Here is a 575,532-nt window from a genome sequence, read left to right as displayed (position 1 = left end):
AGGTCATCAAGCAGCACCCTGGGTGCAAGGTCACCAGGCAGCACCTAGGTCCAAGGTCATCACTTGGCACCTAGGTCCAAGGCCATTAGGCAGCACCTAGGTCCAAGGTCATCAGGCAGCACCCTAGGTGCACCCTGGGTACACAAGGTCACCAGGCAGCACCTATGTCCAAGGTCATCAGGCAGCACCTTGGTCTTAGGTCATCAGAGATAATTTCAAGGCTTTAACCACTTATAAATCTGTGCTTTGCAGGAAGGAGGAATGCAGTAAGGATTAGAGTAGACTTACTGATATTCTATTCATGAACTATTGTGGTTAGTAATCGAGAAAATGTGGCATTGGTGTGGAGAAAGTGGCCATGGTGGCTGCTGGGTGCGGGGAATGGGAGGAAGAGATGAGATGTGGAGGCATTTTTGGGACTTGGAGTTGTCCGGGGTGGTGCTGCAGGGACAATTACCGGACATTGTAGATCCTCCCATGGCCCACTGGATGGAACGTGGGAGAGTGTGGGCTATGATGTGGACCATTGACCATGAGGTACAGCGATGCCCAGAGATGTACTCACCAAATGCAATGGATGTGTCATGATGATGGGGGAGAGTGTGGCTGTGGGGGGAGTGGTGGGGTGGGGGCGGTGGGGGTGAATGGGGACCTCATATTTTTTGAATGTAATATTAAAAAAAATATATATATAATAAAATAATAAATCTGTGCTTTGCATCTGCATCTGTTAAGAAATGGGGATATAAAAATTCCATTGCTTGGAATTACTGTTTCACAAATTCATAAGACATTTACAACTGCCCAGCTCTCAAATTTACAGTTCCGAGAGTGGCCTTCAATGACGGCATTAAGGAATGGAGCCATTCCACACAGCAGCAGCAGCCAAGAGGGCTCCCCGACACCTGGGCCACCCAGGTACCTGTCTGGGATCATGGGGAAAGCTTGTCCCATCTTGTGTCCAGTGTCCCCAGCCAATGGGCCCCCTGTACCCAGCATGAGGGAGAGGAGTCACTTCATATTGTTGTCAAGTATTTTGAGATGGACATGGAATGTCCTTGTTTCACCCTAGTTGCATTTCAAAAATGCAGCCATTCATTGCAGGGGGTTTCAGAAGCACCTGGTAGAGGTTTTCACCAGTGGGTTGAACCCCTGGTCCTGCGAATCTGACTTTACTTGGAAAAAATGTCTTTGACGATGTGATTAGTTCAGATGAACCAAACTGGAGTGGGGCCCTCATAAGAAGGGGAGAAAGGGCAGAGAGACACGGAGACGGCCGTGTGGCGACATGAAGAGCTGTAGCCACAAGCCATGGAGCACCAAGACCACCCAAGAGACACATGAGGCCCCAAGAGCAGGGGGGCTCCTTCCCACATACTTCAGAGGGTGCAGCTTGCCCCCACCTCCGTTCTGGGATTCTGCTCCACCACCCAGGTCGTGGTGCTCAGTGACGGCAGCCTGGGACAGGTGAGACACGTGCTGGTACATTTTATGCACACAGCGTGCAGCCACCTGCCCTTCCTGGAGTTTGGAAGGAGGATGCACAACGAGAGGGGACGGCTCCTGCCTGCCCCAGACCTGTTTCTCCTCCACTCGTTTCTCCTATGCCTCTGTCAGCGTTTCCTTGTGCTAATCCTCTACCTTGCCGGGTTTAGGACAAAATCGTCACCCAAGGAGCCAGCTGAAGGAGGGTGGTGGGCAGGGCCAGTGCCAGAATTTGAGGGGCCCAGTGCACAATGAAAATGTCGGGCTGCCTTTTCAAGAGTTATTGAGAATTTCAAGACGGGAAAGCAGAACATTAAAAAGGTGGGGCCTGCTGGGTGGGGCCTCAGGGGGCGGAGCCTGCTGGGCGGGTCCCTGTGCCACTGCGCAGTTCTAAGCTTGTGGAACTGGCCCTGGCGGAAGGTCACGCAGGCTTGCCCGTCTTAGGAATGACGGAGGACAGAAGGGAAGCCACGCAGCTGTCCATCTGTGCAGAGGAGCAAGGCTGACAGGTGGGGCTGCTGTCCTCCAGGCTCCCTGCTCTTGGAGGCTCCCCGGGCGCCCTCCTCACCCCCAAACCCAGGCACAGACCATGGGACAGGCTGTGCAGACGCCAGGACAGACACGCCGGAAATGCCTGGGAACCCCCTCCTGATTGACGGGGCGCGTGATTAACCGCCAGTTAGAGCGGCTTCTGTGGGGTGATGAGTCGCTCCTGCTCGGCTCAGTGGGATCAACAGGTTTTAGGAAGGACTGAGACTTAGTTGGCCAGGACTGCTATGACAAATACCACACATCGCTTGGGCTTGGAAAAATGGAGATTTGTTGCCACGCCAGTTTACAGACCACAAGCCCCAGAGCAGAGTCCCGACGGGCTGTTCTTTCTGCTGGAGTCTAGCCCGCTGGTGCCAGCTCGCCGCTGGGGCTCCTTGGCTTGTCCCCCGCCGCTGTCACGGGGCTTCTCCCGGCCTCCGCACGTCCTGCTCTGGAGCCCCCTTCTCTGTCCAGCTCTCCCCTCGCTGTGAGACCCTCCGCCCTCTGGACGAGCCCCCGGTTCAAGCTGGCCTCATCTACCCAGGGTCTCTGAAAGCCTGCTCACCTTCACTCACCCTCACCCCAACAGCTCTGCTAAGAGCCTATGGACAGACGGGCCACGCCTCGGGGCTGATTATGACTTGCACATGCTTTGTGGGGGGCCGGATTCAATCCCCAACTACACAGTGAAAACACAGACCTTTTTTCTTCAAAGAGGTAATAGGAAGGGATGAGGGGAGAGGAAGTGGGCCCCAAATTTTCTGTTCCTTGGGGGGAAACCCAACCCCACTGACCCTCAAAAGAAGAGGTTTCCTTCCCACGATGCCCTCCCCCACTTGCCTTTCCACCCTGATCCCCTCTCGCTCCCCTGTCCTCCTGTAGCCCCCACAGCAGCCCCGGGAGTTGGGCGGGAAAGCCGCATTATCCCGTTTTGCAAACCTGGGGCTGAGTGAAGTCTGAGTAACTTGCTCAAGGTCAAAGGGCAGTAAGTGAGTCAGGGAGGAACTCCAGGTTTTCTGACTCCCTGTGGATAGTCCTCCACCCTCCCAGTGCTGGGGGTGGACACAGCCGCTTCCCAGGAGTTCCATCATCAGTAACCTACAAACACTCAAGCGTCTCTGCGGGCCCTCGCCCTCGGCGTTCCTGAGCAGAGTTCTCCTTCCGGCACTGCTGCTTCCAGTGCAGGCTCCAGCAGACTCAATCATCAGGGAAATGAGTTCAGCACGCTTGGATTCCAGCAGTTACTTATTTAATGATTTATTGCTTTTATGGTGGTGCCATTTGTACATCGTAAAACTTCCCACTTGAACCACTTTCAAGTGTACAGTTCAGTGCTGTTATGACGTTCACGAGGCAGAGCTGCCATCGCCACCACCCATGGCCAAAACTCTCCCACCACCCTAAGTGGGAATTCCGCACCACATTAAGCATTCACCCACACTTCTCCTGTCCCCCCTCCTACTCTGGGCCACCTGAGTTCTACTTTTTGTCTCTCTGAGTTTGCAGGTTCTATTTTGTATACCATACAATATCTGTCCCCTTGTGTCTGGCTTATTTCATTCAACATAATGTCTTCAAGGAAGCCACGTGGTCTCGGGACTTCATTCCTTTTTACAGCTGAAGGACACTCCATTGCGGGCAGAAACCCCACTGGTTTATCCACTCACCTGTGGATGGACACTCGAGTTGTTTCCATCTTCTGACTACTGGGATAATGCTGCTGTGAATGTCGGTGTGCAAATGTCATTTGATCATATTTTAACCCTTCCTCTTGAGGTCCTTTAATCTGGTGCTTTTGAGAAACAAAGGGAATTTGAAATGAAGTCAACCTTTGGAAGAAGTCCATCCCGGGTTGCACAATCAGGAAGAATCCCATCCAGGACTGATTCTGGTATGTGAGGCACAGGCTGGGTCTTGCTGAGTTACAGCTCCCTTCCCACGAGGGCCTCAGAGGCAACGCTGGTCTCAGTGGGGCCCGCAGAGCTGCGCACTGGGGTCTGTCTCCCCTAATTCCTCTGCTTTCTCTTGGTGCCCAGCTGCTCACTGGCTGCCCTGAACAACAAACCCCTCTCTGCTACTCCTGCTGTGCCGCCGTGTCCCCCCACCTTGGTTTCTCCCACCCGTGGGACACCTCATCTTGCGCTGGACTGAGTTTCCCTTGGGGTTTTGGCTCACTGATCTTGTCATCATCGTGACTTCAGTGTTGTCAGGATGCAGTTGGAAAGAGCTATGTGAATGTGCTGGCTCCAACGGGCACCCATCTCAACACCCACATGTGCCGTGGCCTGCCAGACAGGCAGCCAAGGTAGAGCGTGCAGAACAAATAAGCGGAAGGCAGATGCGTGGAATCTAACCAGGGGGTGATGGCTTGTGCTGGCATCTTGAATGTGGCTTCCATCTTGTCCAAGAGGGGTCACCTGCCCAGCCCTGAACCCTTGTAGACTTTGTCCTTTCTGCATCTACTGATAGCCATGGGCAGCATATATTATTAGTTTCTAGGGCTGCCGTAACAAAGTCCCACAAACTAGGTCCCTTAAATCAGCAGATATTTATTCTCTGTCCATTCTGGAGGCCAGAAGCCCGACATCTAGCTGCCAGCAGGGCCCCTGGAACCTGTAGGAGTTGACCGCCCTCGGTTCTTCTGGCTTCTGGTGGTCATCTGGAGATCCTTGGTGCTCCCAGGCTTGCAGCTGCAGCACAAGTTTGGGCTCCTTTTGGCCTTGTCCCCTCTGGTGTCTGTCTGTTCAAATGTCCCTCTTCCTGTGAGGACACCACTTGTAACAGACCACCCTCACTTAGCTTGGTCTCGTCTTAGCTAAACACATCTTCAAAGACCCTAGTTTCAAATAAGGTCAAATTCATGGGGCTGGGGGTGAGGGCTTGCACACAGCTTTGGGGGTACACGTTCAACCCACACCCAGCCAGACCTTCATCCCCAGAAAGAGGATGTGCAGGGAGATGAGCCCGCGCACACCCCACCAGGAAGTGGAGTGTGAGGATGACACGGGAGGACGAACAGCAGGGTAGTGGGGTGGCTGCCCCAGGGGCACGGCGGAAAGACAGGTGGCGTGGCCGAAAGGCCACCCAGGCACTGGTGGCCACAGTGACTCTAAAAAAGCCTCAGCACAGCTGCAGGCATGTGGGCGAGTCGGACCTGGAGCCCAAGTCAAAAGTCTCCAGTTAATAAATGACTTCAGACCGCGCAGAGGACTTGGTAAGAGTCTTAATCCTACAGAGGCTTAGAATTATGGATAGAAACAGTGGCAGCTATCAAATCACAAATATTTGAATTGGGGGGTTAAGTTTAGGAAAACAGTATGCTTGGTATTTAAAGTGTTTGAAATAGTAAGAGAATTTGGCTTGTTGTAGTCACTGCCAGATTAGCTTTGTGATTCCGGTTTTAATTGATTCTAGACCAGGGATTTTAAGTGGAAAAGTCTAAATGCATTTTGGCAAGTCTGTACATAATGTGGGGACAGATAAGAACACTGATACGCACCCTATTCAAAGTCCATTTATTAGATTTAGCGGCATGACCTAAAGGTGCTCAAGCGTCTCAGAGTTACTTGACGTCATTTTTAATTTTTTTTATTTTTAAAAAAGATTTATTTATTTACCCCCCATTGTTTTTTTTGCACTTGCTGTCTGCTCTCTGGGTCCATTTGCCATGTGTTCTTCTGTATCTGCTTGTCTTCTCTTTAGGCAGCACCGGCAACCAATCCTCAGATGTTTTGGAGTGGGAGAGTGGCACTCAATTTCTTGCACCACCTCAGCTCCCTGGTCTGCAGCATCTCTTATTGTCTCTCCTCTGTCTCTTTTTCTTGCGTCATCTTGCTGTGCTAGTTTTCTGTACAGGCCAGCACTCCTGCATGGGCCAGCACTCCTGCGTGGGCCAGTACCCTTTCATGGGCCAGCCCTCCACGTGGGCCAGCTCTCCACCTGGGCCAGCTTGCCTCGCATACCAGCTGGCCTTCACCAGGAGGCCCCGGGAATCTAACCCTGGACCTCTTATATGGTAGATGGGAGCCCAATTGTTTGAGCCACATCTACTTCCCTGAAGTCATTTTAAAAGATAATAAGTTTCAAAGGCAGTTTGCAGTGTTCGATAGCCCTTGAACATCCGGTTGGTAAGTGTGACTGCTTACACCAGGGAGATTAAGCGCAGATGCAGTGGTACAATCAATTTCAGTCCCTCTGAAAGCAAGAATAAAATTTCCTGGATTTACAAAGCAAATGATTTAATTTGTAGGCTGAACTTCCAAAGCTAAGGAAAACTAGATAGTAATCTGTACAACTGACGAAATTCCATCTTAATCTAAAAATCAAGAAACCACAAATGATCACACAGAAGCTGCTCTTGGCTGCCCCAGTCATCTCACACTGACGATTTTCCACTTGGCTTTCAGATCTTAGCCCACAGGGTGAATCATCCAGGGCCCGCCATCCTAACCAAGTTCTCTCTCCACCTCTCCACGGTCCTGCCATTTCCCCGACAATCTCGCCTCTCCTCTGATGCGGTTCTGAGGGAATGGATTAGCAGCCCAGGGGCTTGAGTAGAAAATACAGCTTCCTGGTTGAGTTCCTTCAAGACTGAGCCGTGGGATGATGGAGCCTTCTCCTCTGAGCTGGCTGAAGCACTCGCCTAGTTGTACCTGCAAGCCTGGGCTTGGAGAAGCCCCCTTTCTCTGCACCAGCTCATCCCAGTTTTGGGGGGTAACTCAGAGTTCAGCACAGGGAACTCATCAGAGACAATCCCTCAGCAGACCTGTGCAACCCCCCAAGGGGAAAGTTCTTTTTAGGGATAAAGATATGGCATTATTAAAACTCAGGAAAGTCTACCACTCCGTGAGTAACTTAGGGGTTTTGTAAATAGATCTATTTCCCTTCGGTCTTTGATCTTTATTTTTATTTATTTTTTTCAAGATTTAGCTGATTTATCCACCGCCTCCCCATTATTTGCCCTCGCTGTCTGCTCTGTGTCCATTTGCTATGAGCTCTCTGTGTCTGCTCGTCTCCTCTCTCTTTTTTTTTTTTTAAGATTTATTCCTCCCCCACATTGTCTGTTCTCTCTGTCCATTCACTTGTGTTCTTCTGTGTCTGCTTGTATTCTCATTAGGCGGCTCTGGGAACCGATCCTGGGACCTTTCAGAATGGGAGAGAGGCAATCATTCTCTTGTTCCACCATAGCTCCCTGATCTCCTTTGTCTCTTACACTCTCTCCTCTGTGTCTCTTTTTGTTGTGTCACCTTGCTGCGCCCCCTCTCTGCATGGGCCAGCATTTCTGTGCAGGGCAGCACTCCACGTGGGCCAGCTTGCCACATGAGCCAGAATGCCTTTTACCAGGAGGTGCTGAGTATCGAACCCTGGACCTCTTATATGGTAGATGGAGCCCAATTGCTTGAGCCACATCCACTTCCCTCATCTTCTCTTTAGGAGGCACAGGGCACCAAACCTGGGACCGTCCACGTGGGGAAGAGGAGCTCAATTGCTTGAGCCACCTCAGCTCCCTGCTTTGTTGTGGCTCTCATTGTCTGTCTTCTTTGTGTCTTCTTGTTGTGTCATCTTGTGCCATCTTATTGCTTCAGCTGGCTGCACCTGCCTGTCGCACCAGCTCACTGTCTTGTTCATCTTCTCCAGGAGGCACCAGGAACTGAACCTGGGATCTCCCATGTAACAGGCGGGAGCCCAGTGGCTTGAGCCACATCTGCTTCCCGGTGTTTGACTTTTAGAACGTGGGAACTGTCTCTATATCAATGGAAAAGGCAGAAATAAATGTGACTTCGAGGCACAAATGTGCTTGCAGCATTCATTTGCCCCTGTGACTAGCAGAAATGTGCTCAGCCTTCAGATGGAGGCCATGAAATAGGAACACTGTTCTTCTGATAGATCTGAGCATTCCGGTGGTTGGGACAGATTTAGCTCAATAGGGCTATTGTTCATGCGATTTCCAGAAGGCACGAGCTTTATCAAAACCCTGCAGTTAAGCCGCCCCTTGGCAGCCTGAGGGGAACCTGATAGGGTCCCGTCTTCCGGTCTTCCTGCCCTTTGCAGTTTCCCTGCCCCCTCCCTCTCCCTCTCCAACAGCCCCGCTAAGATGGCTTATTCCCCTTCTGCTTCTCCATTGCCTCCACTGAAAAGACAGCCAATGAAAATCTCTCTCTCAGTCTTTTTACCCCAAATGTTAGCAGACACCGGGGCCTAACCGTGCACCTGGCCCTGCCCATGTGGAATGCAAAGACTCAGCTCCTGCAGCTCCACCACGGAGGAGAGGGACTTTTGGCTGCAGCCAGTCTTTAGATGCCCTCTCCAAGCAGGGATTTCTGAGGGTCAATTCACCTTTTCAGGCCTGCCCTTTGAAGGGCCCAGAGGCTCAGTCCCTTTGGTTGAGGCATTGCGTTCTCCTGGGGAACAAATCCTTTGACAGCACGTCCTGGGAGTGGTGAGGTCGTTGGCAAGGGCGTCGCTGGGCACGGTGTGTGTGGGCCTCGGTGTCAAGCCGGCCTCCGCTGGCATCTGACTTGGTCACGCTCCGGCCATGAGGCCTCAACCAAGTGGAGCTTCTCCACCCGGGTTTCTCTGTGCAAGCTCATATCCAGCCATCCGCTCTCAGCCACATTTGATGCGCTGGGTCCCATCTGCTTGTCTTTCGGGGTGGAGACTTGTCTGATAAGTCACACAAGGACTCTCCAGTGGAATGTTGGATACTGTTGGGCATCTAAGGGGACACGCACCTTTGTTTAGCCTTCTTCTTTTCTATGGATTAGAGTATTTTACAACTCCACCAGGCTGTTATTAACTTAGAGAACACAGAGAGGGAGGCAACGAGCCTGTCTGGATGACAATGCAATAGATTTAGGAAGCTGACTTGGCTCAGCTGATAGAGCATCTGCCTACCATATGGAGGGTCCAGGGTTCGATCCCCAGGCTCTACTGACACGTGTGATGAGCTGGCCCACATGCAGAGCTGCTGTGTGCAAGGAGTGCTGTGCCATGCAGGGGTGCCTCCGTGTGGGGGTGCCCCACGCACAAAGAGTGCACCCCATAAGGAGAGCCGCCCCTTGCAAAAAAAGTGCAACCTGCCCAGGAGTGGCGCCGCACACACGGAGAGCTGATGCAGCAAGATGGCACAACAAAAAAAGAGATCAGTTTCCCGGTGCCACCAAGGATGCAAGTGAGTTGACACAGAGAGCAGACAATGTAGGGAAGGGAGGGGGTGAGAAATAAATAAAATAAATCTTTTTAAAAAAATGCAATGGATTTTGTCCACTAGGAACACGATAATTCCTACTGGTCAAAAAATCCGTTTTCTGGTACTGAAGATGTAGGTCTTCTAGTAGGCTCCCTTCAGCCCTTCAGAGACGATATCCTCTCCCTGCTGTACTTTTTGCTTTTTGTTTTTAAACTGGGAATTTATCAGTATACAAAACTCTATTTCATAAAGTGGCACATCTTTGCAGCTCCTATTGCACCAAAGATTGAAGGTTAAAAGCAAAAAAAGGAACATTTGGTTTTGAAAACACTGCAAATTGCCAAGTACAGTACTTTGGTAAATAAAAAACAAAATGGTCAGAGTTACACAACCCATGGCAAGAAAAACCTGGGGAAATCAACTATGGGCATCAGACCATGTTCACATTTCTCACCACCAAGCTCCAGAGACAAGGCCAGACTTGCCAAGTCTACGGCTCGTGACCCCAGGGAGGTCTGCGATATCTCCAAGCTTCTGTACTTCCATAAAATCCCTTCTGCGTAGGGATTTCTGTGATGCAGAACTTGTGCTCACTGTGCTGATGGTTGCAGAGAGTAACTGTCACTGCACACATGTGGGGTCTGACTGGCCGTCTGCATGTCGGCACCCAGCAGGTCACCGCTGCTCGCCGTCTGTGACAATCCTTTGAGCATGGTCAGCCTGTGGTTTGATCCCCAGCCAGGTCCCTGGACCTGAACTTGAGGAAGACGAGCACGGGACACCTCACATCTTTGCCCTCGCTGTTCATTGCTGTGGTGGGAAGACCCTCGGTTCCCCTGGCTGCCATCCCAGCATCCTCCGCCAGCACTAAGCTCAGGGAAGGGGAAGAGTCGGGAGTCAGGCTGCAAACCGACATGCTCCTCTTTCTGACGTAGGAGTGCCGGTGGGCTGTGACCCCCTTTATGAAGGAGGGCAAGTGTGCAGAAGGGGCCTTCTCTTTTTGTGCAATTGCACTCTACTTGTCCAGCTGTGCTTTCTGAGCTAGCTTTACCAGCTGGTCTCCTTGCTGTTGAGTTAGATAAATCTTTGACTGTTGATCCCTTTAGAGGGGGGCATGGCTTTAATGTTCTTAGAAGTAGGTTGCCAAGGGCCTCGTTCTCTCCTCATTCCACCGCACGGGCTGGGCCATCCCAATCTCCTTAGCTTATTCCTCACAGCACAGCTCTGCTCCTCTCCCGTCTCTGCTCACTCTTAGATACCTCTACACCGACTCCAAAATTTGTATCTTGCTAGGAGGGACCTCTCCCAGCCTCTCTGCCCCACTTGACATCTCCAACTTGGATGTCTTCTAACCACCCCAAATTTCAGCTGTCCAAACCCGGACTCCTGATTACCCCCCGCAGCCCAGGCTTGCTTCTGCCCTGACTCGGCACTCGGCAGTTCCACCCTGCTAGTGCTCCAGCTAGGTCAGAGAGGAAGCAGGGGTAACAAACCACCCCACCTTCATGGCTGAAAGGTGCTCAGTCACGCCGCTCCAGCGACATTGGGCTTTGGACTATTTCTGGAACACCACCCGCACGCCCCTGTCCCAGGGCTGCTCTCTCACTCATGCTCCACATCCGGAGTTCCTGGACATGGCATCCTGCTGGCTCCACCATCAAAAGAAACCTGGAACCCAATCGCTTCCCATGGTCTCTGCCACATCACCTGCTCGGAGTCACCATCATTCTCTCCCGTGTGTCGTGATAGCCTCCCACCTGGTCCCCTGTGTGCCTTGGTCCTTGTACAGCAATTCTCCACTTACCCCGCTGCTCGTAGCCTTCCAGTGGCTTCTACAAAGTAAAAGCCAAAGCCCTTTCAATGGTCTACGAAGCATGAGCTTTAGGAATCAACTGGAGAGCCAGTGAACATGCAGATTCCTGGGGCCCGTCCCAGAGGTTCTGACTGCGTAGTCTAGGTGGGCCTGACCATTGGCATTTCCACCAACTTCCTGGGTGATGCCAATGCCATGCTCTGTTCTTCTGTGAGGTTGTCAACCCATCTGAGGACCCAGTGGGCTCTACCTCCCAGCATCCAAGTCCCTTCCTGGTCCCCTCCTCTTAAATCTGGTCTGGCCCTGTGACTCACCTAAATCCGTAGGCTGTGGCAGAGGTGACATCGCACGTTTATGGGCCTGGTGAAGGCTTAGCTGCTTCTGGTTTCACACTCCCAGGAGCTCTGGGCACCCCAGAAGAAGTCCACCTACCCTGCTGGAGAAGCCAGGTGGAGAGAACACACAGAGAGGCCACAGGAGAGCGGGGCCCTGGGACTACATGGAGAGAAAGAGATGCCCAGCCCACCCCGCTGACCTGACAGCTGAGTGCAGCCACGTGAGGGACCACGGGAAGACCAGCAGAAGAGCCGCCCAGCTGAGCACAGCCTGGATCGCAGTAGTGTGCACAGATGAAAACGTGGCTGTTTCCAGCTGTGAAGTTTTGGGGTAGCTGGCTATTGGCCACTTCCTCTGTGACCTCCCCTTCCGTCCCTCCACCTGGACGACACTGGCCTCTTGGCTGTTTCTTGGCCGCCACGAGCATGTTCTGCGTGTCCTGACCTCGGCACGCTGGGTCCCAGCATGCACCCTCTCCCCCCAGCTGGCTGCTTGGGCTGCTCCCATGCCCCTTTGGGTCTCTGCTCCCATCTCACCTGACCACCCAACGTAACACTGTGGCCCCCTCCCAAGCACTCTCTCCCCCTTCCCTCCTCTGTCTTAAAGGACTTCTCACCCCATGGCGTTTCACAGATTACTCGCACGTGTTGCCCCTTCTGCTCTTTCTCCCGAGAAGGTGAGTTCTGTGGGGCGAGAACTTTGCCGGGCCTAGAGCAGTGCCCCACACAGTGCCAGCACTCAGGGAATAAGAGTTTTGGAAGGAAGGAAAGAAGGCAGCAGGCCTCCTCGCAGCTTTTCTAGAGAACGCCTGGCAGGCTGCTTGACGCTTCACAGAGAACTCATAAAAGGCTGCTCCCCTCCGTGACAGCCCTCTGTGATGAGAGGTGGGCGGCAGGGGAGCTGGGCCACAGGAGCGGATGGAAGGCCCTGAGGTGGCAGGAGAGCCGAGGACCTGGGTGGCCCACCCGAGTTTCTGCCTCACACCGAGGAAGCTGCCTGGCTCTGTCCCTGCCTTTGCAAATCCAAGGCTTCTCCTGGCCCCGGGTTCAGGATTCAGAAGATGAGGGGGAGCCACAGGACCACCCCGCGGTTGCTAGCGCCATCCAGGCAATGCCCGCTTTGCCCTTGGGTGGCGTGATTAGAAACATCCGGGGCAGCTGTCGCTTCTGCGCTCACTTCCGGAGCCCTGTTTCTCAAAGTCCTGCCCAGGGACACCTGGGGGCGTGTTAGCATGCAGATTCCAGAGTCTTGCCCAGACCCTGATTCAAGGGCCGGGCCCAGCAATCTGCACGTTTATATAGACTCGGGGGGTTTGGCTGCTGACGGCCCCTGGGCTACCCTTTGAGCAATCCTGCTATCAGAGAACTCGGTGCCTGCCCAGGGAACTCTTCTGAATTCATGGTGGCAGGGAGTGGTCAAGAACCCACCCCAGTGGGCAGGGGAGATGGCCCAACAGGACGCCGGGTCCTCTTTGCTTGCCCTCTCTTTGCTTGTCCATCTTCTTGTGAAACTCCCCACCTTTGGCTTCCTTCTTCAGGGCTCCTGGTTGGCTGTTGGTGCCGTGGTTTCCCCAGCAGAGAGCATCAGGGGATTACAAGGTCAGAAGGGAAGGGAGGGGGGCCCTGGGGTCGTGCTTCTTGGCACCCCCCCCTGCAGAGGACCAGAAAGGAGCAGGCACGATGGCAGTGAGAACGAAGACAGGGAGTCGGCCCCATGAGGAGGCCCCCCGCGTGGAACTCAGGCCCGGCCAAGATCTCCCGAGAGAAGCCAGTGCAGCACCACATATTCCTCCTGCCAGGTGAGCCCCAATCTCTGCATCCCAGTCTGGGCACTGGAGGATAGGCCTAATTTTTTCATCTGGGCACTCCGAGCATCAAACCATAGGCCTGGTGGAGTCAGCATTAGATGAGTGGATGGACGGATGGATGGGTGGGCGGGTGGGTGACGGATGGATAGGTGGATGGATGAGCAACATTTGCCTCTCTGGCTTAAGCTTTGGCTCTGATGCTTTCCAGGGTCTTTCTCAGCCCTGCTTGTCTGGGGTCCCTTCACAGTACGGGCAGAAGACGTAGGAGATTTTGAGCTGGGAGAGAAAGTGTCAGAGTAAGTGAGACAAGGTGAGAGCTTGTGGGTGGAGTAGGAAAGAGAGAGCAATGGTGAGGTGGAGAGAGGGGAAGAAGAGGGGGCAGAGAGAGAAATCTGGTGAATAAATTGAATCTGGCAGCTCTGAAGATTTAACCAATTGCCGCCCCCATGACTTGTACTAATTCCTTGGCGATGTTGCCCTGGGAAGGCAAGCCTTCCACTGACACTATTAAGCCGCGCAGCATTCCGCTGAAGGAAGAGGGAAGGTACTGCTATTCTCACCACCACTCAATAGGCACGGCAGTGAGGGGGCGGGGGCCGGGGGGCACGTGTTCAAGGTCCCAGGGCGGCCGAGCCAGGGACAGAGTCGGGGCCCGCAGGGGAAAGTGCCGCCCCCCAGGTGTGGGGAGCTCTTGGTCCCGTCTGCTTCCCCAGGCTCTCCAGAGCCGCCCAGCCACAAAGTCATAAGAATTACTAAGTCACCGGCTTCACAACACACGGTGAGGTCACAGCTAGTAAGAGCCCAGTTTCCAAGCTGAGGGTGCCGCGACGGGGAGAGACCGAGTGACTCCTCCTAAGTCACTGTGTGTCAAGGCCGGAAGTGGGCAATGGTGACTTTCCGGATTTGCGGGTCTAGGTTGGTCCCGGGGTGGGTGAGCAGCCTCTTCTCCGTCCAGTGTGCCAGGAGAAAGCTCTGCAACGGGCGATGCGGTTCCTCGGGCAGCCTCCAGGGGGCAGCGGCTCATCCTTTCTCTGGGGTCACCCTTCCTCTGGGGCAGCGTCCTTGCCGCGGGGGCGTTTCGCTCTTCTCTCCCTGCCCCTCAGGCTTAGGAGTCAGGAGTTGAGGGTCTCCAGTTCAGACAGAGGTGGGTGGAGTGGCGGTTCCCAGGCTGAGCCAAAGAGGTTAACTGTCAGATAAATCAGCAAACCCCCCCCCAAACAAAAACAATCCCCAACCCAGCAGCCAAGAATGTATCTCAAAGGGCGTGCTTTCTCAGTTTCCTGGGGCTTCTGAAGTACCCTTTGTACCTTTGTTGAAAGGAGAAAAATGTGCATTCTTGAGTGGCTGTGCCCTCAGGGAAATCCTGTGGAGACTGGCTTGGGCGAGGCTGCTAATCACCCTTCCCTGGAGCCAAGTCATCCTCCCACAGGTTCCCAGGAACCCTTCCCAGGCTGAGGAGCTAGGGAGGGGCAGGGGCAGAGGGCGGGGGTCCCCTGGGAACCCCGAGGCACGAGGCCCAGGGAACAACGCACCCGTGACTGTGCGCAGCATTGCTGCACCCACGACTGCAGCCGGTACCCCCTGCACGGGCTCTGTGTGCTTCCCCAGGAGACCAGGGGCTCCGTGGAGGCCGCATTTTGGTCTTGAAAACCTCTGTAGCTCCAGGGACAGGTACAGCGCTCAGTAGTTTTCAATCAAATGGATGGAGGAGGGATGACGAATACATGAAAGGATCATGAATGGCTGGATGAATACATAGATGATGGATGGATGGATGGATGGATGGATGGATGGATGGATGGATGGATACATGGATGATGGATGGATGAATAAATGGTTGATGGATGGACGGATGGATGAATACATGGATGACAGATGGATGGATCATGGATGGATGAATACAGGGATCATGGATGGAGGGAGGATGGATACATGGATGATGGATGGATGGATGAATCCATGGGTGACGGATGGATCACGGGTGGCTGGATGGATACATGGATGATGGGTGGATGTGATGTGGGCTCTGGGTGGGAGGTTCTTTGTCTCTTCAGAGATAACCTAAGCTGTCTGACTTGTGGGTGTGAGAAGGTAAGAGTCTGCAGTCCTGTCCTTGGTGACCATGGCAACAACTCCAGTCCCAGGAAGCAGTTTAGCAATGCAAACTATATAAACTTTAAATATTCAGGGAAAATGCAAACCAAATGTGCTAAAAGCTTATCTAGAATGTATAAGGTCCATGCTAAAAGCTTACCTAGGATGTGGAAGATATAGATGCTAATTCAAACCTATTGAGCACTGAAACAAAGAACGATTTAGCCCTTCCTCTGTATAAAAGGAACTCAAAATTCCTGTTCAGGGCTCGGGTTTGAAACAGAAAGTTCCCAGAGTCCGGCCAGCCATTTTTCCTTCTCAAAATCATTCCCGAGTCCTGGTCTTTCCATAGGCAAATAATTGAACCTCTCTCAACTTTTACTACAGATGGATCATGGATGGAAGATGGGTGAATACATGGATGATGGATGGATGGATGGAAGAATACATGAATTATAGATAGATGGAGGATGGAAGGACGATGGATAAATGAATAATGGAAAATGAATGGGTCAATGGATGGATGGACAAATGAACAGGATGCCAGGCCACAAGGAAGAGATTTGGGATCTCGCCCAAACGCCCACTATGTGGGCCATTCTCTTAACACCATGCCTAGAACAGCCAAGCTTAAATATGTGGAGAAGAGCCCCCTTGTCCCCTACACAAATAGCACCCCCTGACTCTTCTGGAGCCGTGGGGCTTGGATAGAGACAAGAGAACAGGGGAGAGGATGGAACGAGGATGAAGGGGAGGCTGAGAACTGGGGAGCCTGGCCTCCACTCCCCTGACCTCCAGCTCTGCTTCGCCCTTCCCCCAAGTCAGACCAGCCGACCCTGCCAGGCTGGCTGTCCTCAGGGCAGTCTAACCTGAGGCCTGGCTCAGCCACAGCGGCAGAGCAGGGGTTTCTGGCAGTCCCAATCACACCTGTCCTTTGCCCGGGTGCCTTTCATCCGGTGCGAAGGCTGTGATTACACCCCCATCTTACGAGGGACATAAAACCCGTGCATTCAGGGTGAGCCTCTCGCGCTGTCCAGGACTCGATGAGCTGCCAACAAAGTTCCCGGAGCCGGGCTGGGGAGAGGGGGGCTAATTGCATGTTGCTGCAGAGAGAGTCCTCCTTCCTGGTTTTTGGGTCTGTATGGGGTGCTGGGGAGCCTCGAAAGGCTGCAAAGCAGGAGGGGCGAGGCCCTGCTGTCCACACTGAGCCCCAGAGTGGCGGTCGTCCCCGCCCAGCCTCCCGCACCCAGACCTGTTCCCATCCCCTTTCCTGCGGTTCCCAGCCTGAAAGCACACTCTCGTTTGCAGACAGAGGTGGTGTTCTCATTTACTAAAACTGCTGGGAGCACTAAACCAGAAATGAGTCGCCTCCTCCAATGGAAATTTATCAGGTTAAAAACTTACAGTTCTGAGCCATGCTCAGGGCATCACCAGAGACGTTCTCTCCCCAAAGGCTGGCGGCCGGATCCGGGACTTCTGCCACGTGGCAAGGCAAAGGCACTGCTCGGCGGCCTCCGCCTTCTCCTCCAGGCTCCCTTTGTGCCCGAGCTCCGCTCTGGGTGCACAGGTGCATGGCAGTGTCTGCTGGCCTCTCTCCTCTCCTCTGGGCCCTCTGCTTCAGCGTCTTTCTCTCCAGCCTCTCCGCAGCCTCTGCCCTCTGCTGATTCCAGCGTCCGGCCTCCAGGATCTCTCTCGTCTCTGCAGCTTTTTTCCTGCACCTGCGGCTCTTCAGTCCTCCCTTTATAAAGGACTCCAGTAAGAGGATTAGGATCAACCTGGGGTCCCGCCATCTAATCAAAGCCCCCTAACTGAGGCAATCTAGTCAAGGGTGATCTAATCAGAAGGGCCCTTGACTGAATGCAATCAAAAGGTCCCGTCTACGATGGGATTACAGGAGCAGGAGTGGGTTTGCTTTAAGAACATGATTTTCTGAGGTCCACAAAAGTCTCAAACAGCACAGGTGGCTTCAGCTGGAGGCTAACGAGCGAAGCTTCAGAGGCCCTTGTTGGCATGTCTTGGACTTCCAGGGAGCTATGGAGTGTTGTCGGTGGGGAGGGGAAGGTAGGAAGCCACCTATAAGCAGTCCCATGACGGGGTCACAGAGGGAAGGGGCTACATTTCCACAACTCTAATAACTTCTTTGGGTTTCTGTTTGCATTCTAACTATGTATTCACTTTCATGCCTAATTTTGGTTTAAAGAGTTTGTATTCTTTTTCTTGAAGAGGGCCACCAAATTGAATTAGCTTCGGCCCCACAAAATCTGGGGGGACCCCTGATTGGCAGGTATATTCACATTTCAATGGCAAAAGTTTTCATCATGGGGTGAAACCCACTGTCAGGCAGGGTTCTCCAGGGGAGCAGAACCAGCAGGATTTGTAGATAGAGACATTGATTTATATGTATAGATATGGAGATTGATATGTATAAAGATATTTATTTATTTTAATGATGTGGCTCGCATGATTCTGTCCGGCAAGTCGGCTAGGGCAGGCCGGCAACTGGAACTCAGGCCAGAGCCACCCTGGGCTCCTGGGGCAGAATTTCCTCCCCCTGGGGCCCTCAGCTCCTGCCCCGAGGCTCCAGCCCACGGAGGGGACCCCTCCTGTGGAGGGGTGGCTCCTCTTCCTAAGGCCAGCCCGTTGCAGCTGCCAATCCCTCCTCGCACAAGAAGGACATTCACGGCAACGTGGAGTACAGGGCTCCACCAAGCAGCTGGACGCCACGGCCCCAGCTGGCGCATGAAATCACCTTCAGGCCACCCGGCAGGCAGCTGGCCCACGACCCTGTCAGCCCCGCTGGGTGCTGATGCTCCCTCCACTGGGCTCAAGGCGACCTACCCACCCTCCAGAATGTTTTGCTCCAGGTGTCTGAGCCTCCAGCCTCCTGACCTCCCAGCTAGGTCCCTCAGGGGGGTGGGGGTGGGGGCACTGCGGCATGTGGCCTGGGCAGCCGTGGATCTGTGGGGACTCCCTGCCACGTGAGACATTGAGGCTCCCACGCATCGCCCCACGCCTCTCCTCAGGCTAGCGGAGCCACTGCTCTGTAACAAGCATCCCCGCTGACCAGGCCTGTGGGCTGCCGGCAGATGTGGGACCTGGTCCGCATGTCTTGTTCACTGCCAAGGGTAGGCACCAAACCATCCCAAGCAAGCCTGGCTTTCTAGACTCTTCCCTGCCAGCGTGTTGGGAACACCAGCTGGACAATGAACTTGAGGTCCACACCCTAATTCCCGAAACCCATGCCTGTTAACCTTCCCTGGCAAAAGGGACACTGAAGATGGGGTGAGTAAAGATTTTGAGATGGGGGGATGACCCTGGATGATCTGAGTGGGGTCCAGTGGGCCCAGGCAATGAGATGGGTCTTGGACTCCTGAGCGCTGGAACAGAAGGAGAGTAGAACATGCTGTTCCTCGCAGCGGCAAGAGGAAGCACACGCAGGCATCCTCGGGGAAGCGGGTCTAGAACTAGGTAGGGCCTTGGGGTCATGCTTCTGGAATCGCTTGCTGTTTACACAGCTGGGAGCGGATCTGCCCGAGGTAAATTTCCTCCATCTAGTGGGAAGGTTCAGGCCAGGGATGGGCAGTTAAAGCCACAGCCCTGCTTTGGTCCTAATGTGACTCGAGATGGCAGTGTCCTGGCATGAGGACACTGGGGGCCTGGACATCCTGGCATGGATGCTGGGAGCCTGTGCCCTGGACACGGGGATGTGGGAGCCTGCCTTCTGCACAGATGGGCACCAGGAGCCTGCCTGCCTCTGCATGTTGGGAGCATGGTTGTCACCGGGGGCCTGCCTCTGCGTGTTAGGAACATGGCTGTCACGGGAGACTGCCTCTTTGTGTTGGGAGCACGGCTGTCACCGGGTCCTGCCTCTGCGTGTGCAGAGCCCTTCCTGGGGCCCAGCAGTTCTGGGAAGAACAGACTCCACAGAAAGCACCTGGCACCAGATCCAGCTCTGCAGAGCTTCCTGGGTGCTGGGTGTCCTTGGGATGCCCTTGGGCTGCCCTTATTGCTGGGAGCTGAACACAGGTGGTTGCTTTGCGCAGGTGTTCCCAGGGGTGCACTGAGTTAAATGGGGTTCCCCAAAATTCATGTCCCTCGGAAGCTGTCCTTGTGGCCTGCTCTGGGTCCTCATCTAAACGGCTGTGTTCTCACAAGATCCAGGTGCAGACAGACACAGGCAGGAGGCGCTGTGACGACAGACGGAGGCTGGGGTGAAGCGGCCACCAGCTGCGGGCCTCCGGCCAGCGCCAAGAGCAGCCGAGGGAGCCCCCTCCCCTGCAGCTGCCCACACTTGGGTTTCGGACCGTGAGGGAGCAACCCCTGCATTGTGAGCGCCCCATCGGGGGCACCTGGTTCCACCGGCCGAGGACTGAGGCGGGGTCGTTCGGGCTTTTGGGCCACGTTCTTCGCGGCTTCCCCGTGGCCCACGGGTAGTGGGAGTCGACGCCCCCAAATAAAGTCTCCCCAAACCAGGCCCGACTGAGGATGGGTCCCTTCCCTTGTGTGTCATTGTGTTTACTGCGTGCTCTGCAGGCACAGACGTCCTCGCAGCAGCTGGGGACACTGAGGCACAGAGGGGGCTCCCAGGGGGCAGAGCCACCCTCCTCCATCTGGGCTTTGCTGCCCCACGAGGCCATCGGGACCCCCGGGCCGGGCCGGAAAAGAGTCCGTCTCGTGGCCTGTAGGCCGTCTTCTGCCCTAAGAGCTGACCCCCCCTCGGGAGAGGAGGGAACACCCCTCCGAGAGGTCTGCGGCTGCCAGGCTTCTAAGGCACCCCCTCCCCGGGGGCCCGGCCTGGCCTTAGCGCACTGACCAGCTCATGGGGCACAGGCGCTCCGGCTCACGTCCAGGAGAGGTGCGGGGGCTTGGGTGTGGGCAGCTGTCCCGGCGCCCTGGTGGGCTGGGCCCCTCGTCCAGCCTGGACCCAGCCGGCCCCCCTGGCTCTCCCTGCCGGCCTGCACGGTGGAGGTCAGAGGTTGGCCTGTGTCTCCCAGCACGGGACACAGATGTCCTGGTGTGTGCCTGGCTTGGAAGGGTGTCTTGGCAGGTGTCGAGTCAAGACGAGGCAGTGCTGTGTAGACGGCCTGAGCCAACGACCCGTGTCCTGACAGGAGGCGCAGGAGAAGCCCTGCGACGACGGGTTAGAGCAATGCGGCTCCCCCCCAGGGGCGGCAAGGAAGTCCGCCGCCGCCGGAGCTGGAGAGGCGAGGCCGCGTCCTCTCTAGATGCTCCAAAGTCACCAACCGGGCTGGCACCTTGATTTCAGCCCTGACCTTCAGAACCGCGGGACGACCCAGCTCTGTTGCATTACACTGCCCGGTTTGTGGTCATTTGCTGCAGCCACCCAGGGAACTAAGGCAGAGAGGGAGGCTCCGGGGCCACAGCAGTGGCACCTCCGGCGGCAGCTGAGTAGGGACCAGGCCCTGGGCAGCTCCCCTCTCCTGCTGTCTCCTGCCCCTGGGAGAAGGGACACAAATCCAGCGTGGTGACAGGCAGGGAAACTGGGGTGTGCTCCAGGGGTGCAGCCAGCCAGGGAGCCCAGGGAGGGAGGAGCCGGTGTCTTCTACACCCCAAGGAGGGTTGGCCCTGCGAGTGACCCCAAGGAAGGACAGTCTTGCAAGTGACCCCAAGGAGGGACGGCCCTGCGAGTGACCCCAAGGAGGCATGGCCCTCCCAGTGACTCTGCGAGGACAGGTTTATTTATTTGGGTGGGGAATGGGAATCTATAAAAATAAACTAAGGTTCTACTTTAGGGAAAACGACTTGGCCCCCTAGCAACTCCTACGTGTGTATTGTTCAGGATTGAGACTTTTTCCTCTGATGGCCGTGGGGACGGTCACCAAGGCTTCCACCAGCGATGGCCCAGCCGTTTCGATCAGGGAAGGAGCTGGCCAAGCTCCTGCCAGCAGAGCCAAGCCTGGGCGCACTTGGCCTCCCCAGGAGTCCCCAAAACGGGGAGCCCTTTTCTCCCTTTTGAACCACAGCTGCCTGGATGGCTCATCGCTTCTTGGAAGGGCTGCGGAGCGAAGGCAAACGGGGCGCCCCACAAAGTCCTCCGACAGCCCCAGCAGAGCTGGGCTGAGTCACCCCAGAGCCGCGCGCGGTGCTCGCGGTGCGATCATCCACCCTGTGTTAGGAAAATGAATCACAAAACCCTGCTTTTAGGGAGGTGTGTTTGGGGGAAACCCGTCAAGGAAGACAGGGCCTTTTTAACCAAAAACTTAGGGTGCTGGCTACTTTTGGGGGTCAGGAGGAGACCATGGCGGGGAGGACCCCGGGGGGGCCTAGGACCTTGTCGGTTCCCGGAGCCCCCTCCTGTCCCACCTGCAGTAGCTGCGTGGTGTACTACATGGTGTCAGCAGGGTTTTTCTTTTTTTTTCAGAGCTTTATTTTTTTATTTATACCTCCTCCTCTGCTCCCCCCCCCCCATTGTCTGCTCTCTGTGTCCCCTCACGGTGTGTTCTTCTGTGCCCGCTTGCACTCTTGGTGGCACGGGAAACTGCGTCTCTTTTTTGTTACATCATCTTGCTGCGTCAGCTCTCTGCGTGTGCAGCGCCGCTCCTAGGTGGGCTGCGCTTTTTTCACACGGGGCAGCTCTCCTTGCATGGTGCACTCCTTGCGCATGGGGCTCCCCTACATAGGGGCACCCCTGCGTGGCAGGGCACTCCTTGCATGCGACAGCACTGCGCATGGGCCAGCTCCACACGGGTCAGGAGACCCTGGGTTTGAACCGCGGACCTCCCATGTGGTAGATGGACGCGATGTCCGTTTCCCAGCAGGCTTTTCCTTCTTCCTGACCGTGTAGAATACCGCTCACCATTTTATTGTTACCGGGCTTTGGGGTTGATTGCACATGTTCACTATTTGAACAAACCGCTCTAAGCCTTCTATCCATGTCAGTCCAGGACAAGTTTGGGTGAGTTACATGTCAGATTAAGGAAAGAGCTGAGAAGCCCCCCCTTCACCTCCGACAGGCTGGGACACTGAGAAGAGGGGCGTTTTCCTTGCAGTTGCACCCGGCTTTTATGAGCATGAATGGCGAAATGGGTTGTAAAAATTGACCTCAGTTCCGGTCAATCAGATTCAGGTCGTGCCGATCAGTTTGATGTCGGGCTGCGGGGTCAAGCAGAAGAGGGGTGGCCGGTGTCGGCTGGCGCGGGGGCAGCCGGCGGTGACACAGCGGGAAGCGCTTCCTCAGGCCGGCTGGCCACTGCACCCGGGTGCTCGCGCCGGCCCTTGGGCGGGGGGCGCGGTGTCCCGTGCGGGGGAATCCTCCGTTAGCAAACGTGTCCAGGTGACGTTCACGGCACGAGGCAGGTGACCTCGGCACGCACCTGCCCTTAGGAGGAGCTCCCCAGTGTTGTTGGAAGTGTCAGGGAGGGAACGCCACCGTGTTCACTTTATAGGCAAGATTACAAAATTCTTTGGGGAAGTTGTGAAGTGATGGGGACAGAAAAGAACAAATGTGAGGCCTTCCAAAGCTCTGCGTTTTCACTGCGGTAGTCTCGAGAGGAAAAGAAGAGACGCCTTGTGGAAGCCTGCAGGCAGTTCTCTCCTGTGGGTGGGACGGCGGCCGTGAGCTTGGAGGGGACCCCGGAGTGAAAGCCACTCGGGGTCAGGTCTGTGCCCCGTGAGCCACATCCGGGGTCTCATGCAATCCTCACAGCAGCCCTGCTTGTTAGGAATTAATAAGCCCATACTGCAGACAAGGGATCCAATGCTTAGATAAATTCAGTAACTTTTCAAAGAATATACAGCTTTCCATCCAGTGAATACTGGATTAAATCAGTCTGAACCCACAGCCCACCCACCCGAGGGCAAGGCCCTGCTGGATTGGGTCATTGTATCCTCGTCTTGGGGGCATCTGTTTGCCATTTGGCCAGAATCAGGCTAAATAACATCGAGCGATAGTATTCCCGGGTCACTTTCCGGTTTGGGGGCGGGGAGAAGGTTCCTGAAGGTAACCTGAGTCAGGGCCACGCGTCTCTCGTTCCTGCCTCCCCGCGTTGTCCCCAGCTGCCTGGGCCCCGCTTCTGCGCACACGCGCGTGCGCCGGCTCTGCTGGCCCTGCCGCCGCGCGTCCGGGAGGTTGGCGAGGCCCCCTGCTGACTCGGCTTTTGCGGGGAGACGCGGGCTGCGGGGCCCACGCCCGCCGAGCTGGAGGAGAATCAGGAGGCGGTTTGCACAGCCCTGGGTCAGAGGCGGCTCCAGGCCTCGGCGGGGGCTGGCGGTGGGAGCAGAGAGGCTCAGCTCAGCCCAGCTTCCACCCTAGCCGCCCCCCAAGAGCACGGCCCCAGCTCAGTGAGAGTGGACAGGAGCCTCCCAGCACGGAGCCCAGCACGCCCACCCGGCCCTCATCCGCGGGGCAAGACGCACGTCCAGGCCTTTTCCGTCCCTTGTTCCACCTCCACATGCGAAACAGACTCCCCAGGGCGCAGGGCGTCAAGGGTTCTGACTCACAGAGCGCGCAGGGCCCGGTTTTCCTGCCCCCTTACCTCTTTACAAGTGGCCAAGTGATGGGGTGAAAAAGAGAAAAGGGAAATGGCAATAATAAGAGCTGGCAGGACGCCGGTCCTTGGCAGGTGGAAGGGCCCCGAAGACAGTGACGCGCTCTGCTGCCACGTCGTAAGAAACGAAGATTAGTTTAGTTTTCACATAAAGGAAGAAAATATTAATTAACGTAACCTGGCAGCCTACTGCCTCAGTCTCCCACTCCCGGGTTAAGCAGGAACAAAGGAAACCAGATTAAGCTGGTCCTGTAAAAAAGATGCCCAAGAAAGAGCTAAGTCCATACCAATTCACCACTAAATTCCATTCTTTATTTGGCAAAGGGGAGCAGGTAAAAGCTAAAATGGTTGGAATGTGACGGGGGAAGTGGTTAATCACAAAATTTGCGCAGGAAAGTTAGATAGGCTAGGCTAGGCTAACAGCCTATCGGATAGGTTGTAACCTCTGAAGTATCCAATCTATGGAGAAACAGGAAGAGCTAGCTGCTAGGCTTAGGGGTATGAATTGTGTCATTTTTCTTTGTTTGGGGCGCCAACCACGTTTTCTGGTTGTGCGCCCCTTCTTGCAAAATTAAAAATAAATTCTTTTCTTCTCCACAATCGGGTGAGCCTTATTTTCTTTCAGAAGATTTCTTTCTTACAATATTTCTTATAGCCTGTGCTGTTCAGAATAAATCCCAGCCTCCAGACTTCCGAGTGAACTTGGGGAAATGGTTTCGGCTCCATTGGAGAATGGATTTGGAGAGCAGCATTGACCTCTCCTTGCTTTTCAGCCTTCTTCAGAATGAGCGGAGCCAAAGAGCCGTGAGTGATAAGGCCAGGCAGGCCTTATCTCAAGCCAGAAATTGGCCAAGCTTGCTCTGGGGAGTCTCCAACTTAATCTGCCTGGGTTGTGGATTCTAAAAACATCATGAACAAGCCATCTGGGGCAACTGCTTTGAGGAAAGACTCAAAGAGGAGAGGCAGTATGGGGTTATATACAGGTATTGATTTTCAGAAAGGACCTGAGTTCAAATCCCCACTCCACCAATAATTGGCTCTTGTTACTAAAGAACGAGAGTTGCTTTATCTGACATCACACGCCTTTGAGTTCATGTCAGTGAAACACCTGACCTGCAAGAGTCATAATAAAAGATAGTTTTCACAAGATTCTCATGGAAAAAATAATAATTTATTAATTTGGACAATCTCTTTTAATGACCTGATGAATTATTTTCTGAAGGAATTGGGGAGCCGGGTGGTAGAATAGGAACAATAGGAATGTTCTTCATTCAGTGAATTTTCCCTTGGGGTTAACATTTCTTTATTGAATGTGTGCTAAGCAGGCACAGAAATATTGAATTCCTAACCGCCCAGCCTCAGCTGCTTCCCCACCAACCCCGGCTGCTTGGTTGGATCCCACAGGTACCATGAGACGAAAGGGGAGCAGGGGGTCTCCAAATGCTGGCAAAGGAGGGGCCCCTGGAGTGACGGCCCAGGAGCTGCGGAGGGTCCCCCGGCATCCACCTGGCTGAGCAGGGACAGCACGGCGGCCGAGCTTCCCGGCCAGCACTTTCGAGCCCCTCGCGCGACATCAATGCAGCACAAGCTCAGCACCCACCACTCACTTGTAGGATGGTGAAGGCGCGTTCAACATGAAAATCCGTCCTGCTCCAGCCCTTCCCCACCTGTTCTCTGCAGTGGAGGAGAGAGGGGTGGATTCCTGCCCGGGGGCAGGATGGGGTGCTTGCGTTGGGACACGGAAGCAGAAGGGCCTGAGTCGCAGGGCCTGTCCACCTGCCCTTTCCCGGCACGTGCGCTGCAGTTTGGGGACACGGGCAAAGGGCAGCCAGGGCAGCTCAGGGCAACCGCAGCAGGGCGATTCCCCTGGGTCTCTGCTCTCCAAGCCTCTGGCGTCCCCCCAAACCGGAGCCCCCCAGGTGCTCCTCCGTCACGCCTCCTGTGCCCAGCCTTGGGGATGGCTGTACCTTCTCCTGGCACAGCAGGTAGGTTGGAGAAAGGCTGGGATCCCCAACACCTGGCAGGGGCTGCCAAGCAGGTACAGCCACCTGCTGATCTCTAGATGAGCAGAGAGAAGGCGGGAGCACGAAGACGTCAGGGCAGCGTCCCCGAGGCTATTCCATGGGGGCGTGTCCCCTTTGTCAGGATTGGCACTCGTTTACTCATTCATTCATTCACTCATTCACTTTCCACTCGCTGTTTCCTTTCCGGCATCTTCCCCCAGGCGGATGCATTTCCCCCTCCACTCTTTTTGAGGTTTCTTCTCTAAAGTCCCCTCCATAGAGATGGCTACCCTGCAGCCCCCTGACCTTGACCCTGCACACAAGAGGCCCAGCCCCTGCATTTGGGTCTGGAATTGGAGCATCTCCACTTGCCACCTGGGAAAAATCCATCCCTCTCTTCTGTGGAAAACAAGTGAAAAAGGGCCCAGGAGGGCTGTTTTGGTTTCGAAAACGCTTGCCACCCCTTCCTGCCTCTCCTGGCCCATTGTGTCTTTCCCCATCCTGGCACAACCTGGCACCTAGTGAGCCGCTGGCACGTCTCTCCTTGGAATGTCTGTGGGTGGGGTGGGAACCCGGGGCTGCCTCACTGCCGCTCCGCCGGCCTCCGGATTGCTGGCTGCAACCCTTGTGTGCACTTTAAAAAAAAAATTGTCCCAATAATGATTTATTAAATAGTCAAACCCTTCCCCTATGAAAAAAAAATTTTTTTTAATTTCTTTCCCCTTCCCCCCTGTTGTCTGCTCTGTGTCCATTTGCTGTGTGCTTATCTGCATCCGCTTGCATTGTCAGGCAGCACTTGGAAACAGCGTCTCTTTTGTTGTGTCATCATCTTGCTGTGTCAGCTCTTCTTGTGTGCGGCGCCACCCCTGGGCAGGCTGCATTTTTTTTTCATGCGGGGCGGCTCTCCTTGCAAGGCGCTCTCTTTGTGCTGGGGAACCCCTACGTGGGGGACACCCCTGCATGGCACGGCACTCCTTGCATGTGGCAGCACTGCACACGGGCCAGCTCACCACACGGGTCAGGAGGCCCTGGGTATTGAACCCTGGACCCTCCATATGGTAGGCAGACGCTCTATCAGTTTAGTCAAGTCCGCTTCCCCTTGTGTGCACTTTAAAGAAAATAAAAATTTTTGTTCTTTCTTGTCTCCTCCCCAATTAACCTTTTTTTTTTTTTTTTTAAATAAGTTGCTCTAAGTACTCTGCTTCTTAAAGCATATGCTAATTTCTAAAAAACAACTGTGGGATCCTCTCATATTTGGTGTTTTGCAACTTGTTCATCAGCTATCTTGGACAACTTTGTATGAATTAATTTCACTCTTTCAACAGTCATAGACTATTCTATTGTGTAGATGTGCCTTAATTTAGGCACTCAAGCCTTTACTGATAGAAATCTGGACTGTGTGCAAATCTGACTCTTCTAAACGAAGGTGTGTAAATATCCAGCATGCACATCTTTGTGCCTTTGCGAAAGCCTCAGGCACATTTCACAAACTGGGTCGATGGGTCCAAACTTTTGAATTTTGTTAGACTTTGCCCAATTGCCCTTCCAAAAGGCTGGAGTTTACATTCCCTCCAAAGGTAGAGGAGTACGACTTTGTTCACATCCTCACCAGCCAACGCTATCAAATGTTCAAATCCTCATTTACAGCATTTTTGACACGTTGCTTGAGAAACAGGTGGCTCTCATGGTGTGTTCTTAGTTTTGTGCTTTCCTTTGGGTGTTTAAAGACGTGTGCATGTGCAGATGCATGGACACACGTGTGTGCCATGCACACATCTGGATCATCCGAGGGACACTGTAGATGGGCCGTGGCTGTGCAAGCACATTGCCCCACTTACACTGGATTTATGACCATGTCACACGGGCATCTGGGTCACATGTGTGAATGAAGCTTTCGGAGCCTCCCGAGCAGAGCAAGCCATCGTCACCTGGACATAGACCAGTAGAGAAATGCTGACCCCGAAACACGGCGCGCTGCACTGTGGCAGGAAGTCCGCCCGGCCCCGGGGTTGAGAAGTGGCGTGGGTTCTGCCCTTGCTGGGTGGGCTCACACCAGGTCCTTAGCAGTAAGGACGGGAGGTGTCTTAGATTGCCAAAGGGCTGCCGAGGCAAAGTACTGGAGAACGCGTGTCTTTCATGGAGGGGATTTACGTGGGGAACACGCTTACCGTTCCCAGGCTGCGGGAAGTCCAAGCGGAGGCACCGTCACAGAGGCTACCCTCCAGAGTCAGCTGCTGCTGGTCCCGGCGTGTCGCCACGTGGTGAAGCGAGGTGGCCATGGGCTCTGCCCAAGCCTCAGCCTGCCCCTCCGGGCTCCCGTCTCCTCTTGAGCTGCCCCGTGGGCCCAGCCCCTTAGTGCGTCATGCTTAAGCCGTCCTCTCTTGCACTGCAGATGCAGAGTCAAATCCGCCAGCTTTCTTGCCTCCTCTGCCTGAGTCCATTTATATCAGACCGAGCAGGGAGAGGGGACTCAGCTGAATCAAGCCTCACCGTATCCTTGAATCAAAAGCTGAAGCAATCTTATCAAGTTATCCAATCAAAGGTCCCACCACTGAGTCTAGTGCAATGAAAGGGTATCACACCCGGAGGAATAGGTGAGTTTACAAACATAGTGTTTCTTTTTTTGGGATTCATAAAATAATTTCAAGACTTTCATATTACAAGTTAATTTTTTTTTTTTAATTTGGGGACAGAGTCTTACCTTTTTAGGCTTATCAAAATAATGGATTGGAAACGAAACTGAGTTCTTTGTTCAAAAGAGCAAGGAATAATAATCACTGCCATAACTCAAAAGAGGGACCATTATTTTCAAAACCGAAAGAGGCAAATCTAGAAGTAAAATAGAGAACTCACAAATGTAAATACGTTTAGACATGTTTAAACTCACCGTTGGTGATTTCATTTAACGAAATAGCATCATCCATCGCATTAAGCTGAGGCTGTCCTTGTGAAATGTGCTGGTTTTGGATTTTTGTTCACTTCACTTGTAAATCTGTTTGGTTTTCAGTTACATAAGTGTTATAGACCAGCGATATTGACCAGACTCAGACTTTGAATATAGTTCCAGCTGAGAGCTTTATTAGCCGCGCGGCGACAGTCTCATTCCTCTGCAGAGGAGACTGTCGGAGTCTTGTTCGGCGACCCAAGGTATCGGGAATGAAAGAAAAAGAAAGATTGGGTTCAGGGGATCTGAGAGCATTGATTTCTCAAGCTCATCAGACAAGTTTATTGAGTTGGGGGGCTAGTATATATATCCCTAACCTACGTGACATTCAGCACAAAATCAAGTTACCTATTACCCTTACCTCATACTATATTAACTAGTGATTGATGAACACCCAACAAACTTTACTGGAACTATTATTATAAGAATCAGTAACTATACTCATAAATCCTGTTGCCCAGATTGTTCTGTTCTATATGTATTGTTCTGCCTGCAGTTGTGCTAACCCAGCCAAGATTGTGCTCCGCACCGATAATCATAAGGGACAGCTTGACTCAGTGGTCAAGGAAGTAACTTGCTTCCATGGAAACAACATGCCTTTGTTTCCCACATTTCCCCCTTTTTGTTTTAGTCAGGGTGACTGTGTCTGTCTTAGGTCGAGGCTACGCACAATCAGTCTTACCCGTCATGGGGAAGCGTGGCAGCGAAAGGCCACGTCCCTGCCTTAGGTTGACTGAAAGGCTAGCCAAGTTGCCCGTCACTGACTACCAGCCAAGCGCACTGACTTCGGGGTACTATTGTAGAGTTTTAGCAAGTACTATGTTGTTTGCTTGTCCCATTGTGTCCACACGGTGCAATCTCTGGCAAACACCTTTCCCCAGGCAAGCGACAACCATGAGCACCAGGATTAATACACATACCCCTATTCCTAAGGCAGATAAGAAATGCTGAGATTTCCACCAATCAACAGGATTAAACTTATTCAAATGTGAAATCAAATCATTAAAGATATCCTTATCACTATCTATGTATATCTGATTATGAGACATTTCTAAAATCTTTTTCTGCAATTCCTCAATTTCTAATGACATATTTCCTTTATGTCCTAACAAATGATTTCTGATCTTATTCCATTGAAACATAGACATGTTATAATCCAAAGGAGTAATACAAAAATTACTTTCATTCCAATCACATTTCAATCCTCTTAACAAATTCAAATTATAAACTTGATCTCCTAAGTGTAAAACAGCAGATTCCAAATCACTAACTCTGTTATTAAGTCCTTCATCAATGTGCTCTTGACTATGCCATAAGTCACTTGCATTCTTGTGCCAATCATGCACGTATTGCTGTGTCTGCACCGTCTCATGCAATGCAACAGCAGCAGTGGCAGCGGCAGTGATGACACCAATGAGGCCAAGAATGCCAGCTATGAGAAGTCCCAAAAATCTCTTAGATCGTTTCAACAGTCCTTGAGCCAGGTGGAAAAGAAGATGACTTTCAGGTGATGACTGCCACATCCGATTCATTTTCACCGGGATACACACTCCTCGTCTTCGGCGAGCCATGGTGATAATATCTCCATTCTGTAAGATATTCTCAGACAAGCAAGTATACAAAGCTCCATCCTCATAGAACAAAGCATTTTCAGTAATGGTAGCCTTCCCTACCACAAACACATGTGGATCTCTGACACATGATTGAAAATGATGAATTTGATCTAATTGTAAATATTGTCCATCCATACTTTTATTACCTTTCCATACAGAAGTAGATGCCACTCCTAAGAAGACTTTCCATATTTGTTTTTGATCATGGATTCCAGTGCTATTGCACCATGGCAAAGGAACCCATTTCCCTATATTTTTCCAATCACTATTATTTTTGGTAAAGATTACTTTCTCATCCATATCAAGAGAATCATGAAAAGGATACTGCATATTACTAATTTGTTGTCCCAAGCTATTTATTCCATACCAAATAAATCTGCCCTTATATTTGTTGGGATTCCCCATAGGGGCACTTTCCCAAACTATTCCATAGGAATCATTAAAAATGACAGATCCTCTTCCCATAGGGCATTCATACCATCTTTGCATATCACCAGCATTCCTCTTAGGACAACTGTAACTTGGATACTTATATTCTTGGTATTGATAGGATGGGAATAAAGTTACTAAAGATTTAGTATTATTATGGCTAAAATTGATCATAGTTCTATTTTTCACAGCCATACATGGTGGGCGATTGCCAATGCAAAGAGGTCGGAAATCAAATGGAAGAAGGAGATTATAAATCTTTTGTCCTTCTTCTCGTGGCTTAAGTGGTAACCTGTCATCCATGGGTCCAGGAAATAAAATAGTTTTATTCAAATAGACAGGAAAAGAAGGATCTTTCCAGGTTAACACTCGAAGTAATGGGGGATTAGGGATATATGCCCAATATGTGTAATTACCATTACCATTGCCGGTTTCACTCACTATCAGTAGGATCCATATGTGTAGAAGACGCCACTTCTTCAGTCCTAGGTTTAATCCTTTTTGCCGGAAGCCAGATTTCTTCTCCATTTTCTGAAATGATAAGAGCATAATCTCCCCCCCATACTTTAACCCTGCTTTTTTTTTTTTTCATTCATTACTTAAAACATCTTTCCAAAATACTGGTTGATTCTCAGATTCTGCAATTTCTGTGGATTTTTGAGAATGTTCAAAATGACATTCAGCTGGTGTCATAGAATCATAAACGTTAAGAAAATTTAAGGTAAATAAAGCTTTAGCCAATTGATCTTTAGGTGATATCATACCATCATCTCCCCCTTTTTGTTTTAAAAGCATAGTCTTGAGAGTATGATGGCATCTTTCAACAATAGCTTGACCTGTAGGATTATGGGGAATGCCGGTAACATGTTCAATAGCATATTTTTTACAAAAGGAAGCAAAGGATTTACTAATGTAAGAGGGTCCATTATCAGTTTTAATCTTTAGAGGGCATCCCATCACAGCAAAAGCAGACCAGAGATGTGAGCGAACATGATGAAACCGTTCCCCAGTTTGAGCAGTAGCCCACATGAAATGAGAATAAGTGTCAATACAAACATGAACATATTGTAGTTTTCCAAAGGATGGAATGTGAGTAACATCCATCTGCCATAACTGATTAGGAGTCAGGCCTCTGGGATTAGTTCCAGCCTGAAAAGGCACTGCTGTCAGTGGTCCACAGGTGGGACAAGTACGCATAATTTCCTGTGCTTGTAGTCTGGTAAGCTTTTGATATTTATTTCGCAGGCCTTTAGCATTAATGTGAGTTAAAGCATGGTAATCGCGAGCACTTTGTAAACAACCCACTAATAAATCAGCTCGAGCATTACTTGCTGTCATAGGACCAGGCAAAGATGTATGAGAACGTATACGTGTAATGTAAATAGGATGCTGTCGTAATCTAATGAGATGTTGCAAATCAGCAAAAAGTTGAGATAATTCATCAGTAACAAAGATATGAGCCGTTTCAATATGCTTAACAGTAAGGCATACATATTCAGAATCAGAAACAATATTCAAAGCTTCCTTAAGTATTGTTAACACCTTAATGATGGCAGCAAGTTCAGTACGCTGAGCAGACGTGAATGGAGTCTGCCAAGCCTGTTCCTTTCCTTTGGTAACAAATGCTGCTTTCCCGTTACTACTGCCATCAGTAAACACTGTACATGCATTTTCTAAAGGTAGAGATTTTATAATTTTAGGTAATATCCAAGTAGTTTTTCGTAAAAAAGTAAGTAATTTTGAAGTAGGAAAATGATTATCAATAACACCTTGAAAGTCACTGATAGCTATCTGCCATTGAAGGTTGGTTACATATAGATGATGAATTTCTTCCTGTGATAATTCACAAATAATGCCATCAGGGCCAGACCCTTTAAGTTGCATTAAGCGCACACGTCCTTTTGCCAATATATTGATGATTTTTTGTAAATAAGTTTGTAATCTCTTTTGTTTATTATTAGGTAGGAAAATCCACTCCAAAACTCCCTCCTGCCACAGTAAAGCTGTGGGAGATTGCACAGTGGAAAATATAATTAAATCTACAATTTTTCTAGGGTCAATTTGTGTCAACTGTCCTTGTGAAATTCTTTCCTCTATTAAATTTAATTCTCGTTCAGCTTCCACAGATAAAGAACGTGCACTAGTAAGGTCTGAATCCCCCTGCAGAGTTTGGAATAAATGAGTTAGCATATAATTAGGAATTCCTAACATAGGCCTAATCCAATTGATGTCTCCTAAAAGTTTTTGAAAATCATTAAGTGTGTTTAATTTATCTCTACGAATTTGCACCTTTTGAGGTGTAATACACCCTTCAGACAATTTCATACCTAAGTAAGAGAATGGAGCTTCTTTTTGAATTTTTTCAGGGGCTATTTGTAACCCATATTCCGGTAAAATTTTTTCTGCCATAACAAATAATTGTTGTAATTTTTCATCAGAAGCATGAGCAAATAATATATCATCCATATAATGAATAATCATTGCTTCAGGAAATTGATCACGTAACTTTTGAAGAGGTTGGTGCACAAATAATTGACACATGGTTGGACTATTCATCATACCTTGAGGTAAAACACACCATTGATATCTTTGCATAGGTGCCTGATTATTAAATGAAGGCACAGAGAAAGCAAACTTTGCTTTATCAGCAGGATGTAAAGGAATAGTGAAAAAACAATCTTTTAAATCAATTATAATAAGAGACCAATCTTTTGGAATCATAGATGGTTGTGGAACTCCCGGTTGTAGTGCTCCCATAGGACTCATAACTTTATTTATGGCTCTTAAATCCGTCAGGAGTCTCCATTTTCCAGATTTCTTTTTAATAACAAATACTGGAGAGTTCCAAGGACTATTAGAAGGTTCTATATGCTTTTGCTCCAACTGTTCTTTAAACTATGTAGGGCATTTAATTTTTCTACTGTTAGGGGCCATTGATCTATCCATACCGGGGCTTCAGTAAGCCAAGTAATTGGTATGGGACTGCCCTTTCTTTCAATGGCCCCTAAGATAAATTTTCTTGTTCAGGACCCGATGAACTGGAAGAAAATCCAATTCCCCTCCTATCTCCTTTCCTTCTAGTATTATATTGCATATCCATGTATAACGTTTTAGCCTGCTCCGATAAGGTAGGAATATGGATGAAAGCACCCCATTGGCTTAACAAATCACGGCCCCACAGATTAATTCCCACATCAGCCACATAGGGTTGTAAAGTAGATTTTTGTCCATCAGGGCCTAAAACATCAAAAATATTAGTGCTTTGATAAACATCAGTCATTGTACCAACTCCAGTAAGAACTGTCGGTACTTTCTGCAAAGTCCAGGATTGAGGCCAATAACGTTTAGTTATAATAGATACGTCTGCTCCTGTATCTATTAAGCCAAAGAACACTTTTCCATTAATTGTAATTGTAGTTTCAGGTCTATCATCATTTACAAAAGTTTGCCAATACATATTTTTTCCAGTTGATCCAAATCCCCCCTTCCTTTTAAAAGGAAGAGTAGCTGGTTTGTTATAGGGAAGCAGTAATAATTGAGCAATGCGTTGTCCTTTTTGTATTTGAATAGAATTAACAGCTTGAACCATTATTTTTATTTCCTCTGTAAAATCACTATCTATAATTCCTACTTGCATCAACAATCCCTGCATAGTTAAACTACTTCTTCCAACTACAATGCCTACTGTATTATTAGGTAAAGGCCCTTTTACTCCTGTAGAAATTGTTTGAATGCCTCCCTCAGAAGTTATCAATTTAGTCTCAGTAGATGGAAGATCAACAGCAGCACTACCTTGAGTAGCCGCTCTTAGTTCTGAGACTGGGATGAATGATACTGACCGTTGCTGACAGGAAATTGATCGGCCAGGCTCATATTGTTTGTCTGAGGGCCCTGAGCTAGGCCCGCAAAGCGGTTTCGCGATTTTATAGGTGCGCCTTTCCTGTCTATTTTTGATCTACATTCATTAGCCCAATGATATCCTTTATGGCACACTGGACAAATTTTTGATGGAGTACAAGGTCCTCTACCTGCTTGATTAACATAGGACCGACAATTCTTTTGAAAATGTCCAAATTTTCCACACTTAAAACAATTCCCTTTCTTTTTTGGTTTATTTCCTCCTCTCATAGCTGAAGCTAACACTGCCATCTGGTGGGTTGTTGAACCAATGTCCTGACAAGCTTTTATATAATCAAGGACAGACCCACCTGCAGCCTTAATAGGCCGGATAGCTTTCTTACACTCACTCTTAGCTTGATCAAAAGCTAGCGTTAGCAGGATTAACTCTCTAGCTTCAGGAATTTCAATAGTCTTAGTAAGCATATCAGTCAGTCTGGCAATAAATTCCACATAGGGTTCATTAACACCTTGAATCACTTTAGCAAAAGACTGCGTAGGCTTTCCTGGAGCTGTAATCCTTCTCCATGCAGCCAAGCATGACTGCCTCACTTGATTAACAGCCTGATCATCATAATGAAGCTGCCTCTCAATACCTGTCCAAGCTCCAGAGCCTAGCAATTGTTCAGCAGTAATATTAACAGGTGGATCTTGAGCCCTGTTTCGTCGTTCTCTCATAGCAGCTTCATCTGTCCACCAAGTCTTAAATTGTAAGAACTCAGCAGCAGTCAATACTGTTTTAGTCAGCATGTCCCAATCCCAAGGTATTAACCTGTAGGTATTTGCAAGTCCTTCCACCAATCCAGTAGTATAATGACTCTGAGTGCCATATTGAGTACATGCCTGTTTGATGTCCTTCAATACTTTAAAAGAAAGAGGCTCATAAATTCCCCCTTGTGGGTGTTGAAAATCAGGAGGAATTTGTTGAATAGTTACAGGAAAAGCTGCTACAGCTTGCATAGCCAGAGGCTCACCTTGACTAGATCCCGATAAAAGATATCTCATTAATGGAGTAACAGGCACAGGATTTGGCTTAAAGCTGCTACGAACATAAGGCATGTCCGTAGAGAAAAGTCCACTAGGTACTTTTCCAGGTTCTGGAGGTGCAGAAGGAACCTCATGAGTCAAATTAGGATATATGTTTACTTTAGAAATATTTAGCTCTGACATAGATTTAGTTAAGAATGGATTTGTATCTCTAACTTCAAATAACTCCTCTTCTTCCTGATCCTCCTCCAAATTCCTATCTTTACCTGTATCATTCATAGCCGTTTCCTCCCTTGAGAAAAGAACAATCTCTTCCTCTTCGTCAGACTGCAAAGGATCTAATGCAGCAGCAATATGCTGTCCTAAGGCCCAAACTGATACAGGTATATTCTCTCCTTTCTGCTCGGCACCATGACCACCTGCAGCCGCCAGTTCACCTCCTCCAGCTCCATGAAGGGCGCCTGTGGCATGGGTGGCGGCTCCAGCCGCATCTCCTCCGTCCTGACCGGAGGGTCCTACCGGGCCCCCAGTGCCTACGGGGGCCTGTCGGTCTCCTCCTCCCGCTTCTCCTCCGGGGGAGCCTGCGGGATGGGGGGCGGCTATGGCGGCGGCTTCAGCAGCAGCAGCAGCAGCTTCGGAGGGGCCCTGGGTGGTGGCTTCGGTGGGGGATACGGTGCTGGCCTTGGTGGTGGCTTTGGTGGTGGCTTCGGTGGCGGCTTCGGTGGTGGCTTTGGCGGTGGGCTGGGTGCCGGCCTGGGTGGAGGCTATGGCGGGGGCGACGGGCTCGTGGGGGGCAGCGAGAAGATCACCATGCAGAACCTCAACGACCGCCTGGCCTCCTACCTGAGCAGCAATATGCTGTCCTAAGGCCCAAACTGATACAGGTATATTCTCTCCTTTCTGATATGCTCTCCTCAATTCTTTCATTACTTGCCTCCACTGCTTAACATTCATCAAATTCTTTCCTTGCGGTTGAAACCAATAACAATGCTTTTGAACCAAAGCAAACAATTCTAACAAATCTGCAGTCTTAACTGTGACGCCTACACTGTGCAACAGTGTTTTCAAAACCTGTGAATATTCTTCCAAGCGTCCTGGTTGATTACCCATACCCTGATGCTAACGGAAAGCAAAACTTAATAATATGAAGCAGCAATTTACCCGGGTTAACTAATTTCGACGCTCCTTACCTTAAAAAAGGCTTTTCAGCTTTCCGCGTTCCCGATCCAGAGGTGGAAGAACCTACGCTGCCGTACTTTGATGAATCCTCTGCCTCGAGCCCCTCGTCTGGGCGCCACCTGTCGGAGTCTTGTTCGGCGACCCGAGGTATCGGGAATGAAAGAAAAAGAAAGATTGGGTTCAGGGGATCTGAGAGCATTGATTTCTCAAGCTCATCAGACAAGTTTATTGAGTTGGGGGGCTAGTATATATATCCCTAACCTACGTGACATTCAGCACAAAATCAAGTTACCTATTACCCTTACCTCATACTATATTAACTAGTGATTGATGAACACCCAACAAACTTTACTGGAACTATTATTATAAGAATCAGTAACTATACTCATAAATCCTGTTGCCCAGATTGTTCTGTTCTATATGTATTGTTCTGCCTGCAGGTGTGCTAACCCAGCCAAGATTGTGCTCCGCACCGATAATCATAAGGGACAGCTTGACTCAGTGGTCAAGGAAGTAACTTGCTTCCATGGAAACAACATGCCTTTGTTTCCCACAGGAGACAGCAGCCCCGAGTCTCAGGGAAGGGGCAGTTTTATAGCTTTAGGAAGGGGGGCGTCTACTAATCAGCGAGCAAGCACGCAGGCACAGAAGCGGAGCACTGCGGTTAGCTGACGAGAACGTATCGATGTTTTCTTCTTTTTGAAAGGCTTCTTCTTGTAAGCAGTCCCATATTATTTATTGGCACTCTCCTTACAGGCCGTCCTGTTATTCATTGGCACTTTCTTTATAGACCATTTTAAGTCATTTATCTATGTGAAGGCACTTGCAATTCCCACCTCCCAATGTAGTTCTATTACTATTTTCCCAATGTGGCCTTATCCTTACAATAAGAGCAATAAGCATATTATGTTAATGCTTGGTCTAGGGTTTCTACTCATAGAAAGTAACATTAAGATTAAAGTAATTTAACAAAAACTTCAAAGCCACACAAAGTTTCCTTTAAAGGGGACCCCTACTAAGCTTGAGAAATGCTGGGTAAAGGGAAACCAGGTGAAGGTTGGATATTCCTGGCTCGGTCTGGGCACTGGTGGGTTTGTGGGAAGAAGAATGTCTGAGGGGCTGGGCCGTGGAAGCTTCCAGGTGCAGTGAGGTCCTTGGCAGGTGATAGTGGCTCTGGACTACTTACCCTGCCACAGGATGGAGCGGGGACGGTCCAGTCCTCAGGTGAGAGGCTAGCAAGGCTGGGCAGGATATTAGGGGCTCCTGGAATTAGCCTAGCAGACAACCGAAGGACTGGAAAGGGAAACCGAGGCAGAGAGCGGAACACGGTAAAGGGGTGGGGAAGACGCTGTCAGAGGGCGGGGGCCATTCAAGCCCCCACAGCTGGCCTGGGGCTCCCTGGAGCACCCCTGCCCGCCCTGCAGCGTTCCTGCCTGGCCCGAGTGCTTTCCCCGCTGGTCTTGCGGGCCAGGCCCTAGGATGGTCTCAGGTTGCTACAAGGTCCCAGGCGACTGTCCCCGAAGGCCGAGAAGGCAGAACCGGCCGCCGCGGCACGGTCAGCTGGCCATTCTGCAGCTGCTGGACGTGTGGGCTGTTTTTAATTTGTCATTACTATGAATAGCACATTAACTCTTAAAATTTTCCAGGCCCAGAAAAAAAGCTTCTCCACTCACAGGGGACCAAAACTTTGGGTTCCTAATTAAATGCTTGTCCTAGTATTTAAGCAGACTCAAATCTCTTTTTAAGGACTCTTTTGTCCTTTCCCACAGGCAAGCTGCCCATTCCATGGGGCGGGACTCCTGTGTGAGAGAGAGGCCATCTCCCCTCTTCTGGGTCCGTAACCGAGTGCTGATGGCCATCTCCTGGTCTGCCAACTAGAGCACATTGTTCTCTTTTCCATCAGCAACTCAAATTATACAAGTGGCATTCTTGAACTCAATTGGCTCCTACTTCCTGCCAATAACGTGTGTTAACACATCTGTTATTAAACTTACATTGTTTCAAGGTCTTGCCAGCCCCGCATTCTACTGTTTTTCAACTTTCAGAGGGTTTCAAGTAAAAATCAGCAGAAAGCAGCAAACTATTTTAGTAGTGCTCCCCATAAAAATGACTTTGAGGAGTAATCAATTCAGACAGTGCCTTTGGCTGATTCTACCTGAGCCAATATAAGAGCATTGCCCCGTCTCCTGCCAAAGCACAAGGAAAGATGCTATCTCAAAATAAAGGTAGTGCAATATGTTCCTTCTGGATTGCAACAATCCAAAAGTTAGCTGCACCCTCTTGGGGAGGCAGTGAGAAACAGGCCGGCTCCTATACTGCTGGTGGGGTACAACTTGCAGAGAAAGTTGGCAGTTTCCATCAAAATCACAAATGCCGGTATAACTTTGTTGATAAACCCACCTATGGGAATCTTCCCAATGGCTCTACTTGCACGTGTGCAATGATGTCATGTACAAGACCATTCACTGCAGCATTTTTAATCATGTTGGGGGATGGGAAAGAAGCCAAACGCCCACCACTGGGGCGTGAGTGGTCACATGCGTTCAGAGAACGTCCCTGTGATGGACTACTCTGCATCTGTAAAGGAATGAGGGAACTCTCCAGGTGGGCTCACAGAATAAGGCGCCAGGAAGTGCCCATGTCCTACTCCCTGGATCCTGGCAAGATGTGACCTTGTATGGAGAAGGCTCTGCAGTTGGGATTACATTAAGAACCTTGAGATGGGGCATTCTACAGAAGGGCGGATGTCACCTCCAGGTCCTTATCCTTAAGAGGGAAGAGGGAGGCAGGAGACGGGCTGGAGGGAGGACTGAGGGATGCAACCGATGCTCTAGCAGCTTGGAAGAGGCCAAGGAATGCTGGACCTCGAGAAGCTTAGCTGATGAAGATGAGGAAGCATTCTCCCCTGGAGCCTCCAGTAAGAGGACACTCCTGCCACACCTCAAGGGTACCCAGTGAGACCCCAGTGGACTCCTGAACTCCAGGACTGTAAGATGATACGTTTGTGTTGTGATAAGCCACTGGGTTTGTGGTAGCTTGTTACAGTGGCAGGAGGGAAGTAATCCACTAGGCAATGCAACATTGTTCAGTTACATAAGAAGAGCAAAAGAAAGGAAGGCAGGGAGGCAGGGAGGAAGAGGACAGCCAAGCCAGCAGAGGCCAGTAGAAGCCTGGACTCAGACCCCTCACTGCGAGCCCACCTGTGCCAGGTAACTTAACCTCCCCGTGCCTGGTTCCTCATCTGCAAGATGAAGCCATTTACATTATTATTATTATGTAAAGATTTATTTTATTTATTTCTCTCCCCTTCCTCCCCTTTGTCTGCCTCCCATGTTCATTCTCTGCATGTTCCTCTGGCAGCACCAGGAAACTGCATCTCTTTTTTGTTGCGTCATCTTGCTGCATCAGCTCTCCATGTGTGTGGTGCCACTCCTGGGTGGGCTGCGCTTTTATCAGGCAGGGCGGCTCTCCTTGTGGGGCGCAGTCCTTGCACGTGGGGCACCCCTCTGTGGGGGCGCCCCTGCGTGGCACAGCACTCCTTGAGTGCAGCAGCACTGCGCAGGGGCCAGCTCATCACAGGGGTCAGGAGAACCTGGGGATCTCCGGACCCTCCATATGGTAGGTGGTGCTCTATCACTTGAGCCATGTCCGCTTCAACAATTACGTTATTGATCACACAAGGCTGCTGTGAAGCTTGAATTCTTCACATGGGAAAGTTCTCGGAGCCGTAGCTGGGGTGGAGAAAGCACTCTTTCAGTATCAGCCAGTATTCTAATAGTCTACTAACTTGTGTTAAAAGAGAGAGGCCAAGAAGAATGTACATCCTTTGATTGACTTGTATTTGCCAAGAGAAACTCTCGAAGGACATATGAGAAATTAATCAAATGGTTATTGTGGAGGGAAGGAGCAAGGTGGGGCTAATGGAGGAGAGGAAGTGAAGGGATTTGCCACCACATATAACATGGAGGAAAATATATGCACATTTTATGATATAGATGTATCAATACCTATGAGCGTGTACAGGCTTAAACCATGTGAGTGTGCTACCTATTATGTATACCAACACTTTTAAATTCCCTGTAGAATTTCTCAGCAGGAAGAAGGTCACCTTCAGGTTCATGCATGCGTCTTCCTGTGGTCAGGGAGGACCCCGCTCCCGACAACTTGCCTGTTTTCCCTGGGTGCCTCAGAAGCTCGAGCTAAATTTAGTTGTTGATTTGTTTGTTTTTCTTTATTAGAGAAGTTGTGATTGACAGAACAATCATGCACAAAATAGAGGATTCCCAAATATCATCCCACCACCAAGATCTTGCTTTGGCATGGAACATGTGTTACAGTTGATGAGAGCACATTTTTATAATTTTACTCCTAATTAAAGTCCATGGTTTAACTTAGGTTCACTGTGTGTGTAGTATAGTTCCAAGGATTTTTTTAAAAAATTTTTATTCTGTTACCATATATACAATCTAACTTTTTCCCTATTAATCACATTCAGATACTTATTTCAGTGCCATTAATTTATTCATGAGGTTGTGCTCCCATCCCCTCCATCCATTACCAAAACACTTCCATCTTTCAAACAGGAGCCCTGTACATTTATGCCTTAACTTCCCATTCCCTCTCCCCACCCTGTCCCCTCATAACCTACATTCTAGATTCTGACTCTGTGAGTTTGCTTACGCTATTTGCTTCAAATCAGTGAGACTATACAATATTTGTCCTTTGGCGTCTGGCTTGTTTCACTCCACATGATATCTTCCTGGCTTATCCATTAAATTTAGTTCTCATCTGCAGTCAGGAGCCTATCCCAGGCCCCAGGTACATAAACTCTCTAAATTGTCCCTGCTCCATTTTATAACTTTAATGTACTGTCCTGATTTATATTCTTCGACCCAAATCCTAAATAAATGTATGTGCAGGTCCGAACAGCAGCACTCATCCCCGGAGCTCCCGTTAAGAGCCAGGCCGTGTGAGATGCTTTGCTCCCGTCTTCTGTCATTGTCACGAGGACCCTACATCTGAGATTCTTACCCCCATTTGGCAGAAGAGGAAACTGAGGCACAGCCAGGTCAGGCAGCTGGTTAGAGGAGGGTTCGGGCGCTGGACTCGCAGACCCCTGCCTGTCACAGCCGAGTTCAAAGCCAGCTGGAGATGGGCCTGCTTGCCAGACTCGGGCCATTGGGGACCCAGGAAGGCTGGTCCTTCCCCTGCCCTGCGTCCTGCTCACCCCCGCCATGCCCTGGGCAGAGGGGACCAAAGCCGGCCCAGAGGTGTCTGTAGATAGCCTTCCTGCAACTTGATCCTCATCCACAGGCAGAGTTGTAGGATTTTTAGAAAGTCCCCCGTTCGTGTGCTTGTTTATTGAATGGTTCTGTGCTAACACTCAGCCAAGGAGAAAGTGTGTGTTGTAAGGTGTATCAGTTTCCTATTGCTGCTGTAACAAATTACCCCAATTTAGTGGCTTCAGACAGCACAAATTATTCTCTCTCAGTTCTCAAAGTGGGAAATCTGGGATAGGTCTCTTTGGGCTAAATCAAGGCGTGGCAGGGCCGCAATCCTTCTGGAGGCTCTAGGGGAGGGGGCAATCCATTTTCTTGCCTTTTCTGGCTTCCAGAGGCCCCCACATTCCTTGCTTCATGGCATGAGCCTCCATCTTCAAAGTCGGCCGTGTCCAGTCAGTCCTGCCCACCTGACATCACCCTGACCTCCTCTTCTGCCCCCGCTTTCACTTCTAAGGACCCTTGTGATCCGCTGGGCACACCTGGGCAATCCAGGTAACATCCTAGCTTAAAGCCAAGTGTTCAGCAGTTTCAGTTCCACCTGCGACCTCACATCCCTTTCGCCCTGTGACGTAACGTATTCACAGCTTCCAGGGAGGAGGACGTGGGCCTCCTTGGGGTCGTTCTTCTGCCAGCTGCAGCCTGCCTAGCAGCCTCCCCGTGCTAGAAATGTGAGCCCCTCCACGTGGGCCCCCAGCCCCTCCACCCTGGCCAGTGTCCCTTGCTGCCCTGCTCCTCCCGCCTCGGGGACGGAACGAGCCACACTCTTCCCCACGTGGGTCTTCCCACAGTTGTCCTCTGCCAGGCTAGCTGCTCCCTTCTCTGCATCGCCCTGTTGTGTTCCAGGCCCCAGCTCACACCGGTGCCCCACCAGCCCTCAGGGCTGCCCCCCGCAGCTTCTCCTTCAAGGAGAACGGCTAATGCTGTCCGTTATCCCATTTACTGTCCCTGTCCCTGTGGCCTGCACGCTCCCGGAGGCAGGGACCCAGCCGGGTGACCCCCGCCCCGCAGTACTTGCAGCACACAGGCCAGCCGTGCAGCACGTTTGCAGCACAGGTCTGCAGCGCATTTCCACTTCCCCAAGTCTAACCTCTTATCTCGTTTGGAGCCCGGGGGGCCCGCTGGCCCTGCTCCTGACGGCAGGCTTTGCATTCCACGCTCCCCACGAGCTCGCAGCCAGGCTCTGCTCCGCTGGGCACATCCTCCACCCTGGATTTATCTCTTCACGTGTCTCCTTGGTGGGGCTCTTAGAGTCCCCCAGGAGAGAGGCTAAGGTGGACGGGTGCGTGGCCCCAGCAGGCAGCCTGGCTCCTGGGGTGTGGGAGGGACTGAGAGCTGTTTGCTGAAGGGATGAATGAACGAATGAACGCGTGGGTGGAAGCCGTGAGTGGATTTGTGTAAGTCACAGGAACAAGGATGGATGACGTGCTGGAGGCATGCAGTGTGTGCACCCTACTGTCAAGTGTTTAGAAGATGATGGATGGGCTAGAGGACAGATGGATAAATAGATTAATAGAGGGTAGGCAGGTAGGTCGATGGATTAGACAGAGGCTAACTAGCTGGATTAGAGCAGGCGCTCTTAACCTTTTTTGTTCCACAGACCCCTTTGCCAGTGAGGCAAAAACCACAGGCCCCTTCTCAGAATGTAGCCGCAGATAGTTTTACGACACTCAACTAGCTTCGGGGCTGACAACTACCATCATTTTAAAGTATGGATGAGCATGAGCAATTTTTTGAGATATGCAACAACTGTAATGGGGTATGAAATGAACACTACTGTAATTTATTGCATACATTCGTAAGTGAAGGCAATGCTATACTTCAGTTAGAGGTCAGAGAAAATAAAGATAATAAATTGATTTTTTTTCAGTTCAGTTCACAGACACCCAGAAATCTTTCCATGGACCTCTAAGGGGTCCCCTTGGGCCCTTGCTTAAGAATCCCTGGATTAGAGGGTAACAGATACCTGGAGAGACAGATAAACGGATTACACAGAGGACAGGTCGATGGACTAGACAGAGGATAGATGACAGACAGACTGACAGATAATCCTCTAACAAATGTGGCAAAACGATGAAAGTTAGTGAACCTGGCTATCCAGGCAGAGGGGATATTGGAATTTTCTGGTGTGGCTTTGTGTTATTTTTGCAACTGTCCTGTAAGGTTGAAATGGCTTCAAAATAAAATAGGTAAAAAAGAAAGAGTAACTTGAGAGAGGGGCGTAGGAAGCTTCCGTCTGCCAAATCACGGACATTCCAGAAACCCCGCAAAGGGCGGGAGGCGCCCCCCCCGGGGCAGCAGGGGCCGCCGCGCCTCCGGGCACCCGGGCCACCCTCCCCGAGGCCGCGGGACGGAGCCGGCTGCTCCCGGGAGCCGCGGGGCCCGTGCCCGGACTTGTCCCCCGAGTCCCCAAGCCCCAGGGGCGAGCTTCCCACACTCCCACCCGACCCGGGGTAGGATCGGGACGGGGCTGCCGCCTCCACGGCGCCCCGGGTCCCGCGGTTGCCGCTCCTGGAGGACACGCACGTCCCGAGTCTTGGCACCAGATTCTCGGAGCGGGCAGGGCGCACGCCGCCCCATGAGTCGGCCAGCCGGGGGTCCGGGGGCCCGGGGGGTCCGGAGATCCGTGGGGCCCGGGGGTCCGGGGTCCGGGGAGTCCGGGGGGCTGGGGGTCCGGAGTTCAGGGTTCCTGGGGCCGGGGGCCTGGAGGTCCGGGGGCCTGGAGGTCCGGGGGCCCGGGAGCCGGGGTCCGGGGTCCGGGGGTGCCGAGGTCCGGGGATCCGGATGGGGGTCGGGGGCCCGGGGTCCGGGGGGTCCGGGGACCGCGGGCTGGGGTCCGCGGGCGGCGCCTCCCCGGTCTCGCCCCTCCGCCCGCGCGGCCGCAGCGCTCCCTGCCGGCCCCTCTGAGGGCGCACGCACTCGCCCGGAAGGCGGGGACTCCAGCAACCGAGTTCAAGGCGTCAGCGGGGACCCGTTTGGCTGAAAAACAAAAAGCATGTGGCTCTTTGCTTGTGGCAGTGTTCAAGAGCCGGGCGGCGGGGAACACTGGGTCTGAGGCTCCTCCCCGAGTCCCCAAGGACACCCACGTGCGCAGAGTGGGGAGATGTGAACTTGGCAGTTTCCACGGCCCCCACGCCCCAGCCGGGCCCCCCAGCCCCGGCCCATCATTCCCTGGGGAGGCCGCAGCTTCCGCTCTGCACCCCTTGTTTCGGGGCTGGGTAAGTCCGAGGGTGCCCCGTAGGGCGCCTGAGCTTCTCGGCAGGACCCCAGGGGCGGTGGCCCCGCAGGGCAGGCAAAGGGCTCGAGCTCCCGCCCCCAGGCGTCTGTCCTGTCCTCGGCTCAGCGGGCGCCAGCAAACAGGCCACAGCCCTCCCTGCCCGCGGGATCCCAGGGGTCGTGTGTACCTCCCCGCGCAGGCCCAGGACGGTCCACGCAGCCCACGTGGGATGGGACAGCGGTGGCCGGGCTGGAGAAAGAGGGGCCGCCGGGGAGGGCCGCGCCGCTGGCTGAGCAGCCCCGCACCCCGCGTTAGCTGTGACTCCCCGCTTCTCCTGCCGGGCACCCACGCACCTCCACGCTTGCCTGCGCTTTTAGTGCGCCGGCGCCACTGTCTTTGGCTGCACGACAGTGTGCAATTAGGCAAGTACTTTACTGCCTCTTGCCCTTCTCTTGCAAAAGTGTTGGCAACTGAAAAATTAAAGTGCTGTGAAGCACAGTGCAATAAAACACAGCCCTGCTCTTAACCCATCTAAGGCCACAGTGGCTTCCACAGGCCTGGGGAAGGATGGTGGACTTGTGCATCCCTGGGGGACCCCCCCCTACACCCCAGGCCCAGGGCCAGCCAGGGCCCTCTGCCAGGAAGGGGGAGCCCAAAACGAAGGGAGATGCTGGGAGCGTAGCTAGGAAAAGTGGAGCTAGGAGGAGAGGGAGAATTAGACTTTTCCCTTTGGAGCTCTCTATTCTGTTTCCAACACGTGTGCCTGCTCCCTGGGGAATGCATTCCATACAGAGCCGGGCCTGCTCGGGCTTCCCCAGGGGCTGGCCGGGCTGCCCACAAGCCCTGCAGAGGAAAATGTCCAATGAAGGAAGACAAATGCGCTTTTCTCACATTGCTGGCTTGGTCGATTAAAAACGAACAAATCAATGTAAATTAAAGTACAGAGGCCCGTGTCCGAGCCGCTCCTGGGGTGTCCCGGCAGGGGAAGCAGGGCAGTGAAGGGAGCTTGGCTCCCTCCCCCAGGCCGGCCCTGATGGCATGGGACAATTCACGAGACCTTTGACCTGGGGGTCCCACAGGCAGCCGTTTCCTACCTGTACCTTGATTTACCCTAAAGCACCAAGGCTCTTGGGGAGGGTAAAGCACCAAGGCACTTGGGGTCGTTCCTCTTTGCGGCTGGCTTAGGGGCGTCTCCTCTTTTGCTTTCTAACAATCTCCTGTTGTACAAAACTGTCAAAGGTCTTTTTGCAAACGTGTCGAAGCATTCCTACTTTTTTTTTTTTTGTGATCCTCTTTTTATTTATTTATTTATTTATTATTATTATTTTTTAATTACATTAAAAAAAATATATGAGGTCCCATTCAACCCCACCGCCCCCGCCCCCCACTCCCCCCACTCCCCCCACAGCAACACTCTCTCCCATCATCGTGATACATCTATTGCACCTGGTAAGTTCATCTCTGAGCATCACTGCACCCCATAGTCAATGGTCCACATCATAGCCCAGACTCTCTCACGTTCCATCCAGTGGGCCCTGGGGGGATCTACAGTGTCCCGTAATTGTCCGTGAAGCACTATCCAGGACAACTCCACGTCCCGAAAACGCCTCCACATCTCATCTCTTCCTCCCGTTCCCCACACCCAGCAGCCCCCATGGCTACCGTTCCCACACGAATGCCACATTTTCTCTGTGGACATTGGATTGGTTGTGTCCATTGCACACCTATGTCAAGTGGAAGCATTCCTACTTTTTGATCATGGTTATATTTATTTTGAAACAGGGAAGCCGGTCAGTCCTCTTTAAGAAATGGATTGGGTTGTAATCATTTAGTTCCTCCAAAAACGCGACAACGGAACTCCGCGAGCACCCCTGAACTTGCTGGGTGAAGGCCTGCCGCCCTTGGCTGGGTTTTGTATGGAACAGCCCCTTGCTCAGGGAGCAGGGCGCGCTCCACACTGCCCTCTCCTGGCAGGAAAGCATCACGTCCTCCCTTTCTGAATTGCTCTGCTTTCTAATAGGCGGAATTGGGGCAAGAGGGGCCGTCAGCCTCAGCCTTTAACAGCTAAAGAAAAGCAAGTCGTCTGCATCTTAAAAGGAGGCTGGATTTTATCATAGAGCGCTCTTCCACCCATCCCCTGGCCTTCTGGGAGACGAGGGAGGTTGCACAGACCTCTTCCGGAACTTGCACCCTACGTCTTCTGGGCCCAGCAAGCTGAAACTCTCCCCCTTGGCAGCCTCGGGAGCGCCCAGCAGAGGCACCTGCTTCCCTACCTTGGCTGTTCTGCAGGTCCTTCAGGCTGATCAAAATATAAGGTGAGCCAGGAACGCGAGCCCAGATGGAATATGAAACTTTCTAGTAGCCACATCAAACAAAGTGAAAGTCAACAGGTAAAATTAATTTTAGGAATGTATTTTATTTAACTGAATATGTTGTCATTTTGACATCCAATCACTATAGAGATGATTAGTGCAATATTTTGTAGTCTTCTTCTGCACTGAGTTGTTGTGATCTTTTCTTTTTGAGGAGGTACAAGGGGTTGAGCCCGAGACCCCATCCATGGGAAGCAGGCGCTCCATCACTGAGCTACTCCTGCTGCTGCTCTGAGTCTTTGAAAGTCAGTGAGCATGAGATGGTCACTGCTCCTCTCACTCAGTCCAGCCAAGCCCGACCTGCTCAGGAGACGCAGGGGTTGGCTCGTGACCTGGGATTGGACAGCGCAGCTGTGCCCTGTGTCGGGCTGGAGCTTGTCCTCTTTGCCTCCCCAGGCAGTGAGCTGCTCAGCCTAGGAATAACTGGCATGGGGAAAAGTCGTTCTGGACAGAGGATTCACAGCCACATCCCTCCCCCAAATCCAAATTCTGTGCCATTGCATTTAGATCAACATTGTGCTGAGAATAAAAATGTGACTTCCTTTTGTTTATGAATTTAACTCATTATCAATTCCAATGTTCCCCTTTCACAAGGAAGACAACATGCTAACATGGACCAACATCGAGAGATTCGCTTTCTAGAACAAACTGTGCACCGCGGGGCAAGGCATTTCTCTGTCTTATTCCAATATGCAGACATTGAGCACACTGCACTAGCTCAGTCTTTCTTGAAGTGTGTTCCATGGCTCTTGTTCTCTGAAACATTGTGTCATATTAAAGAAAGGATTCTGGGAAGCAGATGTGGCTCAAGTGATACAGCCTCCGCCTACCATACGGGAGGAGCTGGGCTCGATCCCTGCGGCCTCCTGGTGAAAAAGAAGAGAAAGCGTGCATTCACGATGAGCCGAGTGCCTGCGTGGGTGCCCGCATGGCATGCCAAGTGCCCATGCGGTGAGCCAAGTGCCCACATGGTGAGCTGAGTACCTGCATGGTGAGTCAAATGCCCATGTGGGTGCCCATGTGGCGAGCCGAGTGCCCATCGGGTGAGCCAGTGCCCACGCATCAAGCTGAGTCCCCGCACAATTAGCCAGTGCCCATGCAAGTGAGTCATGCGGCAAGATGATGATGTAACAAAAGAGAGATGAAGGGGAGAGTCAAGGTGAAGTGCAGCAGAAGCCAGGAATGCAATTGACAGGGAACCTCTCTCCACATCAGAGGTCCCCAGGATCGAATCCTGGTGAATCCTAGAGGAGAAAGACGAGAAGAAGACAAAAAAAGAAATAGATACAGAAGATTCCACAGTGATTCGACACAGCCAGGAACAACAGTAGGGTGGCAGAGGGGGAGGGGAAAGGGGAGGAGAGAAAAAAATGGATTCCACTGACAGAAACTCTGCCATTGGGAAGCAGATTTGGCTCAATGCATAGAGCATCTGCCTACCACATGGGAGGTCCACGGTTCAAACACTGGGCCTCCTGACCCGTGTGATGAAAACTGGCCATGCGCAGTGCTGATGTGCGCAAGGAGTGCCCTGCCATACAGGGGTGTCCCCGCGTAGGGGAGCCCCACACGCAAGGAGTGCGCCCTGTAAGGAGAGCCACCCCACAAGAAAAAAAGGTGCAGCCTGCCCAGGAGTGGAGCTACACACACGGAGAGCTGATGCAGCAAGATGACACAACGAAGAGACACAGATTCCCGGTGCCACTGACAAGAATACGAGCGGACACAGAAGAACACAGAGAGCAGAAAACTGGGAGGGGGGAGGGAGGAAGGGGAGAGAAATAAACAACAAAATCTTTGGGGGAAAAAAAAAGAAACTGCCATTAAACACTCTGGCCTAATTTTTTCTTATTTATTCTAGATATGTCGGGCCTTGAATTATACTAATAAGAATTTATCTAGATGGAGCTGTAGTGTAATAGGAGGCAGCTTCTGGGGTATGACCTAAGATTATGGCTCCCTATTATGTACTGCTTTGACAGCCGGTGAAAGTGGGGGGCCTCCAAGGACAGGAAGGCAACTTCCCCTCCCCCCTGCTCCCACAGACGAGCTCCCCCAGGCAGAACCCCCTCATGGTGGGGGCAGGCACACACCTGCTTCTCCCCGAGCAGTGGGCTTCGGTTCCCGCCTACCTGGGGGATCAGTCAAGCAAGCCCGCGGCATCCTCGTGGGATCTGGGGCATGCCCCGCCCTCTTGTCACTACAGAGCCCCTGCTGGGTCCCTCCCGCGCCCTAAGGTGGGCGTGCCCTCCCTGGGCGGGGAGTCCAAGTGGCTACTGAACTACTGCTGCCCTCTGTCCAGCAGTGGGTGCTAAAGGTGTTGCGCTGTGCCCACCCCAGAAGCCCAGGTGGGAGTCCCGGCCTCACCCACAGGTGGAAAATAGGCGATTAGAGCACAGCTCCCTCCAGCTCATGGGCGCCCATGGCGGGGGCATGGTGGGCTGCCCCACGTGGCCCGCCCGGCCCGTGGCCCACGAATGTGGTGTTCTCCATTGCGCTCTTTCAGCCGGTGACACGCTGCAGCCGTGGCTGCGGCTGCGGGACAGCCTGGCCAACTGGGGCAGGCGCGGCGTGGCCGCCGTGGCCTTCCAAGCCAACTTCAGCCCCGCGTGGCTGTGCCTGCTGGACCGCGTGCTGCCCTGCCGTGCGCCGCGCCATCCTGGCCAAGCTGCAACCGGGCGTTTAGCGCGCCCGACCTTTTATGCTAGGACGAGTGTTCTCCGGGGACAGGGCCTGAAACAAATTCTGGAATACACATCAGAGCAGTCCGATGTGCCGTGGACCAACGCCAGCCCGTTCCCGTTGGCTAGAGAACGGCTCACAGTGGACTCTGGCTTTCCCCGGGCCCACATCCACTGCTTCTCCTAACGAAGAGGGGGCGGCGCGTTGATGCTGCTTTCACCCTCCCCCCTGTAAAGGGATCGGAAGACCCTCCGAACATAAGGAGTCAGGGGCTCCCATGACATCACTTTTCCTAAAATGCAGAGGGTCGCCACGAGAGGACGTTCCTTGTTCTTTACCAGTTACGGGCTTCATCCTGAGTTTGTCAAGTGAAGCTCCCCCCATGTCTCGCTGGCAGGAGGTCGACCCCGTGTGCCCGTCTCTGAAGCCATCTCTTTGGTCCCCGATGGGCCTAGGTGAAGGTCATCTGCTGGAGCAAGAGGCCAGACTCACCTGGCCGGGGCGAAACAATCAGGGTTACCCCTGCAGCCCAGGTAAGTCCACCCCATTCAAACTCTGGCCATCCCACAGGAGGCAGGGAGAGGACAGGAGAGGTGGGTAAGTCTCTCCATCAGGGGCTCTTCACCAGGGGTCCGTGAGCTTGAACTGAATTTCAAAAAAGCATTATTCTTGTGGGGACGTGTTGGTGCGGGTGTGCTGTATTTATTAATTAATGCACGGTAGAGTGTGGACTTAGCGAGGGGCCCGTGGTTTCCCCCTGACTGGCAGAGGGGTCCATGGAGCAACAAACAACAAACAGGGTTAAGAACCTCTGTTCACCAGGCCCCTGACCTACCGCCAGGTCACACCTGCCTGTACTTCTAGCACTTGTCCCCAGGAAGTCCCCATGAGGAGGGAATGATGCATGCACAAGGGCGTCCACTCTGGATTTCTTTGTAATTGCAGACAATTGGAAAGAATCTAAATAAAATCGGTTGATCGAATTATTAGCTACCCCTGGACGGTATATCACACAGCCATTGCAAATCACTATTTCAAAGGACATGTAATTACATAGGCAATACCAATAATATTTTATAGGGAAACACCACAGTTTGTTGTCTACACATAAGGGGCAAAAATGGAAGGAAATACACCCAAATCCTAACAGGTTATCTCTGCGGTGTAGTAGTTCTTTTTGTCTTGAGGCTTTTTAAAACATTCCGTGTTTATGTGACAGCCAGGAATTACTTGTATGTGGCTTTGTGTGGTGTGTATATATAAACAAAAGTTAACAAAGGAAGAGGAAGACTGCCTCGTCTAGGCACGTGTCTCCAGCTTTCTGACCGAGCGGCCTTCCCAGCGGGGCCCCAGCGGAGCGTGGCGGATCTGCTCCTGGGCAGGCCTGGCTCCTGCGGGGTGACACCAGCAGCTACTTGAGGTTTGGGGAGGGTGGCTTTCCGGGTAAGGGGTGCTCTCCTCTCCTAAGAGCACCCCCAATTCCAAGACGCGGGCGTGGGCGCTCGGCCTCCACAGGTGCCCGTTTGTGTGCGCTGGTGTGGGAGCTGGCCCAGGAGTGTCACGGCCTGCGGCAGGGGGTGGCTTAGCAGCTGGGGGGTGCCTGGTTCTGGAGGCCTCCCTGATTGACAGCCAGCAGCTCCCCTGGGGCCCAAGGGCCCCCCACCCCAGAACGGCACGTGCCTCTTGCTCCGGTTTCCCACGCCCGCACCCCTGTCCCCTACCTACCCTTCCATCCGCCCACTGGCTTGCCGGTACCTCGTCCTTGACCTTGCCTATGCCCGGGCCCCCCAGAGCTCCAGCTCCCACGCTTCCCATCCCCTCGAAGGGCCAGCTCGGCTCCTGCCTCCCCCTGAAGCCTGCCCTCCCCCGCTTGGCTGGTGGTGGCTCCTACTCTGCACCCACAGATTCCTCAAACCCCCTGGGCCCCTTCCTTGTGTCGCCAGTGAGCGCTCACTGTCAAGGGGCTGCCCGCCACCCCCCCCACCGCCGAGTCTGTCCTCTCTAAGAGGCAGCGGAACTCGCATCCCTCCCATCTGGTAGGAGGGAGAACACCCAGATCCTGCCCCCCCTACCCCTCCTCAAATTCCACCCTGATTACATCATCCACTTCAGGGTGCTGGGGCTTCCCGGGTGGGACCCGGGGGGCTCGAGACACTGAAATCAAACCGTTCATGGTATCTGCTTTTAGAAAAGGAATATGTAATTCTGAATGCAGAACGTGACACCAAGTAAAATTTATTTAAAGCAAGAGAAGTCACGGCAAATTATGGTTTTTTGGAAGTTGACCAATACCATACACTTCCCAGAACTCAGAAAACAATCTGATATTTTTAATAATTAACTGCCCCACCTGACTGTGTAGTTTTTCCCTGTATTTTTGGCTGTATGACTTGTGGTCTGGTTCACATGACAAGAGTTTTGTCGTATTTTTTTTTAATAGGAAGAAGAGAAGGGTAACGGAAACTTCCCCGAGCATGGGAAAACTTCCCCTAGCTTCCCCTAGCTGGTCAACATTGGCTTTTTATCACTGATAGTTGGCATGCATGGAATATGGGACTCCAAGCCGGCCCACAGGCTGTCTGCGACACTGCAGGAACTCTGATGAGTTCTAACTCCCGTGCAAAAAGTCTGTGGGACCTCGAGCGGATTCCTGAGAGGAGGGGACTTTAGACTGGCAGCAGTGAAGGACACGTCCTCGGCTTTGCTGTTTTACGTGTCCAGGGCTCTAAGCAAGCCCCCCAGGTTAGCTTCCTGCTCCCCACGTTCCCACTCTGCTTCTCCTCCGCCAGCCACAAGCCCCGGGGGGACCCCATCGGGCACATTCCTGCCTCCGCAGGGCTCGGCTCTGGGTGAACCAGCGGGCAGTGGGAACCCCTCCCCGGGACAGCCAGGGGCAGGCAGAGAGAGCCGCCGCCCTCAGCCCTGCAGACCCAGATTAAACGTGCTCCTAACTCAGCTTCCCCCGAGCTCCTCCCCGATGCCCGTGGCCTCCCCACGTCCTAACACGAGGTGGCTGACGCAGGGGAGACTGGAGCATCTTAATTCTGAAAAGAGTCAGTGGGAAACAGACGTGGCTCAACGGATAGAGCAATCCACCTACCATATGGAAGGTCCAGGGTTCAAACCCAGGACCTCCTGACCCGTGTGGAGCTGGCCCATGTGCAGTGCTGATGTGCGCAAGGAGTGCCCTGCCACGCAGGGGTGCCCCCCACGTAGGGGAGCCCCATGCGCAAGGAGTGCACCCCATAAGGAGAGCCGCCCCACATGAAAAAAGCGCAGCCCACCCAGGAGTGCCAGGAGAGCTGCTGCAGCAAGATGACATAAGAAAAAAGAAACACAGATTCCCCGTGCTGCCTGATAATACAAGTGGACGCAGAAGAACACACAGTGAATAGACACGGAGAGCAGATAACAGGGGAAAGGGGAGAGAAATAAATTAAAATATATCATTAAAAATAAAAGAAGAGTCAGCTTTTGTGGTGTGAGTATTTGCAGGTGGCCAGGGAGACCCCACAGCGGGACCCCCTTCCTGGGCCTCGGGAGCATCCAACGCAAGTGAGAGACGCACCTCTCTCGTCTTGGGAAACCCTTTCGCTTCTCCAGGCCACCCTGGAAAGTTCTGCACACTGGAGGGCTGCGGGGGCCCGCGCTGATGGGTTCACAGTCCTGGAGGTGGGGGGTCCCAAATCAAAACTGTGGCCAGTGCCGTGCTCTCTCCAGAGTCCAGGAGAAACCGGGCCTCGGCCCTCTCCCGGCTGGGGTGGGGGGCCAGCCAGCCTTGGGCGTCATTCTCTGCCTCGGTTGTCCCACGGCCTCTCCCGTCCTGTCTGATCACGCCCAAATGTCCTGCTCTTGTAAGGACGCCAGCTCGGCCTCCGTGAATCACGTGTTCGAAGACCCTGTTTCCAAATAGGATTCCACTCCAGGCTGGGGTCTGGCCTTGGCCGTGACTTTGGGGGACATGGTTCAGTCCAATCCGTAACAGAGAGTGCGTCCTCCCTCCGTGGAGCCCACGGACCCCTTTCGCTCTGACCCCGAGGGAAACGGGTTTCCCCGCTGGGACGCCCTGGCCGGGGCTGAGCGTCCATCCGTAGCTCTCCTGCCATTTCTGGACGGCCCACTCTGCCCTAGTTTCGGGGGGCCACAAAGCGGGGTACAGTGTGGTTTTCATCCTGTACAAGTTTACAGACGGTGCGAGACTCAAGGCTGATGCAGCAGCACTTGGGACACACGAGGGGCCTCTGGGGACCCCGCCGGGGCGGGGGTGGTGGTCGTGGAGCACGACCTGGGTGGCTAGGGATCCAGGCGGGCGCAGCGCCATCGGGGAGGTGCTCCGGGGCAGGAGCGGCGTGCGGGCCCCGCCGCCTGCTGCCTGCCGTGCTCTTTTCAGCACAGCGTCCCCCCGCGGCCCCCTCCCCTGCGGCGCCCCGGCTGCCCCGAGGTTGGCGGACAAGCCCTCTGCGCTCGCCCCTGCAGCAGAGAATCGGGAGGGCGTCGTCGCAGCTCCCGCCACCCCTCCATCCCACGGGAGAGCGGCCGCTCTGGAACCTGCCCACGCCGCCCCGTGGCCCCCCAGGAGGCCGTCTCCGGCCGGTGCGCTGGGCTCTGCGTCCTGGATCACCAGGAGCCTCTGGCCTGGCTCCCCTCTGCTGAACCAGGCCCACCCATGCCAGCCCCCGCCTCCGCGTGGCTCGTTTCACCCAGGACCCTCTGCCCAGGAGCCCAAGGGGCTCTGATGGCCACCTCCTCCGGTAGCCCTTCCCTCGGGGCCCAGCTGTGGTCACACAGGCCCGCCCTGGTGACGCCCTAAAGCTCCTCTTGCCTTCCCAGCAAGGGAACCCCCCCCCCCGCCCCTGTGGCCTGTCCAGACGCACGCTTCCCGCTTGCTCTGTCGGAGATCGCCAAGATAAAACCGACCTTTCCATATTCTCACTATCTTTGTACTATATTTTCATTTTAAGCTGTTTTTTTAAATTGTGGTAATACATATTTAACATAAAATTGACTATTTCAACCACTTTTAGGTGTACAGCCCAGGGGCTTTAGTGACAGTCACAGTGTTGGGCATCGTCACCAGCAACAACTCTTCCTTCATCCCAAACAGAACCTCTGTTCCCACTACACAGCAGCCCCCACTCCCATCTCACCCAGCCCCTGCTGAACCGCACACGGGCCTCAGAAAGAGATGCCCGTGGGTGACCGTGCTGCCCGGGGGACACAGCGTCACAACCCCGAACGCCGGGCAAGGACGTAGTTCCCAGATCTCGGGACAGAATCAAAAAACGGGGAGAGGACAGAGATCAATCGGTGAAGACATGACTTTCCAGATGGGGGAGGAGAAGCCACCAGCCGGGAAGGGCCGAGGGGCCGCTGAGAGGTGCAGGGCGGGCCCCGGGTTCGTCCCGGGGCGCCCCTCGCAGACGTGGGTTCCGGCTGGTTCCTCTGCTGCGAACACGATGCCCAGACGCCTGGGAGCACCCCGAGAACACCAGGACGGCAGCTGTCAGTACACAACCGGAGAACGCAAGAGGGGAAAGTGAACTCAACTGCAAATGCCTTCTTCACACCAATAGTTAACTTCAGATGAATAAATAGTGAAAAACCAAAAACCATAGAAAACGAGTTGAAAGGAGAACAGAGCCATCCCGCTTGGGGGGAGTCTTCTCTTTATCAGCACGACGGAAGGAAGCTTAAAGGAAAGACCCCTCCCCTCCCTCCCTCTCTCTCTCCCTTCTTCCCTCCCCCTCTTCCTTTCATAAGAGTTTATTGGAAACAAGAGAAAGGGAAATACACACTCGAGATGTGAGCACAGCATGCTGCATGCAAGAGATGCGCTAATCTACTTTCTATCCCTATGAATTTGCTTCTAGATTCTTCACGTAAGTGGAGTCGTACAATATTTGTCCCTTTGTGCCTGGCTTCTTTCATTTGCATCATGCCTACGTGTTGTGGCATGTATCAGAACATGGCTCTTTTTCCTGGCTGAGTAACACTCCGTGGTTGGGATAGGTCACACTTTGTTTCTCCACTGTCTGTTGACGGACGCTGGGGTTGCTTTCGCGTTTTGGCGATGATGAGTGGTGCTGCTGTGAACACTGGAGCGTGTGCATCTGCTCAAGCCTTCGTTTTCAGTTCTCTGGGTGCACACCTAAGAGTGAGGCTGCAGCTCATGGGTACAGCCCGGGACCTTTGACGCAGCCTTAGGAGCCAGCCTACGTCCCTCTGTTTCAGAACCTGAATTTCTCTGCTGATTTTAATGTCATCTAGTCCCCACCAACCGCCCCATAACAACGTGACATCACAAAGGTCCTGGCCAGGGGAGACCCGCTGGCGGTGGGAACACAGATGAGCAGATGGAAGCACACTGAGTCCCTAGGCAAACCTCCCTGCTTGCTCCTCCGTTGAGTCACTTAACTTTTGTGGTGTCCCTACCAAGGCCAGTCCGCCCCCCTGCCCCCGTTTTGGGAGGACCCCGCCTGCAGGGGCTACACGGTCCAGCTGCAGGCCCAAATGCAAAAACAACAGTCCATCAGTGTGGGAAATGCAGGCTTCAGGGCTTCTTGGGGCAGCCAGGCAGGCTTCCTGGAGGAGGTGACATGTAGAGAGTTTTCAAGGATTAGAGTCGGCTAAGGGGACAGGTGAGTGGGACTGATAGGCTCACATCACTGCTGGGGGAGGCTTCACCTGGGAGAGGGTCCAGCTTGAGGCGGGCTGCTGAGCGAGGTCAGAGGTCGGAGGTCAGAATGTAGACTTCTCCTGGAAGCTCTGCAGTCCTGGGTGCAAGGGGGCTTCAGTCTGCCTGTCGCAGTCAGGCTGTGGGACGGCCAGCTGAATGGGCAGGTGGGGGCAGACCTGGCTCAGTGAGGATGGGGGAGAGAGCGGCGCCAGAGATGGGGAGAAGGTGCCCCTGCGGGCTGCGGAGGACGAGGGTGAAGGCCGCTGACAGCAAGAGGGTGGCTCGAGGCGAGGCCCTGGAGGGGTGGACGGGCAGGGCTGGGGGGCGCCATACGGCCTTGCGCCTCCTCCGCTGCTGTGCAGTGACCTTGACCTTCCGGCTTCCAGCCCGCAGCCCGGGGCAAGGGCAAGGTCAAGGAAAAGGGCGGGCCTCACACCCGGGGGTGGGGCAAGAGGCCCAGCCGCTGATCCAGGGGGAGGCAGGCCCCCCCAGGGGGTTCAAAACGCAAACGGCATAGACTGGCCTCTCTGCCACGCAAAGAGGGACGTGCAGACCCGCCAACCGCCGGAGCGGGCTGTGGGGTCCCGGCGCTCTCCTGGGCCCTTTGTGGCCGAGAAGTGCCGCAGTCGCTGGCCCCACGGTGCGGCTTTGGGCTGCAGCAGTTGAGGCGCCGCCAGGGCACCCCAGGGGTGTGGGGTCCAGCAGGTGCCCCGGGGATGCAGCTCTCACCTGGGGGGGCCGGGCGGGGCGGGGGGCCGAGCGCAGGGCCCCAGGCCCGCAGAGTCAGGGGTGCGGGAGGGGTCTGCAGGGCAGGCGGGGCGGCGGGAGGGCAGCGGCCCCTGCTTCTCCCAGGGACCCGCCTCTGGGGTCCCCAGATGCTCCGGCCCCGTGGCCCAGAGACCCCCCCAGTTGGCTCCAGCCCGGGCGGGAGTGCGGTGGGCCTGGTCCCCTGCAATGGGGTGAAGGCACCTTGCCCCTCGACGCCCTCACCCCTCTCCAGGCCCCCCTTCCATGCTCTCCTCTAAATTCAGGGAACTTGGGTGAATTTAAAGACACACAGGTCCCAGGAACCTGCAGGGGGCCCCCCAGAATCCTCAGCCTCCTCTGGGGGCTGACACCCCTCCCACCCACCCCCGGGGTCCCCCAGGCCTACGCTGGGGCAGCGGGAACACACATAGGGGGAGAAGCCCCTGGCGGGGCCTGGGGGCAGCCCCCCGCTAGCCCCCCAGCGGCCATCTGGGGCCCTTTGCGGAAACAAGGAAGGTTCCCAGGGCACAGCAAGTGCGGGGCGGCACCCGCGGGGATATTCTGAGGGCTCAGGAATGCGGAGCCCCACACTTCCTTAACCTGAGACAGTGAGAAACCCCAAATCAAAGGCATCCCGAGAACAAAGCCAGGAGCACGCTGTCTTCTCCCAGGTGTCTCGTGTCAGGCTTCCCCACCAGGGAGCAGCGTTTAACCCCATGGGCCCCGAGCCCTGCCGCAGAGGCCACAGCCTGGGGTTCCCGGGTTCTGGGGTGCAGGAGCAGTCCAGGGGGCAAAGGGGCACAACGGGGGTGGGGGCTGAGGGCCGCGGTGGCTGGGCGCTTGCTTTCCCCGGGCCGCTGCTGGTCTGGCCAGTCGCGGTCCAGCCGTGACCTTGGGGAAGGTGGTTGGCCCACCCGGTGCCTTCGTGAAATGGGGTGGTGGGCTTGCGGCCTCGGGGGCCCAGCTGGCAACACGGTGGTTACGACTTGGATTCCCGGCCTCACTTTCCTCATTTGCAAATCGAGCGCATGGCCGGGGCTTCCGTGCAGCCCCCTGTGCTGCTTGTCTCCGTCCTGGAGGGGCACGCGTCTCAGGTCTGCTGATGAGGGCCTGCAGGCCCCGTGCCCGTGGTCTAAGAGGGATTCTAGTGCTTTCCTGCCTCAGAAGTCGGACCATGCAGGATGGGGAAGGGGCCGCCCCAGGGGGAGAAGGGCGTTGTGAACATGTCACTTTAGAAGGAAAGTCAGTGGTGCAGACCAAGAGGCTCAGGCCAGACAAACTCACCGGAGCTCATCCTGGCTCTGCACCAGGGGCCTTGAACCTGCGTCTTAGGTTGCATTTGAGGAGGTTTGACTGAGAGAGGGAGGAAAGGGAGGGGCTTGGCGGGGCCAGAGGGGTGCAAGGGGAGGTGGGTGGAGGGCTTAGAGGGGGCAGGGCAGGAAGAGGTGCAGGGAGGGGGTGGGAGGGGGTGCATTGAGGGGGTGGGAGGGGATCGGAGGGGGTGGGAGGGGGTGCATGGGGGGGTGGGAGGGGATTGGAGGGGTTGGGAGGGCTTAGAGGGGGCAGGGCAGGAAGAGGTGCAGGGAGGGGGCGGGAGAGGATCAGAGGGGGTGAGAGGGGTGCATGGAGGGGGTGGGAGGGGTGTATGGAGGGGGTGGGAAGGGGATTGGAGGGGTGGGAGGGCTTAGAGGGTGCAGGGAGGAGGTGGGAGGGGATCAGAAGGGGTGGGAGGGGGTGCATAGAGGGGGTGGGAGGGGGTACATGGAGGGAGTGGGAAGGGGTGCATGGAAGGGGTGGGAGAGGATCAGAGGGGGTGGGAAGGGATCGGAGGGGGTGGGAAGGGGTGCATGGAGGGGGTGGGAGAGGCCTGACCTTGCGCAGGGCCCGTGTGAAGAGGTGGGGGCTGTGGACATAGGGCAGGTGAGAGAGGCCTGTGTGGTCCCTGAGGGAGGCCCTGGGAGAGCCCCTGGAGGGGGCGGGGTGCAGGCAGCGCCTGGGCGAGTCCCCTTGTCCGCTCTCGCAGGCCAGAAGGCGCAGGGAAGGCTGCCGGCGTGGGAGGCTGAGGCCAGTCGGTGAGGCCGAGGGTCCCAGAGGCCTCCTGCGTGGCCCGGGCAGCCGTTGGCTGGTCCTCGCAGCCGTGGGGGGCAAGGAGGCCGCGCCCAGCAGGGAGGAGAGCCCCGAGGGCAAGTGCCGCGGGCCCTGGAGCCCACCCTGCATGGGGTTCCAGAGGCTGGCCTAATTCGAGCGGGCAGTGCAGCGGTTCCTGGCCGTGACCGGGTCCGGCCTGCGGCCCGGGAGCACAGACCCCATGGGCCGGGCAGGGAGCCGCCAGGTGAAGGGGCCTCCGCGGGAATGAGCGGCGGATCCTGAAACATGGCTGAGTTGGAGGAGCCGGAGGGAGCTGTCATGGGGCTCCCTGATTATTGTGCAATAAATGACGAGGACCAGCAGCAGCCCAGGGACGGTCAGTCCTCCCGTTAATCCAACAGGGCGAAGGAAAGCCGGTGCAGAGAGGACGCCCCGGGAGCAGCCGGAGGCTCAAGTCCATGAAGGCCGGAAGAGAAAGGAGAGGACGCCCAGGCGAGCATCACCAGGTGACGGAAAAGCCAGGGAACCCCAAGGTTTGCCAGCCAGCCAGAGGATACCCCCCCATCCCCAGGAGGAAGCAAGCCCTCTAGCCTCTGAAATCAGTACATTCCTGCTGTTTCGCCAACCCATTGCATGGTGCTCATTTCAGCAGCGGGGAAACAAGCTCATATACAGTCATGCTAAATTTTTTTTAAAATGGGAAGAAATGGTGAAAACTTAAAATCACCTGTAATACCAGTAGCCAGAGAAAATCATGTCTCCTTCCAGTATTTACTGTAGGTAGCTATGCATTGTTGGAAAGGACAAAATAAAACAGAAAATTTTCAGGTCCTGCTTCTTCCCTCGACAGTCACTAGAGCAAGTGGCTTGCAAGCTTGGCCGAAGGGGCCCTGCAGAGCCCAGGTGAGCCACTGGGGGAGGGGAGGGGAGGGAGGGGGAGGGGAGAGTCGGCCCTCCAGGTCTCCCACCCCACTGCCAGCAGAAGGGCTTTGAGCTTTTGGTTTTGGGACTATCATGCTCTATTTTTAAACATTTTAGTAAAGCTTTTTGGTGCTAAGCCAATTTGGTGGCATGGCACCCACGGTGTGCCAGTGCCCCCAGCTATGTCCTGCTTTCCCCATCTTGGTGGTTTCAGATTATTCACCAACCTGCGCAGCCCCATGGGCTGTGGGTACGTAGGTACGTAGGTAACTCTGGGCACATCTTGCTAGAAGCGAAGATGCAGGAGGAGGTCACCTCTCCACCTCACTGCTGTGTCCCCGTGCTGGGCACAGGCTCAGTGTGTAAAGGTGACGGTGTACTCAGATGCATTCCTGAACCTAGATGGACGGTCAAAGAGGACATCGAAGGACATGTGATTCTAAGGCCTTTGATACGTAGAGCCAACCCATGGAGTCGTTTTAGGGTTATAGGTAGAAAAAGAGAAGGGGGTGGAGATAGGATAAGGAAAGAAGAAAGCTGAGGGAAGTAAAATAAAAAGGGAAGAGACATTTATCTGAAGTACCTTTGCTGGACTTTGAAGGCAGAAGTGAAGGAAAGAAAATGAGCTGAAATGCACATCACCTTTATTTAGCACTTTCCAGGTACAGACTTTGTTCTAAGTACATTGCAGAATGGCTCATTTAACCCTCACTACAATCCCGTGAATAGAGATCACCAGGATCTCTAATTTCTATATGAGGTGTCTGCAGCACAGAGAAATTAGTCAGCTTGCCCATGGTCACACAGCAATAAATAAGGGCGTTGGGATTTGCTGTAGGGTGCAGATCCCTTCCTGGGGTGGCAATTTCATGTGGCAGTTTGGGGCAGAGTTTTACTTTTAATCTTTCTTTTCAAACAATCATGCGCAGATTATGTAACTGAGTGAAAATATTTCTGGCCTTGCACGATAAAACAGAAGTCACTGGAGACATTTTGAACTTCAAGAAGGTGACTTAGGCCTCGATGCCCATGAGATGACCTTAGTCCAGTGGAAAAGTTTAAGCAGCACCTCTGGTTAATTGTCTTTGTTTTATCTCTGAAGGAACTCTGCGTGGAGAGATTAAGGACCTTTCCCAAGAAAGCTCCAGGAGCAATTAGAGGCAGAGCGGTGAGAGAAGCCAGGATGACTTTTTCCAGTGTTCAGCTGCACCGCTCAGTCCTCTCATATTGACAAAAGAACTAGTGGGGCAAGCGGACTTGGCCCAGTGGTTAGGGCATCCATCTACCACATGGGAGGTCTGCGATTCAAACCCGGGCCTTCCTTGACCCGTGTGGAGCTGGCCCATGCGCAGTGCTGATGCGCACAAGGAGTGCCCTGCCACGCAGGGGTGTCCCCGCGTAGGGGAGCCCCACACGCAAGGAGTGCACCCCATAAGGAGAGCCGCCCAGCGCGATAGAAAGTGCAGCCTGCCCAGGAATGGCACCACACACACAGAGAACTGATGCAGCAAGATGATGCAACAAAAAGAGACACATATTCCCATGCCGTTGACAACAACAGAAGCAAACAAAAAAGAACAACATGCAGCAAATGGACACAGAGAACAGACAACTGGTAGGGTGGAAGGGGAGAGAAATAAATAAAAAAATAAAATCTTAAAAAAAAAAGAACTAGTGGGATGGGGGCAGAGCGGGGAGGAGGTAGACTGTGCCTGTGTGTACCCCAGATAGTCTCAAACTGGGCATGTCTAACAGGTGGGTCACCACAGGCTGGCAGTGCTGGCAATCTCTTTGCGATGGTGTGTCCTACTTCACCAGAGTGACATTCACAGTAATAACTGCTGGTGTGGCATGGGCACTGACTGGGCAGATAGAAGGACTCTAGCTGTGGTCCTACCAGCCAGGATGCCCCTTGTTAGCTGCAGGACTGGGCGAGGTCCCTGTGGGGAACAGGTGGAGGGTCTCGGTATTTCAGGAACAAGGGCATAGCCCTTCAATGCATCCAGCTAAGCATCATCTCCAGCCTCAACCCTGCTTGCCTGTCAGATTGCCACATACCTTCATGGCCTTGTTTACGGCTTCTGTAGACACCACGGAGCATTGCAGTTTCTGAAAAGTAGGACAAGCTCTTGTTTTCACCTTGGCCTCCCTTGTGTGCTTTGCACGTGCAGGTGTTAAATGAACATAGGCTGAGTTGATGAAATGCATTTTTATTGGCTGAATATACAACTCTGCAGGCAAAGAGAGGGTATCGCTCTGTATTAGTCAGCTATTGCTGCGTAACAAATTAACCCAAAATGTAGCAGCTTGAAACAACAGCATTTATTATCTCACTGTTTCTACGGGTCAGGAGTCCAGATAAGGCTTATCCGAATCCCCCTTTTCTGGGTCTTTCCAACACTCAAAGTGTTGCCTGGAGTTGCAGTCAACCCGAGGATCGCCCGGGGGGCTGGATTCTTTCCAATCTCATTCAGTCATTGTTGGCAAGATGTGGCTCAAAGGTCCGCTTCTCGCTGGCTGTTGACTGGAAGCTGACTCTAGCTCCCTGCCACACAGGCCTCTCTGGGTGACTCCTTGCTTCATCACAGCAGGCAAGCTGAGAAAGTGACATAGATCCCAGCAAGAGGGAAGCCAGTCTTTCGAAAGGTAATCGAGTGACAACCCATCACCTTTGCCAGTTGCTGGATCTGACCCCGACTCTAGGGTTGGAGATTACAAGAGGGAACGATACCAAGAAGGGGACTGCTGAGTCCGTCTTAGCGCCTGCCCCCCCAGCACTGCATTTGGGAGCTGCAGGCAGCCACAGTGGCTGACCCTTCTCGAGCGCGCACTAGCTGCCAGCGCTGGGCTATGTGCATGCCATGAAATACCTCCAGGCTTTGTAATTAGCCTTGCCAATGTGGGGTAAAGCAGAGACTCAGAGAAGGCACGTGACTTCCGCTGAAGTTTAATGAGAGAAGGCCAGGTTCTAAGCTCTCAACAAGGACACGGCCCCCAGCCTAACTCCGTCCACGATCTCAGCCTCTGTCCAAGTGGATGGGTTTCTTTAAGCGGGATTCTGGAAGGAGCGGGCTGCGGGACCCAATTACGGAGGAGGGAAAGGACTATGACCCGGCAGCTTGGATCAAGGACCTTCTTTTTGGGAACACGCCAGGTCAAGGCTTAGAGGTCAGTAGTAGTTCCCCTTGACCTCAGCCTGTTTGGCGCCAGGTGGAGGAGCCTGGAGGAGGCAGGTAGTAGAGAGGTGTGTCCTTGGGCTGCTGATTCCACCTGCACGCTCTGGAACCGCGATTATGTGGAGATGCACTTCCACCCCAGGCATTCAAAATCCCAGGCTGTGGCCTCCCCAGGTTTGCTCTTGGAGGAATGACCGGCTGCCTGGGTTCACAGAGGCAATGCTGACCACACGGCCCCAACCACCCCAGGCCATCCTCTCAGCCTGGGACCTCTCAGAGCCCCCACTGTGCCCACCAGCCTTTGCTGAGTTCCCATCTGCTGCCAGGCTCCATGAGCTACAAACCCTAGACACGTGCACTGCACCACGATGGAGGAAAAGGTATGCCTTGACCAGTCCCAGACACTCAGCTCAGCCCACGCTTCCTCGCCACAGCCAGAAGGGCCCTGGCTGCAAATTCCAGCACATGCCCAGGCCTCTAAAGCCAGCCCTCTATGGCCCAAGGGCTCACCTTCCAGTTCAGCTGCACGGCTTCAGGTGTGCCGCCTGCGGCCGGGTGCAGAGCCCGTTAGAAGTCAGGTTCAATGAGCAAGAGCACAGAGACAGTGTTGGGGGCCTGAAAGTCAGGAGGTTGGCATTGGCAAGGTGGTCACGTCAACAGGCGTTTTCTCTTGGGCTGTCCACATCGTGACGTCATGTGTCATGGAGCTCAGAGGCTGCAGGGAGAGGGTGGCTTCCTTACCGGCAGCCACGGCCACAAAGGACCACGGACTGGGAGGCTTTGAACCTCAGCGTCCTGGAGGCTGGAAGTTGGACGTCGAGGCGTCAGCAGGTCGTTCTCCTTGAGGAGGCTCTGCCCCTTCCAGCTTCTGGTAGATCCAGGCACACCTGGGCTTGTGGCCGCATCTCTCCAGCTCTGCCTCCGTCGCCCCATGGCCCCTCTCCTCCCTCTGCCTCCCTCTGGCAAGGACACAGATGCCTCCACTGAGCCCACCCAGCTAATTCAGGAGAGCCTCCCACCCCTACCTGAATTGCACCTGCAAAGTCCTTTGATGCCAAATAAGATAACAGTCACCAGGGGTTAGGATGTGGAAACCTTTTTTTTTTCTTCATTTTTTAACGTTTTATTTTGAAATATTTCCAAACTTACAGGATGCGAACTCCATCCAGAAAATGCCAACGTACCCCCACGGTCTCAGATACCCGGCTCCACCAATTTTAACATTTTGCCACATTCTATCTGTGTATCCATCTATCTACCAGTCTATCTGACTATCCATTTACTGAACTCTTGAGGGTAGGCTGTATACATCGTGCTCTTTGAGCACTTAATACTGCCAGATATGTTTCCTAAGAGCAGGGTATTCAATTATGTATCCATCATAAGTGCAGTTATCAAGATCAAGAAATGTAATATTGATGTTAAGCTCACAGTCTCTTTTCCAATTTTTTCATATACCCCAACAATGTCTCTTTAGCCTTTTCTCCTCCCTTGCCAGATTCCAACCAGGATCATGTATTGCATCTAATTGCCACGGTCTCTTTAGTTGTTCTTTCTTTTTTATATTCATTATGGAAACATACACTCAACATAAACTTTCCATCTCAGCCCCTCCCAAGCACACCATTCAGTGGGTTAGTCACATTCATAATATTGTGCTGCCCTTCCCACATTCCTTCAATGAAACTTCCCCATCTCCCCAAACAGAAACCCTATGCCCATTTTGCATTAACTCCCCATTCCCCCTGCCCCTGCCCCAGCCAACCTGTACTCTAATTTCTGTTTCTACGAGCTTGCAGATTCTTCAATATTTTCTTTGTATTTACCATGGAGTTGAAATTTAACATCCTGAATCGATAACAGTGTCATTTGCTTTGATATCAGCTTAACTTCAGTCACATATACATCTCTTTTCCTAAACCCCTCCATCTCCCTATCTTCATGTAGTTCTTGTCACAAATTACATATTTACACTTTGAATCCAAAACCCCTGATTTATTTTTACAGTGTATCCATTTGCCTTTTGATCCAGTCGGAAGTAAAAGGTGGAGTTACAAAGTAAATATACAGTAGCATTGGTGTTTATATTTACTCATGTAAATATACCCATTTACCCTCATTAGAGTTCTTTATTTCTTCATGCAACTTTTATCAATTGTCTAGTGTCCTTTCCTCTCAACCTGCAGAACTCCCTTTAGCATCTCTTATAGGGCTGGTCTAGGGTGATGAACTCCCTCACCTTTTGTTTGTCTGGGAATGTCTTAATCTCACCCTCATTTTTGAAAGACAGTTTTGCCGGTATAGAAATCTTGGTTGGCAAGTTTTTTCTTTCAGCACTTGAAATATGCCTTTCCATTGCCCTCTTCCCTCGTGGTTTCCAAAAGGAACTCACACTCAACCTTATTGAGGCTCCTTGTGTGTGACATGTTGCTTCTCTCTTGCGGCTTTCAGAATTCTCTATCTTTGGCATTTGGCAGTTTGATTATAATATGGCATGGTGTGTGTTTATTTGGGTTTATCTTCTTTGGGGTTTGTTGAGCACATTGGATGGGTAGATTCCTGTCTTTCATTAAATCTGGGAACTTCTCAGCCATTATTTCTTTGAATAGTGTCTCCACCCCTTTCTCTCTTTCTTCTCCTCCTGGAACCCCACAAGCATATTTTAGCTCACTTGATGATGTCCCACAGGTTCCTCAGGTTCTACTTACTATTCTTCATTATTTTTCTTTCTGTTCCTCAGACTAGATGATTCCAATTATCTATCTACAAGTTCACTGATTTTCTTCTACAAGCTCCAATATGCTGTTAAAACCACCTAGGAAATTTTTATTTTCTGTTATTGTAGTCCTCAGCTCTGCTTGGTTCCTTTTCATAATTTCCATCTCTCTATTAATAGTCTCATTGTGTTCATCTATCATTTTCCCATTTCCAAGTGTTCCTTTAACCCTTTGAGTGTATTTAGGGCCTTTTTAAAAGTCTTTGTCTGGAACGTCCCAGATCTGATCCTCCTCATTGATGGTTTCTGACACTTTAACCTTCTCCTTTGCCTGGGCTCTCAATTCTTGTTTCCTTGTATGTTTAGTAAACTTTTGTTGGTTACCTGGACATTTTGATATTTTAATGTGTTATTGCTGGAACTTAGACTCTGAGGGTTCTGTTCCTTATGCTGGCATCTAGCTAGTGTTATGGCAGAGCTGAGATAACAAAATAATAATAATAATAATAATAATAAGAAGAAGAAGAAGAAGAAGAAAAGAAAATATCCTTTTCAGACTCTGCAGATTGACCTGTGCAAGTGCTCTCCCTCAGGGCTTAGCCATACAGTGGGTTTGGAGAATAGCTCAACGCCAGAGTGTAGGGGCCTCCCTGGTCCTTTCGGCACATGTGTCTAGACTTGGGCATGCGCGTCTGGCCCTGGGAATTGCCCCATTACATGGATGTGAATGCCCCCTCTCATGGTCCCGGCACTGCACTCTACGTCCTCCAGCCAGCAGCCCCCTACCCCGGGCAGCAGACTTCCCTCCCTCTCGCAGTATTCTGCAGGAGCCACTCCCTACATGCAGGGCAAGTTTTGGACCTGAGTCCCTCAGGACATCACCAGAGAGACTGGGTCAGAAATACATGCTCCCACTACGTGCACGAGGGTGACTCTGCTCCCTCCAGAACGGGGACCAGGGATCCGCCCTGGGAGTGCGGGGGTGGGAGCGGGGCCAGCCAGGGCACCACGAGATCCTTATCCCTTCTAAGTGGCCTTTCTCTTGATTTGTGACTTGCGCTCTTACTGCAGTCCTTTAACTCTTTTCTGGAGCAGTGAGAAAGACATCTCTGCCAGTTCTTGCTGGCTGGTCAGAGCTTCTGTGGGGGGAGCATGTCACTCCACCGTCTTGATGGAGGACCTGGATGTGGCTACCTCTTGGGACCATTGTTCAGCTGACCACAGCCAGGGGCTGCACTGTAGAGAGGTGTGCATGGTCATTGGCTCCTTCCCACTGGCATGGTGAGGCCACAGGTCACCTTCCCTTCCACCCAGGTGGGCATCTTGGGCCCATGGACACCCACAGGGGAGCAGGTCTGGATGGAAGGAGAGGAAACACCCTGTGCCCACAGGGTCGCCTCTCCAGCTCCTCCCCTTCTCCTGCCCTGGGCCGGCTCCTTGGGTACCCCCACGGCTGCCGTGCCCCCCAGCCAGCTGGAGGGGGCACGTGGGGTGGGGCAGAGCTGCCCTGCCAGCCTCTGCAGCTCCTGCAGTGCCCGTGTTGCCACCCTGACCCCGAGGCGCAGTTACGGCGTGGGAATCCTATCCAGGAGTGTGGCTTGCAGAGGTCTTTGCAGCGTGTCCTTGGGTCCTATTCCTCGGGACTCACAGAGGGCCCGTGCCTGTGGGTCAGCGGGGGCCTGAGAAGGAGGCGGCCAGGTGCGGCCTCCCAGGTAATGTTCGCAGGTGCACGTTGGGCCGAGCCAGCTGCCCTCGCGGTGGCCGGTCCTTCCCAGGCTATTGCTTGCTTGCTCCAAGCCACACTCTCTCCCTCCAGCCAAGCTGCTCTTTCTTCGCATTGTTCTGCCCGTGTTGAGCCAAGGAGACTTTCCCGGGGGGCCCTCGGGGGTCAGAACCCTGGAGATCAGTTACCCTGATCACTGCTTGCTCCACAAACCTGCTCTGGGGACCGGAGAAGGCAGGTAAGCCTCCCCTCTGCTGACATAGGGTCACGGCGGCTGGTGAGGCTCAGGAACCCCCAAACCGTGGTTGGAGGAGGGCTGCCGCGAGCAACCCCTCCTCATCAGGAGAGAGGCCGTCCCCGAGTTCACTGTTCACCAGAGAACTTGGATCCCGTCTGTGCCTCTGAGAACTGGAGGTCCAGAAGGCGTGGGGGCCGGTTCCCATACCCAGAGTTAATGGGTGTCCCCAGATGCTCTCCTTTACCACCCCACCAGGGAGGACCCCCACCGGAACTCGCACTGGCCCGGCAGCCAGCAGCCTTTCACAAGGAGCCAGCGGTCCGGTCTTTGCCAGCCTGGGGAACAGGTAACTGGGCTGCGTCCATTAGTCCAGAGGTGCTTGTACTTGGCTCCGAAGAGGCGGGGTGGCGGCTGTGCCAGCAGTTCATCCCACGGGGAGCCGGCCACGACCCGCCTGTCGGGGTTGCTCCAGGGAATCCCAGGCTATGCTTTGTGGCTCCACCACTACTGGTCCATTGGACAGAAAGGGTCGACAGCCACGCCTTCCATGCATCCTGGAACATCACAGAAAGGGTCCAAAGCATCAGCTGGGAACTTGGACTTGAGACGTACCATAATCCAGAGGACCAAATCTTTTTGAGCTGGGATTTTGCGGTGTTGGAGGGAAGTAAAACCACAGTCATCGGAACCTAAATTCTTCTCTCTTTTTAAAGCAATTTTATTGACATATATCCACATGCCATACAATCCATCTAAAGTGCACATTCAATGGCTTTGGTTTAATCACAGAGTTGTGCATTCATCACCACAGTCAATATCAGAACATTTTCATTACTCTGGAAAGAAAAACTCTCTACACCTTAGCAGCCCTCTCTCAATCCCTCCATCCTTCCCTTGCCATACATAACCACCAATCTATTTCCATCTTTATAAATTTATTTATGTTCATGTTTTATATAAATGGAGTAAAAAAATATGCAATACTTTGTGTCTGGTTTCTGTCACTTAAAGTAATTCTCTTTTCCTTGCAATTGATGAAAAGATATTACTAGAGTACTATTCCCTACAGTCCATTGCCTGCTTAAGGTGCATTTTTGCATAAATACCACCGTAGTATTAACATCTTATAATATTAATGTACAATTCGTTCTGATTCATGGAGGAGCATTCTTATATTTGTTCTATTAACCGCATGCATTGCCCGCAACAGGGCTCCCTAAGCCATACGGTGCCATGTTTCATCCTTAGCTTTCCTTCTAGTGACCTACACAAGGCTAAACTTTCCCTTTCAACCACAACCCCCACATTGGAGCTGCAAATTACATTCTTTCTAATGCATGTCATCATTTCTATCTAATTCTAATCGTTTATAACCAACCTTACTATCAATTCTGCACAAATTAAGCCAAGGCTCTCCATTCTCTATCCTCTTTCTAACTTCTGGTGACCAGTTTTCTAGCTATTAACTCCATGACTTTGCTTATTACATTTAGTTTCAAATTAGTGAGATTGTATAATATTTATCCTTTTGTGCCTGGCTTATTTCACTCAACAAGCTCTCTGGGTTTATCCATGTGCTTGTATCCACCATGACGTCATTTCTTCTCAGCTGAACAACATTCCATCATATGCCTATACCATGATCTGTTTATCCATTCATCTGTAGATGGACACCTGGGTTGTTTCCAACTTTTGGCAATCGTGAATAATGCTGCTATGCACATCAGTGTGCAGATATCTGCCCACGTCCCTGCTCTCCATTCTTCTGATTTATACCTAGGGGTGGGATTGCCGGGTCATATGGCAGCTCTATATTGAACTTGCTGAGGAGTTGCCGACAGACTTCCCCAGCAGCTGCACCATTCTACATTCCCACCCACAGTGAATAAGAGTTGACGCTAAATTCTGATTCGTTACCTTTCAGAATTCCTCCCATTCCAGGGCAGCAAATTCTTTCAAGTAGCCAAGCATTGAGGATGATAGCAAGGACCGGTAATAAGAGAATGACTGAACAATTGGTGAATGTGTTCAGTGGTGGCTATCAGGCCACCACAGCCACTCGTTTCACTAACATGTCTATGTCATAGCCCAGGCTTATTTGGAATAAAGCAGGATGCAAAGTTATATAAACAATATGGCCACACATTTATCCAAAGAACCAGAAATTGCCCCATCCCATCTCACCCTCTGCAAAATGTATAGGAAAGGATTTAAATAAAATACCCCAAACTCTCAGTAACAGTTCTCTAGGAAGTTGGAATATGGGCTGATTTTTTCCCTTCCTCCTTTTACAGGGATTTGAAATTACAGGGCTGGAGAAATCCCAGAGACTTTTCCCATAGCTCTGAGCATCAACAATTCTTGCTCTCGAGTCCAGAACTTGAGCTGTTTGAAATCACCCCAAGTCCCTTTTGTGTGAGCAAGTGTCTTTTCATTTTTTTTGGCAATTTACTATGGAAGGGCAGCAGCCAAGCTGATTTTCCCAAGGGCGTACCTTGAGGTTTCCAAGATACTTGAGTCTCAGGGTAAGCAAAAGCTTATCTAGGATTATTTACCTGGTGATCAAAATGGCTCTTTGAAAAGTCTTTCTGCCACAATGTCAACAGTAACGCTTAGTTAAAATATAAATGATTAACACATTCTTGTGGAAAAAGACCCAGAAAACCCGTTAGTGCTATGCCAGAGTTACTTGATATTTTGCAGTAACTTAGTGTACTTACAAAGTCTAAATGTTATAAATGTCAAATTAAGCGTGCCTGGCGTTGCAGTTTTTTTAGGTTAGAAAGCAAATGGAATGGCTCGTATTTCAAAGAGTTTTCTTAACACCTATTGTTCTCTTGTCCAAGGAATCTTTTGCATTTAGGAAGAAAGTTCCTTCTGAAGATTGAAAAATCCAGTATGAGCCAGACCTCTTCCCCAAATCATGCTAGAAGTTCCCTTTCTGTCCCTTGGTTGTTTTACATGTTTTATATAACTCAGTTTTCTTTAAGGTGGCTCGCTACCTCTCCAGCCTTTGTGCTAGTAATCGGCCAGAGTTAAGTATCACTCCACTGGAACAGAATATTCCAGCAACGTCATTGCCCTCCTCCGGTTGCTAGGTAACACCTCCTTCACCTTAGATGGACAAAACAGGTTGGGGGAGATACCACAAGAAGCCTTCTTATTCCAGATCAGCCCCACGGCCCCTGGGAAGGAGGTAGGACAAGGGAGCCTCTCTCGGGACCACCCACTCAAGTGGCATCGTTGTCCTCCCTTCCCCTGAGTCTTCAAGGCGATGCACTCTACAGTGAAGTCCCCGGTGTGGCGGGATGTGTGCGACCAAGAGCGATTCTGAGAGGAAACTGCCATGCCCACCGCCTCTTCAGTTCCCCTCGCTGTGGCAGGGGCCTGCTGGAAGGCTGAGTGTGGGCGGTGTAGGGGTCCCATCAGTTTACTGAATACCTGTTTTGGAGAAGTCGCACAACCATAGGGCAACACTCTGCCCCCAGATCAAGTGATTGCAGTTTTCAAACGTTTGCAGTCATTGTCAGCTGAGTGGGCTGCTATTGCAGCCCCTGCTGTGGCTTTGGCCGTTGACCCATGGCACCATCTGGAAGCTGCGGTGCAGGAGAGGGAAAATATGCTCAGCTTCCCAGCCTCACAGACCTGGTTTGAACGTCAGTTCTGCTACTCACTGACATGCAACATGGGCAAGTCAAACTTTTTGAGTCTCTGTTGCTCCTCTATTTTTCCTCCTCCCTTTAAAAAGAGAGTATTTTCTTTAAGGAATCAGCCCAACAGAAATGTTTATCCAAAGATATATGCTTGAGGGAGTTTATGACTGTGTTGCTTGTAATTAAAAAAACAAACAAACCCAAGACCAACATCATTAATAGAGGAATGATTTATTTTGGTATATGTGTATAATAAAAAGAACAAGGTAGATAGATCTATGTGCGTGGATATGGAAAGAAGCCCGTGATATTTTATCAAGAGAACATATTGACTGAGTTATAAGCACATTAAAAAAAATCTACATGTGAATAGACACGGGCTTTTTATACTTGTGCAATGTAGATATCATGAGGATTTATAAAAGTTTGAAACACAAGACTATGAACAGTGATTAGCTAATGCCCCAGTCTATTATCAATCTTCTGACTGTCTGAAAAAAAGGCACGTAAGTGATTGATTTGTTCAAATTGGGATCCAAACAAGTGCCACACAAAGCTTGTGTTAATGTGCCTTCTCAGTCCCTTTTAATTTACAGCAATTTCCTCTTTCCTCCCCTTTTTATGCCTTTTATTGCTTTAAGAAACCCAGTTACGTGTCCCAGGGGATTTCCTGCATTCTGGGTTAGGTGTTACTTACAGTTTTCCTCTAGCTTCCACGTTTCCTGTAAAATGGGAGAAGAGCCTACTGGTTGTGGAAGTTTGGGATCAACAATTTTTTTTTTTTTCTCCTAATAGTGTTATTTATTTATTTTTTATTGACTTTGTAATAATATTACATTAAAAATATATATGTGAGGTCCCATTCAACCCCACCCCCCCACCCCCCCTCTCCCCCCCCAACAACACTCGTTCCCATCATCATGACACATCCATTGGATTTGGTAAGTACATCTTTGGGCACCTCTGCACCTCATAGACAATGGTCCACATCATGGCCCATACTCTCCTCCATTCCATCCAGTGGGCCCTGTGAGGATCCACGATGTCTGGTGATTACCCCCGAGGCGCCATCCAGGGCAGCTCCACGTCCCAAATACGCCCCCACCTCTCATCTCTTCCTGCCCTTCCCCATACCCATCGTCCACCATGTCCACTTTTCCCAATCCAATGCCACCTCTTCTATGTGGACATTGGATTGGTTGTGTCCATTGCACCTCTATGTCAAGAGGAGGCTCAGATTCCACATGGATGCTGGCTGCCATCCTCCCATTTTCAGTTGTAATCACTCTAGGCTCCATGGTGTGGTGATTGTCCTTCTTCAACTCCATCTTAGCTGAGTGTGGTAAGTCCAATAAATCAGATTGTAGGTGCTGGAGTCTGTTGAGGCTCAGGACCTGGCTATCACATTATCAGTCCAGAGATTCAAATCCCCTAACTATATCTTAAACCCCAACGTTAACTGCACCTCCAGCAGATTAGTATGAAAGTCTTATGAAGGGAGATCCCATCTGAGTCCAGATTCATCACACATAAACACCATTTCCAGAGAGGGGCCATCTGCCCTGGTAGTAAACCCCATCGGCCATGACCATAACTCTCATGGGTCTCTTTAGCCTTCATAGGAACCAATATCTGGGGGTTATATCTGCTTTATCTGTCTCTCTGACTCTGCTCAGTTGTGCATGAGGGCAATCCTTCTGCCAGCCTCCAGACTCTTTTTTAGAAACTCGTAGCCATATAAACTCATTTCTCCTTTCCATTTCCCCCTTACTTTAGGTCAAACAGCATTTTAAAGTCATGTTGTTTTATGTAGACATGGATATTCTGCTGATCCGCATTGAACCTTCCATATAAGGTCCTTTTCCAGTTGCATCATCAGTTGGTATTTGATAGTGGTCCCTCGTTGCCAGGGAGGCTCATGGGATCAACAATTTAGTCAAGAGTAGTTCCTAGGAGGTATTGTACTGCATTCCATCAAGGGGAAATGAGGTCTGCTCCTTCCCTTTGGGGGAAGTTAAGACGGCTGCGTAAGCTCAGGTACCGACAGCCTGAGCCATCCATCGAGGTTCTCATCAGCCTTCCATCCATTGGTTTTAGCAGCCAATGGGTCGCTGCTGAGATCCATTATTTCCCTGGGGGGTTGCAAAGTGGAGATTTTCCAATTCTGTCATTCTTTCTATGTTCATTACCTGGACTTTTTCTGTAAAGAAGAACTTTACCTCAATACCTCTTTATTAATCCCAAAATACTGTTTTAGTTTTTTAAATTCAGTGATGGTCCTGTACAGGAGAAGCCAGAGACATGATTTGTCTTTCCTTTTCTCAATTTCAGAATAACTTTTGGTGACCTAGTAACCTCTAAAGATTTCCAATGATACACACATGCACATGTATTAAAATAATGGGTATACATGCATGTATGTGTGCATATGTATATATATGTATGTAGAGAGATGTCTATATTTATGTATACATATACATATATATGCTGTTATATAAGATATCATATAGTTTATATATATATGATGTATATGTATAAAACTGTGTATCCTTATGCATTATGGAACTTTATGTATTTGATGTATTTTAATCTAAAACCATAATTACTTTCTTGGAGGATGAAATTTCTCCTTCTTCAGTGAGCTTCAGTTGTAGGCCCTTCATATTGGCTCCCATGCCCTTTTTTTAAATAACTTTATTTCAAATTCAAAACAAACCAAAAAAAAAAAAAATAGAAAAATGTAGCTCAACAAGTTATGGAAACATTAGTCCCAAAAGTTCTTTCCAGGCACTTTTATCTTATCTAATTCCAACTGCTAACTCAGTTGTTCCTCTCAAGTTCAGAAAGATACACAGATAAACACAGGTTAATTAAGTGACATAGTCAAGGCCTCCTTTTTTGGTTTTTTTTTTTACACTTTTTAAATTAAAGCTAATAGATCACAAAGAATGTTACACTAAAAAACATTTTAAAAATATAAAAAACATAAGAGGATCTCATGTCACAAAACCAAACCCCAGAGTCTTTTTTTTTTACCTTTAGCATTAATATAGCACCAACTTTGCTTTTGCTACAAAAACATTACATTCTTGTTAACTCTAGTCCATAAATTACATTAGTTGTATTTCTCCCACGTAACCACATTTGATATCCCATAGTAGAATATCCTATATTTAAATTATTAAGCTCAATCCTCATCTACTGCCAAAATCATTGTTATACATTTCCAGTATTATCCTCCAATTGTCCTCCAACTAACATTAACCTCCCTAGATGACTCCTTTCAGCGACAATCACATCCATAAATCAACAGTGTTCATTACATTCATTATAATGTGTTACCATCAAGTCCAACCACTACCACATATTTACATTTGGCCTTATTAAATATTCTACATACCTCCAGCATCATCTTCCCCTTCTCATCCCACATTCCATCTCCCACCAACCTACACTTCATAGCCCAACTCTGTAAGCCTACCCAATGTATTTGGTTCATTTCAGTGAGACTATACAATATTCATCCTTTGGTGTCTGGCTTATTTCACTTGACATAATGTCCTCAAGGTTCCTCCATGTTGTCATGTGCTTCCCCAAGTGATTTCTTCTTACAGCTTGAATAATATTTCACTGCATGAATATACCATATCTTGTTTATCCATTCATCAGTTGATGGAACTTAGGTTGCTTCTGTCTTTTAGCATTTGTGGATAATGCTGTTAGGAACATTGGTATGCAAATATCCTTGTTTTCAGTTCTTCTGAATATATTTCTAGTAGCAGGATTGCCAGATCATATGGATGCTCTATAGCTAGTTTCTTGAGGAACCACCAGATCATCTTCCAGAGAGGATGTACCATTTTATACCCCCACCAACAGGGAAGGAGTAATTCCTATTTCTCAACCTCCTTGCTAGCATTTGTAGTTTTCTGTTTTTTTTTTTTTAATAATGGCCATTCTGTATGGTGTGAATTGACATTTCATTGTAGTTTTGATCTTCATTTCCCTAATAGCTAGTGATGTTGAATATCTTTTCATGTATCTTTGGTCATTTGTATTTCCACTTTGGAAAAATGCCTATTCTGTTTCTCATTTCTTATTTGGGTTGCTTGTCATTTTTTCATTAAGTTGTGTGATCTGAGATCAATCAATTATCCGATATATGGCTTCTGAAGTTTTTCCCCATAGAGTAGGCTGCCTTTCTACCTTCTTGACGAAGTCTTTTGGAGAACAGAAGTGTTTAATCTTGAGGAAGTCATATTTATCTATTTTTTCTTTTGTTGTTCATGCTTTGGGTATAAGATCCAAGAAACCACCACCAACCTCAAGATCTTGAAGATGTTTCCCTACATTTTCTTCTAGGAGTTTTATGGTTCTAGAATTTAAATTTAGGTTCTTGATCCATTTTGAATTTATTTTTGTATAAGGTGTGAGGTAATGGTCCTCTTTCTTTCTTTTAGATGTGGATAATCCAGTTTTCCCAGCACTATTTGTTAAATAAGTTGTTCTGACCCAGCTGAATGAAAGGTTTGAAAGGCTTGTCAAAATTCAATCAGTGTAATAAACCACAAAAATAATCAAAGATGAAAAATCACATGATCATTTCAAGTAATGCAGGAAAGGCATTTAACAAAATACAACACCATTTCTTATTTTCAGGAGGTACCAACTTTTGAACCCAGGACCTTGTACTGGGAAACAGAAACTCAATCACGAGCTACATCTGCTCCCTACAACACCCTTTCTTGATAAAAAACACTCTGAAAGATAGAAATAGAAGGAAATTTTCTCAATATGACAATGTTCATATGTGAAAAACCCACGGCTAACATTGTACTCGATGGAGAAGACTGAAATTTTTCCCACTGAGATCAGGAACAGTGAATGATGCCCACTCTCCCCGCTGTTACTCAATATGGTGCTAGAAGTTCTGGCTAGAGCAATTTGGTAAGAAAAAGAAATAAAAGTCACCCACGTAGGAAAGGAAGAAGTAAACATTCATTACTTGCTGATGATATGATCTTATACTTAGAAAATTCCAAATTATCCACAAAAAACTGAGTAGAATTTATAGACAATTTCAGCAAAGTGGCAGGATACAAGACTAATAAACAAAAATCAATAGTATATATATACACTACTAATGGACATCAGAAAAAAAATTCCATTTACAATAGTGACTAAAAGAATCAAATATTTAGGAATAAATTTAACTAAGGACATAAAGAACCTGTATTCAAAAAAGTATGAAACATTACTAAAAGGAACCAATAATGATCTGAACAAATGGATTTTCTGTGTTCATCGGTTGAAAGATCAAATACCATTAAGATGTCAAATTTCATGCAAACTGATCTACAGATTTAATGCAATTCCAATAAAAATTCTAATATCTTCTTTGGGAATTGGAAACTCCAATGATCAAATTTATCTGAAGAGTAGGGATCCTTGAATAGCCAAAATATCTTTAAAAAGAAGAACGAAGCTGGAAGACTCTCACTTCCTGACTTTAAATCATATTACCTAGCTTCAGTGGTGAAAACAACACGAAGATAGATTGATCAATGGACTCAATATGAGAGTTTGGAAATAGACCCTCACATCTATGATCAAGTGATTTTTGGCAAGCCGTCAAATCCTGCGGTTTTTTGTTTTTGTTTTATTTTTTACCCAGTCTTGATTGTCTTTGATAGCTTCCTTGCTTTGTGGCTCAAGATGTCCCACACTTGTCTTGCTTCCAGCCTGCCCTAGGAATCCACCATTCCTCCAAGGAACACCTGGTCCTTTTAAGAGGGAAATGATATTTAGAGACCACAATCTGGCATCTTGGGAGCACTCATTGCTGTAGGTTGTCATTGCTTCTACATTTTTTGCTACAAGTGGGGTTCCCAGATATTAGTGTGCAGGAAGTTCCTTAGGGAGCCCTCTTGTGATCAATACCTATGAGCAGGATGGGAAACAGGGAAAAGTGAGGCTGTGATGCAGTCTTGGTGACCCCAGAGGGAGCTCTAAAGCTGGGATGGCCCTTCAGGGTTGTCCCAAGTTGAGTCCAGGGACCAGGCTTTTATAACCCTGCAGCAACATTTATTAGATATGGGCTGTCCCAGGAAGGGGCTGTGACCTAGGTACAGGTAGTACTCTTAGAGTAAGACAATTCCTAATGAAAGATGGCAGCCAGGGTCTGACTTTCAGCAGCACTCCCAGCAGCTATGGGAATAAGTCCCTTATTCCAAAAGGGTAACTTGAGCAACATGTTACAAAGTCTACTACTTGAATTCACTTTTTTGCCTAAATTCTGGGAGCAGCAGCTCCAAGATTCCAGGTCCCTTTTTTCCTGGGGGAAGGGGTGACTGACATAAGGAGGTGAGCTGGAAGACTAAAGCCCCCCATTACTGCAAGGTCACGATTGAGGTTCATGTCTCCCTTCTCTTCTGCTCTCTCCAGATTCCCCTCACTTAACATGGCTGCTGGCCTTGGTGGCCATTGTGAGTTGCGTTGTACTTCCCAAAAAGACATGTTCCAGTCCTAACCCCTGATCCTGTGAGTGTGATCCTACTTGGAAACTGCATCTTCAGAGATGGGATTAGTTAAGATGAAGCCAAACTGGATCAGTGTGGGCTTTAGTCCAATTGACTGGTGTCCTTTTAAGAAACGGTTAATCGGGCACATGGGTGAGAAAGCCAAGCAAATACAGAGGAGACAGACTAATGCATCTACAGCCAAGGAATGCCAGGGATTGCTGGCCACCACCTGAAGCTAGAAGAGGACAGAAAGGATTCTCCCCTACAGGCTTCAGAGGGAGTGTGACTCTGCCAACACCTTGATTTTGGACTTCTAACCAAATGGTGAGACAATACATTTCTTTTGGTTTAGCTACCCAGTTTTTGGTACTTTGTTATGGCAGGCCCAGGAAGTGAAGATCCTGGCTTACCTGGTGGCATGACCCAAGCACTCACCGCTGAAGTGTCTGAGTCCCTGGTTATCAGGCTTTTCTCAGGTGATTTCTCTGCACTTGTCTAATTGCCATATAAAGTGGGCAAGGGAGTACCCAAAGATGCCCAAATGGATCACTTTATGCTAAGCATATCCTTGGCCCTGCTGTCTAACATCAGCCCTACCTCCTCTGGATGATCAGAGTAAATTACCTCTGCCAAGATGGTGGCTTTTCCCACTTGCTGGGTGCTTAGTGCCAAGACTCCCAAGAGTCCAGGTTATTGCTTTGAGTTCAGTGGGACTCTGTTGTACCCTCCAGATGAGGATGTCCCTCATCATTGTCTTTCAAGGCCATCCTTTGGTAGGGTCTGCATCACACACTAAGTTTGGACTCTTTGTCCTCCATCAATTTGTACAAGATGAGACCCTCCATATGGCCTGAAGAAGACATTCTGGTACAACAGTGGGGTATGACACTGGGGTTTAAGCTACCTGCTCAAGCAACTTGCTTGTACCCTCTGGCTCTGTTTGTGCTCAACCTTAAAATAGATTGCTGCTGGGCATATCTATCTTAAGATTTAACAGGTGTGATAAAAATCTACTTAGAATGGGCTTCTTTGGCTGACCAAAACTGGTCGTATGCTCAGATGCCCCATTTCTATCAGTGCTTGTTAGCATACCCTTTAGGAACAAGGACCTGTAAACCCATAGAGCACACAGTTGTAGGGTTGGGATGCACAAATTTCCCTAGTGCCCATTGGGTGTAATAGTAAGTTGGACCACTTCTGCTTCTATCCCTTGGTTCCCAGATATTCTTTTTTTTTTTTTTAAGATTTTTATTTTATTTATTTCTCTCCCCTTCTCCCTAACCGCACCCCCCCCCCCACGGGTGTCTGTTCTCTGTGTCTATTTGCTGCGCCTTCTTTGTTCGCTTCTGTTGTTGTCAGCGGCATGGGAATCTGTGTTTATGTTTGTTGCGTCATCTTGTTGTGTCACCTCTCTGTGTGGGTGGCACCATTCCTGGGCAGGGTGTACTTTCTTCCGCGCTGGGCGGCTCTCCTTATGGGGTGCACTCCTTGCGCGTGGGGCTCCCCTACGCGGGGGACACCCCTGCGTGGCAGGGCACTCCTTGCGCGCATCAGCACTGCGCATGGGCCAGCTCCACACGGGTCAAGGAGGCCCGGGGTTTGAACTGTGGACCTCCCATGAGGTAGACGGACGCCCTAACCACTGGGCCAAGTCTGCTTCCCAATATTCTCTACCTATTGTGGATTCAACACCATTTAAAGCCATTGATGTAGAGTGCACACTGTGTTCTGGGGTTTAGTACCCTACATTCACAAGGTGTCAACTCCAAATTGGCCTTCAATAGGCTGCTCTGTTGTTCTACCAAGCTGGCAGCTTCTGGAAGGCATGCTTTATGGCATGACCCGTGGTCTTATATCAACTCCTGCACTTCCTTTGCTGACTAACATGCACCTTCATTCGATGCAATGTTACATGGTGCTGGTGGATCAAATACTCTATGAGCCCAGAGATAGTGGTGCTGGTTGAGGCTCTGCAGGTAAGAAAGGCAAATCCAGACACAAAATAAGTGTCTATTTTTATCAAATGTATTGCTGCCTATTCCAGGGTCCAATGTAGTCAGCTTGCCCACCTGTGGCTGAATGGTCTCCTTTAGGCAATTTGCCCTATCAGAGGGTCAGTGCTGGTCTCTGACACTGGCAGTTTGGATATTCTGCAGTAGCAGCAGCAACAGAAGCTAGATCAGTCTCAGTAATGAAGTCCATGTTGTCAGGCCAAGTACAGCTTCCTCACCCCACGTCTATCCCATTCATGCACCTGTTTTGCCAATGATAGAGACTGGCAGGTCACAAAATGCCAAGTGTTTTGTCTGTCTGGTTGGTTAGGATCTCTTCCATGTTGGATGTTTTCTGACAGATGATACAAAGATCTTCACTCTTTGTTGCCCATTCCCAGCATGTATCCATATGTCTTTCCCCAAGACTTTCTAGCCATGAATTGTCCCATCTTTCTCCTTCCAAGGCCTGACAATTTGGACAACCCATTTACCAATGTCCATGAATCTGTGTATATTCTAACCTCAAGACAGATGTGCTTTCAAAGTTCTGTTCATTGGAAGGATTTCCTCATAATTGTCATTGAAAGTGTGAGCACCAATTGGTTGTATGAGACCCACCGTATGGCCATTGGTGAGCTAAGGAAGAGGTTCTGGTACAACAATGGGGGATGACATTGGGATCTAAGCTACCTGCTCATGCAAGTTGCTTGTGCCCTCGGCCTTGTTTGTGCTCAACTTTACAATATATTGCTGCTGAGTCTATGTAACTAATGATTTAGTGGGTGTGATAAAACTCAGCTCAAAATGGGCATCTCCGGCTGAACAAAGCTGTCTTTGCTCAGATGCTTCATTTCTACCAGAGCCCAGGAGCACAACAGAAGCTGTTTTTCAAAAGGCATATTATTCTCCACTGCAGTTGACACAACCTTATGCCAGAATCTCATGGTCCTGAGTTGTGATTCTTCTACAGGAGCTTGCTACAAACTCCACATGGCATCTTTTCTCATCTCTGATACTGCCAACACTATAGGCTTTGCTGGATCACGTGGCTCAACAGGGCCAACTTGCTCTGGGGCCTAGACCTGCTGCAAAGTCCTTTCTAAGTACAAGCTCCACTTAAAGCTGGACGCCTTTGCACCACCTGGTATGTGGGTCACAGTCAAGTTCCTAGAAGTGAAATATTTGTTGCCATCAGAATACGAAGAAGGCCAGCAGGCACTGTACTTCCTTCCTCATGGTGGGAGGGACAAGACTCAATAATTTATCCCTTACTTTACAGGCGTTGTTCCAGCATGCCCAGAACATTGAAATCCTAAACATTTTATTTTTATGACAGGATCCTGAATTCTGTAGTATTTATCTCCAAGCCTCCAGGGTACATGTGCCTTACTAAGGTCTTGTTTTAGTTTTCTTGGCTGTTTGAGCAAATACCACACAATAGATTGGCTTAAACAATGGGAATTTATTCTTACAGTTTTGAGGCTAGGAAAAAGACTGAATCAAGGCAGTGTTTTATTCCTGAAGACTGGATTTCTGGCGCTACCTGCAGTGATCCTTGGTGCTTGGCTTCTGTGTGTCACGGCAAGGTACATACATGGTGGCCTCTCCTGGACTCTTCATTCTCTTCCAGTTTCCATTGACCTTCAGCTTCTTGCTTCCCATGGCTTTCTTTTCTTTTTTTAAAGATTTTATTTATTTCTCTCCCCTCCTCCCCACCTCAGTTGTCTCTTCTCTGTGTCTATTCACTGCGTGTTCTTCTTTGTCAGCTTCTGTTGTTAGCGGCATGGGCCTCTGTGTTTCTTTTTGTTGCGCCATCTTGTGTCAGCTCTCCGTGTGGGCGGTGCTATTCCTGGGTAGGCTGCACTTTCTTTCGCGCTGGGCGGCTCTCCTTATGGGGTGCACTCCTTGCGCGTGGGGCTCCCCTACACAGGGGACACCCCTGCGTGGCACCGCACTCCTTGCGTGCTTCAGCACTGTGCATGGGCCAGCTCCACACGGGTCAAGGAGGCCCGAGGTTTGAACCGTGGACCTTCCATGTGGTAGACGGACGCCCTATCCGTTGGGCCAAGTCTGCTTCTCCCCATGGCTTTCTGTCTCTGTTTCAGAATTTCTTTCCACTTCTAAAGGACTTCAGTAATAGGATTAAGGCCCATCCGATTGTATTGGAATCATCTTAAGTTACTTCATCCAAAGGTCCTACCTATAGACTTACACCCACAGGGATGGATTAGATTTAAGAACATCTTGTTCTGGGGGTACATACAGCTCCATATCACCACAGACTTCAACGTATATTTTTTTTTAAGATTTATTTATTTATTTATTTTTCTCCCCTCCCTCCACCCCTCCACCCCTCCAACCCTCCTCCCCGGTCGTCTGTTCTCTGTGTCTATTTGCTGCGTCTTCTTTGTCTGCTTCTTTTGTTGTCAGTGGCATGGGAATCTGTGTTTCTTTTTGTTTGCGTCATCTAGCTGTGTCAGCTCTCTGTGTATGCGGTGCTATTCCTGGGTAGGCTGCACTTTCTTTCGCGCTGGGCGGCTCTCCTTATGGGGTGCACTCCTTGCGTGTGGGGCTCCCCTATGCGGGGGACACCCCTGCATGGCACGGCACTCCTTGTGCACATCAGCACTGCGCATGGGCCAGCTCCACACGGGTCAAGGAGGCCCGGGTTTGAACCGTGGACCTCCCATGTGGTAGACGGACGCCCTAACCACTGGGCCAAGTCTGCCGCCAACTTCAACATATTAAACACTTCTTGATCATTTGCCTCAAACAGCATGATGTTATTGATATGGTGGACTTATGTGATGTTCAGCAAGTTGCTCTGATGGTCCAGACCTCTTCTGACTATATTATGTCAGGGGATGGGGCAAAACTATAAATGCATTCTTTTGTTCCATGTGAATATAAACTCTTTGTGATCCTCTTCTGTAATAGGGATGAAAAAGAATGCATTCACCAAATCAATGGCTGCATACCATGTATTGAGGCTGGATTAATTTGCACTAGCAAATATTCCACATGAGGCACAGATGTTGATTGCACTCTTAGTAATCCACTGTCATCCTCCAGGGTCCATCCTCCAGGTTTTGGCAGGGGCCAGTCTGGTGAATTAAATGAAGATATGAGGGGCATCCCCTGCCAGCATCCTTTCTGTTAAGTTGGCACTTGCTTCTGCCATTCTCCCCCAGGGTGCAAAACTATTTTTCAAGTCACCATCTTGACTTGGGGATCAGTTTTAGAAACTTCCACTCAGCCTTCCCCACTGTGGTAGCTCCTTCCCCAAAGCTGAGTAAAGAAGGGGGAAGGTTGTATCAACTACCAAGTATATCCATCCCAATTATACATTCAGGCACACAGGAAATGATAACTGGGTGGGTCTGTGGGTCTGGTAAACCCACTCTGAGCTGGGTGTAGGCCTGATTCCACTTACTACCTGGCTTCCCTACGCCCCACTGTGACAGGGAACACTTCTGACACTTCAATGTCAGTGGAACCCTTCAAGTATTGATGTTCAATAGTGGTTGGACATGTGGGCATTCTCTTTCTTCAGAACATGAGTAAATGGCTGTAGCTCCCTCTGGGGATGGACTGGGGGATCATGACTGTGCACACTCATCTTGGTTGCAGGTGCAGCAGGCCCTTCTAGGACCCAGCTTTCCCTCAATCAAGATAATCCATTCTGAAGACTAGATTTGATCCAGAAACTGGGCAAGGGATCAAGACTTTGAATTGGGGAGACTTTCCTCACCCTCCTGATTGTCTGGCCTTGAGTTCTTTTATTGAACAGATTGCATAGTGTGCAACTGGTGTGCTAATAAACCAACTCTCAAAAAAAAAAAAAGCTTCACTTGTGGTGTTTGCCAATGTCCATTGTGTAAATGCTTCCACCATGGCCAATATCACAACCAGTTTGCAAAATTTCTCAATATTTAATAATTGACTCTTGCAAGTAAGTACATGTCAGCTCTAGCTGACTCCAGCCCAACACTGTATACTCCACCACTGTATCTTCATTGGTTTCTCTGATGATCTGAAGTGATCTGGACCCCAGAAAAGTATGTTCTTCATGCTAATTCATCATGTGAGTATAAACTTCTCATAAGTAGGGCCTTGTGATTAGGCTATTTTAATTAAGGCATGGCCCAGAGTGGGTCTTAATCTTCTCACTGGAGTTCTTATAAACGGGATGAATAGAGAGAGAGAGAGAAGAGAGAAAACCACAGAAGCAGAAGCTGAAAGTAATGAAACCAGGAAGAGAAGAGAGAGACCAACAGATGCCATGAGCTTTGCCATGTGACAGAAGAGTCTGAGATCACGCGCAGCTGGTCTTCAGGAAGAAAGCATCACCTGGTGATGCCTTGATTTAGATATTTTCATGGCCACAGAACTGCAAGTTTGTAAGCTAATAAATCCTCATTGCAAAAGCCAAACATTTCTGGTATATTGCATTCAGTAGCCCAGCAGACTTAAAATAGCTACCCATCTAATTTTTTTTAAACAAATCAATTTTATTGATATATATTAATAAAGCATACAATTCATCTAAAGTGTACAATTAAAGGTATTTGGTATAATCACATAGTTGTGCATTCACTACTTCAATCATTATTAGAGCACTCTCGTTATTTCAATAATAACAATAACCATAAAAAGAGACAAACAGAAAAACAGACAAGAAAATTCGTCACTTCTCAATCTCTCCATGCTTCTTTCTCCTGCCATATATAGCTGCTATTTCTTGCTCTTCTTTCACATTTATTTATTTACTTTTTGGTAGTTTTATTGAGGTACCTTCACATACCGTATGATCTATCCAAAGTGTATAATCAATGGCTTTTAGTATAATCACAATGTTGTGCATCCACTCTACTTTCCTGCAGGGATGTTCTCAGAACCTTCTCCAAGAACTCTCTGCAAGATCCATTCACAGAGGTCTGCCTTCACCCCAGTTCCCTCCACCTGTTCCTTTCTCCCCACTGTAGATAATAGTTTCATTCAGTTTTGGTTTATCCTTCCACTGTTGTTTTTTTTTAGAAGCAAATATATTATGTATATTTGTGTATCTCCCTCTTTCTTCACAAAAAGGTAGCATATTAGACATGTCATTCTGCACCTTGCATTTTAAAAAAATTTATTGAAGTCTATCACTCACCCATAAACATACAAAAACATTAAGTGTATATTAATAGTTGTGAACCCACAAAACAAACATACACAACACCATACCTCACCCTACCACCAATACCTTGCATTGTTGTGAAACATTTCAACAATAACTAAAGAGCATCTCGAAATATAACTACTAATAAAAGTACTTTCCCCCAACCTACCCTATTATTATTATAACATTCATACATAAACTTACATAAACAATAAGTGCATAGTAAATTTGTGAATTTATAAAACAAACAGGGAAACGGACTTTGGCCCAGTGGTTAGGGCGTCCGTCTACCACATGGGAGGCCCGCGGTTCAAGCCCCGGGCCTCCTTGACCCGTGTGGAGCTGGCCCATGCGCAGTGCTGATGCGCGCAAGGAGTGCCGTGCCACACAGGGGTGTCCCCCGCATAGGGGAACCCCACGCGCAAGGAGTGCACCCATAAGGAGAGCCGCCCAGCGCGAAGGAGGGAGCAGCCTGCCGAGGAATGGCGCCGCCCACACTTCCCGTGCCGCTGACGACAACAGAAGCGGACAAAGAAACAAGACGCAGCAGAAAGACACAGAAAACAGACAACCGGGGGAGGGGAGGGGAATTAAATAAATAAAAATAAATCTTTAAAAAAAAATAAAATAAAATAAAACAAACAGGCATAACACCACACAGGGGTCCCATTCATCAACCCACCTCCACCTTGCATTGTTGTGAGACAGTTTTTAGAATACTGTCAAAATCTTATTACCAGCTATAGTCCTTATTCCACATTTGGTGTATTTTCCCCCCAACCCACTCTATTATTATTTTTAAAATATTTTTTTATGACAAATGTTGTAAGCTTACAAAACAATCATGTACACGGGCAGAATTTCCAAACAACACCCCTTTATCAACACACCACATCATGGTGGAACATTTGTTACAGATTATGAGATAATATCATCAGATTATTACCAGGTCCATAGTGTACATTTGGCACAATTTTTCCATACTCCCCCATTATCAGCACAGTACCTCTTTGGCATAGATGCATGAATATTACATTATTATTGTTAATCACAGTCCATAGGTCACTCCAGTTGTAGTTTTCCCATGCTTCTCCACATTCCCACCACCCTATAATAGTGATGTACATCTGCTCTAGCTCACAAAGGTCACACTTGCAACTGTGCCATCAACCACGTTTCTCATCCATCTCTGGGTTTACTGTGTATTCAGTCTCTAGATTATTCTCTAGCTTCCTGTCAATTGGAATTTACATCCTTAGACCACCATTTCAGCCACATCCCCACTTACAAACCAGCTGTTACTCACTATAATGTGTTGCCATCAACTCTGTACATTTCCACACTTTTACAGTAAAGTTAATTACAACTTCTATATACATGAAACATCAGTAGTCCATCTCAGTCCTCTTACCTCCTTTAAGAATCTACCACCTACCACCAGGTCTTGAAGATATTTCCCCACATTTTCTTCTTGAAGCTTTATGGTTCTTGCTTTCATAGTTAAGTTTTTGTTCCATTTTGAGTTAATTTTTGTATAAGGTGTGAGAGAGGGGTCCTGTTTCCTTCTTTTGGCTGTGGATATCCAGTTCTCTTAACACCATTTATTGAATGGACTGTTTTGCCCAAGCTGGGTGGGTTTGACGGGCTAATCAAAAATCACTTGACCATAGATGTGTTTGTTTCTAAACCATCAATCCAGTTCCATTGGTCTATGCGTCTATCCTTATGCCAGTACTATGATGTTTTCACCACTGTAGCTAGGTGGTGGTTCTAATTCCCACCAGCAGTGTTTGAAAATTGCTTCTTTCCTACCCTCTTGTCAACTGGATGTGTTATCACACTCTTGGCTTTTTGTCTGTCTTGTAGGTGAGAAATGGTAGCTCAGCGTTGCTTGTTTAAATGAGCTTTTCTCTAACGTGAGTGAAATTGAGCGTTTTTTTGCATGTTTAAGCCCATTTGTACTTCTTTTCATCAATGGCTGTTCATATCTTTTGCCCATTTTTAAAATTGATTTGCTGATCCTTTTCTTCCCTGATGTTTGATGACTGTTAAGTGATAGGGATAGTAGCACATTTTCTGTGGTATCATTTGTAGATATTTTTTTCAAATTCAATTTTTGTTACGTATTTCCTGACAGTGGTATTTTATGATGCTTAAATGTTTTCTTTCAATGTAGAACAAAGGGAACAAAATGGAAGCTGAAAACAAATTCCACAGCTCACTGATGGTTCTGTTTCACCCGTTCAGACTCAAGGTCCTCAAAACCTGCCCTCTGTAGTTGTGTGTAGTAAGGGGGAAAAAAAGGTCCCTTAAATGGAGAAATGCAGGAAGTGCTTTATTTGGAGTCAGAGCCAGTCTCTAGTCCCTGATTGTGTGGCCTCCAGGATATTAGTTACCCTGTGTGCATTTCAGGTATGTCATCTGTAAGAGGGGGTTCTGATACCTCTCTGGCTGGCCTCTGAGAGTCCAGTCGGCCCTCCACCATTATCCTCAGGCTACCGGAACCACTTTGCCACACACCTCAGTGAGCCCTAATGCCCAGCCTCCCTGCTCTGAGGTATCACCTCCACTCCATGTTGCCTGTGGGACCAGGTGGGGACTGAGACTTAACCTGAACTAGACCCCTGGCTTGACTTCTCCCAGCTTCCTGATCCACTCCCCCCCCCCCCCCCCCCTTTACCAGCTTCCCCAGGGAGCACTTCCTGACCGTCCCACATGTGCAAGACCTCAGGGTCTGCTTCTGGGGAATCGGGTCTCAGATCTGCCTCCAGGGCTGTGGCAGGGATGAAATGGGGTAACGTGTGAAAAGATGGGCCTGCCGATGTCAGTACCGATGAGCACAGGTCAGCCTGACAGGGCTCCCAAGGCCACTGCCCCCGGCCTTGCCCTCCGTTCCCCTCCCTGCCATCCCTCTCCTCTTCATCTGCAGCTTCCGCCCCGACAGCTCGAGATCAGCTCCCCTCCTTGAGCCCACCCTCCACCCGCAGCCCCTGTGCCCAATGCCTGCTGTGCCAAACCATGGGGCTCATAACTGGGCGGGCTTGGTCTTTCAATTCATTTCATCCTTATAAATCGGATCAAAGACTTCCTTCATTCTAAGGCATAGTTTAATAGACTTTATTTTTAGAAGAGTAGCAGGTTTATAAAAACATTATGCATGAAGTGCAGAGTGTCCATATTATCCTCCCTCACACATAGTTTTCCTATTAATATTAGTGTAGTGTATTTGTTACAATTGATGAACCAATGATATTTGAGTAAAATGAACTAAAGTCCATAACTTACATTAGGGCTGGCTCTTTAGTTAGGGTTGTGTTTTTGTTTAATTTTTACTGTGGGCGGACTTGGCCCAGTGGTTAGGGCGTCTGTCTACCACATGGGAGGTCCGCGGTTCAAACCCCGGGCCTCCTTGACCCGTGTGGAGCTGGCCATGCGCAGTGCTGATGCGCGCAAGTAGTGCCCTGCCATGCAGGGGTGTCCCCCGCGTGGGGGAGCCCCACGCGCAAGGAGTGCACCCCGTAAGGAGAGCCGCCCAGCGCGAAAGAAAGTGCAGCCTGCCCAGGAATGGCGCCGCCCACACAGAGAGCTGACACAACAAGATGACGCAACAAAAAGAGACACAGATTCCTATGCCTCTGGCAACAGAAGCGGACAAAGAAGAAGATTCAGCAAATAGACACAGAGAACAGACAACCGGCGCGGGGTGGGGGAGAAGGGGAGAGAAATAAATAAATCTTTAAAAAAAATTTTTTACTGTGGTAGCATAGGCACAACATGCTATTTCCCGTTTTAGCCACATTCAAGCATTCAATTCAGTGGTGCTAACTACACTCACAATGTTGTGCCGCCATCAGTTCCATCCATCACCAAAGGTTGTTTGTCCCTCCGTACAGAATCCCTGCTGCCACTCAGCAGGAGCTCCCTTGTCCACCCCGCCCCCTTCCCTGGCATCTTGTAACCCTGTAAATTCACCCATGAATTTATAGATTCCAGTCATTTCATCTGTGAGATCAAGGACACATTTTAGCGTCTCCGAAACGGGGCTACATTTACAACTGGTGGCATATCTGACTTATTCAGCAGCTGTTATTTTTACTTAAAAGTACCTAAAATCACCGAGCATCTTACTACTGATGACTCCTTAGACCTAAGATGTGTGTGTCCAAGACGTGCCCACCGGGACGGGACATGAATTGTGTGAAAGCCTCAGGCTAGACCAAGAGGCCTAAATGATTTTAGCATCACCAGATGTCTTCGGGGTTTTCAAAAGTAAAAGAGAGCCTTGCCTTCAAAGTCAAAATTATGTCCTTGCTTCAATTAGAAAAAAAATATGTGGGTGAAACGAGCAGTGACCCCTGGCTATGTCCACCAGCACTGTGCCTGGGCCAGAGCCACAGCACCAAAAACCTACAAACAGGGAAGCGGCTGTGGCTCAGTCCACTGGGCTCCCGCCTACCATACGGGAGGCCCTGGGTTCCCGTCCGGGGCCTCCTGGTGAGGGCAGCCTCGCCCGCACACCATGGACAGCCACCGGCCTGGCCTGCAAGCACTGCCAAGCCAACTCAGCAAGGTGATGCTACGAAAAAGGGAGACAAATGACAACACAGAAGAGCGCACAGAGAATGGACACAGAGAGCAGACAGCAAGCAAGCCGGCGTGGGTGGGGGTGGGAGGTGGGATGAAAAATACCAAAAACCTAAAAGCACCACCCCACCCCGCAGAGGGTAGGGGCTGCTGGGGCTGGCAGAGGCCAGAAGTTAAATGACCTGCGGGTCTTGTTCTAAGCTGGGTAGAGACCCCAGCCGGCTCCCCCACTTCCCACCCCAAAATGTGCTACAAGAGCCGTCAGGCTTATCGAGGTGAGTAATAGAAATAAGAATCCTGTCAACAGGCAGCACAAGGGCCGGCAAGCAGCGTCCCCCGCCGCTCAGTCTGGTGACGCCGGGAGCTGGCGGGTGGGAAGGGCAGCTAGAGCAGGTTCTCGCAGTGCGACAGTCCAGCGCGTTGGCTCCGGCCCTGCCAGCCCTGCCCCGGAGCCAGGGCTCCGACGGGGCAGCCCGTGGTTGGAGAGCGAGTGGCCCATCTCCCAGGAGGCGGCACGCCCATGCCCTGGCGCCCGGTGCCAGGCTGCTCGGCCACTCCGTGGGCTGCGGCCGACTGGCCTGGCTCGAGGTATGAGCACTTGCAGAGCGAGGCCCTGACAGAGCCGGACTCCCCCCAAGGCCTCTCAGGGGTCCCCCAGAGCGGCGGGCAGCCCCAGGGAGCCCGAGCCTCCGGACCCCGGGCCCAGCATTCCTCTCTGTGTACTGGTCGACAACACCTGACACGAGAGCTCGCGATGCACCAGGAATGTCAATATTTGGTTTCAGGGTGACAGAGTTCACGTCGTGCCAGTTAGGCCTGCTGTGTGTTCTTGTGAAACAGGAAGGGAAAAGAAACACTTCTCTCATGTAAAAAATAACTCTGTTTTAGTTGGAAACGCCCCAACAACAACACACAGGCATCTTATCAGAGTCTGAAAGGTTTTCCAGTGAAATGTCTCTTTCTCCCCCTTCTGCCTCCATCCACTGACAATCTTGCCCCCCTTCCCCTAACTGGGTGTGGAGACGCTTGGAGAGGAGGAGAGCCTAATTTACAGGAAGAGCAAAACAAAATCAAACAGCCACAAAAACCCTGAGGCCCAGAGGAGCAAAGAGCCCGCCTCTGTGCGGCCCAGCTCTCAAAGGAACCCACAGAGCCCCCAGCTATCCCACTCACACAGCCACAGTGGAGGCTCTCGAGGCAGGTGGAGACCCCAACCCACCTGCGGCAGCCAACTCTCGTCCGGGAGGTCTGTGTGATTTGCCTCGTGTGTCCTTAGAAACACCAAACAAACCACTGGTGAGTGGCCAAAACACCCTCCTGATTTCAGCCTTCAAACTGCTGATCCCGTTGCCAAGTCTCTCAGGCAAACCTGGTACAACCTGTGGGCATTCACCTGCAAATACCACGGACTGCGACCAACCCTGGCTTGCTCACCTGTTTGTCTCATGTAATGAGAAGGTGGGTACTGGGCCTCACAGGCTTGGGCAGTGGCCAAAAGTGCCTCCGAGACCCTTACTCTTCCTATATCTGCCATCCTAAAAGTTGGTTTTGAGTCCCCAGATTGGTGCTTCATGGTCACAAAATGGCTGCTGCAGCTCCAGACATCACTTTGGTGTTTCCAAGAGGACTCCAGAATGGGAGAAGGAAGGGTGGTGCTTATTCAAGAAAGTAAAACTTGCCTAGCAGATTTCTGCTTGTATCTTTTTTGCCGGACATATCAGTGAGCCGCCCCTAGTGAGGCAGGCTGGATTAGGGACTCAATATGCAGATCAACAGACTCCACAAGATGGCTGCGGGAAGAACCTTGAGGGAAACCCATTTGGAATGAGATTTTCTCCAGAATTAAGGAGTGGTCCAGATGTCCTCCAGGGGTCTTATCATGGGGCCTTCCAGGGGGATTGAGGGGTGGGGTAATCAACCAAAACAGCAAACAGCTGGGGTTCGGCCCCCTACGTTGGCAAAGGGGCGGACAATTAATGGTTTTCAAAGCAAGCAGGGAATCCAGGTCGCCGGCTCCTTCCTTCCTCCCCCTGCGTGGCTCAGCACGCGAGCAAAGCCGGGCGTTTGCGGTCCATAATGTGGAACTGTAGCCCGTAAACCCGCCCTCTTCATCTCTTTTCAGTCTTTTCCTCTCTTCCTGGGACCCATAATCTGCTGCTTTCTCCCATTTCTCTCCTCTCAGCTCCTTGATAAATTCCCGGCCTAACTACACTGGCTTACACTTAAAGTCATTTTTCATGGCTTAGCCAAGAACCTGGAGAGCACCCAGCCAGGCCAGCGGCAAGGGGGTCTGAGCGGTGTTGGCAGCGGCGCGTGGCCTGCCTGGACGCACCTGATGGGGGTGTGAGCCGTGGCCGTGGGTCCGGCCACTAAGCATGGCTGCCACCTTGAGGACGTGAGGCCAGAATCTCGGCCCAGGGGCCAGTTAGGCGGAGTTTCGTTTTTTCTGGTCTGTGTATTTTTTAGTAAGCAAACAGCAAATTTGGTGCGGCAGGGAGCTAGCACACCCCATTGGGGGTAAATTTGGGTCTGGTAAACATCGGTGGCATTTTGCTGCTCAACTCTCTCACCCTGCAGGGAATGGTAATAGAATTTCAACCTCCAAGAATTGAGAAAGTCAGACGTCGGTGCCTTCGGGGAACTGAGCTGCGTTCCGGCCCGCCTGGAGCGCCCCAGGTGCGGGGATCTGACGCTCAGGAACTTTCCACGCGGAAGGAAGAGAGGGAGCTGGCTTTCTAAGGAGGGGGCCTTCCGTGGGGCGTGCCCTGGCCTGGGGAAGGGGGCCTGGGCGCTGCTGGCGCAGGGCGTGGGCTCGCACAGGCCCCAGGGGACACGTGCACCTGTCGACAGCGGCGCGTGTCGCTGCCGCGGGTGGCTCGTCCCTCCCGGCGCTCTTTGGCCTGCCTACCCGGTTGGTGTATACCGGGACGCGGTGGCGATATCGCCGTGCAGGGCTCTGGCTTCCCCGCCACGCTTTTATCTTCAACGTGACCTAAGTCTGGAGAAAATCACCAGCCACACAATGGCAAATATTAGCCTGGCCCTGGCACCCTGCCGGGCGCAGCGCTGGGAGCTCACGGGGCTCGGCCGTCCTTTCCACTGCACAGGAGAAAGGGAGGCGCCCGCTGGTCGAGCTGTCGAGCAGCCCCCCGAGCCCCCGTTTCACGCCAGTGTGCGGGGTGGGGGGCGTGCCAGGGCGGCCGGCGGCGACCCCTGCCCAGAGACCGCCCATGGTCCACGGGACTGGGGAGCGGGCGCCTCCTGGCTCAGGGGGTGTGTCCGCCCGGGGCCCCTGGCCTGCTGCTGCCCCGTGTCCCAGCTGGACTCGGAATGTCCTTCCCGAGGGAAGGTGCTGCAGCGTGGGGGAAGAGGTGACCCTCAGTGTGCTGGCCACCGAGACGGGTTTACAGAGAATGTGCCGGGGCAGAGTGGGGGCAAGAGGAGAGGTCCCTGCCAGCTGCCACGGGAGAGCGAGGACCTGGCTGCGCACGGGAAGGATGGCGTGTCCACGCAGTGGCATCCCCGGGCCTCCAGCCCCTGCTCCCCTCACCCCGTGGGTGGCCTTTCTCCATCTTCTGTTTTTTTTTAAAGATTTATTTTTTATTTATTTCTCTCCCCTTCTCCCCCCCCCCCCAGTTGTCTGCTCTCTGTGTCCATTCACTGTGTGTTCTTCTGTGTCTGCTTCTGTTGTCAGTGGCACGGGGATCTGTGTCTCTTTTTGTTGTGTCATCTTGTTGTGTCAGCTCTCTGTGTGTGCAGCGCCATTCCTGGGCAGGCTGCACTTTCTTTTGTGCTGGGCGGCTCTCCTTACGGGGCACACTCCTTGCGCGTGGGGCTCCCCCACGCGGGGGACACCCCTGCGTGGCACGGCACTCCTTGCGCGCATCAGCACTGCACGTGGGCCAGCTCCACACGGGTCAAGGAGGCCCGGGGTTTGAACCCTGGACCTCCCATGTGGTAGGCGGATGCTCTATCAGTTGAGCCACACCCGCTTCCCATCTCCACCTTCCTTTTATAACAGCTTCCACAGGAAGAGTGGTCGCCACGCACGTGCAGGGGACGCCCAGGCCCGGGCCGGGGCTCGCGTGGGAAGGCAGACCCGCAACCTTCCAAGAGGCCCTGTGTCCACCGGCGTGCGGAAGTCTCACCGAAACCTGGGTGCTGGGCATTTTCTCTGCCAGCCGCACTGGGGAGGAGACGGCAGCTCAGAGAGGCCCAAGGGCTGGGGGGCTTCAGTCCTGGGGCGTTGATGCAGGGGACGCGCCCTGAGCTTGACCTCTGGGGGCAGCGGGGACCCTGGGGACATCCCCGAAGCAAGCAAACTGCAGGGCGGTGCAGAGGCGCACCCACGTGCTGGAATGCCAGGAATGCCGGGAATGGCTCCAAATTCACCGCTGGGCTCTTGGCCCCTCGGCAGGGGCGGGGGCAGCGGGCGGAGCGTGCTGTTGTGACTTGGCAGCAGCTCCTGGGGGCGGCCCCGGGTCCTTTGGGGCCCCTCCATCTGCACGCCCTGCCTAGGCACCCCACACTGAGGCTGGCCAGCAGCTCCCAGCTGCCTGGAGGCAGGTCCCCGCTATGGCCCCTCCCGGGCCACCCCCACCCATGTCCTGCCACCTGGAGCAGGTGCTCTCGCCCGGCTCTGGACCCCCCACCCCGGTCACCTGCCTGCTGGGGCACGCGCCATTCCAGGCCCGGCCCAGTGTTTGTCACAGCGTCACGGGCTGTCCCCCGGGCCTGCTTCTCACCTGGCCAGGCTGTCCCGGGCCCAGTCAAAGACTCGGTCACCTCTAGACCAAGAAGGCCAGGAGAGCCCCAGAGCCGCGCAGGCCGACTCCGAGGGGCTCGTGCTGCGATACCCGAAGTCTTCTGAAGTCGCCTGGGACAAAATCCGGGTCAGCACCGCACACCGTGGTCCTGCTGGAGGAGCAGGAAATTGCTGTGAACGTGTCGAAGGCACAAGCACAGAGCCTGAAAACTAAATTTAAAAAACAAGATGAGGGAAGTGGACTTGGCCCAGTGGTTAGGGCGTCCGTCCACCACATGGGAGGTCCCCGGTTCAAACCCCAGGCCTCCTTGACCCGTGTGGAGCTGGCCCATGCGCAGTGCTGATGTGCGCAAGGAGTGCCCTGCCACGCAGGGGTGTCCCCCGTGTACGGGAGCCCCACGCACAAGGAGTGCGCCCCATAAGGAGAGCCACCCAGCGTGAAAGAAAGTGCAGCCTACCCAGGAATGGCGCCGCCCACACGGAGAGCTGACACAACCAGATGACGCAACAAAAAGAGACACAGATTCCCATGCCGCTGTCAACAACAGAAGCGGACAAAGAAGACGATGCAGCAAATAGACACAGAGAGCAGACAACGGGGGTGGGGGGGAAGGGGAGAGAAATATATAAAAATAAAATAAAATAAAATAAATAAAATAAAAACAAGATGAAGCTTTATGAATAATAAAAGTCAAAAGGCTGGCTTTATTATTTTTTTAAATGATCATGCTTCCTTGGGGGTCAGGGACTCCCCCAAATTGGGTGCCTCTTTAAGGTTCAGGACCAACACCTCCGCTCCAGTGGAAGCCAAGCCGTCAGGAGTTGCTGTGTTTCTCCCTGGACAAGGAACCCAGTGTGTCCCTCTTCGGCCCGGCCACGGCTTCTCAGCCGGCTCGGTGGCCCTGGGGGGCGTGGGCCCTGGGGCGGGGGTACTCTCTCTCTCCCTCCCCGCTCCGCTCTGCTCGTCCCCTGCTGTAGCTCTCTGTTCTTCAGCCCCTGGGACCAGGTGGCTGGTCATCAGCCGTGGACAGGACAGGAGTGGCCTCGAGGCACGGGCGGGCGCCTCGCGGCGGAAAGTGCCCCCTGGCCGGCTGGCCCTCGGCTCTCTGCTCGGCGCCCAGGCTGTGGCCGGCTCCACGGGACCCAGTGCTGCTCACACCGTCTGAAACGCGGCGAGGGAGGTGGGGGAGGCAGCGAGGCGCTGCCCCGGCCTCGCCCTTCTGTACCGTCCACCGCCCTCCCGCGGCTGCCCCTGTCCCCCTGCTCCCCTCGCTCCAGCTGGGCTCCCCGATGAGCTCCAAGTGTTCCACGAGACTCAGGCTATGTGGCCGGGGCCCCTGCTGAGCACTTTCCTTCTGACCCCTGCAGGGTGCCCGGGAGTCGTGGGATGCTGTGGGGTTCTGATGCCCGGGAGAGCCCCGTGGGTGAGCCCCCTTGAGAGCAGCGGGCACCGACGCTCTGCTCTCGGGTGAGGCTCTGCTTCGCTTTGAGTGGACGTCGAGGGAAAGATAACACAAGGGCCACTTTGCCGAAGAGAAGCCGGCCTGGGTTGACCGCCCTCGGCACCGGTCAATGGGGTGGGGAAAGGTCCAGAGGGGGCCCGTGGGTGTCGCTCTCCCAGCAGGACGGCAACGGCTCAGCTCACGGCCCGCCCTGCTCAAGGAAGAGGCAGAGCCTGGAGCCATCTACCCATTCACTTTTTTCTGTTTTTAAGATTTTTTAAAATTTATTTCTCTCCCCTTCCCGCCCCCCCCCACTTGTCTGCTCTCTGCGTCTGTTCTCTGTGTGTTCTTCTGTGTCCGCTTGTATTCTTGTCAGCAGCACAGGAATCTGTGTTTTTGTTGCGTCATCTTGTTGTGTCAGCTCTCTGTGTGTGCAGCACCATTCCTGGGCAGGCTGCAATTTCTTTCGCACTGGGCGGCTCTCCTTACGGGGCGCACTCCTTGCGCGTGGGGCTCCCCTATGCGGGGACACCCCTGCATGGCAGGGCACTCCTTGCGCGCATCAGCACTGCACATGGGCCAGCTCCACACGGGTCAAGGAGGCCCGGGGTTTGAACCGTGGACCTCCCATGTGGTAGGCAGATGCCCTATCTGTTGAGCCAGATCCACTTCCCACCAATTCACTGCTGCCTCCCAGGTGTCAGCGCGTGCTGCCTTCCTTACCTGCGCCTGGATGGTCATGGGCAGGGAGAGTCCGCAGGGAGGACAGAGCTAGGTCACCGTCAGTGGCGGCGGGCAGGCGCGTTGGAGACGTGGCTCCTCCTGGACCGCGGTCTTCAAGTGCAAGCTCCCGTCCTCCTCCCTGCCTTGCCTCCGGCCTTCCTGCAGGGTCCTCCTCTCCCTCCGTCTTGCGGCTTCCTTCCTCTGCTGGGCCCCTAGGGGGACCCTCGGAGGGCTCCCCACCCCGCTCCCGTCTCCCTCCCCACGTCTCAGCGGTCCACTCCTGGGCGCCTCCTGTACAGGAAGGGCGCTCTGGCTTCTCGCGGTCCAGAAACCCGCCTGTGTCCTTGCCGGGAGCCCGAGGCCCCGCTGGCCCAGCTCCCGGCGGGCGAACTGGCCGGCGTCCTGCGCAGATTGCTGGGATGGCCAGCAGGAGGGCTGGAGCAAGGGCAGCTTTCCCCAGAGGCAGGGAAGGAAGGCGGGCAGACGCCTCGCCCGGCCTCGAGTGAGAGTCCGTCACCGGGTTTGTTGAATTTGCCGTAAGAGTGCAGCGGCAGGGAAGGAGTCCAGCCCGGGCCACGCTCCCAGCCGCCGGCCGCTTCCACCGCAGCAGCCCCTGCAGAAACCAGCTATGAGCGGTCGGGGACGCCGGCGTCTGTTCATCGATTCTGCAGATTCGGTGCCAGAGCTTGTTCCTGACCCTGGGAGCACCCAGGACCTGCCCACAGGGAGCGTCCACTCTAGAGAAACAGACGTTCTTCAGCTGGTGGAGCTTCAGCAGCGCAGCATCTGAGGGCACAGAGGATCCACATGCACTTAAGAAAGAGTGATGGGAAGCAGACTTGGCCCAGTGGTTAGGGCGTCCGTCTACCGCATGGGAGGTCTGTGGTTCAAACCCTGGGCTTCCTAGACCCGTGTGGAGCTGGCCCATGCGCAGTGCTGATGCACTCAAGGAGTGCCCTGCCACGCAGGGGTGTCCCCCGCATAGGGGAGCCCCATGCGCAAGGAGTGCGCCCCCTAAGGAGAGCCACCCCATGTGAAAAGAGCACAGCCTGCCCAGGAGTGGTGCCACGCACACGGAGCGCTGACGCAGCAAGAAGATGCAACAAAAAGGGACTCAGATTCCCGGTGCCGCTGACAAGAATATAGGTGGACACAGAAGAACACACAGCGAATGGACACAGAGAGCAGACAACTGTGCGGCAGGGGAAAAGGGGACAGAAATAAATTTAAAAATCAAATGTTTAAAAAAAAAAAAGAGTAACTATTTTTTCCCCCAAATCGATTATATTGATAAATATTAATAAATCATACAATTCACCCAAAGAGTGCAATCAATGGTATTTGGTATAATCACATAGTTGTGCATTTATCACTTCAGTCGTGAGTAGTGCATTTTCATTATTTCCATACTAATGAGTGGCCCTTTTGACATCAAGAACTGAACAGCCTTTTAGTTTTGAGTACTACAGAAACAGTAGTATGCCTTTATATATTGTAAGCCTTTTTAGTAGGAAAGGAAATTGCAAATAGTAAGTAAGACAGCTTCAGAGTACATTTAAGATGACAAGGAGCTGTTAAGGTGGATCGGGGATGGCAGGTGGGCAGGTGGCAGCTGGATGACACGAGGGCTCTGCCACGGAGGGACGGGCGGCGGGCACGGGCAGCTGGAGTGACCAGATGGCTCTGTTCTCGTTCTCCTTTCCCCCTTTCCCAAGCACCCTTACCTGGCTTCGTGTGAGTCAGACGCAGAGATGAGGGGCTCCCCTGTCCTACAGAGCCCCTGGAAAACCCGAGGGTCCGGCAGCATTCCAGGTCTGCCCTGGGCCGGCCGCCCGGTGGGGTGTTCTGTGTCTGTCGCGGGCCTTCGCCTCTCTGGGGTCCAAATCTGTTCTTCCAGGGCTCGGTGTCGTCAGCAGCAGGCTGTACCTTCCTCAGTCCAGCATGCCCAGAATCGGGGTCCCCCAAACCTGGTCCTCGTCTAAGGAAACCACCACCCACCCACTTGCTCAAGTCAAAGGCCTCGACGTCACCCCAACAACCTCCAGTCCTGAGGTCCCCATACCCCTGGCCTGCCCAAAGCCACGCCATCCAGGCTTCTCTCCCAAACCAGCATCACGACGCTGTGGGCCTCCCGGGTCCAGGCCTGACTCCTCCCATCCAGGTTCTTCAGAGAACATGCTCCAGCTTCTTTCTTCAGCGGCATCCCTATATTTTTTTTTTTAAAGATTTATTTTTTATTTATTTCTCTCCCCACCCCACTTGTCTACTCTCTCTGTTCATTCGCTGTGTGTTCTTCTGTGTTTGCTTGCATTCTTGTCAGCGGCACCAGGAATCTGTGTCTCTTCTTGTTGCGTCATCTTGTCGTGTCAGCTCTCCGTGTGTGCGGCACCATTCCTGGGCAGGCTGCACTTTCTTTCGCGCTGGGCGGCTCTCCTTACGGGGCGCACTCCTTGTGCGTGGGGCTCCCCAACGCGGGGGACACCCCTGCGTGGCAGGGCACTCCTTGCGCGCATCAGCACTGCGCATGGGCCAGCTGCACACAGGTCAAGGCCCATGGGTTTGAACCCTGGACCTCCCATATGGTAGGCAGGTGCTCTATCTGTTGAGCCAAATCTGCTTCCCCCTATGATTTTATAGTCAAGTCAAAATTCCAAAATCGAGCCCTTCCTGCTTCTTCCGTAAAACTAGTCTTCGTAAGGCTTAGTCTTCAGAAAATTCTAGGCAGATGACTAAAACTCAGGAAGGAATTATTGAGGTCTTTGTGAAGTTTCTCAAAACAGAATGAGCTATCCCGTTCCCAGCACATGGCAAAACTTCTCGCAATCCTCTCCCCACCACAACCGCCCAAGGGGCTGACCCAAGATCCTCAGCCCTGCCCAGACTTCGCCCAGCCTCGCCCCTGCGCCGACCGCCGCCAGCGCTGGCCTCTCTCTGAGCTGCTTTTCAGCCTCGGTGTCCTGGTCCCAGAGGCGATGCAAAGGGGCTGGCTATTAGCCCAGGCCCCGGGAAAGGTGTTATCAACACCTGGCCTTCCGCCTCCCACTGGAGTCTGCCTCCCACCGTGGCTGCCCTCTTGATGGACTGCACCTGGCTGTGCTTGGCTCTCGTTCTAAAGACCGTTGAACTCAATGGGAATCCCGAATTCTTTTTCTATTTCCCATATCTCCCAGGGCCCCAAGGTCCTAGATTGTAACTGAAATCCTGCTGCATCTTGCTCTTTCACTTTACCTGACCACGTGGTCACAGCTTCTCGAGCCCTTCCCCTGGCCTCAGGGAAACAGAGGACCTCCTGAATCGTGGATTCACCTGTCCAGAGAAGTATTTATTCTGCCAGCCCAGCCAGTTTCGCCCACGCCACCCCAGGCCTCCGTTCTAAACTTCGACCCACTCTAAGTTGGCACGTTATAAATGCGTCCTCCTGTTGGCTGGGGAAACACTTGGAAGCAAAGGGAGATGTTGGAGCAGGAGTGAGTTTTGCATGGGTGGAGAGAAGAGTGGTCAGCGACGGGTGGGGAGGGGCTGGCCGTGGCCTTCTCGCTGACCCCCTGCATTTCCCTCCAATAGACGTCCACGTCAGCCTGCCCTTGCCCACGCGCACCGCCCCCGGAAAAGGCTACCCGTGCCCTGTTGAGGGGCAGAGGCGTTCCTGGCCTCCTCCGTGACTCTAAAACACCCCCGCCCCAGCTGCGGAAGTGTCTGCGTGTTTAGCCACAGACCCGCTCTGAACCCTTCGGCTCCGTTTCCCCTCCGCAGACAACTGTTTAGCCAGATCCAGTCCGTCTGCCCATGGGATTTTCTTGTTCATAATTTATAGCCCCATTTCCTCCTCTCAGAGATCCGCAGGTTAGGGATAGCAATCTTTAGACGTATATCAATTTCCTGGGTTTGAAAGTACAGCATAATTACATGAGATGTAATCGTTGGGGGAAACTGGGTGATGGGTAGGTGGAACCGCCTGTGGTTTCATTGCCACTCTGTGAGTCTCTGTTCTGAGGACGGCAATCTTGAATTAAGAGTCATCGGGGAGGACGAATGACCCACTGTCGCTGTGGGTTCAGAATCAATACGTCTGCCTTTGAGCTTATAAAAGCAAATGGCTGTGAGCCATACACGCCGATATAAGCAATTAAACTGTGGAGCATTATTTGACTGAGACGGGGAATACAGTAATAAAAGAGCGCATGGTAATTAGTCTTTATTGGCCAGGGTTATAAAAGACTTTCTCTTCTGGTCATTTGGACCAACCCTCCCAGTAACATTTATAAACGCTGGATAAAATGCCTTTTAAAACTGCTGAGAGAATCGGAGACCTAGCAAGATAGTGAAAGTTAACAGCCAAAAATCTGGGGTAACGGGACTCCGGAGCGGTGGAGCCGGCCGCGGGAGCCGCTTTTACCCGGGCTGTGTTGCTGGTCTGAAGGCAGAGGCTGAGGTCAGAGCGCCCAGCAGAGTGCCTGGGCTCCCGGCCGGGGCCTTTACACCCCCAGGGAAGGAGCACAGAGTCAACCAGCCCCCCAGGGACGCAGCTCAGCTCAGCCCCCCACGCGCCCTGACAAGGTCAGGGACGGGACCTGCGACACGATGACCCCGGGTGGGCCGTGCCTCCGTCACCTGTCGTCTTCTCTGGAGAGAGGCAACACATCACCACGCTGCGAGTGCTTTCTGAGCACGTTCTCAACTCCAGCAGGTGACATGCAATCAGCGCTAGCAAGAAACACAAGGGACAGGACGACATAGATCAGAGTCAGCAAAAACCACACACAATAGAAAGAGATACTCGGGGCTCTAGGTAAAAGAAGAGAGTGCCTTTACGGTAATTAGGCTTGCTGAACAAGTGTATGTTAATCTTACAAGATGTTCATATCAGACCAAAAAACAACACGTTATGCTAAGTGAAAGAAACCAGACAGGAAGAACTACATAGCGTATGATTCCATTTATATAGAATGTAAATATAAATCAATTTACAAAGATGAAATCATGTTAGTAGGTATGTAGGACTGGGGAAACATAGAGGGGCTGAGAGGTGACTGCTGAAGGGTGTGGGATTTTCCTTTTTGGAGAGAAGAAATTGTTCTAAAATTTTTTGGGGTGGTGAATGCACAACACTGTGATTACACTAAAAACCATTGATTGTACACTTTGGATAGATTGTATGGTATGTGAATAGATCTCAATAAAACTGCTTTTAAATATAAAATAAAATAATTATGCTTATGTTGTTCAAGGATATAAAAAATAAGATTTTAAACTTCAGCAGAAAACTGGGGAAAAAATTTCAGTAATGGCAGATCCGGAAAAAATACAAATTCTAGAACTTGAAAATGCAATAACAAAGTAAGAATGCAATGGGTGGTGTTACAACAGATTAGAAACTGCTGAAAAGAGAATTAATGGCCTTAAACTAAGTCAGAGGAAGATATACAAATTGGGACAAATAGAGACAAAAGATAAAAGACAAAATATAGGATCCTAGACATGGGGTTACATTGAAAAGATTAGAGATCCAGAAGGAGGAGAGAGAGAGTGGGGCAGAAACCATATTTGAAGAAATAACAACTGAGAAAGTAGTTTATCTCCTTTCTTTCTGTTACACATAATAGTTCTTTATGAACTTTCTTCGCAGGATGTCAAAGTACTTTAAAAAATACTCTATAAACAGTACAGATAACCAGGGAGTAAAAGCCTCTATTTTAGAGATATTGAAGCAGGTCTCAGCAAATTTATTTTCAAATATCACTCTTCAGTTTGACTAATAAATGAATAACCAATTATTCTTAATATAACTATTTAAATTGAAGTTATTTTAGCCAATATTCTATTGATATCTGTTTTGGTACTTTGGGAATATAGTTGAGCAGTTTCTCAAGCACTTGGACATAAGAAAACGAAGATTGTGCTCTGAGGGTTAAACTAAACACAGACAGGTTGCAGGGCAAAGATGTGCACGATCTCCCTCATTGCACAGAAAAGCTCCCAGGAAACCTGAGGGATGCAATGTGTTCACCTGATCAGGTGTGTGAGTGCGGGAGCAGATTCCTCGGCTATGGAAGCAGAGCAGAAGCAGAACCACAGAGACAGAGAGTGGCCAGGCTCATGAAAGCATAGTTCAGGGGCAGAGACTGTGAGTATTCCCACACCCCAGACAAGACTCTTCCATCTAAAATCCCATACATCCCCCTCATCCAACCAACTCCTTGTTTTGAGTCCAGATCCGACAACTCAATTCTCTGATTATGGTTTGTCTTCCTAAACTGCCCACAGCAAGCAAATTGTCCCTTTGGCAATTGTATATGTCAGTGTTTTTTGTAAAATGGCACTATGGTTTATACATCAGTCTCCATTACTTTGGTTAATGTGAGTCTACTGCCACAGATACTCAAAGGGCAGGGGACTGAACCCATAAGGCTGGGGGCCACACTCTATACTAAGCTGTATTTGTCAAGAAAATGCCTCACTCATTAAACAGTACATTAAAAAGATTATACATCATGACTAAGAGGGCTTTAGCCAGGTAGGCATGGGTGGTTCAACATAAGAAAATCAATTAATATATCACATTAACAGATGAAGAGGGAATTCCTGCATCATCATCTCAATTCACACGGAAAAAGCTTCTGACAAAATCCAGCACTCCTACCTGATAAAAGCATGTGGGAAAGGAGGAATAGAAGGAAACTTCCTCAACATGAGAAAGGGCATGTATGAAAATCCCACAGCTGGCACCCTACTCAACAGTGAAGGGCTGCGAGCTTTCCCCTGTGATCAGGAACAAGGCAAGGATGCCCGCAGTCACCGCTGCCACTCAGCATCATACTGGACGTTCTCGATGAGGACCCAGCCAGGCTGGCACAGAGACTGCAGCCCAGCTGGGACTCTCAGCAGAGGACAGAGCGAAGCCACACCTGACTCTGTGAACCTGAAGCATTTAAAAGCCAATGGGAAGCTGTGTTTCTAAAACTGGAAAAAGAATAACCGTATAAGCATTGGCAGGGATGCAGAGCAATTACCACTCTCAGGTGTTGCGGGGGGAAATGCACACGAGCACAGCTAATGGAAACAGCCTGCCTGATTCTTAAAAAGTTTAGCAGAGAAATACTCTATGGTCCAGCAGTCCCACTCTTAAAATGTATCTTAGAAAAATGAAAACTTATATTCACCCCAACACCCAAATGTAAACGTTTTTGGCCGCTCCTATTCATAATTGTTAAAAACCGAAAACAACCAATGTCCTTCGATGGGTGAATGGATGAACAAATTGTGGGGCACCCGCGCCAGAGAGTCCTACGCAGCAAAGAAGGAGCTAATGACTGATGTTCATGACAACTCAGATAACATCAAAGGCATTGCCACTGACCTCACAGGAGTAAGAGAGATCATAAGAGGATACTATGTATGCCGAAAAAACTAGACAATGTAGAGGAGATGGACAAATTCCTAGAAATGCATGGAACACCTACACCGACCCTAGACAAAATAGAAGACCTCAGTAAACCAATCACAAGTGAAGATGAAAAGCCCAGGACCACACAGCTTCACAGGTGAATTCCACCAGTCATTCAAAGATGATCTAATTCCAGTCTTGCTCAAAGTCTTTCAAGAAATTGAACAGGAAAGAATGCTACCAAACTCATTCTATGAAGTCACATCACCCTAATACCAAAACCAGATAAAGAGACTATGAAAAAAGATTACAGACCAACATCGCTAATGAAAATAGATGCAAAAATTCTCAACAAAATACTTGCAAACCGAATCCAAAAGCACAATGAAAGAATTATACGCCATGATCAAGAGAGTTTTACCCCAGGTATGCAAGGGTGGTTCAACAGAGGAAAATCAACTAGTGTAAAAGGCCACATTGATAATTGAGGAAAAGAATCACACGACCCTCTCGATTGATGCACCCATTCTTGATAAAAACACTCCAAGAGATAAGAATAGGATGAAACTTTCTCAATATGGTAAAGTGCATATCTGAAAAACCTACAGCTAGCATTGTACTCAACGGTGAAAGACTGACAGCGTTCCCGCTGAGATTAGGAACAAGACAAGGATGCCCACTGTCACCACTGTTTTTCAATATTGTGCCAGAAGTTCTAGCTAGAGGATTAGGTTAGATAAAGAAATAAAAAGGCACCCAAATAGGAAAGGAAGAAGTGAAACCTGCACTAGTCACTGATGATATGATCTTATATCTAGAAAAAATCCACAGCAAAGTTACTAGAACTAATAGACGAGTTCAGCAAAGTGATGGGATACAAGATTAATACACAAAAACCAATGGCGTTTCTGTACACTACTGATGTGCAATCTGAGGAGGAAATCAGAAAAAAATTCCACTCATAATAGCAACTAAAAGAATCAAATATTTAGGGATAAACTTAACCAAGGACATAAATGACCTGTATTCAAAACACTAAAAAATATTAACTAAAAGAAACCAACGATGATATAAATATATGGAAGGATATTCTGTGTTCATGGATTGGAAGACTAAATATCATTAAGATGTCAAATTCTACCCAAATTGATCTACAGATTTAATACAATCCCAATAAAAATTCCAATATCATCTTTGGGAATTGGAAAATCCAAATGTCAAATTTATCTAAAGAGGCCCCAAATAGCCAAAATGTTAAACAAAGTTTGAGGACTCTCACTTTCTGTCTTTAAAGCATATTACTTAGTTACAGTGATACTAACTGCATGATACTGACATGTAGACAGACAGATTGACCAGTGGAACATAATGGAGAACTCAGAAATAGACCCTCACATCTGCAGTCAAGTGGTTTTTGTCAAGGCTCTCAAGCCCTCCCAGCTGGGCCAGAACAGTCTGTTCCCCAAATGGTGCTGGGAGAACTGGATAGCCACCCCCAAAAGAAAGAAAGAGGACCCCTATCCAACACCTTGTACAAAAATTAACTCAAAATAGATCAAGGACCTAAAAATAAAAGCTATAACTGTAAAACTTCTAGAAGAACATGTAGGCAAACATCTCCAAAGGCATTGTGCATAGCAAAAGGGACAGTTTTAAAAGGTCATGCAGGAAAGCAGATGTGGCTCAAGCAATTTGGCTCCTATCTACCATATAGGAGGTCCAGGGTTCGATGCCCAGGGCCTCCTGGTGAGGGCAAGCTGGCCTGTGTGGCGAGCTGGCCCACATGGAGTGCTGGTTTGCGTGGAGAGCTGGCCTGCATCGAGCGTGTGCAAGAATGCTGCCCTGCGCAGGAGTGCTGGCCCACACGGGGAGTTGGCGCAAGATGATGCAACAAAAAGAGACACAGAGATGCAGCAGACCAGGGACCTGAGGTGTTGCAAGAGAATGATCACCTCTCTCCCACTCTGGAAGGTCCCAGGATCAGTTCCCAGAACCGCCTAATGAGAATACAAGCAGACACAGAAGAACACACAGCGAAAAGATACCGAGAGCAGACAATAGAGGGAGGGGGGAGAAATAAATCCCTAAAAAAAAAAAAATGCACTGTTTGATTCCTTTTAAATGCCATTCCCCAAAACACAAAATTATAGTGCGAGAGAGCAGAGCATGGTGGCAAGAGATTGGGGTGTGAGTGTAAAGAAGGAGCATGAGGGCAATTTGGGGGTGATGGAATTGTTCTGTATCTTGATTGGGCGGTAGTTACACAAATCTATACATATACTAAAATTTACAGACCTGTACATCTCCCCCCAAGCCCAATGTTCCTGTATAATTTAAAAATCAAAACACATTTCATATCTAGATGACCTTGTAAAAAAATATTACACCCACACCTAGCATATAACTCAGCCATTCCACTCCTAACTATTTATCCAAGAGAAATGATAACATATGTTGTAGATTATAATTCAGGATTATAGACAAGTGATCAGGGCAGCTTTATTTGTAGTTGCAAAAGCTGGAAACAACCCCAGGCTCCTTCAACAGGTGAACGTAAACGAAATGCAGTATATCCAGGCAAAGGAGGGGTGCCGGGCACCTAAAAGGAGGGGGCTGTGGCCAGGAGCCGCCCGAATGCGTCTCCAGGTAATCGAGTGAAAGGTGCAGAGTCCTGACGGAAGGGGCGGGCCCGCTGCGTGACTCCATTATTTTATGGTTGTAGACGAGGCAAACAAGCCTACAGGGACAGAAGGCTGCCTGCGCACAGGGAGGGCCCCGGGACTGCAGTAATAAACAGGGCGGCTGACGACGGCATAAATCCACCGCCTCCCAGTTCTAGGCGCTCCAGCCCCAAACCAGGTGTCGGCAGGTCCTGTCCCTCTCGGAGGGGAGCCGTCCCCGCTCTGCAGGCCCTCGTGGGCGCCGGTGGTCCCTGGGCCTCCGTCTTCCCTCGGTCGCCCGCTGTGTCTGTCTGTCCTCCCCTCCCGTCTAAGGACACCTGGCATACGGGGGCAGAGTCCACCCTGCTCCAGCCTGGCCTCGTCGATGCACCACGTCTTCACAGACCCTCTTTCCAAACGCGGTCTCAGGCCAGGGACGGGGGTGAGGATTTGAACACATCTTTTGGGGGCGACAGAATTCACCCCGTATCAGAAGGTTTGAGCAGGGAGGGAGGATGACAAAGGGGCAGAGGGGAACTTGGGGTGATGGAGATGGCGGTTCCATGTCTAAGTACATCCCTCGAAACGTACTGAGTTGTCCACTTGTATGTGTGCACTTCATTGCATGCCAACAGGACCTCAATCAACATAAAACCCACGAGGTGAGCAGACTGATTATTCTCGTCTATTCTGCAGCCGATCTGAAAGCTGAGGCTTAGGAAGAAGCAGCTTTCCTTCCAAGGCCTCTCGGCTGCAGAGCTGTTCTCAGACCCGAGCCGCTGGCCCCCTGCCCCGGGCCGGGCCTTCCCAGGCCCCTCGGAAGCTCTTAGAGCAAGCACTGCCCATGGGACCAAGGTGTCTCCCAGACCACACTCCAGGAATCCGAGCTCCAGAATTCCCTGCCCCGAGAGCCCTGAGCCAGGGTCTGGTGGGCCTCAGCCCAGGGCGTCCTCCTGAGAACAGGGGGCGCAGGCGGAGGGCACATCCTAGGCCTGGGGGTGCAGCCCTCGGGGAGGGGGGTGGCAGAGTCAGAGGTGCCCACAATGCACAGGCCCTTCTCAGGGACATGGGGGATGGCGGATGGAAAGTGAAAGTGGCCAGGCTGTGGCTTGGGGCCCACAAATTTAAGGGTGTCCCACTCAGCTAATTCAAGGTCAAATTCTGACCATATGCCTTTCTAATTACTCACACTCTCCCAAGGATTTAGAGAAACAATGGGACAAATTGCATACTTGAAAACAAGCTACATATAAAGGAAATGTCATCCGTCACTGTTACTAACAGAATATTATAATAGTGGTAACTGTGCCAGAATATAATCATATCTGCAGAAACCCAGCTGTTTTAACTTGCCTACCATTTTAGTTTCCTGGCTGCTAAAACAAATACTATACAATGGGTTGCCCTAACAACAGGAAATTATTGGCCAACAATTTTGAGGCTAGAAGGAATCCGAAATCAAGATATTAGATGGCCTGGCTCTCTCCCAGAATCTGCACATTTTCGTGTGGATGCTGGCAATCCTTGGGTTCCCTGGCTTGTATCTCAGCTTCCACCACATGTCCACATCCTCTCCTTTCCTGGTTTCTGGGACTCCTGGGTTCATTTTATAAGAACTCCAGTATGGAAGCAGACGTGGCTCAACTGATAGAGCATCAGTCTACCATATGGGAGGTCAGGGTTCGAACCCAGGGCCTCCTGGCCCATATGGTGAGCCGATCCATGCACAGTGCTGCCACACACAAGGAATGCCATGCCACACAGGGGTGTCCCCTGTGTAGGGGAGCCCCACGCGCAAGGAGTGCGCCCCATATTGAGCCGCCCTGTGTGAAAAAGCGCAGCCCACCCAGGAGTGGTGCCGCACACATGGAGAGCTGACACAGCAAGATGACACAACAAAAAGATACACAGATTGCTGGTGCCACCGAGAATGCAAGAGGACACAGGAAAACACACAGCGAATGGACACAGAGAACAGACAACAGTGGGAGGATGTGGAGGGAAAGGGGAGAGAAATAAATAAAATAAATCTTTAAAAAAAGCAACAACTCCAGTACTCAGGATTAAGACCGTCCTTGCTCAGCTGGCCCCAACTTAACTGAAATAACACCTTCCAGAGGTCCTATTTACAGTGGGCCATGGACTGTGATGAAGAACATTTGTTGGGGCACATAATTCAATCTACCACATACGTGAAATATTTTTCACACCTTTGAGTCATTTATCTTTAAAAAAATTTTTATGATTTCATTTTGTTATTGAGCTGTAGCAGTTCTTTATATATTCTGGATACAAGTCCTTTGTCCAACTATGTATTGCAACTATTTTCTCCCAGTCTGTGTGCTGCCTATTAATTTTCTTAATGCATTTTAAATTTGATTTAATGATCAGTTTTTTCCCATAAGGTCTAAATGGTTTGTGTCCTGCCTCAAAAATCTTTGCCTACCTGAAGATAGCAGTTTATTATTTTAAGCTGTCACAGTTAAGTCAATAAGCTGCAATGAATTAATGTTTGAGTATTGTGTGGGGGTGGGTTGGGGTTTACTTTTTCTGATATGGATATCCTGGGATACTACAAACCCACTTAAATTCAACTTTCTGCTTGAGGGTCTTGAATTTGGGCGATGGTGGCTGTGAATTCTCGGTGAAGACTTTTTTTCACCAAGCTCAATACAGGAGACTTTGCCAACTGCCTCCGTCCACTCATCCACCTGCATACTGAGGGTGTAAACTTGCAAGACACCAGCGCTCCGCGTGGCCCTCCAGTGCTCTCCCCTCCTTGGAGGGGCCTCTACTTTGCCTCCTGCCCCCCAGCCCCATGGAGCCTCCAAAGCCACCAGCCGCTCCAGGGCAGAAGCTAGCTGCAGTGTTCACCTGCCTACCCAGATTCCCAGGGCCGCTTCAGCTTGTGGAGTGGAGGACTTCTCACCAGCACAGCCATGCTTTTATAAAATCACGTCTACTATGACATCTGGCTGTTTTGTTGGTTTTCTCTCTGGAAGAGTCATTCAGAGCGTTTGCTTGCTGGGGTGCCTGTTGGCTCCCCACCACTTGCTGTTCTCCCCAGGCTCTGCTCTACATCACAGCGACGTATTTCTCAGGCTGCTTTGCCATTGGGCCCCTGGGTGGGCTTGGCCAGTGGAGGCACCGGTGGAGGGGTGGAGGGCAGGGGTAGGGGGAGAAGCTGGGTGTATCCCCCACTGATCTGCTTCCTCAGGCAGGGTCTGTGGCTCTCCTCTGGCTCCTGCTCACTGGACAGCAAAGGCTTCTGGGCTCTGATGATCCCACCTCCCTGTTGGTCCCTTGTTTTGGTTACCTAGGCTGCTTAAGCAAATACTGTGGAATGAGTCAACTTAAATAATGGGAATTTTTTAGCTTATAATTTGGAGGCCAGGAAAATGTTTAAATTAAGGCATCATAGGCGGTGGACTTGGCCCAGTGGATAGGGCGTCCGTCTACCTAATGGGAGGTCTGTGGTTCAAACCCCGGGCCTCCTTGACCCGTGTGGAGCTGGCCCATGCGCAGTGCTGATGTGCACAAGGAGTGCCCTGCCATGCAGGGGTGTCCCCCGCGTACGGGAGCCCCACACACAAGGAGTGCACCCCATAAGGAGAGCCGTCCAGCACAAAGGAAGGTGCAGCCTGCCCAGGAATGGCGCCGCACACACGGAGAGCTGACACAACAAGATGATGCAACAGAAAGAAACACAGATGCCCGTGCCGCTGACAACAACAGAAGCGGACAAAGAAGATGCAGCAAATAGACACAGAGAACAGACAACTGGGTGGGGAGGGGGGAGGGGAGAGAAATAAATAAATCTTAAAAAAAAAAAAAAAAGGCTTCGTCAAGGCAATGCTTTCTCCCCAAAGACTGAGGCGTCTTGGGGCTGGCTGCCGGAATCCCTGGCTCCTCTGTCACGTGGCAAGGCACATGGTGGCGCCTCCTGGTCTCTCCCTTCTCTTCCGTTGGTTTCAGCTTCTTGCTTCCATGACTTTCTGTCTGTCTGTCTAAATTTCACTCCATTTATAAAGGGCGCCGGTAATAGGACTATCCTGGTTGAGCTGGGCCACACCTGAACTGAAGTAGCCTCATCAAAAGTCCTGCTGACAATGGGATCACACCACAGGAATGGATTAAAAATTTTTTTCACATAATAAACTTTACTTTTAAAGAAGTTTCAGACTACAGAAAAGTTAGATCAAAAGTACAGGGGATTCTCATCTTCCCCACTCCTCTCCCTCTCATAGTTTCCCCTATTAATGACATTTTACTCGAGTGTGGTACATTTCCTACAATAGATGAACACATACTGAAGCTTTGCTACTCACCAAGGTCTAGAGTTTACATTATGATTTACACTTTGCACTGTACAATTTTGCAGGTTTCGACAGAAGGTGTAACAGCCTGTATCCACCACTGCAAGGTCATGCAGAGCAATTCCAGTGCTCCAAAAACGCCCCATGTTCCACCTCTTCTTCCCACCCTTTCCCTCAGAACCTCTGGCGACCACTGTCTTTTTATCGGTGTTACAAGTTCTTCCATTGCGAGAATAATAAGTCTACTTTGGTCCCTAGCTGCACTCCCCCCTTCTGTTTGTTCATTCCTCTATCTTGAGGATTTGGGGATGGCGATGCCCCCTCCACCTCCAGCTGAGATGGGGCTTAGATCCCGTGCGGCAGATGGAAGGAACTGTTTTGCTTGCAGTTGTAGGTACTCTTTGTTTTCTGGGATGGGGCTTGTCATCATCATTATATTGTTATTTGTCTTGGGTGAGTCCAAAGAACTGGAGAGCAGGTGTTGGCTGCAACTCTGCTGAGCTTCAGGGCTCAACCGGCGTATGAGCAGCCCGAAGATTTAAGTCTCTGGGTCATATATTTAACAGTGCTAACTATAAGTTCAAATGAAAGGGGTAAAAGTGTCATGTGTAGGGAAATTATAAATGAGTCTAATTCTGTTGCATCTGGGAAATAGGGAGTCATATATTCCAAGGCTAGGCCCACCGATGGAGTGCTGACTTTCTGGGGTTGTCTGCCCTGCCTATAGCATCCAGATGTGTCTAGGAGCCTCAGGAGACCCCTGCTTGAGGTACTGTTTACTGTGGCAGTCGGTGAGATCCTCCTGAGACCTGCATAAGCATAACCTCTGGAATGACCTCGCAACTCACACTGAAATCTCTTAGCCATAAAAACTCTTTTGTATGTAATGCTCCCCACCCTTTTTATTAACACAGTTTTAAATTAAATAGATCACACAGAAAGTTACATTAAAAAAACATAAGAGGTTCCCATATAACCCACTCCCCACCCCACCTCATCATTTTTGTAAATTGTATTTTTTGGAAGATAACATACATCACAAAAAATGTTGCATTAAAAAACATAAGAGGTTCCCGCATACCCCCTAACCCCCCACCCCACTCCTCCCACACCAACATCCTCCCCCATCATTGTGGCACACTCATCGCATTTGGCGAATGTATTTGGAGCACTGCTGCGCCACATGGATAATAGTTTACCCTGTAGTTCCCACTCTCCCCCAGTCCATTCGGTGGGTTATGACAGGATATATAAAGTCCAGCATCTGACCCTGCAATATCACTTAGGACAATTCCAAATGCGTCACTGGTTGGTGCTTTGTATTAATCCTTCAGTGCCAGGAAGGCTCAGGATCCACGCTGAGGGATGTAGTAAGTTTTTTCGCTTAGTTTGGCTTAGAGAGAGGCCACATTTGAGTAACAAGGAGGTTTTCAAGACGTCATCTTAGGCAGAAGAAATTATTAGTCTAAGTTTCAATTTTACAAGAATAAGGTTCATAAGTCCCAGCATTACCAGCAAGGGCTTGGCATATTGGTCTGCCTTCTTTGATTAGGCACTGCCTATGCATGCTAGAGTCTCTTGCCACTCTATTTGAGAATGCAGCAGGACTCCCCAGGATGGGCGTTTAATATTTTGTTGGTTATTGTGAGGCTGTCCACCCACTGAAATAACCCTCCACGACAACACGAACACATTCATACTCCACAGAAGCATGCTCCAGGCGCATCCCTCCCCACACAGCCCCCCACCACCAGCACCCTGCACCACCAGCCCTCCTGGGCCGTAGATACCGAAAGAACATTCCCGTAATTGCATCCTCAGCCACAGTCCTCAGCCTCCCTGGAGTGCACCTGTTCCTTCCTCCAGCCCTCCCCTCTGCTCCATGGATAGCCCAACCCATGCCCCCAGCCCGCTCACCCTCACACTCCAGCACCATTGACCCCACTCACCTCGTGCCACCTTCACCCCTGTCCACTCCCAAACCACTCCGCCCACCTTACCACAGATTCTTCCCAGACTGAGCATCAGCTCACCACTCTCTACTCCCTTTCTATCTCCTGGTAACCTGTCTTCCAGACTCTACCTCCGTGAGTCTGCTCAATATACTTGGTTCGTATCAGTGAGATCATGCAATACTTGTCCCTTAGTGACTGGCTTACTTGCTTACTTCACTCGACGTAAAGCCTTTGAGATTCATCCATGTTGTCGCATGTGTCAACCCTTCCCTTCTTACAGCTGAGTAATATTCCATTGTATGTAGATACCACATTTTGTTTATCCATTCATCCATTGATGGACACGTGGGTTGCTTTTGTCAATTGTGAATAATGCTGCACTAAACAGTGGAGTGCAGGTATCTGTTCATGTCCCTGCTCAATTCTTCTGGGTATATTCCTTGTACTGGGATTGCTGGATCATACGACAAGGCTATACTTAGCTTCTGGAGGAACTGCCAAACTGTCTTCTACAGGGGCTGCACTATTCTACATCCCCAAGAGCAGCGGATGAGGGCTCCCATTCCTCCATCCCTGGTAGTTCTCTGTTGTCGTTTTTTTAATAGCAGCCAGTCTAATAAGTGTAAGATGATACTTCAATGTAGTTCTCAGTTGCATTTCCCTAATAGCCAGTGATGTTGAATATCTTTTCATTTGCTTTTTAGCCACTTGTGTTTCCTTTTTGGAAAAGTGTCTATTCAAATCTTTTGCCCATTTTTAAAATGGGTTGTTCATCTTTTTATTTTGAGATAAGATAAATGGTTCCCAAATATTTTTTCCCATTGAATAGGCTGCCTTTTCACTTTCTTGACAAGCTTCTTTGAAGCACAAAGTTTTTAATTTTGAGGAAGTCCCATTTATTTATTTTATCTTTCATTGCTTATGCTGTGGGTATAAATATTATGAAACCACTTCTACTACAAGATCTCATAGGTGCTTATCTACATTCTCTTGTAGGAGCTTTATAGTCCTGGCTCTTATATTTAGGTCTTTGATCCATCTTTTTTTTTTTTTTTTTTCTTTGATCCATCTTGAGTTAAATTTTTTATAGGGCATGAGATGATGTTCCTCTTTCATTCTTTTGGATATAGATATCCAGTTCTCTAAGCATCATTTGTTGAAGAGGCTATTCTGTTCCAGTTGCGTGGGCTTGGTGCCATGTTGTAAATTAGTTGGCCATATATGTGTAGTTCTATATCTGAATTCTCAATTCAGCTGGAATGGATTAAATTTAATATCATGTTTTTTGGGGATACATACAGCTTCAAACCACCACACTCTATTCTCTGGACCCTGCAAAAACATGTTTTTCTACACACAAAATACTTTCATTCCATCACAACATTCCAAAAACCTTAAGTAATTTAAGAAAACAATGCTAAGTACAAAGTTGCATCAAAATCAGTTATGGGTGTGGTCTATCATGAGGCACAATTCCCCTTTGTCTGTGCACCTGGGAAACCTAGAAACTTCCATATTCAAAGGAGGGACACGTGTAGGATAAATTTTACCATTCCCATAGGAGAAACTGGAAGGAAAACTGAGGTCATGGGTCCCAAACAATTCTGAAACACTGCAGGACAAACTCCATTTGGCTTCAAGGTCTGAGAGCCATTGATGGAAGGATGTTTTGTCCTCTGGGCCTGATGGAGTGGCAGCTCCTCCCCTTCCAAGTGTTTGCAAAGCAACATGCGTTCTTAACCATTGGAGAGAAGGCTCCCCCCTCTAAGCATCAGGAAGGCGAGCAGGTGCTCCTTGAACATGGGACAGAGGCTCCAAACTCCCAGAACGGAGGAGGGGCATCACTCTTCCTGAACAGTGGGGCAGAAGATCTGTTCTTTCCAAGTGCTGGGACATACTCACCCTCTCCACACACGTGGGTGGTACTGCTCTCTTGGCCCGAGAAGATGTCTTAGGTCCAGCTCTCTGTCCGTGAAGTGGTTTTCCCTTCAATTTTTCCTTTCTTTGACTCTCTTAGTCCAGATTGCCAGTGGTTTTGTTCCTACAAATTACATAAAAAACTTGCCAGTTATGTATTTAGCACACAGAGGTCTAAACCATCAAACAGTAGCACTTTCCACAGATCCTTCCTGGATATCTGCACGTCCAGTCCTGACTTACATGGAAATTGCTGCCTGAGACCGTGTTCAGTTAAACCCTTACACGGAGCACTGTTCTCTGGGACTCACTTTCCAGAAACTCAGAATTTTCCAAACCATCAAGTTCTGATTTCTTTGTGCCCAGGAGTTCAGTTTCCACTTTATCCCTGTCCTCTTGCATTTTACTATAAGCTGCAAGGAGAAACCAGGTTGCACTTTTCACACTTAGCTTGGAAATCTCTTTAGCTAAATATCCAAGTCCATCACTCTCCAGTTCTGCCTTCCATCTGACATCAGAAGTCAATTTCAATAAATGCTCTGCCACTTTACAACAAGGCTCACCTTTCCTCCAGTTTCCAGTAACACATTAATCATTTCTGCTCAAGGATTCATCAGAAGTACCTTTGGCATCTGTAGCAGTTTGATATGGTTATGAATTCCAAAAATAGATGTTTTATTATGTTTGTAATCTGGTCTGTACCTGAGCGTGATTGAGTTATGATTGGGGCTTTGATTGGGCCACATTATTAGGGCACTGAGTCCCCACCCCTTGGTGGGCTGGGACTCACAGATAAAAGGCATGGCAAAGGACAGAGTTAAGGCCTTTTAATGTTGGAGCTCTGATGTTGGAGTTTGATGCTGAAGCTGGAGCCCCACGGAGAGAGACAGAACCATTCACCTGATAATCTACAGCTGACCTTGTGGAGAAAAGAGAGGAGCTGAGCCTAGAGGAACTCAGGAAGCCTGAACCCTCACAGATATTGGCAGCCATCTTGCTCCAACATGTGAAAATAGACTTTGGTGGGGGAAGGAACTTATGCTTTACAGCCTGGTATCTGTAAGCTCCTACCCCAAATACCCTTTATAAAAAACAACCCATTTCTGGTATTTTGCATCAGCATCCCTTTTGCTGACTAATACAGCATCCGTATTTCTACCAACAGTTTCTTCAAAGCAATGTAGGCCTTTTTTACCAAACAGCTCATAATACTTCCAGCCACTACCCATTACGCGATTCCAAAACTATTTCCATATTTTTTATATTTGCAGTACCCCCACTCTCTTAACACCAAAATCTGTTTTAGTTACATAGGTTGCTCAAGAAAATACCATGAAACGAGCTGGCTCAAACCATGAGACTGTATTATCTTACAGTTCTGAGGCCAGGGAAGTGTCCAATTCCAGGCATCATCAAGGTGATGCTTTCTCGCTCCCTGAAGACTGGCATTCTGGAGCTGGCTGCTGGTGATCCTTGGCTCCTCTGCCACATGGCTGTGCCTTGAATCCAGAGATTGGAATGGATCATATGTGAAAGCACACTAAGGTGTTCACCAAATTAAGAAAGCAAAGAACATTATTATGCGGTCAAGATCATTTAATAAGAGAAAAGTCATCTTTTCAACGCATGGTGCTGGGACACTGTGAATCCACACTGAAAAGAATGAGGTTGGATTCCTTCCTTATATAATACACAAAAATTAACTTAAAGTGAATGACAAAGCATAAAAGCTAAAACTGTAAAACTCTTAGAAGAAAAGGAAAGTAAATATTTATGACCTTGGTTTAGGTAAAGGATCTTAGATATGCCACAAATAGCAAAAGCAACAAAAGATAAATTCTATAAATTGACTGCATCAAAATTAAAAACTTCTGGGCGGCAAACACATCATCAAGAAGGTGAAATGACTGTCCACAGAGTGGGAGACAATATTTTCAAATCACATCTCTAAGAAGGAGCTTGTATCCAGATTATTTACAAAAAACTTATATAACTCAGTAATAAAAAACAAATAAATCCAATTTAAAAATTGACAAAGGATTGGAATAGACATTTCTTCAAAGAAGATATACAAATGGCTAATAAGCACATGAAAAGATGTTCAACATCATTAGTTATTAGGGAAATGTAAAATCAAAACCACAATGAGATCCCATTTCATACCCACTAGTTTGGATATGATAAGAAAGACAGGCAATGACAAGTGTTGCTGAAGATGTGGAGAAACTGGATTTCTTTTTTTTTTTTTTTTTTTAGGTACTGGGGCCAGGGATTGAACGCAGGACCTTGTATGTGAGAAGCCGATGCTCAACCATTGAGCCACATTGGCTCCCCTCAATTGGGTTTTCCATTTATTTGCTTCTTGTGTTTTTCTCCTTTGTTTTGTTTTTAGGAGGCACCAGGAACTGAACCTGGGACCTCCCATGTGGGAAACAAGTGCTCAACCTCTTGAGCCACATCTGCTTCCCTAAAATTCTTAAACATTGCTGCTGGGAATGTGAAATGGAAGAGCCACTTTGGAAAATAATCTGGCAATTCCTCAAAAAGTTAAACAGAGCTACCATATGACCAAATAATCCCACACCTAAGTATATATCCAAGCGAAATGAAAACGTATGAACACACAAAAACTTTATGTGAATTTCATAGCAACATTATTCATAATAACCAAAAAAGTAGAAATAACCCAAATGTCAACAACTGATGAATGGAGAAACAAAACACAATGGAATAGTGTTCAGCCATAAAAAGGAATGATGTACTGATACATACCACAGCATGAATAAACCTTGAAACCATCATGCTGAGTGAAAGAAGTCAGATACAAAAGATCACATGTTGGGCAGTGGACTTGGCCCAGTGGACAGGGCGTCCGTCTACCACATGGGAGGTCTGCGGTTCAAACCCGGGCCTCCTTGACCCGTGTGGAGCTGGCCCATGTGCAGTGCTGATGCGCGCAAGGAGTGCCGTGCCACGCAAGGGTGTCCCCCGCGTAGGGGAGCCCCACGCGCAAGGAGTGCGCCATGTAAGGAGAGCCACCCAGCGCCACCCAGCGCGAAAGAAAGTGCAGCCCACATGGAGAAATGACACAACTAGATGATGCAGCAAAAAGAAACACAGATTCCCGTGCCGCTGACAACAGAAGCAGAAAAAGAAGACACAGAGAACAAACACAGAGAACAGACAACCAGGGACGGGGGGAATAAATCTTTAAAAAAAAAAAAAAATGAAATACTGCATGATTCCATTTGTATGAAATGTCCAGAAGAGGCGAATCCATGGAGGCCAGGGACAGAGGTATAGCCGGAAGTAGGGAGTGACTGCTCACTGGCTCAGGGTTTATTTTAGGGGAGATGAGTATGTTCTGAAATTAGACTGTGATGAGCATTGCATAACCCTTGACTACACTAAAGAACATTGTATTCTTTAAATGAGTGCATTGTATTGTATGTGAGGAATATCTTAATACAGCATTTTTTAAAAAGAATTTTATTGTTCAAATTATTTAAGTTTGCCTCTATATTTTATGTGAGCACACTAATTTTGCATATAAATGCTTCAAACAGACCTATGTTTTAAAAAATGAATTCCCTAAGATCTGTTTGAAAAGTGTACAAATACCTTTTCAAAAATAACCTGACTTTCCAAACGCCTTCCGCTTAACCAACCCTCGTCAATTAAATACACATTCATTGAGCACCTCTTAGAAATAAAGTCTTGCGATGCTGTTGAATCTGTTTTTTTTTTTTTTAAGATTTATTTATTTATTTAATTCCCCCCCTCCCCTGGTTGTCTGTTCTTGGTGTCTATTTGCTGCGTCTTTGTCCGCGTCTGTTGTCGCCAGCGGCTCGGGAAGTGTGGGCGGCGCCATCCCTGGGCAGGCTGCTCCCTCCTTCACGCTGGGCGGCTTTCCTCACGGGCGCACTCCTTCCGCGTGGGGCTCCCGCAGGCGGGGAACACCCTTGCGTGGCACGGCACTCCTTGCGCGCATCAGCACTGCGCATGGGCCAGCTCCACATGGGTCAAGGAGGCCCGGGGTTTGAACCACAGACCTCCCATTAGGTAGACTGGACGCCCTAACCACTGGGCCAAAGTCCGTTTCCCATTGTTTTGTTTTTTAACGAAGCGGATGTAATCCATCCTGCTGAGGATTTTGGGGGTTGCGCCCGGCAGTCAGTTGCGCGCCTCGTCAACGCGGATGTGGCGCCCCTGCGCAGCTGCCTCCTGCTCCCGTCACGCACGCAGCCGTTCCCCCTCCCCAGTGGGCGGGGGCGACCACCAAAGGATCCCAAGTGAGATGCCTCCAGAGAGAAGCTGGCTTCTCGGCGCTTCTCCCCGCTGCGTCTCCAAAGCCCTCCGGAGGGCTCTCACCCGCCCAGGCTGGGAAGCCGTCGTCACCCCACCCCAGCCATCTCCTGGAGCTGCGGGGAGCCCGCCTGGGGGCACAGGCGCCCCCTCCCCGGGGCACGGGGAAGAGGAGAAGCAGCCGTCAGGGAGAGGGGTCGGCGCCCAGGGAAGAGGCCCCGGGCCCGCGAGAAGCGGCTCCCGCGCCCACTGGCTGTGAGGCGCCTCAGGAGGAGGAGAGGAGCCGAGGGGCACCTCCAGACACCCACGATGCGCCCGCAGGGGAGCGCGGCACCTCCAGCGGCGGGGTGGAGGGAGCCGGTCCAGGGCAGGACGGCCTCGGGCACCTGTGATCCAGGTGGCCACCCCCAGCTCCCCATGACCCCTGCTGCCTCTCCCCGCCCCCCGCGCCTCCCCCCCACCCCACTCCCGCTGCTTCTCCGCCCCCACCTCCTCACGCCTCTCCCCCCACGCCTGCCGCCATCTTCCCCTCCCAGGGTCCCCGTTTCTGCATTTTCAGAGCTATCTCCACAGACTTCTGCCCCCACCCCCGCACTCGGGATCCACATTCCCGCTTGGGGAGACCCTGCCCCATCTGGAGGGCCCCCCACCTCCCGGGCTCCAGTCCCTGCTGGAGGGAGAGCTGCCTCCCCTTCCCGCCCGCAGCTTGAGTCTCGGTGGCTTGGACGTCCCCGGGAGTGTTCCTGCTGTCGTCCTGAGCTGGAAGGAGGGCGAGGATGGCTTTGGGGTGCTGCCTGAGGAGGGGGCGCCGGGAGTGTTTGAGAAGCCCACCTGAGCAGTGGGGGTGCAAGGTCCCCCCCGCCGCCCGGCCCCTCCCGGGGACAGCCCGGGAGGAGGGCTGTGGGCCTTTCCCTGCCCCCTGCCCACCACCCTGCCCACTCCTCTCCTTAGCCGGCGGCGCCCACATCGGGCCCCTGGCTCGTTCTCTCGCCGTCAGATACCCCCGCTGACCTGGGCTAAAGTGGGCGCCGAGGAGGGGCTGGGGTGGGGCCGAGCCCAGGGTCCCAGCCAGGGAGCCTCCCGGGGGCCCTCCCCTCCCCCTCCCCTCCCCCTTCCCCTCCCCTCCCCCTCCCCTCCCCCTTCCCCTCCCCTCCCCCTCCCCAGGGTGCCAGCCCTGGTGGAGCCTCCAGCTCCGCTCAGCGCTGACCTCGGCGGGACCTGGAACAGGACGCCCGCTGGCTCAGCCCAGCCCAGAAGGAAGCGGGGGCGCTGGGCACTAACCTGGCACCTGCAGTCCTGGGATGTGATCTGAAACCCCAAGCCACGAGTCAAGGGCGTCGGAGTGCGGTCAGGCTCTAGGTGCCCTCTCCATACACCCGGGAAATCCACCCAGGCCAGTGCCCCCTTCCAGATGGCCACTCCCGTATCTGTCCCTGGCCCCGTGGGGTAAAGCTCCATCCCTCCCTTTACCCCCGGGGGTGCCACCTGATCGCTGCCGCAGCGTGTCCCCTCCGTCCCGCCCCCCGCCCACTGGCTGGTTGGCTTCCTCTGGTCATTTTTTACGTTCTTGTTCCAGCGATTTCCAGCTCCTCTTAGCACCTAGAGCTGGGTTCTGGCCCCAGAATGTTCCAGTGGCACAGCCCAGACCCCAAATCCTGACCCATTCTCATGCAGAGATGAGGGCAGGGAGCTAAGGGAGTGCTTGCTCTTGATGCAAAACCTCCCCGAGTGGGAGGCAGTGGCGCGGTGTGGCGAGAGCAGGGCCTGGGCCTGGAGGGACGGAGGACACCACCCGGCGGCAGCCAGCGAGGGGCCGGGGGTGCAGCCCAAGGCCGCACGTCATCCCAAATGCACGACCCAAGGGGACCCAAGCCCACCGCAGCCCCTGCGGGCGGGGCCACGGACGACTAGCGCACCGCGGAATGGTCTGCTGCCGTGCAAGCGCGGCGCTGCCGCCAGCTGTGGGGGAAACGGGACCAAGCGACCAGGGTGGCCTTGGGCAGCGGCTGGCGTGCGTCCACCCGCGAGGACCTCGGGGCTGGTAGTGGACATCTGCGCAGCGTCCTCGGTTCCCAGGAGGACCCCGACGCTGAGACTCTGGAGTGCGTTGCAGAGCTGCTCGCTGTCACGCGCCCCGATTGAGTGAGTGACCCCAAAGCCAGACCCTGCCCTTTTGGGAGCCCCCACTCCGCAGGGCTCAGGCGCATCAGCTCATCTCGGGGTCTCACGATCAGGTGGGACTGACCCAGTCAAGACTGTGAAATGGACTAAGACCCGGGGTCCTTCCCTGCCCTGCAGGCACTTTGAATCCTTCCGGGCTTGGGCGTCAAGGTTTCCCCCACCCCGTTTCCATACACCAGCTCTCAGAGGCCAGGGCAAGCTAAGGCTAATTCTTACTCAAGTATGAAAGACTGATAAGGGGTGTAATATGTTGCACTCACGGGAAAGTCCCATTGAACATAGAAATGAATTTCTAAATGTGGCACCCAAGCCATTACTGACTAAGCTGATAGAATCCATTCATTCATTCGTTCATTCAGTTCAGCTGGAGAAGCAGATTTAATAGCCCCCTCCCCTCACACCTGGCTGTTAGACCCCTGCCTTCCCATAGCAGAAAACGCAACATGCTCTGCCACTGGGGGGTGGCGGGCAGCGGGTGGCCCCATAGCCCCTTTCCTCTTCAAGGTTTCCAGGTCTGGTCCCACCCCTTCCCTCCAAGAAAGCCCCCTCCCAAGGAGCTGAGAAGCTAGAGAGAAACGGGGTTCAGCTCTTGGGTCAGGCCTAGCTCCCAGGAGAGGGCTGGATGGGCCTTTGGGTTGCAAACTGTATATAAGTTACTACAAAAAAAATAAAAATATGTACATATTTATTTATTTATTTTTAAAGATTTATTTATTTATCTCTCTCCCCTTCTCCCTTCCCCCCCCCAGTTGTTTGCTCTCTGTGTCCATTCGCTATGTGCTCTTCTGTGACCACTTCTATCCTTATCAGTGGCATGGCAATCTGTGTTTCTTTTTGTTGCGTCATCTTGTTGCGTCAGCTCTCCGTGTGTGCTGCGCCATTCCTGGGCAGGCTGCACTTTCTTTCGCGCTGGGCGGCTCTCCTTATAGGGCACACTCCCTGCGTGTGGGGCTCCCCTACGCGGGGACACCCCTGCATGGCACGGCACTCCTTGCACGCATCAGCACTGCGCGTGGGCCAGCTCCACACGGGTCAAGGAGGCCCGGGGTTTGAACCGTGGACCTCCCATGTGGTAGGCGGACACCCTAACCACTAGGCCAAGTCCGCTTCCCTATACATATTTATAAATAACCTTACAGCGAGAGTGAGCCCTAATGTAAACTTCGGAGCTTAGTAAAGAATTTTAGTAAAATTCTAGCCATGCTAGTGTATCAGCTGGAGCACAAACGTCCTCGTGAACAGCAAACGTTAACAGGAGAAACTGCGTGTGGGAGGGGCAGGGTGCATGGAGCTCTGCCCTTTCTGCATGAATATCCTATAAACCCACAACTGCTCTCAAAGTCATTCAACAAAAAGATGCCCAAGGTGGAGGGAGCACCGAACCCCAGCCAGCGGGGTCAGAGGTCGAGGGGATGGGGCAGGCGTGGCCTGCAGTTCGGGGATTTCGTCCTTCTTCTAAGCCACTGAAGAGTTTTATCAAGAAGGGGCCAACGCTCACACATCAGCTGACCCATACTTTGCCTCTCATCCTGTGTCTTTAAATCTATGAATCCATCGAAAATCAGGATTCTCTTGGTTATTCTTCATTGGGCTGTGGTGGTCACTTTTATTACACTGTGACCTTAACAAAGAGCATCTTTTCTAAAGAATTTATGTTTCCAGAACAAACACCAGTTAAACAAAACTCAACGTTATGTCATGTAAGGGACACCCAGCGACACGCAGTGAATTCTGCCAGCTAATTTTAAAGACCCTTTCATAAGCATGTTTAAGAGATGCAATGACAATTGCTTGAAGTGCCACAACGGGATCCGTGTAATAAAATCTGTTCGGGTAGGTTTTTTTGCACTTGCATATGCTTGTAAAATGTAAAGCCATAGCGCTCAGCGCCGACATTAGGATATTACCAGGGATTCTAGGACACACTTTGGGGGGCAGGGGAGGATGAGATGCCCAGTCCTGGAGGAAAGGACATTTGTTTCGAGATTCTACCCATAAACGTATCTGGTTGAGCAAGGGCAAGGTTGCCGCACCCACCAGTCCAGCTAACGTGTCTTACTGCTACCAGGGCGACAAGTTACATAAGAAGAGGAAGAAAGGAAGAGAGGGGCAAAGCAGGGAAGGGACGGCCCCGGCGCTGAAGGAAGTACACGCTGTACGAAATAGCCTCCAGATGCTGTGTGAAGAGAAAGCTGTAAACTAACAAACCAAAAAAGGGTAGCAACAAGGAAAGAGCCTGGCATCCGGGGATCTCACTTGGCTCTGGTTTCCAGAAACGCGTGACTCATAAGCGACACCCGGTATCCACAGGAAACCCAGCGATTGGCTAAGCCGAGTGGTGTCATGGACGGGGCCAGTGCAATTCTAGGCGTTGCCTGCAACATGGGAACGAGTATTCTCAGGGACGTAGAGGCCACTTGCTCAAGGAAAACCCCTGGTAAAGACCACCCCGGGACGTGAGCCCAGCGCTGGCCTATCTGCCCGCGAGCCCCAAGCCACCTCCCCCTGCCTTGCTGCTTTCTAAAGAGCAGGATACACCTAAATGCAAGCTTCCTAAATGTTTTACCTGGTAGAAAGCCATAATCCTCAAACTGAAAAGATAGGTCAAGCCCCAAAAGAGAGAGAACATGTTACTTCTTTCTGGAAGCTGTGCAAACAGTGAAGCAGGAAAATGCCCATGGTGGAAAGAGGGAATTTGGCATTGCTACCTTTTCCTAATTTTTCTTTTTAGAGAGAGAAATAGAGTTAGAGAGACAGACACAAAGAGACAGACACCTCCCAGCCTTCCTCACTCTGACTTTCTGGTGATTCTCACTCTATTCTCCCTTTCCTCTTCCCATCTTGAAGGAAAGTTCCAGCTGCCCACTCAGCTCTCCATCCCAAGGCTCATTTCTGATGCGTCCCTTTAATCCCCCCCATCTCCCTTCTCGTAACTTCGTGGGTCCCCCAGGCTCTCCTAGGACCCCTCTCCTATGAGTCGGCACCCCCCACCTCAGCTCCTCGGCCCCCTCCTCCTCTGTACTGTCCTGCTGTCTGCCCCCAGCTTCCTGCACTCTATGGGAAAGCTCTCAGGTGGCCACGACCTCCCGTTCCCATCCCACGTCAATCCTCACTGTCCCCAGAACAGCAGCAGCCCTTGATGTGGTCAACACGTACCCTTTTGTAAAATGCTGGGCTTCCGTTACCTTCTGTCCCACTGGGAGCACCCGCTTTTCCCTCCATGGCCCCAAATGTACACACCCAAGAAGCTTCGAGCCCTTTGCCCCCCGTTCCTTCTCTCTTGGTTCTCTGTCATTAGCATCCTGCCTGTTTCCAGGCTCTGGAAGGCTGACTTCCCACTGCCCTCCCTCCTGAGCTCAGTCAGAAAGGCCCAGGGCTGGGAAGGCGCCACGAACTGCCCCTCTCTCCTTCCTCCTGTCTCCCCTACTTTCTCTTCGCCCCCATCTCCCGCAACCCCCTCTGCCCCTGGTTGACTCCAGAAGCAGCTCTGTGCTGTACGGTCCAGATCACCTGGTCTTCTGGCTTCCCCAGCAGGCAGTGGCTTGTGGCCCGGGGTCCTGAGAGCCAGGGCTGGTAGATCCTTAGCCTCCCTGTCTCGAGGGCCCTGTAGGACCTGGGGACCGAGTGTTGCAGGAAGAGGCACCTGCAGAAGGAAGGTGTGTGCTTTGGTTTACTCAACTGCTCAAACAAATACCATGCAAGGGGTCGGCTTAAAATATTTGCTCACAGTTTTGAGGCTGGAATAAAGTCCAAACCAAGGCACCATCAGGGTGGTGCTTTCTTCCCAAAGGCCGGAATTCCAGGGCTGGCTGCTGGCAGCCTCTGCTTCCTGGCTCCTCTGTCACATGGCGATGCACGTGGCAGGCTGTCTTGGCTTCTCTGTTCTCTTTGTTGAATTTCAACTTCTTTCTTCCCTCGTGTCTGAATGTCATTCTCTTCTAAAGGACTCCAGTAACACGATTGACCCATCCCGATGTAGGTGGGCCACGCCATAACAGAAGTTCCTTCATCAAAAAACCCTACTTTCCATGGGTTCACACCCACAAGAATGGATTAAATTTAAGAACATGTTTTTCTGGGGCCCATAGCTCCAAAGTGCCATGGTGTCCTTCCCCAGTTTTTTGGTTTCTGGCCATTTCCTCAGAGTTCTAGGTGGATGCCAGGTTGCAGGGCATTAAAGAGGAGGCTGGGGGGTTAGACACTGGAGGTAGCAGGTGCTATTTCAGGACAGTTGACCGGGAAAGGTAGAGAGAGGTTCCTGTGAACAGGTGGGGAGGACAGAATGGGGGGCTCATGGGCAGCTGCCCACAGCTGCTGTCCCACCAAGGCTTGGAAGAGCATGCCACGCCCTTTAGGAGTTTTGGGGTGGTGGAGGGGGTGCTATGTGGTTACTTGTTGATAACTTGCTCCTTATCAAGGCCAAACTTAGAGCAATTTCTACTGTGTGGGCTCCCACCCCAGGGCAAACTGCGGTCAGGGTGGCCCAGCAGCCCCCTGCACCCACCACGGGCTGCTCTGTGCAGAATGCGGTGGGCTTCTTTGTGAGAGCTGAACCCAGAACCTTCTGGGCTGTGCTCTGAATGACCGTCACTGGGCAACATCTCCTGCGAAGCAGAAGCCTCTTGAGGCCCTTCTCCTATTCTGTTGGCCTTTTTTCTTAATTGTAAGACAAAACCGAAAACTGTCAACCTTAGATTTTGACTAGAATGCACACTGCCACCTGCCACGCACGCAGGTGTCTGACTGCTCGAGTCACCGGGTGGTGACCGTTGGCCCCGCGGCATGTTTGCTCACAGTCTCCTTGGTCACGTACCTGTGAGCCCAGGGCACAAAGGCTCATTCTGGCCACTGCGGTGGCACCAGCCCGCCTCCCGGCCCTCCCTCATCTGCTGTGTCCTGTGAGGTGACGGGGCGAGGCGCATGCTGTGCCGTGTCACCCAGGCAGCGGGGAGCACAAGTGCCGCGCTTCCCTTCCTCCGGTACTGTGATGGTGGCCAGGGTAGACCAAGCCGATGGAGGCCACAAACTGGGAGGAGCGTGGGTGTGTGCGTGAGAGAGAGATGGAGAGAGTCTCTGTGTGTGTGTTTGCACCCTGCAGATTCTATTCCAGAACCCTCCCCTCTGCCCCCAAATAAGGTGGTGATTCTACCCCAGGTGAGGAGCACGTTGGTTGTGGTCCACACCTGGGCTCTACACCTCAGACCCCCGCTTTGGATGAACACCCCGACTGTATGCGTTAGAGTCAGGGTAGGACAGGCTTGCTGGTGGAGCAGCGCTCCACGTGTGGGGCACCGGCTCTTTGTGTGCCCCCAAATACGGAAGAACAGGGCAGAATCGGAAATGAAGTCAATGAACTGAGTGGAATAGAGCACGGAGGGGTGGAGCTGGGACCTGGCCTGGACTCCTGGCTCCATCAATCCTGGGACCCGGGGGCAGCCACTCATCTTGCCAAGCCTCAGTTCCTCAGTTTCCCCAAATGTAAAATGGGGGAATCCAACCAGGTGACCTCTCAAGGCCACCGAGCTCCAGCGTTCTCCGAGAGGCTGGAAGGGGTGCCGAGAGCCCAGCTCTCGCCACGGCTTGCTGTCAGCTGGGTGTGTGCATGGCTCCTGGCCTCAGGTCTGAATGGCCCGCCATCGTCACCCTGTCACAGCCTGTCATCGCGTCTCTAGTGACGTGACAGCAGCCCTCCTAACGTGCTCTGGGAAGCAGAAGCCAATGAGCATCTCTGTTTTCTCACAGCAGCTCCTCAGCCACGTGCTGGATTTTAGGGCTTGACCAGGAGACTCAGGAGGAGACCGGGCTCGCCCCAAGGGTGTCGTGATGGAAGGGACCCAGTCAGCCCCGCCTGGCTGTTGGAAGGGGGAATCTGCAGGAAGAAATAGCCAAATTGGAGGGAGCAGGGTGATGCTTCTCAAAGCATGACCCCACCCCCTGCAACAGCCTTCCTTGTGCAGAGTCCTGGACTCGTCTGAGACCCGCCGAGACAGTGTCTCTGAGGACAGAGCCAGGGGACTGTCTCTTACACCAAGAGTGCAAAGAGATTTTTATGCACATAAAAGTGTAGGTACCCAGAGATGCTGGGCAGCAAAGACTGATTCCCTCAAAAACAAGGCAGCTTTCTCTTACTTAGTAAGAAGGTCCCACCACATTCGGCCTGGAGATGCCTTCGGTTTAGCCAGTATCAACAGTGAACATCTTGGGAAGTGGATTTGGCTCAACGGATAGAGTGTCCGCCTACCACATGGGAGGTCCAGGGTTCAAATCCCGGGCCTCCTGACCCATGTGGATCTGCCCCACACACAGTGCTGATGAGCTCAAGGAGTGCCTTGCCACGCAGGGGTGTCCCCCGCATGGGGGAGCCCCACGCGCAAGGAGTGTGCCCCATAAGGAGAGCCGCCCCATGCAAAAAAAGCACAGCCTGCCCAGGAGTGGCACCACACACACGGAGAGCTGATGTGGCAAGATGATGCAACAAAAAGAGACACAGATTCCTGGTGCCACTGACAAGGATATAAGCAGACACAGAAGAACACACAGCAAATGGACACAGAGAGCAGACAACTGGTGGGGGAAGAGGATGGGGAAGGGAAGAGAAATAAATAAATAAATCTTAAAAAAAAAAACAGTGACCATCTTGATTTGAGCATCCATATGAGCTGGCTTGCCTTCTGGGCTCATGTGGCAACACTGTCAATTTTCCTTAGGCATTTGATTTTGCCACTCCTCTTACAGGAATGGTTGTTTAAGGCGGATTTCATATCTCAGGGTGGGAATGGTGTCTTACTTGTCCTTGACTTGTGTGTCAGAACACAGACGCTGGTACTCAATTGGTGCTCTAGGTCAGTGTTTGTGGAAATGACATAGCTGGACAAAGTTCCCATTAGGCTTCCTAAGAAGTCCCCTTTACTCACCTTTTCTTCCAATAACTACCCAGTGCCTTGCCAAGATCTCAGTATCAAATTACTTTATAACCGCATATACACGTGGGATTGGCCAGTTTTCCCCACTAACTCTTAAGGAAGTGACTCCACCAAACAGGGGTTTTGAACTGATTTGTCCAAAGTCCCCCAAGTATAAACACAGGTAAGATAAGGTTTCCAAACCACCACCACCCTTCAATGAGCTAACTGGTTCCAAATGAGGAAAGCAGACATAGGTCAAGAGGAAGGCAATATAAGTCAATGGTTTAAAAAAAAAACAACAAATTCCCTTTCCAATTTTGTTCAGAAAACATTTATTTGGTTAATGCATTAATTGGTTATCTAAGATAATTGCAGTAATAAGCTAGACTTGTCATTTCTTGAAGGAATCAGTCACCCATTATTTCTAAGAGGTTTCCAGAACATCTCATCAGATTCAATACTTGAGCCTTCTTGTTTTGTTTCTTCTGGTATCTTTGGCCCAGAGACCCCCTAATGCAGAGGTTCTTAAACTTGGCCACACCTGGGAAGATTTCAAAAATCCTGTAAGTGGGGCTTCACCCCTTTCCTTTCATTGCAAAGCCTTGGGGAATGAGCCTCAGGCATTAGAATTTTTTGAAAATCCCCTAGATGTTTCCAACGTGCCTCAATAGAACCACAGTGCTGAACTGGCTTTTTTCCTCAGAACAAATGTAAATTACTTGAAGAACTCACCTGGGATAGAATGAACCAACTGGAATTCAGATTGTCTAACTACCTCACCTCGCGCAATGACATTGCCACAGGAATGATTTCTTTTTTAAACAAACAATATTTAATAACTGATTAAATATTGGTTTGCTGATTTGTTGCTCTTGGTAACCTTTTCTGGATTCATTTTTCTTCTTCCTTAAATGATTAGGTAGAACAGTGATTTTCAACCCTGGCTGAACATTGGAATCACGTGCAGGAACCTTACAAAAACAAAAACAAAAAACTGCTGTTTGCTTGTGGGGTGTGACCTGGGCCTTGGGGTTTTCAAAGTTCTTCACATGGTTTTAATGGGTAGCCAAGGTTAAGACCCACTGACTTACAAGTTATTTCATAAAAAAATCTATGTAGTAAACTCTTTAGCATCTTTAAGTCAAACTCAATAATAATTTGGTTGGTTACAGAATTCTAGGTTGACAGTCATTTTCCCCTGCCTTTCGAAAGTTCTCGCTCATCACCATCTATTTCTAGTGTCAGAAAATCAGCAGTTGGTCTAATTATCATCTTTTACTCTCTGGCAACCTTTAGATTTTCTCTTTGCCTTTGATATCTGCAGATTTACTACAATGCATCCAACTATGGATTCATTTTTATTTACCCTGTCTGCTCCTCAAAGCTGTCTTTCTATTTAGAAAGTCACTTTTTCATCACTATTGGAAAATGGCTTGAATGCCATTATAATTTGGTGTATGTTTGGAGCTTCCCATTTTATTCCCTGTATTGTTTAAGGTCTCTTTCATATTTTTTATTTCTTTTTTTCTCAGTCTTGCTAGAATTAATTCCTTTGTACAATCATCCATTTCACTAATTCTCCCTTTAACTGAGTCCGCTTTAGGGCTATCCTATACATTAAGTCGTTTATCTCAATATTTACAGGGATAGTTATATTCCCAGGATTTCCAGGAGTCATTTTTCATATCCATTCTTCTTGATTCATAGCTCCTTGAGTTGTTATTTCATAGCATCCCATTGCTTGTTTGTTCCTATTGTTATCCCTTCATCTGTCTCTGAGGATTTCATACCATTATTTAAAGTCCTTTGAAGTTTCCTTAACTACTTAATTTTCTCTGGAGCATTCTTCCATGTGCTGCATTTGTTGAACATTTTCAAGGGATTCATTTTTCTCTATGCTTCCATTGTTTGTTTTGTAAGCTCCTGTTAAATAATTGTTTAGTTCTCCTCTTCCTTCTCACTCATTGTGGCTGGCAAGTTTACAGTTAATGCCACACCTAACTTCTCTCTCTTTCAAGGTCAGGCAAACCATCCTTATCAAAAGCAGTCTTTCATTCCCGGGAGGGCAGCCACACCCCAGCTCTTGGTTTCATGGAATGAATTGGTTCCAGTCCCCTGACACACATAGGGTGGCATGAGTGCCCTTCCACTAAGTCCTGATGTCACTGCCTATTTCCAGGCCTGGAGACCAGCAAGCCTGGAGCTTCTGCCTCTTTTATGAGTTTCCAGTTCACTTCTTGGCCATAACATTTTAAAAGAGTAGGTACTAACATAAAATATTAAGTGTATGTATATTAGGATGCTTTTGGGTGCCTGAAACAAGAAATCCCATTCAAATTGACTTTTCTTCTTTTTTTCAAATTGGCTTTAAATTAAAGAAATTAACCATGTCACAGAACTTCAAGTCCAGCCTTTTTAGTTCCAGTTGCTCTACGATGTTTTGCTGGGTAGTTTCCTTTTTTTTTTTTTTTCCTTCCAGATTCCCTCTCTACCTCTCTCTGTGCTTTCTATCCCAGCAGGCTGACTGTATAGACTTCACTGATGCGACCTCTTGCCTTCTGGTTTCCAGGTAAATCTGACTGATTGGAAGGCATCAGCAGGAGATCAAAGGAGTAAAGAAGAGTCTATTAGTCAGCCAAAGGCATGCTGATGCAAAATACCAGAAACTGGTTGTTTTTTATAAAGGCCATTTATGTGGGGTAGGAGCTTACAAGATACCAGGCCATAAAGCATAAGTTACTTCCCTCACCAAAGTCTATTTGGAGCAAGATGGCTGCCGACGTCTGCAAGGGTTCAGGCTTCCTGGGTTCCTACATTCCTGGAGCTTTACTCTGGCTTCAAGGTTCCTTCCTTCCTGGGGCTGGTTTCTCTTTCCTCTGCATGCTGACTTCCTAGGGCTCCAGCTTAAAGCTTCAGCATCAAACTCCAACATCAAAACTCCAACATTAAAAACCCTCAACTCTGTCCTTGGCCATGCCTTTTATCTGTGAGTCCCCACGCACCAAGGGGTGGGGACTCAACGTCCTAAGCATAACTCAGTCATGGCCAGGTACAGATCAGATTACAAGCATAATCCAATATTTCTTTTTGGAATTCATCAATTATATCAAACTGCTACAAAGAATGAACGTAGGTGTTTATTCTCCCAGCTCCCTCCTTGTAGGAACCGCTCAAGCTGGCTGCAACTTCACTGAAAGTCTCCGCTCCTGTCGAGACCCTCTCCACAAAGCCCTCTCTTTTTCAGGTTCTAGGAAGTTTCCCTCCCCTCTCTCTTTTAGGACTTGTGATGATGGTGATAGTGTGTGTGGGGGGGTACACAACAACTGTTCCCACTGCCAACTCCAAGCTAGTTCTACACTTATCCCTCCCACCTTTGAGCAGGCATGCGAGACTGTGTGCATGTGTGTGCATGTATGTACACATGTGAATCTGTACATATGTGATGTCACAAGCCTGTGCATTGATACATGTGAGTGTGCACATGGGTGTGCCTGTGTGCACATTGGCATGCTTGTATGAGTGGCTGTGTGTGCATGTGTGTGTACAAACCTGTGCTCTTCATTACTCCTAATTCGAGTAGAAATTAGGAGTAACATAGTAATTAACAGTAATTAAACTAACAGTGAACTGAATTAGCACAAAAGACCCAGAAATCTATCAACGTCTACCCATTTTCATTCTGCAGCAGAAAAGTGATTGTGATAATAACAGAAATGGAGAAAAGTAATCAACTTATACTAGAAATACACATGAACCATTTATTATGTCTCTATTAGGAAAGCTGATCAACTCATATCCATTACTCGATATTATAAACCACACTCTATAAACTTACAAATCATTGAGTAATTTTATGATATTTATTTTCAAAGAATTTTGCAAAATTTTTAGGCTAGGCAGATGTGTGGGCAGCAGTTTGTCTGCCATGGCACGCTTTGGGGATGACGGTGGTTTACCAGGAGGGGTTGGGGGGGTGTGTCTGAGCTCCCCAGGCACAAGACTTCAGGGTTAGTTATCAGAATTTTCTAACCAAAATTCTATTGCTGCATTATGGTCAAGTTAACCAAACAACCCAAGAAAACAAACTGACAACAATAAAACTAACCCAACAGTGACTTACGAGCAGAGAGCATGAGCGCAACAGAAAACCACAACAAACTCAGAACAGTAATACTGGTGCCCTGGAAACAAAATCTTCAGTCTTTGTGATACTGAATAAGACCTCCAAATAAAGTGTCTTTCTCCCCAAAATTCAGCCTCTCGGAAAAGATAAATTTGCCGCATAGTTAAGTCCTTATAAAGTATTTCATATTATAGGCACTCTCCCTTTTTTTTTTTTTTTTTGTGGTGTAGGGTGCTGGGGAATGAACCCGGGACTTCACATGTGGGAAGCTGGCACCTAAGCACTGATCCACAGCGGCTTCCCCGAGTTGTTTGTTTGTTTGTTTTGCTTGTTGTGTTGTTTTTGTTTTCTCAGGAGGCACTGGGAACCCAACCAGGGCCTCCCATGTGGGAGGCGCGCGCTCAACCGCTTAAGCCATATCCGCTCCCCCATTTCTTTAATGAATGTTTTTATTGTGAAATAAAACATCAATTGCTTGTTTCACAGAAAGCAAGGTTCTTTTTCAGGAAGCACAATAGCCTGAAACGACCTCAATCGGGGCTGCCAAACAGCTTAGTGCGGTCGCCAGGTTGGATCACGAGCAGAAGATAAAGAAGAAAAGATATTGGAAAGGGATTGAATTATTCCCAAGAGATGACCTCACACCAGAGGCGCAGTTAAAGACCACATTGAAAGTACTAGGGTGTCTATGTTGTGCACAAGGGGAATGAAAAAGAAACAAATGGCCTAATGTTGTGTGAATCATCCTCACTGCTTGTGCTGAAGCTTCCTGGGACAGCATCCTGGAGGAATTAGAGGGCTGCAGCTCAAAGAAATTAGACCGAAGACCGGACTCTTAGGCAGCTCAAAACTGGCACCTGTGAGGACAAGGAAACAGATGACAAATAAGCAGGTAAAAAAAATTGGAATGAAATGAGTTTGTCACATGGGAATGTAGGGACAAAAAGCGGTACATTAATTTTGACTTCATAGACATGATATCTGATTTTTTAAATGTGTGCAAGCAAATTAATAAATGGAATATTTAAAGATCTTATCAATCTGCATCATTACCATCGTGTGGATTTTTCTCAACATGATTGTAGCTTTCAGGGCCAGCGTCCCCTATTTTCAGAGCTGAGCGGCCTGCTGCAGAGAGTGCTGGTTTTGAATTTTTACTCCACTAGCCACATGCTAACTTTAGCTGATGAATTCAAAACATTAGTAATCTCTAGTAATTCATTTCATAGCTTAAAAGTAAATAGCCCGTTGTCCTACCTAAAAACAAACTCCGTAATAGCCTTATGCCTCTTTTTCAGGTAAGAGCCAAACAAGGGCTGCCTCTTTCTGCCCATCTCAACCCCCAGCGGGGTTATGCTTGGTTTCGCTGGACCAGTGTCTGGGGGCGTAGAAGGAGGGACAGAAAAGCCACCATGGAGTGAGCCAAAAGAGAAAAGTACAAAGGGGAAAGGCATGGGGCTCTCAGGGCTAGGGTCTCAGGAACAAAAAGTCTTCGTTGCTTTTCTCTCAGCCTGACAGTCTGCACCATGTTAAGAAGTTTTGGGTTTTTCCCTCACTAATGCAGCAGGGCCCTTTAAGCAGAGCTTTCAACCTTGGCTGCACCTTGGCATCGCCTGAGAGCCTGGGTCCCGCCCCAGGGCTTTGGACCTTGGTGATCCGGGTGCAGCCTGGTCCCTTGGGCATGATCAGAGCCGCCAGGTGAGTGTAACTGGCTCCCAGGTCAATGACAGCTGTGCTAGGGTCCGGGAAGGGTGGAAGCCTGCCTCCAGGCGGAGGGCTGCCCCCCAAATCTGGGTTCCTGGTGTCCCCTTGTCCTTCTGCCTTGACTTAGGCGCTGCCAGCTGCCATTTAATGGGGGAGCTCCCAAGGGCCACTGCTTTGAGAATCAGCGTTACATAAGGCAAGTCCATTCCTGGGAACCACGGTATTAAAACATTTTATTTGTATTCTCCTAAAATACTTTTGAAAAGCCAGGAGCCCCTTGCACTTCAAGTTGATACCTAAACTCTTCTGGCAGGCATTTAATGAGCTGCCCTGGATGTCATCCAGCATATTTTGAATATTATGACAATGTTAAATTTTTTCCAAGCCTTGTGTTTCTTACACCAACGAGTAAGAAATTCCCCTGATTCCTTGTGTTCCTAAAATCGGCCTACCAAGAAGAAAGAGCTGCCCTTCCCCAGGGGACTTGGGAAAGACTCATGGATGTCTCCTCGTTTACCAGGACGAGCCAGACATCGACCCTCCCATCCCCATTCTCCCCTTGTAAAGGATTAGCTGAACTGCTGGTCCCCACCGATCAATCGGAACAAAATGCTTGTTAACCAAACTTGGGTGAAGCTTCCCTCCTTTCTCCAGGCCCCTAAACTTTAAGAGCGGCTCCTGGAAAACAGGCTCAGATGTACCAGCTGATCACGCCCCTTTTCATTGCCCTCCCCATCCCTGGTTCTCCTCGCTAGAAAAGAAAAGCCTTGCCTGCCCCTTGGGACAGCTGTGAGCTTGTGGTGAGCCCCGTCTCCCTACTGCAATAGCGCCTCTGCCTTCCAGCAATCCTTCAGGTAGAGTCTCCCCCTACCAAGGCTGGATTTCTTCCTTCCTTTTTGACAACTGACATTTTTTTAAAATTATTTATTTATAGTAGGAAAGTTGTAGATTTACAGAAAAACCATGCAGAAAATACAGTTTCCACACATATCTGCCCTCACACACCGTTTTTCCTATTACTAAGACTTTGCATTGTGTGGTAGTAGCTTTGTTACAATTGATGAAATAATACTATTAAATATAGCCCATATTTAAGGGCTCACCATTTGTGTTGCACAGTCCTATAGTTTAAAAAAATTTTTTATTCTAGAACAACCCCACATTTCCCCTTTTAACCACACCCAAATATATAATTCAGTGCTGTTAATTACATTCACAATATTGTGCTATCATCACCACCATCCATGCCTAAAAGTTCTCCATCACCTGAAACAGAAACTCTATTCTAATTAAGCATTAATTCCCTGTCCTGTACCCAACCAGGGCCCCAGTAACCCATATTCTAAGTTTCTGACTCTATATTTGCTTATTCTAATTATTTCATATCAATAAATTCATGCAATGTTTGTCTTTTTGTGCCTGGTTTATTTCATTCAACAAGATGTCTTCAAGTCTCATCCATATTGTAACATGTATCAGGACTTTGTTTCTTTTTACAGCTGAATAATATTGTATCATATGTATATCCACAATTTGTTTACTCTTTCATCTGTTGATGGACATTTGGGTTGCTTCCACCTCTTGGCAATTGTGAATAATGCCATTATGAACATCAGTGTGTAAATATCTGTTAGGATCCTGCTTTCAACTTTTTTGGGTGTATACCTAGCAGTGGGATTGTCGGGACATACGGTAATTCTATACTTAATTTTCTGAGGAACCACCAAACTGTCACCTTCCTCAGTGGCTGCACCGTTTTTCATTCCCACCATCCATGAGTGTTCCTATTTCTCCAACACTTGTGTTTTTTGTTTCTTTCCTTAATAGTAGCCATTCTAGTGGGTGTAAAATTGTAGCTCATGTGTAATTTTGATTTGCATTTCCCTAATGACTGATGATGTTGAGCATCTTTTTGTGTGCTTATTGACCATTTATCTCTCTTCTTTGGAGAAATGTCCATTCAAGTCTTCTGCCCATTTTTAAATTGGATTTTTTATCTTTCTGTTGTTATACAACTTGACATTTTATATAATTTTTTTTTTTTACCATCTTTAAAACCTAACCGATAGGATCTAAACAACCTGGACATTTGCTACCAGCCACCAGCCATTTTAAAAGCTCCTGAGCAAGGTCTTCTTTCACAATCAGAAATCTTACTCTCTCTCTTAGTTTTAGCTGCTAAAACAAATACTATGCAATATGTTGGCTTACCAAAAGGCATTTATTGGCCCACAGTTTGGGAAGCTGGGAAGTTGGCTTCCTCCTGACTTCTGTACCTCCTTGCTGGTCAGCAGCCTTTGGGGTCCTTGCCTTTTCCATCACATGGCAAGGCACAGGCGACTTCTTCTCCTTTCCCTCCTGGATTCCCTTGACTTCCACCTTCTGGCTGCTTGCCGGGGCTTCTTCCGTGTCCAATTTCCTCTGCTCCTAAGGACTTCAGCCATATTGGGTGAAGGCCCACCCTCATTCAGTCTGCCTTAACTAAGAGCATCTTCAAAGTCCAATTTACAAATGGGTTCACACCCACACAGCCAAGGGCTGGGGCTGAATACGCCTTTGGTGGAAGACATAGCTTAATCCCAGAACTCCCTGAACTTGCCTTTCCATACTGCTGCCCCTACAGATTTTATCCAAATATAATATATATTTATACGCATGTATGTGTGTTCTGGATTAACCTGTCATATGCCCCTCTAACGAAGAGCAGTAAGTGTCAAAAATATCTCCTGAATTAACACCACAGTTATCGGTGCACACTTGATGACAATATATAGCATAAATTTTGATATGCTTGTTACATCTATGTTTAAGAATTGTTTATTAGGCAGACTTGAGCATTGAAATACTGCCCCCCACTGTTACCTTGCCAGACTCTACTTCCCCACAGTCTTTATTAGCACAACTAATGGTAAATTCCAAGAGTCTCCCTCTAGACACATGGTTCCATTGCTCCTTAAAGACTCATCAACTCTTCGATGGAAAGCAACAAGAGTATGTCCCGAAGCTCTTCCAAACCCCACCAATCAAAATCCTTGCCTGTTTCTGCCATTCCTATCCTATTGTGTTGTAGCCTTTGCCCAGTCCTAATCAAGGCCATGCCTTAGAATGAGCTACTTCACACCAGACTTCAAATTCTCAACCCACTGCATCCCCCCACGCCCACCCCAGACACTGCCAAGCTCTGCCTGACTAGGGGACTGGGGGGAGTTCAGCCATCTCTTCCCAACAGCTTTAACGGACATAGTTTTAACAGGCTGTTCTCATTTTCCTGCTTTGCTCAGGTCTCTGTGGATGAATAATTCCTCAATAACCGGGAAATCAGGAAATAAAGAGTTACTAAATAATTATGATGACTGAATCATTATGTAGATGCCTTTTTCTTACTTTCTAATATATTTTAGAATAGCTAAAAGGAAATTCTGAAATTTCTGAAACTTACTGAGCTGTAACTCAGATGCCTTGATCTTTGATAATGATCATATTTTATCTTGTGATTGTAAAAACCTCATGATGAATTGTAACTGGTTTCAGCTTGTACCCATTTATTCTGTTGTGTTTTTTTTCAACAAATCAATCTTATTGATACATAGTAATACAGCCTAAATCCATCCAAAATGTACAATCAATGGTATTTGGTATAATTATATAGTTGTGAGTTCATCACTCGCCCCTTATCCTGTTTCACAACTTTGGGAGCTTGTGATCACTAAGCCCCTCTATGTTCTTTAATGAAGGAACTTGAGTCAGCCCAGAAATAACCCACCCCAATTCCTAGGCTATCTTACTAGACGAAGCGAGACCTAACCGAAAATTGGCCTGCCTGACGTGAGCAGGAACTTGGACCTTCACCTGTAAGTGACCTATACCCTATTACAATACTGAAAATCACACCCATCATTATGTTAGGGCCACCATCTTCTTACAGGCGCTCTGGGACTAGCTATGCCATCACCTGTACAAGCTCGATAATTAGAACATCTCTAAGTTTGTCATCTCAGGCCACTACACTCATTATAAACCTGCCTGTCTTCGTACACTCTAAAACCGTCAGCATCACTGCAGTTTGGGGAGACAGATTTTAGGCTGATAGGCCATCTCATCTCCTTGCTTCCCGCTTAGCGATAAACTTTCTCCCTTCCAAGCCCCGAGTCTTAGAACTTGGTCATTTGAGCACATTGACAGAGAAGCCCTGCTTTGATCAGCAGCATTCTTACCAGAATGAGGCAGTTCACCATCCATTTTGTTTCTGTTCTTTGGTTTGTGGAGGTAAGTGCTGAGGAAAGGGTTTGCATAAATAATTTGAAAGGACGAAGGCTTTCCGAATTATATGCCAGAATCACAAAGCACAGCCTGGCTTCTAGGTTCAAATCTCTGCTCCACCTTTTACTAGGTGAGTGACTTAGGGCGTGGTAGTAGACCCCTCTGCCTCAGTTTCCCCATCCATCCAAGGGATGCAGACATCTCCATGTCAGCAGTGGGAGGACTTGTGGGTAAACGCCAGCAGTCTCTCATGGTTGGTGGCCACTAAGGACTTTTAAAGACTCAACACTCTCATTGCAAGTTGTAGCAAGCTCCATGCTGATGGAGCTTAATAATAATAATAATAATAGGGGGAAATGTGTGTGTGTGTGTAGGGGTGGTATATAGGAACCCTGTGTTTTTTGCATGATTTTTCTGTAAACCTACAATTCTGTTTTTAAAAAAAGAGTAATCAAAACACTCTTAATGATCTCTGATCACGCTTAATGACCTCAGTGCATTTGGGTCCTGCATCGGCTGTTTAAAACTGAGCATCTCTCTGAGCCCCTTGGCTTCTCGCACTTTTGGCAAGGGGAGAGCCAGGTCAGGGTGGAAGGGCAGGGGCCCCGTTTGCCAGGGCTGCTGTCACCATGTCCCACGGACTGGGTGGCTTACACCACGGACTCATCGCCTCCCAGCTGCGGAGCCTCGAGCTTCTGGCAGTCTCAGCGCACTCAGCCTCTGCTTCCGTCTCTCTCCTTAGAAGAACCCTGTCACGTGGGGTCAGCGCCCACCCTCAGCCAGTCTGGCCTCGATTTAACTAATCACTAATTCACAAATGAGTTCATGTCCGCGGCACCAGGGGTGTAGGCCTTGAACGTGTGTGCTGGGGGACAATCCAGTCTGCAACAGGAAGCCTGGTCCTCAGCTGCATCTCGGGCAGGATAACTTCAGTGGGGGTTGGGGCTTAACTTTGGAAGCTGAAGATTTAGGTACTGATGACCTTAACTCTACACTTGCCTGAGGACCCCTCGCCAAGGCTCCATTGCCCCCGGGCACACATGAGTCCGTGTGCAGCCCCGTGCCTAGAGAGCCCTCTCCCAGGCGCCCACCTCCAAACCTGCAGCAGGAATTCTGCCTTGCCCTACCCGGGGAGCCCTGCGTCTCTCTTCTTTGAATCTACATTTGCATTTAAATTCAGCTCCATTCCCCAGAGCACTCCCCACCCCTAAAGCCTCCCCAGGCAGAGCCCTGAAGGAGGCTGGTGCACTCTGCGGCTTTTGCCAAGGATCAGTTCTGCCTAAACTGGACTCCTCTCTCCACCGGCTGTAGCTGCTATTTCAAAGAGAAACGTCCATGCCAACGGAAGGGGGTGCAGTGTAGGGACGTGCTTCCTGATGGGTCCTGTGAGAGGTCCCAGGCTTGCAGCCACAGAGACCTCGGTTCAAATCCCAGCACAGCCCTTAAAAGAATGTGTGGAGCCAAGAGTGCCTAAGACTGCAAGCAGGAGAATTGCATCCATCAGCCATGTGGGATCTAAGCCCCCTCTCGATTTAGAGGTGGAGTGGACATCACCATCCCAGGGTCCACAGGATGGAGGAATAGAGTATGGATTAGACTGGACTTAATGCTATTCTGTAGAACTATTGTGACTAGCAATGGAAGAAATTGTAACATTGGTGTGGAGAAAGTGGCCACAGGAGTTGCTGAGGGCAGGGAGAGGGAAGAAGAGGTGTGATATGGGGGCATTTTCGGGACTTGGAGTTGTCCCAAATGATATTGTAGGGACAGACGTTGGACATTATATATTCTGCCATAACCCAGTGGATGGACTGGGGGAGAGTGTAAACTACAATGTAAACTATAATCCATGAGGGGCAGCAGTGCTCAAAATGTATTCACCAAATGCAATGAATGTGCCACGATGATGAAAGAGGTTGTTGATGGGGGAGGAGGGGGGTAAGGGGGGGCGGAGGGTATGTGGGAACCTCTTATCTTTTTTGAATGTAACATTTAAAAAAAAATAAAGTGATCATAGGGAAAAAAAGAAAACAACGACAACAACAACAATAAAACAAAAAAAAAGAAAATGAGGAAGAATGCAAATGACTCTAGCGTCTCTGAGTATCTTTCCCTTGAAAACAGCAGACAACTGCCTTGAAGGCTATCAGGATTCTTTAGGTGAAAGCAGCACCTAGGCTGGGATGGCTCTCAAGTGTTACTTCTGGTCCATTCTCCAACTGGGAGCAGGACCACTGAGAGAGGAAATAGCTCAGGAAATGGGCACCCATGCCGGGATCTATAAAACTAGCCACTGTCAGAGCCTCTGTCCCTCTGGGCCTCTTGATGGCCGGGCCTTCTGGCTCATTGTGGAGAGAGCCCTGCCTTCCCCCCACTTGCTCACAGCCCCCTGAGAGCCTGTACCCCAGCCCTGGGGCTCTCTGCAGCCTCCCTGACCTGGCATTTGCAGCATGATCCAGTTCTACCTGCATCTTTTCTTGTAGGGTCTCTTTGGTCACTCCAGAATGGAGTTCTAGAAGGTGGAGAGTCTTGAGGGCAGGGGCCGGGTAGAGAGCATTTTCTGTGCCTCCTGTGAGTGTGGTGAACTTGACTCTCCACTTCAGTTGCTTCCCCAAACCAAGTCCCGCGCCATTTACCACACGCTTCCTCTTTCCTCCACTTTTCCCGTACCTCTACCCTGTATCAATTTTCAGGTTTCTTGACTTGCTGTTCTGTTTCATTGGTCTGTTTGCTGTTCTCTGAATAGTTCCCTACTTTTGTAATTATTTACTTAAAATAAAATCATGGTATCTGGAAGGACAAGTTCACCTTCTTTGTTCTTCCTCTTCAAAATTCTTGCACTTCTACCTTTGTGCGAATTGCATGATCAACTTGGCAAAACACAAGGACAGCCCGTGGAATTATGCGCAGAATGGCACCGCATTTGTGGGCTCCTGTTGGGGCCAAGAGAAGTGATATCACATGATATCAAATCATCCTGTCTGCTGGCATAGATTTAGGTTAACTTGAAGTTCTTCAGATATGTTTTAGTGTCCTTGGCTAGTCAAGGCAAGTACCGTGAAATGGGTTGGGTTAAACAATGTGAGTTTACTCGCTCAGTTTTGGGGCTGGAGAATCAAATCAAGGCCTCATCAGGCAATGCTTTCCTCCTGAAGACCAGCTACTAATGATCCTGGGCTCCTCTGTCACATGGCAAGGCACATGGTGGCATCTGCTGGTCTCTCCCGTCTCTTCCATATTTCATTGATTTCAGGTTCTTGCTTCTTTTCTCCCTCTGTCTGAATTTCATTCTCTTTTAAAGGACTCCAGGTATAGGGTTAAGACTCTTCCACTGAGCTGGGCCACACTTTAGCTGAAGTAGCCTCGTCAATAGGTCCTACTGATAATGGGTTCACATCCATAGGAATGGACTAAATTTAAGAATATGTTTCTCTGGGGTACATACCGCTTCAAACCACTACAAAATATGTTTTGAAATTTTATTGAAGATTGCCTTTTCCAGCTTCCCTCCGCCCTTGGCGCCTGACCCCGTCCTCCACCCTCCTGGCCGGCAGTGTCCCAGCTCGCTGGCCCTGCTTCCATCAGCCTACCTCCTTCTGAACCCGACCTCAGGAGGGAAAGTTCCTTTGTAATTAGGCCATGCCCACCAGGGTACCTGGGGACAAGTCCCCATGCTCAAGGTCCTTAAAGTCCCATCTTCACAGTCCCTTTTTCCAGGGAAGGCATCTTTGAAAGACCTTATCCTGCCTACCATCCTTCCTGTCAATAAAATTAAATTTCCTGCTATCTATCAAGTTCTGTACTTAGCATTGTTTCTTAAACCCCCTAGCTTCTGGAGTTGCAATTTACTTCTTACTGAAGTACACACGTTTATATCTTTTCAATGAGAGATGGCGAATGTGTAACAGAGGGTTAAGAATTCACAAATGATTTTTATTACGGAATCATTAAATAGATGCCTTTTTACTTTCTAATAGAAAAGCTAAGTTACTGAAACTTGCTGAAGTAGAATCCAGATGCCTTGATCTCTGGTAATGATCATAAAACTATATAGCCTTTATCTTATGATTGTAAAAACCTTGTGACTCACCCCCATTTTGAGCTCCCATCTGGTTCTACAACTTCAAAGTCTTATGATCACTAGACAGCCTCTTGATGTTTATTAATGAAGGAAACTGAGCCAGCCCCACCCTGATTACTCATTAGCATAAACCTGCTAAACCTAAATACCATAAAACTGCCAGGATCACTGCAGTTCAGGGCGGCCGATTTTAGGCTGCTAGGCCATCTGACCTCCTTGCTGTGTGTTGGCAACAGACTCCTTCTCTCTTGGAACCCCGATGACTCAGGAACCGGTCATTGTGAAGTGCATTGGGCAAGATCCCAGTTTTGCTCGTTATCAAGTAGAAAACTCTATTATCTTTAGTTGTCTGAAAATAGCTTTATGTTCACTCTCATTTCTCTCAAATTCTAGCGTGACAGTTATTACTCAGGGCTTTAAAGATCATCTTCCATCTGATTCTGTTGTGGGTAATGGCTGAAAAGGCTGCCGTCTGCTAATGTTTTCTTTTATCAGTGCTCCGGCTGCTCTCTCCAGTAGCTTTTAAGATTTCCCCATCATCCCTGATGCCCACATCAGACCTTATTCCTACAAGTACTCAGTGCTGAATGCTCCACGCTTGGAGGGCCCTTGGATGACGTAGCCAGAGTGGCCTCAGTCCCAGAGTAGGTGTCTCAACTTACAATATTGATTTTTAAAATATTAATTCATTTTTAATTTAATTTTAATTATATAAGTAATTTTAAAAACTAAACTTTCTATTTTGAAAAAATTTAAAACTTACAGTAAAAATGCAAACATTACAAATATAATGCAGAGAATGATACTCAGATTTACCAGCTTTTAACATATTCTTCAGTTGTTATATTATCCTATCATCTACCTATCTATCAGCATCTATTTTCTAAACATTTGAGAGTAGGTTGTATTTATCACTACCATTTAATGCTTCATTGTATATTTCCTAAGAAGGTAAGTAAATTTTTGAGGAGATTTATTGGGATAAAACTCCCACACCACCCATGTAATTCCCCCACTTAAAGTACATGATGGAGCGGTTTTTAGTGTACTCACAGATATGCCCAACCCTCCCCACAGTCCATTTAGAGCATCTGCATCAGCTCGAGAGGAAACCCTGTACCCTGTAGCCATCACCCCCTTTGCTCTCCTGCTCGCCCTCGCCCCAGCGCTGAGCACCCTCTACCACCCCCTGCCTCGTCAGTTTTCCTCTTCTGTGCTTCCCTTAGAAATGGGATCAGACCACATGTGGCCTTTGGTCACTGGCTTCTTTCATGTAGCAAAATATTTCCTTGTAGGAATTTCATTCCTTTTTGTGGGCAAATAATATTTCAGATATGTAATTTTTAACCCTAGAAGAGTCTTCGGAGATATATAGAAATTATAGTCAATTAACTGAGAAATGAATGAAGCTTAAGCTCCACGCCCTTCAATGCAGGATCCCCTACACGGCCCTTGGGCTCGTGTTGTAGTCAGAATTTCATAAGCTTTTTCTCAAAGAGGCCGACTGTAGAAGTCCCAGTACACCCAGAGGGCTGGGCCAACTGAGCCCCAAAAGAGGTCACGAAGTCAATCAAAGCAAGGCACCAACACTCTGGTATTAAGTCAAGGAATAACCTGAGTAAGCTTGGCATTTAAAATATTTTTGGAGGAGGAGGCAAGATGGCGGCTGAGTGAACTTCCCGGTTACTAGCTCCTGGAGGGAATCGGCTGGGAGGCGTCAGAGACTCTTTGGGACCGGGCTGTTTCGGGATTTTTCCTGGTCCCAAGGTGTTTGGACATCGATTTGGAGGGAAGGTAACAGAGAGGATCCGTCTGTGAAATATACACGGAGATCCCAGCTACGTGTGGAGGATTCCCTCCTTGGGTAGGCAGAGCCGATGCAGCTAGCACCGCGCCGAGCCCCGGCGGGCGGTGGCCAGGGTAGCCTAGCTGGGCCGCGGTGGGCAGCGGGTGGGGGATCCGAGCCACGCCGCGGTGGGCGGCGGGCGGGAGAGCTGAGCCCAGCCGAGCCCAGCTGAGCCGCGGAGGGCGAGGGGGCCGAGCCCAGCCGAGCTCGGTCGAGCCCAGCCGTGCCTCGGAGGGCGGTGAGCGGGAGAGCCAAGTTGCGCTGCGCCGCGGCGGGTGGTGGGCGGGGAAGCCGAGCCCAGCCGGGCCCAGCCGAGCACAGCCGAGCTGCGGCGGGCGAGGGAGCTGAGCCCAGACGAGCTCGGCCGAGCCCAGCCACGCCGCGCCGGGCGGGAGAGCCGAGCCGCGCTGCGCCGCAGCGGGCGGTGGGCGGGAAAGCCGAGCCCAGCGGAGCCCAGCCGAGCCGCGACGGGCGGGGGACCCGAGTCCAGCCGAGCCTAGCCAAGCCCAGCCGAGCCGCGGAGGGTGGGGGACCGGAGCCCAGCCGAGCCCAGCCAAGCCCAGCCGAGCCTGGCGGCGGGGTTTCTGTTCTTTGTTCTTTGTTTTTTTTTATTTTTTATTTTTTATTTTATTTTATTTTTGTTGTTGTTGTTGTTGTTTTTAATCCTCTCTTTCCTGTCCCCAATATTCTTCTTATACTATTTTATCTTAACAATACAATAGGTCCTACAGGAAATACCTCACATTTGTTGGGTTTCCTCACCCTCCACTGCCTCATTTCTCTGTGAATAGATTTAGCCTATCTACACTATCCCCTTTCCCCTACAACTTGATATCCTCCACCATCTGCTATCTCTCCTATATTCCATCTCCCTTTCTTTGATCCACAAAGTGTCTAACTCTTAATTTCTAATACCTTTGTTTAGTTTTCCATCTGGTATTCGTCCCTGAAACTATTACCTTTCTTTTCTCTTTCCCCCTCTCACGAAAACAATAGCCTCTTAGTACGTACCACATTCCTCCCATATTCAGTCGTCTACCTCATTATAGGTACTTTCCTACTACTATAACTCTACACAATTTACATGATCTAACCTCCATCCTCCCAGAACTCATATTGTTGCTTTGTTAACATATATCACCAATACTACTTCACACTTTTTCCTCCCTTACACAATTGCCTTTCCCCAGCACTTATACTTTCCTTTAAAGTGAGCTTAACTAGCAATAAGAAATTGGAATAAGAAGAACAAAGTGACAAAGAGAAGATATAACACTTACGCAAAAACAACAGCTAATTAATCTCCAAGACTAGACAAAGAAGCTAAAGAACTGATTAAACCCGTCAAGAAAAAATGTTGACAAGACAGCAACAAAAATCTACAAACCAAACCAGTAATCAGGAAAACATGGCTGAATCCAATCAGGAAGGGGGGCAGGACTTCGCACAAGAAATGAAAGATCTCAGAACATTTATCACCGACAAATTTGATGAAGTAATGAAAGAGGTTAACAGCATGAAGACAACACTTGGAGGGGAAATTGCAGACATGCGCAAAAAAATAACAGATATGATGGAAATGAACACCACAATTCAAGAAATCAAAAATACACTTGCAGCAAATATCAGCAGACTAGAAGAGGCAGAGCAGAGAATTAGTGATGTGGAAGACAGTGCATTGGAAATCAAACAGATAGTAGAAGTGGTCAATAAAAAGGTAGAAAAAATCCAGATAGGATTTAGGGACCTGAATGATAATGCAAAACGCTCAAACATACGTATTATAGGCATTCCAGAAGGAGAAGAGAAGGGAAAGGGGTCAGAAAGAGTGTTGCAGGAAATAATGAATGAAAACTTCCCAAATCTACTGAAAGAGACAGATGTACATATCCAAGAAGCACAGCACACTCCACTGGTCATAAACCCCAACAGGCCCACCCCAAGACATATACTTGTCAAATTATCCAATGCTCAAGACAAAGAAAAAATTCTAAAAGCAGCAAGAGAAAAGAAAACCATCACATACAAGGGAAACTCCATAAGATTAAGTGCTGATTTCTCATCTGAAACGATGGAGGCAAGAAGGCAGTGGTATGATATAGTCAAGGTACTAAAGGAAAAAAATTTCCAACCAAGAATACTCTATCCAGCTAAACTAGCATTCAAAAATGATGGAGAGTTCAAAATATTCACAGATAAACAGAAACTGAAAGAGTATATCAACAAGAAACCTCCCCTTCAAGAAATTCTTAAGGGAGTTCTGCAGGAAGAAAAGAAAAAACAGGACAGTCAGAGATGGAGGAGAGTGTAAAAGCAACAAGAAAGACAAAAATAGAAGGGGAAAATAAAATAATACAAACAAAATATAACAAACACAAATCCAACCAAAATATGGCTACCATAAATAACTCTCTAAACGTAATAACACTGAATGTCAACGGATTAAACTCACCTATCAAAAGATTCAGACTGGGACACTGGATAAGGAAATACGACCCATCTATATGCTGCCTACAAGAGACACATCTTAGACCCAGAGACTCATGGAGGTTGAAAGTGAATGGCTGGAAAACAATCATACAAGCAAACAGCAACCAAAAAAAGGCAGGAGTAGCTATATTAATATCAGACAAAATAGACTTTAAATGCGAAACAATTGTGAGAGACAAAGAAGGATACTATATTTTAGTGAAAGGGACAATCTGTCAAGAAGATCGAACAATCATAAATATTTATGCTCCTAACAAGGGCGCCTCTAAATATGTGAGGCAAACGCTGGAAAAACTAAGTGAAAGAATAGATGCATCTACAATTATAGTGGGGGATTTTAATACACCACTATCAACTCTGGACAGAACATCTCAAAAGAGAATCACTAAAGAAACAAAACAATTGAACAGTATATTAGAAGAGCTGGATCTAATAGACATATATAGATCATTACACCCAAACACAGCAGGATATACATTTTTCTCAAGCGCACATGGAACATTCTCCAAGATTGACCATATGCTAGGCCACAAAGAAAGGCTTAATGAATTCAGAAAGATCGAAATCATACAAAACAATATCTCTGACCACAGTGGAGTGAAGCTGGAAATTTGCAAGGGACAGAGACCCAGATTCCACACGACAATTTGGAAATTAAACAGCACACTCTTAGAAAAACAGTGGGTCAAAGAGGAAATCTCAAAAGAAATCAATGACTACCTTGAAACAAATGATAATGATAACACAACATACCAAAATTTATGGGATGCAGCAAAAGCGGTACTGAGAGGGAAATTTATAGCCATAAATTCATATATCAAAAAAGAAGAAAGAGCAAAAATTGGAGAACTAACTGCACTTTTGACGGAATTAGAAAAACAACAACAAAGTAACCCAACAGGAAGAAGAAGGAAGGAAATAACAAAGATAAGAGCAGAACTAAATGAAATAGAAAATAAGAAAGCACTTGAAAAAATAAATAAGACCAAGAGCTGGTTTTTTGAGAAGATCAACAAAATTGACAAACCTTTAGCGAGACTAACAAAGAAAAAAAGAGAAAAGATGCAAATACACAAAATAAGAAATGAGAAAGGTGATATCACCACTGACCCCACAGAAATAAAGACTACCATAAGAGGATACTTTGAAAAACTATATTCCAACAAAAATGACAATTTAGAGGAAATGGACAAATTCCTAGAAATACATAAGCAGCCCATACTGACGAAAGAAGAAATTGATGATCTTAACAAACCAATCACAAGCAAAGAGATAGAATCAGTCATTAAAAATCTCCCAACTAAGAAGAGCCCAGGGCCAGACGGCTTCACAGGTGAATTCTACAGAACATTCCGGAAAGAACTAACACCAATCCTGTTGAAACTATTCCAAAAAATCGAAACAGAAGGAACACTGCCTAATTCCTTCTATGATGCCAACATTACCCTAGTACCAAAGCCAAACAAAGACACCACAAGAAAGGAAAATTACAGACCAATTTCTCTAATGAACCTAGACGCAAAAATACTTAACAAAATACTTGCTAATCGTATTCAACAACACATTAAACAAATTATACACCATGACCAAGTGGGATTTATTCCAGGTATGCAAGGATGGTTCAACATAAGAAAATCAATCAATGTAATACACCATATAAACAGATTGAGAGAAAAAAACCACATGATTATATCTATAGATGCAGAAAAGGCATTTGACAAAATACAGCACCCCTTCCTGATAAAAACACTCCAAAAGATCGGAATACAAGGAAACTTTTTGAACATGATAAAGAGTATATATGAAAAACCTAAAGCCAACATTGTTTACAATGGCGAAATCCTGAAATCCTTCCCTCTAAACTCAGGAACAAGACAAGGATGCCCATTGTCTCCGCTCCTATTTAACATTGTCTTGGAAGTACTTGCTCGAGCACTGAGACAAGAACCAGATATAAAAGGCATTCAAATTGGAAGGGAAGAAGTCAAAATTTCATTATTTGCAGATGACATGATCCTATATATAGAAAACCCTGAGAGATCTACAACAAAGCTCCTAGAACTCATAAATGAGTTTAGCAAAGTCGCAGGTTATAAGATCAATGCGCAAAAATCAGTAGCATTTCTGTACACCAATAATGAGCAAGATCAGGAGGAAATCAAGAAACAAATACCATTCACAATAGTAAATAAAAAAATCAAATACTTAGGAATAAATTTAACTAAAGAGGTAAAAAACGTATACATCGAGAACTATACAAGATTGTTCAAGGAAATCAAAGAAGACCTAAATAAATGGAAGAATATTCCCTGTTCATGGATAGGAAGACTGAATATTATTAAGATGTCTATCCTACCAAAACTGATCTACACATTCAATGCAATCCCAATAAAAATCAACACAGCCTTCTTTAAGGAACTAGAAAAACTAACTATGAAATTTATTTGGAATAGAAAGAGGCCCCGAATAGCCAAAGACATACTGAAAAAGAAAAACGAAATAGGAGGAATCACACTTCCTGACTTCAAAACATACTACAAAGCTACAGTAGTGAAAACAGCATGGTACTGGCATAAGGAGAGACACACAGACCAATGGAATCGAATTGAAAGTTCAGATATAGAACCTCATGTATATAGCCATATAATATTCGATAAAGCCACCAAACCCTCTCAACTGGGAGAGAATGGCCTATTCAACAAATGGTGCCTGGAGAACTGGATAGCCATATGTAGAAGAATGAAAGAGGATTACCATCTCACACCTTATACAAAGATCAACTCAAGATGGATCAAAGACCTAAATATAAGAGCCAAGACCATAAAGACCTTAGAAAGCAGTGTAGGGAAACATCTACAGGACCTTGTAATAGGAAATGGCTTCATGAATATCACACCAAAAGCACAAGCAGCAAAAGAACAAATAGATAAATGGGACTACCTCAAAATTAAAGCCTTCTGCACCTCAAAGGAGTTTGTCAAGAAAGTAAAAAGGGAACCCACACAATGGGAGAAAATATTTGGCAACCATATATCTGATAAGAGACTTATAACTTGCATATATAAAGAACTCATATATCTTGAAAACAAAAAGATAAACAACCCATTTAAAAAATGGGAAAAAGACTGAAACAGACACTTCTCCAAAGAAGAAATACAAATGGCTAAAAAGCACATGAAAAAATGCTCCAAATCTCTAGCTATCAGGGAAATGCAAATCAAAACTACAATGAGATACCATCTTACTCCCATAAGATTGGCAACCATGAAAAAAACAGTAGAATACAAATGCTGGAGAGGATGTGAAGAAAGGGGAACACTCATCCATTGCTGGTGGGAATGCAGAAGGATCCAACCATTCTGGAGGACAGTTTGGCGGTTTCTCAAAAAATTACCCATAGATTTGCCATATGACCCAGCAATATCACTGCTGGGTATATACCCATCAGATCTGAAAACAAGGACACAAACCGATATATGTACACCAATGTTCATAGCAGCATTGTTCACTATCGCCAAAAGTTGGAATCAATCCAAATGTCCATCAACAGATGAGTGGATCAATAAAATGTGGTATATACACACAATGGAATACTACTCAGCTGTAAGAACCAATACACTACAATCGCACGTGATAACATGAATGAACCTTGAGAATCTTATGTTGAGTGAAGCAACCCAGGCATTGAAGGACAAATACTATATGACCTCAATGATATGAAATAAGTTAACTGCCTCAGAGAGCTAGAGTCTGGAAAAGTGGCTTACAGGAAATCGGGGGGTGGAGGAAGGATGTGAGTTAATGTCTGCAGGGGTGGAATCTGTGATGAGCTGGCAGTAAGTATGAGCACAAAGAAGGGACAAAATGGGGGCAAGGGGTTACCTTCGGGTGGGGTTTTCTGGGTTTGAGGGGGGCTGGGGATGGGAAGAGGGGTAATATTGTCCAAGAAATAGGTGGGAGGGAGGGGCAACATACGAATATGGGAGAGTGTCAGAAGTTCGTTGAGAACTAAATGTTGAGTAAAACCTATCGAAGTATAAGTAGGAGGGTTACCTGGTTAGGACGCTCAGGGGGTATGGTCTGATGCGTGACGGACTCTGGAGGGAATAGCTGAAGGCTCATTTTGCCAAGGTGGGTTCTACCATTGGGTGGTGTGGACCCATATCCTGGGGAAGACTAATGCCGTTGAATAGAGAGAACTGTATCTCTCGTGAGAAAGGACGGCTCCCAGGGTATTAGATTGGCAGGCGTTGTGGGCCCTAAGGGGAGGGGAAAATGGATGTGGAATGGATGGAACAAAGGTAAATAAGGGGGCAAAAGAGGAGTTATGTGAGAGTACACGAGGATGAATATAAAACAGCTAATATTACACCAAAAACATATAGGGGACGACAGACTAATAATGAAAACCATAAGACAAAACATAGGATAACTAAAAAATTTAGAAAACTGTACAGCCTAAATTATGGACCCCATAGTAAGCACAAATGTCACCTTGTTTGAAAACTATAGTTTTGGAATCTGTACATCAGTTTCAGGAAATATGATATGAATAAGTTAAAAGATTATTGCTGTGCAAGGGAAAAGGTTTTATGGTGGATCTGGGGAAATACTGTATATTGTATATATGAATTTTGGTGATCTAAGACTCTTCTGAAGCTGACATTATGTTGGGATTCACTTTACGGGAAGTTTTGGATCACAGAGTGGTTCAACAAAGGCAGCGGAGGAATACTGATATGGGATGTTATTGACAGGATATATATGGTTGACAGGGAGTTATACAGGGCATATGCCCAGGGTATATGGTAATGTCTATATACACTCATAGTGGAAACAAAAACAACAGCTGGGGGTGTACTGGGCTCCTGGCCGGGGGGTCACTGTTGTGGGCCCTGGGAGAGCAGCGGCAATCCTCCAGGTGCAACGGCAAGAACCAGGAAGGAAGGAGGGCCCAACAGTGGGCTCGTGATACTAATGGTTACACTTTTGAGCCTATACACCTGCAATAAGAACAAGGCCTAGAGTAGCATTGTGCCTGGGGGTTTCCTCCTGACAGCCTTCATGTTACTCAAATGTGGCCACTCTCACAGCCAAACTCAGCGTGTAGATGCGATGCATTCCCCCCAGCGTGGGACACGACACCCGGGGATGAGCCTCCCTGGCACCGAGGGATCACTACCACATACCAGCTGAAGAAGCAACTAGAAAATGACCTTGAATTAAAGATTCAATGTGGAACAGCAGAATATACCTGTCTACATATAATAACATGACTTTGGGAAGCTGTTTGACCTAATGTAAGGGGGAAATGGAAAGGAGAAATGAGATTATAAGGCTGTGAGTCTCTAAAAAAGAGTCTGGAGGTTGTCAGAAGGAATACCCCTATGTACAACTGAACAGAGTCTAAGAGACAGATAAGGTAGATACATCCCCAGGTACTGGTTCTTTTGAGGGATAAAGAGACCCACGGGTTCTATGGTCATGGCAGAAGGGGTTCACTGCCATGACAGATAGCCCTTCTTTGGAGCTGGTGTTTCTGCGTGATGGAATTGGACTCAGAGGGGATCTCTTTTCACAAGACTTGCATGCTACTTTATTGGAATTGTAGTTGGTGCTGGGTTTAAGATATATGTAGGGGATTTGAATCTCTGGACTGATAATATGACACCCAGGCCCAGAGCCTCAACAGACTTCAGCTCCTACACTTTGATTTATTGGACTTACTCCACTCAGCTAACATGGAGTTGAAGAAGGTCAACCACCACAACATGGAGCCTAGAGTGTCTACAACTGGAAGCGGGAGGAGTGCATCCAGTACCCATGTGGAATCTAAGCCCTCACTTGACATAGATGTGCAATGGACACAACCAATCCAATGTCCACAGAGAAAATGTGGAATGGGTGTGGGAATGGTAGCCATGGTGGCTGCTGGGTGTGGGGAACAGGAGGAAGAGATGAGATGTGGAGGCGTTTTCGGGACGTGGAGTTGTCCTGGATAGTGCTTCACGGACAATTACGGGACATTATAGATCCCCCCAGGGCCCACTGGATGGAACGTGAGAGAGTCTGGGCTATGATGTGGACCATTGACTATGGGGTGCAGTGATGCTCAGAGATGAACTTACCAGGTGCAATGGATGTGTCATGATGATGGGAGAGAGTGTTGCTGTGGGGGGAGTGGGGGGCGGGGGAGGTGGGGTTGAATGGGACCTCATATTTTTCATAATGTAATTAAAAAAAATAATAAATAATTAAAAAATAAATAAATAAATAAATTTTTTAAAAAAATAAAATATTTTTAATATTTAAAGGAATCTGGACTCTTCAAGAATATAACAAATTGGCCTTGTAATTCCAATTTAATCTATATTGAATTGAATTTAGTTTTTATATCAAATTGAAAGATATAAAAATTTTTGCTAAGTTTTTTTAACAGTATTAAATATTTGAGAAAACTTACAAACAACCCTATTTATAGATTTGGTTGGTTAAAACTGTGTAGGTACTTGAGAAAGTTTTGTTTGTTAGACGGTTTAAGTATTGAAAATGAAAAAATGTTTAAAATGAGTAAATACAATTCTAATGTTTAAAGACACACTTTTAAAGATACTTTGGGAAGTTTTAAAAGCTTTCCCCAAAGTGATTATCAAAATTCTCTGGATTTATAAGTAGAATAAGCTAAATTAAGCACAGAGGAAAAGCCAGGGTTTAAAATTTGTGACTTTTGATAAATGAAATATTAAATGATTTTTTAAAGTACGTGCAAATAGTCTTTTCCAGGCACAAATTATGTCCTCCGAGACACGAAGAAATCCAAAGAGACAAAGGCCTCTGTGCGCAGGCTTTACACATCTACTTAGAAGTCTAGGTCAGATTTCCTAACACGAGTTTGCCCGGAGAGAACTCCTCATCTTAGACGGATTTTCTTGTTTGTCTCTACTAACATTAGAGTTGATCAAGTATTGTGGAATTTGGGTGCCTGGGCCCCTTTTGAGCAGAGCTGTTTTTACATGTCATTTCTTTACCCCCTCTGGGACCCTCCCCATACCCGGCCCCACCCCGTGGATTTCTGTGGCGGCACCCACCTGGCCTGCTGGTCCCTGCCTGGAGCCAGATCTGGTGTCGGCATTCAAGGCTCCTGCCCTGACATCCTGGGGCATCTCAGGCCCAGCAGCTCAGTCTGGGACCCCCCCTGGGGCTCTCCCGTGGCCAGGCCTCGGGACCCAGGCTCTAGAAGGCAGGTGGCAGCAGTGTTTCCCAGCCTGGGCTCCGCACCTATATCTGGTTCCACTTGGGTGCCCCGTTTCCTGGGAGCCAGCCTCCACTCCTCTTTCCTCCCCCGGCCTCGGCGCCCCAAGCCTGCAGGCTGTGCCCGCGGCACCCACCTGCCCCTGGCAACGCCATTCCATTTCTGGCCCACCAAAGGGGTTTATCTGGTCTTCCATCCTGCCCCTTTTTTGTTTACTCTAGTCTGTTATTTCTATGTGTTTTAAGAAAATAAAGGTTTCCAGGCACCAGTCACCACATCGGCTTCCATTTCTTCTTTATAAGTCATCCTGTAATGTTCAAACTATTTTCACATTTATCTGATAGTTTATTATTAGAAAAAAAAAAAACCACAAAACTGAAAACATGGGACGTGAGTATCTCAGCCCTCCTTTCTTGCCCCCCGTCCAAGCAGCATTTGACGCGGGATCACTCCCTGCCGCTCCGTTTTTCCCAGGTTTCCGTGGCCTCACACCTGTCGGGGCCTCTTCCAGGCCCACGGCCACCCCTTCTCCCCATGCCCCGTTGCCCCCAGGGCTCCCCCACGGCTCTCCTCTCCAGCCTCACTCCCTTGGCGCTGCCACCCGGTCCTGGCTTTCAGCAGCCTCCCACGCTCCCCGCCAGCGACGTCCGCATTCGCAGCGCCAGGCCTGCCCTCCGCTCTCCAGGCCCGGGCACTGCTCGCCCCCGGATGCCTCCACTCGGCTGCGTGGCGTAGCACGGCAGACCCGGCCAAACCGCGCAGCCACCTCCCCGCCCTTGCCCCATCTCCATCACCGCCGAAGACAAGTCCATCCTCCCAGCTGCTTGGGCCAAAGACCTCGAGCGCCGGCTCTTCCTTCTCCGTGAGAATGAGATTAAGACCACCAGCTCCCCGGGCTCTTCCTCTAAATCAGCCAACGACACTGCCGCTTACGAAGGGGCCAGGGACTCAAACTCGCCAGGTGGTGCAGGTTGGGGCTGCCCCTTCTGGCTCCTGGGAGACTGCCGCAGTACGGGGCACATGCTGGGAATGCCGCTAAGGAGCAGTGAACTTGGGGTGCGTTCGGTGTGGGCTCAGTCGTGTTCTGTCGCCTGCACCCATTCCACAGGTATCTGCGATGCTGGCAGCTGTGCGATGGAATCCTCCAGCCTCCCCCCCCCCCCCACAAAGCCAGTAGGGGACACAGACGCCTGGCCATGGGGCTTAGTGTGGCTTGAAACAGCCTATCCCAGGGCTCTGGCACCATAAGTTGGTGGGGAGAGGAGGAGAACAAGGTTCTGAGCGTTTGGAGCTAGAAGTTAGAAGCAAGGCTGGGCGACCCTGTTCTCTCCACAGCAACGCAATGTTTAACCTGTTACCTTCAGCAGTAAGCGAGGAGTAAGCCACCGAAGGCCGTGCAATACAATTAGGATGTGCTTTTCTGGATTTGTGCTATTGTGGTAGGGCTAGTTGTTTGTTTTCTATATTGCCATGTAGTGTAAGTTCCCTCCTATTTCCAAATAAAGGTCTGCTTTGATCTGCTTTTGTATTTACACTGCAGTCCACCGTCACCCCGGGAGGGGCCCCGGTTGTGGGCCTCTTGCAAATCTGCCCCTCCCGCCTCCTGGGCCTCCGCTGACCGGCTGGTTTGTCTCGCCTTGTTGACCTCGCGTTGAGCTGGCGGGAGCCTCTCCCCAGTTCTCTCCTGCCCCTGGGGTTGTGGTTTTCAGTCTTGTTCTGGGCCTGGCTTTACTGCATTCTTCGCTTCTCAAAGCACTTCCGGAGCTGTCACTCGCCGCCGTGGGCTGGGAGTGGTGGGTAGGGGGGCAGATGGCAGGCTCCCCGCTGGACGAGGCGGGACCCAGCAGGGAGGTGGGCGCGGGGCGGGGTGGGCGAGTGCTCGCTAGCTGACGGGGTGGGGGTCGGGGAGGCGGAACTTTGCCCCAAGTGCCATGGCCTCCAGTCCTTTTCCCGACACCTGCGTGTCCATTGAGTGTGGGAGTCTGACCCTTCCCAGAGACCTCGGAAAGAGGCCGGCGGAGCAGCAGGGGTTGATGCGCCTCGCTGTGGCACTGGGGGACAGGAGGCAGACTGTGCGGAAGAGGGGGACTCGCAGGAGAGAAGCTTCCAGAAGAAGGTAGTGAGAGAGGAAGGAAAGAGGATGTATTAGGCAGCCAAAGGGGTGCTGATGCAAAATACCAGAAATGGGTTTGTCTTTATAAAGGGTCTTTATTTGGGGTAGGAGCTTACAGAGACCAGGCCATAAAGCATAAGTTACTTCCCTCATCAGAGTCTATCTGGAGCAAGATGGCTGCCGACGTCTGTGAGGGTTCAGGCTTCCTGGGTTCCTCCCTTCCTGGGGCTGGCTTCTCTTTCCTCTGTGAGCTGACTTCCTGGGGCTCCAGCTTAAGGCTTCAGCATCAAACTCCAACATCAAAACTCTAACATTAAAACCCCCAACTCTGTCCTCTGCCATGCCTTTTATCTGTGAGTCCCACCCACCAAGGGGCGGGGACTCAACACCCTAATGACGTGGCCCAATCAAAGCCCCAATCATAACTCAATCAGGCCCAGGTACAGACCAGCTTACAAACATAATCCAATATCTATTTTTGGAATTCATAACCATATCAGACTGCTACAGAGGAGAAGCCGAAACGTTCACCAAGTAGGCTCCAGCGCCCCACCCCCCAGTTCCCCGCAGCTAGGATGACTGGGGGGGGGGGTCTGGGGAGCACCCCTGCAGTAAACACGGCTGGTCAGAATGCATATTCATTCCCTCTTTCTCCTCCAGAGTCCTCTGGCCAGCCCAGCCTGTGCCCTTGCCTCCGGCCATTAGCACAGCTTCCAAGTGAGACCCCAGAGCTGTCCAGTGATCTGGCATGTGAACTGCTGTCCCCAGGCAAGGATGGCATCTCCTCTGCCTTTGGGAAGCACCCTTCTTGCCCACCTTGACCGCCCCACCCGACGGGCCATGTGGTGCCCATGACGTCCCTGCAGGGGACAGCGGTCCCCTCCCCTGGAGTTCAGGCCCAGCCCGCACGCCCGGACCCGGGTGCCTCACCTGTGCAGCCACAGTCACGCCATTATGCCCATGAGCCGAGAGAACAACCAGGGAGCGCCAAAAAGATCCTGGGCACATCTAGCCCTCTCGCACCTTAAAACCAGCCAACCAAACAAAAACAGACCTATTTGATTAGAATGCCATTATAAATCATAGGAAATTGTAATTTGAATATTTACTCTAATTACTTAATACAACTGGTATCCCCGATTACAGTTTCCAAAACTATTGACCGTAAACCCTCCCCTTCCAAAGGACGTCTTCCCGATGCGCTGGGGCCATGTGCTCGTTGCCTCTGGACAAGAACCGGCACGGCACCTTGAAATCTGCTTACCCCCCAAGCCCCTCACTGGTAAAGTGACGCCTGTCAGCATCGTCCTCGAGGAAATGATGGTGCCTCGGATTTGTGGAAACAGGAATACACATGCTTCCCCACTTACTTCCTCTTACTGAATTTCAGGTAGAGGGAAGGCATTTCCCACCGAGAGGCCACAGATGCCACGGGTGAGATGAGAGGTTGAACATTTATGAGCAACCGGACAAAAAGGCCTGGGCTCTGAGCAGTGGCCACAGGCCCCGACCCTGGCCATGGCATCCTTCTCCCTGGTTATGGTGTCCTCCTGGCCGTGGCAGCCTTCTCCCTGGCCGTGGCAGCCTTCTCCTGGCCGTGGCAGCCTTCTCCCTGGCGTAGCAGCCTTCTCCTGGCCGTGGCATCCGTCTCCTGGCCATGGCATCCTTCTCCTGGCCGTGGCATCCTTCTCCTGGCCGTGGCAGCCTTCTCCTGGCCGTGGCATCCTTCTCCCTGGCGTGGCAGCCTTCTCCTGGCCGTGGCATCCGTCTCCTGGCCATGGCATCCTTCTCCTGGCCGTGGCATCCTTCTCCTGGCCGTGGCACCCTTCTCACTGGCCGTGGTGTCCTTCTCCCTGGCCGTGGCGTCCTTCTCCCCTGGCCATGGTGTCCTTCTCCTGGCTGTGGTGTCCTTCTCCTGGCCGTGGTGTCCTCCCTGGCTGGCCAGTCTTGCTCCTGCCCTTCTGTTTTGCAACAAGCAACCCCAACTGTTTCCCTCTAACAGCAGAAAGACCTTTTCTATGTCTTTGCATCTCTGTCTTCTTGGGTGACCCTGGGACCCAATTCTGACAATTGTAAGATGCTGCACAGATCTGACAACAATGGGCTGCCTAAGGCGGAATCTAGCAAGCACCATGCCCTTTGTTGCATTATAGCCATTGTGTCCTATTATTTTGAAGATAAAATACACCATTTCAAACATTTTCAAGTGTACAATGTGGTAGCTTCTAGTCTATTTCCAACGTTGCACCAACATCACTACTATGTAATTCCAGACCACTTCCATCGCCTCCCAAGTACTTCCGGACCTGCTAGCAGACCCTGTCCGTCACGCTTACCCCCAGTGCCGGCAGCCACTGGTCTTCCTGTCCCTATGGACATGCCATGTAAATGGAATCAGACACCACGTGGCTTTGTGTGTCCGGCTCCTATCACTTAGATAGCGCTTGCACGGCTCGCCCGAGCCGTAGCATTTGGCACTGCCCTTCCTTTTCATGGCTGGATAGTAGCCCCCAGGGTTAGACTGTGCTTTCTCTACCCATTCCTCTGTTGATGGCCATCTCGGTTGCTTCCACTTTCTGGCTCTTGGGCTGCTAGGAGCCTTCAAAGATGAGCTTTCCCGTGGACGCATGTTTTCAGGAACTGCTGGGATGCGTGATTACACTGGGCTCACCTTCTCCAGGCTCTGCCAGTCTGTCCTCCCCAGCGGCTGCACCATTTTACAGTCCTGCCAACAATATAAGAGGGCCCCAGCCTTTCAAAAATCCTAGGGGGCAGGTCCCATCCGCCCCTGTTGAGGAGTAACTGAAGCTCCAGGAATTTCAGTAGCCTGCTCTGGATTTTACACCCAGCAAACAAGGGACGGCGCCAGGGTTACAACCAGCCGCCGGACTCCCAAGCCCCTTCTTCCACCGACTTGACCCGAGCACGCACCGCCAGCCCTTCCTAACTGGGCACCTCCTGGCCTCGAGTGCGGTGATCGCCTGCTGGTCTCGAGGGCCGTGTGAGTCAGCGTCAAGAGACATCCCAGGGACCTGGCGTCTGATGTCACCGACCTCCCAGCCCTGACGAAACGGCCTCCCAGGGGAGCAGGGAGCTGGGATGGAAGCTTCCAGCACTCAGCTCCACCCTCGCTGTCTTGCCGCCTCTTTCCCTGCCCAGTTCCTGCACAAGGCGGCACCCCCAAGGACTCTGCTCTCCTCTGCCGTCACCTGTCGTGCCAGCATCGTCCTAAAGCCGGCCGCCTCTCACCGCCACCTGCCACGCAGCCCCCGGGCCAGGTGGGGGCCTGACGTCTGCTCAGAGCGCCAGGTGCTCCTGGACCTTTGGCAGCCTCCAGTGGCTGTGGGGCACACAACCCTTCCTCACCCATGGGACAGAATCTAAATGCACCCTCTGTAGCAGTTTGATAGAATTGATGAATTCCAAAAAGAAATATTGGATTATGCTTGTAATCTGATCTGTACCTGGGCATGATTGAGTTATGATTAGGGTATTGAGTCCCCATCCCTTGGTAGGTGGGGACTCACAGATAAAAAGCATGGCGAAGAACAGAGTTGGGGCTTTTAATGTTGGGATTTCTGATGTTAGAGTTTGATGCTGAAGACCCAGGAAATCAGCACCCAGAGGAAAGAGAAGCCAGCCCCAGGAAGGAAGGAACCTTGAAGCCAGAGTAAAGCAAGCCCCAGGAACATGGGACCCCAGGAAGCCTGGACCCTGGCAGCCGTCAGCAGCAATCGTGCTCCAAATAGACTTTGGTGAGGGAAGTAACTTATGCTTTATGGCCTGGTATCTGTAAGCTCCTACCCCAAATAAAGATCCTTTATAAAGGCCAGCCAGTTTCTGGTGTTTTGCATCAGCACCCGCTGGCTGACTGATACAATGTCTATGGCCACGTATGTGCATATGGACTACACACACAGATGCTCGAGGCCCGGGCACTCATCTTCTGACCAGAACATTCCCTCCCTCTGGACCAGCCCATACGCCCCCCGCAGCCTGGCCCGGCGGGGAGCCCAGCTCCAGATCTGGGCGTTTCCTCCTGCCATCGGCCTGGCCAGCGGTGACCAATCTGGGACTTTAACTCCCGTGGCTGACTTGACTTTCCTGAGTGACTCAATCTTCCGTTTGTGTGTGTTTCTTGGAGTTGTGTTCATATTTTCAATCAGATTAAGATAGGCTTGCTGGCATCGAGCTACTTGCTCTCTTAAACGTGATGGCCCATACCCGTGTTTGACTCCCTTGGGCGTTGGCGTCTGCATTTTCACCATCAGAAAGCCATTCTTTCACTCTTTTCAAGGTGGTGGGGCGCTCTGCCCCTCCACGGAGGACACCAAATGAGTTCTGTTCGTGTGTGCACCTGCTCTGTGCTGGGGTATTATGACTGCTTTGCTATGTGGCAGGATATGCCCTGGGGGGCAGGCACAGGACCCTCACAGCTTCTCCAAGATTTCCTTGTCCCCAGCACTGGATGGCCACAGCAGGGAGCTGCTGGAGCAGGCAGAGCCGTGGCCAGGGCTGTTGGGAGGTCTCGTGGTGGACGGTGCCTTACACAGAGAGGTCCCCTGCCTCCCAGGAACACCTGAGGTGTGTGCCATGGGAGCTGAGTCGGAACAGAAAGAGACGTGGCTCACACACCTGAGCTTGTGGACTGAGAGGCTCGCCTACTGAGAGCCCTCAAATAAATGGCTGCACTTCGGCTAGCTTGGCTATCCCCTATTGCTGGGCACTTAGGTTATGCCTACTTTGTCTTTGCTACAGCTAGCACTGCTTTGAAGGCTTAGAGAAGCCTTTCATAATTTGTCTCCTTTTGGAATTCTCTGCCACCCCCTCCCCCCGGAGGATATTTCTGGAGATGAAATTTTATAACTCCTGCTGCAATGTTGTCCAATAAGATTACATCTGTTTCATGGCTACCTGCAACATTTCAAACGTGTTTCTTTCTCTTACACTCCAGGAAACATTGGGTTTTATTTTCATTTCTTCATACTCTCTTACTAACATGGGGTTTGACTACTTTGGTAGTACCCTAAATTCCTTTTCTGTGGGATTTTCTATGGAAGATTAAGTATTAATCTCTCTGAGAGATTAAATAAAGCACTGATCATCTTCACCCCGGGAATTAAAGTTCACGGTGGAGGTGCTTGCACACCGCAGAGTTCCTCTGTGGCAAAGGTGGCAGTTTTGCCTTCCCCTGGGATGGAGCCTCTGGGGTCCTGCCTGCAGGCTGACCTTGTGGTTTGTCTTTCAAAAGCATGAAATCAACTGTCTCACTTGCAGGAGAAATTCCCCTCCCCCCTTTTTTTAGCATTTGTGCCTTTCTTTCTAAGCTGCTACATAATCTCTGTTTTTTTATTTTTCTGTTGAAATGAATGGATTCACTTGGGTTTGAAAATCTGAGAATTTGATAAGCAATCTTTGTAATGATTGGCCATACCTCCAACTATCAAAAAAAAATTCAGGTCTGGAGATCTCTAGAAGGATGTGAAAAAATTCCAACTGACTACAATGTCTGCTCTAGAACTGGATGAACTGAACAGGTGTTTTATTTGCTGCGATGTGCCACCTGCCTCCAAATGTGAAGCAAGCTTATAAAAAAAAAGAGACATGAATTATACGGTGACTACAATGCAAACAAACAGGGGAAACCAGGAGAGAGGGATGAGGAGGAAGCAAGAGTGAGACAGTCAGCTCTAGGGACTACCACAGGGCCGTGGTAGGTAGCGCCCATCTCTTAGCGTCCTGAAAACCAAAGGGGGTTGAAAGCACCATAAACCATAAGAAGGAGCAGCGGACGGTGAGAGGTGCTGGCCCTTCCTGGAAGGACCAGACTCTGCTCTCAGATTCCTCCCCCCGGCAGGTGCAGGGGCTGGTGTGGGACGAGGCTGGCAGTGAAAGCTCAATGTCAAAGTCATTGTGGGCTCTCAAGGCTGTATCCTTTAATAAATAATGCAGAGGAAGAATCCTTCATGCAGACTGGTCTGAAAATTGGTGTGTCCATGCTGCTTGGAGTTGCAGACACTGCCCCCTCTCAGTTAGAAGCAGAGTGGACATCACCGTCCCCAAAGCCTCAAGACTGGGGAATGAACAATGGACTAAAGCAGACTTATTATTCTTCTACTATAGACTTACTACTATTCTAGCAATGGAAGGACTCATATCGTTGATGTAAAGGCAGTGGCCACCAGAGGTTCTGAGGGAGGGGAGAGAGAAGAATCGGTGTAATATGGGGCATTTTCAGGACATTGTATTTATCTTGCATGGCATCTCAGTGACAGATACAGGCCATTGTATATTTTGTCATAACCTACAAATTTGTGCGGGACAAAGTATAAACTATAATGTAAATTGTAGTCCATAGTTATGGAAATGCTTCAGTATGTGTTCATCAATGGTAACAAATGTGCCACACTAATGAAGGATGTTGTTAATGTGGGAAAGTGTGGGAAGGGGGAGGGAGTGGGGCATTTGGGAACCCCTTATATTTTTTTATGTAAATCAATGTAATCTAAAGCTTTGTTAAAAATTTTAAAAATTAATTACTAAAAAAAAATTAGTGTGTTCAAAAGGTCTGCAGGTATTGGCTTCTCTCCTTTCACTCTCCCTTGACTCTGCTCTGATCAAGCTTTGCTCCAATGTTGCACTGACACTGCTCTCCCCAAGGTCAGGGGAAGTGAGCTGGGGCTTCCCTCCTGGCCACCTTTACTTCCCAGGGCCATTGCTTCCTTCTCCTGAGGCCCTTTCTCCACTCAGCCCCACACGGGTTCTCTCCTGGCCTCCTCCCTGCACCACTGGGTTTCTCCCCATCCTCCCCGCCATGGAACACCCCCCAACCCTGTCCATGGGGAGGCACCCCTCCCTTGGCAGCTCATCCAGCTCTTTGGCTTTAAGTAGCATCTCTCCTGGTAACCCCAAAGTTTATAGCTCAGGCCTTGCACACCATCTGCTTGCCCCCCATCTCCTTAGGACGCCTGATTTCCTACGCCCCAAGCTGCGGTCTTGATTTCACCCCTGTTTTATTTTCCTAGGCTGCTCAAGCAAATGCCATGAAATGGTTCGGCTTAAACCATGGGAATTTATTTGCTCATAGACTAATCAAGTCCTCATCAAGAGGACACTTTCTTCCCCAAGACCATTGGCCGGCGATCCTGGCTACTGCCCCGTGGTCAGGCACGTGGTGGCGCCTGCTGGTCTCTCTCTTCTCTTCCGGGTTCGGTTTCAGCTTCTTGCTTCATGGCTTTCTCTCTCTGTCTGCTTTTCATTCCATTCCTAAGGACACTAATCATGGGATTAGGACCCATCCTGAATGAGCTGGGCCACACCCTAACGAAGTAGCCTCATCAAAGGTTTCATGCTCCCAGGAGTGGATGAGATTTAAGAGCATGTTTTTCTGGGGTGCACACAGCTGTAAACTGCCACAACCCCCAAACCTGCTTTCCCCGTCTCAGTGAACGGCATCCCCGTGCCTTCAGCCGGTCAGGCTAAAATCCTTGGCACGTCTCTGACTGTCCCTTCCTCGGGCCCCACATCCAGCTGGCTGTGGCGCGTCCTCTCAGCCCCGCCGCGCCCTCCACCCACCCGGCGCCGTGACACTCCTGGGCTGTGGACGGAGCCTTCGAGCGGATCTCCCCCTGCCCTGCTCTCCAGCCGGGTATTCCCGCCGGCAGCTGGGGCGCTCCTTGCAGTCCGTAAACCAGATCCTGGTATTTCTCTGTTGTCCCCCAACTCGGAGTACAATCCAAAGTCCCCTGCCCGCTCCCCTGCCCGCTCCCTGCCCCTGGGCTGCTCGGCTCTCATCCTTCCTGCCTCCTCTGCTGGGAAAGCGCTTTCCCCAAGCCTAACTCCGTTGGCTTCTCCTGCCTCCTTGGTGACATCCCCCTGCTCCTGTCGCCACTCTACCGTCACCCTGGCTTTGCTTTTCTTTTGCGCACTTAGCACTACTGGACACCGTCTACGTAGGATTTCCTTGCCCCTGCCTTCTCTGGTGGAATAGAGGCTGCGTAAGAGCCAACCTTCTGCCCCCTCCGTCCTTCTCCACGAGGAGCCTGGCATTTAGCAAGCAAGCGCCCCATAAACCCTTGTGGCCCTCTGCAGGGGCAGTTCGATTTTCTAGGTGGCTGTTACTGGAGGCCACTCTCCTGCGGGAGGGGGTCTCTGGAATGTGCCCTGAGCACCCGGCATGGACCTGACTCCCCTGTGGCTTGGCAGTCAGTGGCAGCTCACCAAGGCAGTGTGCCGGGTTCCAAGCTGACCACTCGGATGGCTACAGGGCTGGTGAGCCCACCCCTGCCCCTACTAAAAGGTGCCTGGTGGATTAGGAGCCCAGTGAGCCAGATCTTCCCAGATTTTAAAGAGAAGCTGGAAATCTGGACTTTAAGAGGAAGCCTCCCAAGTTTTAAATGTTGGTCCAAGTGTTTGTCAAAATGTGCATGTTTCTAGTACAACGTGATATGCCAGGTTTGGCCCCCTGGAGCCAATGAGAAACTATGGAGTTCCAGCTCTCCTATCTTTCAAGACATATATACACGGGCTTGCATACGTGGACGTACAGCCTCACGTGGGCTTGTTCAGCATGTTTGTGTGAATTACAATAAGCCAGCCAGTCCTCGAGACACTTTATGGAGTCTGCTGGGACACCGTCCTGTTAAATATCCACATCTCTTGTGACAGCCAATGTGAAACGTGCTCCCCGCAGTTCTGCGGTGTACGACCTGCACAACCACACATGGCAACCTCAGGTACGGATTCTTCTGTGCAGCCCATCCCAGCCCCGGGCTGATCTGAGCATTGTATGAATGCTCCACTTCTTGGAAGAGATGACAAATTGCCTTTGTCTAGCTCCTTGCAGCTTGATTTCATCATCCTTGATGCTGAGATATGGTTTTATGCTTATTTTGTAGATAAAGAAGTTAATTCTCAGAGAAGTTAATTTGCTTATGAGGTTACAGAGCTGGTTAGAGATGGGGCAGGGCACAGACCCGATTTTCTGAGGAAAGGGGTCCCTGGAGGACTGTGCATAACCCTTGCCATGGTCTCCGTTCTCGGCCCCACCCCACCCCAAGTAGCACCTCTAGCCCACCCTGGGGTGGTCTCCAATCCATCCCAGTACTCTGCCTGGGGGTTGCTGGGAACCAGTGTTCCCTGCGGGCAGCTAAACGCCAGGCTGGCCTGTGGAGAGCCCACTCCGATGTCCCCAGCTCCCACTTCATTCTCATGCTGAAAGAGCACCTGGGCCAGGTGGAGGTATGTGCACACCTTCCACAGGTGGCCTCCTGAAGAGGCCAGTGCTCACCACACACACGTGTTCTGTTTTGTTTGTTTGTTTAGGTGCTGGAGGCCCAGGAATGAACCTGGGACCTTGAATGTGGGAAGCTGGTGCTCAACCACTGAGCCCTGGTTTGGTTTTTTCAATTGTTTTGCTTGCCGTTTTGTTTTAGTTTTTTCAGGAGGCACCGGGAACTGAACCTGGGACCTCCCATGTGGGAGGCGGTTGCTCAATCACTGGAGCCACTTCCACTCCTTGTCTTTTTATTTGAAATTTTTAAAAAAATCTCATTCCCTTGTAGTCTAGCTCACATAATGCAGAAACCTGGAGGGGTCCTGATACTTTTGCTCAGGGATCCCAGATATTAAAGCAATATTCTTCAGATCCTTCCATTTCTCGAATTTTTGAAGGCCATGGTAGGTGGAGGAGGAAGCAGCTTTCTTCCTCCTTCTTTTTTGTAGAGGAGTTTACTGTTTTATAGCAGACATTTTGTACCCAGACTTTTACAACCCGGAACCTGACCCCTGTTCTGTTTTCATTATCAATTTTATGGAGCAATTTCTTACTGTGTAACTATGTAAAAGGGGCCTCTCGTTGCCACGTATCACTGCCTCGCCCAGGTGAGGCTGAGCCTTGCTCTCTGTGATGAGGCCCGTGGTGCTGCCTCGGGGGGGGGGAAGAAGGCACCCAGGTGAGGCTGAGCCTTGCTCTCTGTGATGAGGCCCGTGGTGCTGCCTCGGCAGGGGGAGGAAGGCACCCAGGTGAGGCTGAGCCTTGCTCTCTGTGATGAGGCCCGTGGTGCTGCCTCGGGGGGGGGGAGGAAGGCACCCAGGTGAGGCTGAGCCTTGCTCTCTGTGATGAGGCCCGTGGTGCTGCCTCGGGGGGGGGGAAGAAGGCACCCAGGTGAGGCTGAGCCTTGCTCTCTGTGATGAGGCCCATGGTGCTGCCTCGGGGGGGGGAGGAAGGCACCCAGGTGAAGCTGAGCCTTGCTCTCTGGGATGAGGCCTGTGGTGCTGCCTCGGGGGGGGAGGAAGGCACCCAGGTGAGGCTGAGCCTTGCTCTCTGGGATGAGGCCCGCCCGTGGTGCTGCCTCGGGGAGGGGGGGGGGGAGGAAGGAAGTGGGAAGTTTGGGTTAACACAGGGCTTTCAATGAAAGGGGTTTGACCGGGATGGGGTACGGCTCACGCGACAGGCCAGGATGGGTGGAAACAGCCAGCGAGGGTTTCAGGCAAGAGCGTCAAAGACTGAAAGCTCAAAATGTCTGTTGATGCTTTCTGTTGACAAGGTGAAGAGCCTTTGCGGAAGCTCCCGTACCGGAAGCCCTTTGCCTGGGCCGGAGTCTTCTGGTGTAGGAGAGCCAGGCCGAGTCGACAGTGGAACAAAGGGGAAGCCCCATGGGGCATGGGCAGTCCTGGCTCTTATTTCTTAAAGGACAGATCCACCAAAGCCACCGAGGTTTCTAGAAACTTGTGGGGAAAATGAACCCCTGTGCATGCAGATCTTTCACAGCAGGCGTGTATTTTTAAATTATGCTCAGCTTGGCATCCATCGAAAAATGACTTGAACTAGGGCACTCACGTTGAGAGGAGCTCTGTCGCTCAGCGATCGTTACTGTTGGCTGTTTGATGGGGCCGGGGGGTGGCAAGGCACAGCAACCTTGAACTCGAGACAGGGAAGTTGGAGCGATGCAGTCGCCGCCCCCTGCCAACCTCCCAGCGTCCTTCCTGTTAGCCTCGAAGTGCGTTGCACCCATCCCAGCAGGTTAGCTTCTTCACTGCTATTTTCTTGAACTCTCACCTGCTGGACATTGGAGAAAGAGATCCAAGGGTTTTATGAACCTTGGGCCAGCCATTACTAGGAAAATAAATGGACAGCAGGAGCAGCAACCTAAGTTTACTTCCTGATCTGAGGCAGCAGCAAGGTTTGGGGGGGCAGGCGGGGTGTACGTAAATTCAACAGCAGCCATGAGTTCTGGCCAGCAAGGCTTTGGGAGCCCCAAATGTCTGCTCAAAGTTTAAAAGGGCATTTAAACACGAGACCCAAGGCAGCAGCCGCAGCCAGGCAGGCTGGCTTAACCTTTTTAATTCATTTGCCTTTATTTTAGCCAGGAAAAAAAAAATAATGTGTAAGCATGAAAAAAATAAACATGTCTTATGATGAGGAATACTTGTGAAAAATGAAGCTTCAAATTTTAGATCTTTAGGAACTTATTACTGACAATGATAACTTTCACCTAAGCCCCGTGATCCTGGGAAACAGCCAAGGTGAAGAAATCCCCCCAACTTTTGTGCCCCCAGAAAAGACTCACTGCACAGAACCACGCGATTTAGGTAAGACTCCCCTGTGCCCCTTCGTTTACCTCCATGCTCTCCTTCTCATAAATGATTAGCTGAACTGCTGGCCAATTGCAACATAACGCTCATTAACCGAACTTCGGTGAAGCGTCTCTCCTCCGGGCCCCTGAACTTTACGGGTGACTCCCCCAAAACAGGCTTCTTCAGGATGAGATCGTTTCAGAGCTACTCTCTGATCGTGCCACCCTTTCATCCCAGTTCCCTATTTCCAGTTCTTTCCTTTCTCTAAAAGAAAAACCCTTTTTTGTCTATCTCTTGAGACGCTTATGGAGCTTCTGTCCTATTGAAGTAGCCCCTTCCCTCACTGCAGGAGTCCCTTCCGCCCTGACAGTCACTCTTTCCAACAAGGTCTGTCCTTACCAAGTCCAGATTTGACAGCATTCGACATTATGAATATGATAGCACTTCTAACTTTTGTCTTTTCAAAGAAAAATAACCATCTAGGTTTTTGAGGCCCCTGAAAAGACTTCTGCTGGGTGAGGGTGGCAAGAGGCCAAAGGCAGGGAGCTCTAAGTGAGGCTTCCATGGGGTCCATTTTACCAGGATAACTTTCCTAGAACGAATTGCTTTTGAGTTTCTCTTGATAGACCCCGTGTAACATATGTTCTGAAACTAGTAATAAGAACTCTACTACTCATTTAGAAAAAAAAAATTAATAAAATGCCAGAAAATAAAAGGGCAGAAGGCTATTTGCCATGCAAATGCAGTCTATTTCCCGTGGGCGGACCCAGGCCTGGCTCTTCCACACAACGGGCTTGGAAACATCTAGAGCAGCTGAGGGTGTTCCTTGGATGAATTAATGCACGCCCTACCCACCTGGACCCCAGCAGAGCTGTTCCGGAAGACAGTGGAGGGGCCGGCTCAGTCCTCCCAGCCTGCCTCCACACCAGGCATCTCCTTCCGCGCCTGCGGAACCCCACCCATCACCTGCTTCTGCAGGCAGGTGCAGAGCTCCACCACCTTGCTGAGCCGGGGCCTGGAGGTGCCCAGGCCAGGCTGGGCCAGGCAGCCGTGCTCTTCTGGAAAGCATGAGGCTCGAAAGGAAAGGCTTCTTCAGGGCTCTCACCTTTCAGGACCTGACAAATAGCCCCTCCCTGCCCCCCCGGCCTTGCCTTAGCCTTGCATTCTAAGCGGTCCTCCAGAAAGTCCAGAACCTGGACTTGAAGTCCAGTTCTGGAGGCTGACCTTCAACTGAGTCTGTTTAACAATAAATTATTATTGTTAGAGCTAGCACCGCATCTATTAAAAAGCTTCAAAGGGCACGGCCGGTACATACAAACGGTCAGCATCTAAACTTTACCAGGATGCCTGCAATTACACTGCCATTTATTGTCTAAAAATGTTGGCACTCAACAGTGCAATGAAAATATCAGTCATGAAATAACAGAAGCAAAATTCCCCTCCATAAAGCAGAAGAGGACACAGTCTATTGGGTATATTACCTACAGAAGAAAGTTGGTCACTGCAAGGGTGGGAACTCTGGTGACAAGAGTTCTTGATGCGCCAAGGCAGCTATGTAGTTTGACAAGGAGACGAAGATTGGAGCTCCCCAGGCTAAGACTGATGACACACCCATCAGTGGATTACTTTTGGAATGGGCTAATTGGAAGTGGATTAATCCACATAGCTAGGAGGCGAACGTCTTTTGGTTTATGGGTGCCATTGAGAGGGCAGAGTTGTTCATCGTGACGACGTGTGCCAGAGCCAGGCTGGTGAGTTTTAGCACTGTAGAAGACCAAGTTTTAGAGGAGACACGACTAGACAGTGCTAGTGTTAATAGTGGTATTAATGGTATTACTGGGCATTTAGCAGGTGCCAGACACTCTTCTAAATCTTTAATATGCTGTAACTCATTTACATCTCATCCCAACTCGATGAGGCTTTACAGAGGAGGAAACTGAGGCACAGAGATGGTAAAACAACTTCTGTCCTAGGTCAGGTTTCCTAGGAGGTAGGAAGATATTTCCCCCAAAAAAATTTCTTAATTGTGCAGCTATTAAAATTAACCAAGGGAAGTGGATGTGGCTCACGCAATTGGGATCCTGCCTGCCACATGGGAGGTCCCTGGTTCAATGCCCAGTGCCTTCTAAAGAAGACAGTGAGCTGGCGTGATGGGCAGGCGCAGCAAACTGATGCAACAAGATGACACACCAAGAAACACAAGAAGAAAAACATAATGAGAGATACAACAAAGCAGGGAATGGAGGTGGCTCAAGTGATTAGGTGCCTCCCTCCCACGTTGGAGTTCCTGGGTTCGGTTCCCAGTGCTTCCTAAAAGAAACAAGAAAGACAAACAGACACAGCAAGTGCAAACAATGAGGGGGTGGGGGGGTGGGAATAAATAAATAAATAATAAATAAATAAAATGAACCAGGTTAATCAATGGACCATAATTTGCATTGCCTTTCTTCTATCATCGGAGATTTCTTTTCAGTCAGTTTTGTTTTTACTATGAATCCTTTCATTTGAAAGGGTATCAGGAATAGTTGTAATTTTCACTTCTTTTGCTTGAACGATTTATCTCATTACTAGCAAGTTTCCAATAGCTAGTTTATTTTGAAAGCACAGTTTGCAATGTACTGTACCAGAAGTTTTTAAAGGTTACTTTTGGGATCAGTGCCCATGGGGAGTGAAGGAAGGAGGGTTGCCCCAACTGGAGCCAGGGCTGCAATCAACCAGCCTTTGGGTGCAGGCTCCCTTGGAGAGGGGACGTGAGCCTGGGCAGGGGGGTGGGCTTCAGCTCAGAGATACTGCAGAGTTGTGGCTGAGATGGGAGGAGGGCACCAGGCACCAGGCTTCCAGAAACTGTAGAACCGAGTGCTTCAGTCTCGGGGTGGGGGGGGGGGGGTGGGTAGGGGCAGCACACTGCAGCGCCCACTGCACCTGCTCCAGGCCACACAGCTGGACTCATCTGGTCATGAGCCAAGGACCTGGCCCCTTGGACCAGGCCGTGCGGCTCCTTCCCTCTTTCTGGTGAGAGAGGACAGAATTAGAGATGGTTACGTCTCCTGGCTCAGGAGCTCCTCACCTCTAGAGGAGAAAGGCCATGTGGCGGGGTGGGCCACTGAATTATGGAAAAAAGATAAGAGGGTGACATGGTAGACTGAATTTTGTCCCACAGCAAAGACACTATTCTCAGCCTTCATCTGAGTTCCTGAAGGTGTGACCCCGTTTGTATACAGGACCCTTTGAGGACAGATTATTAGTTATGTGTGGACGCATTTGTGGAGAAGATCTTCTAAGATCCTCCTTAGCTGTGGCCCTCCAGAACGGAGACCTGTGCGACTGAACCTGTTCCTAAGAGGAAATTCCGAGACAAAGAGGGGAGCCGAGAGCGAGGCCGGTGGAAACGGGAAGAGGACAGAGGCAGATGACAAGCCAAGGACCCCAAGGATTGTGCAGACTGCTGGGAGAAAGCCTGGCCTGGCTGAGACCCGGATTTGGGACTTCTAGCTTCTGAGACATTAGACATTTAATTCCTGTTCATTACCCATTACATTCCTGTTAATTACCCATTGTGGGCTATTTGTCACAGCAGCCTCGGGCTGACTAAGACAGACTAACCTGGGGAACCAGGCCAGGGAGCTCCCCAGGCAGGGCTGCTCCTGCCTCCTGCCCACCCTCCAGCCCCCCTGCACCATTTGCAGAGCGCCCGGGGAGGGCAGGGCCAGGCCTGCGTCTAGGGGCCCGAGCTTGTCTGGCTGGGGCTCAGCAGCCCCTCCCCGGGAAGCCCCAGTGTCAGGAGACTTGGTTAGGGAGGCCCCAGCCCAGGAAAGGCGCCTGTGACCCCTCAGGCCTTGAGACAACACCCAGACCCCTGAACTGGAGCCGGAAGTAGTTGCTAAAGGAGCACACACCTGAGCTCAGGACAAAGGCGACCTGGAGGGCCGAGCTGGGCCAACTGCATGTCCCATGAGGAACTCTCGCGGCAGCAGGGCAGGGTGGGGGCGCCCTGTCCTCCCCGCCTGGGGAGGTGGCCCCCAGGTGCCCCTTGTCCATTTCCCTTTTCCGCGTGGGATTTCTCGTTGCCATCATCCTGCTTGCCTCCACGGTCATAAGCAGGACGCGATGGGACCAGTCCTCATGAGCTCTTAGCCCCAGAGCAGCCTGGACAGCTGCAGACCTGGTGAGAAGGTGGCACATCACCCAGCCCGGGGCCTCGACCCCGTCCCTGGCCCTGTGGGGCTTCCATGTGGTGGGGAGGGCTCCTGGGAGGGGAGAAGGAGGACGTGGTCAACAGGGGAGCAGAGGATGGGGCGCGGTGTGAGCAACCAGCGCCCACGAGATCGTGTGTGTAAACCTGAGCGGTGCCATGCTGACCCAGGAACAAAGCCTCGTAACTTGTTTCAACCACTCAGAGCAAACATTAACGACGTTTTCCTTGTTTGAACATGTGTGATAGGAATTCACCGGAAGAACTGGCTGAAAAGAGGGGGAGTTTATGAAAACACACGTGAAAGGGCCTTCGATGCCACAGCAGGCTCGTGTGGATGCGGGATGCCACCTGTCCCTGGAGGACGCGGCAAACATCGGGTTCCAGAAACCCGATTCTTAGCGTTTCTGGCAACACAAGTGTGTTGAACACTCTCTCCACATCATTTTGGTTAGAAATAGATTCTCCACGTCCTGCCTTATCAAGGCACAATTACTTTCTGCTGCTTCTTGAGGAGAAGTGGGGTCCTTGGACTATTAACATCAAAACTAAAATTCAGAATTATCTCCCTCGTCGTAAGCACCACGGGGCCAAGTATCACTTGTTTCCTGCCAGATCATAGGTAGCTCATTCTTCCCATTCGTTTCCATTCATTTTCAGATACACACCTTTTAAAATCACTTTTAAAATGAGATGGACTTCACTTTTAAAATGAGGAAATATTCAAGACATGCAACAGAATATATGTAAAGCAAAAATAAGCCATCAAGAAAAACTGAAGTGGGTTCTCATGTATTTACAAGGCAGCTTAAGAAACAGATTATTCCCAAGATGATCTTGGAGAACCCCTTGCTGCATCCCCTCTCCCGTCCCTCTCCATCTCTACTGTGGGGAAACCACCATCTGGTCTTTTCAATTCCTTATCAATTCCTTTCTCTTTTTCAGTTTTATTATATAGGTATATATGTCTAAACAATACATTACTTAGTTTTTAATGCTTTTAATTTTCTATAAATGGAATCATATATATGTGTTCTTCTAAACTGATATGAATTTCCAATCAATATTTGGGTTGTTTCCAGGGTTTTGTAGTAAAATCAGTGTTTCTACGAGCATTCTCATGGAAGTCTTCAGGGCATATTGCAAGAGCTTCTTTCAGGTGTATACTGAGAGGTAGAATTTATGGGGGAAAGTTGTGTGTATGGTGTGATGTGGGATTCTAACTGCATCCTTTTCCTTAGGCAGATAACCAGTTTTCCCATTAGATTTCCTCACTGATCTGCACACCTCCTGCGGCATTTCAAGTCTCCAAAAACCTGTTTCTAAGCTCTCTGTTCTTTCCTTTTCATTGGTGGTGGTGTTTTTGTTCGTTGGTTGGTTTTTGTTTTCTTTTCCTTACACCATTATCATTCTAAGGCTTTATGTATTAAAACTGTTAAAAGCAATCTTCTGGACTCAGTCTTCAGAATGGCAGGTGGTTTGGGAATGAACCACTCATGACTCTGTTCTTTTGGTGTGTCTTGGCTACTCTTGGCTCTTTGTTTCGGCACAATCTTGTATATATATTTTAGAGTAATCTAGTCAAAGTGGACACATACACCTGTTAGGATTTTGGTTGGAATTATATTAAGTTATCCATGGGAGTTTGAGGAGATAATCGGGCCCTTTACAATATTGAATCTTCTATACATGAATGTGGTGTGCCTCCATTTGTTTTGTCGAGGCATCTATATATGCTTATTAATAAAGTCTGTTATTTGTGTTATTAAAAGACTTGTATATTTTTACTGATTTTTTCCTTTGCTTGACCTATATATGACTAAGAGAGATGAAATTTGTGAAGGTCTTCTTATAGTTTCATCACTGGCTTCTTCAAACATTTTTAGATTATGTTTTTAGATATGTACAGGTTCAGAACTGTTATATTTTCCAGGTGAATTATTTATTCATCATTATAGAGTGAGCTTCCTAATTCTCAAGGATGATTTTTGTTTTAAAGTGAATTTTGTCCATTTTTAATATAGCCAAGCCAGCTTTTGTTTGGATATGTCCATTCTACATGTGTTTTATAAACAGCATATGGCTTCCAAAAAAACTATACAATGTAACAGTCTGTTTTTTCTTAAGGAGGTAGTAAGATTGAACCTGGGACTTCATACGTGGGAAGCTGGCACTCAACCAGTGAGCTACACCTGCTCCCCTCTATTTCTTTTATGTATTCTATGTCTTCTAACTGGAAAGTTTAGAGCATAAACACATATTGCAATTATTGAAATGTTTGGATATGCTTCTACAATTATATTTTGTGTTTTCTTTCTGCCTTATTTTTCCCAGTACTGTTTTCCTCCTCCTCTTTCTCTTCACACGTATTTGCTTTTATTTTGGTTTTCCAGAGGTTTTTAACCCTCATTCCCATTTTTTTCCCATTGGGTCTGGAAGTTATTAAAATATTCTCCAATCTTGTTCTTTCATAATTATCCTTATAACAAGAACACTCAACAGAAAGTCTTATGTTTGTTCTCCAGAAGAATACAATCATGAAAATGCTTTCATTTTGGCCAGCCCACTCCCAGGCTTCATGCTGTCCTTTTCCAGTATTTTAATTCTACTTGCTTATTGTGGTTGCTTCTCTGCCTTCCCAAATTAAACATCACTATTGGTGGGGTTGAATGCTGCACTGTGATTCCTTCCTGACATTCTGACTTCCTCATTTTGACCGTTTTCTTTGCTTTTGCGTTTCAGACTTTCCTTTTCCAGGATTATCTTCCTTCTTCCTGAAATTCATCCTTTTGAAGTCTCGTTGTTGTGAACAACACTATTTTGATTTGTCTGGGAATGTCATTACCCTTCTCTCTTGAAAGATATTTTTGCTGGATATGAAATTCTAGGTCTGCAGCAGTTATTTTTCCCCAGCACTTGAAATATTTTATTCCACTCGATTCAGGCTTCCACTTGGGAGCTGTTAAATGAGTCTTTTGTTTCAGGGTGATTTCTAGATTCTTCTCTTTATTTTAGGGGTTCTGAAATTTCACTCTGATGTATCTAACTGTGGGCTTCCCTTGATCCTACTTGGGATTTTTTTTGTGCTTCAAGAGTCTAATGATTTATGACTTTCATCAATTTTGAAAAATTCTTGATAATTATTTCTTCAAATATTGCTTCTACCTTGTTCTAATCTAATATTTGTGGAAATCCAGTTAGATATAGTTCAGATCTTGCCCTATCCTTCACACCACATATCTTCTTTTTCATCCTTTTAATAACTTTGTCTCCCTGTGTGCATTTTGGATCATTTCCTCGGGTCTGTATTCTGCTGGGAAGAGGACCACCTGGCAGACACACACCACCTGGTGTGAGGTGGATCTTAGGGGTCTGGAGGAACAAAGGTGTCACTTCCAGTGGCACCAAGCAAGCTATGCAAACCAGAAAAAGTGAGTCACCACCGGAAGACGAGAACTGACTCCTGCCTGCTGGAGAAAACGTTGAGGGTCTCCTACCAGGACCACTTGGAAACCGGAGAGGTATGAGAGAAGGTTAAGTCGGCGGCATGTAAGGGCAGTGTCCTGTTGTGGGTGCTAAGGGCAGACCAAAGAAGAAGCAAGAAGAGAGGCTGGCGGAAGAGCCTACCTGGCCAGCCCAGCCCAGCAGGATGGGAGAGGCTCCCAGAGCCTGGCAGTGACAGAGAACGGAGAGCTGGGGTGATGAGCCCGGGCAGCTAGTGGAGCCTGGGGAGGAGAGAAGGGGGGCTTCTCCTTATGTTTTAAATTTTAAAGCAATCCATGTTATTTTGTACACAGCAAACCACATTGTTCTGGGGTTTATCCCACCCCTGCCCCTTGAATTCCGTCCTCGGGAAGACCCTGGCTCTTCGGGGGAGGCTTTTCTCCGCAAACTTTCCGAGGGAGGGAGGGCCCGAGCGCAGAGGAAGTCCTGGGTCAGGGGTCCCACTCCTGGGTCCTCGCAAAGGGATGGCCCAGAATCACGCTCCTCAATCCAGACTCGATCCTCGGGTCCGCGAAGCGCTCGTGACGCGCGTCGCCTCGGGGGTGGGAAGGGAGACGCGCTCCACCCAGCCCTGACCTGCCGGCCGGGGACCCGCTCGGTCCTGGCACTTCCTCGTGTCCCGGCGCCGCGCCAGCGCAGCCAGGGCTTCCCCTCTGGGGACTCCTCCTCCGGGCCGCCCCCGCCTCCTGCGGGAGGTGACCGGCGACCCGCGCCTGGGCGTGTCGCCTGGGGCGCTCGGACACCGCCTCCCGAGATTAAAGCGAGAGCGGGGAGGAGGGTCCGCGACTCGGGCGCCGGGCGGCGGAGGACGGGGACTCGGCGGGAGGTGGCCGGGCGGCGGCGCAGGGCGGAGGGGCGGGAGCGCGGCCCCGCGGCGCGGCAGGTAGGCGGCGCGGCCACGGCTCTCGGGCCCGGGATCCCGGAGCCGGCTGGGGTCCCTGGGCGCCTGCCGGGGGCGGTGGGTGGGGCGTGAAGCAGGGCGCGCGCGAGCCAAGGTGGCCCCGAGAGGTGCGTGGACGGGGCCGGGCAGGGCGCCCTCCGTGGGGGGACGCGGGCGGCTCGGACTCTGGGCTCGGGCCACCGGCCGCCCCCTTTGGGCACCACGCGGCCGGGGCAGGTTGCCCCGCGGGGTCACCCGGCCGAGCAGAGGGTGCCCGGAAGGGGCGGGCTGGGGCCCCCGTCCGGGCTCCCTGGCCTCTCGCCCTGCCCGGCCTCTGCGGCCCCCGGCCGGGGACGGGGGACGTCGTATCTTTCGGGGACGAGACAGGGGCGGGCTGCAGGTCTGTTTCTTTGTTTCGGGAGAACCTCTGCAGCCAGGAGTGTCACCTGAACTGCTGCTGCTGCTTAGTTCCCACCGAGGGGCGAGAAACTGGAAGCTCCGGAGATGCCGGCAGCGATAGGGCCGGCGCGCGGCGGCGGGACGGGGACCCCGGCCCCCCGAAGGCCCGGGCTCGGCGCGAAGCGCTAGGCGGCCAGGCCCGCCGCGGGGCTATTGGCGGGCCGTGCCCACCGAGGCGACCCCGAGGCGCGGGGACGGTGGCCCGGCCGCCTGGGGAGCGAGCTGGGGCCAAGGCCCCTAGGCGCGCCCTGCCCTGCGGGCCCAAGCCCGGGCACCCCAGCGCCTCGGTGTCCCCACCCCGTCCTGCCCGGACTCAGCTGGGCGCACCTGCTTGGCGGTGGACTCCCTGTCCGCGCTCCGCCCCACCCGGGCTCTCCCGAAGACCTGCCTTTGGGCCCCAGAGTTTGCGCGTCCGCGGCCCAGAAGCCATGGGTGAGGGTGGCCCCCGGCGCTGGCCCGTGCCCTGGCGTTGGCTTGCCCTGTGCCCGAAGCGGATGGCGCAGAGGTGAGCGCCGGCCCACCGAGGGCACAGCGCGGTGGCCCCGAATCCCGTTTCCAGGCACAGGCCTGAGGCGGACGCCCGCCCCCCCTCCCCCCGTGGCCTGTTTGGGAGGGGAAGGAAGGGGTGCCCGCCACCCCTGCCTTCAGCCGTGTCCGCCGCCCCGGGCAGAAGGAGCCCGCGGCGTTTGGATCCCTGGGCTCCTGGAGAGGAACCCAACGAATGGAAAATTACAAGGGCCCGGAGCCTGGTTACCTGGTGTTTAGAAAGCCCGAAGTGTGCAGCGCGTGTGGGGGCAGGGTCGGGGGAGGACTGTTGGCTTAGTCTGGAAGGAAGGTTCTCCAGGAAGCGAGAATTGAGCAAACCGGCCCCGGGGAGCGGACAGCCAAGTGTGGCCGGCAGCGTTTATGCTGGGGCCCAGGCCAGGCTGCCATCCCAGCCCTGGATGCTTTGCTGCTCCTGCTGCTGGGGAGAGGGGCGCCTTGGGGGGCCCAGGTGATCCCGAGAGCTCCCCAAGAAAGCCACTGGAGGGGCGCCCACAGCTCCCCCGGCTTGCCGGTGCCTCTTCAGCAGTAGGGCCTGCCTGCCTCGGGGACCTCACTGGGTAGCCTTGAAGGTAGAATGAAATTTAAGAGCGCCACTGAGCAAGAAAACACTCAACTCTTGTGTTGGGGTGCAGTCGCAGTGGGGGGGACCTCTGCAGGCCCATGGGGTCCGCACCTCCGTCTCTTGATTAGTTAAAAAGGAAAAGATCAGTGGAGCAGGTGTAGCTCGGTGGTTGAGCACCTGCTTCACGTGTATGAGGTCTGGTGTTCAATCCCCGGTACCTCCTTTGAAAAATTAGGGGGCAAAGGACCCCTAAAAAAATCTAGGGACAAGGACAACTTCCCTCTTAGTGATACCCGACTTCTTTCAACAAGGCGGGGCTGTCACTGGGTGGTTTCCTTTGCCACCTGTCCCCTTGAGGTGCTCCCCCAAGCTCATGCTAATTGCCAGAGTGAAATCCAACCCATCGGTATTTTCACCATAATGGTGGTGGGGCACTCCAGTCAACTTAACTCCAATATAAGGAAACTGAGGCAGGGAGGTTAGGTAACTTGCCTGGGGTCACATACCCAAGTCCTCCAGGAGGTGAGACCCTCCCGGGGAGGAGAAGGACAGCAGGTCGCCGCGACCAAGGCAGGAGGCCCGGGAAGTCCTGACGCACATACGCTTTTGCTGTCTACCTGGTCACACTCAGCTTCACCTGACCTGACAGGTGAGGCCAGAGGGGCGCACCTGCTGGCAGGCCCCCACCCCCTGTGCCGGCCTCTTCCAGCCCCCTGACCCTGGGCAAGACTGCCTGGGACTCCTTATCCATGCAGGGCGGGGGGCAGGACCCCCTGCTGACATAGCTGGGCAATGGGGGGGGGGTGGGCTCCTGTGCCAGGGTGGTGGTGGAAACGCCTGGGATGATAAAGCCTGGATTATACCAGTCACCTGTCGCCACAGAGGTGTGCCACCCCTGCTCGGGCCTAGCCCCGGTGGGTGGCAAGTGCGCGTGCAGCGGTGGGCGTGGGGGTGGGGTGGGCCTACCAGGACGTGTAAACCGGGTCCCGGCTGGTAACTCACTCTTTCCAGCTAAACTTGTGGCTGAATTCCCTGACCTTAGATGTTGCATCGGACTCTGGGAGGGGGGCCTAGGAATTTTTAATTTTTTATGTTCTAAATCCTCCAGAAAATTCCAGGTGTGGAGATCACTGATCAGGTCTAAGGCCGAAGCAAAAGGAGGCTGGCTTAGTTCAGTGGCCAGTTTTGTGGGTGGAAATAGCTGGAGAGGAGTTTGGAGGGGGTTCCAGAGGCAGGGGGGTTCCCGGCAAGTGGGGAGTCTCTGATCCTCCCGGGGTGTCTCCCCAGCCTTTCCTGCTGTTCCCTGGCCCTCTTTACCTGCAGAGTACCTGCCTGGGGTCCCCCAGGACAGCCTGAGGGCTTCATACCTGAGCCCTGCCCAGGGAAAGCCAGGTCCTCTGGGGACCAGGGTGTAGCGACAACACCTGCCGAGGGCCTAGAGGCATTCGGAGGTGGGCCTGGGAGTGCAGGAGGCAGGCCCCTGCAGGGGCATTGCCCACCCTGGCCCATCGGAATCTGGAGAGACGCGAAGGGCTTGGTACCTGCCCCCACCCTGGCACAACCGTCACACGCACTGGGCAGTGCCGCAAGAAGGGCAGGTGGGCCGCATGGGATGTCACAGGCAGAGGCTGATTCTCTGGCTTGCTTTGGGGGCAGAGAAAGCAAGGATTTTTTGGACAGGGTAGGTGACATTTTCCCTCCGGTTAGAGACAAGTCAAGGAGAAGGAAGAAAGAGCTTGCCTCGGGGAAAACTCCCAGCCCTTTGTGTGTGTGGAGCTGGGCAAGGCCCTGCACGGGTTGAGAGTACAGAGATGTGATAAGGAGGCAGGAAACTTTGCTGGAAGTTCACCCGAGGACAGACAGAAGGAAGAATTGGGGAGCGCAAGGCCCTGATGATCAAGGGGACATTTGTTCAAAAATTGTTTTCAAATGAGAGAGAGACATGGAAAGAAACTGAACCAGGCTTCGGTGGGGTCCATGTGCGTGTGGCCGCAGTGCTGTGTCTGATTCCCACCAGGGCAGGGGCTCTTAACCTTTTTGTTCAGTGGACCCCTTTGCCAGTCAGGTGAAAACCACAGACCCCTTACTAAGTCCACACTATCTGGTGCGTTATTTAATAAATATATCTCACCTGCACCAACAGGTGCCCACACAAGAATAGTGTTTTTTTAAATTTTCAATTCAAGCTCATGGACTCCCTGAAATCTTTCCATGGACCCCCCTCTGGTTAAGAACCCCGGCTCTAAGGTCAGTGCTTGCCAAGGGCAGGCTGACCTCCTTCCGAGGAGCGTATGTAGTCCTTGGTCTGAACTTGGGGCGTGGGGCCCCTGGTTTCTAGGGATGTTGGGTTTGGAGTTCAGTCTGTGAGTTCCTGTGCACAGAGAATTTGGGATATTCTCAGGTGATAGATTTATGAAGGGTTGGAGCTGCCTTAAAAGATCACACACGACTGGCCTCCCAGCTGAAGCCAGAGTCCATTCTAGAAGAAGCTTAAGAGAATGATCAACCAATCTCGGACCTAACGTTTCTGGTTTGGAGAAACCCGAGGTCGCCAAATCCATCCTTGAACTTTCTAATTTTGGAAACCTTGAATAGAAACCTGCTTTTCTGATATTTCTGGCCATTGATCCTGGCTTTGTCCTCTGGAATTACACTGAATAAATCAAATCCCTCTTCCACCCGGCAGTCCCTCGGATATTGGAAGAGCAGTGCTAACTGCTCATGTTGTCGAGGGCTCACCTTGCACTGGGTGCTGTGCTAAGAAACACACACGGTCTCTCAGTTAATCTTTGTCATAGCCGATTTATTTCCTAGTCCCATTTTCCAGATCGTCTTGGGCGAGTCCTCGGCCCGGGGCCAGTGGCTGGTGTGTAGGATGGAGGCCCAGCAGCCCTGCTAGGCGGCCCGCAGCCGGCTCTTCTCTGCACCTGAGCTGCTGTGGGGGCACCGGCGTCCTCCCCTGGGAAGACTGGTTTTGGCCCAGGTGCAGGCTTTCCATCTCTGTTAAATTTCATCTGACTCATTTGGTCTTTGGGAACTCAAAAAATATCGGAGCACTTTCTTTATATGGTGCTAAACTAGATTTAACAAAACCTAAAAAAGGACCAGAGGCAATTCCTGCCCTAAAAAGTTTGTAATCTCGTTGGGACAATGAGGCATTCATGGAAAAAGAGACTTGGATGGCACCCGCCCCGGCTCTCCTGAGGCGCTCTCCCTCTCTAGTATTCCCGCGTCAGCCCCTGTGTGTGTCATTCATCCCATTGTCTCGTGCATATTTCTCATGTTGATCTGTTTCTTAAGTCCACCACTCTCGTTTAACCCTCGTCCAGCAAGGCATTAGCTCCCCAGCGCGGCCATCGCTTCTTGCGTAGCATTGCTTAGCGCAGTCGCTTAAAGGGGTTCTCACCCGCCGTTTGTTGGATGGGATGAGTCCGGGGGTGGGGGCAGTGTGGCTGCTTTGGAGTTCAAAGAAAGATGAGAGAAGGTGAGTTTTCAAGAACGTGGTCCTTGTCTGCTCTTTTCACCGTTGCCCTTCCAGACTCCGTCCAGAACGGTATCTGGCACATGGTAGGGGCTCCGGAAATGAGCAAGCCTGTGGATAGTGGCACCGGTGAGGTCGGGGGACCCTCAATTAGTGACATCCCCCCGACTCCTTAGATGGGAGGGTCCTTGAGAGTGATTTCGTTTTCATTGACTTGGTTGTTTTCAAATATAAGCCTTCAGAAAACATGTTTTGAGGTGTGGAGGAAAGAACTAAAAGAAAAGGCTGTTCTTGTTTTGGAAAGAACGTAGTCACGCCACGGGGCGCAGATGTGATTTGTCGGCCCCGTTCTGGGGAACAGGGGCAGGACCAGTGACTCATGGTGTGATTCGGCTCTGAAAGGAGAGCCCGGGGAGGATGGGGGCAGCGCGAGGGCAGCTGTGTCCTTTGTGTGCCTCGAGCAGATGACGCTGTCAATGGGTGACAGCTGGCTGCAGAAGAGGAGCGGGTTAAAGATTTAGTCTCATCACTTGAAGGAACATTTTCCAAAGTGCCTCGTGAGGACCGGCTTTCTGGAATCTGGAGCAGTGTCTTTTAAACGACAGGAAAGGACATTTCCTAAAGGCCCATGCCCCTTGTCCCTTGTCATCTAGGTTATATCTTGCTCCTTCCAGAAACAAGTCCGTGAGCTGTGCCAGCTGGCGTGGGTGTGGAATGCCCGTTTTGAAGATGCCCTGTCCTGCGGGGTGTTCCCTGAGCCTGATCTCCGGGTCTTGCTCGGACGATGACGCTTCTGCTTTCGCATCCCTTGGCAGAGTTGGACAATTTCCCCCCTGAGAAAATTAGGCAGTACGTCTCCTGTCTTCTGTTCCAAAGTCCCTGGTAGCTGACCAGGGCGCACAGAACATTTTTTGTCCTGATGTTTGGCAGGTTACGGGATCACTGGGCGAAATATGATTATAGTGCAATTGCTTCTGGGTCCTGGGGTTTCTACCTGACAATGACTCACAGCCCCCGACGTGCCCCCCTCCCCTGGCTTCCTGTGTCTGCTCTGAGGGATCTTGAATGAATAGCAAGTGTGGATTTTGAGCATTGATGCATCATTCCTTTGAGAGGCACTGAAGCTGGGAAAGCGGCCAGTGGGATTGAATTTTCGTTTCCTGAAACTCCAACCAAAGCTCTAACTGGTGAGATAGCTGAGAGCGGCAGCCAGTGACTTGCTATTGAGCACAGAGAAACCAGAGGAGTGAGAATGTGTGTGCTCGGGCAGCACTCTTTTGAAAGTCATCTTAGGAAGGTGCTGGGTTTTTCCTCCTTAGAGTAGAATGGGAGTGGGGGATTTATTTATTGCGTTAATGTCGGCCTTGGAATTCTCTCTTTACAAAGTAGACACAAGGAAGGAATATTAAGATGTGATAATCACATCTATTTAAAGGCTTAAATGTTATGTGGATATCTCTAAAGTAGTGATAAAATCCTCCCACCCCTAACCGGTCGGTTTTCTTTCCTCATACCCAGAAAGGTGTTGACTTTTTGTTTTTCAGTCTTAAAAAATCTTGAAGACTCAACACGAACTGTTTTCTACATTTTTTGCCATATGCAAACGAATTAAATGACCTGTTGCCTGTTGACCGTGACCTGTCAAGGAGGTTTCTCCAAGATGAAGGCGTGGTTTTCTTCCTAGCAGTTTGTTGAAATTTTCAGTTTAATGCTTCAAATCATAATTTTTGCTTGGGAGATGTGGTCTGGAGGTAGCGCTGGAGATGGAGTCAGGTCGACTGAGTTTGGCACAGTTGACTTTTGAGAGCTGGTGGACTGCCTCCCGTAGCGTTTATACTATGGACATCTGCAAGAGCTGCCGAGGAGCCCTTTCCCCAAGCAGGCTGCAACATTTATCAGTACTCCATTGTCATGCCTTCTTTATGGTGTCAGTAAGGAAACAGAGATGGCGTTTCAAGAAGTAGCTTGATTGCTATTGGCCAAAATATTATGTAGTACCCAAGCATAAAAACGTACTGTGGGTTATGGTGTTGCTGAAGGTAATTTGAAGCCATAAAGGGCTAGCTTTCTAACTGCTTTTACTACATGTACCAGACATTTGTGGAGCTGCTTCCTAAGCATTACTTCATTTAATTCCCCCAACATCCCCATAGTAGGTGCTACTGTTATCTCTGTTTTGCAGATGGGGAAACTGAGGCAGAGGAACTGTCACAGCTGGGAGGTGGCAGAGCCAGATTTGGACCCAAAGAGTCTCTAGGCCTGGAGGTCTTGGGCTTAATCACTGTTCAGTGCTCATCCCTTAATCCCCTCCATCCTGCTAGCTTTGAAGCCCAGACCTTCCACCCAGCTCTGTTTGGTGGACAGATGACCTCAAAGGCCATTTCTGGAAATAGTCTCTGTTCATCTCAAGCCAAGGTGGGGAGGGAAGCCCTTCCTTTGCTCGTGAGCCCGTCCTTGCTATGAGCATTCCATGCTGATGGACTCTAGGTGTTACTGATAGTGGCTCTCAAATGCCTGCAGACAAAAGAGCCCAGAGCTTTCTTCTCATTACCGTTACCTGAGAAACAGTCCAAATGGTTAGCTCTGAATTTCCTTCGTGTTTGGATTCAGGGAAGTAAGTGGGGAAGGTAGGTGGGCGTGGATGGTCCTGTTCCACACGCATGTTTATTGTAAATCGAGCGACTGCATCGGGTTTGCTTAAGAACATCTGGCACGAAATCTCACTGCCTGTCCGGCTAGGTGGCTGCACCCCACGTACTCTGGGTCGGCTGCAGCAATTCCCTCCCTCCCGTTCCCAGCCACCGTGTTCCTCGGTGCCAGGCACTGGGCAAGGGGCTTCGTGTGCACCTGTCGTGGAATCAGCATTTTAGCAGAACAGCATTTTTCAGGTGAGGAGCTAGATGCGGCGAGGACTGGTTACTCTCCCCACGACACCGCCAGGAGCAGCGCAGCCAGCGTTTGGCCCCAGGCCTTGGCCCCCAGTGCCCGCCCCCACCTCCCTCCTGAACGTGGTTGGTCCTAGGTTGCCTTGTGGTGGTTCGTGTCTGTTTTTATCACGTGGATTCTCCTTTTGTCGATGTGCCACAGGGGAGAGGTGACAGCGTCCTGGTGAGAACGGTGTCCGCACACTAGAGCTTGGAGACCTGGATTTAGAGGCAGTGTAGCTGTGTCCCCAGGCGAGCCCCTCCCCAGGGATCCAAGTACCTTGCCTCCTTCAGGCCTGTTCTAGGGAAGCCTTCCTGCCACATTTAAAATCGCAACCCATCCCCTTCTACACATGGGCAGCTCAATCCCAAAGCAGAAGAGAGGACCAAAGGAGCACTTACTTCTGCAGTAAACTCTAAAGCACAGGTCCAAAACGCGTTAAGTGTTAATAGCTGTGGGTGAAGGAGGAGGCCAAGGTGAGTGGGGAAAACTGCTCTTCTGGTGAGAGTTAACTTTCACCCAGAAAGTTTTCCAGTTCATTCTAGATCCATCTTCTAAAAACCAACCACTATGGTAATATTACAGTTTTGTCATTCTTTCTTCTAGGTCATCTTGTACTTTCGAAACACCCAACATTACCTGATGCTTTGATACAATCAGGATGGCTTTAAACTCAGTAAGTGGTTAATTATTACCTTCCTTCCTGTTTGTTTGGGTCCCTTTTTCCTCCTGTTATTTCCAACGGTGTGCGCTGGTCAGCATTTTTAAGAGCAATTTGTAGCAAATGTGTTCCTTCACATTTGATGTAGGTCGAGGCATTCTCTAGGGTACAGGTGAGCAGGGCGTGAACCTGGAGCGTAGCCGCACAGCCTAGCACAGGTGAGAGTCCTGGAAGCGTAACTGGTGGGTGATGTTCATTCTCGCCTGACTTCCTCTCTTCCTTCTTTGAAGATGGGTGTAGGTGGGCAGGCTGTGGGGCAGGTGGAGGCAGGATGGGGGTGAGAAGGAGTAAGTCCAGGGTGAAGCTTGTGTGGGAGACCACCTGCTAGGAGGCCACGGGGTGGAAAATTCTGTGACCCTCACTTCCTGGTTAAACTGGGAACCCACCCACTTTGGAGATAAATCAAGTGCATCTTTGTACCCCCTTACAGCTATAGCTTTATACCCGGGAATCAGTGCATTTATTTAGTAATGAGTTTAGGGTTAACAACAACGTTTTTCTAGTTCCTATACCTGGAAAATATACCTTTTGTTTTTTCCCCTTAATCTCAGTTACTGATATTTCTTTTCATTGGCTCTCTTCTTAATTTCAAATCTACTATGTGGGAATTTGTGGGGACAGACTGTTTTGCTTATGGCAAACCTTTCTCTGTGTAGGACATCGTATTCTTAGACTTTTTGATTGAGGCCCAGCACACGTGCCTCTTTTGGGGCCCTGGTATGCCCATTTAGATGAGAGATTGCATCTCGTTTTCCCTCACCGTCTGCTGCTCTGGTTTAGGGTTGTAGTCTTTGGACTTTTGAAAGCCAGCATTAGTGAGCTATTAAGCAGAGGTTAACTCTGGGTGCCTGCATTTTGCCCATTCATTTCTAATTGAGCTTCCCTGGAGGTCACATTTATAGCCTGCGCCAGCCCAGAATACCTGCTTGCTCTGAGCTCACCGTCCCAAGGGACAAGGGGCAGGGTTAGTGAGTGGGAAAGAGTTTTTCATGGGGATGTTCAGACACTAGTCAGAGGGCAAATTGTGATCCAGAAATTCCACTTCAAGCGATGTAGCTGCAGAAGTCCACGCACTAAATGCCACGTGCTGCGTAAGGATGTTCCTGCAGCAGAATGGGTGACCCAAATCGTAAACCAACAGCGTGTGTTTGCGCACCTCTGAAAGAGGACATAGGGGTGTCGGCTAAAGAGTAACTCGTGTCACCTGATCTGTAGGCAGATTTCTCTATAACTTAGTTTCTTCTCTGCACAGTGGAGATATTAATGGTACCTGGAGCAGTCTCAGGGGTTAGGGTCAGGTTTCAGGGGGACCGGCTGTAGGTGGCTTCTCAGCATAATTCTGGTGTGGCTTGTTGGTAATTTTAAAAAAATAATAATAAATTGTTTTTTTTTAAAAAGATACATAAATCACAAAAAATGTTACATTAAAAATATACGAGGTTCCCACATACCCCACTTCCCACCCCCTCATTCCTTCCCATATCAACACCTCTTTCATCACTGTGGCACATTCATTGCATTTGGTGAATACATTTTGGAGCGCTGCTGCACCGCATGGATCATAGTTTACATTGTAGTTTACACTCTCCCCCAGTCCATTCAGTGGGTTATGTCAGGATATACAATGTCCAGTGTCTGTCCCTGCAATATCATATAGGACAACTCCAAGTCCCAATTTTGCACATGGATTCTCCAGAAGAGGACTGGGGGAACCCAAGGCACAGATATTGACCAAATGGATTCTAGCTCCAGACTTCTCTGCATTTTTCCAGTTAATGTCTTATTAAATCCCAAAGTCAGCCATTCACTTTTTCTCTATTTCAAAGAATGGACCGTGAAAAAAAAGCGTGGACAATTAATTGAAAATTCTGCTTATTTTTAAATTCTAGAGGAGTTCAGCCATCTGATGTAATTACAGATGCCCTAAAAGAACCTGCAGTGCTTTTTCGCTGTCTTGTGTGAATGCGATGTGACATTACATATTTAATCCTTGGAGGTGATTAAGGGTTTTATAGCATTTGTTCTCTTTTCAATTGTTTAGGGGTCATCGCCAGGCATCGGACCTTACTACGAAAACCATGGCTATCAGCCGGAAAACTTCTACCCCCCGCAGCCCCCCGGGGCTCCCGGCTCCTACGCACCGTACCCGGCTCTCTACTACCCGTCCGCTGTCCCCCAGTATGCCCCGAGGGTTCTAACGCGCGTCTCCACGCCCGTCATCTCCCCGCGGCCCAAGCCCTCGTCGGGGACAGTGTGCTCCTCAAGTAGGGTCCTTTTCGGTGTTATTCGAATCAGGACGCCTGAGCTCCTGGGTCCCCCTCCTCTGTGGGCTCTCTGTGCTCGCCAGCTCTGTCGCCAGCTCTCCACCTGAGCTTCCTGTCTAAGGAGGGCGGCTCTGTGTCTTTCTGACCTCAAGGTCTCTTGGTGTCTCTTCTCCTTAAGTTCACGGTAAGCTCCAAGAGCAGCACCGTTCCCCGAGTAGAGCAAGTCCCGTCTCCCATGCCTGGCGCTTACTGTTCAGTGAAGGAAATGGATGAGGTGGCCGGCACAGCTGCAGCCCAGCCTGCCCATTCCACCTGGTTTAACGGCCCCAGACCCCCCCCCCACCGCCCCACCCCCCTCCCCAGCTGGCCAGTCCCCGGAAGGGCTGAAGGGTCTGTTTCCTTTGCTTATCTCTTTAATCCCTTATCTGTCTTACCCTCTCACCTCCTTTCTTTGCCTTTTCCTTTTGTCTTGTTTCTCTTCAAACCCCTTCTTCTTGCATCCCCCTTCCTGCTTTTAGTTCAGGCCAGTTTAAATACTGAGAACTTTCCGGGTGCGCCCGCCAGCAGTGGCTATCACAGACGTTGTTATTGGTAGTGTTTGTGTTTCGTGTTGAGCAATAAGCACACAAGTGTATTCGGCCTGTACGCCCACGTCCCCGCCACCACATAGTAATCGGAACGAGCCTTCCCGCTGCCACGGGCAGCTGCCCTGTGGCCCTCCCTAGGTGCCTCTCGCTCCGGCCCCCCAGGACACCCGCACTGCCCCGCCGCGTTCCTGCCCCCTCCTTGCCCCCCCGCTGGCCCCCTCGCCCTTCACGCCTGCCCCCCCCCCCCCCCCCCCCCGCCGCCGCCTCCTCTCCAGCCCCCTCTCCGCCTGTTCGTCCCTGCGTTTCCTTCCCCCGCACAGTCCCTCTGGGATCCCCCTCTCCTTCCCCTTGTGTGGTTTGCTCTCTTCCCCTCTATTAGTTCTCTCTGCTCAGGGAAATGTTTGTCTTTGTGCCAGTGTCTTTCTGGTGGGGGTTGGGTGGGTCTTGCCCAGGGGTTCTCACCCTGAGGACCTCTGCCCGGGCCTGGAGGCAATTTGGGTTATTAGAAATAGGGGAGGAGGGGGTGCTGCTGGCATCTTGTGGGGAGAGTCCAGGGCAGATGCTAAACATCCTGCAACATACAGGATGCTTCCCTCCAACAAATATCGGTCATGCCAAGGCTGAGAAACCAAGGGTGGCTGGGAGGAAGCCAGGTGAGGCAGCCGAAGGCACCTTCCAGAGGAAGAGGACGGCGGTCAAGCTCACAGTCCTCTCTCAAGGCTAGCCCCTTGCCAAGCTGGGGCTCAAAGCCAGGTGGGCAGAAGAGCCCCTGCCCCTTTTACTCCACGGGCAAAACTCTTGGTGATGTCAGGCAGCTGGACATCCCGTATCAGTTGCTTTTATAAGAGAGTAGGAGCTTACACGTATGAGTTTGCATTATGAAGCTGTGCCCTGTAAACCTATTTTAGCAATTTCATTGAACTTACCTTGGCGTTATTTTAGAAACTTTTTATTGACATGTGGAAAAGTATACATTTTGTGAGTGTGACGTTTGGCCTTGAAAGTATTTTGCAAGTTGTTTAAATAGTACAATTCACAGGTCCGCGTGGAGATCTGGTTTTGTACCTGATGCATCTGCTTGCTTCAGCAACTGTCACAGATGCTTCACTTTTTTTTTTAATTTTTATTTTTAAAGTAGCTTTAGATTACATAATGTTACATGAAAAATAGAGGGGATTCCCATATACCCCCTCCACACACACACACTCTCCCACATTAACAACTTTCATTTGCGTGGTACATTTGTTATGATTAGTGAACACATTTTGAACCATTGTGCTAACCATGAACTACAGTTTACATTATTGTTTACACTCAGTCCTGCACAATTTTTATAGGTTTTGACAAAATGTATAATGGCCTGTATCCATCATTGCAATGTCATGCAGGACAATTCCAATGTCCCCAAAATGCCCCATGTTACACTCTTCTCCCCTCCCCCTCCCCTCAGAACCTCTGGTGGCCACTGCCTTTATATCAATGATACAAGCTCTTTCATTGCTAGAATAGTCTCCTTTAGTCCATTGTCCATTCCTTGATCTTGAGGATTCTAGGATGGTGATGCCCACTCTGTTTCTGACTGAGGGGGGCCTTAGGTCTTTTCCATACAACGCAGACACATCTTGACGTTGAGTGTTTGGAAAACCAAAGGTAAACAATACTGCTCCTCAGAACTGGAGGACTAAATCATTAGACTAAATTGATGGTGATGACAGTAAATGAATAGCAAATGATAATCCAACTAGAGCAGCAATTGAGAGCCACGACCACCTCAAGTCTAGACTGACCACTGCCTATTAGGAAATGTCTGCCTAGCAAAGGTCGAGCTGAGCTGTCAAGCAGGGGATTGCTGCTCGGCAGGAGCTCCCAGGGAGAGCTGGGCGTGTATTCCCCAGGGGAGCTGCGCAAACTGCCCTTCTGGGTGTCCCAGAAGGCCGATTTGAAAACCCTAGTTACCCAGGCGAGTATTTAATCTTCAAATGACACAGAAATTCACCCAAAGGAATAATGCACCCTCAGTTAATTGGCCAGAGAGGCCTTTTGGAATTTCCCCCGTAGCTTCTCTGGACTCCCCCCTGGCCCACCCCGGTGCGGTCACTTAGCCAGCTCACCTGGTATCTGGACATGGTCTGTGCACGGCAACAAACTGGATGGCTTCAGGACAGACGTGTGCTGTGCCCCGGTTCTGGAGGCCACACTCCCGAGCTCGAGGTGTCGGCAGGGCCGCGCTCCCTCTGAGGCCTGCAGGGGCCGGTTCCGGCCTCCCCTGGCTTCTGGTGGCCGCTGCAGCCCTGGCGCTCCTTGGCTTCTAGATGCATCACTCCTTCTACCTCCTCCATCCTCACAGCCTCCCGCAGTGTCTGTGTGCCCCATTCTCCTTTCTTATGAGGACGCTGGTCACATTGGATCAGGACCAGCCCCAGCTGGGACTCACTGTAACTGATGACACCTCATAAGCTCCTGTCTCCAAAGAGGGTCTCACATTCATGGGGCCGGGATTTAGCATTTGAACATATCTTTGGGGGGAACCAGTTTAACCCATAGCATGCTGTACTTACGGATACAATAGACTTTTCCCTTTAGAACCAGTTTTTGGCAACAGTTGTTTACTGTCAGACCCCTTCTAGTATGCTATCCTTTTTTTTAAGAGCTTAACTCCAGTGTATTTTACTTGGTATCATGGCTTCCTGCCTTTGGTCCCTGTGTTAGTCAGCCAACACATGCTGATGCGAAAGACCAGAAATCTGTTGGCTTTCACAGAGGGTATCTGTTTGGGGTAGAAGCTTGCAGTCACCAGGCCATAAAGCATAGGGTACTTCCCTCACCAAAGTCTGTTGCCACGTGTTGGAGCAAGAGGGCTGCCGACGTTCAGCCTTCCTCTTGTTCTTCAGGCTCTGTGGTCCCTGCTTCCTCCAATATCAGCTGTAGGCTGGGATAAGTCTCGCCTCTCTCCTGGGGCTCAGTCCTCTCCAGGCTCAGCTGCTCTACTCTCTCCACAAGGTCAGCTGTAGCCTGTCAGGCACACGGCTCGTCTCTCTTCCTGGGGCCTCTGCCGTGTCCCATGGAGCCTTCTCTCTCTCCTCACTTATCTGCTTCTCTGTTATTTACTTCCTGGGGCTCCAGCATTAAAACTCTCTCCTCTGCTATGTCATTTTCTCTGTGAGTCTGGGTGAGGGGAGACTCAACGTCCTACTGCTATGGCCCAATTCATAATTTAATCATAATTTAATCAAGTAAAAGTGAACCCCCTGAATCCGATACAGTCTATTATGCCCAGAGGAACAGACCAGTTCACAAATGTAATCCTATCTATTTTGGGAGTTCATAAACAATATTAAACTGCTACAATCCTCCAAAGCATCAAGCTTAGTGCTACAGAAAAAGGAGACCTCCCAGGGTATGTTCTTAAAATAGGAGGGCCTATTTTTAAGCAAATAAGAAGTTATTTCTTAACATTGTGTCCTGCAGAAAGAGTGGATAAAATCTGGGAGTGTTGACTTCCAGAACCTCTGCCCTTACGTGCTGCCCTCCTCCCTTCTCCAGGGACTAAAAAGGCGCTCTGCGTCACCTTCGCCCTGGCGGTCATCCTTGCTGGAGCCGTGGTCGCTGCCGTCCTGATCTGGAGGTTCTGTAAGTGGCGGAGGAGGGGACCCCGAAGCAGGGCAGGGCTAGGATCCCGGGCATGTCCTCGGGGGTCCCAGTGCCCTGGGCAGTCCAAGGACCCTGCTGCGCAGCTGGCAGGGCTGTCCGCAAGACCGTCCCTGAAGTTTCCCTCTTAGGAGCGAAGCTGGCTTCGCTTTCCTCCTCCCTCGCTAGCTGTGGTGCTGCCTGCACAGCCGTTCTGGAAGCAGCCCCTGGTGCGTCCCCACAGCTCCCTACAGTGCTTCCTCCCATGCTGTGACGGGCCAGGGTCCCATGCTGCGAGTGTGGTGTTGACACACGGTGGGAGAAGTCCTTAGACTTCAGCCAGTGCTTTGGAAACCCGGTGCACCTGCTGCTCGCACTAGGGCCAGGGCCAGCTCCTGCCTGTGCGCCCGCGTCCTGCTCCAATAGCCACTGCTGGAACTCAGCCCAGGCCTTCTCCACCAGCCCAGGGCCCTTCTGGCTCACGCTGGGGATGGGCGGGGTGCTTTAGGGCTCACCCAAGTCACCCGGGTGGCCAGAAGGACAGGTGCACGCTGTCCAGATCCGAAGGGTGAGAGGGTCCCCCGTTGGGCCCCCCGAAGGAATGGACCCTGGGGGTTCTCTCTCTGACGTCCAGCCAGCCCCTTTTATCCATGCTGGCCACATGGACCCATCCCCTCCTTACTAAAAACGATTCTATAAATAGCGCCCTTTGTCACCTGCGCCCAGAGACCAAGCTCGCGCTGGGTGCTGCGAGGTCTTCTCCGCGTCCCGGTGTGACCGGCCGCGCCCTCCGTTTCCTCCTCCAGTGGAGAGCAAGTGCCCCGTGGCGGGCATCGAGTGCGGCTCCTCGGGCACCTGCATCAGCCCCTCTCTCTGGTGCGACGGGATTTCCCACTGCCCCAGCGGCGAGGACGAGGACCGCTGCGGTGAGTCGGCCAGGACCCCATGCGCCCCCGTGGCCAGGCCGGGACCCCAAGCCCACCGTGCAGCCCGGCCAGGACCCCACGCCCCCCCACGTCCCGGCCAGGACCCCATGTGCCCCTGTGGCCAGGCCTCTGGGAGCCCGTGCCTCTGGGGGAGCCTAGGGGAGGCCTGTGCTTGTGGAGGAGGGGGCTGGCTCCTGGCCCAGCATCTCTGCGCCGGGAGCCCCAGGCCGAGCTGGGCCCGGCCCCCTGGACCTCGGCCTCCTGCCTGCCACAGGCAATTAAAGTGGGTCGGGAGAACACCGGGTTATTTTCAAAACAAGCTGCCTTGAGAACTTTATCTGATTACTGGAGTGGGCACTTCCGTCCGCTGACGGAACATTGATTTTTCAAGGTGATTTCAAGGACGGCAAAGAGGCTGTAATGCGGGGAGATGGCGGTTGAGGCGAGAGTTTGGTCATACCCAGGCTGGGGCTGAGAGCCTGTTGGGACCCTTTCGCTTGGGCTGGGGTCTTTTAGTTCTGCCTGCACAGCTGCTGGATGACAGGCAAGCCACTGTTTTCTCCGTGCTTGGTCTCTGCTCCATGGGCAGGTGCTGGTGAGACTGAAGGATGCAGCTTCCTCCCAGTGGCTTTTCCTTGGCTCTGACAGTGGCACGGCGCTAGCTTGTTTCTTCATTTTTTGTCCCCCACCCCAGAACTTCTTACCCGGCTGTAACAGTGCAGTTCCAGGACATGGCACTGTGTGTGCTCACGTTTTAGTTCTTGCTAAGCACGCTCTGACTTAGTTATACTAGAGCCATTTTTTAATTAAACTTCAGATTGCAGCTTTCTCCCTTCTCCCACCAAGTTTACTTCTAACCACTAGGGATTTTGTTGAAGAACCACAAGTGGACCGTGGAGCTGGCGGGGCATGCTGGGAAAGGCTGTTTCTCCCTTTTCCCATGGGGCCATCCTCAGCGAGGCTCTCGCTCTAAGCTTCCCGGTCACAACTGCGGGATGTGGGGACGCGCTGGCTCGCGGTGGCGCACTGGCTCGCAGTGCTGGGCTGGCTCGTGGGGGCGCGCTGGCTCGCGGTGGGACGCCGACTCACGGTGGCATGCAGGCTCGCAGTGGCAGGCTGGCTCGCACAGGCCCTGGGAGGGTGGGCTGCGCCGCAGGGCCCTGCGAGGCGCTGCCTTGGTGCCCAGTGCAGGGAGCTCGGCGCCTGTGCCCTCCATCCCACGGCCCCCATCACAGCCTCACGCCCTTCCTGGGGGGGTGGGTGTACACACTTGGGGAGGACAGGCTCACCCGTTCCTTTGTCTTGGTGGTAATATATTTATCACCGTTTTCTTAAATGAGAGAATGGTGTTTTGAGGTTGAGTAGAATTTGCTTAAGATAACAGGAGGAAGGGCTTTTGATCTTTCCCTGCTTGGGTGTGGGTGTGTTTGAATAAACACCACCACGGGATTCTAACAAACTACCTATGTTACCTGGAGACTCCCAGGTAACATAGGTTACCTTGAATTGAATTTATTTAAATACGACTTAATTGTATTTATTTACTAATTTAGTAACTAAGTTAAATGTTTTATGTTAAATATATTATTATATCATCAAATAAATTTAAATACATTTTACTTAAATAAAACAGAATATGATGAAATGATCACAACTCAGGAAGTTCAAAAGGGTATGTATGCATACCTGCATTTGTACACACGCACGTGGTCACCAGCCAATCACGTCTTTTTCTCAGGGGCAAATGAGATGAGTTTCTCCTTTAGCCTCCCTGAGAGTTCTCGCATTAAGAAGCAAATATGTGTTTGCATTCTTGATCCCCACTTCTCCCAATGGTACTGAGCTCTGTGACACGCCGGCATTCATCACCTGCTGGACATCAGTGCCTTCCTCCCTGCCCCCCAGTTAGTGAGCCTTTGTGTACATGTACCACTAACCAGTCCTTTTGAGGGACACTCAGATCCTTTTTTCTGTCTCTGGCTCTGACACCCAAGACCACAAGCTTGTGAATGCCCAGTAGTAAAATTGCTGAGTCCAAGGGTTTTTGTATTGGTCATTTGATCGATGTGTCTCAATTTGGTTTTATCTAATTTCCATATTAATTAGTCATACCAGACAAAACAGATGTACGTGACAGTCTATGAGTGTTCACTAGGTTAGAACACACGTGATGTGTTTGTCATTTCTCCATCCTGTAGAGTGGAAATGTACAGGAGTTTTCCAACCATAAAGAAACTACCAATACTTATCTCAAGGAAGACTTTCGAGCGTGTGGGTGCAGCTTTCTTTTCAAGGCTGGATGATTATTATTATTATTATTTTACTATTCACTCCATCTCTATTGCTATGTTCTCTGTGAGTATTTCTTAAAATGCCAGACCAAAAAACTACTTGAATTCTTCTGTCAATCCACAGCTTCTCTAATAAAAAATTTAAATAAATAAATAAATAAAAGAGAGAAGGAAAAAATGAAAACTGCTTGAGACTGCTCCCATCTTTTCTTAGCATTTGAAGGCAGATAGTTGGAAGGGGAAAAAATCTCTGAAATTATTCCTAGACCAATAATGAAATATCCCACTTACTTTCTACCAAGTGACAGCGGGAATTTTATTTTTAATTTTGGAAGTCTATTTATTTCTACTTTTAAATAAAATGAATAGACCTTATTTTTTAGGGCAGTCTGAGGTTTACAGAAAAATGGAACAAACAACACTGAGTTTCCTTCCCACCCCTCCCCACCTATCTCATCTATTACTAACATCTTGAGTTCGTGGGGTACGTTTGCGAGAATTGATGGACTGACATCGATACATAATAACTAAAGGTCATTGTTTCTGTGCGGTGTCACTGTGTCCTACTGTTCTGAGTTTTGGCAAATGGGTTGTCAAGGATCCACCATTGCAGGATCTCTTAGAATAACTAAGCACCAGAACTGCCTGAAAATGCCAAATGCCCCGTGCTCCACCCCGAACCCTTGGCCACCACTCATCTTTTTATTGTCTCTAGTTTTGCCTTTTCCAGAATGTCTCGTAGTTGGAGCCACCCAGCAGGGAACGTTGGCAGACCGGCTTCCTTCACCTAACAGTGTGCATTCAGGCTTCTCAGTGTCTTGGTGGCAAAAATGGCTCGTTTTCATTTTTTTCTGTTGTGGGAAAATATCCCATTGTATGGGTGTGCCCCATTTACCCATATGCCTGACCCGTGGCTCACTCACACCTGCTGTGTGGACGCACCACAGAAGCATAGAAGTATCGACCCGTGTCTGGTCACTTCTGTGGAATGAGCCTGGGGACGTGAGGCCGTCCTCAGCAGACCATCCAGGAGTTGGTGGCCACAGAGGGAGGCGAACTGGCCTCGGGGGGCCACTGGGACCTGGATCCTCCGTTTGTGCTTGAAGCACACATAAACCCACCCACTGCAGCCACGTATGCCTTTAAACATGTCAGTTAGCAACTTTTCAAAAATGGTCAATAGATTTATTGCAACTTACCTTTTTAGGCAATGGTTTTAGGATGGTTCATGTTAGCTCGGGCTGCTCTGCTGAATCCTAACGGTGAATAGGATTCCAGTCTGTGCGTGTCGCGCACTGGGTCGATTGATTCTCCCACCCAACGAAGCGTTCTCAAAACTACAGGGAGAGAGACGGGCGCGGGATAGGGAGAGGGCATCAGCGGAACTTCTAGTGTTGTATTTCTTTAGAACCAAGGCCAAAGGTGCCTGGACTCAAAGGCGGGACCTTTACAAAGAGAGGCCCCCGCGGGTGGCTCGGGGCTCTGCCGGGGTCCTCAGTTTGCCCGAGAGGGGCTGTTGAAAGAGCACCTGTTGAACAGGAGACGGAGTCCTGACGCACGGGCCGTGCCCCGGGTCTCTGCAGCCTGGGGCTGCTGCAGGGGGGCTCACGGCAGCAGAAAGAGGTCCTCTCCCAGGGCCAGAGGCCAGGTCCCAGTGTGGGGTGCGGGCAGGGCCGTCTCCCTCTGGCTGCCGCAGGGAGGCGTTCTCTCCGCCGCGGTCCTCGGCTGGCAGCCGCATGCGCCTCCTTTGGCCCGTGGCCTCCCGCTGTGGACTTCGAGCCCACGCTGCTTCAGTTTGACTCGTTCCACTGATTCCACCTGCAATGACCTTATTCCAAAGGTCCCCATTGACGGGCCGGGGGTTTTGGACTTGAATGTATCTTTTTGGGGAATGCAATTCAACCCATGAAACTTGGGGAAACCAAACCCGCTGCCTCGCTGAGCCTTGCTGTTCCCGGGGGGGCCCCCCGGAGCGGGGAGGGCAGGCACGGCGGAAGATTCACGGCCCCTCTCACTCCCCCACAGTGCGTCTCTACGGACCAAACTTCATCCTGCAGGTCTACTCCCCCCAGAGGAAGTCGTGGTACCCCGTATGCCAGGACGACTGGAACGACAGCTATGGGCGGGCAGCGTGCAGAGACATGGGCTACAAGTGAGTGTGCACCCACGGCCCCGAGGTGGGGGAGGCGACCTGAGCACAGTGGGGACCCCAGAGGCCCAGGGTGGGTCCGCTTTTCTCTTCACGCCTCTGTCCGTGTGTCTGGGCCCCGGATGCCAGGGGCACGCGTCTCCTTCCCAAGGGGACAGGGAAGCCGGCGGCGGGACCTGGTCCTGCCCACGGCTGTGCCCAGCGCGGTGCCAGGGCTCCCCCCAATCTGCACAGCTTGCTGCCACCCTGCTCGGCTTCTCCTCTGCGCATGTGCATCCCGGTGGCCCCTGGGGACCCCATAGTGCCTCAGGACCCACCGCTTTGGGGGGCTCTTCTTTGAGGAGTGCACTCCTGCATGGGGAGCCCTCGGCAGCCCTGGCCCCCCGGGGTAGGGGCTGGGGGAGCTGTTGAGGTGCTGGCCTGGGATGGCCAGAGGAGCAAAGCCTGTAGGACCTTTCCTGGGTGGGCTCGCCCGTGGGGGCACTGGGGAGGCCTCGAGGAGACTCGCTCCTCGGATTTATAGTTTAAAAACATCCATTCTTGCCTGCAGCAAGCTGGGGAGCGGGGAGGGGAGGGGGGGAGCGGGGAGGGGAGGGGGGAGCGGGGAGGGGACCTGTGCCCTCGGGAAGGCAGACCTCAGCCATTGCTGGGAAGGGCATTGGGGGTCTTTCTTGCTGCAGGGTGTCCCCAGCGAGTCCTAGAAATCCTGGGGTGTTTGCTCTTTGCCCATTTTAAAAAAGAATTGCCACTTCCTAACAAAGCTACCTGAATGTCTTAGCTGCTGAAATATCTCGGAATGCCAGGTGTCTTATTTTGCCAGGGTGGCCGTTACAAAGGGCCACCAACTGGGGTGCTTAAAGCCAATAAAGAAGTTTATTCCCCACAGCTCTGGAGGCCAGAGGTCCACAGCCAAGGTGCTGGTGGGGCCACGCCCCCTCTGAAGGCGCCAGGGAGGCTCCCCCTGCAGGGGTCTTTCTCTCGTGGCTCCCGGCTTTCCAAGGCTTCTAGGTGCATCACTCCACGCTGCCACCGCCTCCCACCGCGTCCTTTCTGGGCCTCTCCTCCCCTTATAGGACACCAGTCACTGGATCAGGACCCCCGGTCAGTCGACCTTAACTAATTCATCAGCAGAGACCCCATTCCCAAATAAGGGCTAGTCATGGTTCTGGAGGTAGGAGTTAGAGCTTTTTGGGGGACACAGGTCCACACACCACACCACCCCGAAACCACAACGACAGTGTGAACTCCACGGTGAAGCCCCAGCAGAGGTGGACTTCGCAATGGGGCTATCTCAGCGGCTCTACGTTTTATTAAATGCCATGGACTCATCTATTCCTATCCTCATTGTTTCGTAACCCAAGCTAGGTTAGAAACCCGTTGGATGGAGGCCCCTTTCCCTGGCATGCTAGGGTCACCGCAATGGCGAATGGCTATAACACAGTGCCATCGCACTAATTTGTGGCTTTGTTTTCCAAAACGTGACCATTTCCCTCTTCTGAACATTGTACAAAAGGAGCAAGGCAATGTAGCTTGAGGTGTGCACTTGTTAGGGCTTAACGGCTGTTTTAAAGGACAGCTCCACCTTGGCTGGGTTTTCTTTTAGGAATAGCTTCTACTCTAACCAAGGAATCGCGGACGACAGCGGAGCTACAAGCTTTATGAAGCTCAACGCCAGCGCCGGGAACATCGACCTCTACAAAAAACTCTACCACAGGTATTTGCGATTTCTGTTTTCTTTGTTGAATTTGGTGAGAATGACCAGGAGATACCAGAGGGAGCTGTGCCCTGCGGTTGGCTCCTCGGAGCTGCAGTTCTGAGTCCGGATGAATTTCTCTGGAGAGGAGCGGAGAGCCCCAGCAGGACCTGTGCTGGAGCAGCTCTGTGCTTCCTCCTGCAGAGCAGCTACGCTTTAGTTTCCATTTGTTTGCGAGCTCCACCCTCTGCCCTGGATGGTATTAGAGGACACTGCGAAACTGAGGTTCCACTTCCTTCATTTTTCCTCGCTCTCCACACATTTTGGGATGCCCCTCCATGCGTTGGGGTGTGGCCTCGGGAATCCAAGAGGATATCCCGGGGTTCCAAACGTGGTGACCAGCTCGTTCCCGTTGGCTGGTTTTCAGCACCACGAGCCCTGCTCCCCGGGAAGCCCACTGTCCCGGGCTGGCCACCCCAGCCCCTCACTGGCATTTGGGCACAGGTTGGCAGAGCCTGTTCTGTTCAGCAAGGACCACTGCAGCCCCCTGTCCCCGGAGCTTCTGTCGATTCCGCCCCCTGGCTGGGAAGGTGCATCTGTCTGGTCGCGTCAGGAATCTCTAACCAAAGGAGCCCTGCTTGGCGTGGCCCGGGGCGGGGGGGGGGGGGGGGGGAGCGTGGCCGTGCAGGTGTCTGCGCAGGCCTGGCAGTGACTAAACAACGGGCCAAGTGTTTGATGGCTTAGGTCTCAGAACGCTGGGATCGGAGGTGACTCCAGTTTTGTTTGGCAAATGCTTAAAATGCCAACATTCTTCCTGGGACTATTAGATCAAAATGTTTTGTGAAGTTAAAAGTACACATTGTCCTTCCTTGCACATAACCTTGCTTATCTCCCAGGTCTGTCTTTTTTGTTTTTAGGAGGTACCAGGGGTTGAACTCAGGACCTTGTAACATTGGAAGTAGGCACTCAACCATGGAGCTACACCTGCTCCCCAATGAGAGGTCGTTTTTCTGTTTGATTTTTTGTTTTGGGAGGTACCGGGGATTGAACCCAGGACCTCATACATGGGTAGTAGGTGCTCAACCACTGAGCTACATCTGCTCCCACTGAGAGTTGGTTTTCCTCATTTTTTTTTGTTTTTAAGTAGTACTGGGGATCGAACCTGGGACCTCGTATATGGGAAGCAGGTGCTCAACCACTTGAGCTACACCTGCTCCCCTCGGTCTGTCTCGCACTGCCGGCCAGGTCCTGGGTTTTAGGGGAGGGTAGACTGATTATGCACTCCCCTCCTTTCCTTGAGTGGGAGGCTGGAACCCAGGTGCGTTGCTGGGTGGGCCGGGGTGGTGCGTCGGGGGGCTGAGCTCCGCCCCGGGCCTGGCTGCCCCTGGGAACATCACAGGGTGAGCCCAGGATGGGGGGCTGTGCACGTCCAGGTGTGCACGTGCAGGTGTGCCCATCAGAGTGGCTCTGCCGGGGAGGGCCCGCCTGCCCAAGAAGCAAACCACAGCTGCTTGGGCTGCTTGTCAGTGCGCCGAGCGTTTGTCTTCCTTGGTTACACGTGACATCTGGGGTCAAAGAAAGTGGAGCTGAGTGGGGGAGGCAGAGGGATTGTGTCTGCCCCGGAGGGGGCCTCGGGCGCTCCAGGGGGCTGGAGGGCTTGGACGGAAGACAAAGCTGGCGACCGGCGTCTTGGTGTTCCGTGCACGTGGCCGGGGGCTTGGGAGTGCTTCTTTTTCCTCTTTCCTTCCAGAAATCGCCGTCTGATACTTGAGTCTTCACTTTGCCTCCGGGTTGGGCTCGCCTGGGAGGATGGCCACGTGCCCGACGCCGGTGGCCATGTAGCCACGTTGCTCCGTAGAGGGCCGGCCTGAGGGTTCTTAGAAACGTCTTCTCGTAGTGGGATCCTTTCTCTTCCTGGCATCGTCGGTGCCGTCCAGCCAGTGTACCCCACTCGACCCTGTAGTCGAGAAGAGTTGGATTTATGGACGCAGGGCGGCAAGAGGGCTGCACAGCGTGGGCACGTCCACAAGGGGATGTTAGAGGGCTCCAGTGGCAGGACCTGGGCCACATGGGCGGCTCTGGGGGAGCCTGTGGGCAGCAGGGCTTGGCTGGGGGCTGGGAACCACGGGTAGTTCTGTGATTCGGTATCTCAGTAATTTTAAGTCTAGTATCTGGGAGGAACAAATGAGGCTAAAGCTGTGATGGGTAAAGGAGCAGCGGGCAGCCAGGTTGGGGCTGCGGGGCCGTCACTTGGCTTGGACAGTGGCCACGGGGTGTGTGTCCCGCCAGGGCCATGGATCAGGCTCGTTTCGTTTGGTCGCGATCCATCGCGGCTACAGAGCCAGCTTGTCCAGGTGCCATTGTTTATGTTCCACCCAAGCCCAGCCTCGTTTTCTTTCTTACCACATTACAGGGAAAATTCACTAACAAGAGACTTCACTGGTTATTTCTTTTTTCACCCGTAACTTCTGACGTTCACCACCCCCATGAGAAACTTAATTTTCTTCTGCTTCTGGGCAAAACCATTGGTTGAGTCATTTTCAATACTACAGCTATACAGCAGTCATATGAGCCCAGAAGTTTCCAAATGGCTTCCTTGAAAACTAAGGGGATGGTTTTAAAATCCAAGGATAAAAATAGCATCACAAGTGCTTGCTCTCAGCCCCGCTCAGGGAGCTGAGGCGCTTATTATCCCATCTTATGGAAGGGAAGCGGAAACAAAGGAAGGTCAAGGAGCTTGGCCAAGGGCAGAAGCTTCAACTTAGCTCTTCACCTCCGTGCCCTCTAGGTTTTCTTACCTGATTTGATTCTTACACGGTGAAGCTTCTACGCCTGCAGAGACGGGCCACGGAACAGTGAGAGAAATGTTCATTTCTGAGTATTTGGAGTGTCACGTGTTTTCTTGTTTATTCTAGTGACCCAGATGTCCCCTTTCTTTTTCAGTGACGCCTGCTCTTCAAAAACAGTGGTTGCTTTACGCTGTATAGGTAAGGACGTCGTGATTTTCCTTTTTAACCTTTCTAAGCGTGAAGCATTCAGGACCTTCAGGAAAGGATCCCCGTGTGTTTTGGGAGCGGGAGAGGGGCTAGACGGAGGGGGTGGGCGCGGGGTCGGGCTGTCTCCGGCCACGCCCCAACCCTTCCCGAGAAGCCGCTTTTCTGAATCCCGCTGTGTGTCAGACGCCGTCAGCCTGGGGCCCGTGAAGTGGCAGGGGGTCTCGGGGCACCCGCCAGGCCTTACTCTCCGTGCCACCCCTGGAGTGGGGGTCCCCGTGGGCGCCTCTTGTCTAGGAATGGAGAGGGAGGGGTGATGCTGGAGGCGGCTCGAAGCCCGCGCTGCGGCATTTCGGTGGACCACGGGTCGGGGCCTGCTGTGGCCGCCGGGCGCCCCCCGCGAGAGACCAGAGCCGAGGCACAGGCTCTCCGGTTTCCCCCCCACGCTGGCTCGGGGGGGCCCTTCTCTATCAGGAGCACGGCGGATCTCCAGACCTTCCATCAGCGTGGTGGGGACTGGCCTCCCTTCCCCGTGGTGGCCCAGTACCCTGGCCCTCCCCTGGGGTCCTATGCTAAGCTCAACTTTTCGAGTTCAATTGTTAAAACCACAGACTCCCAGGTGGGCTATGTGGCTCCCAGGGAAACTGGCAGCCAGGCTCAACCAGGGTCTCCTTGTCCCTGAGGGCCAGGGGTGCATTACCCCACCCTGCCCCTGGGGAGGTCAGGAAGGCAGGGGCGGCCTCAGCCTGCCTGCGTGGCTCGGGGGGTGCTCGCAGAAGGCCCCCCCTCCCCGGCCCCGCTTCCCCAGGCACCAAGGGGGAGGCAGATGGGGCGGGGCCACGGGGGCCTGGCGGTCCCTGGGCCTGGAGGTGCCCTCCTCCCGGTCTCCCTTTGTCACTTGCATCTGGCCCACCCCCCGTAAAACTAGCCCTGATGCCTCTGGGCGCCCAGAGTCGCCCTCGCCGCGGCCGTTAGGGGCCTTCCTTTTAGTGGGGCCGGCTCTTTCCAGGGTGTCTGTGCGTCTCCTAAAGGAAGCCTCTTCTCCCTTCTGGTGGAAGGACAGGAGGCGTGGTGGGTGTCCCCTCACTCCCCTGCAACCCGCCCCAGCTGCTGGTCTTCGACCAAGAACCTGGGGCCCGGGTGAGCACTGTCAGCCCCTCCGGGACTTTGGGGAGCCCAGGGGCTGCCGCAGGCCCTCGCTAAGGCTCGGGAGCGCCAAGTGGAGGGCGCCTCGCCTGAGGGGCGCTTCCCGGGGTGCCCGGGTGGGCAGAGGAGGGCCGGCTCGACCCCCAACACCGGGAAGGTCCAAACCAGCCCTGTAAGAGCCGGGCCCCACGTGCAGGGCAGTGAGAGGCCACCGGCCCCACGCGGCCCCGTGATGACCGCCCGCCGGCCCCGCTTGTCGCTTCAGATTGCGGGGTCACCACCCAGACCAGCCGGCAGAGCCGCATCGTGGGCGGGGCGAACGCCAGCCCCGGGGACTGGCCCTGGCAGGTCAGCCTGCACGTGCAGGACGTGCACGTCTGCGGGGGCTCCATCATCACCCCCGAGTGGATCGTGACGGCCGCCCACTGCGTGGAAGAGTGAGTGCCCGCCCGAGGGCCCCTGGGAGGCGGGGCGGGGACCACCCGGGCGGACCCCCCAGCCCTGTCTGGAAACGTCACCTTGCGGTGGGGACGCGCCGATGCGTGTGAAATATATGGCAGGGGCCACCTGTTGAGCAAACAGGCACAAGCGTCTCCCGCATGCCTGCGCCCCGGGGGTCCGGTGTGGGGCCGGGAAATGCCCAGGGCTGCTGCCACCTTCCAGCTTGCCCCACCCTGCTTGGAGAGCACCGCCCTCTCGGGAAGTCTGCGCCCCCTGGAGGCTGAAGGCACCCCCCAGCCCTGCCGGACGCTTCTTTGTGGTCAGCCTGGCCAGGAGGCCCGCCTTTGTCGGGAGCTCCGTCCGCCTTTACCTTGTGAACGGCGCTCTTGCCGCATGACTTGTCACCCGACGGCGCTTGGTCCTGGGGGCTCTGAGCTCGGCCAGCTTGCTTGGGCGGCCCTGCTGCCAGTGCAGCCGTTTCGTCAGCCCGGAGGTAGCAGGATTCCTGTAGGATGCCAGAGCCCGAGGGACATGCTCCTCCTTGCGTGCTGTGCCCCTTGCCCACCGGGGAGTGCAGGGACCCCAGCGCCCGGGCCCCTCAGTAGGTCTGGGTGGCTGAGCCGTAGGTGCTGACATGCTCCTGGGCTGCTGGGGGAGGCCTGCTCCAGCCCCATGGCCAGCTCCATGGGAAGTCTGCCCCCCTGCCACTCACCTCTCTAGGACGAGTTCCTGGGAGGAGGGGTCCCAGACCTCCGGGCTCTCAGCACCTTTCCTGGCTGCCCTCAGGCCAGGCTGTCCAGTCACCCAGCCACGGGCTCCTCGTTCTGTAGGGGGAAGGGCTGAGAGAAGTGCAGGGAGCTGGACTCTGTCACCCAAAGGGACAAAGGCCTCCCTGAGCAGCCCCTTCCAGGTGAGGCGGAAGAGCCCCGGATACACGGAGAGAATGGGAGTGCACAGGAAGGGGTGTGCACATGTGAGTGTATACGAGTGCGCTTGTGAGTGTGTGTCTGTGTGTATATATGTGTCTGTGTGTGCATGTGACTGTGCACACGTGTGACTAGGTGTGTGTTTACATGTGTGCATGAGTGTGCACACAAGTGTGTGCATGTGACTATGCAGGACTGCATGGCTATGGCTACATACACGAACGCACGTGTGATTATATGTATGATCACATGCATGTGTGGCTGTGCATGTATGTTCGTGTATGTTGCGTGACTGTGCATGCGTTTGGCTGTGTATGCCTGTATACATGAGGACATATATGTGCATGCATTTGTGACTGTGTGCACATAAGTGTATATGCATGCAGCAGTGTGCACAAGTGACTGTGTATGCCTGCATACATGAGTGCATATAAGTGCACTGAGTGCATGCGTGTGTGTGACCGTGTGCACATGTGTGCGTGCACATGTATGACGGGGCAGTGAGTGCTGAGGGAGAGGCAAGGTGGGAGCTGCCCGGAGGGAGGGGCTCTGGCTGAGGCCCCGGTTGGAACTGGAGCTGGGAGAAGGTAGTGAGCAGGCAGAAAGCCACCTGGTTTTGTACCAGCTGGGAAGAGGGGAAGCTGGGAGCCACAGCCTGGAGGCGCAGCTACAGGATGAGCTGCAGACCCACGCGGCGTGGTCTGTCTCCTCCCGCCTGCTGAAACCTGCGGGCGAGTGGGGCGCTGGGCTTGGATTTTGTGACTCCTCATTGGTTCCCTCTGACACCCCAGAAGGGCTAGAATTTGCTGTCAACTCTTCTACACTGGGGTGGGGTGGGGGGTGCTGGCAGATGCACCTTGACATTATCAAACAAGGTAACGTGTCCTACAAGAGCACCTCTGGAGGCAGGTAGGGGAGCAGATGCTCAGCCACTTCCCCGGGGGTTGTGCCTGTGGTTTCTGACAGTCACGTCCCCTCCAGGCCTCTTGGCTCCAGCTTGTGATTTTTGAAGGTCATCAGGTGAGGATGTGCTGTGCGTCCTCCGGCCATGCCCAGTGTCGTTCTCTTTGACTTCCCAGACCTCTTTCCAACCCACGGTACTGGACGGCCTTTGCGGGGATTTTGCAGCAATCGTTCATGTACTATGGAAAAGGCTACAAAATAGAAAAAGTGATCCCTTATCCAAGTTACGATTCCAAGACCAAGAACAATGACATCGCGCTCATGAAGCTGCAGGTGCCGCTCACGTTCAATGGTGGGTCCCTCGGCTCAGACGCAAGCGCGTGCATCGCTGGGATCAGATCTTACAAAGCCTTTGGCTGGCGGGAGAACACGGGCCACGAAGTGGAGGGAAGGAATCCGAGTTGAACCAGGGCGGGTGCGGGAGGGGGTGCGATAGCTGGAAAGGGCTCAGCAGACGCCAGATCGGCTGGAAAGGTGCACGCGGTGTGCCCTGGGAGGCAGCTTCCGCCACGTCCGTGCTCCGGGTATGGAGTGATTATTTAGTAGATGCATGTCATGGAGGACGCAGGGGTCTAGAGCAGGGTTTCCCACCCTGCTGACATTTGGGGCTGGGCGGATCTTTGTTGTGGGACCCGGCCTTGTAGGACAAGCAGCATCTCTGGCCTCCACCCATCAAATGCCAGTAGCAGCTCCCAATTAGAACAACCCAGACTGTCCCTAGACATTATCCAGTGCCCCCCGGGAATGAGCTCGTCTTCCATTTGTAAAGATAATCGGGTTTTTTTTTTCACATACAATCGCCAAATGGGATATTTTTAAATAATAAGTTTAAAGCATTAAAATTAAATGTGCTTTCCCTTAGCTTCTCATTAGGCTCCCGTACTGGTCCATCCAAGGGTCTGGAATGTTCCAGCCCGGAATGGGTTCAGAAGAAGCAAAGCCTGGTACCTCCCCAGGAGGGGCTTGCCTTCAAGGAGGAAAACAGTCCATGCATCCCTGGTGATGTGTGCTGTCCATCATGGGCCTCCGAGGCTCAAGCCAGAAGTGCCCACCAGCTTTCCTGCCCTTGTCACCTGCATGCCCTCCACCACCTGGTGGCACTGAAGTATGGCTAGCAAATAAGTCCATTTACAACCAGCATAGCCTTCAGAGGGAAATGTCTTGCCTGCTGGCAACAGAAACTGGGAAAGCCAGGACATTTTGGAATCCAGAACTTTCCTTGGGCCAGATTGCAGTGGTGCCAGGTGCAGAGATGTTTACCTGGGGAATTTAGGTGAAAACCATGCCTGGAGGTCCCCAGTAGACCAAATGGGCTCATGGTGCTTTCTCTTCTTCACATAGACAAAATAAGGCCAGTATGTCTACCCAACCCAGGCTTGATGCTGGAGCCGATGCAGCCTTGCTGGATCTCCGGGTGGGGGGCCACCTACGAGAAAGGTGAGGCCTCCCGGGCCTGCAACCCGCAGGTCACAGGGGATGGAGTGTTGGGTTTGGAGGTGGGAGGTCCGGCTCTTAGTCCTGGTCCTACTAAGGGGCTGGACAAATTTGACAAATCATCATCTTTGTGCCTCAGTTTCCTTCACTGCTGAATGGGGAAAGTCACACCTGCCCTGTCTAACATGCAGTGAAACAAGGTGTGCACACTGCTTTTTGAGGTATAAAGGACAGGTGCGTGTGAGGTGTGTCTTCACGTTAGCATCCCATTGTTGGACGGCTAAACATGAAGCTAGATTGGCAGGGCTAGAGACAATCAACTGCAGACCTCCAATGCTTCGTCCTTCTGCCTGGAAGCCATAGTTAGTGGTTAGCTGCAGTTAACCAGTGGTTAACCAATGGTAGTGAGAAGGAAGCAGACTCGTGGCATAGGCTTGCTCGGGTTCCGTCCGGTACAATTTGCATTCATTTCAGCTAAAATTTCTCAAATGAAGGGATCCTGGCAGTTTCATTTTTATAGAGGATTGGAAGTGACTGGTGGTACAAAGAATTATTTTACATGTTGTTTATAGCCTTCTACTTCCAAAAACTGTCTAGAGCATGCATAGAGCAACTCCTTTCAAACAAGTGTCAAGGGAGACGGTGGGGGTGGGTGGCGGTCTAAAGAAAGCTACTGCAGCCGAGCCTTGTAGTTGAGGATGGACATCCCCATAGCCGAGATGAAAGGAAAAAGCATTCATTTATTTGCTTAACAAGTATTTAGGGATCACCTGCTATGGGCTGGGCCCCTGAAGTGCTGGGACCGCAGCAGTACACAAGTGAAGACAAACGGCTCTGCCTTCCTCAAGCCACATTCTCCAGTGGCTGTCAGTGGGGGGGGAGGCTGTGGGTGGTCAGACAACAGGGAAACAAAGGACTGAGAAAGCTACTTTCAAATAGTGGGGGGCTGCTCACTTTGGAGAGGTGGGCAGGGAAAGTTTCTTGGAAGAGTTGGCATTTGAGCTGAGACTGGAATGATATAACAGTTAAGGAACAAAAAGACAGTGAGGCCGGGCATGGGGTGAAGCTTCTGGCTTCCATTCTGAGTGAGGAGCTTTAAAGCAGGGGAGTGATGACCCCTCTTCCCCCAAGCTGTGTAGCGGCTGTGGGGAAGTGAAGGAGGCGGGCAAGAGTAGGAGGAGGACAGCAGTGAGGGGCCACTGGGACAAGGTGGCAGCTCAGACCAAGATGGCGGGCGTAGAGATGGCAGAACAGCCCTGAATTTGGGGCAGAGCTTTGCTGATGGGTTGAATGGGGGAGGGAGAGTGAGACGTTGAGTCCCTTGATCGGAGCCCCAGGGTGTGTGGCGATGCCATTTCCCAAGATGAGGAAGGCTGGGTGGCGAGAGTTTGGGGAGGCAGAGCGTGTGGCGAGGGCTTCTGGGCGAGCATGGTAACTTTGGGGTGCCAAGTGGACATGCAAGTGGAGGTAGCCACGTGGAGGCAAGGAAGTCTGACAGCGAGTGGAGACGGTGGTTTGAGGAGTTGTAATGTGCAGGGAGGCAACAGATGGAGAGTGGAATGTGGGATGGGAAGGTTTGTTTAATATGGGAAATACAGAAGCTCCTTGTGCATTCCCAAGGAAGAGTGGGTAAGAGGGAGCCATGGGGAAGGAGGGGGAAGTGGATCCTGAGAACCCAGCCCTTGAGTGGATGCAAGAGGGTGGTTCTAGGATGCACATGGGGTTCCGTAGCTCTGGTGTCGGGAAGTCATTTCCTCGAGGCGGAGCTCTACAGCTGCCATGAGCCCAGTCCCAGCCTGTTCCAAGGAGAACTCGGGTGCCCCAGGCAAGGGCTCGGGGTCAGGGTGTGCGGATGGCGGGGAGGGGCCTGGGGACGCACAGAGTGTCTGTGGACATTGTGGACGAGGGTCGCCCGCTCTCCCTGATGTCCCTCCCTCATCCTCAGGTAAAACGTCGGAGGTGCTGAACGCCGCCCTGGTGCACCTGATCGAGCCCTGGAGGTGTAACAGCAGATCCGTCTACAACAACCTCATCACGCCCGCCATGATCTGCGCCGGCTATCTGCAGGGCGACGTCGATTCCTGCCAGGTGACTGGTCTCGGCTGCCTTAGTTTCCCTTTCGGCCTTGCTTGGCCCCTGCGGATCCGACGGGAACATGCGGGGGCCCCGCGAGAGGCAGAGTTTTCCTGGGGCCGCTGGAACCCCAGCTGGGATGGGGGACCAGCCGTGGGGAGTGGTGGCCCCTGACGGGGTGAAAGCACCCTGGGGGGGTGGGAGCAAGTATGGCCAACAAACGTCTGCCGCTGCTTCCTCCGGAGAAGCTCTGGTTTGGTAAAAGTGTCCCGGAACAGAAACGAGTACTTTGACTATTGAAGTATGAACGGCGATTTATTTAGCAACTGTGAGCTGACACCGGCTAAAATGGATCACTGTGCACTGCCGCTCGGCGGCCACGTGTGTCCTAACTTGCTCCTGGGAGGAGCGCGGCTCTTGCGGAGACGTGAAGCGCTCGCGCGTGGCTCAGGCGGAGCCCGTGGTCAGCGGTGCGTGGCAGGCAGTGGGGCAACTCTGCTCTCTGTGGTTGTCCCCCCAGGGTGACAGTGGAGGCCCTCTGGTCACGCTGAAGAGCCGCGTCTGGTGGCTGATTGGGGATACAAGTTGGGGGTCAGGCTGTGCCAAGCCAAACAGACCCGGCGTGTATGGGAACGTGACAGTATTCACAGACTGGATTTACCAGCAAATGAGGGTAAGCTGCCTGCCTCCTGCTGGAGTTCGCCGGCTGGCTGGTCGCAGTCCACGTGCCCAGGAGTGCGGCCCTGCTGCCTGGCCACCGGCCGCCGGGGGCTTTGCCGCGCCTGCACCAGCATCGCTCTCTTGTCGCCCCCATCCGCTGTTGACCATTTGCATCTGGTGCTTGGATGGGATTGTCTGAGGCTCGGCTTTCCATGTCTGGAGCTGGCCGGGCAGGGGTCTTGGTGGCGAATCCCAATTTAGCGGTTGCTCAGAACTGAGCGCAGCAAATCAGCTGCTGCACCGTGACTGGTCCCTCCCGGGGGCTCTTGGCTGGGCCCCAGTGGCCCCCGAGGTTTAGGGTGAGGAAGGGAAGACCCCCAGGGCTCCTCCGGGACCCTGGCCCACACAGCTGGCAGGGCCTCTCTTTGGGCACTGCCCCTTTCTTAAGGGGGAACCAGGTCACTGTCCATCGCAGGAGCCTCGGGACCTTTCAGAGCTCTGTCTCTTCCGGGGCTGGGCTGCAGGGGAGGGACAAAACTCTCTCTTGCCCCCTCCAAGTCACCAAAGCTGCCCGGTCTATTGAGGGAGGGGCAGAGCCAGGGACACAGCCCCCCAGGGCCTGTGTCTTCCTCAAATAAACCAGAGGGCGCAGGCTCCTAGGTCCCTGCGGGCAGCCCGCCCCGGCCATCCGTGTAGATGTCGGCCATGTGACAGGCACGCCAGGCACTGTCCTGTGTCGCCGTGGCTGAGGGCCGGTCCCTGGGGAGCACAGCCAGCTGGGAAACGGACAGCCCAGCTTTCCTGCCAGGGCTGGTGGCATGGGAGGGCAAGGCGTTCTGGCAGTGGGTAGCCGGGCCGGGGGCGGGCTGCCCAGGATGGGGGCGAGAGGGCACGGCGGTTTAGGGGCTGCAGGCCACTTGGCAAAGGCGGGAGGCAGCCGAGTGGACAGCGAGGCCTCGCGGCTGGTTGATGGAATTCAGTGCCCAAGTAGGGCTTGGTTTTTGCAGAAAAAGGCGCTGCTGAGTATCTTGATTCCCAGGATGCCCCTTTCTCCTTTGTCACCTCCTCACCTGGCACAAGCTGTGCCCTCCCTCGGGCGCCTTCCCCACCCTTGACCTCCATGTTATAAAAACAATATCCCTTCTACCAAGCTTGCTTATTTGGTTTATAAAGGTCTCAGTCAATCTAGGGAGGAAAAAACCTTTTTTCTATCTCTTGTTTTAAGAAAATAACATCGGTTTCTTTTCTCCTTTCTGAACAGGCCAACAGCTAATCCAGACGTCCTGTGTCCTTGAAACCACTCCAAGAAAGTGAAGGGGCAGACTGTGCGTTCCCCGTGCATTATGTATTTCTAGGAAATAATTCAAAGGTCCTTTCATTTTTATTAAATCGTGTACTTCTCCGACTTTGGCCCTTCCCGCGGGTCCGTGCGGGCCACGGTTGCAGCCCCCAGGCCGGCTGGCCTGTTGTGGCTTGGCTGACCCCGGCCCCTTGTCCAAAGGGGGTGCCAGGCCCGTGGCAGGGCCGGTGAGCGGCAGGGGAGGCTGCCCCGTTGGGTCCTTCCTTCTGACACACTTGGAGACAGTGACTCCCAGCTGCTGGACAGCTTGAGATGCAGAGAGACCCGGCCACGCCAGCGGGCCCGGGCGTGCCCCGTGGGCCCCTCCCCTCCGGTGCCTGCCGGTCATCTCTCAGGGCCTTCTTAGCCGCTCCCGACGGAGGCTGGACAGAAAGACCCCCGTGGGCGATGACATCCATCACTTATCAGGGCGTCTCAAACCTTTTTCCACTTCTAGGGGTGAGAGTGTGGATGGAGCCCTGGGAGCAGGGGCGGCCACTGCAGAAACTGCTCACACTGGGCAGTTGCGGCCACCAGCCCATGGCCTGCGTGTCGCGTAGGGAGGCGCGGAGGATGGGAAGGCAGCCTCCTCCCCTGGCCTCTCCCAGCTCCTAGGAGACCGCCCGCACGCCTGGGCCGCGTCCAGGTGCCACGGGGACCTTCTTCACGCCAGCGGCGTGGCGGCCAAGGGCCCCTGGGCGGTGGGGGGCGCCTGGTTGAGGACCCACTCGTTCCATGCAGTGATTGTGCCTGTTACTACCTCATTTGGAGGCTTGGCTCCGGCTGCGTGGAAATAGCTCGCCTCCCCGTGGCTCTTTGGAATGTCACCCTGGCAAAGGGTGAGCGGTGAGGCCTTTGAGCCACGTTTTGTTTCAAGATGCAAGTGCCCAAGAGAGCCACCTGTGCTTGTGACAAGAAAGAGAGAGATCCGTTGGACCCCCGAGGGCCCGTGGTGGGAAAGGCCACTGTGCAGTTGCCAAGCGGGAAACGGCGACGCTTTGATGGGAGCACTGCTTTCCCGGGGTCCCGCTACCTCTGCAGGGACTCTGGTGTTCAAGAATTAAACACGGGGTTCCCCCGCTCGGGTTTCACCTCGAAATGGAAGGTCGTGACAGTTCCACCCACACGATGCTTCCACTCCACCTTCCTCTGGCAGGAGCCACATTCCCAGGGACTTTTCAAGCACACCGTGCCGTCAGGTGCCAGCTCCCCAGGCCAGATTTTAAGAAATGTCACCAGGGTGGACACGTGTTTCCTCTTTAGGGCTTTTTATTTATGTGACCGACTATTTGTCTTCTGTTTTGTATGTTTTTTAAACTGTGAGATTCCATTGTGAAATACCATGCAAATAAATTATACGATTTTGTTTTCCAAGTATTGACTGAGTCTTGGGTGTTTGCGCGGGGAGCAGAACACCTGCATTTCCTCGTAGGGCAGTGATGTCGTGGGGTTGCCGTGTGGCCGGAGTGAGGGTGAGGGTGCCGGGAAGAGGCCACAGCTGGGGTAAAGGGTGCTGGGCAGACCCCCTGGTGGCTCCGGTCCCTCCACAGCCTGGTCCTGCTGGAGTTGGCCCGAGCATGACTCTGGAATGGGCATCTTCTACAGCTCCCACCTCTCGAGGCTTCAGCCCAGAGAACCAGCTCTTTTCTAGACCTTTCTGCCCAGGTCCCACGTATCCTCAGATCCAGCCTGTCCAAACGGAGTCCAGCATCGCATCCCCTAAAGCTGTCTTCCTGATGCCCCCCTAAGGGTGGTGGAGCTGCTGCTTCAAAGAGTGTTTCTCCAGTATATCAAAATGTGTCAAAAGTATGGGAAAAAATTGTGAGACATGAAAAAAAGAGCCCATGTTTTTGTGTCTGACAATAATACCCAAATATCCCTAAAATGTCCCCCGAGCAAGTCAGGTCACATTATTTCCAGTTATTTGGGCCATGGGAATTACCATGGGAAACGCTCACACTTTGGGATGAGGCTGATTTCTCTGAAAAGATCTAGACAGAAAACTAAGAGAAGTCTAGGGAAATGCATTTTTATATTTAAGAATTCCTAAAGTACATAAGTTGAGTTGCTTAATTAAATTAACCCCCAAACACTAATTAAAGAAAACCCAAGTGTTACCGCAGGTGGGTAATTTGTGACGATCCTTTGGTGCCTCCTTGCAGCTGGGTGAGCAGGGGGTCCCAGTGTAGGAAACAGCTCCCCTTGACCCTCTCGCTGGAGTAAAGGGTTTGGTCCCACCTGGAATTCAACCCCCGGGTTCTTGCTCTGTTCCCAGCTCTTTCTGGTTCTCCCATGGCTTACCTGATTTAGCTCCAATTTCAGAGCCTTTTCCCACTGGCCAAAGCTGGCTGTCACCTGAGAGCCCGGCTCTGTAAAGAACCAGGCAAATCCCCGGCTGGAGTTCAGTCTTGCAGCGCACGGCCACAGCACTTCACTGCTTCAGGCACACGGGTGGTGGTATCCTAAGATGACATGGCTCAGATCATAGCTCACTTTTGTGGTGTACCCCATGTTTTAAGACTAGTTTTGGAATATATGCTGTTTCTAAAGTAACGTGAAAAAAACAGTGTAGCAAATGACTACCGTGTAAAATGAACAAATGCCAGTGTTTGCACCTGGGTGTTTGCTAGAGCCATCCACCTTACTGTGGTGAAAGAGACTGATCTTGTAACTACCTGAAAGTCCACTGAGCTAGCTGGACTGTTGGTTATTTTTTCCCCGTGGAGGAAAAATAAAGTGGGGCCTGACAAACTGCAAGCCAAGGCCAGTGTCCCTTTTTGTTTCTTTTATGGCTACCTTGTAGAGGATTTGCCACTGAGAGAGCATTCCCTTTCTCAAAAACAAGAAAGGATGTCCAGAGACTGTTTCTGGCTGACTAGTTGGTTGATTGGTTGGTTGGCTTTTTGGCTGCGTGACTGGTTGATTGGTTGGTTAGTTGATTAGTTTGGCTGACTGTCTAGTTCATTGGTTGATTGGTTAGTCAGCTTTTTGGCTGGCTGGCTAGTTGGTTGGTTGGTTGGTGGTTGGTTTGTTGATTGGTTGGCTGGCTGACTAGTTGATTTGTTGGCTTTTTGGCTGGCTGGTTGGCTGGTTGGTTGACTGGTTGGTTGGCTTTTTGGCTGGCTGGTTGGTTGTTTGGTTAGTTGATTGGTTGGCTGACTGACTAGTTCATTGGTTGATTGGTTGCTTGGCGTCTTGGCTGGCTGGCTGGCTGGTTGGTTGGCTGAGTGACTGGCTTGCTTGCTTGCTGACTAGCTGGTTGGCTGCCTGGTTGACTGATTAGTTGGTTGGCTGGCTGGTTTTGGTTCACTGGTTTTTGTCTGTTTTTTGCCCAAGGACAGTAATAAAGGCAGATGTTAAGGGCTTTTAGAATATATTCATGAATCCAGAAAGTCATTTAAACAAGTGTTCGTGCCAAGCAGCCCTAACTCCCACAGCATACATTAAGCACCAGCAGCATGCCAGGCCCTGTGTTTTGGAAAACTGAGGCTTTATATCTCAACCCCTTCAAATCTACCCAGCTCTTCTACTCATTCTGCTCCAGACTCAGCCCAACTCTTTCAGGGTCACAGAGCCTCAGACCAGCCTGGCGTTGGGTCCCATAAGGAGATATTGTTATTTTAGTCTATTCTGCATATGCAGTTGGAACTCTAAGCCACTGTGACAGAGCACACAGCAGAGCCCAGAGACGCAGGTTCCGGTATTGCTTCTGCCTCTCGAGAGCTGGGGTGGAGGGGAGGGGGGTAGGGCACGGGGGAGGGTTGTGGGGACAGCCCAGCACCGTGCCTGCCTGTAATGGAGAAGTTCCTCAGGCCAGCCAGTAGGTGGCACCAGCAGCCCAACCACCAGGTGGCAACTGCAGGCCCACAGGGGTCAGTGCTGCCCCCTGGACAGCTCACCAGACAGCGGGAGGGAGAGCACCTGGGCCGGATCCACTAAGGGACACACACCCAGTACCGAGTCAGGAACATCTGCGCCACCTGCCGCCCAGATGTGCCTTCTTGCACACACAAGTCTATGCTGCTGTGGCCTTTCCTTTAAGCACGAGGCAAACTGACCTACTCTGGTTGAGTCGCACAAAGGTGCCGCCCAACAGCGGGCATGGATTTGCACTTGTCAAATCTCAAGGGCTCTCCCGGACCCCTCTCTTAGAAATAAATTCCCAGATTGTCCCCAGGGTCAAAGGAGACAGGGGCGGGGAGGCAGGGGGCGGTGTGGCTAGACCCCTCCCTGCCTGGCCGCTCTGGGGGCAGCCATTCCATTTCTGGACATCTCAGGTGGGGTTCACCTCCCGTTCCCTGCTGAGGCCGTGGAAGGGGTCTCCTGAGAAGGGAAGACTTCATGGGCTGGGCCTCGTCTTTGCAGGGCCCAGCACAAACCCCCAATCCCTACGCCTTCTCCTTCCAAGGCCCCAGCATTCGTGAGCCTTTAACTCTGCCCCAGGAGCCTGGGGTCAGGCGCCCTCCTGCCCGCTCCCCCCGGCCCAGCGCTCAGTGTCCTGTCCACGCCCCTCAGGGCCTCAGCAGCATTCAGAGCCCTGGGTCCCGGGGGGTGGGGCTAAGGCAGACCCTGGCACCCGGGCAGCTCTCCTCCAGCTCGATTCAGCGTCCAGCTTCTGTCTTATCTTACAGAGCTCTCCTCCAGCCAGGGCATTTGCCCGTCAAGTCCTCTTGGGCAAACTGCCTTTGGACTTGGACCTTTACTATTTTAACGACCTGCCAGGGACCCAAGGATGACACCAGGGGGATGCTTGGCCGGCACGCGATGGGGGCTGACACCAGGGGGACGCTTGGCTGGCACGCGATGGGGGCTGTGGGTGCCGTTTGGTTTGCACTCTGTTTTATTGCTTTACCTTTGCCTGCCATCTCCCTTCCACCTTTTGGAAATAGCAGACGACGTTCTTTCGCTGGAGCTGCTCCTGCAGCTTTCATGCCTGGAAAACGGCATCCCTGGGTCCCTACCTGCTGCCGTTTTCTCCCCCAAATAAAAAACGAATCGGAGACATGTCTGGTGGAAACAAGTTTATTACAAACTTAGGAACTCTGGGCCCTGTGAGCACGACATCAAGATGCTACAAAACATCAGGTGTGGGAAGAACTTCCCAAACCCCAGGAAATAATCCCAAGAAGCTCAACAGGCATTCATCTCTGATAAAAAAAGACAAGGACTCAGAGAAGGACGGCTGACAAGTTTTCCTGATCGGGAAAATGGAATCGTTCTTCCCATCTAGAGCAAGCATTTCCTAAGGGCGGGATTCAGGGTGAATGCCTGAAATCAAATAGCTTACGCTGCTCCCTATTGACCAACTGATGGGCAGTAGCCGTGGCTCTACAGTCTGACTCAGCACTCGAATACCTGCCGGGTGGGTAAGTAATGGCGGGACAGCTCTACGGGAAACCTGCAGCGTCTCCTCCCACCTCCTGGGGATGCGCAGTGGAGACGGGGGGGGGGCTGGTGGCCCGAGGCCCCTCTACCCGGGGAATTTGGCCAGCCGGCGCCGGGCCTGGTTCAGCCGCGCCAGCCGCTCCTTCAGGAACTTCCTCTTGTCGCTGGTGTCGCTGCGCTCCTTCAGGAGCCAGTCGTAGGACTCCTTGTCCTGCAGCAGCTGCAGCATGCTCTTGCGCAGCTGCAGCCCGTAGGTCTGGAGGACGAAGTACTGCACCATCAGCGGGATGTGGGTGGAGAGGCGGTTGCTGGCCTCCTGGAAGGAAGGGACAGTCCACAGGAGGGCTCTTAGAGAGACAACTCTGCACCAGGGGGCGCGGGCGGGGGTGTTGGCAGAGGCGCCACGGCAGGTGCAGCGGCAGCCGCGGGTTTGCGGCGCGGTGCAAACCCGGGCTCTGTATTCCCCCCGGCTTGCCCTGGCTAGTAAATGGACACTCTGGATGGAAGAGGGTTAAAAAAAATGCACAAGAGGAAGTGGACAGACCACGAAATCTACACTTTCAAACTATTAACAACTCTGGAGAAAAGCTTTTATGGCCTCTTTTTTTAAAAAAATCAACACCAGAATTATTTAGCAGAGAAGAAGCGGGGCCACCAAAGCTCCAGAAGGGAGCCGTCTGCCTCATGTGCACGTAGAAAGCTCGTTTTACCCTCCCGCTCTCCCTCACGCTCCCTGAGCCCTCTGTTAGTGAAAGTTTTCTTTCCCAAGATATGTTGATTGCTCAGTTGAGACAGACGGGTTGCAGAGCTGACGCAAGTTATATGACCCCTCTGTGCCTCAGTTTCCCTCACTAGAAGATAGGGATGGGATTAGCCCTGACCTCAGGGGACTGTTAAGGTTAAATGAGTGAAAAGAGAAGGCTGGGCAGGGCACATCATAAGTGCTTAGCGAATGTTGACGGAGAGGGTCAGCGAGACGGAAACACCAGGAGCCCGGCCTGGCCACCAAGTGACGCACAAGGCAGGAGAGAAGGAATGGACTGGCCAACGGAAGGCACGCGGGCAGGAAGAAGAGGGGGGCTGTGTCGTTTCGGCGAAGGATGCTGAAGCGGCCCTGGAGAATGGATACAAAGCCGAGAGGATATGGAATCTGACATAGCTTTTGAGACTTCTGATACAAATATGGCTACAGTAATCATTTTCTTCTCCCAGGAATCACCCAAAGACATCAAATCAAACAGCTCTGAGAGCAAACCCAAGCCCTCAGTTTTGGGGCGAGTCGGAGGCGGGTCATTGGCAGCCTCGGGGCCAGGTGTGCAGCTGCCCAGAGCTCAGGGCAGGGAGAAGCCACCTGGGGGGATGGGGACAGAAATCCCAGGGCAGGAGAGGGCAAATACTTCGATCCATCCCTGGGGACAAAGGTCGTGGTAGAAATCCTTCCTGGCACGGTCGAGTTTGGGGGGCAAACCCCATTAACGCTGGGGTAGACTAAGTTGTCAAGTGTGCAAGGAAATGGGCCTTCCAGGGGGTAATGCTTATCAAAATACAGCAAGCACGACCCCCTCCCCAGGAACCAAGCCCAGTGATTTATCCTCCAGACACACGATGGAGGGACGTTAGCAAGGGGGGTGTTAGCAAGACCAGAAACAAACTGAGCCCTTCGATATGGACTGGTCCGATATCCCACGTCCACAGAACGGGCTGCTTGGCTGCCATTTCAAAGAACGAGGCAGCTCGCCATGCACCTACAAGGAAATGAAATGGTCTCCAAGGTACGGGGAAAGAAGCCCGGTGCAGGACGGGATGCACTCTGCTACCCTTTGTGTAAGAACAGGAAGACGGATGTTTGCATATAAAGGGTCCCTCGGATCAGAGACACTGGAAGTGGCCAACCCTGGGGGACAGGGAGATACGGGACTGGCGATGGGGTGGGGTGGAGACTTCTCACCACCACTCATTGTACCTTTGGAATTCTGTACACGTGCGCGCATTACCTCTTCACAAGGGAACAGCTTGCTCTGTGAGGCCGTGTGCATGGCGGGTGCCAAGCTTGTCTGCGGTCGCTGCGGCTGCGCGCTCTTATCTCACCCTCATCGGGCTTCGCCTGTGCCCACGGCCTGCCTAGTCTGCAGGGCTTTGAGGTTGACGCTTGCAGGAGCACGGGCATCCCCTGGGAGCCCGTTAGACCTGTGGGACCTCAGGCCCTGCCACCCAAATCTGCAACTTTGTATGCAGGCTTGACTTTGAGCAGCCCGGGTCTAAAGCACGCGGATGGGGAGGCGAAGGAGCTCTCTGGTAAACCGAGAGAGGCGGACCAGCTTTACCTGATCAGGGTCACCCACACCACCGCAGCTCTGACTGCGGCGTACCTCTTCCGCAGGAAGAATTCGACTACCTTTCGCGTTATTTGGAATGCGCTGCAGCAATCAAGGCATGTCTATAGAAGGCAGCTTGCGTTAGGTGAGCGGCTGCTCAATTCTTACCCTGCGCTCGTCTCAATGACCCCTTGCAAGAGCCCTCTGCATCGATGCCATTTTATGGAGAAGAAGGCTGGGCTCAGAGAGGTTAAGGAACTTGGCCAGAGACCCACAGTCAGCCAAAACCAGACAGCGGAGGCTCGGGCCACAGCTGCCTGCTGAGGTCAAGCTGCTTCTACAGAGGCTCACAAGGGGCCGAAAGATGGAACTGGCAGAATTTCACCTTACAGAGAGGGCAAGACCGAAGAGAGAAGAGCTGAGAAGAAAGGAAAACACTTAAAACCGCCATTCCCAGGCCGTGCGCGGGCTCACCTGCTGGTAGGCGACCAGGTGCTGGAAGATTTCGGCCATGGAGGACTCCGTGGTAGAATTCTGGTTCAGGAACGGTTCACTGACTTTCTTGGACTTCTTTTCATCCTCCATTTCCTTCTCTCTGACCTTCTGTAACGCGCTCCTATAAACTTTATCCTGGCAATAGACGATCTGTTCCATTTGGAAGTGAAGGTGGATCAACTTCTCCGCTTCCTTTTCTTGTTCTAATCTAATGTCTTCAATTTTGGACTACGGTAAAAGAGAAACATAACCACGTTCTCCTCGAGAAACTAACCCCTGGGTTAAAAAACAGACAAGGGAATCTGAAAAATCCCACGAAGACCAGGTTATCCGAGGTGAATGAAAATTATACATGGCTTTGGGACAGCCCTCTGCACCCCACCCTGGCTTATCTAAGATGGGGTTCCCACAGCTGGCGGAGGGTTGAAATCACCCCCAAATCTCAACCCCACGTGTGGCCAGACACCACCCTCCACTTGCCCGTTTCTCCTCTCTGTGCTTTTACACCTGAGGACAAGGAGACGCATGCAATCACAGAGAGAGGAAGGGAAGGGAAATTGACGTCAGTCAGAGTTTTCCCTCTCCCGTTCCTGGAGCTGGACTAGAGGAACAGCTGCAAAGCCAGGGAAGGGAGCCTTCCGAGAACGTTCCGGATGCTCTGGCCTCGCGGGGCAGGCACGCGATGCACAGTGACACTCTTGCCATCTCCCTCAGTGCCTGGACAGCCACTTTGCAGGGCAGGGAGTAAGGGCGTGGCTCGACCCCTCCCACCCCAGGGCAAGGCTGGTCTCCCGCAGGGGAGTCCTGCTGAGGATGGGGGTGGGGGGGGAATGCTTCCTGGCTACTCCTGCCCCCTGGTCCCCGGAGTTCTCGTTTCCCCTCATCTTTTCTTCTTCTCTCTTGAACGAAACCATTTTCATATCTGGCTTCTTCCATGAGTTTCTAGATTGGGGGGTTCTTTTCTCTAGGTGTGCTCAGCTTCTGCATTCGCTGTGGCTCTTTCGTTTTATCCTAAATTCTCTCTTTCTTCCTCTCTCTCATTGCTCTTAACCAGACATCACTGGTAACATTTCCCACCGGCAAATAGCCCTAAGTTAAACCATGGTCTCCAGTTACTAGTACAGTGATAAAAATAGCTCTCACAGTGGTAACAAATGGTCCACACCCATGCACCGTGTAAATAACAGGGCGGTACTTGGGAATCCTGTATTTTTGCATGATATTCTGGGAACCCACAACTTTTCTAATAAAAACAAAGATTCTCCCGTGAGCAGAGTTAACATCTGCTTCTCCAAAAACACAATGCCTTTGAGATGAAGTTGAAATGGTCTTAATCTAAGAAATCTATTTTATAGTATCAGGCTTAATTTAAGAAAAACAACAGCATTCAGGTGGCTACCTTGGCTGTTCTGTGGAGGTTAAAAAATTCATCAAAATGTTTTCCCGAAACTTCTGTGAAGGCAAGTCGGACCATATCTGGTGAAAGAAAGAGGAAGTTCAGTATTGGTAGATTCATTTGTAACCTTCACAGATTGCAGATAAGAGGACCAAAGGTAAGAAAATTTCCTCCCTCCCTCTTTTCTTTGCTACTGAAGCAGGAATGTGTGATGTCTTAGTTCAGTGAACTTCAACCTTTTTGCTCAAGAACTCTCTGCAAGAATTTTTAAAACACGAAATGTCCCCTAGAATACATTTATTTGACATTTAAAATTTTCATTAAATTGTGGCAAAAATGTAGCAGCCAGCAAATTATAAATATATTAATATTTTATAATAAAACTGTCACACCACCCTTTTAAATGTACCAATGGATATAAATGTTCACATTATCTATTTGAAAAAAGATGCATGGACAAGCTCTTATTTAAATCAGGAAATGTGTAGTACTTCCTTCTATTTTTGAAACTCCTATTCCCATTCCACTTCCCCTGGAATTTCATCCGAACAGAAGAGGCAGTGTCTTTAGGCTGCGAAGTCTTGGATCGATCCCCACATGACATCTTTCGGAAACAGAAGTATGTGCACATATATTGATTTTAAAATTTTTTCCAATGACTATAAGGCTCTAAGTATTATAAATTTTCTTCTGGTGTGAGTTACAGGCACGCAATTAACCAAAATGACACAATTATAGATTTTGGTATAAAATTATTAAGCTTAAGAAGTAAACTTTGATTGGAAAAAATCTCTTAATGAGACATATGGGGCTGTCCCCCAACTCCTCCCCATTCATTTTGGGATCCATGAATGATTATTATAGAACCCAGACAGGGTTCATCTGTGCACAGGAGCACAGAAGGCTGAGCGGGGATTCTGTCAGCCAAGGAGCGCGTGAGAGGCCGCTTGATAACGTCTCGGAAACCACACGAGCAAAGGCTTCTGAGAAGAGGGCGCTCTGCAGCACCGAAAGCAGCGTTTCTCCCCGACCAGCTGCGTGGAGTCCACTGCCTTGCAGGATGGCAGCTGGACCATCCAAGTTCAAAGCACTTCAGAATGTTCTAGACATTTCCACAACATACAGGCATCGAATCACAGGCCTTACTTCTCAGAGATTCCAAATAAGCTGAGTCTTAGGAGAGTGTGAAGTAACCCCAGAGGTGGAGGAGAACTCTGGCTTGGGCACTGGCTTTCCCTTCCCTAGAATAAAACGTCTAAAAGTGAAACAAAGTACTCACCAGTCACGACGTGAAGCATAAGGAGAGCTGGCTCTTCCAGTGCTTTGATTTGCTCTTTTATGATCGTCTCAAACGTCCTGAAATTCACAAAGCCTGGCAGTTCTCTGCCACGATACTGATTTTCAAATTTCCAGATTTTTTTACATATAGCATTGAAACCTACAATAGAAAATAAAAAGGAATCATTTTGCAGAACAGATCTTGCAGGCTTTTCCACAGGATAACATCCTGGACTTTCTGAAAGCACAGAGTGGCAAGAGGAAATCCGATCAAACCGGTTTGGGTTGAAAAATATTCAAGGATTACAATAAAAACTTTGGCCGCTCATCTTCTCAAGGCAAGGGCAGGGCCAGGGTATGGGTTGAAAAATATTCAAGGATTACAGTAAAAACATTGGCCACTCATCTTCTCAAGGCAAGGGCAGGGCCAGGGTATGACACCAGAGGCAGACCACATGCCTGAAAAGGTATTTGAGGATGCGATTTTGTGCATCAAATTTGATTTTTACCAAAGAGATTGTATCATGATGGCAGGATATATTCCTTGCCCAGAGCCATAAAAAAACAGAGAGTACCCTGGACGCCACACTGAATCCACTTGACATCACCTTCCCTTGTGCTGTAGCATTGTTGTAGAGAAATCGGGTGTGCGCGGTATCGAAGGCCAGGACTTGAGAGTACCGAGAAGGAAGTTGGTTTATTTCGACTGGCCGGGTTCGGCGGACTCTCGTCCTAATAAAAACTGAGCTCTGAATAGAATTTTGGGTTCCCTTTTATACAGAAAAGATATAAGGGTAGGGAGTTAAATGGTGCTTTTGTGAAAGAAAATGACTTTCCTTGTTAGTTAAGTGTTTGAGTACCAGATAAGTTTTTTATAGTACCCCCATATTTTAGGTGAGCTTGAATTAGCATATCCCTCACATCTCCGGTGAGCTTTAGCATATCACTCACATCTCAGGTGAGCTTGAATTAGCATATCCTTCACATCTCCGGTGAGCTTGAATTAACCTATCTTCCACACCTAGTCTGGAGGCAACCCTAAATACACATCTGTCTTATATCCTTTTTGAACATTCAGAGACTATAGGGCCTATATTACTTATTTGGCCATCTTGGGCACTAGGTACTCTTGGAAACAATTTTGAATTTATGTACAGACTATATCAGCATGAGTAAGTATTTCTAGATCAAATGGGACAAGAGTATCAAGACAAATAAAATCTTATTAATGTGAGACAGTATCACTGCTTACTTTAAAAACACTTCAATTTTTGTTCTTTATACTTATGCAATTCTGCTTCACCTCACACACAAGTCTCAAGGACGGCTCTCTGAAGAAATTCAGAATCGTCAGGCTTCTCTTTTTGAGGAACCAAGCAGGAACAGGAGTCTTGCCATCCTCTTTTGGTCAGCAGATACTTTCCCTTAGGGACTTCATATTTTCTATTGCGATATAATCCACAGACTACGAAGTTCACTTTTAAAGTATACAATTCAGTGAGTTTTTTGAAACATATTCACAAAATCGTGGAATCATCCCCACTATGTAATTTCAGGATATTTCTATCACTCCCAAAAGTAACCTGTACCTCTTAGCAGTCAGTCAGCGTTTGCAAGGCTCACCCGGGTTGTAGCATGAGCCAGGACTTTGTTCTTTTTTATGGCTTTTTTATTTTGTTCTTTTTTATATACCATTGTACAGAGAGACCACAGTTTGTTTATCCAGTCATCAGTTATTTGGGGCCATTATGAGTAATGCTGCTATAAATAGGTGTGTTCAAGTTTTTGGGTGGGCCTATCTTTTCAGTGCTCTTGGATTTATAACCTGGGAGTGGAACTGCTGAGTCATACGTTCACTCCATGTTTCTGGTTGAAATCAACCAACCGTTTCCCAAAGCAGCCCCACCATTTTACGTTCCCATTAGCAACACAATTTCTCCACATCCTGTCCAACGCTGGCTATTGTCTGTCCTTTTTTATTATAGGCATCCTTGTGGGTATGAAGTGGTATTGCATCATGGTTTTGAATTGGCATTTCCCTGGGGGCTAATGACGTCGAGCATCTTTTCCTGTGCTTATTGGTCATCTGAATATCTTCTTTGGAGAAATGTCTATTCTAATAATTTGCCAACTTAAAAATTGTATTATGCCTTTTGATTTTTCAGTAGTAAGAATTCTTCATATATTCCTATATTCTAGATACTAGATCCTTATTAGATAGATGCTTTGCAAATGTTTTCTTCCATTCTGTGTGTTGTCTTGTTATTTTCTTGAGTGTCCTGTTATGCACAAAAGTTTTTTATTTCGAGGAAGTCCAGTCTAGCTAACTTTTTCTTTTGTTGTTTTTGCTTTAGATGTAAGAAACTATTGCCTAATCCAAGGTGATGAAGATTTAAATCTATGCTTTCTTCTAAGAGTTTTATAGTTTTAGTTCTTACATTTAGGTTTTGATCCATTTTAAGTTAATTTTTGCATATGGTGTGAGGTAGGGGTCAAAATTCATTCTTTAGCATAAAGACATCCAGTAATTTGTAATTTATAATTTTTGGAAGGAATTTAACATTTTTTAAAGAGTGGACTATTTTCTCGTAGGCCGTGTATTCGTTTCCATATTGTTATAAGCTGGGTGGCCTAAAACAACAGAACTTTATTCTTTCCTAGGTCTAGAAGCTTGCCGTCTGAAATCTCAGTGTCTGCAAGATGATTTTCACTGGAGGGTGACTCCATTCCTCACCCCTCTCCTGGCTTCTGATGATTCCAGGCAATCCTTGGTGGTCCTTGGCATCACTGCAATGCCCGCATCTGTCATCACACACCTTCTCCCTGTGCACCTGGAGCTCTGCATCTCTTATTAGGGCACCAGTCATTAGATTTAGACCCAGCTGAGATGGAGTCATCTTAATTAACACATCTGCAAAGATCTTATTTCCAATAAGGTCACATTCTGAGGTTCGGGTGGATGTGAATTTTGGGGCTACTTGCCGTACGTGCTTATTATAATAAGCTTGCCGACCAGTGTGGGAGGGAAGCCCTTGGGAAGGGAGGAGGGTTCAGAGAGGGGCAGAGTGGGGCTAATGGGAGAGGACACCGTATGGCAGGTGTTAGGGACTGAATCACATCCCCTACAGGGTCATGTTCAGGACACCACATGGCAGGTGTTAGGGACTGAATCACATCCCCTGCAAGGTCACGTTCATGTGCCAACCCCCAGTGCTGTGGGTGGTGAGCCCATTGGCAAACAGGATCTCTGATGATGTTATAAATTACAGTGAGGCCAAACTGGATCAGGGTGGCCCGCACCCCACGAGTGGAGTCCTCACCAGCAGAGGAAACCTGGACACAGAAGGAGGCGGCAGGCAGACGGAGAGACGGATGTGATGGAGGCAGAGGCTGAGGTGTGCATGGCTGGAGGAATGCTGACTGCAGAGGAAGCATGGCCCTGCTAACGCCTTGGTTTTGGCCTTCCCACCTCCAAAACAGCAAGGAAATAAATTCCCATTATTTAAGCCACTAGTGCATGATATACTCTGTTGCTGCAGCCTGGGAAACTAAGGCAACAGAAGTTCAACTCTTTGCTCTCTGGACTTAGCAGCAGCCAGCAGCTTGGGAAGGGAGGATAGCCAGCAAGTGAACATCCCAGAAATGGCACAGGGCTTCCCAAATGTCTTTCCACCCAGAAGAGTTGTCATTTATCCCACCTGGACCTCCATGCCCTCTGTCGAGGATCAGGGATGTAGCCTAACCAAAAATTTGCATAATTTATTTTCTCAAGTTTATTACTCAAAGCCATTGAGAACAGCCAACCTGAGCAGATCAGATGAAATCAATGGTGGTACCCCACTGAGTCGCTTGAAAAGTTACTTGAAATTCTCCTCAGCCACTGCAGCTTCTATGATTCCCTTTATCTTCCTGAAATACTAGAAAATAGGTTTCAGATCCCATTTTCTACCTTTGTCTGGCTCCTGAGACTTTGAAGATGCAGGGATAGTATGTATGCAGCATGATGTTTTATTTTCCCTTTATCACCACCACTACAGATCCATTGAGAGAAATTCAGGCTTCAAGACTTTGGCCCATTAATCATGATTGGGTCCAGATATTTTGGTGGCAGAACCATTTGTAGCACACAATGTGATGTTTACTGTTGAGGGATGGCTGGTTTTTCTAGAAGCTCCGACTGACTTGATTAATTTGCACTTTCCCCCTAGGGGTTCTCGGAAATCACTAACACCTGCTTGCTGGCCTAAGTTCAGTGCAGCGGAACACAGCAAATCTAACGCTTCTGGCAGGTACCGGCCTGTGGCTTTTGTGTCACTAACGCCTCACTCTGGCCACCCCACCAACTTCATCTTCTCCCCCACCAGCCTCCGTCTCAACCCAGCACACCGGCTCTACGACAGCACCTCACACTCACTTTTTTGGAAGTTGACTTCAATTACATTACTCCATTTGCCGAACTCATTTCGGAGTCTGGTAAACAGGCGGCACTCTTCCTCCTCTACCAATTCTTCCCCTTGTATTAAAGTATTGATGGCTTCGTTAAATGCATTAATTTTCTGTCAAGAAGGAAGAAAATCAGTATAAGTGGAGACACTCAGAACACAGGTGTCAAGGGGTTTCCACGGCGGTGTGTGTGCTGAAGGTGGGTGGGCCGTTCTTTGCCTCGTAGGGGGTCACCGTGCATCACTCTTCTTACTACCCGTGAGACCCGGGGGGGAGCTCTCACGATGACACGAATACAACCGTCACGCAACAGACAGACAACACCACCTCTCCCTGCCTCGCTGTCCAGCTCCTCCCTCGGCCCCTCCCCCTTTGGGTACCAAGTGTGCAGAATTCATTTGGACCGGCCTTGGGGGAGTGAAGAAGTGAATCAGGCACACGATCCCCCTTCTGGACAGTGACGCACGAGTCTCCACCCCGACGCAGGGGGCAATACTCACATCAATCAGGAAGAACATCTTTTCACTTTCCTCTTCCGGTATATCCACGCCACACTTTTGTAATGCCTCTGCTGTTTTCTCGTGACTCTCCTTTATTTGGTTTTCTAACAGAGGCAAGGTTTTCTGAGCAAAGTAGAAAGAAAAGAATGGTTACATATAAATGGATAAAAAATGCAAAGGAGACCCCTGTATCCAAACTCTTTTTGACAGGAGCAGAGGAGCTGCTCAGTAGATTTGATTCCTCAGCCTCCTCTAAAGGGAGGATTTTCCAGATGGGGAAGGCAATGCCAGGGGGCCGCTGCGTTCCATCCGGCCCTTCCCAGCTTCCCACTCTTTTGGAAACAGCCTGCTGAGCCACACTAGGTGCCTTGTTGCATGGTTCCCTGGCCCTGTAAGAGCCCCTTAAGGGGCAACTCCATCTAGGATTGTTTTATATATACCTTCTCCACAGAGGTATTAGAAAGATCCACTTGTCTCGCGGACTCTTCAAAAGTAGTTGGAACGATTTGAGACTCAACAACTTTTATGTTGTTTTTAACAGAGAAAGTATGAGGGATTTTTGTTCCTGATTGAGTGGATACGTTCAACCACAACCATCTAAAAAGGCTGGTGAAGATGTAAAAAGCCCCCTTTTAAATGCATCAATGAGCTGGCAAGTTAATAAGACATACTCAGAGCCCCAAGTGAGGTGACAGTGAGAACTTGGGGATACAAGAGGAAAGCAGTACTGAAGCCAGATTGCACTTGAGGGTACCTCAAACCTGAAGGTTTAGAGTGTGACTTACTGCGGGGGCAAAAGGTAAAGCCCTGGGTGGGCCTCCTCAAGGTGGGGAGCCTAACGAGAGAGCACCCTCTTTCTGCATAAACCTGGGACCTGAAGAGCTGCACTCTTATGATAAAGGTAAACTAGAAGCAGCCCTATCTTCCACCCCTGCTCCTGGAACTGCTTGGAAAACTCTGAACTCTGGCACCTGAGGGCTCTGGGAGAAGCAAACACTGACCCTACTTGGAGGAACCCATTTCCAACCCAGGCTTCTACACAGCTCAAGGGCCTGAAAAAGAGAGGCTCACGGTCAAAGCTCCAGCCCCAGAGACACAAGGCTTTGCAGGTGACCGCCAAAAGAGAACCTACATGCCAGGGCTTCCGATACTGGCATCATCATATGCAAAATATGACATAAATGCATGCAAAGAAATCTTTACAAAGGACTGGAAATTTGCAAAAGCAAGAGATTTTGTAGGGGAAGATTTGAAAAAAAGCTGCACACAAATGAAAAAAAAGAACCTCTAGAAATGAACATTATGATAATTAACGTTACCCAAGGAATTGTGAGGCTGGCTGGCAATGAGAAAGAAAGAGTTAGGACGCTGCTCCTAAGATTTTCATTTCATTTGGGCCACGTGTCCAGCCTAGCACCTTCCCACTCAGAGCGAGGGCCACGCTGCATCAGCAGCATCTAGGAGCTGGCTAGAAATGCAGAATATCTCAGGCCCAGCTCAGATCGCCTGAGTCAGAATCTGCATTTTCACGAGAGCCCCAGGTGATCGCGTGCAAGCCAAAGGCTGAGAAGCTGGCACTGTTTGGCTTTATTCCTGCAGAGCTTGGCTCTCAGGCCGGTGGGTGCTTACGGAGATGTGTGTGATGAGTTCAGTAGTCAGTCTTTCTGCCAGGTGGGGAACCGTGGCCTTCCCTTCCTCCAGGAGGACCCTGAGAGAGAACACAAAGCACGGGTTTCCCTTTTTCTGCAGCCACCAATTGCACACCTGCCTTTTGCCATGGGGGACATCCCAGGCATATTTGGTTACTTCCCAACTGAATGGACTGCCTTGCAAGTGGTACCCCCAAAATATCCAGAACTGGATTATAAAGAATTATGATTGAGTTTTAGCAATCTTGGATATTTAAACGATGGCATAGAATTACTCCTTCCAGCTGGTATGATAATGTGTCACTCGAGGCATCTGACTACAGAATAAGTCTTTATAAAAATTCACAAAGGGAGCAGATGTGGCTCAAGAAGTTGAGCGCCTGCTCCCCACATGGGAGGTCCCTGGCTCAGTTCTTGGTGCCTCCTAAAAAGCAAAACAAAACAACAAGCAAACAGACAAAAAAACCAACTGAGGGGAGCCAAAGTGGTTCAGTGGTTGAGCACCAGCTTCCCATACACGGGGTCCCAGGTTCAATCCCCAGCCCCAGTACCTCAAGAAAGAAAAAATACACATATACACCTAGAGATACGTTTTCATCACACACTCCTGCCCCTATATGCACCCTATAGGTGTCAGTAATACGCAAAACATAAAGGTACGCCTTTATTAAAATATACTCATGCAGGTTTTCATAAGTAAATACTTATGCAAATACGTAACACTTAAGTACATACTGCCTCACTGCATGGGGGAAGGCATTCTCCCCTAAGATAAGATCTTCAACAAACACTTGTCTCACTGTTTCCAAATGTGCGTTAACAGGGGGGGCTGTTCCAGAGCTTTCTACAGTGAAAAGGACCTTCTGGGAGAAAAGGCTCTCCATGCCCGAGGGTCAGCATCTACACCTGCCACCTACCCCAACACGCCTCCCGGCTTCATGGGAGGACGGAACGTGATCACGTTTGCACGGCACTCGCAGCTCCGCCACAGCTGCACACGTGCACCCACGAGGGCTCGCTGGGCACCTTGCTTTTCTCAGACTGTATCCTAAACACCATTCCACGTCCATAAATGGTGCCACCACAGCACTTTAGGGGCAGCAAACCACTGCTGTGGCTTGATTCTCCAGCCCAGCCTCCACACGTACCGCACAGGCCCCTGCTGACTTTCCCGGGTAGAATTCCCAGCGCGGTCAAGGCCTGCTGGCCTGTTCTGGAACCATGCACGGAAAGGCGGAGCCGACCCGGCTTGGTCAGCGGGGCCGAGCAACCACTCCAGCTCCCCGCCACCTCGACCTCTTCTCCTAAATCTAACCCATTTTATCAGTCTTTTCCTCTAAAATTTTTTTTTTGCTTTAGATATTAGGGTTAGAAAGGTCTTCCCCACCCCGGGATTATAAACTAAACGTCGACACCTTCTTCTGGGATGTTTGTGGTTTCCTTTTTTTACCATGTAATTCAAAAATTCAATTGCTATTTATTTTTGTCCAAATTATTAGGTAAAGGCACAATGTAATTTTTTCCAAGTCTTAACAGTCATCCCCGTAGCACTGGCTGAATAAATTGAAACAATACAGCCCACTGATTGGAAATGCCCCTTTTATCATATATTAAATACACAATAAATACAAATATCATATATTAAATACACATATCATATATTAAATACACATTCCAGGCCTTCTACTTTTGTAACTCTGCTCTAGTTACGCTTTTATTCTGATTCCTGCACCACATTGATTTAATTATTGTAGCACCCCCCTCCTGACTTTACTTATTTAAAATTTTTGCAATCTTCTGTGAACGCCCAATTTATTCTTCCAGGCAACTTCCATAATCACTCTCAATGTAGAGACTCACTCAGACACACGCAGCCCCTACGTTTCAAAGCGGGAATTTTCCCCAGCAAGGACGAACCACCTTTCCTTCCTTTCAGGTCCCCATCGGGCATACCTAAAATTCTCGTGGTTCTCAAAGAAGGCCCTCTCCTTCTGCAGCGCGGTGGCCAGGCTCAGCCGGTCCTGGATGTCCTGCTGGCCCCGGCACCTGACGATCATGTAGCCCTTCTTCAGGTGGCACACCAGGTTTCTCACCACATCCACGACCTTGTCCTCTGTGCCTCTGTCCACCAGGTCGGGCTTGGTCAAGATGCCTGCGTGCGAGAGAATGCCGTGCATGCCAGTTCCCTCCCCGGGCAGGAGAGTCCCCTGGCCCATCGCCTCCCAGGGATTCCTCCCGCCCTCGCTTGGGGGGCAGACAAGAGCCCTTCCAGAATCCGGGTGCAAGGCGGCACCTGCTTGACCTGCAGCTAGGGGTGTGCAGAGGGGGCTGCTCTCCCTCCTAGCTGCCTGGCTCTTCCCCACATCCCCAGGGCATGCCCAAGGCCAAGGAGACAGAAGCAAGCAAGGGCCTTTTTATGTCCCTCCCTGCCCCCAGCAAATTCCAGCAGAATCGCCCCAAGGGGAGGGTTAAAAACGCAGAGTCTCAGGCCCTACCCCACAGACTCCAATTCGGGAAGTTTGGTGGGATCCAAGAGCTTGAGTTTCTAAAAATTTCCCCGTTCTTTGTGATGTAGGGGTGCCGGCATCACAGATCCAGCCAGGACCGGTGACCTAAGTTGTGGGGCCAGGTGTAAAAGGAATGGGCATGGCCCCTTGCTCGAACAGTACGTATTTCAAGACGGCAAGGGTGGAGCCTTACCACGAGCATCCCGCCCTTTAGGGGCAGGGCCCCCTGGGATTGCACAGGCTGTAAGCCCATGAAGCTGGCCCCACTCTGTGCCTGGGGTTTACCCCATCCCCTGGTACTTGTGCCTTCGTTGGGAAGCTCCACCCCAGGATATCCCTGCAGCAGCACAAGCCAGAGATGAAAGCAGACAAGTTAAGGGGGGTGGGGGCAGAAGGATGGACAGAGGCCAGGTCCTGAGGGACATGGGCTACCTCGACCCCAACTTTTTGTCATCGTGAAAATAAATCACCATTTGTTTAAGCCTCTGTAGTCAGGTTCTCTGTTACTTGCAGCCAAAGCATTCTTTTTTTTAAATAAAAATTTATTCAAGTATATCATTCAAACACAAGCATACAGAAACCCTAAATGTATGTTGAAATTTGTGAATTTAGAAAACAAACATGCACATCATCATACAAGGCTCCCACACATCTCCCCACCACCACCACCTTCCAAGCACATTCTTAACTGATGCAATTTGCCTTCTGATCTCGCCCAGTCCCTGGGTCCCAACACACCTGATAATAAAGGGGTGGCATTTAATCGAGTCCAGCTAACTGGCCTGAACAGCTATCACACTTGCCACCTTTGTGGTTCTTACCTGCTGGATGCAGGCCGTCCTGCGGCCGCCACCACCGGCCTGAGCGTGTGCCAAGAATCCCCCATCTGGATTTCAGGGGTGCTTTCCCTCCACCCACCCACTGCGCTTTTGAGGGCCTCCCCTCCTCTCACCTATGGTTCTGTCTCCGTTGGGGTCCACCTCCTGAGCCATGCTCAGTGCCTCCGTGGTCGCGATGTCCACGTTACTGGGCACCACCACCAGGTTGATGGTCTCCTGCCTCGTTATGTACTTCTTGATGAGGCACTTGATCTGGAAGAACACAGGAGGATGACTGGTGAGTGCTGCTAAGGGGGATGAGAGGTGAGACAGGTCCTGACCTTGCAGTTGCTTCAGGCCCTGAGTCCCAGGGGGATTTCCCCGAAAGAAATAACAATGAAGAAATGAACCCATAAACCCAACTTAGTGGCATGCCTTCTAAGCCAGTGTTAGGCTACACTAAATTCCCTGAAGCAGACACATAGATTAGGAAAAACCATAAGGCTTTAGCTAACCATCCTCTAAGACCCTGAATCAAATCTGATGGCCTCAATGAAACATGACACCAAAAATTCTCCAACTCATTCCCTAAATCTCTAATCCATAGAGTGAGATTCACTGATACTCAAACTATCCTTATGCCTATTTCTTTGCTCGCTCTCGCCATATAAAATCCCTTCCTAACTACTTGTTTAGATAGGTCACCAAATGTAACCATAACCAAAAATGAGTCATCACATAAAACAGAGAACAAACATAGCACATATTTCCAATTTTGCCTGCTTGCCTCACTCTCTCCTGAGAAGCTTCCATCAGACTTGACCAAGGAGCTTATGTGCAAGAGGCTCTTCAAAATCCCTACTCAAGCCCCTAAATAGGCACTCCTCAAATCACAGCCCTGAACTACTTGCTCTAAAGCAGTGCCTTCCCCCCACCCGCCAACCAGGGCTGAAATCTGAAGTTTCACCTGCCATCCGATGTCGGCCGGCTGGTTGCCCACAGCCACCCTGGTTATTCCTGGAAGGTCAATCAGGGTGAGATCTGGGACATCTGGGGAGCAGACCTCCAGGTTAATTAGCTTTTGACTGATTCCCAATCCTTCTCCAGCGATGACATTCTGGGCTAGAGATGAAGAAGGAAAGAAGAACTAGAGCTGAGGATGCAAGTGTCTCATGCCAGTGAACACTCTGAAAGCACCATCTACTCATGAGGATTCATGGACAAAGGCACCTTTCCTGATATTAGAACTAAAAGAGAACACAAAGGAGGCCTCCGTATTTTTCCTCCCAGTGGCTAGAACTGCCCACAGGGGAACTACTGGGAAGAGAAACATCTCCCATGGAAGACGCCCATCTGTACCAGCCCAAAGCTGACCAGAGTAAAGCAGCTCCTCCTGATGTCAGAGCCAAATCCTTCCCCCGGATGTCATAAGGAAATCACCAATGAAGGAAAATTCAAACAAATAAACACACGTCGGAACTCCTAAAACAGGAATTGGAAAATGATATGGGGAAAGGTGCTTATTTTAGGCAGATGAACTTTTGGCTGTTCATACTCTGTTAAGAGATTTCATTTTCCCATTCCTCCTTAACAATGAAAACTCTACAGAAATTTAGGATATGACCTTATCAAATCGGTAGCTGATGCCACTTTACTCTTTAGTCCTTTATATATTCAGAATGTCTTTTGAGTATGTTCTCCATCGATCTAGAAATTAGATTCAAAACAATAACAACAAAGGCACAGGGAGCAGATTTGGCTAACTGGTTCCCCAATATCCACTCACCCCACTTCCTAGGTAACAAAACCTTCATGTGTTCAGGTAGTCATGTATCAACTTAGATGAAAGACTCCATTTTACAGGCTTCCCTCTGGCTAGATGTGGTCATGAGATCAAATCCTGGCCAATGTGATATATGTGAAAATGTTACACGTAACTTTCAGATTGTATGCTAGAGCCCAGGGACGTGCCCTTTGCCAATTCCAACTGGCTGGAATGCCGACTTATTGACCAAATCGCTAACAGGCCCTGGGAACAGAGGCACATTGTGACAAGATGAAGTGGTCTGGGCTGCTGCCAACGTGGAACCCCAAGTTGCCCCTCGTTTGCCCACCTCTGGACTTGTGTGTGAGAGAGAAAGGGAACTCCCACGTTGTTGAGAGCACTGGGCAGTCGTTCCCTCACACGCATGGCCTCACGGATCCCTTCCATTCCTGGATGCATGCTCCTTTAAAGAGCGACTTGGCCACTTCTCTCATGGAGAGGACGCGTTTCTTCCTCTGCCCCTTGAGATCAGGCTTGATGATGTGCTTCTCTTTGCCCAAAGGCACACTAGAAACTGTGACGCCAGCAGACATCTGGAAGGTGCTCACACAGCGAGGCTTGTCCTCTCGCTGCTGGGAACCCTTCTGCCACCATGTGAAAAAACCCAGGCTAGCCTATTAGTGAAGGAGAAGTCAAAACGGAGAGAAGGACTGGCCATTCCAGCCAAGATGCTGGACGTGACTGAGGCCATCTACATCATCCAGCCCCAGCTGAGCCCATTCAGTCCATACCATCAGAAATGAAAAGTTTTAAGCCATCAGGTTTTGAGATCGGTTTGTTACTCAGCAAGGACTAACTCATACACAGTTATTTTGAGTTATCTGCCATAGGCAACCAAATGAATCCCACGCAATACAAAATATCATTTGGTCAAAATCATTAACTTTTTCTACAACAGTCAACAAATATTAAATGGTGCTTCTATATGTACAGAAGCCAAACTCATCTTTTCCTCCTGTTGGGTATCAGTTCATATCATGTTTGTACCTTCTGAAACTGAGTGAAACTTAAGCATGTGACATGTGAGAGGAAAAAAATTAAAATCAATAAGGAATAAGTTATGGATTCACGCACTCATAGGTGCAGCTCTTTGCCAATGACTGTCTTTATATTTTTTCTGGTGTTATTTCCCTTTTTAGATGTTTCCAATTAATCAAATTGATCTTTATGATTTGCATTTATTAGTCGCTACCAATAAATTAGTCTGAGCCAGAGTTGTGCAAACGCATTAACTTCCACCAGTTGTGAATAGGGTTCAGTGATGCTCCAGTCAGCATTTCAGAATCCTGTTTTTATAAGGTTAAGAGGGGTAAGAATTCCCTGGCCCCCGTGCCCAGTTCTGTGAAGTGAGAAATCCCCTGAGTAAGGGACAAATCCTCCATACATGGATACAAGCTCTAAATTTTAAAATTCCCATCATTCTAAGACACTTCATTCCATACTGTGATAATGACTGATGTCGAATTCGGTCCCAAAGCACTGGTCTTACTGAGGCTAAAAGAAGAGGTCGCAGGAAGCCCATCATGGAGAAGGGAGGAAAGGAAGAAGGGAGCAGGACAGCCAGGAAGGGAGAGTGGGAAATGCCCAGGGAGACTCCGCCCACTGCACAGGTGAGGAGGAGCCAGCAGAGGGCGCTCACCTTTATTGATCTCCTCTTCCACTTCCGAAGCATCCGAAATGTCAATCTCATAGTCCTCGTAAGTGACCTTCCCTCTCCACTTCTCTTCATTGGTAAGCTTTTTCAGTTTCAGCACCAGAGGACATCTCGTAACAATACCTAGGGGGCCATATCCACATCGGCTCTTACAAGTTCCACACGGTGGTCTCAGACCCGCGGTCCTGAAAGCTTTTACGTAACCGTCTGGGGAGCCTGTTCAAGACGCAGACTTCCTGGTCCCACCCTCTGACTCTCTGTGTCCAGGGAGGGCTCCCGGGACATGCTCTGTGAATATGCATCCCAGGGGATTCTTAGCTCCCTGATGCTCGAAAGCCCAAACTTTAGACTCCGCACTTCAACCCAGGGCTCTGCCATCATCAGCTCAGCCGAGAAACCGCAGTGGGAAATCCTGCACATTTAGGAAAACGTGCCCAGTGTCCCCCGAGATGTACGCTCTCATCCTGCTAGACGGGCGTGCTGCCCACGCAAGACCAGCTGACCCCGCCCTTCCAAACCCTCCTCACCTTCCGCACGCGGCTTCAAGAGCATCTCAGGGCCCCTCCCCGCGCGTGCGCCCTCACCGAGGGCTCCGGGCCTCGCTGGCCTTCTCAGCGCTGCAGCTCAGACCCACCCAGCAGCCTATCCGTCTTCCCTCCCGATCTGGGGGTGACACCTGCACTCCCCCTGCGCTAAGCTGGGGCCCCAAATCGACTTCCTCGGACCTTCCCCCAAGGGCTGGTTCCACACAACCCATGCAAAAGCGTGCGACGAGCGCGAGTTCTCACCGCTGCCCCTGGGGAGGGCGACCCCCGACAGGGCCTCCAGCACCGAGCTCTTGCCCGAGCTCTGGTCCCCGATGACGGCAATGGCCGGCAGGCTCAGGTCCTGCTCCACGCCCAGGGCCCGCAGGGAGTCGATGAGGTCAATGCATGGGCGCACCTTCTCCTCGTACTGGCTGCTCAGGTTCATCTCGGACCCCTGCGGGAGGCAGAAGCAGAGGATCCTGCCGTGGCGTCCCGGCCACGCACCATCGAAGATGGAGCCAGGCAAGAGGACGTGGCCCAGTGGTTAGGGCGTCCATCTACCACATGGGAGGTCCGCAGTTCAAACCCCGGGCCTTCTTGACCAGTGTGGAGCTGGCCCATGCGCAGTGCTGATGCGCGCAAAGAGTGCCGTGCCACGCAGGGGTGTCCTGGCATAGGGGAGCCCCATGCGCAAGGAGTGTACCCCGTAAGGAGAGCCGCCAAGCACAAAAGAAAGTGCAGCCTGCCCAGGAATGGCGCCGCCCACATGGAGAGCTGACACAGCAAGATGACGCAACAAAAAGAAACACAGATTCCTGTGCCGCTGACAACAACAGAAGTGGACAAAAAAGAACACGCAGCAGATGAACACAGAGAACAGACAACTGGGACAGGGGGTGGGGGGTGTAACAAAAACAGCAAAAAAAACCAAAGATGGATCCAGGTTGTGGTTCTCCTCCGGGAGCAAGTTGGATGGCATCTGGAAGGGTCCGACCACGCCAGCACCAGTCCCCAGGGCTGAAACCCCCAGGTCTGTCCGACTGGGTGCCCACCGGCACGCAGCCCGGTGCTCCTAATAACAGAAATCCACCCCAAAGACCCAGACGAGGGAAAAGATGAGCCGGAATTGAACAGAGCCCACCACGGAGGCAAGTGACAGCAGGTTTGAGAAAGATGCAACGAGCCAATAAAAACCACAGGCCGGCTTCCACTTCTGGCCACGATGGGGTAACAGGGGGGAGATTTGTTCTCCTTCTGGATAGAGGGAAAACTGCACAAAGTATTATGAACAACAACATTTTTCACACACCGGACAGGAGGCAGCACGGGGTTTTGGTCTCTGAGAGAAGGGGAAAACGGGTGTTGAGTTCTGAGAATTCCAAGCTTACTTCTCGGGGCAATTTCTATAGCACAGCACAGAGAAGGAGAAAAGAAAGCAGGAAAAGTGTAAAAAAAAAAGAGAAAAGAACAGAAGGTTGAAAAGACAACCTGCCAAAAGGGAGAAAATATTTGGAAACCATGTATATGATAAGGGCTTAATGTCTAAAATATACAAAGAACTCCTACAACTCATCAACAAAAAGAAAACCCAATTTAAAAATGGGCCAAGGATTTGTGCAGACATGTCTTCCAAGAAAATATTCAAATGGCCAGTAAGTATATGGAAAGATGCCCAATATCATTAGCCATTAACGAAATGTAAATCAATAACCACAATCAGATAGCACTTCGTAGCCATCAGGGCAGCTATTATTTAAAAATCTGAAAAAAAAAAAAAGTGTTGGTGATGATGCAGAGAAATGGGAACTTCTGTGCATTGCTGGTGGGAATGTAAAATGGCACAGCCACGGTGAACCCAACCGGGACCTCCCGTGTGCGAGCTTGGCGCTAATTGCCTGAGCCACCTCTGCTCCCTGCTGTGCTGCATCTCTCATTGTGTTTCCTCGCTGTCTCTTGGTTGCATCATCTCACTGTGTCACCTTGTTGCGTCAGCTTGCTGTCTTGTGTGTCTTTTCCAGGAGGCGCTGGGACCTGAACCTGGACCTCCCAGTGGTAGGTGGGAATGCAACCATCTGAGCCACATCCTTTTCCTTCATGCATTTTCTTTATAGCTTTGCCACCTATAGCTAAAGCAGGGTAGTCAGGGGATAAAGAGACAAATCTGCAACCTGGCGAAAACCTGCCGCCATTAAACACGTGGCCACGGACACCCCACAAGACGGCTGCTGGAAGGACCTTGAGGGAACCCCCATTCGGAACAGGATTTCCTCCGGAGAAGCCCCAGATATTCGCCAGGGGCCTCATCATCAGGCCCTCTGGGGGGACTGAGGGGTGGGGTAATCAATCAAAGCAGCCAACAGCTGGGACTCGTCCCCCGTCATTGACAAAGGGGCAGAATATAATTAATGGTTCAAAAAGCAAGGTGAACGCTAAATCGGCCCTTTCCCCTTTTTTCCTGTTCCTCCTTTTTCTACCCCTGCCTGGATCAGCACGCAACTAAACCTGGGCATCTGTCATCTGTAAGGGGGAGCCGTAGCCTGTAAATCAGCCCTCTTCATCTCTTTTCAGCCCCTTCCTCTCTACCTGGTACTTATAATGTATTTTTCTCCCATTTGTCTCCTCTCAGTTCCTTAATAAATTATTGGCCTAACTACACTGGCTTGCACTTAAAATTCACTTTTTGTAGCTTAGCCAAGAACCAAGAGAAATGCAGCAGCCTAACTCTTTCCCTAAACAGAGGCTGCTTCCAGTTGCCTGCTTTTGGAACTTCATCTGGGCGGCATCACTCCGCTGCCTCCTCTGGGACTTGCCTCTTTGATTGGGCATTGTCTGGGGACTGGGCATGACTCAGCATTTCTGTGCTCGGAAGCCGCTTCCTTCACCTCACTGCCCCATGGCGTGTCCTGTGGAAGCAGACCGCCATCTACCGTCCCTCCCCTGCTGAGGGACACCGCGCTGCTTCCAGGTCTCGCTATTATAAACAGCAGTGTCACGAAGGCGGCTCCTGGAGCGCAAGCTGCTACCCGGAGGGCCTCTCAGGACAGGGGCCTGGGAGTGCAGAGGGGGCCTGAGAATCTGCATTTCAAAAACTGATACCGGCGCTGACACAGCCAGGCCACCAGCGCTGACTTGGAAAAGGCCGGGCAGCTTCCAAAGGGGAGGGAGCGTGCTCCCTGCCGCCCTCCCCCCCCCCACAGCTACCGCCAGGCAGAGGAGGACTTTAGGGAGTGGGGCGATGGGTGGCCCTTCTCAATTTTCCATGCCTTTCAACCCTGCTGAACTTTGAAATGGAGTCACGGTGAAAGGAACTTGGTTTTAAAAATTTAAAACATCTAATGGCAGGAAGCGGAGCAGTTTCTAAGTGCCACGCTTTTACGTGTATTTAGGTTTCTCAGTAGCCACGTGAAGCAAACACACTGTTTTCACCCCCATTCGGAGATGGAAAACCAGGCTTACAAGGGTAAAATTAACCACCCAAGGTGATACGGCTGGAACCAAATTCAGGTCCGACTGATTCCTGAGCCCGCGTCTGGTTCCCACAAAGATTCCATCTTTGTCCTGGGAGGAGAGCCATCACACAGAGGGCGGACAGCTTGAGAGGGAGCCCTGACCTGAGCCGCCCTGAGCCCATCAGCGGCCCCCCTGCTCTCTCCCTGAAGTGTGCCCTCTGCTGGAGTCAGCTGCGACAAAATGTTGCAAGATGGAACCTAATAGAGTAGATTCCAAATCCGCATCCTCTGGCAGGAAAGATGAGCCAAGCTGGCTTCCTAGAGCAGCACCTCAACACTGTATAAAGAAGCGGCAGACTTGGCCCAGTGGTTAGGGCATCCGTCTACCACATGCGAGGTCCGCGGTTCAAACCCCAGGCCTCCATGACCCGTGTGGAATTGGCCCATGCGCAGTGCTGATGCGCGCAAGGAGTGCTCCGCCACGCAGGGCTGTCCTCCGTGTAGGGGAGCCCCACACTCAAGGAGTGGACCCCGTAAGGAGAGCCACCCAGCACGAAGGAAAGTGCAGCCTGCCCAGGAATGGTGCCACACATATGGAGAGCTAACACAACAAGATGACACAATAAAAAGAAACGAAGATTCAACAAAAAGAAACACAGACTCCCGTGCCGCTGACAACAACAGAAGCGGACAAAGATGCAGCAAATAGACACAGAGAACAGACAACTGGGGTGGGAGGGTAAGGGAAGAGAAATAAATAAATAAATAAAATCTTGAAAAAAAAAATACTGTTTAAGAGGAAGGCCTGAAACGGACACAGCGCACGTCAGCACTGGTGGTGACTTTCAGGTAACTTACCTTTTCCAGCCTTTTCTTCTCCAGTACGCACTCATCATCCGCATTTCCGTTTATTAAAGGAAGATTTTTGGATGAGTCAGGTCTTGCTTCTTCCACTTCAGAATAAACCATCTTCTTCCTTTATCAGTTAAGCCTAAAATCGAGCAGCTGGATCTTAGCAAACATCGAAAGCTGGACACATCCAATCAAGGAGCCAAAGCCACCACTAGAAGGGAAGCTCCAATGGGCAGCCCCTGGATGATTTTTCACTGCCTCCACCCCAGGGCCTCAAAGAGTGCTGGGAACACAGTGTGAGCGCCCTAACTCTTGACTGGCTGAAAGAGAAACTACAGGATGACCACGGAAGGAGGAAATGTAAGATGGAAAAAAAAATGCTGCATCCCAGCTCCCATGCCCCAAAAGATTGTGAAAAAAAAGTTAAGTAGTTTCTCTCACAATTTTATGTTGAACCTTAAATGTTTTTCATTATCAGTTTACATAGTTGCAGCGGATGTAATTTCTGATGCATTTTAAGAATCTACACTTAAAAATAAAATGGTCATAAAACTCCTTCAAATGGAGCCAAATAAGGGAATCAAAATATTATGGCAATTTGATATCCAAATTAAAAATATACGAACTTCCTCGACAGTACCAAACACACCACACCAGCACAAGGGGTTAATAAGAAGGCTGGATGTAGGAATCTTGTCTCTTATGCCTGAATAGTCTGTAAACTTCTCTAATTCAAATATATCTGAACTCGAAGTTGTTTTCACTGTTCTTTTGATCCTCAAATTCCTATTTCCATTTTACTTCTCCCTTATGAGCGTATCAATGGTATACATTTCATTCTTAAAAGATTTAACTGACCACTTTGTCGTGCTTGTCAGCAATGAAAAAAACATGTGGGCATACATTTGAAATTCATTTTTTTAAAAATTTCTGGGACCAAAGGCTCTAGATGTTAAGTTTTACAGCATATAGTAATCTTTGCATAAAAGTAAGTGAAAACATCTCTCTCATGAATTGAAAGAAAAATTATTAAAAACAAGGCACTGACTTACCTCCAACACACGCTTCTTTTACTGGAAGATGGAACGTTGACTGGTCAGGTAGAAACAGAGAACTGTTCTGCACCTCTATGAAATCATGCAAAAAATACAGATTAGAACACGAGCCAGGCAAATAATCCCCAAGGTATTCACTGCTGAGAAAGTTGTCAGGAAAGTCTCGAAGCCCTGCTCTGGTTGACACTACCTGGTTTTAAGGACAATGCACCTTACTAGGGACAGCAGTATTTAAAACTGCCCCTGTGCTGCACGCTGAGGTTTACCTGCCTCTAGGGCAGCCCCTGCTGATCTGGAATGGGAGAGGAGGCTGCACTTCTTTTATTAAGTGGGGAAAGGGCAATTATGAACGGCCATCCATTTTGAAGGGTACTTGTGGAAATGGCGATCTGGAAAATTATTCCCTAAAACCCCCCATGCCTTTGGGAAGACCTCTAGTGCCAGGGGTCCCAGGCCCCTTGCTGAAGACCTCAGCTTCACCTGCCTCTCTGGAGGGCCACAGCACGGTGGCCTCACTGGGGGATGACATCACCAGGTCACCAGGGCTCAACTTGACCAGGTAAAGCAGGACTTTATTAGCAAATCGCCTCCCCTATTGGTTTCATAAAGTGAGGGTCCCTGAAAGCAACATCTTGTCTAAAACTTAAATGTTGGGTTTTGTCTTAAACTTAAATGTTGGCCCCTTTCTTGGACATCTTGGGAAATGAGTTTGGATTGCAGGGGGCGGGCGATCTCCGCTTCTTACTCATTCAGTGCACGCGGCATCCAGCCGGGCGGGACTCTCACTGTGAGACTGAACTGAGGGGACTCGTCCACTTGGCCTGGGCAGGGGCAGCCCCTCCTGAGCCCCAAACTGCCCCAAAAAGGGCACAGGGCCCACTGCAGGGGAATCCCGCCCGCCCCATGCCTCTCTCTAGCTCTCGGCCTCCCTCACGGCTGCACCCCCACCCCCAAACCCTTTGGTCAGGGCCTTGGTCATTAGTGGGTCACATGTTTCCCACGGGCGGGATTACTGTGCCTCAAGGACAGGACCTGGCTCTTCTCTCACTGCTAGGATTAGGGTCAGGGTTAGGGTCAGGGTTTGCCCAGGGGCAGGTCGGTGCCACTCAGGTCCCCACTGTCCATGGGGACGGGGTGGGGGAGGGAGCTTGCTGGCTGCCCCTGGGTGTCCAGATTCCTGAGCTGAGCGTGGCTTCCAGACCAGACCCCACCGAGGGGCACAGGCAGGATTCAGAGATTCCCCTTCAGAATCCATCAAATAAGGACCGCCTACTTCCTAAGCAGACCCTACAAAATGCCCAAGGCGCTGAGACTCTGCAACTTCTCCGACAGAAAGGATTCGTAGAGCATCCCTGCAGAACTGGCGGCGGGCCGGGCGGCGAGTCCACGCGCGGAGGGGGCGGAGGGCGGGCGCGCCGCGCGACCCCCGCGGCTGACCATCAGGGGTCGGCATCATTTCATCCTGCTTCCCATACAACACGATTTCAAAGCTATTCAAAGCTTCCCAGGGACCCCCGTGCACAGGTCGGGCCAGCCGTGCCGCGGTGGCGAGGGTGCGGTTCCCGGCTAGGCTCCCGCATCAGTTCCCCAGGACTGGCCCCTCCCTCCATCCCCACACCCACACCACGGGGTCTCCGCAAACCCCAGCGGCCCCGGAGGCTGAGGCCGCCCCCACCCCCTCGCACATGCTGCCCGAGCTACCGGGAAGCGGGTCCCCGGCTCTGTCTCCAGCCCCTGGGGACCCCCTCCTGCTCCTGCGCGGGCCTCGTCGCCCCGCCCCGCGCAGCCCCGCATCCTCACCCAGACATCCGTAGCCCGGAGCTCCTGGCCGGGACGCCCGGCTCCAGCCTCCCTTAATTCAGCAGCGTCACCCAGGGCGCCTTGTGTTTGCGCCCCCAAGCGACCCTGTGACGGCCGGAGCCCTCGTTAAAGGAAATCTACACTGATTTTTATACCCACGGTCAGCGAGGGTCTGAAACTTTCTCAGTGCGCGCCCCCCTAGCCTGAGTCCCTCGGCCACCCCTCCTGACCGCCCGCCCCCTCCAGCAGAAAGGCCGTCTGTCTTAAGGGGGGGGCGGAGGGATGCAGTTTGGGATGGGACACCACGGAGCCGCAGCAGCGGGGTGGTCTTGCAGTCGGAGACCCCCCCATCGCCGCCGCTGCCGTTGCTATTATTACTATTACTATTACTATTGTTATTGTCACCGGAGGAAACGCCCCACCCGGGCATGCCCGCACCCAGGGCGCGGGTCTCCGCAGCCTGCCGGCCCAACGCCCCTCTCGGGGCTCCCCGCGCCCGGGCTGCCGGGGGGAACCTGCGGACCCCACAGAGCACGACACTCACCGGTCCCTGCGCTGCAGCCGCGCCGCCGCCGTCCCCGCTGCGCTGCGCCTTTTAAAGCACAGCCCCGCGCCGCCCCGTGCTCGGCCCGCCCCCGGCCCCGAGAAAACGAAACTTCCAGAAAGGAGCCGGCCGGCGCAGAAACGAAACCCAGCCGGCGTCGGCGCGCGAGGTGCACCCTGTCCCCGCTCGCTGCCCCGCGCGTGGGGGCTGCACCCTCGGCCTCTGGGGCCCCTCCCAGCCCAGGAAGGCCGCGCGCGCCCAGGGGCAGCAGCAGCCGGCGCGGGGAGCCTGCGGGAGAGGCAGGGCTTGCGCCGCTCGCCGCGGCGGCTGCACCCGGAGCTCTGGGGCCTGGCTCAGCAATTGTTTTCTTTTTGTGCGCGTGTTTGTGTGTGTGTATATATGCACACTATATATACACTGTATATCATAAAATTTTCAATTTTAACCATTTGTAAGTATTCCATTCAGTGGCACTCATTACATCAACAATGCGGGGCTACCACCATCACCTTCCATTACTGAAACTTTTCCAGCACCCCAAACACCCATTCGGCAATAACTCCCCATTCCTCTCTGCAGACGCTGGCAACCTCTAAATCTACTTTCTGTGTCAATGAATTTGCTTATTCTGGATAGTCCATGTAAGAGGAATCAGAATACCTGTCTTCTGTGGCTGGCTTATTTCACTTAGCGTAATGTTTCCAAGTTCCATCCAGGTTGCAGCATCTATCAGAACTTCCTTACTTCTGACAGCGGAGTAATACTCCATTGCGTTTGCATGCCACATTTTGTTTCTTCGTGGTTGGAGGCTTGAGTTTTCCCTCCTCTTGGTCATTGTGAAGGATGCTGTGGTGCCCACTGCTGACGAGTATCCAAGTCCCTGCTTTCAATTCTTTGGGGGCATATGTACACTAGTGGGGGGCTTGCGGGGTCAAGGGGTAGTTCTGTGTTGAACTTGAACTGCTGCCGCAGCGGCCTGGAGTTGGCCCCACCAGGACCCCCAAACCTAGCCTTGAGCTTTGGATTTCTCATGAGCCCCTGGTCTTCAGAATAGATGCCCTTGTAATTGGGTGACTTAAGTTCCTGCTGATGGCCCCCTGGGGGCGTTCCAGGGCCAGCAGGGATTCTCCGACATTCTTGGTGTGAAGACGCTTTAATGGCAGCCGCCATCCTCATGCCCTGCACATACATGTAGTCCCCTCATCTTCCCCTTTCCCATGGCCCCTCATCTACCTCAAGGCTTCACCTGAGTCTCCAGGACTGAAATGGGCTGAAGTGGACAAGCAGACCCAAAGACACCTGCCCATTGGGGGCTCTCGGTCCCCGGTGACCTGCTTTGTGGGTGCTGAGTAACATTTTCCTTTGGAAGGGGCTGGCGCCGAACCTCCATTCCCTTCGCTCAGCTCAGAACCCCCGACACAAGCCCCGGTGCCCCCCAGACTTGGGAAAGGCCACCTCCCCTACCCTCAGGCCCAGAACCTGCTGCAGCGCCAAGTCCTGGGGTGGGGAAAGCCTGGGCAGGGAAGGAAGCAGGCCCTCTGCACGGCCCCCTGGACCGAGGTCCTCGCTCTGCGGGTCCACCCTTGAGGGCTGGGCAACCCCGTCAAGGGTGGCCAGTGGGAGAATACAAGTCTCCCAGGAATTAGCCCCTTCCCTGGCCACTCAGCACCCCCGGACTTGAGCTGCTTCCTAGTCGAGGTGAAGAGAGACGCCCTTTCCTCCGGGGCTCTGAGCACAGGGGCATGTGCTCTCCAATGAGGCCAGGGTGCCATGGACATGCGGGGAGACGTGTGAGGCAAGGGGCCGGCACGCAGCAGCCACCGGAGTTCAGGGCGAGCTAAAACACTGCTTCTCGACCCCAGCAGGTGCTCCCTGCAGGAATGAGGGAATCAGAGAGAGCAGGGCGCCAAAATGAAAACCCAGCATTGCCACCGCCTTCACCTGCGCCAAGACGAGGCGCAGACAAGCGCCTGAGCTCCAGGCCGTCCAAGGACCAAAGCTGGGCACGTAATACGACAACGTCTTCCCTCACAGTTCCGGAGGCCAGAGGTCTGGAATCAAACCTCCAAAGACTCCAGGAGGGCCCTTCCGGCCTCTTCCAGCTCCTGGGGCCAGCTCATGAGGGCAGCACTCGTCCTCCTGTGGCTTCTTCCCAGTGTGTCCCCTCCAGGTGTCTCCCTCTCCTTTTTCTTATAAACAGACCCGTCCTCTTCTTCCGGCTCCACCCTTGCCCAGCATGCCTGAATCTCAACTTGACTCCATTGGCAAAAACTCGTGTCCAAATAAGGCCCCTTGCACAGGTGTCCACGGTTAGGGCTTCAGCGTATCTTTTCGGGAGACACAATTCAACCCACCACCGCAAGGAGGCGCCCAAGGCACAAGATGTAAGGAGCCCCTCACTCCGAGTTCCTGCACATGCCTTCTAAAGATTTGCACCCTGGCGCCTCATTCACTGAGCCCCGTCCTAGCCCTGGACTTCAGTTTGGGTCCTTGTTTTGGGGTGTAATTCAGCAATAACACATTATAGCTGATATGCACGGGTCACCTAGGATGTGACAGGACAAGCGACCCACGGGCAGGGACCCATTCTCCTTCTTGCCTCCCCCCCCCCACCACGAGGTGGGTTATACTGTCACCTGCCTTTCCCACGCAGGAAAGTGAAGCCCTAGGGATGAGGCCACTGCAGGACCCCGCCGCTAGGAAGTGGCTGAGCCACCATCCCGGGCCAGGTTTTTACCCCCAAGCCAGCGCCCTTCTTCCCCCGCTGGGATGGAGAGGCAGGCTGTGCTCCCCAGAGGCTCCCAGCCTTCCCCTGAACCGCAGCCGTGCCGCCTCCCTGCAGAAGCGCCCATGGCGCCGTTTGTAGCGAGCAAAGGAGGTATGATGAAGTCAAGAGTTCACGTTCCCTGTTAGGAGCCTGCACGCGGGTCGAAACAAGACCGGAAATGCAAGCAATTCCATGAACTACATTCTTGGCTGAAGTGACTACTCTTGCTTATAAGGATGTTCATCTGGTTAATTAAAAGAGGGCGTGTTCTTGGAGGTAGAATTAAAGACATCTGCTGTTTTCATAAAATTCTAAAAAATAACTTCGTATATAAACACCACTGGACTCATATGAAATAAAAGCACGGAGCTGACTCTTTTGCTCAATGCCTGAGCGAGCTTCAGTCCTCCTTATTACCAAGTATCCTGACTGCTGACTCTTTTCTCCGTCTCCGTTCCATCAAATTTTCAGCAACACCTGTTTTCTGCCTGAAAGTCTGTAGCCCTTTGAGACTCTCTCCTCTTCCTCCCGACCGCCCGAGTGTGCGTTCAGCATGCAGTCCACACCCCCACGCCCTTATTCACCTGCCCGCCACCTAGGCCCTGAGAGCACCTGCTCTCCTGTCTGCGCAGCCGTCCTGAGAGCTCCCACCAAGCCTGGGTTCCCATGGGCCTGAGCTCGGGCCACTGCTGTGCATGGCCCTCAGCCTGCATGGTGCGGGTGGCTGTGGCCACCGCCTCGGCAGCGGCCAGCTCGTGCCACACTGGCGCTCCTCCAGCGCCGCCTGGGGGCCCAGCACGCCTGCACCAAGAAAGTGTCTTGAATATGACTTCACGGAGGCGCCCGGCTCCCTCTGCCTGCCGGGACCTTCCACGGAGGCCACACCCTGGTCCTGTGCTCTTGGTCATTTTTCCTGCCTCCATCAAGGTGTATCTGGCAAAGCCCAACATGCAGAGGGTTCCAACAGGCCAACTCTCAAGCCCTGCTGCCTGCGCCCATGGGTGCCCAGGGGTCTCCGGGACCCATCTCGGCCCTGGTCCAGCCTCTCGCTGCCCATGTGGACTGGCCAACCTGGCCTGGACTTGCTGGTGACGGCCCTGCTGGTGTGAACAGGAAGCCATCCCCCGCAGCTGCATGGCGTCTGCTCACCACCTCCATGGCACCCACGGCCACGCCACACATTTCCTCAAAAACCTGCGGGAACCTGACATTGCTCTGTTGAACCCTGCAGGGTGTCCACGCTGGGGGTGGGGTGGGCGAGTTTCCAAACCCTCAGCGGGGTGTACAGGTCCTGCCTGCACCCAGCCCTGCCTCACGCCTCCCCCTTTCTTTTTTTCTTTTTTTTTTAAAGATTTATTTATTTATTTAATTCCCCCGGTGGTCTGTTCTCTGTGTCTATTTGCTGCGCCTTGTTTCTTTGTCCACTTCTGTTGGCGTCAGCGGCACGGGAAGTGTGGGTGGCGCCATTCCTGGGCGGGCTGCACTCTCTTTCGTGCCAGGCGGCTCTCCTTACGGGCGCACTCCTTGCGCGTGGGGCTCCCCTACGCGGGGGACACCCCTGGGTGGCGCGGCACTCCTTGCTTGCATCAGCACTGCGCATGGGCCAGCTCCACACGGGTCAAGGAGGCCCGGGGTTTGAACCGCGGACCTCCCATGTGGTAGACGGACGCCCTAACCACTGGGCCAAGTCCGTTTCCCTCCCCTTTCTTGACCTTAGCACCCTCCTCACTGAATGAAGAACTTCGTCCCTCTCACTCTCCAAGGCTTCTGCCCGTGGCTTTCTTCCTGGAACACAGTCTCCATCCGCCCATGGGAGAGCTGGCACCTCCTCCTCCAGATCTCAGTGGGAGGTGCTCCCTGGGAGCCTCCTCGACATCCCCATCCCCACACACTTGTGGCCTGCCCTGTCTGCCCTCCCCTCCGTGGAGCATGGCCTTATCACCCTGGCCTGTGAATGGGCATCTCTGCCACCAGGCTGTCCTCTGAGCTGACAGGTCCATGGGCTTGCCGTGGCACTTGGATGTAGCTCCGTTCCTGCCACACAAATGTTTCAATCAATGTTTCCAGAATGGATGGATGGGTGGTGAGTCTGGAATGCTGGTTCAGCCCTGCCTGTGTGCTTCACAAGGGACCTCCATGGGATCACCCAAAGCCACTTGGTTTTATTTTTATTTTTTCTTTTTAACAGACTTTAAGGTTTTGAGAACCAAAAACTACACAAACACCACCTCCTATTAGCAAACAGCATGGAAGTGTACAGGGCGAAAAGTTAGTCCCAGCTCACAGCATTCCTTCCTCACTTTAGTGATCATGACACTGTTCGGTTGCTGTGACGGAGTTGTGGGCTTGAAGAGATCTAGCACCACGTTTCTCTCTTTCTTTTTAAATTCTCCATTTATTTATTTTTAGTTTTTAGATTTACCTAAGTGACGACATCCTGGATGCATTATTCTCATTTAAAAAAAGATATATATATATTTTTTTTGAAGAAGTATAAGTCTACCAAAATAGCATAATACCATGCAGAAAAGACAGATACCGTATTAACTCCCATCCCCCACCACATGCACATTGCTAACACCTTGCATCCTTGCACTCGTGAGCTGCTTCTGTTACAGTTGATGAGAGAATATGATATTGTACTATTTATAGTCCATACTTTACATTAGGGTTCGCAGGTGTTTCCTTTATTTCCACTTTTATTCTAGTAACGTAAATGCCTCCTAAAATTTCCCCTTCTGACCGAGTTCAAAAACAGAATCCCCACTTGGTTTTCTTAAGTCTGCTCTCCCAGCCCCCTCGCCCCACCCCCGTTTCTCACGCTTTCCCCAGTGATCTCAGGTTCGGTTTCAGTTTCTTTTCTCCTCCCGAATTTGGAAAAAGGAAAGTCGGGCAGCCAACCCAGGCGCAGTACCCCGCGGGCAGGGACCGGGGAAGGAAGGGGCGGCGCCAGAGGAGGGGGCGGCGCCGGGAGCCGCGCGGGTGGCAGGAGCCCGCTCTGGGTGCGCATGCGCACTGTGCTCCGTGATGGCGCTGCCGCTCGGCCTCCTGCAGTCCTGGGCACTGTCCTGCCGCAGCCCGGCCGAGCGTGCGGGTCACGGAGTAGCCCAGAAACCCCTCCCGGGCAACGCGCCCACGGCTTTCACCCCGAGGAAGGGTCCGAGCAGCGCGGCTCGTCGTCTGCCCAGCGCGTGCTCCTCTTACACCTTCCCCCAGCCCGGCCCGGGGAGCAAGTCCAGAGGGCGGCTTCATTGGAGTCATAGTTTGTCTTCTCCTCTACGCAGGTGGCATCAACCTGGGCTTTTCACAGGGTATTCCCTGGGCCAGTAGCACCGGTTACAACGGAGAGCCCGTTAAAACGGTGGGGTCTGAGTACTGACACTGAAACATCATTTTTAGGGGATCCTCCAGGCAACTTGATTTATAGTGGGAGAAGTGGGAGAAGGCTGGCACCTCGGGGACTTGCTATTTATAACCTATTCCAGGGCAGCCCTGTCTTTGCCTTCTTGTCCGGCCCGGGCCCTGCAGGAGATAAATGCTGAAAGCGCATCAGGCTTGCACAACTGCTGCAAGCTGCAAAGAGCTCATAGCCACCAGCTCTTCGTGTTCACGCGGCCCAACGCGGGGTCATTGGGAAAGGGCCTATAGCTGTTTTAAAATCACTTTTCCTGGAAAGGGCAAGCCATACTCTTGGCATTTGGTTGGTGACCTGTTGGGAAACCAGCACTTTGTGAAAAATTCTCTTTCAGATGGGAGAGAGCAGTACTCCTAGGACCTTTTCCCTAGGGTTTGTGGGAGTTAGCCCAGCCTGTTCTTTTCACCTTTTCTTCAAAGAGCTCCTCAACCCTCTTAGCCAAATTTCCTTCCTGGGTTTCATTCCTCCTTGCTTGCACATAAGATGAGAGACTCCAAATGCAACATCTCTTTATTAAAATGCCATGTCTTGGTTATGGAGCACCCATGGACTGGGCCAAATGCTTTATACATATGGCCCTTAATATGACCAAAATCATGCAAAGAGGAAATTGAGACTCAGAGAGGTGGGCTTTATTGTCCAAAGTCCCATAGCTGGTAGGAAGTGGAAGCTGGACTCTTTCTGCACTTTCACAAGCCTCTTGTTCTCTCTACAGTTATTGCAGTTAACCTTCTAGCCATAACTTATTGCTCCAAAAATATTTAAAAGTACCTGCTTTATGCTAGACACCCCTAAGGAGCAATGACTTGGGCCTTGAAGAGAAGTTCCCACACCTGTCTGTCATCAGAATCACTGGGCAGCTTAAAAATTAAATCAATTTTATTTACAAAATACCATCTGACAAGTCTGTAACACTATCATTTGGGGTGTCACGGGGTGGAAAGGGTTGCATGGCAGGGAACCGATGTCTTTGGCCAACAACCAGCAAGGACCTGAGGCCTGTCAACAGCCCAGTGAGGGGGCTTGGAAGTTGTATGAATTTCTGGTGGCTGCTGTAACAAACGAGCTAAAACTTGGTAGCTTAAAACATCAGAAATTTATTCTCTCATAGTTCTGGAAACCAGAAGTCCAAAATTGTTTCACTGGCCAAAACCAAGGTGTTGGCAGGGGTACACTTCCTCCAGAGGCCCTACAGGAGAGTTGTTTCCTTGCCTTTTCCAGCTTCTAGAACTACATTTCTTGGCTCAAGGCTTCTTCCTCCATCTTCAGAGCCAACAGTGTAGCATCTTTCAATCCGTCTCTACTCCTTCTTCACATGGCCTTTTCCTCTGTATCAAATCTCCCTCTATTTCCCTCTTACAGGGACTCTTGTGATAGCATTTAGGAGCCACTCAGATAATCCAGGACAATCTCTCCATCTCAAGACCCTTAACTTAATCACATGTGTCAAGACCCTTTTTCCATATAATGCGGCACAGTCACAGACTCCAGAGGCGGGAGCTTAGATATTCTGGGAGTCCCTTACTCTGCCTAGCGCAGAAGCAGATCCTCCCCAGCTGAGTCATGGGCTAAGGCTGCAGACCCTTGGCTGACACATCACCTGCAATTTTATGAAAGACTCTGAGCCAAGGACAACCAGCCAAGGCATGTCTGAATTCTCCACCCACAGAAACTGTGAGAAAGTATATGTTTGGGGTAATGAGTTAGGCAACCATAGATGACTGATATACCATGCCACTACACTGATGAAAGGGGAATTTTAGGGTCTGAAGTGGAAAAAACAAGATGTGAAGTTCAAATGCATTTTTTTTTCTATGTAGTGATACTTTTTTCTTTTTTTAAATACTATCCAGTCTCCTCACTGCACCATGTAGGTACTTCTGCTTATTGAAGAGATCCCACCTTCCCCACCATACTATGCCAACCTCAAGGAGCAGTTTCTGTGGGGAATCTCAGGAGAGTATAAATACGTATCTGTGATCTATATGCAAGCAGGCAGATTGCAAGACACCCTGATGCAGATTTCACCATCAATAGTCAGTCTGCAGTACGCAAACTACAGAGAAGAGAGGAAAGTCCCAAAGGACTGTGGGTAAGAATGTTGGTAACCCCAGGGGAGGCAACAGTTGTGTGGGAGTGTGTGTTTGTGTGTGTAAGATGGGTGTGAGAGTGAATGAATGAGCCTGGGTAAGATGGCGGAGCAGGGAACACATGTGCTTCTTATCTCTCATGTTTAGTTCAAGGAGCGATTCCCATGGATCCAGTAAGGATGGGATGTGGCCGAGACCAAACTTTGTTTCCTCTTCCTTCTGTACACATAGCTTGAACACATTTCCCAGCCTCCCTTGCTTTCAGATGTGGCTGTGGGTCTGCATTCTGTCAATGGATGTGGGCAGAGTGGTGTATACCACTTCCAGCCTAATTCTTAAAAGCTTCCCGTGCAATCCTCCATAGGCTCTCCCCTCGCCTGCTGGTCAAACACTGACCAAGGCCCCTGGAGCCACCAGGGGAAGGAGACTGATACCTTGAATGATGCGTGGTTCAGAGCCCTGCCAATCCACAGTGGACCAGGTTGTGTATTGTGTTAAAATGTGTGTTAAAGCTGTCAGCCTATTCTAACCAACACATGAGCCATCCACCAGCTCCATACTCTGGCCTGCTGGAAACAAGGCCCCAAACATCTTCCCTGGGTAACTCTCCCCAGGTCTGGGGCTAGCACTCCAGCAACGACTGAGGAGCGCTGATGAAGCTTCTGTGTGTGAGTGCTCACATGTGCATATACATATGTGCAAAATGCATAGGCAACCGTGGGGAGCACTGACATAAATGAGGGCGCACGGCGGACAGCGGGCGGTGTCAAGGGCGGACGCACAGCGGTGCGAAGAATGCTGCGGAGATGGAGAGTGGTGGCAACGCGTCTGCTTTATTGAGGAAGACAAGCGCTTATATAGGCTAGGGCGCTGGCGGTAACAAGGCTAAACCAAATAAGGCAATGTATGTGAGGGGAGGCCGCTAATTGGCTGGGGGACGGTTGGGGGTGAGGTACGAGGGTAAGGGGCGACGTGTGGGGTGCGGATTGGCTTAAGCTGAAGGCGACCTCCGATTGGTTGTTGGAGGCTGTTGCTAGGTAAAGGGGCAGAGGTGAGGTTATCATTCTGGTGGGGGGTATATGGGGGCTGGGGCAGAAGATAAGGGGAAGTTGTGGGTTGGGTTCTGGTGAGGCGCGGGAGAGGCAGGCCGATTACCCTAGGGCGGCCCCTATGGAGACCGGATGCTGGGTGGAGATAGAGGAGGCAGCCCTTACGGGCAAGAGTAGCAGGGGGGCGACAATCTACCCGCGCCAAGCACTCACCCAGCAGGAGACGAGGCCTCATCTCAACGTGCTGGGCCTGCCCAACGATGGTAGCATGCTTGTTACCTCACATAAAATGTGTTGAACAGATAGTAAATGTCAGCAGCATTTGTAATTTGAAGAGAGAGCAAGGAAATGGGGCAGTGGGCGGTTTGGTTCTCTTCAGCTCTGTTGGTGAATAGTTTTATATGTAACCAACTCATAGAATGAGGAAGAGAACCAAATTTAAGAAAAAAGGGGTTAAGAACAACCCAACAAGAACCGTGTCTTATCTTTTAAATTTTCTTCTCAGTCTTCTGCCTCAATATTACAAAGTTTCTATAAAACCAGGCTAACTTTGGGGTGAAGTGGGGCTGGGGAGAGAAGCATCATATTTTCGTTAGTTGATGCATTCATGCTTCATATTGAATGATTTCATATTTCATCAGTTAAGCCATTCTCCTGTTGGCATGAGTTATAAGCCAACAGTGATTTTCACATTTTCAGACATGCAAAACAGAAAAATCACATTGTGGTAAATCTCTTTATTTAGGGAGAACCCACTGAGCGAAAGCACTTCTTCCCTTCTGTTCCCCCCTCCTTCTTTCTCTCCTTGAACAAACTTTTATTGACCACCATCTATGTGCTAGGTGCCATGCCGGAACTTGGGATATACAATAAACAAGACTAAAGTCGCCATGCATAAGGAGATAGATTAGCAAACAAGAAGTAACTAGAATGCACAAATGTCTGCTTATAAGGCTCATTCAAGGTCCCCTGCTCACCATGAGAGGGCTTTTGGAACGTGGCGGGCATGGGTAGAGAGAGGAAACTTTCCAAGAAAGCAATAATGGAAGAAGTAAATGACTCACTTTCACTTCCAAATTTCAGTTTCAATTTCACAATACTGAGGAGAAGTGATGCAAAGTACTGCATATTAATGTTTCCCTTGATCCTATTTGTGTCACAGACCTGAGCAGAAGCTGAGCACCTGCAAGGCCCGGGCTTCCTGCTATAGGTTTCTGCTCCCCACAGCATCAGACTCAAGACAGGCACTCCACACCTGCTTGGTGGGTGGACAGGGGGAGAACAAGTGCAAGAATGGCAGCTGGTATCATTGTGACAATAGATCGACCACGAGCCAGGCTCTTGCCCCTAGGGCATTCTTTTCCATTCTGGCGATCCGTAATTGACGTTTCACGCTGTGGCTCCCTCTCTTTATTTTCACTCCTTCAACATGAAACACAAGTGCCTACAAGTGCCAGCCGCCTTCCATAAGAAAACCCATGTACTGTGGGTTGGATTGTACCCCTGGCCCTGTGAATGTGGCCTCATCTGGAAATAGGGTCTTTGCAGATGTAAATACTTAAGAAGTCCCAAAATCCAATATAACAGGTATCCTTATAAAAAGAGGGAAATTAGGACACAGAAATGGAGACACACATTAATCAGCCTCAAGCAGCCACCGTAAGTATTGCCGTGATGTGGATAGCTGGTAGGGTTTCTCCATCGAATTTTTTTTTTCTTTCTTACACTTTTCATTTTGAAATAATTTCAACCTTACAGGACAGTTGCAAAAATAATACAAAACGCATGCAGAGAACTCCAATATACCCTCCCCCTATTACTTAGATTTACAATTTTTAACATTTGCCACTTTTGCTGTATCTGTCTCAACTATCTATCCATCCATCCTGCCATCATCTATTTTCTTAACATCTATTTTCTAAACATTTGAGAGTAGGTTGTATACATCATGACCTTCTAACATTCCTCCAACAAGGATATTTACTTATGAAACCACTTGAAGCACAGGTATCAAGTTCAAGAAAGTTTCATTGATAAAAAGCTACTGTCAATAGTCCATTTTTTCATATGTCCTAATTATGTTCTTTTGACCCTTTTCTCCTCTGTGATTTGATCCAGTCCAGGACCATGTATTGCCTATATGCCATTGTTCTTTAGTTGCTTTTTTAAAAAATTATGTAGACATAAACTTTCCCATCTCAGCCACTCCTGAGCATGCAGACTGTTAAGTGAGATTAATCACACTCACAAGGCTGTGCTAGCCTCACCACCGTCCATTACCAGAACTTCCCCATCACCTCAAATACAGATCCTGTACCCATTATGTATCCACTCCCCATTCTCTCTCCCTACTCTTGGTAACATATACTCTACTTTCTGTTCCTATGACTTTGCATATACTGTTTCATATAAACGGGGTCATATTATACCTGCCCTTTTGTGTCTGACTTATTTCACTCAACATGATGTTTTCAGGGTACATCCATATAGTGGCATGTATCAGAACGTCATTACTTTTAAGGCTGAGTAATCTTCCATTGTGTGTATATATCACATTTTGTTTATCCATTCATCTCTTGATGGACACTTGGGTTACTCCTACTTATTGGCTATTGTAAATAATACTACTATGAACATTAGTGTTCTGATATCTGTTTGAGTCCCTGATTTCAATTACTTTGAGTATATACTTGAGTGGGATACCAAGTCATGTGGGAGTTCTGTATTTAACCTTGCAAAACCAACAAACTTTTCCATGGCAGCTGCACTGCTTTACCTGATTTCTCCACATCCTTGCTCAACACTTGCTATTTTCAGTTTTTCTTATTAATAATTGCCATCCTAATGGGTATGAGATGGTATTTCATTGTGGTTTTGATTTGCATTCACCTAATGACTTACGTTTTGCATCGTTTCATGTGCTTTTTGGCTATTTGCATATCTTTTTTGTAGAAATATCTATTCAAATCCTTTGCCCATTTTTTATTTGGGTTATTTGTCCTTTTGTTATTGAGTTGAGGACTTCTTTATATATTCTGAATATTAAACCTTTGTTGGATACATGATTTCCAAATATTTTCTTCCACTCTGTTGGTTATCTTTTCATTCTCTTGATAATATCCATAGACGGACAAAAATTTAAATTTCATATGAAATCCATTTTGTCTACTTTTTTCTTTTGTTGCTTGTGCTTTTGGTGCAAAGTCTAAGAAATCATTGACTAATACAAGGCCTTGAAGGTAGTTCCCTATATTTTATACTAAGATTTTTATATTTAGGTTGTTGAACTATTTTTTAGTTAATCTTTGTGTATGTTGTGAGGTAGGAGTCTACATTTGCTCTTTTGATATCCAGTTTTCCAAGCATAATTTATGGAAGAGATTTTCTTCCCATTGAATGGACTTGACTTCCATGTCAAATATCAATTGGCCATGAATGTGTGGGTTTATTTCTGCACTCTCAACTCTATTCTTTTGGTCTATATTTCTGTTCTTCTGCAAATACCACACTGCTTTGATTATTCTAGCTTTGTAATAAATTTTGAAATTGGAAAGTGTGAGTCCTCCACCTTTGTTCTTCTTTTTCAAGATGTTTCTGGCTATTTGAGGTCTCTTGCTCTTCCAGATAAATTTGATAATTACCTTTTCTATTTCTGCAAGGAATAGGGATGGAATGTTGATTGGGATTGGTTGAATCTTTAAGTAGCTTTGGGTGGCATTGACCTCTTAATATTGTATTTCAGTCTATGAGCACTGACTATATTTCCATTTATCTAGGTCTTCTTTAATTTCTTTCAGTAATGATTTGTACTTTTCTGTGCACAAGACCTTTACATCCTTGGTTAAATTTATTCCTAGATATTTTATCCTTTTAGTTGCTTTTGTCAATAGAATTGTTTTCTTGATTTTCTTTTCTGATAGTTCATTGCTGGTGCATAGAAACGCCACTGAGTTTTGCATAATGATAATGTACTCTTCCACTTTGCTGAAATCGTTTATTTTCTCTAGTAGCTTTCTTGCAGAATCTCAAGGATTTTATATAAATACAATTATGTCATCTGTGAGTAGGGATAGCTTTACTTCTTCATCTTCAATTTGGATGCCTTTTATTTCTTTTTCTTGTCTTTGGCTAGAACTTCCAGTATGGTGTTGAATAACAGTGATGACAGTGGGCATTCTTGCCTTGTTCCAGATCTTAGAGGGAAAGCTTTTAGTCTTTCACCGTTGAGTATGATGTTAGTAGTGGGTTTTCATGTTGAAGAACTTTTCTTCTATTCCCATTTTTCTAAGTCTTTTTATCAAGAAAGGATGCTGGATTTTGTCAAATGTCTTTTCTGCAACAATTGAGATGATCATGTGTTTTTTCCCTTTTAGTGTGATGTCTTACATTAATTGATTTTCTTATATTGCACCACCCTTGAATACCTAGGATAAATCCTACCTGATCATGTTGTATACTTCTTTTTTTAAAAAAGATTTATTTTATTTCTTTTTAATTTATTTCTCTCCCCTTCCTCCCCATCCCCAGTTGTCTGCTCTCTGTGTCCATTCACTGTGTGTTCTTCTGTGTCCACTTTTATTCTTGTCAGCGACAATGTGCTATTGGATTCAATTTTCCAATATTTTGTTGAGGATTTTTGCATCTATATTCATAAGGGAAATTGGCCTGTAATTTTATTTACTTGTAGTATCTTTATATAGTTATGGTATTAAGGTGATTTTGGCTTCATAGAATGAATTAGGTAGTGTTCCCTCCTCTTCAATTTTTTGGAAGAGTTTGAGTCAGGTTGGTATTGATCCTTCTTAGAAAGTTTGTTAGAATTCCCCTGTGCCATCTGACCTTGCGCTTTCCTTTGTTGGGAGGTGTTTTGTTTTTCCTTTTTTTTAAGGAAGGTACCATGGATTGAACCCAGGACCTCATACATGGGAAGCAGGTGCTCAACCACTTGAGCTACATCCGTTTCTGTTGGGAGGTATCTGATGACAGATTCAATCTCTTTACTTGTAATTGGTCTATTGAGGTATTTTATTTCTTCTACAGTCAATGTAGGTTGGTAATGTGCTTCTAGGAATTTGTCCATTTCATGTTGGTTGTTTAATTTGTTGGTACAGTTTTTCATAGTATTCTGTTATGATCATTTTTATTTCAGTGGGGAGAGTAATAATGCCCCCCTTTATTTCTGATTTTATTTATTTGTATCTTCTCCTTTTTTCTTTGTCAGACTAGCTTAAGGTTTGTCAATTTTACTGATCTGTTCAGAGAGCCAATTTTTGGTTCTCTATTATTATTAGTAGTAGTAATAATAATTTTTTCTCTATTTTTTTAAATGTTACATTAAAAACATATAAAAGGTCCCTATATATCCCCCACCCCCCTCAACCCACTCCTCCCCATCAACGACCTCTTTCATCATCGTGGCATATTATTTTTTATTCTCTATTTCATTTATTTCTACTCTGATCTTTGACCTTTTTTTTCCTGCTTACTTTTTTCCTGCTTACTTGGATGTGCTTTTTTCTAGTTCCTCCAGGTGTGCAGTTAGGCTTTTGATTTTCTCTTTCTTCTTTTTTAATGTAAGCACTGATGAAAGCATTTCTCTCTCAGCACTGCCTTTTCTGCACTCTATAAATTTTGATATGTTGTGTCCTCATTTTCATTTATTTCAAGATATTTACTGCTCTCCCTCATAATTTGTTCTTTGACCCTTTGATGGTATAAGAGTATGTTGTTTAACGTCCATATATTTGTTGATTCTCTGGTCCTCTGTGTGTTATTGATTTCCAGTTTGATTCCATTGTGGTCAGAGAAGATGCTTTGTGTAATTTCAATCCTTTTAAATTTATTGAGACTTGTTTTGTGACCCAGCTTGTGGTCTGTCCTGGAGAATGACCCATGTGTATTTGAGAAGAATTTATATCCTGCTATTTGTGGGTGCAATGTTCTATATATGTTGGTTAGTTAGGTATAGTTCATTTATCATTTTATTCAAATTCTCTGTTTCCTTATTGACCTCTGTTTAGATGTTCTACCTGTTGGTGAGAGTGGTGTATTGAAATCTTCAGCAGTTATTGTAGAGGTTCCTATTTCTCCCTTCAGTTTTGCCAGTGTTTGCCGCTTGTGTTTTGCTGCACCATGGTTGGGTGCATAAATATTTATGATTGCTATTTCTTCTTGGTGGAGTGCCTTTTTTATTAATATATAGTGTCCTTCTTCAACTCTTGTAATACCTTTTGACTTAAAGTCTATTTGGTCTGATATTAGTATGGCTACTATAACTCCTTTTTTATTACTATTTGCATGGGATATCTTTTTTCCATCCTTTCACTTTTAACCTATGTGTCTTTGGCTCTAAGGTGAGTTTCTTGTAAACAAATATAGTTGGATCATGTTTTTTTTATCCTTTCTGCCAATCTGTGTCTTTGTCTGGGGAGTTTAATCCATTAATAGTCAGTGTTATTACTGTAAAAGCACTATTTACTTCAGCCATTTTGTCCTTTGGTTTTTATATTTCATTTTTTTTTTTTTTTTGCCTCTCTCGCAGCCTCCTTTTCTGTATTGTTGATCTTTTGCAATAAATCTGTCTGATCCCATTCTCATTTCTGTTACTGTATGTTTTAAAAATACTTTCTTTGTGGCTACCCTGGGGATTGCATTACATGACCTACTTCTATTAACCTACTAATTTGAAAAGATACCAACTTAGCTTCAGTACCAAACACTTTACTGCTCCTGTATCCCTCCATTTCCCCCCTTTATATTGCTTTTGTTCCACATTACTTCTTTATATTTTTTCATGTCTATTATCAGGAAATATGACTTTTTCCTGGTCAATTATATCTTGACTCTTACCAGAATTAAAGAGTTAAGTTACATATAAAAGGTACAATACTATTTGGTTTTGCATGTACTACTTTAGTTACCTTTACTGAAAATCTTCATTTCTTCACACTACTCCAAGCCAGTCTCTTCTGTCTTTTCCTTTCAACCTGAAAAACTCCCTTTAGTAATTCTTGTAGGTCAGGTCTTCTGATGACAAATTCTCTCAGTTTCTGTTTATCTGTGAAAAAATTTAAATCCTCCATCATTTTCTTCCTTGGAATGTAAATTTATTGTTATAGTTATTATCATATGGTAATAATGGAAGAACTTGTAACATTGATACAAAGCTGGTGGTTACCAGAGGTGCAGAAGGGAAGGGGAGGGTAAATAGGTAAAAAATAGGGCATTTTTAAGGCATTGGAATTGTTCCATATGGTACTGCAATGACAGATACATTATACATTTGATAAAAGCCTATAAAACTGTGCAAAACAAGGTATAAGCCATAAACTATAGACCTTGATTAGCAGCAGCATTTCAATATCAGGTCATTGGTTGTAACAAATGTACCACACTAATGTAAGATATTAATAATAGGAAAAACTATGTGGGGAATGGGTGTTATATATGAATCCCCTATAGTGTTTTTTTAATTAGCAAAATACTTTTTAAAAATATATTTTTTATTTATTTTTAAAATATTAGATTACATAACCTGTTACCAAAAAAAATGTATAAGGGATTCCCATATGCCCCACTCCCACACCTCCCACTTTTCCCCACATTAACAACTTCTTTCATTAGCATGATACATTCATTGCAATTGATAAACACATGTTGGAGCATTTCCACTAAGCATGGATTATAGTTTACATTGTAGTTTACACTCTCTCCCACTCAATTCTGTAGGTTATTGCAGGATATATAATGGTCAGTATCTGCTATTGCAATGTCATTCGGGACAATTCCAAGTCCTGAAAATGCCCCCATATTACACAAATTTTTCCCTCACCCTGACTTCAGCACCTCCAGCAGCCACTGTCTCCACATCAATGATACAATTTCTCCCATTACTAGAATCATACTGTCTATTTTTTTAAATGTTACATTAAAAACAAATAAAAGGTCCCTATACACCCCCCACCCCCCTCAACCCACTTCTCCCCATCAACGACCTCTTTCATGGAGTGAAAGTCCACTCTAGTCCATATTTTATTACCCAATCCTAAGGATTCTCGGATGGTGATGCCCACTCCACCTCTAACTGAGAGGGGCTGATATAATATCAGCCATTTGGCTGATGGATGGGAATCTCTTGCTTGCAGTTGTAGACTCTCTCGGTTCCTTGGTGTTGTCCATCCTCACCTCCTTGTTGGTTGTCCTGGGTAAGTCCAATAAACTGGGGGGTAGTTGTTGCAACTCCAATGAGGCTCAGGGCCCAGCTGGCACATGGACAGGCCAGAGACTCAAGTCTCTTGGATGTATACCTACCAATACCCTATAGCTTTGATGTAACTTTTCTGCGATTTAAAATTTTTAGAGAACTAAAAATAAAGTTTATTATGAATTCAAAAAAGAAAAAAATATGAATAGCCTAATGAATTATAAGACCAACACAACCCAGAAAAAGAAACAGAGCTTCACAATCCACCCCAGAAACCTTTTGCATCATAGCCCATTCTTCCTGCCATAATTAGCTACTATCCAGACTTTCTTCTTGTTGTTTTGTGTGTGTGACTTTTTTCTTGTTGTTTTGTGTGTGTGATTTTTTGTGCCTAGATGCTTTGGTGTATTCTTGACCATTTAAAAAATGATATGACTTTTTTTCTTTATTTTCTTTTAAATGTTACATTCAAAACATACGGGGCCCCCATATACCCCCTACCCCACTCCTCCCACATCAAGAACCTCTTCCGTCTTCGTGGCACATCCACTGCATCCGGTGAGTACGTTCTGGAGCACTGCTGCACCACATGGACAGTGGTCTACATTGTAGTCTACACTCTTCCCCAGTCCACCCAGTGGGCCACGGCAGCACAATGTCCAGCCTCTGTCCCTGCAGCACCACCCAGGACAACATGATGTGGGGGCATTTACAGGATTTGATATGTGTAGCGAGCAAAGGAGGTCATGGTGAAGTCAAGAGTTCATGTTCCCTGTTACGAGCCTGCATGCAGGTCGAAACAGGACAGGAAATGCAAACAATTCCATGAACTACATTCTTGGCTGAAGTGACTATTCTTGCTTATAAGGATGATTAAAAAGGGCCCTGGGTGTGGGGCAGCTCCGGGGTTGGGGATGGTGGGGGCCGCGGAGGCAGCAGCTCTGGGACAAGCAGGAGGACCCTGGGGAGCGCTGTGAGATGGGCCGGTTCCCAAGCCAGCCAGGAGGAGACTGCTTCTTACTACAGCAGCTCAGAAGCTCTGCTGGAAGCTCAGATGTGGCCACCCCAGCCAGCAGCAATAAGGGGTGCAGGAAAGCCACAGAGAAGCTGCTTCTGTTGCCCCAAGAGCAAGCCGACCCATTCTAGGCTCCAGGAACACCACAAAGCAATATGAAACCTGTTCATGAGAGGAGTCAGGAGTGCCTTCCACCAAAGAAACAAGACCTCCCTGTGACCAGCGAGGATATGGGGAGGACTACCAGCTGCTCAACTAACCACACACCCTCCAGTGATGCCTCTGAACGGTCCCGAGGGGTTGTGGTAGCCGGGCAGAGTCAGGCTGAATGCCTGAGAGAGCTTCAGTCCTCCTTACTACCAATTATCCTGACTGCTGACTCTTCTCTCCATCTCCGTTCCATGAAATTTAACACAACAGATATGTCTTTTTTAAAAAGATTTATTTATTCTCCTCCCCCCCACTCCATTGTCTGCTCCCTATGTCCATTTGCTGTGTGTTCTGTGTCTGCTTGTATTCTCATCAGGTGGCTCCAGGAACTGATTCTGGGACCTTCTACATTGGGAGAGAGGAAATCATTCTCTTGCGCCTCCACAGCTCTCTGGTCTGTTGCATGTATTATTGTCTCTCCTCTGTGTCTCTTTTTGTTGAGTCATCTTGCTGTGTCAGCTCTCCACGTGGGCCAGCACTGCTGCTGCATGCAGTAGCACCCCTGAGCAGGGCAGCACTCCTGCACGAGGCAGCACTCTGTGTGGGCCAGCTCGCCACACGGGCCAGCTAGCCTTCACCAGGAGGCCCTGGGTATCAAACCCTCGACCTCCTTTATGATAGATGGGAGCCCGATTGCTTGAGCCATATCCACTTCCCTGAAACGACTTTTTAATTTTCTTATAAACTACAGGTTCCTTCTCCATGCCTTTTGTTTAATTATAATTTATTTGTTGAAGAACCTGATCTATTTGATCTATAGAGTTTACCAGTGTCGATTTTGTTGATTACATAATCAGCTGAGTACAGTTTACCATGTTCCTCTGTCCTCTGTATTTCCTGCTAAGTGATCATTGGATTATTCCAATGGTTCGTGATCTGAAAGACTCAGGTTCAATTGATTTGGCATCGCACCAGGTCTGGTTGTGTCTCTTTTAGTGATCTTAGTGGCCATTGGTGCTTACTGCCAATATCTCTTCATTCACTGGGAGTTTCAGAATGATAATATTCCAAGTTTATCATTTATTTTTCAATTACTGGTTTGAATATTTTTTATAAAAGGACAATTTCCCTCATCTAATATTTAATTACCCAGTGATACAATTTATATAGCAACAGCAAGATAAATGATTGTTCTTTCCCTTTATCAGTTTTTAATATAATGAATTGGTTCCCTAGCATCTTCCAAAGTCACATTTCTTTTTTTTCCAATATTATCATGAACATGTAGATATAAGCATATTTAATAAGTATCAGTCTATTGAAATTATTATCATTATCGGCTATCTCAACTTTGGTCACAGAGATCTTCCGCAAGCTGGTGCCTGAGTACTTTTTCACATGACCCTGGATGTCTTTGATAGTTCCCTTGCTATCTGATATTATAAGATGTCTCAGACCCATCTTCTATTATAGCTCTTGCCTGTGGCCATTTGAAAGTATTTTTATGAATCCAAAAAAAAGAAAGATTATATTTGTGAACTAATCCATTCCTGTGGGCGTGAGACCATTTCAATTGGACTATGTTGGTGAGGTGTGACTCAGGTTCAATCTCTGCCCTTTTACCTGGTCTGATAAAATGTAGATATATAGAGAGAGACAAACACAGATAAACAGGAAAAGGAAGCCACCAGTTTTGACATTGCCATGTGAGAGAGGTCTAGAGGATTGCTTAAGCACAAATCCCCCAAGGGGCTGGGCCCATGGAGCAGTTCAGGAGGAGATGAACCCTGCTTTATGCCTGATAGCTGACAGCTGAGCTTTGGGAGCTGGGCTCCAAGAGATGGTAAATTCTGGAGGTGAAGGCAGAGATCCGGGGCCATCTTCACCATGTGTCAGCTGACTTCGGTGAGCAAGCATTTCTGATGGTGCCTTGGTTTGGATAGTTCATGGCCTTGGAACTGTAAGCTTTCCTCCCCAAGGGTTTACATAACTTTTCATTCCATTTTTTTATTAGAGAAGTTGTGAACTTACAAAACAATCATACACATGTGTGGAATTCCCATACAACACCCCTCCACCAACACACTACATTGTTGTGGAACATTTGCTACAAGTTATGAGATAACATTATCAGACTATTACCACTCACTATGATCTACAGCATACATTTGGTATATTTTTTCCATACCCCATGTATTAGTCAGCCAAAGGGGTGCTGATGTAAAGTACCAGAAGTATGTTGGATTTTATAAAGGATATTTATTTGGAATAAAAGCTTACAGTTACTAGGCCCTAAAGAATCCAACTCAAGGTACCATAAGAGGTACTTCTTCACCAAATGTCAGTTGCCATGTGTTGAAGCAAGATGGCGGGCGACGCATGTGAGAATTCAGCTTTTCTCTTCCCTCTTAAGACTCCATGGGTCCAGATTCTTCCAATCTCAGCTGGCATAGGACTCATCTCTCTTCCCAGGGCTCAGCTGCTCTGTCTCTTCACAAGGTCAGCTGTAAACTATCAGGCAAATGGCTCATTTCTCTCCCTAGGGCCTCTGCCATGTCTATGGAGCTATCTCTCTTTTCTCACATATCTGCTTCTTTGTATTTATCTCTGTGTTCTTGACTGATAACCGTGTATATAGCCCACCAAAAGGATGAGGACTCAACCCTGCATGCCCTTATGATGTCAAATCAAAGCCCTAATCTTGATTTAATAAAGTGAATGTAAAACCTTTGAATTTAATACAAAGAGGTACCATGCCTAGAGGAATAGACCAGTTTACAGACATAATCAATATCTCTTTTTGAAATTCATAAATAATATCAAACTGCCACGCATCCCCTACTACAAAGATTACAGTACATCTTTGGCATTGATGCATGAATATTACAGTATTGCTTTTAACTATAGTCCTTAGGTTATATTAATAGTATTTTTCCCATGTTTCTCCACATTCTTACCACATTGCAAAAGTGATGTACATTTGTTGTAGTTCATAGGACAATCTTGAATTTGAAATTGACCACACTTCTTATCCACCTCTGACTTCACTGTTTTATTCAGTTCCTAGATTATTCTCTATCATTAGTTCAATTGACAGTTACATTCCTATACTACCCTTATCAGCCACCATAGCAGTTTGATATAATTGATGAATTCCAAAAAGAAATATTGGATTATGCTTATAATCTGATCTGTACCTGGGCATGATTGAGTTATGATTAGGGTGTTGACTCCCCACCCTTTGGTGGGTGGGGATTCACAGATAAAAGGCATGGCGAAGAACAGAGTTGAGTGCTTTTAATGTTGGAGTTTTGATTTTGGAGTTTGATGCTGAAGACTTAAACTGGAGCCCTGGGAAGTCAGCACGCAGAAGAGAAGCCAGCCCGAGGAAGGAAGGAAACTTGAAGCCAGAGTAAAGCAAGCCCCAGGAACGTAGGAACCCAGGAAGCCTGAACCTTTGCAGACGTCAGCAGCCATCTTGCTCCAAATAGACTTTGGTGAGGGAACTAACTTATGCTTTGTAACCTGGTATCTGTAAGCTCCTGCGCCAAATAAATACCCTTTACAAAAACCAACCAATTTTGGTATTTTGCATCAACACCCCTTTGGTTGACTAATACAGCCTCAATCCCATTTATAAACCAAACTGCCTTAGTTCTAGTCACGATAAAGTGTTACCATCAAATCTATCCATTTCCACACTTTTACAGTCAAGGTAATTAGAATTTTTACATACGTTAAGCATGTAATGTTATTACACTACGTAACATTACATAGCATAATGTCATTACACTATTAGGGACATGAAAATCAAAACGACAATGAGATACCATCTCACACTACATAGACTGGCCATTACTTAAAAACCAGAAAACAGTAAGTGCTGGAGAGGATGTGGAGAATAGGAACACTCCTTCACTGTTGGTGGGAATGTAGAGTGGTACAGCCTCTTTACAACCCTCCTCTTAGCTCCTAATAGCTATACTCTAGATTTTAACTCCATGCATTTTTTAAAAAAATTAGTTCATATTAGTGAGACCATGCACTAGTTTGATGTTTGTGTCCACCATATTTCACTCAGCATAATGTCTTCAAGGTTTATCCATGCTATTATATGTGTCCCAATTTCATTTCTTCTTACAGCAGCCTAGTATTCCATCGTATGTATAGACCACATTTTGTTTATCCATTCATCAGTTGATGGACACTTGGTTGTTTCCATCTTTTGGCAATTGTGAATAGTGCCACTATGAATTTCACTGTGCAAATGTATGTTTGCGTGACAGTTTTCAGTGGGTATATTCCTAGTAGGGAATCACTGGATCATATAGGGCAGTTCTATATTTAACATCCTGCAGGACCAAACTGTCTTCCATGGAGGCTGTACCACTTCACATTCCCACCAACAGTGAAGGAGTGTTCCTATTCTCCACATCCTCTCTAGCACTTATTGTTTTCTGATTTTTAAATAATGGCCATTCTATGTAGTGTGAGATGGTATCTCATTGTCCTTTTGATTTTCATGTCCCTAATAGCGAGTAATAGTGAATGTGTTTTCATGTGCTTTTTGGCCATTTGTATTTCTTCTTTGGAGAAATGTCTATTTAAGTCTTTTGCCCATTTTTCAATTGGACTGCTTGTTCTTTTACTGTTGAGTTGTATGAGCTGGAGCTCAGAAAGTAAACACATGATAGAGAGCAGAGCAGCTGCGCCTGGAGAAAAAACAGCCCTGGGAGTGAGACAAGACTTGCTCCAGCCTAGAACTGATCTTGGAAGAAGCTGGGACCATGGAGCCTTAAGAGGAAGAGGAAGGCTGAACGTCGGCAGCCATCTTGCTCCAACACGTGGCAACAGACTTTGGTGAGGGAAGTAACTTATGCCAAATAAATACCCTTTGGGAAAGCCAACAGATACCTGGTATTTTGCATCAGCACCCCTTTGGCTGACTAATATATCAGGCCTCCAGCTGACCAAATGGGGTTAAAGCACCATTCAACGTCCCCAGGCACACAGGACTGGAGCAAGCAGTTGTAAATATTTCTAAGGCTATGAAACAGAGCTTCAGCACCACGCTGAAAGCCCTCCAGACTGAAGTTGACAGCTTACAAAAGAGACAGGCTCTGTGTACCCTGACTGCCACAAACAATGCTGCATTCATTTTAACAAGTCTGCATTAGTGCCAAATAACCTGAACACATCAAAGGACCAAGTGAAGGTGATTCATGATATCAGGTTCATCCATTTCAATGTGGAGCCATGTAGATTGCACCTCTTAGTAGTTCCCTCTGAAATTTATAACAAAACTGAAGCTTCATGCTGGACTGCCTCACTTAATTTACACTTCCAAGCCAAACGCAAGTAGCCCAGGGATGTCACTGGTGCTTGAATGGGCCTCTTCCATGAGACCTTTATTTCTTTGGTGAGGAGTCAACATAAAGAAAAATACGATCAGAAACTTATCTATGATAGGATTACTGAGGACACTGCAGGAGCTATTACCGCACAACAAAAATCCTTGGATTCTTTAGCTAGAATTATTTTAGATAATAGAGTTGCTCTTACTGCTTGCTGGTGGAGCAGTGAGTTTGTGCTGTCAGTAGCAACACCTACTGTACCTGGATAGATGCTGCTAGGAAAGTCAAAACACAGTTACATGAAGGAGTCAAACAAGTCATGTGGCTCAGGCAAGTAATTTCTTCTGGATCTTTCTTCGATCTCTTTGACTTCAGCAGGTTTGGGTCCTGGGTCCTTGGCTCAGAAGCATATTCCAGACATTGGATGCTTTCCTACTCATAGGCAGTATAATAAGCTCCCTGGTGCACTGTTTCCTCTCTGAAGTTGTTTTTGCTGGTTTGTTGGTTTGTTTTGTTTTAGGCGTACTGGGGATGGAGGCCAGACACCTCACCAAATGAGGTCTATCTGCCTAGAACGAAAGAAGCATGAAGAGAACAAAAACAACCACCCCCACAAAAATTTTAAAAAATAAATAAAAATCCCACAGCCACCCCCTCGACATCTGTAACCTAGAGTTAATCACCTATGACAGCATCTAAAGCCAGCAGATGGTGAGAGAGGTGTTAATGCTTTAAATTTTGGTCTTGGGCTTGGTCTCGGCCAAGACGATCAAAAGGGAGGAAATGATATAAATCAAATCTAGGAGGCCCAACCCGGAGGCAGCCATGCTAAGCTCCATGCTAGCAAAACCAGAAACAGACGCTGGTTTCTATTTCCTGTAAGCTGCTGGCCTCACGGTTTCCAAGGCCGCGGGCAGCTGTGGGGCCACGGAGGACATGGCATTGTGCAGTCCTAACAGAGGGAGTGGGCACCACTTAGGAGGAAGGGTCCGCTCTTCAGCTGCTGTTGATTCCTGCCTGCCCTGCACCCCTGTCCCCGCCTTGCCCTAACAAAACTGGAACCCGCCCTGCCAAGCCCATCTCCAGTGAAACACTGTTTCAGCAGCGTCATCGTCATCAGAGGGAACAGCCTCAGGCCAGGACTGGCCCTGCCGCCGGCGGCAGGAAGACTATCCTTCAAGATCAGGAGGCTGCAGAAGGGGAAACGACCCAGAGGTCGTGTCAGTTATCAGACACAGAGTCTTTGCTGGGCCTGGGAGTCTCAGAACCTTCCGGCCAGCTGCCAAATGTTGGGACTGCCTGAGGTCACTAATTTTGGCCCCTGGAGTTTCTTACCCTCAAACACCACGGGGTCTGACAAGGCAAGAAGCGTTAGGATGGGCTATGGAAACGGCCTATTCCTCAAAAGTGCCCCAAGGGGGCAGTGTTCCCCTGCCGTTCTTTGGTGGAATCTTCCAGTGTGTCATTGCGTCAAATGACGGCAAGAGTGGGGTGGCCAGGTGAGGGCGGGGTGAGAGGCCTCGAGCTCTTCCTCTGCGCTACGGAAATGGTGACGCCCAGTCCACCTTACAACACGGCAATGCACGGGGAAAGGCATCTGCAAGTCATCAGGTGCTCAACAAACTGAGCGCCCACGTGTGTACACAGGCATGCCCTTGTAAAGGGCCAGTGAGAGCTGGCCATGGTTCTGAAGAAGGAAGGGCAAGGGGCTCAAGCAGGATGGGCTGCAGTGGGAGGAGGGTGATTTTAGTGGTAAGTAAAGGAGGAGAATCCTCCCACCCTGGATTCATACTGCTGGGAGGCAGGCACCCCTGCCTCTAGTCAAATATTTTGACTAGGGCATTTCATTTTTCCTTCTCTCCTTTTCCTTTCTGTTCTTTTTGTTTGTTTCTCTCTTCCTTCATAACTTCTCTCCCTCCAAATCCCTCCCTCCCCCCTCCCTCCGCCCCTGCCCTCTCCCTTCCTTATCCTCTCCTCTCCTCTCCTCTCCTCTCCTCGCCTCTCTTTCCTTCCTGCTTTCCTTCCTTCCTTTTTTGCAGCACTGAAGAACGACCTTGTTTTTTCCTACTTCACGGGTAAAATCACGTCAGTCACCAGTGGAAACTCCATTCTGTAAAGTTCCTATAAAATAATTTAAGGGGTAGCCTCTGGATGCACCTTCTACATGTTGTCTTTCTCCTTTACTCAAGGACTGTGGCTGACTTCTCCAGCATATCCACACAGTACATCCATACAGTGAAGGGGGGTTACTTTGGGGATGTTCTGCCTGTTGGGGGGGTTCAGTATAACTGGAAGCACGATGGGAGTGAGTGCTGAGCTACGGACCTAGTGGGGAAAGGGAATGGAGCTGGACGATGGAGGGGAGAAGTGCTGACATTTGGCTTGTAGAAATGGCCTCGCTTAATCCTCATATAAGTCCTGTGAGGTAGGTAGGGTTTATCCTGCTTGCGAGTTTGGGAAACTGAGGCTCAGCAAGGTTCTGGGCTGAATTTGAAGCCACATGTGGTGGTCTGAAGCAATACGAAGACCAGAAAACCATGTTCTTAAATACGACCCACTCCTGTGGGTGTGGGTCCTTGTAAGACCTTATGATGGGGCTACTTCAGTTGAGGTGTGGCCCAGTGCAGTCAGGATGGGTCTTCATCCTGTTACTGGAGTCCTTTAGAAGAGAATGAATTTCAAACATAGAGAGAGAGAAAGTCATGGAAGCAAGAAACTGAAATTCAGCCCTACCTGGAAGAGAACAGAGAGGCCGGGAGAGGCGCCATGTTCTTGCTGTGCGACAGAGGAGCCAAGGACCAAGGATCACCTGCACCCAGCCCAGAACACCTGTCCTAGGGAAGAAAGCATGGCCTTGATGATACTTTGGTTTGGACTTTCTTTTAGCCTCAAGATGGTGAGTGAATAAATTCCCATTGTGTTACCCAACCCATCTCACATTGTTTGCTGGAGTAGCCTAGGAAACTAAAACACCTGCTTCCACATGCAACAGTCTCTGCTGCTCCTCTTTGCAAGGGCAAAGGGCCTTACCCTGGCTGCACATCAGAATCACCAGGTGACGGAAAACTCCTGCGACCACATCCCAGCGGTTCCGATGGAATGGGTTAGAGGCAAGGCCTGGGCATTGGATTTTTAAAGCTCTCCAAGCAATCTAATGTGTCACCAAGGTTCAGAAACCTGGCTGCAGGGCTCCATGGTTTCACAAGGCAAAAAATATGTTTTTAATAGGAGATTGGTATTAATCTCCTTAATAGGAGATTGGTATTAAGTGCTTTAAAAGGGATATTTGTCACATCATCTTTTTAATTAAATGATCCAAGTCCATGGTCTGGAAAATCCAGAAGAGTCTGAGGAAGAAAATAAAAGCACCCACAATCCTACAAACTAGAGATGATCATTGTTGAAAAACCCTCTATTTCAAAAAGGTAATTTTCTTTATTAAATTTCTATTCAAGACTTCACATAGTAAAGGGAGCTTGCCATGGGCAGGGGAGCAGTACAGGGAAAGAAAGGGCTCACCCCGATGTCTTTCTCTTGAGGGCTGAGGAGCGCGATTACAGCAAAGGCATGGCTTGATTCATCTGGAAGTGGCCACCTAAAGGACCCTGTTCCAAACAACCAAAGTTTGGGTTGAAGCGACGACCTCAGGGAGTCTCCTTGAATGTGGTTACCAAGCTCACTCATTCACTGAGAAATCATGGATGCCAGGCAAGAGTCTGGAAATGAAGCAGAAAAGAGTGAATCATGAAAGGAATCTGGTTGGTAAGACGGTGGTCGTTTCCTGGAAGAGGCAATTGGGAAGGGTTAGCCAGAGGGGTCTCAGGCTAAAGCTTGTGGTTGCAGAGCCTTGGGTGTGTACCTGGACACTTTGCTAAGCCCCCACAGACCTGTCCTAACCCCATTCCAGGGCCCAATATCAAGCCACGTGGAGGGTCTCCCTGGGTTGCCCACACCCCTCCCCCATCTTTAAGTGTACAATTTAGTGGTACTAATTACATTCATAATGTAGTGCTACCATCACCTCCATCCAGTACCAAAACTTTGTCCTTATCCCAAATAGAAACTTCATATCCATTGAGCATTTACTCCCCATCACCTCCTCCCTTTAGCCCCTAGAATCCTGTAATCTACTATCTCTATTAATTTGCATATTCTACATATTTCATGTAAGTGGAATAATACAATACTTGTCTTTTTGCAGCTTCCCTATTTCACTCAACATGCTGTCTTCAAGTTTCATCCAGGTTGTAGCATGTATCAGAACTTCATACGTTTTTTCATGGCTGAATAACATTCCACCTTATCTATATACTACATTTTGTTTATCCATTCATCTATTTAGGACCTTTGAATTGCTTCCACCATTGGGCTATTGTGAATAACTATTTCCAAAGCAAATAGAAGGAATGAAATAGATCAGAGCAGAAATAAATGAAATTGAGAAAAAATACATTAGAGAGAAATAACAAAACCAAAATTTGGTTCTTTGAGAAGATTAACAAAATTGATAAACCCTTAACTAGACTGGCAAAGAAAAAAAGAGAGAAGGTGAAAATAAATAAAATAAAAAATGAAAATGGGGACATTACTACTGACCCCACAGAAAGAAAAGAGATAATAAGAGAATACTATGAACAACTGTGTACCAACAAAAATAGACAGTGTAGATGAAATGGAAAAATTCCTAAGGATGTACGAACAACCTACACTGACCTAGAAGAAACAGAAGACCTCAACAAACCAATCACAAGCAAAGACATTGAAAACTTCTTCAAGTAACTCTCCAAAATGAAAAGCCCAGGACCAGACGGCTTCACAGTTGAATTCTATCAAGCATTCAGAGAAGATTTAATATTAATCTTACTCAAGCCCTTCCAAAAATTTTAACAAGAAGGAATGTCACCAAACCTATTCTATGAAGCCAATATCACCCTAATAACAAACCCAGATAATGATGTTATGAAAAAAGAAATCATTATCTTAATGAATATGGATGCAAAAGTCCTCAATAAAATACTTGCTAATCGAATCCAACAACATATTAAACGAATTATTCATCATGATCAAGTTGGTTTTATACCAGGCCTGCAAGGGTGGTTCAACACAAGAAAATCAATCAACATAATACACAGCACTAATAAATCAAAGAAGAAAAATCACATGGTTCTATCGATTGATGCAGAAAAGGCATTTGACAAAAAACAGCAAACTTTCTTGATAAAAATCACTACAAAATATAGGAATTGAGGGAAACTTTCTCAACATGATAAAGGCCGTATATGAAAAACCCACAGCTAACTTTGTACTCAGTGGTGAAACACTGAAAGCTTTCCTGTTGTTGTTGTTATTATTGCATCCATGGAATATCTTTTTCCAGCCTTTCACTTTCAATCTCTTTATAAATTTGGGTCCAAGGTTAGTCTCTATATGCTCCTATATCAGCATATAGATGGCTTATATTTTCTTACCCATTCCTCCAGTATGTGTCTTTTGATTGGGGAGTTTAATACATTAACATTCAATGTTATTATTGTACCAGCAGTTCTTTCTTCATCCATTTTGACCTTTGGGTTTTATCTGTCATATTTTGTTTTCACCACTATTTTTACACTCATAGTTACTTTTACTGATATAATCTTCATTTCTAGACTCCCTTCCAAGCTTCTCTCTCCTGTCTTTTTGTTGTTGTTGTTCCAGGCTGTAGCACTCCCTTTATTATTTCTTGCAATGCCTTTCTCTTGGCTACAGACTCTCTCCGTTTCTGTTGATCTGTGAATATTCTAAACTCCCCTCATTTTTGAAAGACAATCTTGCTGGATATAAGATTCTTGGCTGATAGTTTCTCTCTTGCAATATCTTAAATGTATCGTACCACTGCCTTCTTGCCTCCATGGTTTCTGATGACAAATCAGTACTCAGTCTTATTGGGTGTGGCTTGTATGTGATGCATCACTTTTGTCTTGCTGCTTCAGAACTCTCTCCTTGGCATTTGACATTCTGATTAATATGCGTCTTGGAGTAGGTCTATTCAGATTTATTCAGATGGGTATGCATTGTGTTTCTTGGACTTGGATATCTATGCCCTTCAATAGGGTTGGGAAATTTTCTACCATTATTTCTTCAACTATGCCCCAAAATATGCCCAAAAATCTATTATGTGTGGGCTGAAAGTGCCTGTAGTTGCCCAAGTGGCTGAGGGAGTACTGTCTCTTTTCCCTTTTAAGGGATGAGTATGAAACCACAGGCACCCAACACACTAGTCTGTGTGGGCAGAAAGCACCTGCTGTTACCCAGACAGTCTGAAGAAACACCAGCCCCTTCCTATCCTATGGAGGCATAGTTGTAGAACCTCAGTCACTCAACAAACCAGTCTGTGTGGGCTGAAAGCATTTGTAGTTGCCCAGAGAGGCTCAGGAAACATGGCTCCCCTCTTGTCCTTTCAGGGGTGAGAGTGAAGCCACAGGCACTGAAAGCCCAGTTTTTGCAGGCCAAAAGCACCTGCTGTTGCCCAGAGAGACTGAGGAAATACCAGCTCCCTCCTATCTTATGTGCGGTGGGGGTAGAGCCCCAGATGCTCAATACACCAGTCTGTGTGGGTTAAAGCACCTGCAGTTGCCCAGGATAATACTCAGAAGGTATTATAAATAAAACTTCTTATAATCTCTTACTAGGAGCAGACAATAATCCCAGAAAATATTGTCATTTTTACAGAGAAAAAAACAAATTTCAAATTTGCATGACTATACTGTTTTTAAAAATCTTATAGAATACCCTGTTATATCTTATACAGTTTTGACCATGGAAAATAATTTTTTTTTTTTGCAAAAAAAAAGGGGGGGGGGAGGCTGAGGAAATACCTGCCCCCTTCTACCTATCCCATGCAGGGGGTAGAAGGGATGGGAAGATGGATGGAATCAAAGATGCTCAACAAATCAGTCCATATGGGCCAAAAGCACTTGCAGTTGCCCAAAGTTGAGGAATCACAGTCCCCCTCCTATCCTATTGGGGGGTGGTGATGGAGCCCCAGGTGTCTGACTATCCTGTCTGTGCTTGCCAAAAGCACCTGCAGTTGCCCAGATAGGCTGATGCAGTTTCCTCCCTGCAGTTTCCTCCCGGCAGGAGGTGGGGCTGGGACCTAGGCTAGAGGTGCAATCCAATCTGGGGAGAAAGAAGCCAGTCCTTACCATCACTATACTTTTCTTCTTCCTATCACGCTGGGGGTGGAGCTAAAATGGCAGTGACTAGTCTCTTTCTGACTTGGACAGTTCCAAACTTTAACTGTCCTTAGGATTACATGCTAGACAAACAATTTACTAATCAGTAGTTGGAATAGGTGCTGGCTCTCTCTTCTTCCCCCATTTTTGGGAAATGAAGCTTCCAACTCCAGCCATGGAATAACTCCCAAGGTGGAGGATGGGCACCAGACTCCATGTCATGGAGTGCTCTACTCATAAATCTTCACTAAAGACAAGCACTCTACTTCCATTCTTTCAAGAATGTTGCAGGATGCTCTTCTGTTCTCCTGGGGTCCCCAAACAGGTGCTTTAGATAGCTCTGGGTGATTACTAACTGCCCTGTAGCACAAGCTGACTCTTGGAGCTCCTTACTCTGCTGCCATCTTGGTTGCTTCTAATCAAGAAATACTGGTTTTTAAGAAAAAAGTCTTATTCTATGAAAATGTGTGTCAGTTGAGTACTATCACCTCAAGAGAGAAGTTTGGTGTTTATAATTGGTAGCAAAGAATCTGATGAGCTAAGTGAAAGCAGAAATTAAAAATTGTTGGAGCAGTTTCAGACCTCCCAAGAATAAATCCTTAAACTATGTTGAATGGATCCTAGCCCAAGTTTAGTTTTCATGGAAGTAAGTAGTGCTGCTTTTATCAAGTTCCAAAACAACCAAACACACACACACACACACACCCTACTGGTACATGGGCTGGAGCAGACTGCAAGTTGGAATTGTGCCCAGCAAAGCCAGGCACCTCTTTTCAAACCCTTATGCAGAGAAGTCAGGCACAAAGAGAAGGGGGAGTGTGGTGTGTGGAATTATCTGGTCGACTGGGCACACTGCAGGAGGTTGACAAAGGACACTGCCTCTTCCCCTAGTCTTGCTCTGCTTATGGATAAAACCAGATCATGGCCTTCTAGACCTTCTGCAGACAGAGGTTTGAGTGACTTCATGTGGCTTTCCCTCTTCCACAGCCAGCTGCTCTCCATTCCAAGTACCATTCAAATGGACACCATCCCAACTGGCATTTTCTTCTAGGTCAAACTCAAAGCCACTCCTAGTCGCATCTGTGTGTGGTGGCACATGACCAAAACAAGCATCCCAATGACCACTATGGCCAGGATGCCTGCACTGGATATGACAGAGCCTGGAGAGCCTCAGCATCAGGTGGGCTTCCAGGACTCCTACCATTGGTGCAACTACCCTACAAGGGCTGCTCTGAACATCTCTCCAGTGGGAACCAAATGACACTTACCTCAAGACCGAGAAGCAGGGAGAAAGTCAGAGGTGGTGGAAGGGGCCTTTTGTTGTGTGGTTGAGGGCCTTGCTCTCCAGAGAAGGGTCTTGATGGCCAGGAAGCACTCAGATTGCTCTTGAGTGGGTATGCCCAGTGCTTGGCACACCTTTTATGTGTCAGAGTAGTTTCTGGAGTTGGTAAATATGATGCCAATTTTAGGGCAGCCAAGCTGCAGGACTTACCTTTATGGGACTTGGTTGTAAGGATGAGAGCCCAGTTTTTAAACTCCTCTCTGATTTTGTTAAAGCACCAGGTCTCGTTCTCCTCTAGAGTTCCTTCTCCCATGAATTTTTCAGTGTTCTGATTAAACGTCTTACTTATCAGTCTGTGCCGCAATCATACTGAAGATGCAGGACTACAGGCAGCGGAGTGTGGTGATGGGCGCGGGGGTTGCAAGGAGTGCTCCCACCCACCCACCCACCCACCTCATTTCACAGTTGAGACACATAAAGGGCACTGAAGACAGAGCAGAGCTCCTTGCACCACTGTCTCATAGACGAGCTGACTCCCAGAGACAGTGGATCCAAAGGGACCTGGTGGCCAGAAGGCAATTCTGTGCATGAGTGTTGCTTGGGGGTCCACAGGTAATTCTTACTTTCATCAGAAAGAACATTCTATGGGTCTCCTTGGTGGGGTTGTTAGCATTGCAGTGGCACAGCTCCTCTATTGCCCTCTGGTGGTTCTCCTTGACTTGCTTTTCTACAGTGGGGGTGATTTCTTGGTGAAATAATAGCCATCAGTTCAACTCTGCAGCTTAGTGAAATTAACTCACAGATTTCCTAGAGACATGGGTAGCTTCCCACTTTGAAGCATTCAAGAAGATTAAGACTCTCTCGCATTGTGTGCAAATGTGTTAAATTGGAAAGCTGTTCAAGGGCCCAAGGAAGGCATGGCATGCAGCCAGTATGTTATACAGCTTGATCTGGTTTGGAATTTTGCAAATTCTATTATATATAAAGCAAATCTATTATGCAATTGAACTGGCGAGGAATCAGATGGTGGCTAGTTTTTGTTTTGGGTCTTTTTGTTTGATTTGCTTTGGTGCTTTGCATTTACTAAGATGTCTTTAGTAAAATGTTGAGGATCAGTGGGGTTTCATAAACCGATATAGGGAGCTTTGGTGCATCTTGGGTGTTGGTCATGCTGGGTACAGTCCTGACCAGTCAATGCTGCTGCTGGTGGTAACAAAACTGAAAGACAACAGAGGGCAGCATGGAGGATCTCCTTTGGGCCAAGCCCTGAACCTAGACTTCCACATCTCATTTAATCCTCACACTCATTATAAACTGGACATTTTTACTGCCTCCTTTTCTACAAGAGAGGAAACTAAGACCAGGAGAGATCAAGTGATTTGCTGTCATCCCTTAGCTAGTGAGTAAGCAGCAGGATCCAGATTCATGCCCCATGCATTCCCTCCAGACTCCTCGAAGGTCAACACTGCAGGACAGGACACCTTGAAGGTAGTGGTCCCATGTCCCTGCTCCCGTGAACAGGGCCTCTGAGGCTGAGTGGGCAGGATGATTTCACTGGGACTTAGAGGAGCCAAGCTGAGGGCTTTGTGGATTAGCACACAGAGGTTATATAGTGGTGGTTCACATCAATAAATTACTTAGGTTTCACAGGCTTTTTAAAATTCACTTTTGGAAACAGTTTGTATCTATAGGCAGAAATGTATTAAAAATTGTTACTGAAATTTCAGAATATCATGATCATAATTGAGTCTTGGTATAAACTTTAAAATTAATTAAAAACATTACAAGGGTTAAGTGCAATGTTAAATACAAAATGTTTTAATGTTCAAAAACAAGTTATCAGAAAGCAACATGTCTTCATCAAAAGGGGGCTATTCAAATTAGGGCCCTCTTCTAAAAAATGAAGGAATTTGACTGGAATCAGTGCTACTCAAAGTGTGTTCCTGGGATCACTTGGAAACTTGTTAGAAATACAAGTTCACAAGCCCCATCCTAGGTCTACAAAGTGAGAAACTCTGAGGAGGTGGCCCAGGAATTCATTTCCACAAATTTTCCATGTAATTCTTGTGTACACTAAAGCTTGAAACCCCTGGCCCCTTCCAATTAGATCATCATTATGTATGTGCTTCCCAGCTCAAAAGAATTCATTGCTTTTTGTCTGAAAAACAATTTAGCATGGAGTAAGGGCACATCTCATTGTGTAGAACACTGCTCTAAAAGGGATAAAACTATAAATCTTCCATGGTATTCAACTTATTTTCAAAGGTTTAGGCACTCATTAAAATACCCTATTTTTCAATAAGCACAAAGTCACAGTTCTCCCCTATTTAATGATAATATATCATGAGAACTTTGTCTGTGGTTGTATATTTCTGAGAATCTATAAAAACAGAACACTTATTTCTTGCCATTTTGAAGCTGGGGAAATATTTCTCATACTGTGAAATATTAACAACTTATTGAAAAGAGAAAATTTTACATGCTTAGAGGATGTCATAGTTTTCCTCCCTTGCTTTTTGCTTCCCCAAAATGGTCTTATTCAACTCTGTTTCAACACTATTGCTTTTCAAAACCTCTTCCAAGAGCCTTTGACCAGGAGCAACTTTGTTTCCAGAATTTGCTTGCTTGGACCATTCAGCCAATACATGACTGAGCAAGTTGGCTTGGGTGATATAGCAGTTTGATATTGTTTATGAATTCCAAAAATAGATATTGGGTTATGTTTGTGAACTGGTCTGCTCCTCTGGGCGTATTAGATTGTATTAGATTCAGAGGCTTCACTTTTACTCGATTAAATTATGATTAAGGCTTTGATTGGGCCATGTCAGTAGGACATGGAGTTCCCACCTCCTTGGTAGGCAGGGACTCACAGAGAAACCACTTTGCATAGAAGAGATGTTGGAGTTTTGGAGCTGGAGCCCTGGGAAGTAAATGCACAGAGAAGCAGATATGTGAGGAAAGAGAGAAAGTGCCCTTAGACATGGCAGAAGCCCCAGGTAGAGAGACTATTTGCCTAACGGTTTATAGGTGGCCCTGTGGAGAGCAGCTGAGCCCAGAGAGAAACAAGCCCTGGGAAGAGAGACAAAAGTTATCCCAGCCTATAGCTGATATTGGAAGAAACTGGGACCATGGAACCTTGAGAGGAAGAGGAAGGCTGAACCCTTGCAGACATCGCCCGCCATCTTGCTTCAACACGTGGCAACAGATTTTGGGTGAGAATGTACCTCTTATGGTACCTTGAGTTGGACTCTTTAGGGCCTGGTGACTGTAAGCTTCTACCCCAAATAAATACCCTTTATAGAAGCCAAAAGAGTCCTGGTACTCTGCATCAGCACCCCTTTGGCTGACTAGCAGAGGTGGCTACATCCTTAGAAGCTGCAGGGTGGCCCTTGGGCTCACACTGATGCACATGATGAGTTGAGGCTAGTCTTCCTGCCAGATGGGGCCCTGTGACCTTCCCTTCCTCCAGCAGATCCCTGAAACAGGACAGAGCGGATGTGAATTCCGGAAGTACCTGGTACAATCATTTTGTGGTACGGAGCTTTGTGAGGGGGTAGGCGAGCTCAGCTCCCTGCAGCAATTCCTGGCATCGGGCTTGCCAGGCCATGTGTGAGAAAGGCAGCCCCTCATTCCCGAGCAAGCCCTTCCCTTCCAAGTGTGGCACCAGGGAAGTCCTGCTCATTTTCACTTTAATTGGTACTGCAGACTCACGAGGTAGGCAGTCTCCTTATCTTTAAGGAAGCAGAGCAAACCCAACAGAGACTCACAGAGGTTTTAAGTGACTTGCCCAAATTAGTACTCTATTTCTTGTAACAAATGTTCTATGGTCCTTATTAAGTGCCAGGCACTGTTTTCCAAATTTTAACTGACCTATTCAACAACGCATTTTGGAGATTTAAAATAGTCCAAGGCACAGAGAAGTGAATAGCTCGCCCAGGGCCACACCTGAGGCAGAGTGGACCCAGAGGGCCATGAAATCAGGGTGGGAATGAGCCGCTCTGGTTTCTAATACTGCACAGGCCTCCTCGCACTGCTGGTGCTGACTCTCAGCAGGTAGGGATTTGGGATTCACACTCAGGTGTTCAACAACACAGCACCGCAATGTGGGTTCATACCTAAGATTCGGCAGTGATTGGCCAAAATGTTGTCTCTGGACTAGCAGCATTAGCTGCGACCAGGAACGTGTTAGAAAAGCAAGTACTTGGGTCCCTCCTCAGACCTCAGCTGTCCTGGGGACAGGGCCCAGCCACCTGGATTTTAACAAACTCTCCAGGGGCTTGTGCTGCTCGCTCGGGTTGAGAACCACCGGGCTAATTACCATGGAACCTTCTCCCTGCGTTTCACCATGACCCCCGGCGCTGTTGACAATGAACTGGTTCTCCCATCAGGGCAGGAGCAGAAGGGAGGAAAGTAGGAACTAGGATGGCATTCACTGAGTGCTGATGATTGCGGCTCCAGGACCTGCGCATGTGACGTATTGTTTAATCCTAACTACAAATGTGTGCAGCAGTTGTAGACTCCTCCTCAAGCAGATCACAAAGCAAAGGCCCAGAGATGGTGATGCCGTTTCCCACGGCCACGTGGTTAACAAGGAGTTAGCCAGGTCAGTCCAGAGATCACTGTTTCCCACAGTATTCCAAAGCAGGAGTGACCTCTCTGTCCTGTCTTTGTGATCCCATGCCATTCAGCAAGATCCTGAACAAAATGAAGGAAAAAGTGACCGATGCATTGGGAAAAAATCCCAGAGTCCTACAAACTGTGGAGTTTCTATAGCATTGTTTACATGAAACCAGACCAGTTGGTTTGCCTCTCTATGAAGGTGGAGAGCACACAGAGCAGGTTTCACTGGGTACCACTGATGATGGTAGATGCAGGTTTCTGGAAAGCAGGAGTCCTGCTTCTATTCACTACTGATGTGTTCAACTTTATTATTCTTACCTGCCCAAAGGGAAGAACCTCACCTGCCTTACATATTTCTTAAGATTTTGTGGGACTCAGGTGAGAAAGCAGGTGAAAACTTTTGGGACACCAAAGTGCCCTCTATGCATGGAATGATGCATTATAATTGTTCATCATCGCCATAGTTAAAGCCCAAGAAACAGTAATCTGTGAACCAATAAATTCAAAGCTCCAGTAAATACAAGGATAGGTTGTGCTGCATCTTGTGAGTTTTATAAATACTTTGGCTGCGATCTTGGCCAGTTCTAGGAGGTGAGGCTGACTTCCACTGAGGCCAGTTCCAGGCCCCCCTAAGTCTCACCTGGGGACGGAATGTCTTTGACAGAACTTCATTCCTTCCTTGGTGACCTCTGCCAGGCTCAGCTTGTTGGGGACGTCCTGCTGGCCCCCGTCACTTGCCCATCAGGTAGCCCTTCCTCAGGTGGTAGGCCAGGTTTGCACCACATCCAGGACAACTTTTTCTGTTCCCGTGTCCACTAGGTCTACCTTGGTCAGGATGCTTGTGGGATGTTTGAGAAGGGCAGTAGAAAGGTGAGCTCTCCCCTTTCTTCTAAATATATTTGAAACCTGCTAGGCTCTGGGACTTTTGGGATCTTTTTTTGGCCAGAACCAACATGGTCTTCTGCAACTTTGATCCCCCAGGGCCAGGGCCTGTTCATCCATTCCAGCCCACCCCATCTGCGTTTTTACTCACCCACCCGCTCACCCCTCACTCAGGTTCATCACCACCTTCTATCATTTACTTAACAAGTGTCTCCTGGGTGTCTGCTGTGTGCCAGGCACCAGGGCATGCATCGTCAGAACGGTCTGGTGCCATCTACATGTCCTCAAGGATGACTCACTCCCCAGTGTCCCCGCCCCCCCTCCAGTGATAGACTCTCTCTGCCCCCACTCCGCGGACACTTCCTTTGCTTTAATCCCTGCCTTCGCCTTCCTCCCTGCCCCACACCTTCCTCTCCTCATTGGATTGAAGTCTTTCAATTCAGAGTATTTACTTTTCCCTATGTTCTTTGAGTGTAAAATTCCCACTGCATTTTTCTTTGTTATGTTGGAAACGTGAACGTTGGCTTCCGCTCTTTCATCCCTGTTTTTAATTTGCGGCTGAGCCTTCCCACCTAGTCTGACATTTCCAGAAACTTTTCCACCACCCCCGGAAAGCAGTTGCCTCTCTTTCTCTGTGAGTCCTCCTATTACCAAAAGTTGTCATTTAAAAGCACATCTTTTGGGAAGTGGACTTGGCCCAGTGGATAGGGCATCTGTCTACCACATGGGAGGTCCGCGGTTCAAAGCCCGGGCCTCCTTGACCCATGTGGAGCTGGCCCATGCGCAGTGCTGATGCGCGCAAGGAGTGCCCTGCCACGCAAGGGTGTCCCCGCGTAGGGAAGCCCCATGTGCAAGGAGTGCGCCCCATAAGGAGAGCTGCCCAGCATGAAAGAAAGTGCAGCTTGCTCAGGAGTGGCGCTGCACACATGGAGAGCTGACACAACAAGATGACGCAACAAAAAGAGACACAGATTCCCATGCTGCTGACAACAGCAGAAGCGGACAAAGAAGAACACGCAGTGAATGGACACAGAGAGCAGACAACGGGGGGGGGGGGGGATAAATAAATAAAAAATAAATCTTTTTTAAAAAAGCCCATCTTTATACTCATTAGAAGGTTCATACGAGCACATCTCTCCATGTTACTAACTGAACATCTCTGAATCCGTCTTTTACTTTGCAGTGGAAAAGGTGTGGTCCTTCCACTGAAAAGGAAGAAAGATGAGAAGACTTCCCTGGAACCTGTGATTGCTCACAAAAGCCTTGATGGTTGTTCTTTATTTGGAAAAAGGGTGGTAAGATAATAAAAACCGAGGCTTACAAGTAGGACTTACCGTAACTGGGAAGAGCCTTCGCATACTGTTCCTCCGTACGAAACAGGGAATTCAGGTTCAAAAATACACAGGCCTCAGTCTCCAGCACCAGCTCATAAGCGTCTTCCCTGACCAGCTTGGTATTGGGCCACAGAGAAGGGTTCTCTCAGCAATTTTTAGATGCTTCAATTTTGTCCTCTTTCTAACATCAATTAATTCACATACTTAATAAGTATGCATTCAGCACTCCACTGGAGGTATCAGAGGGGTGACAGGCAATGAGTACACAAAGGTCCTGGTCTCCTTAGGAGCCTCCTGCACCACCATTTCCAGTGAAACAAGCCAGATAAATTAATCTAGTAGTGTGGACAATAGAGAAAAAAATCTGATATGGGTAAGTGCTGTGCAGCAAATGAAAATAGGGGCAATGTGCTAGCAAATGACTGCAGGTGGGGCTGGACAGTGCAGTTTTAGGGTGCACAGAGAGAGCCTCTCTGAGAAGGCAACATCCGGGATGTGACCCGAATGAAGAGGCAGCCTCACGAAAAGGGGGCAAGTGTCCCAGGGTCTCACACCGGGTGAGTTGGAAAGCTAAGCCATGCCGGGTGAGGGCGAGCAGTGGGAACCGTGGCCAGGGAGGTGGGCAGAGGCCTGGTCAGCAGGGCTTTGTGGTCCAGGTAAGGAGCTGGAACCTCTACAGAGGGGCCAGCATCAGCGCCTGTGAGCAGAGGAGTGGCATGACCCAGTTCACGTTTTACTGGGCAAGAATGAACGCTGGAGACCAGCAGGAGGATGCTTCAGTAGTCCAGGCAAGAGAGGATGGCGGCTTGGTGGAGGCAGAGGGGTGGAGCTGGATAGGTGAGGATGGATTTGGTATTAATTTTGGAGGAGGAATCCTCAGGACTTGGGGTGAATTAGATATCGAGTTGAGGGGAAGGAGGAACCCAGTGTGATTCTAAGATCTGCTGTAGAACTGGAAAGGTGGATGTGGTGCTGGGAATGAGAGGGGGAAGGCTAAGGGAAGGAGCACTTGTGTTATGTGGGAATCAAGGCATCATTTTGGGCATATTAAATAGAGATGTTCAATCAAATCCAATTAGAGGAGTCAAGGTGAAGGACAGGCAGGGTTACAGATACAGATTGGGGTGTCACCGGCATGTAGGTGGGATTTAAAATCATGGACAGGGAAGTGGATTTGGCCCAATGGATAGGGCATCTGCCTACCACATGGGAGGTCCAAGGTTCAAACCAGGGCCTCCTTGACCCGTGTGGAGCTGGCCCATGCGCAGTGCTGATGCGTGCAAGGAGTGCCGTGCCATGAAGGGGTGTCCCCCACATAGGGGAGCAAGGAGTGTGTCCCGTAAGGACAGTAACCCTGTGTGGAAAAAGCGCAGCCTGCCCAAGAATGGCACCGCGCACACGGAGAGCTGACGCAGCAAGATGACATAACAAAAAGAGACACAGATTCCTAGTGCTGCTGACAGGAATACAAGTGGACACAGAAGAACACACAGCGAGTGGACACTGGGAGATGGGGGACGGGGAAGGGGAGAGAAATACTAAATAAATAAATAAATCTAAAAAATATATAAAAAATAAAATCATGGACAACTTGTGATGACTTAGGAAGAATGTCAGTAGAGGAGAGAGCCCAGAACCAAGGTCTAGGCTTTCAATATTTGTAGGCCAGAGAATTCAAGAAGCAACTAGACCTCCCACTGCTCAGTGAGGGGGAAGGAATGGTGGCCCAGAAGCCAGCAGGCTGTGGTGTTGCCTCAGCAAGGAAGGAGGGGCTTCCAGAAGAAGCAGTGGTCAGCCATGTAGAATGCTACCAAGAGATGGAGAAAGACTAGGACAGAGAGGAGTCTCTATGTTAATCAACATGGAAGACATTGGTGTCCTTGACAAGAGCAGACCCTGCCAAGTGGTGGGGGCAGGTGCTGAACAGCAGCTGCTCGAGTAGACGTGAGCACCCAGGAATGTGCTGATGAGAAACCAGCTGAGTGTGCAAAGATTTTAACTCGCTGCTCTTTTTGAAACTTCGTGTTATGCACACTCTGACCATACTATTCATCAGACTTGTTCTGTGTTCACCTTTTGGAAGTACTAAATAGATAGCCATTCAATTTCCTTTTTAAGTCAGCACATTTTCTCTGGTTTTATACTGGTTTAGAATGCATAGACATTTGGCACTCGTAACATTGTTCTGTGCTCTCTGAGTGATGCCTGTGTATATACCTATTACTCGGTGCTTAGTCGAGTTCATAGTAATAAAAGCTAATATGGATTGAGCGCTTTTGGTTATGTGAGTTTGTGGCTAATAAGAGGACCAGAACGCTGGCAATTAAATAAGAGGTGTTACCAAGTGTCTATAGAGATATTAGTATTCAAATAGATTTATCTACTGGCCAGATAATAAACCCACTTTGGCCATCAATATGACACCTCTAATGTCTTATGACTGTGAGGGTAGAAGGAGTTTAGCCTTAACAAGACGGGGGTCCCAAAGCCTGAGTTTCCTCTCAGGTTCAAAGTGTTTAAGCTGCTTATAGAAGGCAGCAGCTCGCAGGGGCAGGTGCAGTATGGCACAGAGTAAAACACTATAGCTGAGGCGTAGAGACACTCATAGTGATTTCTATTATTCCTGGAAACCAGGCACTTTGGGGGAAGAAATGGAAAACACAGTTATTTACTGAGCATCCATTTAGTCACCTGAAATCGACCTCCAAGTTTCTGGGAAGATGATCTCTACGGGTAGATAAGGCTGAAAGATTAGCAGGGTGATATTGAATAATAATATTAAAAAATAAAACACATCAGCTCTCTTTGGTGAGTACCCACTTGCGACACCTTGTAAGCACCATCACATACACCACCACTTCACGCAAAGCTCCCAACAGCCTGAGCAGGTAGGTATTAGTACCAGTCCCATTTTACAGATGAAGAAACTGAGGCCAGGAGAGGTTACATATATTGCCCAAGGACATGTAACTAGCAAGTGGCAAAACAAGGACTCAAACCCAGACAGTCTCGCTCTGTGCTCTGAAGCCAAGTCCCCTGCAGGACCTTCCAGGACGACCTTTTAGGAATTTAAGAGAACCCCGTTCCCCAAGACGGGCTCTGCCTGCCGCCACGCTCCAACGTGGTCTGCTCCCTGAGAACACTTACGAGGGTCTTCTCCATGCACCAAGGGCTCCCAGAGACTTGCTTCCTTTACTAAAGAGTGGGCCAGTCGTTTCTCCTTTCCTCCCCGTTCTTGGGAGAGCAAATAAGGCACTTCTTACCTCCCCCACCCAGAAAGGTTCATGAATGCACGTGAGGGGTGGGAGAGAGGAGGATAAAGACCCTCCAAATTCTGACGGCTCATGGGACCCTGACTGTGAACGAAGATGCCTTATCGGGTGCACGGGGGCCCAGGATTTAGAGTGAGCACGGGAAGTCGGCCTCACGAGGAGTGCGGTATCTCTTCCAGGACCTTCTAGATCTATGACATCTATAACAGCCGCTCTCTCCCATGCTGTCCTCGGGGGGCCGGGTCCTTTCCTCTCGCCTCCATCGGGGCCCACCTCCCGGGCCACGCTCAGCGCCTCCGTGGCGGCGACGGCCACGTCACAGGGCACCACCGCTAAAGCCACGGCCTCCTGCCTTTGGGTGCACTTCTCGATGAGGCACTGGATCTGACGCGAAGTCCCGTGAAGGAAGAGCACGCTTCTGGCCCTCCAGGCTTGTGTGATTATTAGCACGTAGTCCTCCCGCGCTTTCCACCCCGGGGTGCGCTTCTCTGCTCTCCTCCTTCCTGCATGCAGCCCCTGCTCTGCCCTCTGCTCATTCCCTGCTGCTCCTTCGAAGCCCAGCTTGGCTACTTCTGCCTTCCCAAAGACGCTGCTGGCTGCAGCTATGAGCGCCCTCTCCTTCCTCTCCGTAGCACAGATGTTCCAGATGTTTCTATTAGGACGATTTACATTCATGTTGTATCTGCCCCTACGGCAGTGGGTGACACAATATCCCCACCCAGAGCCCAGCGCCATGCTCCACGCCACAGGGCTTGATGCAAAGATGGGCCCACCCTCCGCCGGGTTCTCTAGAGGAGCCCTCCAGGCTCTGAGACCTGTACCACTACCTGGGTTTACACCCAATCCCAGGGCTTTTTACATGCTGCTGGTGCTTGGAAAGGGATTACCTGACTCAAAGTAGAGAAACCCCCCCAAATGTAGCACAATTTGTAGGCAAGGAGAAATGTGGGCAACCAAGGCCTTGAAATACCAGTTTTCCATGTTCCGTTTTCCATAGACAACACAAGCAAATGGGGAAATGGCTGAAACCCTGTGATGGAGTTCCTTGTGTATTGGTATTAATACAATTTACACCGAGTTAGGTTTATAGGAGGTCCCATCAAATCATTTTAAGTTGCGCTCAGAAGATAATGCTGCATAGCCAGAAAAGAGAAATTTTGTACCACGTAAGCACAAAACGGCACTGTTGCATCATAACCTGAAATCTGCCCACTTCCCTAGCAACAGCTAACAGCACAAAACCACAAGTCCGCCCACAAGTTTCTGCCAATCCCCAGCCGCCCCGTAGCCCTCACTCCTCCTGCTCTACCCCGCCCTCCTCATTCTCTATATAACCCACTGCACTTCCTTAATAAACCGGACTTGCGTACCAGACCTGGTCTCCGCGGCATTCTTCCTCCCCTCGCCGCGCGTCCTCCACGCCTGAGAGCCCCTCTGAGGCTGTCTGCCGCAGCCTCAGACGCCTTTGCAGCCAGCTGACCCCTCCAAACCCCCCCGTCAGCGTCGGGGTGCAAGCCGCCCCAGCCGCAACTGGCGCCCGAACAGGGACCGGGGCCAGTCCGACGTGACCGCTGCCTCACCCCCGTGGGACCTCGCTCCCACCCCTTCGCCGCGCTCTCAAGGTAAGGACCCCCGTTATCAGCCCCCGGCAGAAAAATGGGCGGGCGTCTATCTTCCCGCCAAGCGCCGCAAGTCAGAGCGCTTGCTGGCCTCCTAGACACTAATGGCGTTAGGGTTTCCCTCCGCCACCTGCAAAAGTACTGGGATCTCCTCCTGCCTTTCAATCCGTGGCTGGCCACCTGCCACCTTTGGAGCCCAGACACTTACTCGCGTCTCATTGACCGCGTCACCTCCTCTATGGAGCATGAGGGCAGGTCGTTTCCCCCTGGCCTCCTGCCCACGCTTGTGGCCATCCGTGCCTGCCTCCTTGGCGCACCTGCCCCAAAAGACGCTTACCAGGTTTCCGCCGGGGCTGCTGCGCGGCCGCTCGACTGCGACCCTGATAAGGGGGACACTCCCGACTTAGATACTGAGTCCTTATCTAGTCAGCTCAATGCCGACCTTGAGCTCCATCCTCTTTGGGAGGACCATTATCAGGATGGCGAACTTCCTCTTTCCTCTCCGCCTGAGGGGGGGAGGTCCCTGCCTGGTCGCCAAGATGGCGAACTTCCTCCTTCTTCTTCGCTTGAAAGGGGGAAGTTCCCGCCTGGCCACCAAGATGGCACACTTCCTCCTTCTTCTTCGCCTGAAGGGAGGAAGTATGGGCCCTCAGGCGGAAATCCTGCCTCTCTTTACCCGCCTCTTCCAGTCACTCTGCCATCTTGGCGCAGACCGGAAGGAGAGCGTCCGCCATCTTGGCGCAGACTGGAAGGAGAGCGTCCGCCATCTTGGCGCAAACCGGAAGGGGAGCCTCCGCCATCTTGGCGCAAACCGGAAGGGGAGCCTCCGCCATCTTGGTGCAAACCGGAAGGGGAGCCTCCGCCATCTAGGCGCAGGGCGGAAGGAGAGCCTCCGCCATCTTGGCGCAGGGTGGAAGGAGAGCCTCCGCCATCTTATAAATCACCGGAAGCCTTGCCGCGGACATTTTGTCCGCCGGAAACTGCTCCGCAGCCATCTTGTTTGCAACCGGAAGGAGAGCCCCCACCATCTTGTTTGCAACCAGAAACTCCTCTGCGTCCATCTTGTCCCCCCTCTCAGACAACATGGCCGCCACCTCCTCCTCCATTGGCCGCTCCGCCGGCACCAGCGTCCAGGCCTTGGACCAGTTCAGACACATGACTGGGCCACTCCGGCCCACCCATGACAGGGGCCACCCCTCACCTCTTCCCTTTGAACCCGGCGCCCTCTCAAGCGCGCCCCCAGCAATGGCTCCCTTTCACCACTGATGAAATTAAAAACCTTAGACGCGCAGTTAAGGAGGATGGCATCGGGAGTCCGTACGCCCAACAGCTGCTCGAGGAACTTGGGGCACAACTTGTTCTCCCCTATGATTGGATTTCACTTGCCCGGGCCATTCTGGCCCCAGGACAGTTCGTGGAATGGAGATGCCACTTCCAGGCAGAGGCTGAGAGGCGCATCGCCGAGAATGCCAGTGCGGGTATCCAGGACCCCCCAGAGGCGTACACAGGCATTGGTACTTTCACCGATCCTGTGCAGTACCGCAATGCGCCCCCCGGTTTTTGGCTCCGGCTTAGAGAACTAGCCCTGCGATCCTTCCGCAATGTCTCCGCCACGAGACCTCAAAAGCTCGCCCAGATGACCCAGGGCAAAGACGAAGATTTCGCTACCTTTGTCGCCCGCGTCATCGAGGCCTGCCAGCGTAAGGTCCGCGGAGAGGAGGCCCAGGTCGCTCTCGCCAAAGATCTCATCGTTGAAGGATGCCTCGATGCTTGCCGGCAGATTATCCTCACCATGCGGGATAAGGGCGTCCATGACTGGGTCTTGGCTTGCCGCAACCTTGACCCGCAGGCCACTAGTCTCGCCAAAGCCATCGCCACGGCCCTAGCCGTTTCTTCCGGATGCTTCAGATGCGGTGAGACGGGCCACTTCGCCCGAGACTGCCCACAATTGCAGACCGAGAGACCACCCCTCCCAGCATCTGGCAGCTGCCCTCCATCCCGCCCGAGAGGGCCTTCCACCCCATGCCCTCGATGCAGAAAAGGATATCATTGGGCCCGCGACTGCCGCTCCACTCAAAGCCCTCGCCAACCTTTAAACTCCCAGCGGGGCAAGCCTCAGCCCCGCCCCAAAGAGGCCACCCACCAGAGAGCCCCCAAGCCTTGATGTGGACGGTTCCCATCAGAAGCTCCTCCAAGCCTGTCATGGAGCTCAAAATCGAAGGGCAATGGTTAGAGGGACTGCTCGACTCCGGTGCAGAGGTCTCCTGCATCCCGTTTGAAATCGCCGCCTTCAACCACTGGGCTCTTGAGCAGGGGCCTCAGGTAATTGGGGCCACAGGCTCCGCCGAGTCCTGGAGATGCGCCACTCCTATCAAATGGGAGGACCGAGAGGGCCGGCACGGTCGCTTCTGCCCCCTCATCCTCTCCACTGTTGGTGGTATTCTCTGGGGAAGAGATATCCTCAGCCAAACGGGAGCCATCCTCACTACTGAGGCCCTCTTGCTCAGCCTGCCCCCCCCCTAGCGGGGGCCACTGCTCCCATCACAACGCCTGACCCTATCCCTCTGGAATGGGACACAGAGGAGCCCATCTGGGTCGAGCAGTGGCCCTTGCCATCTTACAAACTGCAAGCCCTCTCCACTCTCGTCGAAGAGCAGTTACGGGCAGGACACATTGAACCTTCCACTAGTCCCTACAATTCACCTGTCTTTGTTATTACCAAGAAAAGCAGTGGCAAATATCGCCTTCTCCATGACCTACGTGAGGTCAACAAGCACATCAAGCCAATGGGATCGCCGCAGCCAGGGTGCCCGCACCCCACCGCTGTCCCTCAGCACATGCACGCGGCCATCATCGACATCAAGGACTGCTTCTTCTCCATTCCTCTCCATCCACGAGACTGCCCACGGTTCGCCTTCACGGTGCCTCAAACAAACCATCGAGGTGCAGCCCAGCATTACCAATGGAGAGTCCTCCCTCAAGGAATGCGCAACAGCCCAGCCATCTGCCAACTCTTTGTCGATCGCGCAGTCGATCCACTCCGCAAGAAGGCCCACAGGTGCGCCCACATCATCCACTACATGGACGATCTGCTCATTGCCGCTAAGGATCCTCGTGAGCTGGAAACTCTCGTCTCGGAGCTTCTCCACAATCTCTCACAGATCGGACTTACTGTTCAGCCTGACAAGATTCGCCTTCAATCCCCCTTTCAATTTTTGGGGTTTCACTTTCACCACCATGTTAAGCCAGTAGCACCAAAGCTACAGGTGTCGCCCAAGATGTCTCTAACGGAGCTACAGCAGCTCTGCGGCCAAATCAATGGGCTTCGGTCAGCGCTCCCCATCACCACGGCTCAACTTCAGCCTCTTTTCGAGCTCCTCCAGACTAAGGATCTTCCAGCCGACGCAGTCACCCGCCCCATCGTCATCACTCCAGCAGCCCGAGCGGCTGTGCAGGATGTCAACGAGGCCCTTCAGGCCTGCTGCCTTGAGCGCTACGCCCCAGGACTGCCAATCCTCGCATTGGTTCTTCCCACGCCAGTAACGCCCACTGGACTCCTCTGGCAAGATGGGCCACTGCTCTGGCTACACACTTCCAAGAGTAAGCTCCCAAAAATCTGCCCCTTCACAAGGGCATGGATCGCCCTCACCTCCGACCTTGTAGGGCTATGTGTGCATACCTACGGAGTTCCTCCTTCCACAATCGTCTGGCCCTTTGACGCCAAGGCTACTACCAACCTGCTCATCCACGACGTGGACATGCAAGTGCTCGCTGAAACTTTCAGAGGCTCTTTTGACAACCACTATCCTCATCACCGACTTCTCCAAGGCCTCTCGCGACTCGCATTCTCCACTCCGTTCCATCCATTGCCGGCCAGGAAACCTCTTCCACATGCAGTAACGGCCTTTACAGATGCCTCAAAGACCTCCTATGCTGCGGTCATCTATTCACCTGGTTCCCCAACGCCACGAACCCTTGTGTTTTCGAACGCGTTCTCCGTCCAAGTCGGAGAACTGCTCGCAGTCGCTGTTGCTCTGCACACCTGCCCCAACCAGCCGCTCAATATCTTCACAGTTTATACACCCTGCAGGTGTGCCATGCCTTGCCTCTTGCCACCTTCTTCCCTACGGATACAGCCATCGATAGGGCGCTTCAGTTCCTCCAGCACCAATTAGAAGCCAGAGACCACCCTTGGTTCATCACTCACATCAGAAGTCACAGCGGCCTCCCTGGCCCGCTAACCGCTGGAAATCAAGCCGCCGACCGCGCTGTCCAGCCATCACCAGCTCAGGCGTCACCAGCACAGCACGCTGCGCTTGCCTGCCACAGCATGCCTTGCACATGCCAACCACGGCACACCACACTTGCCAACCACAGCGTGCCCTGGCCGCTTTATCTTGGGGACGTTGTCAACCAGGCCAAGCTACTGCATGCGCAGTTCCACTTCTCAGCGCGCTCAATTCATAAGCTCTTTCCCAATCTGCCCATGGAAACCTGTAAGCACCTCGTGCGCTCTTGCCGCACCTGCGCGCCTCTCTTACCCCTCGACCCATTACAGCCACAGGGCATCAACCCGCGAGGTCTTCGCCCAAACTCCCGATGGCAAATGGACGTTACTCATGTCAACTTTTTTGGAAGACTCAAGTTCCTGCATGTTGCCGTCGACACCTTCTCGCACATGTGCTACGCCCTGCCCCTTCCAGGAGAAACAGCCAAACACGCCATCCGTGCGCTACGCCAAGCCATCCTTTTTATGGGCGTTCCATGGGACCTCAAAACAGACAATGGCCCCGCTTATCGGAGCTCCGCCTTTGCTGCCTTCCTACAAATGTACAAGATCACACATCATTTCAGGGTTCCCTACAACCCACAAGGACAAGGCATCGTCGAGCGCATTAACCAACAGCTCAAGCTCCTTATTCACAAAGAGCAAAACGAAGCTCCTCTAAAGCCACCAGGAGACGTTGTTACCGCCTGCTTAATTCACTTGAACTTGCTCACATTTGACAAGAAAGGCCTTTCTCCCACCCACAAGCATTGGGGCCCCATGTGGCATCCCACCCAAGCCCCTCTTGTCCATTGGAAAGACCCCCAAACTAACCGCTGGCAACGACCAGCCCCCCTCCTTGCCCAAGGGCGAGGTTTTGCTTGTGTCTTTCCAGATTCTGAGCCGCAGCCCCTGTGGATCCCAGCTCGTCTGATCCGTCCTGCCACAGTGCCTGCAACGGACCACACCCCTTCACCCAACGATCTGGCACCCTTCACCGCCATCCGACGCACGCTGGTGCCAGCACCTCCAGAGAACGCTGCGCCTGCGCCATCAAGCAACGGTCCACCACCGAGCACCCCCTCTTCGTTCGCCCCCCGAGACGACTACGCCAATGGAGCAGAGGACTGAAGCTCGTCTGTACCCAGTCCTTCTCCTCCTCCTTCCTCTTCTCCCGCCTATCTTCTCCAACCCCTCACACCAACCCTTCAACTGGACGCTCACCCTTTGGCAGCAGGAAAAGCTCCTCGCTGTAAATGTCACTGCAAGTGCTCCTTCCTTCGCCGTGCACATCTGTAATCTCACCAACCTAGCTTACACGTCCAGTTATAGCAGTGCCTTCGATAGCTGCTCCCTTCATTGCTATACTTCACCCCCATCGCGCCGCAGCAGGCGTACCCCTGCAGCCACGTACGGTGCGGGCCTCCCCAAAAAGTGCCGTGGCCCCAATGATAACCATTTCTCAGGTTTCTACATCTGTCCATCCACCGCCAGAGGATGCCATGACCCTGCACACTATTACTGCCCTTCCTGGGGGTGCGAGACCATCGCCTACGGATGGTCTAGTGCCCCTAACAAAGACCCCTATATTAAGCTCATCCACAGCAGCACAAACTGGTGCTCCGTCACCCTATGAGTCAAAAATCCCCTAGATCCAGTCTGGCTGTCTGGCCGCACGTGGGGAGTCCGCCTGTATGCAACCGGCTACGACTATGGTGCCTTTATCATTATAAAAAAAGAGCCGATTCCCACACGTTCCATCCCAGTGGGCCCAAATCAGGTTCTCAATCCTCCACAGGCACAGCCTCCCTCTCCCCCCCACTCCGCCTCACCCTCTCCCTCGCCCAGCACCCCCCTCGCTACTGCCCCCCTTACCTCCCACAACCCCAAGTCTCGCTTACCCCCTACTCAGTATTCTAGCCCTCTCATTAACCTAATTAGAGCCTCCTACATCTCTCTGAATATCTCCCACCCCAACCTAACTGCAAACTGCTGGCTTTGTCTCTCTCCCTCTCTTCCTCTATATGAGCCCGTTGCCACTAACCTCGCCTTCACTGAATCCTCTGAACATAATCCTGCTGAATGCAATTGGAACGCCTCTTCTATCCCCTTAACCTTTCAATCTGTTTCCTCCACAGGGCGCTGTGTTCATTCTCGCCAAGGTCCCCATCCCCTCCTAAATGCCTGCTCCAACTACTCCTCTCCCAACATTTCCGCCAAATTCTTAATCCCCCTTAACATCTCCCAATGGCTTTGCACCTCCACCGGACTAACCCCCTGCCTCAATGTCGCCACCCTCAACGCCACCAATGAAACCTGTCTACTCATTCTCCTAGCCCCTCGAGTCCTTTTCCACAGTGACGAAGAGTTCTTCTCCGCCCTTCAGAGTCACAAACTCCCTGCTCACCTCCAGAAGAGAGAACCCTTCACCATCCTCACAGTTGCTACCCTTCTAGGTCTCCCCGGGGCAGGCACGGGAATCGCCGCTCTTACCACACAATCCTCTTCCCTTTCCTCCCTCAGGCAAGCTGTCAGACAGTGATATCTCCCACCTCCAAGTCGCTATCTCCCATCTTAAAAACTCTCTCAGTTCCCTTTCTGAGGTAGTTCTCCAAAACCGCCGGGACCTTGACCTTCTCCTCCTCAAGGAGGGAGGCCTTTGTGCCGCCCTTGGAGAAGAGTGCTGTATATACGCCAACTCTACTGGCCTTGCCGAGGACAGCCTAAGAAAGGTCCGAGAAGGACTAGAGCGGCGCCAAAAAGAGCGTGAAGCCGCTAACTATTTTTCCGGAGTCTTCCATACCCTCCTCCCATACCTCCTCCCTCTCCTAGGCCCGCTAATAATAATTCTCCTAGCTCTTACCATAGGGCCCTGGGCTGTCAAGAAGATCATCCAGCTCGCCAAGGACCAAACCAACGCAATCCTCACGTCCTTCGTGCGCATCCAGTACCATCAGCTCGCCACTGAAGACAGCCCCCCCAACGAGCCCTGCTCAGCCCGCCCCAAGAAGAAATCAAGAACAACCCAACACCTAAAAACCCCGCAACGCATCCCATTGCTCCCCCAGCCCGCACGTTCCCCACCTTAACAGCCAACTTCGCTCCCCTCCCCAGCCGCCGCCACCCTAGAACTGCTTAACAATCAATAGGGAGCAGGGGGCGGGGCAGGCCCGAGTCTGGATGGCAAGCGTAGCCGCACCTAGTGGGGGAAGTGCGCAGCCCACCACCCGCGTGTAGCACAGCTGGTCTGTTCTGCTTGCCTGCCACTCTTTGGACCTGCCACTCGCCCCCTGTTAGCGGCCAATATAGCCAGCACACGTCCATAAGTACACACCCAAGCAAACCTCTCACCTATACCCCCCCTAATAAAAAAGAGAAAAAGGGGCAAATGTTGCATCATAACCTGAAATCTGCCCACTTCCCTAGCAACAGCTAACAGCACAAAACCACAAGTCCGCCCACAAGTTTCTGCCAATCCCCAGCCGCCCCGTAGCCCTCACTCCTCCTGCTCTACCCCGCCCTCCTCATTCTCTATATAACCCACTGCACTTCCTTAATAAACCGGACTTGCGTACCAGACCTGGTCTCCGCGGCATTCTTCCTCCCCTCGCCGTGCGTCCTCCACTCCTGAGAGCCCCTCTGATGCTGTCTGCCGTAGCATCAGACGCCACTGCGGTCTAGTCTGACCCCTCCAAACCCCGCCGTCAGCATCGGGGTGCAAGCCGCCCCAGCCGCACGGCACCACAGAAGCAACTGAGTATTAAGTGCTGGGGTCAAATACAATTGGTAAATATAAAGAGGCCTGATTAGGCCTTGGCAGTGGGAAAAACTAACTGGTTAAAGTTAGGTTTGGCTGTGTTAAGTTCAAAGTTCTCTCCTTTTCTGTGCTTCATCTCTCTGCCACTCTCATCTGGCATTACTTACTGTTTGGGCAGGGTGTTCTTTGCTGGGGGGGCTGGGGGCTGTCCTGTGCTTTGTGGGGGGCTTAGCAGGCTCTCTGGACTCCCCCCACCAGGTGGCCGTAGCACCCTCCACCCAAGTTGTGAGAAACAACCGTGTCTCCAGGCCCTGCCAACGTGTCCCCTGAATGGGGCAAAAGAGCTTCTGAGTTGGGGAGCTCGGTAAACCGCACACACATGCGCATTTCTCCACGGTTTCAGGGAATGACAGCTGCTCATGAGAACACTCTGCTGGGAGACAGAAGCTACACAAAATTCTCGTGCAGCCCTGCCACCAACAGGTGCTGGGTGGCTGCCGCAGGGGCCGTCCTTTCTGGGATGCAGAGGCGCAGCATCGAGTGGGCAGTGTCCTGCCCTCAGGACCTTCCGTCCTGGTGGAGAGCCAGGCAAGGGAACACTCGACATGGAGAAAGCTTAAGGAAGGTAAATGGAATGGGAAGGGCCAGACATGGGGTGCAAAGGGAGACACCTGTGACAGGTGGCATTTGAGCAGAAACCTGAAGGAGAGAAGGAAATGCACCACGTGGCACTTGGCTGGAGAAGAGTAAGGGCAAAGGTCCAGGGACAAGAGCGGAGTGGAGTGTTGAAGGGTCAGCCAGGGTGGCTGGAGCGAGCGCGTGAGGGCACAATGAGAGGGCAAGTTCAAGATCTTGCCGGACCCCGGAAACTCTTATGCTGATTGACACAAGGGCCCCTGGAGAACCTGGGGGAGTGATACCAACTGATGTGCCGCATAAAACACAGCAGCTGCGCTGGGAACTGAGTTGGGGTGGGGGTGCTGCCATGAAGGGAGAAGCAGGTAAAGCCAGCAGGGTCGAGTGTCGTAATCCAGGGGACAGAGGGCGGTGGCTTGGGCCAGGATGCTGGTAGTGGGTGGGGTGACAAGTGACTGGACTCAGGATGTAGTTGAAAGTTGAGCCGGGAGGGTTCACAGAGGGCTGGGAAGGTACCGTGGGAGCAAAACAGAGGTGGCAGGGCTGGCCCCTGAGAGCTTGGCCTGAGCCACTGTGACCCTGGAGGAGCCACCTTCTGAGCCGAGAGGGACTGTGGGAGGGCAGGGTGGGTGGACACCACTGATTGGCTTTGGAGCACTTGATTCCTCTGCCTATTAGACATTCGAGGGGACATGGCGGGTCGCCGGCTGGAATAGGAACCTGGAATTCAAGAGAGAAGTTTGGGCCGGGAGTAGAGCTTTGGAAGTGGCAGTAAAGCTGCGAGGCTGGATGACCACACCAGCGGGGAGACTTCTGGGGCACTGCCCCATCTGGAGGCAGGACAGTCAAGAACGACCTGGGCCAGGGCAGGGAGGAGGAGAGCCAGGGCGGCTCTGCCCAGGGGCTGGTGAAGTTTATCGAGAAGGGATGACTGCATCTGGAAACCAGCACCCCTGGTGGGGGAACACGCACAGGCGCAGTGCCCGGTGGCCGTGAGCACACAAAGTCCTTCAACGGGGCAAGTGGGGGGTCACACCAGGCGAAGAGCAGGGCATGCTCCCTCTTTCGGGGCATGAATCAGCCCTCAAGTGAGGCCACTGGCACAGCCAATAGCTCTGAAAGACAAGCTTGTTCTCGCTGGGGGAGCTTAGATTTCCCTGGGGTGGGGGTAACTCCTGGGAAGACAGGGCACGGGGAACCCGCGGTCCGACCTCAGCTAGGAGCCAGCACTGTCTCTGGGCAGAATCAGAGAAGAATTCCTCAGACAGGCTGGGGTTCCTGAGAAAGACCAGGGGCCAAAGTTCTAGAACAATGGGAGGGAGCAGAACCGTCTCACACTGAGGGCCTTCTGAGAAGGCAACTGCCAAAGAACTGGGGAATTTCCAAGAGCAAGTTCCGGGCTCAGAGAGGTGGGGCTTAGGGTGCAGGGGCTCTCGGCGGCTGATGGGCAGCAAATGGGCAGCTGGTGGGCACAGTGGGGTCCAGGCAGCCCAGGGGCCGAGGAAGGAGGGTGGGAAAGGGGATGGCAGAAGGCAGGTGTCGGGGAATGGATTTCCAGGGCAGGGTGGGCTCGACTCGACTCCCTTTCCCCTCAGTCGGTCTTTATCCTCCTTTTCTCTACTCCCTCTCGCAGCCACAGACAATGGCATTTGTTCTTTCCCAGGAGGTCCTAGCTCTACCCTTCCTCCCCTGCAATTGCTAGAGAGGGACATGATTGTTTTCTCCTCCTGAAGGCAGCGCTGGTCCTGGGGGAGCATCCAGTGGGCAGGAGAGCACAGAATTTGGTCAAAATTGGAAAAGTAAAACAAATCCGTGCAAATGACGCTGGTGGAGAAGTCAGTCACTGAGAAGACTATTTGGTCAAAATGAGGGGTGGCTAGGCCTTTGTTTTTAGGGCTATTCTAATTCTGGTGACTAGCAAAGGTGTTTTGGCACATGTATCCTATGTTCCTTTCCCCCAGAAGTTCCTGGGTTTCTCCTGCTCTTTTCTTATGTATCCCTGCTTCCTTTTTAGTGCTGCAGACACAACTAAACGGCTAAACAAAAACGATCCGAAGTGAGTCATAAAGCAACCAGTTTAGTTATTATGATGACTTACCAAACAGCATATGCTGGACACACACACACACACACACATTCATAGAAAACACCGGAACAGACAGCCCGTGTTAACAGGGTATGCCACGAGCCTATGCTTTGGGTGTTAGCTTGTTAATTTCAATAACAAAACCAGGAATTCAATAAAGAGAAGAAAAGGGCTATGGAAATTGGATCAGATTTTGTTCCTGAAAAAATTTTTAAAAAACAAACTTCTTTTAGTCCGTTATTTAACCACGTTGTCACCTTCTGCACCTTTGTCGGATACGACTCCTCTACTCACCAGCTCAAGCTTTGAGGAGTTTAACTCGCCTACACCCTGTGTCATAACTTGCTCTTAGTTATTAACCAGTCCCACATTGTGCATGGCAGGGATAATGAATGTCAGGGGGAAATAAGTCCTTAAGAATTCTGAAAAATGCATGAAACGTTTACAGACACGGTGCACAAATTTCCCAACGACTTAAAGCACCGGTGATATTTTGCCATCTCAACCCCCTTGTTTTTCACAAAATTGTTTCAGATCACAGGATTTTTGACCAAATCACCTGGAGTCCACTAGAGGAATAGGATGGCGTGGCAGCGGGACGCCGCGTGCCCTGCCTTCATCCCGGCGTCTTTCTCCTGCAGGGAATTCCTCCCATCAGAAGGATGAAAGCGCCCGCTTGTCTTTCTCCTGCAGGGAATTCCTCCCATCAGAAGGATGAAAGCACCCGCATCCCACGAGGGGTGGGATCGGTCACTGAACTTGGTAAGGGGATGAGCTCCTCACCCTCTCCTCTTTAGACAGGGGAGAATGGGGACTTGGCTGTTGAGGAAAGGTGGATAATTTAACCGCCCAAGGCTCTGTTCAGAACAGCAGAGCCTGAGGGCCCCCACCCGGGAAGCGCTTGTGGCTGCCACTCCCTGGCGAGTACACTCTGTGCAGGCACCTTGTAAGGGTCTCCACATACACCAGCACTCCATGCCAAGCTCCCGACAGCCTGAGCGGGTAGGTAGTACGATCAGTCCCATTTTACAGGTGGGGAAACTGAGGCCAGCAGAGGTGACATGTATTGCCCAAGGATACGTAACTAGTAAGTGGCAAAACAAGGACTGACACCCAGACACTCTCGCTCTGTGCTCGTAAGCCAAGTCCCCTGCAGGGCCTTCCAGGACGACTTATTAGGAATTTAAGAGAACCCCGTTCCCCAAGACGGGCTCTGCCTGACACCACGCTCCACCTTTAGCCTGGTGGCTTCCCTCCTGGGGCCAGCCTGCAGGGAACACACCCCCCAGGGAAACTTCCAGCTTCAACCACCCTCATCGACAGGGTCTACAGGGGGGGCCACAGAGAAGCGCAGGGCAGGGCCCCTGGGCTGAACAAGACAGTGCAAGCAAATGTGCCATGCCAGTAGTAGGTGCTGTTGAGTACTTGGCAGTAATCCTAGCAAGCTGTCTCAGGGGAAAGGGTGGGGGCAAGAGGCAGTTGAAGGAAGGGAGGGAACCAGCAAGGGAGAAGCACTTCCAGGAAGCATAAAGAAAAGGAAGACATTATTACCCTTATGTCCTATGTGAAAAATGGAGTTTTCTCTCTCCACAGCCTTCACAAGGAGTTAAAAGTGGTTTCTGAGAACTATATACAATGTATTAGCTAACAGCCCTCAAACGACACATAAATAACAGGGTGGGGATTTTTCTCTGTGTCTCGTGTTTCCTGTGACTGAGGCACTAGAGAGCCTTTGGCCACGATGGGGGCCAGTCCTGGTCTTTCTGTTCACTTCATGTAGTAAAACCTTTAAACACAATGAACTTGAATGTTTTATGTAGTAGATAAGATAGAAACAATCTGCAGCTGAGTTCAAAGGCAAAGGAGAATCGTCCTTTTGAGCAGGACTTGAACTCTACTGGTGGCAGGACCATTTGTCAGAGGGTGACAAATGGACAGCAGCCCCCGGGCCGGAAACCAGAACACATGGACATGCAAACTGCAGCACAGATGGCTTCTCGGTGCCATCGACGGAGAGTTTCCTTCACAGCCACAACCACATTCCAGCTGGTGGGAAAGGACAGTCGTGAGTGGACGTGGAGAGACCCGGGGCAGTGCGCTCTGCAGACCCCAGGCCCTTTGCAGACCACATCCAGGAAAGGAAGAGGTGGCCGTGAAGCTCAGAAGGTCTTCCTGTTCCCGCCCCCATCGTTTCTGAATCACCCCCCTCTCCGTGCTTGTGTACCACGGACTAAGGGTGACGTCCAAAGGCAGCTGGGTGGCAGAGGGCTCAGGCCCCGCTGGGCTGCCGCGCTCCTTCCCAGCAGCGGGCGGATGGCAGGGCTGGAGCACACCCCAGCCTTCCCGGCTGCGGTTCTGTTTCAAGGGGACCGACCGAGAGAGTCTGGGCAGGCACCCCCTGCAGCTGCACACGGTTCGGTTTGCTGCTCTGCTGTCCCCATCTGGCAGCTCAGCATAATTTTTACACAAGGGGCCTGAATTGCCATTTTGCACCGGGCCCCTCAAAGGATGCGACTGGTCCTGCTCAAAGCAGTTTCTCAAATTTAAGCTTTGGATTCTCCTGGGCTGTCACATCTGCCCCGTCCCAAAGCTGTCATCAGGCAGAACTGGTCAAAAACCAACGTGCAGAGGCCTGGCCAGGGGCAGGTTCTCACTCACCAGGGGTGGGGTGTGGCCGGAGAGGCTGCAGTTGCACAAGCTCCCAGCTGAGGGCAGCACCCCTGGTCCAGGAAGCACACGCTGAGCAGCCAGAACCCAGAGGACCCGTGAGAATCTGGCAACAAGCCGCAGCCTGCGATGGTCTGGTGAGGAGGAGGTGCCACAGCTCAACTCGGATGTCAGTTCCTACAGAAGATACACGTGCCCAGGACAAGGAGGACACAGAGGTCACTGGTGACCGACCCAAGGAGAGGCACGAGCAACGCCCGTCCTGGCGGTTCCCTGGGCCTCGGTACCTCGCCTGGTCTCCGGGCGCCCCCAGCACCCAGGGCGACCCCTCTGCCGTCTCAGCACGCGCCGTCGGACCCGCCTTTCTTGTAGACTCCCCAGGACTGCCGCCTGCAGCTGAGGCCCGGGCGCTCTCAGGCTGTGTGTCCTTCCTTCACGCCCACCGTTAAAGCCGCGCTGGCCCGGGCCGCTGTGGACGGACGCCTGGGGAGACTGCGGGCGGGGGCTGTGACGCAGCGCTGGGGCGCACGTTCCGGCTGCAGGTGCACCTACGAGCGGAAGGGGCTCCGGGCCCCGGGTGGTTTGCCCGCCGCCCTGCGGGAAAGGGCCAGGCGGCCTCGGCCTCCTGGTGCGGCAGGGGGCGGGTGGGGCAGGGGGCGCGGCCGCCCTCCTCCACGCCTCGCTGGACCCGGGAGGCGGGGCTGCGGCCCTGCGTGGGGGCCTCCCCTCCCCGGTCCTGGAGCGCGGGTGGAGCAGGCAGGAGCGGGAAGGACGCGCAGGGCGCCCTCTGCTGGCGGCCACGGCTCCCGCTCCGTCCTGCTCGCTCTCGGGCTTCTGGGACCTGCTTCCACTGCTGCCAGCGCCAGGGTGCTGCACCCCTCCCTGTCGGCTCCCTGCCCCGTTGTCCAGTGTTCTTTATTACACTCCCCTCCGTTACCTGGTGTGCGGGTGCACCCTCTTCCCGGCTGGGGCCTTGGCTGATCCAGGGGTGGCGATGGCTACCGGAAAGGGATTGTGGGTTGTCCTGAATGATATTGCAGGGTCAGATGCTGGACTTTATATATCCTGCCATAGCCCACTGAATGTACTGGGGGAGAGTGTGAACTACAGGGTAAACTATTATCTGTGTAGTGCAGCAGTGCCCCCAAATGTGCTCACTGAGTGCGATGAGTGTGCCACAAGGACCGGGGAGGTGGTTAGTGTGGGAGGAGTGGGGGGGAGTATACGGGAACCTCTTCCTTCTTTTTTTTTTGCATTTACATTTTTATTAAAGTTAATAGATCACATAGGATGTTACATTTTAAAAAAAGAGGTTCCCATATAACCCAACCCCCAACCCCCACCCCCATCATTTTTGTAAATCGTAATTTTTTGAAGATACAGACATCACAAAAAAGGTTACATTATAAAAAACATAAGAGGTTCCCGTATACCCCCCACCCCCCACCCCATTCCTCCCACACCAACCACCTCCTCCATCCTTGTGGCACACTCATCACACTCCGTGAGCACATTTTGGACCTTTCAATATAACATTTTATATGTGTCATGTATATATCTTCAGAAAAATACAATTTACAAAAATGATGAGGTGGGGCGTGGGGAGTGGGTTATATGGGAACCTCTTATGTTTTTTGTTTTTTTAAATTTTTTTAATGTAATGCTCCTTGTGATCTATTAACTTTAATTTTAAAAAAAAAGTCTAAAGAAGACAAAAAAGAAAACCAGAAAGCAGACAGGACACCAAGCCGCCCGGACCCCTCCGAGTGCTGCCTCTAGGAGAGAGACCCCTGGCGGAGCCTCCGCCCTGGGCTTCTGCCCCAGCCCGGGGCCCGCTGACCCGGTGGCCAGGGCCCGCGGGAGCTGTGCGTCACCCTCTCCTCAAACTGGCTGCCCACGTGTTCTCAGCCCCCGGAGGAGCAGAGCAGACGCCACGGCCTTGGCCTTGGCTTTTATGCCGGGGTGGAACGCTTGGATTTAGGGTCTGCTGAGGTCGGTTTGCAGACAAGGCAAGCAGGACGTGGGTCAGGCGTGGCCGAGGGAGGTCCCTGGGCTCTGCTCGCTTGGCAGGCGCCCTCGAGGGAGGGGGCACTTCTAGTTTCTGTTCTGTTTGTCTGGGGGTGCAGGTGGAAGTGCCTCCCCGAGGAGGGGCTGGGGGGCAGGTCCTTGCTCCCGGGGGGAGACCTGGGAGTGGGAAGAGGTGACAAGGGCTGAAAGCTCCTGTCAGAGGGCACGGGTGCAGGGGAGGTGGGCGCAGAAGAGGAGGGGGGGGAGGGGTGGGCTGGCAGCGGGCGGCAGCAGCAGGACAACTTTCCAGGAAGGAGCTCCCAGCTCGAGCCCCCACCCACATCTCAGAGTCGGGTGCTGCCGCAGAGACTGTGTCCCCGACCCGGCTGGGAGTGACCCAGAGAGCAGGGACGACAGCGACGCTGCGGGGGCTGGGCCAGACTTGCTCGTTTGATCTCCGTGGCCGGCTTTCCCCACGCCGCTCACCGGCGCCCCCCAGCGGCGGCTAGAAGATGCCCTCCCTGAGGGCGCCTCCATCCGACCCACCCCTGCCACCGTGGGCTGCCGCGCCCCCTGGGCTGCGGATGGCTCGGCGTGGACGCGGGGACGTTCTTGGCAAACAGGTTGGCAGCGCCCTCCTCCCCTGCCTGCAGGTGTGGGGGGAAAGAGCACTTGTTTCTGCACCATGCCCAATGGTGGCGGCTGACGTTGGCGGAAATCCATTTCTCTCTTCAGCGGTGTTGGGAGGAAAATGGATCTTGCCTCTGGTGTGGCTTCAACGTGTGGACCTTAGGCATTAGATTTCACCTGGGCAGGGCCAGTGGGCACGTTTCTCTGTTGCTCTAGACCTCAGTCTTCTGGGACAGCTCTGCGGAGACACGACGTGGGAGAGTGGCCCAATGTTACCAAAAAGTCCTTCCTCGGTTTCCCCTCCTGGCTTGAACCCAATGCAACCCAACCTCTGCTGCAGGGACAGAGGGGCTTTCTGCAGGAGGAGCTCACGGTGGCAGTCACAGGGCACATGAGGGTCTCCACGGACCCCAGGGCATGGGGACAAGGGGCAGCCGGACTCCACTTTGCCACACGAGCACTTCAGTGTCCTTCTGTCACTTCCGATGGCTTCAGGCTTCCTCCAGCTCAGTCCTGGGCACCTGTCGCACCTGTCCTGTTGCACCCGCTGGAGGCCACACCCAGCCCTGCTGTGAGCAGCTCACAGTCCAACTCGGTCCAGCTGCTGGCAAGTCCCTGGGGGAAAGGGGCGCCCTGTCTCCCGCGTCTCAGTATCTGCCACCCACCTGCAGATGATGTCAGCACTGTTGAAAACAGCTGGCGGCCCCGCGCACGTGCTCATGCAGCCCTGAGACCCTCATTCGGCCTCACAGCCACCCTCGGAGGCAGGGGCTGCCCCACCTTTTCCAGGTCAAGCAGCCAAAGGTCGGGGAGGTCCAGTTCCTGGCTTCGGCTGCCACTCGGACCCCAGCCGGGCGATGCTCCAGCACTGCCCAGCCTCACGCTGCGTCTCTAATAATAACTGGACGTGTATGGCGGGTCGACATGTCCACCATGACCCTAATTTGGAAGTAGGGTCTCTGCAGATATTAGGGCGAGGACCTCAAGATGAGCTCATCTTGGATTTAGGAAGGATCCTGAGTCCACTGACTGCTGTCGTTACAGAGAAAGCCGGGGGAGATTTGAGACACTGAGTCACAGAGGGGAGGACCAAGTAAGACGGAGGGATGCAGCCACAAGCCAAGGACCGCCAAGGGCGGCCAGAGCCACCAGAGGCTGCAGAGGCAGGCAGGACTGGTTCCAAGCCCTCCGCAGGGCACGGCCCACCGACAGCGCATTGCGGGCTTGTAGCATCAGAACCGTGAGGGAGTAAACCTCTGTTGTGTTAAGCCCCCCAGTTCAAGGCATTTGGTTCTGGCAGCCCCGAGACATTGAGACGGTGAGAAGGGGTGCTGACTCAGTTCTGGTTCCTCTGGCTTAGAATCCTTAGTCCAGCCCCTTCCTGCCCAATTCTTTTTTTTTAAAAAATAGTGGTTTATTTATTTTTTTATTTATTATTATTTCTCTCCCCTTCTCCCCCTCCCCGCCCCAGTTGTCTGTTTTCTGTGTCTATTTCCTGCGTGTTCTGTTGTCAGCAGCCGGGAATCTGTGTCTTTTTTTGTTGTGTCATCTTGCTGTGTCAGCTCTCCGCGCTTGCGGTGCCATTCCTGGGTAGGCTGCACTTTCTTTCGCACTGGGCGGCTCTCCTTATGGGGCGCACTCCTTGCGCGTGGGGCTCCCGTGTGCGGGGACACCCCTGCGTGGCAGGGCACTCCTTGTGCGCATCAGCACTGCGCATGGGCCAGCTCCACACGGGTCAAGGAGGCCCGGGGTTTGAACCGCAGACCTCCCATGTGGTAGACGGATGCCCTAACCACTGGGCCAAGTCTGGTTCCCCCTGACCAATTCTTGTCATGGCCATTTGTGGATGGTGCCTGCTTCCTTTATTATTGTACCACAACACTTTCTAAAATGCTGGGAGTTTGTTTCAAGACAAAGCCCCTAAAACTGTGGTCCCTACTGACCTTTGCATCTTGAGCTCCCATCTGAATGCTGTGCCAAATGTTTTGCCTGTCCTCAAATGGGACACGCACATTCCCAGCTGAGTGAGCCACGGGCTACTTACAGGTATAGTTCATTCACTTCTCATTCGCTCAACAAGCATGGACTGGGAAGCAGATTTGGCCCAGTGGTTAGGGCATTCGCCTACCACATGGGAGGTCCACGGTTCAAACTCCGGGCCTCCTTGACCCGTGTGGAGCTGGCCCATGTGCAGTGCTGATGCGCCCAAGGAGTGCCGTGCCGCAGGGGTGTCCCCCGCATAAGGGAGCCCCACGCACAAGGAGTGTGCCCTGTAAGGTGAGCCGCCCAGCGTGAAAGAAAGCGCAGCCTGCCCAGGAATGGCACCGCACACACGGAGAGCTGATGCAGCAAGATGACACAACAAAAAGAGACACAGATTCCCATGCCGCTGACAAGAATACAAGCGGACACAGAGGAACACACAGCGAATGGACACAGAGAGCAGACAACTGGGATGGGGTGGGGGGGAAGGGGAAGGGGAGAGAAATAAACAAAAAATAAATAAATCTAACAAGCACGGATTGAAGAACGCCCAGGTGATGGGCCCTTCCTGCCAACGAGCCCAGTGGTGACCGAGATGCCGTCCCTGCTTCCGGCACATTTATTCTAGCAGGGCAGATCTAAAAACAAATGTGTGGAGAAAGAACTCTGGTCATCCACTGCCACGTGATGCTACAGGGCCGGAAGTGGGCAGAAGGCGGTGGGCTGGGGGCGTTACTTTCGAAGGACCCTCCAGGAGAGGCCCGCGTGAGGGCGCGTGCGTGAGCAGGAAAGGAATGAGCAGCGGCAGTGGAGGCTCCGAGGCAGTGGAGGAGCCTTCCAGGCAGGCACCGCCCTGCACAGGCCCCGCGGGCAGCCCACTCTCAGGGAGCAGGAGGCAGGCCGGGTGGTGCCGGGGAGGAGGGCGGGGACAGGGACGGGGCCCTGGCCTGGCAGGTGTGGGCAGAGATGGCTGTGGGGTGCCGGGAATGGCGGGCTTGGATCCTGGAGGACAGTGGGCTGGGGAGCGGTGGTTTTTCCTGTATGGAAGGACACGGCCATGGATGATGGGCGAGCGCGGGAGGACGCCCTTTCTCCCCGCAACCCGGGTCCCGGGGACTTGGGGCCGACAGCCGGGTCCCGGGCATGTGCTCTTAGGATTGCGTCAGGGACTGGTCAAGCCCTTGGCGCTGCTCTGGCCCCCGGGGCGGATTTCATCAGCGCCCTGTGTGCGCAGGTACAGGGGGAGGAAGGGCAGGGACGTTAGGACCCGCCAAGGTCAAGGCCACGCTCTGTCCTTGGTGCTGCGTCCATCCAGGAGTTAGGAGACACCTCCCCGGGGGGAGAAGGGTGGAAGCGGGAGGGGGGTGGCCTCACACAGTCCGCAGGTGAGGCACGTGCGGGGGTCCCCTGGGCTCGGTGGTCACTGCGACTTCCCTGAAGCGGCAGGGGTCACCTGGCACCCCTGCCTGCCGCCCACATGGGCACCACCTGGATGAGCGGGAAGCTGACGCCTTGGCGCGGGAGCCGGGGATGGCCACCTCGAGAGGGACACGTCCGTTGGTCCGGCCACACTGCTCACGTCTGCCTAGAAGGTGGCTGGGAGCCCTGTGCGCTCCCCCCTGCTTTCACCAGCCCAGCCCCTGCTTCTGCTCCCCCAGGTGGCCACTGCCCCTACAAGCCACGTGGGCAGGAGCCCCGTGTCTCAGGCTCTCCTTAGGTGGCCCCAGCTCAGGCAGAGCTCGGCCACAGGCGAGCGGCAGCTCCGTCCCTTCAGCGGGAGACGCGTGGCCCGACTTTGACATAGGAAGGCAGAAGCCAGGGTTCGTTGTGATGTCTTTGGGTGATGGCCGTCCAGCCCAGGGGTTTTGGGGCCAGAGCAGCCATCACTTAGCAGCAGTGTCGCCCTGGGCAAGTGCCCGAATCTCTCTGGGTGTCAGTCCCTATGTCGATAAAATGGGACAGTGCTGCCTCGTGAGGCTGCTGGGAGGGTGGCAGACGATACTGATTTGAAAGCTGAGCACCTGCCAGGCACAAGGCTCCAAGGACGGGAAGCCGGCGCCGGGGCGGGCGCCGCAGCCTTGGGCTCGGGGGTGCACAGGCTCAGCTCCACCCCCGGCCCCGGCCAGCGGCCAGGAGCCTCTTCCCTGCTGGCCCGCGTCTGCGAGGCTCTGGGCATGGAGTGGCACCTGGGAGGACACGTGCCCACGTCTGTCTTGCTTTATCCCTCTTCAAATCCGTTATTATTATTATTACTATCCTTAAAGTCTGGAGACGCAAAGGATGACTGGAGAGCAGCCAGGCCCCTCTCTCCTGGGGGGCTCCCTCCGGCCGAGCCCCTCCTTCCTGAGCAAAGCCCGGGCCTGCTCCTCTCTGGGCTGGGGAGGGGGCAGGCCTGCCAGCTCCGGTCTCCCTGGCTCATCTGGCTCAGCCCTGCCCTTCCTGGGTTTGAACCCTGGACCTCCCATGTGGTAGGTGGATGCCCTATCCACTGAGCCACATCCACTTCCCTCTTTCATCTTTTAGAACAGTACAGCCTTGAGGCAGAGCTATGAGGATTCTGCAATGTGGTGCTTTTGATGGCTGCATGACAGTGTGTCCCGCACTGGAAGTACTTCTGTCACTTCTGAAAGAAGAACCATCCATGTAACATGCCAAGTATCATTGCCTAAAGTGTTGGCTGCAATACTGCATATTTAGCTCATAAGTTACTGTTAAGTGACCTCATGTGACCCTTCAACTGTACGAGAGAGTGGAGGTGCTGGCTTAGGATCTGACCACAGTAAAAGGCAAAATGAATCAAAAAAGCTTATGTCAGCGGCAGGTGATGGGAGATGCCGTGTTGCCTAGAAGTGGCCAGGATGGCACACGTGTGAGAACGACAGAGCTAATGGGAAAGCGAGCACTGTGTGGAGGGAAACCAGGGCTAATGTAGCTGCTTCCGCCTTTGCCAGCAGGCAGACAGCTGAGCCTCGGCTTCTGGCTGGACATCAGGTCGCTGGCACGCACGCTGTGTGGGTTTGCACTCCTGTCGCACGACGTGGTCTTCCACGGCCGTGGGTTTGGCAGAGTTGGTTCTGTTATAAGTCGGCAGGCCAAGGAAGTGGGTCAGCATCAGCTGGGATGGCAGTGGTTTGGGGGTTGGAGAAGGCAGTGGGGGTGGTGAGAGCAGCTGGATCCTGGGCACGCTTGGAAGGCAGCGCCAAGAGCTTGGAAGGCAGCGCCAACAGCTTGCGAGCGGCGGGATATGGGGCTGACAAGGAGAGGAGTCAGGGAGGACTGAAGATTTTGGTTCAGAGTTGCTAGAAGGTTAGAGTTGGAATTAACTGAGGTGGGGATGATGCCAGTGTGTTTCTAAGAGGGACCCCAGGCTACCTAAACTCTGCCCAGAACAGCGGCCTTCTGTGGGGCAGGAAAGGTAACCATTGTTCATCTGCTCATACAGCAAATACTTCTGTGTGCTGCCATGCACCAGGTGCGCTGGAGACACTGGGCGCTTGGCATAGAATAAAACCCGAAGGACCTGCTCTGGCGGGGTGATAGGTGACAGGGAGACAGAGCAATGGCAGATCAGGTGCATAGGCCAAGGAGAAGTGGCTCTGAGTGCAGAGCTCTCGGGCGAACTGGCCGCACCTGGCCCACGTGCAGTGCTGATGCGTGCAAGGAATGCCATGCCATGTAGGGGTGTCCCCCGCATAGGGGAGGCCCATGAGCAAGGAATGTGCCCCATAAGGAGAGCTACCCAGTGTGAAAGAAATTCTGGCCTGCCCAGAAGTGGTGCTGCACACACGGAGAGCTGATGCAGCAAGATGATACAACAAAAAGAGTCACAGATTCCCGGTGCCACTGATAAGAATACAAGCAGACACAGAAGCACACACAGCGAATTGATACAGAGAGCAGACAACTAGGGTGGGGGTGGGGTGGGGGAAAAAATAAATAAAAAAATAAATCTTAAAAAAAATAAAAATAAAAATAAAAGGTGAAAGAGTCAACATTCACATGACAGTAGATGAGATAGACATTTGGAGTTGTTTATGATCTTGTGATGCTATAGAAACAGGATTTATGATACCTATAGGCACCCATCCAAAATGACTAAGAGGTCAATAACATATTAGAAGCTATCCAATATGTAAAGGAAATATTAGTTCTTAATGTACAGACCACCCCAGAAGTCAAGGGCAAAGGTCCCGGAGGACTTCAGGCTAAGAAAATGAGCTCTTCCTACTAAATTAAAGTTCTACCCTAAGAGCTGATACCTACTCACCAAACTCCCAGAGGGGCCACTGGATTGATTTATAAGGGACTCAAAACAATCAGCGCAACCTTCTGAAAACTAGACTGGCCATCACAGGACGCTCTCCCTGTGTGATGGACTACGGCCATCTGGGCTCAGCTGCCCAACGGGGCTGTGATCCTTCCACAGAGGCACAATCGTTCCATCATGGTTTGCGTCACAGAAGAGACAAATCACGTTGGACACCAATCGCATATTGTTGGGGAATTTTCCAAATTGGCCTGGAAAATGGTAGAGTCATGTCTCACCTATAACCAATTCAACGCAGGTATACCTGCAAGGGTGAGAGAAAATGCAGAGTCCCTCTCCAATGTCCTTTTGAACCTTTTCAAGTGAATTTCGAAGGCAGGTCAAATGTTTAGGCTATAAGCAGGCATTCGTACTTGACCTTGAATTTGCCTCTTGCTAGACTTTCTTTTCCCAACAGGGATAATACCTACCTTTCTGTCAAGATATTGACCCGTTTTCCTGGAGGGTCCTTCTAACATATAAACCTCACTGTCTGAATCACCCCCAAGCAAGTATAGAAGAAGTCAGACGCTGAAGCTAAACTGCAAACTGGGGCCTCAAGCTTTGCCACTAGCTTTGCTGGACATGCAAGAGAGATGAGCTGTTCCCCTGATGGTCTACAGCTGGCCCTGTGGAGAGAGCAGAGCAGCTGAGCCCAGAGAGAAGCCAGCCCCGGGAAGAGAGGAACCCAGGAAGCCTGGACCCTCACAGGTATTGGCAGCCATCTTGCCCCAACATGTGGCAACAGATTCGGGTGGGGGAAGTAACTTACGCTTTATGGCCTGCTAACTGTCAGCTTCTACCCCAAATGAATACCCTTTATAAAAGCCAACCGATTTCTGGTATTTTGCATCAGCACCCCTTTGGCTGACTAACACACCCTTCCTCTCAGCAAGTGTCTAGAGAAGATAGGATCCCATTTAAAAGGCCTCTGCTTTTAAAAAATTAAATAAAATTGCCCTCAAGATCCTATCCATTGATGAACTTAATCTATTTACTATAAGGAGGCAATATTAAGATTGTATTAGTCTCTTTAATATAAAAACAAAACAAATTACTTTGCAGATGTCCAAGTGATGAAGTTGGCTCTCCTAGTGGATCAAGCTGCTCTCTTTAGTTAGAGTGAGCAAGTGTAAGAGCAAGCACGAGAGAGAGTGAGAGAGAAAGAAAGGGAGAGGGGATCTGTCATACGCCCCTTTTCACCTTGGCCACAAGGAGGCTCAGAAGCAAATCCTCTGGTTCATTGTGACTGCCCTCAGCTCTCTCAGGCATTGTAACGCTCCTCGATGTCCTGTTTCCTGACCCTTGCTGGGTTTTATCCCTGTTTCCTAGTTACAATGCGTGTGCTTTTAAAACCATTTAGAGCAGGTTTTAGGGCCAGTCTTCAGGATTCAGTGTGTTTTGTTTACTTTCTGGCAGTGTGCAAGCAGACAGGCAGGTGGGAGACATCAGTCACCCTTCCACATAAATTTGGTGATTGGCTTTTCCATTTCTGCAAAGGAGGTCGTTGAAATTTTTAGTGGGATTGTGTTAAACTTCTAAATCCTTTTGGGTAGAATTGACTTTAAGATTTACTTCTTCCTTTCAATTTGGATGCCTTTATTTTTATTGCCTAATTTTTCTGACTACAACAACATGAATAACAGTGGTGACACTGGGCGTCCTCACCTTGCTCCTGAGTTTAGAGGGAAAGCGTTCAGTCTTTTACCATCGAGTATGACCTCGTTTTTACATATATGCCCTTTCTCATGTTGAGGGAATTTTCTCTGCCTTATTTTCTAAGTTTTTTTTTAATCAATAAGATGTGCTAGATTTTGTCAAATGCTTTTTCTGTGTCCATTGAGATTATGAGATTCCCTACCCCGCTCATTCTGTTAATGTAGTGTATAACAATCATTGCTTTTATGTTGAACCACCCTTGTATGCCTGGCATAAATCCCACTTGTGTATACATCTCTGGATTCAGTTTGCTAGTATTTTTGCATGTATATCTATAAGGATATTGGTCTGTAATTTTCTTTTTTTGTGGTATCTTTGTCTGGCTTTGGTAGTAGAGTGATGTTGGTCTCAGAATGAGTTAGGTATTGTTCCCTCTTTTTCAATTTTTTAGAAACCTTTGAGCAGGATTAGTGTTGATTCTTCCTTAAATGTTCAGAAAAGTTCATCTGTGACACTGGATGGTCCTGGGCTTTTATTTCTAGGGAGATTTTTGATGACTAATTCAATCTACTAGTTATTAGGCTGTTGAGATCTTTCATTTCTTCTTGAGTCAGTGTTGTTTGTGTGTTTCTAGGAATTTGTCTGTTTCATATAGGTTATCTAATTTGAGAGTGTGCAGCTGTTCACAGTATCTTTTTATAGTCCTTTTTATTTTGGTGGGGTCAGCAGTAATGTCTGTCATTTAACTTCTGATTTTAGTTATTTGCATCCTCTCTTTTTTGTCAGTTTAGCTAAAATTTGTCAATTTTATCAACCTTTTCAAAGAATCAATTTTGGTTTTGTTGATTCTATTGTTTGTTTTTTAAAAATTTTCTATTTCCTTTATCTCCACTCTAATCTTTATATCTTTCTTTCTACTTGCTTTAGGTTGCTCTCCTCCTTCTTCTAGATTCTCCAGTTGTGAGGTTAGGTCTCTGATATTTTTCTTCTTTTTTAATGTAAACATTTACAGGTATATAAAATTCCCCTCTCAGCTTGCCTTTGCTAGACCCCGTAAGTTTTGGTGTGTTGTGTTTTCATTTTCATTCACTTCAAGATGTTTCTTAATTTCCCTTGTGATTTCTTTAACCCATTGGTTGTTTAAGAATGTATTGTTTAATTTCCACATATTTATGAGTTTTCCAATTCTCCCTCTGTTATTGATTTCTAGTTTCATTCCATTGTTTTTTGGAAAAGATACATTGTATGATTTCAATCTATTTTGAATGTATTGAGATTATCCTGGAGAATGATCCATGTGCAGTAGAGAATATGTATCATATTGCTATTGAGTGAAATGTACTATATATGTCTGTTAGCTCTAGTTAATCATTCAAGTCTTCTATTCCTTCCTTGATCTTCTGTCTAGAAGTTCTATCCAGTATTGAAAGTGGTGTATTGAAATCTCCTGCTATTAATGTAGAACTGTCTATTTCTCAGTCCAAATCTCTAAATATCTGCTTCATATATTTTGAAGCTCTGCCATTAGGTGCTTATATATTTGTAATTGTCTTGTCTTCTTGTTGAATTGACCCCTTTATCAGTATATTGTGACCTTCTTTTTCCCTCATAACAGTTTTAACCTTAAAGTCTATTTTATATGATATTTAGTATAGCTATCCCAGCTCTCTTTGGATTACTATTTCATGGTAAATATTTTTTTCCCCATCCTTTTACTTCCAACCTACCTGTGTCTTTGAATTTAAGGTGAGTCTGTTGTAAGCAGAACATAGTTTGGTCAGCTTTTTAGAATTTTTAATCTAATCTGCCAATCTCTGCCTTTTGACTGAAGAGTTTAATCCATTTACATTTCAAGTTACCATTGGTAATGCTCAAATTTCTTTTGTCATTTTTTTATCTGGTCTTTATAAGTCTTAAATCTTTTTTGTTCCTCAATTTTTCAACTAATGCTACTTCCATATTTATTTGATTTTTGTATTGTGCTATTTTAGGCCCCTTTTCAGTTCTTTCTGTATATACTTCTCATGTTTTATTTGTGGCTACTATGGGGCTTAAATTTAGTGTGAATTTTTTTAGGAGGTACTGGGGATTGAACCTAAGACCTTGTACATGTGAAGCAAGTGCTCAACCACTGAGCTATACCTGCTCCAGGGGCTTACATTTAACATCCTAAATCTGTAACATCACATTTTAATACTAACTGCAATTACATACAAAGCACTGTTTCTATATCATTTCAACACTACTTTTTGTTGTACTTGTTAGAAATTATATCTTTATATGGTGTCTATACAAAACCATAGATTTATCATTATTTTTTATGCATTTGCCTTTTAGAACCTGTAAGGAGAAAAAAATGAGAGTTACATACCAAAAAATGCAATATAATAGTTCTGGCTTTTATAATTACCCAAATGGTTGTTTTTACCAGAGATCTTTATTTCTTAATAGCCACTTTGACCCACTGTCCTTTCATTCCTGAAGAACTCCCTTTAGCTCTGATTATAGGGCATATCTAGTGGTGACAAACTCAGTGAACCTTGTTTATCTGGGAATGTCCTGCTCTCCCTCTCATTTTTGAAAGACAGTCTTACTGGGTACAAAATTCTTGGTTGGCAATTGCTTTCTTTCAGTATTTTAAAATTTTCATTCCACTGCCTTCTTGTCTCCATAGTTTCTAGTGAGAGATCATCACAATCTTTTTGGGACTCTCATGTATATGACACATTTTCTCTTGCAGCTTTAGGTACACTCCCCTATTCCTTGCCATTTGGCAGTTTAATTACTATGTGTCTAGGTGTATTTCTCTTCAAGTTTATCCTATTTCAGAGTTCAATATGTTCTTGAATGAGTATATCTTTTGTTACATTTTGGAATTTTTCTGTCATTAATTCTTTGAATATCCCTTCTGCTCCTTTCTCTCTTTCTGGGACTCCCGTAATGCCTACATTGTTATGCTTGATGGTGTCCCATAGGTCTCTTAGGCTCTGTTATTATTATTATTTTTTAATTTTTTCTTTCTGCTCCTCAGTCTGAATCATTTCAATTTTCTTGTCTTTGAGTTCTCTGATTCTTTCTTTTGTCAGCTCCAATCTTCTATTGCAACCCTCTTGGGAAATTTTCATTTTAGTCAATTCCAGTATTTCTTTGGTTTCTTTTTAGAATTTCTATCTCTTTATTGAGATTCTTGTATTGTTCATTCATTGTTTTACTGATCTCCTTTAGTTTTTTTCTCTTCATTTTCCTTTATCTCCTTGAGTATATTGAAGATCATTTTTTAAGTCTTTGTCTAGTATATACAAAGTCTGGTTCTCTTTATTTTTGGTTTATGGACTTATATCTTTGTTTGGATAGGACATCATTTCCTGTTCATTTGTCTTGTAATATTTTCTTCCACATTGTACACCTTAACATTTTAAAGTGTTAATTCTTGGATTTATTCCCTGAGCTGTATGTTCCTTAAGTTTATATCCAGCTAGTGATATGATGGAGATTTCCATGAGTGCCAGGCACGACCAAAAACAAACAAAAATGCAAAAGACACCTTTCATAGACTTTGAAAATTGCCTCAGTTTTGACTAGTGCTTTCCTTCAGAATTTAGCCATCCTATCAAGATCAGACTGAGGTGTGTGAGAAATGCAAGGTTCTCTCCTTATTTGAGCTGAGTCTTGTCCTAGGCATGTGCTGGCTTTGTGGCCTTAGGAATTCCCCCATTTTCCCCCTTATTTCCCATGATACAGACGTTCTCTCATTCCTGGGTGCTGTATTATATGACTTAATGTAGGCAATCCTTTACCCAGGCCTCTTTGATTTAATTGTTTCTTACATTGCTTTGGCTGTCTGCAAGGCATTTCTGCCTGAAGTGCAAGTTCTGGGAGGATGAGCCCAGACAAGATTCCCAGTTCAGTCTTTCAGGCTTCCACCTGTTGGACTGGCACCAACTTATAGGTATCTCACTATGCACACAGGGTTTAAACTGGTCCCTCCAGAGCAGGTCCAGGGATCCATATGGAAGCAAGGCTGGCTGCACACTAGGGAGGGATGAGTAAGTGTACCATGAGATTTGCCTAACACTTTTTTAACAATGGCTTTTATTTTTATTTTATTTCTCCCCCCCCCCCAACACCCCACCTCTATTATCAGTTCTCTGTGTACATTTGCTATGCATTCTTCTGTCTCTTGTGTCCTTATTAGGTGGCTCCAGGAACCCATCCTGGGACCTGCTGGAGTGAGAGAAAGGTGATCATTCTCTTGTGCCATCTCAGCTCCCCAGTTCACTGCACCTCTTTTTGTCTCTTCTCTGTGTCTCTTTTTGTTGCATCAGCTCTCTGTGTGGGTGGCACTCCTGGGCAGGCTGCACTACTGTGTAGGGTGGCACTCCTTGTGCAGAGGGCAGTCCTTGTGCAGGGGGCACCCCTGCACAGGGCAGCACTCCTTGTGCTCGGCAGCACTCTGCATGGTCCAGCTTGCCACACAGGCCAGGAGGCCCTGGTTATCAAACCCTGGACCTCCCATATGGTAGGCAGAAGCTCTATCAGTTGAGCCACATCCACTTCCCTGCCTAACACTTTTAAGCTGAGTTTCTTGATTTGGCATTTTCTCAGTTACTGCAACCCCTTAACTACTTTCTGGAGTTTTGAGGAAGATGGCTTTACCAATTTTTACTAGTTGTTCAAACATTCTGGAAGGCGATGGCTCCCTGGAGCATCTCATGTTGCCATCTTTATCAATCAGAAGTCTCTATACTATGGTGTTTTTAAAAGGAGTCCTGATGATAACAATGTTTGGAAATGATTCATCTCTTCTGATCCTTCCATCTTACAGATGAGAGACTGGAGACTCCAGGAGGTAACATTCATTGGCATCAAAATCCAATAGCCTTTCTGGTGTATAACCACTTCCTTGTGGCAGCTGCTTGGCAGTTAATTTTTTCACCAATGACTTTCTTTTCTTTACCCCTAATCAGGCACATCATCTGTCACACTGTCTCACTGAGTATGAGGTATCTTGGATAACTGGACCTAAGGGTGTGGCTCCTAGAAAGTCTAAGATGTATGTCACTGTCCTCAGAGCAGACCTCACCCAGCCAGTCAAAACTCCTCCCTCCCCACTCGATACTTGAAGGCTGGTCACTAGAGTGACGTCCAGGCACAAGGGCAGGGATTGTGCCTTGCTCCACCACTATACTCCTGGTGCCAGAAGTTAGGCGACCCCCAGTTTTGTGGAATAAATTCATGGAGCCATAGGAAGAACTCAAGAGCTCAGCTTGAGGGAAGTGGATGTGGCTCAAGGGATAGGGCATCCGCCTACCACATGGGAGATCCAGGGTTCAAACCCAGGGCCTCCTGACCCATGTGGTAAGCCAGCCCACATGCAGTGCTGTTGTGCACAAGGAGTGTTGTGTCATGCACAGGTGGCCCCCACATAGGGTAGCCCCACACGCAAGGAGTGCACCCCTCAAGGAGAGCTGTCCCACATGAAAAAAGCGCAGGCTGCCCAGGAGTGGTGCTGTACACACAGAGAGCTGACGCAGCAAGATGATGCAACAAGATGATGTAACAAAAAGAGACAAAGATTCCTGGTGCCGCTGACAAGACTGCAAGCAGACACAGAAGAATACACAGCAAATGGACACAGAGAGCAGACAATGGTTGGGGTGGGGGGAAGGAAGAGAAATAAAAAAAAAAAGCTCAACTTGAGTTGGCCAAGAAGGTTCTAAGTCCTTCCTACTCTTACACGTTCTTCTCTGAAGTGGCTGTCTGGAACTATAGTGTGTTTAGGTATAAGAGAATAAAGTTTTTGTTCTTTGGAACTGCCTGGGCCACAAAGAGGTCAAACTTTTTTTTGATAACAAAATAACTCCATACCTAGATAAAGAGTAGTTGCTTTCTTTCCATAAATCGCTTCATGTCCTTTACCAATTCCCATTCCTTTCAGTTCTCCTGCTTATCAGTACATATTATCACATATATATTTACACTCACACCTACACACGTACATAAAGTACCAAGATTTCATACAATTAGCACATGTTGGTTAGTGTTAAGATAAACCTAAAATAGATGTCAACTATCTCTGTAGGGCTTAAAGTGATAAGATTGGTCTGTGTCACATGACATTTTTCCATACAAAACACATTTATTAAGGAAGTGAAACCCTAGCTTGGTTCTCGTGGTAGACAGCCTTCTATCTGTACTTCGGCAGGCCAGCCATCATACGGGGTCTTCCTGTTATCAGAGTGGTTGATCTGTGTAGAGGAAAGAAGAGATGTTTATTTTTCACTCTGCTAAGCAACAAATATTGAATCTGCGTCAACCGTGAGCTAAGTCACACATACAAAACCACTTCCTAGAATGGGATTTGCTCCGTGCACTGGGCACTCGATTTCCTCCCAATGTGTTTTGCAATGATCCTTGAACCAAGGTGTTAACGCGGAGCTGCGCAGCAGAACCTCTGCAGTGATGGGCATCGTCCCTACCTGTGCTGCCCACGGCAGTGGCCACGATCCACACCTGGCGGCTGAGTACTTGAAATGTGACTTCTGTGATGGATGGCCTGAATTTTTAACTCTGTTTACTTTTAGTTTTAAATAATTTACATGTAAACAGTCACTTTTGACTGGTGGCTGCTGCACTGGAAGCAAAGCTCTAATGTATGGTTTTCATTTCTCTGGAGGTAAGAACTCTATTTTTTCCAGAGTATACCTGGAGTTCCTTGCTCAGTAAATACACATTCATATTAGGTCAGGCTTTAGTCCTCTATCCTTCATTCTTTCACAGATAATAGAACGCAGTAAGTAAAATGACAAACATGAACTTCAGAATTCTAGTTATACAGCCCTTCTTTTTTATATAACAGCTTTACTGAGATACAAATCACGTCATAAAACTCACACTTTGAGAGTGTTACAATTAAGCATATTTTAGTATATCCACAGAGTTGTGCAAACCTTACCCTATTCAACTGTGAACATTTTCATCACCCAACCAAGAAACCCTATACAGTTAGTGGTCACTCATCTCCTCCCTCCCCAACCCATGTTCTCCACGCCTCAGCAACCACTAGTCAGCTTTGTCTCTATGGATTTGCCTATTCTGATCATTTCATAGAAATGGACTCCTACAATATATGCCTTTTGTGTTTGTCTTCTTTCACGTAGTTTAACATTTTCAAGGCTCATCCACATTGTAGCATGCATTATTCCTTTTTAAGGCTGAATAATCGTCTATTGTTCCATAAAATGTCACATTTTATTTATCCATTCATCAGGTCATGGGCATTTGACTTGTTTCCACTTTTTGGCTATTATGAATAAAAGCTACTATGAACATTCATGTAGAATTTTTGTGTGGACTTTTGTTTTCATTTCTCCTGGATATGTACCTAGGAGTGGAACTGCTGGGTTGCATAGTAATTGTATGTTTAACATTAGGATCTGCCGGACTGCCCTCCAGAGCGGCGGCACCATACCATTTTACATTGTTTGAGGGTTTTTTCTCCGTATCCTCGTCTACACTTGGTATTATCTGCCTTGTTTATTATAGCCATATTGATGAGTTTGAAATGCGGTTTTGGTTGTATTTGCCTCATGGCTGACAGTGTTAAACATCTTTTCATGTGTTTATTGGCCATTTGTATATGTTCTTTGGAGAAATATGTTACAATTCTTTTCCCATTTTAAAATTTGGTTATATTTCTTTTTTTATTGAATTATAAGAATTCATTATATATTCTGGATATAATTCTATTATCATATATATGACTTGCAAATATTTTCTCCCATTCTATGGATTGTCTTTTCACTTTGTTAATGGTGTCCTTTGAAGCACAAGAGTTTTTCATTTTGATAGTGTCCAATTTACCTATTTTTTCTTTTGTTGCTTGTGCTTTTGATGTCATATCCAAGAAACCACTGCCTAATATAAGGTCATAAAGTTTACACCCATGTCTTCGAAGAGTTTAACAGTACTAGCTCTTACATTTAGGTATTTGATCAATTTTCAGTTAATTTTTGCATATGGTATGAGGTAGGAATTCAGATTATTTCTTTTGCTTGGGGATATCCAGTTGTTCCAACACCATTTGTTGAAAAGACTCTTTTTCCCCTTTGATTGGTCTTGGCATGTTTGTTAAATGTCTAATAATGTGAGGACTTATTTCTGGACTCTTAAGCTAGCCCACTGATCTATATGCTTTTTCCTTATGCCAGCACACACTGTTTTGATTATTATAGTTTGTAGTAAGTCTTGAAATTGGGAAGTCTCCAAGACTTCAAGTTTGCTCTTCTTTTTCAAGATTGTTAGGCTATTCTGAGTTCCTGCAATTCCATAAGAATTTTAGGATCAGCTTATTAATTTTTACAGAAAAGCCAGCTGGGACTCTGATAAGGACTGAAGTGAACCCACAGATCACTTTGGAGAGCACTGCTCTCGACAATATTAAAGCCTTTGATCCATGAACACAGGCTATCTTTCTACTTATTTAGTCTTAATAATTTCTTTCAACAATATTTTGTAGCTTTCAGAGTTTAGATGTGTGCTTTCTCTGTTAGATTTATTGCTAAATATACTATTCTTTTTGATGCTATTGCCAATGGAACTATTTTTTTATTTAATTTTTGGATTGTTCGAGGAAAGTAAATAGAAATATGACTGGTGTTTCTACATTGAAACCTTGTTAATTTGTTCATTAGTTCTACTAGCCTTTTAGTGGACTCCTTAGAATTACCTATATATAACATCATTTCATTTGTGAAGAGTTTTACTTTGTCATTTCCAGTCTGGATGCCTTTTGTTTCATCTTCTTGCTTAACTGCCTTTGATAAAACCTTCAGTACAATGTTGTATAGAAACAAGGTGAGCATCCTTGTCTCTTGTTTCTGAGATCTTGTTTCTGATCTTAGAGTGAAATCATCCAGTCTTTTGCCATCAAGTATGATGTTAGCTGCACGGTGTAGGTACCTTTCATGAGCCTGCGGAAGTTCCCTTCTATTCCAAGGTTGCTGAGAGTTTTTATCAGCAATGGATGTTGGAATTTTGTCAATTGCTTTTTCTGCATCAACTGAAATAATTATGTGGCTTTTGTCCTTTATTCTACTGATATGGTTATTGCATTAATTGACTTTTGGATGTTAAACCCTGCATTTCTGGGATAAATCCTACTTAGTTATACATCCCTTATTACACTTATAATATACCTATTGTTGAGACTCTGGGGATCACAAAATTGAAGAAAATATGGTCCCTGCTTTCAAAAGGTTACAATCAAGATGTAATAAGACATACAACACGAATGCAAAGCACCTGTGCCCCATCAAGGACAATACAAAGCACAACGAGAGCTCATAGGTAGGGGAAAGAGGGGCCAGTAAAGCTTCACAAAGAAGCAGTACTGAGCTGGACTGTCAAGGAGACTGGGAAAAGCTTACTGTAGATGGAGGGAAACCCGCACAAAGGTCCAATCATGGGGAATCCTTTTGTGGAGAAGAGAAAGAAATGGTAGTTGTCTAGAATGCTGAACAATCAGTGTCACCTGGAAATAGAGTGGGAAGGGAATCCACCCACAGCCTGGGGCACCTTCAAAGAGCTTGGCTGAAGAGGAGGTACTGAGCTCTAGTCCTGAATCACCAGGGACCAAGATGAAGAACACACTGGAGGGATGATAAGGAAGGCATCCTGCCGAGTGTGTGCACATCGGGCTCCACTTCGCCACGCAGGGGAAGTGAAAGAGGCTCAGGGATATGAGGTCGCATTCCTTAGGTCACAGAGCTGGCAATGACAGATCTGGATCTAAATCCAAGTTACACTCACTCCAAAGACCTTTATCCTCACTTTTTCCCCTCTTACAAATCAAGGAGGTTGTATGTCTCGTAGATTGAATCATGCCCCCCAGAAAAGACATGTTCTTTTTTTTTTTTTATTCACGAGTCATACAATTCATCCAAAGTGTACAATTAGTGGATCTCAGTATAATCATGGAGATGTGTATTCACCACCCCAATCAATTTTAGTACATTTTCATTCCTCCAAAAAGAAAAACCCTATAATCCTTATACTCCCTTTTACTTCTACTTAGCAATAGTGAAGTGCCTTTGTTACAACTAATTAAAGAATATTAAAATATTACTGTTAATTATATTCCATAATTTGTATTAGGTGTATTTTTGGTTATATACCACCCTAACATTATTATTTTTTTAAATTTATTTTTTATTTCTCTCCCCTTCCCCCCGCCCCATGCCCCGTTGTCTGCTCTGTGTGTCCATTTGCTGTGTGTTCTTCTGTGTCCATTTGCATTCTTGTTAGTGGCACTGAGAATCTGTGTCTCTTTTTTGTTGTGTCATCTTGCTGCATCAACTCTGTGTGTGTGTGTGGTGCCACTCCCGGGCAGGCTGCACTGTTTTCGCATGGGGTGGCTCTCCTGCGCGTTAGACTCCCCTACGCAGGGGACACCCCTGTGTGGCACGGCACTCCTTGCATGCATCAGCACGGCATGTGGGTCAGCTCACCATATCAGCCAGGAGGCATTGGGTTTGAACCCTGGACCTCCCATGTAGTAGGCGGATGCTCTATCAGTTGAGCCAAATCCACTTCCCCCACCCTATTATTAACACCGTGTAACAGTGAAGTACATTTGTTCTATTTCATGGAAGAACATTCTTAAATTTGTACTATTAACCATATCATCATCTACAACAGGACTCATTATGTTATATGGTCCCATGTTTCATCCTCTAGCTTTTCTTCTAGTGACATATACAACCCCAAACTTCCCTTTAAAAGACATGCTCTTCATGTTAATCCACATTCCCGTGGGTTAGAACCCATTGTAAATAGTCTCTTTTGCTATGTTAAGGAGAGTCAGAGTGTGGACTCATTTGTGAACAGGCTCTTGAAGGTCCTAATTAGGTGTGGCCAACTGGACCAGGGTGGCCTTCAGTGTGGACTGCTGAAAGCCTTCTAAAGAGAACCCAGAAGTCAAAGAAACCAGTGAGAGGACATCGCCCTGTGACAGGAGGCAGACAGGCAAACAAGGAACCCAAGGACTGCCGGCAGCCAGCATCACGATGCTACAGATGCTGGGAGAAGCCAGCATTGCTGCTTTCTTGACTTTGGACTTCTTATCACCTCAAAAACTGCTGGTAAGTTCTCATTGTTTTAGGTGACCCACTGTGTAGTATCTGTCATTGCAGTGTGACAAACTAAGATAGATGGAATCGTTTTTAAAGGCTCATATTTTGTGGTCTCTCTCTAAGTCAAACTCAGAATATAAACTTACTACCATCCCCCTGGTATGGGACATGACTCCTGGGGACGAGCCTCCATGGCATTGAGGGATTATTGTCAAATACCAAGTAGTGATGCCTTTGGAAAAAGACCTTGATCAAAAAGGGGAAATATTAAATACAAACGAGTTTTTATGGCTAAGAGATTTAAAAGCAAGTCAGGAGGTCATTCCACAGGTTATGCTTATGCATATCTCAGGAGGATCTCACTGACTGCCACAGTAAATAGTGCCTCAAGTAGGGGAGCTCCTGAGGTCTCAAGAGACATATGAATGTGCCACAATGATGAAAGAGGTTGTTGATGTGGGAGGAGTGGGGTGGGGTGTGGGGTATATGGGAACCTCTTAAATTTTTTTAATGTAATATTTTTTGTGATCTACGTATCTGTTTTAAAAAAGGCAATTAACTTAAAAATTTTATTTTTAAAAAGAGACATATGGACACTACAGGCAGGGCAGACAACCCCAGAAATTTGGCACTCTGTCAGTAGCTCTTATCCTGGAAAATATGATAACCTATCCACCCAATGTATCAGAGTTGGACTCATTTATAATTTTCCTACACATAATTCTTCTGCCCCTTTTATTTGATCCTATAATTAGGACTATACCTATTAAATATGTGTACCAAAGACTTAAATCATCCAGCTGTTCATATGCCAGTTGAGCCCTGAATCTCAGCAGAGTTGCAGCCAACACCTACCCTCCAATTCATTGGACTCACTGAGGACAATTAACAAAAGGATAATGACGGACCATGCCCATCCCCAAAAAACAGACTATCTACAACTGCAAGCAAGACAGTTCCATTCATCTGCCCCATGGATCTAAGCCCCCTCTCAATTGGAAGCAGAGTGGGCATCACCATCCCCAAATCCTCAAGATAGAGGAATGAACAAACATAAGAGGGGAGTGCAACTACGAACTAAAGTAGACTTATTATAATTCTAACAATGGAAGAACTTGTAACACTGACATAAAGACAGTGGTCACCAGAGGTTCTGAGGGGAGAGAGAGGGAAGAATAGGATTAACAGGGGCATTTTAGGGACACTGAAATTGTTCTGCATGACACTGCAATGACAGATACAGGCCACTACACATCTTGTCAAAACCTATAAAATTGTGTGGTGCAAAGGGCAAACTATAAGGTCAACTATAGACCATAGTTAGTAGCAATATTTCAATGGGTTCATCAATTGCAACAAATGTACCACACTAGTGAAAGATGTTGTAAATGGGGAAACGTGTGGGGAGAGGAGGGGCTGGGGTTCATGGGAATTCCCTATATTTTTAGTGTAACATTTATGTAATCTAAAGCTCCTTTAAAAATAAAAACAATAAATAAAGGTTTCATTTTCAAATTCAACTCATTTGGTAGTGGGGCCATTAGAAGCTTCTGAGCATGGCAAGGACACATGTAGAACTCTGACTTAAATAGAAGGCAGAATGGATGTCAGGAAGTGGTTGGGGAAACCATGGCAGCAGACTCAGGGGTCATCCCAACACAGGTACACACCCCCATTAGGGATATCTACGGCCTGAAAGTCTGAGTATCCACAAGAATAAAGACAGTGGTTCTTCCAGTGGCACTGACTCAAGCTCAGTAAGAGGAGCTGACACCTGGCTGCCAGGTCAGGCCTCGTGGAGAGCTGCATACACCCTGTATGCCCGCCCCCACCACGCGAACTCTTACGAGGCGTATGTAAACTGCCCGTACTCAAGTCCAGTCTTAGTCTTCTCACAACAACGTGCGCGGTGTTCTCGACTAACACATTGGGCAGGACTTGTACTGGAATCCATGTAGGGCCACTGTTTCAACTTATCTTTTCTGCAAACTCCCTGCAGTGATTCTGTAAAATCAGTCCTTTCCGCAATTCCTCTTATGCCAGGAACTGTATTTTCTTTTCAAATTAATCGGAAAGCAAAGGCTGCTGCTACCCCTTTTGTACTTGAAATGAGGTTTTCTGTATGTTTTAGCTAAACATTAACAGAGAACCTGTTGGTTAAGACTTTTCAGCAAGCTTTATGCCTCATCCCTAGCTGCTGCAAGCCAGCTCTTCACTAGAACAGGTGTAACATTTACAATAAGGAACAGGTAAGCTAGTCTCCCACAACACCTAGCTCTCCTGATCCAGTCTGGACACCCTCCGAAGGTGGACAGGGAAGACATCGTAATGATAAAAACAGCAGGTGCTAACAGGCTCATGCTTCCCTGTAGGGTGCAATTCCTCTGACCACCAGAGGGGGTCCCCACTGCCCCCCACCACACTTGCCAGGTTAAGTGACTGGAAGGAGCTAGAAGGGGGTACAGCACGTTACCTGGAGGTGCCAGGGGAGCCTGTGGAGGAGGGAAGGAGGGAAAGAAGCAGGCAGGATGTAAAACAAGGAAAATGGCCTCCAGGAAGAAGTCTGGGCCTTGCTGGCTCCTGGGAGGTAACCTCGACATCGTGAAATTTCCATGACAGGAGTCTTTGTTATACACACACACACACACACACACACACACACACACCCATGGACATGACGAGGATGGGCTCTGGAGACTAGGGGCTTGGGGCTTTGAGCCTGAGCTCTGGGGGGGTGGGAGGGGGCGCGGCTGGAGCGCTCTCCCTGGCCTGTGATGCACCTCTCACCCACGTAATGAAGCCTGAATAAAAAGCTGGCACTGGGAAGTGGCTGTGGCTCAACCCACTGGGCTCCCGCCTGCCATACGGGAGGCCCTGGGTTCACGTCCCGGGGCCTCCTTGTGAAGGCAGGCTGGCCCGCACCTGCAGAGAGCTGGCGAGCAAGATGACACAACGAAGGGAGACAAGCAGACACAGAAGAACACACAGCGAATGGACAGAGGACAGACAGCAAGCATGTGGCAAGGGGGGATAAATAAAAATTTAAAAAGCATAAAATTTAAAATAAGAGAATGTTTGGAAAAAAAAAAAGCTGGCACGATGCTCCGATGAGCTTGCCTGGCCGGCGGAACACACGGACCTGCGGACGGGTAACGTGCCCATGTCCCTCCTCTCATGGTCCTGATTCGCATCCTTTCGGCTGTGATGCACCTGCAATCCTGAGTCTAGCAGGTCCCAAGTTCTGGCAGTTACCAAACTGGAGGAGGTGGTAGGAACCCCCGAATCTGTAGCCACTTGGTCAGAAGTGAGGCGGGCCCCGGGAGCCCCTGAACTTGCAGCTGACGTGGGGGGGCCCTGTGGAGGACTGTGCCCCTGCCCTGTGAGACGCGGCCTGCTCCTGGGGCGGAGCGGGAACTGCGTGGCAGCGGGTAGCGGGCAGGGGCTGGCGAAGAGCAGAGCTGTGGGAAGGGGCCGCTGGGGGACGTCACCAGGGCTGCACTGCCTCTGCCTGCACGTTCTGATTCGGGGGCCTGGGTGGGGCCGGGGCATCCGTGGTTTTTAGCGAGAGACAGGCTGGGAACCAGTGTCTGCAATGCCTGCGCAGAGCTGCGTATTGGGTGGGCTGGGGGAAAGAATAGGGGAAGCTCCAGAAAAGCCCTGGCCCTCCAGAGCCATGACCCCATGCCCAGCACCCTACGATAAGCCCATGTGCTCCTCGCCCTTAATCCTCGGGGAACCCTGCAGGGTAGGGACCATCTTTACCCCTTTCTCACAGTGATGGCCCTGGGGCACAGAGAGGTTAAGCAACTTGTCCAAGACCACACAGCTTGGTGGATAAAGCCCAGAGGTCTGTAAGACTCCAAAGCTCCAAGGGATGGAGGAGAAGGGGGGGCCTGAGCCCCCTAAGCTGTGCTGGTCTGGGGGCTCTTTGCTGGAGGAAAGCCAGGGGCACGTGGGGTCCCCCTACAGGGCAGCCCCTGGGTTCTGGAGGGTTAACTAGACGGAACCTTCCTCAGTGCTGTTGGGAAGCTGAAGCCAGAGAGCGGAAGTGGTGTGTTCGAGATGGCGCATGCACCACGGCAAACCTCAGCCAGCTCCAAGCTTCCTGCCACCCAGACACGTGCCTGCCTCCCTCCCGTCTCCCGTGTGCGGTTCCAGGTGGCGGCCCAGGAATCCTCACGGAGCAGAGTTCAGGGACTCCCGCACCCGCCAGGACAAACGTGAGGTCCTGACTGCACAGTGGAGCATCGAGGCAGAACGATGAGCAACGAGCGGCCTGGGCTAGCGCCCCGGGAGGGGAATGCACCTAGCACTTCCTGCAGGGCTGGCCTCCTGGGCGTGAAAGAAGAGGGTGGGGGGCCAGGGTGGAAAAGCCACATGCTGTGTGAGTCCAAGATTAAGACATTCTGGAAAAGACAAAACTATAGAGTCAGTAAAGAGAACAGTGTAGCTGGGGGCTTGGGGTTGGGGGCCGGGGGAGCCCAGGGCAGGTTTCAGACAGTGGAGCTTTTCTGTATGATGCTGTAACAATGGCTGCATGGGACCACGCATTTGTCAAAACCCACAGAACGGTGAAACTCAAAGTGAACCCTCGTTGCCAGCTACAGACTTTAGTTAATAGCTGTGCATCAATATCAATATTCCACTTGAGGGGGCAGAGGGAGTTTATGGAACTCTCTGTACCTTCTGTGCAATTTTTCTGTAAATCTGAAACTGCACTAAAAAGACTCATTGGCATTACAAGCAAAAAACATGCTTTTCAAGATGTGAGGCTGGATCCTGCAACGAAGCTAAATAATAATTCCCAAGCCTCCTGAGGACTAGGCCAGCGGGTATCGGAGAAGTTCTAGGGTTTCTCTTGGGGCCAGCCACAAGTAGCTGGCTGTTTGGCCAGTCCTGCCCTTACCCAACCGTCTCCTCCATCCCGGGTTATTAGTGATAAAAACATGCTGTTTGCTGCCTCCCTTCCTGGATCTGTAAGCATCCCCGAGCCCATGGGCATCTGCGGCAAAATGTTCAGCTTGAAACTGGAAGCTCTTGACCCTGCAGACGTGCCCAGCTCTGTCTTCTGTGAGCTCCTCGCTGTGAGGAGAGGGGCCCTTACCCTCCTAAGGTAGGCAGGGCTGGCCCCTTGGCAGAGCTGCCCACTGTCTGCCCTTTTGGACCATGACAGATCCTGGAGGGTGCCGCTCTCTGGAAGAGGCTGGTGGGGCCCTCCCCGTAAGCATAGCTGAGAACTTGTATGCCGAAACACCAACACTCGGCAGAAGTTTCTCATACAATTTTGTGGTCTCTAAGTTCACACCTCATTCTGTTGCTTTTCATTTTTCTTTGATGCATCAAGACCATACAGGGAGGTTCAACAATGGCAGGGGAGGAATACCGGTGTGGGATGTTATTGACAGGGGACACATGGTTGGCAGGGAGTTCTCCAGGGCATATATCCAGGGTACATAAAAATGTTTGGATATTTTCATAGTGGTTACAATTAAAAACAACAACTGAGGGAGTGCTAAGTTCCTAGCCAGGAGAGCTCTATAACATTCCCTAAAGGAACAGCAACAATCGCCCAAGTGCAATAGCAAAGACCAAAAAAGAAGGAAGGTCCAACAATGAGCCCCTGATACTAATGACTATGCTTGTAAGCCTGTGCACCTGAAATAAGAACAAGGCCTAGAGTTGCAGGGTGCCTAAAAGCCTCCATGTTGCTCAAATGTGGCCAGTCTCTAAGCCAAACTCAGCATGTAAATGTGTTGCCTTCCCCCCAGCGTGGGACATGACTCCCGGGGATGAGCCTCCCTGGCACCGAAGGATTACTACCAAGTACCAGCTGATGATGTAACTAGAAAATGACCTTGAATAAAAGGGTCAACTCGGACCAGCAGAATATCTCAGTCTTCATATAATACCAGGAGTTAAAAATGCTTTTTGACCTGAATAAAAGGGGGAAATGGAAAGGACAAATGAGTTTATATGGCTATGAGTCTCCAAAAAGAAAAGAGCCGGGAGGTTATCAGAGGGGTCGCCCTTATGCACACCTCAGCAGAGTTCCAGAAACAGATAAAGTAGATACAACCTCAGGTATTGGTTCTTCTGAGGGCTAGAGGAGACCCACAGGTTCTATGGTCATGGCAGATGGAGTTCAGCGCCATGTTAGTTGGCTCTACTTTGGAGTTTGTGTTTCTGTGTGATGGAGCTGGACTCAGATGTGATCTTTGTTCACAAGCCTCTCATGTTACTTTTACCAGATCTGTAGTTGGCGCTGGGGTTTAGTGTATACCCAGGGGACCTGAATCTCTGGACTATCCATGTGATAGCCAGGCCCTGAGCCTCAACAGACTTGCAACTCCTACACTCTGGTTTATTGGACTTACCCCACTCAGTTAACATGGAGGTGAAGAAGGTCAACCACCACACCAGGGAGCCAAGAGTGCCTATAACTGAAAGCAGGAGAACTGCATCCAGCATCCATGTGGAATCTAAGCACCCTCTTGATATAGATGTGGAGTGGACACAACCACATTCTAAGGTCCACAGGATGGTAGAATAGAGTATGGATTAGAGTGGACTTACTGATATGCTATTCATGAACTATTGTAATTAGTAATCGAAGAAAATGTGGCATGGTTGTGGAGAAAGTGGCCATGGTGGCTGCTGGGGGTAGGGAGTGGGAGGAAGAGATGATATGTGGGGGCATTTTCAGGACTTGGAGTTGTCCTGGGTGGTGCTGCAGGAACAGTTACCAGACATTGTATGTCCTCCCATGGCCCACTGGGTGGAACATGGGAGAGTGTGGGCTATGGTGTGGACCATTGACCATGAGGTACAGCGGTGCTCAGAGATGTATTCATCAAGTGCAAGGAATGTCTCATGATGATGGAGGAGGTTGTTGTTATGGGGGGAGGAGTGGGGTGAGGGGGGTGGAGGGTATATGGGGACCTTATATTTTTTAATGTAACATTAAAAAAAAAAAGACAAAAAAAAAAAAAGACAGTAAGGGAGGGGGATTTGTAAGAGCTGCGCAACATATTGCAGCGAGGACATCAAGAGTTGACACTGAACTCTTACTGGTGCCAGCCCTGATCACTCCTCCAGCTCTGCCTCAGCTGATTCTGTTAACCACCGTGAGTGGTTAGCACGACTTCTTCTCCAGGAACAGAAGTGGTGCCCTCTGAACTGGCAGGTCCCTCCGGGCCCCCTCGTGCACGCAGCCCAGCCCATTCAGGAAGGAGCACGCATCGAGACAGAAGCCACAACCACTCGGCAACTTTTTCCAATCACAGCACATACCATATCAACTATTTGTGGGAAGGAACATTTGAAAACTCCACTCACCTTTTCTCTCTGAATGCCTGAGGGAAGTTCAATGCCTTTTGCTGCAAGAAATACCCAGCTGGACCCGAAGTTGATGTTCCTGATTTCTTTACTCCCCAGAGCTTCTATAGCATTCTTGGCATCATCATTCAACCTGAGGGCAAAGGCAGAAAGTGTGTGACACCTCACAGAAGAGGCTCCGACGGGTGAGTGCCTGTCATTTGTGTGCGTGTCATCTCCTCTGTAGACAGCAGGAGGTAAAGAAGCACACGCACTGGGTACGCAGAATTTCTAGGTAACTGTATGACAACATCCAGGACCCTGTTAGACCTCAATTTGGGGCGTACAATTTTAATTCTCAATTCTGAGGGATCCTTGTGGGTTAGTGTTTAATCATATCCTCATACCCAGCCAATAAAATGCTCTGTCCTTGCTGCCCCTTTATTTATGAAGCACAAAACAAAAATAGCAAAACGAAAGAATACTGCGTTCCCATCCTAGGGAGCTCTGCCACATTCTCTGGTGGAATGGCAATAATACCCCAAGTACAGGGCAAAGACTGGTGAAAAAGAATGGCCCTTGGATGGGCCCTTGATATTGATAACTATGCTGAGAGCCTTTTGCTCTTGAGGTTGCAACTTGGCCTAGAGTTGTAGGGTGCCTAGGAGTTGCCTCCTGAGAGCCTCCATGTTGCTCAAAAGTGGCCACTGTCTAAATCAAACTCATATGAATGCATTGCCTTCTTCCCAGTGTAGGACATGACTCCTGGGGATGAGCCTCCCTGGCACTAAGGGATTACTACCAAACACCGGCTGGTGGTGTAACTGGAAGAAAACCTTGAACAAAAGGGGGAAAAGGTAAAAAAGGAGTTTATATGGCCAAGAGACTTCAAAGTGAGTTACTTCATCAGAGAGGTACCACTTATGCATGTCCAGCAAGATCTCATAGATAACCAAAGTAGACACTGCCCCAAGCAGTGGGGTTCCTGCAGGCTCTGGAGACACCCAGGTCCTACGGTCATGACAGATAGTTCAGGAATTTGGTGCCTTGCCAGTGGGCCCTACTTTGGAGTTGGTGCTCCCAAGTGTGACAGAGTTGGACTTGAATCTCTGGGCTGCCCATGTGCCAGCTGGGACCTGAGACGCAGTGGAGTTGCAACACCTACTGTCCAGTTCATTGGACTCACCCAAGACAGCTAACAAGGAGGTGAGGATAGACAACCACCACACCAAGGAACTGAGAGTCTACCACTGCAAGCAAGAGAGTCCCAACCATCAGCCATATGGTATCGAAGCCCCTTCTCATTTAGAGGTGGAGTGGGCATCACCATCCCAGAACCCTCAGGATTGGGGAATAAAATATGAACTAGAATGGACTTTCTGGTATTCTACTATAGACTTATTGTGATTCTAGCAATGGAAAAAATTATATCATTGATGTGGAGATGGTGGCCATTGGAGTTGCTGAAGGCAGGGAGGAGGAAAAAGAAGTGTAATATGAGGGCATTTTCAGGACTTGGAATTGTCCTGAATGACACTGCAAAGACAGATACAGGACATTATATATCCTGTCATAACCTACAGAATTGAGTGGGAGAGTATAAACTACAATGTAAACTATAATCCATGCTGTGTGGCAATGCTCCAGAATGTGTTCATCAATTGCAATGAATGTATCACACTAATTAAAGAAGTTGTTAATGTGGGGAAAAGTGGGAGGTATGGGGAGTAGGAGTGGGGCATATGGGAATTCCTTATTTTTTTACTGTAACATTTTATGACATCTACGGATTTTTAAAAATAAATAAAAACTTTTTTTTTAAAAAAAAAAAAAAAACAAGGTTGACAGAATTCACTGAAAGACCAAAGCAGGTATCAAAATCTCTCCTTTATATTTGAAGAAGTTAGTGTCACAAAGAAAATCAAACAATGTCATAGTAGAATGTTGCAATTTAGAGTGAGCAGAGAAAGGAGGGCAGAAAGGGAAAAGAGAAAAAAAACAAACTAAGAATTTCCTGAAGGAGTTAAGGGAGAGTTTTTCCAAGAGAATTTCAAGGCCCCACAGTGTAAGAATGCTTCGTGAAAAAAGGGCTGTGAAGTGAATTAAGTGAAATCAGTCAGGGCAGTGCTGTGAGCCGTGGCACCACCCAGGGCTCCGTCATGCTGCAAAGCTTTTTGAGGCTCTGAGAAGTCACGGCAGATGTGGGTGTTTGCCTGGCAGAACACGTGGAGACATGCTAGCCGAGTGCTGTGCTCGTGTGTGAGCCTCTGCGCAGGCTGTGTGCACGTCGGTGTGGTGCCTTCGTCCTGCTCCTCAATGTCCTTCCCTGGTAATGTAAGTCCCACCCTATGTGTGGCTTTTCTGTCCGTCTGAATTCTCCCCCAATTAGGGTCCGCTGCGGCTTCATCCTGCTACCTGGAGAAACTCTCTAATTCTATTTCCATGCTCTAGTGTGTGGTTTTTGGATTCTTCCTTGTTATGGACTGACATTGTGTTCCCCAAAAAGACATGTTCAAGGCTTGGAAATAGGATCTTTAGGCTGTAAGTAGTTAAGGCAAGGAGAAACTGGATTGGGAGCAGGGGGCTCAATCCTGTATGACCGGGGTCCCTTACAAACACGGGAAATCTGGATGCAGTTGGGGAGAGAGAAAAGGCAGCAGCTAAGGGATAGAGGAGGAGACTGAGTGATGCCACCAGAAGGCAGGCGAGTGGCATGGACTGGACCGTCCCCTTTAGGAGCAAGCCTGCCCGTCCTGTGCTTTCATTCCCTCCCCTTAAAGAAGCCCCCAGCTCCTTGGGCTCCCTGCTCTTCCCCCGAGAAGGTTACTGCAGGAGTCTGGAAGTCTGGTCTCTCTGCCCTGCCCAGCCTGCTCTGCCGCCCTCTGCTGTGACCCGTCCAGCCCCCTCTGCCCCTGCCCAGCTGGCCATCTGCCCTCTGCTGTGACACCTCCGGCCCTCTGCTCATCTGGCTCCATCTGCCCTCTGCGGTGACTCATCTGCAGATGCTCACCTGCTCCCGTCGTGGATCACCATGAAGAGCAGGGACTTCTCAGGAGCACTCTGAATAAAGTTGATCACTGGTCCAGAGTTATCTGCTGGGTCGATGCAAATCAGCGTTAGGATTTTCTCTGTGGCCTGGGATCTCAGCCCAGATGCTGTGCTTCCTGCTTCCCTCCTGGTCCAGAGCCACCGGGAATCCTTGGATCCCTGGACCTTCTCTTGGCCATGCCAGGGCACCGGGAGTCTGTGCTGGTGAATAGTTACTGGGGTTCAGTGTGGGACCAGGGGGACAGGGCACACGGTACAGGACAGAAAGCTCTCTCCTGAAACCTGAAGTAGGAAGTTCATGGTAATAGTTCAAAGGGGTCAAGACAGGGAGCTTTGGGGGCTAAAAACAGGGCAACTGGAGCTCCTGGAGGAAAGAACCGCCTTAGAAATCAGGTCACGAAGAGTCCATCAATAGGCTGAACTGGCCCTGCCAGGGTGCTCCCTGAAATCAATAATAAAGAAACTGGCCCCAAACAGTGGCCACTCCAGAAGAGAGCAGTCACGAGAACCAACACGGACAGAACAAAGACCTGCAGAAGTGAGGACGAGGTGAGTCCAGGCAAAGCAGAGCATGGGCTGGTCTTTGCTAAGAGACGCTGGCTATACCTCGGGGAAGAGAGCCCGTGATCGCCACTTGGGGCTTACCACTTGTAACTCTGCTTACGTTGACCGCAGAGGACAAGCGGACACAGCTCTCGTGGAGAATTCAGGCATTTCTACTGCTCGTCTCCACTGTCTTTATAAAGACTTGTTTTCAATAACCCCAAGTGTTGGATATAAACAAGAGGAATCGGCACATCCAGGCTGACAGTGGCAGCCCAGAGGGGACGCCCATGGAAGGAGAATGGGCTCCTTATGGATTCCAGAAATAGGGCACCGAGCCTGCAGCAATCCAGCCATAGCCATCAGGTCTGAGGCCCATGCCATTATTTTACATTTGGTAAAAAAAAAAAAAAAGGAGATTTTCCCTTTCCTGGATGATGGCACAGAAGGAATGAGAAAAGATATTTTCTAGACAATGCCTTCAAGCTTTGTGATTTGAACTCAAATAAAACCTGAGAGGATTTATAAAAGACCATCCTAGAAAACTCACCTAAGTGGCTAGCCATTTCTTTTTCGTAGAAAAGATGAAAAGGTTTGACATTTTTGCTTGTGGTTTTAATCTTAATTTTATGATTTTAATCCATTTTAATTTTAACAGGAAAATAATTTTCTTACCACCTTTGTTTCTATCAAAATATCTTGTTTCGGTCACTTTCCCAGTTTTATCTGAAAATGAGAGAAATGGTTTTTAGAAAGAAGGTTCATATGAACCCAGGAGGCATTTGTGGCACCACAGCCCTCAAACTGATGTATTTTGGGGTCTCTCCAGGAACATGGCGGAGGGGGTGGCCCGACCTGCAGAAGAGGGGCTGCCTTCCCCAGAGGGTGCTGTCAGCATGGGTGAGAGACAGAGGACCGTGGCTCTAGACCTCCCGCAATGTTTCATCTTCACATGCTTTCCTTCTCCACCCAGTCGGCCGCCCCCTCCTCCACCAGGACCCCCACTGCGGGGCCACTCCCCCCAGAGCCCTGGTCCCAGCAAGGGAGGCTTCTGAGCTGGGCCTCCTTTGGCCCTGGGTGAGGACAGGTGCCGGGGGACTGAGCAGAGGGGCTTGCTCTAAAAACGTTGTGAAGGCTGAAACCCCTCGCCACGGCGTCCTTCCCTGGTTGCTGTGTGTGTGTACACGCACGTGTGTGTGGCAGGGGCACTGGGGCGTGCCAAGGACCAGGAGCAACCGCCGAGCCTTGTGCAGGCAGCAGGCGAGCGCCTTCCCTGGACCGAGGGCAGCTGCTCCATTCCACGCCATCCCTTTCAACTCAACCTGACCGCACCTTCAGACCCTGCAGCGGGACGGCCACTGGCCAATGGGAGGAACCACGGAGATGAGTGGAGGGTGTTCCGGGAGGAAGCAGTGGAGTAACAAGTGTCCTCCATGTACGCAGAAGCAGAAGAGCCCAGGAGAAGGGAGAGGCCAACTGGGCACCTTAAAGTTTATTAACAGCAACTTACAATAAATTAAAAAAATAAAAATAAAGTCTAAAAAAAAAATACACAAAAAACCCCAGAAACTTACGGCATCAAATCAGCAGGCCTGCTCTGCTGCTGGGTTTTTAAGAGCACAGCTGCCCAGTCGGCTGAGCCTTTATGGCTCCAGTCTTAATCCAGAGCAGAGTTCCCGCCCTCCAGGTCCATGCCAGGAAATAGAAAGAACCTCGGGGTGTCTGCTGTGTACCCTGGAGCTCGGCCTGCTGGAGATGAGTTGCATTTTCGGGAGGTTTGAAAAAAAGACAAAGGATGACCCCTATCTCTTCATATTTTAGGTTTCTTCTCTGGATCACCAACATGAACTTCTTTTTTTTTTTTTTTTTTTATTGACTTTGTAATAATATTACATTAAAAATATATATGTGAGGTCCCATTCAACCCCACCCCCCCACCCCCCCCTCTCCCCCCCCCCAACAACACTCGTTCCCATCATCATGACACATCCATTGGATTTGGTAAGTACATCTTTGGGCACCTCTGCACCTCATATACATTGGTTCACATCATGGCCCATACTCTCCTCTATTCCATCATGTAGGCCCTGTGAGGATTTACAATGTCCGGTGATTACCTCTGAAGCACCATCCAGGGCAGCTCCATGTCCCGAAGACGCCTCCACCTCTCATCTCTTCCTGCCTTTCCCCATACCCTTTGTCCATTATGTCCACTTTTCCCAATCCAATGCCACCTCTTCTATGTGGACACTGGATTGGTTGTGTCCATTGCACCTTTATGTCAAGAGGAGGCTCAGATTCCACCTGGATGCTGGATGCAATCCTCCCATTTTCAGTTGTAATCACTCTAGGCTCCATGGTGTGGTGGTTGTCCTTCACCTCCATCTTAGCTGAGTGTGGTAAGTCCAATAAATCAGATTGTAGGTGCTGGAGTCTGTTGAGGCTCAGGATCTGGCTATCACATTGTCAGTCCAGAGATTCAAATCCCCTAAATATATCTTAAACCCCAACATTAACTGCACCTCCAGCACATTAGCATGAAAGTCTTATGAAGGGAGATCCCATCTGAGTCCAGATTCATCACACATAAACTCCATTTCCAAAGAGGGGCCATCTGCCCTGGTAGTTAACCCCATCGGCCATGACCATAACTCCCATGGGTCTCTTTAGCCCTCAAAGGAACCAATATCTGGGGGTTGTATCTGCTTTATCTGTCTCTCTGACTCTGCTCAGTTGTGCATGAGGGCAAACCTTCTGCCAGCCTCCAGACTCTTTTTTAGAAACTCGTAGCCATATAAACTCATTTCTCCTATAACATGAACTTCTTATGAAACCCTTCCCCCAAAACTCTACGGCATTTACTGTCAAGGACCCCCTAGTGGCAGCTGTGATCATTTTTTCCAGTTTCAAGTCCAGAGATAATCAGCCTCCCATGGCTATTTATCTGTTTTAAAGTCTGCCATCTGCTTTTTTTTTTTTTTAAGTCTATTTTCAAAAATCTGTATTTGTCTTGTGGACATGATCCTAATTAACTTATTGTTTTTCAGTAGTTACCAGGGATTGAACCCAGCCCCGCATACATGGGAAGTAGGCACTCAAGCCACTGAGCTCCCCCTGCTCCCCTGATGAACTTACTTCTCATAATAAACCATAATCAGCAAGATGAAGCCCTGTAACATTAATTAAATATATAATTTTAATTTAAAAAGCATTAAAATATAAACTTAGACAAGATGGCGTGGAAAAATCACTCCATTGAATGTCACACTGTCTTTGAAGATCTGAGTAGAGAGCTTTAAAAGAAAACAAAAACTTACAGTTGACAATGGCGATGTTTATTCCTCTTGCAACGTTACCAGTCTTTCCCCCAATGAGCCTGAAATTTAATGTGTCATTCAGAGAAGGTCTTTGTCACGGAGTTGCCCACCTCCGCCCCCTGCCCCACCACATCCGCTCCCGTGCCCTCCACCCACCGTCCCCTCTTGGGCGTGCACTGCCCTGGCGCAGCTCCCTAGAGCCTCCCCTTCCTCTTGGTCCACACACATTGGTCCCCAGGTCCCAACAGTCTCAGTCCCTCTGGGCACCCAGACGCCAACTTTAATCACATAATCTAACAAGTGGAAAGCAAGAGGAGAAATTAATTTGTCTATCCCAGACTCTTCACAAATGTCCACTCCCTCCATCCTCAACCATCTCATGAATGCTTGCTCGCCCATTTTATAAATATGTAGTACTAGGCGGTGGATCCCGCCTGGCCTCTGACCTTTCCCATCAGCACACTGATGGAGGCATGGCTCCACCCTCAGAGGGCCTTTGTCCAACCATAAAACTGAATCTGGTTATCTCCTTAAAAAAATACCTTCTAGTACTTCACGGAATTTCCACTTTTAAGTTGGCGATGAGGAAGTGTCAAATTCAAGAGGACTGTTCCCTAAAACGGTCATTTAGAAGACTCAACAATTCTCCTGGAGGTGGGAATTCCAACGGCAGAGCTTAGGGTATCTGTGGATGCCACGCATTGTCAGACTTAGAGGCCATGCAATGCTAGTCTCATGAAATGAGCTTGGGAGCTCTCCTCCTCTTCCCATCCCTTGGAATAGTGAAGATGGCATTGTAATATTTTGCTCCTTACATGTGTAACTGAATTCTCTGTGAGCTTTCTAGGCTCTTAGACAATTTTAGAAAACATTCTGTAAGAACTTGAAAGGAGAACATTCTGTAAGAACTTGAAAGGAAAACTTTCATTTCTACTCTTGGAAAACTGGGTAACCTGAACCTATCCTCTCACAGAGGAAAACAGAAGGATGGGAGAAATTATTTTTAAAGATCTGCTTGAATGGACTGATGACCTTGATTTCTCAGGCAGTGATCCTGGTGGTTAAACTACTGTCCTGATGGAAGCACTCACTGGTTCTGACACGGTACCTAAGACGCTGAGTGGTGCTTCTGGAAAAAGACCTCATGGGACCAGGGGCAAGAGGTGGATGCTGGGCCCACCAAGGGTGGGGCTGGATGAATTCCCCCACGTCTTACTTGGGTTGGGACCACAAAGGGTTGGACCCTTCTGAAATGGACAGATTCCTAGAGAAATATAACTTAACAAAATGGATACAGTAAGAAATAGAAATTCTGAACAGTCATTTTAAATAAAGAATCTCACAAATAAGACTCCAGGCTCAGATGGACTCACCAGCAAATTCTTTCAAGCATTTAAGGAAGAAAGTCAGTTTAAAAGAGATTCTCATCCCCGGGAGTCATGTCCCATGCTGGGTGGAAGGTAATGCATTTACATGCTGAGTTTGGCTTAGAGAGTGGCCACATTTGAGCAAGATGGAGGCTCTCAGGAGGTAACTCTTAAGGCACCCTGCAGCTCTAGGCCTAGTTCATATTTCAGGCATACAGGCTCACAAGCATAGTCATCAGTATCAAGGGTTCATCACTGGACCATCCTTCTTTGTTGGTTTTTGCTGTTGAACTTGGGGGATTGTTGCTGTTCCACTGGGGAATGTGACAGAGCTCCCCTGACTAGGAACTCAGCACTCCCTCAGTTGTTGTTTGTAACTGTAATTACTATGAAAATACCCAACGTATATCCTAATATTTTATGTACCCTATATGTTACCCCCCAGCATGGGACATGACTCTCAGGGATGAGCCACCCTGGTGCTGAGGGATTACTACCAATCGCTAACTGGCGATGCAACTAGAAAGAGACCTTGAATAAAAGGGTCTACTCAGACCAGCAGAATATCTCAGTCTACATGTAGGATCATGTGTTAAAAACTGCTTTTTGACCTTGAATAAAAAGGGGAAATGGCAAAGACAAATGAGTTTATATGGCTAAGAGTCTTCGAAAAAGAGTCGGGAGGTCATCAGAAGGGTTGCACTTACACACATCTCAGTAGGACCCCAGAGACAGCCAAAGTAGATACAAACCTAGGTACTGGTTCTCTTGAGGACTATGGAAACACACAAATTCTATGGTCATGGCAGATGGATCTGGAGTGCAGTGCCATGTCAGTGGGCCCTACTTTGGAATTTGTGTTCCTGAGTGTGATGGAGTTGAACTCAGATGTGACCTTTCTACACATACCTTTTCTGTCACTTTTACTAAATCTGTGGTTGGCACTAGGGTTGGAGTATGCTCAGGAGATTTGAATCTCTGAACTGTCCATGTGGCAGCTGGGCCCTGACACTCAGTAGAGTTGCAACTCTTACTCTCTGGTTCACTGGACTTACCCAGGTCAGCCAATAGGGAGGTGAAGATGGTCAACCACCACACCAGGGAACTGGGAGTGCCTATAACTGCAAGCAGGAGAATTGCATCCATCATCCATGTGGGATCTAAGCCCCTTCTCGAAATATAGAGGTGGAGTGGAATCACCATCCCAGGGTCCCAAAGGATGGAGGAATAAAATATGGATTAGAGAGAACTTACTGATATTCTACTATAGAACTCTTGTGACTAGTAATGAAATAAATTGTAGCATTGATGTGGAGAAAGTGGCCATGGCAGTTGCTGAGGGCAGGGAGAGGGAAGAAGCGATGTAATGTGGGGGCATTTTTGGGACTTTGAGTTGTCTGAACTGATATTGCAGAGACAGATGCTGAACATTATATATCCTGCCATATACTGGGGGAGAATGTAAACTACAGAGTAAATTATTATCCATGTGGTGCAGTGGTGCTCCAAAATGTATTCACCAAATGCAATGAATATGCCACAATGATGAAAGAGGTTGTTGATGTGGGAGGATTAGGGTGGGGGGGATGGAGGTATATGGGAACCTCTTATATATTTTAATGTAAAATTTTTTGTGATCTATGTCTCTTCAAAAAATAATAATTTTTTAAAATGATGGGGGTCGGGAGGTGGGGAGTGGTTATATGGGAACATCTTATGTTTTTTAATGTAACATTTTGTGTGATCTATTAGCTTTTAAAGAAGATAATTAAGAAATAAAATTAAATTAAAAAGAAGAAAAGAGATTCTACAGAACAGAGTGAGCACTTCCCAAATTGTAGAATGAAGCTAGAATATTTCAAATCCAAATAAGAAAAAATGTTACAGGTCAAATTCATTCATGAGCTTAAATGTAGAAATCTAAAACCAAATAGGAGCAAACCAAGTCCAGCAACATATAAAAGGTATAGAACATTATGACCAAATTGCGATCATTCCAGGAATGTCAGACTGGTTAAACATTAGAAAACCAATCTATACAGTTTTCCATATTAAGAGAAAAAAGGAGAAATATTATATGATCATTCTGATAGACACAGAAAAAGATCTTGTATTATATATCTATTCATGGCTTTAGAAACCACAAGAAAGCAAGTAACTCTGAACAAACTAGGAAGAGGAAATTTCTTTTACTCTATAAAAGATATCATAAAAAACTCATACAAACATTATACTTAGTGGTAAAAGTTTTCCCAATGATATCAGAAACAAGCCTCCCATTACACTGCTTATTTCCAGCATTGTACTAAAGGTTCTAGTCAATACAGTAAGGCAAGAGAAAGAAATAATATAAAAAGGTTACAGTTGCACAGAGAAAATAAAAAAGTCTAGAGACAAATGATCAAAATCAATGTTAGCTGAGAAAGACTACGATCAGAAATCAATACAAAAAATTGTATATATCTCAGAAAAAATAGAACATGAATATTTAAAAAGATGTCATTTAAAATAGCATAAATTATCAAATACCTAGTTTATTAGTCAGCAAAGGGATACTGATGCAAAGTACCATAAATTTGTGGTTTTTGTAAAGGGTATTTATTTGGGGTAGAAGCTTACAGTTACAAGGCCCTAAAGAGTCCAGCTCAAGGTACCATAAGAGGTACTTTCTTACCCAGAGTCATTTGCTACATCTTGAAACAAGATGGCGGGCGATGTCTGCGAGAGTTCAGCCTTCCTTCTTCCTCTTAAGGCTCTATGGTCCCAGCTTCTTCCCATCTCAGCTGTAGGCTCCAAAGGGCTCAGCTCTCGGGGCTAATCAGCTGCTCTGTTCTCTTCAGCTGTAAACGCTCAGGCTCGTGTATTTTCCTGGGGCCTCTGCTGGGTCTATGGGGCTGTCTCACTTCCTCTGTGGTCTTCTTCTCTGTGTATCTACTTGAGTGACTGTCCCTTTATATAGTTCACAAAGGGGGCAGGGACTCAAACTGAGTTGCCTAATGACGTGGTTGAATCAAAGCTCTAATCTTGATTTAATAAAGTCAAAGTGAAACCTCTGAATTTTTTTTAGATTTATTTATTTATTTCTCTCCCAGCCTCCCTTGTTTTTTGTGCTTACTGTCTGCTCTCTGCATCCATTCACTGTGTGTTCTTCTGTCTTTTTTTTTTTAAAGATTTATTTATTTATTTAATTCCCCCCTCCCCCGGTTGTCTGTTCTCTGTGTCTATTTGCTGCATCTTGTTTCTTTGTCCGCTTCTGTTGTTGTCAGCGGCAGGGGAAGTATGGGCGGCACCATTCCTGGGCAGGCTGCACTTTCTTTCGCGCTGGGCGGCTCTCCTTATGGGCACACTCCTTGCGCGTGGGGCTCCCCTACGTGGGGGACACCCCTGCGTGGCATGGCACTCCTTGCACGCATCAGCACTGCGCATGGGCCTGCTCCACACGGGTCAAGGAGGCCCGGGGTTTGAACCGCGGACCTCCCATGTGGTAGACGGACGCCCTAACCACTGAGCCAAGTCCGTTTGCTCTTCTGTGTCTTTTTGTCTTCTCTTTAGGCAGCACCAGGAATCAATCCTGGGACCCTCTGGAGTGGGAGAGAGGTGCTCAATCTTTTGCGCCTCAGCTCCTTGGTCTGCTGCATCTCAGACTGTCTCTCCTTTGTGTCTCTTTTTGTTGCATCATCGTGCTGTACCAGCTTTCTGCACACTCTCCATGAAAGCCAGGACTCCTGCACGGGTCAGCACTCTGCATGGGCCAGCTCACCACACAGGCCAGCTTGCCTTCACCAGGAGGCCCCAGGAATCGAATCCTAGACTTGAGTCCTATCACTTGAACCATATCCACTTTCCAAAACCACTGAGCTTAATACAATCAAAGGGGTATCACGCCCAGAGGAACAGTCAAGTTTATAAACATAATCAATTTCTCTTTTTGGAACTCATAGATAATCTCAAACTGCCACACTCTACCTACTGAATTCCAAAAAGACATTACAATATTTTAAAAACCTTAAATCCTTTCAGTTAGCAATGCTATCTACAAAATCATATCACAATCAGTTTATGGAAATACAGTGTGTCTTGGGGCAAAGTCCTATCTGGCTCTAGACCTCTGAAACTTACAAAACAATTTATCTGCTTCCAACACACAAATGGACAGAAAATGGATAAATATTTGCATTATCCTAAGGATAAACTGGGAGGGAAACAAGAGTCATGGGTCCCCTACAATTCCATAAAGCTGCAGGACATACTTCATTATGTTTCAAAGTCTGAGAGTCATCCTCAAGACAATAGTTTCTTCTCATCCTCGGGGGCCTCGTGGGCACCCTTTCCACAGGCTTGCCCAATGGACATCTTCTTGGTTCTACCCTCATCAAGTGTCTTGGTGGTGACTGAGCTCCAGTCCTCACACTCCAAGAACACTGGGGGTGATGGCCGCACTTTGCCCAATCTCTGGGGTAGTCTCAACCCCCTTAGTAGAGCAAGGTGAAAGAAACATTTCTCCTAATCTCGGGCATACAGACCCAACCCTCTCAGAACAGTGAGTTGGAGACCTGGCCTTCCCTAAACTATGGGGGACAGGCCCACCCCTCTCAGACTTATGGGGTGTTGACCTCGCTCTCCCCAACCCTTGGGGAATGTGCTCCACACTCTGTAGCAAAACTTTCCCCAAACAGTGGGCTGGAACATCCACTCTCTTTAGCTGTCAGGGCAAACTCACCCTCTCCGTACTCATGGGTGAGGTTCCTCTCTTGGCCCAAGGAAATGTCTTAATTCCAGATCTCAGCTTCTATGGGTTTCCTCTTAAAGCTGTTTTCCCTTCCATCTTTCCCCTCCATGTCCCTTTTAGTCCAGGCTAGCAGTGGTTTTGTTCATACAGCTCTCTCAAAAAGTTTGTTGGTTTAGTATGCAGGAAGCAGCAGTCCAAGCCATCAGACAGTAAGACTTTCCATGAGTCTTTCCTAGATAACTGCATTTTCAATTCTGACTTAGAAACTCCAAGTTTAGTTAATTCCTCAAATGGGGCGCTATCATCTGGGAACTTGATTTCCAGAGGCTTGGAATTTCCAGAATTGGTTACTATTTTCTTTGTGCCCAACAATTCAGTTATCAGCTTATCTCTTTTCTCTAGCATTTTGCTATAAGCCGCAAGGAGAAGCCAGCCTGCATTTTCCACATTTAGTCTGGCAATCTCCTGGGCTAAATATCCAAGCTCATAGTTTTCAAATTCTGTCTTCCATACAACATCAGGAATCAATCTTGCTAATTTCTCTGCAACTTTTAAAACACAGATCACCTTTCCTCCAGTTTCCAATAATAGTTTTATCATTTACTTCTAAAACCTCATCAAAAGACTCTTTAGTGGGAAGCGGATGGGTCTCAATTGATAGACTATCCACCTACCATATAGGAAGTCCAGGGTTCGATACCCAGGGCCTCATGGCCTGTGTGGTGAGCTGGCCCAAGTGCAGTGCAGCAACACACAAGGAGTGCTGTGCCACGCAGGGGCACCCCTGCATAGAGGTGCCCCATGCAAAAGGAGTGCGGCCCCACAAGGAGAGCCACCCTGTGTGAAAAAAGTGCAGCCCACCCAGGAGTGGCACCACACACACACAGAGCAGATGCAGCAAGATGGCACAACAAAAAGAGACACAGATTCCCAGTGTCACTGACAAGAATTCAAGGAGACGCAGAAGAACACACAGCAAATGGACAGAGAGAGCAGATAATGGGGGCGGGGAGGGGGAAAGGGCAGGGGAGGGAAGAGAAATAAATAAAAATAAACCTTAAAAAAAACCCAAGTCTCTTCCGTGTCCATATTCCTACCAACAGTCTCTTCAAAGCACTCTAGGCATTTTCTATCAGTCATCTCACAATTCCTCCAAAAATACCCTTTACCCATTTATAAAACCATTCCAGTATTTTCATAATTACAAAAGCACCACCACTTCTCGGTACCAAATTCGGTATTAGTCAGGCAAAGGGGTGCTGGTGCAAAATACAAGAAATCTGTGGTTTTTATAAAGGGTAGCAGCTTAGTTACCAGGCCCTAAAGTGTCTAACTCAAGGTACCATAAGAGGTACTTTCTCACCCAAAGTCATCTGTCACGTGTTAAAGCAAGATGGCGGGCGACGTCTGCGAGGGTTCAGCCTTCCTTCTTCCTATTAAGGCTCCGTGGCCCCAGCTTCTTCCCATCTCAGCTGTAGGCTCCATAGGGTTCGGCTCTGGGGCTCCTCACCTGCTCTCTTCTCTTCAGCTGCAAACTCTCAGGCTCGTGTATTTTCCTGGGGCCTCTGCTGGGTCTATGGAGCTGTCTCTCTTCCTCTGTGTTCTTCTCTGTGCACCTACTTGAGTGACTGTCCCTTTATATGGTCCACAAAGGGGGCAGGGACTCAAACTGGGTTGCCCTAATGACGTGGTTGAAGCAAAGCTCTAATCTTGATTTAATAAAGTCAAAGTGAAACCTCTGAATTTAATATCATCAAAGGGGTATCACACCCAGAGGAACAGACCAGCTTACAAACATAACCGATATCTCTTTTTTGGGATTCATAAATAATATCAAATTACCACACCTAGGAATAAATCTAACAAAGGATATGCAATATCTTTACAAACAAAACCATACAACATTACAGAGGGACCTTATAGCCCTATATAAATGAAGAAATACACCATATTCTTCGGGGTGTAGAGGATTCAACATTGTAAATAGGACAGTTCCTCTCCAATTAATCTATAGGTGCAATGCAATCTCTGCCCCATCCCACACCTAAAAAAATCCAGGATACTCTCTTAGAAGAAAATGACAAGTTGACTCCAAACTTCATAGGGAAATAACAGGGGCCAAGGGTAATGCAGACCTCCAAGAAGAAAAACAAGCGGGAAACTTGACACTACCTTGTATCAAGACCTATCACAACTTTTATTAACTAAAGCAGTGTGACACTGGCATAAGGATATATGGATAGATCAAAGGAGCAGAAGAAAGAGTTCAGAAACAGATTCATGCAAATACAAATTCTTAATTGTGCAAAGGTGATGTTGAAAAATAGTGGGGGAAAGAACCTTTTTTTTTTTTTGGCTGTTGTTGTTAAATAAATGGTTCTGAGAAGTGATGTGAAAAAGAAATAGAATTAACTTCTACCTCACAGCATACACAGAAATTTATTCCAGTTATGGTAGAGTTCTGAATGTGAAAGGTAATACAATCATACTTTTAGAAGATAATATAGGAAAATATCTTCATCACCCAAGGAAAAGGCAAAAATTTTAAAACCAGAATGCAGTAATCCTAAAAGAAAAAAAATAGAAATGCAATCACATTTGTTTCATCCTAAATCCTTAAGCACAATAGTTTTTGTATCACAAGTAACAAACAATGGCTTCCTTTCCAGAATATATAAAGAACTCCTTTAAATCAACAAGAAAAAGACATAATGCAACAGAAAAATGCACAAACATTTTGATCAGGTATAGACCCTTCCCCAAAGAGTCTATTCAATTGCTGGTTAACTGATGAAAAGATGCTCAATCTCATTTATTATCTTGGAATGCAAATTAAAACTAAAATGAAGTATCATACCTACAAGAATGGCTAAAATTTAAAACACCAAAAATAGCAATCTCTGGAAAGGATTTAGAACAAAGGGAAATTTAATAAATTGTTGGTAGACAGTAAATTGATAAAAGCACTTGGAAGGGAGCAGATGTTACGCAAGTGGTTGAGAGCCTGCATCTCATGTATGAGGTTCTGGGTTCAAACCCCAGTACCTCCAAAAAAAAGAAGCTCTTTGGAGAGGCTTGGCATTATCCACAAAATTGGAGATGTGCATTTCTTGTGACTTGGCGGTCACACGCCCAAGTGCGTGAAGAAAGGGCACAGCAGGTCTGGCCTCTCAGTCCTTGCCTGTCTCTCTGGAAGTCGGGAGCTGTGCCTGACACTTGGCCCAGCCCTGGGAGTGTGGCACGGAGAATGGGACCTGCCAAACCAGCTGGCCAGCACCGCCTCGTGCGAGCGTCGACACCGACGGTGCGATGGCCTCACCGCTGGCACCCTGAGTTTCGGTTACCGCAGCTAGCGCATAGCAGGATGTGCCTTCATGCCCAGCTCTCCCGACAACCTCACACCCAGATTAATGCCAACCTCCCCCTAAAGATACCCGTGTCCTGGGCCCCAGAGCCTGCGACGACATCACCTCCCGTGTAAGAGGGCCTCTGCAGATGTGATGGAGTTAAGGATCTTGAGATGGGGAGATGATTCTGGATTATGGGGCAGATCCCACGAAATCACCAGGCAGGAGAGTCAAGTGTTTGAGACGGCGACGTGATGCTGGGGGCAGAGGTGGGCGTGAGGCATGGCCAGAAGCCAAGGAATGTGGCAGCCTCTAGACGCTGGAGAAGGCAGGGAAACAGGCTTTCCCCAGAGCCTCCAGAAGGAGCGCCACCCTCCCACCCGTGTCGTACTTCTGACCTCCCGAAACGGGAGATTAGAAAGGTAAGGTCTCTAAGTTTGTGGAACGTCTTACAGCAGCAATAGAATATTGCCCTTGCAGACCCGCAGGCTTCCTGCAACAGACACCCTGTCCCGAGAGCGCAGTGCTGGAGATGCACGTGTACCCCGGCGGCCCCGGCAGGGGGAAGATGTGAAAGCTGCACCCAGCCTCTCTGGGCTCTGACCGACACGTTTCCTTCCTGCTGCTTCGCTCGGCTTCACTGTTCTCATAGCCTCAGCCATGAACACAGCCTGTCATCGAGGCTGACGGGTCCTTACAGCCATTCACTGAACCCGAGGATGGTCGTGGAGCTCCAAAGCAACACCCGACCAACATGTAAGCACATGTGTACCGGGAGACACGGATAGGAGTAGGCAAAGCGCAATTGCCCAGCACGGCCCTAACTGGAAACGACACAAATGTCCTTTAAGAGGAGAATGGACAAATAAACTGTCGTAGAGGCACGTAATACAGTGGTACAAAGCAATGCAAACAACTGCCATAGCTATATCCAACATCAAGGATAAATCTCAGAAATATAATTTTGAGCAAAAGAAGTCAGATACTAAAGAGTATATGGTTCACAATCACATTTACATAAAGTCCCCAATAGACAAAATTAAATAACAGTGCTTTGCAGTACATACTTAGGTAGTAAAACTATCAAGAAAAGCAAGGAAATGATGGCCAAAAAAGATAGAACGGAGGTTACTCTGGGGTGGGAAGGAAGGAGGGAATCATAGAGTGGAGGGAAGGCTTGTAGAGTGATGGTGACAGTCTACCCATTAACCTGAATAGTTCGCTGTATTATATTCACTGCAAAGCAACGAGTTTATTCACTGCAGCGTTATGTGTAAGACCAGGAGAGCTGTAACTTTACAAGCTTCCACCACCGGCTGGTTTAAGAGCCTCTGATCCACTGATGGCATGGAGTCCTGTGCCCCAAATGAAGGAAGCAGGGTCATCTCCATGGATATAAAGTCATCTCTACTCTGCTGTTAAGTGAAAAACCACAGCGCAGAACTGTATCGTTTCCCTTTTATGTAAAAAAGGATTCACACATATGCACATGGATTCTTTATAATGCACATACATAGGTACGTATTAATACATATTACGAATATATTACCTGAGTTAGTTTAGTTATGCCACAAAAATAAACAATGAAGGGATAAATCAGGAACTAATAAGAAATTAATGGAGATTGGGACAGGGATTCGGGGAGGACAGACTGGAGGCATTAAAAAATATTTCTGTGAGTATACTAATTTTGGACACATAATGTTGATTTTGAGCCAGCAATGTATTTCACATTCAAAACTTCTATAAAATAAAGAATAAAATGTTAAATATAAAAAACAGAACTCTAATATTGGAAACAAACTGAAATAAATCCATTTGTACATCAAATACGTAACAAGAAACCATAGGAAAATAATTATTTCATGTGACTTGAATGACAGTACCCTGACTATACACCCATATTGGGTATTTTTAAGACAAAAAGAACTGCAAAAAAATCTTAAACTGCACTTAGTAGTTTTATTGTTAGTAGTTATATTGGTATTATAATTTGAAGGCAAACTCTAATGGCGTTAGGAACCAAGATATTTCATTTACCTATGAGGAAAGACTTTCCACAACAGGTATGTGTTAAAAATATAAAAGCAATGCACTTAAAGGGGATGCTAAACCTGAATTGGAAATACCAATAAAATTCATGGCTTGAAAATAACCTTATTTTCCAGTTTTTGTCACTGAAAGGTATTAGAAGGAATGACACCCTGTGGCTATAAAGCACACCTGGTGTCCACATCTAGGCTTCTTAACAACATGCCCACACTAACAGGAATATTTCTTTACAGAAATGGCTGATTTCAGGTCTGGACAAAGAAAGACTAAGGTGAGCTTAGTTGTCCTATAAATCAAGTACTCAAAACGTAATGGGGCTTATTCAAGAAGAAACAGATAACTCGAGTAGTCCTGCATGTATTAGAGAAATTGAATTTTTAGTTGAAAGCCTTCTCACACATAAAACTCTAGGCCCAGATGACTTTACTGAAGAATTATATGAAATATTTAAGGAAGAAATAATACCAGTTCTACACAAACTTTTTCAGGATTCTGAAGAAGTGGAGCACAGTCCAACTCATTGTATGAGGCCAGTATTACCCTGATATCAAACCCAGAGAAAAAATTATAAGAAAACTATAGACCAACATCCCTTATGAGCAAGGATGCAAAAAACCCTTAAAAATTTTAGCAAAAAATATATAATGACCAAGAGGAGTTTGTCTTCAGAATGCAAGGTTGGTTTAAATTTAAAAATCAATGTAATTTACCTTATTCTCAGACATACATATGTAAAATCACCTCAAGGAATGCAGAGAAAGCATCTGACAAATCCTGTCATCCATTGCAGATAAAAACTCTCAACAACCTCAAAATAGAAGATAACTGCCTCAACCTAAGAAAGGGCATCTCTGAAAAATCTAGCTAATATCACCCTTCATGGTACAAGATAGAATATTTTTTCTCTATGATAAGGTAAAAGGCAACAATGTCTGCTCATCATTTCTACACAACTTTGTAATGGAAGTTCTTGTCAGAGCAATTAGGCAAGAAAAAGAAATTAACAGCATGCAGATCAGAAAGAATGTGCTAAAACTGATTTTTTCATATATGCCATGATCACCTATGTAGAAAATCCAATGGAATCTACAAAATAGCTACTTGAACTAAGAAGTAACTTTAGCAAAATTGCAGGATACAAGATCATTATACAAAAATCAATTAAATTTCTGTAGGCCAGCTGTGAATGATAGGAAATTGAAATTTCAAAAATACAATTTACAATAACATCAAAATATGACATATTTAGGGTTAAATATGACAAACGATTTGTATAACCTGTACACTAAAAACTACTAAACACTGCTGAGAGAAATTAAAGATGACTTAAATAAATGGAGAGATATACTATGTTTATTGATCAGAAGTCTCAATATTGGGGAGCGGATGTAGCTTAAGCAGTTGGGTGCCTGCCTCCCATTATGGGAGGTCCCAGGTTGGTTCCCAGTACCTCCTAAAGACAACAAGCAGATGCAACAAGCAGACACAACAAGCTGGCACAATGAGCAGGGAACAGGTGTGGTTCAAGCAGTTGAGTATCTGCCTCCCACATGGGAGGTCCTGAGTTTGGTTCCTGGTGCCTCCTAAAGAAGATAAGCAGACATAAGGAGCAAACATAGAGAGCAGACAATGAGCAGATAGACGAGGGAGCCATCTCAGACGGGGGGAGGAAAAAAAAGAAGACTCAGTATTTTTAAGACAGTTAAGACATCAATTTTCCCAAATAGATCTAAAGATTCAACGCACTCCCAATCAAAATCCCAGCTGGCTCTTTTTTGTAAAAATTGATAAGCTGATTTAAAAATTCATATGGAAATGAAAAAGGTCTAGAATAGCCCAAGTAATTTTGAAAAAGAATAAAACTGGGTAACTTATATTTCTGAACTTCAAGACTTACAAGATTACAGTTATCATGACAATGTGTCTAGTGTAAAGACAAAATAGAGAATCCAGAATTAGATACACACATATACGATCAATTATTTCCACCAGTGGAGCAAAGGCAATTCAGGGGAGAGAAGTAATCTTTTGAACAAATGGCGTTGGAACAATTAGATAGCCATATTTTAAAAATGATTTTGATCCATAGCTCATACCACATAAAAAGTGAACTCAAAGTGGATCATATTGTATTCAATAAAACATAAACCTAAAGCTGGAAAACTTCTAGAAGAAAACGCAGGAGAAAATCTTGTCACGTTGATCAGGAAAAGAGTTCTTCAATACAAGTGCCCAAAAAATGATCCATAAAATAATAAAACATCAATAAGCTGGACTCATCAGAATTAAGAGCTTCTTCTCTTTGATAAACACTGTTAAGAAATGGAAAAGACAGCCTCACAAGGAGATAAGAGTTGAAAAATCACGTATTTGATAAAGGAAGCTTATACAGAATATACAAAGAAACTGCAAAGTCAGGAAGAAATCAAACAACCCAATAAAAAAAGGACAAAAGGTCTGAACAGACATTTTACCAAAGATATACATATGGCAACTAAACAAATGAGAAGCTGCTCAACATCATGAGTCATTAGGAAATGCAAAATAAAACCTCAGTCACATACTACTATATACCAAACATGATATCTAACATTAGAAAGACTGACCATGCAAGTCTGGTGGTGGGGCAGCTCAAGTTCTCATACTCTGCTGATAGGAATGTAAAATGGTATGACCACTCTGGAAAAGTTTTGCAGTTTCTTAAAATGTTAAACATGGGAAGCGGATGTGGCTCAAGCAGTTGGGCGCCCGCCTACCACATGAGAGGTCCGAGGTTCAGTCCCCAGTGCCTCCTAAACAAGATGAGCAAAACAGTGAGCTGAAGTGATGGGCCGGCTTGGCAAGTTGATGCAACAAAGAGACACAATGAGGAAACACAATGAGAGGTACAACAAGTAGGAGTGGAGTTGGCTCAAGCCATTGGGCGCCTCCCTCCCACATGGAAGGTCCCGGGCTCCTGGTGCTTCCTAAAAAAAAGATGAGCACACAACAAACAGCACAGAGGGCAGGCGGGGGGGGGGGGGGGGGGGGGAGAAATAAATACAGAAAGTAAGTCTTTTAAAAAAAAAAAGGCAAACACACCTACCATATGACCCAGCCATTCCACCCCCTGGACATTTACCCCCCCAAAAAAGAAAGAATATGTCCATGTCCACGGAGGCTCTGTTTGAAATAGCCACAAACTGGAAACAGCCCTCAATCAAGAGATGAGCAGATAAACAAACTGGAGCACAAAGGGATCAATAAAAAAGAATGGATATTGACACACATGACAGCTTAGGAGAAAATCAAAATTACAGTGAGTGAAAGAAGTCAAAGAATAGTTTCACATATATAAAATTCTAGAAAACACAAACCAATCTATAGTAATGAGGGCCTGGCACACTCATGATGCCAGTGGGAGGGTAATTTGGTCCCAGGCAATGACTTTAATATTTTGGGTGGAAATTATTTGTAAGGTAGATGAAGGCATTTAATTGCAAGCCCAGCTTTGGATCAGCGGGTGTCAGGAGAGATTCCCATTCCTTGTTAGGGACCGCCCACATTCTCTCCCATTTATATTTATTATTGAATTGCGAGGCGGCCCTAAGCACCTGGATGTATTCGGGCTGTCGTGAATGAAACTGGCTGAACAGGAAGTGTGGGTGGCAAAAATGAGGGAACCCCCCTTTAATCCAGGGGAGCGGGGATCATCAAACCAAATGGAAGAAAAACTGCCAGCTGAATTGTGGTGTTTCTACGGCTTTGAAGGGCTACACAACAAACTTACAGAGAAATACAAAAGATAAACAAAGTGAGGTTCGATCCCACTGCTGTCAAATGAAATGGGAACGCAGCTGACCTTGGAGACACATAAGATCACAGGAGGCCACTGACCCTCCGCCGTAACGAGCAAAGGGCGGCCTACTCGGTTCCACGCGACCCCAGGCCCTTGGCCCGCGCTGAAGGGCGGACACTTTTCTCCTGTGGGCAGCCCGCCACCTGTGGAGCCCCAGAGGATGCGAAAGAATCCAAGAGAACGCTTCCTAGAGACGGATACTCACAGCTCGTCCTCAAAGCAGATTTTGGCGCTCTTGTCTCTTCCACCCCTGCTCAGGAGCCGGTAGGCATAGGTGTCGGGGGGACAGGGTGCCCAGTGGTCACATTTTGGTCTTTTGGGGACTGGGGCTGTGACAAACGAGAATATAAGTTAGCGTCACACGGTAACTGGCCAGTGGTCCCCGCCGCTTGCCCACCAACGCCGGCTGTTTTATTCTGGCAGCCACAGCAGTGCCTTCCACTGGTGTGTGAGCGGGAAATGGGGGGGGGGCACCGCCAGTCTTCAAGAGGGGCCCTGAAAATCCCTCGAAAGAGATGGAGTCACTTTAATCTGATTTTGTTTTAAAATAACAAATACAGGAGGGGGGTGCTGAGGAGGCGTGAGGCTTTCCAAAGGGCGGGGAACTGACCGCCTTCCCTGGCTCCTGGGGTGGGGTCTCAGAGTGCTGGGGACAAAGACAGTGACCCAGAGCACTTCTACAGCTGCAGCCCTGGCAGCCCCACCCTCACTGCCCACCACTCTGACCCACTCCCGTCACTGGCGCACAAGGGACTGAGCTGTACAGCCGCGGAGTCCCCCGAGGTCAGCACTGCGGAGTCAGCCCTGGCGTATCAGTGAGCCCAAGGGGTGCCGATGAAAAGTACTGGAAACCTGTTGGCTTTTATAAACGTATTTATTGGGGGTAGAAGCTTACAGTCACGAGGCAATAAAGCGTATGATACTTCCCTCACCAAAGTCTGTTGCCACGTCTGCAGGTTCAGCCTTCCTCTTCCTCTTAAGGCTCTGTGGTCCCAGCTCCTGCCAATCTCAGCCCTAGGCTGGGGTAAGTCTTGTCTCTCTCCGTGGGCTCAGCTGCTCTGCTCTCTCCACAAGGCCAGTTGTAAACTATCAGGCATGTGGTTCCTCTCTCTTCCGGGGCTTCTGCCGTGTCTGCTGGAGCCTTCTCTCTTTGCCCGTGTATCTGCTTCTCCGGGTATTTTCTTCCTGGGGCTCCAGCATTAAAACTCCACAACTGTCTCCTCTGTCATGTTGCTTTCTCTGAGTCCCCACGCACCAGGGGGTTGGTGACGAAACACCCTACTGCCAATCCAAGCCTTAATTATAAATTAATCAGGTAAGAGTGAAACCTCTGAATTCAATACAATCTAATATACCCAGAGGAACAGGCCAATTTACAAACATCTTTCAATATTTTTGGAATTCATAAATAAAACCAAACTACGACACCCAGACACCTCCACCTCCCACCAAAGCTCCGTGCATCTTCCCGTGCTGGGCATTGCCCTTCCATCGCCATGCCACACGCAGGTCACAGGTCTAACTGTCTGCTGTCACCCACACAGCTGCCAGAGGTTCCGACTCAAATCCCAAGGTCCAGGGAAAAATTCAGCAGCCCCCACCCCTTAGGTCTGACCAGTGCCTGGCTCGCTAAAGGATCATTGCATTTCTCCAATTTAGTACACACAAGTAGCAAGTACAGCCGGCCAAGAAGGAAACATAAGTAAGATAAGATTTCACAACCAGGGCAAACAGCGTCCCTCCTGCAGATACGGTGGGAGCAACTCGGGGTGCAGAGAAGTAGCAGAACATCCGAGCTGCTGCTGGGGCTGCGGTGAAGCTGACCCAGGCCCGTCCTCGGTAGCCAGGGGGAGAGAATTTCATTCCTGGGGTCGTTGTCACCAGTAAGACATGGCTGCCTCCTTCACCTCTTCACTTGATTTCTAATCTCAGCTTCCAGCCCACCCAGCACTGCCCAGCTCCACCTGTATTACTTCATTTTCTTAGCGCTTTTCACACTCTAAGACTGTAAGTTTACTTTAACTTTTTTTTTCCTCCACAACAAGGATAGGAATTTGTCTGTTCCCACCCTCCCACGCAGCCCTTTGTATCCCTAGCACAGCTCACAGAGCTGCTCTGTAAATAACTGTTGAACTCAGGAATGAAAACCTGGACCTTCGCTACTGCAGAACCCTGCACATACAGGAGCAGACAGACAGACAACTGAAGAGAAACCGGGCCTGCCCTCAGTGTAAAAGCCACCAAGGGACCATGATTTATATATTCCAAAAGCACACTACAGTGACTCGTTCAATTGACCAATTTTATTCCTATCAACTCCACTTTATTTTAGTGAGAGATGGCCATGGGATTTTATCTGTCCTTATTTAATTTCTGCCAGAAAAAAAAGAAGGGAAAAATGTTTGCCAGTAGGAAGACAGGGGAAAAAAACCTCACCTATTTCCACAGTCAGGGATCTTCGTTTTACCTTTTGGTATATTTCCTTCCAGACTTTTCCTATGTGTGCAGAGGGTATCGGCAAAGTGGAAAGCATAGGTCAAATTTATTACTTGGATTTTGAAGTAATATACTCAATATGCTTTTTTCTCAACATCTGGACACTTTTTTTAGGTGATACACCTTTAGAGCAAGGGTCCAACTGTTAATATGAAAAAGTATAATACATTTAATATTTCCCCAGTGTATCCAGACATTTTAGACACTTCCCCTGGGTTTTATTTTTTTCAATTTAATACTTGGACCCATTATATTAGATTTAGAAGTCCTTCACCTAAAAACATATTGAACGTATTATCTGAATTATACCTAAGATACTATTCAAAAATATAAGCGGCCTATTTCCCAAGCTTGCAACCATCTTGTGCATGCACACACACACTCAGAGAGAAGTAGTGTTAAAAGGGGTCACACGGGAAACGGAATTTGGTCCAGTGGTTAGGGCGTCCATCTACCATACGGCAGGTCCGCGGTTCAAACCCCGGGCCTCCTTGACCCGTGTGGAGCTGGCGATGCGCAGTGCTGATGCACACAAGGAGTGCCGTGCCACGCAGGGGTGTCCCCCGGGTAGGGGACCCCACGTGCAAGGAGTGCGCCCCATAAGGAGAGCCGCCCAGCGCGAAAGAAAGTGCAGCCTGCCCAGGGATGGCGCCGCCCACACTTCCCGTGCTGCTGACGACAACAGAAGCGGACAAAGAAACAAGACACAGCAAATAGACACCAAGAACAGACAACCAGGGGAGGGGGGGGGCAATTAAATAAATAAATAAATCTTTAAAAATAAATAAATAAATAAATAAATAAAAGGGGTCACACGTCATCTTCCGCGAACCTGCACACCCCTTTAACATGCATCTCAGTTTCCTGCAGCCGCCCTAGCAAAGCACAACGAACTGGGGGTATTCATTGCATTTGGCGACGATGTAAGTCTTTCTTTAATCATTCTAAATAAGACCTCACTTTTATAGCCTCACCCAAAAGCAAAGCAAAGCCAAGCCAAGCAAAACAAAAAGCAAGCCTCCTGTTTCCTGACCAGGAGCCTGGCTGTTATTTTTCCTACGAGGCAAATCACATGTTCTGGTCAGTAAGGACCAAAGGCAATACAGAAAAGGAGAGAGAAGCTAAATATAAATTAGAAATTACACCTTAAGTAATAGGGAAGAAGAAGGGAAGAGGGCAAAGAGTATTTCCTTATAAAAATGCCTTGAAAGCTTCATAAAATGAGCATTTTCAGGGTATACCTAAGGGTTCTGCCTGTAAACTTACAAGTTTTGACCTTAAAAATATTTTTCATTGTAAAATTAGAGGAAGGGAGCGAATGGTTTCCTGGTCACGTTTTTTTCCGATTCGTTAAACTTATAAATAAGTAAAAGCCCTGGGCCCTGGGAGGCTCCCTCCCCCCGGCCTTGCACACTCGTCCTCACCCTTCTTTGGCTCTGACACGCAGTCATCCTGAGCCCCAAGTCTTGATTTCAAAGAGCACCCAGGCCCCTGGCCAGGTCCCAGGACAGAGCCCCGGGCAGGCTGCAGATTCCAAAGCCAGAGTGGAGGGAGGAAGGGAGCAGGGCTGGGGTTCTAGGGAGATGAACCCCAACTTTATCCTAAGGCGCATCTCTTGAAAGATGAAGGAGGCAAAGCAGGGAGGAGCGGCCGGGAGCTGGGGTCCTTGCCTGCCGCTGCCCGTCAGGAACAGTGGGCTCAGGAGGCGCGGCCAGCCGGGACTTCGGAACGGGGTGACTGGTTGAGGCGAGCCAACGCAGCCCCCCAAGGGCTCCGCCGCCCAGCACAGCCACCCTCTCACCCCAGCAGACTCACGCACAGGCCTCGGGGGTGACTCCCACCGCTGTCACCCATGGGGGTGCTGGAGGGACCCTCTCCCCCCCACCCCTCCTCTCCAGCCATCCCACACGGCCACCAGCTCCCCTGGGTGCTGGGGATGGGCGGGCAGTGGGTGAGGAGCCCCTGCCTTGCTGGGAGAAAGTGCTGTGCTCGGAAGCTCTGCAGAGTGTGTATGTTGTTTCCTGTGGATGGGTGCCGGTGCACTTTCTAGAAGGGAGCCCTCAATTCCCACCAGTTCTCCAAGGACCACAGGGTGCTTGAGACAACAGGGGAGGTGGGACATGACACAGAGATGGGATATATATTTTTTCTCCACGCCTGGTTTGGGTAGCCTGCAGGGCATTTTTCTTTTTTAATAATATTTTATTTTATTTCTGCGCATGCCCCTTCCTTGCCCCCGTTCCCTCTGTTGTCTGTTCTCTGTGTCTATTCGCTGTGTCTTCTGTATCTGCTTGTATTCTCATTAAGCAGCTCCGGGAACCGATCCTGGGACCTTCCGGCGTGGGAGAGAGGCGATTACTCTCTTGTGCCACCTCAACTCCCTGTTCTGCAACATCTTCTTCTCTCTCCTCTGTGTCTCTTGTTGGGTCATCTTGCTGCACCAGCTCTCTGCGTCGGCCAGCACTCCTGCGTGGGGCAGCTTTCCCGCAATGGGTAGCATTCCCACACAGGGCAGCACTCCTGCGCAGGGAGACATTCCCACGTGGGCAGGCACTCTGCGTGGGTCAGCTCTGCACATGTGCCAGCTTGCCCTCACCAGGAGGCCCTGGGCATGGAACCCTGGACCTCCTATATGGTAGACGGGAGCCCAATTGGTTGAGCCACATGTTTCCCTCTTTTTTTTTTTCTAATGGTCAGGGGCTCTTAGTCTTCCCTCCCTTTTCTGGAAGCACAAAATGCCCATGTGAATGGAGATGGCAGTGTACTCCTCGGGCAGGTGGGGGTGTGGAGTAGTAAGACACCGTCTGAGCAGAAAGGTCTGTCGTGGGTTGAACCGGGCAACCCTCCCCCCAAAACGCGAATATCCTCATCCCCAGGACCCGAGAGTGGGACCGTGGTTGGACGTGGAGCCACAGCCCACGGCAGTGGTTACAGTAAGACGAGAGCAGGACTTTCTTTGGACGTGGAGCCACTGCAGAGGGCAGCGGTTATGGTGGATGAGGGCAGATGGGAAAGGGTGGGCCCTGGCTCCAGTATGACCCGTGTCCTTAAAAGAAGGGGAAATTCAGACACAGGCCCAGGCTGACCAGAGGAGACACTGCATGCAGATGGAGATGAGAGGAGGTCATGGGGTGACAGTGGCTGAGAGTGAAGAGGCTGCCCCAAGTCCAGGAATGCTGAGACGGCTGGCCACCGCCAGAAGCCAGGAGAGTCATGGACTGGACCCTTCCTGGGATGGGCTGAAGCTGTACGGACCCCATAAGAGTACGCTCTTAAGGGTAATCCATTCCTGTGGGTATGGAACCAGTGAAACTAGGTTTTGGAGAGGAGGATCTTAACTGAAGATGTGACCCACCTCAATCAGGACAGGTCTTAATCCTCTTACTAGAGTCCTTTCTAAGAGAATGAAATTCAGACAGAGAGAGAAAGCCACAGAAGCAGGAAGCTGGAAGCAACAAAACCCAGAAGAGAAGGGAGAGACCAGCAGACACCGCCATGTGCCTTGCCATGTGGCAGAGCCAAGGATCGCCAGCAACCAGTCTTCAGCAAGAAGGCATCGTCTTGATGATGCCTTGGTTTGGACATTTTCACAGCCTCACAACTGTAAGCCTGTAAGCTGGTGGATCCCCATGGGGCAGACTGATGGAACTATCTTCCTTGCAGTTGCGGACTCTGTTCCTTGGGAGGGGCATTGTCCATCATCATCACCTTGTGAGTTGTCCTGGATGAGTCCAATCAACTGGAGAGTAGGTGTTACAACTCTGCTAAGATTCAGGGCCCAAAAATTTGGACAGACCAAAGATTTAAGTCTCTTGGACATACAACTATTAAGTATAGTACTAACTATAGGTCCAAATAGAAGAGGCAGAAGAGTCATGTGTAGGGAAACCACAAGTGAGTCCAACTTTGTCACAACAAGGAGCATAAATTTCAAGTAAGACCCACTGGCAAGGTGTCAAACTCCTGAGCTGTCTGCCTACCTACAGTGTCTGGATGTCTCTAGAGCTTTCAGGAGCCCCACTGTTTGAGGCACTATTCACTGTGGCAGTCAATGAGATCCTGCTGAGACATGCATAAGCATAACATCTGGAATGATGTCCCGATGCACTTTGAAATCTCTTAGCTAAAAACACTCATTTGTATTTACCATTTCCCCCTTATGGTCAAGGTCTTTTTCCAGGTGCATTGCTGGTTGGCACTTGGTAATAATCCCTTGGTGCCAGGGAGGCTCATCCCCAAGAGTCATGTCCCACACTAGTGGTGAGGGAAGGTAGTGCATTTATATGCTGAGTATGGCTTAGAAAGATGCCACATTTAAGTAACAAGGAAGCCTTCAGGAGGTAACCCTTAGGCAATATATAATATTAGGCTAAGTTTCAATTTCAAAAAGAACAGGTTCATTAGTACAATCATCAATGTCAAGGGCCTGTCAATGGTGTGTCCTCCTTCACTAGGTGCCATCTCTGAACTTGGAGAATTCTTGCTGTTCCATTAGAGAATGTAGAACTCCCCAGAATAGGAATTCAAAATTCTTTTGATTATTGTGTGGATCTCCACCCACCATGACAATGCCCATGAACACTTGAATACATTCATAAGCCTTAGAGGTTTGCCCCAGATGAACCCCCTCCCATACATCCCCCCCATCACTGACATCCCACACCAATGATCCTCCTCTGCCATAGTTGTGACCCTTCTGCCTTCCAAAACCTCTCCAAAGATGAAGCCAAGAAAATACCCAAATAAAAATAATAAAATGAAATGATAGTTTTGTTTTAAAAGTAACATAAAATACAAAAATTTTAAAAAAATTTTTAGGCATTATGTCTTTCATCACTGTAACATCTGTTGTCTAGTATGTACAGACATTTTCTTCCATATATTCTTCCAGTGTCTTTTTTTCATTTTACCTTCTTTACATTACAGGAAAGTCACATAGAGAATATAGGGCTTTTCCATATACCCAATGCCCTCCCCCATTAATAACATTTTACATACAGATAGTACAATTGTCAGAATGTACAAATATTGAAGCATGGTCAATGGTTTACATTATTATTTACATTTTGGACCATACACTTTTATAAATTTTGATGAAATTTTAAATGGCCTGTAGCCATTATTGCAAGATCATGCAGAACAATTTCAATGCCCCCAAAATGTCCTATGTTCCATCTATTCTATTCTTCCCTCCTCCTCCCTTTGGGACCTATGGAAACCACTAAGTTTCACTTTTTGAAGAATAAGATTCATAGATATTTGCAATAATATTGAGGGCTTGGCATATTAGTCTGTTTGTTTTTATTAGGCACAACCTATGTTCTTGAGAGACTCCTGCCCCTCTATTTGAGAACACAGCATAATTACCCAGGATGGGAGTTCAGTATTTTTCCTGTTTATTGTGTCGGTATCCACATACTGATATAACACACTATGACAAGATGAACACTTACATATTCCATAAGAGCCTGGCTGAGATGGACCGTGTCCTGTATGCCCCAACACCCATATCCAACACCCTACACCAGTAATCCTCCCCTGCTATATCTGTCAAAAGAACATTCCCAACATTGTAGTTTTAACTGCAGACCTGCAAATCCCCAGAGTTCACCTGTTCCTTCCCCCAACCCATTCCCCAGTTTCATGGACAGTCCAACCCAACCCCTGCACACACTACCCTCCTCCTAGACCAGCACCACCAAACCCAGTGGTATCACTGTACCATTGTCACATCCATCCACTGCACAACTACACCCTTCCACCTTACCATAGATTTTTCCCATATGGGCATTGGTTCACAACCCTCTATTTCCTTTCTGTTCCATAAACCTATCTTCCAGACTCTACCTCTGTGAGTCTGCTCAATTTGCTTAATTCATATTGGTGAGGTCACGTAGTATTTGTCCTTCAGTGCTCGGCTTACTTCACTTAACATAAGGCCTTCAAGATTCATCCAATGTTGTCCCATGTGCTAATACTGCATTCCTTCTATAGCTGAGTAATACTCCATTGCTTATCCATTCATCTGTTGATGGACATTTGGGTTGCTTTCAACTTTTGGCAATAGTGAATAATGCGTTATGAACATTGGTGTGCATATATGTCTGTGCATTTATCTGCTTTCAATTCTTCTGGATATATGCCCAGCAGTGGGATTGTTGGGTCATATAGCAGTTCTATGTTAGCTTCCTGAGGAACCATTAAATTGTCTTCCATAATGGTTGCACCATTCTACATTCCTACCAACAGTGGATAAGGGTTCCCATTCCTCCACATCCTCTCCAACACTTGTAGTTCTCTGCTGTTTTAACAGCTGCCAGTCTAATGGGTGTAAGATGATATCTCATTATAGTTTTAATTTGCATTTCTCTAATAGCTAGTAATGCTGAGCATCTTCTCATGTGCTTTTTAGCCATTTGTATTTCTTTGGAGAAGTGTCTATTCACATCACTTGCCCATTTTTAAAATGGGTTGTCTGTCTTTTTATTTTCAAGGTGTAGGATTTCTTTATATATGCTGGATATTAGGCCCTTATTGGATAGATGTTTATGAAATATTTTCTTCCATTGAGTAGGCTGCCTTTTCACTTTCTTGACTAACTCCTTAGAAGTGCAAAAGTTTTTGATTTTGAGGAGGCCCCATTTATCTATTTTTTCTTTTGTTGCTCATGCTTTAGGGGGAAAGTTTAGGAAATCACTTCCTACTACCAGATCTTATAGATGCTTCCCTACATTATCTTCCAGGAGATTTATGGTCTTGGCTCTTATATTTAGACCTTTGATACATCTTGAATTAATTTTTGTATAGGGCAAGAGATAGCAATCCTCTTCCATTCTTTTAGATATGGATATCCAGTTCTTCAAGCACCATTTTTTGAAGATGCCATTCTTTCCCAGTTGAGTGGGCTTGGTGGCCTTGTTGAATAACAATTGACTATATATGCGAGGATCTATATCAGTACTCTCAGTTTTATTCCATTGGTCAGTGTATCTATCCTTGTGCCAATTCCATGCAGGTTGACCACTGTTTTGTAGTATGTTTGAAGTCAGGTAGCATGATTCTTCCAATTTCATTTTTCTATTTCAATATGTCTTTGGCTATTCAGGGCCCCTTGCCCTTCCAAATAAATTTCATACTTAACTTTTCCAATTCAGTAAAATATGCTGTGATAGTTTTTATTGGAATTGCATTAAATCTGTAAATCAGTTTGGGTAGGCTAGACATCTTAATGATGTTTAATCTTCCTATATGAACAGGGGATATTTCCCCATTTATTTAAGTCTTCTTTAACGATTTCCTTTAACAATGCTGTGTATTTTTCTGCATACAAGTCCATCTTTAGTTAAGTTTATTCCTAGGGTACTTGATTCTTTTATTATTGTTGCTATTGTAAATGGAATTTTTTTCTTAATTTCCTCCTTGGATTGTTCATTATTGGCTACGATTTTTGCCAAATGATCTTATATTCTGCCACTTTACTGAACTCGTTTATAAGTTCTAGAAGCTTCGTTGTAGATTTCTCAGGGCTTTATATGTATAGGATCATGTCATCTGAAAATAATGAAATTTTTACTTCTTCCTTTCCAATTTGGATGCCTTTTATAACTTTTTCTTGCCTAAGTGCTCAATCAAGTACTTCTAACACAATGTTAAATAAGAGCAGTGACAGTGGGCATCCTTGTCTTGTTCCAGATCTTAGAGGGAAAGCTGTGAGCATTTCACCATGCTAAATTCTAGGAATCTGTCCATTTCCTCTAAGTTATTCATCTTGTTGGCATACAATTTTTCAAAGTATCCTCTTATGACATCTTTTTTTTCTGTGGGGTCAATGGTGATATCCCCTTTGTCATTTCTTGTTTTATATTTACATCTTCTCTCTTTTTTTTCTTTGTCAGTCTAGCCAAGGGTTTGTGAATTTTATTAATCTTCTCAAAGAACCAGCTTTTGGTTTTGTTAATTTTTTCCAGTGTTTTCTTATTTTCAATTTCATTTATCTCTGCTCTAATCTTTGTTTTTTCCTCCTTTCTACTTGTTGGGATTAGTTTGCTGTTCTTTTTCTAATTCTTCCAGGTGTGTAATTAGGTCTTTGATTTTAGCTCTTTCTTCTTTTTTAATCTAGACATTTATGGCTACAAACTTCCCCCGCACCACTGCTTTTGCTGCATCCCATAGGTTTTGATATATTGTGCATAATTTTCCCTCATTTCAAGGCAGGATAACTTGTCTCTGACAGCTTAGGACCTACTGCCCCTGGCTGGTAACACCAGTCCCCCGGACATGGGCTGCCTCCTGCCAGGAACTCCACACTTTCAGAAACTATTCCCTTATTGAGGAAAGTCAGGCTCATTTTCTTATCCTAACAGATGACTAATAGTTTATATTACAATAGCTACTTAAAAAGAAAACAAAAACAAACAGACTAGTTTTGGAAACATTGTGATGAACAAGAACCTAACTGCCACCCTCATAGAATCATGAGGTCTCCAATCACGCGCAGTGGCATTTAGTTGATTTACTGTAACAGCATGAACGTGATGACTGAGGCTCTGACTGGAGAGAGGGAAGAAGAGGGTTTACAAAATTTATATCCCAATCCAACAAAGATCCCAAGATTTAAAAGAAACCTCAGCGCTCACCTAATTGGAGTTTGATCAAATTTGGCTGTGCATCAAGCCAAGCGTAAAACAAACTAAGCTAAACCAGTATGGGTTTGTGGACCCCACCTTAGAACTTGTGTGGGATCTAGTAATCTATCTTTCTTAAATGCTTCCTGATTTGGGAACTATGATCTCCTTAGCCACCCCCCCCCTTTTTTTTAAATTCATTTTTAAAAAATATTACATTCAAAAAATATAAAGTCCCATTCAACCCCACCACCCCCACCCCCCACTCCCCCCACAGCAACACTCTCTCCCATCATCATGACACATCCATTGCATTTGTAAGTACATCTCTGGGCATCGCTGCGCCTCATGGTCAATGGTCCACATCAGAGCCCATACTCTCCCACGTTCCATCCAGTGGGCCCTGGGCAGATCTACAATGTCCCGTAATTGTCCGTGAAGCACCACCCAGGACAACTCCAAGTCCCGAAAACGCCTCCACATCTCATCTCTTCCTCCCATTCCCCACACCCAGCAGCCACCATGGACACGTTTCCCACACCAATGCCACATTTTCTCTGTGGACATTGGATTGGTCGTGTCCATTGCACATCTATGTCAAGAGGAGGCTTAGATTCCACATGGATACTGGATGCAATCCTCCTGCTTTCAGTTGTAGGCACTCTAGGCTCCATGGTGTAGTGGTTGACCTTCTTCACCTCCATGTTAGCTGAGTGGGGTAAGTCCAATAAATCAGAGTGTAGGAGTTGAAGTCTGTTGAGGTTCAGGACGTGGCTATCATTCCTTAGCCCTTTTAAGTGAGGTTTCAGAGACCCACTTGTGGTGGGTTGAAATAACGTATCCCAACGAAGACCTGTTCTTTTTTTTTCAAAAGATTTATTTATTTCTCCCCACCCCCCAGTTGTCTGTTCTCTGTGTCTATTTTGCTGTGTGTTCTTGTTTTTTTGTCCTCTTCTGTTGTTGTCAGCAGCATGGGAATCTGTGTTTCTTTTTGTTGCTTGCTCATCTTTTTGTCATCTTGCTGCGTCAGCTCTCCGTGTGTGTGGTGCCATTCCTGGGCAGGCTGCACTTTCATCATGCTGGCTGGCTCTCCTTACAATACACACTCCTTGCACGTGGGGCTCCCCTATGCAGGGGACACCCCCACGTGGCACCGCACTCCTTGCACCCATCAGCACAGTACTTGGGCCAGCTTCACACAGGTCAAGGAGGCCCAGGGTTTGAACCACGGACCTCCCATGTGGTAGACAGACGCCTTATCCACTGGGCCAAGTCTGCTTCCCAAGACCTCTTCTTAATCTCAATCCATATCCCTGTGGGCGTGAACCCACTGTGAAGAGGACGGTGTGAAGACCATTGTTGGGTAAGGTATGGCCGAAATGATTCAGGGTGGCCTTGATTCGTGTAACTGAAGTCCTTTGAAAGCAGAAGAAATCGGATGCAGTGAGGCAGAGGAGCCAGGAGCCAGAAAGACCACACAGGGTGAGAGACGGCCATGTGACAGGAGGCAGAGATGCCAGCCACGGACCCCATGGACTGTGACAAGCCAGGGCCAGAATGCTGCAGACTTCAGGGAGAGAGAGCTGCCTTGCCACGGCCTCGATGTTGAACTTCTAGCCTTCAACATCACGAGACAACAAAGGTTTGTTTAAAACAACCCATTGTGCTGTATTTGTCAGAGCAACTCGGCAAACCGCGCCACCACTCGAAGCCAAAGGAAATCTTAAATGAACGAGGTATGACCTTGCCCACGTATGCAAGGCAAACAAAAATGATGTCTATCAATTTGCATGCTGAAAGCACTGCAGAAGCTTCAAATCACCTCATTGTTCTCTCCGAGATACAAGTACAGCCCAGAAACAGGAAAGGGCAGAAGGCATCCAAAGGAGGTGCTGAGTGGTGGGGGGACGGTTTAGATGACAAGAGCTGGTTTCCTTGTTATCGATGGCAATTATTTATTAGGTGCCTCTGAGTGCAGGGAACATAGTGGGGCCAAGGTAGAAAGACTCTGAGGTCTCCAAAGGGCATTGGGTGAGTGGGTAGCCGTTTGCAGACAGAGTAGGAGTTTGACATTACGTGGATGCAGCATACCCTGTCATGCTTGTGAGACCTCTGGGTGACAGAGTGGCATTATTCCTTATATATGAGGCAGGGCACTGAAATGAATACCACGCAATTCAGTTAAGAGCATAATACTGGGCTTCCACTGTGTGCATATAGTCACATTAGGGATTTAACTGTGCTCCTGAAAGGATTCACTGAAATCTAAAGACTCTAACACTGGCCCTCAGCGCCCGCGCAGGTGACCTTCTTTGGAAATGGGGTCTTCACAAAAGTAATCATGTGAAGCTGAGGTCATGCTGGAGTGGGTGGCCCTCCTCCAAGGCCTCGAGGAGGAGACAGATGCACACGGAGGAAGGCCATGTGACGACGGAGGCAGAGGCTGGCGAGCTGCGTCGAAGTCAAGGAACACCCAGGACAGTCTCCACCAGACGCTGGGGAGGGGCCGGGGACGGCACTTAATTACAGCTCTGGGACACCTGCCAACACCTGGATTTCAGACTTCTGGCCGCCAGACCTGTGAGAGAATGCATTTCCGGGGTTTGAAGTCCCTCCGTTTGTGGCCCTCTGTTACAGCGCTCTAGGAAGCCGAGACAAGTCGCATTTCAGAGGACAGGAGTCGCAGAAGGCAGAATTTGTTCTGGAACTGGAAATGGCCACCCCCTACAGTGCTCCTTCACTTTCAGATAAGGACCGACTCGTTGATGCTAACAGTTAGTTACCGGTAGAATTAGGGTTAAAAATTAGTTTTCTCGACTTGCCCTTCAGTGTTCTCTCAACAACAGCTATGTAACATTTATTTATTATTTTTATCTTGGTTCACAGTATAGGCAGGTGCTAAACTAGCCCATCTGTTTGGCTTAGTTCTTTCTTATAGATATTCTAGGAAAATGATTTGGATGGCCTTTTATCTGAAGTACTGAAAAACAAATGCAACAGGGCTCTCTAGTTACCCTTAATGGGAAACTTACCTCTACAGCTTGGTACTGTCAGGTGTGTGTGTGGGTACAAGTGGCTTCCAAACCAGATTCAGGCACTCACTTACTCAACAATATTATTAAAACCTAGACTTTATCCTAGACTTTACAGGTACAGCGGAGAATAGAACAGCTTCATACAAACAGAGAAGATAGAAAGTAAGTAAAAAAGGTCATGACAGAATATGAGTGCTATGGAGGCAATAGGCCTCAAAAGCTAATATGTATAAGAAACTCCCTGAAAATCAACAAGAAAAAGAGAGCAGCCCAATAGAAAAATGGGCAAGGGCATGAGCAGGCGATTTACAGAAGAGGCCACGGCCCACTGTATTACAAGAGTATATATGTTTTCTAGAATAATTTTTTAACATGTCTTTATAGAACTTCATAAACTTACAACCAAGAAAGCACTGTAATATAGACTCCCTTGGTTGTTTTCAGCAAGTTTTGTTTTGCCCACCAGTGTCTACTGCGTGCTTTCTTGGGGCAGACACTTAGGGACCCTTGGATATCAACAGGCTGTGAATACACCAGAGCAATAGACGCATCTTAATTTCTGGGGCTGCCATAACAAAGTGCCACAGACTGGGGGGCTTAAACCAACAGAAATGTATTGTTCCCCAGTTCTGGAGGCCAGATGTCCGAAAGCGAGGTGTCAACGGGCTGTGCTCCCCCCTGGAGTCTGGAGGGAAGAAGCCTCTCTGGCCTCTCCCAGCAGCTCCCTTCTGTAGAGTCATCTGTTTCTGAGCACACACAGTCTCTTTCTTGCCTCTGCCTTCACGTGACTTTCTCCCACGTCTGTCTCTTCTTCCCCTCTCATTTGGACCCCGGTCTTATCGGAGAAGGATTCCCACCCTACGCCAGCTTGGCCTCGTCTCCAATAATCACACCTTCCAGGAGCCTATTTCCAATACGGTCCCATGGGTGGGCCTGGGAGGGAGGACGTCAAGGTGTCTTTCAAGGGGGACACAACTCAACCACAACATCATTAAAGGAGTTATTCTGAGATAAAGAATTGAGTCTGGTGTTGCCAGGGGTGGAAACTCTTTGCTTAGGCGGCTTGGCAGAGAGGACGAGAGACCAGCTGAAGGGGTGGCCCAGTCCTCGTGAGCTCCCGGACAGCCCATTCGACTCCTGGAAACCCAATTATTAGCTGTGCCAGACCCCTGTCTGTCCCGAGGGCGCCCCTCCCCCCAAACAGTCGCTAGGACAGGTGGGCTCAGCTCTCTTCTTAGGACAAAGGAAACCTGTCTCGTTCGTCTCTGCTGTGACACACATTCAAACTTGTAAAGGCCAGATAGTATCACCCTTCAGTTTTTTCTTGTTCTGCCTAACACACTTGTTTCTGCCACAGTCCCACTGGGTAATTCCCTCTAACCATTATACTTGGATTAATGTCTCAACGTGCATTCAAGAGAGCCTGGGGCAGTACCAAGGAGCATTCAAGAGAGCCTGCGGGTATCAACTCGAATTCACGAGAGCCTAGGGCAATCTCCCAGCCGCCTCTCCAGGAGCCTGAGAAACATGCATCTGTCAGGGGCATTCGCTCCCACGGGAGCCATTTCTGCAGCAATCTTGCTGGGGCCCATCTTTGTTGCCTTGTATGCACTCACATCCACCTGTGCACTCACGTCACCCTCACTTTGGAACCGTCTGTCTGTCCAGCTGCGCCGGCTGCCGTCTCGCAGGAAGGAGGGCCGGGGACGTCGGAGCTTCCTATGTCCCAGGCGATGGTGTAAAGCTGGAGTTGTATGTGAAATCCCTGATTTTTAAACACTAGCTCATGTCTTAAGTAAGTGTTTGCCTTTTAAATAAATGTTGTCTGCAGACCAGGTCTGTCCCATCCCCTCGGACTTTCAATTTGCAGCCTGAGTTTTAAATCAACCTTGTGGAGGAACGTGTGTGGCCTGGCGCTGGCCTTATCGGGATCTCTTCTCAGAAAGAAACTTCTCAGCTGTTCCCTGACCTGCCTCTTGAAAATGGCACCCCACGCCTCTCTCCCCGGTCCTGCTGTCCTCCCTAACAGATCAGCCCTGCTGTATTTATTTGTTCACTGAAAAACTGTTGCCCCCACAAACCTACTTTGAAATGCTTAGAGAATCGATAGGCAAATGGATAGAATAATATGGCACATGTGGCAGCATGTGAAAAGCCGGTGGACTAGGTTTGTTGGCATTCTATGGATTTGATATTATTTTGAAATTATTGCAAAATAAAAAGTTAAGAAAAATTACCATCTCCACCAACCAGATTATAGGTCATGTTTGTTGCCCCTCTGCAGATGTTTTGCTTCCCCTCAGCTCCTGGAACTGTGCCTGGGGACAGTGTGCAGGCTGCAGCACACGAGGGAATGAAATATTCATGCTACAAAGCGGCCGCCACCCAGCGTGGAAACCCTTCCGCGCTGACGTCTGAACCAAGCAGCTCTCTCCACCAGCACAAATTCCCCTCTCAGCAGCTGCGTTTCTTGCAGGTCTATTCCACTGCTTGCTTTTGCCTCCTGCAATAGCACCTAATAAATATGGCTTTTTAAGAAGCTATTCAGTCCTTTAGAAAATCTCAAAATGTTCCTCGAACTTAGCACACGGGCCCTTCCAGGTATTTCACACCTGAGGACGTCAGGCCTGGAGGGAGAGCCGCAGGTGAGGTGGCTCTCAGGTCACAGCTGGGCCAGCTGAGGGTCTCCTTTCTGGTCCCCAAGATCCAGCAGGGGGTGCCTGGAGGTGCCTCCCAGCAGGTGTGGGAATCGGGTGAGAGAGGGTCTGCGCACACGTGCCTCCTCCTCCTTCTCAACAGGACATGGCGGTGGGGGATGGGCTTGGGCGCAGCCCACCCCTCCGGGCGCCGCAGAGCTGCCCTGCACCCCACCCTGCCTTACCTCTGAGGACAGGCTTGGCCCCCAGGCTCCGGATGCTGTAGACGGCTTGTGACAGGGACGTGTCTGGGATCAGCTCTGTGAGCAGGTACCCCGAATACCAGGCACAGACGGAGGCGAAGCTAAGGAGCACGGCCTTCAGAGCACCTGTGGAGGGCAAGGGGCGCCGCTGAGGGGCTGGCACGACACGTGCCTTGGGTACCTGCCACCCCAAGTCTCACCCTGGGGGCCACACACCAGCCCTGGCAGGACTGCTCTAGAGGAGCGCTGGTCCTGGGAGAGGAACCGTGACGGTCCGTCGGTGTCGCTGTGGGCAGCACGTGAAGGACACAGCGGCAGAGGGGACAAGCAGAGTGGGAAGGTTTCCCAGATCTGGTTTTCGTCCCTGCTGCGGATTTGGGTCTTAGAGCTTCCTCGAGTGCTAATGTCCACCAGTCACCCAATGGCCTGGAGAACACGGACCTCCAAACAGGTCATGGCTCCCCTGCCTGCGAGGCACAATCAAATCTGAGCACTCCCCAGGGCCAGCCAGTATCTCCAGGGCCACCTGGCCCCCAGGGAGGGGGTCCCAATTGCTTGTGGAATGCCCCCAAGGCTGTCACTAGAATCCCAGCCAAGCAGAGGGGAACCCTGGAGTTCCCGCTGCAGAAAGTCCCTTTCAAGCAGCTAAACTTCAATCTCAGCTCTCCCACCCATGCCACCATTGGCGGCGGCCAAAAGTCTTTAGGGTTCCTAAGGAAGGGGCTCCACCTTCTCCTTGGTGACCAGATACCTTGCAGGCAGCCCCCATCCCCTCAGGGACGGTCCACCACCGAGGCTTTGGGAGCTGACCCCCTAACATCTCGCTGCTCGGGGTGCATTTGGCAGTTCATTTACCAAAACTGGGACAAAGCAGTGAGGCCCACAAGCCCTGGACAAAAAGGCAGCACGGCTTTGTCTGCTAGCGTTTAGAGGCGTGCTAGCTCCAGTCTTAGAGAAAAGGAAAAAGAAGGCAGGGAGGGAGAGGAGAGGAAAGAGGAAAGAAGAAAGGAAGGGGAAAAAAAAAGGTGAAGGCAGGAAAGTGGCTGTGGCTAAATCAGTTGAGCTCCTGTCTACCACATGGGAGGCCCTGGGTTCGCGGCCCAGGGCCTCCTTGTGAAGGCAGGCTCGCCCACACACCGCAGAGAGCCACCGGCCCACAAGCACCACGGAGAACTGACTCAGCAAGGTGACGCAACAAAGAGGGAGACAAGTAAAAACCCAGAAGTGTGCACAACGAATGGACACAGAGAGCAGATAACAAGCAAGCTGCAAGGGGGGGGGAATAAAAATAAATAAATACAGACACACAGAAGAACGCACGGTGAATGGACACAGAGGGGGGATTTAAAAAAAGGGTGAAGGTGAAGGGAGAGAAGGGAAAAGGGAAATGAAGAGGGAAAATAAAGGAAAGTGCCCCCACACCCCTCCTGCAGCCCTATTTCTATTCCCTCTCATGCCAAATGTCACATCCTGTCCAGAAGCTTCCACGCCTCACTCCTGCCGCCTGGCTCTAGGCAGCTGTTCTGGTCAAGGCCTCTGGACGATGGCCGTGTCCTTGCCCTCCTGAGGTGACCCCTCTCTGCTGAGGGAGCATCGGCACGGGGGCAGGCTGGCCCCCTGGCGTGTCTTGACCCCAGGATTGGCCGTTCCTCTGAGCTCCCGACTCCAGTCAATTACCTCGAGAGGACCCTTGCATGCTCACAAGGTTTCAGACTTACTACATCCAAGATTAATCTCTTGATGCTCCAACATGTGTCACCACCTCTGTAGACAGACACGGTCCACCACCGGGTGCCTGGGAATCTCCCGTGATTCCACAGTCAAGCTTCCTCCCAACCCAGGCGGAGCCCACGGCCAGCCCTGCGGGGTCGCCCCTGCAGCCCCCTCTTCGTCTCCCCTGCTGCCATCCCCTGCCAGGCCACCTCCATCTTAGCCACTGCCTCCCAACTCTCCTCTGGCTGGGAGGGACAACCTGGACCCCAGGGGTTTCCACTGAGCAGAGATGCGCTTGCTCACCACGTCTCGGGCAGTGGACAGTTTGCAGGGGACGCCCTGCCCCGAGTCGGCAGCCCTTTAGGCAGAGGTACAATCCCAGCTCCCAGCCCACCTGCCCGGGCTTCATGCCCCTCCCCAGCGGGTGATGGCACCCAAGCTTCCACCTGTTGGCCGGGCGCTGGGACCTCCCTTTAGCCCACCTGAGCTCAGCTCTGGATTTCTGCTCCTGCTCTGTTCCTGCACCTAAACATGTCCCTGCGTTGTTGTGAACACAGCTGATCATCAGCCCATGCACAGGCTGTCTCTCTCTTCATCAGTGGGTGCAGCTGCGGGGAGGGGCGGCAGGTGAGCTGGGCCTGCCAGGTCAGCTGAACCTGGAGTCTTTTCCCTTGGGCCTTTAGTTTAGTGCCTCTTTCAACATCACTTTCTTTTTCTATTTCATAAGCCACAAAATCTGTAAGAGCACGGGACCACCTTGTCGCGACGGCTTCCTGGGCCAAATGCCTGAGAAAGTGTGGCCGGTGCAGCTTCCCGGAGCGAGTGGACTTCTCAAGGCCCATCAGCCTGCCCCAGGAAACGAAATCCCTCCTGCAGCACCTACCTCCCTTTGCTCCTTTGCTGTGGGCCTTTAGAGGAGCGCCGTCTTCCATGCCTCTCTCCAGGCCCATTCCCCCCCCCACCCCGGGAAGAAGAATGATCCAGAAAATTCTATCGGAGGAACCCGAAGAGAACAGTGTAATGCTGCCCCTCTAAAGCACAGAGTCAGCTTCCCAGAGTCTCAAAGGCAGCAACAGTCTACTACATCCTGTGCGTGGAGCATTTTAAGTGATTCCAAGTGAAAAGGATGGACAAGGACTATTGAAAGAACATTCTAGAAGCCATATCACAGATGAGATCTGTGAGCCAAGTTGCTGTTTAGTTTGGAGAAGACAGAAGGAAAATATGATGCCAACTTTCAAATGTCTAAAGAACAGATGCATGGGGAAGATAAGATTGTCTTGCCAGTTGAACAAAGAAGTGACAGGGAATAAAATGAAGAAGCAATGAAAAGCAGAAGCATCCATGCGAGGAGAATAATAAACCACACAATGGCATGGCCTGTGCGGCAATGAGCTCCCCATCCCTGGCCATTTTTTAGGCTCCAAGGAAGGCTATAGATCATTGATACTTGGGGTGAGGGGTGCGGCTCGGTGACCTCCAGGCAGGGGCTGCCTGGATCCCGTGGGAATATGCAGCAGATGGGGAGAAGCCAAGATCAAGAGGGCCGATCCGGCAGCTGGCACCGGCACCAGTCCATCACCAGAGATGGTGGCACGCATTGGTGGTGAGCTACATGGCAACCACTGCAGGGCTAAGTCACAGAAGTTGTCCAGCAGCCAGTGGGAGGGCAGGGCGTGGGAGTAGGAGGTAGGGGCCAAAGTCCACGCAGGCAGGCTCAGGCGAGAGGGGGCTCAGCCTGGCCATGGGCTGGGCACCTGCATCAGGAGGTCAGACCCTGGGGACAAAAGTCCAGGGGGCAGGTTACGAGGCAGCCTGTTGAAATAAGGTCTCAGGTGCTGGCTGCAGAGGAGGAGCCAGCACAGGTGAGGTTTCTCTATCTGCAAAGGTCCAAAGCTGCAGCAGAGCTCAGAGCTGTCCCCCTCCTACCCTCTGGAGTTTCAGGATTCACATAAGGGAAGAAGAGAGCAATCTCATAGCCAGTTTATGCTAAAGCAGGCCACAGGTGCAGGCTTGTAGGCTGCTCCCCGCCCCTCTAATCCAGGGACCACCTGGAGAGGGCAATTTTGAACACGTAAGAACACCCTCCGTCAGCCTAAACTTGGACAAGGCGGCTGTTGTTTTTGGCACTGCCAACACAAACCCAGGGTGGCTCACCGTGCAAGTGCACACACCCTATGCTTGTTGTACCTGGAAGCCCAGGAGGGCTGGGGTGGTGGTGAGCAGTCTACACTGGGTGACTTGGCTTCTTTGTGGTGTCCAGGCTCTGCTGGCCATCAGCGTCCACTGTCACTGCTGTCCTGTCCATGGGGGCTTGTTGGCAGGAGGGCTGGGAGGCACCCCTCTTAAACAGCAGGGCAGGGTTGCCATGGAAGGGAGCGCACCTTGAAGGGCCAGCGCCCATTTTGAGGGATCAGGGTGATGACTGCCTCATGACCAGGTGGGTGGCTCAATTTAGCTCAGTTTGATTGTCCTTCCCTGTGAACTTCCCGACTGCAATTACACCAGTGTTTGAATGAAGCATCAAGGAACATGTCACATCAAGAGTGCGCCAAGCCTTTTGCAGGAGATCCGGCTCACAAAATCAAAAGTCAGCCGTGAGCGTACTCCAGCAACTTCTCTCACAATTACACATATCCAGGTAAGACCCAGTGGCCTTACCTGGAAGCATTAGGTGAAAGTGCCACACGGGCCATGAGTGACACACAAGATTGGTGTGTGAGAGGCTGTAGTTGGGGGAAGCAATATGACAATACTCAGAAATTTTCACTGAGCGATCAGTAAAATGATGTTGTTGCAAGGATATAACATGGAATATTTTTTTAAAGTTCTCCCAAAAAAGCAATGATAGAAAATCAATGCTCTGAGTGACGTATTCTCTCTTTCTCTCAAAAAATATCTTTTTTTGAAGGAGGATTTCTACACGTTTATCCTATAATTAACACGAATTGAAAAAATAAAATAAAATAGTGTTGATTGTAAATAAACAGTTTTAAAGAAAATATGAATATTTTACACAAGGCAAAAATATTACAACTTGGCTTCACTACACCTTGGGAAGGAGCTGAAAGGACAGCATTTGGGAGAACGTTCTAGAATGTGACCTGCCATATCACTAGAATATTAGTGCTGGGAGGAGACCCAGGGATCTCTCACTACAAAGAAGCCGAGGTCCAGAGAGGAGGAAGTGGCTTACTAACAAGCCAGGAGAAGTTTCCAGTTAAAAGAAAGACGAGGTGCAGGAAGAAACCAGATTCCTCAAATAGAGGAAGAAAACAGCAAAACCAACTAGAAAGGGCACAGGCGACAGAGACTGGGCAGTTAGCAGGAAACCCCAGACTGTCCTGTAATCAAGTGACAGAACAGAAACCCCGACCAAGTCACAGTTAGAGTCAGGGCCTTGAAGGCTGAAGACCTTTGAACGGTGGCTGAAGGACGTTGAACTCATTGTCGTCTTCCTCCCCTCGCCTCTTTCCTACTTTTCCTAAATCTCCTGTAGTCACAAAAAATTGACAAATGGCGGGGGGAGGGGAAGATGCCGCGGGATCTGGAACCAAAGGCATTGGCTCTGAATTAGTCCCACTTCTCGACCATCCCCACCTCGGAGGGGCGTGGACTGTCTCCTTGGCTTTTCCTCCTTTCCTGGGCTGGTCAGCTGGAAAAGTGGCGGCAGACCCCCGACCCCGCTGCAGCCCCGGCAGTGGGTGGAGCGCAGGGCACCCCACCCCACGCCCCAGTAGCACCTGAGCCACGCGGTCCCCGCAGTCCAGGCAGCGGATGCAGCAGGCCCTGGCTCGCCCCTTGGGAAGCACCTGCCGCTTCTGGGCGCCGGGCAGGGGCGCCTCGGCCTGCCTCACCCGCCGACGCTGCCCCTCAGCCCGGCAGGCAGGATGAGCGAGCACCCCGGCCCGCTCCCGCCTCGCGCAGGCTCGCCACCTCCGCCTCGCTCGCCCAGCCCGGCCCGGGCTCCTCCCTTCACCCTCCCCTGCCACGCGAGGGGGCGCACTCACCCGCAGCCACCGGGCGCATCTTCCCGGTGCTGTCCCTGTCCGGCTCGTGCGGTGCGGGCACCCCCGCCTCGCTCCCTCAGCAGCAGCTCGGAGCACCCGTGGGAGCCTCGTGGGGACCGGGCTGCCCCGCCCAGACACGCCTTCGGGGCAGGCGGCGGGGAGGAGCCGCAGAGGAACCGCGCGGGGCCGGGCAGGGGCGGGACAGGAGCACCAGCCCCGCCGGCTGGAGGCAGCGGGCGCTTGTGTGCGCACGAAGGGCGGCCGGGGGGTGCGCGGGACGACGGGGACGGGGCAGGTGGTGGGCAGCGAGCAGGCGCGCTGGAGAGGTGTGGGAACTAGGTGGGCAAAGGGCGAGTGCGGGCCAGGCAGGGGCGAGGGGCAGAGGGCGGGCCCGGCGGGCCGGTGAACCGGTTGGGTGCGCAGGGCGGCGGGCCAGGCAGGGGTGCGCGGCGGCGCCCAGGAGCGGGCTGGTCAGAGGCCGGGGCGAGCCGCGCTCTTGGCCTAGCTAACCAGGTCCCGGGGCGGACGTGCCGGTGACCTGAGCCGCCGCGAAGAGTCTGATGAGTAGCGAGAACAGCGTGCACCTCTTCACCTTGCACCGTTCCCGCCCCCGCGACTTCCTGTGGCACAGGAGGAGACGGCCCGAACCTCGACACGCCAGGCCGCGCGGCTGCGGGGCCCTCGCTCCCGAGCCCGCGGCCACCGCCGCCGCCGGCGCCCTGCGAGGCTGGGCCTCACCCGCCGACCGCGCGGCCCCGCCGCGGGCACGCATTACTGCCGGGGTCGACAGGGGGCCATGGAGCCCACGGTCAGGTCCACGGCGGACGCCAACCGCTTACCCCGAGACCGAGACCTCCAAGGGGGGGAGGGGGTCAAGACAGGTGGTTGAAGGCGACTTCCCCCAAGATCCCAAACTGGAGTCGTTTCTCTGCACCCCGACACATGTGCACCGACCTTCCAAAACCGCAACGGGATTCAAAGCGCTTTTTAATCGCTTTTAACATTTTAAAATCACATGGCCTTAGGCTACCGGGGCAAGCCACGCCTCCCACAACAGTCAGCCTGTTGGGGAAGAGAGAGCTCCGGAGAGGCAGGGTCTGCAAAAGACCCCCGGCCGCGTCCAGGGTCCCGCAGGCTCTCAGAAGTTCTGCTCTGCCCCCATTCTCCCCTCCCCAAAAGCCCAGAGGCACCAGGATGCAACGCTAGGGGTCCTCAGCCTAGCCCCGGGACATCCATCTGCTGCTGGGTTACCTGGGGGCTCGAAGGCGACCCCCGCCCCCATCCCCGCTCTCTGCCTCCTGAGAAACTCCCATGTGGTGCCATCCAGGGAGCCCCCAGACCCTCGCCTGCTGTCTCCCCCAGGGATCTGCAGTTAGGAGCCCTCCCACAGCCCCAGCACCTTTGGGCGGGGCAACCACACTGCAAGGTGCGCCTGCAAGCTGGGTGGGAGGTGCCGCCAGGCTCTGCAGCCCTCTCCAGCCGCCTCCAACTCTGGACGGGAGGCGGCTCACCACAGCTGGTCTTGGTTTCCCCCACTTACTGCTGCGGTTTTGTCTCTGGATTTGTTTTCATCGTGCTTTATTTGCCCTGTCCCCAGACGCCCTTCCTCATTCCCCCAACCCCAAGGGCTGAAACAAACATTCCTACTAAGTCTTCCTCAGCACTCCCCATGGCCTTTAGAAGACAGAGTTCCATTTCTGGGGATCCAGCCTGAGAAAATTATTAAAGGGGAAATGCTATGTATACTCATGTAACAGGGAAAAACGGGAAGAAACTTCCAAGGCCAACCAAAGGAGGACTATTTAAATCAATTACTGTTTAATCACTGGAAATATACTCCAATGTTGGAGTATATGGATGAATGAAATAAAAAATTACTAGAACTGGAATTACTGGTTTTAAATATTTGTAATTTTGATAGATGTGGCAGTAATTGATACTTTTTTAAATATATATTAAGGGCTTTTCAAAGGTAATTTACTATTCCCCATTTCACCTTGCTGAACAGGTACGACCATATAAATGGGGCTCCGTTTAAAATGCATTCAAATCTACTCTGAGAGAAGGCAAATAATGGAAACTGCAAGGGCCAAGGAAGGAGGAGGCAATCTTGCACATATAGACACATCCTTCAGCCCACCTTTTAGAAATGGAAGCCTACTACACACATTTAATACTGCAGCTCTTACAATTCTATATTAATTAGCCCCTTACCATATGTAATGAAAAAGGTTTTCCCAGTTTGTTTTTTACTTTGTATATCAAATTTTTTTCGCCTGGGCAAATTAGAAAAAGTTACCTGACTTTTCTTTTCACAACTTTATGAGTTTGTCTTGCTTAGAAATTTTGTCCCCCTTCTCACATATTTTCTTTCTTTTTTATGATTCAAATCTTTGTATACTCCATAGGAAATTTCGATGGAAATGCAAACATTATTTTTTCTTCCTTCTTCTTACTTTTGCATGTTGAATGACGTGGCTTCCTAGCTTTATTCTCTATCTCACAAGCTAAGAGTATATTATTTGTTTTGTTTCTTGTTTTTTTATTTAAAGAATTAGACCTGCTTCTTATCAATTGTTTTAGTTTTCCTGGCTGCAATGCAAATACCATGCAACGGGTTGCTTAGACAGTGGGAATGTATTGGCTCACAGCTTTGAGGCTAGGAGAAGTCCAAATAGAAGCAACATCAAGGCAATGCTTTCCTCGTAGAGACTAGGGTTCTGGGGTTGGCTGCCAGGGACCTTTGGTCCTTGGCTCCTCTGTCACATGGCAATGCACATGGGAGCCATTCCTGGCATCTTCTTTCTCCTCTGGGTTCTGTTGAAGTTCAGCTTCTGGCTGCTCCCTGTGGCTTTCTATCTGTCTGAATTTCATTCTGTTTATAAAGGACTCCAGTAAGAGAATTAAGACCCATCCTTAACTGAAGTCACCTCATCCAAAGGTCCTACTTACAATGGGCTCACACAGACCGGAATGAATTAAGTTTAAGAACATGCTTTTGTGGGATACATAGCTCCAAACCACGACATTGATTAAACTAATTCTGTTTTTTATGTCTATCATCCAGCTGGAAACTAAATGTGCTGGGATCCCTATAAATGCTGGAAACTGACTGTTCTTCTGTGCATGTTTCACCTCACCACTGTTTCCTCAACCTCACTCACCCTTTCTTCTTTGCTCTCCATTTTTTTGACTCCTTGTACTGCACCAGGTTTAGCTTTTTCTGACTTTAGCCCCCAGTTCACTAATTACATATTCAGCTGTCTCATCTGCTGTTAAATCTGTTCACTGAGTTTTCTTCTTATCACTGTCATTGTATTTTTAATTTCCACAGGTTCTGTTAAGTTCTTTTTCACAAATGCTATGTTGCTTTTTATAATCCTGTGTCCTGGAGGTATTTTGAAGTATACTTTTATTTCCTTAAACATAACCACTAGTATTCTAATATATCTGAAATCTTTGCAAGGTGTTTTTCTAGTTCTAGCCCAAAGAGCTTTCTTGCATGACTGAATGTGTGCCGGACACTGCATTTTAAAATAATATGTATGAGGGAATAGCTTGAAGCCAGTGAAAATAACTTACTCCAGAATAAATTTGTGTTTGCTGCTGCTAGGTGTCTGAGTTGATACCCATCTGGGACAATCTTTTTTTTAAATCAGTTTTATTGAAATGTATTCATAAACCATATAATCCATCCAAAGTGTACAATCAAGGGTATTTGACATAATAGCAGAGCAAAGGTGCTTTGTATAATTTAAATATTTTTATATTTATTGAGACTTGCTTTGTGAACCAATCCTGGAGAAAGATCCATGAGCACTAGAGAAGAATGTATATCCTGCTTACTTGGGATATACATTCCAAATATGATTCTGTATATGTCTGTTATGTCCAGCTTGTTTGATCAAGTTCTCTTTTTCCTTGTTGATCTTCTGTCTATATGTTCTATCTATTTATGTACTGGTGTGTTAAAGTCTCCTACTATTATGGTAGAGAGGTCTAATTCCCTTTTCAGTTTTGCCAAATTTTGCTTCATGTATTGCGACGGTTTGCTCGGTCGGTAGAGGTGGGGTCTGGCTGCGGACGAGGGGTCGGTCCAGCTCTGGATGAGGGGTCGGTCCCGCTTGGGACGAGGGGTCGGTCCCGCTTGGGACGAGGGGTCGGTCCGGCAGCAGACAAGGGATCGGTCTCACAAGGGGTTGCGCGGTTCGGCTGACGGGGTCACCTGGCGAAGCCGGCAACGAGGGGGTCGCCCAGAGAAGCAGGCGACGAACTGGGGACAAGGGAGGCCAGGCCCTTGTTGGGGGCTCTCAGGACTGGAGGGCGCACGGCAGAAGAACTACCGCGGAGACAAGGTAAACACGCAAGTCCACTTTACTGAGGGAGAGGCAACAGTTTTACAGGGGCTGGGGAAGGCTGATTGGTCGAAGCCACGCCCTGTTCTGATTGGTTGCCGGCGAAAGGTCAGTGGGCGGTACTGGACGGGGGAGGGGTGGTGGTTAGGGATTGGCTGTTGCTGTTGCTGGGGGAAGGGGCAGGGTTTAGGGATTGGTGGCTGCTGTAGCTGGGGTGGAGGGCAGACTTGAGTTTCCCGCCCACACCTGGCTGTTGCTGCTGTCGGGGGAAAGGAAAAGGGCAGACTGGATTTTTCCGCCCACGCCTGGCTGTTGCTGCTGCTGGGGGAGGGGAAAGGGGCAGACTGGAATTTTCCGCCCTGCGCCTGGCTGTTGCTGCTGTCGGGGGAGGGGAAAAGGGCAGACTGGAATTTTCCGCCCTGCGCCTGCGCAGGGAGAAAGAAGAAGAAGGGTGCCGCCCCACAGGCATCGTGTGGCGCCATCCGGGAGGAGGGGCGGCCGCGGAAGCATGGCTGCCGAGAAGGGGAGACCCGAGGGCACTCTGCGCCCATGCCGAGCTCCCTTCAGGGGTGGCGGTGAGTCCGACCAACCACCCTATTATGGGGGCAGCGGAATTAGGCCTACTGTGGCCGCTCCCCCGCCAGGCCAGCAAACCACACTTCAGCCCGAGGGGTGACCGCATTTCCCCCTTCTTTTCAAATAAGGGCCAGGATGGCAGCAGCAACGAGTAGCCGAGGCCCAAGAGGCAGCAAGCAATGAGGGAAGCAGGGCTGAAGAGGGAGGTGAGTATGACGGGGATATAAATGTACAATTTAGGGGGTGGTATCTTGCCGTTGCAAGCAAGGGTGGCCAATGTCCAATTCTTGTTGATCTTGGCGGCTATAAGATCCATCTGTTGTTAAAAGTCCAGGATGACAGCGCGTTGCAGGTAGTTGATCTCTCCTTGGCAGCGAAGACATTGTAGGAGAGGATTACTTTTTCCTGCCAGAGGCTTACTGTCCAATTAAAAGGCTGATGGCTGGGGTTGGTGAGTGCAATGGGGAGTGTGAGGAAAAGAAGGGTGACGGTTTTGGACAAGAGGAGGCTTGGTGAAGTCATTATGGGAGGAAGATAAGGAGTAAAGCATAAAAGAGGATAATAAACAGACAGGCGATGGAGAGTAGAATTCGTTGGCCGAGGTTCCAATCTTCTGGGGCGGTAGCGGCTAGACAGATGGCGGAAAATATTATCAAGAAAGCAAAGGTTATGAGGAAGAAATAAAGTATTAAAGGCTGTGGGGGAAGTGAGAAGATCATTTAGAGGATAGGGTTGAGAATGGTATGTTTAAGACAGAAGCTTTGTGGTTTGTAGGAGACTGCTTTATAAACGAAGGAGAATGAGGGCAGTAATTATAGTAACGATAGATAGGAAGATGACAGTGAGGAGGAGTCTTTGTTTAAGGTTCCAATCGTCCGGCGCAACAGTGGCTAGGCCGATAGCGAGGGGTGTTGCTAAATAGACAATGGCTGCAAAGACAAAATCATCTTCTGTTTCCTTAAGAATAACTTTTCTTTAAATACTTAGTAGCATGCAATATTAGAAACCACTTCTCAAAAGCAAGTTGGCAGGGGAGCCTGGTTGCTGTTAATCTTTCCTGTTATAAAATTACCCTTTATTACCATTATCATCAATTCAGTTTTATATATATATATTTAAGAATGACCTTTTGGAATTAGCCACTTAATACCTTAATGTAAACTATTGAAGATAAATTTTATCTTTACAGAACACATTCCCCCACGTAAAGTTATCACAATACCTTTTACACTTGCCGCATGCAAATTAAGTTTCAAGAGTTTATGAAAAATTAGCCATCCTACTTTAGGACAAAATACGTCTTTTTGCAAAACTTATTACATTTCCGTTAGCATTTTTACAAACTTTTAACCTTTTTAATATTCATATAAGTTTTACATTCTTTATATTATCCTGTGAAGAAAAGTAAGTTATTCATTTTAATCTAGGCAAGAACTTTTTATGAAGATGTACAGTTAATTTTGTTAATTAAGACTTACAATTTTTTTCTAATTGTAGATATCTTATTAACATTTAAACTTATGTATTAATAAAACTTAAGTATTAATATAAGCGCTTATTTAATTTTTGGCCATTTGAATAGAGCTCTTTTAAAGATTTCTAGTAATTTATATTTACCATCCAGAGGTATCACAATATACGTTGACATTGAACGAACAGACAGACAAACACAGAACAATTACAACACATTAACAGAAATATATAATTTATTTACAGTTGACTCATAATTCTTACTTTCTTGGTATAGCTGCTTTTAAATCCTTTTTTATATAGCATATCATAGATTATACCCTTCAAGATTTCTTCTGGACTTCATGTTGCCTGTAATAAGCCAGGAGGGAATCTTTTACCTTCCTGCTCCACAGCAAAAGTGACCCTATCTATAAGGCGAGTATAGGTGTCCGGGTCCCAAAGCTGACACGTGGTAAGCCACGGATTAAAGGGGAGAAGAAGGCCCCAATATACTTGAAGCTGTTTGAAAGAGATCTTACACCGGTGAGTGTCTAGGAGACCGGCGAGGGCCCGAACTTGCGGGGCTTGCTTAGCAGATAGGATGTTACCCATTGCTAATGGCCTTTTGGAGCCGATAAGAAAAGGGGCCCTTACCTTGAGAGCGCGGCGATGGGAGCCGAGGTGCGCGGTGAGACGAGGGGTCGGAGCCGGTGGGGCTCTGATGGTGGTCGCGGGCCAAGAGAAGGCCCCGACGAGGGGAGGGCGGGACGACGAGCAGTGGAGCAAGGCAAAGGGGAGCAAGCACAGAGGGGAGGAGGCAGAGGTGAAGGCAGGGGTGGAGGTGCTCAGGCACGCGCTCCTGAGAGTTTTATTGGCACCTCTTAATCATAGCAGGTTGGTATAAACCCCCGACATGGAAGGAGAAAGCCATCCAGCGATTCTCCCAGACCGCCGTGGATCGTATGAGGTCACCAAGGTTCAGGAGCAGCAATGCAGAGTGAAAAGATAGGGGTGAGAAAAGAGGAGAGAGTAGGGCTATGGTAGGGTTACTTCAGACGTGCAAACGCACACTCCCGAGAAATCCAAGGCTCCTCTTAATCATAGCGGGTCGGTATAAGCCCCCGACATGGAAGGAGAAAGCCATCCAGTGATTCTCCCAGACCGCCGTGGATCATATGAGGTAGCCAAGGCTCAGGTAGCAGCAATGTTGCACGAGAGAAGTCCCAAGGTGAGAAGAGAGGGGGGGGGGTCGCCAGGTTATGGAGTGAGGCTGTGGTGGAGTTGCCTTGCCCCACGTTGGGCGCCAACTGCGACGGTTTGCTCGGTCGGTAGAGGTGGGGTCTGGCTGCGGACGAGGGGTCGGTCCAGCTCTGGACGAGGGGTCAGTCCCGCTTGGGATGAGGGGTCAGTCCCGCTTGGGATGAGGGGTCGGTCCGGCAGCAGACAAGGGATCGGTCTCACAAGGGGTTGCGCGGTTCAGCTGACGGGGTCACCTGGCGAAGCCGGCAACGAGGGGGTCGCCCAGAGAAGCAGGCGACGAACTGGGGACAAGGGAGGCCAGGCCCTTGTCGGGGGCTCTCAGGACTGGAGGGCGCATGGCAGAAGAACTACCGTGGAGACAAGGTAAACACGCAAGTCCACTTTATTGAGGGAGAGGCAACAGTTTTATTGGGGCTGGGGAAGGCTGATTGGTCGAAGCCACGCCCTGTTCTGATTGGTTGCCGGCGAAAGGTCAGTGGGCGGTACTGGACGGGGGAGGGGTGGTGGTTAGGGATTGGCTGTTGCTGTTGCTGGGGGAAGGGGCAGGGTTTAGGGATTGGTGGCTGCTGTTGCTGGGGTGGAGGGCAGACTTGAGTTTCCCGCCCACGCCTGGCTGTTGCTGCTGTCGGGGGAAGGGAAAAGGGCAGACTGGATTTTTCCGCCCACGCCTGGCTGTTGCTGCTGTTGGGGGAGGGGAAAAGGGCAGACTGGAATTTTCCGCCCTGCGCCTGGCTGTTGCTGCTGTCGGGGGAGGGGAAAAGGGCAGACTGGAATTTTCCGCCCTGCGCCTGCGCAGGGAGAAAGAAGAAGAAGGGTGCCGCCCCACAGGCATCGTGTGGCGCCATCCGGGAGGAGGGGCGGCCGCGGAAGCATGGCTGCCGAGAAGGGGAGACCCGAGGGCACTCTGCGCCCATGCCGAGCTCCCTTCAGGGGTGGCGGTGAGTCCGACCAACCACCCTATTATGGGGGCAGCGGAATTAGGCCTACTGTGGCCGCTCCCCCGCCAGGCCAGCAAACCACACTTCAGCCTGAGGGGTGACCGCAATGTATTTCAGGGTACCCTGGTTACATGCATTGCTATTTATGATTATTACTTACTCCTAGTGGATTGTCCCTTTCATTAATATATAATGGTCTTCTGTATGTCTTATAACTTTTTTGCATTTAAAATCTATTTTGCCTGATATTAGAATAGGTACCCCTGATCATTTTCGGTTACTGTTTGTGAGGAGACTCTTTTTCCAACCTTTCACTTTCAGCCTATTTGTATCCCTGGATCTAAGATGAGTCTCTTGTAGGCAGTATATTGATGGCTCATTGTTTTTTCATCCATTCTGTCAGCCTATATCTTTTGATTGGGGAGTTTAACCTATTCACATTCAATGTTATTACTGAAATGCATTATTCCACCATTTTATACTTTCACTTTCATATGTCATACCTTATTTTTGTCTGTCTTTTTACCCTTTTGCTTACCCTTTCTGATAATGTTCATTTCTATTAATATATTCTCTCTCCTGCCTTTTCCTTTCAGGATGCAGAACTCCCTTTACTGCATCCTGCAGAGCCAGATTCTTGTTTACAAATTCTCTTAGTTTCTGTTTATCTGTGAATATATTAAACTGAACTTCATATTTGAAGGATGATTTTGCCAGATAAAGAATTTTCAGCTGGCAGCTTTTCTCTTGCAGTATCTTAATTATATTTTACCACTGTTTTCTCACCTACATGGTTCCTAATGAGAAATATGCACTAAATCTTACTAGGTGTTCCTTCCATGTGACTACTTGTTTCTCTCTTGCTGCTTTCAGAATATTCCCTTTATCTTTGGCATTTGGCATTCTGAATAGTATGTATCTTGGAGTAAGTCTATTTGAATTTATTCTGATTGGAGTATGTGGCACTCCTTGTACATGTAAATTCCTGTCTTTCATGAAAGTTGGGAAATTTTCAGCCATTTTTTCTCCAAATACTCTTTCTGCCCCTTTTCCATTCTCTTCTCTTTCTGCAACTCCCATAACACATGTGTTGGTGTGCGTCATGCTATCACTTATCTCCCTGAGTCCCTGCTCAATTTTTCCCATTTTCTCTGTTTTCTTTTCCAATTTCCACTGTTCAATCCTCTACACCACTAATTCTTTCTTCTATGATTTAGAATCTGCTGCTCTATGCGTCTGTGTTTTTAATCTCATCTATTGTGCCTTTCATTTCCATAAGTTCTGTTGTTTCCATATTCAAGTTTTCACATTCTTCTTTGTGCTTGCCCAGTATCTTCTTGATGTCCTCTACCTCTTCAGCCATACCTACCTTCAATTCTTTGATTTGATTTAGGAGATTTGTTTGAGCATCACTGATTAGTTGTTTCAAATCCTGTGTTTCATCTGGGGCTTTCATTTGTTCTTTTACCTGAGCCATCTTCTTCTTTGTTAGTATAGCTTGTAATTTTTTGCTCATGTCTAGGTAACCTGGTTCTGATGGTTGACTTTATGCAGATGCTCAGTTTCTCTCTCTTGCATAGAGATTTAGTGGTGGGTGGCTGTGTGTTACTGCTATTCTTTGAGTGATGGTTCAACTTGTTCTAGGACTTTAGGATTGCCCATTTAGCTGCTCAAATCAGGGCCATGGACCCAGTAATGGGGTACAGACCAGTTTCCAAGAGCCTTGGGGAGGGAGATTGTACAGGCCCCAAAAAAGCTCTTTTATTTATTTTTATCTTCTTTGCCTGTACTTTATTGGTATGCCAGCAAATGGCATGCATCAGCAGACCTCTCCACTCAACCCTGGTGGGGATATGTCTCCCAGAACACTGACTAGGAGAGCAGTGTAGAAAAAATATGAAGGGGGAATCCTCCCTCAGAGCCAAGCCTTGCAAATCCAACTTGCTCAGAAGCTATTGTTCTCCCTTGGCTGGCTGCCCCCTTCCTTTCTGCATCATTAGCACCCAGTCCAAGTCAGCAGGGAGGGTGTTTGAGAAGGTAGGAGTTCTTTCATCCCTGCTGGCTCCCAGAGAAAACAATGGCTTGGTACCACCTGGCCCAGAAGGGCTCATGGGACATAGCAGACCAAATTTGTTGGCCAAAACCTGAACTGGCCATAGGCTGTGTCCCTCTCTCCCCTTTCCTGGGGAAGTGGACCCCTGAGACCTCCATCTGTAACTGGCAGCCAGGGGCCAGAGGACTCAATGCTGTTTGCTCCAAGGGTGGGGGGATGGACACCAGCAGCTGCAGCTTTTACTCAAAGACCTTCCCCATCAAGCCTTCTTTTCTTCACCTCTTCTCTTCTTGGTGGTATCCAGCCTTGCTCTGGTATCCTAAGTCCTAGAACAATTTCTGGACAGTTTTTGCCTGTCCTCTATTTTTCTGGGAGAGAAGTAAGTCCTGTTTCTCTCTAATCTTCCATCTTCCCAGAAGTCCCCTGGGACCATCTTTAAAAAAAGCCCAAAGTTTAAAATTCCTGGATGGCCCAGTCATTTCAAAATTGGCTATAATTCCACATGGAATGTTTACTTGCAGTTAATTGGGGTCCCACAATATGTGTGTGGAGGGTCTCTTGTCAGACACTCCACCTCCAATTTAGAGAATTAACAAATGCCCTTCTTTTTGGAGTTTCAAATTTCCTTGGTATTTGGCCAAATAATTCTCAATTGTGTTCTTAATTATTTAAAGTGATATCTCAAATTATTATTTTCCTGTTAATTTTTTATGTTACTTTTGGAGTACAAGCTGACAGAATAATTTAGCCCACAATGACAGGGTAGAGTGAAAATAAACTGACTCTCTTCAGCTTATTTTGGGGAGAATGAATAAAGATAGCTATAAGCCACAGCTTTCTGCTTTGCAGGAATTCCTGATCATCTAACTAGGTTGTTTAGCTAGTAAGGAGAAATAAGTTATAATCTGGGTACCTTAGGATATTGGATAGCTGTCCTGGATTATTGTGGAGGCTGAGATAGCAGGGAGGATAGGAGTGCCACAGTACAACAAACACATCATTCAATAAGCACTTCCTAAGCCAAGAGACATGCTAAACACTGTGCTACGAAATTTCCATTTGTGCTTTCTAAATCTTATGAGGTACTATTAACTACCTATTATAAGTGGGGAAACTGAGGAAGATGAAAGTTACATAATTTATTCAGGCTTTCACCAGAGCCCACAGGACCCATGGTTCAGTTTTCAGATTCTTCTAGATATTCTCTACTAATTATTGTCTCTCTGATAAGTAATGCTGTGTGTCATATTAACTTAAGTGAATTAGTTATAATATGACTTTAACATTATGAAAACAAGAGACATTGTATTTCTAAAAACTTTTCATTTTGCATTTTTCTCCAGATTTTCATTTGACACAGATATCATCTCTTGCAAGAGATACAGATTAAATAAAATAAAATTAACAAACATTTATTAAGCACCTGCCATTACACAAAATATAAGTTAAAGGAGAAAGTAAACTAACTTTACTCAGTTAATAAACAGCCATGAAAATAATTTCTTTGAATGTCAAGGAAAAATCAACAAATCACTTTAAAACCCCTTGTAGTCCTGAAAATATCTGGTTTTTCTGTCCCTTTTGACTTCTGACCCCCCACCACTCAGGCCCCACTCTCTGGTCTCATAAAAGCAGGCAGGAATGAGGCCAGAGAGGTTGCCAGGCCCTAAGAAGGCATGAGGCTCCCAAAGAAAGGATAACAAGGACCACAGCACAAAGTCAGAGAGTACTGGGTTTCCGTAATAGTTCAACCACTCTTGAGCAATTAATCTCGCCAAGGCTCCATTTCCTCGCTGATAAAATGGGGATACTGATGCCTACCGTGCAGTGTTGTTCTGAAATAATGTATGTAAAGAACCTACCTAATACCATATGTGCTACAAGGTAGACACTCAATTTAATTCCCTGAAAAGTTTTTATGATTTATTCTCCTTTAAAAGAAAAATTTTCAGTGATCAGGAGTGATATCTGTAGATGCTTAAAAACAAAACATCTTTTAACTCAATTAAGAAAAAAGCCCCTATTATTATTCCCAATTTACAGATGCAGAATTAAGGTACAAAAAGCTTACCTTCCCTGCAGAGATCCTTTTAGGCACACGTCTAGAATAACATAAGGAAAAATGATCAGATAGAGAACCTCTCCGTCCAGTTCTAAGGTATCCTTTTCTGCTCTAGCACTCACATGCCCAGAGTCACCAGAAGTGATAAAATGAGGATTTGCCTTTTAAAGGTGCTGCCTGGGTCTGACCAAATGTGGAACAATACTAGAATATATGTGAGATTTGGTCTGCCACCTTGAAATCAACATAATGGATGGAAGTGTCCAGTTGAGCCAATCTCCCACATGCGCACATGGTATGGTCTGCAGTACACCTACACTGGTTTATTTCACTGTCTCCTCCAGTCAACCCACACCAGGCACTCAACAATTTTTAGTTGAATTTAAATCTGCGTAATACAACTGATTAAGGTAGAGGCTCAGTCTAAAGAAGGTCTTAAGTGCCAGATGATGATATAAAATAGTAATAATAAAAGTTAGCATTTTACTGAGTACTTGCTTTGTGCCAGGCTCTGGACTTGGCCCTTGATGTCAACTATCCATACTCTTCACTTGGAGGTCGGTCCTACCAGTGCCATCTTAATGATGGGGAAGCTGAGGCTTGACGAGTCTAATCACCAAGCTAATTAGGTGGTGGCTTTAAAACCAGGTGTGACTCCAAAGTACATGCTAATGAGTTCTTGCCTTTACCCAAAGATAAGGAGCATCTCTGCACAACTTGCAGGGAGATAGTGAAATCAGAGCAGATAGAATGGATTAGAGTGGAGAGCAAAAAGAAGGCTGGGATGTGAGGAGGAGATTATGACAAAGGATGAATGATGCATTTTCAACTGGGGTGGCATCAAATGTAATGGAAAAGAGTAAGAGATGTAAGAGGGGAGGGGAAGAAAACACGGAAGGCCCTGAGTACCGATGAGGTGCACAAGGCAGGAAGGCAGCTGTGACTTTCTCCCAGAGAAGCTGGGAGAATGACTGGCATTCCAGTTTCCATACAAAAGGGGCTCCTCTGGGAGGCCTTCTAGATACCCAGGAGAATAACCCCACCCCTCACTCTTACCATCCTTCCCTGCACTTATCACCAATTTACTTTCCTTGTTTACTGTTATGTGTCCCTTAGCAGAATGTAAGTTCCATCGAGGCAAGCCTCATCTTGTAATTGCTGGGACCCCAGTTCCAAGAACAGTGCCTTGACACGGTAGGGCTTATCAGTAGATCTCTGGTGAACAAAAGAATAAATGATTTAATGAGTGAATTAAGGACTCGATTGAAAGAGGCAGGAAATTAGGAAGAGGCAACAGGTTGCAAGGGGAGGCGACAATTGAGTCCAATTTACCTATTCTGAGTGAGAGAGCAGAAGGCTAGCCAAGAGGCAAAGCCCCAAAAACAGCAGGAGTTATGGGATGGGACTTGGAAAGAGAGATCAGAGAGGTAGAAGGGGTCATCTGATTAAAGGTCATGAAGACCAACCATGTTTGTTTCTTATAACAATTTAGTGACAAAGAACATTCAGATTAGATGATGATTACAAATACAACTTAATGTCTTAGGATCAAAACATATCCTAGGTGTCTTTAATTCCCTGGAATGTTATTAGGATTTATTCTCCTTTAAAGGAAAAACTTTCAGTGATCAGGAGTGATATCTGTAGATGCTTATAAACAAAACATCTTTTAACTAAATCCTTGTAAGGGTCCCTCACCTCTCATTTCAATATTATAGGCTGTCAGAAATAGCTTATAGAATAACCTATAGCAAAATGAATTACAGCACATTCTATGACAAAAAAGAGAAAAATGAAAAGACAACAATGAGATACCAACATATAACATGCAAGAACGGCTAAGATCTGAAAGACTGACAGCAAGTGTCGGCAAGGATGTCGAGCAACTGAAGCCATCACACACAATTTGTGAACGTGTACAATGGAACCACCACCACGACTGGACAGTTTCTAATAAAGCTCAACATACACTTGCCATACAACCCAGCAATTCTACTCATACCCTAGAGAAACAGTGCACGGCTGTTCACAGCAGCCTCATTGATAATAGCCAAAAACCAGATGTAACTTGAAAGCCCAGCAATAAGAGAGTGGCTAAACCAATGTGGTCCACCCATGCAATGAAATACTACTCAGCAAGAAGAAATTACTGCTGATAAACATAACAACATGGATGACCCTCGAAAGCAATGTGCACGCATACTGCACGGTTACCTTTAGGTGCAGTTCAAGAGTGGACAACCTGTGGTGGCAGAAGGTAGAAGAGTGGTTCCTTTGAGTACAGGGCAAGGGGGGTGGGGGAAAAAGGTAATATTCAGAAGCAAAGGAGAAGTTCTATATCTTGATCTGGGTGGTGAGTGCACAAAAACCACATGTCAAAAGTTATAGAACTATATAAGTTTATATGTGTGTATTTTACTGCACATAAACGTTACTTCCAAAAAGTATGAGAACATAAAAATGTTAATGAGTCAAAAATGAGCGAGCCAACAGGTGTGTGGACCTTCGCAGGCCACCGCCCCGTGCAAGTGCATTTACAGCTTAGTCTGCCACTCCGGTGCCCACAAGCCTCCCAACTGAGGGCTTTCAGACACTGGGGGGCTCCTGCGAAGCCCCCTCCCCTGGCTCTGGTCTGTCCCACATATGCCACGCTGTCTCTGTCCCTCCTCCACCTGGATTAACATGTCCCCCCACCCTGTCCTGCCCTTCCTAGAAGGCCTGCCCTCAGCCGCTCCTCTTCCCTGGCCCCTCCTCATCTATCTGGCCATCTCAACCTCTCCAACAGCCCCCGGGGCACGGGAGGCATTTCTAGAGTCACGGCACAGTATGCCTGGGGGACGTGGGGACCTGAGTAGTTCCCAGGACAGTCCAACCTAGATGTGTAATACACATATGTGTATATGCACACACATGCACATACGAGATCAGAATGACTGTTTACTGTTTTACAACATGTGCTCAGGTCCTCCTTTGCTTTTTCCCAGTTTCGCATATTGAATTTGCTATTCTTATCTTTCATTTTTAAATGTTAAGGTCACGGGACTTAATTGCTTATCTTTTTTTGTACCCTCCCATGAGGCCTTGCATTCAATGACCATTTAATTTATACTTTGGACCAGCAGTTCTCAAAGTGTGGTCCGGGGGATGAGCCTCCCTGGCAACGAGGGACCACTATCAACTACCAACTGATGATGCAACTGGAAAATGACCTTATATGGAAGGTTCAATGCGGATCAGCAGAATATCCATGTCTACATAAAATACCATGACTTTAAAATGCTGTTTGACCTAAAGTAAGGGGGAAATGGAAAGGAGAAATGAGTTTATATGGCTACGAGTTTCTAAAAAAGAGTCTGGAGGCTGGCAGAAGGTTTGCCCTCATGCACAACTGAGCAGAGTCAGAGAGACAGATAAAGCAGATACAACCCCCAGATATTGGTTCCTTTGAGGGCTAAAGAGACCCATGGGAGTTATGGTCATGGCCGATGGGGTTAACTACCAGGGCAGATGGCCCCTCTTTGGAAATGGTGTTTATGTGTGATGAATCTGGACTCAGATGGGATCTCCCTTCATAAGACTTTCATGCTAATGTGCTGGAGGTGCAGTTAATGTTGGGGTTTAAGATATATTTAGGGGATTTGAATCTCTGGACTGACAATGTGATAGCCAGATCCTGAGCCTCAACAGACTCCAGCACCTACAATCTGATTTATTGGACTTACCACACTCAGCTAAGATGGAGGTGAAGAAGGACAACCACCACACCATGGAGCCTAGAGTGATTACAACTGAAAATGGGAGGATTGCATCCAGCATCCAGGTGGAATCTGAGCCTCCTCTTGACATAAAGGTGCAATGGACACAACCAATCCAGTGTCCACATAGAAGAGGTGGCATTGGATTGGGAAAAGTGGACATAATGGACAAAGGGTATGGGGAAAGGCAGGAAGAGATGAGAGGTGGAGGCGTCTTAGGGACATGGAGCTGCCCTGGATGGTGCTTCAGAGGTAATCACCGGACATTGTAAATCCTCACAGGGCCTACATGATGGAATAGAGGAGAGTATGGGCCATGATGTGAACCAATGTATATGAGGTGCAGAGGTGCCCAAAGATGTACTTACCAAATCCAATGGATGTGTCATGATGATGGGAACGAGTGTTGTTGGGGGGGGGGTGGGGGGTGGGGGGGTGGGGTTGAATGGGACCTCACATATATATTTTTAATGTAATATTATTACAAAGTCAATAAAAAATAAAAAAAAAAAAAGATAAAAAAAAAAAATAAATAAATCTTTTACCCATTTTTTAAAAAAAAAAAAAAAAAAAAAAAAGTGTGGTCCGGGGACCCCTGGGGTCCTTGAGGCACTTGGGTGATTTTGTGAGGTCAAAACTGTTTTCCTAATAACACTAAGATGTTAGTGCCTTTTCCATTCTCATCTCTCAGGAGTGTAGCGTGGACTTTCCCACTGTAGAAAGGGAAGGCCTGCAAGAGCCAGGGAACCACTACTTTCCAAATGACTGCTGTATGAACAATACAAAGTCTCACAGGGGTAAAGGATCCACCTAAAGTTCAAGACAGACCAGTGCATTTCAATGTAAGAGAGAAAAATTCATTTTCAATTCCGCAGGGCAACTAATCCTCAAGAAGCTACTGCTGACTGAGTTTGGGTATAATATAGAAGCAGACCCACACTTTTCAGAAAAGGCTATTAAATATTTCTCTGTTCCCACTTCCTATCTGTGCGAAGCCAGATTTTCTTCGTGTCCTTCAAACCAAACAACACATGGTAATAGACTGAATACAAAAGGAGTTATGAGACTCCAGCTGTCTTCTTCTAAGGATATTAAAGGAATTTGCAAAAATGTAAAACAATGCCATTTTTCTCACTAGATGTTTTGTTCTGGAAAATATAATTACTTATCACAAAACACGTTAACCTGTAAAGGGTATGTTGTTATTTTTAAATGAGTCTATAAATAAGTAATTTTAAAATGTCTAATAAAGTAAGTATTGATGCTTATAACCTGTATAAATAAAAGCATTTCAGGGCCCTCAGTCATTTTTAAAAGTATTCAGGTTTCTGAGACCAAAAAGTTTGAGAACCACTGCTTTAGACTGGCTGACCGAAATAGTGAGCAGAGTCACTTGAAACTCGCAGGACAAATAACCCAAATCTGGAGTCAGACTGACCTGGGATTCAGTTGAGTTTCCACGCCATACAAATGGAAGCAACTTATTAAATGCCCTTGAACCTCAGTTTTCTATTTTGCGAAGCACAAAGAAGCTATCTTTTTAGGACAGTTGAGAAGATGAAATGGGGTGACAGTGAAAAGGAGACGCACAGACAGCCTGCAGCCTGGAGGCCCTCCCTACAATCCACCATGGGTGCAGGCTGCACTGCCACCCCCAAGGGAGCGGAGGGAGCCAGAGACTCGGCCGAGTCAGGGTGAAGTGACGCAGCATCTGGGCCAGCCGACCAACTACAAGGAAGGCAAAGGACTTTCTGCACCCTGGGAAGGGTACCCAACAGTGGAAGGGCCACGGCTGCAGAGCTTCCAGCCTGGGGGAAGGAAGTGCCCATTGTTCCAGAAACCAGAAGCCCAGGCAGAGCAGCTCTGGGGAAGGCACAGGTGCTCAGTCCCTTCAAGGTCAATAAGACAGATATTTTTTGAGCACCTACTATTTATAAGATGCCAGGCGGTGTTTAATTCCCAGAGACACATCCGTGAATGAAAGAGACCAAGACCACTGGATTGTATGCAAACTCACACTTTGGTTCAAAGTTACGGAAAGCAAGCCAGGAATACACGTGAGCCCTGTGCGGCTCTGCAGATGGAACACTGACCCATGGCAAACCAGCAGCGCAGATGGGTGGGGTCCCGCAGCACTCCCCAAAGGCTTCAGTGCGTGTGCACCATCCAGGGCCACAGCACAAGAGATTCTGGGGGGCCAGGAATGAGGCTCCCTCTGTAAACGCAGCTGTCAAGGTGGGAAGCAGATTTGGCTCAATGGATAGAGCACCTGCCTACCACATGGGGGGTCCAGGGTTCAAACCCCGGGCCTCCTGACCAGTGTGGAGCTGGCCCATGCGCAGTGCTGATGCGCGCAAGGAGTGCCCTGCCATGCAGGGGTGTCCCCCACATAGGGGAGCCCCATATGCAAGGAGTGCGCCCCGTAAGGAGAGCTGCCCGGCATGAAAGACACACACACGGAGAGCTGACGCAGTTAAGATGATGCAACAAAAAGAGATACAGATTCCCGGTGCTGCTGACAAGAATGCAAGTGGACACAAGAACATACAGCAAATGGACACAGAGAGCAGACAACTGGGGGGGGGTGGGGCGCAGGGAAGGGGAGAGAAATAAATAAAAAATAAATCTTAAAAAAAAAAAAGTTAGGGATGATGACCAGCCAAGCAGGGGAAAAACCTCAGGCTGCGTGGCGCAAGATGCGGGTAGGCGAAGGGAAGAAGCCTGAGGCTGCCGAAGGCACGCTCTGGGTGAAAACCTCCAGTCCTCCTTCCTAAGTAGTACCTGGCAGCAGCTCCTTGGCGCAATGCGTGGAGAGGCGGACAGCCAGGGGCCTGTGAGCTCTGGCTTGGCAGGAGGCCCGCAGTGAGTCTGGCCATCTCTGTGGCTCAACGGGGTCAGAAGAACCTGGGAAAGGTGAACCGAAAAGGGAAACTGAGGAGCCGTTCTGCCCATCTTTAAAGCGGGAACCAGCCAGCCGCCAGCCTGGGGGTCTGTGTCCCTTCGGTTCTGGGGAGCAGCCTGGGTGGGCAGATGGTAACGCAAATAAGATGACACGCCTGACCATTCCTGCGAGACACAGCCACTGCCCGCGTGGGAACGACGGGGGCGGTCAGCGTGGCGTGCCTGCACTTCTCAACTGCTCTTGGTTTTGCCTGTCCAGGTGCCGCTTACAGACTGCTTCCCTGAAGGGCTCCTGTAGGTGCCACACGTGCTTGCACAAATAATCCTTGGTGACCGATGGTTTGAGGCTGTAGGGATGCCCGAAAGTGTGTTCTTAAAGTTAATCCAGTCCCGTGAGTGTGGGCCCATTGCAAGCAGGAGCTTTTGGAGAGGAGGAGCTTGACCTAAGACGTCGCTCACCTCATGCAGGGTGGGTTTTCATCCTCTTACTGGAATCCTTTACAAGAGAATGAAATTCAGGCAAAGAGAAAGCCAAGGAAGCAGGAAACTGCAAGCGATGAAATCTGGAAGAGAAGGGGAAGACCCGCAGATGCCACCATGTGCCTTGCCATGTGGCAGGAGTCCAGGATGGCCAGCAGCTGGTCTTCAGGAAGATGGTATCGTCTTACTGATGCCTTGGTTTGGACATTTTCACGGCCTCAGAACCATAAGCTTGAAAGCTAGTAAATCCTCCTTGTAAAAGCCGATCCATTTCTGGCATATTACTTTCAGCAAACCAGAACAGTGACCTTCGTTTTTCATTTGGAAAAATGTTGTTTGCACAAACCAAGAGCTGAGTCATACCCACGGCTACAGAAGCCACCCTGGAACTTGACACTTGGGGTTGGGAAGAAGGTTCACATTTTTGGACTGTTTTTGACTCCTGTGATTGGGGAGGCTGATATCCTACAGTTCACAATATTTCTTCTATGTTTTCAGCATTATCACCTTGTTCCTAGCCAGCATCGAAGGTCAGGAAAAAACTGAAAAAGAATTTGAGTTTTGCGTAGAAAAGGCCATTACATGTGGGCATGACACATTGGTGTTGAGAAAGGCACCCAGTTCTGGTGAACATGAGTGATTCAGAACCGAAATTCAAAACCAAGTGATTCAGCTCCAAGGGCAGGCTAGAGCAACTTGTCCATCTGTCTGCAAGGGAGGGTCCCCAGAGAATAAACTCTGGTTTGGAGAATGACCAAAAGTGTAACATAAATCAATCCTAGAATTTCAAGGACCATGTAACTGCGGGTGCCAGCTGGTGGATGAGGCCATATGCTCCCTTTAGCAGGGCAAACCCCGTGCTCCTTGCAAAAGCACAGGTCACCCCTTTCACCAGTGAGACAAATGAAGTGCACAGTACTGCATTGGCAGCCTGTATTAGTCAGCCAAAGGGGTGCTGATGCAGAGTACCAGAAATCTGTCGGCTTTTATAAAGGGTATTTATTTGAGATAGAAGCTTACAGTCACAAGGCCATAAAGTGTAAGTTACTTCTCTCACCAAAGTCTGTTGCCACATGATGGAGCAAGATGGCTGCTGGTCTCTGCGAGGGTTCAGCCTTACTCTTCCGCCTAAAGCTTTGTAGTCCCAGCTTCTTCCGATATCAGCTGTAGGCTGGGAGAGTCTCATCTCTCTACCAAGGCTTGTTTCTCTCCAGGCTCAGCTGGAGCCTTCACAGGGTCAGCTGTAAACTATCAGGCTCTCTCTCTCTTCCCGGGGCCTCTGCTGTGTCCATGGAGCCATCTCTATTCCTGTCTTCTTCTCCTGTGTGTTTCCTTCCCAGGGCTCCAGCACCCAAACTCCAAACTCTCCCCCCTGCCACGTAGTCTTCTCTGTTGAGTCTCCGCCCACCAGTGGAGCAGGGATGCTCCATCCTACTGGCATGGCCCAATCAAAGCCCTAATCATAATTCAATCAAGTAAAAGTGAAATCTTTGAATTTAATACAATCTAATATGCTCAGAGGAACAGGCCAGTTCACAAACACAACCCAATATCTGTTTTTGGAATTCATAAATGATATCAAACTGCTACACAGCCCAAGGTCAGGCAGCCAGACCCACCTCCCCCAGGCCCAGCCTCTGAGCCCTGCGGTGAATTCCATCCTTCCTCTTGTGAAGATGAATCCAAACCAAGAGGCACATGGCCCTCAAGAGCCGCAGGAAATGCGCTCATGCTCACATGACCTCCAGACATTGCACCCAGACCCCCTTTCTCTTCCCCTTCCCTGGGCCTCCCCACTGTGACCGATGATTGGTTGATTCTCTGTTCGTTCACACCTCGCCTGGGAGGTAAGATGTGTGCAAAGGTAGCAGAAACCAAATGAATTTCCTTAACCGCTGGATTTCCCACTTTATGCAGCACTTCTGTTGGCTGTGGTGACTGAAATGTTTAGGAGGAAGAACATGAAATGTGGATCTGACTAGTCCAGACTTGCTAAATCTGCCCTTAGCAGCTGGGTCGTGGGGGCAAGACGTTTAACATCCGTGCGCTTTGGCTCTTCATCTATAAAACCGGAGAGCAGCGCCTACATCATGGGGTTGGAGTGGGGGTAAAGCGAGAGCTAGAGGGAACTTAGCTGCAATGATGCTGGAGGCAAAAGGCCGTATAGAAAGGGCTACGTAAACGGCCCTATTATTACTGTTTTCCTGGGTTACTTTGTCTCTCACTGCCAGAAGCAATGGAGAGAAAAACTAGCTGACTTTGAGTTTTGATTTAGAAAAAGGTTCCCTAAGAACTTAACAAAGAGAAACAACATGGCAGCGGTCTGGTTCCAAGAAGAAAAGCTGTTTCTTAAAGTTAACCCTTTGGAAAAGAACAAAACAAAACACCTCAAAAGCTTATGGACATAAAACTCCAAAAACGCTAAATGGAAGAAATGGAAACTGTTTCTGAAACTCAGTGATTCCTAAACTGGCCTGAGCTGCAGGATTTTCGCGGGGCCAGGCTTGTGATGGGGAGGCAGGCTAGTTTAGGGAATGAAAAGATGAGCCTGGGACCCGGAGGGAAACGCAGCTGTGAGACACGTGGCAGTGGGCACGGGCCCCACAGAGGGCTGCTGGGAGAACCTCGGAGAATTCCCCATCTGGAACAGGATTTCATCCAAGATCAAGGAGAAGCCCGGGACACCATCAAGGGGCCTTGTCATTGCCCCCTCCCCAGTTGACTGAGGGGTAACCAATCAAAACTGCAAACAACTGGGATTCCTTTTACATTAGCAAAGGGGCGGAATAATAATTAATGATTTAAGAAGCAAGCGTGGAAGCTAAATCACCCATAACACCCTCTCTCTCCCTGCCTGAGTTAGCATGCCAGTCCACCCGGGAACTTGTCATTTGTAACGGGGACCTCTAAGTCTGTAAACCAGCCCTTTTGCTACCCTTTTTAGTCCTTTTCCTCTCTCTGCCTGGACCAACCCCACAAGCTTACCTGCGACCCATAACCTGCTATTTTCTCCCATCTTTCTTTTCTCAGTTCTTTAATAAATTACTGGCCTAACTAAACTGGCGTATACTTTAAATTCTTTTTCTGTAACATAGCGAGAACCTAGAGGAAATCGGGCAAGAGTAGGACTAAGCCTGCCAGCCTACCCTGTACCCCAGACCTGCCCACACAACAAGAACCCGCACCCACCATGCTCCTTTCCTGTCTCCCAGTCAGGTTCCTGAGAGATCACCGCCTCGGGTTCTGCTCCCATGACATCTACTCAAGACAGGAGGCGAAAGCCTGGACACTGATTATTTTGAACACGTTTCCTTTCAGAGTTTGCAGAACTGAAAATATGCATGGTGAAAAGGAGGAGGAAAGAAGTATTGAAGCCACCGCCTTCCCTGCGCCGGATTCCTTCCCCCAAAACATGCAGATTTCACCTGGAGCCCCGCCTCACCTGGCCTGCCTTCACCTGCTGCAGGTCCTGCCCCTTCCTTCAGAGCTCTCAATGGCTGTCTCCCCTCTCCCGCTGAGCACCGCTGCCCTGGCCTGGCTGACCTTTAAGCCACCCAACTGGCCTCCCCACCTACCCCGCTCCCTCTTGTGCTCCCAGGGACCCTTTCTTTTTTTTTATTTTTTTTTCCTCTACTTTTTAAAAAAAATGTTACATTAAAAAAATATGAGGTCCCCATATATCCCCCATCCCAATGCTCCCACATCAACAACCTCTTTCATCATCGTGGCACATTCATTGCATTTGGTGAATACATTTTGGAGCACTGCTGCACCACACGGATAGTGGTTTACACTGTAGTTTACACTCTCCCCCAGTCCACCCAGTGGGCCCTGGCAGGACATACAATGTCCAGCATCTGTCCCTGCAGCACCACCCAGGACAAGCCCAAGTCCTGAAAATGCCCCCACATCACATCTCTTCTTCCTCTCCCTACCCTCAGCAGCTACCGTGGCCACTTTCTCCACATCAATGCTACAATTTTCTTCCAAGGCTAGTCACAAGAGTTCCATAGTAGAATACCAGTAAGTCCAGTCTAATCCATACTCTATTCCTCCATCCTGTGGACCCTGGGATGGTGATGTCCACTCCCCCTCTGTATCGAGAGGGGGCTCAGATCCCACATGGATGATGGATGTGGTTCTCCTGCTTGCAGTTGTAGGCACTCTTGGCTCTGAAATGAAGGTTTGCCCCTGTCTGCCCCCAGCTGAAAACCTCCAATGCCGCCCCTTGTTTTCAGGGATCGGATGGCAAGTCGCTAGATAAAACATTCTGGAACCCTCCGCAGGTCACGCATTCCCAGATAGGGTGATGGGGGATGCACAGAGGGGCCTCCCACTCCCAGCGTGGCCACAGTGGATCTCTAGCCGGTGCGCGTTAGAAAGGCCCCGGGAGCCCCGGACAGCCCCGACGCCACGCGCGTCCCTCCCCGAAAAACTGCGCTGGCACCCCTTGACCCGCCGGACGCCTCCCCGGCTAAAGCCTGCACGACCCGGCCCCTGAGGCCTCACCGCAGGCCTGGCGCCCTCCTCTCGGCGCCCCTGGAGGGGTCTGCGTCGCCCGCCCCGCGCCAACCCCGCGGCCCTGGGGGCGGCCTCACCGGGACCAGCCTTGGGGGGGCGCCCCGAGGGTCTGCACCGCCTCTCCCGCCGCGTGGGGTCCCTGGGAAGGAAGGGCACGGGGGTGGGGGAGGTGGGGCTACACGGCCTCGCCGACTCCGCCAGGACCCCGGGGCGTCTGTGCGGCCCCTGCCGCCACACGCCCACCCTCGCCCCGTCCCCACGACTCTCGCCCTGTGGTCCCGCCGGGGCTGCACGGCCTCTGCCTCCTCGCGGAGCTCGGGGCTAGGCGGGCCCCTCCCAACCTCTGGCCCCCTCCGCCTGCGGACCCGATCCTTCCGGGTGGCAGTGGGGGCACGCCGCGGGCGCGCGCTGGCTGTGGAGTGCGCGCACCTTAGCCCCGCGGTTAAGGCGCCTGCCCTGGGAAGCGCTTTTGGAGAGAGGGAGGTGCGCAGCTTCAAACTTAACTGCCATATTAAAATATAGCTGCGAGGATGCTTCCGGCCTCCGTTCCTGGCCCCGACACCCCTCGGGAGGTTCGCCCACGTGGCCTCGAGAGGGGGCCCCGGACTTGTTCACCTGCTAGGCTCTTCCTGGATGGCGGGGGCTGGTCGGTTGCTTGTGCCCCAGGCCCCACAGGGCGGGCTCAGGAAGCCCTGGATGATGTGGGTTGTGGGTGGGAGGCTCTTTGTCTCTTCAGAGATAACCTTAACCTAAGCTGTCTGTCCTGACTGGTAGGGGTGGGATAGTGAGAGGTGCAGTCCTGCCCTTGGTGACCATGGCAACAACTCCAGTCCCAGAAAAGAGTTTAACAACGCAAAGTCTATAAACTTTAGATATTTGGGGGAAATGCAAACCAAATGTGCTAAAAGCTTATCTAGAATGTATGAGGTCCATGCTAAAAGTGTAGCTAGGATGAGGAAGATATATGCTAATTCAAGCCTATTGAGCACTGAAACAAAAGGACCATTTGGCCTTTTCTCTCTGTATAAAAGGGACTCAAAAAATCTTTTTGAGTTTGGGCTCCGGTTTGCAACAGAAAGCTCCCGAGTCTGGCCGGCCGTCAGTAAACCATTTTTTCCTTCTCAAAATCATTCCCAAGTCCTGGCCTTTCTATACGCAAATAATTGAACCTCTCTCAAAGTCTACAACATGGGGCGTTCCCGGGAGTGCACAAAGCCCAGGCTTCATTTGCATCAAAGCCCTGGCCGGGTTGTCCTTCCATTCCCGTGATTACCCAGACTAACAATCACAGAACCTTCGCCGAGCCGCCAGGAGGCCCAGAGGAGGCCGACTCTGAGATCTTTCTATTTTGCAGATGAGGAGACTGAGGCCCCAGTGGCTCCTTGGCGTGGCTGCTCGCATGCCTCTGCTTTACACAGAACTCTTGTCTCTTGGAAGACCTGACCTTCCAAGGCCTCAAACTGGACTCAATCTGGAGTGAAAATGAGCTGGGATTTCTGTAACAACTCCTTGTTGCGTAAAACCATGCTTCTGGCTCCTGTCTGTAATTGTAATTTGAGTTCGGCCCAGGAGAATCAGGAAGAGAGCGTGGAGTCATTCCAGTGATGCTAATCGAATCCTCCCCCTCGGCAGCTAGGGCTGTGGCTTATTTGTAGAGTACAGGCTTCGACCAGAGAAAAGCCGCTTTCTGCAAGAAACAAAAACAGGAATGCCTGGGCTCCCCTGAGCCGGTTCTTGATCCTATTATGCAGAACAGAAATGAGAGCAGCAGGCAGGAATGCCAAGCCGGCTCCTCGCCTCGCCTTACAAAAGTCCTGCCAGTCCACCTGACTTATTTGGTTCTTAACCATGGAAACCTTAGCAGACAGGAGCCAAAAACCACGTCTCCTTCTCAAAGCAAAGCAGGAATCAGTAGCGTGCCAGTTACACACTTTTTTTTTTGGTAAGGAAGCTGAAAAGAAAATCTGTTCCATGAAAATGTCTCCCTTCTCTCACTTTTTCATCCAGTCAAGTTCACCTGGTCACTGCCTTCCTCTGCCCCTCCTCCGTCCCTCCAAAACCTTAACTAGGCTGATGAATAAATGGGTGAACATTTACCGTAGACCTGCTGCTGTGGGGACTTTTGTTTCTTAGAAACCAAGTGGGATTATACTCACTTTACAGATGAGGCAGCCCAGGATCTAAGTGTGGGGAACTCTTCAAGGTCATGCAGCTGGGGAGACAGCTGGCCCTGGCTCTGACCTCACTGTGAGGTCTCTTCTCGTCATCTCTTCCTCCCAAGACCCAAGAGCTACTTGGGGGAGAGGGAGGGCTCTCTTTATCCAACTCCTTAGGCAATGCCTGGCACACAGCGAACTTTCAGTGCATTGTGAATGAATGAATGAACTCCACGGAATACAGTGAGGGCATCATTTGATTTGAATTCATAAACTCTGGCTTCGAAGCTCAGCTCTGCCATTTTCCTGGCTAGTTCACCTAACTCGTAGCCCTTAGGTTTCTCACCTGTGAATGGGGAGGTTAGGGTTACTTTTATTAACCGCCCCACCATCATTTTGATCAAGATCAAATGGAAAATCTCACGGACTCCCTGTGCTGTTCGAAGGCAATGAAGGCGAATATGGAGGAGAAATGATTTCCCAGAAAGGTCGCAGAAGGCGATGCCTGCCTTCGTACCAGAGCTGAGTTGGAATCACCAGGCATCCAGCGAGAGGCCTCCAGATTCGGGGGTTCTGGGCGAGCAGTGCTCCCCGGCAGCCAGCGTCAAGGAAGCCCCCACACCTATTACACAGCCAGCGCCCAGCCCTCACCTTCCACCACCTCCTTTTCTGAGAAAGTCCTCAAGACATACTGGCGGCCGTCCTCCAGCCTTCTGTTCCTGGATTCTGACCAGGTTCTCGGCTGTGCTGCAGAAATGACTTTCAAGAGCACGTCGGGTGAGTTAGGCCAGTAGTTTATTCAGGCAGAGAGGGACAAGAAATGGAAGAAAGTAACAGATCAGGGATCCCAGGGAGAGAGGAAGGGGCTGAAAAGTGGTAAAGAGGGCTGATTTACAGGCTGCAGTTCCCCATGATAGGTTATAAATGCCCAGGTTTACTTGGTAGTGATCCAAGTGGGGGATAAGGCAGCCAGAGTCGGGGTCCAGAGAGAGAGAGCTCAGGCCTCCTGCCGCTTTTCAAACTGTTAATTATCCCACCCCTTTGCTAATGGCAGGGGAGGAGTTCCAGCTGTTCCCTGCTTTGATTGCTTATTTCCCCCACCCATCTCCCAGGAGGGCCCAATGATCAAGTCTTCTCCCAAGGGAAGCGGCGTGTGGAGTTGCCATCGGCCACCCTGACCCACAGCAGGTTGGGGTCACCATGAGAGACGGGCCGGGATGGGATTCTTTGCCTGAGCTTCTGGACTCCTTGTGCTGTGTAAGTAACAGATTACTTGCCTTTCAGGACTCTTTCTGCTCTGCAGGTAACAAAGAGATCATTTGCTGGGAGCGTCTGCTGTGCCCTGACCCTGTTCCCACGGCTCCGCCAGGGGGGCTGGCAAAGCTTTGTGCTGAACCCTTGTAGGGATCACGAAAGGGCCCCAGGTACCACCCCTCTCACCCAGCCCGTAATTTCCACCGTCAGGGTCAATGCTGGCTGAGGCCAGTGGTTCTGTACATCAGAGCCCCAAGGAGCAGCTAAAACATACGGAACCAAGGCCCTGCTCTCTCCCAGTGGTCCTGATGTCATCATCCAGGAGGCCCTGGGAATTGTGGTCTTGAAAAAGAACTCCAGGAGTGGATGTGGGTCAAGCAGTTGAGTGCCTGCCTCCCACACCGGAGGTCCCAGGTTCAGTTCCTGGTGCCTCCTAAAGAAGACAAAACAAACAAAGAGCAGACAATAAGCAAAAACAAGAGCAGACAATGAGTAAAAACAATAAGCAGACAACGAGCAAAAGACCAACAATCGAGTGGATGTGGCTCGTGTAGTTGAGCACCTGCCTCCCATATGGGAGGTCTCTTTCCAGTGCCTCCTAAAGAAGACAAAACAAACAACGAGCAGACATTGAGCAGACAAGGAGCAAAAACAAGCAGCCAATGAGAACAAAAAAATCAAGCAGACAACCAGCAAAAAAATGATACAGCAGATGTGGCTCAAGTAGTTGAGTGCCTGCCTCCCACATGGGAGGTCCTGGGTTTGGTTCCTGGTACCTCCTAAAGAAAAAAAGAAAAAAAAAAACAGACAATGAACAGACAATGAGCGAAAAAACTCGACAAGCAGACGAGTGCAATTTGCAAGCAAAGAAACAACGAGCAAACAGATGAGAGAACCATGGTGGGGGATCGGGGAACAAAAATTAAAATAATAAAAAAAGAACTGCACATGACTCAAGCAAACAGAATTAGACCTCACAGGGGTGGAACGCAGGATTTCTCAACCTGGCCCCTTCTTTTTGGGGGGGCAGCTAATTCTCTGTGGTGGGGCCGTCCTGCCCGTGGGAGGACTTTCAGCAGCACTCCTGACCTCTGCAGGACTGCCAGGAGCAAGCAGTTCTCCCCCTGACAGCCACGAGTGCCTCCAGACATTGCTCAGTGTTCCTTGGGGCAAAATTCCCCCCAGCTGAGAACCTCTGAATTTGGTAATGTAAAATAAACACTTGTGCAAAATGTAGTTCGAGCTCAGAGTTTAAATCAGTTCCTCAATTGGGGAGAGAGGAATTTCCCTAAGCAGAGGAAACAGGCTTTTATGGACAGCAAGTGGGAGCCCACTGGGAGGAAATGGTCACTGGTTACCGCAGACTCATGGAGTACCATGGTTAGCGCAGGTGGTCGTGATGTGGGTTGTGGGTGGCAGGCTGTTCCTCTCTTCGTAGGTAACCTAAGCTGATGTGTCCTGAGCTGTGGGTGTGGGACCCTGAGAGGCTGCAGTCCTGTCTGTGGTGACCATGGCAATGACTCCAGTCCCGGGAGGCCATTTAGCAATGCAAACTCTATGCACAGAGCAGTCACTCCAGGAGACTGAGGGTGGTGATGCGAACGCAAGGGGACTAGGACTTGGCCCGGAAAGGGAAAGATAATATAGCCTGTGTGTGAATTCAAAAGTACCTAATTCTGTGTCCAAGTGTGCCTAGAAATCCAATTAATTAATATAGGCCCTCTAGACTTTCAAGGTTGCATCCAGACGGAATGTGGGCGATATGTTAATTCAAAACCTATCTGGTACTCAGGCAAACACTTAACTACCAAAGAAAGTCATTTTTCTTTCATAAAAGCGCCATTCGACTCCCCACCTTGTATAAAAGGAACTTGAAAATTTTGTCCAAGGCTCGGACAGAAAGCTCCTGAGTCCGGCCGGCCGTAAAAAAATCTTTTTTCCTTCCCAAAATTATTCCTGAGTCCTGGCCTTTCTATACTCAAATAATTGGACGTCTCTCAACTTCTACAACAGTTTCCTAGCAATGAGGAAGGTAACTGGTGTAGATTAGGGAGTTAGCCGTAGCTGGTGGGCTGGTGGAAATTCTGTTTCCTGGGCGAGTCAGGCACTTACGGTGAATGAGAAACTTGCTTAGATTTTTGGTTTTGCTGATGCGGGGCTTGGCACCAGCTCCTTTATATTGGGGCTATTACATTGTATTTTATCCGTGATCAAAAGACGGGAGGAGATAGGCTACCCTGGCTGTTGATACCCGATGCGTCACCTGAGAGCCAGCAGCCCCTGGGAGCTTGCTAGGTCTGCCGGAGCCCTCCCTACTTCTCCCCTGCTGCCCCCCCCCACCCCCATGGAATCTTCATTTTAACAAGATTCCTAGGTAATCTGCACGTGCAAGCTTGAGGAGCACTGCCAGGCTGCCTTCCCCACCCCCCAGGCCCTGGAAGCACTTATTACCAGGGTTAGTTTGTTAAAATAGTAATTCACCCTTTGATTCTAGACGACATAGGACCAGAGTCACAAGATGTCACCAGGAAAAGGACCTTGGAGGTATCATCTAGCTTCCCCCCACAAGGACAGTGAAGGTACTTTGGATCCGTGGAGGAGAGCTTGCTGGTGTGAGTGGCAGGGAGCGGCAGGTGGCACCGTGGTGGTGTACCTAAGGCGGGGGCACGACAGCCCAATCAGGAGAGAACAGTGGTGGGTGAGTGGTGACGGGGCGACTGGGTGAGTCTGCAGCTGTGGCAATCTGTTCTTGTACCCCTCCCTTCTGGACACCTTGCAAATGACACTGGCGCCTGACCAGTGCTTCCTGGGGTGGGCACAAAGGGCTGCCCCCTGCTGAGGAAGTGTGGGTGGCCATGGCCCTGGGACACCTGCCTGGCACACCCAATGTGCAGTCCACTGTATTTCCTGGGTGGGACCCAGTGCTGGAATTTCCTCTCTCCTCCCCAAACATTGGTGCTGCTCCTAGCTGGCTGGAATAGAAATGTCCAAGTTAAGCTTGAAGGGCAGTGGGATTCAGCAAAGGGTGGGCCATGGTGATGGGGGGGGGGCAGAAGGAAGACCCCGTGCTATTTATCCAAATGCCACCTGCCCCCATCATGCTCCCCCCTTCCCTGCCTTTTTCCTTTAGCCTCTCCAGCACTCAGTACTGCCAGCCGCCTTCGAGAGATTTGCTCGTGTTTTTTATCAGTAGTGTAATCCCCTCATTCTCCCCTGGGGCCCAGGACAGGGCCCAAACCAGCCAGGTCTCCCCAATACGTGTTCAGTGACAACACGTGCCTGAGCAAAGAGGGTGGTGTGCGGCAGGTTCATTCACATAGTAACCCAAGAAACCACCTCCTCCTCCTTCCCCTCTCTAATACCTGCACTTACTGCATTTACCTGCTTTTCAAAAGGCTACTTGGGATTGCCCTAATAAAGGGCCGAGATGAGTACCTCAATTTTACTGTTCTTTCGGGATAGCTCTACTGCTTGAGTTCATTCTTCTCGAAGACATTAAAAACTGCTTATATTAACCCCTCCCATTTATTCTAAGAGGGTGGCTTAGCAATTGTTTTCATTCATTCACTCATTTGTTACTGGATTTTATCTAGGTTCTTGACTGTGCTGCAGAAAATGTTGTAGAATTTGAGAGAGGTTCAATTATTTGCGTATAGAGAGGCCGGGACTCAGGAATGATTTTGAGAAGGAAAAATGGTTTATTGACGTCTGGCGGGACTTGGGAGCTTTCTGTTTCAATCCCCAGCCCGGAACAAGATTTTTGAATCCCTTTTATACAGAGAGGAAAGGCCAAATGGTCCCTTTATTTCAGTTCTCAATAGGCTTGAATTAGCATATATATCTTCCACATCCTAGGTAAGCCTTTAGCATGGACTTTATACATTCTAGATAAGCTTTTAGCACATTTTGTTTGCATTTCCCCTAAATACTTAAAGTTTATAGACCTTGCATTGTTAAACTGTTTCCTGGGACTGGAGTCGTTGCCATGGTCACCAAGGGCAGGACTGCAGCCTCTTACCCTTTCATACCCTCAAGTCAGACAGCTTAGGTTATCTCTGAAGAGACAAAGAGCCTCCCCCCCATAGCCCACATCAAAATGAATTTCACGAGCAAGTCGGGTGAGTTAGTCCAGTAATTTATTCAGGCAGGGAGGGAAGAGAAATGGGAGAAAGTAACAGATCAGGGGCCCCAGGGAGAGAGGAAGGGGGTGAAAAGGGATAGAGGGCTGATTTACAGGCTGCAATTCCCCATTATAGGTTATAAATCCCCAGGTTTACTTGCGTGGCCCGTGGCAGAGGAAAAATGGCAAGGGTGGTGCACAGAGGGCAGGAACAGGTCCAGAGGCAAGAGAGCAGGGCGAGGGTGCTCAGGCCTCACCATCTGCTTTATAAACTGTTAATTATTCCGCGCCTTTGCTAATGGCAGGGGAGGGGCTCCAGCTGTTTGCTGTTTTGATTGATCACCCCACCCATCAATCCCTTAGTGAGGACCCAATGATAAAGTCCCTAGGGAACCTCCGGGGCTTTTCTTTGCATCCAGAAGAAGTCTTCGTTCTGGGTAGTAGAATCCGGGGGCGGGGGTCCTCCAGCAGCCGCCCTGGGGGTTCCTGATGCCCACGTGGACTCTCTGCCAGGTTCCAGCTCCGTCCATGAGTTCCCCATCTTACTAGCCTGCTTCAGGCCAGCCTTTATTTAGCCTTTATTGAATACCTACTATCTGCCAGGTAGCATGCTACATGCTGGGTCAGAAAGGTGAGCAAAAGCATGCCTGGGACACGTAAACCCGCACCGTCACAGTGCGGAGAGCATTCGTCCTCCCATTTTACTGGAATGACCCCTGCCTTACCTGGAGAGTGGCTCCAGGCAGGCTTGTGAAGAGCAGGTATGAGGGTCAGTACTTCCTAGAACACGGGAGATGAACCCGCAGTGGAAAAACAGCTTACCAAGGCCACCAGGAATCCTGAGACGAGGCAGCCCCGGGCCCCAGCACTGAGCACCCACGGGCCAGGGGCGGGGGCCCACGGGGACCTTGCCTTCCCTCCTGGGGGCTTAGAGAGGCTCAAAGCACTCTTTCGGTCAGTAGTCAGTTCCCTGCTCAGTACCCAGATGGGTGCGAGGGGCGCGGGGGCTTGGGCAAGGGGCTGGAGGTCAGGGTAGATGGATGAGGCGAGTCACCCCAGACCTGCAAAAATGAAACCAACACATGCTTACTGCGGGCGTGGCACGGAAACAGATCTCAAGACACATGCGCTCCCGGAACACTGGAACATTTTACCAGCTGGGAATGAAATTCTAACTTTTAATGAGACTATAGGAAATGGAGAGAAATACCAACAAGCACCCACCCACCCATTGATTCAGAAATAGTTGTTGATTATCTTCTGACTCAGAAAATAGTTGATTATCTTCTAAGCGCCAGGCACCGTGCTAAGATCCAGGTGGAAAATGCGGCCACACCCACTGCCCGCCTTCCAGGAATTGACTGTCACGTGGGAACACGGGCCAACCTCAGGCAACACGATGAGGAAATCGTGCTGGGTGGAATTTCTGTCCCACCCCGGGGAGGGCTTCTGGGGAGGGGAGCCCTGCTGGTCTGCAGGATGAGAGGCAGGAACCAGGGGGTGTTTCCTGAAGGTGGGTAGGGGAAAAGGGTATAATCCAGACTTTGCTACTTGCAGGGGTCCATGGACCAGAGCGTCTACCCAATGGGGGATGGTTAGCAAGACCCCAGCCCAGACCTGCAGTGCAATCAGAACGTGCACTGTAACAAGACCCCCAGGTGGCGCGTGCACATTCTCACCTGAGAAACCCCGATCTAGAGAGCTTTATGCAAAGGGAGTCAAGTATAGCACAGCTTGGGGACAAGAGAGGACCCCAGCCCCATTTGGAAAAATGTAAGTGAGCAGGTGAGTGGGGAGGAGAGAGGGAGGTTTGCAAATTAGTCCCTTCTCTCTCTTCCATAAGTGAGGCCGGCAAGACCTGGGATTTAAGTTTCTTGACTCATCCAGTTCAATGTTTCATTTTATTTTTCCTCCATTGCAGTATTTCCCTATTTTTCAAATGAATGAAAAGTGCTATCCATGTTGTAGAATTTGATACTAGGTTCAATTATTTGCATATAGAAAGGCCAGGACTCAGGAATGATTTTGAGAAGGAAAAATGGTTTATTGATGGCCGGCCAGACTCCGGAGCTTTCTATTTCAAACCCGAGCCCTGAACAAGATTTTTGAGTCCCTTTTATACAGAGAGGAAGGGCCAAATGGTCCTTTTGTTTCAGTTCTCAATAGGCTTGAATTAGCATATATCTTCCACATCCTAGGTAAGCGTTTAGCATGGACTTCATACATTCTAGATAAGCTTTTAGCACATTTGGTTTGCATTTTCCCTGAATATTTAAAGTTTATAGACTTTGCACTGCTAAACTGTTTCCTGGGACTGGAGTATTTGCCATGGTCAGCACGGGCAGGACTGCAGCCTCTCACCATCCCACACCCACAAGTCAGGACAGACAGCTTAGGTTAAGGTTATCTCCGAAGAAACAAAGAGCCTCCCACCCACAGCCCACATCATCCATAAACACATTGATTCAGAGGATCTCAGGAGAAAACACAGCTTGCTTTCAGTGGGTGATTTAGTGTTTTGTGCTAAGGAGGTTGTGATGGTTTGAAGCTGTATGGACCCCAGAAAAGCACATTCTTTAAATTAACTCATTCCTATGGGTGTGGATCTATTTTAAGTAGGATCTTTTGATGAGTAGGATCTTAAGTTAAAATGTGACCCACCTCATTCAGGGCAGGTCTTAATCCTCATAAGAGAATGAAATTCAGACAAAGAGAAAGCCTAGGAAGCTGGAAACTGAAAGTAACAAAACCCAGAAGGGAAGGGAGAGACCAGCAGATGCCACCATGTGCCTGGCCATGGGACAAAGGAGTCCAAAATCACTGGCAGGGAGACTTCAGGAAGAAAGCATCACCTTGACGGCGCCTTGATTTGGACATTTTTCTCAGCCTCCAAACTGTAAGCTTGTAAGATAAGAAGTTCCCGTTGTTAAATGCAACCCATTTTATGGTCTCTGCCTGAGCAGCTTTAGCAAACTAGGACAGATGTCAATTTCTATTTCAATGTTCTTTCCTTACACATGCACAGAGTGATGTGAATGTTACATGACCGTCAATGCCCGTTAACATACAAGAGTTTACCTAAATGATAGGGCAGAGCAAACTGGGAAACCTAAACGACAAGTGGACCAGAAAGGTGAGGAAACAGCGCACAAAATAGGTGATGCACAGAGGAAGGAAAATCAGTTTTACAAATAAAACAAAGAGATGCCCTCCAAACTAGCAAGGATCCCAGGGATGCAACCTCGGTGGTGCTGAGGCTTCTCTGTCTCGAGTCCCTGGTCTAGGTTTTTAATAGGAATTGGCAGTTTTATAAAAAGGGAGTGTCAAGGTGTAGAACCCCTGGCATCTGATATGCCACTAGCAGTGTGGGGGAAGGGATGTGACTCACAGTTGGGTAAGGCAGAGAGATGTGGGTACTGATATGCTGACACTGGATGAGAGTGTGGAGAATCGTAGCCAGGGACACTGCTGTGGCAAAAATGACTGCACTCCTGCATGCTAGGAGAGGGAAGGTGTGTTGCCCGCTAACTTTGGGGGCTTTTGAACATCACCTGCACGCTCAGTCCACTCTTGGCTCTGAGCAGTGGCAGGAGGAAGTGACGAAGGCAGTGTTAAGGCAGCTCTAGATAGTTTTTATTCTCACACCAGCCAGGCTGCCAAATGAGTCTTCAAAATAAAAGTACAGTTAACAGCAACACAATATTTTCTTTGTAGTACAAAGAAAACATTTTGCTTTTGAAAAAAAAAACTAGCAAGGACTTAATTATATCAATATGTCAAGTGACCAATCTCTCCCATTGGTGAGTGGGGTGTGAATTTGCACAGCCTCTCTGAAAACCTGTCCATTAGAACTGCCCAACAGAACCCCTCTTTCCTGTGACACAGGGATGCTGTCTGCTCTAGCTACCGAAAGTAACTGTTGGGAAGATGGAAAGAAAGTGAAAGTGTGAAACAAGTATAGAGAGAACATAAAAGAAGAATATTTCCTAAGCCTATTCCAATAATCAAAACATTAGTTGGTTATTGTAACGGTTGTCCTGCAGGTATCCGGGGCTTCTAGTTTTTAACATCTCTGTGCTAGGACAAGTCATCGTTTCTATAGCATTTCTTAGAACTGGTTCTGTGTGGAAAGAGGCACTGACTTCATCACCTCCCTCCAGGCTTTATGCCTTTCCTAGGCAGGGCAGATTCAGCCAGTTCATCAAGTTGGCAGGGTGGGCGCCTGTTCTGATGGTTTGGAGCCTGTCGCATGCCAGTTATTACATAATTTTATGATCATTTCTGACTCCAGTTACAGTGTCAGAATTCAGGCTTCCTAAAGACTGGAGTGTGGCAGGTGTACGGTGGAAGAGAGAGATGTGGGTTAGCTTGGACAGGGAGCCACTGGAAGTGTTCAGGGTGGCTGTGGCACAGTCCATGGAGAAGGCAGCTTTTAGGGACCTGTGATGCCTGTTTCCCTCCCAAATTCTCCTTATGCTAATGCAAATGTTTATCCTATGCATGTCCGTCCTTTTGGAAGCAGATAACATGTTTTCTAAGTTTCACAGGTCAACAGCCAGATGAGAACTTTGCCCCAAGACAAATTATATTCCTATAACTGATTTTGATGTAATTTTGTATTTAGATTGCTACTGAATTGATAAGGTTTTTGGAATATGGATATTTAATGAATGTATTTCACATATGGAAAGACATTTTTGGGATTCAGAGAGTGGAATGTGGCAGTTTGATACTATTTTATGAATCCCACAAAGATGAAGAATTTGTTTTTAAACTACTCTATTCCTGTGGCTGTGATACCCTTTGATTGCATTAAATTCAGTAGAGAGGTCTTTGATTAGAGTACTCGATAATATTGCCTTAGTGCTTTTGCTTAGACTGTGTCATTGAGGTTTAACTCAGGTTGAGTCTCTACCCTCTTGCTGGGTCTGATATAAATGGAGGCACAGAGAGACAGACAGAGGAAAAGAGGGCCAGCATATTCAATTCTGCCATGTGAGTGAGAGGACTGCAGGAAAACAGAAGCTCCCGAGAGGCTCATAGAGGCTGGGACCACAGAGAAGCTCAAGGGAAGATGGTGAGCCCGGAGGGGAAAACTGAGAGCTCTGCAGATATCGGTAGCCATCTTGCTTTGCCACATGCCTGCACAACAGAATCAATAGCAGCTGACTTTGGTGAGAAAGCACCTCTTATGGTGCTCTGATTTGGACTTTTCATGGCCTTGGAACTGTAAGCTTTTACCCCAAATAAATCCCCTTTATAAAGCCAACACATTTTCTGTTACTTTGCATCAGCAGCTGTTTGGCAAACTAAAACAGAAGAATATTTAAAACCACCTGTAATTCTTTTAGAAGTAACTTCAACTTTTTGGTGTATTTCTTTCTAGTCTTTGTTCTCTTTTTTTGTATGTGTATATGTATGTTTTGGGTGGGTGCATGTTCCAAATTTTGAGGAGATAGTCTGTCTTTGTGGCAGCAGGAAGGAATATAAGAATTTGGAACCGAGAAAGCTACCTAGACCTCCATCCCACTAGACCCTCCTGCAAATACGTGGCCCATTTCATTCCATAATAAGTGATTTTTAAAAGGAACTCAGGCAGATTTGGTATACAGATGTTATAAGAGGAAAAAATGCACAAAAGTAGCAAAACTTGCCATCTAATGAAGACCACTCACATAAAAAATGTTTTCAGATAGCAGACGAAAAAAATAAGCATTTTACTCAGAAATTAAAAACAAAAACAACTTAATTAAGCAATTATTTCAAAGAGAGGCACACATAATGAAGAATTGCAAAAATTTTAGGAAAAAAGTGACAAGTTATTGGGAGGAGATGAAATTTAAGCTGATTAAACTCAAGAAAGACAGAAGGAAAACAAATATCATGACAGGTATAGAGAAAAAGCACTAGAGAAAACAATTACTAATAAAAACATAGTTAAAAAAACACAGTGGACACAAATGAAGAAAGTAAAAAAGATACATGGAAATAAGGGAATAGTTTTAAAAGTATAAAAATGGTAGAAATAGACTTTAGGCAAAGAAGATGCAACATATGTATAATTGAAGTTTCCATTAAAAGGAAGAGGGACTAAAACAATGGATCAGAAGAAATTTTTAACTTTCCTTTTACCAGGAAATTTGTCCCTAGATGGCTAGCATGAGACATATCATAGTAAAGTTATTTGGCCTGAAAGACAAGAAAGGTTCTTTTGGGCGGCCAGGAAAGAATGTCAAGTCACTTAGCAAGGTGGGGAGGGGAAGTAGGAGGATGAAGCCTGGCCTCAAATTCTCACAAAGCCATGTTTAAAGTCAAAAGACAATAATGCAAAGACTATAAGATACTCAAGAAAAGAAAAGGCAAAACAAGTATTTAATATCCAGCCAATTTTTTAAAGTATAAAGACTATGAGCAGTTTTACCAAGCAAGAAATGTTGTTTCTAAAAGTTATTTTTGAGGAAACTACTAGAGAAAAACTTTAGCCAACTAAGAGTTGATGGGGGAAACCATGGCAAAAGGAAATGGTGAACACCCAGAGATGGGGTATTAGGGAGCTAGAACAGAAAGTAAATGTTACCTGTCCTGGGCAATGTATAAATGCTACAACTAACAAAAACTTAGAAGGGAAGTAGGGAGGAAGGTAGGAGATAGAATAAATTCATTGTCTCATATCTAATGACTAGGAGCCAACAGAAACAAATTAAGCTAATAGCTCAAACAAGAGACATCAATGAATAAATAATGGTACAAAGATTGTTTTTTCCCAAACAAACATCACCCATTCCCCTTCCTCTCATCTCCTGGTAACCTCTAATCTGCTTTTTATCTATGTAAATTTGCTATTTCTAGTCATCTAAGTGATTTCCTATAATATTTCTCTTCATGTGCTTTGCTTATTTCACTGAGCATAATGTTTTCAAGGTTCTTCCATGTTGCAGTATGTCCACTACCCCAATCTTTCTAATGGCTGAGTACTATTCCATTGTATAGATGTACCACATTTTGTTTATCTATTCATCTGTTGGTAGACACTTAGGTTTTTCTACCTTTTGGCTATAGTGAATAGTGCTGCTATGAATACTGGTGCATAAGTATATGTTTGACACCCTTTTTTCACTTTCTTTGGGTATCTACCTGGAAGTGGAATTACAAGATCATATGGTAATCCTATATTTAACTTTTTGAGGAAATACCATGTTGCTTTCAAAAGTGGCTGCACCATCAAAGATAAGTATCAAGACAGACTGAAATCAGGGGATGGCAGGAATAGATTATCTAAAAATATAAGACTAATGGATTCTCTCTCTGCCATTAATAGAGCTCTAGTTATGTCACTTCTATACTAAAAGTGCAACCATTCCTGGATAAAAGAACTATACATGAAACGCAAAGATCCTGTAGTGAAAGAAAGCCAATATGAATAAATGTAAACATAATACAGTAGGATAGAAGCAAGACGTTCTGGCCACATCCGTGAATGTAAATGGATTTTAACTCAAATGTTTTTTAATGGTAGCAAAATATATATAACATAAAATTTATCATATTATCCATTTTGAAGCATATAATTCAGTGGTATTGAGAACATTCACAATACTGTGCAACCATCACCTCTATCAAGTTCCATGGCATTTTCATCAGCCCAAAAGGAAGCTCTGTACCAATTAAGCAGCCACTCCCCATTCCATCTTCTCCACAGCCATTGGCATCAAAGAATCTGCCTTCTGTTTCTAGGAGTTACCTATTCTGGATATGTCATAAAAAAGGAATCATAAAATATATGGCCTTTTGTGTCTGGCTTCTTTCACTTAGCAACATGTTTTAAGCCTCATCCATGTTGTACCTTGCATCAGTACTTCCTTCCTTTTATGGCTGAATAATATTCCATTGTATGAAATACCACATTCTGTTCATTTATTTGTCTGCTCATAGACATTTGGGTTGTTTCCACATTTGGGCTATGGTGAAGAACACTGCTATGAAGATTTGCATACAAGTTTCTGTTTTAATAACTCACCTATTTAAAACAAATCTCTGGATTATATATAAAAAGATTGGCTTGAACTATGTGGATGATTCAGAACGTTGAAAATAAAAGGATGGATATGGCGCAGCAAGCTGAGACACACAAGAATAAAGCAGAGTCTGGGCGTCTTCTCACCTGTCGAGGAAGATTTTAAGCCAGAAGGCATTAAACGAAACACAGGACACGTCGCCTTAGTTTCTAATGGAGTGCTTTTATTGAATGTTTAATACATAATGTAATATACATGATCAAGTAATATCATAACATCACTCATAAAACGGAGATGAAGTGAGTGCTATAGAAACAGACAGAGGCACATTAATAGATTTCAATTTACTTCCCCCAATCCATGACAGATTATGTTCAGGTGCAATGATGTAGAAAGCCTATACAGAGTAATAAAGTAGAATTGATGGACATATTCTAAATGGGTCAAATATTTAAATGTAAAAACTGAAACCATAAATATACTGGAAGAAAACATGGGAGAATTTCTGGAGTTAAGAAAAAGTCTGAAATCCAGAAGACATATTAGAAAATATTTAGTAAATTTGAATATGTGTGTGTATACACATTCTGAAAGGTGAAGACAAAGTGAAAAATGCAAAGCAGCATGAGAAAAATAAAAAGGCCTGATAAACTGGGTGTATTAGTCAGCTAAAGGGGTGCTGATGCAAAATACCAGAAATGGGTTGGTTTTTATATTTATTTGGGGTAGGAGCTTACAGAGACCAGGCCATAAAGCATAAGTTACTTCTCTCACCAAAGTCTATTTGGAGCAAGATGGCCGCAGACATCTGTGAGGGTTCAGGCTTCCTGGGTTCCCACGTTCCTGGGGCTTGCTTTTCTCTGGGTTCAAGTTTCCTTTCTTCCTGGGGCTGGCTTCTCTTCCTCTGTGTGCTGACTTCCTGGGGCTCCAGCTTAAGTCTTTAGCATCAAAATCCAACATCAAAACTCCAACATCAGAAACCCTCAACTCTGTTCTCCACCATGACTTTTATCTGTGAGTCCCAACCCCGTGGTGGGTGGGGACTCAACGCCCTAATCATAACTCAATCATTCCCAGGTACAGATCAGATTACAAGCATAATCCAATATTTCTTTTTGGAATTCATCAATAATATCAAACTGCTACACTGGGTAAAATATTTGCAACTGATAATCTCCTTATTTTTTAAAAATTTAGCCATCACATACTGTAGAGCCTATGTGCAGGCCCTTTACTGAACACTTTACCAATATTAGCTCAGTTAAACACTACAACAACCCTGTGAGGCAGTACTGTTATTAGCCCCGTTTCACTGGAAAATCAAAGCAGGGAGCGGTTAACTCTCTACAGTTGCCCAGCTAGTATGAGGCTATAATGTAGAGAGACCTTGAAAGATATAAGACTGTAAAATATAAGGTGATTCCCTAGAAAATGATAATAAAAAGACCAACAGCCCATTAGGTAAATGGGAAAAAGATTTGAATGGTTCATGGAAAAAACTACAGTTGGCTCTTAAATGTCTAAAAAGATGCTCATCCTCACTTATAATTAATGCCGCACAAATAAGCACTACTCTCAGACATCATTTCCCACCTATCAACTTGGCAAAAACTTGAAGGTTGAATAACACAGCTCTGATGTGAGAACAAGGAATCAGGCACGGCCATCATTCCTTGGAGGAGAGTGAACTGGAATAACCCCAAAGAGAGCAGTTGGATAGCCCTTGTCAAAAATATAAACACAGGTGTTTTTTGACCCAGCAGTTCCCTTCCGAGAAGTGTATCAAGAGATGGCCTTGCCATCATGATGTTTATATACGGTTGTTCATTGCAGCAGTGTTTGCGGGAGCAGCAAGGGAAACCATGCAACACCTGGCAACATGGGACTGGATACGTAAAGCCTGGCACATCCATACAATGAAATGACGCATCTGCGAAAAATAGGATGTGGCGCAATCTCCAAGGTAAACCATAGGAACCAAAGGAAGAACGCAGAGCAGTGTGTATAGTTTGTTACCTTCTGTGTCAGAGAAAGGGAAGATAAGAATATCTGTTAATCAATGCATGCAGATAATTGTGATGGCTACACAGCAAACCAGTAACGAAGGTTACCTTGCCAGGGGTACAGGGGTACTGTTAAAAGAAAGAAAACAAAATAGAGTTACTACGGCTAAGAGATTTCACATGGAGGCGGGAGGCCATTCTGGAGGTGACTCTCAGGTGGTCTCAGCAGATGTCACAAATGCCAGGGTCTGCAAAGCCTCCAGCAACAGTGTCCCTAAAACCCGAGGACATCAGGACACCATAAACAAACCAGATGATAAAGAACTAGGGTAACTAACCTGAAGGATGATTAGAGCACCTCAAATAGCCCCAACCACAACTTTCTAATCTTTTCCTTTAAAACCCCTTGCCCAGATCAACCAGCAAGATGGCGGTGGAGTAAGGAGCTCCTAGAGGCAGCTCCTGCTACAGGGCAGTTAGCAAACACCCAGAGCTCTCTGGAGCTAGCTGAAGCACCTGTTTGGGGGCTCCAGGAGGCCAGAAGAGCATCCTGCAACATCCTTGGGGAGTGGAAGGAGGAGGCTGCCCGTCTGCAGAGAAGACTTGTAAGTGGAGGCTCCACACCCCGGAGGCCAGTGCCCATCCTCCACTGGAGGCGCAAGCCGCCTCAGGAGCTGTTCTGCGGCTGGAATCGAAAGCTCCACTTCCCCAAAATGGGGGAGGAAGAGATGGTTGGGCACCAATTTCAGCTATGATGAGGAAATTCAGCGGGCTGAAGTATAATCCTGAGAACAACTAAAGCTTGAGACTGTCCAGGTCAGAAAGAGGCTGGGAGCCCCCATCTGAACTCCGTGCCTGGCACAAGGGGAAGTGGGGCAGACTGAGGATCCCAGTGCTGGGGGGAGACTGGCTTCTTCCCATCCAGATCAGATTGCAGCTCTAGCCTAGGCCCCAGTGCCAACTCTAGCAGGGAGGAAGCTGTGGAGATCTCTGCCAGCCTCTCCAGGAAATTGTTGGCCAAGCCGCAGAGGCTGGTGATTGTCCTGCTCTTCCCCAGGAGCTGTTCTGTGATGGGAACTGGAAGCTCCGTTTCCCAGAAACAGGGGAGGAGGAGACAGATGGCTGCCGATTTTGGCTATTGATTGGTAGACTTGGCTGGCTAAGAGATAGCCCTGGGAACAGGTGGGGAGAGAACCAGCCCAAGTCAGAAAGAGGCCAGTCACCGCCATTCTGACCCCACCCCCAGCCTGAGGGGAAGCCGCTTGACTAAAACTCTCAGTGCCAGCAGGAACCAGTTTCTTTCACACAGATCAGCCTGCAGCCCACCTAGGCTTCAGCCTTGCCTCTGGCAGGGAGGAGGATGAGGAGCCCTGCACCAGCCTATATAGGTAACTGCAGATATCTTTGGCTGGCTCAGACTGAAAATCGTAAGTCTACCAGGGCAACTGTGGTCATCTTAGGACCAGCAGTGCATAGAGTGCTGCCTATACCTGCAGCTCCATCCCTGCCCCAGGTAGGGGAGAAAGGGATGTGAAGCTTCATCAATCTCTCTGGGCAACTACAGTCTAGGCCTGCACTTGGAGTATTCCCCATAGCTGTGATGCTGTCCCTACCCCTGGCAAAGAAGAAAGTTGGAAGAAGCTTCATTGGTCCCTGGCATAGGGTAAGTAGAGCCTCCATGCCATGGAGGCCGGTGCCATCCTCCATTGGAGGCACAAGCCGCCTCGGGAGCTGTTCCACAACTTTTGCTATACACTTAATTGTTTATATATGTTCATATATAAATGATATAAAGATAATAACAATCAGATTGGTTAGGGGAAAAATGGTTTAGTAGTAGTATTTTGACAATGCTCTTTAATCATTAGTTAAAAAGGATAAAAACAATGCAAGTTATTGGTGGTAGGGTGAGATGTTACATGTTTGATGTTACATATGTTTGTTTTGTAAGTTCACAACTATTATACACTTATTGCTTATGTATGTTTATGTATGAGTGATATAGTTCAATAAATTTAAAACAAAACAAAACAAAAAAACCCTTGCCCAGAAATGCCGAGATGGGACACGGTTTGGGTTGCTACCTGAATCTGTGCTCCCCAAATTGCAATTCTGATTGCAAATAGATGCCTTTATTGCCTCCCAGCTTAGTTTGTTATTTCTTGGTTGACATTACCTGGTGTCAGAATGGGATCTGAAGAGACCACCCACCTGACTCCGTAGCCACTGCTGGATTCAAGCATGGTGCCACAAGACCCCCTGCAGCTCTGCCTTGTCCCCGACAGCCCCAGGGTCCTGCTGCAAGGACCCTCAGCTCTGAACCTCCCTCTTCCTGGTTGAGGACCTAGCCTTTCTTTGGGTGTCTTCTGGTAAAGGGCGATTTGAACTTCAGTTCTTTTGGTTCGAGCTGGTACTGGGCTTGGGCAGAAGCCCATTTGTGTTTGCCCTTCAGGGTACAGAGGAAAATTTCCTTGTCTGGTGAGCACTCAAATGGGACTTCAGAAATTCACACTTTGGTGATGAACCCCTTTCAGTGGAGGGAGACCTCCCTAACAATCGACTTGACCTCTGTCCTGGCTTTGTGAGCAATCAAATCGCTATTTCGGTGGGCATGGGACAGGCATTTAAAAGCTCTTCTAGTACCCGCCACCTTTTGATGAGAAGCCTTGGCTTCCAAAGAACCAAACTCCAGGGAAAGGATAAGGTGGCCAGGGATGGGCTGGATTGACACGAGGTCACCCCCCACCCTCAAGACAATTCACCTGCAACCAGGGCCCCCTGGTCATGGATGGGGCAACTAGAGCACAGGCTGCCACCGGGTAATACAAGTATCCTGTGAAAGGCACGTTGTCAAACATGACGCTTGCCCAAAACCCAGGCAATTCCCTCAGGCGTGTCTCTAGGATTGCTCACAAGCAGAACTAACTCTTCATAGAAGAATGGGCTCCATATGATTAGTAGCGCACATAGAAGAATGTTTTTCACTGAAACAGAATATATGGTAATGTTACAAGATGTTAATAATAGGGTGATATTTGGGCAAAAATATAGCCAAAGCAAACTATGGACTGTAGTGTATGGTAATATATTACTAATCTTTCATCAATGATTTAAAAAAGGAAGTATGCTAACTGAAAGAAATTAGACAACAAGGACTACATATTGTTTGACTCCATCTATACAAAATGTAATTACAAATACATTTTAGAAATGGAAATATATTTGGATTTTTAAAATTTTTATTTATATTTCTTTATTTTTTCCTCTCCCCATCCCCCCACCCCGACCCCAGTTGTCTGTTCTCTGCGTCCATTCGCTGTGTGTTCTTCTGCACCCACTTCTAGTCAGTGGCACCGAGAATCCGTGTCTCTTTTTGTTGCGTCATCTTGCTGAATCAGCTTCTCCATGTGTGCGGCGCCATTCCTGGGCAGGCTGGACTTTCCTTCATGCTGGGCGGCTCTCCTTACGGGGCACACTCCTTGCGCGGGGGGCTCCCCTACGCAGGCAACACCCCTGCAGCACGGCACTCTTTGCACTCATCAGCACTGTGCATGGGCCAGCTCACCACATGGGTCAAGGAGGCCCTGGGTTTGAACCATGGATCTCTCATGTGGTAGGCGGATGCTTTATCCATTGAGCCATGTCTGATTCCCAGAAATGGAAATATATTTGAATAAGCAGTTATATATGGCAGGGTAAGGATAGAGATTGAGAGGTGACCACTAAGGGGTAGGGTGTTTAAATTTAAATTTTTTGGAGTAATGAAAATACTCTAATTTTGACTGAAGTGATGAATGCACAACTCTGTGGTTATGCTAAATGCCACTGACTGTACAGTTTGGATGAATTGTATGATTTATGAATATGTTTCAATAAAATTTATTATTTAAAAAAAGGGTTTCAATCCATCTAAGAAATCTAATGGTGCACTGTCATCTAACACAACAGATGCTTTCATGTACAAAAATGGTGGTCATGCCTCATGTAAAATCTAATCCTGCTGGATCTGGCACACTAGAGAAAATCTTCAATTCTAATGGACACAGAGGGGATCTTTTGATGTGCCTAAATTGGTATGTGTGCACATTCAACTAGAGAACAGAGGCTTGAAAACTAACAAAGATTTACCTAAACGCATTATCAGGCTTGAAAAATTATCGGAAATGTCTGATTCTGACTATTTTAAGCTCCTTTAAACCCCTCTTGCTCTCCTCCTCTATATTCTAGCTTAGCCAAACTGCCCTTCTATTGTGAGATTTCCCAAGTCCTACTGAACGCCCAGTAGGTTTTGCAAAATAATTCAATTTTATCATTCAGATTTATGAGCTTGGAAACTCAGATCTTTACCAATTAATTTATATAACTGTTGGTGAAGGTCATGCCAAAATTTGGATCGACAAAACTAGTTGGAAAAATCTCTCAAAAGACTTTTCAAAATGGACAGCCACTGACAAATAGAAGCTTTTAAGCTAGTTAGGGAACTTCTGAAGGTCAAAAGGTCACACCTTAATTTTTCCCAAATTATTGATTGGAGAAGAATTCAACAATGTATCCAGAAATCCGATGAGCCCCGTGTATGAATATTACAATAGCTGGGAAAAAAAACCTTTAAGCCATTCTCAGGTGACCATAACTCCGAAATCTCTATCCTATTTAATTCTACTTTTGTTAACGGCCTTTCGGAAAAACCAAGCACCACTCTAAAATATAAACGACTAAATTAGGTCACCACGGAACTTAATGATTTGATAAATCTTCAGAGCAATTGGGTCACGCCTTTTAAAAGGCTGAGGAAAATATCTCCTCCCAAGCTAAAACAGCGGTGAATAGCCGCCACGAACCCTCCAGGCACCAGGTGCAGGGCAGGTGCTTGTGATTACTGTAAACAACCTGGACACGGGGAAAGAGACTGCTCCAAACTCCCCCAAATAGCAGCACCCCCACCCCCCATGCTCCTTGACCTCTAAGAAAGCAAAGTGATTTTCAGCGGGACTGCCAGCGCTGAGGCGCGGAGGCTGTGCTGGCGCCACACCACATCTTCAGGCAAGCTGAATCTGATCATTGAAGACAGCTGGGAGCGGTGCTTCCGGGCTCCAGCAGACACGAGCGCCACCTTCTCTGCCTTCAATCCCACCGCTCTCCTTGACCCTCCTCCCTGGAGCCCAAGAAACAGCTCAAACCTGACTATTTTTAATTCCCCAACTCCCTTTCAATTAGGATCTTCACAAGGCACTCATCAAGTTTCTCTTCTTTATTGGAGAAGTTGTAGGTTAACTGAACAATTGTGCACAAAACTCAGGATTTCCATATATCGCCCCACTACCAACAACTTGCAGTGGTGTGAATGTTTGTTAAAACTGATGATAGCAAATTTTACAATTGTGCTATTAACTATAGTCCATGGTTTAACTTGGGGGTCACTGTTTGTGTAGTAGAGTCCCATGGATTTAAAAAAATGTTCTTCTGTTACTGTATATATAATCCAACATTTCCCCTTTTAATCACATTCTGATACATATTTCAGTGCTGTTAATCGCATTCATAATGTTGTGCAGCCATCACCAACATCCATTATCAAAACATTTCCATCATTCCAAATAAGAACTTTGTACATTTTAAGCCTTAGCTTCCCATTCCCTATCCCCACACTATCACCTGTTAACTTATATTCCAGATTCTAACTCTATGACTTTGCTTATACTAACTGATTTAATCAGTGAGGTCATACAAAATGTGTTCTTTTGTGTATGACTTATTTCACTGAATATAATGCCTTCAAGATTCGTCCATGTTGTCGCATATATCAAGACTTCGTTCCTTTTTATGGCTGAATAATATTCCATTGTGTGCATATACTACATTTTATTTACTTATTAATCAGTTGATGGACACTTGGGTTGCTTCCATCTTTTGGCAATTGTGAATAAGGCCACTGTGACAATTTTTTTAAAAAGATTTTATTTATTTTTTATTTCTCTCCTCTTCCCTGCCCCCACCCCCAGTTGTCTCCTCTCTATGTCCATTGCTGTGTGTTCTTCTGTTTCTGCTTGTATTCTTGTCAGCAGCACCGGGAATCTGTGCTTCTTTTTGTTGTGTCATCTTTCTGTGTGTGTAGTGCCAGTCCTGGCCATGCTGCACTTTTTTTGTGCTGGGCGGCTCTCCTTACAGGGTGCACTCCTTGTGAGTGGGGCTCCCCTACGTGGGGGACACCCCTGCGGGGCACAGCACTCCTTGCGCGCATCAGCACTGAGCATGGGCAGCTCATCACACAGGGTCAGGAGGCCCTGGGTTTGAACCCTGGACCTCCCAAGTGGTGGTGGATGCCCTATCCATTGAGCCAAATCTGCTTCCCCCGCTGTGACAATTTGAAATACTTTTGTGAATCCCAGATCATGTCCACTGGTCTACATGTTTGTCCTTGTGCCAGTACCATGCCATTTTGATTACTTAATTTGTAATAAGTTTTAAGATTGGAAAGTGAGTCCTTCAAACTCATTCTTCTTTGTCAGGATAGCCTTTTAGCTCTTCAGGGCCCTAACCCTTCCATATAAATTTGATGATTGCCTTTTCCATTTCTGCAAAGAAGGTTGTTGGAATTTTGATTGGGATTGCATTGCATCTATAAATTGCTTTGTGTAGTATTGACACCTTAATGATATTTATCTTCATCCATGAACAGAGAATATCCTTCCATTTATTTGGGTCTTCTTTAATTTCTTTTAGCAATGTTTTGTAATATTCTGTGTAAAAGCCCTTTACATCCTTGGTTAGACTTATTCCTAGATGTTTGATTCTTTTAGTTGCTATTGTGAATGGAAATTTTTTTGTTAATTACTTGTGTATAGAAACACTACTAATTTGTGGGTGTTGATCTTGTACCCTGCCACTTTGCTTAATTAATTTAATAGCTCTAGGAGCTTTGTTGTGGATTTTTCAGGATTTTCTGTATATAGGATGATATCAACTGCAAATAGGGAAAGTTTTACTTTCTTTCCACTTTGGATGCCTTTTATTTTTATCTCTTGCTTAGTTACTCTGGCAAGAACTTCCAGTACAGTGTTGAATAACAGTGGTGACAGTGGGCATCCTTGTCTTTTTCCTAATCTTAAGAGGGAAAACTTTCAGTCTTTCACCTTTAAGCATAATATGAGTGGTGGATTTTTCATATATGCCCTTTATTATGTTGAGGATGTTTCCTTCTATTCACAGTTTTCTAAGTATTTCTATCAAAATGAGGTGCTGGGCTTTGTCAAATGCCTTTTCTTCTTCAATAATAATCATATTTGGTTTGATACCAACTTTAGCAGCATGCCCCTATACTTTTCCTTTACCTCTCTGTCCTCCCACCAATATTTTTGTACTTGTTACCACTTACATCTTTTACATTGTATGTCCAAAACATAGATTTATTAGTTTTTATGCATTTGCATTTCAGCACCTGTAGGAAATAAGACGTGGAGTTCATGCCAAACAATATAATAAAATAATACTGGCATTTACAATTACCCAATTATTTCCTTTCATTGTAGGTCTTTATTTCCTTATGCTGCTGTGGACCACTGTCTAGTGTCCTTTCCTTTCCGTTTGAAGAACTCCCTTTAGCACTGCTTGTTAGGCAGGTCTAGTGGTGATGAATGTCTTTAGCTTTTATTTATCTGAGTATGTTTTAACCTCTCCCTCATTTTTGAAAGACAGTCTTGCCCAATATAAAACAGTAGGCAGTTGTTTTTTTCCAGGACTTTAAGTATTTCAACCCACTGCCTTCTTGCCTCCATGGTTTCTGATGAGAAACAGGAACTCAATCTAATTGGGACTCCTTTGATAATACTTTGCTTTTTTCTTGCAGCTTTCAGAACTCTCTCCTTGTCCTTTGCATTGGAGAATGTAATCCATATGTAACAAGTTGAACTTTTATTCATGTTTACCCTGTTTGGTGTTCTCTGAGCTTCTCGAATGTGTATATTCACATCTTTTTCTAAGTTTGGGAAGTTCTCTGTCATTATTTCTTCAACGAATCCTTCTATCCCTTTCTCTCTTTCTTCTCCTTCTGGGACTCCCATAATGGGAATATTGGTGTCCTTGATGGTGTCCCATAGCTGTCATAGGCTGTTGTCTCTTTTAATATTTCTTTCTACTTTCACAGCTTGACTCATTTCAAGTGTCTTGTCTTCAGATTCACTGTTTCTCTCTTCTGCCAGCTCTGATCTGCTCTTGAAATTCTCTCGGGCATTTTTCATTTCAGTTATTGTGTTCTCACCTCCAGTAATTCTGTTTGGTTCCTTTTTAAAATTTCTATCTCCTTCCTCAGACTCTCATATTGTTAATTCACTGTTTTCCTGATATCCTGTAGTTCTTCCTCTATACATTCCTTCATCTCCTTGAGCATTTCTCAGATCATTTTTTTAAGCTTTATTCAATATGTCTACATTCTCATCTTTTTCACTGGTGTTTTCTTTATTTTTAGCCTCTGCCTTAGGATAGGCCATCATTCCTGTTTCTTTGTCCTGTACTCTTTTGTTGCATACTGTACATTTTAATATTTTAAAATGTTAACTCTGGGACTTATCCCTTGGGATGTCTGTTTCTTGGTTTTGTAGCCAGCTGGTGATAAGACAGAGTTGCTCTGAGCCTCAGCCCTCCTCTGGAAGGTCTGTCCAGGACAAATGCACTGTGCAGGGCTTTCCCTGCTTCTGGGCCCGTGTCTTGTCCTGGACTTTTGTTTGATTGGTGTAGCAGCTGGATAGAATTGATGAATTCCAAAGAGAAATACTGGATTATGCTTGTAATCTGATCTGTACCTTGGCTTCTCATTCAAAATCTGAACCCCGAACAAGAATTTTGAGTTCCTTTTATACAGAGGAAGGGCTAAATCGTTCTTTGTTTCAGTGCTTAATAGGCTTGAATTAGCATATATCTTCCACAACCTAGGTAAGCTTTTAGTATGGACTTCATACATCCTAGGTAAGCTTTTCGCACCTTTGGTTTGCATTTTCCCTGAATATTTAAAGTTTACAGAGTTTGCCTTGCTAAACTGGTTTTCCGGGACTGGAGTTGTTGTCATGGTTACCAAGGGCAGGGCTGCAGTTCTCACTGCCCCACACGCACAGCTCAGGACACGCACAGCTCAGGTTATCTACGAAGAGATGAACAGGCTCCCCGCCCCCCCATTAGCCTACATCAAAACCTGGACCTCCCTGCTCAGCCATCTTCCCCAGAAGATTCCCCTACAGCTCATCAGTTTTATTTAGTTCCCTCCACCCCAATCTACCTCTGGGAAGCACACGTATCTTTCTCCCAAAAGGGAGAAATTACTTTGGAACTCTTAGAAGCACATTCAACAGACTGGGATAAGGAATCGCGTCCCATACATATTCCTGTCCTTTCAGCCAAGAAATAAAATTTAAGGTCAACCCTCTTTTCCATACTATTCCAACCCATTTAGCTGAATTCTTTCTGCCTCACCTCCCTGCCCCCAGGGCCTCCTCTTAGACCCTGAACCGAATCCAAAGCATTTTAAGTCTCCCTTTTCTCAAGACTGAACATCCATTAAGAAAAAGTTTTAGGTCTTGCAGGATATTATACAAATTGTATTCCTATTTTTCCTTTGATTACTCAACCTTTATATGCCTTGTTTAAAGCTAAACAAATTGAGCTCCTTATTTCCTTTAAGGAAATAAAGCATCGTTTGTTCCGCACGGCCACTCTGAGACAGCCTAATTAAAATGACCCTTTTATCTTCTTGACCATGAATGAGAAGGAGAGGTCTTAGGTTTCCTTCCCTCAAAGCACAGAGACCAATACAGACCTCTGTGATATGAGAGTCAGCAAGTGGACCATAGCGTGGCGGCCTCCCCCTTGCATAAGGCCCAGTGCGGCAACGGCAAAACTTTTAGAATCAATTGAAGAATTAAGTATGGAAATTAATGAATAGCATAAATTAACTATTTATGTCCTTCTGTTGAAGCCCTCTCTACCAACAAATTAACCCCTTAGAAAATTCTCTTACTTTCCATTCATTGTCACAACCTGAATTTGCTACTTCACTTCTTCCTATTTCTGATGAAACTCCCCATGACTGCAGAGCTTCTGATGTGCGCTATGGGTGGGAGGCTCTTTGTCTCTTCAGAGATAACCTTAACCTAAGCTGTCTGTCCTGACTTGTGGGTGTAGGATGGTAAGAGGCTGCAGTCCTGCCCTTTGTGACCATGGTAACGACTCCAGCCCCAGGAAACAGTTTAACAATACAAAGTCTAAAAACTTTAAATATTCAGGGAAAATGCAAACCAAATGTGCTAAAAGCTTATTTAGAATGTATGAAGTCCATGCTAAAGGCTTACCTAGGATGTGGAAGATATATATGCTAATTCAAGCCTATTGAGAACTGAAACAAAAGGACCATTTGGCCTTTCCTCTCTGTATAAAAGGGACTCAAAAATCTTGTTTGGGGCTCAGGTTTACAACAGAAAGCTCCTGAGTCTGGCTGGCCAACAATAAACCATTTTTCCTTCTCAAAATCATCCCTGAGCCCTGGCCTTTCTATATGCAAATAATTGAACCTAGTATCAAATTCTACAACATTTTTGGGGGCTCTCCCAGGATTGCAAACAAAGGCCAGAGACAGTAGCATTTTGCTGCCCCTTCCAAGTCCCCAAGGAAGCTGGGAGGACTCAGGTGAACCCCAAATCTGGGCACCCCTGGATTAAGTTTAATCCAGAAAAGATGTGGGCTCCACCAGAATCTTCCCGATGAAAATTGAGGGCAATGGAAGGTCTGAAGAGAAAGATTCTGGGAATGAAAAAGAACTCCAAACATGGAAGAAGGTAAGACTCCCCAGGTGAGCACAGTCTGGAGAACCCTAGCTTTAATTGCTAGGAAGGGAGGCTCATCACCTCCCAAGAGAACCCTAGTAGCCCCAGAAAATTAGGGGGAAGCCGTTCTCTCTAGTCTGGAAAAAGGAAAAAAACTGGGAAAAAGCCTGGTGTTTTGGGTTTGTCTAACTGCATGTTGGAATCTGGTACTGGTCTTATATCCACTGAAGGAGTGGAGGCTTGATTATAATAGGAAGGGCTGTTTATAGATTCGAGTCCTAATGTCCTGGAAATTGGTCTGGATTTTTTAAAAACTTGGTTACAGGAAAATGGATTGGCTTTTCTAGTGAAGCTTGGTCTGGGTGTAAAGTTGAACAGTGAAAAAGGTCTAGCTGGAATCTTTTGTTATGGTGCTGAATTGCGAACGAATTGTGCGGCGGCTTGCTTGGTCGGTAGAGGTGGGGTCTGGCTGTGGACGAGGGGTCGGTCCAGCTTTGGACGAGGGGTCGGTCCCGCTTGGGACGAGGGGTCGGTCCCACTTGGGACGAGGGGTCGGTCCGGCAGCAGACGAGGGGTCGGTCTCACAGGGGTTGCGCGGTTCGGCTGATGGGGTCGCCCGGCGAAGCTGGCGACGAAGGGGCCGCCCGGAGAAGCAGGCGACGAACTGGGGACAAGGGAGGCCAGGCCCTTGTCGGGGGCTCTCAGGACTGGAGGGCGCACGGCAGAAAAACTACCGCGGAGACAAGGTAAACACGCAAGTCCACTTTATTGAGGGAGAGGCAACAGTTTTATAGGGGCTGGGGAAGGCTGATTGGTCGAAGCCATGCCCTGTTCTGACTGGTTGCCGGCGAAAGGTCAGTGGGCGGTACTAGACGGGGGAGGGGTGGTGGTTAGGGATTGGCTGTTGCTGTTGCTGGGGGAAGGGGCAGGGTTTAGGGATTGGTGGCTGCTGTTGCTGGGGTGGAGGGCAGACTTGAGTTTCCCGCCCACGCCTGGCTGTTGCTGCTGTCGGGGGAAGGGAAAAGGGCAGCCTGGAGAATTGTCTTTATACCAGATGTTAATGTTAAGTGTTCTCGCTAAGGTTTGTGATGGCTGCGTGGGCAGCCATGCTGAAAAATATATATATATAAAACTTGTGGGTCAGATTAGTGACCTTTGTGCTTCTGTCTGTGTCAGCTCAATGCTAGTGTTGGAGTTGTGTGGTTATGTAAAGTAGAATTTAGTTGAGCTGGAACCCTCCCTTGCCATTGGCAAGGGGGTGAATTGATTATGGGGCAAGACTGAGGAGTCTGGATGTTTGCGGAGCCTGGATATTTGCACATGCTTTGCTGCCTCATCTCTGGTCTGCCCCTTTGCCGGGGCTTGGAGGCCATTTGTGTCCACGCCATGCACCCAGGTTTGTTGGGGCTGCCCCAGTCAAGGTGGCTGGGTCCCCAAGAGGGGTGCCGAATTTGGGGGGTTCTGTCTGCCCATTTTGGCAAAAAGCTGGAAAGGGGGGAGCGGCTTGCCCCTTTCCAGTGAGTCCACACCTTCTATTCATAAGCCGCATTCCTATTTGATTGTTGTGCACCCGACTACCTGGAGGGGGGGCGGGAAGTGAAGGTGATGAAAAGCAGAATCAAAATAAATGCAGTAAAGTTCCCTCCCTAGGGTATTGAAAGCCAAGATACATTTGCATTCTGCCCAGGTTCTTTACTTTTTGGAATCTCTCTCTCTGTAAGACTGAAGAAATACTTTGAAATGTTTTAGAACTGCAAACTTGTCTGAAGAAAGGAGGTTATCATTTGAAACAATAAACCTCTAATCACTTGCTAGCCTTTTCAATGGTCTGGCTGGGAACTTCCAGGTTGTGAGACTACCGAGGAAAAAGAAAAAAGGAATGAAGTGCCACTTTGATATCTATGTTTGGCTTTTTTCAGTTGCTTGCGCCTAAGAATTCACGGTAAAAAGGTAAAAACGTAGTTTAAAATAAATCTTTAAATGCCAATACTCTCTTGCTGGTGAATTAAATGCATAACTTGCAGACGAAAATTTGTTCCATTACTAAGAAAAGGCAGAACTTCACAGAATTGTTACTAATAAAATTCTTGTAGCTTAATTAATAAAGGTATCCAATTCACCTTAAGGTTAAAAATTAATAAAAACTGTAACTAAGAGTTAAGATCATTTATAGATGCATTTATACAGCAGAAAGACAATAATTGAAATAACTGGGTAAATTTAGCCTGAAACTATTAATATAAGTGTAAATTCTAAACTAACCTTTCCATCGTTTATGGTCACTTCAAGCCTAACCTCACCCCTTGCCTTTGCCTATGGTTATTTCATAATAGCATAATAGCATAATAGAAGAGCTGGGATATCCCTATCTCCTGTCCTAGAATTAATAACCCTGCTTTCTCTCATGAATCCAAGTATAAAGTAAATTGCTGCCTGGTGGAATTCTTAGCCCTTAGGGTTAAACGACCACTGGAGTTTTATTATCTCCAAGGACTAGGGGGAATAAAGGAAGTCTCTTGCTTTAACTGTCAGTGTTCCTAAGAGTGGCAATTCATGAGAGAAACCAGGCTTTCTCCCTGAGGCTTCTAATAGCCTCAGTAAAAATACATAGAATTAATCTTGTTGCTTATCCAAAATTCTGCTAAATTCAAGGTAAAATATAAAGTTCTGAAACAAAAGAAAATTATGTTAAACATTGGGAACATTTTGGTTACAAGCCATTAGTTAAGAAACAAACTTCTTGTGTAAAACTGCATGGTCATAGAGTAAAACTGCACAGTCATAGTGCAAATTAAGAAAAGTTTCAGAAGTTTTTGAAATGTTTTGCAGTCGCAGTTATTTTGTAAAAAATGGAAGTTTTAAGTAACTAAAGTTATGTTTTTGTGTCAAACTATCCATGTCTGCCTATTTGTTCAAATTGTTGACATTAAATATGCAGTTATATAAGTAATATATATTTCTGGACCCCAAATTAAGCTAAACAGTATATAAAATAATGAAAATTGTAAGTAACATCAATGATTTGTGTTTCTGTGTCTAACTCTATTTGTGTCTGTCCATTTGCTCAGTATATGTCTTCATACATCAGGATGATAATATCAAATTAACAAGTAAAAATTCCTAAAAGAGCTCTATTCAAATTGTTAAAATTTAAATATGCAGTTATATATGTGAATAAATATTCTTGGAGCCCAAATTAGACTAAGCAGGATGAAAAAGTTATATAGAAATCTGATTATAGCAACTATTGGGAAAGGCCCTCTTCTTTGCAAGAGCTTTGAAGGCAAGACTAGGTGTGGCAGATTAAACCTATCTACTAGGCCAGGGAAATAAGAATCAGTTTGCCTGGTAATTTCCCAGTTTAAACCTTTTGTCAGCCATAAAATAAGGGTAGTTAGTGGGTCTATTGACAAATTTCAGTAAGTAAGGAAAAGTCCATAAAAACTAGAGAGAGATCTTTCTGGGATTATGATTAAACAAATTAAGTAATCGTGTAATGTGTTTTGAAACCTGGTAGTCAATGTGCTTTTAAAAAAACTATTCATTTTCAAAACTTAAACAAAGAAAAGTTTTTAGCTTCCTGTAAAGAAAAAAAAAGAACATTCCTAGCATAAGCTAAAATGGTTTCAATTTTATTTGGCTTGGGTGTAATCGCCCTTAGTTTATAAAATGCCCATTAAATAAATTAACATTATATGTACAAAATCTTTAGAGTAATAAAATTGTAAGTTCACATTAATGAAATTCAGCTAAAGAAGAAAGATTGTAGATATGCTCTCTTAAATAAAATAAATTTCTTTGGTAATTGTAATTTAATAAGTTTATTTAAACGTAGGGTAACTAGTCAATGTGGCTGTAGTCAATTATAAAAAGTTTGTAAAACATCTTCCAAACTGAAAATGTTTAAATAGTTCTAGTTCTAGAAGTCATTGTTAACTAAAAACTTGAATTGGTATTAGTGGCAAAGAATAACTTCGTGATAATAAAACCTGTCTGAAGGCCACTGCAAGGTGCATATTTATGTAAATGATAATAAAAAGTTATCTTGATTCTATTGGGAATCTTCTGTTTTCAAATTAGCAATGAAATATAGTTTTTTCCCCTCTATTACTAAAGTAAAATACCTACTATTATCTTCATGGTAAAATTATATAAGTAAACAGTCATTTGATATATGATGTGTTGCATTAAATTGTTTAAAATATATATAAAAACAAGGAATAAACTTTAACATTGTCACACTCTTTTGTGCATTCAAACCAGGCCTTGAATACATTACAGGTGGCCTCTCCATGTGAGTTATTGGCTAGGCTGGTCACTGACCCCTCAATTAGAAATATTTGCTATATCAGCCTCTGGTTCTGCTCCTGAAGTCAATGGAAACTACGTTACAGTTTCAAGCTCCTGCAGCAGCCAATGATGATTCTGTACAGCCAAGCGTACAATGGATATCGCCTCCAGACTGGCACTGTTCCATAGTGTCAGAGAGCACTATGCACCAGGCTGGTAAAATACTGGAAACTCTCTAAGATCAACGATGCTGCAACTTGCTCACTGTGAAGAACATGCTAAGTGGAGCCATGATACCAGGATACTGTAAGTAAAACTTAAACACAATTGGCATTATGGCCTGCTCCCATGGAGAGATAACATGTAAAGTATTACAAACCTGAAATTTAAAACTATGAATTGCAACTCAGAATCCTAATACATTAATTAATATTAAAGTGCTGTACTTTTATTCTGTACTAAATATATGCCTAATAATTATAACATTATCTTTTCTATTCTGGATCAGGTACAAAAGTATATTAGACAAGTTAAATTCCTTGTAACTTTATTTTCTAAATAATTAATAAACATGTCTATAAAATAAAGCAACGGTCTTAGCCAGGCTCAGCCAACTTACTATTCTAGTGTACTCTACTGTGTAGGAAAAATGAAGCTTACTTGCTTGCTAATAATGGGTCACCTATTAAACAGTCAAAAAATTACCAGAAATTGTACAATTAAAACTGAAATGTAAAAAAAACCTTTATTCTATAGTTCTGATCCACTCCCACAGCTAAAAACTAAGAAAATTTCCATCTTAGTGCACTAATCCTGAATGAAACTAACAGTCCAAAAGGTGCCAGTTCATCAGGAGCATTTAATAGAACACATGAGTGCCAATTATTAAAAAGCCTGAAATGTGTCTTCAAAACAAAGCTAAGTATCCAGTGCAATTTCTCTCTAAAAATACCTTAGAGAAAAAAAAAAATATATATATATATATATATATTGTTCCCACCAGCTTTTAAAAAGGGGTGCCATCTTTATAAGCACCTAACCTTGTCTAACTCTGTAATCCAATGTCCTCTTTTAAAAACAGGTATTCCAAATTTTTAATTAAGTTTGTTTTTCTCAGAGTGAACATCTTATTAACCACATGAAAACTTCATCCAACTTCATACAGAATGCCAGATCCATCTTCCTCCAGTTAAAATAAAATAAGAGTTTTACACCTTGTTAGGTAATGACTACAGCCCATGGCCAGCAGGAAGCAGTTACAGAAAAGAGATCATCTCCCTTCACCACCCCTTTAAGATTAAAGGTGTAAACTCTTTAAGGGTAAAACAAAATTAATAGATGGATCTGGAGCTTGGCTGGAGATCTACATGGACGCCGGTGGCCCCAGGATGACTGCGGGGGTGGGGGTGGGGGGCCCTGCCCCAGGATTCTGCTGTCCAGAGTGAAAACTTCTAAACTTCTAAGAACAGGCTCCTGGATGCTACACTGAAAATTGATGTAAAGTAATCAATCAAAACAACAAACAGCCATCCACCTCATAGCTCCAATAATAATTATGCCAAAGCTTAGCAAGTTAAACTTTGGCATAAGGGGGGAATGATGTGGGCTATGGGTGGGAGGCTCTTTGTCTCTTCAGAGATAACCTTAACCTAAGCTGTCTGTCCTGACTTGTGGGTGTGGAACTTTAAGAGGCTGCAGTCCTGCCCTTGGTGACCATGGCAACGACTCCAGCCCCAGGAAACAGTTTAACAATGCAAAGTCTATAAACTTTAAATATTCAGGGAAAATGCAAACCAAATGTGCTAAAAGCTTATTTAGAATGTATGAAGTCCATGCTAAAAGCTTACTTAGGATGTGGAAGATATATGCTAATTAAAGCCTATTGAGAACTGAAACAAAAGGACCATTTGGCCTTTCCTCTCTGTATAAAAGGGACTCAAAAATCTTGTTAGGGGCTCGGGTTTGCAACAGAAAGTTCCCGAGTCCAGCCAGCCATCAATAAACCATTTTTCCTTCTCAAAATCATTCCTGAATCCTGGCCTTTCTATATGCAAATAATTGAATCTAGTATCAAATTCTACAACAGTTCCACTGACTAATTATTAACCCCCTTAACTAGATTTACAAGAAACCCCAAATATAATGCATGTGTTTTTTATACTGATGGTTCCATCTTCAAGATATTCAGGAATCAGTCAGGTTGGATATGCTATTACCTCTAACTATGAAACCATAGAAGTAAATTCCTTACCACATCCCACGTCAGCCCGGCAAGCAGGACTTTTTGCCCTCACAAAAACCTGAATATCTGCAGAAGGCAAAATAGCAAATATATACCCTGGTAGTTGGTATGCCCTTGGGGTCATGATTTTGATATGTAATGATAACAAAGAGGTTTTTCAACATCCAATGGAGAAAAAGAATAATAATAAAAAACCAGTTATATGTTACAGAATTGCTGGGCCCTATACTATTACCAAAGACTTTGGCTATATATCAAAATCCCTCATTATCCTCAGGCAAATACGGAGGAGAGCACCGGCACCCTCATGGCAAATACAGCTGCAAAAAATGCAGCTGCAAATTCTAGTCCTATTCCGGGTCCTATAATGACTTTTGAACCAAACAACTTTATAAGAAACATGAAAAAGGGTAAAAAAAAAAAAAAAGGGGGGGGGGGCGATGCTAGCTGCTTTAATAAGCCTGCTAGTAAATCATAATTTGACACTAATGGTAAAATTAGTCCTCTTGCCTTATTGCCACTAGGAAACTGTTTTGAAAATTATTCCTAATATGTCTCACTGGAATACTGATAAAATGGTAAACTGAGGAAACTGATATTTCTGAAAATTATTCCTAATGTGTCTCACTGGAATACTGATAAAATAGTAAAGTAAGGAAAGCAATATTTCTGAAAACCATCCCCTAAAATAGCTTCGAAAATATATCACAATTGTTTAATTTATTCCAAGCATATTCCAGGAAAACCTTTCCATAGCTCTCAAGGACATTTTCCCTTATCTACTGGACCTTTTGAAATTTGGCAGTTGGACTTTATTCAATTACCCCCATCCCAAGGATATAAATATGCTTTAATAATGATTTGAACACGCTCACATTGGGCTGAACCCTTTCCCTGTAGATAAGCTACTGTGGCTACCATGGCAAAGGTATTTTTAGACACAAACTCCAAATTCAGAGATTCCCTCAGAACCCATTTTTTCAGGTCATATTATGAAAACAATATGCAAAATAGGCCTAGTTTGCAACATGTTCATTGTGCCTATAATCCCCAATCCTCAGGCTTAATAGAAAGAACAAATGGTGTAGTTAAAACTCAATGAGTGGCGGCAGACTTGGCCCAGTTGCTAGTGCGTCCACCAACCACATGGGAGGTCCGCAGTTCAAACCCCGGGCCTCCTTGACCTGTGTGGAGCTGGCCCATGCACAGTGCTGATGCGTGCAAGGAGTGCCGTGCCATGCAGGGGTGTCCCCCACATAGGGGAGCCCCACGCACAAGGTGTGCACCCCGTAAGGAGAGCCACCCAGTGCCAAAGAAAGTGTAGCCTGCCCAGGAAGGGCACCGCCCACAAGGAGAAATGACACAACACGATGACGCAGCAAAAAGAAACACAGATTCCCGTGCCGCTGACAAAGAAGATGACGCAGCAAATAGACACAGAGAACAGACAACTGGGGTGGGGGGGAAGGGGAAATAAATAATTCTTCAAAAACAACAAACCTCAATGAGCTAAATTCATGGAATCCCTCAATCTATCATGGCCAACCCTTTTGGAAAACATAAGTTATTTCCATTTGAAATTATAACAGGGAAACCTATGAAAATAACCTCTGGAATATATGAGCCTTGCCTCATATAAGGAAATATCCTACCTAATTATCAGGAGCTAATCAAAATCTTAAAGAAAAGTAAAACCTTGTTAGAAGAATCCTTTTACAGCACACTCCCAGAAGATGAAGATTCAGAATCACAATCTTCAGCCTGGTAACTCTGTATATTGGAAAAGACACCTCCATTAAGACGCATCCAACCTCACTGGAAAGAACCCTATCATGTACGTTTGACTTGCCCATGTGCAGCTAAATTAGGAGGTATTGATTCTTGGACTCATATTTCTTACTTTAAAAAAGGTCCCAGGCCTGCCTGGAAATCCATTCCTACTGGGAACTTAAAGCTCAGTTATTACCAAAAATTAGAAGTAGACAGTATCTGATGTAGACAACTATCCCGAGACCCAGGACCAGGCTTGTATAATCAACACTTACTGGTGATTTTAGGATGAAATCACCCAGAAGTGGACAGCATCTGGCACCATCAGTTAACCTACAAGTGGGATCAGACTCAGTTTTCATCAGATTGAAATGAACTCAATAACACCTGCTATAATCTTCATTATTATCCCATTAGCTCTCTTATTTGCATATTTATTCCTTCTTCACTCCTTTGTACCTCAATTCATCTATTTCCATCTGCAATGAAACCTACTACCCCTTTTCTGAAAAGTATTACTATTTTTTAAAAATACTTTATTCCTCTCCCTGCTTCCCCCCATTGTCTGCTCTGTGTCTATTTGCTGTGTATTTTTCTGTGTTCACTTGCATTATCCTGCAGCACTGGGAAGCTGTCTCTTTTTTGTTGTGTCATCTTGCCACTTCAGTTCTCCTGGGCAGGCTGTGCTTTTTTTCATGTGGGGTGGCTCTCCTTTGTGGGGTGCACTCCTTGCATGTGGGGGACACCTACATGGGGATGCCCCTGTGTGACAGGGCACTCCTTGTGCATAGCAGCAGCACTGTGCATGGGCCAGCTTACCATATGGATCAGGAGGTCCTGGGTATCGAACCCTGAACCTTCCATATGGTAGACGGATGCTCTATCAGTTGAGCCATGTCTGCTTCCTGAACCCTATACTTTTTAAACTTATTTCACTCTTACCCTTTCTTTCTAGTCCCTTGCCACTCACCATCCTTTATCCCAGTCATACAAAAAGCCACTGACCTAGGCAATTTATCAAATTGCTGAGTCTATGCTAATTCAGGCTCTACAGAAGGGTCCCAATTATTGGCTGCACCCATAGACACTTATTTAATTGACTAAATCTTAGATCTTGGAGAGACTAGATTCATAACATATTTCAAACCTTGCTAATCCTTTTTTTTAAATAGTCACTACAATGTCTCTTATTTGTCATCTCATCTCCAGAAAAACTGCCACAACCACCTCCCAAATTATGCTAATGAGCCAAATATTTGCTCTTGAAGCTTGCACATATAAAACTTATTTCTGTAATGATGAAACTAAGCCTAATTATAATTAAGGCCTAAGAGTCACTCCCTGAAACCTCCTTTTTGCTCAAATGTGGTCTCTCTCTAAGCCTAACTCTTCAAAGAAGCTCATTATTTCCCTCTATATGGGACATGATTCCCAGGGATGAGCCTCCCTGGTGCCAAGGGATTACTAGGAAATGTTGATCAATGATGCTTTCAGAGAAAGACCTTGATCAAAAGGGGGAGTTGTTAAAAGAAATAAAGCAAAATAAAGTTACAACAGCTAAGAGATGTAAAATGGAGTTGGGAGTTCATTCCAGAGGTTATGCAGGTCTCAACCAGATATCATAAACTACCAAACTATGCAAACTATGCAAAACCTTAACCAACAATGTTCCTAAAATCCCCAAGGACATCTGGACCACAAAACAAACCACAAAATAAAGAACTCAGTTAACTATCTAGAATGAAGGACACAGTACTTCAAATATTCACCAACCACAAACAAGTTGTCTCATTTTTTTCTTTTCCTTTAAAAACCCTTGCCTGGAAATGCCAAGATGAGACAAGATTTCGGTTACTACTTGAATCTGTGTTCCCTGAATTGCAATTCTAAGACCCCCAAATAAATGACTTTATTGCCTTGCAGCTTAGTTCTCTTATTTTTTGGTTGACATTACAGTGGGGAGAGGAGTTGAAATTAGGCAGGTGAGGGGCCAGAATAGGGAAAGAAATTTTCCACCAAATGTTGCTTTGAGTCTTGAACCTTGTGAATGTACTACCTATTTAAAAATTAAGTGAAAAAATGATGGCACAAATATAAATAAGGCAGAAAAAAGAAAATGAAACAAAAAGCACAGATATTAGGGGGAAATATTACCATCATTTGCAGATGATTTGATATTCCTTCTGGAAAACCCCAGAAACTCAAAGCCAAAAAGAACTTGTTAGAAACAATAACTTTATTAATGTGGTAAATTACATGATGAAAATATGAAAAATAGTTATGTTAAGATACACAGGCAGGGGGCTTGGCCCAGTGGTTAGGGCGTCCATCTACCACATGGGAGGTCCGCAGTTCAAACCCCGGGCCTCCTTGACCCGTGTGGAGCTGGCCCATGTGCAGTGCTGATGTGTGCAAGGAGTGCCGTGCCATGCGGGGGTGTCCCCAGTGTAGGGGAGCCCCATGTGCAAGGAGTGCATCCCATAAGGAGAACTGCCCACTGTGAAAGAAAGTGCAGCCTGCCCAGGAATGGCACTGCCCACACGGAGAGCTGACACAACAAGATGATGCAACAAAAAGAAACACAGATTCCCGTGCTGCTGACAACAACAGAAATGGACAAAGAAGGTGTAGCAAATGGACACAGATAACAGACAACTGGGGGAGGGGGAGAAGGGGAGAGAAATAAATAAATAAATAAAATTAAAAAAAAAAAAGATACACAAGCAATAACCAATTAAAAATGTAATAGAAAAAATACCCTTTAACAATGACAACAGTAAATCCAAAACCATTGGGAATTAAGTTACCAAAACATAGGCATGGATCTATATGAATTAAATGTTCTGAGAGACACAGAAGATAAACTAAACACAGATGTACTCAGTTCAATTGAATTAGAAGGCTCAAGAGTTAAAGTGTAAGTTTTCCTTACATTCATCTATAAATATAGCTTGATTCCAAAACAAATCTCAATAGGAAAATCTTAGAAATGTTATTGAATATTTCTAAAGGCTATCTAGTAGAATAAATATGTAAAATATTGTGCGGTAAGACTACCAGGGGCACTGCTCATCTATATATTAAAATAACATTAATAAGCAATAGTGAGAAGCAGATGTGGCTCAAGTGACTGGGCCCCCCTCTACCACATGGAAGGTCCAGAGTTCAATTCCTGGGGCCTCCTGGTGAAGGCAAGCTGGCCTGCACGGCAAGCTGGTCCACGTGGAGTGCCGGCCTGTGTGGAGTGCTGGCCCACGCAGGAGTGCTGGCGCGGCAAGATGACACAACAAAAAGAGACACAGAGGAGAGACAATAAGAGAAGCAGCAGATCAGGGAGCTGAGGTGGCGCAAGTGATTGAGCACCTCTTACCTACTCTGGAAAGTCCCAGGAACGGTTTCTGGTGCCGCCTATAGAAAGAAGACAAGCAGGCACAGAAGAACATGCAGTGAGTAGACACAGAGCAGAAGTGAGCACGAAACGTTGTTGGGGGGAGGGAATAAATAAATAAATCTTAAAAAAAAAAAAAAAGCAATGGTAACTCAAGCAGTGGATGCAGATACAAAAACAGATGCATGGATGGGGCCAAAGACCAAAATGGCCCCAAGAAAGGCAGGAACTTAAAACATGTTCAAGTTCACAAATACTCAATAAACAGAATTAAGGGTATTGGCTGACCATTAGGCAAGCACAGCCTGCACACGTTTCTTGGAAATATGGATGCATCCCAGCAAACAGAAGATTTGGAGGTGGCTACTTTTTCCCAGAAGAATCTAAAAGTTGGGAGGGGTGAGACAGGGAACTGCTTTTCTTGGGAGAAGCCTCTGGGAACTATATAAAAAAAATATATATATATATAAATGTATTACCTTAATAAAAACAAGAATTAATTTAGAAATCTCTCAACCATCCCCCTTGTATTAGTCTTCCAAAGGGGTGCTGGTGCCAAGTCCCAGAAATCTGTTGGCTTTATAAAGGGTATTTTTTTTTTTAATATTACATTCATTCAAAAAAAATATGAGGTCCCCATATACCCCCCAACCCCCCTATAAAGGGTATTTATTTGGGGTAAAAGTTTATAGTTCCAAGGCCCTAAAGAGTCCGTCTTAAGGTTACTTCCTTACCAAACTGTTGCCACGTGTTGATGCAAGATGGCAGATGATATGTGCAAGGGTTCAGCCTTCCCCTTTCTTCTCTTTTTAAAAATTTATTTCTCTCCCCTTCCCCCCCCAGTTGTCTGCTCTGTGTGTCCATTCACTGCATGTTCTTCTGTGACCGCTTCTATCTTATCAGTGGCATCAGAAATCGGTGTTTCTTTTTTTGTTGTTGCATCATCTTGTTGTGTCAGCTCTCTGTGTGTGTAGAGCTGTTCTTGGACAGGCTGCACTTTCTTTTGCACTGGGCAGCTCTCCTTACGGGGTGCACTCCTTGTGTGTGAGGCTCCCCTATGCGGGGGACACCCCTGCGCTGCACGGCACTCCTTGCGCGTATCAGCACTGTGCATGGGCCAGCTCCACACGGGTCAAGGAGGCCTGAGATTTGAACCTTGGACCTCCCATGTGGCAGGCGGATGCCCTAACCACTGGGCCAAGTCTGCTTCCCCCTCTTTCTTCTTAAGGCTCCGTGGGCCCAGCTTCTTCCAATCTCAGCTGTAGGCTGGCATAGGGCCCAGCTGTTCTATTCTCTTCAGCTGCAAACCGTCAGGCAAATGGCTCATTTCTCTTCCAGGACCTCTGGATCCTCTTCTGTGTCTATGGAGCTCTTCTTTTCTCATGTATCTGCTTCTGTGTTCTCCCTGCATTAATGTCCTCTTATATAGCTCATCAAGGGGGCAGGGACTCAACCCTGCATGTCATAATGATGTGTCAAATCAAAGCCCTAATCTTAACATAATCAAGCATCCATGTGGAATCTAAGCCCCCTCTTGATATAGATGTGGAGTAGACACAACCATTCTAAGGTCCACAGGATGGAGGAATAGAGTATGGATTAGAGTGGACTTACTGATATTCTATTCATGAACTATTGTGATTAGTAATAGAAGAAAATGGGGCATTGATGTGGAGAAAGTGGCCATGGTGGCTGTTGGGGGTAGGGAGTGGGAGGAAGAGATGTGATGTGGGGGCATTTTTGGGACTTGGAGTTGTCCTGGGTGGTGCTGCAGGGACAGTTACTGGACACTGTATGTCCCCCCATGGCCCACTGGGTGGACTGTGGGAGAGTGTGGGCTATGATGTGGACCATTGACCATGAGGTGCAGCGGTGCTCAGAGATGTATTCACCAAGTGCAATGGATGTCTCATGATGATGGAGGAGATTGTTATGGGGGTAGGAGTGGGGTGAGGGGGTGGGGGGTATATGGGGACCTCATATTTTTTTGAATGTAACATTAAAAAATAAATAAAGACAAAAACAATAAATAAATGTTACATTACAAAAAAAAAAAAGTAAAACCTTTGAATTTAATACATTTGGGGTAAACAAATGTAAAACCAGAGGAGCAGACCAGTTCATAAACACAGTCAATATCTCTGTTTGGAATTCAGAAATATCATTCCTAAATGTAAAATTCATAAATGTGAAAACAGAGGAACAGATCTGTTTACAAACATAATCAATATCTCTTTGAAATTCTTAAATAATATCAAACTGCCATAGTCCTCATCCACGATTCTCACTTCTTGGGGGTAAGAGGATATTGTGAATTTCATTCTCAGTATGCTCTTAAATTCTATGCTCTCACATTCATATTCAAATATAATACTTCTCTTTAAAATGGATATATAAAAGGTAATTGCTGCTTTTTCCCTCTGCACTATATCACGGTTTGCCCACGTTTCTATTACTTAAGGATAGATTTCTAAAAAGAAGTATTGATGGAAAGATGACTTGGATAATTATAGGGCTTTCTGGAAATATTGGTCCAATATATACCTTCTATCAGTGAGGAAGGCGATTCCTCACTTCCTGCAGGCAGCTATTACTCATTACAGCGTTCTTCATTTGCAATGTAACTATTTAAAATTTTTGCATACGTTTTCAAGAAAATTGAGCACTTTTCATGTTTGTTGACCATTTGTGTTCCTACTCTTTTTAACTGTTGGTTCATGTCCTTGTGTGTTTTTCTGCTGGGCTGCCATGTTCCTCTCCCCTGGCTTATTTGTATGCGCTTTTGAAATGGTAAAGAGCGAGTTTTTGTTTTTGTTGTTTTCATACCTCAACAATTTAAGACCTTGGGCTCTGGAGTCTCATCCCTTGGGCATTCAGATCCTCTCTATGCCCCTGACTTCTCTGAGCCTGTTCTCCTTGGGCCACCTGTCTTCCACGCCAGGGTTTAAAGAACATTTTTAGTGCTAGGTGTACGTGTCAGGGTTGAGCTGATGATGAGGTGTCATGCCATGTCTAAAATGCACAGCTGCAATCTGCTGTTAGCTGTTTTCCTTATATTTATTACTAATATTATCCCCTATATTTTTTCCCTTTTACTATTTTGAGTTTTAACAAATTTTTAAATTTAAAAAGTAGTTTTCCTTTCAATTTCTAATTTTGTTTCTTTCAAAGCTGCGTAATAGTTGAGATCACAGGTCTAATGAGCAGCTGTTTTTCGAATCTGGACCCATCTGGCCTTACAGTGAGAAGCCGAAGACTTTGCCTCACCTCTCTGACCCTCAGTTTCCTTTTCCGTGCAAGCCAAGAAGACACGCGCTGAGCATATTTGGAGATGGGGCTGCCTCTAACAGCCAGCTGGCACAGTCTTCAGAGTCTGCAAAGAGAAGGCGGGACCCGCCGACCTCCCCGGGATCTACAGTGTGTTAATTACTTACACACTCTATAAGAAATACAAAGAACGAAATAAATAAATAAATAAATAAAAATCAAAGCCCAAATGTTTACCAAAAGTTTCCCAAGGGCACCACCTAGTGACAGGCACGCGGACCCACATCTGCGATTCGGCTGCACCTGGAGGAGGGGGAACCCGCCGGTCGGGGCCCCGCGCAGAAGACACACTTACAGGGGACATCAGATTAGCGACTTCAAAACTGTAAACATCCTATTCCCTTTCTCCACTCAGCCCACAGCGTCATCTCCTGACGGCTGTCGTTTTCCCGTCTGGTCCTGGAGAGGAGCCAATGTTCAAAGGGTTGGTGCGGCAGGGGCGCCCCACCTCCGGGTGACGTTCCCCTCGCTGTGCAGGGAGAACAGGTAAACCGAGGCCGGGCCCGCGCAGGTGGCACCCGCGCCCTGGGGGCGGGCCCCAGACCCCCGCGGGTGAGAGGGCCCCGAGAGAGCGCCGGCTCCCGGGGGTACGACGCTGGCTCCAGGCCGAGGGCCGCCCCCTTCCGGCCGTGCCTCCGGGGAGCGCCCCGAGCTGGCTCCTCCTGCAAACCGCTTCCCGTCGACGCGTGCCCAGCGCTGCGGGGGCGCCCCAGCCTGTCCTGTGCGTGCCCGGCCCGCGCTGCAGCCCCAGCCCCTTGGCCCGCTTCCGGGCTCTTTCCTACCTGCGGGTTTTCTCCACCAACAACCTCCCCCACCCCCAGGCTTCCCAGATTCTGAAGCTCTTTATTCTTCTCGCGTTTTCAGCATGGTTTGTATCCTAGAGATTGGGTTTACATCCTTCCCCCGTTCGATTTAATCTTTGATACTTTCCAGGAACCCGCAGTAAAGTAGCAGAGGTAAGCGGATGGTGACACGCCACCCACCGGGAATTCAGAAGCGTGACGTGAGAACAGTAAGGATTTTTAAAAAATTCCAAACCCAACAAATTGGAAGCATTATTTATTCAGTAATTCAAAGTGTTCTATGCCATTTTCAATGATATACATCTTAAATTGGTGGAACATACAAGTAGAAAAATAAGATTATTTTAGAAAACTCCACTTTGAAATCTGTGAAGTGCGTAACAATCCAAACATTTGCCAGTCACCGGAGACCACTTCAGAAATGGAATGGATATCATTTTACTCCAACCTGTGGTCCTATCATAACCATTCATTTTAAATCCCATGGCAACTAGGAAATAGAGGAAAGTTCCAAAAGGGAATGTAAAATAGTTTTAAGCATTTTCTGAAATACAAGTTATGCCAAAGAATATCAAAGGAAGTCGATCTGAGAAATACACAAAATAGGTTTTGTGAAGCATTGCTTTTGGCATTGGTGTAAGAATACAGTTCTCAGCCCTTGAAGCACAAAATCCAACCTCTGTAATGAAAAATGATGGGCTCTTTCAAGATCTGTATGCAGGAAGTTTAAACTTCAAGTACATTTAACTGTGCAAATCAGAATTACTAAGAAAACATCATTAGCTTTTATTGGAACAAGACAAGTCTAATTCATTCTGTCTCGTATTAATTCCAACAATAGAATTTCAAACCTCATTGATAAAAATGTTTAGCATTACATCTACAATTAAAATCAGGAAAAAAAATTTCCATTTTTTTACCACTAACAATAGAGAACACAAATTGCACAAGAAGTTGGACTTAAGGAATTTTGTTTTTTAAAATTTTCATTATAGACAGTGAGAGCTGCTTAATTAGTTTTGTTCATGTTCTTCATCTCAAAAAGACAATCTTAGTGTTTTCTTAACATTTCATTCAAGAGAATTAGCCTAACATGTTAATGTCATGTAAAATTTTATTTCTATAGCTAAAATTAGCAACCTGAAACCTTAGTCATGTCAGGAAATTTCCAACAACCTCCACATATAGCATTTAACAGAGAAAAAAAAAAGGCATGCCTTTGGAGACACTTGCCTTCTCGTGATACTCTGATCCATGCCTGCATCATAAATAAAATACATATTCTGGCCTAAATGAAAACTCTGGAAAGAATAGGCATCAGAGTAAGTTCAAGGTTTCTAGCCTCCTTTTAGTGATACCAACTTCTTTGAAATCTAAGTCTATAATTTATGATTAGGTAATATGAGTTTTAAATCTATCCGTGAAATAGTCCACTCAGACTGATTTGTTTAGGGTACGTGTGTGTGATATACAATTTAGAGTTTAGCCAGTTCATTCCATACAAAGAATTCTCCAGCTGTAAAGGGAACCGCCACCATCTCGTGGAAGCTCTGCGGGCCTGGGCAAACCCTGCCTAGCAGACTTCCAGTAGTGAGACTGATATTTTACATCACACCCTCTCCAATATCCTGAGATGCTAACTGGAAATATCCACAGCCATTGCTTTGACAATGATGTCCAAATAATATCCGGAGGTTTTATGGAGCACCCAGAATTTGGCCTGCATCCCATGGAGGCCCCTGAGCTACCAGTTGTCCTTGAGTCGCTCTTCGCATGGGCTGGACTTGAATTTCTGAGAACTCTGTGATGGTGCTGATGGCCCAGCTTTGCGCTGCGGTGCACTCTTTAAGAGCCAGCATGCTGTAACCTTACACAGAGCAATTTAATATGGAACCAGTGGGCAGCTGTATGTGGCACCTGATTGTAAGAAACCCACAGCAAGCTCAGAAGGAGGGGAGGAAACGTTTTATTCATTGGTTGAAGTCGTGTGTCCTCATGACACCTGTAATTATGTCCAATAAATAATACAACTAGAAGGTTTTCAAATACCCCACCTCACTCAGAGTCTTGACTTTGTTCTCACCTTCACATTCCATAAATATGGCCAATGGCCACATCAGGCCATCTTCACCTGTTCCCAGTTTAACATCATCACCGACCCAGGGCCCTTGCCCAATTCGGAAAGCAGAGGTTTGTGTGTGTAAGCCTTAACTAGGGGAGCTTATTAAGAATTCGGATTGCTGCCTATCTCCTCTCCCCTTGCCATCACTGATTCTGAATAGGTCAGTGTGAGATCCGGGAACGCAGGTGGTCCAAAATTGGAGGTTTGGGGTAGCACCAGGAGGATGACTTCTGGTCTCCCTCAAGCTCTTCTTTCTGGAAATGTCTCTGACAGATGATGTTTCTGAAGAAGAGGTCTGGGGTCAGAAACTTCTGGAAACAGTGTGCTGACCCAGTGGGGTTGGGCCAAAATGGCGAGTCTGAGCGCTCTGGCTTTCAGTGCGATTGTCAGCGCAACTGCCCAGGAGCTTTTCCCAGGTGCTCGCACCCCAAAGGTAGCCTGGCCAGCCGTCCTTTGACTTTGGCCTCTGGAGCCCACCCTGCAAACTTCCTTGCCCTCCCAGGCCGAGGACTGCACCCTCCGCTCTGCCCTGCTTGGGTGTTGAGGCAGCTCCGGGTTTTTCGGGATAGATGTATTCTGAAGATGGCCACAAGGCGAGTTTCTCTTTGTCTAATTATTTCTCCTTGACAAATTGCAAAATCAGAGCGGCTCCTTCAGAAAATCCCCCTAAAATAGGCTGCCCTACACACTGGTGGGGAGATGAGTTGCCGTTGGTGTCCTGAGGAAATACTCAGTCTGTCCCAACCTTAGTATCCATCTGCTCACAGAGGGCTATGACCTGTCTTCTGGCAACTTCTCACCTCACTCTCTTCCCAGGGTCTAGAATTGCCAAGACACAACCAGCCTCTCCTCCCTGCTCCTTATGCAGTCCTCACGTGGCTGGGACAACATGAAGCGTAGGGGGGCCACATTTTCTCACCTTGTCAATGCTGACATGCAGCTCGACTATGCTTTCAGGTTTGGGGGCCGGGGTTCTGTGAAAACAAGTCACATCCCTGATTGATTCAGCAACTTGGAAGCTAAAAAACTTGAGGATGCCCAGACTTAAAGGTACTTTACCAAAGAGCTAATTTTGCTTATTTTCCCAGGACACATTTAATTGCATTTTATTTTTCTTCCCCACTCTCAAAATGTAATTCTTCAGCTTGCAATTTAATTGGTAAACTTCCATGCAGTCAAATATGAACTTTTTAAAACTCACTAGAAATGTACACGCTACGTTTTGTTGTGTCGAGTTTTCTTGGCACAGAAAACCTAGTCTCTCTCTTGGCAAAAAACAAAATTTTACTTTTTTTTTTTTTTTTTTGATGTTTGGTTGTTTTAAAAAAATTCTTAGTGGCAAGTTTTCCCTCTGAACAGCTCTCTAACCAATTCTAATTCTAAGTTTATGCAAGAGAAAACACACTGGGATTCTACCCAATCATTTGGTTTCCACTAATAAGGTTAATGTCTATGAAATGCAATTACTGCTTTTCATCGAACAGGTTGTGGGGCAGTGATTTATTTGCAGTGACAGTAAGTGGCACAAGGCCAGAAGGTACTTGGAGACCCCCAAAAATGGGAAAACAACAAGAGTAATTTAACAAATTTTCATTCAAGCATGGAAACTATTAAATAATTAAATAATCCCTCTTCACCTCTTAAAAGGGAGGTGAACCATAACTGACCCCCAATTTATTACCAACTGATGCATCTGCATTTCACAATGAATCAGGTAGTCCTTCCAAGTGTTTGGGAGTAGAACCTGTTCAAGAAAACACTATTGCTTACCACCATTTGTTTCTTTAATGCCAGGTGCTTTGTTTCAGGCTCAGAAGAAGAAATACAAAATATACACTGAATGTCCATGCCAAATGAACTGACACCAGTCGCTTGTGGTTCCCAAGAAAAATAAGAGAATCAATGCCCAGCTCATTTCTTGTTATTTCTTAGGAACCGTTTCAATTACTGAGGCAGAATTTCATTTCAGACTATGAAGAATATAAAGCAACATTCTACTTAAAATAATATTTTCAACATGGGAACATCTATTTCCTATCAAAAAGTTAACAAGGTTTCTGACAACAACCTAATGTTTAGCTACATCTTTACAGAATGGACAGGTTCTGGCATTTTCCATAGTGCATCACAAGGCAAAACTGACATCTCAAAGGCCTGCTACTTCCTTTCTTGTTCAGAGCAAGTCTCTTTGAATGTTTGCCAAGCTAAGTATCAATTTACCTAACTTGAGGAGGTGGGTGTCACTTACAGGATTTTGACTCAAAATGCAATTTTTAGAGGCAAGGCATGCCAGAAAAATGTCCCCTATTCAATTGTCTATTTCATTCTGGTTGCTAAGTTATGCTTTTGTAATTTAACTATTTCCATTAAAATGTCACATTCAATGACATCCATGATGAAAAGGTAGAGAAATTTGATATGAAATACAAGGCATTATAGCAAATTTCATTCAAACAGTCTAACTTGAAACCTAACTTGTTATTATCATGTATCCTGGGAACAGTGCCTGCAAATCTGCTGCGATAGAAATGTTCCCATTTCAGGAACCTAACGTGATAAAATGAAACAGAAGACTTTTAACTCTATGAGGAACGAGGTGGCCAAACTAGCCCAGCCACACCTTCGGTTTCCTCCTTGCACGCCAGGGTTCAGGTTTTCCACGGCAAGGGCAGAGCACAGTCTAAGGCGTTGGCTGCCCTTCTATACAAAGTGACCCACAAAATGTGAATCGATGCAACAGCCAAGAGGACAGGAAGAGAGTTCCACTCTCAGAGATCTTGAACTTTGAAATGCATTTTGAAATGATGAGCTCTTGTCCAGCTGAGACCAGAAATGATCTTGAACGCCTGGTAACGGAGTCACCCCAACACATCATTCTGGGAAGGCACTGCCCGATCCATGCTCAAACTGTCCTGAAGGCCACGTAGAAGATTCATCTTCCTGCCAAGATGCAAATCAAATCTCCTCTCACAAGAATTCCACAGAAGATTGCCTCTGGCTGCTGGTGAGTCAGTGGGGACCCCGTGACATGCTTTTGTGGCCTCCACGTCTCTCTGGCACCTTTTATTTCTTGATACGGAGGTGATCTGGGGACCTAGTGAGCAGAGCAGGAGGCGGAAGCACGACGGACACACCAGCCAGAGAAGACAGTCTGCACTGAGCCCTTTTGGGGGAATTTTATTACATATCCAGGCCACCCCCAGAGCATCCCACTAGGGACGGAGCATCCAAGTTGGCGCATGGACAGGAGAGGAGGGAGGCTGGCTTTGATCACTCTCCCACCCATGTCAGGTCAGGTTAGATTGGCCACGTCAGGTGAAAGGCTTATGTCCTACTTTGCAAAGGTCTCAAATAAATGATAGTGAGTGGGGCTCTTCCCCACATAAGGATACCACTGCACACCCTATGTGTCACCAAAGTCAATCATGCCAAAGCGTGTAGGTTGACCCCTAAGCAGATCTGTCTACGGTGACCCAGGGGCTATGCCTGAGCTCCTGTGTTCACTAATGGAAAAGTCATGGCTTCAGGGCATGGGGTAGCGGGAGTTCCCTCTGCTTCCACTGCATGCCTCTCCTCTTCCTCTCCCTGGTCAGAAAATGGGAATTCGGCTATTTCCCTTTTTCCCAATAGGATAATAACCACGCTACCTCCAGAGAAGGGAAAGAAAACTAGTGACACGCACTTTCTTTTTCTCATTAGGACATGTTTCTTAACTTTCAGCAGGTGTAAGCGTAGGCGAGAGGGAGCGGCTTGGCGCCAGGACGCCCCTGGGTGGAGTTGTGGCTGGAGCCTGGTAGCGCTCACCTGCTGGAAGGAGGATTCTTTCAGGTGAGGGCAGCGCCTGGAGCCAGGCTGCCTGCACCCCACCCAGGCACCGCACTCCGGGGGCCACCACGGAGGTAGTTTTTTTGTTTTACACCAATGACACCCAGGTGTCTTTTGGGTGCAAAAGAATAGGCTTTCTTCCCACGCTATCGTGAAGGGCAGAGGCCTTTCATCTCCAGGCGACGTGCTGAGGACTGGCTCCCACGCCGAGAGGGGCCCCGGACAGGCTGCCGCTGCTTCTGCCCATGCCGCTTCTGCCGTCACACCGAGTGCCTCCGTGTCCCACTGGGACCCAGGCCCAGGGTCCGAGAAACCACTAGATGCGATTAGTACGTACAGCTTCCCGTAAGCTACGAGAGGCGACAGCTCTCCATACGCCACGTCTCCGGATTCGTGGGCGAGAAGAGAACCGGCAAGGCTTGCTTATTTGGGGGCACACCCAGCCCTTTTTGGCATAACTAGTCCCAGAAAGCCTGAAGCCTAATTCACTCGGGTTTGGTTTAGAATGAGGCGCTTTTATTATCTTTTTTTTTTTTTTTCTCTTGGAAATCGGGGAAGAAGGAAGAGGCTTTAAAGTCAGGAATCAAAATACAGTGACTCTGGAAGGCACTGGGAGCAGGACAGACGTTGAAGCGCAGGGCCCCGGCCGCCTGCCTGGTGCACCTGCAGCTCAAGCCTCCCACGGGGTGGGGTCGGGGCCGGCCTTCACTTCCAGCGATGCCGCACCAGAGAGGACGCGTCGTCCACCACCCGGGCGTCGCGCGGCCCGTGGCGGAAGCGGAAGGGAAGGAGCAGCAGGATGATTAAGAGAAGAAGGATGAGTCCACACACACTCATGAGTGCGTAGGAGGCGATCCACAGGACGGGCTGGTTCAGGGGCAGCGGCGGCACGCAGGAGCCGGCCACGTCCTCCGTGGAGAAGGGCCCCGAGATTTCCGACACCGGAGCCCCGGCCATTTCTGAGGAGACAGAAGGGGGAAAGTCCAGAGGTATGACACCTGCAGGCCATGCCCCTCGAATCCCAGATGGAACGCCGAGCTCGGTGCACCCACGGGCAGATCAGCGAGAGGCTCGGGGGCTCGTGAGCTCGCCTGTGCCTGAGTTTATACCGATGTTAATACCTGCTCTATTTTAAAAGAAAAAAAAGGGGGGGAACCCAACAAGACCAGTATTTCCTCAGTTTGCATGTATCACTTTGAAAGCCAGAAAAATAGGTATTTTTTTAAGCTTTTGAAAAAGTGGGGAAACAGACTTGGCCTAGCGGTTAGGGCGACCGTCTGCCACATGGGAGGTCCGCAGTTCAAACCCCAGGCCTCCTTGACCCGTGCGGAGCTGGCGCACCGTGCAAGGAGTGCCCTGCCATGCAGGGGTGTCCCCCATGTAAGGGACTCCCACGCACAAGGAGTGCGCCCCATAAGGAGAGCCGCCCAGCGTGAAAGAAAGTGCAACCTGCCCAGAAATGGTGCCACACACATGGAGAGTGGCACAGAAAGATGACGCAACAAAGAGGCACAGATTCCCATGCCGCTGACAACAACAGAAGCGGACAAAGAAGAACATGCAGCAAATAGACACAGAGAACAGACAACTGGCGGGGGAAGGGGAGAGAAATAAAATAAATAAATCTTTGAAAAAAAAAAAAAACAAAAAAAAGAAAAAGTGCACCAACTTGGGTCATCAGCCATGCTTTACAGGAAGCATTTGCTAACAAGCTGCTCAGATCTCAAAGGAAAGCGGAATTAAAAGGACTTCCAGAGTTGGTCTTTGAGGAACGCCGTTCGCTGATGGTCTGATCATTTATTAGACACGCAATGAGAGCTATGGCCATAGCGGACGGCATTTGTTTATCGTGGGTTTATTTATGGCAGGTCTAAGGATGCAGTGATTGAGACCATGCACCCTGGTGCCAGACTTTCGGGGCTCAAATCCTGGCTTTCCCCACTTACGGGGGGAGGTCTTGGTCAGGTACTTAACATCCTTGGGCCTCAATTTGTCTCCTCACCTGTAAAATGGGCCTAAGGACAGCAGGACCAAGTCACAGACCCATGAGGATGCCTGAGCGGAGGGTTAAGAGATGCTGAGTGTTGCATGGTGCCTGGGGGTACAGGTCCGTGCTCCCCAAGTGGCATGTGCTACTACACCAGTTATTATCCTTGCTTCTTAATTCAATGCCATAGGTTAGACTTTTTATTTTGCTTTTTCTCCTTCTTACTTGTTGTATTTAGGCTGATGTGTCAACTGGGCCAGGAAATGGTGCCCAGGTGTTTGGTCAAAGCGAGCACTGACCTAATCTTACCGTGAGGACGCTCATGGACTACAACCCTCAGTAAGTGGACTGCATTTATGGCTGATGACTTCTACCATCAACTGAGGGGACTGCATCATTCATTCAAGTGATTGAATGGCGTCTCATCCAATCAGCTAGAGGCCTTAAAAGGAGCAGTGATTTCAGCACTGAGGGAGAGAACCCCCGTCTCTCCTTCAACAGCCCCAGTGTCTCCAGGGACCTCACCGAGCACCTGCATCGGAGGCCCTGGCCTCCAGCCTGCCTGCGGAAGTTGGACGCGTGCATCCCTACAGGCGTGTGGGAGAATCTCACACACTCTCATGCTCTTTGCAGATTCCTCCCGTCGGTTCTGTGTCCCTAGAGAAGCCTGACAAATACACTCCTCTGTTGGGGTCTGAACTGTGCCCCCCAAAAGAGACATGTTCAAATCTTTACCCCGGTCCCTGATGTGGCCTTACTTGGAAATAGGGTCTTGGAAGATGTGATTAGTTAAGACGAGGCCACACGGGGTGAGGATGGGCCTAAAGCCAACATGACCGGTGTCCTGCTGAGAAGGGGAGAGTTGGACGCGGACAGATGGACAGACACAGGGGAGAGGCCGTGTGACACCTGAGGCTGAGCCTGAAGCCCCAGGACTGCTGGAAACCCCCAGCAGCGGGGAGGGCGGTGCTTCAGCCGGCGCCTGGCCCGCGGCACCAGGCTTTAGACTTCTGGGCTCCAGAGCTGGGAGAATCCTGTTGTTTTAAGCCGCCCAGTCTGCGGTACTTTGTCCTGACAGCCCTGGGACACCAAGATCACCACGCTGACAAAGAACGAGGCTGACGGGCTGCACCGCCCGTGTGTGAGGTGCAGGAAGAAATACCACTTGACCCAGTAGAAACATTACGGTGGCCGCGCCCTGGCCCCATCGCATTGTCCCTCCATGCTGATGTGGAGGTGCCCGAGGTGGCTTCTGGGGACACCGGGTAGACTCAGGAGAGTGGTATCCCATGGTCAGAGGACACGGGCCCTGGGCCCAGCCACCGCCACTTTGCTCCGCAACCGTGTGCAAGCTGCTGGGGGCCTCGGCGCTCTCTGCTACGAACGGAGGGCGTGGGGCGGGCTGCGTGTGCCTCTGCCCTCCGGCCTTGTCATTCTAAGCGGATGGCAGAGGCATCTCTCTGAAGCCCTGTTCTTAGCAGCTAACTCTCCTATTTTTAAACCTGAACATGCTCAGAGGATCCACTTTCCACCTGCGCAGAGAAATGACTGCTGTAATCGATGGCGAATGCTATCGTGCTCCGGGGTGCTAACTGTCTAGATCTATAAAAAGGCTTGGGAGGTATTTCGGAGGCTTTACCTACTGTGAGATAACACAGCGTTGTCAATTTTATCACTCTATCATTTCCCCCGCTGGAGGATGCTTAGCCCAGGAAACCCAGAGCAGCTGAAAGTGCTCCAGGCCCTGCTACCCAGTCCAGGTGTGTGAGGCCACCTGTGGGAAGCCCCAGCTTGGGGCCACGACACACTGACTTCCACCTGACCTGCCTGCCTCTGCTCCGAGCCTGGCACAGGGGTTCTCAGCAGGTGGGGGCATGAGGTGAAAGGGGCAGGGGCAGCGGAACAGAAGCACCCGGGAAACTGGTTTCAAAGCACCCACCTTCCTCCTACTCCCATTTTGATAGGTCCTGGCTGAAGAAGCGGGGTGGACGCCGGTCATGTGCAGTTTGGAAAAGCTCCCCAGCGGACTCTAGTCAAGGAGATCCTACTCACTGCCCCCTCTCACCCACCCCGAGAACGTCCTTCTATTGTGATACACAGAAATAAGGCTAAACTATAACCCCGATTTTAAATAGGTAGCTGAGCTCAGACCCAAGAGACATTCCTCGACCAGAAACAGGTCTAGGTCTGGGGTTCCAGTGACCAGGTGGGGAGAAGAGAGTTGGCCCCGAGCACCAGGGAGGTGGGTGCTGACCCTGTGAGGCCCGGGAACTGGCCCTGAAACGGCTGCTTCACCGGCAGAAGGGGCCGGAAAACTCTGGCAACAAGGACACCTGACTCTTCCTGAGGTCTGAGAAAGAGTGGGACACGGGAGAGGGCAACTCTAAGCCCCCAAATCTCCACCTCAAGCATGGCTTTACACAACGTGGTGCAGAAGTCCCCAAGTTCTCATGGTCTGATGTGACGTAGCACAAAATGCAAAATTGCTAGATAGCAACATGTTGAAAATGGAAAGTGCCCTGAAATCCCTTAGAAGGGAAAAGAACTCCCACTAAGGAAAAGCTCACAGCCAACAATTACAGTCCACCATGAGAAAATGGAAAGAAATTTGCCATGAGAAAACAGTAGATAAAAACAAGGAGACTAGCTCTCCAGAAATGATGGAAAATAGGGCAATCTGTAAGAGATTATACATTGACTGTTTAAAGTGATTAAAAACTCACTAAAACACCAATAGGGCTTTTTTCCCAAATAAATGCTCTGATTCAAAAGTTCCCAGAGGAAAAGAAAATTAAGAAAGAGTAGCAGGGAAGTTCTGAAAAAAGAAGGAAAGGGACAAATACTACAAGACATATCCATAGAAGAGAAAACCCAAAAATAGATCTATACCTCCCAAATGGTTACCGGAATTTGTTATGTAATTACAGTGGGATTTCAAATTTGTGAGGAAAAGATGGATTATTTAACATATAGGAACGATGGGGTCATTTCCTTGGGAGTAAAAGTTTAATCCATGCATCCTGTGCCAAGGTAAATCCAATATAAAAAGATTTAAAAAGAATTTTAGTATGAGAAAGGCCATTTAGAATGAGACACTAAACCCGAGAGCCATAAAGCAATCAACAAAAACGAAACAAAACATAAAATTAGTATTTTGACACTAAAACTCAGAAGCAGAGTTTAAAAGTAATTCACAACAGAATTATGAATAAGTCCCCCCCCACAGAAATGGTTATAATTATTCCCAACATAACGACTGCTTCCAAATCAATATACAAAGCCAAAAGCCAAGAGGAAAAATGGGCAAGAGGTACGAACGGATAGTTCACAGAAAAGGAAAAACAAATGCCATATGAAAAAGAAAGTCAACCTCACTGAAGTCCACTCTTCAGCTGGAAGGAAACTGCTGTGTAGTCATCCACTGAATGGAGAGTCCACAATTTATCTATTCTCCTTTGGTGGATTTTTGTGCTGTTTCTAGTTTGGGGTCATTATCAATAAAGCTCCTGTGACCCTCTGGCCAAGTCCACATGTAGACGTACACACTCATTTCTCTTTTGCAAAAAGAAAGTAGTGGAAACTGACCATTTTTCCTTTCATACTAAACACCTATAGCAAACTGGAAAAAATTCCTTGCCTGAGGCTTAGGAGGGAATCCCACACACAGAGCCCAGGCATGACGCTCAGCGGCAAAACTCGATGAGCATTCCATTTAGAGGAAGGAACAAGACAACGATGTCCACCACTACCATTGCCCTGAAATACTGTCTCAGAAGGTACCATGAAAGGGCAAAAATAAATAAAAGAAAGATTGGAAATGGCAGCAAATGCATCACTTGCAGATGACATGACTGTATGTATAGCAAATCCAAGTAATTCTAAAACTATTAAAATACAAGAATTCAGCAAAGTGCTTGGCTAGAAGATCAAGGCACCAAAAGAGTCTGCATGCCTAGGTACCAAACGACCCATCAGACAATGCATATTTTAAAAGAATCCCCTTTACATTATAGCAAGAACTAAAGGAGTCACACCTCTGGCTAGGACCTTTTTAGAGAAAACTGCAAAACACTTCTGTGGGACAGAAAAGAAGACCCAAACAAATCACAAAATCTATAAGCCATAGGAAATGATTGATAAATTCGATTTACTAAATTAAAAACATGTAGATAAAATTCACCAAAAACTAGTAAAAAGAAAAGCCAGAAGGATTAGGAGAAGATATTTGCCATGCTCATAACCCAGAGAAAATAATGTCTCAGATAGATGAGGAAGTCCTGGGTATCAATTATAAAAGGTAGGTGGCTTCTAAGGTGACCTTCAGTAATCCCTGCCTGCTGGTGTCCCCCCTCATACTGTACTAGGGTGGGTCTGTGTGACCAACAGAATAAGGCAAAAGTGCTAGCACTTCCAAGATTAGGGTATAAAAAGACTGCAGCTTCTGTGTTGGGTGCTCTGTTGCACTCTTGGATCACTGTCCCTGGGGACACCAAGTGCCTGCCTTGAGGACTTTCAGCAGCCCAGTGAGGAGGTCCACATGGCAAGAACGGAGTGCTCCAGACAACCACATGAGTGAGCTTGCAAGCGGAGCCTCCAGCCTTCGGGTGACTGCTGCCTGGAGGGAGTCCCTGGGCCAGGGCTACCATATTAAGCGGCTTCTCGATTCCTGGTCCTCAGGAACTGTATGAGATAATAAATAACTGGTAAAGGTTTGGAGCACATTGTTACACAGCAATGGCTAGCTAATACAAAGTGTTCATACCTATGTTGTAAAATTATAAATGTACGGTGATAACTATGAGAAGAATATATTTCAGCTTCATTAAAACGTTTAACTCTGGGAAAGAGGATGGGGTGAGGCTTTAGCAAAACTTGTTATTTTTTTACTTCTATGAAAAACTATTGAAGAAAATATGACATAATGCTACAGTTGGTTAAATGAAACTATTTGTTATTCTGCAGGTATGCACCTAGTAAAGGTGCTGATCCTTGTTGTTCATGGTATTTATGTTCTATAATGTCACTGCAAACACTGAAATATTGAATCCTGAACCATTGCTCCTGAGGGATATACTGGGTGAGGTTCGTACGAGCCTCTAGTCACAACATTTTTGCCAACCAAGCAATACATAACCTCTTTCTTTGTGTGTTTCTGCTTAAAGAGACCATATTTAATATATAGTGTGGCTCCATCAACATTGAACTCATGGCCAGTAGCACTAGAGCGCATGCTTGAATGAAGCCACTCTAACTCACATGCTTGCTCCATAAGGCACAACACAGCCTACACACTTAGGAACACTAGACAGCACTTCAGCACTAGGCTTGGGGGTGCTTTAAGCCATAAAACCATCAAGAAAAGGCACAAAAATAAAAAAAACATGGTGTTAAACATACTGTAAAAAGGATACCTATTTACAGCCTGACAACTGAAACAAGAAGACAGTGTGCTGCCTTGCTCAACCGTAGCAGGGAATGTGCACGTCAGGTGACTCAAAATATTCACTGCTCTACACATGTCCATGAATGACAGTTCTAGGGTACGAGAATTGATTTGGGGGTCATAAATGAATTTTAGTAAGTTGGCAAATTTGCAAATATGGAACCTGTGAAGAATGAGGATCAACTGCATAGGGTTTGGGTTGTAATTTTTAAAACATTTTATAAAAAATAAAATTAAAAAATTTTTTGCATTGGGTTTTCCATCACTTTAAGATCTTTTACGTATTTTGACAGTTTCTTCTATATGTTCTTCCAGTGTCTTATTTTTTTTTCACTTTGTTTTTGGGGAGGGTTTGGGTTGCAGAAAGGTCACATGGAAAGTGTGCGGGATGCCCATAAGCCCCACCCTCCCTCACATTTTCCCCGATGGAAAACATCTTGCATGGGTGTAGTGCATTTGTTGCAGTTAATGAATAAGTGTAGAGGCATGGCTGCTAGCCATGGTTGATGGTTTACATGATGGTTTACGTTTAAAATTCATATAATTTTAAAAATTAATTCTTTTATTTTCTATTAAAATGTTGTAATAAATACACTACTATTTAAAGAACACAAACAACATTTTATAGTTAAAAAATAAACACATTTTAAAAAGATGAAAAAGCATGTATATAGGGCATTGGTTATGAGTGCTATAGAGCACTGCCTGACTCCTTTAATTGCAGCCTCGAGGGAGGTAATTACTTTAATGGCTAAACAATTTGCCCTGGAGAAGAGACATTCATCAGCATTTAGGCCCACAGTTGGTAAAATCAAATGTTTAAGTACCAAAAGCTTAAATATATTTGGGAAAAAAAGTGCAAAGAATTCATGATGAAAAGACGTAAAAAGTGCCACCCTGCTTAGAAATGCTTCATATGAAACTACTTCCAACAGCAATTCACCGAGGACACGTATGGTCATTATGCTCTCCGTGGGATCAAGTGGATGGAATGACGCTGTTGCCATAGTAGCCTCTACTTTAATGGTATTTAACGAGAGAACAGAAATTGTGGGAAAAATTGCTTTGGTTTTTCTTTGCTCGGGGCTACAAAGAATTAAATATTCATCTGGGAAACACGGTAGCGTTGCAGGTGGCAAGGTTACAGCTAATGCCTCGGAGAAGGGTCTCGCTCACTAGGTAGCCACGTGGGCTGGCAGAGTCAATGGACCACGAAAAGGTAAGCATTTGCTCATGACCAAGATAAGAAAATGACAAACCGCAAATTCACTCTATAAAGTCAAATCAATCTGCACGGATATTTAAGAAGATAGATTGCAACATGTCAAATACATGCTCTATTTATGTACAGTACAAGTTTACCAAAGATTCCAGATTCAGCTTTTCCTTTTAATGCTCTGTTCGGCAATTCTCCAAATTGTTACTTGACTTTTTGGGAATGGCTGTGTGTTGAAACAAAGCTGAAAGCATTACTTTACATGCTTCATTTCAAGACCATGATTGGAGAATTAAAAAATACCGAATTCTTTCCTTCCCTAATCAATGACTATGGTCATTGGACCCTCATCTCTGTGGCTGTCCCCTAAACAATTCTGTGGTTTTAGATGAGGGTGAAGGTCTGGTCAGAGCTGAGGATACCATGAAGTCTAGTTCAGCGATCCCGCCTGTCCTATAACTCTGATGTTTAAGGTTTTCCTTCTGTCAAATTCCTATTTCTTTTCTTTCAGTGACACTGCCATCTTGTCTTTTCTACCTCATATTTGCTTAATTTTGTTCCACTTTTAGCATGCTATCAGCACAACTTACGGGATTTCATTCTGTTCCTGACTCTGAATCGAATGTACCAAAATTATTTCTGCCCTTTAAAATCCTATTTCAAAATGCTGCATGCTCTCCTTGGCCACTTTCCTAATGCACTGTCTTCTTCCACTTGTCCTTGGCAAATTCGATCTCATGCCCACTTCTGTGACTTGCTCTTCCTTGCTAAGCGGGCCTATCAGTCAGGAGTATCGAATCCTCTATTTATACCATGCGCTGTGTGAAACTCTCCATTTCTAACAAACTCACATCTGAAGTTTTCAAGCCAACAGGGTTGAACCATCCTATCAACTGTACTGTACTTTCCTGGTTTCTCTAAAGCCTTCTCAAGCCTCCAGCTAGATTTCAGAGAACACACTGCTGGGTCACCCTCATACCACTCCTGCCAAGGAGGAAAATGGCTCCTGGATCTCTTCATTTGAGGATTCCAAGAGCAATGGTAGGCGTTAACTTCTCATTTCATAACGAGGATTTCTTGAACAATAATGGCGGCCATGGGTGACACAATTCAATGGCAGTTCACTTGTCACCAAGAATTGTTTCCAAGTTAGAAAATTTACATACAGTCCTCCTTTAAAAGGGCTTCCTGGACAAAGCAAGAATGGCTTACCTGCACAGGAACTTGCTGCGAAGCCCACCCTCTTCCGCGCTCTGTCAAAGATGACGTAGAAGCCCTCCATCACTGTCGCGCCAATCAGCAGTGCGTTCGTGGAGGGCGAGATGCCGAACCGGTAGCATTCATAATTCAGGCCAGCCCCCATCATGGGCTGAATGTAGAGCTGTGGGTGTAGAAACACAGGACAAAGAAGCGAGAAAAATCATGGACCAGGTAATAGCACAAAATTGTTGCAGTCACAAATAAGCTTAGAACCCTCCTAGGGGCTTTGGGGAACAGAGAAAGAAAGGGGATGATATCGTTCCCGCATCCAGGAGTTGAGAAGACCATAAGCCTGGCAACAAATATTACTGAAATGGTAGAAACGTGACAACACATACACTGGTAACTGTGCACAGGTGCACACATACAGAAGATGTCCATCCCTCCCTCCATCTGCCTGTCCTTCTAGTAATATATTGAGCACTTAATATGGCCCAGATACTGTCGTTGGTTCTAGAGATATAATGAATAAGAGCTGTCCCTGCCCTCTAGAAGCTTCCCATCTATGAAGGAGGCAGGCAAGTAAACATAGCCTGCTAAGTGCCTCCTCCTGGAAGCTCTTTCTTCACTTGGCCTCTAAGAGAGGGGTCCCTCTTCTTCCTCAGATGTCACCCTTGCTTCTTCTTGGGCATCTCTACTGGATTTGCTTTACTATCCTCACCTGTGAGCATCCGACAGCTCCAGCCCCTGGCCTCTTCTTAACCTTCCCTCCCTAGGTCTCGGACAGGATGCTGGAACAAAGTCCCACAGATGAACTGCCTCCAAACAACAGGGATTTATTGTTTCACAGAGGCCAGAAGTCCAAAGTCAAGGTGTCAGCAGGGCCCTGCTTCCTCTTAAAGGTGAGAATCCCTTCCGTGCCTCTCCCCTGGCCGCTGATGGGCGGCCAGCAGGCCATGCCATTCTCTGGTTTATGGCAGCACAACTCAAGCTCTGCCTCCATCTCCTACTGACCCTGCTCAAATTTCCTCTCCTTCGGATACCAGTCATTTGGATCAGTCCATTTTGGCATCCTCTTAACTGATAACATCTTCAAAGATCCTATTTCAAATAGGATCCCATTCCTAGGCCTGGGGGTTAGGACTTGAAGATATCTTTTTGGGGGACACAGTGACCCACCCATCTAGTCCCATGGCTTTCACTATATCCCCTATGCTGAGACTTGACAATTTTTAACTCCAGCCCAGACCTCTGATGCCACTGCCACACTCATATATACCCACCTATCGCCTCTCAAATGGCATCTTAACTGTAATGTTTAAGAGTTTACAAACTGAACTGGACATCCGCCCAAGCCCGCTCTTCTTTCAAGGTTCTCTGTCTCAGTGGTTCCACGATGGGTGCCACTGAGCAGACCCTCAAGTGCTGGAACAAACCCGACGGCCTCTTTTTCCCTTACCCGACGTGAAACCATGAGCAGAGCCCGCTGGGTCTTCCTTCACAATCAGGTCGACATCTCACTGCTTCTGCCCACCCCCTCACTATCGTCCCAGTCCAAGCCATGGCTCTCCCATCTTTCATGATTCCTGCAGTGGCCTCCTAAAGGCTCGGGCTCCTGCTGTCTCCAAAGCGATCCTGTCACCCTCTACTGAAGGGACCTTCAACAGGAGGGACCCTGGCTGAGGCAGGATGCTTTCCTTCGTTAAAGAGGAAACAGTGACAACGGGAGAGAAGAGCAGCATTAAGAGCTAAGAGGTCCTGACGTGCAGGAGAGACGTGCCCTGCATTCTTTCCACTCTCTTAGGTGTTAAAGAAATATAAACCACCCCCTGGGCCCCCCAAGCCAAGAACCTGGTGGGGAAACAAGTCAAAAAGAAAAATAATCAGTGAGCAAAATAATATAGCAGCTATCCCAATCTCTTTGCTTTTCTTTTTTTATAGCAAAGTGTTCAAATGCAGGCAATTAGAGTGTAGAGTGACTTAATATGACAAAATACCAAGTGTTTGGGAAAAAAGCAAGACAGTACAAAATGAGTAAGAAAAAATGCCTTCCTGTGGAGTAGTGATTAGTTCTAAAAGGCAAAGGCAGGAAGAAAGACTTGGAAGAAGCCGAAACTTGCTGAGACACCAAGAGTCCCAGGGCTCTCATTGGAGGGAGGCTTTGGGAGCTGGTTATTTTGGAAGGAGCAGTGTAGCAGCTTGATATGGTTATGAATTCCAAAAATAGACACTGGATTATGTTTGTAATCTAATCTGTACCTGGGCATGATTGAGTTATGATTGGGGTTTTGATTGGGCCACGTCATTAGGGAGTTGAGTCCCCGCTCCTTGGTGGGTGGGGACTCACAGATGAAAGGCATGGCGAAGGGCAGAGCTGAGGGTTTCTGATGTTGGAGTTCTGATGTTGGAGACAGAGCTGTTCGCCTGATAGTCTACAGCTGACCTGTGGAGAGGTCTATGCACAGTGCTGGGCACAGAGAACAGCCTTGATAAATGTGTGTTAAATGAATGAGTGGTGCTAGGCTTGGTCATCGTTGAAAGGAACAGACAACTTGTCATGGCAGGAGGATCAACTGCAGTTAGGAAATGGTGGGTGACGCTCAGATGCCACTGATCCATTTTAGGTTTCCATCAGTATGGGTATGGCCACAAACACACACATGCCCACACACACCTTTGAATGAACTAATTAAAAAATAACTCCCTCCCCAAAAAATTAGTTACACAATTTGATGCAAATTGAGTGCGTATGTCTTATTCTGCCCTGTCTGGTTGACCTCCTATAGAATTCTGGACTGCAGATTTTCTAATATACTGGGGAAGTTCCAGTATTGCTGGATCTCAGAAGAAACTGACTCAAATGAAAACAGCACAAACAGATCAACGAGTGGTATTTGGATGGAAAATATTTACATTTTTAGGATTATGTGAAAAAAAAATCAGAATTTGCCCATGGGAGGCTGCTTTGTTAAAAGGCCAAATATGATTCAGCCCATGTGGTTTTGGAAAATAATCCCAGGGAGAGACAAATTTTTAGGGTAATTGCCTTTGACTTGACTCTTCTCTCACTAGGGATGATTTGCCCATCCATCATTGCTGGCACACGGGAGGTCCTAGGAAAGGATTGTTTCAAAACTTTGGCGACTGTCCCAGATGCCAGGGAGGGGCCGGGCAGGCAGAGCCGTGCTGCTAGGAGGGGAGCCCCTAGCTGTCCCTGAGGGGCACCAGGGGCCTGGGGCTTGTGGGGGTCTCAGCAGGTGGGCTGGAGCAAGTTCCTACGAAAGTCCTCTCGGGCAAGGCAGCGGAAGGCAACAGGGATGAGATGCGGGGTGGGAGATCAAGACCACAGGGGGAACAGCAGGTTTGAACAGTCGAATATGGGAACTGGCCAAGTCAACCGAAACCTACCTACAGCTTCCTAAGTGAGGCAGATACTGTGTTCTCAGGTAGAGAGATGCAGCTGAAGCAAAATGCTCTCCAAGAGGCCCTCACTGTGTCCCTGAGTTCAGCCAGGGCTCAGTCCTAAAAAGGGTGATGGTCCCCAGGTGACCGTCAGCGCCGATGGTTACAGCCAGTCCTAGATGTGCCAGATTTTCTCCCGAACGCCTATTTTTTCCCTTCTTGTTTCTTACGAATCCCCAGCTCTGCCACCCCGCCCCATGACATTTATTTACTAGGAACCTTTCATGTCTACCTTGGTCCTGAAGCTGGATTTCAACGGCAGCTCTAAACCACACGGGTGAAATAGTGCTCATGTTCTGCCATTAGAAGGACCAAAACTTAATCATAAGGAGCATAGTATTTTAAAGATGCAGAAAACACATTCTGACATCACTCCATGCAGTGCCAGTCATCCCCGGATGTTGCCGTCTGTTGAAGATGTCTTTCTTTGGCAAGCATTATTATTTCTCCTGTACAGTTAAAGACACAGACCTCGAAAGGACTAAGTGAGTCATGGGCAGTGCTGCGACCAACTCGAGCCCCTGCGTCCAGCTGTGTGCTTCCCCTGTGGGACAGTATTTCTTTAGAAGCTTTCAATCCTTTCTCCAAAAGCTCTCCATTTCTGGAATGCACGTTCCCTTGCATAAAGTTGAAAACAGGGAAAAGGCAATATTGTCATTTACTTTGTTCTTCTGAAATCATTCCTCGTGCCTAAGCCCCCAATTCTAACCCCTTTGTCCCCAGGTCCATCAACTGACAACAGAGACAAGCTCACGCCTCGGCTCCAAAAACGCTCATTGTGGACCCACCCCTTGACTGCACAGCAGGGTTTGGTGGCGGGAAGGAAGGATGATTTTAAAACGCATGGTTCTCTTCTCTGAGGAATTAATAATTCATTTGAGGAAGAAATAAAAGTTCTTTTTAAAAAAGACACAGAAGTCCAATAAAAAAGACAACAGCATAAAATATAAAGTAAATGTGACTCCATGCCTGATGGGCGGACAAGAAAATACGCATCAGGAGTCTGAAGGGTCGGTTCACAAACGGGTTGCTCTGCTCAGCAAAGGGTTCCCAAAAGAGAGGTTTTTCGTTAACAAAACCTTAGCGTGTGGCCTTGGCATCCGTTTTACTTTGGCCTGCTAATAAGCGACTTTCCAGTCCTGGGGCAATCAACTCCCCCTCTGCAGCCACCCCCCTCCCCCAAAGCCCACAGCCGGCCCTAAATGATAGACCAACCGTCCCCACCGTCCTCAGGCCCCAGACCCTTCCCCGTCACATGCGTTTCTGCTTTGGGCTAACACAGGAAATCCACGCACCTCCACCCCTGGGTCCAGGAGAAGACCACGGGCCCCTCTCGTGCTCCTGGTTGAGCCACCCAGGCTGATGGCACTTCCCGTGGACCCCGCAGGGCGCCCCTCGTGCCCTGTGACCTGTGAGGACCCTGCTATCTTTTCTTACGCATTAAGGCCGCGGTTTCTCATTGTGTCGCACTGACCTCCGTCTGGACCCAAATTTCAAATCCAACGCAACGAATTCAAAACAGGGCTTGTGTTGGGCTTTCCTGAAAGGATGGGAGGATGGGGGCCCTGCAGATGGAGGGGGAAGAAGGGGCATTTCAGGCAGGGGGCGGGAGCCTGGAGAGCAGCGGAGGGACTCGGGCACAGAGACCCCCAGCAGAGGCACGACGGGGCGGCAGGAAGCAGGCTGGAGGACCAGTGCGCCCCGGGTGGAGGCCTGGGGCTTTAAACCACGGGGACGCAGCTGGTGGCTCACAGCAGCCTGGCCTGGGACCGAAGCCCAGGTGGAGGATGATTCATCTGGCAAAGGCACTGAAAAGAAGGGAGGGTGGGCCTGGGGTGCCCAGAGCACTCTAGAGGCCCCCGAGTGGGGCGAGGGCTATGGGAATGGAGGGGAGGGAAGGAGGAAAAACCTGGCTAGAGGGGAAGCGGACTTGGCCCAGTGGTTAGGGCGTCCGTCTACCACATGGGAGGTCCGCGGTTCAAACCCCGGGCCTCCTTGACCCGTGTGGAGCTGGCCCACGCGCAGTGCTGATTTGCGCAAGGAGTGCCCTGCCACGCAGGGGTGTCCCCGCGTAGGGGAGCCCCACGCGCAAGGAGTGCACCCCGTAAGGAGAGCTGCCCAGCGCGAAAGAAAGTGCAGCCTGCCCAGGAATGGCGCCGCCCACACGGAGAGCTGACACAGCAAGATGACGCAACAAAAAGAGACACAGATTCCCATGCTGCTGATAATGACAGAAGCAATCACAGAAGAACACACAGCAAATGAACACAGAGATAAGACAAGTGTGTGGGGGGGTTGAAATAAATAAATAAATCTTAAAAATAACAAAACAAAACAAAAAACCCTGGCTAGGGGAGGCAGACATGGGCATTGAAGGAGATGCTTAGGCTGAAGGTGGCACCGATGGCAACTCGAATCATAGAAAAAACCATCTTATCTTCATTTCGGACACTTCACTTTTGGACTCTATTTATAAACAAGCAGGACACATATCTACAAGGGTGTGTGGTAGACTGAGCAATAACGCCCCAGGTCTCCGCTCTCCTCCCACCCTCTGCAGTAGGGCTCGCAGCTTCCCTCGTGCAGAGGGGGAGTCCGTTCGCCCACCCAGGAATCTGGGCCGCCCAGGGCTTGTTGGGTTGTGCCCGCAAAGATGGTGGCCGGTTCCGAGTGTAGACCTTGGGAGTCCACGGAGTTTCCCTTCTCTCTCGGGGCCCTGCCACCACCCTGTGAACCAGCCACTGCTGGTGAGATGTGGCCCACCTGCCCCACCGTCCCAGCTGCCGATCCACGAAGGAGGCCACGCAGGTCACCCGGCCCCAGCAAGAGCACGGGCTGACCATGGTGCATGAGCGCGCCCAGAGGAGCACAGATCTGCCCCACTGACCCAGGCTCGCGAGCAATAGAAAATGCTCGTCACTTTGTTACGCGGCATCGTCGTGGCGCTGGCTATCCAACGCAGGCATGGTACCCAGCACGTGCTTGGCTCTCGCGGTCATGTCAAAAAGAGGAAAGTGCCAATTCAAGTTCATACCTGAGGCAGGATGGTTATACGGAACGATTGGCTGGCGTTCTCGTCTCTCAGGTAAATGGAGATTTTAGGAAAGTAAGACCAAAGGGTTTCAGAATTAGTCAAGCAGGCCAGCTGGGACCCCGTCCAGAAGCCGTCAGAGAATTCCGGAATCTAGACAAAACAAGAGCATGTGAAACACAACGACGTCTGGCACGCCGGCAGGAAACAGTTTTCCAAGTCGTCTCGCTAGAAGCCCACAGCACCATGACACATTTGGACAGAGTGGCAGGGACATCAGCTTCTGGAGGAGCTGTGGTGACAGGAAAATAACAACTAGCCAAATTGGTAATATTATCTGTGGAGCACTGACAAAGATTAATCAGCACCTCAGATGTAGTAATTAATCCTCACGATGCTCCATCAGTTAGGTAGCATTCCATCTCCACTTTCACGTTGGAGGAAACCGAAGCACAGAGAGGTGAAGTAACTCGCCCCAAGTCACACGGCAGAGCTAGAAGAATATGGGGTGGGGGCAGAGCTGGAAGAGGATGCGGCAGGGAGGCGGGGGGGTTCTTGCTCAAGAGGGGCGTGGCAGGAGCATGGCCATTTCTAGGGGACCTCAGGGCTCAGCAGGAAGCCTGGGTGCGGCGGCCTGAAGGTGTCCAGGTGGCCCTGTGTGCAGGTCACCTGGCCTGGTGTCCAGGTCAAATGCAGAGGATGGTCTGGACTCGACACACAGCTGAGGGCCCTGACACGGACAGGGTCAATACTATGGCCAGGAAAGCGTCAGCTCAGGAGAGGGGGCAGGGGGCGGGAGGGGCCAGCAGCCATCAGGGAGACCCGGGTGCAGCGGGCACAGGGCTCGGGAGGCTGGGGGGGAAGGTGCTGGGGAAGCCAAGGGGAAGTTGGGAAGGAAGACAGGGAGACTGGGCGCCATGCTGCCGAGCCAAGCGGGAGGAGAGCGGACGGGGGAGGCGCATGTCTTGGATAGCACCAGGGCCGCGTGCTACCCCACCAAGCGCCGCCCTACTACGTGCTGCCCTACCATGTGCTGCCCTACTATGTGCTGGCCCTACCATGTGCCACCCTACTCTGTGCTGCCCTACTGCATGCTGCCCCACCGTGCGCTGCCCTACCTGGTGCTGCCTGCACCTGCCATCTGAGGGCAGACAACCCGGGGACAGCCTGCCCTGGGGTCTGTTCTTCCATCTCAGAGATGCAGTGGTTCCTTTCGTCAAATCTCTAACTCTGGCGCTCATCTAGTTTTGCTTCTAGAGGAGTCGATGTGCACTAGGGGCTGCAGGGAGACGCTCCCCGCAGGGGGGACGGGTGGGAGCGGCCGTGTGCTGGTCCGCAGGTGCTCGGGGGGCCTGGGCCTGCACCGAGGCCACGGGGTGGGGGTGGGGGTGACGCTCTGCGGTGCGCCTCCATGGCCAGAGGCGGCGCTGGAAATGAGAGGCGTGGAGGGGCCGCGACCCTCGCCTGGTGGCCCAGCGGGAAGCCGCCCGAGAGCTAAGCCGTGTGTCCTCAAGACACGGCTTCCAAGCTGAGGTCGCAGTTTTGAAGCTGGGCATCATCTTAAAGCAGACACCATCCCGCTTCTTTTATTTTTTTATTTTTTGTCTTTATTTTTTTAATGCTACATTAAAAAAATATGCAGTCCCCATATATCCCCCACCCCCTCCCCCTACTCCTCCCCCCATAACCACAACCTCCTCCACCATCATGAGACATTCATTGCACTTGGTGAATGCATCTCTGAGTGCCGCGGCACCTCATGGTCAATGGTCCACATCATAGCCTCCCCGAGGAGGGCAGCGGGGCCCGGGGCCCACGTCTCCGGCTCGGCCCCCTGCGGTGCCCTGCCCGTGCACCCCACAAGCCCTGGGGAGATGTCAAACAGAGCCAGATGGGCCCTTCATTTCTAAAACCCCGTCTGAGCAGTCCCTGCCACGAGATGGGACCCGGCATTTTCCCTGTCCTTAATTCTCTGCAGCCTGCCCTGGCCCAAACTAAAAATACCCAACCCGAGAGAGAAAGCCCTGATAAACCCAGCAGATGAAAAGAACAAACCCTTAAAGAGAGTCACACAATGCACGCTTGTCGCGCTTTCCCTGCCCAAAACAAACAACCACCCCGTGTTCCTGTGTTCTCCTTCCTGGTGCAGGCACTGAAATCAGAGGATAATTTTAGACAAGGCAAACAAATTTCGTAATCGCGTTCCTGCTACCTCGTGGTGCTCTTACAGAGTCAGAGTCACGGTTGGCCCTCAGGTGGCGATGAGCTCAGGAGAGCCAGAGGTGGGCAGCCCCCTGCTGCTCCGAGGTTCTAGAAGGACTAGGGCAGGCGCCTGCGGGGGGGGGGGGGGGGGGGGTGGCAGCGCCTCATGTGATTCCCATGCCGGCACTTCAAACGTCTCCTCGGGACAGTCAAAAACAAATCATGTCAGAGAGGTCATGTAGTATTTGTCCTTCAATGCCTGGGTTGCTTCACTCAACATAAGGTCCTCAAGATTCATCCATGTTATCCCATGTGTTTGTACTGTATTCCTTCTCATAGCTGAGTAGTAGCTGCTGAGGGTAGGGAGAGGAAAGAAGAGATATGTGGGGCATTTTCAGGACTTGGAGTTGTCCTGGGTGGTGCTGCAGGGACAGATGCTGGACATTGTATGTCCTGCCATGGCCCACTGGGTGGACTGGGGGAGAGCGTAAACTACAATGTAAACCACTAACCAGTGCTCTAAAATGTATTCACCAAATGCAATGAATGTGCCACAATGATGAAAGAGGTTGTTGATGTGGGAGGAGTGGGGTAAGGGGGTATATGGGGACCTCCTATTTTTTTAATGTAACATTAAAAAAAAAAAGCAAAGAGAGAAAAAAAAATCATAATAATTCAGAATACTAGCTGTCAGGACGCTCATGCTGATATTGCCAAGGACATTTTACTCCTTGAGAAACCAGGGCTCCCGATTTGAAGGGTGGCCTGATTTGCAGCCAGCGTTCTCACTTGAAGGCACCGAATCCTCTGCCTGCCATTCCTTCCTGATCCGCCGGATATGGGAGTGGACCGGGCCTTTGCTAGGGTTTTGGCTACCGCCCTGCCAGGCCGCCGCCCGGTGGCCCTTTCATTTCCACGGGGTCTCGTGTCCTTCCTTGTCTACTTTCCCTCCATGTTCCTTAGATCGGCTTCTGTTCTTTCCATGGCAGAGTTTGGAGTTTGAAGTGTGGGCTTAACCGAAGCCCCCTCTGGCTCCCCGGGTTCCTGGCCTCCCTGCCATGGCCCGGAACAGAGCGGCGGCATGACATTTCGCCACCAGCCGTCTGCTGAACGTGGCCGTCCAGTGGAGGAGGGAGTCCCCAGCCCCACGCTGGCCTCAGGACAGAGGCTTTGTGCAGCCAGCGCTTATTTTGGTGACCTTGCAGGGACGGCGCTGGGGAGAGAGCTGCCCCTGAAAGCGTCCAGGATGCCCGAAGCAGCCCTGACTGTGCGCTGTGGCGTGGACGTCACGCAGAAGCACCTCTCTTCCTAAGTGTTGGCCCAAACCCTCACGAAACCCTGCAGCTGGAAGGCGGAGCTTCTCGGGGGGCAGGGGACCCCTCCTCGGGCGTCCAGTCGAGCCCCAGAGCTGTGCTCTCCCCCATGCCTGGGCCCACCCTGTTGTCCTGAACAGCCTGGAAGGTCGGTCCACCCTGGGAAGGGCACTGCCGAGGTCTCCAGGGTATTAAATTGTACTTTAGGAAAAAGGCCATAGAATCATCATCCAACGGGCTGATGGACCTTTCTCGTCCGTGACCCCATCACGTTCTCCTACAGAAATAAGAATCTAGCTCGGCATAGACGAAGGCCGGAGAGGAGGGCGATTTGGGGGCTGTTTTAAAAGCACTACCCTTATTTTTTATTTACTGTTGACTTTAATATAGTTAGATACCCACGTCTTTTTTCCTTAGCTAAAATAAAAATACTATGCCAGCTACACTGCAGGTTTAAATGAAGGGATTATTTGCAGATTAACATCAAAGAAGAAGATCCCAGATGTAATAAGGCATTGCTCTTTAAAATGCCCTCACCCCGCACCATCCTCAGCCAGAGAGGATTCGAGGGCACGGGGCAGCGTTGGAGTGGGGACCGTCCCCCCGTCCTCAGGGGACACCGTAGAAGGAACCGTCCCCCATGCCCTCGGGGACATCATAGTGGGGACCGTCCCCCGTGCCCTCGGGGACATCATAGTGGGGACCGTCCCCTGTGCCCTCAGGGACATCATAGTGGGGACCATCCCCCGTGCCCTCGGGGACATCATAGTGGGGACCGTCCCCCGTGCCCTTGGGGACGTCGTAGCAGGGACCGTCCCCCGTGCCCTTGGGGACACATCAGCGCCGCACAGACTCACCAGAGAGGTGCGGGCCACGGCCTCAACCACGGCGTCAAACACCTTCTGGGGCAGGCGCAGGAGCGTGGTGCCGCTGTCCACGATGGCCTTGTCCATGTTGTACTGGGGGAGAGAGGTGGGAGGGGCCGTGAGCGCGCGCCCACCACCGCGCAGCCGCGAGACGCGGGCCGGACGGCACCTCGTGGAGGCCACCGCTCATCGCGTGACCCCAGCTCTTCTGGCCCAACACTCGTTTAACGGGGAAGGAAACCGAGGCCACATCAACAGCCCTCCCAGCGCAGAGCTCTTCCTTACTCAGGGGTGCCCAATTCCTTCCTCAAGGAAGAGGGAGAGGAGTCACCCCTTTCCAGGTTGAAATGGCACATTCAGTATCATTCACCCAAGTCGCACTCAACGCTGTCACTGCACCCGTGCACAAGGAGGAGAAGGGCCGGCAATCTTACAAGACACCCCGTATCTACATCAGGAAAGAACCCGGAGCCACATCTAGCCAGGAAGGAGACAGCCCTGCCCCACCTCTAACGTGCTGTTTGTGACAGAATGAGGCAGCCCCACCCCAGCCACCCCAAGCACCGGGGACACGGCTGCACGGCGGGTCTGCCCAGGCGTGGAACAAGGCGTGGGTGGCTCGACCCTCCTGCTCTCGAGGCAAATCCCCCCGTGGCAGGGCCACACATACCAACCAGGTCACCAGAAATAAGGACCTGTCTTGGCTGTGGGTGGGAGGCGTTAATTATAAGAAAATGAAACCTGCCCATGTGTGAGTATTCTTTCCATACATTAAGTTACTTTCCATTTAGAAACAAACTTGTTTTATAAAAGGATTTCTGTAACAAGCTGAAACGTGGTGGGGGGCAGTCTGGGTTTTGTTGCTCGTCCTTTTATGGGGTGAGCAGCACGTTGGGTGGGCAGGATAGAACCACGAGAACCGATCTGAAAATCAAACCCTGACTATGCAGTTGCACACTCACACGTATGATACGCACACACTGTACACACAGGCTCTGCCCTTTCTCAAGCCCTCACAGGTGATCCTTCTACCGCTGGATTCTTTAATGGCAAATAAGTGCACTGTGACAGTATATGTATCTATGGCTTGGAGGAGACGCCATCACCATGGAACAGACCACCACGTCTTCACCCTCCCTGCTGCTGGCTCTCGGGGGGATCTGGGTGGGCGAGGAGGGAGGGAAGCATGTGGGTGACCATGGGGAGACGTGCCGCCAGGTGGGTGTCACCTCTGCACCCTTCACAGAAGCCTCCGAGGTGATGTCATTACACACCACCAATAAGCCAAGATGCTGCAAGAGTGTGCGGCGCGAGAGACGGACGATTCTTTTGATTCATTTTGCTGGTTTTCAGCCTCTTTCTGTCCCTCCCACGCTGATGGAACATTCGTTCATTTCATACCCCTACACAGTTTAGGGACCATTCGGCCAAGAGAAGGTGAGAGAGGTGAAGCTCCAAATCACCTTCCTCATGAGCAGGCATATGCTAATTTCTCTTATTAGGTCGAGGGGTTGGAAGAAAGCAACTTCCTTTTTGGGTGGGAGTGTTTTCATAGTTTCAAACTGACCACGTAAAAAGGGGTTTTATCTCTTCATGCATGCACCTGCGATAGGACATCTGATTTCAGGTACAAGGGCTCAGCTGTCAGATTTAAAGGACCAGGCACACACGGACGGACAGACAGACACAACAGAAGTCAGAGGGCACCTACTTCTCTGCAGTCCAGATTCAGGCTCTGCCCTCCGATTTCCAATTTCAGAATCTCTATCTGATAATACCACTCCTCCTTGACTGGGGTATACCAGATGTCCCCTGTATACAAACTTGGCTCAATTCCACCCAGGACCTGGGAAGGGAAACATTGACCCGAGTGAGGAGAAGGAACACCGAGGCCACACAGCTTTCAGAGGGTGGGCACTCCAGGGTGAAGCCCCTGGAGCCAGCACTTCCAGTTCCTTGTGAAGTTACAAAGCAAACACACACGCTTTACAATTCAACAGGGAACACTTTGGGAACATGAATCCCAGAGCCAAACACTATGCCCTGGTATAACTGAGCAGCTTTGGTGGTTGCCCTTATCTAAAGAAACTACAAAGGACTTCAGCTTCACAATAAAGCTGAAAGGCAATAAAAGTAGTTAACTGGGGAGGCTGATGATGGTTTAGTTGTCCAGAAGTCAAAGAGGGAAGCAGGACAGGAGAGCTTCCCTAGGCAAAGCTCCCTTTTGCAAAGCCAGAAACCAGAGCCCCACAAACCCCAGGCTGCTCTCCCCTGTAAGCACGGGCACTGTGAGCAAGGAAAGAGCCCGGGAGGGGTGCTGGGCCTGCCTCTCAGCACCCAGGGGCAAAGGCGGGGGCGGCACGCAGCTCCAGGGGCCTTCGTGAACATTCTCCCCGTCACCCGCTTCCTCCGACCTGTGCGAGCAGGTCCACAGGGGGCACACCAGGTCCAGTGAACTCTGGGGCTCTGTGGGTGGGTGCACGCGTGTGTGGCTGTGTGTTGAGAGAGAGGAGGCACAGGTGTCCCTGCTCCTAATGGGCTGTGGAAGGCCCCCCTTCAGCACCCTCGCTGCCCCTCACACACCTTCCCCGCACCCACAGACAACAGCCCTTTGCAAGGACAATCAAGAAAAGCTCTGGTCGAATCTGGGGGCAGAATGTGCATTGTCTTTGCAGATGACAGGGTGATTAGGAAGGACAGACCACTACCTAATTGTGCCCACTTTTTCTCCGGTTCCGCAAGGCTATCGGTGTTTTACGGTGTGGACGCACGCCTACGTGTCGAACCTTTCTGATCGGGTTCTTAATAAGGCAGAAGAAACGGCCCCACCAACTGAGATTTTTCTCCCGTTTAAGACTAAAAGATACCCACAAGACTACCTCCGTTGGTCCCAGGTCCAGCCACCGGCAATCCTGCCCCACACATCTGCATGGAGAAGACGTTGGGGATCTTGGCTTGCGTCACCAGGGAGTCAAAGAACGTCTCCAGGGAACTTGACGGCTGCAGGAGGATGGAAAAGAAGGGTAAGTGCTTCGGAATGGAGGGGCGCCCCACGCCTGAGAGGCAGTGCTCTTTTCCTCTGTGTTTCTCTGTCCAAGGCTGAACAGCAGACACAGTTGGGATAAGGAACCTGATCTGCGGCCCCCAGCAGAACTTCCTGCCACTTGGGGTTTCTCCTTCTGGCTTGTAAATTAGGTGATGTTTTTTGGAAGCTACTAAGACACTGCCCCATTTATCCTCAGGACTGCCTCGTGAGGCAGGCGTGGGGAGATGTAGAAGTGGGTTACCAAGGCAGGCGCTGGAGGCTAATCTTAGACACCTCATGCTAAGGAGAGCATGGTTTCTCTGGGAGCAGCCGAGGCTATTGCTTGCCTCTGTCGGCCAAAGTCGTCCACCAGGCAGATGAGAGAGGACTGACCCGGGCTGACGGTTCCCCCCAGACCTGAGCCCTGGGAAGCGGGGGCTTTATATCTGAGAGCTCTAAGCCCTCGGCTCAGATTTCCAGATTTCTTGGAATCTTGGTGAGAGTTCTGAGTGATGGACCAGGGCTGGGGGAGGCCTCCCAGGAAGGTTTCACACTCTGGTTTAGACTCTGGCTTCGAGAGGCAGTGGAGTTAGCCACCGAACTGTTCGTTTTTATTGTGAACTGCCCAGAGGACTGTAGGAACACAGCTGCTGTATGCCTGCTCCAGTCACCTGCGGTGACCATGAGCAATTCTTATTTATTATGGGTAGGGCTGAAAACCACGATGCCAGAGGGAGTCAGAGGAGAGATCCATTACCCAGCACACAGACACCTCCCTTGCTTCGTCCCTTTGTATTTAGCCTCCTGGCGCCGACAGGATTCTAAGGCAGAAGTTGGCCCAATCTCTCCCTGCGATCTCTGTTGAAACACTTTGTGTTTGTGTCACCGAATAAGGAAAAGTCCCCTCCCGGGATGGGGTGGGTCTGGGGCCTCTTCTCGGGGCAGCAAAGTAAACGTGGCCTGGCACTGAACGCCCGCTCGCAGCGTGTTTACCACACTTGCTCCTTTGTTTCTTGTCTGTAAAATGGGGGTAAATAAAAACCTCCTGGATGCATTCACCAAGTGCAGTGAATGTCTCATGATGATGGAGGAGGCTGTTGTTATGGGGGGAGGAGTGGGGGGAGGGGGTGGGGGGTATATGATGGGGGCCTCATATTTTTTGAATGTAACATTAAAAATATAAATAAAGACAAAAAAACCCCAAAAAACCTCCTGGAGCTGTTCTGGGGTGTACATGGGAGATACACCTGAAGTGTGAGGAGCGGTACCTGACGCACCAAAAGCTTCCACTACTGGTCTGTCAGGCGGCCCTTCACTAGGCGTGAGCTTACAAAACACGGCGGCCCGGGACCAAGCCCCCCGAGGGGCTGGTTCCATCGTCTGCAGTGGGACAGGCATGCTGTGGTGTGAGGAGCCACAGGTTGTGCCAACACACAGCATTGGTGGGAAGCAGCTGGCACCGACCAAGGGATTCCTTTCTCCGTGACCACCACCTAGCATTTGGCACAACTGTTCCAGAAACACCTTTGGACCCCCAACCCAGACCACCCTGGCTCTCACGCCAGGCCTGTTTCAGGCCGTACTCCTGGGAAGAAACCCCATTTTTAATCTTAATTCATTCCTGTGGGTGTGACCCCTTTTGAAGACCGTAAGCGGGACCTTTGGAAGGTGTTCTTTTTCATTAAGGGTCGGTCTAGCTGAAGGAGGCTGGCATTCACTCCGCTGTTGGAGGCTTTACGAAGAGAAAGCCCCATGGAGGAGCAGAAGCTGGAGTTAATGGAGCCCAGGGGAGACAGGAGAGGACATCCCGAGGGACAAGAACGCGAAGGAACCCAAGAACCACCCCCCAGCTTGAGCGCCGTCAGCTCCGGGAGGAAGCCAGCCTCCTAGCCTCCGAAACCAGGAACCGGCCAGGTCCTGTGGTTAAGCCTACCCTCTGGGAGGTATTAGAGCAGCCGAGAGAGTCCGGACGCCCAAAACACCCCCAAAGCAGTTTGTTTTCACCAAAGTCTTATGTGTTCTTAATGCCGGACTGTTCAGGTTTACTCCAGCATCTTCCAAATAATCAGCATAAAATCGGTCACACATCTTAACTTCCACGTAGTCACATAAAAAAGCATTTTTCCCAAAGTCCCGTTGCCAGTGAAAATGCATTTAGGACAGTAAATTATTACCAGTCTGCCAATCCCAGACTCAGCTCACGCACGGCGCTGAGAAATAGGGGCTCTTGGCCCGCCTGGGCTCCGCAGGCCCCGTCCCCGTATTTCTCGAATGGGTTAATATGGCCTCCCAAAGCCCCCTCGTGGGATGGTCGTGAGAACTGAGGGGTCGACACCTTGTCAGGTCCGCGGCCCGTGTCCAGAAGGCTCTCGGTAACTGCTCTTTCTCCTTGTGAAGCCACGGAGGGGCCTCCCTCCCCTGGACCATTTGCCAAGATACTCAAACTGGAACAAATGTTCCCACAGGGCAGCCAGACAGGCCTTTCTGGATCCTCAGGGGCCAGCGGCCGCTTGCCCCGCCCGGGCCCGTGTGCCCCCATCTCACTTCTCTCTCCTTCCACGCTTAGCTCTGGCTCCAAGTCTAACCCTGAGCAACGCTGGGCCGAGGTGTGGCGTCCAGGGTCAGGAGAGGCCCCCTGGGGCCCCCCTCGAGCAGTCACAAACCCTCTCTGGCCTCCAGGAGCCCAGGGGGCCCTCGTCAGGGTCTAGTCCTGGTTCTGGCAACACTTCACTTCCCGGTGGGAATTTCTCCAGCGTCCCGCCCACTGCACACAACGCTACTTCCTTCAGATGGGCCCCAAGGAACAAATATTTGGAGAACATCGGACTCTGCCCTTCCCTGATTTGTGAAGGTCCTTATGCGGCTTGGAGGATGGGTTCCAAACTTCCTCCTGGGCTCATCATGACGTCCAGGGGCCAGCAATCCCCAGGGAAGGCTTTCAGGTCTCCAAGGGTCTCCTCGGAGGGGCCCAGAGGGCAGGGAAGGCAGCGGGAGGCCCCGCCAGCCCGGCCGGGGACGTCTCTACCTCCTGCAGGACCAGCCCCACTGTGCGCTCCACCTCCACGCACGGGTACAAGTTTTTTAATAAGTGTGTGTTTTCTTTCAGTCCTACTCTAATGAAAACTCCTAAGCTAACACCACAATCAAAATGACTCCGTCCGTTACTCTTCTTAACTAAACGGCTAAAACTCACGTCAAAGCACAAAAAGCGAAGGCCAGTAGTATATCTTGCCAGGGGGGTTACAGAATTAGTGCTCTTTGCCTGAACTTTTAAAGAGGCCTAGAAATACCACTCATTCTGTGAACACCGGCCTATTCCAACCCTGGGACCCTCGCCGGCTATTAAGCTTACATGCGTCCCCAGCGGCAGCCCGGGCCCCCGCGCCACCCCTTTCCTGACCAGTTTTCAGCATCCCGTCCCCGGTACGTGGCTGACTTAAAGCATCACCTTGGCCAGGGCAGCGTAAGCAAGCCCAAGGATTCCATTCCACCTGATCCCAGGCAGAAAGAAATTCTCTGATTCAAGGATGGTGGCGACGTTGACCAGGAAAGTCCCGTTGAAGGCCTTCGGCATGGCGACCAGGTCCTCACCCACGAGGCCGGTCCAGCTGCCCTGCGTGTACTTGACCGTGACACCGAGGCCCTTGGTGCGGTACGTGCTGGACCTGGAGCGACAAGAGGAGAGACCGTCAGGACCGACGCCCTCTACGGAGCCACGTTCCCCGCAGCACGGAGACCAGACGGCCGGTCCCTGCAGCCGTGGTCCCGAACGAGGATGTCGCTGCAAACGAGCCCTGAGAACGAGCTGACTTTGCTCACTGCGTCTCCCCCTAGGGCCGGAGGAGTCTGGACGCAGCTCTCCCCTGTGCCCAGGTTCAACGCCGCGAGGTCGGGAGCTTGACGTACCTGCGCCAGCCTCTGGGGGCACAGCCGACTGGCCCGTGGCTCTGCAGGGACCCTGCTCTGCTGCTCCGGGACACGGGCCGGGGGCCAGCAGGCTCGAAGGGGGTCCACCGGCTCGCGCCAGAGCCGCCTGCGGTTCAGGGATGGTGGGAGCAAGGCGAGGAGTCGTGATCGAGCCGTGCCTGCTTCCAGAGGGCAGGCTTTTCATCAGTCCGGCCCAGGGCCCTGAGATAAGCCCTTGGCGGAGGGAGCCCTTGATTCGTATTCACTGGATGAATTTTAAAAATGAATGAACATGCTCACTTTCCACCTGGGTGCTGAGTTCAGCACCACCCCAGACAGACGCGGCTGCTGTCCTCCCATGCTCTGATATTGGTGCGTGGATTTGCGGTCTTTTCAGAGGTGGGTGAAAATGTCCATTTCCGGGCTCCCTCGCCAGTGTGGAGTGTCCTGGTATCTTTGCGGATAGGACACTGCCCAACCTCGTGTGCTACTCTTTCTATAACTTACCGTAGGGCTTTTGGGGTGTCCCGGTGTCTCGCGCCCCAGCGTGTCGTTAGCTTCGACCTCATGGCTTGGGTGGGAGCTCCCCCAGCTTCTCCTGAACATGGGGAGAGCCTGGACAAGGAGCCAGGGACCTCAGGAGGCAGCAGTGTTTCCCCGAAATCCAAGTCTAGGGGAGCAGGTATAGCTCAGTTGGTTGAGTGCCTGCTTCCAGGTATGAGGTCCCAGGTTCAATACCTGGGGTCTCCTTAAAAAATACGTATATAATAATAATCCACGTCTACCCAGAACCTTATTTGGAAATAGGGTCTTTGTTGATACAATAGTTAAATTAAGACAAGGGCATAGTAGATTAGAGGGCGCCCTCAGTCCAATGACCAGTGCCCATCTAAGAGAAAGGCGAGGGAGAGTGGGGGACACAGAGACACGCACGTGCAGGTGGCAGGCCCTGGGCAAGGCAGCTGCAAGCCAAGGAAGCCTCCTCCCCCTGAGCCTGCAGGGGAAGCGGGGCCCTGCTTTGGGACCTCGGACCTCCAAAATGGCGAGAGAATAAACTCCTCTTGTTTTAAACTGCCCAGTTTGTATTAATTTGCTACAGCTGCCCCAGGAAACTAAGCCATGTAGGATTACATGAACTAAGGGAATCTGGTTTGGGGTCAAGGAGTAAGTTAATTTGCAGTGACACAGAAAAAAATTTAAGTTAAGAGAAAAAAAATTGTATACATGGCAGAATCTTGAAAACAATTTATTACACTAAAACATTAGTGGTGGTTGCATTTGAGAGGGACTCTTATTTCATGGGTAAGACCGACCATATTTTCTGCACATGTAATTTTTTTTTTTATATTCAGGAAAAATAAGATGTTATTTTTAAAATGTCTGGAAAACAAAACTTATAGAAATTTATTTTACTCTAACTTCACGATGGGATTATAAAATGTTCAATAACTCTGACATTAATTGCAAATACTTGAATAACTCAATTACCCAGGTTGAGGTCAGACTCTGTAGATGAAGGCTCCATGGCACGGCCCCACTCAAGAGTCCAGCCGTGAGTTTGGGGCTCCCCAGGGCCACCCTCACCTCTGAGAAAGTGGCTACAAATTCAGGAGTGCCACCCACACCCTGGAGTTAGATAATTCCAAGAACAACTCACAAGAACTCACTGAAAGTACTCTATAGGTATACCTCGGAGATATTGCAGGTTCAGCTCCAGACCACTGCACTAAAGCAAATGTCACAATAAAGCAAACATTGCAAGAAAGCAAATATCCCAAGAAAGTGAATCATGTGAATTTTTTGGTTTCCCAGTGCATATAAGGGTTTTGTGTACACAATAATGTAGTTTACAAACCGTGCAATAGCATCATGTCTAAAAACAATGTACATACCTTCATTAAAAAATACTTTATTGGTTAAAAATGCCAGTTATCATCTGTACCTTAAGCGGGTCATAATCTTTTTGCTGGTGGAGGGTCTTGCCTTGGTGTTGATGGCCGCTGACTAATCAGGGTGATGGTTGCTGAAGGTGGGTGGCTGTGGCAATTTCTTAAAATAGAACAACAGTGAAGTTTGCTGCATGGATTGACTCTTCCTTTCATGAAAGATTCCTCTGTAACATTCAGTGCTGTTTGATAACATTTTACCCACGTAGAATGCCTTTCAAAATTGGAGTCAATCCTCTCAAACACTGCTGCTGCTTTATCAACCAAGTTGATGTAACAGTCTGAATACTTTACTATCATTTAAATAATATTAACAGCCTCTTCACCAAGAGTAGATGCTATCTCAAGACACCACATTCTTGGCCTCTCTCTAAGCCAAACTCAGCATATAAATGCACTACCTTCCTCCCTGGCATGGGACATGACTCCTGGGATGAGCTTCTCTGGCACCAAGGGATTATTACCAAATGCCAACTTTTCATTTGGAAAAAGACCTTGACCAACAGGTGGAAATGTTAAATACAAAGGAGATTTTATGGCTAAGAGATTTCAAATGGGTCTGGAGGCCATTCTAGAGGTTATGCTTATGCACATCTCAGTAGGATCATTGACTGCCACAGTAAACAGTGGGGCTCCTGAGGGCTCTAGAGAGATCTAGACACTATAGGCAGGGCAGACAATCTCAGGAATTTGGCACCATGCCGTGGACCTTACTTTGGAAAAATGCTCCCCTATGTAACAGATTTAGACACATTTATAATTTCCCTATACATGGCTCTTCTGCCCCTTTTATTTGAACTTATAATTAGCACTATACTCATTAAATATATGTCCCAGAGACTTAAATTTTCAGTCTGTTCATGTGTTCGTTAAGCCCTGAATCTCAGCAGAATTGCAACATCTACACTCCAATTCATTGGATAACCTAGGATAACTAACAAAAGGATGATGATGGACAATGCCCATCCCAAAAAAACAGAGAGTTTCTACAACTGCAAGCAAGCCAGTTCCATCCATCTGCCCCATGGGATCTAAGACCACTCCTAATTAGAAGCAGAACAGGCATTACCACCTCCAAATCCTCAAGATTGAGGAATGAACAAATATAAGGAGGGAACGCAATTATGGACTAAAGTAGACATTATTATTAGAGCAATGGAAGAATTTCTGTCATTGATATAAAGGCAGTGGCCACCAGAGGTTCTGAGGGAAGGGAAAGGGAAGAACAGGTATAACATGGGGCATTTTTGAGACACTGGTATTGTCCTTCATGATTGCAGTGATGGACACAGATCATTATACATTTTGTCAAAACCTATAAAATGCTGCAGAACAACGTGTAAACTACAAACTATCCACCATGGTTAATAGCAGTGCTTCAATATGTATTCATCCATTGTAGCAAATGTAGCACACTAATGAAAGATGTTGTTAATGGGGGAAAGTGTGGGAAAGGAATGGGGTGGAATAAATGGGGATCCTATATATATACATTTCTTTTTTTTCAGGAGGTATTGGGGATTGAACCTAGGACCTTGGAAATGGGAAGCAGGTGCTCAACCACTGAGCTATAGCTACTCCCCAGTGAGAGTTGTGTTTTTTTCATGTTTGTTTGTTTGTTTTTATTTTGTTTTTAGGAGGTACACAGTATCAAACCCGGGACCTTGTACATGGGAAGCAGGCGCTCAACTACTTGAGCTACATCTGCTCCCCTCCCTATATTTTTTATGTAATATTTATGTAATCGAAAGCTTCTTTAAAAATAAAAAATTTAGAAAGAAATCACTTTCCTTGCTCATCCATAAGAAGCAACTCCTCATCCATTAAAGTTTTATCATGAGTTGGCAGCAATTCAGTCACATCTTTAAGCTCCACTTCTAATTCTAGTTCTCTTGCTATTTCCACCAAATCTGCAGTTATGTCCTCCTCTGAAGTCTTGAACCCCTCAAAGTCATCCATAAGAACTGGAATCAGCTTCTTTCAAACTCCTGTTAATGTTGAGATTTTGACCTCCTTCCATGTATCATGAATGCTCTTAACAGCATCTATATTGTCTAGAATAGGTAATCCTTTCCAGAAGTTTTTTTTTTTAGATTTTTATTTTTATTTATTTCCTCCCCTTCCCCTCCTCCCGCTCTGCTGTTTTTGCTGTCCGTATTGTCTTCTCTTCTCATTTTCTCTCCTATAGGATTCACTGGTTTCGATCCTGGAGACCTCTGATTGGGAGAGACGTTCCCTGTCCACTGCGCCACCTCAGTTCCCGGTTTCTGCAGTGCTTCGCCTTGACTCTCCCCTTGTCTCTCTTTTTATGTATCATCATCTTGCTGCGTGACTCATTTGTGCGGGGCACTGGCTCACCATGCGGGCATCCATGTGGGCACTGGCTTACCACGTGGGCACGCTTTCTCTTCTTCTTTTTCACCAGGAGGCCCCAGGGATTGAACTCAGGTCCTCCCGTATGGTAGGTAGAAGCTCTATCAGCTGAGCCATATATGCTTCCCTCCAGAAGGTTTTGATTGACTTTGTCCAGATCCACCAGAGGAATCACTGTCTGTGGCAGTGATAGCCTTATGAAATGTATTTCTTAAATAGTTAGACTTGAATGTCAAACTGACTCCTTGATACGTAGGCGCAGAATGGATGTTGTGTTAGCAGGCATGAAAACAACAATAATCTCATTATACATCTTGGTATATTGTCAATGAGTAGTAATATTTTGAAAGGAATTTTTTTTTTTTTGGAAGCAGGAGGTCTCAACAATGGACTTAAAATATTTAGTAAACCGTGTTGTAAACAGATATGCTCTTGTGTCCAGGCTTTGTTTTTCCATTTATAGCGCACAGGATGAGTAGATTTTGAATAAATCATAAGGGTCCTAGGATTTTCAGAATGGTAAATGAGCACTGACTTCAACTTAGTCACAAGTTATAGTAGCTCCTAACAAGAGAGTAAGCATGAATTTTGAAGCTTTGAAACCAGACACTGACTTCTCCTTTCTAGCTATGAAAGCCCTAGAAGGCATCGTCTTCTAACATAAGAACGATTCATCTATATTGAAAATCTGTTTAGTGTAGCCACCTTCATCATTTATCTTAGCTAGAGTTCTGGATAACTTGCTGCAGCTTCTACATCAGCACTTGCTGTTTTACCTTTTGTTCTTTGATGTTATGGAGATGGCTTCCTTCCTTAAACCCCATGAATCAACCTCTGTTGGCTTTAGACTTTTCTTTTGCAGCTTCCTCACCCCTCTCCGCCTTCATAGAATTGAAGAGAGTTAGGGTCTTGCTCTGGATTAGGCTTTGGCTTAAGGGAATGTGATGATTGGTTTGAACTTCTACCTAGACCACTGAAACTTTCTCCATATAAGCAATTAGGCTATTTTGCTTCCTTATCACCTGTGTGATCACTGGAGTAGCATTTGTAATTTCCTTCCCTGACCGGGCTGTTGTTCCCCCCATAAGGGGGAATGTTCTGGATATTTTGATGCCACTTGAAGAGAAATGAGAGGCAGCTGGAGGAACACTGACTGGGTCCAAGTAACAGTTTGGCAATTTATTAGCCGTGTGGCCCTGAGTGAAGTTATTTTAACCTCTCTGTGTCTCAGTTTCCTCAACCGAAAAATGGGGATAATACAGTACCATATCTCATGGGGGGTTATGAAGAATAAAAAAGTTGATACAGGCATAAAGACAGCAAGGTAAGATGTTCCGGTGTTCTGTTACCCCACAGAATTTTTAAAAATTAGCAAAAATTGGCAGAGCCATTTTCCTCAAAACTCTGGAGAACAGTTCTATTGTTCCAGTAACTGGGCAAGTGCCAAATCAAGAAAATGCAGCTTTAAAAATGGTAGGCTAAGTTCATGGGGCCCTCGCTAGCAACATGGTAGCCACAAAGAAAATGTATGAAAAATACTTACAGGAAGTAATGAGAAGGGACTCAAAATAGCACAAAACAAAAAAAATCAAACAAATATAAAAGGAGGCATTAGCAGAAGAACTGAGGGATGAAAAAGGTACAAGAATTAGGAAGCCCAAATGGCAAAATGGCATAAGAAATTCACGCATTTTCATGGATTAAACTCTCCTGTCAAAACGCAGAGGTTGGCAGAATGGGTTTAAAAATAGCATGATCCAACTATATGCTATTTAAAAAAGACTTTCCTTAGAGTCAAAGACACAAGCAGATTGAAAGTGAAGGATGGAAAATGTACACCATGCACGTAATAATCAAAAGAGACCTGGGGTATCTATACAAGATCAGATAAAATAGACTTTAAGTCAAAAACTGTTATGAGGGGCAAAGAAGGTCACTATATATTGATACAGCAATCCATTCAACTGGAAGACATAATATATATATGTACCTAATGGCAGAGTCCCAAAATATATGATACAATTATTGACAGATTTGAAGGGAGAGATGGTTTGGCATTATAGTAGGAGACTGTAGCAGTTTGGTATTATTTATGAATTCCAAAAATAGATACTGGATTATGTTTGTAAATTGGTCTGGGTATATTAGATTGTATTGGATTCAGAGGTTTCACTCTTACTTGGTTAAACTGTTATTAAGGCTTTGATTGGGTGATGTCAGTAGGATGTTGAGTCCCCACCCCTTTGGTGGGCAGGGACTCACAGAGAAAATGACATGGCAGGGGAGAGAATTACGGAGTTTTGTGCTGAAGCCCCGGGAAGAAAATACACAGAGAAGCAGATACATGAGGGAAGAGAGAAGACTCCATTGGACATGGCAGAGGCCCGAGGAAGAGAGACAAGCAGTTTACCTGATAGTCTACCTTGTGGAGATAGCTGACCTTGTGGAGAGAGCAGAGCAGCTGAGCCCGGAGAGAAACAAGCCCAGGGAGAGAAATGAGATGCATCCCAGCCTACAGCTGCAGAAGCTGGGACCACGGAGCCTTAAGAGGAAGAGGAAGGGAAGCCTGAACCCTTGCAGATGTCGGCAGCCATCTTGCTCTAACACATGGCAACAGACTTTGGTGAGAGAAGTAACTTACACTTTTTTGACTGGTAACTGTAATATTCTACCCCCAAATAAATACTCTCTGTAAGAGCCAACAGATTTCTGGCATTTTGTATCAGCTCCCCTTTGGCTCACCACTTGGGCACTCGTGTGGGTACTGGGCTCACGTGTGGGCACTTGGCTCACCACACAGGCACCCAAATGGGCACTCGGCTCACCGTGTGGGCACTGGCTCTCCACGCAGGCACACTTTCTCTTCTTCTTTTTTACCAGGAAGCCCCAGGGATCAAACCTGGGTCCTCCCATATGGTAGCGGAGGCCTTATCACCTGAGCCACATCTGCTTCCCAACAATGTATTCTTAAACAACTACAGGGTAAACAAAATCACAAGGAAATATCTTGAGGTGAGTGAACGTGAAAAATACAATATGCCAAAACTTATGGGATGCAGCAAAGGCAGTGCTGAGAGGAAAATTTATAGCTCTAAGTGCTTAAATTATAAAAGAAGAAAGATCTCATATCAGAGAACTTAGCTCATACCTGGAGGATCTAGAAAAAGGAGAGAAAACTATTCTCAAAGTGAGCAGAAGGAAGAAAACATATCAAAGATCAAAGTGGAGATAAATGAAATAGAGAATTAAAAACAAAAAAGAGAAAACCAAAAGTTGATTCTTTGAAAAGATCAGTAAAATCAATAAACTTTTAACCAGGCTGACAAAGGAAAAAGAGAGAAGATGCAAATAACTAAAATTAGAAATGAAAGGGGGGGCATTACTATCAACCCCACAGAAATAAAAAGCATATTAAGGGAGGCAGATTTGGCTCAACTGACAGAGTATCCGCCTACCACATGGGAGGTCCAGGGTTCAAACCCAGGTTCTCCTGGCCTGTGTGGTGAGCTGGCCCATGCGCAGCGGTGAAGCACGCAAGGAGTGCTGTGCTACTCAGGGGTGTCCCCCGCGTAGGGGAGTCCCCCACACAAGGAGTGCACCCTGTAAGGAGAGTTGCCCCATGCAAAAAAAGCACAGCCTGCCCAGGAATGGCACTGCACACATGGCGAGCTGATGCAGCAAGGTGATGTAACAAAAAAGAGACACAGATTCCCAGTGCCGCTGACAAGAATGCAAGCAGATGAAGAAGAACACACAGAGAATGGACAGAGAGAGCAGACAATGGGGGGGGGGGGGGCGGGAACGGGAGAGAAATAAAAAGTAAATCTTTAAAAGCAAAGCATATTAAAGGTTAAGATAACCAACTGTAAGTCAAAAATTAGATAAACTAGATGAAATGGGCAAATTCCTAGAAACACACAATCTACCCACACTGACTCAAGAATAAACAGAAGATCTCAACAGATCAATAACAAGTAAAGAGATTGAATCAGTAATCAAAAGCCTCCCCAAAAAGGAAAAGCCCAAAGGCCAGAGGGCATCCCTGGAGAATTTTAGCAAGCATTCCAAGAAGAATTAATATCAATCCTGATCAAACTCTCTCAAAAAATCCAAGAGGAGGAAGCACTGCCTAACTCATTATTTGAGACTAACATCACCCTAAATCCAAAGTCAGAAAAGGATACCACAAAAAAAGAAAATTATACACCAATACCCTTATGAATACAGGTGAAAGAATCCTCAACAATTACTAGCAAGCTGAATCCAACAGCGCATTAAAAGAATTATACACCATGATCAGGTGAGATTATCCCAAGTATGCAAGGGTGGTGGTTCAACGTAAGAAAATCAACTAATGTATTACATCATATTAACAGAGTAAAGGGAAAAAAACTTATGATCATCTAAATTGATGCAGAAGAGGCATTTGACAAAGTCCAACACCACCCACTGATAGAAAGACTCAGAAAACTATGGGAAGGAAACTTCCTGAACATGATTAAGGGCATATATGAAAAACCTACTACTGACATTATATTTAACGGTGAAAAACTGAAGGCTTTCTCTCAAAGATGAGGAACAAGAAAAGGATTCTCACTGTCATGACTGTCATTTCGACACTGTTTTGGAAGTCCTAGATAGAGCGCTTAGCATCTAAATTGGAAAGGAAGAAGTAAAACTTTTCTTATTTACAGATGACATGATCCTATATAAAGAAGATCCCCCAAAAATTCACAACAAAACTACTAGAGCTAATAAATGAATTAAAAAACTGATGGGGGACAAAATCCACATGCAAAAATCAGTAGAATTTCTATACACTAGTAATGAACAATCAAAAGAGGAAATCACAAAAAATGTCCATTTACAATAGCAACTAAAAGAATCCATACAAGTGCCAAGTCCACTCAATTGGGAAAAAGTCTCTTTTACACATGGTACTGGGACAACTGAATATCCATCTACAAAAGAATGAAGGTAGACTCCTACTTCACACCTTATACAAAAATTAACAAAAAATGGATCAAAGACATGAGTATAAAGACCAAATTATAAAAATCCTAGAAGAAAATATAGGAATCTTCAAGAACTTGTGTTAGATAATGGTTTCTTAGACTTTATATCCAGAGCACAAGTACTAAAAGAAAAATGACCAAAACAGGGAATTAATTAAAATTCAGAACTTCAGTGTATCAAAGCGCTTCACGGTTAAAGTAAAAAGACAACCAAAAGAATGGGAGAAAAAATACTTGGAAACCAGATATCTGATATGGGCTTCATATTCAGAATATGAAAAGAAATCCTTTAATTCAACAATAATAAAACAATCCAATTGAAAAATGGGCAAAGACTAGAACAGACATTTCTCCAAAGAAGATATACAAAAGGCCAGAAAGCATATGAAAAGATGCTCAACATCATTAGCCATTAGGGAAATGCAAATCAAACCCAAATGCATTACCCTTTCACACCCATTAGCATGGCCATTATTTAAAACTGGAAAATAATTAATGTTGTAGAGGATATGGAGAAATAGGAATACTTGTTAATTATGGATGGCATTGGTAAAATGGTGCAGCCACTGTGGAAGATAGTTTGGCAGTTCCTCAGAAAGTGTAAAATTACCACATGACCCAGCAATTCCACTTCTAGGTATATATACAACATATGAAAGCAGGGACTCTCACAGGTATTCGCATACTGATGTTCATAGTGCTATTATTCATTATTGTCAAAATGTGGGAGCAACCCTTGTGTCTTATCAACAGATGAGTGGAAAAACAAGATGTTCTCTCTCTATATATATATGTATATATATACAATGAAATTGTGTATATTCAGCTACATGTGACAATATGGATGAACTCTGAAGACATCATGTTGAGTGAAATAAACCAGAAACAAAAGGGCAAATATTGTATGATCTCACTGAAACAAAGTACTTAGAGTAAGCAAATTCATAGTCAGAAGCCAGAACATAGGTTATCAAGGGGGTAGGAAATGCAGAGTTAATTCTTAAGTGGTACAGACTTTCTCTTTGGGTGATGGAAATGTTATGGTGTTGGATGGTGGTGATGGTAGCACAATATCGTGAAACTAATTAATAGCACTGAATCATGCATTAGGATCAGGTTAAAAAGGGAAATTTTAGGTTGTATATATGTTACTAGAATAAGAAAAGAACATAGGACTGTACAACACAAACAATGAGCCCCCTTGTAAACTATGGACTACAGTTAATAGGACAATTATAACAATATTCTTTAACCAGTTGTAACAAATGTACCACACGAATGCAAGGTGTTAATAATAGGGTGATATATGGGAACTCTATGATTTTTCTGTAAACCTATAACTTCTCTAATAAAAAATTACATTAAAAGAAAAGAGTTACGATGGGAAACAATTTAAAACAAAACACTGAAACCCAGCAGATACCCAACAAAAATAGCTTCTTTCATTTAAACTTTCTAATTACTTGCTACATTTATTCAATCTATGACCTTTTATTAGAGATATTTTCTATAGAAATATTCCTATAGAGCCATTCTCACTAAGTATCCCAAACTGTATCATCCTGATGTCCAACTATTACATTCCAAGGGACCATGCTGGGTGGGATGTCTTGGTTAAGGGCAGGGGAGGTGCCTTCAAGCTCTTGTACAACAGATTTCTAGAAGGTTCTTCTGTGCTCTGGATCAGTGCTGCCCAAAAGCACTTTCTGTGATGATAGAAATATTCTATATTGTGTTGTTCAATAATGGTGACTACATGGGATTATTCTGCAAGTGAAATATTATTAGTGTGACAGAAGAACTGAATTTTTAATTTTACCTAACATTAGTTAATCTACATTAAAGTGGCTGCATGCAGCTACTGGCTCCTTGAACAAAACTTCAAGGAGTAAACACTCCAGAGACGTTCATAAGCCATTTTAAGGATTATTACTGTATAGTTTCCATCACTTTAAATTAAAATAAAAATGCATACTTCCTTTATCATTTTCTAACAACCTCCCTCTGGGCACTAAAATGCTGTGGCCCTCGACTGCTTTCCATATTACTTAAATATATTAAGAGAGTACTCCAGATTGGCTTCACAGCTACAACATCCATTCCTGGTGCTCAGAAGTAGCCGTCAATCAGGGATCTGGGCTGGTGGGAAAAGTCCATCACAGCATTAAAAATACTTTGAATCTAATTCAGGAGACATTCTTCCTCAGATATGAGTATTCTGGGAATAAAGGATTAAAAAGTTAAATCAGCTGAACAGAGGAGAAAATAGTCACAGAACTTTTGATTATTTTAGAAGAAGCTCTGTTGTTTTCAGAGAAAATAAAAAAAGAGAAGGTGGAAGGGAAGAATTCAAAAGAGTTGAACCCTTCAGACTGCTCTGGTTCTCCTAAGCCACCCCCAGGGAATGCTGGGTATCCCAAAGGACTCTGCCTTAGACTTCCCTGGGGCACTTCCTCATATTTGAAGGTTAGGAATTTACCCACTGGGTTGTTGACCAGATATCCCTCTTATCCTTTTCTTAAGCATCAAAAAGTGATCAGATCAGATGGATGGGTCACCAATGGCCTGGGGGCTGCTCAATCAGCCTCTAAACCTGGTGGTTCATCAACATCCTCAACAATGGCCCAGGGTCATGAGCTTCAAAATGGCAAGTCCTCTTCTGGACAGGCAGCTAACAAGCAAGTTCGAAAAATTATTGAAATAATCAGGCAAAAATATCCATCATCCTCCCATAGAAAGGTGAGGTATTTGATCTCAAGTATCCAGGTTAGCCTCCATCAATGAGGTCACTAGGTGACCTCACAATATCAGGTGAGAAAAATAAACTGTTCCCTAGCCACAACTACTCAGGGGGCTTCACCCTAGACTAGATGGAGTATAGGAGCAAGGATATATTTGAAGGGAAGCAGACTCAACTGCCTTCATAGGTCAGTAAAGGGTCAGGGCCATGAGTATATTCAATCTTCTCATCAAACTAACTGACTGAAGGCTATTTTATTGGCTACTAAAGAAGAACATTTTAAAAAATGCATGACCTTCTTTTTGCTGTAGAGTAACACATTAGAACATTTGCTGCCATGAAAAGAGGGCTTCTGATGGGAACAAGCTACCTAAATGACTAATGGTAGCCTGATATCTCACTCCATAAATCAAAGAGATCTTGTCAAAGAACCCCAAGCCAAATCTCCAATTACTGGAAAATGTTCCAGGAAGCACTGAACCTGAATATCCAAAGACTGGAGAACTTGAATCAGAGGCTCACAAACCCAACCAGGAACCTCATTATAACTAAGAGAGATCAGAAGGACGAGCAAACGCAGAGACATCACAGGACAGGGGCTACAGCTCAAAAAAGAAAGCTTCGTCAAAAATTGAGAAAGGAAGTATCTTCCCTTGGCTTCCATGAACTACAATGGCGGAAAGTGTACCTTCAGGCCAACGTGAAAGTTAGCTGAAAGCATTAGACCAATTAACAATACAGAAATTCACATACAGAGAAAATGTTTATATCTTTATAATAATAATAATAATCTGGGTGAACTATAGCCTATCAAAAGCATGAAAGGAACAGAGAAAAGGAAATAAAAGAAGGCTGAAATAAATTTAAGCAAGCATTTAACCTGAAAAGCAAGCATAACAATAAGCATGCAGTGGATGGAATGGAATTTGCCTAAAACTCAGAAATGTGATAATTCCCACCTGACTGAGTGAAGAAGAAACCTGAACAGTCCTGTTGAAAAATCTTCTCTTTAAAAGATAGGCTGTGCCAAGGTGAGAGGCCCTAAATGTGGTCATATTTTATATTTAATTAGCAAACTTCAATATGACTTACAAATCAGAAAGGTAAGCTGAAGTTTGAATGGCAGAAGTGCCCAGTGGGTGAAAATGACAATGTCAAGTCTAGGGCTTCCTCTAGACATTAGCAGGCTCTGTTGGTTCTCTTTTAAGTGTGCAAAAAGGGAGAAATAATTTAGAACCTGCAGTGTTCTGAAAGCTGACCGGGAGTCTAACTAACTACAGAGAGTGCCCTGACTTCTCACGGGGAATTAGCAAGAGGAGCTCTGGATGTTCCCAGGAGTCTTCATACAAAATTAGGAATGAAGGAACCAGAGGAGTCTTTAAGCACGAAGAACAGCATGCATCTGCCACCTGAATGCAAGCCTGACTCGGGGTTAAAAGTCATTTGAACACACCTAGCAAAGTTAATAGAGAAGTTAGAAAGATGGGTCTTCCCAAAGTATGAAAAGAGAACCATGATCCACCAAACGAAACAGAAGGGAGATGAGAAGATGCCTCATGGTATGGTTGACTGACTACTGTAAACATATTAAATGACATTGTACACAGCATCCATAATGCTGACTAGTTACCCTTCAATGTTTCATTCTTTGCATCTGCCTGGCAAAAGGATCTCTGGGTTGAAAAGTGTGCTCCAACTTCCCTGAAGCGTGGCTATGAGTACTCAGCTGCTGGGCATGTAGATGTTGCTGCCCAAGAACCACCACTGACCTACTGGGAGGGAAAGTGCCACCAACGGCGATAAAGCTGCATGCTTATTCTCCTAAAGCAACTATATATACCACAAGGACTAACCGTTTCCTTCCACTGTATCATGTGCCTACACATGTGTGATGAGAAACAAAATGGCTCTTGGAAGGGAGGAAAATGCTACGAAATAAGTACTCAAGCTCCAAGTATGGAAATGCTGCCTCTTAAATCCTGAGCCCCACCTTAGCCTGCCATGGAAAGAATGCAAGGCAGGGACAACTTTGCCACCCAGAATGAGAGTTCTTCCTGGGGAAGCCACTGCCTCTTGGGGGTGTTTTTGGTTGCTCACGGGTCAGCACCAGTTGGCGTGCAATGTGCAGGGCAGTTGCACAAAACGAAGAACTGTCCCATGTCTCATACTTTCCAAGTCCTTCTGGATACTGAAATGGGTGGAAAGCCTAGTGATCATCAGAGCTCAGAATTTACCTCTCTGTTCTAGAAGCACAAAGCATTTCTTACATCATTTAAATACATAATGGATTTTCCAGGAATGCAACTACCACGTAGGTTGAGAGAAGGTGATACTTTATTTTGTTTGCAACCTTAGCAAGCTTCTTTGCATCGCCAACCCAAGCCCCTCTGGGGTCCGAGTCTAACTCGGTCCTCCTCCATCAGCATCCTGGGTGCTGCCCTGTTCTCAGCATCCCCTTACGGACACCCTGGGTGTTTACACACTGAGGTACCCATTACTTTATCATAAGTTACTTCCCATTCATCCCCCTATATTACATCAGGGCATTTTAGAATTATGTACATAGGTAAGTGCTATTACTTTTGCATTTCATTTGAGAGCATTACAAAGCCGTAGTTATAAAAAGGGGGAGCTGGGGCTGACGCCTGGAGAACCGATGACCTAAAAGTACGAATGTGGGCAAATCCCTTGGCCTCCTGGGTCTTCTCTGCTGGACGAGACCAAAAACGAAAGGTGTGGACCAACTGGAAGTTCTCTTCCATGATGAAGTGGCTGGAACAAGCAGTTGGTGGTGAGGGGGGGTATTTGGGGGAAGAAGATTGGGACAAACCACCAATCTGGATGGGAAAGGTCAAAGGGCAGCAGGCATCATAAACTAAACCCCTCCCCCTGTAGAAACACCACCCTCCACTCTACACACATCTTTGTGATGGTAGCAACAGCTCTGGGGCACGTTTAGTCTTCTCAGTGAGAAAGCAATCACCACCGGGGCCGGGGGGGGGGGGGGGGGGGGGGGGGGGAGGCGGTCATCCCGGATGTATTAGTTGGCCAAAGGGGTGCTGATGCAAAATACCAGAAATTGGTTGGTTTTTATAAAGGGTGTTTATTTGGGGTAGGAGCTTACAGAGTCCAGGCCATGAAGCATAAGTTACTCCCCCCACCAAAGTCTATTTGGATCAGGATGGCTGCTGACGTCTGCGAGGGCTCAGGCTTCCTGGGTTCCTATGCTCCTGGGGCTTGTTCTACTCTGGCTTCAAGGTTCCTCCCTTCCCGGGGCTGGCTTCTGTTTCCTCTGTGAGCTGACTTCCTGGGGCTCCAACTTCAGGCTTCAGCATCAAACTCCAACATCAAAACCCCCCAACTCTGTTCTCCCCCTTGCCTTTTACCTGTGAGTCCCCACTCACCAAGGGGTGGGGCCTCCACACCCTAATCATAACTCAATCATGCCCAGGTACAGATCAGATTACAAGCATAATCCAATATCTATTTTTGGAATTCATAACCATATCAAACTGCTACACTGGAATATCAACAATGAAAGCTTTCTAATACGCTCTGTTATCCAGGAAGCCGTAGGTTCCTTGAGGAAGAGCGCACTCTATCTCCTCGGCCCAGGAGGACCCTCACGGCACTAGAAGCCACTCCCTGCCCCCAGCAAGCAGCTGCACCTGCACCTACCAGACAGGACCTCACGTATTTGTGTCACCAAAATGGCGACCAAGATGTGGCATCAGTAGAAACTGACAAGGGGTTCTCGTCCCCTGATTGTTTTCACACATGGGAAATCTTTTTGCTTTATTAAAATTGCCTGGCACTCTCGGAAGCTTCCCACGCATTATTTTCCCTTCCTCTTTCCCTTCTTATTTTTTCCTCCAGCTAAAGGTGGGATTTATTCCCTGGGAAAAAAGAATGTGGATGAGGAAAGTGATAAAGGGAAGGCATAAAAAGGATTTATGGTGAAGAAATGGGGGCAGTTTCACATTCATGACCCTGAAAAGCGAATCACTTCATGTCAAGTTTACTGGTCTGGTCTGTTGAGTTTGAATTTTAGGGTCACAAAAGAGATGCGGGAATGGAAATACGCACAACATCAACGTGCTACGGGCACCCAGGAGGCACTGAGCAGAAGGCTGATGAGGCTGCTCACTCGGGGGTCTCCCCAGGCCTCACCTGGTGCCCCGGCAATTGGGGAGCCCCAGGGTCCTACTCCACCAGAGCTTTCTTCACTTCCAGAGACTTCCATCCAGACTTCCTACTTTCGTACAAAGCTGCCCCATAGTTGTTAGCACGGAGCCCCAGTTTCAGCCTTTAATGCTTTGTGCTCCCAACACTAATTTCTTTTCAGACAAGTCATGGAGCCTTTTGCCCAGAAATGGTTTCTGTGAACCACGCCTTAAAGCCCCTACTGAACCAGGGGCAACGCAAAGGTGGGTTTCCAGGCACTGCTGCCCAGAATGGGTGCACCTTCACATACAGCCCTCTCCACCTCCGGCTCGAGCCCACAGCCCCTCCAGGACCTGACGGGGTGCGATAAACATCGAAGGCTCAACAGCTCCCTGAGACTTGTGTAACTACAAGGCTTGTGTTTGACTTAACATTTTATAAAGTGAATCTCATATAAATGCACCAGGCTATTAGGAGAATCATACCATGAATTCCCTTGAAGGAGCATATACATGTGTATATGCACACATACACACACATACACACAAACATACACACATCTTGCCCCCAAAATAAACAACAACAAAACGGCCATTCGGCGGTTTCGTTCCAGCGTATTTTGAAGTACGTCACTTCACGTGGTGCCCCAGCTTGGCCACACCAAGCCACTGCTCCGTCACTTACCTCTCAGCATCAAAGTAGGTGTCTACGTAGGCATGGGGAGCACCTGCCACGGCGAAGTTACTGCTTCCAGTGTCGATGAGAATCTGCAGCTTTTTATTTTAGGGAGAGAAAAGAGAAGGCATCAGGTGATTGGAATAAAGCAAATGCACCTGAATATTTTTTAAAAAATTAAGTTCCCTAAATAATTTATCAGTTAGAAAAAACTTAGACCAACTAGGAAAAAAAAAAAGCTGTTATAATGTTGAAATTGGAACTTGGTCTGTTAAGGAGCTTGAGGCAGGGAGGGTGAAATTGTTTTGCTGCAGATACACACCTAGCCTGAACCTACCTTCAAGAAGCTTTGAAAGAAAATTAATTTATTTAAATATCTGGGAGTTCTTTAAGCCACTGGTGCTTTCTAGAAAGCCCTTTTTCACCTCTGGGCTTTTGCCCAGGTGAAGCCCCCTTCCTCTCTTCCTGTCTTTCCAAATCTTGTTTGGAAAACCTGACCCAACATGTCATCCCTTCCCCAGGATGCTTCCCCAGCCTCCTCTGCCAGTTGCCATCCCGCATCTCTGTTGCATAGCAACCCAGAGCACCTGTCAAAGGGTATTGTTTTCAGTCTCTTCAAGGTATAATTTACACACAATAAAATGCAAGGTCCTAAATGTTCACCAGGTAAGTTTTGACATGGTATAATCCTTGTAACCCTCACCCAAAACAAAATACAGAAACCGCCATCATCCCAGAAAACTCCCCTTATGTCCCTTTCTGGATTCAATCCCCCCTCAGCCCCAGAGGCCACCACCGTCTGACTTCTTTCTCCATGGACTGTTTTTACAGGTTCTTGGATATTAGATAAGCGTAATCATACAGCATGTGCTTCGGGTCTTGTTTTGTTTTAAGTCTGGCTTCTTTTGCCCAACAACACATTTTTGAGATTCTCTCATGTTTTATGTATTGGCACTTTAATTTTATTGTTGAGTAACATTTCTTCGCATGGAGATGCCACAATTTGCCTGTTTATTACAGTTTATATGTATCTGGGTGCTACCTGTTCTTGGCAATCATGAATTAAGCTGCTATGGGCATTCTTGTGGATGTATGTTTCCATTTCTCTTGGCTAAATACCTACATGTGGAATATACTGGGTCATAGGGGAGATGTATTTTTAATGTTTCTTAAAAACTGCTGGGCAGGCCTCTGAAGCAGATAAACCAAGTTATATCCCCACAAGCGACACACTGTTGGTCTACTTGCTCCAAATTCTTTCCGACCTTCGGTGAATGGCCTTAGAGATTTTAGCTATTCTAGCGGCTGTGGAATGGTGTCTCAAGGTGGTTTTAATTTGCAATTCCTGGTGGCCGATGATATTCAACTCTTGCATGGTATTTTCCTTGTTTTGCTCATCTCTCCAATAAAATCCAAGGGTAGGAGGCTGGTTCAGTTTCTCAGCTGTTAAAAAATACCATACAATGGGTTGGCTTAGGTGATGGGAATTTATTGGCTCATGGTTTTGAGACTCGGAGAAGTCCAAAGTTGAGGCATGGGCCAGGTGATTTTTTCTCCCTAAGGACAGTGGCGTCTGGGACTGACGGCCAGAGATGCTCAGCTCCCGCTCTCCGTCACAGTGGCAGCACCTTCTCCTTTACTTTCCAGGATCCGATGACTTCCAGCTACTTCCTGTGTCCTTCTCCCTATGTCCAATTTCCTTGCTTATAAAGACTTCAGCCCTATTGGAGTAAGGTGTGCCCTCATTCAGAGTGGGCACACCTTAGCTATGACATCTTCAAGGGTCCTACTTACAATAGCTCACACCCACAGGACCAGGGCTTGGGACCTGAACAGGCCTTTTGTGGGGGACGTGATTCAATCCACAACAATGTGTATGTTATTCAGCTTTTTATGCCCACATCTGAGTCCAGACCCATAGCCAATTGTTTACAGAATGAAAAAATCTTTTAGAAACAAGCATAGAACACGTAGATATAACCCAAAACATTTAAAATTAGGTTAAAAAAAAACTGGGGAAGCGGATGTGGCTCAAGGGATAGAGCTTCTGCCTACCAAATGGGAGGACCTGGGTTCAATCCCTAGGGCCTCCTGGTGAAAAAAAGAGAAGAGAAACATGGCCATGCAGCAAGCCAGTGCCCACGTGAGTACGTGTGTGGTGAGCCAGGCCCTGTACAAGTGAGTCACACAGCAAGATGATGATGCATCAAAAGAGACAAGGGGAGAGTCAAGGTGAAGTGAAGCAGAAACCAGGAACTGAGGTAGCACAATTGACAGGGAACCCCTCTCGCCATCAGAGGTCTCCAGGATCGAATCCCGGTGAATCCTAGAGGAGAGAAAATGAGAAGAGAAGACAACACAGACAGCAAAAACAATGGGAGGGAGAAGGGGAAGTGGGAAAATAAATAAATAAATAAATAAATCTTAAAACAAAACAAAAACAAAGCTCATGACCTTCTAACATAAGAACAGCAGAAGACCTTCAATAGCACCTACTGTGTGCCAGGCACCATTTTAAGGCCTTCACACATATTCACTTATTTGCACCCAACAACACTCTGGGGCACCATGATCATCATTCCTATTTCCAGATGGGGAAACTGAGGTGCAGAGAGGCTGACCTGCCTAGTCACAATGGGTAAGTGGGAGACCTGGGGCTCAAACCCCAGGGAGGCTGAGTCCAAATGCCATTCCCTTAGCCCAACCTGACCACACGCTAGACTCTATGACCCATCATATCATTGACTTGTTCATTACGATTCTCGTCTCTCCTCCCCGCCATCCCACCCACCCATGCACAAGCTCTCTGTGCCTGGACTTGTGCTCTTTTGCTCACTGATGTCCCCAGAGCCTAGAAGAGAGCCAGGCACATAGTTGTTCGTTGAATGAACCATTAAATTATTCTCCAAGATAAAATCAAACCCACTAACTTTGCTCTTGGTACATAGACAATATGGATTCAGGAAAAAACAAACAACTAAACTTGAGAAATCACTCACTTCCCTGAGTCTGCTGTGTGTAGCGTTTGCAGAGACACAGTTTTTATCATGCATGTCCAGTTCTTTTAGTGATTCTCTTTGTAACTAATGATACCCTTTAACCTCTTCTCTTGACTTAGCAACTTAGAATGGTATTTATGGGCTCTCCCTTTGAAATCTGACAAAATTAGCTTCCTTCTAAAAATCAAGCTGTTAGAAAGAAGGGGGTCATCCAGGATAACGAGAGAAGGGAGGAAATGGTAGATTACAATACTCTTTTTACCTCCATATGTCCTTTCTTACTTAAAACAATACATTTCAACCCTTTTTCTTTATCCACCTGCCTAGGCTCTTTACCTATCATCTGGTCATACTTAGGAAAGATGAGGAGACGAAGCCCTTAAATAGTCATGCGTCTCTGTCCTACTCAACCTCTCAATGTTACCATGCTGCTTTTATATTCTTAAGGTTTATCTTTGATAATTGCATTTCTCAGAGTTTTTCAGTTATTTTCTATAAAGAAATAGGTTCAGTGCTGCCCACCAGTCCTTTGAGCCACAGTTTCTTCACCGAGCTCATAGATGGCTAGATTTTGTTCAGCATCCCACTTGCCCCACCCCAAAATGGGTTCCACCTTCTCTACGTGCTTTCCTCTTTGAGAATGACTCTCTGTACCTTTATACTAGAGTAATGGTTTGCCTGGGTATAATATATTTCAGTCATATTTTACCCCCTCAACATATTCTAGATAGTTCTCCAAAGCCTGATAAAAAGAAATCTGAGGCACTCTTTCTTTTCCCTCTTTGCAAATGGCTTTCGTTTTCTGCTTAGCTACCTGAAGAAGTCTTTCCTTATCCATAAAGTTTCATAACTTTATCACAATACATTCTAATTTTGCTTGGCCCAATTCAATTTTCCTAGAGAATGGAACTGACCTTTCAACTGACAGATTCCATTTCAGGAAAATTTTCTGGTATTTCATCTCTGCATACTTTTTCTCTTTCATTTGTTAGGTTCTTTATCCAAGGACACCGGTTACTATATTGTCAACCTGGTCTTCCATGTCTATGAAAACTTCTGCTTTAATTTCTTCATTACTTTCCTCTGCACTCACTGAATTTTGAGCTTCCCCTTTATGCCAATAATTTGAGGGTGGGTTTTTTTTTACATGTTGTTTTTGTTCCTTGTAGTTTCTAATTTATTTCATAGCTCTGCAATTTGCTAGATATAATATATTTGGGTCATATTTTTTTCCCATTTTGCTCCTCCACTTGCTTCCTTACGGCTATAACACATTTCCTTCTCATTACTTTCATTTCACCTTTGAATCCATATTCTATTGAATTCATGATTTGACAAACTACTTCCATAGCATAATATACTCATGGCATTTTCTTTTATTCCTTTCTGACTTCTTCCATTTGCCATCTCTCCTTTTTCTTTTACTCTCTAACGTGTTCGCATAACTGCTGCACTGCTTCACACTTAACATGGTCACTTCCGGCAGATTTTAGTTTCCACAATGTGTGTTACAGGAATTCTCCTGCACACCTTTTCCACTTCCCGGGGACCTGTCTGCCATCTCCCCCTACTCCAGAGGGGCAAGGGAGCAGGTGATGGGAGACAGGTGCTTTTGTTCTGCTCACTCTCCTGAGACCTCATTTACAACCTGCGGCAGGTCCAGATCAGGCAGGGGAGCCCTGTCCCTAGGCAGGGACACTTTTTAGCAGAGTCCACTCCAGTGGCCATTTCCACCCTTTTGCACAGCCCTTCCATTGTGCCCATGGCCAAAGGAGCAAATGTTATACCCTAATTTCCAACCCTTTGTGGGGTGGGCTCTTGGCTAGGTTTGTTCCCCCCCGTCCCCTTTCCCTTAGAAAACCCCGTCTTGGTTTGGCTCATGCCAGTCCTTACTCTGCACGTTGCTGCCCACATTCCTTTCCTTTCCACTTTCCTCGAGGCTTAGAGGGTGATCCGGGGAACCTCTGTCACGGTGGTGGGGCTAGGATGCCCAGGAATTTCTTCACTCGCTGATGGCCTTCATCCAACTTAATTCATGAGTGACTGGGTGGGGAATATACTTAAAAGAATAACTGGAATTCAGTGCCATCTCATTCTACTTTGGTGTTTGTGTTTCTGTGTGATGGAGCTAGACTCAGACGTGATCTTTGTCCACAAGCCTCTCCTGTTACTTTTACTGGAACTGTAGTTGGTGCTGGGGTTTAATGTATACCCAGAGGATCTGAATCTCTGGACTGACCATGTGATAGCCAGGCCCTGAGCCTCAACAGACTTGCAACTCCTACACTCTGGTTTATTGGACTTAGCCCACTCAGTTAACACGGAGGTGAAGAAGGTCAACCACTACACCGGGGAGCCAAGAGTGCCTATAACTGAAAGCAGGAGAACTGCATCCAGCATCCATGTGGAATCTAAGCACCCTCTTGATATAGATGTGGAGTGGACACAACCACATTCTAAGGTCCACAGGATGGTAGAATAGAGTATGGATTAGAGTGGACTTACTGATATGCTATTCATGAACTATTGTAATTAGTAATCGAAGAAAATGTGGCATGGTTGTGGAGAAAGTGGCCATGGTGGCTGCTGGGGGTAGGGAGTGGGAGGAAGAGATGTGATGTGGGGGCATTTTCGGGGGTTGGAGTTGTCCTGGGTGATGCTGAGGGACAGTTACCGGACACTGTATGTCTTCCCATGGCCCACTGGGTGGATGGGTGGACTGTGGGAGAGTGTGGGCTATGGTGTAGACCATTGACCATGAGGTGCAGCGATGCTCAGAGATGTATTCACCAAATGCAATGAATGTCTCATGATGATGGGGGAGGTTGTTGCTATGGGGGGAGGAGTGGGGTGAGGGGGGTGGAGGGTATATGGGACCTCATATTTTTTTAATGTAACATTAAAAAATTAAAGAGAAAAAAAAATTAATAAAAGAAAAAATATAATAACTAATACATTTTTCATCAACTGTTCATTTCTTCTTTATTTTTGCACTGTCCTTTCCCTAAGTCAAATGCTGTTTTATTTCAGTGTGAAGCTATACTTAACCCTCTAGGTACAAAGACGGTCAAACAAACAAACAAAAAGTAAAAGAAAAGAAGTAACTGTTAGGAATAAATTTAACAAAATATATTCAAGACCTGTATATTGAAAAATCACAAAAAATTTCTGAGAGAAACTAAATAAGATTTTAAAAATCTACGATGCTCATGCAAAAAAAGTAATTCTATGAAATGCAATATGAGCAAGGCTGAGTTTTGCATTCACTGTCTGTATGCAAGAATATAACAGGTAAATCCATATTCAGGCAAACCCCACTTGGGCAGGTGAAGGAATTTTCAGTATTAGGTATGTGAATTTTTAAATTGCTTTGTAACATAAAGGACTAGTTAAACTAACAACACTCTCCATTACCTTCATTACTAATTAATATCTGAGTTTGTATGAACTCTCAATCAGCTTACAAAGGCAAGTTGTCAAAGTGGTCTGGATTCTCCCTGTCTTAGTCTGCCAAAAGGCTACCTTTACAAAGTACCAGAAATCTGGGCTTTTATAAAGGGTATTTATCTGGGGTAAATTCAGAATATATTAGTTTACAAACATAATCTTTCTCTTTTTGGGATTCATAAAATAATCTCAAACTGCCACACTCTACATTCTAAATTCCAAAAGGCATTACATTATTCTAAAAACCCTTAAATCACTTCAGTAGCAAGGCTAAGTACAAAATCACATCAAAATTAGTTATAGGAATACAGTTTGTCTTGGGTCAAAGGTCTCCTCTGGCAGTAGACCTGTGAAACTTACAAAACAAGTTATCTGCTTCTAATATAAAAATGAGGCACAGACATAAACATTTGCACTATGATAAGGAGAATCTGGGAGGGAAACTTGTGTCATGGGTCCCTAAAACCTGCAGGGCATAGTCCATTACATTTGAACGTCTGAGGGTCATCCTTAAAATGATGGTTTCTTCTTCTCCTTGGGGTCATGGGGGCCCACAGGCTTGGTTCCACCCTCATCAAGTATCTGGGTGGTGAACAAGTTCCAGACCTCACCCTCCAAAAATATTGGGGTGATGGTCACACTTTTCCTAAGCTCTGGGGTTCAGTCTCAACCCCCTTAGTATAGGAAGGTGGTGGCAACATTCTCCCTAATCTCTGGCACACAGGCCCAACCCCCTCAGAGCAGGGGGGTGGTGACCTGACTCTCCCCAACCTATGGGGAACAGGTCTGCTCCCCTCAGAGCAGTGGGGTGGCAATTTAACTCACCCCAACCTGTGGGTAATAAATCCACCCCCCTCAGAACAGTAGAGTGCTAACCTAACTCCCTCCAACACTCCTCAGAGAAGTGAGGTGGTGACCTAACTCTTTCCAACCACTGGAGAATGTGCTCCACCCTCTCTGTAATTAACCTGGAGCAGCCAAGCTCTCCCCAGAACAGCAAGCTGCAACATCCACCCTCTTCAAATGCCAGGGCAGACTCACTCTCTCCGTACACATGGGTGGGGTTCCTCTCTTGGCCTGAGGAGGTGTCTTAACTCCAGACCTCAGCTTCCATGAGTTTCCTCTTAAAGCTGTTTGTCCTTCAATCTCTCCCCTCCCTGTCCCTTTCCAGTCAAGGCTGACAGTGGTTTCGTTCATACAGGTCTCACAGAAAGCTTGTTGGTTTAGCATGCAGGAAACAGTATCCAACTCATCAGACAAAACTTTCCACAAGTACCTGGATAACTCAATCTCCAATCCTGACTTACAAGTTCCAAGTTTAGTTAATTCCTCAAATGGGACACTATCCTCTGGGGGCTTGACTTCCAGAAACTTGGAATTTCTGAAATCAGTCTCTGGTCTCTTTCTGCCCCACAAATCAGTTCTCAGTTTCTCTCTTTCCTCTCACATTTTGCTATAAGCTACAAGGAGAAGCCAGGCTGCATTCTCCAGATTTATTATGGAAATGTCCTCAGCTAAATGTCCAAGGTCATCATTTTCAAATTCTGCCTCTGTCTAACATCATGAGTCAATTTTGCCAAGTTCTCTGTAGCATCCAAACAAGGATCATCTTTCCTCCAGTCTCCAATAATAGTTTCATCATTTACTTCTGAGGCATCACTGGAAGTAATTTTAAGTTCCATATTCCTACCGACAGTCTTTTCAAAGCAATCTAGGCCTTTTCCACCAAGCATCTCACAATTCCTCCAAAAAAAAACCCCTACCCATTTACAAAACCATCCCAGCATTTTTGGTAATTGCGGCAGCACAACCCCACTCTCCTGGTACCAGTTTTTGTCTTAGTCTGCCAAAGGGGTGCTGATGCAAAGTACCAGAAATCTGCTGGCTTTTATAAGGGTATTCATTTGGAGTAAAAGCTTACATTTACAAGGCCGTGAAAAGTCCAGTTCAAGGCACCATAAGACAGCTGCTATGTGTTGAAGCAAGTTGACTGCTGATCTCTGCCACGTTTCTCCTTCCCCTCTGGGCTCTCCCTTCCCTCTTGAGCTCTGTAGGCCCAGCCTCTTGGGGCTTGGTGCTTAAGTGATCCTGTGGTCCTCTCCCTCCTGTCATAGGGTTTGTTTCTTCCAGGGTCTCCCGCATCTTGGCTAATCTGCTCTCATCCCATGCTCAGCTGTGAGCTGTCAGGAAAACAGCTCATCTCTCCCCAGGGCCTCAGCTTTTTGAGCCTTTTCCTTTCTGTCACATGGTAGGATCAAAAATGGCAGAGCTCTCTCTTCCTGTGTCTGTCTCTGCGTTTCTGTTTATGTGGGGCCCAGCAAGGGGGCAGAGACCCGACCTGAGCTCCCCTTACTGAGGTAGCCAATCAAAAGGCCCAAAGTGATCCTAGCAAGTAATCTAATCAAAGGCCCCTCAGCTGAATTTAATGCAATCAAAGAGTATCACACCCAGAGGAACAGATTAGTTTACAAACATAATCTTTCTCTTTGTGATTCATAAAATAATCTCCAACTGCCACACTACCCATCCTTGTGCGTTATGTTTCTCTCCACATGTGTCCCTACAACTTCATCCAAACCTCCTGGGGAGCATGTTAAAAATACAGATTTCATGGTCCAGATTGAGGTACAGGAACCGCTGGGACGGGCAGGGGCAGCCACGGGCAACATCAGCATCACTAACCCTTCCGGGGCTCAGGGCCTCCTCTAGAAAAGGGACACAAGGATCCCCTCTCAAGGGACTGCAGTTAGGGTAAGCGAAGGGGTCCATAAGGGGCCTGTGCAGAACAGGTGCTAGCTGAGTCCCATCTGTGTCCTGGTTCTTCCCAAAGCTCTACCAGACATGCCAGGAATCGCTGCTGTTACAGGGAGTCAGGAGGCTCTGGAGAGCATGCCCTTGGGGAAGAATTTGCAAAACAAAATGCATTTGTTTTGGTTGGGAAAACTTTCTCTAATGCACTGTGAGCTGCCCTGGGAGCTGTGCTGGGAGCCATTTCCCCAGGCCTCCCCCTGGCTTTCTGCTGCCAGCAGCCACGCCTTCCTGGGATGGTCTCCGCGTCTCACCTTCAAAGGGGGCCGGCCTCTGGGTCTCCCCACTGCGCCCCCGGACGGGCTCTGGGGCACACGCCCTTTGCAGTCAGCTTAGGGTTAAACGGGGAGCAGCTTACTGAGACCAGCCCGGAAACAGCAAGGCCCAGGACCTGCCTGCAGTCATGTTCCAAGTTGCCATTTTTCAAGTATCATTGCCCTACCCAGAGGATCCTGAGCTGAAGCTGCCACAAGCTGATGAAGGAAACCATCTGGCCTCCTCGTCACTGTCTTCATTTCAGGGATTTAACTGTCTCCTGGAGGCAAGAGGAGCTTTTGAAGTAAGCCGGCTTGGGTGAAAGGGAGGGGCAGTAAAGAGGAGAAGGAAAAAAAGAGACCCTAGAATTCCTTCACGCGGCAAATCGGGGAGTTTCCGGTCGTTAAAAGAGAAGAGTGTGGCTATTAGGCAAGAGACATCAATCACCCTAAGAAAAATCCTAATTGCACAAAAGTGAGAAATACCTTTCCTTGGTAATGAAAAGTCACAGAGATAAAAGCTACAGATTCCCGGAGAACGCCCTTCCTGTCCACGTTCGTTTTTAGTACCGAGCGTGTTCATTTTTGTGAACATTTTTTGGGTCTCGCTGGCCCCCGTGCACCCAGCACTGCCCAGGAAGATGTGGGTTGCAATGCCAGCCCGGCAGCCCGCGTCCTCGCCACCCAGGGCCCGCATCACACCGTACGCTCCCGAACAACCAGGCGCAGTCAGAGCAGACACAGGACGATTGTCCTTGGCATAATAGCCCAGTGACCGGGAGCTGCTCTGGATAGCCCCTCTGCTCTTCTGGCCTTGGGATGGAATCCCACCCACCGCCTTCCCGCCAGGACCTGAACAAAGGGCGGCCTTTGACACCCACATCGCACCCCCCTTCCTGCCACCCCACACGCGGCCGCTCCTTTGCGAAGGACCACACAAGCCGACCGAGTTGGGCTGTAACCCAGCCGGCTCTACTGGACACGGGCGTTTTCCCCTAATTGCCCACACATTTGGTACAATCGCAGCGATTTCAGCAGCAGCTAGTTGGCAGGATGACTCGACTCGGTGTCATGGCTCAGCCACGCGGCCACCAACTCAGTCCTTCCTACACTACGCAACTTGGGAAGAGAAATCTCCCTGAATGAACCAGGCAGCTGCAAGGCCAGGCAGGGGACAGGTATCCAGGGAGCAGCCGACCCTCTGGGTTATGCTTAAAGGAATGTTTCTGAGCAGCAAGCAGAAGCCAATGTCGTTTTTCTGTGCGGCAACACTGGAAATGAGTATTTCTCACGTCGATTTCTTGCTGGGGCCACCACTCCCTTTTTGGCAAAGCATCTCAGCTGCAAATTGTTAAAGAAAAATAATAATGCCACTTGCTTTATAAAGTGCACTCGGGCCACTCAGAAAGGATGAAATCTCAGATATTTTCTTCAGATCACCTCCCACTCCCCCACCCCTCCACCCCCTTCTCCCCACACCCCAACTGCCAGCAGCCAGACCTGCTGTCTCCACCCTGGGAATTTCCTGGCTCCTGGGGTTCAGCTGTGCAGCTAGGCACACACCATAGCCTGCCCTGGCCCATCCAGCTCGGCTCCTAGAGGGAGGCTGAAAATGCAGACTTGTCCTCACATTCCTGGAGTGTTCAGGAATTTGAAAGCACACACTTATGTGACTCAGAGGCACGTCAGAGAGATATTATCCCCTGCTTTGCAAACTAGGAAAATAGAAACACGGAGGGGTGCAATCCCAGAGGAGCTCCTGGGAGTCCAGACTCCTGTTCCCTGCTTCCTTCCCTATGCTAAGTATCCTCTGGAAGAAATCCCATTTCTTCCAGAATATAGTAACAGGGATCCCTGGACTCCTAAGGGCAATGGATTTTCCCTCCTCCAATCCATCTGCCAACATTCCTGCTTTCAGAGGCCGTTTCCCTGCAGAAGCAGACTGGGGAAGAGTCAATCAGGTCCCCCAAGGAAAGCCAGGCTCTCAGTCTTCATCGGGACTCCTGTGGGTATAAATGGGACCCTTGAAGATGTTATGATCGGTTAAGGTGTGGAGAGGATCTCCTAAGCTCCATGTGGCCAGGGACCTCATAAAGAGAGCAAATTCAGACACAGGCCATCAGGGAAAGCCACGGGAAGAAGCCAGGAGACAGCGGGAAACTGGAGGAGTTGACACAAGAAGAGAGAGAGAGCATCATGTGAGGGAGGCAGAGGGGAAAGCCAAAGTCCCCAAGACTGTGGCGAGCCAGCAGAGAACACAGTGGGCTTGCGGGGAAAGCCTGGCCTTGCCAGCATCTTGATTTGGACTGTAGCCTCTGAAACTGTGAGCCAGGAAATTCCTGTTGTGAAGCCAACCCATTGCGTGCTATTTTGTCACAGCAGCTCTGGCAGACCAAGACCAAGGCAGCTTTGCACCCTGTGCCAAGCGAGGGTCTGGGAGGGACAGGATGGAGATGGCCGAGATGTCCTGCACCTGCAAGGCTAAGATTCCAGCAGGGAAGAAGAGCATGCCCACTAGTGCCTGCCCTGAACTGCATCCGTGCTGCAGCCCACACTGGCCTAGGAAGACGAACTGCATGAGTGGAGTGGGGCGAAAACTTTTGTCAATTTCGAAAAACAAGCAAAACCCAAAACTCGCTCCCTCTCGCTCCTGACTACCCTTTTCTCCCCAGAAGAGCTAACACCTGTGAGTTACAGTGAAGCTGCAATTCTTCTTGTCCCTTCGTCTCCACGCAGTGCTGAGAAGGGGTATGGTGGCCTCAACCGTGGCCCCCAAAAGGTGTGCCTATGTCCTCACCCCCAGATCCCGTGAATGGGACTTTACTTGGAAAGTGGATCTGGCAGGTGGAATTACGTTAAGGTTTTTGAGATAAGACTGTCTGGGATTAGTGTGGCCCTAAATCCCATGGGCAGTGTCCTTTATAAGGGACAGAAAAAGGCCACATGCAGAGACACGGGGAGGGGGAAGTGGAGACTATGCACTCAAGCCAAGGGACGCCAAGGGTGGCCGAGAGCCTCAGGATCCCGGAGGAGGTGCAGAACGGACTGTCCTCAGAGCCCCCCTGAGGAACCAGTCCAGCCAACACCGTGACCCTGGACTTTCAGCCTCCAAAGTGGGGGAGAGTAAATTTCTGATCTGCTGAGCCACCCGGTGGGTAGTAATTTGTTCCGGCAGCCCTGGGAAACTAAGACAGGGGGCTTCTCACCCTCGGCCACCGGCCAAGCTCACCTTGACCTCTGCGCTCTAACCTGTCACCTCCCAGCTCTCCACCCACTCGCCCCAGCCAGCAGGCAGCAGCGGCCACTACTGGCCACGGTGGACACACCACCTCCTCTGGCTCTTCTGCCACCACCCTGGCCTTCCCGCCACGGCCTTCCCTCCTCAGCCTCTTCCTCTGATGACCCTTATGCTAATATCTCACACCGGGCACTGGGGGGTTCAGTGCCCCTGGCACATCATCGTCATGCTGGAGTCAGTCTGCTCCAGATGATACTCGCTGCACGGGGATCCTTCCATGGCAGCCAGGCCCAGTGGTGGGTCCCCTTTATCCTCAGTACTTGGGCAGTGTCTGGGGCCTTAATAGATGATCAATATGTAGCTGTTGAATAAACCACAACAAATCAGGGAGGGGGAGACTTTCTTTGAGGGGCGGTTGGATGGGCAGGGGTGGGATGCCTATTCCAGGTAAGACGAAGGGCGTTCATTCATTTAGAAACCAAGCTGCCTTGAGAGCCCACCACATACACACAAACCCCAAGAGGGTAAAGCACCTTTGACTATTCTAGAAGACGGAAGACCATGCGAAAATTCTATTCCCCTCAAAAGGAAAACCTTTCTTCTTTGACATATACTTCTTTGACTATATTCTCTACTTCCAGTAGCTCCATCCAGATCTGCATAATGAGATTTTACGAAATAATCACAAAACAGGGACAACCGTGATGAATACGTTATAGGTGAGAACCTGAACCTTTAAACTCTTGTGCCGCCAGCCCAGGAGGCAATCCCACCCCTCTGTTGAACTCTGAGCCTTTACTACAGCTGGGCAGAATGACCGGGCACAGGCAGGGCTTGGGGTAGGCAGACCGGGGTTCGAATCCCGGCTACACTACCCATGGGGAGGCCCTTGCAACTGCCCGAGCCTCTCTGTCCTCACGCCCAGGAGAGGGGGTGATACAGCCGCTCACATCGGGCACTTGGAGGAGACAACACAGGGTGTAAGTTACTCAGTGCTGGCACCTGCTGAGTGAGCATATGCTCTAGGGTTGATTACACAATACACTCGACTCGGGGCAGGAAGGTAGAAACTGAATTTAGGGGCTGCTGCCCACTGGTACAAGCTCCAAGACATCCCAATGAACATAAAGGTCTGGCCAAGACACGTGGCTGCTTCTGCAGTGTCTCAAGCTCAGCAGTGTTTCCGGAAGCTTCCTTTAGGAATATTCTGGGGCTAGTCTAGATCTTCTCACCATCCTAGGATGAAGATAGGACGTTCTCCCAACCTTAGCGTTGCCTGGACAAGGCTTATTACTCATTTTTCAACAAATCAATTTATTGAAACATATTAATAAAGCCTAAATCCATCCAAAGAGTAAAATCAATGGTATCTGGTATAATCACATAGATGTGCTTTCATGACTTCGATCATCATTAGAGCACTTTGATTATTCTAATAGTAATAATAATAAAAAAGACAAAATATCCCTCGCCACCTCTCAGTCTCTCTGTGCTTCCCCTGCCATATATAGTTGCTATTCTGTTTTCATCACCCTAGTTTATTTAGGTTTATATTTTGTAAAAACGGTCTTATATATGCAATATCACCCATATTCATATTTCACATGAGGTTTCACTATTATTACTCATTTTTAAAATGGCACATTTGATGGGGTTTTGTCTTACTCTTGTTTTGATGCCATTAGAAGCCACCTCTAACCCTTTCTGCCAGCTGCCCAGGAGTAAAGCATACACCTGACAGGTGTGGTCTCTGAGCCCCAGGAGAGGCCCCCCATCCTTCAGCAGCCCCCCTCCCCATCATAGCACCAGGCATTCCTCTCCCCTGGGCTCTGGTAACAGTGATTCAGTCTCTTCCATTGTCCTCTCACTTCTCCAAGTTGCTTGTCTTTTCTTTCAATGATAACGGGTTAAGTTTCTTGCGGGCAAAGTCCTTTTTCTTCATCTTGTTTTGATGGTTCCCAAAGTAGCTACAATTAATAGGAATTCACCGGACATAATTCCTTAAGAGGGGAAAAAACCTACATGGGCTTTACTGGGGAGTAGAAGGAAGGCAGATTAAGAAAGGAAACCTGTCGAGAAGCTGGAAGAAGCTGGAGAAACCTCAACAGGCCAACCCCCTGGGGCCCTTGTGCGGAGAACTATGTGGATTTTCTTTTTTTTTTTTTTTTTTTTTAAAGATTTATTTTATTTATTTAATTCCCCTCTCCTTCCCCGGTTGTCTGTTTTCTGTGTCTTTTTTCTGTGTCTTGTTTCTTTGTCCGCTTCTGTTGTCGTCAGCGGCACGGGAAGTGTGGGCGGCGCCATTCCTTGGCAGGCTGCTCCCTCCTTCGCGCTGGGCGGCTCTCCTTATGGGTGCACTCCTTGCGCGTGGGGCTCCCCTACGCGGGGGACACCCCTGTGTAGCACGGCACTCCTTGCGCGCATCAGCACTGCGCATGGGCCAGCTCCACACGGGTCAAGGAGGCCCAGGGTTTGAACCGCGGACCTCCCATGTGGTAGACGGACGCCCTAACCGCTGGGCCAAAGTCCGTTTCCCTATGTGGATTTTCTAGCTATGGCTGGGCGAGCTGAACCAGGTGAGCTTCTCCGCTTCTACACAGAACAACCATCAACTCTCCTCTTATCCAGGTATAAGCGAAGGGAGGCATGAGGTGGTCGGCAGCAGAGCTGGCCGTGGGCCGCCCGTACCTCCTGGGCATGCACGTCAGCTTCTGGGGCTTTCTCTGGCTGCAGGAATGAGCTCGGCGGGCGTCCAGCGTGCCCAGTGGGTGGATGCTGCTGGGAGCAGCTGCCCTGCCTTGGTCTCCTCTTCCTCCCACTCCTCTGCCCTTCAGCCCACCAGTGTCCTGGGCAGGGAGAAGCGGGAGAAGGGTTTCTCATACAACTCCACCCCTGCACCATAAAGACCTGAAGACCCTTTAACTCTGAAAGAAGCTAAAACAGGGTGGGCTGGAAAGCCTAGGAACCGCCCCAGGACCCCCTCCACGGATCCAGCTGGCACATAATGATCGGCAGGACTTTCTTGCCCCGTCCTCAATTTCAGCTGAAGCACTGAGCAATGACCCCTCACAAAGCCATTTGCTAATTGCTGCAATAAGGTGAAATGTTGCATTAAAGAGAAAAACCGGGCGAGGCATCTCGTTAGCCATTAGCAGTGGGAGATTTCCCGGATATCACTGTCTCTTTTTCAGCAGGTTAATAGATAAGAAAATTAGCAGATAATTTAAATAATGCCTCATTTAACACGATTCCTAGATTCGTAATTACATTACCAGCTCATCTGCTGAAATCTTCCGGCAACCAGAAGCCAGCAGCGGAGGCTTCTCTGGCCCGGCAGCGCCAGGCTGTTTGCCCACAGCTATTACATGTGCTTGTAGGCGCTGATTTTGTTAATCAGGTTCTTTCAGTGCATCAATCCCAGAAATGAGTCTCATTTACTTAAACACATCTTGTTGAGGAAAGCAAAAATAATCGCTGTGCCACTGCTCCACAATCTAAAATTCAGGCTGTTTTTATAAAGAGGGAGAAAATAGCATTTTCCAAGAGTGCCCCTAAACAAAAACAGATGTTACCTAATTTAGCTAAGAGGAGCTCAAGGACACAATCTGTACAGGCTGTGTGAGTGTGCACGTGTGGACACCCTTGCACCTTTCGCGTTTGCACCACGAGGTCTCCTTCCAGAAAGACCCACGTCCAGGAGCAGCGGTCTCCCTGGCCCTTTGGGGAAAACCACAACACTGGAATGGACGGGGTGTGGGGACCGTTCTCCACTGCAAGTGCAGGATTTAGCAGGCCAGGTCTGGCTGCAGAGTTGAGGCTGAGGGAGCTTGATGTAGGGCAGAAGGGCTGGGGTGGAGGTCCTTGTTTTCACGAATGAAAGGGGTCACTCAAAACCCAACCCCAAGCGGAGAATCCCTCTGAAATGGAACACAGCAGCTGCCGGGGACTCTACAGACAGACCCCAATCGCTGGGATGCTTTTGGGGTTACTGGGAGGGGGCAACTCCCCGAGTTGGAAACCTTGTAAACAACCCAGCCTGTAGCCCTGCTACTACAAGTGGAAAGGGGAGGCTTAACCACAAACCCACAGCCTGACTATTTTGGCTACTATGCCCATTCACAGTGTGCTAACTTCAAGTTCATTTTCTGCCTGGAGTCCCTGGAGACCCCCTGTACTTACTCAAAGTATAAAAAGCTACTGTCTTCAGGGCTGCCAGACATGGGTTTGAACCCTGGCTTAGCCTCCTCTTGGCTGTAGACCCCCAGGTAAACTCACCCCTTCTCTGAGACTGGCCTAGAAATAATAGGCCTTATTATCATATGTACAAAAAGTATGAATTACTATAAAAACACACATTGTTCATATTCATATTAATATTAGTTCGCAACTTTTACTATACACTTGTTTATGTATGTTCATACACAAATGACACAAAGATAATAATAGGGTGGGTTGGGGAAAAATACTTTGGTCAGTAGTAATATTTGGACAATGCTCTTTAATCATTAGTTAAAAGGTTTAACAACGTAAGGTATTGGTGGTAGGGTGAGTTACGAGAGTCTCGGATGATGTTATATATGTTCGTTTTATAAGTTCGCAACTATTACTATACACTTATTGCTTATGTATGTTTGTAGGTGATATATTTCAATAAATTAATTAAAAAATAATAAATATTAACAATAACAAAATCCACAATGGAATGGGAATAAGAGCATTGCTGCAAGGCACCTGGGACACAGCAGCTTTGTGACAGACACACGTGGCCTCGGCGCTCCTCGCGCGGTGCGCAGCCCCTGGTCCTCCCCACCGCACGGGGCCGGCTTCTCCCCCACGCTGCTGTGCCAAGCTCTGCTCCGGGCATCGCAGTCCTCACCGCCAGCCTCGCCGGCGCTGCCGGCTTGGACGCAGATGGGGAGTGGCGCGCCACCTCCACGCTGTCACCATGGGTTCCACAGGCCTCCCAGCGGGCGCCGGGCCAGCCCTGCTGCCGTGTGCGCTGAGATGGCCGTGACCCTGCTCTGAAGGACCGGGGGTGACCCGGGCTGCAGGCGGCACCTGCGTGTGGCGGAAACCTTCCAACCTTCTGGCCGCAGGGCTAGGCGGGCTGCTCTCACCGTGTGTCAGGGACTCAAATGTGTCGCCAAGAGACAAGCTCGAGCGCTAACCCCCGGCCCCTTGAACGTGCTCCTACGTGGATCTTTAAAGACGTGCTGAGTTAAGGGGAGGACACACTGACGGGAGTGGGCCCCGATATGATACACCAGAGCCCTTCTAAGGACAGGGGATTTGGACGCAGCAGGAGATGGGCAGGCAGGGGAGGGCCGGTGACTGAGGCAGGGACCGCGCTATGCCACGGCTGGCCGGCCAGCCACCGCCAGCACCCTGGGGACTGCGGCATCTGCCGCCCTGGATTTTGGACTTCTACCCAGGCGGTAAGCCGCTGTGGTTTTACGCCACTGGGTTTGGGGTACGCTGTTACTGCGGCCCTGGCGAACTCAGATGTGGCGTTTCCTTGCACATCTTTCCCACGCTGGCAAAGGCCACCCGCCCACTCGGTGGCCAGGCCCCTCTGCCCCTTTTCCTTCCCCTCGGCCTCCACGCGTCCGCGTGTCCTGTCCCTTGTGCTTCTGGGATCCTGTCCTTGCACTTCCTCTCCCCTTCCACCTCCTTGGACCACGGCAGTGGCTTTCTGTCGCTAGCTCAGTGCTCTGCACACAGCGGCAGCTCAGGAATGAGTGAGCAAGTGAACGAACGGTCACCAGCCGTCATACGAAATAATTCATACTCACTATCCGCAACTATAATAATAATGCCTACCATGTCTGTGCCAGTCTCAGAGAGGGTGAGTTTACCCGAGGGTGCACAGCCCATAGGAGGGTAGTCGGCGCCCTCCTGCCTCGCCCAGTGAGGATCCTTGCCCTCAGGATCTGATGCCCCTTAGTTCCGGGGTCTCACGCTGGCAGCGGCTCCTGGGTCAGCTCTTCTGCTTCCACTGAGCTCCCCATTCCCCACGTCACCGCCAGGGCAGGCGCGTCCTGGGTGCAGAGCCCACCCCTTTCCACCCACCCCCCAGGCAGCGTGGGGGAGGCAGAGGACCCCAAGACCAGGTGGCGGTGGGGGGCGCCTGGCAGGACCCAGGCGGAGCAAACGCCCTGTCTCAGCGGCTGCAATGGGCTGACTTGTGCAGCCAGGTGGACATGCCCTTGACCTTGGTCTGCATCCTGGGGGGTGGGGACCCAGTGGACATACGTCCTCCGGATGTCACTTCAGCAAAGGGGTGGCCCGCGCCAGGTGGGGCTTAATTCAGGTGACCGGGGGCCTGTGTAAGCAGCCTGACAGTCAGTGGGGCGAGAGGCTGCAGGCAGCGGCCAGAGGCCGAAGTCAATGGAACCCGGAAGAGAAGGGGGAGAGGCCACCACCGCCACTGCCATGGGATGGAAAAGGCAGGCAACCCCCAAGATTGCCAGAAGGCATGGGTGCCAGAGGAAGCCACGCCCTGGAGCCGCTGACACCCGAGCCAATGCATTCCTAAGCAAACCCACTGCACCGCATTTGTCTTTGCATTTGTCTTTGCAGCCGAGAAACCAAAACTGAGGCCCTTCTGCTTCCCCCGCCCCCACCCTGGCCTTGCTCTGGCCCCCCACCCCTGCTGCAAAGCCCAGGAAGCAGGGAGGTAGCTTTCCACCTCCAGGCAGGCTCTCCTCTTGCTAAGACCCTTCAGTGGTCTGACTAAACGGAGGGGGTCTATTTAGGGTCTCCCCATCAAGCAGGCTGGGGAGCTCTGGAGATCTCCCCTCTGGCTGTGACTGGCTGATCGTGCCCCACCCAAGCCCTCGTCCCATCCTGTGAATGTGGCCTCTCTTGCAAACAGGGTCTTTGGACACGTGATTAGTTCAGATGCGGCCACAGGACTGGGGTGACGGGTGTCCTTACAAGGAGAGGACATGCGGATGTGGAGGCACAGACTGTCACGGGGCAGCTGCCAGCTGCGGAGCCCAAGGTGGCCAGAAGAGCCAGGAAGGAGTCTCCCCACCAGTCAACACCTTGATTTTGAATCTCAGACCTCCAGAACTGCAGAGAATGAAGATCTGGGTTTCCAGCACCCCCAGTTTACGTACACATACAGCAGCACCAGAATCTGGCTAGTAAGATGGGGGTCAAGAGATGGACCTGGAACTTGGCAGAGTCCACGTGGACGTCAGCAACCCCAAGACGGCTGCTGGAGGACCCTCCCTGAGATTCTGCCCCTCAGAAGAAGACTTCCTCCAGAAGCCGGGAGAAGCCTGGGTATTCCCCAAGGACGTGATCATTGGGCCCTCCTGGGAGATGGATGGGGGAAATAAGCAATCAAAACAGGGAACAGCTGGAACTCCTCCCCTGCCATTAGCAAGGGGGTGGGATAACCAACAGGTCAAAAGCCAGACACAGGCCTGAGCTCTCTCCCTCTCTCTCACCTGTGGACCTGTTCCTGCCCCCTGCGCACCTCTCGCCGTTTTTCCTCTGCCATGTGGCACGCAAGTAAACCTGGGGATTTATAATCTATAATGGGAAATCATAGCCTGTACATCAGTCCATTTTATCACTTTTCAGCCCCTTCCTCTCTCTCTGGGACTCCTGCTCTGTTATTTACTCCCATTTCTCTCCCACCCCCACCTGAATAAATTACTGGCCTAACGCACCCGCACCCGACATGCTCTTAAATTCATTTCTGCAGCACAGAACCTTAAACAAAATCCGGTCACACTAAGACAGCTCCCAGGGCTGGAAGAGAGCGGCAGAGGGTTATCTTCCAGTGCTGGGACAGTGCAGCCTGCCGCCCGGGTGTGCCCAGGCAGACCCCGTGCCCGGCGCTCTGCAGAGGGTGGTCTGCGCGGCTGCTGGGACAGCGGTCGGTGTCGCCAACACACCCTTCCCAGGACACCAGGACAGTCTGTACCCGGCGGCCTGGCCATCTCGGCCCAATCGGGGACCCCCGCAGGGCCGTCCAGCTCCCGAGCTCTGGCGGGTGGGTGGGCCGAAGCCGTCTTTGGGCCCTAGCACAGCTCAGCTCCTCCCCGCTGCCCACCGCTGCCGCCTTCCCCGCCCTTCCCTGGGCGTGGACCCCAAGAACTGGCCACAGACCTCCTGCCAGGCAGCCCCCCAGCTCCCTTTACAGAAAGAACAGCTAAGGAGCGCTTCTCCCCACGCCCCCTCTGAAGAGCGCCTTGTCAGACATCAGGCATGTTTGGAAACAGCAGACCTGCACAGGAGAGCGCAGGGACATCGCCCAGAGCCGGGCCTGAGGCCCCACAGGGCCAGGTCAGCCCTGCTCGGACACCAGCAGGCTCCTCGGTCATTGTCACCTCAGTGTGCTCATCTGAGAAATGCGGAGGCTCATTTCAGCCTTCAATCAGGGTTTCTCCTCTCCTTTTCACCTCTGATAATCCAGGCAATCGGAAGGCTGTTTGGAATGTCGGGTCAACCCAGCCTACAGGGATGCCCCAAAAAGCTGCGCAGGTGCCCTCTGGGCAGTCACGTGAAGGTCAGCCCCCTGCTGCCCCGACGGGCCATGGCAGCCAGGACCCTGAGGACGATTTTATTTTTTAAAGATTTATTTTTTATTTCTCTCCCCTCTGCCCCCCCTTCCCCCAGTTGCCTGCCCTCTGTGTCCATTCACTGTGTGTTCCTCCGTGTCCGCTTGTATTCTTGTCAGCGGCACGGGAATCTGTGTCTCTTTTTGTTGCATCATCTTGCTGTGTCAGCTCTCTGTGTACGCGGTGCCACTCCCGGGTGGGCTGTGCTTTTTTGACACGGGGAGGCTTTCCTTGTGGAGTGCACTCCTTGTGCACAGGCTCCCCTATGGGGGAGACACCCCTGCGTGGCACAGCACTCCTTGGGCGCACCAGCACTGCGCATGGGCCAGCTCCACACGGGTCAGGAGCCCTGGGTTTGAACCCTGGACCTTCCATGTGGTAGGCGGATGCTCTATCTGTTGAGCCAAGTCTGCTTCCCTGAGGACGGCTTTTAACAGCAGCAGCGTAGGAACAGTGTTAGCGTCCACTTGGGAAAGAAAGGGCGAGAAATCCTTTAACCCACCACCGCAAGGTGAAATAAAACCAAAACGGCGGCCTGCCTTGGGTGTAGCCGGGACTGTCTTCAGGATTTCCCCGAAGACACAAACCACTGACAGGCAGGGGCCTTCCAAGAAAACAGAACAACGGGCCACACCCCACAGGGTGGCAGCACTTGCTGTAAACCAGGGCCAGCCCAGCAGAGCTCACCAGAGGGACGCGCTCACCACACTCGGGGACGTCTGCGCCCCTCTCCGTAAGCCCCGGTGTAAGAGGGAAACCTCTCAGCAGCCACCAGGGCGCTCCCCGCTCCCTTTCCCCGGGCTCCTACCTAAGCTCCCCACCCCTGCCCCCTGGAGCTCCCTTCTACTTTCTGGATGGGACGCTGCCCCATCTGTGAGTTGCTCAATAAAGGTGGGCGACCCTAAATTTAATGCTGCCGCACTGCTTTTTCACTTTTAACACCAATAAAACTGCCCCCGCTGATTCTCCAGGCCTTGTTGGGATTCTTACAAGAGGACATACATTGGGCTTGTTCCATTGAACATTCCCTTTAGGATGCTTAGAATCAGAGGTGGCTTCCACCTGGAAGCGCCCAACGAGGCCCCGAGACCCCAGTGAAGCAGGCTAGTGAGAGAACGCATTAATAGACGGAGCTGGAACCTGGCAGAGAGTCCACGTGGGCATCAGGAACCCCCAGGGCGGCTGCTGGAGGACCCCCGCCCCCAGGATTCTACTACCCAGAACGAAGACTTCTTCTGGATGCAAAGAAAAGCCCCGGAGGTTCCCTAGGGACTTTATCATTGGGTCCTCACTGGGGGATTGATGGGTGGGGTGATCAATCAAAACAGCAAACAGCTGGAGCCCCTCCCCTGCCATTAGCAAAGGCGCGGAATAATTAATAGTTTATAAAGCAAACTGCAAGGCCAGAGCCTGCTCTCACCCTGCTCTCTTGCCTCTGGACGCGTTCCTGCCCTCTGCGTGCTGCCCTCATCATTTTTCCTCTGCCACGTGGCCACGCAAGTAAACCTGGGGATTTATAACCTATCATGGGGACTTGTAGCCTGTAAATCAGCCCTCTTTACCCCTTTTCACCCCCTTCCTCTCTACCTGGGACCCCTGCTCTGTTATTTTCTGTTATTTTCTCCCATTTCTCTTCCCTCCCTACCTGAATAAATTACTGGTCCTAACTCACCCGGCGTGCCCTTGAAATTCATTTCTGCAGCACAGCCAAGAACCTAGATAAAATCCGGTAACACCAGGGACCTGCTGGCTGGCCCAGAGTCAGGGACGGATGTAGCTAGGGCCAGGCCAGGGGCGTTTCCCCCACTGGGCTCAGAGCCCGCGCTGCAGGCAGGGGTCCCGGCCCACCTGGCGGCACCGTTACAGGTGCTGCACTGACTCCAGGCCCTGGCCCTCGGCCTCTTGAAGCCGAAACCCACCGTGGACAGGGGCGGGCAGCCCTTGAGCAGTGTCACGCCAGACAAGCTTCTGGAGGCTGAGAGTCGAGCCAGAAAGTGGCCACAGTTAGGGGGAAACCAGGGGTCAGGGGGCAGCCGGGGAGGGGAAAAGACGGGGAGGGGGAAAGTAGGAGATGCAGAGGCCAGCGTGCTTCCCTGGGAGCCGCTGAGGTTACACAATCCGCTAACAGGATACAATCCAACTGATTAAGGAACAGAGCCTGATACTTAAACAGTCATGTGTGAGTCACAAGGTTGAACTCCATTCCCCAATGCCAATAAAAATAATGATCCCTTTTCCCGTGGAAAAGAGAGTCACACGCCGCTGCTTTCAAGAAGGCAGATGATTAAAAAGTACACGCGAGGCTTTGTTCCCATTTCTGGTGATGGTTGGGGGAGGAAGACGGGGCCAAGCAGGAAACCATTTCTATTAGCAGGGGGCAGGCGAGCCTTTTCTCGGCCAAAGCAACAAGGAAAGCCGCTCCCCAAAGAACCCGTGATGCAGCCCCAGGGATTTTAGGAGCCACCATTTTCTCAAAAATCCATCCCTTTCTGCACATCTTCCGAAGGAGTTTAAACAGATTCTCATCAAAGGTGTAAAGTCTGAACGCTCAAGATATTTCTGGAGTTTCGCTAAGTGTTCCCTTTTGTTCAAGAGTTGGTAACTGGAATTGAAAAGCCATTTCAGACCTGAACTTTTACAAAATGGGAACAGGATTAGTGTCCCAACATTCAAAGGCTCTCCCAGTTTTTAGCAAATGTTAAAAAAGAGGAAAAAGTGCATCGACCTGCCGCAAGGATTTCCAGTTGTTTTTGTATGGCAGCTACTTTTCACCACTTGCCTAGGAATTAGACTCATCTCATCAGTAAATATTTATGGAGCCAGTACCTAGGTGGGGCCAGGGAAACAAACAAAGCACCACGCCCCTCCAGGCAGTTACAATCTAACACCAAGATACAAGACCAGCCTTCTCTTTTCGAAAGGATTTCAACCCCCTTGGATTGCCTATTTGACCCGTGAAGAATATAGCAGAAGCAGCAACAGATCATTCATCGGTGGTTTATGCAATGAAATCAAAGTTTAATTTCCAAACTGTCTGTCCCCTGCCACTCAACTTATTTTAAAAAAAAAAAGGTCCCTCTCTTTATTATGTTTGTCAGGGTAGCCTAACCCACTTCAATAGTGTGCAAAACACAACAAAACCAGGAAGGTTATTCTGAATTATTCTGAACGATGCATACAGATGCCTCAATAATTATCTGCTAAGTGGTGTTGCCAGGTTAGCCTCTTGGCATCTATTTTCTCTATGAAAATGCACTGTAAAATGCTGACTACATGTGCCTAGCATTAAGCGCTTTGAAAGCAGAAAATGTGATTGAGGTCTGACCTGTCACGAAGGCACAAAGGCCTGTGGGCAACACTGACTACAAAACCTGAGCTTTTTGATGCATACCACCCAATAATCTAAGAATCTTAATGTCCACCTGAATGTGGGCTAAGCAATCCAGCTTTTACAATGAAAGCTTCTTAAAATCTGAAATGGTATCTCTGTTTTATATAAGTTCTTTGCAAATTTGGAAAGTCTAACAGAGAAGGGCTATTGTTTTGAATCTGCTACCCTTTGCTAATTTCAGGGCAGACATTAAGAAACAGCCCATTTCTACATGGTTTGTAAAAGGCTTTGATGTTGTTTTTCCTGTCAAACCCACAAGAGAAAAAAAAAATCTGTTTTAATACGCATGTGACGATCAAAGATATCATTTTCTGCTAAAAAAGACTTTTTAAAGCCCTTCCTAGTAAATTCCTCTCAGGAGAAACACCAAATCTCCATTGATCGCCACATTTTTATGGTGTCCAGATATTTTGAAGGAGCATTAACCTGGAGAAGAAATGACAGAGGCACCCCCCTTTTGCTTCTAAGCCAGTGAAAAACAGATGTTTTCCTAATTAGGATTTAGCATATTCACTTGGAAATCTCCCAGAATGTTCTAGAGATGGGGCAACCAGACAATCTAAAGCTTGGCAAAAAAAAAAAAGATTCCATTAACTTGGCAAAATCTCCAACATACACAAGAGCCCTTGGGTATCATCCTGAACTGTGTCTGACAAAGGAGGACACAGACTCCTATTGCCAGCCCCTTCTGTGGGCTCCAGGCCCCACACCATCGCCCACTCAGGACTGTGTGGCCCCAACACGCCCCTTTCTCTTGGGCATCATCATTTTCTTTCCTCCTGCACCGGGAGTGCTCCCGCCAGCTCACAAACAGGCTGCTCTACACCCCATCTTCAGAAACCAAACCATGCGCGACCTTTCCTTCACCCACCTCTTCCTGCAGCCACAGCCCACCTCTCTGCTCTCCTTCCCAAAAGCCCCTTGGGCCCGCCGACCGCTCTCGTGGGCCCCCGCCCACCCCCCACCCGTGGAAACAGCTCTTCTCTGCGGGCGACAATGACGGGCCTTCTCTTCCTTGGCCCAGGGTGGGATTTGATAAAGGTCGTCCCAACCCGCCTCCCTCGCTTTCTGGGACCACACAGTCTCTGTGGGACCACACAGTCTCCATTTCATAGGCTGTTCCTTCTAAGGGCCTTTAGCTGACTCGCCGTCACCTCCCCACCCACTTCCTTCGGGAGTCCGGGGCGCAGTCCTTGGACCCCATCTCCTCACTATCTGGACCCGCCTCGCGGTGATGGCTTGAGTCTCTTGGCTGCAAATGCCCCCTCCACACCTTGACTCTCAAGTTCCCACGGGTGGCCAGGACCTCTTGCCTGGACTCCAAACGCACATCCAGCTGCTCCTCGGCCTCTCCTCCGGGAGGTTAGAAAAGGCCCTCAGCCTTGGCGTTTCCAACAGCGACCTCCTAATTTCCTCCCAGATGTATAAACCTCGTCAACAGCAATTCTGCCCCCTTTTCCTCTGACCTCCTCTCCCGTGACTCACCTATCGTGCTCAAGGCACTGGGACCTCCCTGGGGTCCCTCCACCTCACGGCCAGCTTCCGCCCCAGGGGCTCCCCACTGGCCCTTCCCTCAGCTAGGAACACCCTTCCCACATGCTCACTCCCTCCCTTTCACCAGGTCTCTGATCAAATGCTACCGCATCGAAGATTCTTTCCCTGGCTCTTCTATATAAACTAGTAACACTTGCTTGTGTCTTAGTGTTATATTTTTCCTAGCACCTAACAGCATCAAAACACAATGTACTTACTGATTTGTCTGTCCCTCCCTACTAAAATGTATTCTACAACCAGGCAAGATATTTTGTTGCTGTTGCTTGCTGCTGTAGCCTCCGTGCCTACAACAGGATCAGGCACATACTAAGTGCTCATTAAATACTTACTGAATGTGAGCAAAGTACAGTAAAATGGCCTCAGCAAAAAATAATAATAAAATTTCAAAATAACCAAACTCACCTCCTAGATTACATTTTATTAAGGCACACCAAAATTGAAGAATTGAAAGGATTCTTAGGGATCATCATCCTGTCCCGGCTGATCCATGGAATTACCTCTGGAATGTATTAAAACAAAAGAACATAATCTCCAATCCCAGGGAATGGAGCCTGGGAAGCTGCACTTTTAGCAAGGTCCCAGGTGATCGGGAGGATCAGCCAAGTCTGGGGACCACCGATGAGGGCCAATCTCCTCCGAATGGGGATGGAGTTTTTGCTGGATTTCTTAATGTTGGGAGACTCATACGTGCACGAAGTTGTTAGTTTCTCCACGTTAGAACACTGCTCCTTTCTTGGTTTCATTTGACAACTGTTTATTGCGTCCCTTACCCTGTGCCAGGTGCTGTGTCACATCCTGAGATGACACGGGGAACAAGGCAGGCCAGGGGCCTGTCCTCACAGAGCTCCAGTCTGCTGACGGCCGTACATCTCCCACCTCTTCCCATCAGACCTCAGCCTGTCTGCTGCGGCTATTCCCTCTCCCGCACGGAGCGCCTAGATGTTTGAAGATGGAGTGAGCACACCGTTCCTGGAGCCCCTGGAACCCCTCGGGGTGGGTAGACATTCACCTGGAGCCCTCCAACACCTGGTCAGGTGACGTGGTTGCCTGGCTCTTTTCCTTGGCAGGAGTTTGTCAGGATTCGCTCCAGGGCCTAAGGGACGACTCAAAGTCAATATCCAGCCTCACATCACCTTCCCACCACCCACCAATCAAAGTTCTGACTCTCCACTTCCACTCGTCACCCAGACATCATCTGCATGTGATCTACACAACCAACGTTGGGTCATGGGCACGCCTGATCGTTCAGGGCCAAGACCTTGGAAAATAATTCATCACAAAATTATACGGCAGGACCTCACAATTTCCTAAAATTATATATATAAAGGCCACATCAGACAAAAAGTGAGATTTGCACTTGATAAAGTGCACTTGATAAAGGTTGTTCTTGGCATTCCAATACCCCTTGCCCCGGCCCAGACAGGACCTTCCAGCTTAATAGCCAACCAAAGTTTTAAAACAACTAAGTTTTAGTTTTAATCACCGACAGTGATCTTTAATTAAAAATACTGGGTGAAATCCAGTGTCCACATAGAAGAGGTGGCATTGGATTGGGAAAAGGGGACATAATGGACAAAGGGTATGGGGAAAGGCAGGAAGAGATGAGAGGTGGAGGCGTCTTCGGGACATGGAGCTGCCCTGGATGGTGCTTCAGAGGTAATCACCGGACATTGTAAATCCTCACAGGGCCTACTTGATGGAATAGAGGAGAGTATGGGCCATGATGTGAACCAATGTATATGAGGTGCAGAGGTGCCCAAAGATGTACTTACCAAATCCAATGGATATGTCATGATGATGGGAACGAGTGTTGTTGGGGGGGGGGAGAGGGGGGGTGGGGGGGTGGGGTTGAATGGGACCTCACATATATATTTTTAATGTAATATTATTACAAAGTCAATAAAAAATAAAAAAATTAAAAAAAAAAAAACCCACGGCAAAAAAAAAAAAAAAAAAAAAATACTGGGTGAACTAGTGCAGAAAGTATTGATTACTGTTTGAAACAGCCAAAATGAACTCAAACTTTTATCTCCTCCACTGCCAAAATAGATTTCCTTCAGAAAAGAGCCTAAGTGTAGACTTTGGAAAAAACCATTCACCACGCAATTTTCTGGACTCTGATTTATACACAAAAAAGAGGCCTGCAGCCTTACCATATAATGTCAATAATGCTCCTAACTAGCAATTCTGCGACACCTCTCGGTTCCTGGCCCAAATGGAGATTTGAGCTGGCTGTTCAGTCTTAAATCTTCTCTCCCCCGAGGAGGCTGCCAGATCTGGAAGATCAATGAACTACCCAGACGGGGAAGAGAGCAGAGAGTCGCAGCTGAAAGCCTCATACTTTTAAGTGCTGGGTTTTGTACAAAACATTCCGATCCTTCTTGTTTCAAGTGCTCTGAAGGGCAGGCAGCTAGATGGTCTGGGCCCCTGGGTAACCGGCTATAAAAGAAGCTCTAATTTTCTGATTCACCTGAATGTCACGGTTTTACCCCAAGTGGATGTGCCTTGATTGGTGAAAAGCAAATCATCTTAACTCTGCCAAATGCGTGGCTTTTAAAACTGCCTTGGCTGCGAGGCGCGCTGAGTGGTTCCTGGCTGACAGTGGGTGCCCAGTAGGTGGCTGTTCTATTAACGTTCATTTATTGGAGAAAAGAGATTCAATAAGACAAATATTTTTTATGGTCCAGAAAATATGAAGGCAGGGAGTCTATTAGAGCAGAGGGACAGTTCTGTGCTGGAAGCGCTCGTCTCCCCCTCATCCCTGCCGCCTTGAAGCGGTGTGGCTAGCGACAGGGAAGAAGGGAAGAGGAGGGCGGGGGACAGGGCTGCGGAAGGCTGAAGGGCGGGGGGGGCAGGGGGAGTGAGACTGCCAGGCCAGAGGCTGGACACCATCACAGTCCCCCGGGAGCTGAGCCTGGGGCTCGGGCTGGGGGGTCAGGCTCGAGACCTGTGGCTCACGGCTCACGGGGGGGGGGGGGGGGAGGGCGGGGGGTTCAACCCCAGGCCTCTGTGCGCGGCAGCCGCCAGGCCCGCACTGCCTTCAAGCCTAGAGCAAGAGCAGGTGGAAGTGGGGACAGGGCATGTAACCGGCCCTCGCCGTCTAGGTGTTGCTGAGCGTCTCCGGCTCAGTGTGCTCGCTCTCCGCCAATGGCAGCAAACCCGAGTCTGGGCTTAAGTCATCGGGAGCCTTGGAGCGTCCTCAACTAAATGAAGTTTCACTCCAAGTGCAATTATCACCAGGTGTGTTCATCAGGGTCCGCAGGAAGCGGAATTCCACTCGCGGGGTCCCCAGGAGGGAAGCGGTCACGGAGCTGGGTGGGCAGGGAGCTGGCGTGGGCCCCCCACCGGGGAAAGCCTTCCCCTCCCCTCTGGAAGGGTGCGGGGTGAGTGCTGGCACCAGGAAGGGCGCTGTCCTCGGGGGGGAAATGCAGCCCCCCCTGCTGAAACAGGCAGGGAAGGGGGTGGGATTTGCTCCCAGCCCAGGCAGCCCCGAAGAAAGGGTCCTGAGCGATGCAGCTGTCCCAGGAAAATTCCTACTTCTAAGCGCCCCCAGGTGATGCCCCCTTCCTACAGGCACCCAGGTAAGATGCCTCCTGCTGGGCGCCGGGCAGGCTCCGCTGCCACCCGCCCCGGCATCGTCAGCACCTCGCCCCCAAGCTGAGCAGCTGCCAGCGGACTCCGTCCTCCCCGACCCTTTCCTTCCACTAGAAGGTGGGGGAGGAGGAGGGCAGGGAGGGGAGCAGCGTGGAGAGGGGTCTGGGCAGCCAGTGCCTCCCCCCACCCCACCATCACACACAGGTAGGAAAACACTGGAGCAGACACCAAGGAGCACTTTGCCTTCTGTGCGCATCCCTGTAAAAAAAAGTGGGTGGGTGTTAAAATTCAAGGGGTGTCATTCATACGGGCTAATTGGAAAATAGGGTGATCATGTCGGATGTTGGTACTTCTGGTTTAGATAAAGCTTTAAATCGTTAAATTCTATTCTGGGACTGCTTTGGGAGAAGAGCTTAGTAAAGAAGACTGCAGGTGTATTTCCCAGAAGGCCAAGCGTCAGAACAGACAGGTAAATGGATAAATGAATGAATATTTACTAAGCGTCTGTGTTATTCCAAGAACTGACCCCGGTGCCAAAAGACAGCTTGAGGGGCAGTTTCCCGTAAATAAGAGAGGGTCCAAAACACCTTACAAGAATACTTGTGGCTTTTTAAATGTAGGGATACATTGCACCATCAAGAAAAAAATATTTCAGTACTCAGCCCCTATGTGTGTATATATTTATAGCTTTCACACACTATGAAATTTATAAAATACACAAGAGGTAGCGTAGCACATTGATTCAGAGCACCTACTCTAGGGTCAACCCATTTGGGTTCAAATCCTGGCTCCATTCCTTTTGACCTGTGTTACCTCAAAAATGCAACAGTTCTCTGCTTCAGTTTCCCCATCAGTAATATTTTCATCTTCCCTATGTCAGTCAACAGCAAATTAACCAGAAGTACTACTTATCTCCAGTTTTTTTAAACAACTGAATGTTTTTAGAATTTTAAACAGGTAGATTTTTTAACAGGTAGAAAATGCTGCCTCTTGATTTATGGGTGCAAAAGAGTTTTTACAAGCAGCAAACTTACATGATTTTTGATCATGGAAACCAAATAATGGTGGAAATATTTAGAGAAATCTTCAAAAGACTCTCTCCATGGCAGGAGTTTCTTTGGAAAGCCAGTTTCTCACTCGGTGTTAAAATATCATTGTAAGGGAATATGTTTTAATGGTACTTATTTTTTCCAATATCTACTAAGGAGGATGGCACTGCCAGCCACTTGTCATTACAATAAAAGTCAGCAAATAGGGAACTTTGACTTTCTGGGAAATAAAGGCTCATAACTCATGCTCAGAGGTCTTATTTTTAAAACAAACCGGCAGCCACCAGCTGTCACACAGGATCGTGGAGAGACAGGCTGTCGTGCCACGGAGCTAGGGGATGCAGATGCCACAAGCCTCTCAGTGGGGCACAGCCACAGTGACCAGCGGGCAGGGGGGCAGACGAAGTTGTCTGTGCCTGCCTGAGTGTCACAACTCAGTAAAGCTTACTTCTTTACCACCTTAGGGCAACAAATGCAGGCGTTCTCCCTTTCCTTTCTGGATCACTGCATACACCCTGGGAAGCGTCTGCTCCAACACTGGAGACCTCTGTCCTGGACAGTCTCTCTCTACTGGAGTGTCCCTCTAGGGGTCATGTCCACCTGGAACCTGTGAACAAGGCCTCGTTTGGAAACAGGGTCTCTGCAGCTACAACCAGTCACCGTAGCCATGATGGATTCAGGTGGGCCTTACTCCACTTTCACTGATGCCCTTATAAGGAGAGGAAAATCACATGGGAGGCCTGTGGTTCAAACCCCGGGCTGCCGTGACCCGTGTGGAGCCGGCCCCTGCACAGTGCTGATGTGCGCAAGGAGTGCCATGCCACACAGGGGTGTCCCCCGCGTAGGGGAGCCCCATGCACAAGGAGTGCACCTCGTAAGGAGAGCCGCCCAGCGCGAAAGAAAGTGCAGCCTGCCCAGGAATGGTGCCGCACACACAGAGAGCTGACATAGCAAGATGATGCAACAAAAAGAAACACAGATTCCCGTGCCACTGACAAAAGAAGCGGACAAAGAAGACACAGCAAATAGACACAGAGAGCAGACAACTGGGGTGGGGGGGGGGAGGGGAGAGAAATAAATAAATAAATAAAAATCTAAAAAAAAAAAAAGAGGGAAATCTAGACACAGAGACAGGGAATATGACCATGAGGAGACAGAAACTAGAGTGCTGCTGTCACAGACCAGGAACGCCTTGGGCCCCGGAAGCTGGAAGAAGCAAGAAAAGCTCCTTCCCTGGCACCCACGGAGGAAGCTCTGCCTTGCAGACACCTTGCTTTTGGCCTCCAGAACTAAATGAGACTAAATTTTTGTTGTTTTAAGCCATGGAATTTGTGGTCATTTGTTACAGCAGCCAAAAGAAACTAATACACTCTCAAAAGAGGGATTTGTAGATGCTGCAGTCCCTTTCTTAGACAAACAGTAGCACACTCTAAGCTGTTTTCTCCACCGTCTTTCTCTCCTTGTAGTATTTAAAGGTATTCCTCCTTTGCTTACAGCGGCATGGTGTTCCAGCGTGTAGATGCACCTTGGCTTACTCAACCAGCCCCTATGCGACGGGCACTGGGATTGTTTCCAAGCATTTACTAAGACGTGTGGCAAAATAAGCAGTCTTGTGAATACATCATTTCACATTTTTCCCAATTACTTTTGTATAAACTCCTAGACCTGGATTTCTGAGCTAAATGGAAAATGCATAGATAATTTTCCTAGATATTTCCAAACTTCCCTCCACGTGTTTGTGAACATTTTAATAGAACTTTCTCTCTTCATACAACTGCCTCGAAACAAACTCTATAAATTGTTCTTCCCTACCCCTGGATGAGATCTTGGGTAAAGGTGGTATTTTCCCAATAGCTTTCTGGTCATAAGTTTACTTGTAGGTATTATAAGTCCAGTCTCACCAAAGCTTGCAACTGTCACTCAATTTAATGGGCTTGATTTGGGCTCAGAGCTCAAAATCAAGCTCTGAGCCCAAATCAAACATTAAGTTTTACATAATATATCCTTATATATATAAAAGCTATGGAAGGGGAGGCATGGCTGGATTCTTTGCTGTCACTGCACATGGTAGATGGAATCATGTCCCCACAAAGACATGTTCGAGTCCTAACTACCTGGGGTTTAGGGTGTGAACTCCCTTGTGATCAGGATCTTCAGGTTCTAACCCTGGTCCATACAGTGTGGACTCAACTGTAAATAGCATCTTCCAAAGTTCTATTAAGGTCAGGCCAAACTGAGGCAGGGTGGGCCTTAATCAGGTATGACTCGAAGCCTTATAAGCAAGGAAATTTGGATACAGAACTACACAGGAGGAGACAGATCAGCACCTGACTGAGGCTGAGACTGCCTGCTGGCAAGCCACCACCAGAATGCTACAGACTTGGGGGAAGGCAAGGCCAATACCTTGATTTTGAACTTCTAGCCCCAAGAACTATGAGATCATTTTCTGTTGTGTAAGCCAACTAGACTTTGGTACTTTGTGGCAGCAGCCCTGGCAAACTAAGGAAAATATAAGTAAGAAAAATATACCCTATATTCTCACTATGTACAACCATGAACTTCCAGTCTTCGAATGATTTTCTTTTAAATAGGAGCAGATAGACAGTAATCACCAGATATTTGAGGAAAGCCTCCAAAATGAGAAATCCCAACAAATAGACTGAAAAATGGAATTCAGAGAAGAGAGAGAAAAACAAGAAGCAAAAGAAAACTCTTTATAAAAATCATAGTTTCCCCAGAGAAACAGGAGAAGATATGCACCTCTGACACAAGCATAAGGTGCAACAAAAACAGAATGTTTGGGGAAAAAGAAAAGTGCTCTTGGAAATTAAAAGTCTGATGGCAGAAATGAGTACAGAGAAACGTAAAAGACAAAGAGATGGGAAATAGGAGACCACCAAACCAGAAGGCCAGACATATGAATAAGAGGCCAAAAAGAGAGAACAAAACATTCCTAGAAAATTCCTCAGAAGTGAGGTCATTAGTTTCCAGACAGAAAAGCTTCACCAGCTACCCAACATAATAAACAATAAAGAACCATACCAAGACACATTGTCATGAATTTTTTGAATATCAAGTCTAAGAATCTTCCGAAAGTTCCCAGAGAGAAACGTTAACAGTTCATGGACTAAAGATCTAGGAAGCACAATTGTGCTGGGCTTAGCACAGGAGCAGTGTAAGCTGGAAGATAACGCAGACATAGCTTCAAAACGCTGAGAGGTTCGCAGAGATACCATGTGGCCAGAGGAGCCAGGACGTCTGGGCTCCTGGGCCTGCAGCCGGTCCTCTGCTGGTGGACAATGTGAGCTGACTGCAGACCTGAGGAGCAGCAGTCAACCAGAAACTGTGATTGGCTGGGTTAAGCCCATCACCCTCCATCCACGGAGAGGCCTCTGGAAGCTGGGCTGGCATGTGCTTAAATGTGAGAGGTAGTGGACCCCTGCATCTTGTAGCCCTGGACACAAATATTGGGATTTTACTATTCTCTGGCAAGCCTTAAGGATCAGGAACCCCAGGCAGTGAGGTGTGTATCCAGAGAAAAAGAGAGGAGCAGCCCCAAGGAAGCAGCAGCTCAGGTAGAGAGAAGGGAGAATGGTCCATGGACTCCCATAAACACACCCAGGCTGGGGTCTGCCAGCTGAGCAGCCCTAATGGCATTGTCACCTCTGCCACTTGGGTGGAGCGAGCCGGAAGGTGGGATGATAGAGGCTCCTGGGCTCTGCAGGGTTAATGAGACAAAACATACATATATTTACTAATCGAAGGGTGATAAATATAGATTTAACCTCATGTACTCTTAAGAACTGATGCTCTTTACTATTTAGTACACTGGGTAGCTGGTGAATCTTTTCTGTCCCTCAGTAGTTGGGGAATGAATCACGTTCCCCTCAAGACGTGTTCAAGACCTCATGCCCAGTCTTGAGGGTGTGGACATTTGTAAACAGGCTCTTGAAAGGCCATATGAAGATGAGGCCAAGGGAAATGGATGTGGCTCAAGTGATTTGGCTGCTGTCTACCATATGGAGGGTCCCAGGTTCGGTTCCCAAGGTCTCCTGGTGAAGGCAAGCTGGCCTGCTCTCCATGTGGAGAGCTGACACAACAAGAAAGAGACACAGAGAAGAGACAGTGAGAGACACCACAACAAACCAGGGAGCTGGAGTGGCTCAAGCAACTGAGTGCTTCTCTCCCGTGTCGGAAGGTCCCGGGATCGGTTCCTGGTGCCTCCTAAAGAGAAGACAAGAAGAGAAGACAAGCAGACACAGAAGAAAGTGCAGTGAATGGACACAGAGAACAGACAGCAAGTGCAGGCAGCAGGGGGTGGAGAGATAAATAAATAAAATAAATCTTAAAAAAATAACCAAACACATATTAAAAAAAATTTTTTTTTAAGTAAAAAAGATGAGGCCAAACTGAATCCAATATGACTTCTTGGGCATTAATCCAATACTGGAGTCCTTAGAAGCAAGGACAACCAGATAGCCCAGGCAGGGGGGACAGGAAAGAGATGGCCATGTGATGTGGTGAAGGCAGAGAGATGGTCACCAGCAGACAGTCACCACCAGAATGCTACAGACTACAGAGAAAGCTTCATCTGCTGATGCCTTGATTTTGGACTTCTGACCTCCAAACTGTAAGGCAAGAAATTGCTGTAGTTAAGCCCACCAGGCGGTGGTATTTGTTACAGCAGCCCTGGGAAACTGAGACCTAACGTACTGGAAACATTACGTAATATATCCTTATGTATACCCGAGCTACGGCAGCTCTACTTAGTAAACCTGGATGTTGCTCACACATGAGTGTGGTTGGCCAGGGGCTTCCGCTTGCTCTGTGGCCTCGCTGGGCTGCTGTTTAACAAGGCAAGACCCCAGCCATTCCGAAGGTTCTCGTGGTCCTCACGTGCACAGCACTCCATCTTCAAAGGAGGCTTGGTGGTTGGTTTACACGTCAAACACCACCTCCCCTCGCCCCCAACCCTTCTCTCTTGCTGGGTCCCCACACATCACCACTTCATCTTCTAGAACAAGTTCAAAGTACAATGCGGCAATAAGAGGCACACTCCGGAATGACTCACGGAGGCCTTCGGGAGTTCAGTTTGAAAGGAGTTTAGGAAGTAAGGACTTTAAAGGAGAGTTTAAAACTGTTTGGGCACTCCTGGGCCAAAACGATGCTCTCAAATGCATCCAGCGGTGGACAGCGTTCCTCGGCCATGAGTGAATGCCTGCCCCGTGACAGGCATGTCACCAGGCAGAGGGACGCAGTGGCTGCAGCCAACACTGTCCGGTCCCCAACTCCTGTGCCCGACCCTAAAGCTGTTGGCCGCCAGCACCTTGGACTCTAGCCAGCTGCACCCCTGGGGGCAGAATAGTCAACGAGCCCTGGAAGCAGCCTCGCCCATGACCCACAGGGCGGGCGGGTAGAGGCCCCAGCTCTCGTGCCCCTCGGGTGGGGTAGCTGCTCCTATTCCACACCATCTCCCAGGGACCCAGGGGGTACCGCGCCCAGGTGCCCACGGCAGTGATCCTCTCCCATCAAACGCACTTTGTCGGCTTTTCTCCCTGGCCCCACTCTCCCAGCCCTACTCCTGCTTCCTGGGGTCACCTCCCACATCACCTACCCACACTCACATCCATGGCTGAGGCTCTGCTTCTGGGGGAACCCCACCCAAGGACTTGCTGGAAACAGGCAGTGCCCATCAGCAGACAAATGTAGCCATGGCGTGGAATATTACTCAGCCCCCAAAAGGAATGATGCTCTGGTGCGTGCAACAACATGGATGAAATTCGAAGATACCAAGCTGAGTGAAATAAGCCAGATGCAAAAGGACAAAACAGAATATGATTTCACTTATAGGAAATAACTAGAATATGCAAATCTACAGAGACAGACAGTAGATTACAGGTTATGGGGGAGCGAGGGGAGAAAGTTGAGTTAATGCTTAGGTCTCGAGTTTCTGTTCGGGGTGATGAAAAAGTGAGGATAGCACAACATAATGAACGCAATTAATACCACTGAAATTTCATACTTAAAAATGGTTAAAATGGGAAATTTTATGTTTTATATATGTTACCATGGTAGAAATTTAAACACACCCGCAACCAAAGTCCAACTGGTCTCCTCCACCCCACCTCCCCCGGGCACTCTGCATTTAATCTTCCCTTTTAATTCAGACAAACCACACGTAATGACACCCCTGTCACTCCCTCCCCCCACACACATTGCCTGCAAGCGGTGTAGTATAATAGTGTTCACACTGTTTTATAAGGGCTGTGTTCCAATAAAACGTAACCTCAGAGCACAATGACAAAGTAGGACAAGGAGCTATTTCTAAAGCAGGGTCTGCTGATCACGCCCCCCCAACCATGCGCACACCGCCCCCCTCACCTATATACTCACGCCACGTGCCCTCCCAGCTTCATCTTGGGACCTGCCCCCCCCACCCCGCCTCTCCAGGCTCCTTTTCACGAGCCAGTCAGCTGCACTGCATGTCCCCGCAGGGCGAGCCTCAGGAGCTGCCCTTCCTCGGCAGCCTTCTTCCACCCATGTCCATTACCAGGTGGGTGGCCTCACAGCATTTACTGGAATTCTGCTTACCTTCCTTACAATCCGTTTTCCCAGTGGAACCGAGGTCCATCAACAGTCTAGTTGACCGCTACATCCCAGGGCTCCGAAGAGGATCAAGCACACAGTGGGGGCCTAATAAATACGCTGAATCAAGCAAAGAAAGCACGTCCAGCCTTTCAGTCCACTTCGAAAGCCTTGCTCCTCTTTGTGGCTTCCCCTGCCACTCTGGTTAGAAGTGAATTTTGCGAGAAGACTCACACGTGCCAGCAGCATGAGGGGGCGGGAGAGACCAGGGAAGACCCCGGCACTGGCACATTTCCTTCTCACTTTAGCAGAAATGACCGCTAGCCCACTGAAGGCAGGAGGGTGCAAGCCAAACCTGTTTCTGGAACCATCTATAAGAACTTGTAATTTTCACTGGCCCATAGGGAGCAAGTGCCCTTTGTGGGGTGACAATGCCCCCAGGTGCTGTGTAGGCAGCGCCCACCCAAGAGGGGTACAGTGGGCAGAAGCCGAGAAGTGCTGGGAAACTTCCGTCAGTGTCACCGAGACTGTGATTAGGTGTCTGTGCAATCTAATAATTTTTAAAGGGTGGCTTGTATCTTGTGTATCCATTTCTTTTCCATTCTGTTTTTCTAGTAATTCATTTTTATTGATTTATAAGAGGACTGCTCTGTGACAGACTGGAAATTTCAAAAGGCAGTCTGGTCCTTCAGCAGAGACTTGAAGCGCTTTCTTGCAGGAAACACATCCCAGGTTTCCAACCTGCCAAACACAAGGAAGCTTCTGGAACCCAACCTGCTGGAAGAACAGACTTTCTAAATCAGGGCTTCTTAACAAGGGGTCTGTGAGCTTGAACTGAAATTAAAAAACACATTATTCTTGTAGGGACATGTTGGTGTGGGTGTGATGTATTTATTAAATAACACACAGGATGGTGTGGACTTAGCAAGGGGTCCGTGGTTTCCACCTGACTGGCAAAGGGGTCTGTGGAACAAAAAAGGTTAGGAGCCCTTGTAATGTAAAAAAAAAGAAGGAAACACTTAAAACAATGGTGTTTAGAAAGATGAAGGAATACACACCATGCACATGGCTTCTGCGGTGGCCCCATACATGTCGGCCAAGGACTGGGGCCAGGCCGGCTTCTAAAGGGGACTTTCTGAGACACAAAAAATGCAGATTCTCAGGCCCTGACACAGAATCTAGACTGGATCCCGGGTATCTGTATTTTTAACCGAGTCTGCTAGACATTCTCAGTCCTTTCAATGCCTGCTGTGTTTGAGAAGCCAAGTACCAAACGGGATCTGGGAGCCAGCAGCACCCTTCTCTTCTCACTGATTTGGAATCTGCATTTTAACAGATCCCCAGGTGACTCGGTGCATAAAGGAGAAGAAGCACAAGTCTGAGGGAAGGGGGGAGATTTGGAGCCTTCCAAAGTTCTTGCAAATAAAACCGATGACATCACTGAGTGTTTGTGCTAGACGGGATCTCAGATCACCTGGTCAGATACCCTCATTTGCAGATGAGTCAGAGAAGTTAAATGCCCTGTTGTCCAACATCAAACATGTGACAAGCAGCAGATCTGGAATCGACACCCAATTCCCCAACCACACAGTTCTCCCTGCTTTCCCAAGTGGAAGGGAGATTATGAATTTCCCAGGTGCCAGCCTGCCATTGCGGAGAGAGTGCTGGACGCCAGAGAAACTCCTGGGAACCCCAGCCGCCTTCATGAAGGAGGCACTTTGCGCCCATCAGCAGGACCTCACCTTGAAAGAAGCCAGGGGTCTCCGCTCCCTGGAAAACCCTGTAGTACAGCCGTTTCCATCTGCTTTCCCACTGCCCCACATCCTGATGGGGCGGCTCCATTGGTTTTCTTTGGCTTCTGCGGGGGGATACGGAACGGTTCCTGCCCACCACCCACCCAGCCACGTGAGAAGCAGTGTTTGAGGAGCGGCTTGCGATCTGCAGTTGGAGCAGGAGGATGGTCCTTAGCTGACGGGGCACAGATTCTCCTCCCTTGCCACCCGTGGTCCAGGGCCAGCCTGGCTCCCACCGCCCTCTGCAGCGCCCTGGGATGAAGGAGCTGCCCCGGGAGCACCGCTTCTCCCTCCAGACAGCCTCCTTGTCTTCCTAAAACGGCAGTGCTGAGATTGTTGCATTTCTAGGTACAGGTTTATGGTGTGTCAGGTAAGAAAAATCTGAAAACATCCAACCCGAGACCCGCGTCGGAGAGCAGGCATGGACTCAGAATCAAACCTCCCGGCGTTGTCACCTTGATGTGGCTAGGTCAGCCCTCCAAGAGCTCCCCCCTCTTCGAGGACATCAAGCAAAGAAGCCACCATTTTTCATTATGTAGACAAAAACAATAGGAGCCCTTTGGGGCCAGGGGAGGGGATGGGGACCCAAGTTGCAGCAAGGGCAGTTGTGTTCCCCGCACAGACTCCGGCGGCAGCTGGGAAAGCAGTCCAGAGTATCTGATACACACCCTTACTTGAACCCTAAACGTCAAGGCCCATTCACACCCAGAGAAGTTACAGGAGCCGAGGAGGCCTGTCCCACCCCGCCTGCAGGTGTGTTGTTTCCCAGGTGGTATCTGCTGATGCTAACACACAGTGAGCCCAGGTCTCCATTAGTCCATTTCATCCCCTTATCTCCAGGGAAGGCTAAAGGCAAGCAGAGCAAAACAGTCTGGAGGAGGCAAGGGTGACGGCCAGTGGGATCCAATGTCAGCTGTAAAAAAGGCTCAGGCTGAAGGGAGAGGGACCTGCTCACCAGGTGCAGCCTGATGGACCCCCAGGGGCCCACTGTGGGACAAAGCCAGCCTCGGCAGATCCAGAATCCAGGAGCCAAGGCTTGGCCCAGACTTTCGGTGTCTGAGGTATAAAATAAATCCCAGACAGGCGTCAGACCAGGTGAAAGGGGGAAGGTGCCACTTCTCACCTCAGCTGGTCCAACGACAGCCATGGGACACCACCAGGTAGAAGTCCCAGATCCCAATGGCTAACCATTGCCCTCCTCTCTGGGATTTGGTGAGAAGGGTGAAGGGTGAGCCAGCACGCTAAGGACAGATGGAAAAAGCATTCCCCAGAGCCCGTGATGCTGACCTACCTACAACAAAGGAAATCAGAGGGAAGTCGAGCAAGGGCTGGGGCTGATGGAGAGAAAGGCTTGTGGGAAAAAAGTGTTTATCTCAGATTAAATATATCCACGTTAAAAAGGGGGTAACAGATGCCTTACAAATCTTTAAATGTAGCTTTCTCCTGCCGCATTGTTCTCAACAAGAGAACTTGTTAGTCCTAAGTGTTTAAATACCAATATCTGAGCTTGCACAATCTGGGTAGATTTTCCCCATTTTACTCAACAATTCGAGAACCAGTGCAATATAATGAGACATTGAAATTTTAAAGCAGTTCCTCACTAGTGGGGAAACCCCCGCAGAAGCAGAGAAAAGCAACGGAAGCCTCGCCCGTCCTCTCCGCCCGTCCTCTCCACCACAGCCCTCAGTAACTGGTCTTGCCCCACCTCAATGTCAATACAGCACCCAGACCAGCATTTGCTGTCTGCCTTTAGTGACAAATAAACTTCAATTCCAGGTGAAAACTATTGGCAAGTAAAAGATGGGATAGAATAAGAGGGGGAGAAATCCAGAGAACAATAAACTGAGAGTGAACTTGAAGATCACCGACCTACAAGGACAGTGATGTGTGATGTGTGGGGGTCAGTCACCTGGCGAGGGTCACAAAATAAGGGCTCCCTCCCAGCCGTGGTGGGGTGCTCAGAATGGAGCAGGGCGGCCTAACTCACAGGGTTGCCCAGCTCTGCCACTCGCCAGCCATGAGACTGGGACAAATTCCTTGGCCTCTTCCAGTGTCAGTTTCCCCACCTGAAGGTCAAGTTAAATCACTGTGCATCCTTCCCAGGGCTGGGGTGAGGAGGGAACGGGGATGCACGCAAAAGGTTTAGCATAGTACCCAACACTCCTAGGCGAGAAGTCAAGGTGAGTTGTGGTTATGGTGACCAAGCATTTCTCAGACTTCTGTTCCTCTAGTTAATTTCGAGTTGATTCCTTAGCTCTCCCTTTGATGTCGACTTCTTTCTCTAAAGCGCAGGAGCTCCCCTCTTCAATAGAAGCAACTAGTGGAAAACTAGCTCTGACTTTTTTGCTCTTTCACCCTCAGTGGCTTTCCTTTTTTCATTGTCCTTCAGAGTTCACCATGTCTGTTTGTTCCATCAATTTTTTTCTTACTGGCCCTTGCCTGCCTTTTCACAGTCTCCCCTACAGTGCACGTGGTGTAATTGGGGGAACCCGGCTGGCTGATTCCACAAATGCAAGCTCTTAAATTGCACACACTTCGTACACAGGTTTGACTCAGCCTTTCCAACAATTACGCCCCAATAGACTGATAATCCAGCAAGAGTGCCAGGATTGAAAGAGGATTCCCCAAAGTAATTTGTTAGCTCTTTATATTCAAATGTTTAAATATGAGAGTAGTTTCACTGTCCATTTTATCCATATTAGTGAAGATGACAGAAAATCTTTAACAGAAACCCCTAAAGTCTTTTTGAAGCTACTACAGGTAGATACCCACAGATCTTTTAGCATCTTCAGTTGGATTATTGTATTAGCAAGAAAGACTTTTTTAAAAAATAATTGAAAGGGCTGTAATTATCATCTCTTTAAAACACCATTACTATTATTAATAAGACCAAATTGCGTGGTTCAAACCGATGCTGGTTCTTCCCTGTTAGAAAGAAGTCACATCAAGGCTCTCACTGCACAAAACCCCAGCCTCATCTCCATGCCAACGTGGTCCTGCCCGCTGACAGCCCAGCCTTTGGTGGCTCTCACACTGGCTTCAGGGCAGATGCCCGTGACTTCCTGGCAGTTGTCAGGCAGAACAATGGCCCCGATTTCTTGATTAAAGTCTTCAGGGAAGGAGCACATTTCCAACAGGTGACTTTCCCCTAGAAATTCTGGAATCCTTTCTCTCCATTTGTCTCCCATCTTGCCTGGATCCTACTAGCTATTCCCTTATGCGTGAGTGCGGCTGCGGAGGAAGGGAAGGAGATGGGAGGATGGCAAGGGCGAGAGGAGAGTGCAGTGGTAGTCACACATTAAGTCCCTAACAGGCGGGTGTAAGGGTGTAAGGGTCCGGGGAGCTCTGGCTGGAAAGGACAGCCTAAGGCCAAAGTCCAAAAGAAAAGAAATCAGGAGGCGGGAGGAGAAAGGATGGGCTGTCTGCACCGGGGTTCAGAATTTGAGTTCTGGAGTCCCGCCGCCTGAATTCCATTTCCGGCTCTCCCTCTTTCTTGTGCGGTGCTCCTGGACAAGTTGCTCAGCCTCTCCAAGCTTCCGGTCTCCCTGTGCGCCAAATGGGGACTAAGACCTCAGGGTGGCTGCAGGGATTCCTGGAGATGACACACACACTATGCATACAGCATCGTGCTTGTCGTGCGGGGATCTCGCAGACACGTTGACGGTTACTGATGTTTTAAAAACTCCTTGGTTATCTATTGCTTGGCTTTACAATCCCATTTTTCTCTGCACCTAAGCAATTCTATTTTAGGTTTCAGAGAAACTGCGTGACTCTTGGCCATTTCCACAGACAGGGCAGGAACCCCAGCTGGGGAGTGAGCTCCCACTACTGGCCTCTCGCCAACTGCAAATGCTGTCGGGTTGGAGGTCGTTGGGGAGGGGAGGGGCAGGCAAGAAAAGTGTCCTGAGTCATTAACTCCCGAGTGTGCACATTAGGTATGTGGAAAGTCTGTACACATGGGCTTTGCTATAAAGCCACTTATCACCAAATCAGGAGGAATGTACAGAGTGTTTCATTCCTCATCAGATGTAAAAATTAAATCTGGACTGTGAAAATAGCACCCCCTGGAAACAGGCTAATGCTTAACTGAGAAACCACCTCGCCTGGATGACTTCCTTGGCCACAGCAAAGACAGAAACCTACGTGGTCAGTACATGCTGCTTAGTTAATTCAATCTCAGCTTTTTAAAATAAAGGTCATGGGACTATTTGATACAGGCAAACGGTTATCTAGGAAGGCTTTTCCTGGGAACTTTTTCGAGGCTTTGTCCTTCCCTCTTCCTCTGGAGAGAGAACCACAGGCCGCTTTCATCACTCCACCTACTGTCAAAACTCTCCTTTAGCAGAGAGAACGCGCTCCCGCTCGAGAGCGTTTTCATCAAGACCCCACATTTCCCAAATGGGGAGTCATCTGCCAAAAGATTTCCAGTAGGCCACAAAAGAGGCTTAACACCCCTCACCCAGCCCGTGGAGGCAGGTCCCACTGCTAAGGTGCGCTGTGAGTGGCAGCTAGTACCAGGACCCCGACGCCTGCAGGGCAAGTTAAGCTTCCTCAGCTGAGCCCCCTTCCCGCCCACCCTCTGTCCTCCAGCAACCAGCCCGCCTTGGGAAGCCCCAGGTCGCCCACGTGGACGAGTCCCGTGACTTAGAAGGCAGCGAGAAACAAAGTTTTGAGCAGAATCAACTTCTGAAAGAGACTAATTAAACAACTAGAGAAGCTATTCGGCAGAGCTTTGTTTTTTTTTTTTTTTTTTTTTTTAAGAATTAGCAGGGCATGTCTTTCCTCTTAAGAACGCCTTGTACAAACTAATTAGGATTATACAAAAGTAATGAGTGCGTTCTATTTACAGGGCTATGGTAGCTGAGTTATAACCCAAATGACAATGTTAAAAATAAGGTATCTTTGTAGAGAGTTCTCAGATCAAGAAAACCTGACTTTAAGTCACACTGACATTGGGTAGTTTGAAAATCAACTCCTGGGAATTTTTTTTTAGATACCCTTGCCTGGGGATATTATTTTCTTGCAATAAAAAGTGTCAATGAATGAAAATCGGAATAAAAGAAAAAGAGAGCTGTTTGACTTTCTTTAGAGTGAATATTCAGCATTAACTTTGTCATCATGGGGCAGCTCTTGACGCCCGCACGAACCTGTATATATTTTGGTCCGAGTAGGTTTATGGCATTTAGCACCTTCCGCGCACACGGGGTGCAGAGACGCATCGCTCGGTGCAGAGGGGCTGGGTAGCTGGGTCAGCGAAGAGCAAGCTGCCAAACCAAGCCGGGGAAAGGAAAGCCGGAGCAGAGGGCTCAGCAGCGAGCGAGCCACTTCGGACCAGAGTGGCTTTTTAGCTGAGCTCAGGTCTAAATCCCCGTTAAAGGGTGCCGCGCCGCTGGACGCCCGCCACCAGCCTCTTTAGCCATGAGCCAGCACTGGGGAGGGGAAGGACAGTAACACAGGGTGCGTTTCCCCAGGCTTAAAAGCATCTCGCCGAAGGCAGGGGCACCCTTGTCTCGCTGGAACGTGTCGCTCACGTTAAAGCAAGTTCCGGGTCTCTCACTGTCCAGCCACACGGAGGGGGAGAGCTCCCAAGTTCTTGAACACTCGCACACACCCTCCGCTCCACCCCGGGCATCGCTCCGCGGTCTCAGATCCCCCCGCGCAGCTCCTCTCCTCCTGGGGACAGAAGACAGGTGCTTCCGGCGCCGCCGCTCAGCTGTTTCGGCGGCATTCGCAACCCCGCGCGCCCCGCGAAAACCCTGCGGCTGCAACCAGGAGGAGTGCCGGGGCAGCGCCCGGGTGCCAGCCGGGCGGCCGAGCGCCCACCGACCTACCTTCTGCGGGGGCGTCCCGAGCAGCATCTCCAGGTAGTAGCCGCGGCCAGAGTCCCCTTGCAGGTTGTCCACCATGGCCAAGAAGTTGGCCGCGCCCACGGCGGTCTCCAGGGCGAGCGCCAGGCCGTCGGCGCCGGGCGCCGCGGAGAGCTCGGCCGGGACAGCCGGGCTGGCGGCGGGCGGAGGCGCGCGGGGCGAGGCCGCGGCCACGCGGAGCGGCAGCGTGAAGGGTGCGGGCACCAGAGCCGGGGCGGCCCGCAGGAGCCACTGGGCCAGCAGCGGCAGCAGCAGCAGCGCCCGGGCCAGCGCGTCCATGCCCGCGGCGGGCTCCGAGGCGCGGCCGGCCCGGCCTGGCCCGTCCGGCGGCTCGGGGACTTGGCGGGCGCCGCGGAGCTGCGGGACGGCGGGGCTGCGGGGCTGCGGGGCCGGCTCGGCGCGCACAGGGCGGCGGGCGCGGCGGGGAAGGAGGATGCGAGCAGGGCGGGAGGAGGCGGCCCGGGAGGAAGGAATGGGAGGAGGCTGGCGAGGAGGAGGATCCGGGCGCGCCGGGGCCCGCCCCAGCCCGCGCCGCCAACTTGGGGAAGTTCTTGGCCGTGCCCCCTCTGGCGGGCGCCGGCTGCCCCGCAGCGGACCGGCCCTCCCCCGCGGCCAAGGTCAAGGCGGGGCGCGCGCGCCGCGGGGGACCGGCCCGGCCCACCCTGGCGCGCACCCTGGCGCCCACCCAGACTGGTCTCAGGCTGTCGCGGGCCGCGCCTCTTCCCCGGGAAACTCGAGTCTCCGAATCTCCTCGGACAGCGCCGGGGCGGCCACGGCCAACGGATGTGACGAGGCGCCTCTGCTACCAGGGGGGAAACTTTCGGGAACGCTTAAAGGGGCAGCGAGGGCCGGAACTAGCCCCTTGGCCCCGCGCGCCAGGGGCCCCGTCGGGATGTCCCCTCGCCCCGCAGCGGCGGGGGCGGCGGGGAATTTGGGGGGACAGAGAGGAGAGTAGGGAGTCGGAAAAGAGCCACGAGGAGCGCACGAGGCCACGGGCCTGCGCCTCCCCTCGCCAAGTACCACTGCGCCCCGCCTCTGCCCGCGGGGCCCCGCTGCTGGCCAGGGCAGTTCCCTTCGGCGCCCCCCCCTCCATCCCCACGGCGGCCCCTGAGTGATTTTTAATAGGTCTGAGTGGATGCTGGGAGGCCCAGGGTTGGGACTGGCAGCCAAGGACGCGAGAGCTTTGGAGACTTCTCCCTGAAAAGGCTGCGAGGCCCTTCCCCGCTCGCTGCCTCTGTTATCCCCTGGCGCCCACCTCTCCCCGCGGGACAAGGGGCGTCCGGCCCGGGCTCCTCTGCCCCACGCGTGTCCATCCTGCACCTCCCAGGAGCTACTGTCTCACCTCTCCCAGGACCCCCTTCAGTCCATCTTATAAATTCCTCCCTCCACCCAACATCACTACCTTGGGTTGCCCCTACCCCTAGGCAGCGCTCCACGGATTAGGATTATCTAATTAATACTTAATTAGCTCAAGACAAAAAGACCACAGAAATGCAAGCAATGTGGATTATTTTACTTTAGATGCTAAACGCAGAGGGGACTATTACACAAGCTGAAGTCCATCGATTTCTACTGAACAAGGAATAGAAAAATCTTTCTGCCTCCTCCAGCTGAATTATGTTGGCTGTTTTTTAACACAAACAAGCCCATCTTCAAACAGTGGGGAGGTAGAAGCAAGTACTCCCTGCAATTTCCAGCTACTTCTACTCAAGATAGAATATTTAGCCCTGTCTTTCCAGTTTCAGAATCAGGTCTTGCTCTGCAAAGGACCCTTACGTCAGAGACCTTCAGCTGTACTGAGTTTTAGATGACTTTAACCGTAAACCACATTTTCCCCAAACTATATCCCAATTTTAACAAATCCCCAGCCACCCAAAGAAAGGCCTGGTTGGCTCCATGATATAACCTGAATTGATATTCCCCATAAATCTGCATAGGTGTTCCTGAGCTATTACATTCATATACTCGCATTTCAAATTCAAGGTTGTAGGGGAAGTATAATTTTACAAGTGTTTGTTAATACTCCTCCGCGTCCTGTCTGGAGGGGTTCAAACAGCTAGACATGTAGGATTTATTAAAGATATCGATGGAGATGCTACATGACGTATCAGCTCAGTATTAGGGATATTTGCTCTCTCTAATAATTAAAGACCACAAGGGATATTTTTAGAAATTAAGTTTAATTAAGGTTGGTACTTCGTGAAACCCTCGACTCTTAGTGTGGCTATTCCCGAGCTTTTCATTTAAAAAGGAATGGTTTAGGTTTACGGGGAAATGGATTCATAAAGCTATAGCAAGGAGCACATGCAATTTTAACGGCCAGCAGAGCGGTCTCCTCAGAAAACGATGCAAGCTGCAAGGGACGGTGTGTGGTTGTCTCTACTTCCGTGAGTGGCGGTGGAGTTCCTCATCCTTCCCTTTCTTGGGACTCCGGCGCTGGCTGAATTTGGGAAATAATGATTTTACCTTTGCGGCATTTTAATTGCACCCTTGCCCTGGTGGTCATCTCAAGAGGCAGTCAACCTTGGAGCACTTCCCCTGGGAAGAATCTACCTCTCAAAATATGGGTGAGCAACGCAGAGAGGGGGGGGAAGACGGGAGCCCCCCCTGTCCGGCAGCAGCACTCGCCAACCTCCTTCTTCAGATGTGCCAGTCCTCCCCCTGCACGCTCTAGGAGGGCGTCCACTCCCAGCCTCAGGCTCCCTCAGTCCACTCGGCCAGCCCCAAACCCTGCAATGAGAAGCGCCCCTCTAAGCCAGCAGCAAACGTCATCACCCAGCAGGGTGAGGAGGGCTCTCGCTTCAGTCTGGGGGGTCCCGCCGGGGATGTGGGGCACTCTCCAGAGAACGTGGCCCCCTGTGTTACACCGATGCTCACTGGCTCATACGACCTCGGAGTTCTTCTACACCAGGAATTCTCAAACTCTTTGGTCTCAGGACCCTTTCATCATCCTGAAAATTAGTGAGGACCCCAAAGAACTGTTGTTTATGTGAGCTAACCCTATCGATATTTACAGAATTAGCCATGAAAACTGAAGTGTTAATAATGTATAATAATTCATTAAAATAACAATAATAAACCCATTACACAGCAATGCAACACTTTTAATGAAAACTAACTATATTTTTGGAAGAAGAGTGGGAAGAGCAGCAGCATTTTACTATCTTGCCACCCTCTTATTATCTGGCTTCATAGAAGACAGCTGGATCCCCACACCTGGTTCTGCATTCCACCAGTTAGGGTAGCACATGCCCCTGGAGAACTCCACCCCACACGCAGGAGAGAATGGGAGTGGAAAGGGCAAACATTTATTATTACTGAGAAAAGTTTTTTTTTTTAGTTTTTTAAAATTTTTATCTTTTTATTTCTCTCCACTTCCCCCCTCCCTGCCCCCGCCCCCGCCCCCGCCCCCGCCCCCGCCGTCTGTTCTCTGTGTCCATTTGCTGTGTGTTCTTCTTTGTCCACTTCTGTTGTTGTCAGGGGCACGGGAATCTGTGTCTCTTTGTTGTTGCGTCATCTTGTTGTGTCAGCTCTCCATGTGTGCTGCGTCATTCCTGGGCAGGCTGAACTTCTTTCGCGCTGGGCAGCTCTCCTTACGGGGCGCACTCCTTGCGCGTGGGGCTCCCCTGCATGGGGACACCCCTGCGTGGCACGGCACTCCCTGCGTGCATCAGCAGTGCGCATGGGCCAGCTCCACACGGGTCAAGGAGGCGCGGGGCTTGAACCGCGGACCTCCTGTGTGGTAGACGGACGCCGTAACCACTGGGCCAAGTCTGCTTCCCTGAGAAAATAGTTTTAACCTAAGGACCCCCTGAGAGGGTCAGACCACCACTTTGAGAACCACTGTTTTGGGTCTTCTTCCTGAGGTTTCTACATTTCCTCCTCGAGTCACTTCTAACAGGGACTAATTGGGTCCTGAGTATGAAGTCCTGCTTCCTTACTAGGAGGAAAAGGCTAACTAAGACAGGGTCCTTGCTCTGAAGCTCACAGAGCCCCTTTCCTCTCCCTCTTATCTTAGCACCTGCCCTGACTCTGCAAGAGGGTGCTAGCCAGTAGATGCATATCCACCATCTCTCCTTGCTTCTGAACCTAAATTTTCTGCCTGCCTCCTGGGTTCTTCTCGGTAACGTATAAGCATGCTAAGGCTCCAGCCCTTTGCAGGCTCTGCCCAATTGCCACCCCTTTATAGTCACACTTCCGGTTAGTGCCCCTTGCACTCATCTCGCCTTCCTTCTCAGCATTCACTTCTCACTGTATAGAATTCCACCCACAAATGGGCAGGCTCCATAGGCATTTCTCCATCTTTAGCTCATATCCATCCTGCACCAGCATTCCTTATCCGTGACCATGCCCTATTCTTGGAGTTTTCAATTCTGGATATTCACTAGAATCCCCTGGGTACCTTTAAAACCATTGCTCATACCCAAGCCTCCTCCCCAGAATTTCTCATTATTGGTTTGGGGTGGAGTTCTAAAACTACTGTTTTTGAAAGGTCCGCAGGTGAAACGAGCATTTGATGAAGGGAGAAACAAGATACGGATGTCAGACTGAAGAGGCTAAGGAGCCCTGAAGTCCTGATTGGACTTGGAAATACCAGAATGTACATCCAAGGTTCTTTTCTAGTTAAAAAATATTCCTTGCTTGTGTTAATGATAGGGTGGTCTATGGAGCTCAGTATTTTATGTATGATTTTTCTGTGAACCCACAACTTCTCATATATATTCCTTGCTGTGTCTACTGTAAAGGTCTAGAAACACTGGACCTCTCTGCTGTCCAAATTAGGGTTTCTAAATACCACTGCCTTCTAAAGGGAATCAGGATTCCTTAGAGAAGGCTGATTTCAGGTCTAGAGCAGAAAATGCACAAGATGAACCCGAATCATTTTGTCATGCCAGAAAGCATGGATGCTATTGAAGACATCCAAGGTCCTGTCAAAAACTGGAACAAAGCTGGGACAGTTCAAACACCATTAAGTGTAGTATCTGCAGTGGATTAAAAACTTCAATTATGTCGAAATCTCTGTGCTTATACAGTTCTTTTAAAACATGCGTGAATTATTTTTGAGGAATGCTGAGGAACCAAACACATTATTTTTGAAAACTGGCCAAAAAACGGAAGAGAATCAAACACTTACTATTTTGACTTTGGTGTATAAACTTTTCCTGAAGGTAACCAAATAGTTGATGATGACACGTGTCTCTTTATGGGAGTATCACAACTAATAAATGAAGAATGAATGAAAGAATTAGAATGTTGTCGTTTTGCAATCCCCAATGAGTCAATGGATTGAAGCACTGAGCATAAATGAGTGATAGCATCACAAAAAAACAGAGACCACCCAACACGGTAAGCCTCTCGATGAAGTCAACAATATCAAGATCAAACCTGAACTGATGGGGCTTCTAATTACAGGATGGCAAACTATGGCTTTGGGCCAAATCCAGCCTGCCCCCTGGTTTTGTAAATGATGTTTTATTCAAACACAGCCGTACCCATTTGTTTAAGCCGTTGTGACAGAGACCGTGTGGCCCTCAAAGCCTAAAATATCCAATATCTAACCCTTTACAAAAAAGGTATGTCATCCCTTGCTATAAATTAAGAGTCCCTAGACCCATATCAGTCCTTTCCAATGTATGGATCTTATTTGGATCCTGACTTGAACAAAATGAAAATGTCACAAGACAGAGAAATTTAAGCTTTGCTTTGGATATTACAGAATTAGTGTTAATTTTTAATTTTTAGGTGTGATAACAGTATTGTATGTGTGTGTTTTAAGAATTCTTATTTAGTAGAGACACATGCTGAAGTGCTTATGGATGAAATGAGATTTGCTTCAAGATAATCTGGATTGGTGGGAAACATGCCAGGCAGTGTTCCCAGTGAACTAGATAACCCTCATAGCAACCCTATCAAATGTGCCGTTGTTATTCCCATTTTATGGATGAGAAACTGAGGCACAGGGTTCACAAAACTGGTGAGTAGTGCAAATGGATTGAAACCCTGGAGTCTGATTTCAGAGCCCAGGCTCATCACATGGGGCGAGGGTCACCCCCTTGGCATGGCCTCTCTGAAGGTCAGAGGATGGGCAAGCGGCCTAGGTTCTCCAGAACACCCCTCCATAGGGAATCTACAAAAAATGAAATGACTCGGGCGACCCTGCAGGTGTCCTCTCGTGGACAGGCTCCAGGCTGAGCTGGGTCCACATTAGTGAAGGAGACCCCGACAGCTCCTCTCAAGGACAAAGTTCCAGGAGGAGAGAGCCTATAAACGCGTTTCCTTTTTGGAAACACCACTCTAGCCTCTAGGTTGACAAGAGTTGGGAGTGATGAGCCTAGAGACGGGGAGCCCAATTAGGACGCTACGGCAAGAATGGCTGAGTGCGGTGGGCTGGAGCTCAGAGAAGGAGGAGTTGGTGTTTTATGTTTAGAGCTTGAACCTCCACATACTAGAAAGAAGTGTGAAGGGACCCTCACGTGTGAGGAACAGTAAATAAACCAGTATCTGAATAAGAATTCTTTCCCTTGGCCCAGTGCCGTTTGGTGTACAGAGCAGTGATAGAAGTCCTGCTCCATTTGGATCCTCAGACATTGTGAGGCCCGGATGGCAGAAAATATCCCCACTTGCAGTGGGAAATCGAGAGAGGGACCCTCTGACGGTGTCCTGGAGTCACAGCTCTTTCGCTGATTCTCTAAGATTCTGAGGTGGGAGCAGATTATGCCCTGCAGGGTGTTAATTTTAGCCCGGTGAGTCCCAGGCCAGACCTCTGGCCTGTAAAAGTGTTCAGATCATAAAATTTGTCTTGTTTTCAGCTTGTAAATTTGTGGTGAGTTGTTATAGCAACAATAGGAAACTAACACAGTACTCTTAGGATATTCTGGTCCCCCAATGTCCTTTTCTTCTCATTTTAAAAATTATTATCTTTTTTTAAATGGTACATAAATCACACAAAATGCTACATTTAAAACATAAGAAAAAATTCTAAAAAAAAAATCTATATATATACATAGATAAGAGGTTCCCATATACCCCACTCCCCACCCCCCACTCCTCCCACATCAACAACTTCTTTCTTTAGTGTGGCACATTCATTGCATTTGGTGAATACATTTTGGAGCACTGCTACACAGCATGGATTATAGTTTATGTTGTGGTCTACACTCTCTCCCAGTCCATTCAGTGGGTTATGGCAGGATATATAATGTCCTTTATCTGTCCCTGCAAAATCATTCAGGTCAACTCCAAGTCCTGAAAATGCTCCCATATCCCACCTCTTCTTCCCTCTCCCTGCCCTCAGTAACTCCCGTGGCCACCGCCTCCACATCAATGATATAATTTCTTCCTTTGCAAGAGTCACAATAATTCTATAGCAGAATGCCAGTAAGTTCACTTTGATACATATTTTATTCCTCCATCCTGAGGACCTGGGTTTGATCCCCGGGTCCTCCTGGTATCTCTTAATGGCAATGAGGATGATACTGGGTGGAGAACAGGAATATTGATAACTATGGGTCTAAGAGTGATTCAGAAGATTTGGCCTGAGTGTGAAAATATTTAGGATTAACTTTATTTATTTCACCTATGTTTTATATTTCTACAAGAATGTTTAAATAGGGCTACAAGACTTCTTTCATACATATAAAACAAATATTCTAAAGGATAAGGAAGTATCATGCCATGGTTTAGTGGCAGCATTTTTTGAGGCTACTTCAGTTAAGGTGTGGCCCAGCTCATTTTGGATGGGTCTTAATCCTATCACTGGAGTCCTTTGTAAATAGAATGAAAATCAGACCTGGAGGGAGCGGCCAGTGCTAGACATCAACAGAACCCAGAAGAGAAGGGAGAGCCCGGGAGATGCCGCCATATGCCTTGCCATGTGACCAGCTAAGGGCCACGGATCACAGACACACAGCCCCCGAAGGTCACAGCCTTTGGGGAGAAACATCACCTTGATGACGCCTAGATTTGGAGTTTCTTTTAGTCACAAAACTGTGAGCTCGTAAATTCCCTTTGTTTAAGCCAGCCCTTGTATGGTATTTCCTTGAGCTGCCCAGAAAACTGAAACAGCAGTTATTCAGTAAATATGATATCCCTTCCCCAAAAATGCTGTCACGGATTTTTCAGATGGTGACTTGGTGGCTACACGTGTCTGTGAGGTTTAGGGCACCTTTCTCCATGTCATCTGTCCTCAAGTCTAGAGCTCGGCCCTATGCTTCTCTTTGCCCACTAGCCTGTCCTTGCCCCTTGCACTCAAACTATGTCCATTTTCATCATAGAGACGGGAGTCTCTGAAAATTTCTAGGATAAAATTAAAGATTCTGAGAAGTCATTTGATTATTTAGCGCTACAGGTAAGGGAGTAGATTCCTGGTTACCAAATTCGTCTGGAATCCTGGAATTCCCAGCTCTCTAGTGTTCAGGGACTTTTAAATGTTTATAGCTAATATTAATTCAACGCAGGAGAAGAGAAGAAGCGGATGGCAAGCGGCAGGCAGACGCAGGCGGCTGCACACACGTCTTCTTTAATGTGCTGTATTTATTTTGGTTACTTTCTTAAAGTCTTAATCTTTTCCCTGTCCTGGCAAAAGTCTGGAGGGAGACAAATGGGACCTGATGCCAGCAGAAGCTTCTGTTTTGACAGGGACCATTTAGAGAACGAGACCTGTCCTTCTGTTTGGATTTATGAGTTTATTGGAGGAAAAAAGTAAAAGAGTAAAGAAGTTAGAAGTGAAGGAGAAACAAATAAGGAAGAAAGGGCAGGAGAAAATGCAAGTCAGACTGGGAGAGGGGGAGGGCGGTGGCAGGGCTGGAAATCTGCATTTTAATGCCCTCCCTGGCTCTACCTCTAACTGGGAGAGAAGTAGCAGGGGTCCCACAAATCACCCACCCCGCAGGCTTAGGGTCCACCCCATGCCCAGGCTCAGGGTGCAGGACACCCCACCCCCCACTCCCAAGTTCAGGGCACAGGACACCCCCATCCTCACCTTCCAAGCTCAGGGTGAGTGGCACCCCATCCCACCCCCGACCCTGACCTACCTTAGAGCACAAGACCCCCCACACACACCTTGTTCAGGTGGGGGGCAGCCCCCGTTCCACCACCCCCATGAAGCTCCCAGCACAGAAACGCTCCCTCCACTATGAAGCTCAGGGTGTGGGACACCCCTCGACAGGCCGCCACGTCCAGGGGAGCAGGGAGAGGAAAGGGAAGGAGAGGCAGGAGTTGCAGAGTGGCTCACCGAGGCAGGCCCTCCCAGCAGGGCTCAGTCAGCCGCAGCCTTTGAGCTCAGGTTTCCCCGGTGGGCGTGGGCCACCTGCTCAGCGGTGGGGGCAGCTGGGCTGGCAGGGCCCTGGGTGCAGACAGCTGGGACCCGGAGGGAAGGACGGTGCAGCAGTTCACCTCAGGGTGCTGTGATAACTAACTTGGGGAAAGGGGCTCCGGGCCGCGGGAGATGCCCAGGCATGCCCGGCCCCTGACGAAGCTCCCGGGACCCCTCAGGCCCTCCAAAGTGCCCACCAGCAGGCAGAGGCCGGGAGGGTGGCGGGCAGGCCTGGAGCCATGGGAGCATTGGTTGAAGAAGCTTGGGAATCCCATTGTGAGGCTGCTCCCAGGCCCAGCCCGGGCTGTGCCTGCAGATTCAGGGCCCCCAGCCAGCGCACCCCCCTGGCTCAACCTGGCCCCAGCCTAGCCTTTGCCCCACCTGCCTCCTGTCCTACCCTGCTCCTGTGGGAGCGCATGTCAGTGGACCCCCAATTCCATCCTCTCTACTCTTCCCCAAACACTTCCACCAAACTGTTGCCAAGGAGCCCATACCAGGCCTCAGGTTTCATCCATCTCAAGGTGCATTTCTGTGTATGAGATGGGAGTGGGAAGTCCCCAGACACCAGAAGGAGTTCAGCAGCTAAGAGGCTCCATGGAGCTGGGGGGGCAGTGGGAGCTTAACGAATCACTCAATTTTTTTTTCAAGAAAGTTCCAGAAACTATCACGGAAATAAGAATTGTTACCGTTTAAAAGAAAGAAAGAAAAAAGAGCAATGGGAGCTCCAAAAAGAATTATTAGAGATAAAAGCACAATTTTTGAGAATAAAAGGAAAACTCCGAAGAGGCAGTAAATGGCAGCAGGGACACGGCTAAAATCAGAGACAGGGAATTAGGAGCTTGATGTAACTCAAGGAATTGTTGCCACCCCCCAAGGAAAAAGGCAGGGAGACGGGGACTGTGGACTGAGCTGTTTAACACAGAGTGGGGGCCAGGAACTCTTGTCTTCCACGTGTCAGGAGTGAAATGGTATCAGGGGGTAAAGCAAGATCGAAGAAATGACATTTTCCTTGAGCTGAAGACATCAGCACAGAAATGCTCACCAAGTACCAGGCAGGACCCTTTAAACAGACACCTGGGAATTCCAAGCATAAAGAGAAAATTACTTAAGCTTGTGTGCAGGAAGGAACCCCCCCCCCCCAAAAAAAAGCAGTTAGCTATAGAAGAGCAGCCTTGGCAGGCATGGGAGGCTCTAGAAGACTAAACTATAGAAGACAGTAGGACAGATTGAAGGTAAACAGGATGGGTCACTTGAATTCTCTTTTCAACCAGATGATCTCTCTTGTAGGAGGGAGTAAAAGGAAGTAAGTAGGTGAGTGGATGTGATTCCAGAGGTTGAACACCTGCTTCATACATGGGAGGTCCCAGGTTCAGACCACTGGGCCTCCTTAAAAAAAAACGAAAACAAACAAAAGCAAACAAAGGAGAAAATCAACTCAGGGAAGCAGATGTGACTCCGTGGTTGAGCACCAGCCTCCCACACACAAGGTCCCGGGCTCAATCTCCGGCCCCAGTACCTCAAAAAACAAAACAAATGAACAAAAAGCGGTGCCTTCCAGATGCCATTTCTGAAAAATTTTCACTCATGAAATACTTCAGCCAAATGAAGAAAATGAATCAGAAGGAGGAACCAAGAAAAGGAAGAAATATGCAAAATAGACAAAGCAGTGAGCAATGATGCTAGTCAAACCGAATTGATTCTATGTGATTAAGATAGAAACTTTCAGAACCAACTCTAAACAATTAAACCTAACAATTGTGGATAATATGATGGAAAAATACAACACAATTCTTAAGAAAGGATTCTTGAACAGGAGGCAATGTGTGAAAAACAAAGCCACATTGCAAAACCATGAAACTGAGAACCAAAATTCTGGGTTATTCCGATGAAGTCTCTTTGGGCGGCAGGGGGTAGGGGAACGAGGGAGAAAAGAGAAGGAAAAAAAGCCTGGGAGTGTGGCCGGGGTGAGGTGAAAGGAGGAAGTGTGGGAGGGACATGTGGCACTGAGGTGGCACTGAGGCTCGAGCCCTTTCCCCAGCTTTTGCCCGCTGTGTGATCTGGAGCAAAGCACGTCACGTGGTAGCCTCCCAATCTGTAAAACGGGACATAAACCCACGTCATCGAATATTTATGACAATAGAGACAATAAAGCCCACTCCCTCACATAGAGCTGGCCCATTCTAAAGGCTGTGAGAGTCACTGGCTATTCTTTTAATTAATAATTATGCCAACGATTATTATTATTGATAGTGTAGGAAAATGTAGGTTTAAATGTTACTTTTTTTTACACGAAACACCTGGAGTTTCACTGAAGCAATTATAGAACTGTACCAGAAACCCTACTAATTTATCAGCTGGGTTTGGCGTGTTGACGTTTTCCACCGAGGTGACAAACCTTAGCCCCAGTGGAGTCTGGTGGAGTGAAACTGCTGTCTTCAAAACAGGGACGGGGCGGATCTGCCTCTGCCTGTGAGTCAACAGTGCAGATAGGCCCTGGCGCCCCTGGCCACCCAGCGCTGGGTTTGGCTTGGGAGGTGGAGATTGTTTGCTTTCTCTGTGAGAAGGGGGCCCCTCCCTCTCAGGCAGGTGGGGCAGGCCAGAAAGCAGGTAGGAAGTGACTGCGTAAGAATTCTCCTGTGGGGCAAAGAGCAGGATGTAGACTTGAACACAGAATGGGCTTCGGTTTTAAGCCACAGGTCTAGGATTTGAATCGCCAGGCAGACGGTTCCCAGTGGCCTCCTTGGGTATAATAAGGTATAATAAGGTATACTCCTTGGGTATAATAAAACGGGCCGGGCGGCCTCTCCCCCAGAGCCGGAGCCAGTTGCCCGCCGGGGGTGAATCCAGTTAAGCAGCTATTCAGAGTGGGTGTGCTGGTGGCAGCCGGCAGGCGGTTCCAGCCAAGACTCTGGACTTTGGAGCCCCAGCCTCCTGGGGCTTCAGGGGAAGGGAAGGACTTCCGGTTGACATTTATATTCTTGGCAGGTAGGTTCGAAGCCATACAATCAGCATTAGATTAGTTACTGTTTATCACTGCAGTATGGCAGACCTGGTTCCAAACTCTTACATCTTTTGTCTCCTGTTCCCCGTAAGTAACCCCAAGCGGTGCGCATTTTTACCTCCAACTTACAGGTGAGGCAGCAGCGGAGACCGAGAGAAGTCAAGAAACTTCCCCACTGTAAGTGCAGCAGACCTTGGGCCCAGCGCCGGAGAACTGGTTCCATGGCATAACTTCAGGAAAAGTTTTAGGAAACATTTTTCTTTACGTTTTATTTTTTTAAATCACTTTATGTTTTTTTTCCCTTTATCACTCTTTGCAGGTTTTTCATTTGTGATATTCTTTCCCTGGTTTTGAAGGAAAGCTGTCTATCCCTGCATCCCTGCTTTATAAGGGCGTGGAGCAGGAACCTTCTGCCTAGTGAAACGGAGCAAGCTTGCCTCATCTGCTCTTGAAGGCTGGCAACTTGCTGTGGGCGTGGTGATTCGGTAATGAATTGGCCTTTCCTTCCGGTCGGGGAGGTGATGGTGCAGTGTTTTATTTTCCTAATGCCCTGTGACACCTTGGACTGGGGCATTTTGTCCTGGAAGCTCAAGAGTAAATAACTGCCCCGTCTCCTTGAGGCAGCACTGTTGCCACCCTGGCCACCGGCTGTGATGGGATCCCTGGAAACCAAGTGTGGACCTGGAGTGAGCGTCCACGGCCAGAGAAGGGTGGTCAGGGCTGTGGGCAGCACCTTTGGCCCCAGGCCCCAGAGTGGCCTTGGCTGGTGCTCAGTGCCCACCTGGCCGGCGTTTGGCTGGGTGCTGCGCCCTCTGCCTTCCCTGACTGTTCTTCCGATTTCCACGATCCCTCTCTTGGTTTCCCCTACCGCTCGGCGCTGCCTCCTCTTCTGCTGGTTCCCTCCCTCAAGCTCCTGGTGCTGGAGCCAGCAGGGCTCAGACGTGGTCCCCTCTGCACTGGCCACGCTCACTGCCGGGGCAATCCCACCCAGAATGCCGGCAGTAAAGGCCATCCCAGCTTGTGTCACCAGCTCGTGCCTCTGCTGAACTCCAGTGCTAAGGCTCCCACACCCTACAGCTCTCGGACACATCCACTAGATTTCTAATATACATCTCAAAATGGAACTTGTGTTTTAATTACCTCCCCCCATCACCACCACACACACACACACCTGCCTGTGGTCCTCCCATCTCAAATATCCTCTCCATCCATCTACTGTTCACGCCCCACTTTTAGGAGATATCCTTAACTCTTTCTTCTCTCATATCCTATATCCAGTTGTCAGGAATCACGCTGGCTCTGCTTTCAAAATGTGCTAGAAATGGACCAACAGCTCCTCACCCCTCCAGGGCTGCCTGGCCCGAGCCAGGACCTTTGCCCACCTGCCCTAGCCTCCTTGCTGGCCTCCTGGCCTCTGCGTTGCCTGGCGACAGAGTGATGCTGTTAACACAAGTCTTCTCCTGTCCCTCCTTGGCTCAGAACTGTGCCTTGACTCCCACGGACTCCCGCGTCACAGGGTGGCCGTGGCCCCTTCCCAGCAGAGCCCTCTCATCAGCCCAGCCCTTCAGCCGCCTTGTTCCTTTCTGAAGGCTTTGGTTTGCTGAAGCCTTGGGGCCTCCTCCTTGCCTAGTTTTCAGCTGGAAAGGTCCCTCTGCCACTCGCCCTTCCTTCAAGTGCCTACTAAAGGTCACCCTTCTATTTTACAGTGCAGCCAGTCCTTGTCCTGGGGTTCATCCTGTCTCCATGTCCTCCTCCCCTTCTTACCCTTCCTTCCTTCCTTCCTTCCTTCCTTCCTTCCTTCCTTCCTTCCTTCCTTCCTTCCTTCCTTCCTTCCTTCCTTCCTTCCTTCCTTCCTTTCTTCCTTCCTTCCTCCTCCCTCCCTCCTCCCATCCTTCCTACTTCCCTCCTTCCCTCCTCCCATCTTTCCTTCCTTCCTCCCTCCTTCCCTCCTCCTTCCTCCCTCCCACTTTCCTTCCTTCATTTCTCTCTTCCTTTCTCTCTCTCTTTCTCTCTTTCCTTCCTGCCTGACTGCCTTCTCTCTCTCTTTTTCTCTCTTTCCCTCTCTCTCCCTTTCTTCCTTTTCTTTTTTTTTTATTGCACAGCACTTACCATGTTGTACCAAACCATACAAATCAGTAATCCATGATCTTTACTGTTTGCTGTTCATTGTCTGTCTCCCTCCCCAGCACTTAACCTCTATGAGGGCAGCGATCTTTACGTATTTTGTTTACTGACGCATCCCAAATGCTGAAATCAGAGGCAGGCGTGCAGCAGGCACTCAATACCTTCTTGCTGAATGAATGAATGAATCACAGGGGTCCCCAAATAGCTCTGCTTGGTAGCTGTTGGAAGTTCTCTCAGCCTCTGTTCCTGCAGCTGTGGCTGAACTGGGCCCACGGGGTCAGCTGCTGCCCTGCGAGCCACGCTGGCATCCAGTGGTGCGGCTCTCACTGATGGGATGACGCCATCTGTCCCCAGTTATGCTGAGATGGCCACAATGTTTCTAAAATGGCGGTGCCTCAGGCTAACCCCAGTGACCGGGAGAGGCTCTTCATTTCCTAATGGGGCAGGAGACACTTCTGGAACAGACTGGAAGGCAGGTCCTTAAAAAAAAAAGGGAAGAGGAAGCCGAGGACACCACAAAATCTTAGTTTCTGCAGAGAGCAACACAAAGCTTCAGAGAAATAAAACTTTCCTAGTAAAGAAAACATTCATCAAAAACAATGTCATGGGCGGCGGACTTGGCCCAGTGGTTAGGGCGTCTGTCTACCACATGGGAGGTCCGCGGTTCAAACCCCGGGCCTCCTTGACCCGTGTGGAGCTGGCTCATGCGCAGTGCTGATGCACGCAAGGAGTGCCCTGCCATGCACGGGTGTCGCCGCATAGGGGAGCCCCACGCGCAAGGAGTGCGCCCCGTAAGGAGAGCTGCCCAGCATGAAAGAAAGTGCAGCCTGCCCAGGAATGGTGCCGCACACACGGAGACCTGACACAACAAGATGACGCAACAAAAGGAAACACAGATTCCCGTGCCGCTGACAACAACAGAAGCGGACAAAGAAGACGCAGCAAATAGACACAGAGAACAGACAACCTGGGTTGGGCGGGGGGAAGGGGAGAGAAATAAATGAATAAATAAATCTTTAAAAAAAACCATCATGGTTGTAAAACACCATTTTCAAGTGAGAGGATACTGAAAATCTTGATTTTTTTTGGTAAAAAGAAAAACCTGATAATACAATTTTTCATTGTGTTTTTCCATTAAATAGTTAGAATTTCATGCAAATTCCTCCTTCACATAGTCATGCAAATCCAGTTGGTTTATGGAATATATTTTTATTAAACACTGTTTCTGAGACATAGTTCTTTTATTTACTTATTTCTTGCGTGCCTTTGTGGTAGTTTGAAATTGTTTTATGAATCCCCAAAAGAAAAAGATGGTGTTTGTGAACTAACCCATGCCTGTGGAGGTGAGGGTGTGACCCTGTCAGCTGGACTACGTCAGTGAGGTGTGGCTCGGGTTGTCTCTGCCCTCTGCTGGGACTGATGTAAACGGGGGCACACACAGGAAAAGGGGGATCTGCCGTTTTGACCTGGCCAAGGGAGAGAGAGGGCCCAGGTTTGCCTCCAGCTGCGGAGAGGCAGAGAAGTCCCTAGGGCCTGAAAGGTGAGGCCCAGAAAGATGCAAGTGGTTGCCCACAGCTGAGCTCCAGGAGACAGGAGATTCTGAAGAGAAAGGCGGAGATTGGGGGCCATCTTACTTTGCCACATGGCCAAACAGGATCATAAGTAGGGGGCTTTGGTGGGAAAACACCTCTGATGGTGCCTCAATTGGGACGTTTAGCGGTCTTGGAGCTCTAAGCTTTCACCCCTAAAAAATTTCCCATTAAAAAAGCCAACTCCTTTCTGATACTTTGCATCAGCAGTCCTTTGGCAAACCAAAACATTCTTATTTCCCATATGATATACTTTTATTTCCCTCTTTATTTATTTATTTTTTAAATGTGACATTCAGAAAATATAAGAGGTTCCCATATATCCCCCACCCCCTGACTCCACTTCTCCCACATCAGCAACCTCTGTCATCATCGTGGCACATTCATTGCATTTGGTGAATACATTTTGGAACACTACTGCCCCACATGGATAGTAGTTTACATTGTAGTTTACACTCTCCTCCAGTCCATTAGTGGGTTATGGCAGGATATATAATGTCCAGCATCTGTCCCTGCAACACCAAATGATATACTTTAGTGCCAAAATGTCTTTTTTTTTTTTCTTCCTATTTTTACAGTGTTTTAATTTTATTAGCCCCCACCAGCCCACTGCCACATTATCATGTAGGCAGAAGGGGATTTGCTGAGTTGTTGCCAGAATGTTTTTCTTATTTTAGTTAACACTTAAACATGTCTTTTTTTCTTCCTTTTTTAAAACAAGTTTATTTCAAATTAAAAAAAATAATAACTGAAAAATGCAGCTCAACAATTTATAGAAGCATTACTCTTAAAAGTTCTGTCCAGACACTTTTATATCATCTAATTCTAACTAATAACTCAGGTGTTTCACTTGTGTTCAGAAAGACATAAAGAAGAACACAGATTAGTTAAGTGGCATAGTCAAGTTCTCTATTAATTAATATGTCTTTTTAAAAAACTTTGTTCTTTTGCAATTGAGATCATAATCTCTGAAAATACTGTTAATGTTAGCAGATCCAGATTTGGACATTTAGGGTAAACAATCTCCAACTGTCCTCTAGCCAGAGAATACAGTAAGAACCTGGATTTAGATTCTGTGATGGGTAAGTTCATGTGTCAGTTTGGCCAAGATTTGTTGTCCAGTTGTTTGGCCAAGCAAGCAGCAGACTGATTATTACTGTGAGGCTACTTCATGGATTTAAATCATTGTCAGTTGATTGCATCTGTGGCTGATTATATCTGCAAATCAACAAAGGAGACTGCCTTCAACAATGAGAGAAGTCTCATTCAATCAGTTGAGGCTTTAAAAGGAGAAGTGATGCTGTTAGCAGCCATAAGAGAGAATTTCCATCTCTGCTTCAGCCAACCAGCTTCTCCTGGAGAATTCATCAAAGACTTCCATTGGCATTCCCAGCTTATGCCCACCCTATGGAATTTGGACTTGCCAATCTCGTTTCATGAGACAGTTCTTATGAAAATCTAATAATATTTACAGTTTATCTCCTGTCAGTCCTCTTTCCCTAGAGAACCCTGACTAATACAACTTTGGTACCAAGAGAGTGGGGTGCTGCTACTGCAAACACCAAAAATGTGGAAGTGGCTTTGGAATTGGGTAATGGGTAGAGGCGGGAAGAATTGTGAGGTGCTTGATAGAAAAGGCCAATATTGCTTTAAAAGACGGTTGGTGGAAATATGAATGCTAAAGATACTTTCAATTGGGCCTTAGACAGTAATGAGGAATGTGTAATTGGAAACTGGAAGAAAGGTGATCCTTGTTATGAAATGGCAGTGAACTTGGCGAATTTGACTTCTGATGTCAAATAAAAGGCAGGATGTGAAAGTGATGAACTTAAATACTAGCTGAGGAGATTTCCAGGCTTACTGTCAAAAGTGCAGCCTGGTTTCTCCTTGCAGCTTATAGGAAAATGCAAGAGGAAAGGCATAAACTGAAAACTGATCTCCTGGATACAAAGACATCAGAAATTGATGGTCTGGAAAATTCTGAGTTTCTGGAAAGTGAGTTCCCAGAGACTAGTGCTCCATGTAAGGATTTAACTGAACATGGAAACAGTCAGCAATTTCTGTGGAAGTTAGGATTGTAAATGAATTTATTAAGGAAGGATTCATGGAAAGTTCCTTTCCTGATGGTTTGGACCTCTGTGTACTACATGCAAAACTGACAAATTTCTTTGTGAGATCTGTATGAATATACCCACAGCCAGCCTGGACTAAAATGGACAGAAAAGGGAGAGATTGAAGGAAAAGTCATTTCAAGGGCAGAACCGTGGAAGCTGAGGTCTGAACCTAAGACATCCTCTCTAGCCAAGAGAGTGGGCCCACAATGTGTGTGGAAAGGGTAAGTCTACCCTAGCACCCAATCATTTTCTTCATCTTACAGATGAAAAAATCGGGGTTCTAGGGCTAAATTACTTGTGCAAAGTTGGTGCTCATTGCCCTCCTGTGTGGCTGAAAGCATCCTTGGGGTGTGTACTCCCAGTAGTAATTTTTTGACAGGTGACAGTCCTGGCAGAGTATAGCAGTTTGATATTTTTTATGAATTCCAAAAAAGAATAAAAGATTATGCTTATAAACTGGTCGGTTCCTTTGGCATGATAACCCTTTGATTGTATTAGATTCAGCTGAGACATCTGATTAAATTAAGATTAGGGCTCTGATCCAACCACATCATTAGAGTACGACTCAGCTCTAAGTCCCAGCCCCCTTGGGGATGAAACAGATGCTCACACAGAAGAAAACACACAGAGAAGGAGAACACAGAAGCAGATGTGCAGGAAGGGAGAGAGCTCCATAGACATGGCCCTGGGAAGAGAGATGAGCCTGATACTCTACAGCCGACCCTCTACAGCTGAGCCCAGGAAGAAATGAGCCCCTGGGAGAGAGACAAGCCTTATCCCAGCCTATGGCTAAGATCTGAAGAAGCTGGGACCACAGAACCTTGACAGAAAGGAGGAAGGCTGGACCCTCACAGACATTGCCCGCCATCTTGTGTCAACACATAGCAACAGACTTTGGGTGAGAAAGTACCTCTTATGATACCTTGAGTTGGACTCTTTAGGGCCTGGTAACTGTAAGCTTCTACCCCAAATAAATATCCTTTACAAAAGTCAATGGAGTTCTGGTACTTTGCATCAGCACCCCCTTTGGCTGATTAATATGTAAGCCCTGCTGCCCTTCCCCACAAATATATCCTGTGCTCAGGACCAGGTATGCCAGCTTGGCCGGATACAACCCAGTCCCCGAGCAGATAAGGGAACTGCTGGCATGTTCCTTCCCCTATGTCCTGAGCATGTGTAAATATTCCCTGGGGACAGTCTGAATCATGACATCCAGCTCACGTCTCCATGGTATATCTGTCCATGGTGGGAAGGGCGCAGGGTTCCCCCACTCCAGCACCCACACACAAAGCAGGTGCAGCTTGCAGACCTGCTGGCTATGGGAACAGATGTCCAGTAGTGAAGCTGTCCTTGCTCTATGTCTTCTCCATGTGAGTAAGACATCGTGCTTTTGCTCCAGTGCTGACGTTTCTCTAGGTGTTCCTTCTCCTGATTGACAAATTCAAGTAGGGTTTGTAGCAGTTTGATATGGTTATGAATTCCAAAAATAGATATCAAATTATGTTTGTAATCTGGTCTGTACCTGAGTATGATTATGTTATGATTAGGGCTTTGACGAGGCCACGTCATTACGGCTTTGAGTCCCCACCCACCAAGGGACAGATAAAAGGCATGGCAAAGGACAGATTTGGAAGGGTTTTTGATGTTGGAGTTTGATGCTGAAGCCTTAAGCTGGAGCCCTGGGAAGTAAGCACACAGAGAAAAAAGAAGCAAGCCCCAGGAAGAGAGGAACCATGATCTCAGGAAGAAGCAAGTACTGGGAAGAGAGGAACCCTGAACCCAGAGAGAGGCAAGACCCTGGAAGAGAGGAACCAGGAAGCCTGAACCCTCGCAGATGACAGCAGCCATCTTGCTCCAACACGTGGAAATAGACTTTGGTGAGGAAAGTAACTTATGCTCTATGACCTGGTATCTGAAAGCTCCTACCCCAAATAAATATCCTTTAAAAAAATGAACCGATTTCTGGTATTTTGCATCAGCACCATTTTGGCTGAGTAATACAGGGTCTATCCCCACTCCAGGTTGGAATCCGTCTGTCTTGGTTTGCCAGGGCTGCTATGACAAACACCATGCCGTTGGTTTAAACAATAGGGATTTATTGGCTCCCGGGTTTGGAGGCTTGGAGTCCAACTTCAAGGTCTTGACGGGGCTGACTTCCTCTTGGGGTCAGCAGAGTTCCGGCAGCCTCTGTCACCCGGGGTGATCTCTCTTTCCCCTGTGTGTGCTCCAGTTTCCCCTGACCTGTGGCTTCAGCTTCCTGCTTCTTCCTTGTGCCGGCATCTGAATTTCCTCTGCATTATAAAGACTCCAGTCACTCAGACTGAGACCCACCCAGATTCCCTTTGGCCTCATCTAAAAAGGAAAGTAGAAGAGCCTGTTTTCTAAGTCCACTCCTTAACTAATAGCGCATCTTCAAGATCGTTTTTACAAGCGGGTTTCTGCCCCCAGGGATGTGGATTAGGACTTGCTCATGACTTTCAGGGGATGTATTTCAATCCCCAACACTCTACGGGGATGGAATGCGTGGCAGGCTTCCCTGACCCAGGCCACAGCCACCTCTTCCCTCCTCCACCGTGCGTGCCCGTGTGCACACACAGCAGGCAGTGTACTGATGGATCTATCGGATGCCATGAGGCATGTCCTGTCCACTCACTGCCCTCTAGCAGGTGGCTCTTGGCCCTGACGCAGTGCTCTGATTCTGACAAGGGCCTCTGGGAAGGGGCCACGTGCCATGCTGCTGCCCTGATGCGGGTGGTATGGTCAGGGCAGCCTCCCCTTCCTGGCTGACCACCCCCTGCCTCTGCTCTGGACAGCAAATGGGCATCCAGTGCCACTGGATTGGGCTGTCCTGACGGAATGGCCACAGAGGCTGGGCCTGGCCCAGGCATTGTCCCCTGTACCCACCCCACGGGGAACCACTGGGCACTGGCTCAGTTTCCCCTAAGCTGCAGACTTGGGCCGGTTTTTCCCAAATGTTCCCGTCCTATTGGTCCCCTTCTTCCTGCACTGTCCATCCCGGCCAGCAGCGTCACTCACCTTGTCCCTGGAGCAGAAGACCGGGGCGGCTTCTCCGCAGCCACGCAGGGGCCTGACCTCTGTCCAGGGCTGAGGCCGTGGCCCTTCTGCACGTTCCCGTGCAAGCGTCTGCAGCCTCGGCTTCCTCTTCTGGTTCCCTCTGCGGGCGCCGAGGGGGAGAGGCCCACGGGGTGCAGAGAAGAACGCGAGGGTTTCCATCCTGCCACCTTCTGTGATTTGCCCCCGTATCCACTGTGGCACACGTGGACGCACACAATGCCATGATGCACGTGGACCAAGGCTGCGGCGGCTGTGATCCTACGTGGCGGCAGGGGCGCATCCTGGCCATCTCCTGGGCGGGTGCAGTCACCGTCGTCCCCATTTACAGACGAGGAGACTGAGGACTGGTTGAGTGCGCAGCAAGTTGGGGGGGTGGGCTTGCCCTGACCCCTCCCCACGCGTGCTCTGGGCAGGCGGGCCGTGGTCTGCAGCAGGAGCTCGCTTTCTCTCGGGGAAAGCTGCAGGGCCTCCTTGGGGTCACCCTGCAGCAGCCCTGTCCCTGCCGCCCTTGTGGATTAAACTGTACCCCCAAAAGACGTGTCCTGGGACTGCGGCCTCATTTGGAAACAGGGTCAGTTAAGAGGAGGCCAAACTGGATTAGGTGAGGCCCTGGCCCGCTGTGGCCGGTGTTCTTATAAGGAGAGGGACTTTGGACCCAGGCCGAGCAGGAGGACAGCCGCGAGAGGTGGTGCCACTGCCTCGGTCAGAGCCTGGAGGATTGGAGACAGTGAGTGCCCGCTGTTCACACCCCCAGGTTGGGGGTGCTTTGTGAGGCACTCTCCCACACCCACCCATAGTGATGGCAGCTTCATCCTTGAACCCCAGGAGATTCCTTGTGTGTAAGAAGAAATAAGTGTTTATCCAACGCTGAGGACACCCGGGGCAGGAATGCATAAACCACGCACTCCACTTGGTCTGCAAATTTTTCTCTCCCTTTCCCCATCGCTTGGCTCTCAGAGTTTGGAAGGCCGACCTGTTTGGCAGGTCTCTGACTGAGCAAGCCCGTTCCTTCACATTTCTGGTCTCCATGCCAACAGGGCACTAGCCGGGGGGGCCTGGCCTGCAAGCCGCCTTCCGACCTGGAAACCTGGAAATGGCTGAAAGGAATACTGCAGGGAAGTATGGGCCACTTTGCAAGTGGGTCCCATTTCAGCCGCCCTCTGCCCCATTGTGGCAAATGCTCCTGTTTTCCAGCTCCTGGCGTGCAGTGGGCAGTGAGTGGGCGGTGCCTTCTCTCCCCTGTCCTGTCAGAGCTGGGACAGCTGGCCAGGCTGACCGGGCACACAGGCTCCTCTTAAAACATGGGTGTGAATCTCAGATCGGTTTGAGTAAGGTAGATCCCTAACTGTTTCTTTCTCCCCCTGAATCATCTTTTTTATTTTTTCCTGGTTTGAAATTTTTGAAAGAAAGAAAAAAAGGACATCCCCGTCCATTGGCTTGCCTGCGTGGGTCCATTTCTTTCCGCAGGGTCGATGAATCCCTCATTGTCTGCTACTACAAGCCTGGGCTTTTATTTCTCTTTGTTGTGTACATGTGTAGTACAGTACCAGGTAATGAAAGGATTTTTCTAATGTTTCAGGGCTTTGTTTTCAAGCAACAGCAGAGAGGGGATATCTGCAGACGAGCGAATAAATTCTCAGAAGCAAGTGGCCAAGGACGGCAAATCCTGGAGAAGAGGCTTGAAGAAACTGTTTTCCACGTTTCTTATTAATCTGCTTATTTTCTTTCCTCCCTCACGCTGACTTACCAAAGTCTTCATGAACAGATGTGCACAGCGTCGTTTTGGACCCTTGGACACCTGAGCTGGTAGGGGGCTAACTTCCAGACCCCGTGTAGGCTTGAATATTTTGAATACTGCACAACCCTAGGTGGCGCTGTTCCTAGTATAGTCCATGAGAACCACTCCCACTGGAGTTGTGCAGTCCACACCTTGCACAACTTTATTCTTCTGCAGTCTCATTTGCTTACTTTAAGTCCTGGTTCAGAGATACTGCAGTTTTACTATGCTAACTAGATGAATGAGTCACTGACCTTTAGGAGTAAGAGGCTTTGAACTTTCCACTCAACAGGATCGGAAGGGAGAATAGGGGAGGTTTCTGAAGGGAACAGCTCCTCAGGGAACCCCTATCAGCCCATCATGCCCCATGCCAAAGAATAGATCCCAAAGTCATTGGTTCCTGGAGGACACATGTTGGGTTGCCCTGCAACTGTCTGAGGGGTTATCTGCTCCATTATCCTCTCCTGAGCTCTAGAACATCTGCATGGCTTTGAGGATATAAGGGTGACACCGTGATTATATTTATTTAATAGAGTTGGATAGTTGGAAACAGTAGTGAAAATGATGACAAGCATTTGGCAGTTGTAGTTTTAATATCAGGAAGTAAGATAGGCAAATGGCCTCCTGATTTTGAGCTAACAGCTGGGCAATGTCGGTTGAAGTGGAAGAACAGGAGTTTTTCAGCAACTTGTTCCATTTCTCCACCTGTGCTGGGTTGTGCTCCTGGTGCCCCTCTCCCCCTCGGCCCCTGGAGACCCATTCCTCAGGTCTGGTTGAGGGTCCAATCTATGGAGGGAGGATAACGGCATGAGGGGTTGGGGGGTGGGTATTAGTCAGGTTTCTCTAGGGAAACAGAACTGACAGGAGATATCTGCAAACAGTATGAGGTTTTATAACATTCTTTCACAAGACCCTGGGGATGCACAAGTTCAAACTCTGCAGGGCACGCGTCAAACCAAGGACTCCAGTGAAGATCCTTGATGAGTTCCCAGGAGACTCTGGCTCTCTGACATAGAGCTGGAGATTCTCTCCCTGACTGCTGAAATCACATCCCCCTTTAAGGTCTTCCACGGATTGGATGAAACATCACTCGCTGTTGACAGCAGTCTCCTTAGTAGTTTGTAGATGTGATCAGCCATCTATGCAATCAACTCACTGATGATTAAAGTTCCTGAAATATCCTTGACCCAGTGCTTGACCAGAAACTGGGCACCATCACTGGGCCGAGTTGACACATTAGCTGAACCATCACAGGGAGCAGTAGAGCTGCTCCCTGGTAGTACCCACCTGTGTTCTCTCCCTGTGCACACTCCTTCTCTTCTGTTCTTTTCAGTCTTCTTCCCTTGGTGGATTGAATTGTGTACCCCCATTGGGACATGTTCTTGGTCTCGGTCCCCATTCTGGTGGGTGTGGCCCTATTGTAAATATGATCTCTTCAGGATGTTTCTTCAGTTAAGGTGAGACCCCACTGAATCAGATTAGGCTTTAATCTGGATTACTTGCTTCCTTTATCAGCAGAATGTCAGTTAGAAGGAGAGAGAAGCTACTGGAAGATGCCTGAAGTCAACAGAACCCAGAGGAGGAAGAAGGCATCACCATGTGATGGAAAAGCCAAGGAACCCCAAAGATTGCTGGCCAACCAGAAGACACTGACTCTGGGAAGAAGCCAGCCTTCTAGCTCTGAAGCCAAGAGCCAATAAATTCCTGTGGTTAAACCAACCCATTGCATGGTATTTGCTTTAGCAACCAGGAAACTAAGCACTCCCTTTCCCAGTTTATCATCCCCTTCCGCATGCCACCTTCTTTCTCCAGTGGGTTTTGATCGCCTTTCTGTGATCACTCAGGACTGGTGATGTTGATCCCTCCCAACCTACCCCAGGAATATGATTCATGACAACTTGGACCTGGGCTGCTTTTCAGAGCTCAAGGAAGGCATCTGACTTCATGATGACTTTTGAGCCTCACCATAGCCGTGTGGGAATGGTGGTATCCGAATTATTTTTTATAAAGAGCATTTGCTAGATGTTAATAAATATTTTGCTTTTTAAGACATTACATATTTGAAAAGAAGATTTTCTGTTGCTGATCAATATACAATAAAGCTTTTTCAGATTTTAAATAACCTCCACTACATCTTTACTGTCATAAAAGCTAGGAGTAGAATGTGAATATAATAACACCAATTATTCTAATTTTCTCCTTACTGCAGCGCTGGAATAAGTACCTTACATTTTTATGGTGCTTTATACTTAAAAAAAAATACACGTTCAATTCACAATGTACTTGGATCATCTCAGCAATCTTCTGAGGTAGGAGGAGCAAGAATTATTACCTTTATTTTACCAATTGAGGAAACTGAGGCTCCTATAGGCGAAATGATTTGTTTGGTGTCATAGAAAATGAGGAGAGAGCAGAATTTGAACTTGAATTTAGGTTTTATGAATTTTTTCTTCTATAGAGCTCATTTTCTTTCCTAAAATGATAGTTTCTGGATATAGATATAAAAAATGTCCCCCTGCACACATGCCTACTCATCTGCCACCAAATGCAGTCATTCAGAGAGGCTCCCTCTGATGGCTGGCTTTTCCTCTATTGACCATGACACAATCTTCCCTCCCATCCTCAACACACACCTTTTTTTCCCAGTTTGTTCCATGGAAAGTGGGCACATTGGTATGCAGTCTCGAACGGCTCCATTGTACTTGGTATGGTCCTCATATCTTAGCTGAGTTGGTCCCAGAGGCAGTAGAATGTGGCTGGACTTGCCTCAAAACTAGGAAGGGAAGACTTTCAGGACAAATTTTCTGAGGAATAAACAAGAACAGCCAAGTAATTCTGTGATTGGAGCCAATGGGTAACTGAAAGAAAGCAATTTTCCCATTTGAAGCATGGGTGATGCAATTGTCTCCATAATATGGTCCATTAGACAATTACCACGTTGCCTTGTGCACCCAGAGCACCACAGAAGGCTGTCTGGGGTGAGCTCCATGAGGAGGGAAAGAGCCCTTTGAGCATGCTCAGTGGCTGTGGAGTCACTGGGAGTCTACAACCTACGTCGGTCCCTGGAGAAACACCTGCGTGGTTGATGCATTCACCGGCCCAGAGGGATTAGCTCACAGAGGAACGCAAAGTGAAAATAAGGCATGAAGGATGTGGAAGCAGAGACGTGCTTGGGGTCTGGGAATGAAGGTGGGAAGGGAGACAGGAGGAAAAATATGGGGGAGACTTCAGAGAGAGTCATGAGGATGGGAAGACCAGCTGGTGACAGGAGTGGGGTCATCTTGTCTACCCTTATCCTTGCTGAGTTGGTTCCTCCTTTATCCTCTTTGCTACTGAGCTCCTGTTGAAATATAAGAAAAAGTAGAAAAACAGGTTTTGTGACTGGGTATAATTTCTTCTTTTCTTTGTTTTCTTTTCTAAATTATCTCTGCATGCTTTGCTATAGGAAATATTTCTGTCACTTCCACCCTCCCTGAGTTGGCGGAGCTTCCCGGGTGCCTTCACTCCTTTGGCAGAGTAAACAATACCACGTCTTCATTCTTCTTGATATTTTCTCTGTGAGTAACCTTGTCAACGGCATCTTGATCATCTTTCTCTTTCAATCGCCAAACTGCCTTTGCTAGGATTTGTTTTTTTTAATTCAGATGTTGTCTTAGTTTCCTATGGTTGACATTACAAAATGCCACAAACTCAGTGGTTTAAAGCAGCAGAAATGTATTCCTTCAGTTTTAGAGTTTAGAAACTCTAAATCAGGGTGTCAGGAAGGCCACGCGCCCTCTGAAGCCTCTAGTGAAGAATGCTTCTCTGCCTTTTCTAAGTTTTGGCGGTTACCAGCAATCCGTGTGATTCCCTGACTTGTGATGGCACAAATGCAATTTCTGACTCCATCTTGGCAATGTTGTCTTCCATTTGTGTGTCTCTATCTCATCTCCTCTTTTTATGATCATTGTGGATTAAGAGCCCCCTCGTCCACTATGACCTCATTTTAACTAACTATATCTGCAATGAACCCTATTTCAAATAAGGTGACATTTTGAAATACTGGAACTTAGGACTTCAACATATCTTTTTGTGGGGTCATAAGTCAAGTCAAAACAGATGCCCTCCTTTGTTTATTTTAGTGTGTGCTGACTCTACAATTATACTTGCAGGCAAGAATTCACCTCTCTTTCATCACAGTTCCTTAAATGTGTTTGCCCATCTCCTCCTGGTTATATGTGAATACTAAAACCTTAATTTCTACAGGCATTCCCAATTTCCTAATTTAGTTTTTATGAAAGTCTGGAGGTATAAAAGTTCCCCTAAGTGCATTCAACACCATATCATGATTGTCAGTTGGGTATAGTAGAAAGCGCTCGGGCTTGGAAGTCAACCAAACCTCAGTGTGATCCTGTGCCACCAGTTTCTTTGGGAAAGTTTCTTAGTTCCACTGGACTCCAGTTTCCTCCTCTGTGAATCAGGGCATATATCCCTTCTCTCGCAGGATGGGAACATGAGGTATGCTGTTATGGTCAAGCCTGTGGCACACGTCAGCAGAGGGCACCTGCACACAGTGAGTTCAGTCCTTGGTCCCCTCTTCTTAGCCCCTTTGCTGCAGGGTCTAATGCCACCAAACACAATCGTCCTTTGTCCTAGGAATCACTTAGAAGTTGTCAACACCAGCTTTACTAAAACCAGCACACAGGTTCCCTACATGTTTCATTTTGTACCAAAGGAAAATTTCAGAAAACTTTGGATTTTCACATGTCTGAGAGCAGAGGAAAGTTGGGTGCCATGTCATCTCCACGGCTAACCAGGAGGAGGAAGATCTGGGGTGTTTACGTTGGTGAAACATCTAACTGGGTTTTTCTCCAAAGTGGCATGTTATCACTCTAGGAAATGTTTCTGCCTTGAATGCTGAGACAGTGAAGCAGGGGAGTTGGGGGCCAGGGAGGACGTAGACCTGATTTCAGCAACAACAAGCAGGAGCTCTTCAGGCAACTTGTTCTACTTCCATTCATTTGTGGGAACACAGGGAAATACATTGTGGTCTTTGTTCGTTCCAAAGGTCAGGTTTGTCAGAAGATGGAAGCCGTGTAACTCAGGTGCTGTCATCAGATGAATTATTTCCGTGCGTTGGCTGGGGCCCTCTGGGCCTCAGGCAATTAATGAACTTCTGAGCTTTCCTAATTTACACACATGGAATAATTTCCTGGTCACCGGGAAGTACTTTTAATAACCTGCCCAACTTCGTTAGTTGTAGCATACATGACTTACGTCTAAGTTAGCTTGTCAAAAACCAGTCAAAGCCTTTCCACCAGTCGGCATCAGAGATCACAGAAAGGATCACTTGTTGCAGAGCTTGGAGAGGTCTCTAGAAAGAGCCAAGCCCTTTCCGACATGGTGGAGGGGCCATGCTTATGGCCAGGCTCACAGAGCAGTAGCTGTGGCAGCAGCCGAGGCTGCTTGCCTGGATCTGCAGCCAGAACCTGGGGCAAAGACAGAGGGTGGGGAGGGGGAGGCACCAGAGTGCAGTGCTAGGATGGGACGGGTCACAGGGTGGGGGTACCTTAGGGAGGAGGGGCCTGCACTGCCATAACAAATACCATATATTGGGGGCTTAAAACAACAGAAATTTATTCTTGCATAGTTCTGGAAGTGAGAGTTACAAAATCTGTAGGGGTGAGTCCTTCCTCAATTCTTTCTAACTTCTGGTGATTTACCAGCCATCATGGGGTTCAATCTCTGCCTCCATCATCACTCATCACGTGGCCACCTTCCCTCTTCATCTCTATCTGTCTCTTCTCCTCTTCTTACAAGGACACAAGTCATATTGGATTAAGGACTGACCCTACTCCAGTGTGACCTCATTTGAACTTGCCTAATTCCAACTATAGCAACCCTATTTCCAAACAAGATCACATTCATGGAACCAGGGATTGGGACTTGAACTTGTCTTTTGTGGGGACAAAATTTATCCCATAGCAAAACCCAATGAGACCCTGCCCTTGTCAAAATGGCAGAATGAGATGCTTCAGGGCTCCATGCCCCCCAGAAGCTTAGAACAACTAGTAATAACTGTCTGCAATGTCTTTCTCAAAGCTCCAGAAAACAGTTAAAGGACTGTAGTAAAATGGCAAGTGCAAAATCAAGAAACCAAAAAAAACAAGAAAAAGGCTACTCCAAAGTGGTGAGGGGAAGCAGATTTGACCCAATGGATAGGGTGTCCGCCTACCACATGGGAGGTCCGCGGTTCAAACCCAGGGCCTCCTGACCCGTGTGGAGCTGGCCCACGTGCAGTGCTGATGCGTGCAAGGGGTACTGTGCCATGCAGGGGTGTCCCCACGTAGGGGAGCCCCACATGCAAGGAGTGCGCCCCTTAAGTAGAGCCGCCTAGCGTGAAAAAAGGGCAGCCTGCCCAGGAATGGCGTCGCACACACAGAAAGCTGATGCAACAACAACAAAAAAATGAGACACAGATTCTGAGTGCCGCTGACACAAGCAGACACAGAAGAATATGCAGTGAATGAACACAGAGAGCAGACAACTGGGGGGGAAAGGGAGAGAAAGAAATTTTTAAAAATCTTAAAAAATAAAAAGTGGCAGGAACTAGTGGTGTCCCGGCTGGCCCCTCCCCACCCCTTACCAGTTCTGCATGGAGCTAGCCTGTACTCCAGGACAGACCCCAGGTCTTGGTTTTGGAGGGAGCAGAGTAACGCTGGTGCACATGGGACAGAATGCATGTCTGACCTAAAAGACATGCTGTTCCAGAACTTGCCCTGCATGTAGAAGGCAGTTCACTGAGCTCCCCCATGTGCTATAGAAAAGCAGGCAAGTGGCTGCCCAGGGCAAGGAATTGCTGTCTGGAACCATTGAGGAAACTGTTTCCTAGGCAAGAGGGCACATTCATATCATGTAAAAGGAGGAAGTCCCAGGACCACCTGTACATGCTGAAGACAAGACCCTACAAAAAGAATCAGGGCAGCCCCCTACTTTGTCCTGGGGCTGTTCTCCAAACTCTTTGCATGGAGTAGCTCAGGAGAGTACCCCTATGGGTCAATCTGCAAAGCCTGGGAAAGGCATTTTCTTTTCCTTTTTCTTTTTCTGTTAACCCCTGGCATTCAAGGAAAGTTCTGTCATAACACTAGCTGAAAACAAGCTTAAGAAACAGATGCCTCAGAGTCTAAATTCCAGTGATAACACATTAAAGTATCAAAATATCCAGGTTCAATAAAAGGTTACAAAACATACAAAGAAACAGGAAGCAATGGCCCAAGCAAAGATCAAGATTAAGATATTAGAAACCATCAATGAGGAGGATCAGACCTGGGACATTTCTGACAAAGACTTTAGAAAATTTTGGTCCTAAATATGTTCAAAGAGTTTAAGGAAAATATGAACAAAGAACTCAAGGAAACCAGGAAAATGATAAATGCAAAGAGAACCAGTAGAACATTGAAAATTATGACAAGGAACCAAACTTAGCTGAAGACCATAGTAACAGAAATTTTTAAAAAATTTTCCAGAGGGGTTCAACATCAGATAGGAGCTGACTGAAGAAAGAATCAGAGAACATGAAGATAAGACAATTGAAATCATTGCTGAGGCAAAAACAAACAAAAACAAAACAGAAAAACCAAAAAGAAGAAAGAATGAAAGAAAGTGATCAGAGCCTGAGAAACTTGTGGAACAGTATCAAACCTATCAATCTACATATTTTGGGAGTCCCCAGAAGGAGAAAAAGACAATACTCAAAGAAACAATGACTGAAACCTTCCCAAATTTAAAGAAAGCCATACACATTCATACCTAAGAAACCACATGAGCCCCAAACAGGATAAATTTGAAGAGAACCATGTTGCAGCACAGTCTAATTAAACTGTCAAATGTCAAAAATAAAAAGAGAATCCTGAAGGCCACAAGAGAGAAGTAATGTGCCACTTACAAGGGACCCTCAATAAGATTAAGAGCCAATTTCTCATCAGGTGGGAAGTGGATGTGGCTCAACTGATAGAGCATCCACCTACCATATAGGAGGTCCAGGGTTCGATTCCCAAGGCCTCCTGACCCATGTGATGAGCTGGCACATGTGCAGTGCTGCTGCATGCAAGGAGTGCCATGTCATGCAGGGGTGCCCCCCATGTAGGGGTGCCCCACACACAAAGAGTGAGTCCTGCAAGGAGAGCCAGCCGGTGTGAAAAAAGTGCAGCCTGCCCAGGAGTGGCACCGCACACATGGAGAGCTGACGTAGCAAGATGACAGAACAAAAAGAGACACAGGTTCCCGGTGATGCCTGACAAGAATGCAAGTGGACAGAGAAGAACACACAGAGAATGGACACAGAGAGCAGACAATGGGGTGGAGGGGGGAGAAATAAATAAAAAAAAAATCTTTAAAAAAACCATTTCTCATCAGAAACCATGGAGGGAAGAAGGCAGTGGGATGACATACTTAAAGTGCTAAAAGTAAAAAAACTACCAACTAAGAATTCTATATCTGGCAAAACTGTCTTTTGAAAATGAGGGAAGATTAAGACCTTTCCAGATAAACACGAGCTGGAGAAGTTTGTCACTGCTAGACCAGTCCTATAAGATGCTAAAGAGAATTCTGCAGGTTGAAAGGGACGGAAAAAAGATGATAGATTGAAGCCACATGAAGAAATAAAGATTTCTTTAGATAATGTCATGGGTATATAAATGCCAATACTATTGTATTTTTGGTTTGTAATTCCACTTTTTACTTTCCACAGGATCTAAAGACAAATGCATAAAATGTAATTGGTAGTTTGGGACTCAATTTATAAACTTGTAATTTCTGACAAGAGCTACATAAAAGTGGGGGGATGGAGGGGTATGAGAATATATTTTGTGTATTCCATTGAAGTTAGTTGTTATCAAAGCAAACAAGATTGTTACAGATTTAGGATGGTAAATTAAGCCCCATGGTAACTAAAAAGAAAATATTGGAGGAAATGCAAGCTCATTGAGAAAGAAATTAGAATACAGTTTTCCAGGGCTGGAGGACAGGGGCAATAGGGAGTTAATGCATAACATGGGTAGGTTTTCTGTTTGGCGAGATGGGGAAGTTTTAGTAATGGAAGATGGTGAAGATACTGTGATATCATGAATGTGATTACTCTCATTGAATGGCATGCTTGGGAGTTGCTGAGATGGGAAAGTTGATTTTGTATATATGGTCCCACAATTTTGAAAAAAAGAAAAAGAAAGAGTAACTGAAGAGACAATGACAATTAAATGCAATGCATGATTCCAAATGGGATGTAGCAAGGGGAGAAAGGCTCAAAGTGGCATTATTGGGACATATGAAAAAAGTAGAGTAGAGAATATAAGTGTTACATGAATGTTTAATTTCTTGAACTTGATAACTGCACTTAAAGTAATTATATAAGCGAATATGCTTGTTCCTAAGAGATGAGCATGGGAGTATTGCATGTTCAAGACTATGATGTATGTATCCTGTTCTCAAAATTTCATAAAATGGATGGGTGGATAGATAGATGGATGGACAGATGGACAGATGGATGGATGAGTGGGTGACAGATATGATATGGCAAAGGTGCCAAGATGTTATAATTGGTAGAGCTGGGTATTTGGCAGTGTGGAAGTAAGTTGAAGTTCTCTGTATGGGGTTTGTAACTGCCCTGTAAGTTGGAAATTGTCTTCTAAATAAAAAGTTAAAAAATAAATAAAAAGCTCAGTGGGCCCCTCTGTCCTTGGTGATGGCCTTGTCACTGAAGCACCCCCAGAATTGTTACTAGAGGTACCTTAGAGAACAATGACGCGTCTTTGCTTTGAGGGGAACAAGGACATTTTAAGGTGCTGGTGTGGGTGGCCAGGGGTTAGTCCACAGCTGCCCAAGCCCTTTTTCCACCAGGGGCCTTCCCATTTTTTCAGTTTCCCTCCCAGGCCTTTAAAAAGAGGCCCTTGGCCAAACCCTACAGAAGGGCTTCAAGAGCCCCAGATACTCACCACGCAACTTGTACTTTCTCCTGGGGAAGAGTGAAGGTCTATGTGCTCGTTTCCTAGTGAGGAGGACCGGGGTGGGGGTGGGGGTCCTCCTGCATTTAGAAATTACGCTTGCAGAGGGGAAGAGCGCTGTGCTGTGTTCCTCAGATGAGGTAAGACAGTTGGGATTAATGCTCCAGTTAAACCTGCCCCAAATGTTAAATACAAATGGCCTTCCAGTTCTGACCCCAGAAAGCATAGTGGAGGGTTGGAGCCCACCTCGCCTTGGAGAGGGGTGGCCCAGCCATCGCCTCGGGCTACGGCTTTGGGTTGTGGCACACTCCCCTACCCCTTTGCTCCGGTGACTCCAGCACCTGGGCAGGATGGGGTCCTGGGCTGCAATGGCAGAGGCTGGATACCTGTTGGGAAAGTGAGAGGGAATAAAAACCAGTAAACTCCCTTTGGCTTCTGTGCCTGAAACTTCTGGACCGGCAAGCAGAACCATCCCTCATGCTGGAAGGGAAAAATGTTGCCAACAATTGCCCCAAATCAGGCCCCAATTTTCCAGGTGACATGATGTGCTGTGGTCATGTCGCTCACTTGCTGTGGGGTTACGATGCCAGGATCTGGGCAGGTTGTCCTAGGTCTCTCACTTTCTTTGGCTGCTTGGTCTCAGAGGCTTTTCCACCAGGCGGAGGCTATCCTGAATAGCCCCTGGGACCTTTCAATTTCAACGGCCAGAATCCATGCTTATTTTCAAGGTGGCCAGGACTCTCTCTCTGCATCCCTCTTGCTTTCCAGAACCGCCATGGGTACATCTGCACTGTGGCTTGCCCCTCCCTTTCCTCCCAGTGAAGACAGAGTGGACCACATCAAGCATGGACTGTTTCTAAGGTCACTGTGCCCCAGGGTGTTATTTGGAAACAAGTGGACATTTATAACCAAATCAATGTGGTAATAATCCATAAAGCATGTTTTCCTGGTGACCACCTGCAGTAAACTCTAGGGCAATGGAGAATGTGCCTTCTTCCAGGTTCTGTAAACAACCCGCTGTCAACCATCATTCTTTAAAGTGCACCTCCTCATTCTCGATTATGTTTCCCACTCCTGGCATATTCTATCATGGAGTCTTCAGATTGGAGCAAGGGATGGGAAGAGAGCATCTTGGAAGCTCTAGGATCCCTAGAATGCTTACTGTGGTTGAGCCTGGCACACCATCGGCCCTTGACACATGCTTGTTGATATAAATTAGCCAGATAAAGGATAAAGCAGAGGATACATCCCTCTGCTTGGAATGGCAGGTGGGAGGGAGTAAGCTCTGGAAGCCCTGGATGCAGAAGCTTCTGGAGACCATTGTCAGACAACTGCCCATTAGCAGAGGGGTTTATGAGGGTGGCTCTCGATGACATTGGGTGCTGGAGGGATGAGACACAGGCAGGTCCTCCTCAAGGCAGAAAGAGCTCTGAGTGGGGGTGGAATGCGCAGACTGGGGACCAGGAGGCTTCCTAGGAAGCAGGTGGCTGTGGGCAGTGTGGGGCAGAGGCAGCTGCCTGGGATAGCTGGATGACCAGGAATGGATGTGAGGTGGGAGAAGGGCCCACCAAGAGAACCACAGGGAAGCTCTACCTGCTTCACAGTAACCCTTTCCCACCCCGGCTCTCTCTATTGGAATGAAATGCCATGTGGGACTTACACCAGAGATTCCTTTTCCTGCCAAAACGCCTCTTCTAAGCAGTGAGTAGGAAAGTTGTTCAAGTTGGTGGGGCCAAAAGCCCATTTGGCAAGAATGCCCTCTTGGAAAATGATCAGCAGTGTGGGCTGGGATGAGGTTTTCTGTGCACTCTCCTTATTTCTTAGCTTCACGTAACCCTGAGTGAGCAATGTTCTGTTGAGTGAATGCCGGGCAGCAGATGGATGGAGATTTTCTCCAGTTTTTTTCTGAGCTGATTGCAAGATAGAAAAGGAAAATAACTTTGTTTCCCTTTTCACTTTTGGGAGGTTTCACATGCAGATAACATTTTAAATTTCGGGAGCGATATATTTTCTCCCCAGTGAGATGTTTGGAGTTGGTGGGACTGGAATGGAAAGGAATCTTTTTATTGAGAAACATCTCAACCCAATGCCTATGCTCTTTTCAGTACATTTCACTAGCCATAATTCGAGAAATGCATTGGTAGTGTATGTTTGTGCATGTGTGTGCATGTGCACGCGTGTTTGTGCATGTATGTGTGTGTATGAGTACATACATACCTATGTGCGCCTGTTCATGGGTGTGCGTGTGTCCAAAGTCCTAACTCTGTCCAGATGATGACCTTCACCCCTGCCCTAGAGAGGTGACAGATGGAGCCAGGGAACTCCGTGGTTTTCCTGGCCAGCTGGACAATCGAGACCCTTCTCTTGCAGTACACCTGACTCCCATATGTCTTGTGTCTGTGCCCACTCATCCAGGGGGTCTGCCCTGCGGGTGGCTCCTCAGTCCAGCTGCATCAAGGGGAGGACTGAGGAGCCCTCGGCTGCCAGGCGCTCTGAGATGCCCCACCTCCACCTGGATGTCCAGCTGCCACCACTCAGGCCTAGCTCAGGGCAGCCTCAGGGCTCTGCAGGGAGAGTTAGCCCAGGTTCAAGGCTCTGCCCATCTGTTACAGTTGACTTATTTACTGGGTCTGAAGCTGGCTGAACCCTTCTCATTGCTTCTCTCCTGAGAAAAGGGTACAGAGAAACATGCAGTTATTTCCCAGCTCAGGTGCTTGGTGAGTTAGCCAGGGCCCCTTGCAGGGCACCATTAGACTGGGCAATCAATGGTGGAGCCAGTGGGGCCTCAGCTGCTCCCCTTT

General features: G+C 48.8%; 4 protein-coding genes and 6 long non-coding RNA genes across 18 annotated transcripts; 5 read left to right on the top strand and 5 right to left on the bottom strand.

Moving 5' to 3' along the window:
* Window positions 1-24,911: 24,911 nt before the first annotated feature.
* Window positions 24,912-28,795, bottom strand: LOC131278310 (uncharacterized). Its single transcript, XR_011648732.1, has 2 exons — window positions 27,934-28,795; window positions 24,912-27,693 (listed from the first exon to the last, which is right to left on the bottom strand). It is a non-coding gene; the product is annotated as an uncharacterized lncRNA (long non-coding RNA).
* Window positions 28,155-36,666, top strand: LOC139438910 (keratin, type I cytoskeletal 14-like). The gene is made up of 2 exons (XM_071214985.1): window positions 28,155-28,359; window positions 28,773-36,666. The coding sequence occupies exon 2, from the start codon at window positions 36,047-36,049 to the stop codon at window positions 36,500-36,502; it is 456 nt and encodes a 151-aa protein (XP_071071086.1). The 5' UTR covers window positions 28,155-28,359; window positions 28,773-36,046; the 3' UTR covers window positions 36,503-36,666.
* Window positions 36,667-43,848: 7,182 nt separating this feature from the next.
* LOC139438909 (uncharacterized) lies at window positions 43,849-45,655 on the bottom strand. Its single transcript, XR_011648731.1, has 2 exons — window positions 45,498-45,655; window positions 43,849-45,072 (listed from the first exon to the last, which is right to left on the bottom strand). It is a non-coding gene; the product is annotated as an uncharacterized lncRNA (long non-coding RNA).
* Window positions 45,068-53,854, top strand: LOC111766025 (uncharacterized). Of its 2 annotated transcripts, XR_002798191.3 has the most exons (4): window positions 45,068-45,311; window positions 47,331-47,625; window positions 50,762-50,897; window positions 52,805-53,854. It is a non-coding gene; the product is annotated as an uncharacterized lncRNA (long non-coding RNA). The 2 variants fall into 2 exon arrangements; XR_011648730.1 differs by lacking the exons at window positions 50,762-50,897; window positions 52,805-53,854 and adding an exon at window positions 47,837-49,542.
* A 123,191-nt stretch (window positions 53,855-177,045) lies between these two features.
* TMPRSS2 (transmembrane serine protease 2) lies at window positions 177,046-212,720 on the top strand. Of its 3 annotated transcripts, none has more exons than XM_058296268.2 (14): window positions 177,047-177,143; window positions 185,720-185,789; window positions 187,876-188,098; window positions 192,229-192,315; window positions 193,119-193,238; window positions 197,555-197,681; window positions 199,282-199,392; window positions 202,315-202,358; window positions 203,776-203,947; window positions 205,957-206,132; window positions 207,182-207,277; window positions 209,220-209,362; window positions 209,868-210,020; window positions 211,269-212,720. In XM_058296268.2, exons 2-14 carry the CDS (start codon window positions 185,775-185,777, stop codon window positions 211,278-211,280), a joined length of 1,479 nt encoding a protein of 492 aa, XP_058152251.1. In that variant the 5' UTR covers window positions 177,047-177,143; window positions 185,720-185,774; the 3' UTR covers window positions 211,281-212,720. The 3 variants fall into 3 exon arrangements, with proteins under 3 accessions (XP_058152253.1, XP_058152251.1, XP_058152252.1); XM_058296269.2 differs by lacking the exon at window positions 177,047-177,143 and adding an exon at window positions 179,332-179,356; XM_058296270.2 differs by lacking the exon at window positions 209,868-210,020 and having other exon boundaries at window positions 177,046-177,143.
* Window positions 212,721-216,354: 3,634 nt separating this feature from the next.
* Window positions 216,355-244,173, bottom strand: MX1 (MX dynamin like GTPase 1). Its single transcript, XM_004466306.5, has 15 exons — window positions 243,839-244,173; window positions 241,492-241,566; window positions 240,446-240,578; window positions 236,400-236,592; window positions 235,597-235,734; window positions 233,100-233,254; window positions 232,267-232,405; window positions 230,761-230,959; window positions 228,788-228,866; window positions 227,159-227,281; window positions 226,630-226,771; window positions 222,217-222,375; window positions 220,941-221,017; window positions 219,521-219,769; window positions 216,355-217,047 (listed from the first exon to the last, which is right to left on the bottom strand). Exons 3-15 carry the CDS (start codon window positions 240,554-240,556, stop codon window positions 216,817-216,819), a joined length of 1,995 nt encoding a protein of 664 aa, XP_004466363.1. The 5' UTR covers window positions 240,557-240,578; window positions 241,492-241,566; window positions 243,839-244,173; the 3' UTR covers window positions 216,355-216,816.
* A 15,906-nt stretch (window positions 244,174-260,079) lies between these two features.
* LOC139438908 (uncharacterized) lies at window positions 260,080-302,207 on the bottom strand. Of its 2 annotated transcripts, none has more exons than XR_011648728.1 (4): window positions 301,509-302,207; window positions 271,401-271,597; window positions 270,615-270,715; window positions 260,080-260,216 (listed from the first exon to the last, which is right to left on the bottom strand). It is a non-coding gene; the product is annotated as an uncharacterized lncRNA (long non-coding RNA). The 2 variants fall into 2 exon arrangements; XR_011648729.1 differs by having other exon boundaries at window positions 270,615-270,710; window positions 301,509-302,152.
* LOC131278309 (uncharacterized) lies at window positions 287,842-295,950 on the top strand. Its single transcript, XR_009185651.2, has 2 exons — window positions 287,842-288,107; window positions 295,228-295,950. It is a non-coding gene; the product is annotated as an uncharacterized lncRNA (long non-coding RNA).
* A 16,014-nt stretch (window positions 302,208-318,221) lies between the features above and the next one.
* BACE2 (beta-secretase 2) lies at window positions 318,222-540,104 on the bottom strand. Of its 5 annotated transcripts, none has more exons than XM_071214980.1 (15): window positions 539,726-540,104; window positions 494,616-494,704; window positions 477,236-477,452; window positions 473,634-473,762; window positions 472,474-472,608; window positions 470,754-470,855; window positions 466,385-466,534; window positions 459,901-460,069; window positions 369,826-369,969; window positions 352,995-353,118; window positions 337,457-337,515; window positions 334,815-334,865; window positions 333,559-333,643; window positions 330,570-330,702; window positions 318,222-318,350 (listed from the first exon to the last, which is right to left on the bottom strand). In XM_071214980.1, the coding sequence occupies exons 1-15, from the start codon at window positions 540,038-540,040 to the stop codon at window positions 318,261-318,263; spliced, it is 1,992 nt and encodes a 663-aa protein (XP_071071081.1). In that variant the 5' UTR covers window positions 540,041-540,104; the 3' UTR covers window positions 318,222-318,260. The 5 variants fall into 5 exon arrangements, with proteins under 5 accessions (XP_071071081.1, XP_071071082.1, XP_071071083.1 ...); XM_071214981.1 differs by having other exon boundaries at window positions 333,559-333,640; XM_071214982.1 differs by lacking the exon at window positions 334,815-334,865 and having other exon boundaries at window positions 333,559-333,640; window positions 539,726-540,103.
* A 21,957-nt stretch (window positions 540,105-562,061) lies between these two features.
* On the top strand, window positions 562,062-564,809 carry LOC111761868 (uncharacterized). Its single transcript, XR_002795106.2, has 3 exons — window positions 562,062-562,310; window positions 562,730-562,783; window positions 564,270-564,809. It is a non-coding gene; the product is annotated as an uncharacterized lncRNA (long non-coding RNA).
* The last annotated feature ends 10,723 nt before the right edge of the window (window positions 564,810-575,532 follow it).

This window comes from Dasypus novemcinctus, chromosome 4 (assembly GCF_030445035.2).
Source record: "Dasypus novemcinctus isolate mDasNov1 chromosome 4, mDasNov1.1.hap2, whole genome shotgun sequence".
Taxonomy (NCBI): Eukaryota; Metazoa; Chordata; class Mammalia; order Cingulata; family Dasypodidae; genus Dasypus; species Dasypus novemcinctus.
Note: the sequence above shows the minus strand (reverse complement) of the source record. Positions and strands in the feature narration are given on the sequence as shown.

What these genes read in the sequence shown, in the direction of transcription:
- BACE2 (XM_071214980.1), bottom strand. Translation starts at nt 540,040, where the DNA reads ATGGACGCGCTGGCCCGGGCGCTGCTGCTGCTGCCGCTGCTGGCCCAG. An exon ending in TCGGGACGCCCCCGCAGAAG is followed by an intron (nt 494,705 to 539,725) that starts GTAGGTCGGTGG and finishes TAAAATAAAAAG; the next exon opens with CTGCAGATTCTCATCGACAC. An exon ending in GTATAACCATCCTGCCTCAG is followed by an intron (nt 460,070 to 466,384) that starts GTATGAACTTGA and finishes CTACACCCACAG; the next exon opens with CTCTACATTCAGCCCATGAT.
- TMPRSS2 (XM_058296268.2), top strand. An exon ending in GGTGCCGCTCACGTTCAATG is followed by an intron (nt 206,133 to 207,181) that starts GTGGGTCCCTCG and finishes TTCTTCACATAG; the next exon opens with ACAAAATAAGGCCAGTATGT. An exon ending in GCGACGTCGATTCCTGCCAG is followed by an intron (nt 209,363 to 209,867) that starts GTGACTGGTCTC and finishes TTGTCCCCCCAG; the next exon opens with GGTGACAGTGGAGGCCCTCT.
- LOC139438910 (XM_071214985.1), top strand. Translation starts at nt 36,047, where the DNA reads ATGACCACCTGCAGCCGCCAGTTCACCTCCTCCAGCTCCATGAAGGGC.
- MX1 (XM_004466306.5), bottom strand. Translation starts at nt 240,556, where the DNA reads ATGGTTTATTCTGAAGTGGAAGAAGCAAGACCTGACTCATCCAAAAAT. An exon ending in AGAAGAAAAGGCTGGAAAAG is followed by an intron (nt 236,593 to 240,445) that starts GTAAGTTACCTG and finishes TGCCTCCCGCAG; the next exon opens with GGGTCCGAGATGAACCTGAG. An exon ending in CAACGGAGACAGAACCATAG is followed by an intron (nt 230,960 to 232,266) that starts GTGAGAGGAGGG and finishes TCTCGCACGCAG; the next exon opens with GCATCTTGACCAAGCCCGAC.